The sequence below is a fragment of the Astatotilapia calliptera genome, chromosome 7, assembly GCF_964374335.1.
Source record: "Astatotilapia calliptera chromosome 7, fAstCal68.1, whole genome shotgun sequence".
Taxonomy (NCBI): Eukaryota; Metazoa; Chordata; class Actinopteri; order Cichliformes; family Cichlidae; genus Astatotilapia; species Astatotilapia calliptera.
In genome coordinates, this window is record NC_137428.1 from 43,574,057 (window position 1) to 44,067,338 (window position 493,282).

Sequence of the window (493,282 nt, forward strand, 5' to 3'; positions counted from 1 at the left end):
TAACTAATAGGTTTCCAACTCCCAGCAACAACAAAATTAAATAAATAAAAAATAGGGAACCACCCCTCACGCTCCACCTCATGATGCTTAATCGATGTAATCAACCTTAATTTGATGCAGTGTGGAAAAAAATGCACAGAAATCAATTATTTTTCAAGAAATATTAAATAGATTCAACATCTTTCTTCAACAGAATTGCAGACTGCACAGATGGTACCTTCCCAAAGGAAAAAGTACTATAGCTTACTAGGGTATATATATTAGACTTAATAGTCACTATATACAGTAATTGACTTCTATTCATTTTACATCAAATTAAAACTTTGGGTGTCAGATAATTATTTATTAAAAGCTAGACATTTTAAATGAGAATAAGAAAGAAAAGTATGTCTTTGTGCCCCCTTTTCCCTGTTAATGCCCTATCGGCCCCCCTGGCTAAACTTTGCTAGATCCGCCCCTGCACAGTTACCAGCCGTCAGCTACGTAGAAAAAGATCCTCGAGTAGAAAGTAATAATAAATAAATTCTAACAACAGCTTATCAAGCTTAAACGTGCTGCTGTTGTTCAGCCGCTGGTTTCCTCTTTCTGGTGCAAAGTGGGCCAAAAGCAAACTAGAGACACGGACTCGCGACAGAAAAGCCGATCAGCTGATCGTTAAGCAGTTTCATGATTGAAGTAGCAGCAGGAGAGGCAGTCGCTTGTTAAGCTTAACGCAGGAATGCTTTACAAACATTTAGAGATGGACTTACACACTTGCTTTACTTCTCTCGGGAAAACTTTGTCGGAGATGAAATGCCAGGTTGCTAGCGAAGCTCCAAATGCTATCCAGACCACCACAGGTCCTGCATGCCACAGCTGCTCTATCACGTGATGCATACTGCTCCGACGTGCTAACGTTCTGAGGTGAGTTACGGCGTGTTGCAAGTTTTGTGAGGTGCTTTCGTGATATTTAATGGATCGGATTACATTTTTTATTTTTCTCCGATATCCGATCCAGTAATTTAGGTCAGTATCGGACCGATACCGATACGTAATATCGGATCGGTCCATCTCTAGTGTGTAGTCTAATTTATATGACTGAAGAAGGGTATGTCACAAATGTACACCTTATGTGCACCTTAAATTACCCATATTTAACTACACAAGCAACTAACATGGCATTTTCTCCTGGGGAATTATGATGAAGAACTATAGTTTGATTAACTGTTTTCCCAGAGTTGTTTATAACAAACATTACTGTTAATAGTTACAATTATTTTTTTTTTAAATCTCAGAATTATATATATTTCCTCAAAGCTTTCTTAAACCTAAATTCCAGCAAAGATGATAGCTATTTGACTCTCACATGTTAACGTGAGAGTGTGACAGGACAATGGTGATGATGGTGATGATGATGATGATGATGATGATGATGATGATAGAGACAGGGAATTAGTTTTCGATTAGCCACAGTGTCAGGTCATGGTGTCACGTCCCACCTCTCTGTCTGTGAGACTGATCAATACCATCACACACACTATTAGCAACAATGCTTCTTCTTTCTCTGTCTCTCTCCCTCTGCCAGAAACACAATTATCAGCCCCACCATCACTCTATCTACCACTCTTTCCCATTTGTCTCAATTCTTCACTTTTCTATTGCTATTTCTCCTTATTTTAAAACATATTACTTTCACTTTAGTTTTTGCCTCCTGGCCCATTGCCTTTGTTTCTATATGTCTCCCATTACTCCCAGTAATATCACAGGTGTACAGAGGTGCTGACCATAATAAAAAAAACAAATTTTAGAATATTTAATATACTAAGAATTTACTAAAGCATTTTTCACACAAAATGTACAGTATGTTTGCAATTTAAGTGGGTGTATAATAGCATAGCCTCAGCATTTATGGCAGCATATAAAATTTCTCTGGAAGAAAACAAAAATTCAGCTGCTGTTGTCCATTTTCTTTACTAACCTAACTACTAAGAGACATTGTCCCCTAGAACTCTTCCAAACTGAAAGGCTGTTTTTCCCTGTTGTTTGAATATGACTGATAGAAATTGGTGGCAGGAACATTTTTTTACTTGATTTGGCAAATTATTCTTGTAACACTTTTTTGAAATTCTTTCTTCTTGTCATGTCACAGCATGGTGTGCAGTGCTTCCTTAAACATTCTGAGAAAACTGGACAAGTGGCATCAGTTGATCCATCTGCTGTTCACTGAAGCCTCATCACAAAGTAGTAGTGGGACAGCTGACAAAAACCCATTCTTAAGTAAGGGAAACAAGAAAAAACCCTGAGGTCTGCCAAATTACACAAGAACTGGACTGAAAATTAGTGGCAGCTCTGATGAAGTAATGAACTCAGTCTTGAAATTTGTCATTATGTATTGAAAAAGTTAAAGGTGCAACAGTTATTCTACAGCCTTCTGTAAAACACGGTGGAGGCTCTGTCATGGTTTGGGCTGTATTTATGCCAGTGGTGATGGACATCGTACTGTCAGAAGTACCGTCAAAATTTGATCCACCGTGCAGCCTGATTGGTAACAGACTCTGTTGTTGTGTTATATACCAAATGTCTACATGTTTCAACCTATGTTATATGTTTTCACATTTGCATTTAGTGGCAGTTCAAAACCACATTAGTTACATAATAAAATAAAGTACACAAAGTAAAACCCACAAATTAGCTGTATAGTAGAAACCAAAAATACCTGGGATGTGTAACAATACAAACAGAACTGCAGATCACTGGGCATCCTCTCTCATTCTCATTGATCTCACAGCTGTTACACTGTAACAGGGGAGGACGCACCTGCACATATCACAGGCTGTCTGTCATGGCTGTCTCCACGCTTAGGAAAGCTCAGAAGTGACATTATGATGTTTCAGTGCCAAGTTACTGTTGTATTTTAGAGAGGAGCAAATCAAAGCATCCTAACTATAAACCTCACAAACCACAGAGCTTTAAAGTAGTTTCTTTTCAAAGGCAGTGAGATCAGTTTATTCAATTTTTCTCTCAGGAAAAAACAAAAACTTTCAAGTTTCCATTTATTTTTTGCAGGTAAAATATCTGAACTACATCTGCATTTTGTTGTACAGTATGTGTGTATAATGTAATAAGAATGTTAGAACCGTTTACTCAGAGCACGTCTGCACTGATTCAGAGTCCCTTTCTAAAGGGGCTCAAACCGCCCCTGATTAGACTGTATTATAGGTACTGAAACAGACCAAATGAACATCAGAAACCTTTAAAATTAAGTCAGATGAATCAAAACCTGAATATCTTAAAACCAGGTGGAACACTTCAATTAAAATGATCTTTATTTCTCACATCAGTTTGATTAATAAAAATTAAAACATCAACATCTGTTTACTGATTTGAGGTGTTGTTCTGGTTGCACTTCCATTCAGAAGAAGCATCGTTCCATTTATTATGCTGTTCTTAGCATATATCAGTGTTTTAGAGCTAAAAGTCCCGTGATGTGTCTGGCCAAGAGTTAATTTATTAACAACCATGTGCTCCCATTTGTATTCCACTCAGCAGTTATCACTGCATCCACTGTTACAAAAAATAAATTAAATAAAACCTGATACACACAAATACGCTAAAATGGAGAATTTGAGACACAACTGAAAACTGACAGAGATAGACGAGGAAGTGGTCAAAGTAACTGTTGAAGCACAGGGTGTGATAGTAAATGAGGGATGAAAAAAAGCTCATTAGCTAAAAGCTCCTCTCTCACCTCCTCACACCTCCTGCTGTGACATGTGGATGTGCATGTTTGTGTTTCTGTACACGTGTGGCTCCACAGGCTTTCATTCAAAAGGACAAAGAGACTTGTCAAGTAAACATGCAGTCAGTCAAGCAAACAGCACAGGTCACAAGCACCCGCTCACATCACTATCTCACACACACACACACACACACACACACACACACACACACACACACACACACACACACACACACACACACACACACACACACACACACACACACACACACACACCAGCTGCACTATATGTTTGTACATGTGTATTGTTTGAGGGCACTGGTGCTGTTTCCAAGCCATTTAACTTTAGATGGTATTAGGCTGTCCAGTGATGATTATGTTGTGTGAAACAGAAACAGAAAGAATGACAAACAGATAGATAGATAGATAGATAGATAGATAGATAGAGATTGGTGGCATGCTATCACAGAAGCAGTCTGCATGCCTAGGTGCTTGATTTTATACACCTGTGGCCATAAAAGTGATTGGAAGACCTGAATTCAGTGATTTGGGTGGGTGAGTGAATACTTTTATAGTGTAGATAGAGTACCTATCGCATTTTGTTAGTCAGAGGTCAGAGATGTCTCATCCTACATGTTGATATAATCCTTTCAAAATCAGCATGCACAATAATGGTACATGAGATACTGACTGGAATTAGGGCAGAATACAAACAAAAAAAAAAGTTATTGGTCATACTTTAATGTTGTGCATGAATTTCAGTTGTGAAATAAAATCTGAAATACCTTACAACTTGGAAAATGTTTCATTGAAAATAAAAATATGAAAACTTTTAGTTATAAAATTGTAGATATTTTTGTTGTCAATTATGAAAATGTTCACTTTAATAAAAATTTTTAATACATACATATATCTGGAAAGAGCAGGAAATAGTAGGCTGTCACACACACACACACCTGCCATGCTGACAGTATACTCACAGCTTTGGAAGTGAAAATGAGAGCATCTGGTACCTTTCTCTCCCACACACACACACACACACACACACACACACACACACACACACACAGTCGTGTTTTCATATCTTTGTGAGAACAGCTAATTGACATAATGCTTTCTCTAGCCACTTACCCTAACTCTAACCGTCATAAAATTAATGCGTAATCCTAACCCTGACCATAATTGTAACCCTGACACTGAAACCACATTTTGAGTCTCAAAAATACCTTCAAACTCTTGGGGACGGGGATTTTGCCCCCATAGGGCTCTTGGTCCCCACAAGTATAGTAAACTTCCCATTTTTGGTCCCCACAAAGATAGAAAAACATAGTACACACACATGCAAAGCAAGCCTGCTGTTTCTTGATGGTCCAGGAGGGGATAGTATGAGTCCAATAATCTCTCTGTTTCCTTTTTCTCTGCAACTCTTATTTTTTCTTTCTTTCTTTGACGACGGTTCCTCTTGACTTTGCTCTGTCTCTTTTCTGGGAGCTGTCAGGGTGAATATTCACCTTGGTTACTGAAGCGGACAAATGACACCTTTTAAAGCTGCGACGCGCGTGTGTGTGCATGTGTGCGTCACTTGTTTCATAAAGTGCAAATTCCATTTTTGTAGCAATGGTCTGGAGAAAATATCTTTTACACTTCATTAGCTGGGTATGGAGCTGGGTGTGTGGACAGGGAGAGCGAAAGAAAGCAGAAAGAATACCTATCAACCTGTGTGTGTGTGTTGTGTGTTGTTTGTGTGTCAGAGCACTTAGGATGTCAGAAAGTTTGTGTGTATGTCTGAAAATACTGGTAGTTGTCAAGAAAATCCTGCTGCATTTGTCTTTGCTAACTTAACTGCAAAAACTAAGAAGCACATGTGAGACAAGTGTGTCGGCATGACATTGAATGCCGTCTTTACCAACTGTTTCCCTTAAGCTGTACCAACCCCCCCCCCAAAAGAAAAACCCAGCACCAATTCCTATCATTACTGTCAGACAGTGCCACAACTATGACAACTTAAAAAGTCCATAAGTCTTGTACCCAATAAAAGCTGCAAATGTGATGAAAAAAATAAAATGACAGCCTTAACAGTAAGTGAGTGATGTTACTGCTTTATTTGCACAGCCTGGTAGGTACGGTGACCTTTAGAGTGAAAAGGGGTTAAAAACATACATTTAGTTCAATGATAGAATTTAAAAAACAGTTAAAAGAAAATGTTGCTTTTCATTATATCAAATATTAGTTTTACATACTAATAAAGCATATAGAGTATACAAAACACTTCTCTCAAGTCTCATTCAAGTGAGAAATTTTTCTGTCATAATTTTATCAGACCTGTGGACCTAAGTGGAGACAGAGGCAGGGAAAAGGTTTTCTGCTTTTATTTTTAAACATACAAAGTAGAGTATTGTGGGAATTCCCGATTGAGCCAGGGAAATACTTCTGCTGAGGAGGTGAAAGATTGCAATTCCAGGAATTCAATCCAGTCGAGGGATAAACACAGGAGTGGAGAGGTGGAGAGCACTCAGGCAGGTGAGTGAGCTCAGGATAGTTAACCTCTGTGAATTAAAAACTCTGGCTGGGAACAAAGAAGAGCAGACAGCAAGCAGACGAGACACACTAGACAACTGACCTTAAACTGTTAGTGGAGAATTGGTCCTCAAATAGATGGAGATCTGATTAGTGACATGAAGCAAGTGTGCAGTGGGCAGATGAAGGACAGTACTGTAAAACCTGTCGTGCACACACACTCAGGGCACAGGCAGACTTTATATACTGCAAAGATCACAACTACAAAATAAACCGAAGCGATTTATGTTCTTTTCTTTCTGGGATGAGACAATGAAAGAATGTCCCTATATATAATTATTATGCCACTGGTAATAATCAGCGCTGTCTTTGACTTATTTAAAGTTAAACACTTGAAAGGCAAATTTAGGATTTATTGGCATTCATGCTCTACATCATACAAACTGTGACTGTCAACATCCCCAAAACTCCAAACACTCAAACAGTTTTGAAATGCAAGCTTGCAAAGATTGCAGGATATCTAGTTAAGTACTTGAAATATTGCAAAATCGAAGTTAATATTACTGAATTATTGTTTACAGATTCAGTATCCCATCCTGTGTAACTGCTTTATCAGAAAAAGCAGTCAACTTAAAATAGAACTAATGTGGACGCTGAATGATATTTGATCCATTTCACAGCACAAAGTGATCAGACGTGAATTGACGTTTTCCACAGCTCAGTTCTCGGTGTAATCATGATGTGAAGACAGGTCATTCCCTCAAACTAATAATATTGAAGTCAGATAAATAATTAGAAAGTTAGACACAAACTTTTATTTACTGCAGCTCCCATCAGAGAAAGATTAGTAATTACACAGAGGCACTTTGAAGCCACCTCAGTGAACACAGTGATGAGACAACCAAGCAGAAAATTGCCAGTTGCAGGGCATGATACAATAATCTGCTGGTTGACAAGTGCTTAATTAGTTGATTTGTAGTCCAGTGGTCATTTTAGAGGGCTGCTACATTACAAACACTTGGGCCGGGCGCAAAAAAAAAAAAAAATCATCTGTGTGTGTCTGTTTGTGTTTAGGGCAAATCTGAATTCTAACAGTTTCCCACAAAACGCTCATACAAATAAAATCCGAATATTGTAATTTGCAGGTCATGTAAAGTTTATATTATAACCTTATTTTCTGTATTGACATATCTACTGTCAGTGTGGTTAAGACTAGACAGACTTATTTTTGCATTCCAACCATTAAAAATCCTGGACTGAAAGACATAATAAAAAAACAAAACAAAATATAATTTATGGACCAAAGCCACAGTATTTGTTCCCCTCAGTTTACATGTGCTTAAAAAATGTTGTTAAAGGATGAAGTGATGCAACAAAATGCTAAGTGTGTTGCTGTCCGCACAACGCACACAAACATCAACTTTAAACTGAGCATTCGTTTTTCATTTTTGTTCATTTTAGCTGTTTCCAAATAAATATTGGGTTCAAGTTATTTGTATAACATTACGCTGTGTTTGCATCTTTTAAAGCGTTCCAACTTTTTTGGAGATCAGGTTGTGCACTTTTGCTGAGCTGCCTCCAGCATAAAATGTTAAGACTGTGCCCCCACCTCAGGGGGTCCCTGTCTTTGTGGTGTTAGGGTTCAGTTGTTAATTGGTACATGGTAAGTGTGACTCCTCATGACATAAAGTCTCGTACTTGGACCCCACTATGTAGGAAGGCCCCACTGTAATACTTCCGATGATCCATGAAAGCAAAAAATCCTGTTAATAAGCTGCTGACGATAGTTAATCTAGTTAGTCACACTTCAAACATGACTTCAAGGCCTGGATGACCCATAATTTTCTACTTCTGTATTCACACACAATTTTTTGCTTCTTGTTATATGAACGTAATTGCTACTGATGAGGATGAAGATGTGAGGTGGAGAGAAAAACTACTAAAGTGTTGATGGACCTTTAAATTATTTTATCATGTGCCAGTGACAGCTTTGGCCAGAGCCTCTCTCAGTCTTATGAAAGCTCTTAAATTTTGCTGAAACGCAACATTTACTTGGACTCAAGAATGAATACATTAGAATTTGTTGGTGAGTGATCAGAAAAATAAAGGTCATAGTGCTCTAGCAAAATATTGACCATAACTCAAAGAAGTCCTGTTTCACAATGACATCATGGCCAAAAACATATTTGGAACTTACATCCAAAACCCAGGAACAGAGCAGCAAGCTGAGTTGGTGACACGAAATCTTTGTGCACTCCTATTATATTTCTTGGAAGTTGTCAGTCTCACTTGTTTACTTGCTTCTGTTGCTTAAATCATGATGCAGTTGCCGTTTTCATCAGATGTGAAAAATGGGACTGATTTTATGATATGGAGGAAATGAGTGAAGCATTAGGACTCAGAAATCCACAATTTCATAGGTTTGCAACATGCTCAGTCGCAAAGCACAGATCTCTATAGTCTTTGTGTTCACATCACATCTGATTTGGAGTTATTTCAGAAAACACTTGTGAAGTATATGCTTCCAAAAACATCTCAAATAACAACTTAGCATATATAAATATAAGGAATACCCTTCTGCATAGTTATATTTGAGTTTGTATTGCTAATACATTTACAGGCATTCTGAAAATGTGGTTGTTGTTTTTTTGTAAATTGCTGAAATAATAATAATAATGTATTCTATGTCCCACAACAGAAGATGAAGGTCGTGGACAGAGGTAGATAATAAACATTTCTTGTGTGTAAAATATGTTTTCTAAGGATTTGCCAAAATCATCAGGGAGCTTTCTGTACAGACCATGAATGTACACTGTAAGGTTTTTATTGTGGTTTCAAGTAGATGTATAAAATTTCTTGGTTTGTTCCAAAATGCTGTCATCAAACTTTTTAATGGATCCAGACAAGAGAAAGTATTCCAAATCATAACACATGTGCAATTACGAATTCTTGGATCTAATTTTATAGTTATGGTTTGGAAATCAATGCAATTTCCATTTAAAATGTAGATATGGATCTGGGTTTTCATGTAGCAGTCACATATGAGGAGTTGAGACTTTAAGCTGTTCCTTGTCTGAGTTTGTATGAACTTCAGCTCCACTTGATTTCACACACACTTACAATTAATACAATGCATGCTTCAACACACACACTTGGAATTAACTCACTGCATGCATGAATACATACACATGCCCCACACTTACGCTTCAGCACACACGCTGGCACCTTCATGACACCCAGTCTGCTGCTAACACACTCCTCCCAGCACACACAATGAGATCAACAGACATAGAGAGACAGTATACACTTCCATGTACAGTGACTTTACAGAAATATACTTTGTGATGCTACAAGGAAAAAATAAGCAAAGCGTTATTTGCAGAGTAAGTGAGCAAGAGTTCAAATCATAATGTTTGGCTGTATTCACAGAGATTATCTTTTCAATCCAGCTAATCTCCATGTTAAACATGGAAATATATTTATCACAAATCCTCTTCTGTGAAATACCTCAATCAGAAATCTCACAGTTCAATCGTCAAAACCACAACAATCACTGTGAAAGTGTCAGTGGCCCCTTATTTGCAAATGTTGAACCAGCTGCCAGAAACCTAATCAGTACACAGCCCTAAACTATAAAGTACACATCAGGAAAGTTGTTTGGTCTTGTTTTTTCTAAATAAGATCCATCGACAAAATTAAATCAAAATAACAAGCAGCTCTGGTTCTCACACACACCCTACTCTGGCTTTTCTTCACTGGGTCCCAGCATGTTTTTTTTATTTCAATCTTTACTTTTATTCCTTCACCTTTAAAGCCCCTCGTGGTCAGGTGCTTTGTAAAAGAAATGCTGACACAAATGAACTAGCTTGCACCCTTAACTGCTCATCTGGGGAATCCCCGGCCATTCCAAAACCAAGGTTTCAATCTAAAGGTGGCCATACTTTTGTAAACTCTACAATGAGCTGAATGAGTCTTGCAAAATCTGTGAATTCCTTCAATATACTTCTAAAAATGAATTTTACTAAACTTTCTAAGACTTTGTCCCGTCCTCACTCATCCTTTTCTTGATGTTCTTTTACAATCTTTTATTTTGTTGCCACTTGTGTAAAATATTTACATTCTTGACAATTATATTGGGTTATAATTGTTGATTATTTTGGTTTTTCCTATTCACTGTTTTCCTCTGTATCAGTTTTAAAATAGAGTTTCACTTCTGGCTTTCCGGTTTAATTTAGTATTCTGCTGAGGTGCTTAAGGTTGTGAATCTAGTTAATTCTTCATTTTTGAGTTGTTAAGAAATGGTTTGTGTTCCTAGGTTCTATTTACTTTGTGTTCTTTGTGAGTGTCTCTCATCCCATATTGTTCTCCTTATGCGTCTCTAGGTTAGTTAAATATCTTAGGTTTATTCATTCCCGTCAGTGTCCCCCTCCTGTCTTTCTATAGCGTCCATATTATCTTCTATGTTAAGCCTGTCATGTCTTCATATTTGTTCCTTTCGGTCTCCCCACCCTGTCATGTATCTGTCTTTCTCTCTGTTCATCACTTCCTTTCTCTCAGCTCTGTCATCTCTGTCTATCATGCATCTGTTATCTTTGGTCTCTGGGTTTCTGCCTCTGCGTTTGCATGTTTCCTGCCTTATTTTGACAGTCAGTTTTGCTTCTCCTGTCAGGGTCCTGGGTCCCCTGACCCAGCGTTTTTAGTTCTTTGTGATGTTTGTATTATTGTACTTGTGTGAGTTATTCTATGGTTTCTAGTTTTGATCCCTTGCCCTTCATGTTTCTCTGTGTCCCCTCTGTTCTGTGTAAGTCTGTGTCTGCATGTTTGAGTTCCCCTCTGTGTCTTTCGGTTCTTAGAGTCCTCTGCCTTATGGTTTATGTCTCTGTGTTTCTTAGTTGCTGTCTCCACTGTGTCAAGTTCGCGTGTCTGTGTGATCCTTCCTGTTTTACTTTGAAGGTCCGTGTCTTATGTGAATGTGTCCTGCTTTGCTTGTCTCGTCAGTCCTGATTTCTCCCAGCTGTGCCCTCCTTCTGTGTCTCATTCCCCTCGTTACTCCCCAGTGTATTTAAACCCTGTGTTTCTCTGAGTCGGTGTCGTGTCGTCCCTCATGCTGTGTGGAGCTCCCTGTGTCTCTCTGTGAGTTTAGTTTGTGAGTTTCCAGTTTAGTTTGCTTTGCATGACTTTCTCCTGCCAGCGAATAAAGCTGAGTTCTTTGTGTTTAAACTTCGTGCCTGCATTTTGGGTCCAACTCCTGCCTGCCGCACAGCGTTTCATGACATCTCCTGTCTTGTTATGTCTCATTTGTTCCCCTCTTGTCCCTTGTTGAAATGTCTGTTTGCTTTCCCTCGTGTCTCTCAGTTTGTATGGTCTTGGTGTTTTTCCCGGTTTTGGTTTGTTAGTTGAGGTTTTAGCTCCCGTTTGCATTGCTATTGTCAGGATATCAGTCAGCCTCAATAAACTGCTCACTTTCTGTTAGCTGATTCTGGTCTACAGACATTATTCATTCAAATTTTTGTGACTGTTAAGTTATAAAGGGCGACACAAGTTGAATGTGACACATGAAACAAGGACATAACTTCTCATTCGCAGGGGGATGAATATGAATCCAAAGAACTGGGATCTCTCATAAATGGTTTCTTTAAGAAACATGAGGGTAATGATTGCTGTATGTGTGATGATGCTCATGCAAAGTTTTGTTGAGATTGGCCCACCTGTTAATTAAGAGATAGTGTTCATACAGAATTACAGTGTACAGGCTCCATCACATTGGATAAGGCGTCAGTAGATATCTCTCCAGAGATGTTCAAGTCTGGGCTCTGGCTGGCCCAAAAGCCACTTCTTTTTTATCGTGGCTGTGTCCTCTGTAGACCACAGCAATAGATTTGAAGTTAATGTAATGTAACGGAAGTGAATCTGACAAACAAGCTTTAACTCTATTGCAATAAGTACTTGTCAATGACAACAATTTTTGCAGTTCATTTACTGACAGAGGGCAACAGGTCAAAGAGATGACAACTGACGTATGTAAAGTCCTCTGTTGGGTCTGTGTTTCCACAAGCCCCGCTGGTTTAGAGACTTATTCATCATGAAGAAAACAAGTCAGTCAGCGATCGATCGATGTACTTGCAAGGGAGGCTTCGTTGGTATCTACCACAAAATGACCCCAAATTTGGCCTCCGATTGCTGCCTTTTACTGGGAAAACAGTTCACACATTACACATCACAGCAAAACAACGCCCACCATAAAACCCCCCAAATGGTTCTAAGACAAGGCACTATGTGTGTATGTGTAAAAATCTGTATGCATGTGAGAATGTGTGTGTGTGTGGCCTCCTGCTGACCAAAAGGGTCATAAAAGCAGGAAACAACATCACAAGAAACAGATCTTCCAGATAGAATGTATCTGCAATAAAACACTACATCCCCCCCAGAACCTCGAGAGGCTGGGGAGGGGATAAAAGAATTCCTTTCATCACAATCACAGAGTTAAAACAATGTAGAGATGGTAAGCATAAAAATAACAACATTTAACAATTCACTTTAACATCCTCTGTGACGTTGGTAGCCCTGCTGACACAGTGGGCATCTAGTGATTTTCTCAGCAGCCTGCATACCACACCAACATGCAGTATATAAGCAGGCTTTTGGTGGTTGCCTGGCAGAGGGCTACCAGAAATTTCCTCTCTGAGCTCTGTTTCTTGGATTTCAGGAAATCACAGTCGTTGCTGTGGCCTCTTACAGTTGGAGTTGTATTGGCCAACCTGGTGAGATTTTCATATACGATAGCCCCAGAATGATCCCATATTCATGCACGGAGGGGCCAGATTAGTGTCTGATTTCCACCTGCTGTCTAGAACTAATTATTGTTTTTGTAGTGTTTAGTGTCATGTTATATAATGAGCGCGATCCTGACAGTCTTTTTGTTTGTTTGTTTTTTGTTTTTTTTTATCTCATCCCGGTATGTAGACTCACCTTCACCTGTGACGAGCTCAGTGGTGGGTGTGTTGTCAGCAAATTTAAATATGGAGTGAGAGAAGTAGATTGGTATGCAGTCATGAGTGTAAAAGAGTAGTGGGCTGGACTCATGATTTGTATATGTCATAGTCCTGGTCTCAATGTTTCTTACTTCCTGTTTTATACTGATTGTCCCTCAACTTCTGTGTGTTGTGTCGAGTTTTGTTTCCTCTGTCCAGTTAGATTCTTTTCACCTGTGTCTTGTTTTCCCCAGCTGTTTGCCTTCTGTTTGTAAGTCCTCAGTTTCCCTCTTCTCTTTTTTGTTTCCCCCTTTTAGTTGTGTGCCCTTTAGTCATGTTTTAATGTAAATAGTTATTGTTTAAGATTTTTGCTCCTGACTAGCTTATCTTTGTATTTTTGTTTAAGTTTAGCAATAAAGCATTTTTTGATTTTTACACCTTCCAAGTCCTGCATTTGGGTCCTACTCAGCTCAACTTGACCTCTCCTCTCCCACTAAGGACTGGCAAACCCCAAAGCTGTGAGGGGAGCTCACACAAACACAAAACATCCCAAAACTCAGTATGCTGGTTCAAAGACCAAGGACCACGACATGAGGTTCTATTTTGACTTTCTGTGGACAGCTCCTGAGAAAGTCTTTAATCAGGCAAATGTAAATGGACATGGAGAGGCCTATGTCTTGTAGTCAGCCGATTAGGATGTATGGGACTGCAGTACTGAAAGCATCCTCTCAGAGCTCCCCCTGTGTTCTATGTGATTTAGTATCATGTGAATTGCTATAGCAATGGCATTTTCTGTGTATCTGTTACCTGTAAACAAACTGATGTGAGTCAAATGTGGGAGGCAAGGTAGTTTTAATGTAGTTGTAATGCAAGACCAGTTTCTCAAAGCACTTCGTGATCACCGGTGTAAGTGCAATGGCTTTACAATTGTTCAGATGCATTGGTTTTTTTTGGAGCAGTGGTTGCAGGGGTGGATGACTTAAGGTACAATGGTACAGTGACTAGTGGCAGGAAGATGTTGAAGGTTTTTGTGAAGAAGCTAGTTAGCACATGCTTGGAGTACTTTACTTGGAACTCTGTTGGGTCCAGCTGCCTTCCTAGGATTGACTAAGCTTAGCACACATGTCACATACTGGAGCAAGTGACTTCATTAGCTTCAAATCATGCAAATAAATTATTTGGTTCCTCCATGTCACTTTTTACAGCGTTGTTGGTGCTGCCTTTATTATTGGTTATTGCTGTAGCCCAATCCATCAGTCTTGTTCTTTTAGGACCCTTTTCCCTCTCTTCAAGTCAACTTTCACTCTTGTGTAGTAGTCTATGTCAGCTGACCTGAAGACAGTGTTGTTGGTTTTGTAGTGTAGTGTGTTGAATTTTAATGGGGAAAGGTCGGAATATGCTCTTTGTATCATAGTAGCACAGGTTTGCATGTAAAAAAAGCATAGTTTCTGTGTATACCTGCTCATCTAGGCCGAACAATCCCTGGTTGTGTGATCAAAGCAGCTGTGATAGAGGTGTGACAGAGCAGCTACAGGAGCAATCTGTGATGGTCTTGATAATTGGCTTTGTAGAATGAAATGTAGCAAAATTATCCTTTAATGTTTAATTAGATTTGATACTGATACAAATTTAGTTACAGCTTAACTAAACTGTGCGGTACTATTTAAAACATGTACTGTGGCCTGAAAATGTGTCAGAACCTGCTAAAAGATTGGCTGACTGGATGGCTTTTGAATTACACCAAGCTTTATTTAGGAAACATCTGCCGGGAAACTTCTGTTAACCAGCTGTGTTTCTTTGGCTTAGATTCACTATGTCTCTCTCTCTCTCTCTCTCACACACACACACACACACACACACACACACACACACACACACACACACACACACACACACAGAGGATCTTGCTGGTTCAGCAGTTTAAATCAACGAAGTGCTTCAGAGCACAGCAAGATGCAACCCATCATCAATCACACACAAGCACTGACACACACGCACACACACACACATAACTGAGTGTGCCACCAGGCCACGAGAGGGAAGCAGGTGCTGAGCAGACTGTGACCATATCTGTGTGTATGTCACACAGCTGAAGTGAGGATGAGATGTCTTTTTCCACTTCAGTGTGTTTTTATGCACTAGTAGTTTGCAGTTGATTGTATTTAGAGCGTATGTGTGGTTGAGTTTGAGGCACAGTGTATACGGTGGGCTGTGTGAGGCAGGTGTAGGTGACTCAGTTCACGTTAAATTCATTGAGGAATAGTTGTCCTTGTAAGTAGGTAGAGATCTTTAAATCTATATGCCTACATGTTGTCAACACAAACAATGGCCGAAACATAGTTTTAAATAGCTCTATAGAGCATTATTATCACTTTGACCTTCAAATCAATTTATCGACCTTGATGGAGAGGTCAGAGGTCAAATATTACATGGTACTTTCTATATATGTCACGGTGTACAAGGTGGACTCACACACTGGACTCCGGGGATCGATGCACACAAGGGAATTTATTAATGAACAATGTCCAATGAGTGTATATACAAAAGGTGCGGGGCAGTGCTATCTACAAAGGTGAGAGGGGCAGGGCTGCGGGGGAAATCCAGGTGAACACTCTCGTCTCTCTCCAAACAATCCAAACACGAATCCACTCGAACACTCGTCACTCAGGGAACACCAGGGAAAACAGTCCAGAGGGCGATTCTCACAACGATCCAGCGAAGAACAGCCGTTGCTTCCTGGCTTAAATGCCATCCACACTGATGAGGCAGAGGTGTTTCCTCCTCCGAGGGCGTGGGCCAAGGGCGTGAACCCATAATGAGTTCTGCCCTGGCGAGAGAGCGAGAGAGAGAGCGAGCGAGCGAACTAGAGAGATAGAGAGAAACAGCTGATCAGCGACCAGCTGAACCTCCAGGCCGTGACAATATATCTTAAAAATGCACAGCATGTTTGCAAGAGTTGTAGTTTCTAAGCCTTCTGTCAATTATCAGCCAATCATTAAATTGATCTTGACGACCTTCATGGATGTAACTCAAATTTGAACAGATTGTTAACATGACCCCACTCTACACCCCTACAAAGTTTTATCAGAATTAATTCAAAACTTTTCACACTATTGTGTCTAAAGATAGAAGTAATTACACACATGTGCATACACACAAATACTGCCAAGATCAAAAACCAAAAAAATGCACCCTGTTGGACCCTAACTCCTCTATTCATTCATTCATTCATTCATTCATCTATTTCCTCTGCTTCCATAAAAAACTTTAGTTGTAGAAGTGGTCGATCGACCAACTCACTAACATTTTATTTTGGATGCAGGCATTTGAATGTTAGAGACAATAACAGGCAGAAGTGGATTCTGGTAATGAGATGGCTGTTTATGTAGTTGTTATTTTTTGTGTTGATTATTATTTTAGTTAACACCTTTCTAATGAACAGCTGTTCTCTATTTGCTGGGTGTGTGTATCACTCAGTTCTTCTATATAGAGCTAGACTGGCTGCAGAAGAAGAATCTGGCATACGGGTCAGTGATTCTGACTGACATGTTGTAGCTGCTTGTATTATTCTGCTTGTTTATCATGTTTTTATTGTCTTTTATAATTAACAACAGCGTCATGATCACAAACAGGTAGACAGGTATATTTGCCTGGCTGTTCTTTTCCATCTTTAATGAGCCAGAGATGGCTGCTATAATCATCTGTGTTGTTCATTAGAAAAACTCACACTTTTCTAATGAACAGCTGCGCTATGACTGAGAGTGCTAGCCAGCACACACCCACGTGTATTTTTATTCTTATTCCTCCGTTTATACAATTCATTCCAAACAAACAGAGATATTCCATGAAACTGGGTCTTCTTCCTATCGTTCTGTAAACCATGACTCACATAAAACTTAACATATCTAGAATATCATCTATGTCACAACCCTCCAGACTTAATTTCTCTCATTGTCTTGACGTTTATTACATTTAGTTGCCTTTCTTGCTGAAATACAGTGCATTTTACAAGACAGTAGACAGTTAAATAAGAACAAGTTTGAAATAAATCCCATATAGTTATAGCTGGTAATGCTTTAATGAGAAACCTGAATAACACTGAGCTGATTTATTTTTTAGTAAAAAAAATGATTTGTGACAGCCTGGGAAACAAATAAAATATTTCTGTCTAAAACATCTACTGGAAGCTGGATATTTATGTGTGGCAAAGATTAGGATGTTTTTGAGAATCCTGCTGTCGCTGCTGTATCACTGACTAATGGAATTATTTAATTCCAACAGTACCCACATGCTGACTATGTATGTGGCAGTATGGCATTTTTAAAAAATATACAAATCAACTTTTTTTAAATGCAAAATATTGTTTCCATGTTAAAGAAATTCTTAAACTTTAAAATTTCTCCCAAATGTTGTTACACTTCGGGATCTAAAGAAGATTGCGGCAGTGAGGATGGCTGCTGTTGCTCGGCATCCACCTCAATTTTGCATGTTTTGTGTGTTTTTAACACTATTTTCTAGGTTTTTTTGTAACATGCAGTGCACTGATAATCTATGACAGACAAACTCTTTTTAGACATTTGACAGCATTCACAATCTGGGACCGCACCAACATACTTTTTAATGAATGGAGGTGCCTTACCTTACCAGAGTGGAAACTACCCTGGAGGAAAAGGGGAAATGAGCCAGAGAATGACAACACCATTCCCCAATTACCAGCATTCTTCTTGCTAACGTCCAAACTTTGGAAAACAAACTGGATGAACTGTGGGCCAGGGTGACTTTGCACTGGGATTGTTAAAGACTGTAATTTCTTTATTTTTACGGAGACGTGGCTTGATTCCTCAGTTCCTGACTCAGCTATTGTCCTTGTGGGTCTTTCCATTAACCACCAGGACTGGACAAAGGTCTCTGGTAAGTGCAGGGGAGGTGGTGTATGCATAATGACTAAGAAGTGGTGGTGTGTGGATGTACAAACAGTTTTATCAGGGTGCTCTCCTAATCTTGAACACCTCATGATCAGATGCAGACCATTTTATCTGCCTAGAGAGTTTAAAACTGTGTTCTGTTCCACTGTTTATATTCCCCTCCATGGCAAAGCCATGAAGGCACTGAATGAGCTGTATGATGTTTTCGACTGGCAGGAAGCACGACGCCCACTTACAGAACAGAGATGAGAGACTTGACATCACGGTGTCTGGATGTCAGAAAGACCAAAGAGCTCCCTGTGGACTACAGGAGACTGCAGGGCATACTCCCATTTACATGGAGGGGACAGAGGTGGAGAGAGTCAGATACTTCAGGTTGCTGGTTATTAACATAAGTGAGGATCTGAGCTGCCGACATCACAAATGTGATCACAAAAGCAACGAGACAGCGGTTCTTCCTTCTGTGGCAGCTAAGGAGGTTGGCATGGACCGCAGAATACTCGCCAACTTCTGTCGATGCACCATCAAGAGTATTCCTTCTGACTACATCATGACCTGGTAGGAAGTTGTAATGCTCTGGACCACAAAGCTCTATGGAGGGTGGTCAAATCAGCACAACGAATCACCAGGTCTGAACTGCCAGCCATCCAGACCTTTACAAACAGCGCTGTAGGAGGACGGCCCAGAGGACCCTGTCTGATCCCAGCCACCCCAGCCATACACTCTTCAGGGACAGTTTCTACCCACAAACCATCAACCAACTGAGCTGCTGAAATATCGAGGAGGATATATTTCCTTTATTTATATAGTTTATCTTATTTTTATTTAGTGTTACTTATGTGCAGTTTTACTCTTCTCTGTACAATATTGAGGGGCCTAAGAATTTCATTGCTGGTATTGTTACCTGTATATGGGAGGGATAGCACTATGTTAGAGGAGAGCAGAGTTAATTCCAAGCTTCCAGAGATCCATGAATGTTGTAGATATGAGGATTGTGTACTTGTGAGTTGAGGAGGGAAAATTTCAGGAGGAGGCAGCTAGGCAAGCTTTGTGGGTGTTTGGGCCAGAAAAACCAACCACTTCTGTTACTGAGTCCAGAGAGCAAAGGACTCCAGGAGGGCAGGCAGGTAGGTGATAGGTGAGTATCCGAGTCCAGATACAGGCCATATATGGCCTGTATCTGGACTCGGGTGACTTTGCAGATGAGTAGTGCATTATTATAGTGCATTGAAATGCACTATAATAATGCACTACTCATCTTTTTGTGTATAAAATGTGTTATATGATAGGTGGGAATATAAAAAATTGTTCTATTTTGAACAGCTTCATCTGACTAATATTATACACAGCCTGCTTATACATGTTAGAATATTTTTCATTTTTCCATAATAACAAAGTCTCATACAAAAACTTCCACTAAGAGCAGAATTTTATCAACACCTTTGACCAAAGTGTGACCAAAAGGTTCACAAAGACACGACGTATTTCAGGACAGCTGGATGACACTACAGGAGGCTGTACAGACCTTGGTATTTAATAAAGTGACGATGGCAGCCACAGTTTGACAATGAATACTTTGTCACTTCACTAATTGAGCCTTAATTCACCCAAAAGGACGACATAATTAACTGTACAACAATGTCATTCACCCAGGATCTCTCCTCTTCACCCATTCCCTCTGTGGTCTCGTTAAGAGCCACGACTGAGCGACAGACAGGAAATCAGATCATAAAGGTGTCATCATGTCACCTCATCACTTCTGTTCCCATTTCAATTAACAGATCACTTCTGGTCTGTATTTTCAGGACAGATTTCCCAGCATGTGGTCCTGCGCTGCTCTTTGCTGGATGATTGCTCAGACATTTGGCAATGGAATTCAACACTTTATATTGGTTGTTGCGATACTTTAAAGTAAAATATCTTATCTATTTGCACCACAGTTTGAAACAATCACTAACACTTGTTTCACTTCCATGATATTTTCAGAGTTCAACTATTCAACAACTTTCTCTATTTACATAGCAACCATATTGTCCTTATTTTGCCCCTAATCATGTTCTGCAATAATTACTGTTGTTCTCTGGATAAAGGGAATTAGCTGTTGTTCACACTTGTTTTCCCAAGAAAATTCTCCAAATGCTCCAAGTTAATCAGAATTTGGTTGGTATCCTCATCCTATGGTAGCTGGGATGGTTTCCAGATTATCTATCTACTTCACAATATAATATAATAAAAAAAAGTCTTTCTATACACATCAGTATCAAATCATACACTATGGTATTAGTTTTTTTACCTGAGCCTTTTCCCTTTTGTTGACATATCTGTAGACAAAGACGTGTTTGACACTCTCACACTGCCTACAGGATTGTGTTGTACAGGGGACTGACAAATTAAAGAAATAACTAAAACGTTTTTCATCTTGTAAGTTTCAGATGTCATTGAGTAAGGGGCTTTGGCACACGATGTAGGACCCATTATTCTAAGTTTATTCATTTCAAGTTGTGCTAAATCAGGAGCGAGCGTAAATTTGTTTGTTTATTTTATCTTGTGCTTTTTGTTTTTAAAATGTTCTTCGTCGTTATTGTTCTATTAATGTAAAAATAAAATAAAATGTAAATTTTATTTCCTGATAAAGTTCGTTAACCAAATACGTTGCTACGGAGAAGGATTAGAGCCACTGGGTGGGCACGTTTTTTTTTCATCTGGAAATGAAAAAAAGACGTTTTTCCCCAGTGGCCCCAATCCTCTTCCGTATGTTTATTACATCTTGTACAAAAGTAGTTTTATTTTAATGGGTGCCACTAACACTGTTGTGCACTAGTCTGAGTACAAAACGGTACTCGAAGTGTTCTGTATTTCATTTTCCTAGCGGAACTCAAGCAGGCGGACCATAAATACACGGGCTGTTTTTAAGGGGACTCATAACAGCGTAGAACGCTATGTTGTCTCGTGTGTTAGAGGTATGTTCAGTCCTTTAAATGTAGGTCTCTGGGAAATATAGAAAATGTGAAACCATAAGCGCCTTCGTCGACCACATTTCGTCTGTTAAACTTATCTAAGCGTTACTTTGTCGTGAAGCTCGCGTCTTTCTTGACCCCGGCACACCTCTGAGCCCGCAGGTTCACACTGAATAACTGCCTGTCATGTGTGTACCACACTGTGTTTGTGCAAGTTAACCGAGATTACCCACTGTAATTACTAATAATTTCAAACGAAGAGCTCTCGTTTTGTTGCAGTTCGTCCTGCGGCAGTGTGGAATAACTGTAACCCGTTCAAAGGTTGCGGTTTGATTTGACATTTTTAAGTGAGCACATTTTACTGAACTGACTGCTAAAGGTCCTAAAAACAGTTCACATATTTGCAAAAGACTCTCCTTATGATGGTGAATGCAATTGTCTGATGTCAGCATCGCACTTACGCAAGAATGAACCAAACAATAGAGAAGGATCTGTATGCTGTCCTGGGAGCAAACCCCTCAGACTCGGTTCAGCAGCTCAGACACAGGTACCAGCAGCTGGCCTTACAGGTAAATCCATTCTCTATTTTTTCCATCTGTCTATAGACCCATACTACCTATATGCATGCAAAAGCGGTCTACCCTCATGTATTTCCATTTTGTTGTCCACATTGTGTGCCTTTTCCCTCATTTCAGTCCCTGGAGCTGACCAGATTTTTTTTTTTTTTTTTTGGCTTAGGCAACTTACCTGTGTATTTTTTAAGCATAAAAAGGCTCTTAACTAAGTGATGAACCAGTGTTATGTCTATACATAAACAATTTGGGAACAAATCCACTTTAGATGTTATCTTTACACACTTTGTTACTAGCAGCCAGTTCCTTTTGTTTGAAAACAGAAAGGTCGTCCTGTTTTGAGCCACCACCTCATACCATTTGGAAAGCATCTGATCATTGCATTGTCATCATGATAAGATTGTATTAAATGTGGCGTTTGTATTCATTCTCACCACTGCATTTACACCTGATAAGTAATGCAGTGGAAGCATATGCAGTTTTTTTCTAATGACATATCTTAAGAGGAGGTGGATAAGGGATCAGCCCCAGCACATGTGGAACTCCATGACTGTCATTTGTGCATGGAAGGGTTTTGTTTGCATGAAGAGAAGCTAGCAATAAAATGCTGTCATCAGTTTTGTTAAATGGCGCACAGATATTTAGCTGGAGGATAGCTATTAGCGACAAGTGTGTAAAGCTATTAGAAAATTGTTGGCCAAGACTTTTAAGCCAACTGACCCACATTTGACTGCCTTAGGTGCCAAAAGGTGCCCAGATGAGACTGTGCTGTCTAACTAATTTCTGTGTATTTCTCTGTTACATACATTCTAATGGATGTATCTAGTATCAATAATAAGCTGTAGCTCGGGTGGTAGAGCAGACATCGACCTATCACAAGGTAGTTTGATTCGCAGCCCCTCCAGTTTGCATATCATCTTTCAACTTGCAGGAGAGATAACCCAATGCATCCATGAGAGTGTGACTGTGTGTGAATGTTAGACAAGACACTTGGGCAGGAATAAAAGTGCTTTTAGTGCTCATAGTAGAAAAGCACTGTGTAAGTGCCAATCCCTTTGTTTTTTTGGACAGCTGTCTGGGTCTTCTGAGCCCTCCAAATGTCAAATATTTGCAATAAGTTCATACATAGAAGATGAGGTGTCTGAATATACGTTTGTTTGTGTGTGCACAAATCTGCAGTACCACCCAGACCGTCTTGGAGGGGATTGTTCTTCCGAAGCAGAGTCTGGTGTGAAGAAGTTTCTAGAAGTTGACGCTGCATGGAGGGTCCTTAGTGACCAAACCACTAGGACACAATATGACTTGCAAAGAAGAGGTGGGACTTTAAATTGTGCTTCATTTACTTTATTTACTGATAAGGTTCGTGATGGTTTTCTTTGACGGGAAAAAATGTTTTGTATTACTTATGTTGATGTAGTTTTATTTTTCACTGACCAAGACTGGCACAAAAACGTGAAAATGCATATCTTCTCTTTACATCTCGTGTTGTTGTTTGATGGGAAAACACAGTTTTCCTATGTTTTTTTTGCTTTGTTTTGTTTTTTTTAAAGAAATGTAAAACTTTAATCTTGAAAATTCAGACTTTTTTCCCTGGTTTTCGCCCCAACTTTCCGAACTCAATCATCTTTTTTTAAATTTGAACCTGAATGTTCAGCATGAATGCAGTATATCAGCGAAATGCTACAGCTCACCAGACATTATTAATAACCTGGGTTTATTTACCAGCAGCAGAGTACAGTGAATGCACAGTCCACCAAAATTTGCTCTAACCTCAGTCCTGGAGCAGAAAAGGAATCTCTTTCAGCAGGCTGGATATATTTGACAAATATTATGGATGGAATAAAGTACCAGTACTTCAAAATATACAATATTTATACACAAGTACCAAATATGAATACTGTCATTTAAATATGCTGGCTCTGAAAGTAATGATGTATGAAGTAGGGCTGCCACGATTAGTCGACTAGTCACGATTACGTCGACTATCAAAATTATCGACACGTCGTTTGAAGCTTTGTAAGATCCCAAAAGATGCAGGAATAAGTAGTAGGATTTCCGAGTGTAATAACGGACTGAAACAGAAGATGGCAGCACTGCATGTACAAGGATGCCAGCTGCCGTTAAACTACGAAGAAGAAGAAGCTGTGTCCGGTATCGTAGCTGTGTCCAAATTCAGGGGCCGCATCGTCCTGTGGCCGCATTTGTAGGCCGATTACGTTACAGCGACACCATGAAGACTGTCCAAATTCAAAGACTCCGACAAATGCGCCCTTCATTTCCCCACATTTGAAGGATGGGTCGGGTGCATACTTCATGGCCCAACCTATCCCAGAATTCATAGCGCGGCCCAGCTCAGTTTCCTTTTTTAAATTTTTTTTATTTATTTTGCGCCTGTCCCGTTTGGCTCTTTTGCCATCAGAATTGTTGTCTAAAGGCAAAGAAAGATGCCCAACGGATTTACTTTACCAAATTGACCATCCCAGCCTTGCCGTAATGGTCCATTTGATTCACCTTTTATTGTTCATTTTATTTTCACTTACTGAATACGGGACAGACTTGACTGGGGGAAAGAAGGGGAGAAAGAAAGAGGGAAAGAGAAACAGCTGAGAAGAGGGACGGGGGAGAAGGGCAAAAAACAAAAACCAACAGAATGGGCAGAAAAAAAAATGCATATATCGATCACCTGGATCACCTGCTGAGAAAGAAAAAAGAAAACAAGCAGAAGAGAACAAGAGTAATAGAATAAACAACATCACAATGATATATGGGAATATGACAGTAAATACTAAATATTAAACATTATTGTGCAGCACATAAGATCAACAGAACACAGTGTGCTTTGAGGTAGGAGCCAAAAAGGGTGTAGTTTGTGGGTGTGTACACCTGTGAGCATGGACGCGCTTGTTTTTTTTTGTTTTTTTTTAAAAAGGTTCCTTCATGTAATGATCTGCTAGAGGGTGTGGGGGGGCCACAGCCCCGTCCTCCAGGGCATGAAGCAGGTATGGAGGAGATCAAAACTCCAGACATCCAGAGGCCCCCAGAACACAAGAGACCAAGGAAGACCAACAGAGGGGCAGCCGCGCCACTGTCCCAGAAAGAGCTGAGGAGAGTCCCAGATGAGGGCTCACTCAGCAGCCGCGGAGCAGAAGCCAGGGGGAGTTGCAGTGACGCGCCCGTGAGCTCCGCCGGCAGCCAGCCGTGTCTGAGTGACCGAGCCCCAGGCCGAGAGGCCGGGGGCACCCCACCTCCGAAGTGGCCCGAGCCTCCTCTGCACCCTGGTGACATACCCCTACTCCAAGGTCCTGCATGTGTGGGTGGTTGTGGTGGAGCGGGAAGAGGGAGGCAGCTGGAGATGGGGAGGGAAGGAAGGGAGGGGCAAGTGACCAGCTCAGTTTCCAACAATGGCAGCAGCTAGCTAGTTTTAATGTTACTCTTATTATTCTTTCTGGGTCACAAAATAAACGTTTAACATATTTTCAGGCAAGAATTTATCTGTGTAAACTTCAAATATCTGCTCAGTTTATCAAGACACCAAATATTTTCAAAAGTGCGCCGACGTTTTCTGAGACGTCTGTTACCCACCAGCTCGATAGCTAGCCGGGGGCAAGGCTCACTAGAGCCGTGAGAACACCGGACTCCCGGCAAATCGTTTTCAAACCCACCGCCGTCTTTCGCTACTTAGGTTAATAAACATGATATATAAGTCACTTAGAGAACTTAAAATGTTATTGTTTGGCTTTTTTCAGTATTTTATTTGTTCCTGAGTAAATCGGTTTGGCTGAGATCAAAGTTATAGTTTTTACACAGCTGAATAAACGTCAAGCAGACAGCTGATTATCATAAGTGTGAGATGCTCGAGAATATACTCCGGTGTCCTGTTATATTTTAGATAGCAAGGAGCAGACGGCTGAGTTTATTAAACTCCACCGAAACAATCTGCAGATTTCATTAAAATTTAATAAACTGTCATCTTGTCTTTATTTTTAGTTAGCACATACCTTAAACATACCAGCTGTAAGCTAATGATAGTTATATAAGAGCAGATGCTGCTGGTGCAATTTGGGGTGAGAGAAGGACGACGGGATAAAGACGCTGTGGATGAAGCTCTGGGCAGCTTTTCACCTGCCACACACAAGCTCACACCACACAGCTCCATCAAGTTCTCCACCTCTGCTTTGGGCCCCGGAAGCTACTCAAATAGGGAACCCATGATTAGACGTAATTTTCACTTAAGTGATTTTATTTTAAAATAAGTCGTATCAGTCTGGCTATAGCCTAGCCAAGGTGTTAACTTACTCACGTGGTGAGTATGGATTCACTGCCATCTGCAGTCACTGTGTGGCAAAGGTTTGTTAAAAATAAAATATCCATAGATGGTTTCAAAACTGTAAGAAATAAGATATTTGTTTACCTCTGGTGTGTTTTATGCGTATGTTCCTGAAAGCACTCGTCTCTCCTTCATTCTTTATCCTATTTTAAATTCGGACTAGTATAGCAGCAATTATTCTTCACACAGTATTACGCTAATTAAAAGCTAATCAAAGTTTAGCACTAATTATGCATGGTTCAGAGTCATTATCACTGTCAAACTGCATAACTTGATAATGACTGTTTTCTCAGTGAATTGTAAAAACAAAGAAAAAGTAAGTGTGAACATCTATCTTTTCACCCGTCTGTCCATCCTTCCATTATCAGTATGTCACTCAGTTCATTTATCCACCCTACAGTCATTTGCACTATTGTAGTGTTTACTATCGTCTATCCCAATGCACTTGACTTGTAAAAACCCGATATAAGATGTTATCTGAATGAATACAACTTTTCTGGGGGTTAAGTAGGAAAAAAGACTGTAAAGTTCAGAATGATTTACATTTTTAGTACATTTTGATTTACATTTTGAGAGCAGACTCTGACACAATAACTTTAACAGCAAATGTTAAATAATATTGCTTGTTTTTTCTATAACTGCAGCTACTAATAATGATGCATTGTCACTTCTGCAGCATGGACACTGAAACAGGATTGGCCAATAGATTCTACAGTCTATGTGGATGACATGACCTGGGATGATGGTAATGACACATTATGTACACTAAACATTCCCCCGGAAACCATATTTAGAGTGGCAGGTGCAAGTAAAGCTCTTTGAGTGCTCATGTAGCGTAGAAATGCTCTATACAAAAATCTGTCCATCTAAAGTAAATTGTGTGTTTACCTTTATGAACCACCATAGTGCAAAAATACTATCTTATGCCTGTGAAACTGTGTCATCTTTGGCCTTTTTTAACTAGATTCTACTAAAGAAACTGGAAAGAAAATAATGTTTTGTTTTCTTTTTTTACAAGCTGCTGGTAACAAAGTGCCTAAAGCTGCAATTTAAAATTAAGTTTTTGCTAAATTGTTTGTTGTCTGTATCGACACAAGGCGTTCTCATCACTTGAGTTGGGTGGGTTTTTTTTTTTTTGACTTATTCATAGATTAGTGGTAAATGACAACTGTTACACCCCACTTAAAAACAAAGTATTATCTGGGGTGGGGGTAATTATTAACTGCCACAAAGTCGACGTCGTTAAAACACTGTTTATTTCACAATTCCAAACGAACCAATTAGGCCCAAATAAAACACAGGGAAGCTCTGTGTCAGGTAGGGGTGCAACGATACACAAAATTCACAGTTTGGTTTGGTTCAATACTTTGGTGTCATGGTTTGATATTTTTTCGATACAAAAAAATGTTCATGCCTTTTTAATTTGTCATTTATTAAAATTATAAATATATATTTTAACTCAAAAGTACAGTTTTTAAATGTAATGTTGCTGAAAAAACAAAGTAATAAAAAAATATCTGATCGAGAAATCACTCATCTTTGGAAAAGAGAGAAATGTCTCTTTCCAAAATAAAAGCTATACTATCCGCTTCTTCTGGGCTATATTCTCAGCAGCATATTAAACTTATCAGGTCCCCATAAGGAGAATCATGTGCTAACGGCTGTCTAAATGACTCGGATAAAGTTTGTAGCATGCGTGCTTGTTGTTTTTGTCTTTGCACTAGGATGATGTCGGAGTAAATGTGCAGTCATATTCGTTGTGTTCCCACTAGTGCTGTCAGCGTTAATCTTGTTCAAATGACGTTAACGCCATAACGTGGTAAATCTCCGTTAACGAGTTACCGCGGATCGCCCCGTGCGTGGGGCTGGACGGTGTCAACACGTTAACGAGCTAACTGCGCTAACGCACTAGTTCCCACCAATGTAATTGAGCATTGCGTGGCACATCCAACATACTTTTTTACTTTAGTCCATGACGCGCTTACCTTCAGGGTCATACGTCACATGAAGACCAAAATAGTTCCAAACGCCAGATCTGAATGAGGGTGGGGGAGGTTCAATTTGCCATGTTGCAATGAGCTTAGCTTCTGTCTTGCTAGCTTGCGCTGCGCTCAGTGGATCTGCACTCGACAGTGCAGCCTAGGCAAAGTAGTCAAATGCAGATCCACTGAGCGCTCAACACAGACAGCATCGTCAGAAGAAAAGTTGATAAAATAAATTAAAAATTTTGTATTGTTCGATACATATGCGTACCGAACCGAAAGCACTGTATCGAACGGTTCAATATCGATACGAGTATTGTTGCACCCCTAGTGTCAGGGTCTCCAAGGCCAAAACGACAAACAGAACAGCCCAGTCTAGCTAAAAAACAAAGTAAGACCACTCTATCTATAAGAAAACAAAATACAATGACTGTGCTCCACGTCTTGCCACAAAACATGAGAAAAATGGTTGAAACAAAATGGCAGAAAACAACTACATGCTTTCACTGTGGTTCACAATTGTCTCTGTAAAGGGACACCTTTACTCACAAATATTAAAAACCAATGTTACACCAAGTTTCATAAATTGACACCGCTACAACCTGCTGCCCAAACCACTGCAGCTCACAGCCCAGAGAAAAGGGAAGGAAAGAAGGCGCGGCATTTTGAGATACAGTGGCTGACGAGCTGCAAAACATCTCAGCTGCTGATTATGAGGCAGACCTGGAGCATAGGAGGAGCAAAAGCTCTCTCACATGGGGAGAGCCCCTAGAGGTCAGAGACTGTAACAACAACAAAGTTCCCTGAAAATAATTAGCTACAATAAGTGGACTAAAAATGTCCAAATGAAAACTTTGAATGACCTACAGAAAGGACTCTTACTTAATACCACTTTAAAGAATTACAAGAACTCAGGCTCAGCACTATTTTTGTTTTCTCAATTTTTATTTACCATTTCATGCTCTGTCTGTATATTTTCACGAGTACTGTCCCAGATGTACTTGGTTACAGCTGGTAAATTTCTTCCATCTCTAATTTTGAAAGTATGTTCTTTCAGATCAGGGTCTATATACACACTCCTGTCGCTGTGGAGGAGTATTCAGTGTCACTGAGGAGGAACTGGAGGAGGAGCCACAGAGGAAACAGCAAGATGAAGGTGAAAAGGAAACTGAGGAAGGACGGCACAAAGGAGCAATTGTCTGCTGTGATACCTGTTCTCTCAGTGTGTATGTGACGTGGTCAACTAATGAAAAAGCTCAAAAATGTCAGTAATATTAATACTTTTTTCTTATAATTTCCAACTCTGACTCTGAGCCTTTCTTATAATCATTAGTATTGACATTTTCCTTTCAAGTGTGCACCAGTCAATTATATGATCAATACTGGCTTAAAGCTGAGACTCTCAGCTCTTAAATGTATTGCATTATCCACAAACCTTTATTTTGGAATCCCCTGTTTTTGGTATCTCAAATGTAATTGGAGAAATCGACACTAAACAATATTATACAATACTACAATATTATAGCAAGGACCACAACAATCCGAGCAGGCAGATCTTGAAGAAAGAACTCCCTTTTAATAGGAAGAGACCTCTGACAAGAGCAGGTTCAGGGTGAGTGATGGAAAGAGACGAGATAATAAAAATCACTGGTTCTTACCTTGTGGAGAAAATATTTTCTCTTAAAGTTTTCTCTTCAGGGTAGACTTTGATAAAACTATGCCTACTCCAACAGCAGGGGTGTCAAACATGCGGCCCGGGATCCAGAATCAACCCAGCAAAGACTTCAATCTGGAGCACTGGATAGCTTTGGAAAATGTGAAAGGGGGCATGGATTTTGAATTTTAACTGTATTTCCATACAGTTGAAAATCTATGGAAAATGTAATTCCATTGTGTTCTTGATAGCCAGCTTTTCCTGGTTATTATGACCTCTCTCACAGCCATTCATGCTACCACAAATTAGTTATGAAACAGATAAACAATTAAAGAAAAAACCCTGGTTTTTGTTTTGTTTGTTTGTTGTGGTGATGTATATATGTATTGCCTTAAACAGTATTTGGATTCCAAAAATGCAAGATGGAAAGATCATCTGAAATATTGTGCAGTATACAGTTGTATTTTACTTAATTGTGCTGTTTCACTGCAACGTTTTCACCCTTCAGCTGTAAAAACCTGATTGTCATCCATCCCTGGTGGCGAGGTGGGCGGTATGGCCAACCAAATTTGTGAATACAGTAACCCGAGAACAAGATTATGTAGGATTTTTTTTAAAAATTGGTACCATTAGGTGCATACTAAAAATCTTGGATGAGTTTGAAACTTGCGAACTCGAACTCAAGGACAGAGGTTTTCTAACGATTGTGTGAATGCTATAACTCAAGAAGGAAATCACCATAGGTCACAGATGTCAAACTCCAGGCCTCGAGGGCCGGTGTTCTGCAGGTTTTAGATGTGATCCAACACAGCTGATTGAAATGGCTAAATTACCTCCTCAACATGTCTTGAAGTTCTCCAGAGGCCTGGCAATGAACTAATCATTTGATTCAGGTGTTTTGACCTGGGGTGATATCTAAAACCTGCAGGACACCGGCCCTCGCGGCCTGGAGTTTGACACCCCTGGCATGATGGTGCTGAGCATAACCAATTCTTTTCAAGTGCATCAGACAGCACAGAAACTAACAGACCTTTTTTGTGGTCCCATCACAAGATGTTGCTATGGTGCCACTGGTAAACAACATCTTAAATAGACTATTTAAGCAGTATATTTTAGATCAGAAGAATTACGTGCTGCACACAGTCAACAGCAACATGCCTCCTGCTTGAATTTCAGTTTAGAGTTCAAAACTATATCTTTTGCCACAGTGTAACTTGGTTAAGGATTCGACTGTATTCACAAGAAAGCATACAGTTGAAAAACGTAGTGTATGGCCAATGATCTTGTCCCATGTTTGTTTACGTTTGGCTCCGCCCATTAGAGTGTTATACTTCACTGAATCCCTGCTGCTGTCAACACCCAACCACTGCAATATGCATGTGTCCGTTCTGCTGCCGTTAGTAAACTATTTTTGAATCCTATACAAAATGTATATACATATACTTACTTACACATATCTAATAATTTTGCACTCTCCCTGCATGGCGGTCTTTATCCTTTAAGCGCAGGCCTTCTACCAGAGGCCTCGGAGCTTGACGGTCCTGTGCACTATCTTTGCTGTTCCTAGGATTGTGGTCTTCTGTACAGTGATTTCACATGTTTTTCCTGAGATCTGCTCGAGTCATTCAGCAGCATCTTTTCACAGCCTGTACTGGGATTTTTCCTGGTGTGTCTCTATGGATCTTGTGCTTAAAACGTTTGCCTGTGCTGCCATGATAAGTCCCTCTGTGCTATCTTTCAGTCCAGCTCTGTCCAGCCACTGGTAGGATTTCTTGGTATCCGCCACTTCTATCCGCCAGCGGGGCATGCCATGCACGAGCCTGTTCATCCATGATGGTTCTTTTTCTTGCTTCTCTTCTTTCTGTGATTTCTGCTGCCTGAGCTGTTCACTATCAGTTGTGGCCATTTTCCCGTTTCTTGATGTACTTGGGGATCTTTGTTGTTTCATCCTGGACAGTGGTTCTTACACTCACTACTCCCCTGCCTCCTTCCTTCCTCTTAGCGTACAGTCTCAGGGTGTTGGATTTGGGGTGAAACCCTCCATGCATGGTAAGGTAAGCTTCCTTGTCTAGATGTCAGTGGTTTGTACCTCCTCCGTTGGGCAGTTGATTATCCCAGCAGGGTGTCTGACGACTGGCAGGGCGTAGGTGTTGATTGCCTGGATCTTGTTCTTCCCATTCAGCACTTGCCTCACTCTCTGCAGCTATTTGGTGGTAGCGGCTTTCCTAGCGGCCTCTTCATGGTTCCCATTTGGCTGTGGGATTCCCATGTAGCTGTCAGTTTCTGCAGTATTGCCTTCTGGAGTACAATCCCACAAGTTCTGACTACCTTCCTTCTCTTTGTTGTGATCCAACTACACTTCTTCAGTCCAAATGGCACTCCGATGTCATATATATACGTTTATGATTTAATAAATTAAGTAAATACGTACACACTCAAACAACCTTGAGTATTGTCAAAACACTGATAATATGGTTATAAAAAACTATAAAAGAAAACACAGACACATGTGCACACACACACAAGCATGCTGTGACTCAGAAAAAAATTATCCTGTGACTACATAGAGGTCCTAACCCTCCAGTTGAACCCAGTACCCTAAATGACAGAGCTATTCTCCCCTCAGCAGGGCTGCGACAGACACACAAAGGGATAACGACTGGTAATGACTCTCATATCTTTGGTCACTCAGCCTGCAAAGGTCACATCTAACAGGAGATCTGAGTGATGATCATCTTTCATCCATCCGTCCATCTTTGCATTTTTCAAAAATAGGAGTTCAAAATGAGGGGTGAGGGGCAAATAGTTGAGATTTGACAGAAAAGAAGATGAGAAGGAGTGACACATATTGTCTAAATTTTTCACTAATTATTTTCCTCTCTAGCAGTAACAGTCAAGAGTGCAGGGGAGATTATGTGGGTGGGGGAAGTGGTGTGTATATGTCTGTGTGTGTTGAGGGAGTGGGCAGGAGGAGGAGTTGACAGCTGATGTGTAATTGAGGGTTGGTAGAATATTGATGTGACAGACACAGAGACATGCTGAGATGTGCTGGGACACAAAATCCATTTCACCTGCTCACCACCTACAATTAGGCTCCTTTAGATCACTTTCTAACCATTTTCTGGACAAAAACTCATTACACCCCACCCTGTTAGGACCCCCTTTTCTCATCACACTGTAAAATCTTAAAATCCATTTAATTAAACCAAATGTAATTCAACTTATCTTTTTTAACATGTATGGAAAAAATAAATAAGGTTAGAATAAAGTTGGACTGTTTTTGGACTGTAGTTCAGAGTGAAATTATATAGACTAGATTTTGGATCTGTTTCATTATTAATTTTACTCCAATCATGTCAGTAATATTTTACAGAAAACTGACCTTAGATCAGTTTATTGATTGAGTCACAACCGATGCAGGGAAGCTAAAAGCGTCAACATGCCTCACTGAAAGTAAAATCGCTGCTACAGTGATATGAGTCTTCTGGATCATGTAAACTGAAAACACACGCAAGCCAATCAACCTGTCAAGAGAGCATGATGATTTCTAATGAAAGACCTTTTTGATGGAAGGAATGATTCACGAACAATGTGGAGCATAATAAGAATAGAACCAAGCAATAATATGATATTTTAAAAAATGTAATTTCGATTGAGTAACGTCTTTGTAAATAATTTCTGTCTTAAAATTCATTACAATCTAATTGAAAGGTTAATACATTTAAATATCAGAATGATTTAAATACAAATATTAGCAATGCTGTTCCTTTGAGAATGTGCCAATCTTGAATCCTCCTTTTGTTTATTTATTTATTTTGGGAAAAAATGGCTTAGCGGCACTGTATATGACCCTACTACTACCAAAGAAGACTATGTATACTGTATATATAGAATCCAGTGTATTTAAGTATCTTATTTTTGGAAAGTTGAAGTCATTCACATCCATGAGTTTTGGAACCATGACACGTCCACATTGCACCCATCTTTTGATGGATGTTTTCAGCAGAATAATACATGATGATGCATGATCATTAGTTCACTGTACTGAAGTGGCATCAGTCACCAGATCTGGATCCAGCTTTGGGCTGTGTTCGAACAGAAGATTTACGTCATGGATGTGCAGCCAGTTAGTGATGTTAATATGAACCAAAATCTCCGGGTTAGGAATGTTACCAGGACTTTGTTGAATCTATAGTAGAAAGAATTAAGTCTGAAGAAAAGCAAACGAAGGTCCAAATTGCTGCTTGTGCGACATACCTAATTAATTGGCTGGTATTGTATTTTGCCTACTTTAAAAAAAAACAAAAACAAAAAACAAACAAACAAAGGGAACTTACAACAATATGACTATAACCATTTAGGAAGGGCTTGTGTGACAAAGCAAGTCACACAAGCAATAGCAAAACACAACCGACCCCTCTATGTTTTGGCATTTTTGGACTGGACATAGAGGGAAGGCTGCCTACTGAGAGGTACACAGAATAGAGGGCAGTGTTTCCTGGCTGAAGTTAAGCTGCTTCATTCCTGGTTTAGCGTGAGTAAGCTCTGATGGCTCACAAGGCCCCAAAAGGCCTCAGGCCACCACTCACTTCAGTGTGCGCTTTGCTTAGTCTGCCCTCTCTGCCTGCCCCCTGTGTCTCTACACTCACCCCCCAGAATGCTGCTGTCTTTTTATTATCAGTGAGATCTGTTGATATGTAGAATTTGAGCTCATTAAATGAAAATGTAATTATCAGTTGTACTTTATTAACAGATTACTTTCTTTTTTTAGATTAATCTCTCAAATTGTATGCTGTTTATGATATAATATAATATAAAACATGTAATATAAAGTTATTAATTTAACAGAAAATAACATTCTAAAAAGCACAGCTAAATGTGGTTGCTTTTTGTTCATTTTTTTCTTAATGCTTTAATGCTTTATGTGTTTTAATTGAATTCTTTCCACAGAAAGTGAATCAGGAAAATGTACAGGAAAAAAAATCAGTCTTATTTGGCTAAAATCTCTGGTACATGATTTTGACTACATAAAATATATTATTTGACTGTTTTGGTTTCTACTTAGTTTTATCACTGATAACATGAAAATAATGGAAAAAAACAACTTTGTATTTCAATAAAAAATGATCCCAGTGTCAAATATTCTGTAATGATTGCAGCTTAAAAGCACATATAGATTTGATAAAAGATATATGATGATATATAAACAAAATCATATTGATTATCTAATTATAAGTTAATGTGCAATCTATACTCTTCCTTCAAGAATGCCCCTAATCTCTTCCTATCTACATCATGGTACAACAGTTTGAATCTACCTCTAATGCTCCTGCCCTTAATTCCCTTACATCTGATATCTACACACACACACACGCACACACACATTATTTCTACTTTCTTTCTCTCCACCACCTGTTTGGGGCTTTTCTATGTGGGACGCTACGTTCAGATGAACAGAATAAAGTTTTGGGGGTGTTTTCTGTGTGGAGTTTGCGTGTTCTCCCGTGTATAGGTGAGTTCTCTATGGGTACTTCAGCTTCCTCCTACAGTCCAAAGACATGCAGTTAGTGGTGTTAGGTTACGTCTTTGGTACAGGAACGTCGCACGACACCTTCCACAGTCAGATGGTCTGTGGGCCACTCTTGCTCTTGTTGTTGGTCTGTCAGCCGTGGAGGAGAGCGAAGTTCTAACACACAAGCTGAAAAGCATTTAATCATAACTAATGATTAAATGCAGAGTGATGTGTAAACATATGAGTGAAAAAAGATGACTGAAGAAGAAACCCATCAGCCTAGGCTTATTGTAGCATAACTACGGGGATTCAGTAAAAAAGAGGAAAGACCTATTGGATGATGTGAGAGATGCATCTGGGCCTTCAGGTGGTCCATGTGTATGCGTTTGCTGCACTGGTAGTAAAAGCATACGTGGGCAGACAAACACAATTCTAAGAGACTGAGACCTTTATTCGTCAGACTGTGCTGATGAATAAAGGTGGTCATAACAAATAATGACTTTCAAGCATGTTACAATTGTATGAACGCTGTTTTTGCCTTATATGCTATATTTAATTGTATGTTTGCACATCTTTCAATAAATCAGTGGACCCATTTCCTATTTTTGGAATATAAAAATAAAGGAGGGATGGCTCCAGTCTTTCACAGTACTCTACATGAACTTCATTCCCCTGCTAAAACCTGTACAGTGTTAAAAGAAAAGGAAGAAGACAGATAAGTGGAGAGCGGAGAGTCCATCATTACATGCTGAGCAGCTCTGTGGACAGCTGGAAGCCTCGCTTCAGCATAAGCCGAATTCTGTTCTGACATTCAAACAGTATAAAAGCGTTGACAGGAGCAGCTTTTCAAATGTGACCTGATTGCTGAGAGCAAATGTCCTGTTATTAACAGCGCTTCTGCATGTGCTGATAAATGAAGTGAAGCGCAGAGGACAGCAGACCTGTCACTTCTTGTCACTCCTTCTCTTTCTCTACAGGACAAAAAAGGATTTGAACAGAGCAGTCAAAGAAATGTCAGAGAAGAAATGTCTTTAGTTTTCTTCCATAGTGTTCAGTAGTTCAACAGTAATTAATGATAGTGATTTGGAAACAAAACAAATGAGTAAACAGTAAAATATTTCAACATAATTGCACGTTCCATTTTATACTTTACTTTAGCAAACTTATGTTTACAAAGTGTGATTTGGGAATTTGTTCATCACACTCCATATTTTCCATTTTGTACTTTTATAAATAGTTGTGAATTATTGTGCAGTGACTTTTACAGAAAGGCAAAAACAATGTGGCGACCACCACCACACACACATAACAAAACAGAACAGGACCAGACTAAAACATCAAGCATTGTACTGCCTGTCTTTTAACTGTTACCGAAAAACATTGACCATTTTTCTTTTATCTAACAATGGGAAGTGGTGGTATTATTTATTTATTTATTTATTTATGTACAAAAAAACAATTAAAAACTATGAAAACACAGAACTATCAAAATTTAAAATGAATGTCCTCACATGTGAATCTCATTTTTCTGAGAAAAAAAAAAACAGGTAAAAAAAAAATCTGGTAATTCTTTGTTTTTACATTCGTCAGGTCCCAATCAGCCCAAATAGCAAAGAGAAATTAAAAACGCATGCCATGAAAGAGGTCGGGTCTTAGAAGGTTAAGATAATCCAGTTCAGCCCAGGCACAACGCATTGCTGAGGCAGGACAGCAATGTGTTGTCGATGTGGAGTTGTCGTAGTGGAAGTACTGACCAGCACTCAGTCCCAGAAACTGGAAAAACGCTTGCTCTGGTGTAAAGCCACAGTACTCAGCCAAAAAAAATTCTTCCTCTGCTGACAGGAGGCCTTCATTTGCAGGCAATACTATGGCGGCAGTGGTAGAGAGAAGCTGGAGAGTGAGTGGCGGGTGGTAGACTGAACCTGCCCACTCTTATGTAAAGGGTTGGGTACAGGAAGAGCAGTCAAAGATGAGACTCAGTGTCTTTGAGCCCCCCTCAAGCTAGGCTCCAAAATAAAGCGACTTGCACTCAAGGGCAAACCTAAACTCCTACCACAACATTTTTTACAGGAAAGAAGGAACTGCCTCTTGCCAATCACTCAAAGCCGAGTCCACTGGGTCCATACTGGTATTAAACTTCTATCACATGTTGCTGTGCGACAGGCAGGTAGTGGACCCAAATGCAGGACTTGTGAGATAGGAAAATGAACTAAAGACGATAGCTTTAATGCTGTAAACTGGGGGGGGGGAACAAAGACACAAATAATCCAGGAATATGTCTGGGGAACTAAAAAACACACTAAGCACACAACATGAGGAAAATTGCAACAAGAATAGAAAAGTGGATATTTAAATACACACCAGGTAATTAGGGAGATTAAAACATCAGGGAACACAGCTGAACAAAGTCAGGAAAAACAAGACAGGGGAAGCAAATCCAAACACAAACCACACGAGATGAGGAACTAAAAAAATAAAAAAGGAAGTGAGTAATATAGAGACCCAAACTAAGGCATATGAAGCTGAATTAAATTGGGACCACGGAGATAAGGCACATAGAGGCCAGACAGATACAGGGCCACAGGCAGGGGTCAAAGAAATGAAATGAATGAAAAAACCTAATAATGAACAAAACAAATCATGAATTCAAACCAGAACATGTAAAGTTGCCACAACCTACAGAAAACCAAGCCCGAGCCCAGACTTGAATGGATTGAAAATATCGGTTCCCAATATATTTTTTTTCCATAACTGGGCAAAGTCTAATCGGCCTTCCTGTTTTGGGGTGTGACCAGAGATTTGCAGCTTGTTGTAAACACTCTGTATTTGGATTTGACAAATCTACAGCCTGTCTGTGAGGCCCTACCCTGTACCCTGTGGTGCAGTCAAGCAAGCCTCCACATTATTTTGCATTATGCATATATACTCTGCATTGCAGTAAGATAAAGTAAGATCTTTTTTTAACCGATCTTCAAGTTAATGTGGTTTTAGCATTAACAAACACATCAAATTTTTCACTAACACTAAACAAAACAAATAATGTAATATGCAACAATGCGGAAACTGAAATATTGAAACATGATAAACTTACTAAAACCTGTGTGAAACTAGAATTTATATTTATATAATTACAGCAATGTGCAGCATAAAAGAAAAAAGTTTTAGTTTATATCGATTCAGTTTGATTTTCAAAATAAAAGCCCTTCACAATTGGTTATTTAAATCAAGTGTGATAACCAAAACAAAACCAGTATATACTAACTGTGAGAGAGTATACTTTAGAGCTACAGTGACACTAGCTTGTGGAAATAGGACATTTCCTTTTAAAAGTAGTTTGAAAAAAAGAGTTTTCAGTTTGAATCAGTGAATACTGCAAGAGTAGAATTCAGCTGTCTTGCTTGCCTGTAATAACATGTGATCTCGGTTCCAGATCAAATGTTTCTTAAAAAAAAAAAAAAATTACACATAACATATAATGTAATTGCAATGAGGTATTTCTGTAGTCTATTGATACTAGATAGTGGAAAAGGGGTGGGATTAAATAAGCTTATGCTTCTTCCTGCTCCTTTTTGAACATGAACGTTATTTGGAGTTGTGGTTGCTCGTTTTCCTTTTGTTTTGCTTTGTTCATTTGTCTCTTTTAATTCTATTTTGTTGTACTTTTTCAACATGTTCAAAATAAAGATAAAAAAAAAAGGAAACAGTACAAAAGTGCGCAAAGGTGGTAAATATGTCCTTATTGTGAAAATATATATATTTTTTAAATATTAAATAATTACAATATTTCACATATTGTCTTTGTACTATTACAATCATAGAATTTCAATTATTGCAAATGATTGTACTGTAAATCATTCTGCCTTTGAGAGTTTTTAAACATATTTTAGCTGCATTCAAAGGAAATGAGGAAATGAAAGCAGCAGGTAAAATCTAATTTATTAAATCCCATGGTAACATTTGATTCAAGAGCTGGTCAAGCCTCCATTGACAAGATAATGGTAATGATAATGATGATTGTGTGTGTGTGTGTGCGTGTGTGTTTATGTCTGTGCATATGTGTATGTGTAGCTTTGTGACACCAATGTGGGAACTGTTATGACATGCCCGTTGCTATAGAAACCTCTGGGTGGGGCTATCTGTCAAGAATCATGTCTATTCCCTGAGGAGCACACATAAACGGTGTTGTTTTCCTCTGTGTGTGTGTGTGTGTGTGTGTGTGTGTGTGTGTGTGTGTGTGTTCGCGTGTGCACACAAGTTTATGTGTTTGAGCACATGCACACATATGTTTGGCTGGCTGAAACACAGCAGAGACTTTCAGGTTCCCTTTGTGTGTCATTTTAGTCCCCAGGGCCTAAAGCAAAACAACTGTAGTCACCAGCTAAACGATGACAAACACTGTTTGGGAGACTGATTGTGTGAGTTCTGTATCTGTATATGTGTAGAGGACAGAAATTGATATTAGCAACTGGAATCTGCAGCCCTAAAGAGACAATTTCTGGAAATTCCAGACTTGAAAGAAGAAAAAAGTATTTAAATGATATGTTTTAAGCTTAAATATAATTAATTAATTAAATGTAATTAAATTATACTTAGTGTGCTTATATTACTACTGCTTTGCATTGCTTGAATAAAATTGTACTCATCGTTCTGTAAGACCAGGAAAATGAGACTCTCGGCTTTTGTTAAAAGCTCAAAAGTTATTCCACAGATTACCATGAAATTTAATACAGATACAGAACCATAAAGATCACGTTTTCATTTACCCTGCAGAATATCACATTTACTGTAAAGTTTCAGTATTGATTCAGTATTCTAATAGACTAATAGACTATCAGTCTTAATGATGTGACCCACTGATTTTTTCTCAGCCTTGCAAGGCTGTCATTCCTTTTTCTTTCTTTCTTTCTTTCTTTCTTTCTTTCTTTCTTTCTTTCTTTCTTTCTTTCTTTCTTTCTTTCTTTTTTTCTTTCTTTCTTTCTTTCTTTCTTTCTTTTTTTTAATTAAATGACTACTAATTTAAAAAGCTCTGAACAGCTGAATTAATGACGGGTGCCTTGCAGGAAATACTATCTCTCTCTCTCTCCCTCTATCATTTTGTTTTATATATATGTGTATATATATATATATATATATATATATATATATATATATATATATATATATATATATATATATATATATATATATATATAATAAATTATCCTGATGTCATGTTTTTATCCAGTTGCTTGTATATACCCCCTTAAGGCCCAAAATATGACATTATTCCAATTTGTTAAAAATTGAGAATTTAATAAACCATCTGACAAATTTGTTGAAAAAATAATTTTTTTTTTAATTCCATACATTTTTAATTTGTTACATGTGCTACATGTAGCTTTTTTTTCTTTTCTTTTTTTTTTACAACAACAACAATTGCTTAAAAATGTGTTGTGCAATTTATTTAGAGGGGAAAACAATCACATCGATAACATAGAAGTCTCAAAAACTCACAAAACACTACATGTGTCAGAAGAACACACACACACACACACACACACACACACAGAGACCTCATTAAATGATAATTCTAGCGTCTCTCAATGACACTGTATTCAAATTGTGTAATTTATCAGTGTAAAGCTGAAGCATTGATAATGCTGATTCTGAACTACTTTTGTGTATTTGATTTAATTTAAAACACATTTTGCTCTTGATTATGCTTTGTTTTATATGTGTTCAGCAAAATTTTATTTTATTTTTGTAAATTCTCTGACATTTTTTTCACCTCCTTCTAAAAGACAAACTAATTAATGTTTTATTTTTTCCCCATGCAACCACTTATTTGTGATGTGCAAATACATTTCTGTCGTACCGATTCAGCACCAGTACTTTAGATTTCTGAGTTTTCTGAGTTGCTCAAGGGCAATTTGACATGTAAACTGGAGTGTCTGTGTCAGCTTGCTCGACCTCTTCTTCAACCCACAAAAAAGAAAAACAAAAAAAATGAACGAGAATTATTAGCATCGCCTATAAAAGCAAATGTTTTACAATTTGTTATCTATTATTCATTTATTAAATTGTATAAAACTGTCAGATTTCCAAGGCACTGAGATCTCATTAACTAACAGTCACACATGATTTGAAAGTGGTAGTGGTGCTGTGATCAGTCATTATTGAGACTCTGGATCAGCTGAAGCCCTACCACATCTTTTTGTCTGTCAGCCTTAAGTGACCGGGGTGGGCTAGATGTCTTCATCACCTCTTTGTCTATTGAACTGAGGTCTTCAGTGAAAGCCTCTTACTGGACCTCCCTCCCTTGCTTTAGCCAGTTAGGGTAAGCCCCAGTCATAGCAACATTTGTATTAGACTGCTTTATGCTCTCTAGAGTTGTTTATTGTTTGGCTTCCATACAGCTAGAGAGCAATCAAAGCCTCTTATATTGCCAAAGGAGCCAGTAAGTACTAGTACGTAATGGGTACCTGCCTTCTTTTCACATGACTCTCACACCACTGACGCCTCTTAATCAAGCTCCTGTTCAGCTTCAACTTAACTGAGTAATTGTTTGTTCATTTCTGAAAAACTGGTATCAGTGTCAGTTTATGTGAAGTGTGATTTGTTTGCAAGTCTCTCTTCTTAACCACAAAGCTTGTAAATACAGTCCATCCAGTGATCTATAATAATAACCAACAGTTATTTAAATCCATCAGGCTTCTTGACAGAAACAATAAGACCAAAATCAGTGAAGAGTCATTAAAAGCAGCTGCATAAAGCATGAATGTTTTTGTTTTTTATTTCCAAAGAGTGAGTGACTCTTATTTGAGAAGAGCTTTGAGTTCATTCCATTTGAACTGAAGTTGATTGCATATGTGGGAAAATAAGTAATTACTGGCTTATGGACTGTTTCCAGATTTAACTGAGAGAAGAGCTGCGATGTACTGTGAAATCTGGAACAGCAGAACTTCATAAATGAATACATCGAGTCCACTGGTTGTGGGTCCCATGATAATAATGGAGAGATGTTTCTCCAGCTTTCACAGTGCAAAAAACCAAACTGATAGTGGAGTTTTGAAAGACTTAGTAAGAGTGAGGTTACAGACTAGTTAACCCAGGCAGGCATGTTGCTGCCTAGATTGTGACAAAGAAAAGAAACTCCAGATTCCTTATTCATCCCATCTAGTGATTTCCAGCACACGTGCTCTTCATCAGACACTGAAACACCAAGCAGTGTCATCAGTGTCACCTGTGAATGATCACACGACCAGTTACATCAAATCAAAAATCAGATCTTATACAGGACAAATGACAGATACGTGAAAAAAAAAACCTGTCAGTGGTGCAAATATTAAAAAGTATACACACAATGCACAATATCAAAAACCTTTGAAATCTCTTACACTGCCATCAGGTAGTTCTGTAATCAAGTGTAAGAAAAACTCTTAAAGTGGTGCCTACATTATTAGATGCAGTAAATACACTATAACCCTCAAGTGAAAAGTCATGAATCCATGGGAAATATACAGAAAAGCTTAAACTTATATTTTATTGAAAGAGCTGCAGAAAAGGACAAATGTTCATATTTTTATTAAGACTTTTTGGGGCCAAAGTGTCCAGAGCAAAAAAAATCCAATGAAGTTCAAAAAAGGAAAAATGGAGTATTGATGTCCCCTCCTCTTTATGGAAGCTTTACATGTTCAACCCCAAATCAACTAAGACAAGGCACATTGTGATTCATTTTCTTAAAATGGTTGGCAACTGGACTTTTCTGATCATGATCTCTAATAGCACACCTATGTTTTCAGGGGCCTATATAACCTATATAACCTTTTTAAAAATCTTTGTTCTAAATCTGCTGTTTCCTCTTTAAAGTCACCATTAGAGCTACATATGCAGTGGATCTGAGACACAGTAAGGCTTTTTTTTAAAGATGTGTAACGAATGCCCATATAGAAATGAACCATGTGAACCATTTCCCATTTTTGCAGCTCTGCACTGGCCTCGTAGGATGAAGAGGATGTGCATGGATTCTTTTGTTTTTCACTGTCTGGACTGTAAAAAACCTCTCTGGCCAATGAGATTACTTAGATCTGGTAAGTGTCAAATTAGACCTTCAAGTCTCCAGAATAGTCTCGTTCAGTGAATATTTCATATTCACAAAACCTTTTTAAAGACAACACCAGTGTGCTTACTTTACTGATGATTAATACACACACTGACCTTGGCCCACTTTTCAGTTCATCCCTGCTGAAAACAACGTCATCCAGACATCCCCCGTGTAACACCAATGTTCATTTTGTTAAGCTTTTACAGGCTGTTTTTCTCTTCCCGCACATAGTTCCTACACCTCCAAAATTTCCAAGGATTTGCTGATTTTTGAATTTTTAATCTTTATTGCATATCCTCTTCTCCAGGATAAATCCGCTCCATTTTGTTAATAAAGTCTCCATCACAATAATGAAGCCGTAAGTGTAATTGTAAGTGTGTGCGGCTGTGTGTGTGTGTGTGTGTGTGTGTGTGTGTGTGTGTGTGTGTGTGTGTGTGTGTGTGTGTGTGTGTGTGTGTGCGCGCGCGCGCACGCACTTGCCTTGATAAAATGCAAGTTTATTTTTCTATTCAGGTGAGAAATATATTAACAAAGTTAAAAGTCACTGTTTGCTTATTATTACAAATGCATACATTTATGTGCTTTATTGACACAGTCTGGAGATCTCACTGAGCGAGCTCCTGGTTGTTGGTATGTATGTGCATGCTTTTGGAATTGTTAGTCACCTGTGTCAGCTATTTGGTTTGAACTGGTTTGGTCTGAATGCTATGAGACACAGCAGTCAGTCGTCCACACACAGACCACTACAACTTCCTTTCCATACAACTGTCAAAAATAAATGATCAAGATAATGTGGATTCATTGTCTTGGTTCATTGTCTCTTTTTGAACAGAAACGTGTTCACCACATATAGCAAGATTTTCACTTGAGAATTTACTGTTTTAATCATGAAAACATGAACACTAGCTACACTTTTAAGTTATGTTTCATTCCACCTGCTCAAATTATGTGTGTGCAGAAAAAACAGCTCAGCTTGTCAGCACAACTAATCTGATGACAATGGGGGTATAATTATTGAATTCTTCATTATTAACAGCTCCCCATCTCTTACTGTATAAAAACCAATAGCCTGGCCTATGAAGAAAAATGACTATGAAATAATAACAAAACTAAGAGCTACTTAGATATAAACATAAATACTTTACATTCTTCTTATTTTTACCATTTATGATTTCCTTGGATATCAGAGCTCCACATAAATCTAGCTGCAGGTCAGTGCTGCATAACATATCTGCCTTTTTTCCAACTGGTATTCAGTCTGTATCGCTACAGCTCCATAAAGCAAGCACACCAAATTTTACTATTATTGAACTCAAAACAAAAGAAGAGATTTATGTTCTCTGCAACAAATGTGTTTTTACCATTCATTGGCTTAAACATTTGATATTTTATAATAAGTCTTTATCTGGGCTTTTAATTTAAATCTTTCCATTAGTAAAAGAGTATGCCATCCATCCATCCATCCATCCATCCATTTTCTTCCACTTGTATTATACTAATTGCAAAATGTAAACAAGTACTTTTGCTTTAAATGAGTTTCACCTCATAGTTACAAGCTTAGTCAAAATGTTTATTCTTCTATTCAAAGCTCGTGAGAGGACAGTAAACATTGGCACACTCTATTTGGGGTAACTGCTGATCCACGGATGGTGTCAGGCATTCTTAGGATGTCCACAGCCAGCCAAAATACTTCAGTTAGCAGCACTGACAACCATTCAGTTTGTTAAGTCAGCGTTAAGCTCCCATCATTATGGGTCAAGCTGAACTCTTGACTGATCATCCCAACTGGAATTCTTTCCATTCTATCATTAATTCATCCACAGCAACAACAAACTGAGCCCAAAATGTGGGTTTCAGGTAGTGAATCTCAGCAGCTCAATGGCCTCATAGACCTGCACCGAGGGTGTATTTAGATCTTCTGCAGCCATATTGAGATGTACTGAGCCGTATTAAGACGTAGGGATGGAGTACTGAAGCTGCATTGAGGAGCACTGAGCTTGAATTGAGATGTTTTGAGCCATATTTAAATTGTACTGAAGCCATATTATAGGTGTATTGAGATGTATCAGAGCAAAGCTAATTGAAGCTGAGCAGCAGAGAATGTCGTGCTTTGTAGCTGGACAGGATTGTCCATGCTGCTGCAGCAAGGCATTGTGGTATAAAGGGATCCTCCTTGCTATTGTGGCGTAAGGAGATTGTCCATAGCAGATGGCAAGAAAAGGGAAAGCCCATGAAGAGAAGGAACACTGTTCCTGTGTAAGTCTGTTCGGCTGTGTGTTGGCTGTCTGAGCTATCTGTCCCAATAGGAGAGCCAGGCTCAGATTAAATGTGTGCAGTGTGTGGCCTAGGCCAACTGCTCTATTTGATACATGGATCAGTTTGACCTCCACATTTGATGTGCAGAAATCCCCGACCCTTCTTTTGTCCTAAAGAAAAGCTTCTAATACTGAGAGCAAAGGCCTTCAGAAGATTCCACTCAGGAGTTAGTGTGACACATGAAAACTGCTTAATATTCACACTGTGTAGTCCAACCTCTCATTAGGTGTAGAACTCTGTATAAGTATTGTGCAGTGTACAGTTAACGTTTTCCAAACGGGTGGGTTTGCTGAAATTACCAAAAGACACATCACTCAGTTTATCCAGTTTCTATCCATGCAGGTAGTTGTGTATGTCCACAGAGAGTGTAGACGAATAAAACATTTGATTTGGTGCTGAAAATTTTAAAAAGTGAGAATTTAAAAAAATAAAAAAGCAGTGACAAATATAAATATTAGTTTTAGGCAGACTAGATTTTCTTTAGGTTTTGAAAACTTACATTTCAGTTAATTAAATACGTTTTAATATTAGACAAAGATGTCTTCATCTCTTCAATCCCAACCAGTCGCAGCAGATGACTGCCCCTCCCTGAGACTGGCTCTGCCGGAGGTTTGAAGTTTAAAGATTTTCCTTCCCACTGTTGCCAAGTACTTGGTTGTAGGGTCATCTGATTATTGGTGAAGCTCAAGCACACTTAGGATGTCAAGTTTGGACTTGATATGAGATTGAGATGTTTTGATATTACCTTCAACAGGCCACTCGTGCTTCGAAACCTTTAAATGTGGCTGATTTAAAACTATTCCATAAAAAAGAGCTGAGAAAAATGTGTGACGATAATGCCAAAAAATACTTTACAATGGCTTTCTATATAACTGTGGTAAAGCTTTTTATGTATAACCTGAGAAACAGTTTTTTTGTTGGTTGAAATTTTACATTCAAATTGATTTTATTTACAGTGGGGCAAAAAAGTATTTAGTCAGCCACCGATTGTGCAAGTTCCCCCACCTAAAATGATGACAGAGGTCAGTAATTTGCACCAGAGGTACACTTCAACTGTGAGAGACAGAATGTGAAAAAAAAAAATCCATGAATCCACATGGTAGGATTTGTAAAGAATTTATTCGTAAATCAGGGTGGAAAATAAGTATTTGGTCAATAACAAAAATACAACTCAATACTTTGTAACATAACCTTTGTTGGCAATAACAGAGGTCAAACGTTTACTATAGGTCTTTACCAGGTTTGCACACACAGTAGCTGGTATTTTGGCCCATTCCTCCATGCAGATCTTCTCGAGAGCAGTGATGTTTTGGGGCTGTCGCCGAGCAACACGGACTTTCAACTCCCGCCACAGATTTTCTATGGGGTTGAGGTCTGGAGACTGGCTAGGCCACTCCAGGACTTTCAAATGCTTCTTACGGAGCCACTCCTTTGTTGCCCGGGCGGTGTGTTTTGGATCATTATCATGTTGGAAGACCCAGCCTCGTTTCATCTTCAAAGTTCTCACTGATGGAAGGAGGTTTTGGCTCAAAATCTCACGATACATGGCCCCATTCATTCTGTCCTTAACACGGATCAGTCGTCCTGTCCCCTTGGCAGAAAAACAGCCCCATAGCATGATGTTTCCACCTCCATGCTTCACAGTAGGTATGGTGTTCTTGGGATGCAACTCAGTATTCTTCTTCCTCCAAACACAACGAGTTGAGTTTATACCAAAAAGTTCTACTTTGGTTTCATCTGACCACATGACATTCTCCCAATCCTCTGCTGTATCATCCATGTGCTCTCTGGCAAACTTCAGACGGGCCTGGACATGCACTGGCTTCAGCAGCGGAACACGTCTGGCACTGCGGGATTTGATTCCCTGCCGTTGTAGTGTGTTACTGATGGTGACCTTTGTTACTTTGGTCCCAGCTCTCTGCAGGTCATTCACCAGGTCCCCCCGTGTGGTTCTGGGATCTTTGCTCACCGTTCCCATGATCATTTTGACCCCACGGGATGAGATCTTGCGTGGAGCCCCAGATCGAGGGAGATTATCAGTGGTCTTGTATGTCTTCCATTTTCTGATGATTGCTCCCACAGTTGATTTTTTTCACACCAAGCTGCTTGCCTATTGTAGATTCACTCTTCCCAGTCTGGTGCAGGTCTACAATACTTTTCCTGGTGTCCTTCGAAAGCTCTTTGGTCTTGGCCATGGCGGAGTTTGGAGTCTGACTGTTTGAGGCTGTGGACAGGTGTCTTTTATACAGATGATGAGTTCAAACAGGTGCCATTCATACAGGTAACGAGTGGGGGACAGAAAAGCTTCTTACAGAAGACGTTACAGGTCTGTGAGAGCCAGAGATTTTCCTTGTTTGAGGTGACCAAATACTTATTTTCCACCCTGATTTACGAATAAATTCTTTACAAATCCTACCATGTGGATTCATGGATTTTTTTTTCACATTCTGTCTCTCACAGTTGAAGTGTACCTCTGGTGCAAATTACTGACCTCTGTCATCATTTTAGGTGGGGGAACTTGCACAATCGGTGGCTGACTAAATACTTTTTTGCCCCACTGTATATAGCACTAAAGCACAACAACAGTTGCCTTAAGGTGCTTTATATTGTAAGGTAATGACCCTAAAAAAAACACTGTAATAACAGAAAACCTCAACTATCAGACGATAGTAGCAGGTACTTTGGCGACAGTGTGAAAGTAATACTCCCTTTTAACAGGAAGAAACCTCAGACAGAACCGGGCAAAGGGAGGTTTGGCCATCTGCTGCAGCCTGTTGGGAGTGAAGGGAGGGAGACAGGAAAAAGACATGCTGTGGAAGAGAGCCAGAAATTCATAATAACCAATAATTAAATGCAGAGAGGTGTATAAACACATAGTGAGTAAAAAAAATGTGAGTGAAGAACAAACACTCAATGCATCATAGGAATCCCCTAGCAGCCCATTGCAGCACTACTAAGGGAGGATTCAGGGTCACCTGGTCCAGCCCTAACTATATGCTTTTGCAAAAAGGAACGTTTTAAGCCTAATCTTAAAAGTAAAGATAGTGTCTCTCTCCCTAATGTAAACTGGAAGCTGGTTCCACAGAAGAGGAGCCTGAAAGCTGAAGGCTCTGCCCCCCATTCTACTTTTAAATACTTTAGGAACAACAAGTAGGCCTGCAGTCTGAGAGCAAAGTGCTCTAATGGGGTGATATGGTACTACAAGGTCATTAAGATAAGATGGGGCCTGATTACTTAAGACCTTGTATGTGAGGAGCAGGATTTTAAATTGGATTCTGGATTTATTATGGAGCCAATGTAGATGGCAGTATAGGAGAAATATGCTCTCTCTTTCCCTGTCAGTACTCTCACTGCAGCAGTTTGGATCATATGAAGCCTTTTACATTAGTAAAGTAGCACAGAACCCTGTGAAACCCCATAATTAACCTTAGTATGTAAACAGGACTCTCTATTTACTTGAACAAAGTGAAAGCTATTGGATAGATATGATTCAAAACAATGGCTGATGTAGGTACCTTTAATACCTACACAATGCTCTAATCACTGTAATAAAATATTATGGTCAACTGAGACAGGACTCTTCCAGACACTAAACCAAGGAACAATGTACATTTCAAATTCCTTTAATTTTAAATATGTTTATATTGTCTATCCTGTAAAATAGTCAGATGTCTATTCTTATTAATGTACAGAATTCACCTGCTTGCTGCTACTACTGCACATTCACCTAATGTATATACTATATATATATATATATATATATATATATATATATATATATATATATATATGTGTGTGTGTGTGTATATATATATACATATATATATATATATATATATATATATATATATATATATATATATATATATATATATATATATATATATGTATATATATATATATATATATATATATATATATATATATATATATATATGTATATATATATATATATATATATATATATATATAATGTTCTTCCTCTACACCCCCTAACACTGTGTGTTATGCTTGTATAACTATGCATGTGACAAATAAAGAACCTTGAACCTTGAACCTTGAACATTGTCAAACACTGCACTGAGGTCCAGCAGGTCAAGCACGGAGATGAATTTCTGTACTGTGATGAGCTCTGAAGCCTGACTGCAGGTCTTCAAATAAACCATTCCTCTGCAGAACATCTGTTACATGTTTTACAACTACTTTTTCAAGAATTGAGATAAAAGAACGCTTGGAGACTGGCCTACACTTAGCTAAGACAGCACGGTCAAGTGATGGCTTTTTAAGTAGTGATTTAGAATGAGACCCATAAGTGAAAAACAGCTTTTTAAAAATTCTGCACAAATCCACACTGTGGCCATTTGTGTATCATCGTGTACAACCCCTTTCTTATAATATATGTTAAAATGCAACTACTAAACTGAAGTGTTTTGAAATGAGCATAATTCCTTTACACTTGCTTTTTTGTCAGCACTACGTTGGTTATTCTGAATGTCTCTGCAAAACCATCACTCTGAGATGTCTACTCTTTTTTCTTCCATAAACATGAAATGTTTTTTCCCCACTTCATTCACTGCTTATTCACTGCAGTTGTCATATACATCTTCATTATTTATGATTATTATTATTTAAAACAGGTCAAAAACAATGTCTAAAGCTGGACTGAAACCATGTCACCTTGCAGGAGGGCCTATAAGGAAATGATGCCTAATAATGGCACGACCAAACCGTTCCCATTGAACTGACGTCTGCACGTGACTTAAAAAGAGCTGAAAAATGAGATTGTAGCTATTTAACAGGATGAATTCTACAAGTGTCTGTGAAATGATTAAGCGAAAAGATTTCATTTATTTCACTGTGTGGAGGGAGATTGAATGAATGAATAATTGATTTGATAGGATTTGTCCTTTGATGAAACAATTCTTCACTAATAGTTGACAAGCATTCATTGTGGTCACAACCTCCAGGTCTTTTATTTAGTTGTTATCAGAGGGCACAGGATTGTAGAGCTCATCACCATAGAGTTTATTTATTAAGGCCTGTTTGTACAGAGGCCTCTGGGGGAAAAGAATCTCTCCCTGGCTGGAATAAAGATGTCAAAGCGAATCAGATGGCGAGCTGATTCCCATCTGCTCTGTGCGGCTGCATTTGAGTTTGCCGTCATTTCTCTGCCTATACCCTCAGTCTGTCCATCTCTTTATTTGTCTGTGAATAGGTAGAATGCTTCCCTGTCACAATTCCATCCTGGTGTGATTACCATGTAAATGTATTTCATTAGGATGTAAATGATCAACATAATGATGATTTTTAATTAAAATGTAAATGATGATTATTTGTATGAAGATATCAGCAGCTGTGAGAGAGAACTGTGACAGCGAGCTGTTGTCTCTGACTGACTGAGTGAATGGATGGATGGTTGCTCTTTCATGTATATAACAATATTCTCTCCTTCTCTTCTCTTTCGCTTGTCTCTGTTTCTTTTTGTTGTTGTTGTTCTTGCGTCTGGACTAACAGAGCATACACACAGAGTACATCTCTTTCTTCGCTGGACACAAGCGACAGCACTTGCACTTCCAATTAAGCTTAATAGGCTAAAACTGTCCTTAAATAGGAAGTCTTCTGCCTTATGAATGCTGTGCTGGGACAATACGACACACTGGGAAATCAGACAGAAACAATGCAGAAACATTAGTATTATTCATTTCTCTGACTAATGAGAGTCTATTTCTTACTTCAGGGCTGCAGTATTGTAATTCCTTAATATCAGATTGATACAAAAATGTGATCCAAAACATTGTAATTAGAGTCCTGGCAGACTTTTTTCAAATGACTATACATGAAAAAGAGTTCCACAGCCTCTTTACCTACAATGTAGCTGTTATCTACTATTATTTTGTAGATTAGCTTAGCTTAGCTACTTTCCACTGCTCCCTTACCAAAGTGGTTTCCACAGCAGGTACTAAGGAAAGACTGTGGCTCCCCAACTTGATTTGGCTCAATTTTACAACATATGCCCTCTCTGAACAACCAGAAAGACAGTTTTCATGTTCAGATGGAATTCAACCAGCAACTTTTTACTCGCTAAGCAAATGTGTAAACCAATGCACCAAAAACTTAACTTATTAGACGAGTGCTAGCCTCAGAAATCCTGTTACGACCAAAATAACCCAACGATCTTTTCATAACTCTTGTTTCAGTGAAGGACGGCAGGAAGCAATCATTGATCACTCTTCAAATCCTCTTTGATGATTGGAGTTCCTATAATGGTGTTTGAGGCGGGCAATAATTGATAGGTGCTGACATGATGTGGATTGTGAGAGATGTAATGGAATTAAACTTTTCATCAGGAGGCTGCAGGTCATCTATCTTGCAAGCCCTCTCTCTTTTCTCTGAGACAGCTCTTCTTTCTCTCTTTCTTTTTTCCAGCCTTTTGTTAGGTAAATGAGGAGAGGTTGACCCCATTCTCATTTAGCAGCCACCCGCTGGCCGATAGAAGACAGAAAGCAATGACGAGCTGAATGAGTGAATGAAACAAAGGGAGAGATTTTTTTTTTCCTTTTCACCAGTGGCTCACTGCCGAATTTGCAGTGTATGCAATTTGTGTATACCTTGTAAATTAGTTCCTAGACTCTTGGATAGGATGGTAGAGACTAGCAGGAAAGTGGGTAGAGAGAAAGAGGGAATGAATTATTAATTATTAATTTAATAATTAAAAAGTATTGTAAACGTGTTAACAATGCTGTACTAACTGGAAGCTGATTGTGCTTTGCAAAACTGGATTTTGATGAAAAGAAATTAATATAATTAGATCTAAAGGATTTCCCTAAATCAACAATTTTCCCAACTTACTGCTTTGATTAAAATAGTTTATTCCTTTTTTTAAAGTAAAGAAAAGTTATAGTTGTTGACAAATTTCCTTCAGAATTATTTGCTACTGCAAGGCAGGCGGCATTCGGTCATGTGGTTTCCACACGGTGACAACACACTGTAACCATTTGCTTGCAATGTGTATTTTCTTTGGTTTTATAACTAGACATAAACACTACTTTAAACATTCAAGCAAACCATTTTTTCCAACCAACAGTTGATTGCACTGCACCAATTAACACTACAATTATTAAATATTTATATATAATGTCATTTTATTTGTGCATGTAGTGAATGGCATATTTGAACTTAAACCGTGATACTGAAAAATCATTTTTACTGATCAGTTGAACTATTATCTGGTTGATGTAAACGCTCAATGAGAGAACCACCACAGACTAGAAAGAGAAATCACATTGCTCCCATATTAGCTTCACTTCAGTGGCCCTTTAAGTTCAGAAGTGAATTCATGGTCAGTACCAATAATAACTTGAAAACCTTATAGTACCACATTGTCCCAGTTCAGCACTCTGATCCAATCATAGCAGATACCTTTAAAAGGGAGTTCTTCTTGTCCTTTCTTCTGGGGGATTGTCTGGTTATTGTGGTTCTCTCGGTAATGTTGTAGGGTCTTGACCGTCCAATATAAACTGCCTGAAGACGACTGCTGTTGTGAACTGGTGCTATAAAAACTGAACTGTATTAATCCTAGCCCTTTTTTGTTATTAAAGTGAAGTGCAAATGAAAAGGAAATTACAAAACGCAAAGTTCTCAAACGGGACTTGAACCACAGTCTCTTGCTTTATCATCTTATGACTTATGGCACTACCACTTCTGTGAAGAGAAGTAGAAAGCAGACAGGTTTGTTTATTATCATGAAATTTCTTCACAGCAGGCTGGAGTTGGCTAACATTGGCATTTATGTCCTGCATGGGTTTAATTGTACCCGAAGATCTGTCAGGCTTCCTGCATGCACCATAAAAATGGTGATAAAGAAATTCAAAGACACTGTCAACACGTCAGGTTAGATGAGAAAATTTTCCACAATTCAGCACAGAAGCTGAAAAGTGCGCCAGATACAGATGAACCCGTTTAAAAAATAACAGCAGTATTAACATTTGTCTAGAGTTTTCATCAGCCTTTTAATGTCATCATTTCTGGCGTTGAGTTTAAATAAATTAATTAATCAATTCATATTAGAGTTTGACATGTTGATGTACGTTCAATAATCCAGGTAATTAAATACCAGAACACTGATTCAGTTCATCTGGACACGATGTTTTCAGTTCTGTGTCCAGTTATACGCAGGACAGAGAGGATGGACAGGAGCAACAAAGAGAGAGACAGAAGATGCAAAATTAACAGCTCTCAGAGTGACAACTGCATCTTCATGGCAAGTACCATGCTGGCAGTCGGGAAAACACCAAGATCAGTGTAGTCATTCTGTGAAGAGAAAAGGACTGTGTTTTGGTTTCTTTGTGTAGCAGTCATGCTGACCTCTGCATTACAAGTTTACTGCTCATCATACCAGCAAAACATGGAGATTTACCAGCCCAAATCTGCTGCTGCATACATACATTGTACCTTTTCAGTCCTTTCCTAAACAGTGTAAATTCTTTCCATGTGTAATAACTTCAAAATAGGTTTTGTTTTCATCTTAATGTGGGGTTTTTTTTGTTACTAACAGTTAATGATTAGAGAATAAAATATCTTTTTGGACAATAATGGATTAATATACTACAAATCCTGAGTTTGAATTTAAAAAGAAAAATTATAAAAGTGCCTGTGATGGCGCTCAGAGCTCCTGAACCTGAGCACAGCAGCTGTGTGTACCAAATGACATCTGTCTCATTAATAACGTCTTGCAGACAGCTTGTACCTCCATCAGTGCAAACACAGAAACTGTATTCTGGGCTAACACTGGTGCTGAAATGCAGGAAGAGGCTGTCTTCGTGCTATGTGCACCTCTTGTTTAGCCTAGAAGCTAGAAACTACATACAAAGATACACTAGCTTTACATTATGTATGAAAATCAGATTTCTTTCCTCTTAAACTGAATGATCTTCCACAGTATTCTATGATATGCACAAGTCGTCTTCACTGGTCTGTACATATTAGTACATGACGAATCACCACCCTCATGAATCTTCTATTGATTTGTCCTTGTTAAAAGATACAATTTAAAAACACATTTAATTGAAATAACTTTATTTTGGAAAACCTCCCAAATAACTTGAGAAGACAAATACTTTACACTTTGAAATTAGAAACAGGTTTATATCCCAGACTGAATCCAATGTTCACTCTTTTATTTTATTTTTTTAAGTGTTTTTACCTTCAGGCTTTGTAAATTAATGAGTTTCTGGACATTAGACCTTTAGAACTGGAACAATCTTTCCCCAACAAAGACATAATTTTTCAGTTTAAGATCAGAGTCCATGCCTGTGTTGGGACTTCTACAATACAAAACACATATCACCAGAATTCCCATTCTGAAATTCTATACACATTCCAGGCCAAGGCTTTTGGAATCTGCTTATGAAAACAATCACAGCAGACAGCTTCAAGTTTCATTAAATTCTTCCCTTTACATTTCAGTTAACATCCTTGGGTTTGTACAAACACGCCAGTATGATAAAAATGACCAACTTAAAGTAGAGGTAATGTGTCTTCCCACAAACTCTCCCAGTGGACTCTCAGGAGTTTATTTCTGTCTGGAGGTTATAATCACCAGGGTAAGGATCCACTTTCCTGAGCTTCCTCAGTACCACTCAGGTAACAGCTTGCATTCTGGACAAAGCATCCACACCATCCAGACTCTGAACGGTAGCCGATAAACATGAGGTCCCAAAAACCTTTGATCCACTTACAGTCGAACTTGTACTGTTTTGCAGCAACATTAAAATCCTTCTAGTTCTGAAAACCATTTAAAATCCTTGCATCCTGTTTCTTCACAAGCATTAATAAGAGTAATTTATATTTCATACGTATTTGCTGAAGTCCTTTTTTTACATTCAAACTGGAGCAAGAAGGAATAGTTTCCATTTTGATGAGACCCCAACCGTCCTGTGGTTGAATTCACTGTTGATGATCACAGCAGGCATGAATAATTGCCTTTCATCACTACAGGCGTGGCCAGTACTGTGACATGTCTGTTTCATTTCCTGGAACTTGAACTGGAACTGAGACACCAGGGGAAATCAAACCTGGTAAAAGAGAGAACAAAAGCTTTCAGTGGTGAGCCATTAAAAGCGCCACATGTCGTATAACAGGTGTGTTAGAATGACTGCAAAGGGGCAGGTGCAAATATGTTTAACACAAAGTCATGACCAGGTGAAAGTCTTTCTGTTCTATACTGATGAGAATCTACACTGTGTGTCTACACAGACATTTGGTGCTGATGTTCTTGAACACGGAGGTCAAAGAAAGCCTGTCTGAGGTCCTAATGTTGTTAGTTAGTGTGAATTTATAGAAAGAAAACACTGAACCTCGTTTCAGCATTCGGAGTAAGTCAGGACAGTAAATATATGAATTTATCTTATATGCTTATGTATAAGAAAAACTCTGAGAATGTTGGGACATATAAAATGTCAATCAGATCAATCAGTTTGTTGATGCTGCATATACCAGTAATAATCTGTCACAGCAGATAGCTGTCTCCCCGAGCCCTATTCTGCCCAGCTAGCTCTCATGCCAGTGCATTGTATAATGTTGTTTTGGCATATACCATTTGCATTCAAGGTGTCCTGTGGACCAGGGATATATTGGCTATAAACAGTTAGGCATGTCACATACACTTTTACTTTCACTCACTGCTTATGTTTAAGCACCAAAACTTACTTAATTGGGTTTGCACAGTAAAATAAGTTATTTAGGTTCAGGTAAAGCTCATTGTGAAGAGTGTAAGTAAAGCCCTTCAGAAGTGTAACAGTACACATTTAAAAATGATGGTTAGATGCCGTGAGCATGAATGATTTAATTCAATTTAATTTATTGAACTGAATTAAATATGAGCACACACCAACAACAAAACACCATTACTGGACACCATGATGTTGACAACAGGGTGTTCTCTCCATGCTCTTACTGTCTCTCCACTATGTCGAAGTACTTTCTCCTAAAGAACTCTTTCTAATATTGTTAGGTCGTTACTTTGCAGCATAAACATGCGATGGGTGTTGGTGTATGTTGCTGATATGTAAATAAAATGTAACTAAATTGAATGAATTTGAATTGAATTTAGATTAACTTAATTGAAATTGAAATTGAACAAAAATCAACAAAAAGCACTTTGAGCGCTCAAGTAAAGTAGAAAAGAACCGGTTCATTTATTATTTAACTACGTTGTTATGGCCAGTCAAATAATTCAAACCCAGACTGACAGACATGACAGGCACAAAATGTTTGTATGTCTGAATGTCTGAAACCTGTAAGATCAGAAGGGATGACATAAAGTGCCATAAAGGCGCAGCTTCATAACTTCCTACCTGCTGACGACGTTGCAGACGATGTCATTGATTGGTTGATGTGTGGCTGCATGTGTGGAGGAGTATATGTCTCATAACTTCTTCCATTTACAGTGGGGCTGGTGGGCAGCATGCAGGAATAAGAGGTCTGGTTGGATGTCTGAAAACATAAATTAAAACCCCTTAAAAAGCAGAGTTTCATATTCCAATGTAATCAACTTTTTCTGGTATGTGCCAGTAACCACAGATGCAACTGAGATGACACGTGAAAATACTATTTTTCTTATTTTATATAATAACTCTTTATGATGCTTTTATTGTTACCCCAACTGCAGAAACAAAAGAATTTTCCAAATATGACATAAATATTGTATTTCTTATTCTTATTTGTTGTTATTCCTAACTCTATTGGGTTTTTTTGTTGTAATGTGAGGAATTACACCAGGACTTCAGTTCATTTCCTTGACAATGTCACTTTTATATCTTAACGCTGGTCTAGGGTAATGAGACACTGATCCTACAGGTTACTGCAGAATGGTTGCCTGGTTTGCTCTGAGCAGATGGAAATGGTGTTTACATAGTGCTTTGTTATCTTACTGACCACTCAAAGTGCTTTAGATTTGACCATTGAGCACTTTATTCTATGCGCTTGTTGCACTCTAGCTGCCTTACATGCATAGCGAGCACAAGACACATGTCTTCAGACGGAGGGACTATTCAGTTAAATCCAGAGGAAACCAAAGCAGGCACAGGAAAAACAACCACCACAGAGAAACCCTTTAGCCTACATTATAAATTATAACCCGATAACACAATTGCAACATTGTGCACTTTACTTTCCTAGCTCGGCAATCTAAATTTGTTTTCAATCAGTCATTCTACTTTATAAAGTTACTTTTGAAGGAAGAAGAAGGTGTACTTTATTGATCCCCGTAGGGAAATTCCTCTCTGCATTTAACCCATTCACTCAGTGAAGCAGTGGGCAGCCATTGGGCGCCCGGGGAGCAGTGTGTAGGGTATGGTACCTTGCTCAGGGGTACCTCAGGGTAGCTGTTCAGGGGAATTGAACCCCTGACCTTCCGATCATGGGGCCACCACTCTACCTACTGAGCTATCCCTGCCTTTTGCCAGCAAGAAATCCGGCAAAGACCACAACCTTCAAACGCTGCAAGATGTACAAAGCATCCCGCCAGAGGGTGAAGGTGCAGCATTTTCACAGCTCTATTGTGGTGGACAGAAACTGAGCCTAAATGTGAAGCTTTCCATTTACTGGTCGATCTGTGTTCCTAACATCTGTCAGTCAAGCAAGGCAAGCAGTGTGTGCCCAATAAGACAATGTAAAAGCAGACATGAAGTAAAACCTACCAAAACAAGAAGAAACTTTTAGTCACTTCTTGTGTACATTCACTATGGAAGCCTTGGTAGTAAAGCTTCAAAAATGAAGAGTGGACTATCAACTGATGTTGGGTAAGGTTTGACAAAACATGCAAAAGTGACAGGCTCCAATACATATTTGTGAATTAGCACATTGATGGGACAAACTAATCTACCATGCTAAGTGCTTTTAAATCTCCCTGAAGATATTGACAGGTAACCATGCCACATATGGTTAATTCAACTGTAATCTTTTGGTTATTATCTTAATAGGGTTTAATATCTGTTTTTGAATAAAGGTGTAGACCTGTTTTCTGAGCTCATTAAAATTATTTAAAGAAGACAGACTAAAAAGATACTTTTATAGAATAGTGTAGTGAGGGTTTTTTCCTATGATGGTTTTAGTATTTAGTATTTTAGTATTTATTTATTTATTGTCATTGTCAAGAACAATGAAATTGCGTTTGGGGCTTCCATACAACCCAAAAAAAAGAAGAAAATAATAAATACCCCTTAAAACCCAAGTGTACATATTTAACCCAGTGTGACTCCAATGCAATAAGACAATCCTTAGCAATAATGTTCGTAGAAATTCAGACAAAGACCTGAGAAACATGACAAAATACAACAATGCAACCCATTCAATATTATTGTACTGTGAGATATGATATCAGATATGATAGTTATCTATTTAAGAAAGAGGGGGGGGGGGGGGGAGCAGGAGGGGGAAGAGAATAAAGATATGATGCACCAATGCAGACCAGTTCATTGCTATTAAGAAGTTGGATATGGTTATTGTCCGTGAGAGGGGGGCAGAGAGTTCAGGAGCCTCACAGCCTGTGGATACAGGCTGTTGGCCAGTCTGGATGTTCTGGCCTGTATAGACCTGTACCTTCTCCCTGAGGGCAGCAGATGGAAAAGGTGGCGCGCAGGGTGATGTTGGTCCCGCAGGATACTGTGCACCCTCCTCAGACAGCGAGTGGGGAAGATATTACTGATCTCTGGCAGACTTGTTCCAATAATTCTGCCAGCTTCTTTGGTCTGTCTTGCTGGTGTGTATGCATGATGCATATGACTGAGATCTGCTCTATGCTATTGGGTTGGCAAAAAAGAGCCCTAGGTTTTCCAGCGCCTTTATGCAAACTGTTGACTATTTGTATATTGTTCTATCCTGTAATTTAATCTTACTTGCATAGGCAGGCTGGCAGCCATACTGAAGCTGGGCATTGCTGGGAGGCTATAGCTGTTGGACAGAACTGGATCTGACCTTCCCAGCATGGATCCTGATGAAAAGGACACTAGATAGACAAAAATGGAAATATGGATAGAGCAACAATGTGAAATTTTAACAATACTGGAGGACATCACAAGCAAACCATTTATGCAATCAACAATCACTGTCCAAAGTATCCAAGTATCCAAGCATAGTGGGGCTGGACAGCACATACCCAATATGATGGGAAAAGTAACTGCATAATAAATGTAACTGGACTGCTAGTGTCTGACATTACAGGCCCAGATGAGTTTCCTTTAAACAATATTAAAAAATACCAGTGTGAGAGAGAAAATATACATTTCATCTAAAATATGTTCACAATATAATTCATTGACAAACTACTATTGTTCTTCTCTGCTCCCTTGTTGTATGTCTTATAGTACTACCAACTGCTCATGAGTGGAATATCCTGAAATCACTGGTGGCACTGTGTATATGATCATGTGCATGTATCTACAAACAAAAGAAAAAAAAATAGAAACAAATTCATAAAAGACATCCACACATGAAAAAGGCCCAGATGGACTTTGTGTGAAGTATTTCTTGAGTATCTTTGTCAGTACCTGGTGTAGTAGGCTGTGGTAGAGGCTGGTAAACACTGGTGTTAAAGCTGCTACTGATTGGAATATGGTTTGAAGGGTTGGACACCTGACGACGTTGATTTCTCAGCTTTTCCTCTCTTCTCCATTTTGCTCGTCTGTTGGAAAACCAAACCTGCATGTAGCATGAGATATAAGAAAAATAAATCACTGATCATAAAAAAGACAAAAGATTGTAATCACAACATTTCAGTAGGGTTTAAAGGTTATCCTTTAATTTCTTTTTTGTTAGTCATTTCTTGTTTCCATAAGTATACTTTTGCAAGTGTGCTTATGGGAACATCAAAGAAAGAAAGTCTGTTTCTATTTAAACTTTTGGGAAGACTGCTTCAAATGATCTTCAAAAATTCTCCAGCATGATACAGAATCTATTTAGTATTTAGTTGTTTGAAAACCTTTCCATCTGCAGATGATTTTCCTTACTGCTGAATCCTTTATTTTAAGTGATTGAGAGATTTGCTTCTTTTAACTGAATTCCTTTGAGTCTTCTTTCAATCTTATGGGCTGACACTATACACAGACAAGATGCTCCACTTCTAATCTTGAAGCCCTGATTCAAATTATATAAGACGTGTATATATGTCAGTATAATGATTTAACCCATTTATTTAAATGTCATTTGTAAATACTCGTTTGTTTCAAGAAGGTCAAATGCTCACACGGTAAAAAAGGCAAACATTTCCATGTGACATAATTTTTCATCTTACTGTACACACGTTCTTTGTAAACCTAAAAAAAAACCCCTAAACATCAAGCATACCTGTATTCTTGCCTCTGGAAGGTCTATTTTGTTGGCGAGGCGTTCTCGGGCAAACACATCTGGATAGTGTGTCCTTTCAAATTCTAGAACAAAATAATTTACACATTATGTTGAATGATTGTACTATTCAGAGGTGTGGACTCGAGTCACATGACTTGGACTCGAGTCAGACTCGAGTCATTAATTTTATGACTTTAGACTTGACTTGAAAAAATGTTGTAAGACTTGTGACTTGACTTGGACTTTTACACCAATGACCTGGGACTTGAATTGGACTTGAACCGGTTTACTTAAAAAGACTTGATATTTTACCCCAAATATAAAATTTAACATGCATATTATATAGAGATTGAAAATGTGACGTCATTCAGGGGTAGAACCGCAAAGGATTCTGGGAACTCGTGGCAAGCGGTACTAGCGCACGCAGGCTTTCAATTGAAATCAGTTACACAGCGATAAAAAGAAACACAAAAATGTCAAGAAGCCGTTGTATTATTAACTGCAATAGCCGGTCACATGACAGCCACGGGAAGCCGACGGGTAAAGAGATCAGTTGTTATCGGATTACGACGTTTAAGAGAAATTGTTCGAGCCATGTTTCCGAAGTAACAAAGAGGCGACGGATGGCCTGGATTGCAGCCATTCAAAGACCAAATATAACGTCCCAGAACACTCCAGCTCACAGGTTAGTCTGCTCCAAGCATTTACACGAAGGTCAGTCTGCTGTTGTAGTTAATACGTCATTTTCATAACATAATTGGTGATATAGGTTACAAGCAAGTCTGGCGCTGAACAGAAATGGTCGCGCTATGCTCCTTTGTTTATTGTGCATAAATAGTGAATTGTCCTGACACAATATTGCGTTTCGCTTCTGTTATTATGGTACATTGACAAAAACATACTTTTATTCACAGGGTAAAACAGTTGTTTTGTATCACTAATTGCCCAGTACGATTACAGCATACAGTATTATTGTCACTGCTACATTTCTGTGATGCTACCAGAAATTATTTCCACTGCTAATTAATTACCGTTGAGCTCAAAGGTCCTATTAATAAACGGTTAACGAATGTGTATTTATGACGACGATTTGTGAGACTGGTAAACTTATGATATGTACGATGGTCTTTCGTTCTACACGGTGCATTTCAAGGTCCTGCACCCATCCGTCGGTAAACTGTACCTGGGCTTGTTGCAGTGACCTGAAGTTACTAAACTTCATGAGTGTATGCACTCACTCCAAGAACCGTATAATTATAAATATGCATATAAATATGCTACGATGAGATAGCTGACTTCATCTAACTAGCAAATGTTTTCCAGGCTACGTTGGTGATGCAGTTTTTTTTTAATGTGTATGATATTTTTGTCATGCGATTTTAAAGCTGGTCCTACAACCGCATCCAAGAATAACATGCAGCGTATCTCAGAACTGTCGGTGAAAATTATTCTTGGAGCTAGGTTTAATTGAGCTGCATTTTAAAGAGGTGCAATTTCACAATTTGTGTATATTTTCTAAGTTCACTATTTTGTCATGTGTTGAGAAAAACACAGGTTTAAAAATTACATGGTCTAATATTTACATTTAGCATATAACTGCAACATGCTTTTCTCTCTTTCTTTTTTTTTAAAGACTCAAAAGGACTTGAAATTCAAAGTTTCAGACTTGTGACTTTACTTGGACTTTTACACCAGTGACTTGAGACTCGACTCTGACTTGCCTGACATTACTTGAGACTTGACTTGAGACTTGAGGATAAAGACTTGAGACTTACTTGAGACTTGCAAAACAATGACTTGGTCCCACCTCTGGTACTATTACACATTAATTACACAATACAGTATCTGTTTTGGGAGGGCCCCTGCTTCAAATGGACTGAAAACATTTGAAAAAGCTATTGCACAGCCCTTTTTAAAATCTTATTGACCCCTTAAAGCACCTTTGCACTACATTTACTACTACTTTGCAAATCAGTAGATGTGAGGTGAGTGGGAGTAGTTAATAACACAGGTCCAGCTCATTTGTGATCTGACAAGCAAAACAAAAAAAAAAAAACAGTTTAAGCACAGGTTTAACACTTTACAAATGTTGCTCTTTGGAAACCTCATGGCAACACAGACCAAAGAGCAGCAGCAAGAAAAATAATATGTTCTGATACAAGGGTGAAGGCTTCAGACGGACACTGAGAACGACTGTTCTCTGAACTGTGACAGGTCAACCACAGATGTGCCTCTTTGTTGGAAACCATTCTGCCATAACAACACAACTGTAGACCTTTGTGAAAAAATACACATTTAGCCCAATTTACAGATTTGATTTAAATAAGATTATTGCAGCTGTGCTATGTTCATAAATGCACACATACCCGTCTGTTGCTCTCTCATTAAGTCTAATATTTCAGCAGAAATTACCTCCTGAAAGATATTTTCCCCAAATCTACAGGGAGTGCAGAATTATTAGGCAAGTTGTATTTTTGAGGAATAATTTTATTATTGAACAACAACCATGTTCTCAATGAACCCAAAAAAACTCATTAATATCAAAGCTGAATGTTTTTGGAAGTAGTTTTTAGTTTGTTTTTAGTTTTAGCTATTTTAGGGGGATATCTGTGTGTGCAGGTGACTATTACTGTGCATAATTATTAGGCAACTTAAAAAACAAATATATACCCATTTCAATTATTTATTTTTACCAGTGAAACCAATATAACATCTCCACATTCACAAATATACATTTCTGACATTCAAAAACAAAACAAAAACAAATCAGCGACCAATATAGCCACCTGTCTTTGCAAGGACACTCAAAAGCCTGCCATCCATGGATTCTGTCAGTGTTTTGATCTGTTCACCATCAACATTGCGTGCAGCAGCAACCACAGCCTCCCAGACACTGTTCAGAGAGGTGTACTGTTTTCCCTCCTTGTAAATCTCACATTTGATGATGGACCACAGGTTCTCAATGGGGTTCAGATCAGGTGAACAAGGAGGCCATGTCATTAGTTTTTCTTCTTTTATACCCTTTCTTGTCAGCCACGCTGTGGAGTACTTGGACGCGTGTGATGGAGCATTGTCCTGCATGAAAATCAAGTTTTTCTTGAAGGATGCAGACTTCTTCCTGTACCACTGCTTGAAGAAGGTGTCTTCCAGAAACTGGCAGTAGGACTGGGAGTTGAGCTTGACTCCATCCTCAACCCGAAAAGGCCCCACAAGCTCATCTTTGATGATACCAGCCCAAACCAGTACTCCACCTCCACCTTGCTGGCGTCTGAGTCGGACTGGAGCTCTCTGCCCTTTACCAATCCAGCCACGGGCCCATCCATCTGGCCCATCAAGACTCACTCTCATTTCATCAGTCCATAAAACCTTAGAAAAACCAGTCTTGAGATATTTCTTGGCCCAGTCTTGACGTTTCAGCTTGTGTGTCTTGTTCAGTGGTGGTCGTCTTTCAGCCTTTCTTACCTTGGCCATGTCTCTGAGTATTGCACACCTTGTGCTTTTGGGCACTCCAGTGATGTTGCAGCTCTGAAATATGGCCAAACTGGTGGCAAGTGGCATCTTGGCAGCTGCACGCTTGACTTTTCTCAGTTCATGGGCAGTTATTTTGCACCTTGGTTTTTCCACACGCTTCTTGCGACCCTGTTGACTATTTTGAATGAAACGCTTGATTGTTCGATGATCACGCTTCAGAAGCTTTGCAATTTTGAGACTGCTGCATCCCTCTGCAAGATATCTCACTATTTTTGACTTTTCTGAGCCTGTCAAGTCCTTCTTTTGACCCATTTTGCCAAAGGAAAGGACGTTGCCTAATAATTATGCACACCTGATATAGGGTGTTGATGTCATTAGACCACACCCCTTCTCATTACAGAGATGCACATCAGCTAATATGCTTAATTGGTAGTAGGCTTTCGAGCCTATACAGCTTGGAGTAAGACAACATGCATGAAGAGGATGATGTGGACAAAATACTCATTTGCCTAATAATTCTGCACTCCCTGTATACAACTATCTGAAATGCTTTTCAGCAACAGTTATATAGTATTTTCAGTATATCAGTATTTTCAATAGTATTTTTGCAGACATACATGTTATAAAAAGAAAATCACTCCTCTTCACCACAGGAAATTCCTGATTGGATAAATCCAAAACTTCCTGAGCTGTCATCAGTTCAATCCACTTCAATGTTATTTATATTTATACAGCTCCAAATCACAATAACTGTTGCTACGAAGTGCTTTTCATTGTGAGGTATAGGCCCGACAATGTTAGAGAGAAATCCCAACAATCACACAACCCCGCATTAGCAAGCACATGTCAACATGGACTGGTTCTTATAAAGAGCTTTTCTACTCTACCTGACCACTCAAAGCCTTTTATACAACATGCCTCATTTACCCATTCACATGCATACACCTTTTTTTCTGTGCTTATGTGCTTTCTAACATTCACACATGTTCATATTTTGATGGATGCATCGGAGAGCAACTTGGGGTTTATATCTTGCTCACTGATATTTGGCTTGCAGACTGGAGCAGCCAGGGAGCAAACCACAAAACTTTCGATTAGTAGGTAACCTGCTCTACCCCGTGAACTACAGCCCAGTGATAAGGATCCAGCCCTAACTATATACTTTATCAAAAAGGAAAGTTTAAAACCTAATCTTAAAAGTAGAGAATGTGCCTCTCTTCAATATCCAAACTGTGAGCAGATTCTCCAAAAGAAGGGGTCTGACAGATGAAGGCTCTGCCTCCGATTCTACTGTTAAACACTCTGGAAACCACAACTAAAGATGCAATCAGAGAGTGAAAAGCTCTATTAGGACAGTATTATGTTATGGGGGTTCAGATATGATGATGGATTTTAATCTCAATTCTGGATTTAACAACCAGCCAACAACGAGAAGCTGATATGAAAGAAAAATACTTCCTCTTTCTTGTTCCTGTTATAATTTTTGCTGCAGCATTCTGGATCAAATGAAGGCTTTCTAGGAAATTTAGGGAACAACGTGATAATAATGAATCACTGGTTTTTGAACTAAGTTTAAGCATCACTCTGAGATAGAATGGTTCTAATTTTAGAGATATTGCCCAAATACAGGTTTTATCCACACCACAGTTTTATCTGAATTTAGAAGCAGGAAGTTAGAGGTCATCATAACCCTTATGTCTTTAAGACATTCCTGCAGTTTAACGAATTAGTATCTGTCATCTGGCTTAATTGATAGATAAAGGTAGGTGTCATCTGCATAGCAGTGAAAATGTATCAGAATCAGAATGAGCATACTTTATTAATCCCTAAGGAAATTATGTATGCTATGCCTTTTAAGGATAATCCCTGAGGGAAGCATTTATAATGTAAACAAAATTGGTCTATTACAGAACCCAGTGGACCTCCATAATTAATCTTGGTATTTGAATCTAATTCAATTCACTTTTAGTTATAAAGAGCCCAATCACAACAACAGTCAAGGCATAAAGAGGTTATTGTACTCAGCCCTGAAAATCTTAGAAATATGGTGTCTAACCAGATTCTTACGCTGGACGGCATTACCTTGGCCTCCAGTAACACTGTGAGGAACCGTGGAGTCTTTTTTGACCAGAATAGGTCCTTCAACGCACATATTAAACAAATATGTAAAACTGCTTTTTTCCATTTGCACAACATCTCTAAAATTAGAAACATCCTGTCTCAGAGCGATGCTGAAAAACTAGTTCATGCATTTATTACTTCCAGGCTGGACTCCTGTAATTCATTATTATCAGGATGTCCTAAAAACTCCCTGAAAAGCCTTCAGTTGATCCAAAATGCTGCAGCAAGAGTACTGACAGGAAAGAGACAGCAGATTTCTCCTGTATTGGTTTCTCTTCATTGGCTTCCTGTTAAATCAAGAATTGAATTCAAAATCCTGCTTCTCACATACAAGGTCTTAAATAATCAGGCCCCATCTTATCTTAATGAACTTATATTAACATATCACCCCGTTAGAGCACTCCGCTCTCAGACTGCAGGCTTACTTGTTGTTCCTTTAAAAGTAGAATGGGAGGCAGAGCCTACAGATTTCAGGCCCCTCTTCTGTGGAACCAGCTTCCAGTTTGGATTCAGGAGACAGACACTATCTCTACTTTTAAGATTAGGCTTAAAACTTTCCTTTTTTCTAAAGCATATAGTTAGAGCAATAGGTGTATGCTGGTGGGGGACTCCCATAAATCATTCAGTTCTTCTTCTTTAGTCAGCTTTCTCACTCACTATGTCTTAACAGACCTCTCTGCATTGAATCATATTTGCCATTAATCTCTGCTTGTGTTCCACAGCGTGTCTTTTGTTCTGTTTTCCTCCCCTCAGCCTAACCTGTTACGGCAGATGCCCGCCCCTTCGTGTTGGTGAGCCTGTTTCTTCCTGTTAAAAGGGAGTTTTTCCTTCCTACTGTCGGGGAAGTCCCACTGCGCTTGCTCGTATGGGCTCATATGAATGTTCAGTTTTTCTCTGTATGTATTATTGTAGGGTCTACCTTACAATATAATGCGCCTTGAGGTGACTGTTGTTGTGATTTAACACTATATAAAGAATTGAATTGAACTGAAGAAGACTCTCCATTTACATGATCAAACTGGAGTCTAGTTGATAGATATGATTCAAAAGTCAGGCTTATAAAATAATTAAAAGGAAAAAAAGGGAAAATCAGGATACTTGGAGAGGGTCTTTATCTAAGCGCTTAAATGCAGACTGCAGCCTTCTTTCTTTTCTTTTGTTTGTGTTGTTTATGGTATCAGCAGAAAAGTGTTCATTATCCATTTTCATGCAAAGATGGATAAAAAAATATTAAACTAGTTTGTAATGCATGCATTACAAAAAATGTAACTAATGGAATTCATTTTAACACATTTCACAAAGGACAGAGTTTCCAGGAAGAGTTCCAGTTTTGGCAAAATCAGCAGGCACATATAGGAGGTTGTATTGTGTAGCTTTATGATGTTATGGTGAATGCCAGAAATTACCTTTTTCTAGTGCTTCTATTTGGTCCTGTGTAAAAGATGTTCTATTTCTCTGGAGCTTCCTCTTCAGCTGTAGTCTCATCTGAGTCTCTTCTGAGTCCTCACCATTGGTACAAACTGATACTGCGTTCTCCCCTCCCTCTGCCTGTGGACACTCTGCACCAAAGAAGAAAACAAGAAAACACACACCAAATGTCATGACATTACTCCAGTGTTTCATTTTTTTTATTTTTTTTTAAAAATCTTACTATGTTATGTTGTCAGACTTTGGAATTTCAGCACATAAAGGTCTTGTATCTGATTACCAGATGATATTGCATCTTGGTACTATACTGTATTCAGAAGAAATTTATGTTACTATTAACTAATTTGAACCAGATTTAAGAAGCCAGTAGAAGACATCAATACTGTGTTGCTCCAACCAAACCTTGTATGTAGGGATGTCTTTATTGTAGAAAGGTCCTTATCCATGCACTATGTCCTTACCATGAATTTTAGAGTAGAGCCCCCAAAACTGAAGTGAACTTGTGGAGTGCTGCAGGAAGTGGGAGACTCCATTTAAGTTGGTATCATGTACTGGGGTATGTCTTAGATACACACTTGTGTCAATAACATGAAATGTATTAATTTTTTCATGTAACTAGCTGATAACCTGATATTTCTGACATCTCTAAATTAAACCAATTGAGTTTAAAAGCACATCAGGTAGGAGATCTACAATTTGGTCTTTGAGCATACAGGAGCTCCAGCTCCCTGTGGAATGCATGTTATTTGTGGTGCTAGCCTAATTATTCATTATCCCCAACAGACAAGCGCTGCACAACAGAATGAAGCTATTGCTCAGTGTCATAGTCAGTCAGGCAGAAAGAGATGGAAATGAGAGCAGACTCCCCCATTCCCTCTGGCACACATACACACACAGGCACAAACATGCTGTAGATGGATAGGAAGGCAGCAGCCGTGGTAGTATAGCATGACTTTGTTTCACTGTTGTACTCCCAGGGTGCTGCAGGAGGGGCAGCAGCATATGAGCCTACTCCATACAACAAATGGGGCCCTCATCCACACAAATTGAAGGAAAAGAAAAGCAAGTTGCAGATATCGACGCTATAAAGTGTAAACATTTTTGCATGTGGACAATCTATTTAAACACACTGCCATTGAACAAAACACTGGGGGAAATAACTTTTTTGTAATTTGATAAAATGTTCAAATCTTGTCACGTTGCCACCACCACTAAATGTAATAACACAAGGAAAAGCATGACCTATAGGGCACCTAATGTGAAGTAGGGCAGACTCTTTACTTTGAAAGCAAACAGTTGCAAAATTATACAAAATTTCAAAATTACGTCTAAAACATATTTTGTAATAGTTGTTTGGCTTGTCCTGTTATGAAAACAATTATGAAAAACAAATGTAATTAGCACATCATTTCTTACAGTGGTTTGCTGCTGTTGGATGTCACTCATATTGTACTCGTACAAAACACTTTCTAGCAGCAAATGCTGGTTTATAAATCCAGTGACACAGCCCATTTAAAATGACCAACTAACCTACTAAGCATATTATCTGAACTGTTGTAAAGCAGTATAGCACAGCACTGTGGCAGCACATTGGGTCAAAGTTGATAACTTCTTTGTGTGTTTGGATAAAACATAAAATGGGGAACTGCATGAATTTACAATGAAGTAAAATGCCCAGAAAGCATTTCAGCACTTTTAGTGTAGTTTAAATAGTGACATTGAAATAACACAAAAAAGGAAACCCGTATTAGAGTAAATACACCAGTTAATAAATCGGGGCGATATGCTGTCATTGGATGAGAAATGATTTCTTCGGTGAGCGTTTTGAATGAAATTTGTTGACGTTAAGGAATCTGTGTCTAGATAGATGGATAGAATATTATGTAGAAAGTGTGCACCATTAATTCAATTCATTCATTCATTTATTCAAACCACACTCCGTACGTATGTGTGCGTGAGCTGTAGCACAGCCAATCTAATTAACCAGATTTTTTTTTAAGAAGAAAAAAAAAACGCTCAAAAATGCTGCAAGGAGTTATTTTTTTCAGGTACATAAACTATGAAGTAGTCAACAAACAAACGAAATGCAATATGCAAAACATCCAAGAAGAGAATCACAGACAGAGATGGAACAACTTCCAACTTTGTCCAACAGTTGAAGTTCCATAAAGAAAGGTAGGTGGTGCTTCTCTTTTGCTACGATGAGATAGCTGACTTCATCTAACTTTGTGATGTCAACTAACTTTAATGTGATATTTTTGTCATGCTATTTTAAAGCCGGTCCTACGAGCGCATCCAAGAATAACATGCAGCTTATCTCAGAACTGTCGTTGAAAATTATTCTTGGAGCTAGGTTTAATTGAGCTGCATTTTATAGAGGTGCAATTTCACAATTTGTGTATATTTTCTAAGTTTACTATTTCGTCATGTGTTGAGAAAAACACAGATTTTAAAACGACATGGTCTAATATTTACATTTAGCATATAACTGCAACATGCTTTCCCCCCCTTTTTTTTTAAAGACTCGAAAGGACTGGAAATTCAAAGTTTCAGACTTGTGACTTAACTCGGACTTTTACACAAGTGACTTGAGACTTGAGTTGAGGATAAAGACTTGAGACTTACTTGAGACTTGCAAAACAATGACTTGGTCCCACCTCTGGTTAGAACTATTACTATAAAAACTACTGTAATCTCAAAAAATAATAACATACATTTCATTGTGTTTGAGACTCTACATGTTGCTTATTCATATGAGCAGATGGTTTGAGATATATCTTCATTCTGTAATGCCAAAGATGTTGATCTGTTTCATGAAGCCGTCTACTCTCTTTGCAAAATGTTTTGCAGTTTCTTGGAGAACTGAGAGAGCAAACAAACAGCCCTGTAATTTGTAAAATGGTGTCTTTTACCTGCTTTATATGAAGATATTACATTGAAAATGTGTGAAGAGAAGAAGAGACAATATTGAATGCAAGATAACAGCTATAAGCTAAATGACTGACAGCATGAATGGATGGTGGAAATGTGAAGTATGAAAACAGTAAGAAAATAATTCACAGCACATGAGTTAGAACAATTCATTTCAAATTGAAGCCCTCATAACCTTTGGAGCATACTGCTAATCACAATTGAGTTTGCTCAGTTGTGATTGCATAATGTAGGTGTGGAACCTTGGTTATTGATATTTCAATATTACTCGCGCTTTTGGGAACTGTTGATTTTGTTGTCCTTCTACTATTAGTATACATTTCCAGGTCACTTTATTGCTTCATTGCTGTTCTGAGTTTTCCGAAACCTCTACTTTATTAGGATGTCCCACACAACCATCTGTAGACAGCAGACAACAGTTCATGGAGTGAAAATGCTTATTGATGCCAGAGGTCAACAGAGAATGGCCAGACAAACAGTAACTCAGATAACCAGTCCTTTTAACCAATATATGCAGTAGCGCATCTCCTAACTCACAACTTGAAACTCACAGCTTGAATCAAATGGGCTAAAGCAGCAGAAGACCGCACTGGTCACATGTCAGATATGGCTACAATTCACATGAGCCCACCAAAATTTAACACCAATTCAAAACATTTGGTTTTTGTAAAATTTGAAATCGTCTCTTCTGTGAACGAATTAGTGAAGAAGAATCGCAGTGTTACTTTGAGTTAATGTCTCACCAGTGGCAGAGAGTGCTGTCCCAGGATACCATCCTGAGCGTCCTCCCCAGCTGCTTTGTGCATTGAGCATCTTGAGTTTGTCAAACATCCCTTCAGCTCCCACTGTGCCCATTGGTTGCTTGTCACTAGCCAAATTCCTAAGCACTCGATTTATTGATGAAACCTGGTGACAAACACAACAACATAATTACATAAGACACACTTTAGTTGTATATTGTTGTCATTGGTGGGTTGAGGATGTAGCACTTGTGCAGGGCCAGAAGTAATGATTCCTCCTTGCTTGATAATAAAGAAGTGTTTGTGTAATTAAAATCTCCTCTCTCTGTGGTTATTGAGGTACGCTGCTAGACTGCAAACAGTAGGAGAAATGTTGGAATCACAGCTAGTGCAGCAAGCAGCTGATATGGCACAGATGCTGGCAGAGGAGTTGGCTGTGCACTTCCTACTTGCTTCAGGGCGGCTGTGACTCAGGAGGTAACGTGAGATCAGTCTGCTATTCAGAAGGCGGGTGGTTTGATCCAACCTGCAGTTCAAAAACATCCTTGTGAAAGATACTGAACCCTGATCTTGTCCAAGATGCATCCATCTAAGTTTGAGTGTATGATCATTAAAAGTACTTAGGATTAGAAAAAAGCACTGTATGAATGTATGTGTAAATGAGGCTTGTCATAAGAAAAGCACTTTGAGTGCTCAAATTGTATGGAAATTGGGTTCCAGTCATCTGGAAAGTGAACTGAACTGGCCCCCCAAAGATCATCACTGCCAGTTGAGAGGCACTGCAGTGGGGACTGTTCATTCCTCATTCATTTACACACAGGAGCTGAAAAACACAGCCACATGGTGGTTGTAACTGAGAGATGCAACTAGAGACCAGCAGCTGTGGGAAATGGTGGTCTTGGAGCAGTTTGTGGATGGACTGTCAATAGAAACAGCAGACTGGGTGAAGAGGATAAGTCACTAGGAAGCTTGAAGGCAGCGGTCACAGATGAATCCATGCGGGGGACCACGCAGCAGCAGGCTGTGGGCAGAAGGCTACATATCCGATTCCAGCACCATGGAGGAAATCCCTTCCGTCTCAAGCACAACACAGCACCTCTCTGCCAGGTCACATTAATCTCATACAGCATCATGGTGAGACTTCCCTGGGAATGATGGTTCAGTCACTACTCTGTAGGTTGTCAGAACAGAGATGAAAAGTAGTTCTAAAAGAATTGAAAGACATGCTGGAGATGGAGGGGAGAACCAGATTCTCGATGGACTAAGGTGATATCTAATCCCATGCCCTGGCTGAGTGAGCTCCTGGACTGGTTAGGCACTTGGAATTTAACACTACTGGCAGATTCCCTTATCTCCAGAGACCAAGCGAATAATGCCTTCTCCACTGTGCACCAATTTGTCATACTCGCTTTTGTTTGCTTGTTTGGTGCTCCAGCCATCTTCCAATGCCTTCTGGTTGGGTGCCTCCCATGTTGGATATGTTGCCTCCTACCTGGATGACATGATCATACACTGCAACACCTGGGTTGAGCATATGCAGCAGGTAGCTGCAGTGCTGGAGTCCTTGTTGCAGTTTGGAGTCACTACCAACCCAAAGAAGTGTGCAGAGAGAGGTGTAGTATCTGGATTACCACTTTTGCAGCAGGCAAGTGCACATTACAACCTGCCCACAGATGAAGATCAAAGAGAGGTACATCAGTTTTTGGGGTTAGCTGTTTACTATGGGGAGGTTTATCCCAAACTTCGCAGGCCCCTCTGACCCACCCAGAAAGGTGTCTCACATCTGGTCCAATGGGCGGACTGGTTCCAGATGGCATTTGAGAGGGTGAAACACCCCAACCTTCTTTCTCCCTGTTATCTTGCAGACCAGTGCTTCAAACTAAGGCCTAGTGGGCATTTATGTCTCATTGGGTGTGTGGGGTCGACTGCCCACTGCTCCATATTCAGTCTATTGATTTATCTGTTTACATCAGCAGGAAAATGTCAGAATGTGAACCCACTATAGCAGGGTACAAAATAAATGCTTGTGAGTCTGGTGCACTGTTGATTGTAAATGTGCTACAGTGTAGTAAATAGTGGTGGTGGTGGTGGTGGTGGTGGTGGGGGGGGGGGGTAAGTTAAGTGGGTTAAGTCAGGTGGTGGGGTATGAGGCTCGGCTGCAAGAGGGAGAGGTGGAGCAGGATGGGGAGAGTGGCACATCTGGTGTGCATTTGATAATCATTCTCTCTCTCCATACTGTAGGCATGGGGCTGGAGGATGAACAGAGTGAAGCACAGAAGCAGTAAAGCTTCAGAGCTGGGCTGTTTGGAGGAGTAAACATTGTTCCTGTGTGCTGGAGCCGTTTGTGTAGTTAAAATCTCCCCTCTCTGTGGTTACTGGGAGAATTTGCTACAGCCTCCTATAGTTTTCTGTTGGACTGTTAACAATATGACTTAACAATGAGTAAATACAGTGGCTGTCCACAGTCAGATCAGGTTTATTATTTGAGTGAAGTGTTGTTTTAAAGACACTTTTAAAGACAATAATGCTTCTATATATGTAGCAACCCCACTTGCAGCATGTCACCGCAATAGATATCGTCTCATAAAACAACTCACAAGCACCCTGCGACAATTATTTTTGTCATTTGTTTCTATACAAATAAAAGTAAACTCAAAATTTACATGAAATATCTAATTAAATATGGTGAAGGGGGTTTTAATGATTAGTCTACCTTGTCATGGAAAGATTTTTAATTACATGACTTTGCTGAAAAACAGAAGGGTCTTACACTGGGTATATTGTCGTTGGTGCAGACTCCCTCTGCAAGCAGTCGGTCTCTGATCTCCCAGGCAAAAATGGATGGACACTCTCTCTTGTACTGAGCAATTCTTCCCACCACCTCTGGAGTGGCCACTCTGGGTTTACTCCCACCTATGGCCCGTGGACGGATTGAACCTGTCTCATAATACCGGCCTAAGATCTTACTCACACAGCCATTAGACACCTGGGCAACATAATAACACACATCTTTGTTAGACAATCTTTGGAACAATTATATATTGCCAGTAAAAAAAGAAAAGAAAAGAAAAGAAAAAAATACTTCTCTATTTTTTATTTGTTCACAATGTCTAGCAAGAATTTGCATTTTTCTGTATGACATGTGATGGATATTTTTGTGGTGTTGTAACCACCTTGCAATACCTGCAGTATTCTGGATATGTCACATGGTCGAGCACCGCTGTGTGCCAGCTCCACTATCTTCTGCCTGGTAGAGTCAGGTAAAGGTCTCCCATTCACAAACACACCTCCCAGCTGGTTTACTCCACTGTGGCCTACACAGATATACCCACATACCCACCATACCCACATGCACGTGCACACACACACACACACACACACACACACACACACACACACACACACACACACACACACACACACACACACACACACACAAAGGTTTTCAGCAACTTATTTACTGTATTATTTACTCTTATTTTACTCTATAACAGCAGAGGCCCAAAGTAATAAAAAAAAGCAGCACTAATGAAACAAGTGGATGAAAAGGGCAGGAAAACCAACCCGAAACATGAGAACATAAATAGAAAGATTTCCTCCGACACTGTGTTTTTTGCGGTATCCTTATATATTTTAGTTATTGCATGTACAGCATATAGTAATGTCTAGCATTTCCAAATGTTATCTGTCTTTTTTCTGTCATCAGTTAAATAAACAACTATGTTCTGATGTTCTTCCATGCGTTAAACATGTTTCGTTTTAGCCTTCTTTGACCCAGGCCTTTTGTTGCTGCACTTCTTCTTTAAAATGATTGAAAGCTCTTTTTTCAGTCAAGTTATAATAAAATAGAATAGCCCTTTATTGTCATTGTACATGTACAATGAAATTATGTTTTTTTTTGTTTTGTTTTTGTTTTTTGTTTTTTTCATAATGTTTCCATGTATTCGAATGTTTGGGATCATTGATGTGACATTAAATTCACCACCTTTTCAAATTCCTCCAGACTGGGGGCCACATTTTCATTCAATATTGGGTTAAACAAAATTGAAATTATAGTGCATAATTTTGCATTAGATACAAGAAAGCTGTGGTGGTCACAGGTTTGTCATTACACTTTTCATCCAGTTACAGTTACCTGGAAATTGTATGCTTAATTACTTTTGTTTTAGTGAACAAAGGAGTACTTTATTTGTACACAGATAATAACTACAGCATTTGCTAAAGTACTGAAGTTTCCTTCAGGATTACCACGATGAAACAAGCATACACACATAAAGACTCACAGGTGAAAACAACACACATCTGCTGTTGCACTTTTTGAGTATTACTCTGTATCTATTTCTGATGTGCTCACATTCATTGATCTATAGCAATAGCTGTATGTGATCATCCTTATTATTCCTGAACTGCAGCAGCTTAGGTTGGAGTCCAACCTCCAGTCTCCTTTGTAAAGTAAGTTTGAATGAAGCAGAAAACACTTTTAACATGTTGCAGGTCTGAAATGTTTCAGCGGCGGGAGCTGACACATGCTGTGCCGTGACACTCTTGGGGTTAAGTAGAGATTTATGCTGATTCAATTGTCTATTGTGTATTAATGGCTGTGAGGGGGGAAGCATATTGCAGATTTTTTTTAAATCCTCATGGATTAATAAATCAGACAACCATCCAATACACAAAGACACACACACAAACAAAGATAAAGCAAGGTTGTTGTTTTTTTGCAGAAGTCATTTAGATGCACAAACATATACTCTGTTAGAGTTTTGTTTCTTTATTACTAATGTCATCCCTCTATCTATCCGTCCATCCAGCCAGCAGCATATAGCAGCGGTAGGGACATGTAGGCCTGCAGGGTGGAGATGGGTGAGGGGGATCCCACCTTCCTCACCTGCCAAATCACACCCAGTGTATAAAAGAAAGAAAAAAAATTACCTCAGCTATTCTCTATGTGAGAAGTCAGACATCCTGTTTCTATATATTTCATATATACCAATGAAAAGTAATGATGGGTGGCTGCAGTAGCTGTTGCAGTAACCTGCAACCAGCAAATGCTACTCTGGTCTCTGCATGTCTCTGCATTTGTCTTTAAATAATGATTAATAAAATAATCAGCTGTGCAATTCAAAAAGCTGTCTGTTCATTTAGTTGCATGCAGACAACAGAGAAGACCCCAGTCTTCTCCTCTATTGCAGGAGAGCTTCTCAGCTAGAAAAACAAGTGGATCAAGTGGATCACAAAAGGTTTGTGCTCCACAAAACCTCGCACTGTCAAAGCTTTGGCTTTGAACAGCTCTTCTGCTTAATTAAATTATAGAAAGAGTCACGGCCTCCACAGAGGTTACTGCTGACTTTAGGTGTGAGACTGCATTATTTCTAATTGTCCTTCATGCTGCCTCACATCATGTTCACTTTGTGTTTTGGGGTTGATAGTTTCACTGAAAAATGTTAATCACAGTCCCACTTCCCCAGGGAAACACTCAGGCCTTCCTCTCTTGACACACAATTAATAGACAGACATATGGAGTCAATTTGGACCTCTCTCTCTCTCTCTCTCACACACACACACACACACACACACACACACACAAAACAAGAGCAGGTGGGCTCTTGGGGAGAGATCAGCAGCTTTCACATTAAATCAGCTCTTTCACACTGAACCTGACTTCAATTAACTTTCACTTTAACAGTGTAGTGCTTTCATTGACAAAGATCTTCAAATAAAACAAGAATATGGTTCATTCAAACCTTCCGTTGTTCAGTGTCTACACAGCACAGCTGTTTCCCATCAAACATTCTAGTAACAGGAAAAATATTGTTTGTTGTTGCCTTTAAACATAAATGTTTGATGTTGTAACAGCAGCGCGGTTAAGATTTAGTTTCTCTTACAAAAGAAACGGCTTGATAAAGCTGTGTAATGCATCTATTTTTTCCTACTTATCCAGTTATGGCTCACAGGTGCTTATCCTAGCTGTCTTATGGCTAGAGTTCAAACACACGCTGGACTGTCACAGGGCTGACAGACACAACAAATGACACTCACAGTTTAGAATAAGCAGATAACCCATACATATTTTTATACTGCCCAGAGAAAAGCCATGCAAGTGCCAGTAAAACCTAACACAAAGGCCCCAGCCTAGGCTTGAACTAAGGAGCTTCCTAAAGTCAATGTTTGAGGCAACAGCACTAATCACCACACCACTAAACTGCTAGTTTGTATTATTGTGTACTTTGCTAAGATCACTCAAGGCTCATCTACGTAGTTACACTTTCCAGCGATGGTAACTGTGACAAAGCTAGCTAGGTTTTAGCTTCTCATGACCAGTGTTTTGGAAAATCGATTATCTAAAACCTCCAAACCACACAGCAACAGCGGTAGAGCAGGTCTGCCAATAGGAAGGTCAGTGTTACAGTTCCAGATGAGTGGCAGGGTACTGAAGTGTGTGCATGATAGATAAAAAACACTTAAAGGTATCGAATAAAGTACCGTGCAAATGGGTGGATGTGGCTTGCAGTAGAAAGCACTTTGAGTGCTCAGAGGAGAAAAGTATTGTAAGTTCCAGTCCATTTTCAGGGTTGCTGCATTATAATCTGTTCTGTTTTGGACTACTTATTTCTGGCTACTGAGAAGCAGCACACTTCTTAGACCTCCTTCTAGGCAGAGGAAGAAGAGATACTCCAGGGGAACATACTGAGCTGCTTTCAAGGTTTGGCCTCTTCTCACTTGTACTTGCTCTTAGTTTTATATTGGGCCAAACGCAAACTGTCTCCTGAAGTGTGCACATTTGCACCTTTTACCACAGAGAACAAGTGGGAGAAACAGAGATTTTTTTATAGTGCAGCAATATATCTATGGACCGCCTATACAGTTAGAGGTGATATATGAAAAGTGCCAAACAAATGCAAACTGTTAACATTTATAGACAAACCAGAAGACAACATTCATATGACATCAAGACAATGTAAGGTGTGAAGGGAGGGGATGCAGGTCAGACTACGCAAAGCTGATGCAAAGAATGAGGCTGTCTCAGCCATGTCTCAGTCCAGCATCTCGAGTGAAAGGCTGGAGGAATGACAAGCCAATGAGCCACAAAAGGGCAAATGTTACAGTAAAAATTCTATTCAGTTGACATAAGTTCAAATATTGAACATTTCATTCCTTGATGATTTGGTAACACCTGTAATTGTGGTAACAGCAACTTATTTAAACTTATTTTAAGTTGTTCTAATAACACATCCAACATAATTCTGTAGAGGAGCAAAACTGTCAGTTGTCATCTTCATAAAGAAACTGACTTATAACTGGCCTCTTCCCGTGCACATAACATGAATCTTGTAACAGCAACAGCATGATTCTGCAGCTTATTACCTGAATCCCACATCTTATGGCTGTTTTTTTTTTCATTCCTTTATTACTTATACACTATTAAACAAATATTCATTATCAGAGTTCATAAGTGCTATGGCTGTTGTTAAGTGTGCTGCACGTAAAAGTCTTTTAATGCTTTGTTTTTCTTAGTGAAACAAACGATGAAAGGTTAAGTTTCACCGAAAGGATATGTTGCCCTGTAACTGAAATTAGCATTCGAATTAATAACACAGTGAATAACGAATGTACGTAGTTAGCTTTCCTGAGCTAGAAGCTCAGATTCACACTCTTGCCCAAATATCATCATCATGTTCAATTTTAAAATCCAGAATTTGTCTGAGACTTCAGAAACACACGACTGATCCCACAATTAATAAGTGAACAATTCATTTTTATATGCAGTTTTATACAGCAATCTTTGCAATTACCACTGTATAGTGATAATCTTTGTTCTCAATTGTGATTTTTTTGTCTTTCACTTGTTTCCTATTTAGTTTCAAGTTTAAAGAATTCTGTTTAGAAGTAACTCTTAGACCTAATAAATCAAAGTCATCTTCTGTTTGAATTTTTTATTTTTAATGAGTTGTCGGGTTCAGACGTGTGTTCATAGGTCATACTGCACACTGAATTATGTTGACTACTGTATGCTAATCAGTCATCAATAAATCTTAAGGCATTAATGATCTAAGCAAATAAATATTAGTCATTTTAAGGATCTAATAATAAAAGCAACCATTCAGACATTTAGTAATAATATTCTGTTTTTAAATGTTTTTAATTTCTGTCATTTGCTTTTATCTGACTGTTTTTAATCTTACCGTCGTCCATTCATGACCTTCCAAACCTGTCATTAAATATTTCTTTTTTGATCACTTGGAAAATAAAGTTAAAGAAAAGTAAGCTTAAAAAATAAAATAGAAGAAAAAACTTAATTAGATGATGAACTAAGAGTAGCTGAAACCACATTTGCGCAGCAGGTCTGGTAGATAATCTCTTCACTACATCACGTATACAGACTTTCAAATATTAAGCTATTTTATTTTGAAAATGTTTTCCTTTATATTTGGTGTGTGTGGGAATGTGCATTTCATGAGGCAGCTTTGCTATTTACATGTCCGGCACGCGTGCCGATGACATTATGAATTATTTGGAGTCAGATTTCTGACCACTTAGTGAATGTGAGGCTAACATTCATTCAGATCTGACTCTGTTTCTGTCTGCTCTTTCACGATGGACAGATATAGTCGTTTTTAAAGTTTTCTGCCAGAAAAAGCTGATTACAAGAAAAACAATAAGCTGAAAGTCACTATAAGGACTCATAAAGCTGTTCCACATCAACGATCAACTTTTTTTCATATTGTTGCCAGGTACACTGATGCTATAGAAAAACCACAAAGCAATAAACCAGAATTGTCATTTAATGTGATCAAACTGTTTTACAACATAAGTTATTATTACAACATAAGTTATTATTACAACATAAGCATTTCCAGTGTGACAGAATTACAGTCAGTGACTTAAACATTTTAAATGATTGTAGAGGTTAGAGATTTCTACATGTATGTATAGTGCTATAACCCTTGATAACACCAGACCTGATTTTTTTTTTTTTTTTGATAAAGTAACATTAAAAATGAATAAGAACAACATATACTTTTGAGAAGAAACTTACTGTTTTGCATCATGGAGGCCACACCACTCTCCCAGCTTGTTTGACTTCTGTAATCTGCACAAACAGAGAAGATGTGAGAAACAGCGTACTACACATGCCTCTACCTGGATAGTGAATTGCAAGAAAGAATAACCTGAATCTCTAAAGGTCAGATTTGCATCATTAACTTTATGCAACAATATAGAAGATTACTGACTATGTTGTTTTTAAGATCTTTATAGGGGTGAAGATTAGATAAAACTGAAAAAAAGACCTTGTCTGGATGGTGGACTAGCTATCCTATGGTTGGTAGTAATGCACATATGAGCGCTCAAACTCAAGATTTATGGAATGACATGATTTAAAATGTAAAAAGAATCCTTCTCTATACTTCTTTTTTTAATTACCTGACTGACCATTTATTATATTTTCTTGCATACATGTTTTAAAACTAGTAAGAAAAACTATATGGCTCCAAAGAAATAGGTCTAGTCATGTAGAAAGTAGGAGTGAGAAGTAGTTGTACCACAGACAAGGATCAAGCAAAAACACCCAATAATATCTTTTTCTCAAGTTTCTTTTTTTGTTTTTAAGAAAATATCTCCAGCAATACTATAAATTTACAGGACGAAAATATTTCTTTTGGGGGAAAATGTGACTATTTAATTAAATACAGAAAATAGCCTAGCTAGCCAAATAGCCTAACCACTGAGCTGTCTAAGTGACAAACTATTTTTTCAGCTTTGTTTCATATTTTATTCTTCATTATTGGAATTACATGTGGATCATAATAAAATAATAGTCTAAATATATAAATAATAATCTAAAAATAAATTATAGAAAAATGTCAATTCAGACTTGTGTTACAACTAAATGAGATCATAGTATTCTGTCACAAGATACAAAGTTTTGCACAAAAATCCTTTATTTTGTGCCGTTTCAACATAATTTCGAGTAATTTCGTCCTGCTGAAATATATATAGATATGAATTTTTTCATCTTTAGTAGAGAGCCCCTCATCAATCATTCAATAAATAAGTCACCATTATGAAAGCATGATTAGGCAGAGCAATAGGAGCAGTTTTTTGTGATTCACGTGTAGAGAAACACATGACACCCCTGTTCTCAAAATCACAGCCCTATTAGGTTAAGTTGAGAAAAACCTAACCAAGAAAGGCTTCAAAGCAGCTTTCTCTTAAGCGCTTGTCATTAACAACCTGCATAATGAACATTAAGCAGCTCCACACAAGAACAAACGCATACACATGCCGACTGTGGCACCTTGTTCCCGCTATAACTCGGGCTTTTCTCCCAGTGAAAGAAGACAAAGAGCCGGAGGAGCGGAGCGGCGGCTCAGCTCGGTAAATACCCGCCGGGCTTTGTGTGTCCGCGGGGTTTTAGTGTCGTCGCCTCGTTAGCTGCGGCTCGTTAAAAAACTCGCGACACAAAAACGCAGCGGGGAGCCCAATTTGACCAGTACAACTGACATAAAAGAGTTCTGTTGGACGCAGTGATGACAATATAAAAGTTTCATTCAGCTGCATTCACTGCGTGGATATGAGAGACAGACGGGGAGAGGGAGACAGAGAAGCATTTCAATTTGAAAATTTGAAATCAGGAGTGTGTGTGTGTGTGTGTGTGTGTGTGTGTGTGTGTGTGTGTGTGTGTGTGTGTGTGTGTGTGTGTGTGTGTGTGTATTTTATTATATATACAGCGTTTCCATATAGCTCTTGACCGGTACGACTTAAAGCTTTAGGCCACATCAGTTACAAGAGACCACAGAAATAACTTTTTACTGGAATCTGTTCCCACTTCATTTAGCAAAGTATCAAGAGGCTGGACTTTTTGGTAGCTCATAATTAAGCAGTGTGTTCACGATCAAGGTCTTTTAGGTCACCGGGGAACACATACACTGTCATACTGTGGATCTATACTTTGTACTTTGTACATCTGAATATAATTTGGTATTTAGTGCTGGTAGTTTGGTTGTTATTTGGTTAGTTTTGTATTATTGTAGGGTCTTTGAGGCAACTGTTGTTGTGATTTGGAGCTATATAAATTGAATTGAATTGAATTGGGTAGATGAGTAGCCTGTGTGTTACACATATATATAACTAACTGACGGTATTCGGTTAGCTTCTAATTGAAAATATTAACGTGGAACATGAAATGTAAAAAGAACGCCTTCTATTCTAGTTTTTCATCATAAAGACGGAGGCATTTTCTCGCTTCCGTCAAATGAACAAAGTATCAGATGTGACTCAGGTGCACAGAGCAGACACGTGTCTTAATCCTCCTGTCCCCAGTACAACATATGGCAGCAGCCCCACTTCGCTCTCATTCTTTAGACACACACACAAAAATAATATGTTCTGAATTCGCACGCTGGATGAATTTATTCCGGCCTGATTAATCATGCGTTTAATTGGCTTCAATTTGATTAAGATGTTCATTAACGACTGACTTAATTAGATCATCAATTAAGAAAATATTTATCGTAAACTGCCTGTGGATTTCAAAATCATCTCAGTCAAAACAGCATGAGAGTACAATGACAGCAAACGGTAGACTTTGAAATAATTTCTGAGGTGACGTATTTTTAAATGTGCTCCGTTTTCCAAACAGGGATTTTGAGTCGAGGCCTAAAAAGAAAAAAAAACATTCAAATAAAAAGCAAAGGTCTTCTCCCACAGTGTGATCGTGGATAGGTTTAAATAAACTGACGAGAGTAACTTTAATGGTTAGTGTCCACATTCTGTCGTTTTAGGGTTTGGGGGATTTTATTTGTTTGTTTTTCGTTTGTTTGTTTAAAAATGCTAATGGAAGGATACCTCCTGCATATTTTAGATGCCGTCTTTACAGACAACAAGTGGCTACAAATGGTGATGAAGTTCGTGTGTTTTATTTTGACCCTTCAGTACTGTTTAAATACAATCGTTTTAGCAAGATGGCAATTATTACCATTATCACTATGATCGCGATGATGATATGATTGTTATAATATAATGAAACATCGCCAGTCTAGTGTCAAACAACGCCCAGGCTCGGTAGAAACGCGGGGAGTGCGTAAAAGTGTTAGAAAGCGGTGTTCACCACTGTTCATTTGTCCTTATAAGTCTGATATTTAATAACTGTTCAATAGAGGATGCGCAACAATCTCTGGGTGGTAGAAATTGTATGGTAAATATATTCCTATATGTAACCCATTTGTTATGGGTTTAAACAGAATATCCAGCATACCCATAATATCCGACAACTTTGTTGCTGGATTGTTTAATTCCAATCGCAATGAAGGAAAAGGCGGGATTAAGTTTATTAGTTAAATTAGAGTTTAAGGCTCCTGCTTTTTTTTAAAAACACTCTCGTTACTTTCTGCGGTAAAGTTCGGGGAAACCTTGTCCTGCGTGAAGGCAGCAGCGGCTCAGTCCACAGCGGCCGGGATCACCTGTCGCTCACCGCACCGCACAACTATGAAAAGAAGGAGGTTTTTTTGTTTGTTTTCTCTTTTCTTCCTGACCCGGCTGTTTTAGTCTGAAAGAACATAACCCTGAACAAAGCACAGCAATCCGGCCCTGTGCAGAGGCCATTGGCCCGCGATCACACACACATCAATGTCTTTGGAGTTTAAACCTAAAACCAATCAATGAATAAAAATCTTAAAAATTTAAATCAATTAAATCGCACACTTAAAACAACACTTCTCTCTGTCTATAATGACGTTTTTTACAGTAAAAGAGGGGAAGGGCTTGTTTGGAAAAGTTGGTCACCGTTACATGTTCCGTCTTTCTTCTCTTTTTCTCGTTCTTCTGTTTTTTGGTAATTTAATTATTTTTAATTAAAAGGGGGACCGAGTACAATTAGAAGATAAATGTTGCCATTTCACGCATTGTACCAGTTAGCGTAACGCTTCTGATAATTTTCTCTTTCTTCCAACAACAACAATAGCAAAGAAACAAACCTAACGAGCTAAAATGCTTTTACATCAGCACTTGGTTCTCACCCTTCAACCTTATCCGTTATAGCGCGATAACTTTTCAACTCCATCCTTGACTAAGAGAGAGAGAGAGTGAGCAAGCTTACCTTTCTGTGGCATGTTGCAGAATCAAAGTTTTGGTTTGTTTAGTTTTCCAACAACCTCTTTCTTCTATTCTTTCCTTCACTTAGTTTCTTCTTGACTGAAGAGACAAGTGCACAGAGATAGAGACACAGAGCTGGTCCTCTGAGAAGGAGGAGAGAGAGAGGAGGACAAGTGGGAGGGCTGTGCCAGTGAGAGAGAAAATGGGGACCAAGAGTGGAAAAGATGGGGAGGAGGGTTTGAACGGTATGGGCTAAGTTTGCATGTGTTACTCTGATTTATTGGGTAAAATTGGCAAACATTTAAAGAGATAGTGCTTTAAATTGTTACAACTGCATGCACATGCTTTGGACAGGCGGGTTTTGACCTGGATTGCTTCAGTGGTTCGTGCAGCGGATTTGAAAAGGTAAAAAAAGCTTGGACTGTTAAACATGATTAAACCTGTTGTCACTGCCTCCCCGAGTTTCGTGTGCCTTTTGTGTTTCTTTAGGTCTCTTCACTAAAAAGTCATGAGGGGTGACGAATTTGGCAATATGAACTACATATGTTCTGTGTTACTAATTTCTATTTCTCATCTAAGCATGTCTTAGTTTTGTACTTTACTATTTGGCCTTGAAGCACTTTTAGTCATTTAATCATGTTGAAATGAGGGGAAAGTTATATTTTTCACTTCAACTACACCCTCTGGCCATGGAGTAAAAAAGTTCGTACTGTCTTCCATTGTGTGCTCCAGTTTGAAGAAAAATGATAAAGTACTATTGAAAAAAAACGCACACCCTTTAAAGTTAAAACTGAAATATTTTATTTCTGTATATTAACTGACTACAACAAGCTTGTGTCACTGAATTGCATTTAAGTAGTATTGACTTAACAGTAAATGCAAAAGACTGTATTCACTGTTGATGTGGCTGCTCTGTTGGAAGTGTGTGAGCTGTAATGTTACACGTAAAATTCTCTGCAAACAGGGAAGGAAGTGGGAGGAATACCAGGGTCTCAGGGAAGGTGAGTAGGCAGGAAGTATCACAGGCAAAAGTAAGTCCAAATCCAGAAAGTGTTTAATTCAGCCAGAGGATTCATCAGTCACATGTACTGTAGAGGATAAGACAAGAATCCAAGCACAGCTCAAAAAAGAAGGTAGACAGTGAATAAAATACCGCTACTGGAGTGCTGTGATCTGTCAGAGGATGGTGAAGCACACAGGTCCTTAAATCCACTGGAGGTAATGAAGAAAAAGAGAAAAGGTTTAGCAGCTAACCCTCAGCAGCAGCTGATGATGCCACGCCTCCTGGTGGAGCTTCCAGGGGCTTACAGAACGAGAGAGAGCAGTTTCAGTGTGTTACACACACACACACACACACACACACACACACACACACACACACACACACACACACACACACACACACACATAAATTCTGCTTTTAAATAGCCCAGGAACCACGAGTAAGCCAGCAGTCCGTAAACAAAACAATCTGCTGGAGTCAAATGTTACTATATTGTGATGGATTTCAAATTATGTTCTTTTGCCTCTTTTTTTCCCAATTCTTGATTCAACAGAGACACTAATATGGACCAAATTATTTAAGATCTCTGAATTTAGAGGCAGGAAATTAGAGGTCATCTGTGCCTTTTTGTTTTTAAGACAGTTCCACAGTTGAACTAATCGTTGTCTCATTTATAGCTGTAGCTGCACATAGTGACATGTCTGTGGAAAGGTTTTCAGAAATTTTTCTATCATGGTTAAAATTTTATTTGTAAATAAATTCTTGAAGTCATAACTAGTTAAAGGAAGGTTTGGCTCAACAGAGCTCTCACTCTTTGTTAGACTGGCCACGGTACCGAAAATAAACCTGGGGTTGTTCTTATGTTCATCAATCACTGATAAATAATGAGAGGTCCTAGATTTACACAAGTTTTGCTAATTTCTTTGTTTTGTTTTTAATACAGCAAGAAGGTTTTTCCTGGGCTAATCGAAGGAAAGATTTTCTTTTGTTTGTTTTAAGATGCATGTTTATTATACCAGGGAGTCAAACACTTCTGATTTGACACTTTCTTTTTAGAGTATAGAAGGTGGTATGCAGTGAGGGTATAATGCTGTTAATGAGATAATCGAACTCTGTTGGAATAGAGTTTAGGTAGCTTCTCTGCATGGTGTTGGCCCATGGCATTGAACAAAACTGGAATTACTTCCTTAAACTTGGTTACAGCACTTTCAGAAAGACATCTACTGTAATGAAATTTATTCTCCACTGCTGTGTAATAACATTTCAATTTATAGTATGAATTAAGAAATTAGTGAAAAGAAGATTTTCAGGGAATCTCGTTAAGTTTTCTGTCAGGTTTACAGAAAACCAGGATCAAACGCAGGACTTCCTGATTTGAGAGAGTGAGTGAGAACAAACAATCAAAACTGTGCAAATAGTCCAAAGAACATGGTTTCCTCCATGGCAATTTCCTGACTCCCGTGCGGTGAATCACTCACGAGGTGTCATAATATGTACAAATCTTTCAACAATATTTACAAATGTGCTCAGCTCCCTCCACACTCTCCCTTCAGGTCTCCTGACCTCACCGATGATGGACAAAGACAGATTCACCTGTGCAAGCTGGTGTTTACTGACCGTGTCCCTCAACAAGCCAGCGTTGACTGAAGCTCAGCCACTCAGTTAAGTAGTGAGAGAGTGACGAGGCTCATCAGCAGCAGGTGAGTATGATTACTGGCAGGTGTAGCTGGCTTCAGCTCAGGAAAACACCGTCACACACACAAACACAAAGACAGAGAGGGAAATGAGGGACAGCAAACCCAAAACAAAACAGACGTGGCAGGTTGACCGGCGGGGACTGGTGGTCCGTGACATTTTCAGTTGTTATGTCATATATCAGAGCAAGATCCAGAGTATGATTAAATTGGTCAGTGGGCTCATTTACATTTTGAGAGAAGCCAAATGAGTATAATAATAGATTAAATACAGTGTTGAGGCTATCATTTTCAGCGTCTACATGAATGTTAAAAACACCCACTGTAATTATTTTATCTGAGCACTACATAAGATGAAATGTGAGACTTCAAATAGAATCTCGGAGTGAGGACCAGGTTAAACGACAAAATAAATTTATCAGAACAGAGATGCCAATAACCGGAGCTTTTGGCTGAGTTGGTAAAAATGATTTAAACATTTCATATTACACCTTCCATTCTGAAGTTGCCCTGCTGGGTTTCCTCTGGGCTCTGCCGCAGTCCAAAGATTTAAGTGAGGTCGTGTTAATTGGTGATTCTAAACTGGCTGTTGGTGTGAATGTGAGTGTGAATGATTGTCTGCTTGTCCGTGTTGGCCCTGAGACAGACTGGCAACCTGTCCAGAGTATACAATGACTCTTTGGCAGCTGGGATAGGCATCAGCACCACATTATCCTGAAGTGCAAAGAGGAAGAAGAAAGAAGGAAGGATGGATGATAACACAAGTGAAAATCAACTTTATTAAAACTTAAGTTCTAAATCTTATGAATTCATGCAGCTTCATACAGCAGGGTACCCCTAGTGCCGGACTGAAACCGAAGCATGTTATTTTCATACCAGCTCGGTCAGCGCCCAGGTTAACAATGACTGCCTCTAGTTTTTTTGACTTACAGGGTTCCAGTGACCAGGAGGTTTGGGGTAGGTATGGTGTTAAGGAAAGAAATGTGAAAGGACAGACGGTAGTAAAATTGAATTGAATTAAATCGTATTCTGAATTGAGTGAAGGCAGAGGCAAGAATTAAATGGTTCCATTTAATTCAGTTGCTCATTTGCTTAGACAGCAGTTGTCGTTCTTCTCTCCTGGATCACCTGGAGCTTTCTTTAGGTGCCTTCCCAGCTTTGACAAATGCCCAGCTGGGACAACCATATTTACTCAGGGCCTTTTTGATATGATGTTCTTCTGCTTCACTGCTGAGGTATCTGTGGTGATGGTGTTCGCTCTGTGTTGGAGCGTCCTAATGACAACCAGTTTGTGCTCCAGTGGATGATGAGAGTCAAACCTTAAATACTGATTCTTATGTGTTGGTTTACGGTACACATCAACTTATAAATGTCCCTCATTACTGATGGAAATCTCACAGTCTAAGAAGGCTAACCTGCCACTTTTCATATCCTTCCTGGTGAATTTGATTTGTTGGTCCACCGAGTTAATGTGATCCGTGAATTGTGATATGTCCTGAGATCTGATTTTCACCCAGGTGTCATCCACATACCTGAACCATCAACACACCTGTCATTCTCACCTGTTTGTGATCTGGGATATTCAGCCAGCAGTATTTAAGAGCAGTGCACGCAACTTTTCTTTGCCAGTTCGTCTGCTAACCCACATTAGTATTAGGCCATCTTTTGCTTCTTGTGATTAATCGTGGGTTTGTTACCTCCTTCTCCATTCTACAGCAAACTAAGCCATAAAAAACCATCTGCTACATCTGTCCCATCTCCTTACCACAGTCCCACTCCTAACCTCTCTCTCCCCCTGTTTCAGAGACCCTTGTTCAAGTTTCACGCACCATGCATATTTCCCTTGTGTACAGCATTCACTTGTGTTTATAAATGAAGTAACCCTGATTCCTGCAATCCTGTCTGAGTCTGCATTTAGGATCACATTCACGTAGCCCACCTTCACAAGTGCAATAGATTTGCAAAGGTCTGTATGGGCTAGCAACTAATTGTGAAATGAACGTAAACTCTCCTTGTTCTTCAGTAGACTAGAACACAGCACCTTCTTCCTGTCTTTACTTTTGTTGATCTCGTCCCAGACACATCTGGCCAATGAGCAGACTGAACATTCTCACGTTGTTCGTACGGATGCATTTTGGTTCGCTTGGATTTTCTCTTTGTGAAAACAAACCAAACCACAGGAAACTACAAGTTTACAAACTCATCAACTGATTTGCACATGCTTTGCCACAGTGACACCTGGGAATGGTTGGTGATATTAAAGTCCTGTTTGTGGCACATTAGTATATGTGAGGGGGCAAACTCCTCAAGATGGGTGGTGACCATGGTGGCCATTTAGAAGTCGGCCATCTTGGATACAACTTTTGTTTTTTCAATAGGAAGAGGGCCATGTGACACATCAAACTTATTGGTAATGTCACAAGAAAAACAATGGTGTTCTTGGTTTCAACGTAACTTTATTCTTTCATGAGTTATTTACAAGTTTCTGACCACTTATAAAATGTGTTCAATGTGCTGCCCATTGTGTTGGATTGTCAATGCAACCCTCTTCTCCCACTCTTCACACACTGATAGCAACACCGCAGGAGAAATGCCAACACAGGGATCCAGTATCCGTAGTTTCAGGTGCTGCACATCTCGTATCTTCACACCATAGACAATTGCCTTCAGATGACCCCAAAGATAAAAGTCTAAGGGGGTCAGTTCGGGAGACCTTGGGGGCCATTCAACTGGCCCACAACGACCAATCCACTTTCCAGGAAACTGTTCATCTAGGAATGCTCGGACCTGGCACCCATAATGTGGTGGTGCACCATCTTGCTGGAAAAACACTGAAAGGATGTTCGACTAATGCCCCTCTCCAGTGACATGCGGCGAGCGCTACACTGTGGGCTCTTGCTGAATGAAGCTAGGACAGCCACTGATGTTTCTTCATTAGTGACAGTTTGCTGTCTGAACCAGTTTCACGAAACTTAGAAAGCAGTTTGCTAACTGTAGCATGGGAGATGGGTGGTCTCGTAGGGTGTCTTGCATTGAAATCTGCTGCAATGACCCGGTTACTGCATTCACCAGATATCAACACAATTTCAATCCAATCCTCACGTGTTAACCTCTTCGACATGTCAATGGCTGTGAACAAAGAGAAACTTGTAAATAACTCGTGAAAGAATAAAGTTACGTTGAAACCAAGCACACCATTGTTTTTCTTGTGACATTACCAATAAGTTTGATGTGTCACCTGGCCCTCTTCCTATTGAAAAAACAAAAGTTGTATCCAAGATGGCCACCATGGTCACCACCCATCTTGAGGAGTTTGCCCCCTCACATATACTAATGTGCCACAAACAGGACTTTCATATCACCAACCATTCCCATGTTATTATGGTGTATCCATATAAATGGCCCGCCCTGTATGCTGTCCTTTATTCTCTGCCAGAATCAGCAATTATCAGGAGAAAGTTATTATTGGCATTCCATTTTTAAACTTGTTACTAATTTAACCAGTTGGGGTCTAAGTTGTCACTTCAGAATCAGAATCAGAATCAGAATACTTTATTGATCCCTGGGGGAAATTATTTTTTGTTACAGTGCTCCATTTTAAACCAACATTAAGACAAGACAGACAATACACTAACTAAGAATAGTACAATATATACATATATATACATACATACATACATAAGTCACTCATAAATAAATAGTTGGAAAAGAAACATGTGTAGTTGTAGCAGCAAACAGTGTGTTAAGTGGATGCGTTGTACAGGGAGATGGCCACAGGCAGGAATGATTACCTGTGTCGTTCAGTGGTGCTTTTCGGTAATCTCAGTCTCTCACTGAACGAGCTCCTGTGACTGACCAGCATGTCATGGAGTGGGTGGGAGGTGTTATCCAACATTGTCTTTATCTTGGACAGCATCCGCCTCTCCGACACCACCTTGAGGGAGTCCAGCTCCATCCCCACAACATTGCTGGCCTTACGGATTAGTTTATTAAGTCTGTTGGCATCTGCGACCCTCAGCCTGCTCCCCCAGCATGCAACAGCATAGAGGATCGCACTGGCCACCACAGACTCATAGAAAATCCTCAGCATTTTCTGGCAGATGTTGAAGGACCTCAGTCGCCTCAAAAAATAGAGACGACTCTGGCCCTTCCTGTAAAGTGCTGTGGTGTTTTTAGCCCAGTCCAGTTTATTGTCAATGTGTACTCCAAGGTATTTATAGTCCTCCACAATGTCAACACTGACCCCCTGGATTGAAACAGGGGTCAAGTGTTTCCTGGTCTTCCTGAAGTCCACGATCAGTTCCTTGGTCTTTGCCATGTTGAGCTGCAGATGATTCTGCTCACACCACGTGACAAAGGAGTCGACCACAGCCCGGTACTCTGTCTCATCATCCCTGCTGATGCATCCAACCACCGCAGAGTCATCAGAAAACTTCTGAAGATGGCAGGTCTCTGTGCAGTGGCTGAAGTCTGTGGTGTAGAGGGTGAAGAGGAAGGGGGAGAGGACAGTCCCCTGTGGTGCCCCTGTGTTGCTAATTACCTTGTCAGACACACACTGTGGGAGACGTACATATTGTGGTCTTCCTGTCAGGTAATCAACAATCCAGGACACCAGAGAAGCATCCACCTGCATCGCTGCTAACTTATCACCCAGGAGGGTCGGCCTGATGGTGTTGAAAGCACTGGAAAAGTCAAAAAACATGACCCTCACAGTGCTCGCCGGCTGGTCCAGATGGGTGTAGACACGATTGAGCAGGTAGATGATGGCGTCCTCAGTTCCGAGACGAGGCTGATAAGCGAACTGAAGGGGATCCAGGTGTGGTCTTACTATGGGTCGCAGCTGGTCCAGGATGAGCCTTTCCAGGGTCTTCATGATGTGGGAGGTCAATGCCACGGGCCTGTAATCCTGGGGGCCACTGGGACGAGGCGTCTTTGGTACAGGGACGAGGCATGATGTCTTCCACATCACCGGGACCCTCTGCAGACTCAGACTCAGCATAAACAGTTTATGAAAGACTCCACACAGCTGGGGGGCACAGGTCTTGAGGACAAGGGGACTCACTCCGTCTGGTCCAGCAGACTTGCCTGAGTGAAGTCTCCTCATTTGCATCTCAACCTGGTATTGAGTGAAGGTGATGGGTGGGGGAGGGGTGTCAGGAATCTCACAGGAGGCAACAGCGCCATGTGAAGAGAGAGGCTGGCACAGTGGTGTGGCTCTGGATTCCAGGCTGACTACAGGTGAGGTTGTGGGGGTGGGAGCAGACACTGTGGTGTCGAATCTATTGAAAAACAGATTCAACTCATTGGCTCTATTCTCACCTCCCTCAGTTCCCCTGCTGTTGGTTGGCCTGAATCCAGTGATGGTCTTCATGCCCCTCCACACCTCTCTCATGCTGTTCTGCTGGAGTTTCCACTCCACCTTCCACTTGTAATGATCACAGTCCTAGCTTTAACCCTAATAACACTAGGCAATCAGAATATCTAATTTTTGTTTTTTATTAATTTAATCTCCCTTGTCTTGGCAACCGGGGAACTGACACACATCAAAAACTATTCTATTTTTTTCTTTTTTCTTTTTTACCTTATCCCTATATTTTGGAGAAGGCCCTCTCTAAAATATAGGGATAGGCTGTGTTTAGGGTTACCAACTATGATCAATATGACTTCAGAGAATTACATGTTCACCAGGTATCATTGATCAGAACAAATCACTTATAATGGGTGATTGTAGAAACAGGAAAAGATCTAAAAGGATAGAACCAACAGTAAACCGTTTTTAAACATTCCTACCTGATTGTCACATAACTCGCAGAAAAAGCAGCATCACTGTCACCACAGAACAGATGAGTAGACCTACAATTACTGCTGCTGTCAGAGGTCTGCTTCCTATCTGCAGATGAAGGGTAGATTAATTCACTAGCACTCTCTGATGGACAGTAGCTGAAAGAAGAGACAACAACCACTTGACCCTGGCTGACAGAAACACATGTCAACACTCTGCTCTCTGTCCTCAGCTCCTCCTTCTCCACCCCAGCCACTATTTCTCCTCTATCTTTTTTATTCACCCTTACCTCCCCCTCTACCCTACCTACCCTACCTTTTTAAACACCTTTCCTGTTTGCGCTTCTATTTCGGTCACCTCTACTCCTACAACTATTTCTGCCTTTCATATAGATATTATTTTTTTTATTTCTACTTTCCTCCACCTCCATGTCCTCCCTATCCTCCTCCTCATGTATCAGAATCTGAGATTCTGTCTGATGCTGACAGGTAACAACTAATTACAGATAATCATCTAAATGGACAGTAATTAGTTGAAGGAGGGAGGGGTTGGAGTTCTTCTTTACAATATTGTGAGTTGGTGCCTAGCCTTTGACTTGCTTTGGTAAGTCCATCACCTAGAACCACCGTACATATGTACTTAAACACATGCATGCACACTGCTTTTATTATGTTACTTTCATGCTTTCAAGAACATTGTGTAATTTCATTTGGCAATTCCAACATTCACATAATGTTAAAAATGCCAAATGCCTGCTTTTACAAATACAGCTATAATGTTGCGCAAAAAATAAATAAATAGTTGTAATCAAGGAAAAATGGCAATTCTTTTGGATTGACTGATGACTTTCAGTGACCAAGCATGCTGACCTTCCCATTTCAGATAGTCATTCATTTATGTTAGCATTAGCTGTCTTGCCAGCTCAAGCTAGCTATTCAAATCTTCCCTGACATGGCAGACAGCAAACTACCACTCAGAATGTGTCCCTGTAGTTGCGATATCTCAGGATCAGACACCTATAATAGTAACGTGCCTCATCTTCAACACACCCCAGCACTATTTCCACACTGAGATCATGTGAACACTCTCTCTTTACACTGAAAAGTTTTTGCCAATGATGACTTCAGCTGAGGCGCCAATGATTGAGGCAGCCACACTGGACAACAGTTGTGGTGACAAGATAAATGCTGTCTTTCCATTGCTGGAATATGCTGAAGCAGCTGTGAAGCTGTGATTCCTCCGAGTGAGCCTCAACACACCTTGTATCAGATGAGACAATGGATTCTTTGCACCCTCTGGCAAGGTTTCTTTGGGACAAGAGACTTGTGGAGATAATGTTTTCTCCATTGGTAACCTTTGGTAATAGGCTGCGCAAAGCAAATGCGTAACTAAGCATTTGGTGCCAGTATTCTCCAAATGCACTGAAAACCCATTTTGGTCTTCAGACCCTTTTCAAGGAGCAGCCTCATTTGAACATCTTGAAATAAAGGAGCTATAGGAGGAGTGAAGTGTGGGCCCACACACCTAGGCAGTGTCAGTCAGATGATGTTTTCTGTCAATGCAGGAGTCTGCATAGTCATAGTTATCTCACTATGGAGATGTGGTTGAAAGAGAACTTGAAAGTACTAATCTTGTAACCCCTGTTCTTAGATAACTTCATTGATGTGTCTTTCTAGAATACTCTCTTCATATAAAATGGGGAGGAGGTCATTCAATACTACAAGAGGCAAACTCCTTTTATAGGGAAAGCAATAGCTTTGCCTTGATAAAATTAATTTCAGCACACACAAATATATCAACAGCAGTGATCACAAAACGGTGTATAACTGAATACAGTAGTGAGATCTTTAACCAGGTCTTCCCATTAACACCTGACCTGTCCAGAGGTTCAGTCAATGAGCTCGTCAATAGCTTCAATGTTAAAATGTTAAATGTAATGGACACTATTGCTCCCATTAAGGTGAAGGTTATCTCTGGAAGGAAAAAGTCTCCATGGAAAAACTGTAGGAAAGCTGAGCGCAGATGGAGAAAAAACAAACCTCCAGGTTCATTATGACATCTATAAAGAGAAACTTCACAATTATAATTTACAACTGAGGAGTGCAAGAAGGTCCTACTTCTTTGACATCATCACCAAAAACAGTTGACAGGCTAACAAACCCTCCTGTGTCAGTGGCAGCTGCACTTCATTCAACCATGGCCTGCAATGACTTTGCCAAATTCTTCACAGAAAAAATCCAAAAGATTAGACAAGCAATTGGTACATCAACAGCATATTCAGGATATGTACTGTGTCCACCGAAAAACTGTTTAAACGCCATCAAACAGTTTCACCCTATTAACAGCAAAGACCTGGAGGACATCTTAGGTCAACTGAACTCCTCCTCCTGCTGTTTAGATGTCCTGCCAACAAGTTTTTTCAAAGAGGTCTCAAAGACTTTGGAGTCAGACCTGTTACAGATCGTCAACTTTTCTTTAATATCAGGCGTGTTTCCAGAACCACTAAAAACTGCTGTAATTAAACCTATACTGAAAAAGGACAATCTTGACAAGACACAAATGAACAACTACAGGCCGATCTCAAATCTCCCATTTTTAAGTAAGATCATTGAAAAAGCAGTTTCTCAACAGCTCAGTTACTTCTTAAAACAGAATAATTGCTATGATGCCTTCCAGTCAGGTTTTAGACAGAACCACAGCACTGAAACCGCTCTGACCAAAGTGTTTAATGACATATGTCTGAATACAGACAGTGGAAAAATGTCAGTCCTAGTTTTACTGGATCTCAGTGCAGCATTTGATACAGTTGACCACAACATATTACTCAAACAACTGGAGAACTGGGCAGGTCTTTCAGGAACTGTACTAAACTGGTTCAAAACATATTTAGAAAACAGGAAATACTTTGTATCAATAGGTAACTTCACATCTGAGCAGACAAGTATCACATGTGGAGTTCCCCAAGGTTCCATCATGGGACCTCTTCTGTTTAACATTTACATGCTCCCACTGGTACAGATTATAAAGAACAACAAAATAAACTATCATAGCTATGCAGATGACACACAATGTCACCAGGGCCCTGTTTCAGGAAGCCGGTTTAGTGGAAAAACTGAGTAAGTATACCCTGAGTTAACGAAAACTCTGGGTTTTCGGTTTCACAAAGCGAGTTCAGCTGAAGCCTGAGTGAGTCACTATGATGACACACGCCGTGAAGCTAACCTGCCCCCTAGCAGGTTTACTACAACTAACCCTGACTGTCTCCGCCCCTTTGTCGGAAACCTGACAGTAGGAAGTGTCGGACATGGCGTGTCCCTTCCTTGAAGAGCCAGTAGATGTTGAAGCCCAAATTCTCCGCAGAGCTCTCCGCCGGGAGAGAGTGATCAGAGCGCGTTTGGACATTTTATCATTTCCTGATGATTTTCTGTGCGAACGTTACCGTTTCTCAGCACAATCTATAATTTATTTGAATAACATCCTCAGGCCATATATTACGCATGTGACACATCGCGGACATGCTCTCAGTTCATTACATATTATTTGTATTGCACTTTGTTTTTTTGCAAACAGGAGCTTTCTGTATAATATTGGTGACGCTGAGCACGTTTCCAAGGCTACCGTCTGTCGGGCAGTCAGGAATGTTACAGTTGCACTGAAACGTCTCCTGTACTCGTTTGTGGTGTTCCCCGGTCATAGACCCACAAGATTCATCAAAGAGGGATGCCACAAAATTGCAGGTATCAGGATGAACAAAACTTAATTTATGGTGTGGTGATACTTGGACTACTACTTAAATTTTACATTTATTTTCACGGTTCCCAGGCGTGATTGGCTGTATAGATGGCACTCACATTCCAGTCATTGCTCCTTTAGTAAATGAAGGAGACTATGTGAACAGGAAGTCTTTCCACAGCATTAATGTGCAGGTACATAGTTCCCTGTAGCATGTCAAACTAACAAATTATTTCATTATAGTAATGGATGCTAATTTGTGTTCTCTGCACTGTGAAGATCATATGTGATGCTGCCAACATTATCACAAATGTGGAAGCCAAGCAGCCAGGCTCTGTCCATGACACACAAATATTCCGTGAATGTACACTGAGCACAAAATTTGGACATGGTGAGTTGAGAATACTTTAAAATATATAAAGACCAATTGCTTCAGGGACATTTGAACTGAAGTGTATCCTTCTGTCTTAGGAGAGTTCACTGGCTACTTGCTTGGTGATAGTGGGTTTCCATGTTTACCCTATTTGCTTGCCCCTTACCCTGACCCTGAACCGGGCCCACAGCAGCGATATAATCTGGCTAATTGCAGGACAAGAGCCAGAATTGAAATGACTATCGGAATGCTTAAGGCCCGGTTCCAGTGCCTGCAAAGACTCAGGGTCACCCCAGAAAGGGCATGTGACATTATTGTGGCATGTGTGATTCTTCACAACATTGCCACAATTAGAGGAGAACACTGTCCTTCTGAACCAAACATCAGCAGTGATCCAAACCATGAACATCCTGACCCTCCCACGGACATACAAGATGGAAGTGCAGTCAGAGACACCATATGTCACAATCATTTCTTTTGACCCATCGCCTCAACATGTTGAAAGAAAAATAAACAGATTTTTTGTTCAACTGGCTTTATTGGTCGCCTGTGTTTCCTGTACACAAAGTATTAAAAGATGTAAACCTCATAAAGTGTCTCTGTTGCTTCCTCCTCTGTAACAGCTGTCAATGTTTCTTCATTATTTTCCTGTAGTAAAGAAATAAACAACATTGCTGTTCTACTGTAAACTCATATAATCTGTGGAGTATTACTCACAACTGCATGTTGGTCTGGCTCAACAGGAGGCTGCACCAGATGCAGTACACCACCACCATCAACTGATAGAATATGAGGTTTATACAGGTCACTTATAACTTACAAGGGACCAAATGGCAATTAACAAACATACCAATCACCTTACACTTCATTGTCATTATGCTCTCAAAGACAACCAAGACTGAGGCAAGGCAAAATCAGTAGGAAAATAACTTCACTACAAAATAATCCATTATGGTGAAGAGTTTATCAAATGAATGTGTCGCACTGCAAAGGTGACTGTGAAGAAAGGATGTATGCACATCATGTATTATTTTGAATTTACCCCCTATGTAGGCACTTGTGTCTTGCGGGGTTACTGACTCAGAGGATGTCCCCACAGAGATGCCTTCGGCCACAGGGCGCCCACTGTTTTGGCTGAGGGCCAACTGCTCAGCCTCTGTGAGTGGTGGTGGTGGAGGACCCCCACCTGTTTTTCGGGCCTCTGCTTTTTTTCTAGTGGCCATAACGGGGTCACATTTGAGCATACAGAGTAAGCAAATATGTACTTGTAATGTGCTCAGATAATTTCAATAAGTGCTTACAGAAAGGAAATTAATGTAGCCTCTAACTGCAATTGATTTACATCGGACAAACAGACCAAGCACTATGGCTCATAATACAATTACACCTTACCTGTTTGGACTATATTTTTATATTTCATTTTTACTTGCTGCCAGGAACGTTTGGGGCCTGTTGGGTTGCACCTGCGCTCACATCACATCACAAAATAAAATGTATAAAATAACAAATAAAATAACATATGATAAAATAACGTGTTAAATGGGTGGAAATCCCTGGATCAATGTTTATATTAACACTCACGCATTGACTCTGTCGGCTATGTTTTGCCATGCATGCTCCCTGTCTTTCGCAGCTGAGGCTGTGTTACTTTTTCCGCGGAATTTGCATGTTATCGGCATATGCTGCCATCAGAATTTCGGCCTCAAGCGCTGTAAAATACATTGACCACGCCTTCTTTCCCTCCGTCTCCATGGTGACTCGCTTAATCTGTGCTCCGCTTATCAGGGCTTTATGTATCCTCGTCCGCGCGCTTCACTTGGGGTTAAAGCAACTCCGCGTTGACTGAACTAATTGTTATCAGCCTTTCTGAAACCGAATATTCCGAGTTGGACAGTTCGGGGTTACTCAACCCTGCGTATCGTTTTTCACTCTGAGTTTTCTAAACTGGCTTCCTGAAACAGGGCCCAGGAGACCGAGGCCCTGTACAGGCTCTTGGTAAATGCATTGAGGAAATCAATGACTGGTTGTGCCACAATTTTCTTCAGCTAAACAAAAACAAAACTGAGGTAATAGTCTTTGGCGCCAAAGAAAAACGATTACAGGTCACCAGAGAACTTCAATCTATACACCTAAAAACCACAAACCAGGCGAGAAATTTGGGTGTAGTGATGGATGCAGACCTAAACTTAGAAAAACACATTAAGACAATAACAAAGTCAGCTTACTATCACCTCAAGAATATATCAAGGATAAAAGATCTGATGTCTCAACAGGACCTGGAAAAACTAGTCCATGCATTCATCTTTAGCAGGCTTGATTACTGTAACAGCATCTTTACAGGTCTACCTAAAAAATCAGTCAGACAACTACAGCTCATTCAGAACTCTGCTGCTCGAGTCCTCACTAAGACCAAAAAAGTGGACCACATCAGTCCAGCTCTGAGGTCCTTACACTGGCTGCCTGTCCGTCAGAGGATAGACTTTAAAGTTCTGATGCTGGCCTATAAAGCTCTGAATGGTTTAGGACCAAAATACATCAGTGACCCCCTGACCCAGTATGAACCTTCCAGATCCCTCAGGTCATCTGGATCTGGTCTTTTATCAGTTCCCAGAGTCAGAACCAGACACGGAGAAGCTGCATTCAGCTTTTATGCTCCTTATATCTGGAACAAACTCCCAGAAAGCCTCAGATCAGCTGAAACACTCAGTTTATTTAAATCTAGGTTGAAGACTCACCTGTTCTCAGCTTCATTTGAATAAAACACCAAATCCACACTTTTAAGCTTAAATTTCAAAACTTACATTTTAACTACTGATTTTATCTACTGTCATGCTTTGTGTTTGTTTTTGTTTTGAATGTCTCTGTAAAGCACTTTGAATCACCTTGTTGTTGAATTGTGCTATATATAGCCATTTGTATCTAGAATCAGTCAGCTCTCTTTTTTGGTCTTGCACCTCATTGAAAACAAGTTCTGTTTTTCTTTACACTGGCACGCCAAAAATAAAGACTTACTTTGGTTTGAAACATTTAATTCTACTTCCTAATCAGATATAGCAGGGACCCACAACTTGATCAAAGCATAAATATAAGTCAGGCATCATAACAGGACAATTCTTAAATAAACATTGTATATAACATGAGAGTTATTATTATCAATCACATTAGAGAGACTGTGTGAATACTGCTATAAAAAACTATCTAAAAGAGTGTCAATTGTGTACCTAGCTAATCAAGGTTGAAACCCTGTCTCTTAAAACATGTTCTCATACAGCTGAAGTTCATTCTCTGCAATCGCTTTCTGAAGCCCTACAGTAAATACTTCATTTACAAATTAACACAATTTTAATAAAAAATTAACATGGGGTAATTTGAATCTTAAAACAATCCAAAGGTATTTGCTGAAATAGGCTTAGAGAAATTTAAGTATATGATCATTCTGTAGTTTGTCGTATTGCTTTGTATTAGGTGATTATTGGTCAATCTCGAACCTTCCTTTTATCTCAAAAATTCTTGAAAGAGTAAAACAGCTAATTGATCATCTGCAAAGAAATGGTTAATTCAAAGAGTTTCAGTCAGGTTTCAGAATTCATCCTAGTACAGAAACAGCATTACTGAAGGTTACAAATTGTCTTCTTATGGCCTCTGAAAGTGAACTCATATCTGTGCTTGTCCTGCTAGACCTCAGCACACCATTTATTACTGCTGACCACAATATTTCATAGATTAGAGCAATATGCTGGAATTAAAGGTGCTGCAGTGTTTTCCATCAAATCTATTTAATAGACTCCAGTTTGTTCATGTAAATGGAGAATGCTCTTCAACCACTAAAGTTAACTATGGAGTTCCATGCTAGGACCAATTCTGTTTTAATTATACATCCTTCCCTTTAGAAGGCAAAACATACTTTTACTGCTATGCAGACTCAGTGCCAAGCTGAAGTAAAGACAGTGTGTTACATTAGCAAGCTATTGCTACTGAGCTTCAGTTTGGTATACTTTCAGATGCAACATGTACCATTGTGCCTGCTGCAGATTGTCCTTAGTCCTTAACAGTCCTTTTTCCTTCCTCAAAACACTTATTAATGCTTCCACAACAATTTTAGTATGTTCCTACATCCACGGTGCTTATTAAGGGTTTAACGCTGGTTTGTCTTGTACGGTCCATTTGCCATCCTTCACCAGGTACGAACAATAAATGGTCCATTTCCTGAATTGTCTCTTGTTGCTTACTCTTTAAGTAAAGTCTCCACCTTCTCTTCCAAAAGGTTGAAAATTCCACATCCTTCTAAAATGGGCCCGGGAGCCACCGCCAGTCCCCTCTGGGGGCTTCCCCAAACCTCAGCTCAATTTATGTTAAAGCCATTCACCTTTATCTACTAAAAGCACTGTCAAACTTTGAGGACGTTGGCCCACCTAGTAAAAGAAAGATTTACAAATGTATGAGGTGATTTGTGTGCAACTTTTGAGGACTCACAAGAACATACGCCAGTCCACACACAAATACGGAGCAAGTTTGCTGGCACGTTCAACTCCTTTTCAAATGCATGCATCCAAGATGGAAAAAATAGTGATTGTTTATGTAATAATTTTGATATTATCAGTTTCACTGATAGTATTATAATTATCAGGAATTGCATTTTTGTTTATTAAAATTCATAATGACATTTTCTTCCTTTGCAAGTCAGAAAAATAGAAATTTAGTTTCAATATTTAGATGGTAACTGATACTGATACTTAAGTAACACTTGTTATTTCCCTGCAATAGCTGTTGGATAAAAACACTGTTTGGAATTAATGCACAGCAAAATTGAAGGGCATACGAACAGAAACCCTTCCCTCCAACAGACAAAGAGATGGGGGAGGTCTTTGTCTGTTGGTTCCTTGTCTATTAGAGGGGACGTCTGTATAGTTGTAAGTTGAGAAGTGGAGTATTTAACTATTTTCTTCTTGATAGTCTTGCTACAAAACATTTGTTTATTTATTTTATTTTTGGCCTTTTATTGACAGAGACAGTGAAGACATGATATACGGCAACACAAAACATTTGTTGACACTTGCCTTTCTGCCTTTTATCACCTTCCTTGTTATTCTTTTTCACATAGGCTAACTGAAATTGTAGACATGTTAGTATGTATAGCAGCTTGAGCAACTTGGAGAGATATCAATCCATCCATCAGCTATATCCATCTTTTTAAGGGTTGTAGACTACGTAAGATTATGGTAAATGGCCTGTATTTATATAGCGCTTTACTAGTCCCTAAGGACCCCAAAGCGCTTTACATATCCAGTCATCCACCCATTCACACACTGGTGATGGCAAGCTACATTGTAGCCACAGCCACCCTGGGGCGCACTGACAGAGGCGAGGCTGCCGGACACTGGCGCCACCGGGCCCTCTGACCACCACCAGTAGTCAACGGGTGAAGTGTCTTGCCCAAGGACACAACGACCAAGACTGTCCAAGCCGGGACTCGAACCTGCAACCTTCTGATTACAAGGCGAACTCCCAACTCTTGAGCCACGATCATCATGTCATATACTGTGGACATGATGCCAGTCTGTCATGCTTACATCCAGGCCTGTTGCAAACCTACATGTGACAACTAACCTTTCCTGCATGTTTCTGTGCTATAGTGAGGCTGATTCATCTGGAGAGAAGTGTTCAAACTTGGGAGAGCTCTCTCCCTCTCCTTTGCCTCAAAAATGTTACAAATGCGTACAATATGATGCACAAGTAAGTATGATGCATGTAAGATATAAAAATGTGCAGTTATTTGTGCGTAGCGCTTGAGGACTCACAACCACACACTCCAATCCACACGCATACCAAGGAATCAGACCACACCTAAAACCTTTACAAAAGTTTGCATCCAAACCTAAATAAATACAGTAGTGATTATTTATGCATAAAGTGATTACCCACAATTTATGCAGTTGGTTTTTTTTTGCTCATTTGAGTCATGCCTTCACGAATTTGTTCCTGAAGCGTGCCAGCTCTAGACTTTTGTCCTCTCTTAAATTTTTATTTTGCAATTTTTTTAATGTACTTTTCATCGTTATATACTGAAATATTTTGTTTTAATTTTATGTCAGATAGAATTAAAGAAACATATTTAGTTATATTCATACAGCTCTCTGCACTGTAAGCCTAATGAAGTCAGAGATCTGATGTATTTTTTCTATAAATATATATATAGAATCACCACGTGATCCCCAGTCAGTCAGTATGATTTAATATGTAATATTAATGTCATTTACACCTCCTGGATGAAAACATGCAACAGTCACGCTAAAACCCATTTCATATTACTATCAAGACCTACTTGAGGTCAAATTGTACCATTAATGTAAATTTACTATCAGTAGTAGTAGCTGAAGTCAGTGTTGATTTGGATTTATATATCAGCATTTACAAAATGAATAACATTTATAAAATTAACTCAAATCATTTTGACAGAAAGCTTTAATGATTAATTCACCCAAGCTATAATAATCTTAATGTAATCCTGTGACATGACCTATTACATGCACAGACAAAGCCTGCAAATTACAGTGAAATATTCCTCTGTGTGTGTGTGTGTGTGTGTGTGTGTGTGCGTGTGTGTGTGCGTGTGTGTGTGTGTCCTAGGCATGCCTTCAGGCAAGCTTGTCAAGTTAAAAAAGTTTCTTTTCTGTAAACAGCCGTCCTTTTTGTCATTTTCATAGGTGTGTCATTCCCCCATTGATAAAAGCTGGAGACCAGGAAGCTGAGGGGGGAAGCACACCTGTGGGCAGTTTGTGTATTTGTGCTGTAGATATGCTTTGCTCTGATGGGAGCCCAACAGGAGACAAGCAGCAGAAAAGTTGAGTGCTTTATACATGTTATATTATGCACATTATACACGCAGGTAAATAAGCAACAACACTGTAATTCATCATCTCAACAGCTAAGCTGCCTCCTGCTAACCATTATTATTGAGATATGTGATGGGAAGCAGCCTTTAACAACTCTTGTAGGATTTTAGTGAGAAAAAAAAAGACTTTAAAGAAAAGATTCTGGGAACTCGGAGAGGACCAACCCCCATCGATGCCAGGTTTGATTAAAACAGGCAATTTCAGAACATTCAGGTCTCACCACACCGTTTCAGATCAACACATATAAGAAATCAGTTGAATTGGCCAGGTGTGCTAGGTTTAACTAGTTGTTTTGCTAAGAACACAAATACAAGTTTTAAAAACCCATGTAGGCATCTGAAATTAACCATACTGCACAGTCCTCAAGCTCTTTAATTCTCTACAGTGTTTGTAATATTACATCTATACATTTTAATATACTTAATGATGTAGGCCTTGTTAAAAGTTATATTTTTATAGCTATGTGCTCCTATCTGTACTACTTTACTAACAGTTTTTTCTTTATTATTTTTGTTTGATTGCTTTACTGCACAGGTAGAATTATGTGGCGCCATCTTCATCCATTTTTTCTTTCATTCTTTGTGCCGTGGTGCTCCTGACACTGAGAGTCATCATTCATCTTTAGAGCTGTGACATCTTCTGTCTCAGTATGATGGGTGATCTCTCTCCTCACTTCAATGACTATTATCTTTAATTTGCAGAGTCTCAATTAACAGCTTATTGCAGGTCAGTGATTAACAATTAGTTGATTTTTTTAATGCAGAATATTTACAAGGAGGCTCACAGTGGTGCCCATAGCTTTAATATGAACAAAAATTTAGAGGCACAAACTTTTTTTTCCTTGCTTAATTTTATAACATGTTAAATGTTAGACATTTTCGCAATTAAATAATAATATTATATTGCATGATTTTTTTATTTTTGTTTTTTTAGATTCTTTTTTTCCCACATTTTTATCTTTATTGGATAGTGAAGCAGTAAAGACAGACACAAAAGTGGGGAAGAGAAGGGAAGGGGAAGACATTCAGCAAAGGGCTGCAGGTCAAACCCGGGTCTGGCCTCTCCACCAACGTGGGGTGTGGACCAAGCCCCATACTGCACCACTGACTCCCAAAATGCACTCAGCAGATTAATGTATAAACTAGGTGCATTTTATCACAACTACATATTCAATTCATTTCTATTTATAAAGTGCCAGATTACAACAGCTGCCATAAGGCCCTTCATATTTTAAGGTATATACCCTTCAATAATAGTGCTTGACTGTGCAACAGAACCCCTCAAATTAACAATATTGGAATTTTTGTGTGTCTGTAATGGTTAGTTTGTCATTTGCAATTTACTTGAATCAAAATGATATAATGCTAAATCATAAGTATGTTTGTTGTCCATGAATTCTTTTAAATATTTAATTAACTTTTAATTTTTTTTGCCAAAAAAAATTGGAAACGTAAAGCACGTGTTTTTATTACAATGTTAAGTTTCAGTACTTGTATTCTTGAACACAAAAACATGTTTTATTGGTAGAACTTTGTGCTTGATTAGTTCTGAAATTCGGCGTCAATAAAAATATAAATTTTCATTTTAAATGTGTTTTTTTTTTAAGATTTCTAAAATATATTTATTTTCTTGTTTTTATGAGACCTGTTAATACATTTGTTAAGCACTGTATTGTTTAAAAATGAATTTGCTACATTTTAATGTAGTCTGTGTGTGATATTGTTGTTACCTATGATTTTAAAATAAAATAATAATGCTGCTATGCTCTAATGAGAGAGGTCTAATTCTCAAGCTTAAACCTTTTATGTTTTCTAAGGTCTTCAGCAGGAAACTTGTTTGGTAAAAACATTGTAAACTGTAGGAACAGACATACCCACGGCACATTATCAACACGTAAAGAGTTGATTATAGTGGCTTTTTTCCTTTACAGTGTTGTTATGGAGGGACAAAATGCATAGTCTGCATCAATCCTAAAGATGGAGCCATGCCGCATCAGAGCGTAGAGTAAAAGAGATCGGTGTACACGGTGCCTCCTTACTGCACTGAATTCTTCGTAGTAAGTTTGACACCCACAGATGTTTCAGTTCCTGATCCAAATATCTTTCAGGACAATCAGTACATTTGCTCTGTCTTTGTGTTGCCTGCAGTTTAGCCTCTTTTAAAGCTAATGTTTCCAACCTGAGAACATGAGACTTTGGTATTTGGTATGCTCACACAGAGCGCGAGAAGAGCTCTCAGTCCCTCACTGCGTCTGGAGGGAAGGGGGCCGATGGGGGAGGGGACGTACGTACATACATCACACGCAGAGTTAATAGCTGCTAAGAAATCACATTTGGTAAATTGCATTGTGGCACTAACCTTTTCTGTAGTAATTAAATGAGTGAAGAGAAGAGGCTTGCCTTAATGAAGTCTGCAATTTACTATCACACACACACACATACACACACACACACACGCAACAGAGTCTGTGAGAGATCATCAGTTTATGAAGCCTTGCAGAGTAGGATATTTTAATTTCTTGATAATAAAATGTAGCTGTTTAAGGGTTTTTTTTTTAGTTGTTTGCTCCTTGTATATGAAGAGCTGCATCTACACTCTCACGTGGATGTCCAGTGGGCTCTCAGGAAGTGATGGTTTCCACCAGAGTTATACCAATCCTTGATTTTGTTATCTGGATGAATTGCTAGTCAGAAAAATGCCTGAAATATGATGATGGCAGATTTAGACTGTAACAGGATTTCTGTGTTGGCACATACTCTCCACTGATTTTGTGCTGTCTCTGGGTCAGTGGGCCTCCAGCTGTCCCAGCAGCCCCTCAGCTGGTGTATGTGCTCAAGGTTTCAGTGCATGTGCAAGAGTGTAACCATATTGTGAGGGAACTGATGGCATGATTCACTTGGCATGAACCAACTCAGCAGCTTCCATTAGTTTGTTGTCAGCAGTAAAATACTGTGAAATACTGAACCACAGTTTCTCTGGATTAATTTGCTGAACCTGATTGGGTGTAAAAGTTAAGCAATGTAAACTCAGACTGTGATGGTATCAATGAAGCACACAACAGTTTTCTCACAGTCAAAATTTATTAATAATGAGTGAAGAAAAAGACCTAACCTGAACTGATGAATTGGTGCTCTAAACAATGAATAACTGGAACAAAAGAGAACACTACAGGGATCTTTATGATGGCAAGCATTTGCATCGCCCAAAACTGACTAACTGCATGCTGGTCTGTTTCTTGTGTGTGTTTATGGACTCAAATTGTCAATTTTTTTCATGTCAGTAAGGATAAATCTGTGAGAAATTTATTTCAATAGGAAATATATTCGTGTCAGAGCTAGTATTTTTTTCGAGAGAAACTGTGGAGAAATTACCATGACAACAAAGAAAGTAAAGCTTTAAAAAAAACATGGCAGCTCTTGTATTTTAACCCAAAACATGATTTTTTTTTCCCTAAACCTAATCCTGTAGTTTTAAATTCTTGATTTTAACCTAGTCTTATTTTACAAATCAGTGGACTGGAAAGTTGTGTCAAGGCACATAAAAATAATAGAAAATTTGCATCCAGGAGCACGAATCAGGGGATTGTTACTGTTTCATTAACTACAGTGAGAAAACAATGAATATATTTATGCATATATTCACTGTAAGCCTATTTGGCATTGCATATTATTAATATTAGGGAAGACAAAATGTTTCAGCCAGTGTTCCCAGGCCAAATGTTTCCAACGTTACACAATAACCACAACCAGCTACATGAAAACAAAGTGAGCAAATGTCATGGTGATGCTGTGTGGCAGGCACAGCTGGAACCCAAATGCAGTACTCAGGTGAAAAGGTTTAACTGAGAGAGGCAGCTTTTATTTGCTACTGTTACAGAATAAATATATATTCTTAGTGCTTATTTTCTGTTTATGTTGTTTTAAAGAGGCCAGTATAGTAAAACCCCACTTTGAGTTATAATGTGTGCTAAAGGTCACAGAGTACTGTGTAAGACAGGAAACTCTGCACGCTTTGTGCAGGCCTGCAGAGTACAGGAAGTGAAACTGGGTAGAGTACAGCGCAGGAGTTGTTTTGATCGAAAATATGTGTGACTATGTGTGACGTATAACAGAACTATATTATATGCATTTGGCTTGTAATGCTTTAGATTTGCTCAGGATTTAGCCTGTGCTCATACCTTTCCAGAAAGGGAACAAAAACCCAAACACTAAATACAAGAAGAAAGAACATATCCTAAAACTGAATCTGAATCCTGGAAACTAGAACTAGGAACGGACTAGGAACATAACTGAGGAGCGCTGGGAACACACAGCTACAAGGGACAACACGACAACAGGCAGAGGAAGACAGAGGATAAAATACGCAGACGATAACGAGTGGATGGGAAACAGGAGGGAAACACAGCTGAAACTAATCAGACATAATGAGACAGGGAGGAAGCAAAACTGAATACACGCAATATTGGACAAGGGACTATCAAAATAAAACAGGAAACATGAGACGCACACTAAGACGTGAACTGACTGAATACAGGGAACAGAGGGAGCAAGAGACACGACTGAGCACAGATGAACATCAGGAACATCAGAACTCCTAAGCACAAGAAAACTAAACACAAGTCACCCAGAAAGAAAATAAACTCAGATTATAACTTTGAGCAGATTCAAACTGTAGAAATACAGAAACACTGGGTCACAGACCCAGTACCATGACAGTAAATTTTCTTCTTGAAATACTTATTGCTACCGTTTGTCTGAGTTATACAACGAATTCGCAAACCAGACAGCAAAAGATGCAGCTACTCAGCTACAATCATCTCCCAAAGCCTTTGCATAATTCACACTCTGTTTGGATACACACCTTCAAAGCAACTTAACAAAAAGTTAACTGCTTATTACCTCTCACCTAATCTCATCTAACATTTAAAACTAAACAAAAAATCAGAAAGTATTAATGATGTTACTGTAACGTCCCCAGCCCTCAAAGCCGGCAGTGTGGTGGTGTTTACAGTGTGGTTTGTTACACAGAGCAGCTTTCCAGTCGCTCCCTGTTGTCCCTGTGCTCATCACCCTCCAGATCCCAGCGTTTTCCCTTACTTCCCAATGAGAGGTAGTGTGATCAGGTGACTGCTGTAAGATGTGATAGCCAACCACACCCTGAACTGTCTGCTCCACCCATCTCCTGCAACCAAGCACAAACCACACACCCCATTCGCCCATCTTAGGCCTGGAACTTGCTTGCTGACACTGGGAGAAAGTGGTTGCAAAGACGATGCTACAATAAAAGGCTTTTTACAGTTGCTTTGGTCTCTGCTTTGGCAGACTGCCACAGTAACTCGTACTTTGCATGAAAAACAATTGCTTACCTGACTACACTCACAGTTCTGACACACTGTGAAATTGAAAAAGTGCAACACAAACTGGAAACCGAAAAGTCTGCCCTCAAAGAAAAAGTTGTCTCATTGCTTCAGCCAAGACTTTTCAAAAGCTAAGTTTACTTTAAAGGCAAATAGTTTCTGCACTATTATGTAGAAACAGCAGATAGTAAAATTATTACATTAATACAATAATTCACAGATAAATACACTGTTGATTATCTGTGTCCTTTATACCCATATCACGTAAGTGTTTAAGAAACCAAAATGTGCAAATAAAACTTGAACACGACAAATCTTTTTTACAAAGCTAAAGTTGTGGCAGTCATGCCTTATCTTGGACTGTAACCAATCTTATATAACAGCTATTTAATCTGATATATTCAATAAATATTATATCTATATTATTCTTGTATTACACACCACCTCAGTGCATGTTTAATGAAAACATTTCAATAACTTGATCCATTTAATTCAAAACTGAAAATCTAATTGGGAAACTGCTGTGATAGCTGTTTATGTGTAAATCCATATTTGTAATTGTGTGCGTATATGTGTGTGCTTGTATGTCCAGTGAATAAAAAAAGCATTTAATTGCATTGTTCTTTGATCAAGGCATGTTTATAGTGGGTGAAAGTTACATTAACCTTTTCATCAGCCCTGACATTTCCTCTCCTCCAAAATGGAAAATTAAAGACCATTGGAAAGTCATTAGTGAAATTTACTGCTTCTGTTGGCTGGTCAGCCATTAGAGAGGCTGTGGGACTGTTCACAATCTTCTGCCAAGTCACTTTTTATTGTTTAAAGGAGAAGTACATGTAGACAAAAGGCTTTTAAATATTAATGCAATTAAAATTATATATATAATGTGCACAGCAAAAAATGTCATCAAAGATGAATTTCAATAATTTTTCTTGTACCAGCCTGGGTGCTGTGTGCTCTGGGCAGTGGTGCCTACACTGTTTTTGGCAAGCAGACAGCCAGCAGTATCACATAATTCAACTCCATTCAATTTAGATTAATTTATATATAGTGCAAAAATTACAAGAAAAATTGCCTCGAGGCACTTTGTACGGAGGAAGTAAGAACAGGAACAGGAAGAAGCCTGTGACAGAACCAGGCTAAGGGAAGGGCGGCCATCTCAAAGCACATGCAAAAGCGAAAACAGTTCTTATATGACACATAATAATACACATACTGAATGAGGTAGCATCAAGTATGAGCTAAAGGTGCCAGATAAAACTGAGAGATTTGAGTGCATAGCACAGTGTAGCTGGTCAGTGCTGATAACAATTCACAGATGATCTAGCAATCTCATCTGGGATTTTGTGAGATTGGTGAAAAGATGCTGAGTCCATTTTCAGCTATTCCAATATTTATTCCAATGTTTATCAAGTCCTTGCACCTATTGAGAGCTACTGAAAACAACAACCACACCTATACGAGAAAACATCAACTAGAGAGCTACAAGCTTCTAAACTGACTGTTACTATGTGCAACTTAGGAACATAATTAGCACTTATTAGCACTAACTCAGAGTAACATGTCTTTTTATATTTCTGAAATATATTTCTTATATTATTTTATAAGTCCAGCTGGCACCTTCATGGATAATATTGTGATGGAGTTCATTTTGTAGCCCTTTTTTATACTCTGAGCACTCAAAACGCTCAGCTTGCCTCATTCACCCATTCACACAAACACTTTCTTCTATGCTCTTTTGATGTAACATTCACACACATTTATACTCCAGTGGATGCATCAGAGAGCAACTTGGGGTTAGTATCTTGCCCAAAGATGTTTGCATGCAGACTGAAGCAGATGGCAATCGAACCACCAACCTTACAATGAGTAGGCTCTCTATGCTGCTCTACCACCTGAACTGCTCTACTACAGCTACAGCCACGCCCACACCATCCACACACACTGGTAATATCACTCCAGTAGAGGAAGTGCTCTAAAAAGACGTTGCCTCTCGTTTTTTAAAATGCAGCAGATTTCAGGACTGGCCCATCTCTTCATGCAATGCTGGATTGTTGTTGCTCCTCTAGAAGAAATCAGACCCTGGTTTTTCTATGCATAAGTTGCTTTTTCTTCCTGTGTTTAGCTGCATGTTTAGCCGTTGGACTGTTTGGCTCTTCAGAACTAGTAGTACTGTCACCCAGAAAGCGAAGGATGTTTATCACTTAAAACTTATTTGTTCCCCACAGCTTGCAGCTTTTCCTTAGAAAGAAAAAACATATTGCACTCTTGCAAGCGCATCTCACCTCCTTTGTACTTAAAACTTACCTAAATACTTACCTTGCAGTGAATGTGATCAGGTGTTATTACACTCTGCTTGTAGAAAACCTGTTAAACTTGCCACTGTGTCTGTTTCTGAGTCTGTGTTTTGGTATGACAGTGTATCTATAACAAGAATAAAGTTACATTTTATCTTTTGACTTATTTGCCATAAATAAGAATTATTATAGTGCCTACTAAATAATGAAAGCATTGGTGAAATGTCAGCTACTGCTCCCTTTGAGTACTTTCACTGCTGTATTTGGCATTTGAACACTTCAGGGATACATGCATTCAGTGCATGCCCACATGTTTGAGTAAAATTTCTCAAGTGCCAAAAAGAGTTTTGTATTTTCTAATCAGTTTTTCTTTTTTTTAATTTAGATTTTCTGCATTTAATTCAGTTTATTACAGTTGGTATCTAGAGCAAATTCTCTCTGCTCAGTTAAGATTTTAGTTTCAGTGTTAATTTTCAATGATAATTGTATGAGCTAACTCAGAAGATCACAGTTCAGTGCATTTATTCACACTGACTGAATAGATTTACAACAAACACAATCCAACAAAGTGGCTAGAGATCCAGAGGGCCCAGGGAGTAAGGGAATCCACACATCTTGTATTTACAGGTCAAAATCTCAGTCAGACTCTCGGGGTTAGGATCACCACACCAATGAAGGGAATGGAAGGGAAACCAGCCAAGGAAACACATGGTCAGAATCCAAAGACGTCAGAAGCAGAACAAACACACAGCACCACAAGAGTGCTGATATAAATTCCAAGGTGTAGTATCACATTCATCTTTGCACCTGTAAGGTAAGAATCTGACTATTCTGTCTTCTTCCAATCAGATATCCCAGAATGACTGTGAAGAAATACGGGCAGATTGATATTTTAAAGCTCCCACTTTAGCTGGGGTGCTATTTGGGTGGACAAAACAGATCCTATCACAATATAACTATTAAAGACATAACTAGACACATGTTCAAGTTTTGTAAGCTATCCACTGGAGTGGGTAGCTCCAGTGGATACATTTTTGTTGGCAGGGGACTTACTGGAAGGCGGAAAAAAGACGACCCCACTTTTATTTCCAGTGGCCCTAATCCTCTTCCATACTTATGTTCTGCAATTTACAGTATAAATTAACTCTGAAAATTTAGGGTTAAATATATCGTTACATTGCAAAGTCTGAATTCTACTTCATGGTACAGACCTCTTTCTGCAAGAAAGCGGGAACAAAGAGCAAAGTGCACTGTAGTATAATGTTGTGCAATGCTGCCACCTTGTGGTCCAAGTCGAATGGAAAGTTGATTCAGCTCCAGCTTTAATGAAGCTTACAAACAATCTTCTTATAGCCTCTGACAGTGGGCTCATCTCTGTGCTTGTCCTGCTAGATCTCAATACTGCTGACCATAATAATTTATTACAGCAATTACGGCATGCTGCAGTTATTAAAGGTACTGTGCTAATTCAAGAGAGGTTGGACAGATAGTGAAGCCCCCCTGGCTTTCCTCTGTCATCATATCTGAGAAGAGGTAAAAATTCTTAACATCCAGCCTCATCTGTTAAGAATGATACCGAGCACTACTGGCAGATTTTGGAGCATGTTTTTACTCATAGAATATCATCTTTATTCTTAATCAACGATATAAATCAAAGTCTAAGTCGTTTGGTATGTTAAATGAGAAATAATTGTGAGTAATGAGATCAAGTGTTCTAATGTGTGAATTTTGATTAGTGTCTGCAGTGAAAAGATAAGACATGTGTCACCAACCAGTTATTAAACATGATCCTGAATAAGAGAAATGGTATTAAGCGTATTAATGGTTGAACACAAAATTATAATACATATGTGAGTTTGCTGGTGGTTAATTATGCTTAATTGCTTAATACTGATCATTTACACCAGCGGTCCCCAACCCCCGGGCCTCGGGCTCAGGCGTGAAATGTATGGTTTTCAGGGTTTTTATCGGTTTTCAGCGTTATTTTTTTATCGTTTTTATCGTTAACTCAGTTTTCCTGGGTCTTTTCATGTGTGTTATGAATAAATCTTCTTTTTTTCGGTACCGGTACTAGTTTTATTTTGTTGTATTTATCCGCGACTTAAAGGCCGGTCCGTGAAAATATTGTCGGGCATAAACCGGTCCGTGGCGCAAAAAAGGTTGGAGACCGCTGATTTACACTACAGGTCAAAAGTTTTAGAATACCCAAATTTATGCAGGTATTTATTGCAGTTCAAGTCATTCAAGTCCAATGAATAGCTTGAAATGGTACAAAGGTAAATGGCAAACTGCCAGAGGTTTAAAAAAGGTAAGGTTACCCAAAACTGAATAATAATGTACATTTCAGATTTATACAAAAAGGCCTTTTTCAGTGAGCACAAAATGGGTTAACAATGTAAAGCTGTTCTGCACCAATGGAGGTTAATCAGGTCTTGAAAGCTGTTGCTATTAATTCCTACAGGTGTTCCAACTTTCCTTCATTACTTGCAACCCCCTCTGTCTGCATAAAAGTGGTGTTGGAACACAGGTGAGCATCAGCTGAGCAGTATTGTACTGTAGAAAGTAGTGTGTTGGTCCAAAGATGTCGAAAAAAGGCAATTAACAATAGAAGAGAGACAGACCATCATAACATTTATTAAATTCCGTTCTTTTCATCATCCTAGTGCAAAGACAAGTGGAAGCAGACAAAAACAACAAACACACACTCTACAAACTTTACCAGAGTCATTTAGACAGCCGTTAGCACATGATTGTCCTTATGGGGACCTGATATGTTTAATATGCTGCTGAGAATATAGCCCAGATGAAGCGTATAGTATAGCTTTTATTTTGGAAAGAGCCATTTCTCTGTAATAAACTCTCTTTTCCAAAGATGAGTGTTTTCCCAATCAGATAGATTTTTTTTTTTAATTATTTTGTAGTTTCAGCAACATTAAATTTAAAACTGTACTTTTGAGTTAAAATATATATTTATAATTTTAATAAATAACAAATTAAAAAGGTATCAACATTTTTTTTGTATCGAAAAAATATCGAACCGTGACACCAAAGTATGGAACCGAACCAAACCGTGAATTTTGTGTATCGTTGCACCCCTAGTATTTTGCCTGGCAAGGCTTCCAGAACTGGGGTACGTCTTCGTCTGCAGTTCTCAATTTTCCGGAAATGTAAAAATAAAGATCATTTTTTGAGCTTGACCACTCTGAGTCCAGTCTTTCTCTGTCGCCAAAAGAATTCAAAAGAACTGTGCACGTTAGCATATGCTACTTCCGGTGCGGAAACTCCTGTGGGGAGCTTTGTTTCCGGTGTCTTATTCGCGCCTGGTTTACAGTCCAAAACAAGTTAAGCAAATGAATGAATCAAGCAGCGATTTACATTTCTATAGATGTCTTGGGCATTTACCCAATATATCTGTAAATGATGTTCATCGACTTGTCGATATTTTTCCCTGCGCCTCAGAGCAAAAGAGAAAATGGATTCAAATGTTATATTTCTCAGCTGTCCCTCGTTTATCGCGGGTGTTATGTTCTAAAATAACCAGCGATGGGTGAAATCAAGTAGCCAATTTTATTTTTTGACGGTGCAAAACGTTTCGTGGACATACAGTACTGCACTTCAGAGTCACACTGCTAACGATCGATGCAGCGATTCTGTACTGTACAGGAGAGACGTCACGGAGGAGATCGTCTGCAGCGATCAGGACGCAGGACACAATGTGACGTAAAAATAAGCATGCAAACTTGCACTAAAAAATCTGCGAAACAGCAGGTGAAAGATGAACCGCGTTAAAGCGAGGGACCGCTGTAATTTTGAAGGTCACAACATACCCTTCGTAAATACTAATGTATAGAAATCCTTACCAGCAATCATTCATTTTTTGTGTGGCTTTTTTCACGGTTTGTTAACATGCTGTGTAGGTGTGTACTTGACTAGCTGATCTCGACATAACGGGGAAACATCTGGTTTGACTATTCTTCACCTGTAGTTTGAATACTGAACATTTGCCTGTTTAGATCATAAGACCAGTCACTATACAGAGATGTGCTTCTGAATGTGAAATGTGTCTTCTGCTGCAGTGATGCAGTTCTGCTTGTGTTGAGTGATGTAAACAACTGATCGATCTAAACTCTTTAAACGTCAAAATTGATCATTAGATTTTTTATGACACAACAGTGGTGAGTGTTCCCACCTTCTCCTCTTTGTAACTTAACGCGATCTTTCCGTTTTCAAGTTTTGGACATGATTTTGGGGTATATCTTTGCAGTAGCGATTGACCGCAAAGTAAAGCTACCGGAAATGTACAACCCCACATCCGGTCTCAAACCAGGAAGTTAGCATTTCCTCGTGCACAGGGTCATTTACAAAGTACAAAAAACAATATAATCACAAAATAAGCACTAAGAATATATATTTATCTTGTAACACACTTAAAAATGTAGGTGTTTCCTATAAAGAAATTGTAAAGAAAGTCAATGTGTCAGTGAGTACAGTTTCCTTCAACATCAAAAGACACCAAAGTGACCCAAAGTGCTTTATAGGCACATTTATTTACAATCAGGTCTCCTATGAAGTGGTGACAAATTAAAGGGGAAAACAGTCAACAGTTGTGGGTAGTAGTCTAACATTTCAGTTCAAATCCTTCCAATATGCTCAGCTGAAATTACATCTGTGATTCCAATAGCCATAGCACATGACCCATATTTCTACACTCCATAAACCACGTGAGGTGCATCATCACCTGGAAAGACACCACTGTTGTCTGGAGAATAATGTTTTCGCATAGGATAAAGATTATCACTACAAAATAAAAAGGTCAGTACAAAACTATAGTAATGTTAATGTGTCAAATGACAAGTGGACCCAAACCATTTCAGCAAAGTGATACCATCCTGTAAAAGAGCTACCATCTATCTATCTAATGGGCAAATACTCTTGACGCTTTATTACATACACCTTGCAGATATTGAGATCCATCAGACCAGGCAATGTTTTCCAAACTTCTATTGTCCGCTTTTTAAAATCCTGTAGCCACGGTTTCTCGTTTCTGGTTGATAGGAGTGGTAGGTGTTGTGGTCTTTTGCAGCTGTAGCCCATCTGCTTCAAGGTTGGATGTGTAGTGCATCCAGATATGCTCTTCTCCATACCTTTATTCGAAGTGTTTGATTTTCTGTTACTTTCCAATCAAATTAAAACTGGCCATTGTTCTCTGACGTCACAGGCATTTTTGCCTGGAAAAGTCCCCCCCGACTCTGATTCTCAGTTTGAACTTCAGCGGTGCCCTAGCATTTTCAACAAACAAGCATTAAAAGAATGTAAAGAAAGCCGTGGCTAACATTTATGTTAGGAAGCAGTTGAACAGCAGTACCTAGTAAAATGACTTGTGTCTATTCTATTTAAACTACTCACAAACTTTTGACACATTTAATTTAGACAGAAGATGTACAAAAAAAAAAGAAAAAAAGAACAAAACATGGAATAAGCTCATTGGTCCTCTGTGCAGACGAGCTTAAAAACAGAGTGAACTTCCTAATGAGCAATTGAATGGGCAGGTTTTGCAGCCTCAGCGATTACAAAAAAAAGTACCAGTAGCTTTGCACTTGTCTTTGAAACATTTTTTACATTTTATTGACCTTTGGGTCCATTAAAAAACAAAAATAAAAAAATATTTTATTTCTGAAAATTCTGTAGATAGTTGGTTATCATTAGCTGGAATGCCATTCACTTAACAGTAAGAAAAAGGTTAACAGTGTTCCTGGATAACAAAAGGACAAAATGAAACAAGCCATTCCTGGATACTACACTGGCTTGTTTACACCACTAATGTTAGGATTCTCTTTATGCATTTTCATATGTTGAATCAGGTGTGTTTTCCTTTGGAAACTTTTATTACAACTTGAACATGTGAAGCATTTGTCCTTGGTGTTCTGTGCCTTCGGAGATGCACTTTCTTCACGTTTCTTGGAGTCGCTTAAAAGTCGTTCTGTAGAACTGGTTCTCATACCTGAGTTTGCTTTGTGAAGAACAAGTTGTGAACCCTGGATAGAAATCTGTGCTGTTTGTGTACCTGTGTGATTATTCAGTTGCTGCCTACAGTTAGATTTCTTCTCAGTATGCATTTTTGAAGAACTTGCAACAAGAGCATGTTTAAATGTAACACTAGTTGAACCTTTCTTAGATTTATCGCTATCCATCAAATCATTATCACTGTCCTCAGTCTCAGTTTCAGATGAATCAGAAGTCTTCTCATCACTAACTGAAGTTGGATCTAATGTCTGGACAGGTTGTGAGTTAGCAACTCTATTACCTATCATTACTTTAAAATGGGACTGCTTTGTATTTATTCTTTTCCAGTCATCATCGCTGTCTTCAGTCTCACTGTCTGAAGAGTCGGAAGTCTTGTCACTAGCTGCTTCGGTCAGTGGTTCTGCTCCTCCACTGTCGTCACCATCACTCTCTACTTGCATATGTTCAGTGGACTGGCAGTCTGAAGACTCTGTGTTGTTGTGAAGCTGAGCCGACAAAGCTTGCTCTTCATCAGCCTCCCTCTTTACAGCAATGAATGGCAACTCTGTGACTGAATTCTCTCCCAGTCCTATACGTGTCTCTCTCTGGCTTCTCCTGAGTTCCTCCTGTTCAACTTCAGTTTGTGAGCATTCAGGCTCCTCTTTCAGAGCAGGTCTCCACTCGTGCTCCTGAGACGGAACCTCTTCATTACACTTCTGCTGCGGCTGATAGTCTCCACGTAACACTGGACAGAAATTAAAAGTTTTAGTTTGGTAGATAATACATCACCAATTATAATAATAATATATCACCTCTATGTGTGTGTGTGTGTGTGTGTGTGTGTGTGTGTGTGGGGGGGGGGGGGGGGGGGGGGTCACTTTTTTATACAGGGCCATGTTTGGATTTTTTGTAATAAGCACCTTCATTTAGAAACTGCATTTTGTGTTTACTTGTGTCATCATTGTCTAACATTTACATTTTTTAGATGATCTGAAACATGTAAGTGTAACAAATTTCTTTATTCGATGTATTGATCTCGTATTTTAACCAATCACTTTAGTAACAGTAGTATCACATTGTCACTAAGGTTAGCTTCCCGAGTGGGCCTTTTGCTCTATCACACCTACACACAGACATACTGGGGGCCGTTTAAGTTCATGGGAGACGTTAAACACATAGTGAGACTCCTGCTTATCAGGGATGTAAATCTATAGGTGACAGCTAAGCAGGAAAAAGGTTATAATTCTCTCTGTGAGGGGGAAGGTTTTAAGGATGGGGATGAAGGTATAGCTGCTTTGTAGTGCAGATCAGACAAATGAGCTAATTACTCTTCTCCTGCTGTTACATTTTATTAACAAATTAAACTTACATTTCACAAGGTATGGAGAGCTGACCTCCGACTCCTCTCGGCTCTCAGTCTTTAAAGGGATAAAGCCAAAAGAGAACGTCTCCACTCCTTGAAGTTGCTCTCCCTCATGGCTACTCCACATTTCTTCCTGTTCCTCTTTGATGTAGCGAGCACCTATGTGCTCATGGTTCAAGCTCACTCCCAAAGTTTGTTGTTTCGGTGCTGTGTCTATTTCCAACGCCGGCTGGGATTCTGCAAGAAACGCAGATACAAACAAATATTTGGACAGCACTTTTCTGCATGTGACCTTCCTATAAAATGCATGCTCTCGTGTTATGGTTAGATTTTGCTCCCAAGCAGTCAGACTTTCTTGTAATTTTTGTTAAAGTGCTCTTGTGAGGATGTCTTTATTCTGATACAACTTACACAATCTCAGCGACGTCTGATACTTGATTTCCTTTTACCCGTTAAGACTCAACTATAGCAACTGAATTACAATCAAGCAACGGGAGAAAACAGAGAGGAAACGCTGCACAGACCTGTGTGTGGTGAGGGAGCTCCCGGGGTGTTTACAGATTCCAGCAGCCTGTGCTGTCGCTCTGTTTCCCCCACCAAGGATTCTGCAAGAAACACAGATACAAGCAAATATTTGGACAGCACTTTTCTGCATGTGACCTTCCTATAAAATGCATGCTCTAGTGTTATGGTTAGATCTGACCCAATAACATTTAAGCATCACTTTAAACATAGCGCAAAAGTGAAAGCATGCTATTACAGTGCAAAGGCCTTGAGCCGCCCCTCATTTCTTTAGATTTCGCTCCCAAGCAGTCAGACTTTCTTGTAATTTTTGTTAAAGTGCTCTTGTGATGATGTCTTTATTCTGATACAACTTACACAATCTCAGCGACGTCTGATACTTGATTTCCTTTTACCCGTTAAGACTCAACTATAGCAACTGAATTACAATCAAGCAACGGGAGCAAACCGAGGACACGCTGCACAGACCTGTGTGTGGTGAGGGAGCTCCCGGGGTTTTTACGGATTCCAGCAGCCTGCGCTGTCGCTCTGTTTCCTCCACCAAGCGAGCCACATTGTCTCGGTACTCTGCAAAGGTTTTCTCAAACAGTCCCACTATCTCTTCAGCCACTGCAGTCAGCCGCTGATTCACCAGCAGCTTTATTACTTCCACTTCGGACATTTCCGTGCTATAGGCGACGGTGTCGTTTGAGACAAAGTTAAAATAAAAAACGAGCTAAAAGCGGTTTTTTTTTCTGGAGAGAAAGACTCACTGAGAAAGACTGAACACGCAAAGAAACACTGACGGTGACTTTTTGCTGTATGATAAATCAACTTCCGAGTAAAAAGAGCGGGGCAACAACGTTTAGTAGGTGCCGGGCGCCATATTACTCCAGCAGCTCTTTCTTCTTCTGTTGGATTTCCGGTAGTCTAACGAATCCAAAGCCTAGAGCTGCCCCCATCAGGCCATTCGTAGAATTACAAGATGATCAAATCCTGACATATGTCTGGTACTATGCAAAAAACCTAAATATTGATTTTATGATTTGATCCAAATTGAATACTGATCTAAAGGAGTAGTCTGTAATGTCCACTCTGATGATCAATGCAGATAGTTTCTGTCTTTCACATGTCCATTTTCTTTCAGGATGCTTTCTCATCAATGCCAACCGATGATTCAAAGCACTCATTGTTACATGGAGCAGATGGTGTTTCTGTATCTTGATAGTCTTTTGCAATGAAATGTAATCACACCCTTTTCATTTTCCCATTGCTTCTGCTGCAGAGCTGTTACGCTTTCTACACTCTGAAGTCCCTGTGTCTAATCTGAGGTCAATACCAATCCCTTCCATGCCAGTTCTACTGATTCTCTGGCTTTTTCAAGCCTGTACGATAGAACCAGGAGCTTCACCTTTACATCTGATCAAGCGACAGGTAGTTTTTCTTTAAGTCTCATCAAAACTGAGCTGAAATCATCACTCTTCTTAACCTGACCTCCTGCACCCACTTTAGCTAAGTACTATTAACAGAAACTACTTCAGCTGAGCTTTGTGATGTCGAGGTCTGGGATGTCAGGCAAAGTCTGATTTGCCACTTCATCATGGGCCACTTTGTATAAATCTGTAGGTGAGATACCCAGCTCCTTCTTAACTTTTCCTCCACCATGGACACAGAATTAGAATTTGCTCCTGTGTTTTCTAATGTACTGAGATCGTTTTCTGGTGTGGAAAGAATCCATGTCAAAATCACTGCCCACTGAATTTGAAGGGCTACAACCAACTTTAGCATTTTCTAATAATACTATGTTGTTGGATGTTGTGGTTGATGTCTCCTACGTTTGATTGTGTATCACATTGCTGTTTTTCCCTTATTGCTTATTCCTGGTGGTGTTTATCTAATTTCTACCAATAAAGGTGGAGGTGTATGCAGGGCCCCAAAGCATAAAACTGGGGCTTCAGCCTCAATTACATTCAGTCTTTTTAAATTAGTTTGAGCTGCTGTTCCAAAACATAAACAGCTAAGTCTTGATCCAATTTCTGATTGCTGCTATTTGCTTTTCCCAAGTGAACCTTCTATCAAAATAAACTTTGATTCACCCTCTTTCTCAAGGTTTCTATATACATATTTCTTTCTATTCAGATATAAGCCATGATATGTCTGTGAAGGTTCTCAGTCATCCAGGTCATCGTAGTCGGGCTTGGAAAGAAAAGCGTCTGGACTTCTTTAAGTTTCCTTGAAGATGTTTCACCTCTCATCCGAGAAGCTTCTTCAGTTCTAAGAGCAACTGGTGGGGAGTTCCAGATTTTAACCCTAATGGGAGTGTCCCCAAGAGTGTTATGGACTCAGGATGTGAGTGGGCGTGAAGATGTCTGGGAAGGGATCTCAAAACTGGATTATAGATCGCAGACAGTTAGTGTCATAAGCCACCGCCTCTGTGGTCATTCACAGTGGACATAGATGGCTTCTTTCACTCCTCTTTCAAACCAAAGTGTGAAGTGTGAACACTGACATCCTCAAAAGAGTGACCATTGTCCTTTAGATGCAGTTGACCAGCCGAATCTTGACTCTGCATAAACGCCATGCATTTCATAATTATTAATCTCTGTCTTTATTCCACAGCATGTCTTTGTCCTGTCTTCGTTCCCTCACCCCAACTAGTCATGGGAGATGGACACCCCTCCCTGAACCATATTCTGCTGGAGGTTTATTCCTGTTAAAAGCTTTTTTCCTTCCTGCTGTCACCAAAGCATCTGCTCATAGGGGGGTCATATGATCATTGGGGTTTTCTCTGTTTTCTTTGTTGCTGTGGGTTATTTACTGTACAATATAAAGCACCCTGAGGCAACTGCTATTTATTTTTGGTGCTATATTAATAAAATTGACTAGAATTTAACTGACAGTTGAATAGAACATCTCAATGTCCGCCTGGATGAACTGGAGCAGGTGGCTGCAGTGAGGGAAGTCTGGGCTTCTCTGCTTACCCTACCCTGTGTGACCCAAACCCACATAACTGCCAAAAAATGGGTGAATGGATGGACCTTACCTGAAATTAAAAATCATCTAGGCTCAGTTCATTAATCATGAGATGAAATATCCTCATGAACTGTCCAGTTCAAGAGGATAGTTTTCTTAGCGATTCATGAGGCAGTAAGGACTATATGTGATGTATTTGGTTCCGTACCTAATTTGCTTTCGTCACCTAAGATGCACAGCTTGAGTGATGTTGGAAAAAAAGAGATTTAAAACTAGTGGACGATGTTGCCTGTCTGAGATGTGTTTGCAGTAATGCAGTTTCCTGAAGACTCTTTATTGGATTTTGACAGATCTGCGTTCTTTGTTATATACTTGTATTCTGAGGGGATAGTTTGTTATTCATATCTCGGAAATATATATAACCACATGTTATATGTATTCTCTCCATAAATGTTATGAATATGTGCAGATCCATAAACCTGTACGGATTCTGTTTATCACGTAGATATAAACTACACATATAAAAGCTAGTAGTCAGCTTTGTACGCATTTATGACACATGCCCTACTTCAATATCAGCTGCAAGTATGATGAAGAATAAAGAGCTACTTGCGCATTCATTGATCTTTCTAAGCCATATGGAAACATGAACCACAGAGGCACTCTCACCCAGCATCCCCAGTCTCAACTACAAGCCCTCCTTTCTTATTTTTTAATCACCAAAGCATTAAGCTTCATAAAGGTCTGGTCTGTGTTTGATAAACAAGTGCAAGTGTAGTTAAATTAACACATGGAAGTAGGCAAACTCTACACACTGATCTAAAATACTTTTTCTTATAAATATACACCCACAGTTTTCCACCTTGGTCCCACAGGCCAAAGACTGTGTGGCTCGTGACCAGTGTTGGTCAAGTTACTTGAAAAAAGTAATCAGTAATTAATTACTGATTACTCCCCCCAAAAAGTAATCCCGTTACTTTACTGATTACTTATTTTCAAAAGTAATTAATTACTTAGTTACTTAGTTACTTAGTTACTTTTTAAAAACACGATTTACAACCTGAAGAGGTGATAAAGTGATAGATCTTTCAGCCCAATTCTACTTTTTCTACATAATCCATCATACAAAATGTAATCAAATGGAAAAGTCTCTTTTTTTAACTTGTTTTATCAGTTTTAATCTTTTAACTTTATGCATCAAGCAAAACATTTAATTATATGCAACATTCTCTGACTTGAATAAATTAGTTTAACATTTAAACCTATTTTCTACACATTCCAGCACATAAAATAAAATATTTTTTGTGTTTTCACTCACTCTTTCAAACAGATGCAAGTAAAACACAGCAGAAAATAAATAAAGTCAAAGACTCAGCGGTCCTTTTGCTCTATTTTCACCTGTAAAGCAGGAGCAGGGTAGGCGGAGGGTTACCCTGGTGTAGGTGTGCTGCGGTCAGTTGAAGAATCCGCGCGAGTGTCTCTGTGAGTTTCCCATCACGTCGTAGCTACTCGGTGCTTGCTCGGAAGTTTAGGGGTTTTTTTCGCTGTAAAAAGAAGTTTTCTTCCCACGCACGATGGACGCTAATGTTTTTGTCACTTTTTATGGAATCAAACTCAAAGTAAGGTCAGTACTTCCACACTTTAAACGCTGCACGCTCATACTCTCTCCCGCACTCGATATATTATCCATTGTTGATCTGCACACAGCTGCTGTCACCAACGTCGCACTTGCTTACGTCACTGTCATGAGACATTCTCGCAAAAAAAATCACGGTTTTAGTAACGCAGTAACGCAGCGTTCCTACGGGAAAGTAACGGTAATCTAATTACCGATTTTGCAATAGTAATCCCTTACTTTACTCGTTACTTGAAAAAAGTAATCAGATTACAGTAACGCGTTACAAGTAACGCGTTACTGCCCATCTCTGCTCGTGACTCGGTGGATTAGCTGATGACTAATTTAGCCGTAGGTGTCGCTCTGTGATGGGGTGCTGGGCTGTCCAGAGTGCACCCCGCTTTTCTGCTACATCCTTCATGTGCTGTCTGTTATTTCATACAATAAATATTAGATAAAATGTTGCACAGCAGAAATAACTCCATGGTAACTGTTCGGCATCTATTCTTTGAACAAACACAAACGATTGTAATTATTGGGCGTAAAAATGATGAAGCATGCAGAGGTGGCAGAGAGGGGGTGGTGGAGGCTAGGTAGAGCAGGAGAGGGAGGGTAGCTGTGGAGTATGTGACGTCTCACGCAGGCTGCCGATCGTTTGTGATGCTGTGGATTTGACGGGCTTTCATTCAAACATTCGTTGAGATCCTAATCATAATCTCTATGTGGTCTCTGCTCCGATCCGTGATGTTTTGATACCTGCTGTGGATCACAGACAGGAGCAGCTTGGTTTCCTGCCTGGCGTCTACATCGTGGTGTCAGCCCTCCGCCCTCCTGCAGCCGAGAGGCAGCTGAGCGCTCCATCAGGCCGCGGGGAAACCACTCTGTCTCCGGTACTCAGGGATGAGGCGGGCCCGTGGATGTGGTGGGTATGGCGGCATGTCGACAAGGGTTAATATTCCGCTGTGCTGTAACAAAAAAGACAGTGTTAGCCAGCCTCTTTATTAAGAGGCGCGTAATGACAGACTGGGGTAGCTCGTACAATGATGTGTAAACACATAATATCACTGATCTGTTGTTTCTAGCTTGAGATATGCAGCACTATTATCGAGCCTTCGGATATTTATGAAGCAATATATGTTGAATGTTCAGTGTGAAAGATATGTCACTGTATATCACAGGCCTTTAAAAGAAACTATGAATCTCTTCCAACAGTAATAAGTACTCCAGAACTATTAATGCTTTCTAATGAGTGCACGAAACAAAAGATGTCCAGCATGCAAATAAGGCCATACAAAATTAAAGGGGATGCACAGTGGTTTATGCTCTTAAATGGACTCACTCAAGTTTAACTGACTTTTTGTTATGATGATTGAGCACTCCATTTATTTCTTTTTACTGTAGTTCCAATATATTAAAACAACAACAACAAAACAAACAAACTTTTGGCTGGATCATACCTTTGCTTTCTATATTGCAATAATATGAACGATACTGATCATTTTTGACCGGAGAAATTTCTGTCAGAATTGCAAAGAAAGTTAGAAAGCTACTAGTAAAGGCAAGAGTCTGATCTTTGAGAAAGAAAGAAAACTTGAGCAGCCTGTCCATGAGTATTAACAGCAATGCAAGTTGGCTATATTTGATCACTTGTGTTTGTTTTTTACTCTTATTTGTTATTGTGTCTGAGAGAAAAATGATATCTGCCATCAAACAACTGCTATTTTCATTTTCTTTACATACCTAAATATATATTTTTCACGGTCTCAATGTGACGTCACTTTGTTGGAATCCAATTTGTGAAATTCAGAAACATCTGCCTTCAACTCAAAGTCAGCAATTGGCTACTTTAGCAAGCATTAAGACAACAAATTTACCAACCGTAAGTCTTAAGAGCTCTTTGTCTCTTGTCTTCTGTCTGTTGTGTTTCCTTGTGTTGCAGACAGTGCTGTGGGATCCTGATAAACCAGTCCAATCATCATGCAGTGTTCTTGGAAGTCCATGGTATTGTTAGCATTGGCCTCCATAGCCATCCAGTACACAGCCATCCGCACCTTCTCCAGCAACCCCTTAAGCTTTCTGTGCTCTGTGGGCCTGGCACCTTCAGGTTTGACTGTCAACTGCAGCCCCAAAGAGTTGATGCAGGTGGGCCAGGAGACACCCGTGGACTTGGATCATAGCTGTGATAGAAGCCCCTCCCATGCTAATTCCTCCCCTTCTCTCTCCAATCCTTCCTATAATGTCACCAAGAGAACCCACATCCTCATTCTGGCCACCACACGGAGCGGGTCCTCATTTGTGGGTCAGCTGTTTAACCAGCATCCAGAGGTTAGAAATTATATAGTTTCTGTGACCTGTCGGATTATGATGAAAAATCATGAAGTCATGCCCTTTCTGATGCTTTTGAGTCAGTGGTTTCTAAATGCACAAAGAGCCTTTAATTTAACAATCCAGACAAAATGTATTTGATTTCATTCACATAATTTTTTGTCTACATATTTAATAGATCTTACATCTACAATAACTTCAAGTTCACAAACAGAACAATTAAATAAAAATAAACTTAGAAATCTAAACACAAACTAATTTTTAACAGATTTAAAATGATTTCTAAATGAGTTTTTAAAGGTTACAGGATCAGCACTTTTCAAAATAAATTCTATGTAATTAAAACATTTACTACAGTAAAGCATTTCTTCATTACATATTGCAGATAATGTGAAAGGAGAGTCAAAATGTCAAGCATGGTCAGAATTTGAACAAGCATACCAAACTTTGTTAAAGCAGTTTTGTAAATAGACCAGCAATGAATTTATTCAAATATATAAATACAAAGCAAAATCAGCGTCAAAGGAAATACAATTTTCAAACTCAAAAGCAATTAAAAACTTTCAAGACTGAGGATGTTAGTTAAAAGTGGCGGTAACGTATGGTTAAATTAAGGAGCATCGTTAATCACGAAATGCAGAAAAAGTATGCTTGTGTTATAATGTTTGGAAAAATCAAGCATATGTTAGTAAGACACAGGTAGAAATACAGACTGACATCCTGGTACTTCATGTACCAGGATGTCTGGACATATTATTATTAATCCTTTATTTATCCAGGTAAAAAATCTCATTGAGATTAAAAATCTCATTTCCAAGAGAGACCTGGCATCATAGCAACAAAAGTCACATACCACATATTAAACCCATCAAGAGACTGATAATCTACAAAGTGCCTGATCAGTATTTATGCAGCTTTAGACTTCAGAGGATTCTCGGCAAATACACATGCTAATTAGCTTAGCAACTAGAACGTGTCTGAAATATTACAAAAACCACTGACTTTATGACGTTTCTGTATTTTGTTTTTAAAGAACCGCCAAAATCTAAAAGAAAATTCTGGTGTGTAGTGTTTTTGTGTTTGGAGTGTGCTTTAATGGCGATATGCTGTTTTTCATAACAGGTCTTCTATCTGTTTGAGCCTCTGTACCATGTCCAGTTGGCACTGCTTCCTCGGTTGGCACAGAGCCGAAACCTGGCTGAGAGGAGGGTCATGCTGGGAGCAGCTCGAGACCTGTTAAGGTCTCTGTACCATTGTAACCTCCACAGCCTGGAAAGTTACATACAACCCCGTCCTGCTAGGCACTCCACTGACAAGCTGTTTAGACGAGGAGCTAGTAAGAGACATGAGTCTGCTACTTTTGCATCTGTTTTTGCAATCCAGTTCCTGTCTGTCACAGTTTTTGTATGGTACGTGTCCTGTCTTAGGCCGTTCTCTGTGCTCCCCACCTGTATGCGAGGCTCCACTGGGCTCGAAGGAGCAGGTCCTGGTGCTAGCTGATGAGGGGGAATGTGTGAGAAAGTGTGGGCCACTAAATGTGTCGGTGGCTGCTGAAGTCTGCAGAGCAAAGCGCCACGCAGCCATCAAGACTGTTCGGATTCCCCAAGTCAGTGACCTCAGGGCGCTCATTGAGGATCCAAGACTCAACCTGAAGGTAGAGAAATCATTTAATTGAAAGCATTCTACTTAATTCATAATGAATTTTAGTAATGCAGTTTGTATTCTTTCAGATCAGAGGCTTAAAGACTTGAGTAAGATTAAATGATGATTATGACAAGCCACTTAATTTAGACTTGATGACAGAACACAGACTCGACCTCTTGACATAAAATAAATTCGTAAATTGAAAAATATCAGTGTTGTGCCTAGTTTTCCCATTATGAATAATTAAAACACAGTTTGTCTTGTCATATCCAGCATATGGCCATTTTTCAGCCTGTAGCTGAGAAAAGACATGCTAATGATTTTTTATATGCTAGTTCCTGTCGGGTCAGATTTAGTAAAGGTCTGCATCAGTGAAGAAAAATGTCTTTTGGCTTTAAAACATTATGTAAAAACAGCTACTGCTGGGATTGATGAAAGGCACTGACAGGTTTGCAACTGGAAGGCATTGACAAATATTTCTGTGGTTAGCCTTAGGGTATATACTAAAACTTGGGGAGGAGAGTATTTGTTTAAGTCACACGAACACGGTGGTTTAGCAGAGGGCAATTTACTGCAAACTGAACCATATTTAATACAGGAAGAAAGCGTGTCTTACTTTGCACCTGATGTGGCTAGTCGTGTGATACCTAACTGCATGCATTTATGTGGAACCACAGGAATAAATGTTATAAGAACACATGCATAAGTGGCAAAGGTTGATTCCTCAAAGCTGTGATCGTGGTACATATTTCTGGTCTTTATTGCAATTTTATTGTAACAGAGAACTGAGGTTGAGATGGTTTGGATATGTGCACAAAAGGCAAAATATTGTAAGTGGGAAGTTGCTGTGCAAGAAGAAGAGAGGAAGACCCTGAGACAAGATCTGTGGATGTAGTGAAGGAGGACGTGCAGAGGCTTGGTGTGATGCAGAAGATTGTTAGAGAGACGAGACAGAGGCAGATGATCTGCTATGGCAACCCCTAAAGGGAATAGCTAAAAGAAAAAGTAGACCAAAACTTAACGTGAAGTGTTGGAAAATGTAAAAATTCTTGTTCCGCTGATTCTCACTGAGACAAGAGAACAATGAATCTCTTGACCGTGTTTGTAGTGTTGGTTCTCTTTGCAGTGTTTTTTGCAGACATATGACAAATAATATGGCTTGTTGTGTGGTTAATTCAACAGTACTAACAGACTGTCCAAGACATCTGCGCTCCTGTTTCGGTGAGTGAAATAAGAGCGGGGTGGTTTGCATTTTTGTTAATGAAATCAAATCAATACTGTAGTAAAATTTCAAATAGAGTTTAGTATAGTGTTAAAATGAAAGAGATTTTATATTAACATACGAGGGCAATCCCAAAAGTAATGTCTCCTACTTTTTTAGGAAATACAAACAACCGTTCATTTTCTCTTTTACATCATTTTAAAGGTTGGAGAATTATTTAATTTTCTACATAATCGCCATTTTGGTCGATGTCTGTGAAGGTTCTCGGTCATCCGGGTCAACTAGTCTAAGGAGCTTGGAAAGAAAAGCATCTGGACTTCTTTAACTTTTCTTTTTGTAGACGCTGTGGCACTTTTAGAATGCCCATGTCATACCAGCTCGCCGCCATGTCTTTCAGGAAGCACTGAACCTCATCTTTCACCTCTTCGTCAGAGCAGAATAACCTTCCGCTGGCTGTAAACTCTTTACACCACTTGCAAATGTTTTTGACATCCATGCATGACTGTCCATACACTTCCATCAATTGGCGATGAATTTCAACCAGTTTAAAGGAGCCAGCTGAGGTGGTTCGGGCATCTGACAAGGATGCCTCCTGTGCGCCTCCTGGGTGAGGTGTTCCGGGCATGTCCCACCGGGAGGAGGCCCCGGGGCAGACCCAGGACACGCTGGAGAGATTATATCTCTCAGCTGGCCTGGGAACGCCTTGGTGTTCCCCCGGATAAGCTGGAGGAGGTGGCTGGGGAGAGGGAGGTCTGGGCCTCTCTGCTTAGGCTGCTGCCCCCGCAACCCGGCCTCGGATAAAGTGGATGAAGATGGATGGATGGATGGATGGATTAAAGCCTTTTGCATTCAGAAATTGAATAACTGCGCGAACTTCGCACTTGGCGGTAGCGTTCAACGGGAGCTCCATTTTCAAGGGCTGCCAAGCCATGATTGAGCATCCCAGCGAAGCGGCGCATGCTTGTTTGGGAGTGGAGGAAGCACCAATCACAACAGTGTGGCCCACAGCCGTACGAACAGTTTCTCTACGTCCCCACCGCTTTAGAGACCTTACTTTTGGGATTGCCCTCATATAAATCATGGAAAACACTGTAATATTGAAATAATGACAATCCAAGGTTCTCCACAACTACATTTTCACCAGTTAATGACAGACTTTACTAGTGATTGGATAAGCAGACCCATTCAACAAAGACAGATGTGATCAGAAGCTGAATATTTATTTGTAACTGGTTATTGTATTGGCAGATTGTGAGATGGCACTTAACAGGTCTTTACTAACTGAGGACACGGTAGACTGAATGATGGATGGTTAGATGAACAGTCAATGCTACTCTAAATTGGAATTGATTAAACATGTGGTGTCAACAGCTGCAGTCCCTCAGAATTACCCTAAACATGTGTAGAGACACATGGGCTTAATGTACCTCATTCAACCTCACAGGGCAGTAAAAACATTTTGCCAGTAGCCTTAGTTTGACCTTAATTTATGTATGTTATGTTAAAACACGCTTTTTATTCAAGTTACCACTGTGGATGGTGGCCTCAGTTTGTTATTTTGTCTTTTTTGTGTCCAAATAAATCATGGACGTCAGAGCTACAACAAATTTACGACTTTCCAACTGTCATGACCTCATCTGTAGAATTAATGAACACTCCTTTCAGTGGTGCTCTTACCTTTGTATATAAAGAGAAAATGTCTGGCAGTTGCACACATTATTGTCACAGATATTTCTCTGCATTTAGTCCATCCACAAACAAGATAAACTTCTGCTACTGGTGGGGATGATATCACCAATTTCTTGGGATAATGAGACATGCCCCCTGTAAGCCCACCGCTCATGAAAGGTCATCTGATTATGGGGGTTTCTCTGCATTATTATAGGGTCTTTACCCTTACAATGTTATTTTGTGTTTTATAAGTAATAAGTAAGTAATATGAAATTGAACTTTTGAATAGAGCAGATTTCATGGTTGCATTAGTTACCACAAGTCACCCAGGGCCTGGACCACCACCATGTTTAACTGTTGGTATGATGTTGTCTATAGGTGTTACTTTTATGTCACATGTAATGAGACTCAAAGCTTTCAAAACATTCAGCTTTTATCTCGTCAGTCCACAGAATATTTTCCCAGTAGTCTTGGGGATCATCAAGATGTTTTTTGGCAAACATGAGACGAGCCTTTGTGTTCTTTTTGGTCAGCAGTGGTTTTCTGCTTGGATTTCTCCCGTGGACGCCATTTTCCCTCAGTCTTCTTCTTACTGTTAAATCATGAATTCTGACCTTACCTAAGACAAGTGAGGACTGCATTTTTTTGTTATTATTCTGGGTTCTTTTGTGACATCCTGAATGAGCCGTCAAAGTGCTCTTGGAGTAATTTTTGTAGGAAGGCTGCGTCTGGGAAGGTTCACCAGTGTTACAAGTTTTCTCCATGTGTGGATAATGCTCTCTAATGGTTTTGTAAACCTTCCCAGACTTATAGATGTCAATGATTTTATTTCCCAGCTGTTTCTTTAGATCGTGGCATGATTTGTTACTTTTTGAGAGCTGTTATCCTATTTTACTTTGTTGGACAGGTTCTATTTAAGTGATTTCTTGATTTATCAGGTCTAGCAGTAATCAGGCTTGGGTGTAACTAGAGAAATTGAACTCGGGTTTTCAAATAATATGGTTATTAACAGTTAATTTGTGTATAACTTTCTTAGGGATTTAACGAAGGGGCAATTACTTTTTCCCAGAGGATCAGGAAGCCTTGGGTCGCTTTTTTTCCTAAATAAATGGAATTGTGATTTAAAACCTGAATTTTGTATTTACTCTAGTTATCTTTGTCAATTATTAAAATGTGTTTGTTTAAAAGTGTGTCAAATATGAAAAAAACAAAGCTTCTCTAATGACAATGTAGTTTGGGGGAGACTTTTTTATGACAATGGACATACTAGCAAAACCAAATTGCACTATAGGGATACTTCAGATACTTAATTATTCTTACTTACTAGAGGTCTGTAAGTAGTTGTGAAGATGGTGGGGGAAAACTTCTCGTTAACACATTTGGATCTGGATCGTCCTATAAGTTAGAACTGAAAAGGAACAAAAGAATAAAGAAATTTAGAGAATGTACAAAATGTCATGCCTAAAGGCTTTTAAAAAGAGTTTCAAAGAGAGAACATGGTCAATTAAATACAGAGGACAATCAGAAATAAATTAAAATGGGCAACAAAATTAATTGCGTATGCAGGCCTGTGAACTAAATTAAGGTTGAATCCTTGAACAGAGGCCACTGGACTTCTATAGCTTCCTTACAATATGAATTCTGATTCATATCGTAAGGTTACGAGCCTCGAATAATACAGAGAAAACCCCAACAATCAGATAACCCCTCTGAGCAAGTGTTTTGGCAACAGTGGGAAGGAAAAAATCCCCTTTGACAGGAAGAAACCTCCAGCAGAACCAGCAAGTTTTAAGCCTAATGTTAAAATTAGAGAGACTGTCCGTCTTCTGAATCTAAACTGTGAGCTTGTTCCACAGAAGAGTTGAATGGAAGCTGATGGGTCTGTGTTAGGTTTATATTGTGGATTGTCATTTATGCTTAGAAATATATACTCATATATGCGTAGAGTTTTATAATCGATTGCATATCGATAGGACGTCTGATCCTTAGCAGTCTGCAAAGACTCTGTGTGCCTCCCAGAGCACTCTGGCATACACACACACACAACTTAAGGTCATGAGAGAGGTCGTACCTTCTCTTACTGATTTATGGTATAGGACAGCGGTCCCCAACCTTTTTTGCGCCACGGACCGGTTTATGCCCGACAATATTTTCACGGACCGGCCATTAAAGTGTTGTGGATAAATACAACAAAATAAAACTAGTACCGGTACCGAAAAAAAGAAGATTTATTCATAACACACGTGAAAAGACCCAGGAAAACCGAGTTAACGATAAAAACGATAACAAAATAACACTGAAAACCGATAAAAACCCTGAAAACCATACATTTCACACCTGAGCCTCAACTCTCGAAGCCCGGTACCAAACGACTCACCCAGGGGTTGGGGACCGCTGGTATAGGAGGACACCTACTCTGTATCTGTTTAAGTATAAGAGCCCTTTGTTTAGGTGGAAAGCTGGACTCCTGGCACCAGCTTTGGGGAGTCTTCACAGGGTCACATCTTGACACCCCCCACCCCCACCCCACACACACACACACACACACACATACACATATACCTACACGACACACAGACAAGGTACTCTATGTAAGACGTCATATGTTAATGAACTTATGCATAGTCATGTAACCGCAGTAAGGAGCAATGTTACGAGGGAGCAGACGAGAGCGACTGGGGTTCAAGCGTCAGGAACAGCGCTCGTCACAGTTCTCTCCCTCGTGCATGAGATCAAACAAAGAGCTCTGCTTGGTGTCCAATGCTTTTTGCTGTTGTAGTAGAATTGTCTTGTTCCAGCGGTGGGTCTGTGCCAGGCAGACCCAACAGTCTGCCTCCCCTACTACTTTCAAATAAGCTAGGAACCACAAGTAAGCTAGGAGTCTAAGAGAACTCTATATGGGTGATATGGTACTTTGACCTTTTTAAGATAAGACTGTCCATTTACATGAACAAATTGAAGTCTATTAGATAGATCCACCACAGCGCAGTACCTGTAATACCAACAGAATGGTATTACAGGTCAACAGTACTGAACAGTGGCACAAGGTAAAGCAGGACAAGCAGAGACATGAGTCCACTGTCAGAGGCTATAAGAATATCATTTGTAACCTTCACAAAAGCTGTTTCGTGCTGTGATGAGCTCTGAAACTTGACTGAAACTCTTCAAATGAACTATTTATCTGCAGAGGATCAGATTTACAGCAACTCTTACAAGAATTTTTTTAGATAAAAGGAAGGTTGCAGATTGGCCTTATCACGGTCCCTCAGTCCTGCCTGGCAGACGTTGTCAGGGTTTGTTTTTCTCTCTCTGCTTCAGTTTCTATCTCTCCTCTCTTCTATCTGTTATCACGTGTTGTTGTCTGTCCTATGGGGAGGTACTGACTTTGGGTTCCTACACTTGGCACTATACACCTGGGATAATCAACCACTTCTGGCCTAGGATCTTGTCAGCAGCCACTGCATAAGGTTGTGGTCGGCTGTTATTCATTGCTGTATTGTTGAACTACCTTGTTAGTTAAGCCTTGGTCCTAGCTTCTATTTTATACGTGTGTTTTTGCCTCAAAGGATCTGACCTTGTCTCCTTCCTCTGCACAGACTTTCCCTGGATTTCCTTCCCTGGAGTGGTGATCCTGCCCGTTTTGAGAGTGTTGTACTGGACAGAGAATTCGATGTTTTGAATACCTGTTTCCCCTTGGACCCCTTTAGCTGCTTTCCCTTGCGCTGTTGTATATAGCGCATTTTGGTAAAACACTGTAAATAAAGGGCACTAAACTTTAATTCGTCCAAATCCAGCATTTGAATCTACTCCAGCATTCATGACAGGCCTATAATTAGCCAACACAGCTGGGTCAAGTGATGGCTTTTTAAGTACAGCATAAGTACTATCAGCGTAAGGACTTGTGGTGGGTAGCCGATTGCGAGAGATTGGTCATATTTAAGATTGAAGCTTTAATTAATGGTAAGACTTGACTAAGACGGACTTGTAGGAATGGGGTCACATTGATGGTTTTGCGAAATTACTAAAGTTAACTAAGAAAGACCAATTGTAGAAAAAAGGGCTAAATATATCTAAATGGTATTGAAAGTAGCTGTACATGTTGTTACAGCTGTGAGATTAGGAGTAATTCTTTTTCTCTAATGGTTAAAATTCTATTTGTGAAGAAATTCATGTTGTCTCTTGTTTTGGTTAAAGGAATGCTTGGCTCAAAGCAGTTCTGATTTTTTCAGCATATCTACAGTGCTGAGGAGAAACCTAGGGTTGTTGTTTTCTCTGATTCTTCTTTAACCATTGATGAATAGTAAGATGTTCTAACTTTATGGAGGGTTTTTTCTTTTTTGAGTGGAATGAAACGATTAGACATGAACCGTTGGTGGTGTACTAGGGGCTTCTGTTTAGGACTACGCTTCCATCAAACCATTACCCAGCAATCCTGTTTTCTTGGCTGCTTGGGACAATATGCTGGGTGAGTAATAATGGTGGCTATACTGCCCTTGACTGCACCAACTACAGGGGGCTGGCTAGCTACGGGATTTTTGGAGCAGGTCTCCAATTCAGTGATCCTGGCCTTCACAGTTGTTAAGAGGGTACATGTTTTACAAGAATCGTTATTACTAAAGAAGGAAAACGAGTAAATAAACCCATTACACACTGAACAGGAAGGTGCAAGAGAGGTAAATAGGCCATGCTGCAAGTCTGGTTGGAGCTAAGCTAGTGAATCACTAAAGACAGTGAATGAATCCTGTGAATATAATTAGCAGGTGATTCAGCAGAATGTGCTTTGTATGAAGCATGTGAAGATTACATTATGAAATACGACATTTTTAAGCACATTGAGGCAACTTTTGTTGTGAATTGTCCTTTGTTGTGAATTACTGACCTCTGTCATCATTTTAAGTGGGGGAACTTGCACAATCGGTGGCTGACTAAATACTTTTTTGCCCCACTGTAGCTTGCTTATGATTAGCTTAAACCAGTCTGCGGATCCTTTAAATCACACCTTTTAAGGTGTGATTTAAAAAGTGAGTGAGTTTATTTACATTCTGATAAGGAATCTGATAACGAATTAAAAGCAAGGATGCTGTTTTCAACCTCTACAAAAATGCTAAAGTCGCCCAATATAAGTATATATCTGAATTGAACACTAAATCTAAAAGTCAAAGCTGAAGTTCATTTAAACTGATGCATTCCTCTTGCTTGTTTTTTTTGACAAATAATTATGTTGATCAGTTATCAAATCAGTTAATAAGAAACTCATAATAAGGAGACCACTATTTATTAATCTACATTTAATCTATTTAATTCTTTATTACTGCAACTAAGAATAAAATGATTAAGTGCAAATAAATTTACACCTGTTTCCAGGTTCACGAGCTGCACTATCCAAAAAGGGATCAGTGCTGTCTTTCTTGTTATTATCTGTGCTTCCCACTTGATTTGCTGGGAACCACCTAGCTACCCAGTGGGTGAAGGATGACCATGGCATGATATGTATAGCTGTTATGTGGTAGTTTAGGGGAATTTAGGAAAAATCTGTAAATATCACAAGTGGTATCTCAAGCCCAAAACTTGATGAACGGTTTACTGCACTGCTTTATATGCAATGTTAGTTCCTGCCCCACCACATGGCGTTAGCACTAACATATACTGCAAATATACTGGTTTTTGCCATTTGAATGGTTTATTCCTACTGAATATGTTTATCCTTCTTAGGTTGTCCAGCTTGTTCGAGATCCACGTGGCATCCTGGCATCTCGTATTGAGACCTTTCGGGATACTTACCGGCTGTGGCGTCTGTGGAGGGCAACTGGACGTCGACCCCACAACCTGGACCTAGGACAAATCAACACAGTGTGTGAAGATTTCCTTCGCTCTGTGTCTGTAGGCCTGGCAAGACCCACCTGGCTCAAAGGGAGGTACATGTTGCTGAGGTGAGAAGAGGATAATCATTTACACCAGGGGTATCTAACTCCAGGCCTTGAGGGCTGGTGTCCTGCAAGTTTTAGATGTGTCCTTTATTCAACACAGCTGATTTAAATGGCTAAAATGCCTCCTCAACATGTCTTGAAGTTTTTCAGAAGCCTGGTAATGAACAAATCCTTTGATTCAGGTGTGTTGACCCAGGGTGATATCCTCCTTCTACCAAGAAGAGAAGAGAGGTGTTTATTTAAATTGGTTGGTTTCCTGGCACATACTAGGCTTTTAAGCATAGTTCACAAATTTTCAATAGGGTATTTGGCTTTGGGAAGCTACTCCAGAAGCTTAATGTTAGCCTGCTATATCCAGTCCAAAACCAGTCTTGAAGTGTTTGGGATCACTGTTGTGTTGAAATACCCTGTTGTTTCCAAGTTTCAGCCAAATTTCAGAATGTGTACATAGATAACAGTGACGATAACACCAAGACTTCACATGGATTTACCTTACTAGCTGATGTGCATGTGGATGAGCAGACTGCATTTGGTATTGGGTGCAATTACAAGAATTTCCTTTTTGTCTTTTTAAGTTTTACTGAAATGAGGTAAACGGTGCTAGAGAGTTCTGTAGACCTAGACCGGGGGTGTCCAACCCCAGGCCTCGAGGACCAGTGTCCTGCAGGTTTTAGATCTCACCCTGGGTCAACACACCTAAATCAAATGATTATTTCATTACAAGGCCTCTGGAGAACTTCAAGACATGTTAAAGAGGTAATTTAGCCATTTGAATCAGCTGTGTTGGATCAAGGACACATCTAAAACCTGCAAATCAACATATGTGAATTCATTTATTCATTGATGAAAGCTCTTGAATAAGGGAGCAACCAAAAGTAGCTTTTTAGTATACCACAAATGTTAACAGGTCAGGTCTTCAACTGAGGCCTCGGGGAAACTGCAATGACACTACTCATAACAGGTCAAAACTATATCTATATACTATCTTCTGTCCAGATTCAGGTCTTATTTGGTTATTGCCTTCTTTTTAGTCAGAATGTTGTTATATTTGTTTTTGACAAACAAATTCACATTGACATGCTAATGCTTAGTATTGTTATTTACTGCGAGTGATATATTTTCTTTGTTCGTTATTTAAAAAAATAAAATACTCAATGGCACTTTCTTCCTTGATCAGGTATGAAGACTTGGCCAGGTTTCCTCTTCAAAAGACAAAGGAGCTCTATAGCTTCCTTGGTTTGGTTCTAGACCACAATGTGGTAGACTGGATCATCAACAACACTCGGGGCAGCAGTGGTCTGTCATCCTGGCAGAAATTCACCACAGTTCGGGATTCTGCAGCGAATGCTGAGAACTGGAGGGTTAAGCTGTCTTTTGATATGGTGGTTTACACGCAGACTGTCTGTCAACCACTTCTGGGGCTCCTTGGATACAAGACCATCTTCCATCCCAGGGAACTGAGAAATCTTTCACACTCTTTGGTGGAGGACCGGACGTTCCTCCCTTTTTTTTAAACGAATGACAAATATAGTTTACTGAGGTTTAGAAAACCAGCAAGACTTGACAGAACTGTTGTAAGGGAGAGACTGTGTAGTCACAGCTGTGGTCACTCTTGTCTGTGATGGTGGAACAGTTATCCCTAGATCTATTCAAAACTAAAAGTTCAATAAAACAATCAGAAATGCTCTCCTTTACATTAGTGTTTTCTAGTGACCTGGAGAGTTCTGGCAATCTCTTATTGTTGACTGCCTAATTTATTGATTTATTAATCTGACTGATTTTCTTTATTATTTTTCATTTAACTGCTGAGCCATTACCTACCTCAGTTACAGCTACCGCATCAAAACCCCCAAAATACTGTTTGGAATATATTGGCTTCATTGTGGCAAAAATAATACAGCTAAATAATTTAACCGACAAATGTGTAGCCTGTTTGTACCTGGTTACTTATTGTGTTTAGCCCTTAATCACAGTCACATGGTCACGATCACTGCAGTGTGATGGTGAACAGATGGGACTTCTCTATCATGTGGCAATTTTCATTTGTTTTGTTTACCTGTTTAGAGCCTTGATTTATTTTGGCAGTGGTGGGACTTCTATTTTTGAGCCCTGGTCACATCAGCTGAAGGTTCTGGCATGCACACTAAATTCCTTTGTCAATTGCTATCTTTAGACAAAAACGTTAGAAAAGTTTGACCAATGCCAAAGAAAAAGAGCTCTAGAAACAATATGGAATTCCTGCCCAAGAGTTAGGATCTATTGGTCAAAACTGATTTTACTATTCTTTATATTTTCATCAGTGTTTACCTGTTTAGAGCTTTGCTCTGCAGCTACAAATGGCTGCTAGCTTTTAAGAAGGCCTTGGTTGCTAATGACCTGAAGTGTGCATTTGAGGGTTAAGGGGTCAGTCTCTTAAACCATTCTTCTTAATAATGTCCTCGCTGTTATAAATGTCTATTCTTAGTTTGATCGGTTTATACAGAGCAACATTTTTACCGTGCACATTTTGAAGGACAGTGCTGCAACACACATCAACTTTTTTCCCTTGTTATTAAAAATCTCAAAATATGATCGATTTTTGATCTTTAAATGTCAAAATATTCTCACTCGTTAATAATGTCGGTCTTCTCACTAGATAAGTTGTCGTACAACAGTTTGTATATACAACAATAGCTTGAATGTGCCACATGTCACATTTCCCACATTCACTACACACTAGACACAGATTCTACATTTAATTTCCAATCAATTGTTAAAATTACCTTGAATTAATGTATGAAGTCATTGTTTGTGCAGCTACAAACTATTTTAATAAGTTTTAAGTTTTAAATTAAACATATTTGGATTTTCTGGAATAAGAAGCCTCATTCTTGTTTCAATCACATGACAAGCTCTTAAAAGTAATCCATTACAAGTTCAGATGACTCTTGTAGCATATTTCTGATTTGTTTCCACAAGAATATTTTTCTGGATTTCAAATCTGCTTGTAATTTTACAGTAATAGTATATATTGCAAGAAGTGGATATGGCAGGTTAGGTACTACATTAAACCAAAGATGGCTAATGTCCTTATTTTTAGAGCGTTAACTGTCTTCACATTCTTATAGATCCTTTAAATGAAAAGTTTGCACTTCTGTACCCAAATCTGGAAATAAAACTTGAGTCAAATCAAAGCATGTAAATATGTTATCAGTTCTTCTAACCGATGGGTTCTCATTAGATATTGATTGTGCTTAAAAGAAAATGCTAAAATGTCCAACAATTAATGTAAAAATTGATGTAAAAAACCAAAAAGTTTTGTTAGCCCTGCGTCAGGCTGACGACCTGTCCAGGGTGTACCCCGCCTCTCGCCCTATGGTAGCTGGGATAGGCTCCAGCCCCTGACAACCCTGACAAGGATAAGCGGAAGAGAATGCAAGTTTGTTTTAATGTGGACATGAAACAATACGTGTATAAAGGCTAATTTACACCATGGAGCTCTTCATCTTGAAACAGTCACTGATTTAAATTTATCTATGAAGCTGGATTTTAGGAAATAAATCTTCAGGTTAGAGCCACTCTTGTGCTGGTATGAACATCACTGGGTTGGTTGGTTGGTTGCTGATAGACTGATAGACAGCCCAAGGGAGACACGTTTGTACTCCTCCTGGTTGCAACAATAAGCGATGAGAAACCAAGGATATACTGTGCACTTTCACTCTGTCTCTTTAGCAGTAAGTGGTTCTTGGTTGTTTGCTCGCTGCATAATGGCAAAACCTACACACTGAACCTTCAAACAGAATTTCACATAGGCCAACTGTCCCAGACTACATACTTGACATGCAGAATGTAGTAAATGGGAATGGAACCACTAGCTTTCCAACTGGTAGATAACCCACTCTAGCGCCTACACCACAGCTGCCCTATATTAAAACATGGATGGCAAAAAACATTTAACCGATGTTTTAATTATTGGTACTGAAGCCCAGAGAAAGAAACTGTCAGAACACCTACAATCACTGGCAATAAAAACCTCCAAACAGTCATCTTTGACAAGGATCTTAGTTTTGAGCAACACAGACGTTTAACTGAAACTAAGACAGAAATGTAACTAAGGATTTAGATCACCTTAAGGTTATTGCCAGAGTACAGTTCCCCTCTCTCTAGCTGATGCAGAGACATTACATGCTTTTATTTCCCCTAAAATTGATTACTGTCATGCTTCACTTTCTGATGGTGGATACAAGACTTGGGGACTTGAGGAATGGGCTTCCTCCAAAGGGTGGCTGACTCTCCCTTAGAGATAGGGTGAGAAGTTTGGCCATCTAGGAGGGGCTCAGAGTAGAGCTGCTGCTCCTTCACATCGAAAGGAGCCAGTTGAGGTGGTACGTGCATCTGACAAGGATGTGTCCTGGGAGCCTCCTGGGTGAGGTGTTTCGGGCTTGTCCCACCAGGCAGACCCAGGACACACTGAATAGATTATATCTCTCGGCTGGCCTGGGAACTCCTCGGTGTTCCCCCGGGCAAGCTGGAGGAGGCTGCTGCCCCCCTGACCCCGGATAAGCGGAAGAAGATGGGTGGATGGTTTGATCCTTGGCTGCGTCAGTCTGCATGCCAAATTATTCTTGGGCAAAATTGAACCAGTGCTTGGGTGGGGTGTGAATGTATATGAATGTTATATGTTAGTGTGACCGAAAGCACTTAGGTGTAGAAAAAAAAGTCCTTGTATGAATGGGTGAATGAGGCACATTGTATATGGAACTCAAGTATCTTCTTATACACGGATTGAGAACTGGGAAGAAGAAATAATTATCACTGGATTGGTGATCCAGGGGTTAACAGCCAAACACAGCTGGATTATGTATTCACTACAAGCAGCCAGAATCTGTCCAGTTTGTGATGCTAAGAGCAGTCTTCCTGCAGAGGTTTTGTTTCAAGTCTTTGGCCAGCTAGTGACATCTATGAAGCACACAGATTTAATACACGGGGTTTGTTTCGTTCCGTTTTCCCCGCCTGTCTTCTGTGCCGCATTTCAGTCCAGTAGGTGGCGCATATGTTCCTTAAGATAGTTTACCAACCGCCAGTAAACCAGAAGAAGAAGAAGACAAACCGCCGAAGAAGAAGAAACAGAAGTCATTTTGTATTTTCGTTCGTTTAACATGTTTCAGGTGTTCAGTTTATTTATGCCCGTCACAGAGTTTTAAGGGTAACGTTTGTACTTTGCATCGTTAGCGAGGAGGAACTTATTAGCAGTGACAGCATGATGAACTATTCCGACTATGACTCTGATGGATATTCGTCGAATGAAGATGCAGACTATGTCCCATCAGGTGAGGACTGTAAACACTATGGTGAGGTTTCTGCCATTCAGTGAAGAAAAAGAAGAACCTTAAGTATCATTAACTGAGCTGCAAACGACAGGCAGAAACATGGTTACTGACACTGATGGTTATTGATGGCTCTCTTTCCCTGTGTTGAAATAAAGCATGTTAAAGCTGAGAAATTCTTCGAAAGCTACGAGTGCTTTTTTTGATTCGTTTCCATTCAACTGTTTTCACATCAAATCAAATTCAGATCCAGACGCAAACACTCACAAAATAATGCACACAGCCTGAGTAGCACGTGCAATAGTGCAATACAGTAGTTACAAAAAGCGCCTTACTCACCCTCTTTAGTACTTGTGACTTGGAGCCCTAAAACATGGAGTTGACATCGCCATGGCAGCTTAAAAAAAGCCTGGATTATTGTAGACTTTCTAGTAGAAAAACTCAGACTGCAGCTGTTAATCTGGAAGCTCAGTCAGGTGTGAGATTATACAGTCCAAACAGGCAGATGCAGTCCTGATATACCAAGATGAAGCCTGAGTTCTCTTGGTGATATGGTTCAAGTCATAATTTTCACTTAAAAAATAGTGCTAATCAGTCAAATCAGCTGTGTCAAAACATGCTGAGTTAACTCTCATTGTTAGCTTTAAATGCAGTTTCACATCCACATTGATTAAAAAGCCTGATGAAATGATGCCCTCTTAGTACAGTTAAGTTGATTTGATTATTCTTGATATTGATCTTGTTATGCATCATTTACACTGCTTCCTGTACTTTTTCACCTCAGATGATAACCTCAGCGAGGATGACATAAATGAGTGTGAGAAGGAGGACCCTCTTCATGAGGATGACAGTGTTCCCCATTCTGAGCCCATCAGCAAGAAAAAAAAGAAAAAGGACATCAGTGTGAGGTAAGAGGTTTCGACAGCACCGTTCAATGAGAGGACAGTGTTTCCAAATGGAGAAAATGTAGTTAAATCTGTTTGTGTTCTCTGATGGCGGGAACACTGGACCATTTTCATTCTTTGAAAGTAAAACTTTTTATGGCTTCATAAAATAGACTACAGTTGATGTCCAAAAAAAGTAAATGTCATCAGATCCTCATGATCTTGAGTTTTAGTCGCTGGTGTCACTTAAAACATTTACAGAAAGAGAAAGAAGAGATTACTGAAAGTAGACGACAAAGATGAAGATGTTGGTGGAGCTAAAGAGGCGGATAACCCACAAGAAGAAGTGAAAACACCCACTAAGGCAAAGGCTCAGGATGATGAGGCAAAACAGAAGAAAAAGTCAGATGAACTTTGGGCCAGTTTCTTATCTGACGTTGGATCCAGACCCAAAGAGTCTGCACCACAGTCGGGTACCGCACAGAAGGTAAATATCTTTGAAACTTCGATATTTCATTTTGCCAGGTTTTTAAATGTGTTCGAATTTAAAGCTTGGACGATTGCTTTGATTTGCATAAACCACCTTTGAGACATGAACACTTTTAGTCATCTTATGTCCAAAATATCTGTGTGTGGGGGTTTTCAAATTGAAGCTGAGCTGAACAGACTTTGATTCGATACCAATTTGCACCACAAGATGGTGTAGTAACTCAAGTTGGCACTAGTCTTGCCCAACAGCAAAGGAAGATGAAATCAGGGGAGAGACACTTGTGGGCTCTGTAGTTTGGGCACTGTGAGGCTGCTGTTTTGATCTGGTCTCTAACTGGGAAAACAACTTGCAAAATATCAAGTTGATTAAACTCACATTGGAGCATTGTTGTGTTGAACAGCATTGTTCTCTGTGTGTCTGTTTTCTATATACTTACTTTCTAGTATCGTTCTTTTGTTTTTGTCTTCAGGATGATTCCACAGTTTCCAAGACTGTTTCTACGGTGACTGAAACGAAGTCGTCAGGTCCTGCTAAAGTCACCATCACCAAAGTTTTTGACTTTGCAGGCGAGGAGGTTCGGTAAGCTTCTGTTTTAAAAGCATTTGCACACTAATCAGCAGGTGGACACACACCATCTGGTCTGATGGCAGTGTAGTAGGCGGATGTCTCAGTTGGTAAGAACAGGACCATTTTGTGAATGAGCGTCGGCTAAACTCTTATCATGTCCACACAGTCCAGAGATGTGCTTAGTTTCTGACACTAGTAAAACTTGAAAATACTGTTATTTAAATGAAGAAGTGTGGTACAAAGATTTTTTGTTTTTGTTTTTTTAAGCAGTGGTTATTTGTGAACAGTAGCATTCCAGCATTATGCCTTAATCTGGTTGTCATCATATTAATGCAACATTTCAAAGTGATAGGGAGCCCTGAGACCTGCATTGTGAAGCAGTATTTGTAGTTAGTAAGGTGACTTCAGTTTTGACCCCAGAGTTTTAAAGGCTATATTGCTATGGTAACAACACAGCACCCTATATCACAATATGCTCGAGATATTAAGGAGTTCTCTTGAAAATGATATTCCTAGAATACAGTTGGCCTCAACTGCAGACAATCGAAGGATTTCAAGTTTCTTTTCTTTAATGAATATGAAGAAAGTTGGCTTAGAAAACACAGTTTTGTTGGGCTGCATCATTGTGCTGTTGGATGTCTTTTCGTGATAGAGAGAGGAAGCTGCAGCTTGACCATAAATTATATGCTGACTGAGCCATGGAATAAATAAAAGCTGCTTTGGCTGGATTTTTTGATACTTTCATCTGTACACAGGCTCCAAATGCTTATAGTTCTTACAGTCTTTTTGGGGGGGGTTGTTAAGCTGCAAATATGAAACCCTCCTGCTGTTGGCCCTGTTTGCTCTATTCAGTTTTGACACAGACATCTTGTTTATGTGTCTCCAGTTGCTTAGAGGCATTATGGTCATGAAAGCGTGCCTCGGACTCATGGAAAGGTTAGTTTTGTGTTTGTGCGCTCTGGTGAAACTCAGCTACAGTGGTGTGTGACGTGATGGCAAAGTGTACTGTAGTCCTAAGTCTTTAAACGGGCAGTGGAAGACTTGATTTTTAATGACTTTCAATCAGAATCATGGATTTGAGAACATTTTCTGTTGTTATTCCGGCTTTCAGCCAACCACTGAGAATTTTCTAGCATCTGTGCTGCGCAAGTACTCATGGAACTTCTAACGTGCATCGTTTAACTCCCTGTCCATCTAGCACAGTATGGGCTGATGGCAGTATGCTTACATGCCTAAAATTTAAGCCCAGTTTGTGCACAAAGATTGGGGGAAGATCCTATATCATAAATTACTCACAGACTATTCATGAAGATTCCTTTAGCCTGCATTTATGTGACTGCATTGTTGAGTCTATATGTAATACCTGGTTTATCCAGCAGTTATTATGTTGAAGAACACGGTGCAAGTCTTTGCTCTACATGTTTCTCTTGTATGCATGAGTCTAATCTCACTGTATCACACACTACTTGCACGTTTAAGACCTGGAACTCCCTCTGTTTTTGTTGTTTAATGATGTTTAATGGAAAGGTGTGCTCCATAGGCTTGCTGGATACTGAAGCAGTTTTTATCTGTCTGCATGTTTTTTTTAATACAGTTTAACAGAATACACATTTGTCTCCATCTTTCAGGGTGAATAAAGAGGTTTCAGCTGACTCCAGGGAAGCAAAGAGTTATCTCAAGAGCCAGAGCATCAAAGAGGACGAGAAGAGCGACAAAGAGAAGATGTCATCACCCTGCTCTCCACCACTCCCTGGTTCCAGGTACACAAATACTACTCTAGGATTATTACTGCTGCAGGATTACTCTACCATTTCCATATCATTGGATATTTAGTACCAGTGCACGAGCGTGGTTGTTGCTTAAAAAATGCTGAAAAATCAAGATTGGTTTGAAGAAATAAATGCTAAAAATTTGTACTGTAAAACTGCACAGTCGGTGTGGATGGTTGCAATGAGAATAGGTGAGTCCGAAAAAATCTAGTGTGTAAAGGCCTTAAGGAGTGGAAAAGAAATTGTCAGTCCATCACGGGGAGTCCCCCAGCAGCCTGAGCCTATAAAGGAGGATTCTGTACCACCTGAATCCAGTCTTAAGTGCTCTGCTTTATCAAAAAGGAAAGTTTTAAGTCTAATCTTACAAGTAGAGAAGGGTGTCTGTCTCCTAAATCCAAAGTGGGAGCTGGTTTCACAGGAGTGGCGCCTGATGGCTGAACACTCTGTGTGCCATTCCACTTTTAAATATCCTAGGAACCACAGGTAAGCCCACAGTCTGAGAGCGAAGTTTTCTATTAGTATAATAAAAAACTGTTGTTTTTAAGAATTGTGATATAGCTAGATATTGTTTAGGTTTGGTGACTTTCCTCATATTATATACATTCTGGTCCTGTGTCACCTTTCGGCATCACATTCCTTGTTGCTGATCAGTTTTTATCCCTCAGCCACAAAAGGCTCATGGAGTATTATTGTCACCCGGCGGGCGACGTGGACGCCCAAGTTTGTGAAGGTGATAACTCGAGAACCAGGCAACGTAGGACTCTCAAATTGACACCATGGCTGCATCTTCTAAAAATCTTGGGCGAGCTTGAATCTCAGTGACCTTGAACTCAAGGTCAGAGGTCAAGTTATCTGAGAATCTTGTGAATGCGTTAACTCAAAAAGGAAGTCACCTAGGACTTTCAAATTGATAATACACGTGTGTCTGCTAAGATCCTGAGGAGTAACACTGGTGTTCGCCAGGATTTTTGACGTAGTCTTCACACTCCCGTGAGACTGGTTTGTCCCAGCGCACCCTTTGGGTGAGACAGGAGACCTTATACGTGCTGTCATCCCACCAACACTCTTCTGCGTAATCAGTCTACAGTGGGGCAAAAAAGTATTTAGTCAGCCACCGATTGTGCAAGTTCCCCCACTTAAAATGATGACAGAGGTCAGTAATTTGCACCAGAGGTGCACTTCAACTGTGAGAGACAGAATGTGAAAAAAAAATCCATGAATTCACATGGTAGGATTTGTAAAGAATTTATTCGTAAATCAGGGTGGAAAATAAGTATTTGGTCACCTCAAACAAGGAAAATCTCTGGCTCTCACAGACCTGTAACGTCTTCTGTAAGAAGCTTTTCTGTCCCCCACTCGTTACCTGTATGAATGGCACCTGTTTGAACTCATCATCTGTATAAAAGACACCTGTCCACAGTCTCAAACAGTCAGACTCCAAACTCCGCCATGGCCAAGACCAAAGAGCTTTCGAAGGACACCAGGAAAAGTATTGTAGACCTGCACCAGACTGGGAAGAGTGAATCTACAATAGGCAAGCAGCTTGGTGTGAAAAAATCAACTGTGGGAGCAATCATCAGAAAATGGAAGACATACAAGACCACTGATGATCTCCCTCGATCTGGGGCTCCACGCAAGATCTCATCCTGTGGGGTCAAAATGATCATGGGAACGGTGAGCAAAGATCCCAGAACCACACGGGGGGACCTGGTGAATGACCTGCAGAGAGCTGGGACCAAAGTAACAAAGGTCACCATCAGTAACACACTACAACGGCAGGGAATCAAATCCCGCAGTGCCAGACGTGTTCCGCTGCTGAAGCCAGTGCATGTCCAGGCCCGTCTGAAGTTTGCCAGAGAGCACATGGATGATACAGCAGAGGATTGGGAGAATGTCATGTGGTCAGATGAAACCAAAGTAGAACTTTTTGGTATAAACTCAACTCGTCGTGTTTGGAGGAAGAAGAATACTGAGTTGCATCCCAAGAACACCATACCTACTGTGAAGCATGGGGGTGGAAACATCATGCTATGGGGCTGTTTTTCTGCCAAGGGGACAGGACGACTGATCCGTGTTAAGGACAGAATGAATGGGGCCATGTATCGTGAGATTTTGAGCCAAAACCTCCTTCCATCAGTGAGAACTTTGAAGATGAAACGAGGCTGGGTCTTCCAACATGACAATGATCCAAAACACACCGCCCGGGCAACAAAGGAGTGGCTCCGTAAGAAGCATTTGAAAGTCCTGGAGTGGCCTAGCCAGTCTCCAGACCTCAACCCCATAGAAAATCTGTGGCGGGACTTGAAAGTCCGTGTTGCTCGGCGACAGCCCCAAAACATCACTGCTCTCGAGAAGATCTGCATGGAGGAATGGGCCAAAATACCAGCTACTGTGTGTGCAAACCTGGTAAAGACCTATAGTAAACGTTTGACCTCTGTTATTGCCAACAAAGGTTATGTTACAAAGTATTGAGTTGTATTTTTGTTATTGACCAAATACTTATTTTCCACCCTGATTTACGAATAAATTCTTTACAAATCCTACCATGTGGATTCATGGATTTTTTTTTTTTCACATTCTGTCTCTCACAGTTGAAGTGTACCTCTGGTGCAAATTACTGACCTCTGTCATCATTTTAGGTGGGGGAACTTGCACAATCGGTGGCTGACTAAATACTTTTTTGCCCCACTGTAGCTCTGGTCATATTTGCGTATCTGCAGATCATCATCATTATTTAAAAATCACTGAAGCTCCCAAGACCTCAAGCCTGTGCAGACTTGATCCAGTGAGAGCACAGACGGCTCCTGTGACCTGTATGCAACAGATTTTGTTGCATGTCAAACACACATCTGGAGTAGCACTAGTGCCAGCTGTGCTTCACCTCACCCCATTCAGATAACAGTGAAATCCAGCTACACTATCCCGCTGTATGCTCTGCAATGCATTTCTGCTTTTTTCCATTTGCAACTTCCAATACAATAGTATTTCCAATACTTTTTGTTGCCACGGTAATAAGTCAGCTAAGGATGTGCACATCTTCCACCCCAGACACAGGAAATCATCTTCCAGCTTACAGGAAGTATGGTGCTTTACAAGCCATTGCCTGTTTATCTCAGCTGTGTGTGTGTGTGTGTGTGTGTGTGTGTGTGTGTGTGTGTGTGTGTGTGTGTGTGTGTGTGTGTGTGTGTGTGTGTGTGTGTGTAAAAGGGAACACAACAGGAAAGACCCATTAGCACCACCCCATCATCAGTCCTTGTTGAGGTTGTGTAGTTATCATTTATTTGTAGATTCAGATGATAGTGTTGGTATGTGCTGTTATATAAGCTGGCAGTAATAAGTGTGTGTGTGTGTGAGAGAAGTCTGACCATAGAAGCTGTTGGTCCTTCATAAATTAATTTCTGCAGTATGCTGTCTGTGTTTACTTTTTAGTCATCCAGGTCATGGTAGTGGAGCTGGGAAAGAAAGAAGTCCAGTTGCCATGTTTCCAACCTCCTTAGACTATATGAGATACTGTACTACACTCAGGGGCCACTGCATTAACTGTACCTGTAACACAAATAACTAAAATGGGGGAGAAAGATGTTGCAAGTTACAGCTGGGCAATTACTCAAAAATGAATTCATTCTGTTAATAATTGCCCCAGTCTGTGTTTATGTACTGTCCTCATAAAACTATAAGAGTCTGTGTCCACGTTCAGCCTGTGATATAGAAGCATGGCGAGAAACTTGAAAACCAAGCTGACAGTAGGGCTGTTCGATATAACGATATATCTCAGATGACGATATAAAAACGTCTATCGTTTCATTTTACGCTATCGTTTGTTTTGTGGTGTCGCAAAATAAACTGTTTACAGCAATATTTTTTCATCATTTTGATGGTCACTGTAGTGGCTATATTAATTTCTTAAAGTTCTCTCTTTCTCTTATATTTAATTTAACCACACTACAGACGGACAAGCGCCTGTTTTTATGCGTTGTCATTAGCAACAACGATGGTAACACCATCGCATGTCCGCTTGTTTATTTTCCACATAAGCCTTTCACAATAAAGCTCAAGATCCTGTTGAGACTTTTCAAAATAAACTGAATTATGTGAATGAGTATGCAGGTGAGAAACAAAAGAGCCGTCAGGTGGTAAAAAATAAACCTTAGACTCAAACGTTAGAACAGGCTTTTCCTCGCAGCACGCCGTGTAATAAATACTCACAAAGGCTGTTACAACTTATGTCTAAAAATGTATCGTTTCATGCATCGGTTAAAACACTCGACTCCAGCTACACGATGCCCAGCTGGAAACACTTCATGCAAGTCGAGCTGCCCGAGATTCACAGAATTTACAGAACGTGTTACATTTTTGTGATTTATATCGTTATCGGACGATAGATGTCTTATATTGGGATATGAGATTTTGGAAACACTAGTCAGACTGCTGTTGGTGGTGTAATGGTTTTTATAATGGTCATTTTGCACCCTTTGCCTCTTAGTATCTAGTATCAACTGTGCATTATTCATCTACAGTATTGTTGCTGACCTATCACTGTCTGTCCCTTTAGTGTACCCAACACACTCTGTAACAAAGTTTAAATCATCTTAAACTAGTTTCTTAAACATGATGTTATCATGTCAATATGGACCAAAATCTCTGAACAATGTTTCCATCAGCTTTTTGAATCAAAATAGTTTTTCTTTTCTTTTCTTATCTTTTCTTTTTCAATGTTTTTATGTGTTTTTTTTCTGCAAGTTTGTTATGCAACCTTAATGACAGTTAAACTGACCTTGAATTTCAAATCTTAAGGGTGTGAATTTGGTGGGTCACCTAAAGGCTTCTCTTTCTGATTTCAGTACTAAGCGTCCAGCAGGCATGTCAAATGTCCTAAGTCGTATTGGGGGAAAGAAGCAGAAAATGAGTACATTGGAAAAGTCAAAAATGGACTGGGATGCTTTTAAATCTGAGGAGGGCATCACCGAGGAGCTGGCTATCCACAACAGAGGCAGAGAAGGGTAAGAGAGTTTCAGCATGTGTGAAGTAATGTTCACTGTGGTCCAGAGGGATGTTCATCAAAACTGGATGTTGTCATTATTTTACGTGACAAAATAATTTAGTAAGATTTGTATATATTTATTTATCATACTTGAACTGAACAAAAAGAAAAAAGGAAGTACGCCTGTCCTACAGACATATCATTAAGTAAAACAACCTTAATAACGTATTTAATATTTAATAACAGCTCATATTTCTTTAGACTCCTACTGATGTTATCAAACTCCTTCCAATAATTATTAACTGGCTACCACATGCTTTCAAGGTGGCTGTAGTTAAACCATTTCTTTAAGAAGTCTTTCCTCGGCCTCATCTTAGCTAACTATAGAGAAATTTCCAACCTTCCTCTTATTTTCAAATTCTTGAAAGACTAGCTATCAAATAGCTAACTGAGAATTTGCAGAGGAATGGTTTATTTGTGGAGGGAGAATCTGCTGGTTGCAGCAGATGACTTCCCCTCCCTGAGCCTGGTTCTGCTGCAGGTTTCTTCCCTTTAAAAAGGAGTTTTTTCTTTCCACATTCGCCAAGTACCTGCTCACAAGAGGTCATTTTAGGGCCTTCACCTTACAATATAACATTCCTTAAGGTGATTGTTGTGATTTGGCACTATATAAATAAAATGAAATTGAATATAATTGTTCTTACTTATCATATTGGTTGTGTATTACTTCTGTGCCAGTAAAAAAAAAGTGGAGATGTCTGCTTGTGCTCTAAATGGGTCGAGATCATGTACTTAATTTTATAGCATGGTAAATAAACATAAGTTATCAATCTTTTGCATGTTAACAGCAAAAACGCTTCAACTTTTAACAGTTGCACAAAGATAGCAGGCAGGCAAGTATCACTCCATTTTTTTACATTTTATTTATTTTTTGATCGCAAGGTGTGGAAGAAAGTAGGTATGAAAAGAAGTACCTGGTACCAGGTGCCATCACCTAATGAAAAACCCTAAAAACCGTGTTGAGCCAATCTGAGTAGGTCCTAGTGGAAAAGGTTGATAAGTGTTGTGAGGATCTCATTTCTGCTGTAACATTATAGCGTTGAGTTAGTCCCTAATGAGGCTGACCATAAACATTAATCTTGCATTTCTAAACAAAGCAGTCGGTTCATTTCAGCACTGACCAGCATTATACCAAGAGCAGTGCAAACTGGCATCTCAGCAATCAGTAGATCCAGTTGTGAGTGTGTGAATAGTCTGCCAACCAAAACAGTACAGTATGTTATACTGTATTTTTTTTTTTTACAGTTATTACAGTTTGTTTTTTAAAGATGAAATACCAGAGAGAGTTAAAAACAGATGCTCTGTTTACTGACATGAGGCATTTTCATTGTGTTCCACTGTCTTTGTAGAAATGTGAGTAATCTGGCTGCCTATAAAACAAGATGCATCCTCATCTCATCAGGCTGTGAACATGCAGAGTGAGGCAGCAGTGATGAGTCACAAGATGACTTTTACAGCTGCACACTTGTGCCAGTTGCACACTGTTCTACTAAACTCTGCCCCTTTCGTTCACAATGAATGAGCTCCCCTAGTAGCATATATGCATATATGTGCAATAGAGCCACCCTAAAACACGGGGGTGACACTGTGCTTCTTTAGTAAATGACAACAGCCTGCAGTACCTGGATTGATAAAAGTAGGTCTGATGTTTCTGTTCTTTTCTGTTTGTGTGTGCTTAGGTATGTGGAGCGGAAGAATTTCTTGGAGCGTGTCGACCACCGCCAGTTTGAATTGGAAAAGGCAGTACGACTGAGCAATATGAAGCAATGACACAGACTGACAACACACACTCGCACAGAGAACAATTTTTTTTTTCTTTCCTGCAGCTCTCTTTCTTTCTCTAATGAGACAGGTGCTGTTGTCCCTTTACAGTGAGCTCAAACTACTGTTCTCGCTCGAGTCTATTTCAGGCCCGGTATATTAATAGGCTCAGTTTGTATGGAGGAGGGTTGCTGCGTGTGCTTCCATCCTTGTGTAACCAATAACGAATCTCAGACCTTAACACTGCATCCCTCCTGCTTCCTCAAGTGGCTGATTTAAGACCTCAAGGACGGATTAAAAACCACACTGGTTTATTGTAATTTTTCTTTTCTTTTTTTTTTTTTTTTTTTTTTTTTGCATAATTTCTCTCTGTTATTGAACTTTCATACCCCTCAGGATCTGGGAACATTACACCATCTATAGTGTAAAACCTGACAGGCCAAGAAGCACAAGGACTCAGACGATCTGTCTGTCTTGTTAGGGTAGAGGCTGTAATTATGTATCTTTGTTGGTGCCGACCAAAACCACAAACACAATAATTTTGTTTTCAGTGAGCTCAAACCTGAGCCATGCAGTAGTGGTAATACTCACCATATTGATGACTCCAAAATAGCTGAATCATAATATGGTACGTTACAGCTGCTGTTTATTAAAAGAAAAAATGTTACTTCATCCATAAGACCGTTAAGTACCTCAGTCTGCTGGCTGATTCACAGATCAAAGTGTACTTCGTAGAATTTTAGTATTAGTAATAGTATTTTTTGTTTGTGATAAGCAAACGTATCCGTTAGGTTCAGTGGACAAATAGCTGCAACAGAAAGTGAGACTGATTGGACGTTTCTGTGTTTCCTGGTCCTCGTGTGTGTGTGTGTGTGTGTGTGTGTGTGTGTGTGTGTGTGTGTGTGTGTGTGTGTGTGTGTGTGTGTGTGTGTGTGTGGGGTTGTACCTCTGGTGTTTTATCAATTAAGGAAAACTGTTTGAACTGTCTTATTGCTTTCATCAATAGAATCAGGATAGTTTTGTGTTTAACATTATTCAGATTATCATGGAAACAAATCTGTATTTTGCAGAGTTTGAAGCTCATTATAAAAACCACTGTGTACAGTTAGCAGTTTGTAGTGTTACTGATTTACAAAAAAAGGCCTTATTATTAACACTGCAGACATATGACATTTAAATGTTCAAGAAAAAAATAGTTTGCACATCACATGTAATGATTCTGCACATATAGATGAACAGAGTGAGTCTTTTCAGTAGAGATGCACTGATCGATTGGCTGGTTTTCAGCTGATTGGCGGTGACCGTGAATGTGCGAGTTCTGCCTTTCCAAAAGTGTAGCTACTGCATTCAACAACAACAAGTGCAGTTCTCCCACCCACAGCAGTGCACACACTCAAATCAAAATAAACAAGTCATTTGATTTCATGCCAGTATTTTTTAATGATCCAAAATGTAGTAATGATTAAATAACATGTGGTTGTCAGTGTAGCATCTGAAGTTTTCTTATTTTCACAGCTCTGCCAATCTGTGTATTAACATTTTCAAAGTCTTCTCTCACTATTTAAATAGATTCAGCTGAACTGCAGGTTGTGGCAGCTGAAAGTAAAACTATTGCTCTGCTGAAGCTTCTGATGATGACCTCTGAAAGATGCTAACAGTGTAGCTAACAGCAGTAACCAGAAAGTGCAGGTCTTAAAGAAACTGCAAGTGGGATTACTGCAGCATAGTTACAGCTGTGGTAACCGGGCCACTGCGTCATGGAAGAAGATGAGACTGAACCAACATTGCTGCAGTCATCTTGAAATACCACTAGCAAGCACTGCTAGATTTAAAGAAAAAACTATGTTTATGTTTCTTCAGAAACACTTAAATCCATGTAAATTTAGAGAACAAGAACTCTTATTAAGGATTGGTGCTGATATTAGCAGTGTGTAAGGACAAACACAAACAGCTGGGTGAAACACATTCATGTTAAAGCTTGGTCCAAAACATTTGTAGCTGACCTTTGAACTTCTGGCATTCTCCACAGCAGCTTCCCACATCACTTACTTAAAATACACGTTGACCTCGGGGTCAGTGACTGTGAACCCCACATCAAGCGCTGCACATTGCTTTGTGAACTTGCTCCCTGAGACACTGATAGACAAGTGTTGAGCATTGCAAATTTTGTGGAAGGTGGTTGGTTTGCCTCAAGATGAAAGCGTCTGAGCTGTGATTTTGGTTATTTGTAGTTGCTGTGAGTCACTGGAAATTAGCATACGGCGCAGCATGTTTACACACTCCAGACAAGAAGTAAGATGTTTCAAGTTTAAGCCCTTGGGGACTGAGGCAACCGCTTGCAGTTTCTGTTGAAGAGTGGGAGGTGACTGTCCATCCATTCATCCTTCCTTCTTTCGCTTATCCGGGGTCGGGTTGCAGGGGGAGTAGCCCAAACGGAGAAGCCCAGACCTCCCTCACCCCGGCCACCTCCTCCAGCTTGTCCGGGGGAACACCAAGGCGGTCCCAGGCCAGCCAACAGATATCTCTCCAGCGTGTCCATGGGTCTGCCCTGGGGCCTCCTCCCAGTGGGACATGCCCACAACACCTGGCATCCTTGTCAGATGCCCGAACCACCTCAACTGGCTGGTCAGTCACCTCCTTTCACTGCTCCTTCACATCGAAAGGAGGTTCACTGACCTATTAACTAAAATCAAAAAATCCAAACTATGGAAACTTATTGAACTTGATGTTGGTACTTAACGAAAGCAGAGGTGGGTGGCAACATGTAGGTATACCAATAATACAAGCTTTATAGAAGTGCACAGGATTTTGAGGAGTTTGGATTTTTTTTCGGGTATAAGAACAAAAACAGCTATAGCTGGTCACATGACATTCTGAAGTCAAAAGTTAAAGATTGCTTGAATTTGAAAGTTAAAAAAAAACTAAACATCCATAGAAATCAACTGAAACAACACAGCAGACAAAGCATTTTATTTCATTCATAGGCATGCTCCCAATTTGGCTTTGATTCTGAATTTTATCTGTAAGCCCAAAGACTAGTGGCATTTCTCCCATAGCCACCGTTCATTAGAAGAAAATCATAAAATAGTCTAAGTCAGCAACTTTTGGCACAAGCATTATGTGCAATAAAAATATATTTTATCTTTTCTCTTCTGCATATCCAGTTAAGTGGCTTATCCCAGCTGCCATAGGGCAGGTGGGGGACACACCGTGGCCAGGTTGCCAGCCTGTCACAGGGCTAGCACAGAGAGGCAGACGGCTATTCACACTCAGTTTTAGAATCACCAGTTAACTTAAGCGCATGTGTTTGGACTGTGGGGGGAAGCTGGAGTACCTGGAGAGCACACATGGGGAGAAGATACAAACTCAGCACAGCAAGGCCCCGGCCAGATGAATTCGAACCCAAGACGTTCTTGCTGTGAGACAACAGTCCTAACCATCGTGTAATTCCTGAACATGAATTCAGTTCCTGCATTAACACCATATTTGTAACATGAAGCATGCAGAGGTATAGTTTCCAAATCTAGACTGTAGCCCAGGAGTGGATGAGTGCATGATGGGGGTTTTATTGTTGTTGTTTTTTTAGAAAAAAGATTTAAACTTCTATGATCCACACATTTATTTCTTATTTTCTACATTCTAAAGGCAATGTGTAAATTTGATCAGGTGAAGATCATCAAAGTGTGTTTTATTTGATCCATCTTTAAATAAATACAATAAACTCAAAGGTCTATTGATTGTCCTATGCCAGTTTTTGTACACTAATGTATTCTCTTATTCTAGCAAAGCAGGTACTATAGCTGTGGTTTGGTTTGGTGATCATCTTGGGGTTTCAGTAAGCAGAGATCAGCACAGCTGTTTTTGAGTCTGGTGTTTCATGAGAGATTTAAATGCATGGACCTATAATGGTGATCTTGTTAAATGAATGTTTTCATTAATTAATACTCCATCTGTTTTCTTATAATTGAATTTGATACAAAGTACCCATCTCCTGAGAAAGCTACCCAATAACGGATGATTTTTCCAACTTCATTTCTTCTTCTTAGCCAGCGGGTTCTCCGCTGTCTGCATGTTTCGGGCTCTGTACCAGCAGTGCGGTGCTGTTGGTGCTGTATGTCATTCATACTGCCAAAGGCCAGCAGCACGGCTGGTACAGCAGTTGTCTATATCGGTTATCGGTGGTAAATGGTCACGAAGACGCGGAACCGCTGTAGTCTTTTCGTGTATTTCTGGAAACACACCCCAGCATACCCCAGAGGGTAGCACGCATGTATCGTAAATGTAGGCCGGTCCCTTTAAGGCAGCGCTGGATGATCCGTGCTGGAGGACGGCGGTAGACCGGGACAGGCACGGCTCTCCTCCCGGTGGATAACGGCACGGACCCGACAGCACGCTGTTCTGACGAATGTGCGCGGTCCCGGTCCCTGTGGCCGAGCGGAAGCTTTTCTAAAGATATCCTTGAAGGAATCTGGGACAGAGAAGGGAGCGGCAGGAGACGAGGCGGAAGCCGGCTCTGCTGACACTCAGGCGGCAGCACAGGCTTTCATGCTGCCGCTACATCCCGCACTAAAACACTCCGGTCTGAAGAAGCCCACAGCCGCCGTGTCCGGCCGGACCTTTGCCTTTTCTTTGGAGCTAACTATGGACGGGATAACGGAGGACTGACACTTGGAGAGCTAGCAAGAACAATTGGTAGTGCTAAATAAATCAGCAGCAAGCGACGAAGCACCGAGCGGTCTAAAGCAGGAGCACCAGCAAAATGTCTGTTCCTGTGAGTATGTCAGCAAACACGTCGCTGCTCGTCTCCCATGTTTCATATTTGCCGTTTTCTGTGGAGCAGGACGGAGCACGCATAACACTGACAGCTGTCTCACTACAGCACACACCCAGTCACATAGCTGCTGTTAGCCTGGCACCGATTGAAACAGCTACACACTATAATTAGCAAATATGTAATAAGCATTTCTAATTCATAAATGGACTGAGAGCCTATGGCTGATGAGGCTAACGTTGAGTGTACCTTTAACTAGTTTCTGCCTGCTAGTAAAGGACAGTGACGAGCCAGTGTGCCGGAGCTCTGTGAGGCCTGAGCCTGGCTCTGTGGTGGGCGACAGTTTGTGTGTGTTTCTGGGCTGGACACACACACACACACACACACACACACACACACACACACACACACACACACACACACTGGTTGTAATGCATGTATATGTGTGTGTGTTTTGGGGGTGGATACACACACACACACACACACACACACACACACACACTGGTTGTAATGCATGTATATGTGTGTGTGTTTTGGGGGTGGATACACACACACACACACACACACACACACACACACACACACACACACACACACACACACTGGTTGTAATGCATATATATGTGTGTGTTGTTGGGTGGCAGCTGCATTATTTGGATGTTGTAGCGGCGGATGTCAGATGGCCCTGATGGAGCTGTGCTGCTGGTCTTTATCGCATTCCTTAAGCTCTCATTTAAAAACAATTCCTGGAGGCTTTACCGTGGGCGCGTGAGTACGCGCGCGCACGCGCCAGTGCTGTACGGTGGCTGTTTGCCAGAGAGTACTCAGCAATGCACATGCTCTTACTTTAGTTTGAATTGTGCTGCTTCCATTGTTAATGACGCAGGTTATTAACACCGGTGCTCAGTGGTCCTTTTAAAGAAGTAATGCGATACTTGTTTTCCGCTTGTATAAAGGAAATCTTTGTTACACTGCTGTTGTGTTAATCTGGAGTGTTGCCTGACATCCACGGTGACATTTTCCTGGCCTATTTGCAGCGGGACTGCACACCTAAAGGTGGTACAGATGATACATTCAAAACAAAAATTTGGTGTATATTAAAAATCTGAATTGACAAAACAACAATGGAAAATTAATACAATTAACAAATTTACTTCATTCACCTAATTTCTGCCCACTGGTTTAATTTCAGCTCATTGTAAGAGTCATGACTTTTTCTTCTGGTGAATGCAGGCATACAGAAGACCAATAATATCAATGGAGCTGTGGACATGTTATATTACTGAAAGTTTCCTAACAAGTGTTGCTCAGAACATAATGAGACAGAGAAAAGCTGACCGGGCCTGCAGGTCGTGTCAACTAAGCTGTCTAAAGTTTTTGGTTGCCTCCTTGTTGCCTCCACGCAGTGTAGCTCTGATGCTAGCTAATGGCTGGTGTGGTAAACACGGACTAACACAGAGGTGAGATGAACAGATCAGCACTCTTGTTGTGAAAGTCTGAGCCGACATTTTGAGTCAGGGTTGGACCAAAGTCTCTGTGTTAAATGGATTGGCTTTTATAGAGTCCTTGTTTTTTAGCTTCAGTTCTTTAAAAGCACTTTACACTACAAACCAGAGCAGGGAATGGGGTCATTTAGTATCTTTCCCAGGAACACTTTGGAAAAACAACCTTTCTATTAGATTACACAACCAACTTCCTGATCCACTGCTCACTCCACACTGTGCACTCCAACAATACAATGGTGTCATTTGAGGTCAATAAAGCTTTAGGTAGTTATGATACCACAGTACGATATAGTTAAATCTATATACATATGTACATATTCATAAGTAAAGTATCCAAGGATTACCTCCCTTTGTGACAGGTTTTCAGCGCGTGCCTGTAGTGAATCACATCCTTCTGTTGTTAATGTCTTAATTTCTTTTAAACATGCAATGATGATCAACATTAGTCACGTCCTGTTATTTATTGTTATATTTTGATAGAATAGAATAAATATTTAGGGATTGCATAATCTTTTTTCTTTATTTATCTTTACAGTAGATTGTCAGTATGAGACAATATAAGATTTAAACATTTCCAATTTTTTAGCAAAACATCCAGATCTCATAAAACCTAACAGCAAACAAAAATCACTCATCAGAACCAAACAAATACTAACAACACAATGTTTATTGTGTTTACTGAAGACTTAAAGATAGGATGAGAGTGACAGGTGAGCAGCAGTGATGTGAACTGACAGCATAATGATGATAAGTGTGTTTCCTTAAGAAATGCATTGCTCAATAATCAATATCACACATTTCTCTGAGTAATACAGAAGTCTCGCTGTCTTAGATGTGGAGAAATCCTGTTATTTAGAACACATTAGCGCATCACATCTGCACAGTGCAGGTTTCTTTGGAACACTTATGATTGCGTATGTCATTAGGCATGTTTTTAATGTTATTATTTTAAGTCTCCTAAGTAGTTTTAATCAGTTATTACAATTATTATAATGATTTATATGTTTTTAATTCATTTCTTCTCATTCAATTTATTATGTAAGTTATTAATAAACTTGAGAAAATGAATAGCCCCGCCCCATCAGCACTTAGATTAGATTATACATGTGCAGTTATTGCACAGAAGCAAGGAGAAGAAAAGATTCCAACTACAAATATGTAAAATAATCATATTCAAGCACTATAATTTATTTATTTATTTAAAACCCAGACCACTGGAAACATTGAAAATCCGATCTATCGTAGATAATACCTGTAGCATTAATGCAACATAGAGCAGGTTCATCTTAAATGCAATGCAATAAGTCTGTTAATCTAGATCTATATGTCTATGTGTCAGTCTTAATTAATAACTTTGTTGTCACTATGTTGTTTTTTGACAAATGAAAGTCAAAATGTTGATGTATGGAGGTGGCAAGAGTTTAAAAAATGCAATATAGTAATATAGAAATAGTGTATTATATAGTATCGTTTGTATAGATATTAATATTTTGTTTATGTGCAGTTGCATTTTTAAGTAAGTGAATGCATCCTCATTTACACCTTCAAAGATTCAGGACATTGTGTTAATTAGCAGTTCACATTGTCACATTTAGTGTGCCTGTTCAAATAAATGCTTAATGAAAAGCACTTTAAACAGCCTAATTATTGCTTTCAGTGCTCATTGAGACTAGAAGGGCAGACTGGAGGAGAGTCATGTCAAATGCCAGTCAAATGTTGTGATTTAATAGCGCACTGTTTTAGCTGTTCAGCTGCAATAGCTATTTTTTTGTTGTTGTTGTGTTTTTTTTTTTTTTTTTTTACTAATTCTAGTAAACCAAATGATCTGTCTTACGTGAACAAGGCTCACCTGCTGGTATAGTCTAAATTCTGTCTCTTTATATCTGAAAGTGGGAAATAAACTCTCCAGTGTGTGTTTATCTCTCTCCAGAGACATTAGTAAGATTACTCAACATAGCTAGGCTTTCTTTGAGTTAGCTGCCTTCATAAAACCTGAAACGAATTTAATGAATCATTCTGCTTCAAAAGAACAAATTCAGCAATGTGTGACATAAAACCTGAGCAGCACCAAGCACGGGTAGACTTTCTGTTGATGAGTAAATCTCAGAATGCTACTTGCCACACTCTTGGGTAAATGTTGTTCCCAAAATAGTAAAGATGAAAACAACGTTGAGTCCATTACCCTGTTCTGTCCTCTAGCTGTGCCAGACAAATGCACACACAAAGCATTTTTTGCCGGCAGTATTCTGTGAAGACCCAGCCTATAACTCTGATGCTCTGTCTAGCCCCCTAGCATGTGGTCTCTGTGTAGTAGCTTTTACCAGTCTCATGTGAGCTACCATTAGGCTAATGTAAAAAAGCAACTATGTGATAGTATTTACAATGAGTAATCCAAAGAAAACCCTCTGACAAAAAGTCTGTCCATCCAGCCGTCTGTCTTGTTCTGCTTATCCGGGTCTAGTTCCCAGGGGCAGCACTCTAAGCAGGACTCTCTCCGTCGGCCACCTCCACCTGCTCTTTTAGGAGGACAGTGAGGCATTCCAAAGCAATCCAGGAGACAAAATATCTCTATTGTGTCCCAAGTCTGCCTATGGATATTCTCAAAACACCTGAACCGGGAGGCATCCAGAGTGTCCTGGCCAAACGAGTAAAACACCCGTTTGGCCTCTTTTTTTAATGTGGAAGAGCAGGGATCCTACTCTTAGCCCCTTCCAATTGACTGAGCTCCTCATCCTCTTTAAGGGTAAGCTCAGAAAACCTTTGACGCAGATTCATTTCTTACACTTGTATTATAGGTGAGGGTGGAAAAGTAGGTATCACTCAGCTCTGTCTTTAATACAGTGGACCAGTGCAGTGTCCAGATCACTGTGGATGTTGGACATGAAGTCACGACTCTGCTTGTGACCAAGACCCCAAGATATAGATTGGTTATCATAAATAAAACGATGAAGTTGCAGAACGTTTGTAACCATGAATGCAGAAAGTGTCTTTGTGCTGTGTGAAACTGGAGCCTTTCCTTTTCACATGAAAATGACTTTACTGTTCAGGTATGTAGAAGTCGAGCACACTTTGAGAGGACTTCTAAACTCAATGGTACTGTCACCATGTGTAATCTGTTGCTAAGCATGTGTTTCACTATTGTGGGAAATGCAATACCCCAACAGTGCCATCATTTTCCACTCATAATTTGGTTCAAAAGTTAAAATTCAACATCCAGTATTAATGTGTGCATTTCTTTTATTGAGAACATTTTCTAACTTGTCTGTTAAAATTCAGACTATGTTGGATAACATGAATAATTTATTAGATAATTAGATTTTTGCAGTTTGAATGAAGTTGATTGAAGTTGAATGAAGTTGACTTCCTGTTGGCCTGATATAAATGAAAAACGGGCCAAAGAGTCTATGCACACATTGTAGAAGTGGAGAAGATATGAAAACCACCAATTTTCTCTTCATCATATCAAATAACTCCACCTACAGGTCATTAAAAGAGGGACATTGGTTTATGTTAGATTGTGTCAGAAAGACAAGGGTTGAGTCAGTTTTTGTCGTCAATGGCGAAGGCAGAAGTGACACACAATGTCTGCGCCATCAGTGTCTTTACAGTCTGAGTTGTGATGGGTTTTCAGAACAGATGGTGCTACTGTGATGACAAGAGTCAAGGGACAGCGCCTACATCATCAGAATACACTGTGTGATACAGCATTTTAACCAGTCTTCTCTGATTTCTGCCATTTTTTTTATGTGAGGTTCCAGACAGTAGCAGACCTCCTCAGTTTTGCTCTGCACTTACTGAGTCCACTCTGTAGGGCAAAGCTGGCAAACAGGTCAGGCTTCTTAGGTATACACCCCAAGTATCCACAAGACCTGAACTTGATGGGTAACACACCGATTGCATGTCCTGGATTCTTGAATCCCTCTAAGGTTGCTGTTGAGCCTTAGGAGCAGGTAGTCACTCAGTATTGCTGTTCTCCAAATGTGAGAGTTCTGTTTACAGACCAAATGCAGTATGTCCCAATTCAGAACAGTTGTGAAGTAATCAGCTGGTCTTTCCTCTGGTTAGAAATCCATCCATGCATCTGTTAGACAGTGCTAACCACTGCACCACGATTCCTTGAATTCTTGAATTTCTATCATTGAGGAGGACTTTCTCTGCTTATGTAGTGCGCAAACTGTAGGTGTGGAGAGTGACTGATTGGCTACTTAGAGAGAGAAAAGGTCCTTTTCCCTATCTAACTACAAACACACACGCACACACACCATCTTAAATCCCACCTTTCGCCAGATCTTAACATCCTCTGTTGAGATGTTTGCTATGAAAAGTGCAAGTGTCATGATGAAATGTGATGTGTGACAGTTGGGGACAGGGCTTTACGTGACGGGAGATACTGCAGTTTTATTTCTGATTTATTCTATGTGGAAAGCCTTTTCATAAGATGGTAATTTAGATGTTCATCTATCTTTGAAATCTTAAGTTGTCTTAAAAAAATAACTGTGATCTGTGAAAAGCAAGAATAGGAGTGTGCAAGTTTATTTTGTCTAGCACAAACTCTTCAGGCTGTCTGTCCATTCGTCCCATTCTTATAAACACGGGATCTCTTGAGCACTTTCAGTGAATTCTGCAAATTTAAACCTTCGCTTGGACTGAAGAAAGAACTTGTTATATTTGGTCAATGTGACCAATTGTTCTGCTTTATGAAGCTGGATTTGGAATTATCCAGATAGTTTAAGGCTTATACCCGAGTTTTTAGTATTATAAAGGGACCGTCACTTCTTACTGTGGCGCACCACTGCTCCAGAATAGCTTATCTTCCAAATTAGAGACAACCATGTGGGAAATCACATCTTTTTTTCTCAATATTTTTTGCCACTGTTTTGTTCTACAAGCCTGAAAACATAAGATCCTAAAACAGAACACCTCTATTTGTTCTTATGGACCTTATATCAGATTTGCATGTACTCTCGGTGTTATGTTTGATGCTGTTTTTGAAACACCACCGTGGCTGCACTTGAAAGAATGAAAAATGTTGTGTTGAAATAAAAAATCTTAAACACAGTTAATGCTGGAAAAGACACTTGGAATAGGTGCAAGTCCACCGAACCAGAATTAAGTGTGAAACTGCAGCTCTGCAGGGCAGCTGTAGTCAGGTCAGCAGTGATAATTTTAAGGTTACTAAGCAGGAATTCTCCTATGTTTTACCTTTGCTATAATAAGGATCATTCAAATTTTTAGACTGGTTTTGTAGACCTCTGCTGGAATAACAATTATAATCCATCACATTTTCCCGTGTCTTAACGATAGAGTAATGATACTCTGTTAACTTGCACAGACAGAAGCGTTGCCAACTTTCCTTTCTGGCTTCAAATAGGTTAAACTTTATTAATATAGTAGGTGTTGTACAACTAAACGCTAATGAAAGTGAAAATGTAAAATGACTGGTATTTATGTGCTGCTCACTGATGCTTTATTTTATGCACTTGGGAAACTGTCTGTCTTACATCCACACTCAGAGTTAGTGTGGACGATGTCTTCATTTCATTGATGTTGTCAGTCACAGAGCTGTGAAGGGGACAGGCAGGGTACACCCCGGAAATGCCGCCAGTCTACCACAAGAGAGACAACCGTTTATGCTCAGATTCACACCTTTGGACAATTTAGAATTACCAGTTAACCCATGTCTTTGCACTGTGGGAGGAAGCTAGAGTTCCTTGGGAGAACCCACACAGAATGACCTAAGCTGGCCCGTGGGTTCAAAATCTGAACCTTCTGGCTGTGAGACCACAGTGCAAACCACTTTAGCACCATGCCACCCCACCTTTCTGCCAAAGGATCTTAATCTGTTCTTCCCTTCTACCTCTACGCACTGGTCCATGGTGTGGGATGGCATTTGTGAAGACTAAATTGCTTGGCTTGTGGTTCACAACCAATTCACAGAATAGGAGCTAGACTGATTGAACTCATAAATCTGGTTGTGTGTGTGTGTGTGTGTGTGTGTGTGTGTGTGTGTGTGTGTGTGTGTGTGTGTGTGTGTGTGTGTGTGTGTGTGTGTGTGTGTGTGTGTGTGTGTGTGTGTGTGTGTGTGTGTGTGTGTGTGTGTGTGTGTGTGTGTGAGAGTCCAGCCAAGTTTCACTCACCCTAACTGCAACTTGGTTATTTGCAGTTAGGGTTATTTTCCCCATTTTTACCCACCAGTTAAAATTGATGGCTAAAAAAATATATATATATATTTTTTTTTTTACCTTTTTTTTTAAACTGGGTCATTTTTCTGTACTGATCATGTCTGTACTTCATGTCTGATTTGCCCCCAACAAAAATAGGAGCTGACGTAGAAAGGGCAGATACACTTTTGGTATCAGTGATGTTAGTCAGATTCACAGCAATGTCCAGTTTTTTTAACCACCTATCCAATTCAGTGTCACTGTCATAGCGCACCGAGAGTACAGAAAGCTGGTATGCTATGTAGCAGCTGGAATGGTAAATGGTAAAAATCCATCCATAATCCAGGTAACTCTTATTTTCTGAACGATACAGAATAAAGAGCAGCCAGGCTACGCTGCTAATTAGGCTGCTGTAAGGGCAAGAGGTCAGCGAGGCAGCCTGATGCTTTAAAAGTCATCAGTCAAATGTTAGCATCAGCTCTAAAGCCAAGAGGCACACAGAGTCAGGTGAGATGGTCGTTTTCATGTGGTGTTTGCTTCTGTGACGTCTTACAGATTTATGCCATCCTAGCAGTATGCAGTAGAAAGTGCAGAAAACAGACGAGTACTCTGCTACTACATACTGGGGCAGAATGCTAATTAGCCTACTTTACTTCTGATGGCCTATAAAAAGACTGCACAGCCCTGGGAGAGCTTTTTGGGACTTGTCTGTCGTCTTTCTTTTCCTCTGTAATGTAACTATGTAAATGGATCTGTTTATTTGCTAGAGTTATACTTCCAGTCCTGGGTTAGGGTTAGGTAAGGCCTGGGAGATTCGTTTTAGTAAGAATTCCTGGTCCCAGCGGGTTATTAAAACAAGGTATCTGAGATAAACAGATTACTCTTTACATTCATGTTCAGTATTAAGCTCCTTTTAATTTCTTGCAGTGTAAACCTGGCAGGTTTTCCTCTTCTGAACAAATTCATACACGCACACCTTTTAGCACAACTCGAGCCAAGATGACTAAAAGAGATGTTTCAAAAGACCTCAAAAACCTTTCCAGAGGAAACAAACGTTTAGGAAAAGAAGAAAAAATTAGTATGTAGAACTTGTGGAAGGAGGGTGCCTGGAGTTGTCTCTTCCTGCCTTGGCTGATGCAAGTTTTATGTTACAGTACAAGAATGAATCATCGTTGTGTTTGTCAGCAGAAACAGGTTAGACGTGGAAGAACTCGGAAAAAAGTTTTGTTTATTGTATGAATGACAAAGAAGGCTTCCGCTGACTGAGTGATTCGATAAACTGTGGTTTAGGTATTTAAATGCCGTTTTGAGACATCTATTATTCACCACCAAAATATTAAACAGCATGGGATAATTTCAGTGCTTTGAAATGTTTTCAGAAGCATTTTTGACATGCAAATATTCAATCTTCAATATTAATGCACAGGCTTCTATGATAATGACTAGCAAGTAGTCAGTAACAACAGGGTAGCAGATACATTCACACTGTAAGTCCCACTAGCACCCCCTCCAGTCAGCTGTCGTTGCACACAGTGATTATAAGGACTGTGCAATGCTGGAAATCAAAGTGATATCTTTTCTTATTATCTTCAAGCATGTCCAGCAGGGAGACGGAGGCATGCCACAGAACCATCACATTATTTAGAATTTCTTTCCCATTCATTTTTAGTAATTGCTGAAGGTAAGATCAGGAGGAACCACAGTCAGTACAGCTGGCTACTTTAAAGACGTGATATCCTTGAAAAATATAACTGGTAAAACTAAACGGGTGTCATCAAGTCTGTTTGGGTGCACTTTTTACAAAGCAGACAGTGTCGTTTTTTAAATGATGTTACAATGAAGAGGACATTTTTTTTTCTTCCACCTCTACAGTTCAGGAACACGGTGGGTCTGAGGCCCATCGCAGCTGTCACATGAGAGGAGGTGGAAAACACCCTGCACAGGTCACCAGTCTGTCATAGGGGTGACACAGACTGACAACCATTCAGCAAATATACAGGAAGGAACACGCACCCTGCACAGACAGGCTGTAGCTGGCTGGTGGACTGGAATCCAGGACCTTCTTATTATGAGACAACTACTGTGATTGGAGACATGTTAAAAGTTGCTGAAAGTAAAGTATTGCTGGGCAGGTAAAAAAACATACTTTGCATGTAATCAGTGATACTGGAGACAGTCAGTGGACTGTTAGTAGTAGAAACGAAGCAAATTTTTTCATACTCATTATGTCAGAGGACAATATTTGAGCCAGACCTGCATGGAGTTTCCCATAAATATGGACCGTGTGTGTACGTGCTGGAGTTCTTGGCTTGTTTGTAGCTCAATGTACTGTCCTAACTGTGTGTAGGGTTTTGTGTGTGCATTTAAATTTTTGTTCTTTTGGGGGTTTTTTTTGCACATGCAAGTGCAAGTTTTTTGTCCAACAGGTGATTGGTGAGAAGATGCATATATAATCATTAAAAAGACTGACTTCTGTGTATAAGTATACAAACTGAACTGTAATGGCCGATGTATTGCTATCTGCCTCTCATCCTATAGGCAGTGTGTAACGCTGCCTACAATGGTTGTTATTGTGCCTCGCTGTCAAAGACCTGATTGTCAGACAGTAGAACAACGAGTTCCCTCTATCAGGAAAAAGTCTGTGCTATGAGGCTTATAGAATAGGAAATATATTTTTGAAGGTTTTAGACAGCAGTTCATTGAACTCACTACTAGACATGAATGTACTGAAACGGTTTTGTTCTTTTTTTCAGTTAAGAGTTTTGGTATGCCTACTTCTCGTGCTACAGCCACTCTATAAGCCAGTATCACGAAGTATGTGATGCTCAGCTCTGATTACTACCTTTAAATGTGAAGGACCAGGTCCTTAAATCACAAATATCTAGTGATGTATCTGCCGTATTAGACCAATAACTGCTTGAAACATTGGGTAAACAGAGCATACTACTACATAGTACTACTCTCTGCTCTATGTAGTACATTTCCAGTGTTTGGAGGGTTTTTTTACTGTTGCACAGACAGTTTGCGATCTAGGACACAGTTTTATGATAATGGCCCAGATGGCTGTAGATGGCTGTAACCGAGTAGTGAATAGAGTGTATTGACACCACACAGTCTGATACTGAAAGAGACTACAGTTGACAAAAAAGACTGTTGACCTCCAGGATAAAAGCATGAAAGACGTAACGACAAAAGTCTTTTAGACAAAGAGCTTTTTTTAAAAAACTATTTCACTTAAACTTCTGCTGTGAGTGCGCTGACGCTGATTACATTACTCTGTTTGTGTGGGCAGAGCAAAGTGGAGGGGTCAGTGGGGATTTTTGAAATGAATGCTTGTGATATGGACATAATTTTGTTTATACATCACATAGATGGAAACAAAGCCGTGTGTGTGTGTGTGTGTGTGTGTGTGTGTGTGTGTTCACATTGTCTTGAGCAGGACAAAGTTGACACTTCTGCTGGCTCATAGATGATGTTAGCTGCTCCAGGGGCAGTATACCTGCTATGTTTCATATGCAACTACAACTTTCCCACCTACACATTATCCCACTCTCTGCTGCTCGCCCAGCAGCCGAGGGTAGATTTTGTGTGTGATTTTGAATCAGAACAGTGATCTGCAGTGTGGCTATGCAGTCAAAGAAAGAATGTTCCTGTTTCAAACCTGCTGGCTAACGCGGGCCTCTCTGTGTGGAGTTTGCATGTTGTGATGTTGAACGTAGGTGTCAGTGTGAGCATAAATGGTTGTCCATCTCTTTGTATTTTCCATGTTATAGACTGCAGACCCATCCAGGGTGTTTCCTGTTTCTTGTCCCATGGCAGCTGGGATATGCTACCCTCAAATGTATAAGCAGTGAAGAAAATGGTTGAATAATGAGTTCTTTCTCTTAATTTAATTTACGCTTGCGGTAAATTAGAAAGAACTCCCGATCTGTTTGGCTGAATGTAGGTTTTGGGTTTAACCTCCTAAGACCTGAACTCTATCATGGCATGTGTTTTTTTAATTCTCTTTGCTTTTTGGGCTGATTGGCACCTGATGAATGTAAAAACAAAGAATTACCAGATGTTTTTTAATGTGAACATGTGAACATGGTTGAAAATTGGTGTGATCTTGTGACCTTTGCCCTAAGCCTTGACGAATCTTTTCATTGACGTATTTGAAAATCTCTGAAAGAGTGCTTTCATTATAGAGATAGTTGTACTTGTGCTGACTTCTTACCTTGCATCTTAGAAGAGGATCGATTTTTTTCCGGTGTAGGAATTGCTCAAGGATACATGGAGAATGTATGCCTTCACAGAAAGCTTCTCTATGGGTGTGTCCCCAGATGATTTATTGTCCATGGAAACCGACAGTCTTACAAACTTTATTATTTTATTATTACAGGTTTATTACTTTCAGTCCAGGGTGTCCAATAGGCCGTTCAAGGAAGGAATGGTAGACTGACTCCTGGTCCAGATCTCTTGGAAGCCACTCCAACTAAAAATATTAAATCCACAGCCATGTGGAACTCCTGATCTAGTTTTGAATTGACATTTTGTAGTGCTAAACAAACATTATTAGTAAAAGTTATGATAGTTTCCATATGCCTGTCCTGTACTTTTTCACCTGTTTTTTCAAAAACAGTTCTTGATCGATGGTAAAAATAAATAAATTAAAATATTCCCATTATTTTGCTCTTTTTTTCTTTCCCCATCTCCATCTCACTCTATCCTTAACCTCATCTTCTGTCTCATTTTCATTACATCCACTAACCTTCTCTTTTCCTCCTGCCTGGCAGCTTCATCATCCACTGTCTGGTATAGCCACCCTCCCCCTTCTGCACATCTCCATACCACCTCAGCCTTGTTTCTAACTTTGTCTACAAAAAGCTGAACCTGAGCTGTCCCTCTGTTTTACTATTTTCTATCCTGTCCCCAAATCTGTATACTCCTAGTGCCTTTCCCAAGCCTGAATAAATGGGGAGGGTTGTGACAGAAGGGGATGTGGCATCAGATCTTTGCCAGGTCAGACGTGGATCCAGTGGCGTGTCTAGAAAATTTTTGTTGGGGGGGCCAGGTAGGGGCACAGATTTGGAGAAGGGTGGCAGATTTAATTGGCAGATAATGTTTAAAAAAAAAATTCTACCAACCCTTAACCATAATTCAATAATCCTATAAACCTAATAACCAAATGCACTTTTAACTCTTATTAGAATGAGATTTTAACCACTACGGTGCAAAGTTTTTAGATACTGCGTTGATAAAGTACAAGAGATACAATCAGTGCTTTGTCAGTGCTTACTCAGCATTCAAGGACAGCAATATTTGCATAGTATTTTTACTGACATATAGTGCACATACGTATGTTTTGGGCAAAAACATTTTTGAAAATTAAAATACGAACATTTGTAACAAACAATTGACAAATTAGCCAATGCCAATGCAAAACTTTATCTGCCTGTTAAAAAAAGAAGATAATCTTCTCACAAACTGGTGTTTGATTTTGAAACAGGAAAAAAGTGGAGAAACAACTGAAAAGACTAATATTTGAATGAAACCTGAAAGCAAGTAAATACTTTCTATGCTGCCTAATGTAAACTTTGGTAATATTGATAAAGAACAACACTGGCTGATGATGAAATACAGTCAGCTGGCATGGTGACACTGCCAGTATTAACCTGCAGGGCTGGACTGGGACAAAAAAATTGGGCATTTTTACTACAGACCGACCCACCAGGTAGTAAAGCCATAAAGACTTTGAATGAAAACAAATGCTGTTGTGACAGTGATGTACAGTCTTGTTGGTATATGTATGATTTCTATACATTTTACGTCAGATAAAAACTTTGGTTGTAAGATTTAGATAATTATTTAATAAAAACTAGGTATTTTAAATGAGAATAAGAAAGAAAAGTATTTCTTTGTGCCCACCTTTCCCTGTTAATGCCCTACCTGGCCCCCTGGCAAAACTTTGCTAGACCCGCCCCTGCACAGTTACCAGCTGTCAGCTACATAAAAAAGGATCCTGGTGTTATTTGTCTCTCAGAAACAGTTGATAACTTCAACTCATTCATGTGACCTAAAAGGTAAACCTGTTTCTCCATCACCTGTTCAGCTCTGATGGTTCAGTAAGGACATCTCCTGGTTTCATCTTCATGTTTCCCTCTCACCACATATCTAAACAGACATCATGACCAGCAGCTTTACAGCTGTGGCTCCAGCAAACATCAGCTGATACTAGAAATTAATATTAAATAAATTCTAACAACAGCTGATCAAGCTTAAACGTGCTGCTGTTGTTTAGCGCAATATCCGCTGGTTTCCTCTTTCTGGCGCAAAGTGGGCGATAAACAAACAAGAGAGAAAAGCCGATCAGCTGATCATTGATCAGTTTCATGATTGAAGTAGCAACAGGAGAGGGAGGGGGAGAGAATGAGAGAAGAAGACGCAGCTGTGCAGCATAACGACAGAATAAATCCAGCTTTGTGTCTTTTTTCCATTCTAGCTAAAGTTCGGGACAAACTGCGTCTCTTCTCAGCTCAATACGAAACGTGTAATATTTTCTCTGAATGAGGGACCATTCCATTTTTTTTAAGGAGCCGTTGGCAACTCTACTAACTAACCTTATGAATAAAATAAAGTTCACTATCAGTAACATCATAGCACCCACCCAGCTGTATAAAAACTCCAAGCTGGCTAGAACGCAGTATGAGTTATTGCAACTGACAGTAAAAAGTCAGCAACATGAAAATAAACTCCACCTAAACTTGGTTTATATCTGACCCAGATAGACTGCAGGTCATAACTTCTTACCTGAAGTTCAGTTCACCTGACACTCGGACTGGCGGCTGCTTCGGGTCTCTCCTCCTGCCTCCCCTTCCCTCATCCACCTGTTGCCTCTGTGGAAGCCCCGTCATAGCCACCACCAAACAACTGAGTTATTTTTACACATCGACCTGCATCTGGCCAATCCACCACCTCTCATTGTTCATGCCATTACAAAAAAAATAAAAAATAAGTCACCGGGCATATGCCCGGTATGCCCGATGGCCAGTCCAGCTATGTTAACCTGCAACCAAATCTGCAGCTCCATACAGCAATGTTACGACTTAGATTATATCTTATAACTCGTAACTCTTATGTTAGCTGCCCTCAGTAGCCTACTGTCTGAAATATTCCACAGCTGCAATAATTCTTTAAGTGTTATTTTTTCCTTGGTATTCTAATTTCACCGAAGTTTACTAAACTCAACAAACTTGATATTACTTACCGGGACATTTATTCTGTCCTCATTTTCTTTCACTGAAAAATTGTTTCCTGCAGTGCCGTCTTTCGCGCTTGGCTCTCCTACCTTTGCTAACGTGATGCGCATAGCGCAGAAGCGATGCTGCATTCACTTACACTCGGATATCTGAGCGTCACCGTGAAAACATAATCGGACATTTGATATTTGATTGAATTTTATTGTTTTGCCTTTGGGGTGGCACCTGGGGTGGCCAGTCTGGTTTGGGGGTTGGCCTGTGCCCCCCCAGGCCACCCCGCTGGACACGCCATTGCGTGGATCAAAAAGGAAAGTAGTTTGTCTCTGTGTCCTTTATTCCGAATTTATATTTTTTCCAATAATGGAAAAACATTCTTTAGAGGCAGGGAAGTGCCTGCAGACAATTGGAACATCCTTTCAGATTTTTGGATTATAAAGGGTTAATTGATTGTCACATCCACTGAAATACATTCATGTTAGTCATTAGCTCTTTAAGGCTGGGTGCCAAAGAAATGCCAATCTGACAGTAAAGACAGTAAAGCTATGGCATGTTCCCTAGCGCCTGTGCATGAGCATACCAGAGCACTGACACGCTTTCTCAGCCTGGGAGTAAGGACACTGGGAGGGCTTATTTGCATGATAAGAGCTCCTCAGGCCAATAGACTGAGTGGACAGAGGAAATATCATGATTCAGCAGGAAGTGACGTGTCGGGTTACACACTCCGCCCTCTTTTCCACAGCAAAGACAGAGAGATCAAGGCAGAAAGAGGGGACGAGGAGGGTACAAGTAAATGAGGCAGGCAGCGGTCTCATTCTTGCTGTGTGAGATCACACAGGGGCATTATGTGGAGATCTGCTTGACTGTTGAAAACAAGACTGGACAAGACAAAAGAAGAGATACGGAGAAGGAAAATAACAGGGAGGGTTGGGAGAAGGACATAGGAAGGAAGGAGGGTGAAGGAGGGGACTTGGAGGAGTTTGGAGATCTTTTGGATCTTGTTGCACAGTCTCACAGGGCTGAGCTAAAGCCCTGCCTCGGAGTTAGCACAGCTGCCTTGCTTGGGACAAAATGAACTATCTGGTGAGTGTGTATGAGAGTTTGTTTTCATTCAGAATCACAGCCCATACAGCATGCTGCCTCTTTAAGGTGATCCTTTTTTTCTAGCGTTTGTCTTACTCCTTTAGTTTCAGTGGTTTAGTGTGTTTTAGCAGAGCATGCTATACCCCAGCTGTGAAAGCACTGTGAAGGAGAGAGAGCGAGACTGGATTTAACATTTCTTCAGTGGACCTACCTTTTGTTGGCTCTCAGCAGTGTGTGTGTGTGTGTGTGTGTGTGTGTGTGTGTGTGTGTGTGTGTGTGTGTGTGTGTGTGTGTGTGTGTGTGTGTGTGTGCACAGCAACATTTCAGGCATGCCATTGCATAAATAAACCTTGTAAGTTATGTGCTTTAAGAAAAAAAATATCCAAAGTAAGTGAAATTTCACACTTCTAAGTTGGATTGCTGAATATGTATTTCAAAGTATAGCAAAACATAAGTCACTAATGCTTATAGTTGTTAAAGATACAAAGCTACTGGTTCTTTTAATCTTTTTTCTTTGAGTGCGTTTTTGGACAGAATCAGAGCACACAGAGCCGCCATATTCACCACATTTAGCTGTTTGGTTTTTCCACTATCCTTTCCACTTACAGCCAGAAGCACAGGCTTATGTTGAAACAGAAGCCCCAGTGGACCTAGAAGGAGATTTTGGGGGGCTTTGTGACTGAAAAGAAAGAGAAAAAAGAAGAAAAAAAGGTCAGAGAGATGTGGTCTGTTGTTTTTCTTACTCAGAGGAAAGTAGGGAGAAATGTAGGTCTTATGGCCAACTGACAGTCAAAGGCGATCCCTTGGTTGAGTTAAGTGAGCAGAAATCAAGGCAGAACAGGATGCCATGTGCTGATACAGAACATGACAAAGATTTAGCTCAAACAATGGGGACTTGATGACTGGAGAGACAGAATTATGGTTTGATAGGGAGGGGGGAATTTGTTTGATAGAAAGAAAAAGACTGCTCCTTCCTTGCTATTGTTTCTGAATGTTGGCTCAACACTTAGTGAGTGTGTGTGTGTGTGTGTGTGGCAAGTACACAGTAAGGAATGTTGCACATAGTTAAATACTGTAGAGCAGATTGCTGTGTTTGTAACGAGTAATTACCTGCCAGTAATTAGTGTGTAATCAATATGAAATAAGATTCCAGTGTCGTGTGATTTAGATGTAAGTCTCTCAGACCTTTTCCACTGACTCCACGAGCCTGCCCTGTCCTGTTAGTGTGTGCGTGTGTGCTTTAACATATTCACTTTTAGTGAAAAATAAGGGCTGGAGACAAACTGCATTAGCATGAGCTAACCAGCAACCACAACAAGATGAAGATGTGTTTAAGCATATAGCCCTCTTGGACTGTATACTGGAAAGCAGCCTTTCTGTGCTTTCAGATATATCACACAGTTAAGTATATAAGGAGCCACAAAATCACAAGTGGTATATTTAGTGCAACCAATCAGTGATTAAATGGATAAGGAATAATGAAATGTTTGGAGTCGCTCTGAGACCACAGCATTTATTAAAGTCCAAGAATACAGTCTCTTCCTAATGAAATAAAACATCATCGTTTTTGAATCAGTTACGCAGATTATTTAGGTTTTGATACTATTTTGATACTAAATGAAAAATGCATAAATGGCTGGTTAAGTATTAAACAATTGATGGATTACGCCTTTTATTACTTCATAAATATCATTAGTAAGACTGTTTATTTTTATAACAGTTATATTTCAGTTTAAACATAATCTACCATGTAAAAAAGTGTGAAATAGGATTTAAAAACATATTAATGCGTCATCGTTTACCAGAATTTGGTGCATATGGTGGATTGTCAGAAAGGTTAGCGAACACTTAAAGCTCATAAATGTCTTTAGAGATTATAAAGTTTGTTTTATTTTGATGCTAAGATTTTCACTGGGAGTGGGCAGAAAGGAGAGGATTAGAAACGAGTGCGTCAGACGGACGGCTCCGTTGGAGTAATTTGAAGACAAGGCTGAGGTGGTTTGGACATGTGCAGAGGAGGGAGAGTGGGCACACTGGTCAAATGATGATGAAGAGGGTGCTGCCAGGGAGGAGGAAAAGAGGAGGGCCTCAGAGGAGGTTCATGGATGTAGTGAAGGAGGACATGCAGACGGATGGTGTGACAGCGAGGGATGAGTTGGAGGCAGAGGGACTGCTGGAAATACTTAATGTGGTTGAGGTGCGATAACCTCCTGTATAAAACATGCAGCAGGAAACAAATGTTTCACCCACTGTCCAGTGATTAATATTAGCAGTGATTTCTGAACATCCTCAGCAATCCCTCACCTGATGGACTTAGAGAACAGTGGAAAGTGGCTGAGTGAACACAGGAGATGGATATTGCTGTTCCACCCCCACTCCCAACTGCAAGTATAAAGATAGTATTATAGTGCAGGATGATACGGAGATGCTCTATTATCATCATGATTAATATTACAAGTGTAAGGCACTATATTTGTCACTGATGCCTCACAGCAAGAAAGTTTAAGTTCAAACCTCCAACCCGGTGGTCTGGCTTCCACCCACAGTCCAAACACCTGTATGTCAGCTTAACTGGTCATTTCAAGCTGGCCTTAAGTGTGGAAGTGAGAGCTGTCTGCATGCCTTAGTCCTTCCTCACCCAGTGCAACAATGCGGCGTAGTAATGTGTGGATGGTGCTGTATGTCACATGTTATTCATTACAACTGTATTAAAACTCAATTTACCCTTATGGATTGAAATATACATATAAACATATAATGATCACTATTAAGATTTGCCAGAGATCTTTACTGAGTCAGCCCACACCTCTGTCAGTGTATTCTGCCCTTACTGATTGAGTCATCCAGGCCTGACTTACAGCAAGAATTTCCCTCTGTCTCCTACATGACGCTTGACACATACAGCAACACCATCTCTGTCTTAAACATACCCAGCATCTTTTGACTTTTGGTGATTAGGTGTCCGCCCTCATTTACCAAATCTCACATAGACTGGGCCAACAAACACAGCAGTCTTTAGTGCTGTGCTGGATAGATGCTATCTTGTATTTGTAATAAGTCGAGGGTTGAATCCATGTCACTGAGATGCTGCCCATATACCAGCCAAATGGATCCCTTCTTCTCATGGAACCTATTATGCCTGAAGTCACGGTCCTGTATCAGGGAAATACGTCAAATAATCACAGTCAGAAGTCACACTGTGTTAGCTATGTACCCAGTTGTGGCTGGTCTGTATATGTATTGGTAGGAGTTTCTCTTTCAGATTGCAAAAATTGGGCCGATTGCACTAAATTGAACTGGAAAAAAGCAATTCTTCATTTGGGTCCAGCATCACTGTGATAGTTGCGGCTAGGATTGTCAGTCTGTTTGGAGTTCTGTGCGAGATGATATCAGAATTAGCACATATTGGCATGGGTGGGCTGCTCTAAACTTTGAGTGCAGTACCAAAGCTTTGGCCACGTCCTGCAACTCTTGACTTAGACCTCACTCCAAATGTTTAACATAGTTCTAGTCTTAAGTAATACTAGTATTTTGATGAAAACTAACCTGAGGTGATTTATACTTTGTATTAAAGCATATCCTCTGGATGCATTTTGTGACAGTAACTAAACATCAGATGAGTCCTCCAGGTTGATGAGGTCTGAGGTGCTGATATTCAGCCCCTGGTTTAGTCTTTCTGTATCACAGTCAAGTGAAGTAACAAAAATAACTGTTGCTGACAAAAATAATTCCACACCAGGAAACAAAATAACATTTTTACTAGTTAATATTTTGCTGACTGTCTGTCTGTTTAATTTGATCTGTGTGGTTCAGAGCAGCAGAAATCACTTTATATACTACATACATCACTGGAAATGAATCAAGAAACTGACTCAGTTCTGGAAACTGGTGACATGATATTACCAACAGTGTGTATGCCCAGAATAATCTGAGTAAGTCCTCTCGGCATGCTTGGTTAATCCTGTATTAGCTCTGTAGATTACTGAGGAATGTTGATGTGCACATTTTATTTTTGAAAACAGAACAATGTGAATTCTGTCGGATGGTGTGAAAACACTTATTACAAGAATATTTTGGCATAATATTAGCAGGCAACAATGCTAACCAGAGCACCACAGCCATGCCAGGACTGGGCTTAAGATCGAGTCATTGTGGTCTGTCTGAGTACACCTTCTTTAAATACTTGTCGTGTTGGTTGGAGCTGTGTTTGGATCATTGTTCTGTTGAAGAAAAACTTGACTTTAGTCAAGTGACTTGAACATTACACTGGAAGAACTCATTTCTGAACCTTTCTTCCTGTCTCCCAATACCAAAGCACTTTCAAAAGCAAATGGATGGATGGATCATGAAACAGCCATAAACATATTAGTCTTTTCTCTGAAGTTGGGTATTTTAACAATTGATGGAGATGGTTGCCTCGATTGGCCATTTGACCACAGTTTTTTGCACTTACTGATTAACTTTATTTTCTCGGTTGGAGAAGAAAGTGCTTTTTTTATGTTGAGTTAATATATACCTGCATGTCTACCCTTGGTTTCACTTTACAGTAGAGAGCAGTTAGAGGACAGTCAACAAGCTATGAATTACTGAATGTTTTGAATCTGCTGCTGGGTGCAGAGTCTTCCATAACATATGTGAGTGATTAAACTGTGACGTCAGCACGGCGCTGTAACCATTTGTACTTGCACTCCTTTACTATATCTGTCGCTTCTCAGAAAAGTTCACCGCCTTCAAACAGTCAAAATAGAAGTCGAGATATAATTTTTGGTAAATCCTGCTGTGCACATGGATGAAAGGGATTGCATAAATTTCCAGTTAGATCCTGTGGTTGTGAAATTAGTATTTTAAACCAAATACTTTTGGTTGATGTTTCTGTGGCATTTCTGGGGAGAGTTTTTCTTTTTTCTTAAATTTCAGTTTTTTAAGATGATATTCCAATTTACTCCATCACTGCGATGTCTTGAGTGATGAAATGCAGTGTGTACACACACACATTCCTCTATTGTATATTCTTAACAAATCATAGACTAAGTCACACTTACAACTTACTCTCTTCTATAGACAGAATTAAGAATTTACCTGATTTTTTTAAAAACACAAACATCAAAAACGCTACTGGTATGAACTTTAGTTCAGTTAAATCTCTTCAGTAGTAACACACTCCACGTGACTTCTGACTTTCAGATTCTTGCAACCTCTGTTTCTCACTGTTGTGTACAAAGAGGAGCTGTTTTCAGCCAACCAGCTATCTGTTATGAATAGTCTGCCAGCTATTTAAAAGTTCCTACCAAGATCATCTGTCATCAGGTTAAGCAATATCTGGCCACACCTGTGTGAGCCTGTCCTGTTCTCCAGGCTACGAAATCACTGCTGTTGTTTCTGTTGTTAGTCATAGCCTGAAGGCAGACATTCTTCACTTGCTAAAGCAGAAGCCTGCTCTAGAAAGCAGCCGGGGCTGCTTGGAAATCCACCTTTGGTTGTACTCAGACTGAATAGATTATTAAATTGGCATATTTAACCCTTGTATGGTGTTCGGGTCTGTGAGACCCGTGTTCAGTTTTTTTCAAAAGAAAAATTAAACAATTAATTATTTTTTCACGTGTAAATGTGTTGTGTCTTTCCACTCACTCCACTTGATTATAACTGATTTATTTATAACATTTTATATAAAAGAAAAACGAGAAGCACATTAATTCATAAATGTGATCTAACAAAGGTAAAGGGAAAAAATTAACCATGTTTGCTGTTCATATGTCTTGTAATTGGGATGAAGTAAACATCTGTTGAGTAATTTAACATAAAATTGTTTGATAGTGTTAATTTGGAAAGCCAAAACTCTAGCGGGTCCACCAGACCCATGAACACTGGCTGAGTAACAAAAATACGAACACCACACAAGGGTTAAGGGCACACCCCAGAAATCAAAAGTTTTACTGAGGACTTCCCAAAAATGTCATTTACATGACACGGATGACTGTGAGGCTTAACAGAAGTCTCCCAGAAACACTAAAAACATCATGCTCCTGTTTTCACAGGGTTAATTGATCTCAGTGCATAAAATCAGTGGAGAGTTCCTTTTTACGCAGTATCCTTTTTTTTAAGCATCCTTCTTTTCAGATTCTTTAATCTTTAGTGTTTAGTGATAAGCACAGCCGGTTCCATGTCAAATATAAGAGAACTCGGCGTTTACTCCAAAAAACATATTTGGCGCATCGAACACTACGGCTCCTCACTAAAATGAAATAATATACAGTTTAACACATTACTGCAAGAGGAGTAATTCACAGCTTTATGGCAGATGACTCAAATATAGAGCCTTTTCCTTTTGTTTTGGGGCTGTGCACACGTTGTAAACATCACTGCCCTGCAAGACACACTTTCCAGCTTCATCTAGATGTTCAGCTGGCTGGTGGGGTATTTTTTTCTGCTGGTACAAATCAGCCGTGTACGCACAACTATTTCTCAATAATAGTTTGACATGCCAAGACAGGAAAGAAGGAATGGGGGAGGGAAGGCCAGACTGACGGTGGAAGAGAGGAAGGAAAGAAGCAGATGTTTGGAGCGAGAGATAGACGGGCAGAAAGAGGGACAGCAAGAGGAAGCCGTGTGGGAGAAGAGAGAAACGGTCAAAGAAAGGAAAATAGGATTGCTCTGCTGTTTTTTGTTGCTTTGTCAACTTCAGGATGAAATGCAGTGTGGCTGCTGTGCCGCGGGAATGTGAGGTAACAGAGGAGTTGTGTGTTTGTATGTGGAGGCTGTGGAATGCTGTCTTAAGTGGGACTCTGTGTGCGTGAGTTTGTGTCGGGGGCGGGGACAGGGGGGTGTAAGGACAGTTTGTTGGCAGGTTCTTGCTTGCTTCACCGATAACAGGCATATACACAAAAAACAAACAAACAAACAAAAAAATCCCAAATGTGCTTTGGCTATAGAACCACACACAAAACTCACCAAAGTCAAAACACAGTTAGTGGAATTTGCATAGTTCCACTAACTGTGTATCGTTAGATACAGTAGATCGTCCTTCCATGACCCTCATGCATTGCAGGACCACACTGTCATTTCCTTACCACATACATGCCTGTGTCATTTCTTTGAGATTTAAAAAAGTTCAGGGGAGGAGGGGAGGAGGGGCAGCCGCCTGTGAGCACCTGGGCTGTGAGGGCAAACAGAAAGACAGAAAGGGAGTAGAAAGATAGAAAATGACAACCACGACTAAACAAGGTACAGTTCAATTCAGTTTCCTTTTTATAGCGCCAAATCACAACAGCAGTTGCCTCAGTACTTATTATTACAATAATACAGAGGAGCACTTTGGTGACAGTGGGAAGGAAAAAAATCCCCTTCAACCGGAAGAAACCTCCAGCCGAGTCAGGCTCAGGGAGGGGGTGAGGTGAGGGAGACAAAATACGTGCTGTCGAAGAGAGCCAGTGAGTAATAACTAACAGTTAAATGTTTAAACACACGGTGAGTGAAAAGGGGTGAGAAAATGAGAAACACTCAGTGCAACATTGGAAGCTCCCAGCAGCCTAAGTCTATTGCAGCTTAACTATGGGAGGATTCAGGATCACCTAATCCAGCTCTAACTATATGCTTTATCAAAAAGGAGAGTCTTGTCCCTTAACTTTAAGTAAGGGAGTCAATGAAGAGAAGACAATATAGGAGAAATCTGCTCTCTCTTTCTAGTCCCTGTCAGGACTCTTGCTGCAGGATTTTAGATCAACTGAAGGCTTTTCAGGGAGTTTTTAGGATGATGAATTACAGGAGTCCAGTCTAGAAGTAATAAATGCATGAACTGGTTTTTCAGTATCACTCTGAGACAGGATGTTTTTAATTTTAGAGATGTTACACAAATGGAAAAAAGCAGTTCTACATATTTGTTTAATATGCATATTTAAGGACATATCCTTGTCAAGGACGACTCCCAGTTTTCCTCACAGTGTTACTGGAGGCGAAGGTTATGCCATCCAGAGTAAGAATCTGGTTAGATACCATGTTTCTAAGATTTTCAGGGCCGAGTACAATAACCTCAGTTATACTTGAATTTAGAAGCAGAAAGTTAGAGGCCATCCAGGTCTTTGTGTCTTTAAAACATCCCTGCAGTTCAACTAATTGCTGAGTGTTATCTGGCTTCATGGACATATGCAGTGGGTCATCTTTACAACAGTGAAAATGTATGCTATGCCTAAACAGAATCAGTCCTAGCACTGAACCCTGTAGAACTCCATAATTAAACTTCATGTGTGAAGAGGACTCTCCATTTGCACAAACAAATTGGAGTCTGTTAGATAGGATTCAATCCATTGCAGTGCAGTAGCTTTAATACTTACAGCACGCTGTGATAAAATATGTGGTCGACAGTATCGAACGCTGCACTGAGGTCTAGCAGGACAAGCACAGAGATGAGTCCACTGTCAGAGGCCATAAGAAGATCATTTGTAACCTTCACTAAAGCTGTTTCTGTGCTGTGATGAGCTCTGAAACCTGACTGAAACTCTTCAAATAAACCATTCCTCTGCAGATGATCAGTTAGCTGTTTGACAACTATTCTTTCAAGGATTGTTGAGATGACAGAAAGGTTGGAGATTGGCCTATAATTAGCTAAGACAGCTGGGTCAAGTGATGGCTTTTTAAGTAACTGTTGAACTACTGCCAGCTTGAAGGCCCGTGTTGTGGAAAAATTGAAGGTAGTTGTACATAATGGTATGTCTGTGAGATGGTTATGAGTAATTTTTTCTCTGATGGTTAAATTTTAATTGGTAATAAATAAATGAAATATTTACTAGTTAAGGTCAAATGGAATGTTTCACTCAACTGAGCTCAGACTTTTTGTCAGCCTGTGCTGAAGAGAAACTGAGGGTTTCTGGGGAGAAAACAGGAAGGTTAACTCGCCTTGCTGAGCCTCAGGTTTCGAATCCACAATCTGCCTGAACCTTTCTGTGTGGAGTTTGCATGTTCTCCCTGTGTCCATGTCCCCACTCTCACCTTATGGCCGATTGGACTGACTCCAGCCTTCCTGCGACCATGAATAACCATGAATTCGATAAATGGGTGAAAATAGACGGATGAATAGTACTGTAGGTAATTTATTTGCCAAGGCTGCAGTTCTTCTGGAACCGCATGCCCACAAATGTTCCAGTTCATCCTTAAGCATAACAAGCACCCAAAAAGCTAATGTAGCTGTCATGGAAGCTCTGCTCTGACCTGTTGATAAGAAAAGAGTCAAAGTAAGAGTCGGCTATAGAAGTACTTAGCATTCAAGGTGAAAGATCAAGGGCTGATAGAGTTGGGTCTGCGATTTGTTTGACACAGACAGTTTTTGTAGTTTTGCCCCTGTACACCCACACGGTGGATTTGCAGTTAGTCAATATGTGACTGAAGTGCAGACTTTCAACTGTTATCCGAATGGTTTGACAAAATGTTTTCATTCACTACTCAGGAACTGAAGCTAGTTACATACACAGTGGCTCTAAATTAACTGGACTTGCCTGACAAGCAGTTTTATGGCTGTGTGAGGCCAGTTTTCTTCTTATTTCATGTCAAATGAAGCAGTGATAACTGAAGCTGATTTGCTATAAGAGTGAGAAAAGCAATCTTATTCTTTTTAAGAATCTACATAAACACCTGGCTCTGTTAACCCTTGTACATGTGGAAAGCACAAGATGATCAACAAAGCTAAGAAACAATTCCTGAAAAGCATCTAATCATTATTGTCAGACTAATCCAAAATGAATCCCTTTAACCAGCTGACCTGCCAATGGGACAAAATGTTATTCAGCAATTTATTGAAGAACTTAATTCTAAAAATACCCAAATTTGTATTTCCATTAAGTGCTATCCTTGTGCATGTTCACATTTAAATCACTACAAACAAACAAACACTACAATCAAATTTGAAATGAAACCAAAACACACTGAAGGGTAAAATCCAAATAACATTCCCGCTCCTATTCTCTTCTGTCAGGTGGAGTCATGTACAGAGACAAACTTGCAAATGTTTTATCACCATCTTTACACACGCACATACAAACACAAAACAAAGGCACACAAAAACACAAAAGAAACAAAAGAAAGACTCATGCTAATAAATGGTCTCTAGAAACTAACTAAATGTTAGTTACATTTTTGGGAAGTCCTCTGTAAATCCTTCGATTTCTGGGGTGTGCCCTTAAATATGCCAATTTAATACATTCAGTCTGACCGAATACAAAGAAAAGTGGATTTTCAGCCGTCTGCTTTCTGTCTCTGTGGGGACACATAGGTTTCCTAGCCTCTGAGCCTAATCTTAAACATCATAACTAACATACTATATTTCTAATCTCATCTCTCAGATTACCACGTAGAGTTCGTGGCTTTCTGGAACTGCTCTTTTGTGTGTGTCGAGGACAGGTCAGGTCTTGTGTTTTTTGTTTTGTACATAGTGTGTGTGTGTGTGTGTGTGTGTGTGTGTGTGTGTGTGTGTGTGTGTGTGTGTGTGTGTGTGTGTGTGTGTGTGTGTGTGTGTGTCAGAGGAGCCATTACTTAAAAAGACACATGAAAACGTAGCAATGAAAAGGCATGAGTGTTTGTTTTTGTGGCTGTTCTCAGTACAAATGTATCTGTAGCCATTTTTCTTTGGGGAGATGAAGATTCAAATCAAACATACTATTTACTAAGATTTGAAGCTAACGATTTATAGCTGTTTGTGTGTTAACACAGAAAAAGAAGCAAGTCTTAACTTGGATGCAATGGTTAGAACTACCACGTAATGACTGAGGGGGAGGGCGCATAGCTCTGAGCGCAGTACTGTGAGGGAGTAAGGGCACACTGTGTAGTGCAATTAAATCAAGCTCTTGGTGTGGTTGGTTTGTGCAGATGTGAATATGGCATGTGTAGTGATCCAGAGTACACAAACAAGAACAACTGATCTGCTTTATAGAACTTGAGCTGCCCAGACAAATACAGATGTTAGGGCTAAATTCTCTGTGTCACTAAATGGTAAATGGTATGTATCACTAGTGCAGAACAAAGCACGCTCTCCTATATTTACTTGATGTTGTTGTTGATTTTGCTAAACACACATCTGGCCAATAGACTGAAAGTTCTCATGTAGATTGTACTCATGCATTTCAATATATATTCCTCTAGACTGATATATATCTCTTCTGTTTGCTATTTATTCCTGGCAAATAGCAAACATATAGCAAACATGTAGCAAACATATATCTCTATACTGTTTACATTTTATGCTCATACTATATATATGTATATGTTTTTCTTTTACTCCTGCACAGTTGGCGTGGAGCACCCATTATTTACATGTACAAGGACAATAAAGGGCTATTTTATTCTATATTCTATTCTATTAATAGAGAGCCAATGTTGTAACTTTAACTTTCACATACGTAAGCAAAAACAAAACAAAAATAATGACATTACTTCACCTAGCTCTCACCTATCCTGAGTCAGAAAAGGGTTTGAGAGTTTTTTCTCAGTTAGCTGGACATTGTTGACATTTTGCTGCTGGGCTTTATCCCCTGCTGTCTGGATAATGTGATTAGTTCCCACTGTGTTCTTATTTCTCCACACTCACAGACTGCCCTGCAGAGTGCATGTACAACTGTCTACTTGATAGCTTTCTCACAGTTATTAGCAGACAAGGGTGTTCGAGGCTTTACAAAATGTAATTAAGCACTAAAGTGTAACTGTCAGAAGGTAGTTCTCTTCACTCTGACCATGCTTCACTCCGGCCAGTGTTTGAGTGCTTCACCCTTTTTCTTGTTTTTGCAAAGACCTGGTGGTTACCCCTCCTGATCAAGCTAAGCCGGCAGCATTCAGAATACTTGAGGCGTGTCATTGCTGCTGGGCGACGCACTGTTGCGTTACTGTTGTGCATACAGGTTTATCTCCCAGTCGTCTGTGCAAAATGCAAAATGGAAACCATGATGGTATAATGGTTTCCATTTTGGGGCGTAGAAGACAACGGACTCGTATATTCCATTTCCCCTCTCTGTGTACAAAACAGTTAGGTTGACAAGTATTGGGGACAATGACACAATTTTTGTAATTTTATCTCTATGTGAATTTCCCATCTCTGAGACTAATAGAGGCTATCTTATCTGAGCTTAGCTTATCTGAGCTTAGCTTAGCTTAGTTTATAAACAAAACACACTGGATTTGAAATCAAGCAATCATGATGTCATTAACATGCAGAGTTTTGTCTTTAATTCAAGTGGTTTAACAAAGTTTTTCATTCAATTTTGGGAGTTAGAAACATTTTTATACGTAGTGCCTACTTTCATTGACCTGCAGTTTCATGACCAGGTGAGGCCTGTTTGTAACATGACAGATTAAGCAGATGAATGATCTGGAGTTGATTCGAAGTTTTGATCTCGATGCAAGCGGCGACTGAAAAACTAGTAGCTAGTGGCCAAGTTATCAATCCTTGTACATTCTTAAAAAGTAGGAATGTACTGCTGGTGGTCTGGATGATCCATACCTAAAGCATCACACAGAAGAGAAATCACTTAAGACTGGATCTCAATGAATGAAATATTCAAATCTTAGTAATTGTTGAGAATAAAATGATTTAAGAACAAAGGACTGATCAGGTGGTACTGTGGGGCAGAGCTGTGGCCAAGCTGAGTTACAAGTTTAATGGTGACACAGTGAATTCAGTGAATGAATCTTAGCATCATCAGCTTAAATGCAAAGTCACGCACACCCCCAGTCTTATAAATACAAACACTGTACAGTGAATCAAAGATGAGAATGCCTTAAAACATACAGGACATCACTTCTCCAATGAATAAAATAACTGTGGTCAACAAGCTCTCTTGAAGTATTGAACTGTTAAATTCGGCAAATTGAACATAATATCACAAGAGTCCTGCTCTATCAGAGTTGTGACAATTGAACCTGAGACTATCCAGTGTCACACAGTTAAGCTGTTCAGTTAATCAGAGTGCATCATTCTTTAAAGTGAACCTCCAACAGCCACGTCAAGGAGCAACAATGAGGGGGCAGTTTGAAATAAGAACACAAATAATGTCATAATATCTTTGAGGAAAGAGCGGGTTAATAAAACAGTTAATCGTCTTTGTATCACAGCAGTCATGTAGGTTAGTGCAGTTTAAAGTCCTTCACGGGTGATCGGCAAGCCGATGATAAACCGGCACAAAATGTAATAAAATATTAAGCACGACAGCAGAGCAGGAGGTAGAGGATCGATGCCTGCAGTGCAGGAGCTGCAACAGACTGGTGACCAGTGCATGATGTAGCCTGCCTCCCATTATATGACAACTGGGATAGGCTCCCACATATCCCAGAACTGGATAAGTACTAATAATTAAATCCACCAGTAAAATATATTGAAAAGAGAAAAAAAAATCATTAGATTTCAAGTGTGTCAAGTGTGTTTCTCTGTTGTTAAGAGCCTCATCTAAGGCACTGAGTACACGTCCAATGCAGGAGAAGGAAAGTCCAACCATAAATCCGACTGCCAGCGACATGGCCTCATTTAAACACACACTGTTATGTGGTCAGGGTGGACTGTGTGTGTGTGTGTGTGTGTGTGGTTGGCCTTCAGCCAGCACAGGTTGTTTCAGTGTATGATAGCTGGGGTGGGACTCAGACAGAGGGAGGAGGAGCGGGTCGACGTCAGACTGAACGACAAACATTGGTTTCGAAGGGGGAGGTGTTTCTGTTTGCACACTGACTGTTCTCACAGTTGTGTGTGTGTGTCTGTTGTGTGTGTGTGTCTGTATTGCCGTGTTAGTAGCATTCAGTCAAAATGGATTTTGAAATGTATAATTGGAAGCTTAAAAAAATGTAAACTACTCAGATATAATCATTTATTAAAGTCAAGGTCCACTCTCGGATGATTACTTTATTCTTATTTTTATTATTATTGTTGCTGGGCTGTTGTTTATGCTTTACCACTTGCTTTGCTGTGAGTTCATAGTTGAAGACACGCAGTGACATCCGTATGTCTGCGTCTCTGATCAAGTGTGTGCAGTGGGAGACTTTACAGGCAGGCTGCTCACACACTTAGAAGTTAGGAGTGGTACTTGTGTTTCTTTGCCTTTTTTTCCATTATTTTTCTTTAATTTAATTGGGTAAGCACAACTTCTCATACCTAGACCCAGCATATATGTGAAGTTGATTTGGTTCACTAAATATTGCGAGATCTGCCTTTAAAATCCCAACTGCAGGTTGGGTCCACAGAAGCTATTAAGGTGGTTTATGGCTTTCCGTGGGTTTGTCCTGATTAAACAACGGATTTTATTTCTGATCTAAGAGTAACAATACTTCCACTTCCTTTGGCCTCACTGGCTTCATGGTAAACCACATGCAAAACAAATTACAGTATGGCTAAGTGCTGTATGGTGAACTAGCCATAGCACATCAGTTGTAGAACTGTCTGATCTATATACCAAAACAAAACATTGTTAAATAGAATAAACCTTTTTTGCATCAATAGTTAAAAATCCCTTAAAATTTATGGCTCTGCTCCACTTGTTACTGCTAAACCAACTCTTAGAACTGTTTTTAGGTGTTATTAGGTTTACATGTATTTGCTGAATTGAAATTATGACTGTGCTGTTTATGTGAACTACCTGAACAGGTGCTAAATAACATGAATGAAACTGATGAGGAGACGGTGCACACATCCCTGAAACACTGTAACTGTGAAGAACATAGACTTTCAATAGACACTTCTGTGTTTTATATCCCTGATGTTACCAACATCAGGGATATAAATATCTTACAGTCCTGCTTTCAGAACAATAGATTTTCCCATGGCTGTATCTAAAGTAGACTTTATTTTATGTTTCCCTTTTCTCCAGAACATTTTGGCCAAGGCGTTGTATGACAATGTGGCAGAGTCTCCGGATGAGCTCTCTTTCCGCAAGGGCGACATTATGACAGTCTTGGAGCGTGACACACAGGGATTGGATGGCTGGTGGCTCTGCTCACTCCACGGCCGCCAAGGCATTGTCCCTGGCAACCGTCTCAAGATCCTGGTTGGCATGTACGACAGTAAACAGCAGCAGGCCATCCCTTCCACACCAGATCCAGCTGTTTCCTGTCCCACCTCGCAAGTCCAGAGACCCCTCCACCCTCCGAGTGCATATCCCAAACCAACACCTCCCCTGTCATCCATTGCCTCAATGTCTTCCTCCGGGTTTGCAAACAAGACCCTCCCTTCTACTCAGTACACATCCATGCACTCAGCCTACTCCACCCCTAGCCCTGCACAACCCAACCCTGACTCTGTCTACATGATGCCCCCCTCACACAGTCCCAAACCAAGCCTCCAAAGTGTGTACCAAGTTCCCTCCGGTCCAAGTGGAACTTCTACACAAGCCCAGCCAGGACCACCCAGCAAGGCCTCAGCTCAAGGTCAGAGACAGCCTGGTAAAGAGATCTATCAGGTGCCACCTTCTGTAGGTCCAGCACCAGGTCAGGCAACAGCTCCAGCCGGCCAGGATGTGTATCAGGTGCCTCCCTCCCTGGATAGGAGGAACTGGGATAGCAGCAACAAGCCACTTGGCAAGGTAAGGATGGACAAATAAGTTAATATACAAAGAAAGGAAGCTCATCATTAGACAAGGACATTAAATATCACTGACTTGAGTTCTGCATGTTTTATATGAACCACAAACAGTTAAAGATTCTGCTGTCGACACTGCCTGTACAGGTGTGCCTACATTTGTGCCAAACCAAGAAGATTCTTCTTCTTCTTCTGTGCTCTGCAATAAGGTTTGCTAACTGTGTGGTCCATCTGACTGTTTAGTGGAGGTCGTTTAGTATGCTTGGGCTGATCAGACCAATTTAGTAAACTGAATGAGAATATAATTTACACCTATGATGTGTAACGGTGATGCAGTGACACTACTGACTGGCAAAATCGTCTGCGTCTCCTCAAGTTTGTCAAAACAGCAACTCATCAACTTGAATTGCAGTTAGGTGGTTAGGAAGTTGCACAGAGTCAAATCTGGTGACTGAGGCTGTGGCCTGAAAACCTGAATACACTATGAGTGAGCAGAGCAGCTGACGCTTTTTGAATGTTTTTGCTATAGTTATCAGGTCATTGCACTGCAACTCATAATTATTTTTGTATTTTTTTCAGTCCAAGTTGGAGGCCTATAGTGAAACTGCAGATGGACTCAAGTAGTCAAATGAAACTTCAAATGAGAAATCTAGGTTTATATTCTAAACTAGCATGAATGTTGTCTTTATTCTGATGTGATAGGAGGAAAACCTGTGTGTGTAGTGTTTTGTACCTGATGCACAGGAACACGTGTTGTCACAGAATTGAGATCTTAAGGTCTTTCAAAGTTTTTCTTTGGACATTTGCTGCTTTTTTCACTCATTTTAATTGTGGCTTATTGTTAACAGTGACCTATGAATCACCTAAGCAAAAAAAGGCAACTCATCTCACCTCAAGGGATGAACCAGTGTTGCTGCTACAGACAACCAACAGCCAATTTAAATTCTAGCTTTAGGCTCTTTGTTGTTAGCAGTAAAAAGTTGTAATTTGGTTCCATTTCTTTAGTTGAATCTACAAAAAAACACCAAAGGTATGGTTTGTAGTGTTTGCTTTAACATTTTGACAAAACTAGAAGAGTGAAGAACAAATTAAGAAGTTTCAGACCTAAAAAACTTTTTACAGCAGACAAACAGTATCTGAAAGTCGTGTTCTTAAGAAGCAGGAAAAATCCAGACACAAGAAAAGGCAAAAGTATTCCAAATTACTCAAGAACTAGTCTTCAATCACTGGGAACAGGAAATGAAGTGATGAATCCAGATTAGAAATTAGATTCGATTAGAAATGAATGTTTCAAATCATAGTCACAATCATAGGAGGTCGTCAGCAGTCCAACCATGAGTGAAACGTGGTGGAGGATCTGTCCCGGTTTTGTGCTGCCCTTTTAGCGAGTGGTGTGGGACATCTTGTCAAATTTGATGGAATTATGAAAACAGAAAAGTGCATTTTTATGCAACACGAAGAACCATCTGAAAAGAATCTGATGGGCAGCAGCTTTAATTTTCAGCATGACAATGATCCCAACCACACTGACAATGCAGTAAAATCATTTGGGGGAAAAAAACAAAAAAACACACGCAATGAAATTCTATCAGTCATGGATTGGCCTCCCCAGAGTCCGCAGCTCAACATTTTTGAAGCCGTGTGGAATCATCATATCATTGTTACACTTTTATCTAGTACCTCAAAAAATTAAGACTCACTCAGTGTGTGGAGAAGCAATGAAATAAAATGATTATTAATAATGCAGCTCAGATATTGTGGTTGGATGACTGTGCATTTTACCGCACCAGCAAATGACAGGCTACTGTTTGTCTACTCTGGGGAGCACCCAGGACAGTGTGCATGCATGCATGCATGCGTGCAAAGGTCCAGCTGCTCCCCTGCTTTTTAACACATGGATTCATCTGTGGTCCTGTGCCTGTCTGTAACTGCTTTATAATTAATGAATATGCAGGACTAAACTGCATTTTAAAAAAAGCTCTTTGTTCAGTTCAGGGAAATGTTGTACTGTGTTCTTAGTGTCCTACTAAGAGTTCAGTACTTTTCTTCATGAATACACAGTCATAGAAAATCCTCACAAACAGCAGTCTAGGACCCAACAACTTGATATGATCTTTCAGAACAAGGTCAGACAATCCATGATCCACCCAGCAAGTTAATATCAAGTTAATATAAATGACCTTAAATATCAGTGAAGTCAAGTGTTTCAAATAGGTGTACCTAATTAAAGTTTGTGTAGGCTTTAATAACAGAAGCAAGGCATAATAATATATTAATATTATCTACCACACAATTAACCAGATTCATTTGTGAAAGATACATATGCCATTATATAAATAATGTCATATTTATATGGGAAATAAAATTGTCTTACACTTTGGTGATCATTTCCAATTTTTCAACTAGCTCTTAAACTTTGGTCTTACTTACATTTCAGTGTGCTGTAAGCTTCAAGTGGGATATGTTTGGATCAATAAATCTTTGTCACTTCGTGCTTTGTTTCCCTTTTATGTTGTGAAGGCAGCTGAGACTTTAGAAGTCTTATTTTCTAGTGTGTGTGAAAGCAGACTGAGCTCCTATAACAACTCGATGCTGTAGATTTATGTACAAAATGTACAAAACCAGCTCTCAAAATTAGGATTTTGTGAGAGTAAAGCTTAGAATGTGAGCAAACCCCAGAGCCATGTTATGAGCGGTGCATTACTATCCAAAGTTTTGGAATGACACATTCACTTATAGCTGAAATTTTAATATAATGCACACATTTGGCTTTGTAATATAAATAAAATTACAGCAGAAATAGAGACTGACTATAAAGTACAAAAACATTCAAACTTTATAAATTGTTAATAGGTATATGGGCAAAGACAGAAGAGTATGGACACAGCGATCCCCTTCTTTATGGACATGAAAAGTATGGCTATACTATGATTAATATGTGTGGAGGCAGGAAGTGGAAATCTAAGTATATCCTGGATCAAGGCTATCAGTTCTTTCCTGTTCTCTCCCTCTGAATCTCTTTGTACACACAGACCCAGGATATGACTTAAGAGTGTTAGACACTTCAGACGTAATAGACTGAAACTATTAGAATTAGACCAATACTGAGCTGGTATAAGCAAGGGCTATGAGTCCTGTGTTGTACTCCAGTCTTGAAGGAGTTTCCAGAGACGCTGAGCACTTGTTGGTCCCTTTGCCTTCACTCTGCAGTCCATCTCATCCCAAACATCTCAACTGGGTTTAGCTCATGGCATGTTGCTGCAGGATGCTGTGGTGGCCATGTTGGTTCAGTGTGCCTTCAGTTTTGAATAAATCCCCAATAGTGTCACCAGCAAAGGTGACAATATAACCTTATTTAAAACAAAAAGAAAAAGAAAATTCCTTATACTTGGAACTGCTGGAGACTGTTGTGTATTTCTAAAGGTGCTCAAAATGTGTCGGTAACAGCCCATCCAATCCACAAATCCACACATGCAGAGAGATCAAACTACAGATGTCTTTAAACTGAGTTATGTGTTATAATGAGCAATGACACAGGGAAAATGTATTGAGGAAACAAAGGTGCAACAAAGCAGAGAAAGTCATGTCACCCACTGAAATCCATCAGTAATTAGGAAACAAACCTGCCATTTAGTGCAAATTAATATCAGCTGGTTCAGTCCCAACTGAAGGCCTATAAAAGGGTGTCTCTTTATTACCAAGGTGTTCAACAAGACAAATGTGCAGAGACATTCTTGATAAAAAAAAAAAAATCTGCTCTTCAGGCCTTAGTGGCTGACATGTGGCGCATTAATGTGGCATCAAATAATATTTTAAAAAATGTACCAGAAATGATGTCATAACTACTCCATCCAACAATTTAAGACAATGTAACACAAATATCTGAGACAAGTGTCAGATATATATACTATTTAATGAGCAGAGTTCTGGGATATTTTTTTGCATATTTTATTGTGAATCTCTTTTCTGAGACACACAGTAACACAATGGAGAACATGGTGAGAGGCCAGGACAGATTACAGTGTGGAGCAGCTGAACATGTCCACTAGCTCAAACAGACCACACAGACTTCCATCTGGACCTTGCCCTGTTTTATCCACTGCATCTTTTTAGATTCTGCAAAATAAGTGGTCATATAGATTTGAACATTTTTGATTTGAACAGTTAAAATTGCCCTGTATTTGATGCAGATCCCAAGATTTCAGTCTGCTTTTCCTTCTAGCAACACACTGGTTTCTTTTTATGCAGTCTTTGCTCTTCAGCATAAAGCAAAGAGCAGGAAAGAGAGAAAAGGGAAAGAAGGAGAAGAGGAGGGAGGGGCATTGCTCGAGCAAAGGTCATCAGTTGAACAATGATTTCTGGGATGAATCATCTACATGGCACAAAAGCCTAGCTTGTATCACACATTGCCCCCTATGAGTTTATGTCCATTTAGGCATGCAAAAGAATTCCCCTTCAGTGAGTCATCATAGCTGAATTTGTGCAAAGGCATTTTATTGTTGGTCAGTGTGATCTGTGATGATGGGGACAGTGATTTAGGTGTCCATGAGGGTTTTAGGACAGTACATCTGAAAGTAGCCACTGAACAATATGAAGGAAACCTGGCAACATGCAGTATATAACTATTGTTCAGGAGTATGTTTAGGGGAAGCTGCCGACCTCTGTTGGTGCAGGGTAGATCTGCTGTTAGGTTTACTCCTGTTAACTACATAAGGAAACATCCTTTACAAGTGTAAAGCATCAGTTTTACTGTCAAGGTTCCACAGGGAGTGGACTCAAACAAAGGACCCAGTAACCTTTATTTAGATTTCCTGCTCTGGTCTAAGATATGAATGTCAAGGATAGAAAACAAAGTAAATAATCCAACTCTCCAGAAAGCTCACAGGGATGAAACACAAAGAAGAAACTCCAAACAACTAAACAAAATGTCAACAGAAGTTGGCATAGAATCTGAATATAACCAATACAGAACTATAAATATCTGTGAGACTTTTGGGAGAGGAATGTTGTCCCATTGTTAACAAGCACCTTAAGTCGACTTAAGGAAACAGCAGGGTGTCTGATTCGTGTTCAAAAATGGCTTCTTCGTCTGCTTTTGTGGATGGCACAGTGAACTGTGTTCACAGGCTATGATTTCTGGAAGTGTTCCTGAGCCCATGCACTGATTTCAGTAACAGAATCATGCTTGTTTTTAATGCACTGCTGTCTGAGGGCACAAAATCATAGCATCCGGTATTGATTTTTGACCTTTTTTCCCTTGCACACAGAGATTTGTCCAGATTCCTGGAATCTTTTGATGATGTTATGTATTGTAGACGATGAGATAGTCACTGTGAGGAACATTATTCTGAAACTGTTTTACAATTTATAGATGCAGTTTTTTGCAGATTGGTGAACATCTGCCCAAATTTATTTCTGAGGAACTTTGCATGTCTAAGATATTCTTTCATGTTACTGACGTCTTGCTAGTTAGCCTAATTAGTTGCAAAATTTCCCTCCAGCTGCTTCTTTTTAGTGCCAACTACCTTTGCAGCCTTTTGTTGCCTCCATCCCAACTTTTTTTGACATTCTGCTGCCATCAATTCAATTCAGCTAATATTTTTCATGAAATATAAAATGTTGTAGTTTAAATATTTGGTATGTTTTCTATACTCTGTTGTGAATAAAATATTGGATTTTGGGATTAGCTGATGCTGCTTTTATAGATTTCACACAGGGTCTCAACAGGTTTCAAATTAGGTTTGTAGCAGTGTCTGTTACTCAAAGTCAGTGTTCTCTAACCTTGAGTCTGCTACTGCTGTTCTTGAGTGTTTATAGTGGAGCAAATGACATTTTTTGGTTCAATGCTGATGTTTTAATTGTGCCACTTTATTCAGGCGGTATGTGTGGGGCTCGGTTTGTTCTGATATATCCAGCACATGGAAATGTTGTGGAAATAAAGAGGAACGAATGGAGGAGGGAAGGATGAAAGGACAGCAGAACGGTGCTTTTGCTGTGCTATATTGAACAGCTGTTGTGGTTTCCCAGCCTGGCTGGTTGACTCTGTAGTCAAACCACATAATACACAGTTTAAACAGGCAAACAATGGGGCACTCCGGTTCCCACGACAACTATGACTGAGCCATTGCACTGTTTTTATTGCCCCATGTGCATCTGTGTGTCGGCAGCATGTTTTGATGAGACGGAGCACCCTTTAGTGTCTGTTCATTCAGTGTAAAGAAGCAGCAAACAGATAAGGGGTTGATCTTTGTTTGTGCTGAAATATTTTTGTTATATGCATTTAAAGATTTTCATGGTCTGAACTGAATATAAATTATCTCTGGCTGTGTTATCAGATTAATGTTTGTCATACAACTACAGCTCTCGGCCATTTTTGACTGACACACCTGCCTCTGTGCTTTTGCATTCAGGTGGTAGTTCCTACCCGTGTTGGACAGGTGTATGTGTACGACGCAGTGAAACCAGACCAGGATGAATATGACGTTCCGCCCAGACTTCAACCTCCAGCTCAGCCAGACATATATGATGTGCCGCCCACCCGGCAGCAATACAGCACACAGGTGAGGCTGCCCATTGTATGTGTGTGTTGTTGTTATCACACAGAAGCTATCACACGTTTCCAGGCAATCATCACGGTCCTTCAATTTTGCTTTAATAGGTTATTAAATAGGTTATTAAAATGGAATTAAACACACACACACACACACACACACACACACACACACACACACACACACACACTATAAGTCAGTATATAGAAATTCCAATGCACAGATTTTACTCCTTTATTCCTAGCAGGTCATTATTTTGTTAGCAGTACTACTACAACAGTAATACTGTTGTATTACTCACTGGTTTGGCTGGACATTCATTTGGTTTCCACAGACTCAGTAGTAACTGGCCAAACTCCTGATGGAACTGATGGACATGAGCAAATTCCCGCCCTTAAATGCTCTGCTAGGTCTTTAGCTGCAGCTGTCTTTAGTTGCTGTTGTGTGTGGGTCTCTTCATTTTTGTCTTCAGTAACAGAAAAGTTTCTTTGTTTGGCTGAAATGAGGTGACTGACTTTGCATTAATGGATTTCTTTGCCTCAACAAACTCATGAGTAACTTTTTCAGTGGCTTCCTTCACCCCACAGCTTCAAACTGCAAACAGTTACATTCTCTTGCTTTGAAATGAGCTCAGCTCAGTCTGCAGCAACTATAAGTAATTATTATGCTATTTATTTATATAATAATTATGTCTGTCGCTTCTAAATGTTTAGGTGTATGACACTCCTCCCATGGTGATGAAGGGTCCCTCTGGTGGTCAAGATATATATGACACCCCTGCAAGCAGTGAGAAGAACCCACAGCAGATGGTAAGGATTTCGATTTGGGAGTTATCATGTAATATAACCATCTTACTGTCTTTCTGTAATTGTTTGATGCTGTGTTTGTGTGTACATGTCATAAGATATGACATAATCATTGGAAATGTACCCCCATTGCATTGACAGGGAAATAATTTTGGTAGTTTGATAACCTGTAGTAGACGTGCCGTACATTTCTGCAGTATTCAACTAAACAAAGTAGCTTGCACTTCACTCAGACTGGCTGTCAGTGCTGCAGAACTTTCTGCTGAGCTCAGTCCTGTCTGCGTGTTCAGACAGGTCGTCCTCCAGACTCTGCTCTTTACAACAGTGGTCCCTTTAAAACATGATATGGTAAATAACAGATAAAACCTGTAATATTTAAAACATAACCTTTTCAACTCATCTTTGATGGATGTCAAACTGAGTGGCACAGATTTCCCACTAGCAACAAGACTAACTGATTTTGAGTTACGATTTGTTTAGGAAATGACGTCAGTGTGTCACTGAGTAGGCAAATCAGCAAATGAAGTCTAACTTAGTGAAAATAGTTCAGTTTTGCTAAAACAGTGATTGATTCTATAAATGTTTTTACGGCACTGCACTGGTTTCAGAGAATTCTTTTCTTTTTTTAAAAAAATTCTCAAATTGTCACCAGTGTAACTCGTTGTCTTCTGTGTTCTGTTGGCTCTTTGACTCACATTCTGCAAACTGTATTTTAACTGTGCTGACCTTTATTCCATATTGCACCACAGGTAACAATGGAACTAGTTGGAACTAGATTAGTTTGAGGAGTGCGGCTGACATGAGCGCACTTGTACCAGAAACCTTCTTCTGTTCATTTGAAAGTATGCAGAATGCTGTGATTAACAGCATTCTGCATACTTTCCAGCTTGACTGCTCACAGTTTGAAGAGTGTTGCTGTCTGCCCGGGTGCAGCTGTTAGCAGGTGGCTGTGTAAACCTTACAACGAAGAAGCAAAAACAGAGCACCCAAAAACACAGTAATAAAAAAAGTATGCAAACAAGCATGAGTAGCAATCAAAGGCATCCTGTTAAAACATCTTTAATTTGTTTCTAATATGGATGCTAACAAAATGTAAATTACCGCCTCCTGACTGAAGAGCTGCATCTCTAAAAGTAAGATGTCAGGGTCATGATGATCGTGCGATATTCTCACCACTTATTATTATCTTACAAGAATGCTGCAGCCATGCAGTTCAGGTCTGCCACTTAACCATGTTTATAGTGGATAAAATTAGTCCTGAGGATGCCAGGATCAGGCCAAATTGTCAGCCATCTGATCTGATCTGATCTAAGACATGAATCCATACGTGAAGAAGCAGGCCCTGATGTCTGTTTCTGGGATTACAGGAACATGCAGAAAGCATGGAGGCAGCCTAAACCTGCAGAAGAGCCACAAGAAGCTCTGTGCACGTTCAAAAGACAACTTGTGGATTTTGAAGACTTTAAAGACTCGCTTCAATTATTGATCATATCGACAGATTTTTTTTTAAACTGCAATTTGTTGAAAGCAATTTGTTAAACATTATTCACTTCGTTATTTTTTAAAGTACTTTCCTCAAAGTGCCTAAAATGTGTTCATATTACTATATGAAATCATGCACCACGTAGCACATACCATTACAGTTGATTAATTAAATCTGTTTAAAAGTGTGATTAACACTAATCAGTGCAAGGAAGAGATGAAAGCAGTTTTATTCACACATTATAATAATAAATATGACACTTGTCTTAATGAGATCTTTATAAGATAAAGTGTTTTTACAAGACTTCTCTGTCTCTTCAGGTTTATGACTTCCCCCCATCAGTGAGTAAGGATGTCAGTGATGTTCAACCAATCAGAGAGGAGACGTATGATGTGCCACCTCACTTTGCCAAACAACTAAAGCCCCAAGTCCCCATCACTCCGGGCCCGTACTTACACAACAACCTCAGCAGCAATGATGACGAACCGCCAATTCCAGAGGATGTGTATGATGTCCCGCCCCCAATCCTGACTGATAAGCATTATCATAGGGACAGGAGTGGGGCCAGTCAGGACCCTCAGCAGATCTATGACATCCCAGCTGTACTGCGTGTTGGCAAGGATGTCTATGACTTCCCCCGGGAACGAGAGGAGACGGGGGAGAGGGCTGAGCAGAATGTCTATGACGTGCCCCCACAGGTATGACAGCTACAGGGCCGGCTTGTTTAATCGCATGAAATCAAGTTTGTGTAAGATGTTCCATCATCATCATCATCGTCATCGCTATGCAGAGAGCACTGCTGGCTTTGTGACTCTGGCAGTGTGATGCTGTTGTGCTATTCAGACACACAGGAGCTCGCTCTTCAGTTAATGGTCTCGACAGCTTTATTCATGCAGACCCACAACAGTGACAGACAGAGCCGCGGTGCTTGTGTGATATTAATCACATGCTTCGTTGAACAGTATGTTAAGTGGTGTATAATATATGAGGTTGAACTTGTGGTTATTTTAATAACTACTTTAATAATTCAAAAGGCTGCATCCTATAAGTAGCTGTGTGAATGCAGCGATACACACACACACACACGCACACACACACACACGCACACAAACTGTCTTACTTTTAAAATGAAAATGAACGGCTCCAGCTGCTGTATGATGCTGCAGTTATGATAAACTCAGGTTTATCTCACCAAGAAGCTCAACATTGTGTACAAACCCAGGAGTTTAAACATTAGTAGTGTGTTAACCTGACCTGAAAACATAGTCTTCATTGAAGGCTTAACACAAAATAGTGTTTCAGTTATCGTTTATTCATTTTAGGCTAGAATTAATGTGAAGTGGTAGAGCCAAGTTGATAACAATTTCAGCGAGCTAAGTAACCCAAAGATGTATAAAAGACATGTAGTCATATGTTGCATGCCTATAATGTGATGTGACTAGGTCGGACTTATTAAGGCTGCCATTATAAGTCGTGCCACGGCTGCACATTCATGCATGAAGCCTACACTTAAGATGCCATCAGATTAAATGAATAATACACCCCACTCTTGGCAGTAAATCCAGCCGTTATTAAAAGCTGCTGTTTAATCCAAGCTGTGACTGCTGTTCAGCTAGCGTCTCTGCTGTCTGGCATTGCTCGTGGTTTCTAATGAAGGGCTGCTTTGCAGGCCTGCTGGTTTTCACAATTTTGTAATTGTCAGTTTAACTGTGGATCGGTTGATTTTTTTTCTACTCCTCAGTCATTTGCAAATAATTTTCTGTTTATTATTCCTTTTATTCTCTCTGTAATAACGTGTATGTATTATTTTATTTATCTATTTATTTAGTCTTGTTTCCTTGTAAAAAAATAATAAGACCATCAATGCATGATTGTTTTACTGATGAAACTAACGCAGTTAGCTTAGCACACAATCAGGAAATGGGTGACTTGATTCTAATGCTACGCTAATGTGTTTTGCAGGTTGTACGTGATGCCCAGTCAGCCAGTGAAGAGCTGTCCATGTCTTTCAAGCGGCTGTCTGCCTCAAGCACAGGAAGCACAAGGAGCAATCACTCTGCTTCTTCATTAGATATGGTTCCTGTCCGCGACACCACCTCGCTTCCTGCTCCTGGCTCCATTCCAGGGAAACCCCTGGTCTTGGAAATGGATCAGGCCATGGAACGTCTGTCTCGTCTTCAGCAAGCTGTTGAGTCCAGTGTTTCCTTCATGATGTCATTCATCACAGGCAACTGGAGAAGCCCGGCTCATCTTGAAGGAAACCTCCCAGCCATTCATCAGGCTGCCGACAGGGTGCGTACCACTGTCCGAGATTTCTTAGAATTTGCCCGAGGCGCCGTGGCGAATGCTGCCCAGGCCACAGACCGCTCACTGCAGGCCAAACTGGGCCGCCAGGTCGGGAAGATGGAGGAGATCTTCCAGAATTTGATTCGACATAGTCAGAGCTTAGACGCTATTTCTTGGTCACACGCAGCACTCACAGCACCACCGCCGGGAGGGGATGACTTAGATCGACTGATCATGACGGCGCGAGGTATCCCTGACGATGCCAAGCAGCTTGCTTCTTTTCTCCATGGCAACGCTTCACTGCTCTTTAAAAAGACCACTCGCCAGCAGCAAATGCCTCTTCCTCCTATCCCAGGGGAGCTTAGTGGTCACACAACAGGATCTGGAAGTGGAAGCTATCAAGGAGGGGAGAAAGTGAACATTCAGTCACGGCCCCTTCCCTCCCCACCAAAGTTTACTGCTGCAGAAGAAGAGGAAGGTGTGGAGAGACCATATGAGACCACAGAGGAAGGATGGATGGAGGACTATGACTACGTACATCTGCAGGTACACACAGACACAGATTTGAGCCCTTTACAATAACAGGAATCACATATTAGCTTGGCAGTGTGACTGTATGTTTACATTAGCACATTTAGAAAATCCGCTCAGATTTGGCACTGATTGTACCAGAGCTCCCAAAGCTCCACACATCTGAAGCATCTGCTAATGATTCAGTTATAGGAGGCTGGTGGTAGAGAGAGACAGCCTACGTATATAAATAACATAAGCAGAATCATATCAGTTCACCATTTTTCCTGCTTCTACAGCAGCTACTCACTACTGCTGGCTTGAGTGTCCCAAGAGACTTACTGTTTCAGTAGTCGTCAGGTCCAGTCACTCGGCCATAATGGTTTCAATCATTGTTTGGTCTTTAAACTTGTCTGTTTGACTACAGGGACTTAATGTTTGCTGCACTTAATTCCTAAAACCCCCTGCATGTCCAAGACCATCACATGAAGCCTTGCTATGCGTCATGAGTGTTTCCCTGCAGAAACGAAGTGTCAAATCACGGCTCTGCGTAAAAAAAGTCTCCTCTGTAATTGCAGCTTTAACTGGTACAAGCGTGTGAATGAATCTGAGTTTTCTGTGAGCAGCTGCTCTCCATTTCCTAAAACGCTCTGTGGTTTATGGGTGTCACAGTGGTGCAGTCGTTAGCACTGTCTCTCCACCAGAGAGAGAACTGGGCTCATGGCAGATTCCTACCTCTCCCTGAGCCCAGTTCTGCTGGAGGTTTCTTCCTGTTAGTAGGGAGTTTTTCCTTCCCACTTTCACCAAGTGTTTGCTCACAGGGGGTTGACTGATTGTTGGGATTCTCTATGTATTACTGTACGGTCTTTACCTTACAATATAAAGTGGGTAGAGGCAACAGATGTGATTTGGTGCTGTATAAATAAAACTGTATTGAATTGATCACACTTTGGTTCTGACCACTTACACAGCCATGACTTAAGAATTATTCTTTACTGTGTTTACTATGTCACATTGTTTGACACAACACTTCCGGAAAAAATACCAAATGCTCATTAAACAGTGAAAACATTACAAGTGAGGCTGTAAGACTGTACTACACGTTTTCTAATCAAAGAAGTCTCTGACAAGTATTTTAGCAAGACTAAGAAAAATATAAGAGGGAAAATGGTGCTCCAGCACTGATCGATCACTTCCTGTTTGTCACCAACAAAGACGTGTTTTAGATTGAGTGGTGTGTGTGTCTCTATGGGTGGGTGTACATGTAGTGTACTAACTGTGTGTCTATATGCTGATCTGTCAGGGAAAGGAAGAGTTTGAGAAGAACCAACGACAGCTGCTGGAGAAAGGCAACATTATCCGAAACAATAAGACACAGCTGGAGCAGCAGCAGGTACGTGTCTGTAGGACACCTCAGTGTGAGGACACCGGAGGAGCTGAGGATCAAAACACCGAGCTTCGGTGGACCATCTGCTTCTCCTCGCGAGCTGCCTCCTGTCTCCTACGCTACACCTCTACCTTCACTGTGCCTTACTGGTTCTTACATTTCTTTGACAAAGTCAGACCAAATAACAGTAAACAAATAAACTGCTTCAGTGGTTCTTAATAACTGAGGGACAAATGACCTCCAACACCAGCTCTCACACACACACACACACACACACACACACACACACTGTACATTTGTTACAAAGCTTTGAACTGTGTATGAAATTCTTTTGATTTGGATTTGGATTCATCACTACAAGCGACCCACTGGAGGTGGGAGTGCGAACTTTCACATGGCAACAATGAACAAAGGAAACCGACAATTCAATTCAATTTTATTTATATAGCGCCAAATCACAACAAAAGTCGCCTCAAGGCGCTTCATACACAAGCTTCGAACACAACCCAGATTTCAGAGCAAACGCCATTGCTCCAAATTGTTTACACTACAGCCTGCATTCATTTAATTATTCATTATTTATTATACTCTGTGCACTCTCTGCCTGCAATTTAGACTCATCAGTTAATCTAACCTCCCTGATTTGTAAGCCAGAGTTATGGAGGGCCGTGAAAATGCAGAGCAAATGTCACACAGAAAGGCCCTAACTGAGCAGGACTGCTTGCTGCTCCAGCAGCCAGCAGCGTTGGCCAACATGTGATTTTTCACTTTTAGCTGTTGCTTGCTGAAATAGAAAACAGTACGAGTTTTTAGTGGCAGCTTTTCTAGAAAGTAAAATCTGTCAGAGTTTGGTGGCTTAGTGTTTTGTTCAACCCAGAGCTTTAGTATTTAGTAGGTCAGTATGAACAGAACAGGCACAAATCTCAGAGAGGACTTTTGTTGGACAATTTAAAACAACGGAAAGAAATTCTAACTTGTTGTCATTGCAGATTCTAGTTATTAACTGTGTCTTCATTCTTTATCATCTTCCAGATTAAACAGTTTGAGCGTTTGGAGCAGGAGGTCAGCCGGCCAATCAACAACGACATGACCGGTTGGGTTCCATCCGTACACAACTCTCTGGCAAACTACCTGGCCCAGAACGGCTCTGGAGGCCCCGCCTCCTCCAAGTTGTGCCACGGTGACCGTCAGCTTATTCTCTTCTATCAAGAGCAATGCGAGCAGAACGTCACCACGGTGACAAATGCCATCGATGCCTTTTTTACTGCTGTCAACTCCAACCAGCCACCAAAGATATTTGTGGCACACAGCAAGTTTGTCATTCTCAGCGCACACAAGCTGGTCTTCATTGGTGACACGCTGTCACGCCAGGCCAAATCTCCAGAAGTGAGGGCACGGGTAGCCCAAAGCAGCAACAGCCTCTGTGAAAAACTCAAAGACATTGTGATCAGTACGAAGACAGCAGCACTTCAGTATCCTTCCCCTGGAGCCTCCAGAGAGATGACAGAGAAGGTGAGGGAGCTTGCAGGGTGTACTCAGCATTTAAGGATGGTTCTGGGACAGCTCTTAGTGATGTAGAGGCAGAGGGGGAGGAGGAAAACAAACCAAACAGTGACTGAAATATTCCAGAACCTCGGAGCAGTGAATCTTCGCAGTAACACTGGGCAGACAACCCTCTGTACCCCATACAGCACTAACTAGGAGAACCTGGAGTTTGCTGGATCACAAAGTGCTGCACAAAACCCTGAACACCCTTCAGGTGTGTGAGGAGTCCCGTGTGCCTCTACAGGATGAGGCTTGCTATCTCTTACAGTCCTGGCATGCATGGAAATCCTGAGTGATCCTGTCCTTGGGGTCTGGGACCCTGTTTCGGACCGGGAGCACCAATTTTACTCCCATCCTTCGCTTCCTCCCTGTGCTGCCTTTCACTGGGACCATTTCATCCCATTTCCACTCTGCACTTTTTATTCTAGACAAAAAAAAACAAAAACATTTTCTCGTCAGTGGGCTGGGCCATAGGCTGTAAAATAATCAGTGTAAATATTTAAGTTACCTATGTATTCAGAAAATCAGAAAAAAGAAGACTATAGCACTTGCAGTGCATACACGTAAGAAAAGATGGGAACATAACTGTAGTTTTTAGACAGAACATCAGTAACTGTCATATTGCTATACCGTATAATTAAAATGTAATATGGCTCTGATTCTCGATCCTAATATAATTATTGTTATGGATGTGTAAATTGCAGATGATATGTATGACTCTGTGTTGTCGAATGTCGGAATGCTTTTCCATCCCCAATACAGGCAAACTTTCCAAACCCCACACAGGAGCACGCCGTGTGTGTCTGAGCCGTCTGAGGCTTGCTGAGTTGTCCACTCTGCATCCGGTTCCCCCCGAGCACACAACGCTGCTGCCAAAACATGCCGACATAGCCGTGCAGGTGCGGGACTGCAGATGCGATTATTTCCACGCCATCTAAGATGTTTATTTTAATTTTATTTTATTTTTGAAAACTGTATGTATTTTTTAATAGGCATGTAAAAGTCAAAAGGAATGAGAGTTTAAAGACAGCAAATGCAATTAAACCTGCATTTCCTTTTCTCTGGTCTCGTCATATTGTGTATTTTTTATTATTAAATAGTTGAAAATGATACGTAGTGTCAGACTCACTACTGGAATTACCTGAGAAAATGCAGGCAGTTTGCACAGGTATCTGTTTTGCCATAATTTCCTAATAACCAAAGATGATCTCAGTTCTATGTATAAACGTCAAAGGTCTCAGTCTGCTACACGTGGTCAGCTATCAGATTTCTCTCTCGGCAAGAGAAAATTAGTAGATCTTCTTTCTTTTTTTTTTAAGGTTAAAGGAAAACTGTCTCGTTATATTTTTATGACATTGAAGAAAGACTAATGGGAATGTGACAGGTTGGGAACAAAACTGGTTTATCACTTTATTACAGAAGCAAACATGTAGAGTAAAATTATTTCCCCAGCTGTTAGCACTCATGTTTATAATAATATCTGTTACTACAGAGCATTTGGAAGCCACAGCCTTTGTGAAAGACAACACAGACGCCTTAACAACCATCTGAAGTTCAAATGTTGTTCATTCCAGTGCTAATTTTCTCTGTATACCATCATTTCTATGCCACCTCCAAACTATAAACTCTGCTTACTGGCTGAAATGCTTATAGAGATGTTAATATGATTAATGAATCTTTACATATAATACTGTCTGAAATTTCAGATTAAATTTTATTCCACTGTAGGAAATTATTGTCTCCCCGCAATGAAAACAGACAAATTTCTAAGCATGGCCAGATTATAGATCGTGAAGTCATTTCATTTCCTCTCTGGTGAACCGTGGCCAGCAGTTCAGTTTGCAGAAAGCTTCTAGTACATGTTAAAAAAAAAGAAAAGAATAAAATTAATTAAAAAAATCTCCTCCTCAATGCTTTATTATGTTTATATTCGTGTATGTTTTTTCTCATTTGAATTTTAACCTGAAAACATTGTCTATTAGCCTGGTTTTGACATGACGGCTACCAGGGGATGGTGTTGCCCTGCCAGTCCAGAAGCATCCCGCTGTCTTTGTTGCTAAGTGACGATATCACACTAAGCATGCCAAGTACGCTGTCCACGGTGGTCAAAGGAGCCTGTGGGAGACAACAGACACACAAAAGAAGAAAGTCACTGGAAAGGAAGCGGCTGGATCAGAACAAGCTTTATGATTTCTAATATGGGGAAGGCTAACAAGCTAAACGCTAAAAATGAAGTTTATTTTTGTTTGCAGTTTCAAGATTAGAGATTTAAAATGATCATTATTGGAGAAAAGGATGGTCGTGGTGTGGTTGTTAGCACTTTCATCTCATATCAACATTGATATTATGTAAAATGTAATTGGATTATCAAAAATAAATCAGAAAACAGAATCGGTGAGTGTTTCATGCTGTGTTTGTCTTTTTATTACTAAGCTGCTCTTACTTACCCTGAACTTACAATAATGCATCCAAATGTATAAATCTCAGAGCTAGTACAAGCAGTGATGTAATGCTAGGACTTACATTACGCTTGTCTAGTGAAACGTACAACGATATAAGGTTTTACATAAGCACAGTACTTGTTTGACCTAAAAGAACTTTCTGGAATCTGTAACAGAGATTTGGTGGGTTTCAGCAAATGTGATTGTTTCATATGAAAGCTGTTTAAAGGAAAACCATAATGTTTAAATGTATTCACTGAATAAAGTATTTTAAAGTTTTCATCACGTCACCTTTTCTCCTCCCATCTCAGTTTGGACCCAGCCTGGGTGTATGGCTGTCACCACTATATTGTGAGTCTTGAAGTCTTCGGCTTGACAGCGAGTCAGCATGTTCAGTGCTGCCTGATGACAGGAGAAACAGCACATTTCTTTATTGTTAAGCGTAATACAAACATATAAGTATTACACTTATTGAAATTATTATTAATTATTAATCAATACAGGTGTCTAAAGCCAAACAACTGAACCACATGATGCTTTAATTACTGCGTGTCAAGCTCCTTTCACTGAATCTGGTCTATGTCATTGAATCACAGTTACTTATTAAAATGTTAGTAAAGAAAAACTCTAAAAGATAAGCACAGACAGAATAAACAAGTTTAGGAAGAAAGTCAGGATATTTGATTCTTTTTAACAGTACCTTGCTTATTCTATAAGGATACATCTGTGCTGCTGAGAAGGTCTCTGGACATTTCTCTATGGATGAAATAGCTGTGGAGATGTTGATGATGGCTGAGCTGCAGGCAGTTTTATTATCTAAGACAAAGTGGGACAAACAGATTAGCATCATGACTGGGAAACGAAAAGAACTGTGTGTGTGAGGATAGTTTGCATCTCTGAACCTGCACCAACCAACACGTTCTGTGATGCAATCCACCTGCGAAAGAATTCAAATCTATTTACTTTTGTAAATGTATTAATGCAGAGAAAACGCTCCACTCTTCTTTAAGTATAACTGTCTAGAATTCTGCATATTCTGTCGTATTTTCTAGTCCTATTCAGGAAAGGATCTGGCGAGATTACACCTCTCTGCTGACAAACTGTGTGTGCCCCCAGAAGATCCGGAGTGGCTTGATGGATGGATATAACGGTTGTATTAATGTCTTTCATTCATTGACAATTGAAGAATATTTAATTTCTTTGCTTTGAGCAAATCTTGGGTTTTTGGATCGCACTATGAAGCTCCGTCTGCTCAGTGTTGCAGCATTAGTCTGAATGTGAGCAGAGTGCAGCCCTGTACTCTCAGTTCATCCTGCTGCTTCTATCAGCAGTCAGATAATTAATAAACACCAGTGACCCACTTCCATTGGCAGCCATACGTGTCCATGCCGATCATGAGCTGTTTCTCTCCTCCACACTTTACTTTTCCATTTCGGTACAAAATAATCGCCATTTAAACGTTACTCTGTCTCTCTTCTACAAGGTGTCTTTGTCGTGTCCTCCTTCACTCATCTCCAACCAGTTGCAGCAATTGGTTGGCCGCTGCTCCCTGACCCTGGCTCTGTTGGAGGTTTCTTCCTGTGAAAAGGGAGTTTTTCCTTCCCACTGTCGGCAAGCGCTTGCTCATAGAGGTTGTCTGATTGTTGGGATTCTCTATGTATTACTGTAGGGTCCTTACTTTACAATATAAAGTGTCTTGAGGCAACCATTGTTGTGATTTGGCAATTGAATTGAATTGAACTGGCTTTAGGAGGTGGATAACTTGCAGCTAGGCAAATCTTCAACTCAGCTTTTTGTAAATTGGATATAATCTCATATTAACTCTTATCAGGCAAGCTAATCCCATTACTTTAATATGAAAGCTCAAATGGACCCCTGTACTGCCAAGCCGGGGTACCACTCACACATTTACAACACATTATTTCGTGCCTTTGAATTTTGCTTGTCATGCACACAGGACATTTGGGCTTAATTATTTTGCCTGCTTATAATTCAAAGTTATGGGGATCAAATCACTGACCTTCTGACCAAATAACCTAGTCACAGTTGCAGTGAGATGGAGCATGAAACCATAAGTATGTACTCACTCCACTGAGTGTTTTCCCAATGATGGTATCCTACATTCAACATAACATGAAAGAACAGATACATACCATTGCCCTTTGCAGAAGAATCCCTCTGTGCTGCTTTTTTCAGGAGTGGAAGAAACATCTGAAAGTACAAAACTTACAGTTTACATGTGTGAAATTATAGCACATTTAAAAAATAAAATAAAATGAAAGATGTGAAATAAAAATGTGAAACTCCCATCAAATATGTTAAACCTAAGAAATGAGTCTGTTTCAAAAATGTAATGTAAGGAGTAAAAAGTAGAGGTGTTTGGGTAAAAATCTGGGAAGTGAAAGTACAATGTTCTCAGAACATGAAATACTCAAAGCACAAATACCTGAAAATTCTACTTGCGTAACAAAGTATTTGTACTTCCCACGTCTGCAGAGAACAAACCAACCTTTGCAATGGTAAATGGTCCAACCACATTGGTTTCATACACCTCCATCATGTCGTTTTTCTTGGTAGCAGATAATGCTCCTGACAAGGCCGGTTTCCTAATACCAGCATTGTTGATAAGGATATTCAACCCAGCATCCCCGATCTGATCTTGCACAGCCTGCACAGCAGCTGAGATACTTTCCTCATCTGCAACATCTACAGGTAGATGTATAGAAATACAAATCATAATGACCAAGGTCTTTTGAATGTCAAAAAAAAACTGTGGAAGATTATGAGTTTAAAAAAAAGGTTTCATTTCTATGTATGTATTTGCCTTTGAATCTCAGATTCTCAAGTGAATATTTCAACACTTCCATTATTATGTGAGAGGCCTGATGAGATTAAAGTAAGGCACTATCAAAAACCTGAGTGCACCCGTAGTGGGAAGGTTCTCAGATTTTAATAACTAAGTTGTAAGTAAGAAATCAGTGCATAGACTCAGCAACACTTCCAGAATTCACTGTCTGTGAGCCTCCAGTGTTTTAGTGTCATAATTGGAAATGTTTCAGCACACATTTGGAAATGGTGTTGGAAGTGTATGCAGAGTTAAATGAAGGCGGATTGTTTTTACCTAGCTTGATTATAGTGATCTTTCCAGGATGTCGGGTGGTTAACTGTCTCAGTGCCTGAAGGGAACAGAAAGAATATATATAAATATTTATGTTGTTATTCCATGAAATCACGTCTATAGCCAGTGACTCACAACAGAAATGATTGATGTGCATACAAATCTAAGGCTTGTCCTCAGGAATTCCAGATTCCAAAGCAACAGTGTAAGGAGAACGTGTATGTACAGTTAAGATGTTAACTGTCAATAGCAAATGTATTGTCCAACAATCTGTGACTGAAGGGAAATAAATGAACAACCCGGAGAATGCAGCAACACTTAAATTGAGAACACAACTAATGCACACCGATTTGTTGCAGACCTTATATACACTTTTCACTGTTTCGTAGTGATCAAAACTGACATATCAAGTTGCCTTCAACAGCTTTGCTACATCTTTTGCTTCTGTGCTGAAAATGGAGCCTGCGAGAGAAGTTTTGCGGCCAGACCCCCGTAGAGTTAGCCGTGCTACACCGTCACACTTTGAAACCAAATGAAAGATGTTTATACCAAATTTGTTGACTAGTTTTAGACTATTAGGTTAGCTTAGGCCATGTAAAATGAAAATGGACCCCTCTTCATACTTTCATGACTTTTTTTATGTTGTATTCTCATAATTACAAGATGATGTTATGATAAAGTTATCTGCAGATGCTGACAATAACAACATAACAATTTATTTACAATACAAAGTTGTGTTGTTGTGATTTGGCACTATATAAGTAAAATAAGTGAAATGAACAGATGATACACAGTCAACCTTCACATGTGTGCATGTGAGGGTTGCTCTAGCAGTTGATGTGAGAACCACAAGAAGCATTTATGTGTAACAGTCTCACCTCAGTTCTGCTTCCTTCAGGCTCTCTGGAGCAGGCATAGATGTGAGCCTCTTGTCCTGTCGTCTCTGCCAGCTGTTTCACCAGCTCCAAACCAAGGCCTCTGTTGGCCCCTGTCACTAAAATGTTCCCTTTCAGTTCCACTGGCATGTTGGCTGATCCGCTGGTCAAACAGTAGCTCCTGCCTGACTATTCTTTTGAGAGTAACTGAGCATGTGTTAGAGTGTGCTGCCGCTGTTGCACCATTTGAAAAAAAAAACACCTTGTTCTTCCTTTTATATGTCGAAAACTCTGTGACAACATAAGGTGGCTTGCAAAAGTATTCGGCCCCCTTGAACTTTCCCACATTTTGTCACATTACAGCTACAAACATGAATCAATTTTATTGAAAGACCAACACAAAGTGGTGTACACGTGAGAAGTGGAACGAAAATCTTACATGATTCCAAACATTTTTTACAAATAAATAACTGAAAAGTGGGTGACTGGGTGTTTTGTCACCTATTCCATTACTACTGCCAGCCAACACCAGAAAAACCACAGTACGTCAGGCTGAAGGACATCACGTCTGACACTGTGGTCAGCAGCACAGGAGCACCACAGGGAACTGTGCTGTCCCCTCTTCTCTTCACCCTGTACACCTCTGACTTCTGCTACAACTCTGAATTATGCCATATTCAGAAGTTTGCAGATGACACGGCCATCATGGGGTGTATCTGGGATGATCAGGAAGAGGAGTACAGAAGTCTGGTGAGGAACTTTGTCGCATGGAGTCACACAAACCACCTGCAACTCAACACCTCAAAGACTAAGGAACTGGTTGTGGACTTCGGGAGGTCCAGAGAAGGTCCACTGCCAGTTCAGATAGAGGGGGAGGAGGTGGAGGTGGTCAACAAGTACAAGTACCTCGGGCTGTGGGTGGACAATAAACTGGACTGGTCATGCAACACAGAGCACCTGTATAAAAAAGCCCAAAGCCGACTGTACTTCCTCAGGAGGCTGAGGTCTTTTAACATCTGCAGGAAGCTCCTGAGGATGTTTTACCAGTCGGTGGTTGCTGGAGTACTTTTCTATGCTGTGGTGTGCTGGGGGAGCAGCACAGCAAAGAAGGACTCATCCAGGCTGGAGAAACTGATCAGGAGGGCTAGCTCTGTGGTCGGCATGAAGCTGGACACTCTGGTGACAGTGGCAGAGAAAAGGACATTAAAGAAACTGCTGGACATTATGAACAATGCCAGGCATCCTCTGCACACGGCCATAAACAATCAGAAGAGTCTGTTCAGTGACAGGTTGCTTCTCCCAAAGACAAGAACTAACAGACTTAAAAACTCCTTTGTCCCACACGCCATCAGACTGTTTAACTCCTCTCTGGAGGGGAGAGGGAGGGGAAACAGGAGGACAAAGGAGGGGGGAACAACTAAGCTGTAGTGCCTCTTCACCTCACTGTACAATACCTTGTGCAATACTTTTGTAAATAGTCAACAGTGCAATAGACTCAATACTTGAAATGTGCAATTCACTTGTATTTTTATTTTTTATTCCTATTTATTCTATTTATCCCCTTTGTATATTTTATTTATATTTGTCTCTGTATTTATATGTGTGTGTGTGTGTGTGTATATATATATATATATATAACATTCTGTAACTGTAACTTCGGTCGTTGCTGTGCTTTTTGGAAGTCGAATTTCCCAGAGGAACCCACCCGAGGGATTAATAAAGTTCTATCTTATCTTATCTTATCTTAAAACCTATAGATTTTTATAAGCCAGTTTACAGCTTTTTCTTTTCAGAGTGCATAGTTAGCGATAGGATTTAAAGTATCCAAATGATGTACATTAAAAATTATTAAAAAGACTGTAATAGTGTCAAGACTATAAATATGTGGAAAGTGTGAGGTTGACCACTGCTGGAGAAAGATGAAGTTACCCAATGGCCAAACACAAAAAAAGAAGAAATGGCCTCATCCAGTCTTAGAAAACACAGTTTTGACAGAATCTAAAGTGAAAGATGTACACTAATGAAAAAGGGATCATCTCAGTCCAAAGACTTAAGAAGACTAATGTTTAATTTGTAATATTTATTACAAGATTACAAGGTAACATTATTATTATGTTCTTGTCAGTGCATATGCCCAAAGGTTGGATGTCCGAAGAGAAAGAGGAATTCTGGAGTAAGCTGGGAGAAAAAAGTTGTGGCTTTCTTACCTAATGCTCTCTAGTGTTTCGCCAGCAGAGCCAGATATTTTCTTCAGACTGTTCAAAAATAGCATTTATGATGAAATTGCTGAAGGCACAAGCTTTAAAGACAGGACAAGCAGTTTTGAAGTCAAATCTGAATCTGTCGTCAGAAGTTTATTAATAAATTTCAAAGTGTTTTCAGCAAGGGCACACAGTACACCCGGCCTGGCGAGGCAAAGCTGGAGTGTCGGACTGCAGCTTGTCGGTCTGGTGACTCAAACGGGCTCTCCTCCACACTGTCCTCATTTATAAAGTGCTTTACAAAGCTGGACATTACAGCTAACAACTGGAGTTTCAGTGCTGCTAGCCAAATAGGACGAGTCAATTACTGCCAAAGAGACAGACAGTGAAGGTGGAAGTATATCCTCAGTGTCTTAACATAAAACTCATTGTTGCAGCAAGTGGGGCAGCACAAATGTAATCCCCTTAAAGTGATGTTAACTAATGTAAGTGAAGGAAACGGCTTCCAGGGCCTAATCCGTGGATCGGCTTCCTCCGAGGCGTGGGCGTCTATCAGCAGAGAATGTCCCTTAGTCTGTAACACAGTCAAATATATTCTCAAGCAACATTCAAGCATGCCATTCAGCGTGTTAGTACGAGCTCGGGAGCAGCTTGGGAGAACAAGAAAACAGACTGCTTCAGGTTGTCTTCCCAAATCGACTCAACTTTATTCTCAAGTACAACAGTTTATATAGAGGGTAAAATTCATGAGTCAGCAGATTCTCAGTTTAAACCAGTACAGACCAAGATAAGGGAGCGTCTTCCTGCCCTTGGGTGAAGAAGCACCCTTTGTATAGTTTATCAGTTCAGCTACAATTATGATTATCTCAGCGACATATTTTCAAGGCACGAAATAAAGAGTTCTTTCATTAGTGAAATCTGAAACAAACCATTTGGCCTTCAACAGGCGTCTAAAAGATTAAGAAACTAATGTAGCTGAGGGAGTGATCTCTGTGGTATTTCAACCTTGTACCAGCCTGTGATTCTCACACATCAATTCTTGGGTCAAAGAGAAAAATAACTAAAACAAAGGGGCCTTATTGAATGACAGAGTTTTCCTGTATAATGTCACTATAAAACAATATCCAGTAAATGCTCCCATGGTACTAAAATACCTAACAGTAAGTTTATTAGCCGCAACCAACCAACCCGGTGTCATAATGTCCTGAAACGACTCCCATCAGTTCATCTGCACGTAGCTGGATTTGAGCAGACAGTATGTCTGAACACCTCAGACTTCATTCGGCTGCTTCTGTCCTGTGTCACATCATCAATAAACACTAGTGTCCCAGTGCCACTGGCAGCCATACACCCCAAACCATCACACTGTTTTACAGATGATGTGATTTGGATCGTGAGCTGTTCCACACCTTCTCCATACTTTTTTCTTGCCATCATTCTGGTCGAGGTTGATCTTGGTTTCATCTGTACAAAGAATGTTTTTCCAGTACTGTGCTGGCTTTATTAGATGTTTCTAGCAAAGTCCAATCTAGCCTTTCTATTCTTGAGGCATATGAGTGGCTTCCCCTTTGCAGTGAATCCTCTGTATTTACTTTAATGCAATCTTCTCTTTATGGTAGATATGGATGTTGATATGCTTACCTCCCAGAAAGTGTTGTTCATTTTTATGGCTTTTAGGGTTTAGGGATTTTATGGCTTGATCCACCACAACTGTGTTCCGTGGACGTCCAAGTCTTTTTGCATTACTGAATTCACCAGTGCTTTCTTTCTTTCTCAGCATGTACCAAAATTCAGATTTTCCCACTCCTACTGTTGTAACAATTTCTTTAATTGTATAAACAATGCATTTTACTATTGCAATGTAATGTTTATAAGGTTGGGGGAACCTGCAGTCAGCTGAGACTGAGGAAGTCACTTGGGTGAGTGATGAAACATTTCATCCACTGAAAATGTTACATCCAGATTAACAGAATCAACCTTTTGGGATTTGGATGAAAAAACTGTTTTTAAATGCTCCCAACTGTGGGTCACCACATGTACATGCCCAAGTTGTGACTGGGTTGCCCCGAGCAAATAACGTATTGCCAGACCCCGTAAATTTTACCTTGGTAGTCATCAGCGACAGCTTGGAGACTGGGGCCTCAGGACTCCAACAACTGGAACAACTGGACTCCAGCCAGACTCATCAGTGAGCATCAGTAATCTTTTATGGTGTTCTCTGCTGGGGCAGCAGTATCTCCACTGGGTAAGGGAGAAACTGAACAGGCTGATCAAGAAGGCCAGCTCTGTTCTGGCATGTCCTCTTGACCCAGTGGAAGGATTCAGTGACAAGACGATGCCACTGAGCTGTCATCCCCATCACTCCCAACCCTGACAGCACGGGGTGGGAGTGACGGTGCACCCACAGTGTGCAAATTGTACCAAACTGCAAAATACTTAGCTATGCCTCTAATGAAACCTCTGCTTGCTCTGTTTCACTTCTGCAACATCAGTCTTTCCACAGGTAATACCCATATGTTGATTCATGGTTTTCATCAGTTTTCAGACTACTGCAGCATATTTTAAAAGGGGTTATGTGCTGTAAAAGACAAAAAAAAAGAAGTTATTCTTCTCCGTATTCAATCCTCAGGTACTGCTGTGATGCTTACACCTATGACTAAGTCCCACTTTGCTAGGTGCACTTGTTCAACTTTTCATTAAATCAAATATCTGATCAGTCAATCACATGGTAGCAACTTAGTGGATTTAGACATGTAGACATGGTCAAGACGATCTGCTGAAGTTCAAACCAAGCATCAGAATGTAGAAGAAAGGGGATTTAAGTGACTTTGGCCAAGACATGGATGGTTCTGCCAGACAGGGTAGTCTGAGTATTTCAGAAACTATTAGTCTGCTGGGATTTTCCCAAACTAATTTATAGTACAAAAAAGTACCATAAAATATTCAGTGAGCAGCAGTTCTTTGGTTAAAGAAGAGGTCAGAGGAGAATAGCCAAACTGCTTTGAGCTGATAGAAAAGCAACAGTTATTCAAATAACTACTCAACCAAATTGCAACCAAGGTATGCAGAAGAGCATGTCAAACCTTGATGTTGATGAGCTACAGCAGCAAAACAACTGCTGCTTCTATCAGCAAAAGACAGAAAAAAAAAAATCAGGCTTTTAGTTGCAAGCTGAACAACAGAAAAACAGAAAAACGTTGCCTGGGTTGAGTCTGAATTTCTGCTGCAACATTCAGATGGTAGTGTCAGAATTTAATGTAAACAGCACGACAAACTGATCTCACCTGATATCTCAAATCAACAGTTCAGGCTGCTGGTGTAATGATGTGGGGGTATTTCTGTGCTACACTTTGAGCGCCTTAAATGATCTTTAACACCACAGCCCACTTGAGTATTATGGCGGACCATGTCCATCCCTTCATGACCCCAGTGTACCTATCTTCTGATGGCTCCTTCTAGATTAATAATGCAAAGAAACTGAATGTTTTCAAAATACACTTCTCAACCCATCTGCCTTCTCTCTAGGTCCTGAGCACTAAAGACACAAGTATTGCTAGAGACTTTGGTAGAAATGTGGATTCTGGGAAAGTTCCCAACACCTGTTGACTGTAGAAAGTGATTGCCTCAGGTGGCAGAGTAGGTTGCCCACTAATTGGAACTTCAATGGCTCATTTCCAAATCCTCCTGTGCTTATAGATGAATGAGACGTACAAAGCGCTAAAACTGAGTACAAAGGTGTTATGTAAGTACCAGTTCATTTTACCAAAGACTTGATTTTAAAAGGAAGAAAAAAAATCAGGTTAATAGTTTTACTTAAGTAAAAGTTGCTATATAGAGGAGTTGTCCATTAAAATGCAACAAAGACCAGTGTAGGTGAAGGGAATGTATAGCGTTACCTCTTTTAAACAGTTTTGAAGCAACCTGTTTGCTCTGAGTTTCAAATATCAAAGAGTAGGTTTACTGAGCCATAATCAGCTGTTAGCTGAAATAGAATTTCAGATATTGCATGCTGATTAAATGCAGAGTGGTGTATACATTCAACTTTCAACCCTTTAAAGGCAAATTTATCATATATGATGCATACGATTTGAGACTTCTACATAATCAGTGTAGGACCTCCAAAACTGGAGGTAACAAAGAAGTTAAAAATGAAAACGAATATATGCAAATTCAAATTTCATTTCTTAAGAAATTGTCACAAGGATCCTCAAAAACTCAATTTTCCAAAAAATAAAAATAAAAAATCATGATTTGGGCTTTAAAGGTTTACATATCCTAAACAAGGCAGTCTGAGAGTGAACTGTATTGGAGTGAGGTCTTCTTTAAGATGAGGCCTGATTACACAGGTCTGCAAAAGAAAATAAAAATGATATTTTAGGGTGCTGAATCTAAAAATGATCTCAATTTCCCTCCATCACATACAGTGTTTTTGTCACGGTCCTGGGTCTCCTGACCCAGCGTTTTTAGTTCTTTGTGATTTTCGTATTATTGTACTTGTGTGATTTATTCTATGGCTTCTAGTTTTGATCCCTTGCCCTTCATGTCTCCCTGTGTGCCCCTCTATGTATTTATGAGCCCTCGTCTCTCCTTATGTTTTATTCCATGCTTCCCCTGCCCATCATGTCTAAGTTCTCCCCGTGCTCTCTCTTCCCCCTGTGTGCCCTCTATGTATTTATGAGCCCTCGTCCCCTTTCGTGTTTATTCCGTGTCTCCCCTGCCTGTTATGTTGGTGTTCTACTCGTGCTCTCTCTCCTCCTGTCTGAACCTCTGTGCTCCCTGTTTCACCTCTCCCGTCAGTGTTCAGTTCACCCCGCCCTGTCTCGTTATGGTTATCAGTGTCACCTGTGTTCCCCGTGTGTTCCCACTCCCCTCGTTAACCCTCTGTGTATTTCTGTCTGCGTCTCCCTCTGTTCAGCGTGACGTCGTCCCTCATGCCGTGTGTGGATCTCCCTGTGTGTTCTTAGTTTGGTTTCCCAGTTTAGTTTAAGTTTGTATATTTGGTTCTGCTGGAAAATAAAGCTGAGTTTTGAGTTCATCCCCTCGTGCCTGTGAGTCCTGCATTTTGGGTCCTACTCCTGCCTGCCGCACGGCGATTCATGACAGTTTTTGCAAATCATGAGGAGTTTACATTAAAAAGAAATCACAACAGCAATGAAAAAAAATCAATATTTTATTACAATTAACTAATTTTGCATAATTTTTCTGAGATTCCTTACCACTGGACAAAATAGATCTGTTGGGATGTCTTGAAGAATGGGACATGGACCATCTGAGCTCCTCACAGCGCAAACTCCCAGTATCCGCCCCCTTCTCGCATTTTCTATTCTCTTGCTTTTAGAAAACGTTACTGGATATGGTTTTTTGACTCAAGTATAGGATACCAGGTTTTTGGAATTTTAAAAATATTTTTCCCAGTTTCAGTCAAACAAATCCTATTCAGTTTTTTGGTTGCAGACCTGTGTTATTCAAGGAGAATTTAATAAAAAAAAATTCTGATTTAAATTTTGTTCCATACAGCGAATTAAAAATGTTTATTTTCTAACAGCAGGTTGTAAATTTTGATTAGTCACAGTTTAATGAAGTTTCTATATTGATTTCTTTGAATTCACATTTTCTGATTCTAATGTGTATGCTGGTAAAAAAAAATTATGCACACAATTTGTCATCATTTTTGTGCGTATTCTAACATTTGTGAGTATTTAAAGGATTATATAAAAAATTTCAGCTGTAATGCATGTAAGAATGAATACACTTTTACATTTTGATTTACAAAGTCATTAATTTGAGTACACAATCAGACATTCTTAAGCACATAAATACATTTGAGGGTGCACACATGGAGTGACAGAGTTTCACAGCTCAACAAAAACATGCAACATATTTGGCCACAGATTTAATTTTCTCACATCTCTTTGGCCAACTGCTGTCCCAGTCATTGGAATGTTAAGAATATTAAGAAAACATACAATTTACATACAATTTAGTCTGTCCTGAGAGAGAACTAATAGCAAGCTTCGACATGCTAACAACAATTAAACTAATAGCTACTAGCCATAGCTGCTAGCATGGCTGTTAGAAGCTTTTGGTGCTGTTGGTATGCCGTCGGGAGCGTGGGGGCGCCACTTTGCTGTTGTTGTTGTGTTTGCTGCAGTTTTCCTTTCCATCTGTTGAAGTGCTGCTGTCAATGATATAGCTCTTGCCCTGCTCTTCTTTCATGAACAGCTCTACCAATAAAATCTTCTCCTTGTGGATCTGCAGGCTGATATCTTTTGGGATGTCTGGGATTAGCCAGTCAACAATGTCATTCATGAGCATCACAACGTTCTGTCAGAAATAAATGAAAGAAATGGGACAACTCAGCAATTTTTCTTCTGGTAAAAACAAAAAAATAATCTCAGAACTTCCACAGTCTGAATCCCCAACATCCCGTAGGTCACATGCTTTTATGTTTTTCTAAAAATTTCAACCGTTTGGCATATATAGTTCATTTTAAATCAATTCAGTTCAATTTTATTTATATTGTGCCAAATTACAACAGCACCAAGGCACTTTATAGTGTAAGATAAGAATCCTACTATAATAAAGAGAAAACCCCAGCAATCAGACAACTCCCAGGAAGGAAAAACTATCTTTTAACAGGAAGAAATCTCTGGCAGAACCAGGCTCAGGGAGCAGCAGCCATCTTTCAAAACCCGTGAGGGTGAGGGAAAGAAAAGAGAGCAGAGTGAGATAGGACAAAAGGTTTATATGGTTTTGGCCTTGACTAACCATACTAAAATTCCTTATACACTATATGGACAAACATATTAACTGGAGCGTTCCAAAGCTCCTCTGGCACTAACACAAAGACAAAACTGTGCACCAGGAGATTCAGTAAGTTTCCATGGCTGAGCAACTCCTGTGGGTGTAATGTGTTGGTGTCTTAGTACTTTTGTCTATCTAGTGTTTGATATTCAACTGTGCAACAAGTAGAGAGCGGCTGCAGACCTCCACTGTTGTAACATGTCCATGTATCTGCATACCAAGTGATTAAATAAGAACATTTGTGCCAGACGCTGCAGGAGAGCAGTTACAGACTCCACCAGAAAGTGGGCTTTTATTTCAACTCAAGGACAAAAAAAAGTATCAATTTTTGGAAAATGGAAAACTGCAGAAGACCTTCAGTAGAGGTTTATCATTAGGGATTTATAGGAGGGCAGCACAGTGGTACAGGAGGTATCAGTCACCTCACAACAATCAGGTTCCTGTATGTTCTCCCTGTCTCCTTGAACTGCCAGTTTGAGTAGACATGACCTTACTTTTCAGCTACAAGTAAGTTCCTGTCCATGGACTATGTGATCAGTTTCTGAATTTCTGGTTGTTCTACTCAACTGTGGTGATTTATGTTGGCTGCTATAATGAAATGTAGGTTGTTCTGACCAGACCCCACGTCAGAATCATAGTTCAGCACCTCTCTTTAAAAGGTATGTGATAATTCAATAAAATAAATTCATAAGAACATTACTAGTAATTGCTTTATGTATTACCTACCTGGAAAACAATAACAAAAGCCAGACGGACAGCCAGCACTGCCCAGAATTCCTTGGATAGCTCATATGGTGTGTTTGACCAAGGTGGTTCTCTGTAGTCTTTATACCTTAGTGACAAAAAACAGGTATCACATTTGGTCACAATTTAACACTCAATTTTGAGAAGAAATTTCTGGCAAAACCAGGCCAGTACATATAATCTAAATGATTAGATAGGGATAATTTAGAAGTAGTGCAATCTCCCAGATGTTCCCCTCAACATGTGTTTAACAAACCAGAAACTCCCTGACAGTGTTACGTTCCAGCAAGGCCTGCTGTGATTTTGACCCTCTATCGGTGTGTCTCCTGCCATAGGTGCCATCCTTTTTGTATGGCTGTCTGTACACAGCAATTAAGCTAGCCAGAGAAAGAAAGAATAATCCAACATTTTTTTTCCAAGTCCATTAGCGTTAGCATTGTCAGCACAGTTCTATACCACCTATATTATTTCTTATATACTTATTGCTTTTCTGTGTCATGAAAGGGTCTTTTTTTAACTTGCTAAATCACCATGGTAACTTCTGCTGGACACACAAACTTATCTCAAACTTAACATTTTGGTATTTGAATTCCGCTTGCTGTCTTTGTATATAGTTTTGGTTGCATGTTTCTATGGTTTACACTTCCAGTGCCAGCTTTGTATCCTTGGTCTCTGTTAAGCGTCAGTCCTTAGTGTTTCCTTGCTTTTCTTTCCTCTTTCTGTGCCGACAGCTTTGTCACCAGATTCTTTTTCGTTTTAGTAATATGGTAAATGGACTTGTTATATAGCACTTTTCCAGTCTAGTTTAGCAATTAAAGTGCATTTTACTAAAAGCCTCATACACACACATTTATTTGATGATGATTTTCTCTAAGGCTAAGTGCCTTATCTAACATTCACATACACTCACATTGGATGCATTGAGGCTCAGTACCTTGTCTGGGGATGCTTCAGCATGCAGACAAGAGGAGTAATTGCAATGGATTGAAAAGCTTGTGCAAGGATTACAGAATGGCACATCTCTGGGCTTAAGAGTTTATTTATTGAAATAAATAAAGACTAAAATAGCTTCCTTCATTGTAAAGCACTGTACTCATTTGCATTTAATTTAGAAGTCATTGCCAACAATGACTCGATTAATAACCTGACTGCTGGAGGCACTGATTCACAAATGATTTAAAAATCATCTAAAATCACTGATTTGCTTTTTACTCACAAATAGGTTTTTAAAGAAGCATAACAATAACTAAACTTTTTGAAATACCTATTTCAAAAAGTTTTTACATTTATTGAAATGTTATGACAGTTGTAACCTGAGAATAATTTCCTACCTGCATATTACAACAGGGTAGCCAAAGTGTGATGGATCCATGGGTTCTTTGCCATCCTGGAAGTGGCTGACATTAAAAGAAGACAGTGTATGGTTGACAAATCCATGCATGGAGCCATCAGGACTGTACATGTACTGGTAAACCATCCGAGGGATGAAGTCTGACGTGAAGGAGATAACGAATGCCTGGAGCAGGGACAGAGGTTCGGACATTAGAGAGAGAGAAAAGAAGTGTGGCAAATGGAAACAAATATGAACTATGTGAACTGTAACTACACACAGGTTTAAGTATACAACCAACTGGAATGTTGTAGCTGAAATACCAGCCATACTGCTTTATTTCTTTATTTAAAGAGATAAAAGTAATGTTTCCTTTTGAGTATGCACTTGGCATCGAGCAAAACATAGCGTTATCTTTTGATAGGGCGAAAACTCCATTAAGCTGGAAATGCAGAAAGACGGGCCAAAAAGAATAAAAAACACAATCTACAAAAGAGATAAGATGATATAAGCACCATATATCCAGCACGTGAGTGAATATTAGTTTGATTTTATGAACTATACACATTAATCAAATCTGAGAACATTTCTTATCTGATCCTCCCAGAACTAAGTGATTGTTTTAAAATAATACCTAACACTTATCTATTGAAACCAAATTTTTACATTCATACGATGAAAACTGAGTTACAAGCCCTCATACGGTAAAATGGTTGACTTTTAAGTCAATTTTTTAAAATAGTTTTTAAGCCCTCATACTGTAACTTCATAACTAGGCAGATAAAATCATTTTTCATGAATGAAAAACACGTGCAAAATTCCAGGTGTCACAATTTCTAAAACTCTAAAGCAAAAATTTTCATTTAATTTTTCATTTCTTTTCTAAACAATTTTTTACTATGACCAAATTTGAGCATCAATATCAACATCTCTATATCCCATCATCATATTTCTTTGTTCTGTTGGAGCTGAGTGCTGCAGAGTGTGAGGAACCTGACATCCCTATGCCTTATGAAAAGGCAAAATATTTTGAAAAAAATGGGCATAGAGGTAAAATATGGGATCTTGGTGCCAAAGATGAGCACAGAAACATTTTGAATCTGCAACTATTAACTCATTAAAACATAAGGAGCTCGTGGTCCACCTACATATTACACCTACAGGAGATGACCACTGAAACCAATGCCATTAAGGTCCCAGCACATAGTTTGTGTGCAGATGTTAATGTCAGAGGAGGTTTGGATCTCTGCAGCTACTAAATCAGATGAGTGTTTGCAACTGTTATTCACTGTGCACCTCAGCAATCAGCAAACAACTCTGCAGCACTGGTACTTAGATATCACTTTTCTACTCACCTGAGCACTAAAAGTAGTCAATCAATCAATCCCACATTCACCAGCTCTCTCTCTCTCTCTCTCTCTCTCACACTCACACACACGCGCACGCTGAAGTAGGCAACCAGGGGTTCAACACCCCTGGTTGCAAGACAGCTGAAGGCAAAAGAGAGTCTAACCCAGGGGTGGGCAACTCCAGGTCTCAAGGGCTGGTGTCTTGCAGGTTTTAGATGTCCTTGATCCAACACAGCTGATTCAAATGGCTAAATTAGCTCCTCAACATGTCCTGAAGTTCTCCAGAGGCCTGGTAACAAACTAATCATGTGATTCAGGTGTGTTGACCCAGGGTGTTATTTAAAACCTGCAGGACACCGGCCCTCGAGGCCTGGAGTTGCCCACCCCTGGTCCAACCTCTTACTAGTAAACTAATCAAGTGTCCTATGTGTGAATGTTTGCATAATCCGTCCATGGAAGGAAACGTGTTTCATGGTGCGTTTGCTGGCAGCATAGTAAGAGTTGTGGTTCTAATAATAAATACGTTCTTTGTTGTGCAGTTTGTTTTTTGCAGGCTGGAGGATAATGGTCACTTTTGTTATCTTTGCAGAGTTAGCATCTGGGCTACCTTGCTTTGCAGCTCCTTGTTACTTTTTATTTGAATTGCTTATGTGGTATTATGTGATATTTAGCTAATGTAAAGTTGAGTTCTCTTTGCATGTAGTATTATTATTATTATTATTATTATTATTATTATTATTATTATTATTATTATTATTAAAGGAAGTATGTTCAGGCCCTGGGTAAACTACATAAGTATGGGTACAGTTAAGGTGATGTCAGGTTACAGGAAGTGACTGAAGGAGCTTTTTTATGTAATTGTTTCACAATATATATCAAGTTTCTTACTCACCATATTTGAGGAATATGTGTGGGCCCTTTTTCCTCTTTCTAAATTTTTGTTATGTATACAATTTGTTTATGGACATGAACTTAGACAAAGTTTTTTACATTAGTTTTAACACCAACACGATCGTGCATGTAGCATGTCAAAAGAATTAAACCAGCAGACATTACTTACGTTAATGATGACAGCAACCTTTGCTACCCCTCTCAGTATGTTGTACCATATTCCTGTACAATGAGAATATGTGTCAGCTAATGTTTTCAGGTATAAGATTTCTCTTCTTATAATTAAACAAATATTATTTTCTCTTGTTATTGTGATCCTTCCTGAATAACATGCATTTTTAAACATGCCACAGTGTTTTAAATATAACCCACCGATGTCTTTAGCTCTTGCTGCCACTGGTCTTCGCAGCTCCGTCACAAATTTCTTGGCATCAAGTCGTATTTCAATGATGTTGTTGAGCAGAGCAAAGAGTGGAGCCAGCGGGAAGGATGCCACAAACAATGTAACAAAACCAAACTGGATGACTGGACAAAGGAGCAAAGCAAAAAATCAGTACCAACATATCCCTTTACCTGTGCAAATATAAATGTACTGAAAACATATTATAGACACACAATTAAATTTTTTTGTCTACTATCTCTACATAAACAAAACTGCATTGAATTAGAATATAGATTAACATGGAAATCCTCAAAACCTTGAAACCACAATAAGAATCAGTATAATCTCACAACTGATCCTTTAGTCGTGATTTAGACTTTTGAATGACACGCGGCCATCAGTGTTTATAGAAAATTATCTTTGCACACAAGAAAACAGACTTGTGTTTTGCTTTGTTCATATCTAGTATTTAAGAACCAAAGTGGTGAAGGATATTTAGTGTGTAGTACTGACTCATTTCCATATATTCAGGAGTTAATCCACCAAATGGCTCCAGAAAATGGTCGGTTTCATATCTCGTCAACTTCTTCTGTCTCTCTTCTTCCTGAAAAGCTCCTTGCTTTGACCGAATGTATCGAATCAGTTTCTTCAGTTTGCTGAAAGACATGTGCACATATGAATACACAAATGCATATAGACGCACGCATATATGAACAATAATGGCCACAGATCACTCTAATGGCATGTCGGTGCTGTACTTTTGGAAGTAATAAGTTGTGTTCAATCATTTAATGTATAAGTAATAACTTGGACTACAGATGAGTTGTTTGATGGTTTGATGATCCTTCTCTACAGCTACAGTCAAACGGAGTGTGTTTTTTGTGTTGCCACAGGCTGTCAATGCTAACCTCAGCCTTGGGTGTTATACGGTTTACTCAAATTGGCATTGTGGCTTCTGCTTTTTCTAGCTGAATTATGATGCCAGTGATTACATTTGAACAGAAAAAAGTTACATTATCTCCTCACTACATAACAGTGTTTGATATGCATATCAAAAGTTGTTATTACTAAATGTCAATATGTAGGAGTGTGCACAGAATTCAAGAGAGTGGAATTCAGATAAGTCTTTTTTTAAGTACTTCCTGAATATCGAGGAGTGATTATAGAAAGAAGATCTCGTGCAATTACACTACAACAATGTGATGTGCAAGAGCAACAAACCAATATGAAGTGATCCTACTTACGGTATTCCAATCTCAAAAAGGTTGTTCTGGATAAGTTGCTTTCCCAACATGGTGATACTCAGCTGGATACACAGCTCCATCAGACAGCCTCCATGAGCACACTGTAAAACAATCCCACACTAAAGTCAACCACAGAAAAGAAGGAATTTTTAAAAGTACACCTAAAACAAAATGACAGTATTCCCCGTTCTTGTTGCAAAGACAGCAACAACTGCACTTTTTTTACTGACTGTGTGGATATCTGGGCAAAAAGATGACCTGACACAGTATGCAAACACGACCTCTCTTGTCAAGACGACACAACAGCACTTGCACTCTTGCCATCACCACTTTCTACAAAGGCACTTTAGAGAGTGTCCTGACCAGCAACATCTCACTCTGGTATGGCAGCAACATTTCTTTAGACCTTAAACACCTTCAGAGAATGGCACACTAGGAGAAATGTAAATATTTTTATTATAACACAACAGTGTGCAGAGCAGAATGACTTGCTCTACCTTGGGTCATGTAATCACAGGAAGGTTGGTTTGATCCCTGCCTCCTGTAGTCCACCCGAGTCCATAAGTTGAAATATCTTTGGGGAAGTTGCCCCAGTGTATCTATTAGAGTGTGTGATAAATACTGGAATGCCAATTTATTAATAATGTTGCACCAACTTCATTTTCTAAGTGACTTGGTCAAAACTAAGCAGATCTGATGAGGAAATGAGTAGTGTGTAAGTGCAGATTTTACACTTGCATTTTTCTCTGGAAATAGCATTGTGATTCAGAAAAGGTGAGAGGAAGATGACTGATGATAACTAACATGTTTGTGATATAAAGGTGAATCTCCAGTTAGAAAGTAAAGCAGGCTGAATGTGGTCTTTAAGATTGTGTTAGTGCTTCTCTGGATAGTTCACATGATGTGCAGGAGTACATTATTATTATTACACACACACACACACACACACACACACACACACACACACACACACACACACACACACACAATCGTGCATACTCATTCAATCGTATAACCAATTCAGAGTCAACAATTGTGATTTTCTCTGAGGCAAGACTGAAATACTGATCTAATATTATGCATTATATGTAATATTATATTGTCCCCTGGTGTTAATAAAGTATTCTGATTCTGACTCTGGTGAAGTCGTTTAGCTTAGGGCAACAATCTCTTTACCAGAAAATAGAAAGAACAAGCTGTTCAATAAAAATGTCATTATACTTCTAGGATGTGACTTAAAAATGTGTTTAGTATGAAAACTGGGAGAAAGTGCAGTAAAATAAAATGTATTTATTTTGTTTAAATTATCTTCAGAACAATTATACTCCAAGTCCAGTCTGAAATTATTATGACAGCTTTTGTTTGAGGTTAATTTGTAAAAACACAAGGCTTACCTCTTCCATTCTGTAAGAGTCAAACACATATAGGTAGCTGCCTGGCCTGCCTACAAGTCTAAAATGAAAATGAATGGAAAACTGTTTAAAGTGTGAAGTATCAAATATTGAACTTTGTGCATAAACAGTAACTGATAAAATGAAAAAAAAAGAAAAAAAGAAAAACCAAAAACAATAAATTATGAGATTACTAACCTTCCCCTGAAGAAAGCAATGTAGATGATTGGGGCAAATGCATTAACAAACTTGAGAATGAAGGTCTTGAAGATGAGTCTCTCCTCAAAACTCTTGTCAGTTTTAGGAGCCTCTATAAGGGAGCAGAAAAATTATTATTATTATTTTCTTTTTCTTTTTGACAGTTACTGGAAACACTGGAACAAAATAAAACAACAACATGTCTCAAAACAGTTGAGATGGGGCCATGTTCACCACTGTGTGGCATCCCCTCTTCTTTTAAAACATCTTTCATTTCTAAACATGTGGGAGGAGATCAGTTGCTGCTCCTTTGGGAGAGGAATGTTGTTTCATTCTTGTCTGATCAACAAGATCAGGCTTTAAACAGTCCTGAAATGTTTTTATTTGTTGAAAGGTCAAGGCAGCCCAGTTCCCAGACTCTTCTATTACAAAGCCATGCTTTTGAATGGAGTGCTGATTAAAAAAAAGTCACATGCTTTCTATCCTCTTAAGTCAGGAGGCTGCAGCATTTTTCAAGAATAATTTCAAATTTAGATTCATATGACCACAAAGTAGTTTCCCACGTTGTCTCAGTCCATTTATTTTAACACCTGCCTGACAGTTGCATGGGCCAAACCATGGAGATGAGTGACAAAGGGGGTGTAGACAACTCCTGTGTAAGTAAGCACCCAATCATGTGCGGTCCCAGGCCTATACCGAGTCCGTGCAGAGGAGGCCAGCCACCCCACCTGGGGCCAGCACCTGTCACCACAAGCCCCCTAAGCCCCACATCTCAAAACGGTAAGGCAGCACCCGCCCCAACCACCCACTACCACAAAACAGGAGCTGAAAATCAGTCTAGATTCTAGCTACCCTTTAAACCCAGATGTTCCTTTAACTAAACTTTTAGAGTGGTCATTATCAGTACTTATTGTTTCATGTTTTGCAAAAACATGATGCTAGCTATGTCCCAATTCATAGGCACATCATTCGGATGACCCGGCCTTCACGGTCTACGTGGGCTGGGTCCTCCGAAGGATGGGACATACCTGGTGATTCACAGTTTAGCCATAACATTAGCATTTAGATGAGGGTTTCTACCATTTCATTTTAGCTCTGTGCTTGCATGTGTTTGGGATTCTACATAACTGATTACTGGATATGGTAAATTACCAGTTCGCAGCTGCTTTTTAAGGTTGCACACAAGTGATTTGTTGCCTTAGCAGTGACGTGGAAAACCTTTCAGATGAGGAGGGCATTGATAGCTGAGATTTGACTCATACTTTCTCTCCTTCCCTCTGAGGTGACAAAGGCATAGAGGCTTCTGCTTTTCAAATGCCTTATTTTTCATATTTGGCCATTCATGACATTATTAATGAGAATACTGTGTTTTGGTAGAGCAGGTCATCTACAAATCGGTAGGTTGGTGGTTTGATCTCTAGCTTCTCCAGTCCGCATATCCTTGGGCAAGATACTAACTCCAAGTTGCTCTCTGATGCATCCATCAGAGATGAATGTGTGTGATCATTAGAAAAAAGTTCTTGTATGGGTGTAATGGGTGAGTGAGGCATGCTCCAGGAGAGCAGAAAAGTGCTATATAACAATCAGTCCATTTACCATGCATAAGAGATAACTAATAGGGAAGCCCATTGGAGGGCTACACACATAATCACAGAACTGGAGATACATCAACTAACTACTATTCTTTTGCCATTCTAGCTGGATAGCTTGTGTTTTTGTTTTACTCTCAATAGACCAGACCCAACTGATATTCATACACTGGTATGAACATAGTAATAAACATTTATGTTTACGTTTCATATAAAAAGGCTTTCCAATGGTATAAGAATTATTGTGAAGACAAAGAAATAATTGACCAGACACAAATGTCCTTACTGTATTTGTGCTTTAGTTAACAGCCTGTTTTATAATAATAATAATAATAATAATAATAATAATAATAATAAATTTTATTTATGAGCGCCTTTCAAGTCACCCAAGGACACTTTACAATAGGATAAAACACTTAGTAAAACAATAGCAGAATAAGAACAATAAAATAAAAGCACAAGATAAAATGAACAAACAGTGGATTCAAAGTGAATATGCAGATTTGAACAGATGAGTTTTGAGTTGGGATTTAAACTGGGGGAGAGAACCAATATTTCTTATTTCAGGGGGCAGAGAGTTCCACAGCCTGGGAGCAGAGCAGCTGAAAGCTCTGCTTCCTATGGTGGTGAGGCGGAAGGAAGGTACAGTAAGCTGGATAGAAGAAGAAGAACGAAGTGAACGGGCAGAACAAGTGGTGGTTAACAGGTCAGAAAGGTAAGGAGGAGCGAGGTTATGAATGGCCTTGAGGGTGAGCAGAAGAAGTTTGAAAATTATCCGGAATTTCACAGGGAGCCAGTGAAGTAGGGCAGGGATAGCTCAATAGGTAGAGTGGTGGCCCCATGATCGGAAGGTCGGGGGTTCGATTCCCCTGAACAGCTACCCTGAGGTACCCCTGAGCAAGGTACCGTCCCTACACACTGCTCCCCGGGCGCCCAGTGGCTGCCCACTGCTTCACTGAGTGAATGGGTTAAATGCAGAGAGGGATTTTCCCCACGGGGACCAATAAAGTACACTTTCTTTCTTTCTTCTAAGTTCCTGAAGAACAGGGGTGATGTGCTGGTAGGAGGGGGTTCTGGTGATAATGCGAGCAGCAGAGTTCTGAACCAGTTGAAGCTTATGGAGGGATTTTTGGGGGAGACCATGCAGAAGAGAATTGCAGTAGTCAATACGGGAGGTAACAAGACTATGTACAAGAATGGACGTAGACTGGGTGGAAAGAGAAGGAAGCAATCTGTTAATGTTACGTAGATGGAAGTAGGCAGAATGGGTGAGATTATTGATGTGAGATTTATAGGAAAGTGAACTGTCTAGGATGACACCAAGGCTCTTAACCTGAGGAGAAGGGAAAACTGTGGAGTTATCGATGGTGAGTGAGAAATGGTTTGCCTTCAAAAGGTTGGATTTGGTGCCAATAAGGAGGATCTCAGTTTTATCCTCATTGAGCTTTAGAAAATTAGAGGTAAACCAGGATTTTAACTCGGATAGACATTCTGTAAGGGAAGAAGGTGGGAGGGAGGAATCAGGTTTGCAAGAGAGATATAACTGGGTGTCATCAGCAAAACAGTGAAACTGAAGATCAAATTTGCGGAAGATGGTACCTAGAGGGAGGATGTATATTATAAAGAGAAGAGGGCCTAAAACTGAGCCTTGGGGTACACCAGAGGTGACGGGGAATAGACGAGATCTTAGTTGAATAAACTGGGAGCGGTCGAGGAGATATGATTGAAACCAGACGAGGGGTGTGTCAGAGATGCCGAGAGAGGAAAGTCTGCTTAGAAGGACAGAGTGAGAAACCACTTTTTCGAGTATCTTAGAAATGAAGGGTAGATTGGAAATCGGACGGAGGTTGTTAAAGTTGTTAGGATCTAAAGAAGGTTTTTTCAGTATAGGAGTGACTAGAGCAGTCTTCAATAAGGAGGGAACGATACCGGTGGTGAGAGAAGAGTGAATGATGGCAGAAATGAGTGGGAGTAAAGAAGAGAGGCAGGATTTCACAAGCCCCGTGGGCATGGGGTCAAGATGACATGTGGCAGGCTTTGATTTACATATTAACTCGGAAATATCAGATAAATCAGGAAGATGAAAAGTGGAAAACGGCTCAAAAAGGAGAAGAGGTTCTGGAGAGGGCGTAGACACAACATTTGATCTGAGTTGCTGGTGGATGTTATTGATTTTCGTAGTCCAGAACAGCATCAAGGAGTTGCAGGTTTCAGAGGAATAGAAGTGCGGTGGTAAAGCGTTGGGGGGTTGAATTAGTTTGTTGAAAACTGAAAACAGAGTCCTAGCATTACCCTCATAAGAACTGATAATACCAGAGTAGAAGCTTTGTTTGGCCTTGTTAATGGAGTCTTTATACTGAAGTACGTGGTATTTATAGATTTCTGAATCAACAGTTAAACCAGATTTCTTATATTTACGCTCTAGCTGCCGAGCTTTGGCCTTCAGAGCTCGGAGGTCAGAGGTAAACCAGGGAGCAGAGCGAGCGAAGGAAACAGAGTGGGTTTTTACAGGAGCCAGAGAATCAAGGACAGACAATGTTATAATATAACAACAAATCATCAGGAGTAGAATAGAAGTCCGGAATCTGAACATTGTCCAAACTGGTAGTGAGAATGTCCATATCAATGTTCTTGATGTTGCGGAACGAGATGAGACGGGTTGGCTTGGTAGAAGAGCAGCAGAGAGTGAGGTTAAATGAAAGGAGGAAGTGGTCAGTTATGGGGATTTCAGTAGCAGAAAGATTCGAGGGAGTAAGACCAGAACAGCAGACCAAGTCCATGGTGTGTCCTTTAGAGTGAGTGGGAAAGTCGATAAATTGTTTAAATTCAGAGCCTTCGAGACAGGAGGAAAAGTCTCTGGTGAGCAGAAGGTCATTATTGTCCATGTGAATGTTGAAATCTCCCACCAAGATCACATTTGGGGAGAGAGATGAAAGATGGGTTAGTAGATTAGCAAAGTCACTGAGGAAGACAGGGTTAGGTTTGGGGGGGCGGTATACAGTAGCTATGATAGGTTTTATACAAAACTTACCTAATACAGTAAGCCATCGTGCCACAGCTCCATATACCTCATCCAGTATAAGGATGACCACAAGGTTGATGATGGCTGCAGTGGTTTTAACTGTCAGCTGCACATGGTTCCTTGTGATCAGACTGGAACTCATATGAAGAGCAGCTTTGGTGGAGATGCGGTAGAGGATCACACCAAACACAATGGCAAATGTAACACCAATCTGAAGGAGTAAAAGGGTTTTTCACCTTTAAACATAACATCAGTGATGTACAGTATATGCAGAGAATAAGATTTTTCCTACCATTAACAACATCATGACGATGTTAGTCATGTAGGCAGGCAGACGGTCCTGAAATGTAAGCTTTTCTATCTGAAACAAGTAAATAATAAAACAGTAAAAAAAATTAACTCAGGTCAAACATGACATGTAATGTCACCACAGTCATACTTTTAAATGTATTAAAATCAACACAACATATTAAGAAAGCATAAAAGACAAAGAGAAAGTTCCAAAAAAAGAAATCAACAGCCTGGTACAAGGAATGCACTATCCAGCTCAACAATACCAACGGGCCTGAAATAAGGATGCTGACTTTAATCACTGACAGGCCAGGCCAGCAGGAGGCCTCCGTTAAAGGGACGCCACTTGATGCCAAGATCAATTGATTCCCAGAAATCTGTTACCTCCAAGCCACAAGCTCCTTACAGGTGACGATAGCTCAGTCACCTGTCGAGAGTTCCTTAAGCTCATTGACAGAACTCTGGGCAGTACGCATCCTGTTGTGTTTCAATAAACATTCTAAAGTTGCCAGTGTCTGTGGTAGCCTGCTTCTTGAGTCTGATATGAACCAAAACATGTCAAACAAAATATAATCAGAAACCAACTTTCACTTTTAGAGGTGTTGATTCTCTGAGAGCAAAACTAAAAAACTAAATGAAAGATCAAGGAAACTGATTCAGAGCGATTTCACATGAATGGCAAACAAATGCTTGGACTATTAGGGAGCTGTTAGCTCAAGGCTCTTATTATACTTTAGGAATACAAGTAAGGCCACAGTCTAAGAGTAAAGTGTTCTGTTATATAGTAAGATACTATTACATTAGCTAGAGGCAGCTGTGACTCAGATAGCAGAGGGGCAAATCCTTGGCTTACTCCAGTCTGCATGTTGAACTCGCCTTAGGCAAGATATTGAACCCTGAGTTGCCCCCAGTGCACCCATCTTAGTGTGTGTGATTGTTAGGCAAGGCAAACAGAATAGAAGGTATGCACACTCATAAATATTGGTGCTAAATATGTTGTAAATGTGCAGTCTTAGTTCTGTGCACAAAGCAAATATAACTGCTTTTCATAATGTTTTGAAAAGATTGTTGGTGATAAAATGTTTTCCTGTGGGCTGTGCAATAAACAGTGGCACAAAAAAGCATTAGATTACACAATGCAAACATACAAATACATGGCAAAGTGTCAGCTCTTGCAAGATGTTTAAAAGCATTTGCAAAAGCAAATGTAGGTATATTGACATAAGACACCCTTTTTATGCACAAACTAAAGCACTCGGCAAAACAGTTTTAAAGTAAAATACAACTAGAATACTCAATAACCTTATGATACACACAGCTTTGATAATAAAAGATTTTCATGGACAGCATAGAGTGTGTTTACCTTGTCCTGGGACTTTTGACGTTTCCTTAGAGACTTTTGCATTACTTTGAATTCGTACTCAGCCCTGGGGTGATCCTATGATGACACACACAAAAAATGATAAACAGTGGCAGTGATTCATACTAACCAAACTAAAATAGATGTTGAAGAGACAAGTCTAACCAAAAACAGTATCAAAAAAGTATAACATCAATATAATTTCAAAAAAGTGTCTTTTCCCTTAATCTTTGAATTCAGGTGTTTTGGTTCCTATTGCCACAGGTGCATAAAAATCAATCTGATTGTCCTCCCAACCTCTGGTGGTTGTTTTCTCTGAAGATGTTGGAGAAAACAGCCACCTATAAGAAAGATGATGCTAATGTAGGGACAGTTATTCTTTAAGATACTAAGTCACTCTATGGGCTTGGAATACAAGAAGTCTTTTCTGAAAAATAATGTTTTTGGCTGTTTTCTCCAACAGCTTCAGAGAAAACAACCACCAGAGGTTGGGAGAAAACAACTGTGGAGTCCAGCCACAATCATCATTTAATTAAAACATTTTTAATACTAAAAATATGTTTTCTTACTTTTCAGTAAGTCAAATAACTGACATCCGTAAGACAGTGAAGTGAAAAATCACAGTTAGAGTAAAAGTGAATAGAAGAGCAAAGATGTGAGCTGAAAGGAAATGACCACAGTGCAGTTTAAAGGGGAAACATTATCACAATGTACAGACTCAGCATTTATAAACTGTGTCTAATGGAACCTGGGAGTGGAGGGTCTCACAATTACTAATAATTGTGGTTAAACATGTTATAACTATCAAACTAACCTAAATACGAGACACATTTAAAAGCTGGCTACATACTTTTTTGCCTGTTTCCAAGTGTGATGATCTTACTCATTGTTTGGTAGTTTGTTTGCTGTTAAACTGGACAGAACTATCTTTTTAGGGTGTCTGTATAAGGTGATAAAATTAACATTTTATTTTGCCCAAGCTCTTTTCTGATATGATTTTCTTTCATCTATCCCAGGATCCATTCAGCTCAACAGTTAGAGGAAAAAAAGCAATGAAGTTGCCAAAGGGACACTGATATAAAACAAGCATTCTGGGATCCATCTCTCTTCATTTATTGTTTAAAGATTTGTGTCAGAAAGCACTCAAACAAGCACAATCGTGAAATCAGGATTTCACAGTTATGAACCAATCAGTCAAATCATGTGTGCATTTTGTCCTGTAAACAAAATGTTAGTTAATGGTCATAATTTTATAAATGTCTTTTTTTTTTTCAATAAATCATCTTTGGACTGTACATGGTATTAAGAATATATATAAACTGTGCAGATCGCAGCAGCAGCAGAAAGGTTATGAAAAGTAAAGAGACAAGATAATAGTAATAAAATAATATGAATTTTCACCAAACCTTGAGAGCTTCCTGTGAAAAACAAATTCAGAGAAACAACATTTAAGTAAAGTGAAAAATGGGTCAATATGTTTTCAGTCTGTATGACAGTAAACTGAGAGAGGGTACTGTTTTTTTCATAATCACACTGAATAGTGAAGTCTATTCATGCTCAATGTGACTGAACATGAATGGACAACAAAAATAAAAATAAACACAAAAACGTTCTTAAATGGAAAAGTCTGATTTCCTTAAATATTATTATGAATATGAAAATATGAATAGAATATGAATATTTGTCACAAAAGACAACATTTCTAGTTTGGCGACCTGGGTTCTCTTCATAGTATTGTGTATATATAGCAGATCTTTTATTTATTATGTGGGCCTTGGGTCTCTGCCTTTTATCCTTTCACACAGAAAAGCAGTTGTGTTATTACTCACTTCCTCATCCTCGAACCCTGTAAGGTCCCATTCATAGTTGAGTCTCATCTGCCTCCTTTTCCAATGCTCCATGAACATGGCAGCTTTAAAAGAGAGGTAAGAAAATATGCAGAAGCAACCAGACATCAAAATGTGCATGTTTCAAATATAAAATCTGGAAATTACACAGAACAAGAACGATTGGTGGTAAGCACAGCAGACGCAGGTAAAGCAACAAGTGGGCTGGGTAAATAAGGCCTCACATAGAGAGATCAACAACCACTCGTGCTTTACAGCCAATCCTGGAATGACTAATTCCCTTCACATGCGTGTCTTTGGACTGTGGGAGGGAACCAGAGTCCCTGAAAATCTGGAAAACCTTTTGCTGTGAGGTGACAGTGCTAGCCAATAAAAACTGTTCCACCTGCATGAGACAATTCAATTTCTTTTATAAAACATCTCCCAGAAAAGTGATCAACAAACAGAAGAAGGGCTATCAATAATCAAATCTGAGTGCAACAAGCTAATGGACTCCAGACTAACTCGGGGAAGGCTGATGTCGTTACTTTCTCACATATGCACAGGTAGATTTGGGTAACCTTTTCCCTTTAATAAATGAAATCATCATTTAATTAGTGCATTTTATATTTACTCTGGTTGCCTTTTTTTGCCATTTGTTTGATGCTTTAAAAAACAAGTGTGACAAAACAGCAAAAGAAAAAGCAATCAGGGAGAGGCGTATACTTTTTAACAGCACGTTATAAAGCGGACACACATACTCTACTTTTGTTTTTTTGAATGACCTTCTCTATCTTCACTCACCCCAGAGAGCCATGAATATAGAGAAGAAAACTGTGGCAGGATTGTCAAACAGATGACTTGCCCGGGCAGTCCCACAGGCGGTGCTAAGTTTCCAGTAGCTGCATACTCTGTCACACAGTGGACACATGGTGATGTTGTTCCTTGGATGACAAATCTCCATGCTAGAATTAACAGAAAGGCACATGCAGAGTTGTATTTTTATTTTTATCACTGTTTAGATTATGTAAAATACATGATTATAACCCACCACTACTTTGCTAATGCAACCCTCACACTATCTTTAGGCTAATCTCAAATCACACAAAAATTTAATTTGTTATGGCAACTGAATAACAAGAGTACAGCAGGAATACTGACAGGCAGTACAAAGAGACAACATATTTCTCCCATGCAGGCTTCTCTTCATTTTAAGTTAAATCCAGAATCAAACTAAATCTTTCTCGTCACATATGAGATATTAAATAATCAGGCCCCATCTTATCCTAACAACCTCTGATTACCACTCCAACACAGCACTTCACTCTGTTTTTTTACTTTTCGTTTTGATGGGGGGGCTCAGAAAAGTATTAACACGTGTCTTGCATCTGCAGGTGATTTTGTTTCTGTGTATATGTGTGCATACTGTATGCAGATTTGTGAAGTTACACCTGTGAGCTGTATAATATCCAAAAGGCCAACAAAATGCACCACGATGAAACCCAGAAACCAAACATTTAACAAAAGGGTGAATACACAAGCATAGACAAGGACAGGAGGATGGTAAATGATGCTGTGAGGACACCTCCACCCCCAGAATCACCCAAATCACCATAGGTCAAACAGCAGAGCCCTTCACTCTCAGACTCCTGACTTACTTGTGGTTCCTACAGTTTCTAGAAGTAGAATAGGAGGCAGAGCCTTCAGCTTTCAGGCTCCTGTCCTGTGGAACCAGCTCCCAGATCAGCCCCACTTATCCCCTTTATACTCCCTGTGCATTGTTATTCGACTAGATCATTTTATTAAATTTCGTCTTCTCTCTCTATAGTTTATACTTTTTTTCTTTTCTCATCCTCCACACTCCCAAAAAAGTAGCGGAAGATCGCTGCTGTTTCTTGAGTCTGACTCCTCTCTTGTTGAAAGTGAGTTTTTCCTTTCCACTATTACCGAGAGCTGCTCATAGGGGACTCATCAGGTTACTGGGGGTTTCTCTCTCATATAAAATGTAAAGTACTGTGAGGCAGCTGTCGTTATGATTTGGTGCTATATAAAAAAATTAAACTGAAATACACTTTTTTCACATGGTCTTCCTGGATTAAATCTCTTTCTTGAGTATTTTCACTTTTTATAAACAGTGTATCCGATACATTCATATTACATAGTGGATTTCTCCAATTTTGTTTTGCTCTTAGTGATGTGACTGTAATAGTATGACAATATATACACTGGGATATGATGTTTGGCATGTTTACACACAAAAAACAGGACATACCTGATAAAATGGGATGCTCATGTCCATTTAAATCAGCGATTACCTCACAGCCATCAGTCACAGTGCTGACTTTGGTAGCAAATGTCGAAGTATGTGAAGTATTTTTGTTATCATAATGATTGTAACTATTCTGGTTTTTTCTTTTTTGAGATTTGCAGCTGTTATTAGCTCAATTTTCCTAAAACAGATTCCCATTAGGCACTGATGAATAGATGGGTCATCTGGTTTGTGTTACAGTCTGTTTGCTTTCTGTTAGGATTCTGACACTTACAGTGAGTGGCATTTGTCTCCACTGGATAGAAATTTGCACTGCCAGCATGTCATAATATCCTGTGGATGATAAAAAGCAGGTGGAGAAAGGAAAGGAGGCCCTCATTTCTGTAGTAATTCATCAAACTTTTACAGTTCTCTCCTGCTTGTTGTACTTTCACTTCCTCTTTCCATTTTTTGATTTCCATCCGCTTTAAGTCCTACACTGTTAAATAGTTTTTTACTGCTAACTTTCTTTACTTAGCCTCTGTGTTAAATTTACAATAGTGTATTCTTAGTGTTTTGCTGTGGAAAACAATCACAAACCGTTTAGAAGAGGGGTTGGGTGGGAATGAAAGAGTAACGTTTTCAGACTTTTTGGCATCATCACTCTATTACGTACCTACAATATCAATAGTGTGCAGTTACATATTGTAAAATGATCCGAGCAAGGCAAAAATATGGTAAGTGGCACTAGATATCAACACAACACAAAAGGTGTGCATTAAACTCTATTAATAATAAGTTGAAACTGAACTGATGACCTGTATCTCCAGTATTTGGTGCAAATAGCACACGGAAACCACACCACACCACAATAGACCGAGTGAAACAACAAAAACCAAACAATGTGCATATGTAAAACTTTGAGTTTGTTATTTATAGTTTTAAATATGGATGAGTTATATTTCAATTCACTTCAGTTTGATTTTATTTATAGTTTGCCACATCACAGCAGCAGTTGCCTCAAGGTGCTTTATACTTAAAGGTGAAGACCCAACAAATATACACTGAAAAAAACCCAACAAACACATGAGCTCTGTGACCAGCAGGTGACAGCGTGAAGGAAAAACTTCCTTTTAACAGAAAGAAACCTCCGACGGAGCCAGGCTCAGGCAGGAGCCGCCATCTGCAGCAACCCGATTCTCTGTAGTCTTCAATACAAAACGATTGTCTTTTATGAACTTTTTTTTTACTTGAAGTAATCACACAATCTGATTGCATGATCAAAGATAACAACCTACCTTATGTCCTTAACATTTTTCACTGGCAACAAATAAAGCTTTGTTTTCAAAGTACACCCCAGCTATAACACAGATTGTTACACTGAGTCTAAAAACCAAAAATATTCCATTTTTATAACACTATTGTTCAGGTGGATGTTTATGATGTGTATGTTTTGAAGAGGGAGGCGAATAATCATGTTGAGATTATGATCACAACTATGTGATAATAACACATATGTTAAATAAATTAAATAAATAATGTTAAATCTTTTTCCTGCAGTGCTACCCTGTAGCTTTCCAGCTGTAACTTTTGTCACCTGTCAAACAACTGAAATTGTGTTCATTTGTCTTTAAATGTGTACATCTCTGAGGTGATTATAGTTAGAACCACATAGAACTGGAATTTTTGCACATGCATTTTTGTTTACCTTGGAATGTTGTCATCAACTGTGGCACATCCATACAAAAAGACAATGACCCCCACTAGTGAGGCAGGAATCAGCATCTGGGTATACAGGCCTAGCCAAGCAAAGTACAGCCCAATCTTCTCACCAAAATACTTCCTAAACACCCGGGGAAACAGATAAAAAATCATTTTTATTACACAAATCGAAACTGTAGTATATATTGTTTTTCCCTTATTTACCACTATCTGCACAGACACAAAGGAACTTGTGAATTGTTTCCTGCATACTCTAACAATATATCTATAATAAGTATACATCTATATTCTAGCTCATTAATATGGTTGATCCAGAAGTATAGGTTGTGGTAAGCAGGAGGCGGCTTATTGTGGAGGTGGATGATGGCCATGTAATGTTGTCAGATGCAATATGTGGATATTTGAGCAGTTATAGTAATTAATATAGTGCTTTATCCTACACGTTTTATCAAACTCACATTCAGCCAGTTTAGAATCACCAATTAATCTTATATGTATGAGGGAGGAAGCAGGAGTAGAAGGAGAAAGTCTCGAGTTAGAAAGCCCAGGGTGTATATGTGACTAGTGTTTATTGATGATCTGACTGCTAGAAGCAACAGGATGAACAATGAAATGCACAGGGTCCTACTCTGATCTGAACCCAACATGAGTTTTAGTTGCAAGAGACAAATCCAAAGACAGAGAGATCCACAATTAAGCAGCAACTGAAGATGGCTGCAGTAAAGGCCTGCAAAGCATCTCAAAGGGAAGAAACACAGTATCTGAAACAGGGAAGGGGTTTAGAGTATATAAAAATGGCTGTAATTCCTAAATAGTTTACTTGAAAATGTATTATAAACCCCCTAAATTGAAGCCTGTCTGCACTTTAATCACATTGCAATTGTTCTAGCTGCATCATTGCAAAAGCGATGTCATTTTTCAAATTAAGGAATGTCCTTACCGCACAAGTCCGATTGGCTGGTACTTGTAGAATACGCTGTAGTTTGCCCACTCCTCATATAAAAGCTGGAGAAGATATTCACATATGTTAGGTGTGTGTGTGTGTGTGTGTGTGTGTGTGTGTGTGTGTGTGTGTGTGTGTGTGTGTGTGTGTGTGTGTGTGTGTGTGTGTGTGTGTGTGTGTGTGTGTGTGTGTGTGTAAAAATAAAGTAAAGCAAAATAAGTAAGTTGACAATAAAAGGTATCAAACACGTCACTAATCATGAAATTCTCACCAGATGTCGGTAACAACCCATCCAATTCACACATACAAAGGAATAAAGCCATAGATGCCCAGAAATGAAACATGTAATAATGAGAATAATAATGTAATAATAATGAGATGCAGGGAAAAAGTACTAAACACATAAAGAAAAAGAGGTGCAAAAAGGCATCAAGAGTCATGACACCAGCTGAAATCTATCAGTAATTAGAAAGCAATCCTGCCACTTAATGTAAATTAATACCAGCTGGTTCAGTCCAACTGAAGGCCTATAAAAATGTGTCTCATTACCAAGGTGCCACACAACAAACATTTTATGATGGATAAACCAGTGAGCTCTCTCAAGACTTATTCTGGCATTTTCATATTCTTACCTTTCTGTCATTGGGGTCTGCACTCTCCTCATCAATGTCTCCCTGAAATAGAATATAGGAAATTGAAGTCTGTAAACTTGGTGTTTGCTCTTACTGTAGTACTTCATCAGTGCACAATTTCTCTTGAATCACCCGCAAATCATATTTTTGATATTGACTTATAGTGTCACTAGCAGCATGGCTTGAGGTCTAACTGTAACTGGCTCAGTGAATTGGACACCCAGCTCTGCACCACTGAAAAAAAAATACTATAACTAGCCCAACCCCAGCAGTTAGTTCAGGCCAAATAAACTTAGCCATGACTGTCCTCCAACAGGTCCTCCCAAGCAGCTGGAAAATCAGCAGCTCGGTGACTATAAGGTTCCTCCTCACAATTTGGCCCTAAACAGAAGCACCCTGGTGCACCACAAACCCACATTTCAAATCCATTTTCCCCAGTCAGCTACACACCCGTAACTCTGGCAATTGGCCACTCCATTCTTAGACACATGACCCCGGAGACTCCAGCGACCCTAGCGGATTGTCTTCCAAGTGCCAGAGCAAATCCCCCAGCTTACCTCTATTCAAGAGTGGAATAAGGAACTTAACATCCAGCAGTTTTATGGTTACAGTAATTCAGCGTGCTATAAACAAAGTATATCTATATGTGGTTTTGCTATTGGTAATTATGCATAAATCTAATCAATATAATGAATGAGATGCATTGAGATGAAAAGAGGATGCAGCATGGAAAGCGTGAGTGTGTCTGTGTATGTGCATGTGCACGTGTGTGTGTGTGTGTGTGTGTGTGTGTGTGTGTGTGTGTGTGTGTGTGTGTGTGTGTGTGTGTGTAATAGGTGTAATAGGTGTGAGTGATGGGTAAGGGGAGAGAGGTGTGTGATACATATGACCACATGAGTATAAAAGAGGACTCTTAGGAAGGTGTGGTGTGTGTCCTCTATTGTCCTGAGGCTGAGTAGAGAGCAACAACAGAAGAAAGGACTTTGGAGTTCACACGTTTCACCTGGAAGACCAGAGGATTAACCACTGCCCAACCAATGTGAATTTATGAATTGGATTTGGCTTTTACTCTGCTTGGCTGTGTTGGATTAAGGTCTCAAAGAAGTTGGAGGACTTTGTTCTGACTCACTGCTTCCCCATTTGGCTTTATCAGGCTTGAGACAGAGATGAGTGCATTCATCTCATGACCAGTATAAGAAATCAGCATTAGCATAGAGTAGATCAGTTAGATGAGGATGTGATTATTACTAATTGAGTCAGTCTTTGTTTTGCCCCTTCTAAATTGCTCCAAATATACTTTTATCCAGTAAAGGTAAAAGCATTCATATAAATATTTGATCTTACAGGCTGCTCTTAGCCTATTTTCTCCTGGCCACTAAAGTATAACATAACCAATTTTACCCAGTGAACTGATCATAAAGAAGTGGTGCTGTTAACGGATGTGGCTGAGAAATCACACTTGACCTGCAATGCTACTTAAGCAGTGACCTTCTGAGAAGGTTGGATAGACATCCAGTGAGAGCTAGGTGAGTCTCCTCAGCACTGCCTCAAGAAACAGGTTCTGCATTGCCTGCCAGCGGAGCGCCTCTTGGAATCAAAAACTTGGATCTTTTGAATAAAGAGCAAGTCCAGACCTCCTGTATGGGAGTAACTGGCCAATTCAAAATGCTCAAGAACAGGCCAAATTGTGGAAAAAAAAAACTCTCAAATGTTTGAAATGTTTGAAGCCCATATTAATTTCTACTAGAATGATAGAAAGAGAAAAGTATGAAGAAGGAAAGCAAGAGCTCATTATCCAAGACTTACCACATCATCTATCCAACATGATGCAGGTTTAATCATGTAATGGAACTGGGTAAGTAGTGTTTGATGTGACTGCTGATAGAAGCAGCAGAATGAACTGAAGTGTACAACATATACTATCTGCTCATCAGACAGAGCTACACAGTGCAACTGGACAATGATCCAAAACAAAGTGTGAAAGAAACCCAAGAGTTTCTCAAGACAAGCAAATACGATGTTATCCAATGGCCAAGCCAATCCCCTGATCTCAGTCTTTTCAGTTACTGAAGATAAAACTGAAGACAGGCAGGCCTTTAGACTACAGAAGAAACCAAATTAGTGCAATTCATTAATGTGGTTAATGCAATGCTTTGGTTAAACCCCCTGAAGAAAAGATGAAAGTCTAAACTTCACTGACTTTAAAACCAACTGTGGTTCTGTACAGGGGCAAAATTACCAAAAGGAACCACAAAACAAAACAAAACAAAGTTGTATACACACCACTGATGTGTCACCAGCAAAGGAACCTTTACTGTAAGGCACTGCACCACCATTTTACACTCGGTAAACTAAAACCACAAATATTTCTAATCCAATAATTATTTGCTCTAACAAAGATACTACTTACATCATGAAGAGGATAAGCTGCAGTATACACCCCACTACCAAGGAGACTGGTGATACCTGCCAAGAAAGCATAAATGCAGATGTTCATACAGATTCTAAATTATAATACTCAAGAATATGACCGCATTGGGTCATTCTATCTCTAACCATTCAATTTTTAGAATATTTTCTGTTCGGCCATCTCTGATTTGCATAAAAAATTTTGAAATCAAAAGGTGTCTCATTACCAAGGTGTCACACAAGAAACATCTCAGGATGGGTAAAACCAGCGAGCTCTCTCAACACTTTTGCAACCTTATTGTTGCGAAGCAAACTGATGCCATTGGTTACAGAAGAATTTCAGGGCTTGCTTTGCAACCGAAGGATTTAGTTACCAACCAAAGGACTTGGGCATCTTGCAAGTTGTACAGAAAACAATTACTTAAATTACTGCTGCTAAAGGTGGTTCTACAAGCTACTGAATCATGCGATGTACTAAGTTTTCCTTGACTCCACAGAGACTCAAAAGTAACTGGACACTTGACTAATAAGTAGGTCAGGAATAGGAAAAGCCCTGAACACAACAGAAGACAACATAAGTGGATGAGTGCGGAATTCTTTCCTTGATTCTGTAAAACAGCTTCACAACATATAACCATGTCAAGGATGCTCTCGAGGACGTACGCATATCATTTCACAAAGTCCAAAATTAAGAAACGCCTTCCTGAATGTTCATACAGAAGGTTTGCCACTGGTTACTATCAAGACCAGGAAGGCCAACATAGATTTTACCAGGAAAAAAAGTCAAAAAGAGCTTGCCCAAATGAAACCCAGATTAACTTGAACCAAAATGATGGGATGAGAACAGTATGGAAAAGGAAAGAAACAGCTCATGATCTGAAGCATATCACATCAACTGTTGGCCATGGCTATGTATGGCTGTTAATGGAATTGGATAAGAAGTGTTTATTGATGATTCATCTGCTTACATTTAGATAATGACCCAAAGCAAACTGCAAACATGATTCAAGAATTTCTTAAGGCAAAGAAATGGGATGTTGTTCTTTTGTCAAGTCATATACCTGAATCCTAGACTTAGGGTTAGGGACTATAGTTAGAATAATGGTAATGGTTAAGGGTTAGGGTTTAGTGTGTGGTGTGATGGTGTTTCCAAGTCGGAAAACTATGACATCACAACAATAAGATTGGTTGCAGTACTTGCAATGCTGAACTTGGACCAACAACTGTAATAGTGTTCCAGGAAACACAACAACACTGGAAATGAGATCATATACTGTGAGATAGGCCTCAAGACAGATATTTCATTGAGTCTCTCTCTCTCTCTCTCTCTCTCTCTCTCTCTCACACACACACACACACACACACACACACACACACACACACACACACACACACACACACACACACACACACACACACACACACGGCAAAAATAGTAGCCTATAGCATCACTGTGCCAAACATGCACAATCATTCAGTGATCACGTCCCACTGACCAGCTTCTAATGTGTCACACACACGTATTACAGAATGAGTGGACATTTCCATCATAGAAGTGGTAACAAATTATTTAGCCATCAGAAGTTTAACCTTCAGGCATTGCATTCAGTAGACACTAACGACAATGTTCTAGCTATTGCTATTAGTTATTTATTTATTTTTTGCTTTGATTTTAACAGAATTTAAAACACTGCTGTGCTCACTAACTATTCTGTAAGTCGCTCCCTAAAAGACAAATCTTTGCATCGTTGAAACCATAGGTTTGCAGGCATTTTACACAAATGACAGAGAGCAAGGTTAGGAAGTCATATTTCCAGCATTTATCCCCACCATCAAAAACTCCGAAAAAGATATTTTAACCAGTGGAGACTAAAACAACTTAGTCAGATACCAGAAAACTAAATTATGATATGTAAGCACGTAATTGTCTGACTTTTAATATTTGTGGCAAAAACAAAACAAAAAACACATTCAGACTTACCCATGCTGTACTTGGCCTTGCATTTTGTTCTTTTTAGTATTTCAAAAACCTGTAAAGGAATTAAAAACATGCGTCTAAAAGTAATGCACAAGGAGAATATCAGCCTATACATTTTTATTTCCCACACAATAATAAAATTATACAGCACAGATCAAGCCTGCAACTACAACAAAATTAAGTTATTTACAGTTTACAGTTCTTCCCAAGAGATACTACTACTACTACAACTACTACTAATAATAATAATAATATTAATAATAATAATCATTATTATTGTTTTCTATTTTGGGCACGTATCTCAGGATAACCTGTAACTGCAGGGTGTCAATGGTGTTGATGGCCTATTAGCCTAGAATTTCATATACTTCAAACCTAAAATATCAATGTTTGAAATGTGCATTTATTATGGAAAATACCATTAAAATAACTTCAGCAAACATTGGTTAGTTTCTTATACACAGTATGAGTGCTAGAGGAGTTGCGAAGGCTAAAACATGCTGTCATATTTTGGTGTTGTTGATGCACAAACTTGGACTTACTATTGAACTCCTGGTTTTGCTGTCGAAGAAGTAATCTTTGTCTGATAGGTCAAATCTGTCAACATACACATAAAATAAAAATTAAAAAAAAATCAGGCAAGAATCGATCAAGGCACAAACATAATACCAGGGGTGTCGAACATGAGACCTGGGGGCCAGAATCAGACAGGGAAAGAGTCCCATCCATCTCATCTGACAGCTTTGAAAAATGTGCAGAAGGGTGTCAATTCCCCCCAGTTGCCATTCATACTACACACATAGTAATTAATGTAAACAAAAACAATATAAGCAAAAACAATTAAAAATCAGAAAAGTTCCTGACTTTTTCATTTATCTCGTTGGGAGGGGAGATTTTCTGTGAATGAATGAAAATTACACGTGGGGAGTGATGTTAGTGAAAAGGTCACCATCTCCCCTTTTTTCAGTGTAAAGCCTGCATCATTTATTTCACTCTGTTAGGTTCTGGTCTCAGATTAAAATGTCTCATGTTTTACTAGCAAGAGTAGCAATTTTCAGTGCGGCTGCCCCTCTGTTGGTCTTCCTTGGTCTCCTTTGCTCTTGGGGCCTCTGGATGTCTGGAGCCTTGATCTCCTCCATACCTGCTTCATGCCCTGGTGGGCGGGGCTGTGGCTCCCCACAGCCTCTAGCAGATCATTACATGAAGGAACCTTTTAAATACAAGCACGCTCTCACTCACAGGTGCTTTTTGGCTGCCACCTCGAAGCACACTGTGCGCTGTCGATCTTACGTGCTGCACAATAATACTTAATATTTAGTATTTACTGTTATAGTCCCATAGATCATCGTGATGTTGTTTATTCTATTGCTCTCTTTTTCTTTGCTTGTTTTCTCTTTTTTCTTTCTCAACAGGTGATCCAGGTGATTGATATATGTATTTTTTGTCTGTTTGTTTTGTTGGTTTTTGGTTTTTACCCTTTATCACCGTTCCTCTTCCCCGCTGTTTTTCTTTCCCTCTTTCTTTCTCCCTTTTCTTTTCCCCAGTCAAGTCTGTCCCGTGTTCAGCAAATGAAAATAGAATAAACAATAAAAGCAAAGGTGAATCAAATAGACCAAGACGGCAAGGCTGGGATGGTCCATTTGGTAAAGTAAATCCGTTGGGCATCTTTCTTCGCCTTTAGACAATAATTCTGATGGCAAAAGAGCCAAACGGGACAGGCAAAAAAAAAAAAAAAAAGCAATTTTCAGTGCATATTCTCTGAAAAACCTAAAGATTATAGGATTACACTAACCCTGAATTATCTCATGCAACAGAAGGAAACTGCTGAAAAACAAAAAGAAAAAAACCCCAAAAAACTTTGGATGATATTGAAGTTGCTTTGAAAAGAAAAGGAGAAAAAGGATCTGTCAGCATATTCTTGAGCATTTAAAAAAAAATCACATTGTTGACAAGTACGCTAGATCATATGGGATCAGTTCTTTTCCATTTAGTAAAAACATGTACTTACAGGTGTTGCTTTTCCCTAGAGAACGTGTGTGACAGGTGTTTGACGTTTTTGGGTTGATGTTCCTCAACATGTGGGTGGAGGGGCTCCAGAATTTTACTAATCAGAGTACTGATCTTCTCCACAATACTGTTTGACTGCTTGACCTCATAGACCTTTCAACACACACACAGCATTTTGGATCAAATGAAGGCGTTTATTTTATTAATAAGTTTTAGAACAGCCTAGAGTGCATGAACTACTTTTTCAGCATCACTCTGAGACAGGATGTTTCTCGTTTTAGAGATGTTCCACAAATGTTAGAAAGCAGTCCTACACATTTGTTTAGTACAGTACAGATCCTGGTCAAAACCAACTCTGAGATTCCTCACAGTGTTACTAGAGGCCAGAGTAAGCCTCTAAGAATTTTAGGACTGAATACAGTAACCTCATTATTGTCTGAATTTAGAGCTAAACCTAAATAGTTTGTATATTTGATACTGACTCTAAACTGCCCATTTGAAATATATAACATAGCATAACCTGGCATTTTTTAACTAACATTTTAAAGACTTACTTTTTTGGTGGGCATCTTTAACTTCATGAATTCGGCTTCTCGACACAGAACGTTCCAGGGAGCATGTATTTTCACAAAGTACACTCCTGGAATCTTGCCCTAAGAGGGAAACAGCATGCAAAAGCAACTGTATAAAACTCCCATATAGTTCATTTTCAAAACACAGATAGAGAAATCAAATAATACTGCACATGTATGGCTTCAGATCTCTCTCGCTCGCTAATATGATATCATTATATACTACCAGTCAAAAGTTTGGACACACCTTCTTATTTAATGGTTTTTCTTTATGTTCATGACTATGACTATTCAAAACTATGACTGAACACATATGGAATTATGTAGGAATTATGTAGTAAACAGAAAAGTGTGAAACTCAAAACGTGTTTTATATTTGAGATTCTTCAAAATAGCCACCATAATATGAATCCTAACAGTTGTCAAATAGGACTGTCAGCTGTGCACCATCCTGACTTTTACACAACACCACTGATGGTCCCAACCCCATTAAGAAGGCAAGAAATTCCACAAATGAACGCTGACAAGGCACACCTGTGAAGTGAAGAACTAGTCCAGTTACCAAAGCAAAGGGAATTCCTTTGGGGAATTTAAAATATAACACATATTTAGAGTTATTTATCATTTTTTTCTTTGCTTCATAATTCCATATATGTTGCTTCCAGCATTCCGGCTCAAATAGTTGGCAAACTTCCCTTTGTGCTGCCTTGATCTTGGCCTCTGGTCTCCTTCTCCATGGCGGGTCCTGCTCCTTGTGGCTGATTATCTTATAGCCTAGCATCTCTGGGATGACTGCTGCCGTGGTGTAGATCAGCTGGTTGATTTCGATGATGGTCACAGTAGAGTTGCATTCCAAAATGCTGCATTCACATCTTCCAGTCTAGTAGACCATCAGAGGATATTCCACATAGTCTTGGTGATCAGCCACAGAGGGTCCAGGTTTACAGCTTAGCCACGATCCTATCTCTCAGGTATCTCTCAGGTCAGTTGCTCTTGCTACAACACGACTTCAGTTGTGCTTGGGGCTTGGTACCCAATCTCATGTGGGGATGATGATATTTCCCCCCGACCTGATGTCCTGGCTCTCCCTTGGTGTAGCATTTGTGTTGTACCTCATTGATCTCCAGTTATGAGAGCAGTTTCTTCTTCCGAATATTGGAACACTGAGCTACTGCATATTGTTAAGTAATTAAAATTTACTTATATAACACAAGACGGGAATATATTATAAAGTGCTTTACAAAGATATTACAAATACAGTTTAGTCACACAAAAACAACATAACACACAAAAACATTATCCAATATTTTGTTATGCTTGTCTGAATTGACACGTTAGATTAAATCTTACATAGTTTTGTGCTAAGGTTCGGAAGCTTCCCCTTTAGTTTTCAGACAGGTACATGGTAGCAGTTTCAGCAATCGTAAGGAATAAAGGATCTGGTTTGGAGAATAAGGGTGAAGTAGCTGATGATATAAGTGGGGGCCTCTCCTTGTAAGGCCATGAACATAAGAGTTTACGTTTCATGCCTTACAAGGATTTTAAATTGATATCTAAAACTAAGTGGATGCCAGTGCAGACTCTTTAACAATGGGGTGATATGAGAGAATTTGTGAGTGTGAGTTAAAAGTCTTGCCGCAGCATCTTGGATGGTTTAAAGGCGATTTATCAAAGCTTTTGACAGACAAGAAAAAAGGGGCATTACAATAGTCTAACCGAGAAGAGATGAAAGTATGAACAAGCATCTCCATTTCAGGTTTAGTGATATTACTTAAGTGAAGAAAGCAAGAGCAGGTCACAGATTACATGTAGGCATCAAAAGCCAAAGACTGATCAGAAATTTACTGAGCAGTAGCTTTTACAGCGGATGAGAAAGCTCCCAGATGTTGTCTAATTTGGGGATTAATGCTCTCTGGAGTCATAATTAAACAGCCTGTCTTGTTTGTATTAAGCTACAGAAAAATGTTTGCTGTTCAACCATTTATTTCCTTAAGACGGTCCATTAGAATGGATAGTTTGTCCAGTTCATAAGGTTTGAAAAAAGGTACAGTTGAATATTGTCTACATAAAGATGATGAGAAATGTATTTAAAACTAAAACTAATTCAGAACTAATAATCTAGCGTAGTGGTAGAATATACCATGAGATATACACATACACCCACCAGTCTGTCAAGCTAATCAAGTTTGCAGATGACACCACCGTTATTGGACTCATCTCGGACAGGGATGAGTCTGCCTACAGGAGGGAGGTTGAATGTCTGGTGTCTTGGTGCAGCCACAACAACCTGGTGCTGAATGCCCAGAAGACAGTGGAGATTATTGTGGACTTCAGGAAGCACACAGCTCCACTCCCCCCATCATCCTGACTGACACCCCCATCACCTCTGTGGACTCATTCCGCTTCCTGGGTACCACCATCACCCAGGACCTGAAGTGGGAGCCCACCATCACCTCCGTCATTAAGAAAGCCCAGCAGAGGATGTACTTCCTGAAGCAGCTGAAGAAATTCAACCTGCCAACACGGACGATGATGCAGTTCTACACTGCAATCATCAAGTCCATCCTCACCTCCTCCATCACCGTGTGGTACGCTGGAGCCACTATCAGGGACAAACAGAGACTGCAGCGTGTTGTGCGCTCTGCTGAGAAGGTGATTGGCTGCAGACTCCCATCTCTGCAGGACCTGTACACCTCCAGGACACTGGGGCGTGCAGCTCGGATCTCAGCTGACCCTTCTCACCCTGGACACAGTCTGTTTGACCTGCTCCCCTCAGGCAGGAGGCTCCGGTCCATTCGCACCAGAACCTCTCGCCATAAGAACAGTTTCTTCCCCTCTGCTGTTGGACACATGAACAATAACCGTATGACTGTTTCCACCACTAACACATGACCCTACGCTGTGTTCACTGCATCATTCCATGTTTGGCACTGATCACCACCTGCACTCATGTATATATCATGTATATATCTATCTATCTACTTAGCACTTTTAATTCTTATTCTTATTCTCATTTTTATTTTCATGTCTATTTAAGCTTAATTTGTAACAGTATGTTTGCACTGAAGCACCGCAGCAATTTCCTAATGTTGTAAACCTGCTCAACATTTGGCAATAAAACCCTTTCTGATTTCTGATTTCTGAGAACAGCAAGGAACTTAAAACAGATCCTTGTGGAACACTGCATGTGACTCTAGCTACATCTGAGCAAAACGTTTCACATTGAGACCAAAAGTCTTCTAACCACAAGAAATGAAGTGAACCACTCCAAGAGCTCCCTGGCCTCTGGTAGAGGACCAAAGCCCAAAGGGGTGAAAGGGGAGTTGGGTTTCCTCCTTTTTAATGCTCTGCTCTGCTTCTGTCCGAATTTTTAGCTTTAGCAAGTGAAATGCATGCTCAAGCTCAGGTGACTGACTTGGCCATTCAAGGATATTCCACTTCTTTGCGTTAATAAATTCCTAGGTTGCTTTGGCTGCATGTTTTGGGTCATTGTCCATCTGTATTATGAAACGCCGCCCAATCAATTTGACTCCATTTAGTTAGATTTGAGCAGACAGTATGTCTTTGAACACCTCATTCAGACTCAATTCATTCAGCTGTTTCTGTCCTGTGTCACATCATTAATAAACACTAGTGTCCTAGTGGGACTGGCAGCCATACACCCCAAACCATCACACTGCCTGCGCCATGTTTTAAAGATGATGTAGTTTGCTTTGGATCATGAGCTGTTCCACACCTTCAAGTACCTAGCTTTTGTATTTACTTTCATGCAGTCTTCTATTTATGGTAGATTTGCATATTGATATGCCTACCCCCTGGAGAGTGTTGTTCACTTGTTTGTCTGTTGTGAAGGGGTTTCTCTTCACCGTGGAAATAATTCTGTGATCATCCACCACTGTTGTCCTCTGTGGACGTCCAGGTCTTTTGTGTTGCCGCATTCACCAGAGCTTTCTTGTACCAAACTATAGTTTGCCACTCCTAATATTGTAGGAATTTCTCGGATGGGGTTTTTCTGTTTTCACAGCCTAAGCATGGCTTATTTCACCTGCACGGAGAGCTCCTGTGACCGCGTATTGTTGGTTCACAGCAAAATCTTTCACTTCCAAGCACCACACCTCTGATCAACTCCAGGCATCTTCTTAATTGATAATGAAATAAAGAAGGAATTGCCCACAACTGCCCATGAAATAACCTTTGAGTCAATTGACCAGCAAGCATTAAAGCATGAAACCTTTCATCCAATTTGAATGTAGATACCCTCAAATTAAAGCTGAGACTCTACACATTATGTCCATTTTATAACTGTAACTGGAATATGTGTCAGTAAAAAAAAAAAACAGTAAAAAACATCAAAACCTGCGTCAGTGTCCAAATATATATGGGCCTAACTGTGTGCAAAATACGGTACTAGAATTACTGATTAGGAAATACTGATGTCACCTGAACACCCCTGTGTCCCGAGACTAGACTGGTGTTTTACTGTGTATTCTGTTTCAGGAAAATTGATCCTGTAGTCTCTCTCTTCCCTGTCTGTTAGTTCAAAGGTCCAACTTACTGGAAATTTACAAAGACTGGGGATTTTTTTCATTAAACCAGAATTAACCTAGTATCAGCTAATACTGGTAGTTACCAAAATGTCAGAAATTAGATAGTGCCATGTGTAGAAAACCAGGAATTCAGACTCTCTGTGGTGCTCACAACCTCAGGTCAGCTGTGGAGACAACTATTTTCTATTTTTATTCTGGCATTAGGACATCTTATACATAGACAGAATATCAGTTTCCACTTTTAAGTGACTGATATATAGATACAGCTAAACTGCAACCCTGCAAATAGTTTTACAGAAACTGGCTGCCTCTTAAAATATTGCAGACATTGAGAAACGGTTATCTTCTAACGTTTGCAGTTAAATATAAGGTTTATATAAGTTACAAGGTAAATAAAAACCACTGTGCAAAAATATAGTAGTAATAATAATAATAGTAATTACTATTATTAGACACTGTCATCACTAGACAGAAATTTCAAGATCAAGTCAAATTGTAAATCTGCCAAAACTGTGAAACAGTGTAGCAGTGCATTCACATAGTTCGCAATTAGAACATCAAACTGCAATGGAAATTACTTTTTTCATGCTCAGATCAGGCTTTTCTGGCATGGTGCTTCAAGAACCACAGTTTGTGATCCAGTAGGTGCTTAGTGTAAAATGGCAAATTTCGATCCTCGTGAAAGTTCATTGTTGACTTCATTGTTAAGACTTATGGTCCAGAGATCTCTCTAACAGGTCTATGAAGATTCAGTTCAGGTGTTTTTGTTTTGACCCCTGTGTCATCCGTGTACCTGGGAGCAGTATCTGGAAAGAGGTCAGGATTTGTGTTTATACAGTAGTTGATCACTGCTGGAGTCACCAGTGAACTCATGGCATAGCTGCAAGCACATGTGTTCTGTGAGGTGAGGTTGCTTTTGCTGTTGTTCTGTCCTTTAACAAGGACACCAACATAAAAACACACCTTCAAATATATGATGACATCTGTATGGACATTTCTTACAACATGAATAAGTTCATAAATTCTTTCTATTGACATTCTATTGAGTTTAAAGTTTGTGTGTTCAAGTGTGTTTCAGTGGATTAGTGAAGATGTGTAAGAGAGAAAGGGTGAGATGCATGAAAGTGGAGATTGTGACCTGCAGAGCAGTATCATTTCTGTCTCTCTAGTGCATGTGCAGATCTGCTGTTCTTTATGGTGAACAATAAGCTGAGTGGAAAAATGCTGTTGGCCAACAAGCCTTTTTGAAAGCCTACAGACATATCTCTCATGGTAGGCATGTCACACTTAGCGCCCCTGAGGGTCATTCTCGCAAATGATAATACGTGAAGGGCCATACACAGATACACCTGTTTGACTGCTTGTAAACACACATATTAACACACTCAATTAAATAGCAGCAACTTAAGTCAAGACAACCCTTTAGAAATTCAAAATGAGCATCAAAATAACCCCCCTGTCAGGAGCCTTGAAAGTGCTTATGAGTGTAACGCATATAGGTTTATGAGTGGTTTCATTGTGGAAGCATTCCCATCACTAAATGAGTCATGAGTCAGTCATCATTTTCTGCAAGGGTGATAATAAGTTTAAGGAGCTCCTCTTTATAGTCTGAGGAAGTATCTGCCAGTACAGCTTCACAGCACTGGTGATGAGCCAGTATGTTAGAGCTCTAAAACTGCAATGGCTCTAAAACCAAAGCAGCAAACTTAGAGCTAAAAGTATCAAAACAAAGAAGTAGTCAATTTAAAGTTATGCCTCCCTCTAGGGGAGCAGGTGATGGTTTCCTATTGAGGCAAAGAAAAATGATTTGGCTTGTACTAAGAATATTCACTTCCTTCTCTCATAGGCATTAAATTTGTGCTTCTTTGTTACTGAAACTATGAGATATGTCATGATATCGATATTTTAAGTTTGGTTATAGAAAACATTATATAAAATATAAAAAATATTTTATTTCAGATTGTGACACTGGGAGTGGGTGTAAAACTCATTTGGATGAAGTTTTTTTTTTCTTTTTTCTTTAAAAAAAAAAAGCTAAAAAAAGCTTAAATGTGTTTTTCGGCCTTGAAGATATTGTGTGGCTAGCTCCTGTACCCAATTTAAAGGTTACAAGGGCTCAAAAATGCTTGGAATAATAAGATGAATTAAAAGCATCAAAATTCAACATATTCAAATGTAGTTTAAGGGCTTGTATACTGAAAGAAACTGTCATTGTATTAGGTTAAAATTTGACATGACTTCATTTAAGATAAGACGTACAAAAAAAGAAAGAAAGACAGAAAGAAATGAGCTTGGTTGGAAGCACACACTGAAAAGAAGTGACCAAATGAGGCCAGTTAGTTTTTGTAATAAATAATTATTAGAACTTACATCTTCATCTTTTTCCAGCTCTAGCCCCATGTCTCTCAGTTTTCCTTCAAACTCCTCTCGTCTGAATGCCTTCTGATCCTCCTGGCTATTGAAGATTTCTCCTGAACAGCCCAACTCCATGTCGATAACCGTCGATGAATGTACGGAGGATGAGTCTTTCGTCCTTTGTGTTTGCTTGGCTCGGAGCTTTTCGCCACCACTCTGAGGACCATGGCGGAAGCTGCGGGTAACAACATTCTCAGTGAGGAGATGCACTGACTGGCGAGTGGAGTGGCTTCCACTCGACTTCTTCACGGAATAGGTGAGCACGTAGTCAACACGCCGTTGACCATCCTGGAAGAAGAGCCCATGCTGGGAGCGGGTATTTTCCTCTGGAGTTAGAGCCTTCAGCCGCTGAAAATACGCAGATTTAAACCACACATGTAAGAGCGAGAGCCTAGGGAACATGATTTATGCATTTATAAGTTGACAAGAGGGACTGCAAGAAATGCACACAGAAAGAGATGGGGAGGATATCCAACAAGAAGAACTGCACTCAAATCAGGAGTGTTGCCATTCAGTGTCTGACACCATTGGATCACCAGCAGGGTTCGATGATGTAAACATTTAACAGTTTTGTTCACATATGTTGTTTGTTTGCTTTTTAATACACACAAAACCATATATCATGGAAAGAATGTAAAAATAGCGAGATTTCCTTTCTGGACTTGCACTTATCAAGCTATTCTTTTACTGAGCTTTTGTATGCCAGTACCAGCACAGAAAACACAGTATACACCAGCTACAGTTCAGTGCAGTGTACGACCTGCAGAAGGAACTTCATTTTAATCCTTCTCATTACTTAAAGCAGCAGTATCTGCCTTAAGTAATGAGCAGTGCCGCAGAGTGGCAATAGCACTCTTAAAGACCGTATCAGTGTAAAAGTTTTGGTTGTGTTCAACAAGGACTGCTGACTATTTTTATTTTTTAACCAGTATGTTGAGTTTTAAATATATTAAAATAGCTGTAATTGCTGCACAAGATCATCAAAAACTATGGCCAATCATCAGTTGTTCAGTTAGGTCAGTGAGGATGAAGTATTACATCAAATCCAAGTCCAAACTATTATTAAATAGATGTTATTCCGTGTCTTTATTTATCTTGCCTTATCTGTCCTCCTACTCTCTCTCTTTCAGTCTCTGTGTCTCTTGCAGAAATGCTTACCTTAAACTTGCCGTGGAAGATGACATCTCGTAGAAAATGCGGTGTCTGTTGCTCAGACCCAGAGGTTTGAGAGAAGTTGACTTGATCTTCTACATTCTCTGTCATTGTCCAGGTAGAAAAAACGGTAAACTTATGTGGTGAAGAGTTGTTTTCTTACAGAGAATAGTCCTGGTTCTGCCTTAGGTCTCTCTGTGTTTGCCTCCTGTTTGAGATTTTTCACTATATGACTCTGCTGGGCTTTGATAGCCCCGCCTCTACTCTTATTTTTCAGTGACTTGCCACTTTTCTGTGTTTGTCTTCCTTTAAAGCTCTGTGTAAAGCCCTGTTTTTGTCTGGATTGTGGTGCTACTAAAGCGAGTGAGCAGCCTTGTTACTTGAGATGCATTCTGCAAGCCAAGATCTAAACTTAGACAACGATAAAACTCTGATGAACACAAGGTGCCCTGCCTCACTTTCTCTGTATTTGCTAAACTGTACCAACCTCAATACACAGTGTGCCTCCTTCTCTCGCAGTCTCCTGCATAGCTCCTTAGTATTGCGGTGTTAATAAGTAGTTTTGAAGATTATTAGCACGTGTTATTTATTGATTTATTTTATTGTTTGCAACTGTTTTCTCTCTAATACTGTAATGAAAGAACAACCAGCAGCCGTTGTTGAATAGTTTAAAGGATATCTATCAAGTTTTGTCTGCTCAATTAACTCAGGGTCATAAGGAGCTGAAGCTTATCCCAGCTTTCATGGGGCAAGAGGCAAAACATACCCTGGACAGGTCACCAGTCTCCCTAACCTAATTCATGTCTTTGGACTGTAGGAGGAAACTAGAATACACAGAAAGAGTCCACATAGACACAGGGAAACATGCAATCTCCACACAGAATGAACGCAGCCTGAATCTGAACCCAGACCACCTTACATGAAAACACTGTGCAACAAAGTGTTTCATTGGTTCTGTGCAGGTTTTCAGTCATCCAGGTAGACCGGGGAGCCTGAAAAGAAAACGAATGGACTTCCTTAAGTTTCTTGAAAACATCTTACCTTTCATCTGAGAAGCTTCTAAAAAATAAAAAACCAAAAGAAGTCCAGTCACCTTCCTTCTAAGCTTTATTTTGTTCAAAATGTACAGTCAAGTCTGCTTGCAATTTCAGTGGTATTTGTTCAATATATACAGAGGTCAAGTACAGTTTTATAATAATATTAAAAACAGTTCTGATATGATCCACATTACATGAAGGCAGACATTCTCCTTTACTGTGTAGCCGACCACGGTCTGGAATACACAGTAAGTTACTCCTATTAGTAATAATAATTGACTTGATTACTGTCAGTGCGAGATTTTAAAGTGGAGCTCTACAGTCTTGGGACACTTTTCCTCAAGTATATAAAAAAGTTATCAAAACATGACACTTCAGTGTAATTCTGTGTAGATTTTCCTGTGTGAAGCTGTTCCAGGAAACTGTCCTCTCTTCCATAATTGTTTACTTTGTGAGAACTAGGATCCAAAAACTTTCTGTCCAACCTCTCATTCCTGACACTTCAATCCCACAAGTTTATGTAACACAGCAGCAACATCCGCACTCAAGTGTATTTTTAGACTTTAAGAGTAAAAAAATATACACAGAATCAAGCAAAGGAAAGCAGAGACCTTGTAGAGCACAGGCTGTCGAGCTCTCAAGGGATGCCATGTGTCCGACTCAATACTGGGAGCAAGATATAGGGGTTAAAGGTCAATTCTCACAGGGAACAGCAGGAAGTGGTGTTTGTGTTCACATACTGTAACTCAGCTTTTCTAATAATTGCTTAAAACTTTGTGTACATCAGTCAAATTATGTTTCGACCAGCTGGGGTTTTGCAGGTCACACCTTTCTAAGCGTCTGAGACAAACAGCAATCAACAGCTTGTCTTACTAGAGAATTGGGTAACCTTTATATTACAATACAAAAGTTATAAACACTTACCCAGAAACCAAAATGTAGTTAAGACATACTTCATGCATTACAACAGTAAGTATCACTCAAAGAACAGTGCAGATTCCTATGAACAGACCGTATTCATATATTTTATGAAATTATGAACCTTACAGAGGATAAAATTAAATCATCAAATATTCAAACCAGAGGACTGTAGAATTCACAAGGTCTTGCTGGTTAATCAGTATTTTCTGAATACCTTTAAATCAAAACCATACTATCCGGTTGTTCAGTGATGACGCGACGAATCCTACTTCCGGGTCTAAAGTAGCCTGCGTTTAATATGGCTTTTGTGTTGTTAACATGTTTAATGTTTTGTATTTTCTTCTATTTAATCTCAAAAAGCTCCTAAAACAGTCAGTGATCACTGTTGACCTCCCTCAGCTTTTATTACCGCTAATCATTTATTTAAGCTCAGTTTTTAAAACCTTAGGATGTAACTACAGCACAGCCCATGCAGCAGTATATGAATGACTAACCTCGTATTGTGGATGGATTATCTCAGTTGTTCTCCTGGCTGAAGTTTGGTCCTTTTACAGCATCCTGCCATGCGATTACATTTGTTCCTGACCACCGAGAACACTCACGTTAACTTTTATCGAGTGGAAAAAAAGTTAGCTTGTTTATATTATGCTAACATAGCTGTGCTAGCCCAACTTCAGTAACCCTACAAACGTCACTGCTTTTTAGTTTTCTGTCTTCATTTATGCTGGAAGTGATAACAGAGCTGTACGTTTTAATTTGTTTCCAAAACCCCGCAGTCAGGACATGCTATATTATATTTAGATAGAAGCTAGCGAGCTAACTCCCTGCTAACTTCTAACTCCGTTAAATGTCATAAATTCCGTTTTCATGGATGCCTGGATGTTAAACTCAATTGTTACACCTGGTAGAGCAGAACGCTGATCATTTTATTAAAGATGAAAGACTTTAGACAGTTTTTCAACTCTCAGTAATGCCATAGTGATCGTTTGATATATGGACCTGCAGCAGAGTTTAGACCCAGACATGGCTAGTGACGTCAGACTGAACAACTGGATACTACAGTGGTCTCCAACCTTTTTTGCACCACGGACCGGTTTATGCCCGACATTATTTTCATGGACCGGCCTTTAATGTGTTGCGGATAAATACAACAAAATAAAACTAGTACCGGTACCGAAAAAAAGAAGATTTATACATAACACACGTGAAAAGACCCAGGAAAACCGAGTTAACGATCAAAACGATAACAAAATAACGCTGAAAACCGATAAAAACCCTGAAAACCATACATTTCACACTTGAGCCTCAACTCTCGCGGCCCGGTACCAAACGACTCACGGACTGGTACCGGTCCGAGGCCCGGGGGTTGGGGACCGCTGCTATACTACATCTGTAATGTTAACTACCTCTAACTATTAGTGGTTTCCAGATTCATCAGTGCCTGAGCAGCAAAAAGCTCCAAGCTAACAACAACAAGGTGTCTGTGATTCAGGTTGTAACAGCAGTTGTAAAGCACTTTCCTAATCTTCCTGCACAGTCAAAGAGCTTTGGAGCACATTTAACCCTACAGTGCTTTATTATACACCAAATAAGCACTTTATCTACCTCACAAAGAATAGTCCACTGTTTGTAAACCTTCATGACCTACTTTGTGGGTGGAGTCCAAGTGGTGGCATAAAGTGACTGCTGTTGGTAGAACGGTCATTCATTGGAGCTAACATTCCACATTGGGGTATGAATCGTCTCTTTTGTATACCCTGTGGAAAAACTCAGCGTCTATATGAAGGGAAAAACTTAGACCATATAAATCTTTCGACCTTAACAAGTTTGTACCATGCAGTCATGTCAAGGTCACTTCATGTGGAGATTTGTCAGATCATTTTTCTGTACTCTGGACAGACGTGTTGCCAAGTCAAGTCAACGACATAAAACACAGCTATACAGATGTGGATTGTAAACAAGTGAAATACTACATACTGATGGGGAACTGCACTTGCATGGCTGGATTAGTGCTCATAAATCTGCTGCTTCTACTTCCTTCTACCTGAATGTGTGTTAAAACATGTAGAATGTTAAAATGTAATGTAAAACCTTCTACATAATCTAAGTACTGATTACATCACTTACAGGTTACATCAGAGGCCTGAATAATTCATCCTGGAACTGCAGTGTTAGTACAGTATGTCCTCTATGAATTGCATATATGAATATTACCTGGATCAATATACCAAAATGTTGATTCTGTTCATCTGGAAAGTTTTAGTGGAAACCCACAAATCTTCTTACCTGGATGTCAGTGCTTGCATCAAGACCTAGATCAGAAGTTTATATTGTTAAATACAGTCTTTTATGTAGGCTAATCATTGCAGGGTATGTTCATGCTGCAGCCATGCAGCCACAATGCCTCATAGAGGACGGGAAGAACAGACACAGGAAGCACATCGATGACCTTCATGAGATAAGACATGTCCAGCAGCACTGAGTCAGATCAATTTCAGGAAGCCAAAGATGACAGCCAGCCAGCTCAGACATTCTTAAGAGAACTAGCAGGCCTAATGTGAAAGGCATGGACATCTACCAAGTTCAGTTCAGTCATATTTAAAATGAATTAAAATGTGTAGCCAAAACTCTATAAAACCTTTTTTCTTGACACGGAGCGAATAAGTACGTAAACATATGTTGCTTTAATACATAGGAAGCTAAGAAGCCTTGAACCTAATGCAGCTGTTCTTACTAGAAGGCACCTCACTGACACAGATTCTGAATCAGACACTGAAAAAGATCTATGAGATCCACTTTCATCTTTTTATGACATGCAGTTATGGCGCCTCCCACCACCCATTATAGAGAAGTCATGAGATGCAGGAAGAAACTTAAAAATAAGCTTACTTCAGACTAAGTTTACTGCAGTGTGAAACCCTGGAGCTTATTAGCAGGGAGCCATCAAAACGCAGAAAAAGTTACAGTTACAAACACTGTCCTCACCATTTTTTCAATAACCGGAAAAAATTACAGATTTGTTTTGTGAGAGGGCAGAACAGGAGCAGCTAGAAAACGTCATTGAAATAAGTGTCTGACTTTGTCATCAGTCCGATGTCGGAGATGAATACTTGCTGCTGAGAGCTGGGCCCAACGCTGAACATTTCCTCAATCATCCCCAGCTTCCTAGATGAATACGCTTTGTACTGTTCACACATTGTTTCCACAGGAAGTGTTCAGATGGAGAGGAAACCATCTAAATGACTTTAAACACAGTGCAAAATCTAAGAGGCAATATAGCTCCAGGTGGAAGTTAAAAATACTTGCAGCTGCCAGTACCACCCCTCAGCCTCCTAGTAGACACATCTAAGCTATCAATTTCAAAATTCCACGTCATCTTGTTTTCAAGTTATCACATTCACAAGATTTCCAGAAAACTTGCTCTGACCTTGAGGTCGAGGTTACTGAGATCGGAAGTTGTCCAAGTTTATTTGTAGATACAACTATGGTATCGATTTGAAGTTCCTACGTTACTTCATTCTTGAGTTACTGTTTACATGTTTACAATGGGACTTCTGCTCCTGAACCTCTGCGCACAGCGTCTGCAAATCGGGGCTTTCATCTTTACGCAGGACTGTAAGCTGTCGTCTGTGAGGCGTGAGCGGTGTTTGTTTTTAACATAGTTCACGGTGGAGAGTAGTTGCTGACATAATGTGGATTCAACCATTACTATCCATAATAGTAATGGTTGAAAGTCTCGATAAATGCATGGCGATTCGGCGGGTACCCTGGCTTCCGCGAGTGTGACGCTTATTTTGAGCGATGAAAAAATAATAGAATATAATTTTATTTTTTATTTCAATATCACAATAATCTTCCAATTTAGAACTACAAGTTAAAAAATAACTAACATAAATAAAATACACTTCAGCTAAATACTTCTAATTTATTTTCCCAAACCACGCGGAGCCGCAGTATAAGGACTAAAGAGCTGCATGCGGCTCTGGAGCCGCAAGTTGCCAACCCCTGGTATAAACCAACACGGACACACAGAGGAACATGCTAACTCCACCCCGGCAAGGTAGATGGTGTTCTTCTGGTTCCATTCCTGCCCAAGACATGTGTATGTTCCACCACTAATATAGAAAAATGCTGCGTAAGTGGAAAGCATTATAGTAGGTCTCTTACACTAAATTTAAAAACTACAACAGGGAAGTAATGAAGCAATGACTGTGGTGACTGTGAGCGTGAATGTCTCAGTCATGTGTGCAGAACATTTTTATGCTACATATTAGTCGCCATCATTAAAAATGTTGCTACAGCATTATAGGCAAACAGTACTCATGACTTCAGGAAAGAATCACAAGAATGTGAACTAAATTCTGAGTTTGATGAGGCGCCTGTGTAAAATGTCTTGGAGTTGAGTTACATGAGCCCTCTTTGACCGCTCCCTTTTTAAAAATAGTTTTAATTCTGTACCCGAAGACAACCTTGCCCTACTAAATCATTCCCTACGAGCTCGGTGTCTTCACAATTTCCTTTTTAAACTTGCTAACTTCTTAAAAATGTCTTCAGGATAAAATGAGCCTGGATATTTTACCACAGCTCCCATTTTTAAGCAAAGTGTAATATTTTTTTTTATCTGTTTGAGTTAAAGTATCCTTCCTGTGGCAGTGCCATGTGCTAAAATAGACAGGGTTAGCTTAGCGTGTTTTGATGGCAGAAACCAGACCTCCCGGAGAAATGCTGTTCACGCTCAACAAATCCACATACGAGGTGTGATCAAAAAGTTCTGGGAAAGGGCCCCTAAAAATGAAAATCATGCACCACTGGACTTTTTTTTTAGGTTGTTGCTGCTATTTTTAAATCTTTCAGTGGAAATCTCATTCTGTCGCTTTGAATTTGTCAATCCTTCATCTTGTTTTTTATTTTGATTCCGATTAGCAAATGAGTGGCAGCTGTGCCAACAAGTCCCACCTGGCACTGCTCCCTGAACTACCCAGCTCCACCTCTCCCCCCTGCAGCTAACCTATAATCACACCCCACCACCACAGTTTGTCACATCGTGCACAACTTCGAGCGTTCATTTCTTTCATGTAACCGATGATCCAAGTGTTTTTGCTCACACAGCAAGATCTAGCTGTTAGATGTAGTTGGCTTGTAAGATGGTGTATTGGAAACATGATAATAATAATAATAATAATAATAATACATTTTATTTAAGAAAGCGCCTTGTAGGAGCCTACTTGCAGTTTAATTTGAAATGTATGCTTTAATTTTGATAGTGCAGGAAAAAAACAGGAAGTTGGGCGAGAGGACAGTGGAGCCACATGGTTTTTTGACCTTGCAATCTCTCTTCATCCATTTTGAATTGAGCTTTATACGTTTTCATAATTTGGAATTCTGTTGCTGTGTACGTGTTTGGACTTTTGAAGTAAATATTGAGAAACTATCAAGGACTGTTGGGGGTTTTTTGGATATAGAAAGAGGGACTAAGCTAAGGCTCCATTCGCAGGAAACCTACAATATTGTTACACTGATTTTTTAAAAGCATGTAGATAAGCGACATCATCATAAATGTGGAACTTTGTTTGTGAGGGGCAACATGTTTCTATGCAAAATATACATTTTGCTACCAAAACATTACCAAAATAATATTATTGACATTATTATGAATATTATTTAAACACAATGAGGTTTTTCGTGGATTTTTTTGCGTGCAATTTTGCATCCTTTTTTTTTTTTCTTACAACGCATTGTGTTTTGCGTCCTGATTGGCTGTAGACCATTGTGAATCAATCTCGTGTCGTGTCTCCTGTACAGTACAGAATGTGTCCAGCTTGTCAAATTTATATAAGTTTTTGATTGCTAGCAGTGTGACTCTGAAGTGCTGTACTGTATGTTTGTAAGTTTGCTCTCCAACAAACACAACAATGTCGAAGCACTGTTTTTCTGTAATACTGGATTTATTTTTCTACCAAGGTTTGAACTTTGAAGGTGTTTAAACAAGAGAGGGAAGTGTGGAAACGTGTATAAAGTGTGTAGTGTGGGGTTTGAAACTTTAATAATTGTAAAACAGTTGGCTGCTTTGCGGATTTCACCTATCACAGGGGTTTTTTTGGAACGTAACTCCGAATTAACGATAAATGAGGGACCACTGTACAGAACCCTGAGACATAGATCCACATAATAAAGTGAACAGTTATACATGACAAAATAAGAAAAGCATGTGCAAGAGTAGTTTACATGTTCTGTATTGGATTCCAGAATTGAATTTAAAATCCTTCTACTCACATAAATATTCTTAAATAATCAGGCCCCAGCTAATCTTGAAGAACTTATAGTACTGTATCACCCCATTAGAGCAGTTCGCTCTCAGACTGTACCTACTTTGGGTTCCTAGAGTATTTAAAAGTAGAATGGGAGGCAGAGCCTTCAGCTTTCAGGCTCCTCTTCTGTAGAACCAGCTTCCAGTTTGGATTTGGGAGACAGACGCTATCTCTACTTCTAAGTTTAGGTTTAAAACTTTACTTTTTGATAAAGCATATAATCAGGGCTGGATCTGGTGAACCTGAATCCTCCCTTAGTTATGCTGCAATAGTGCTAGGCTGCTGGGGATTCCCATGATGCACTGAGTGTTTCTTCTTTACTCTCTGTGTTTATACACCACTCTGCATTTAATCATTAGTTATTATTTATCTCTGGCTCTCTTCCACCGCGTGTCTGGGTCAGTCATTTCCCCCTCACCCCCAACCATTCTCAGCAAATGGCAACCCCTCCTCGAGCCTGGTTCTGGTTTCTTCCTGTTAAAAAGGAGTTTTTCCTAGTGGTGCCGGTTTAGCTCAGTGGGTGAGCAGGTGACCATATGCTGCATGGAGTTTTTCCTTCCTGCTGTTGCCAAAGTGCTTGCTCATAAGGGGCCATTTGATATTTGGTGTATTTTTCTCCGTGTTATTAAAGGCTCTGTAACTTACAATATAAAGACCATTGAGGCAAATGTTGGCACAATATAAATAAAATTGAACTGAATAGAATTAAATTCAACTGTTACTTTTGTTATGTCTTCTGAACTAAATGTTGAACTCTCATTGTTGTGAGGAAGTGCAACTTAAGACCGGTGAGCATGAAGACTGGGAGAGTGGAAACTGGCCATCCATTGGTTCACAGTGGGAGTGGTTTATCTGATGAGATTGGAGCCACCTAGGTATGCCTATAATCTTTTGCATGCATGTACACGTCTCTGCACATGGTATGTGCAGCACCACATTCTGCTGGCCCCTAGGTTGAAGTCAGAGCGGTTCAGTGACATAAGAAGAGGCAGCAGTAGCTGAGACACCTCAAGAGAATTTGCTGCAGAAACTATTTTTCACTAAAAAAAAAAAAAATGCCAATTAAATATTTACTGGGCTGGTATTTCTCATCTCTGTGAACTAGACAAAGATTCAGGAATGTAAATTAATTGATGTTAAGGTAAATCCACTTCCAGTGTTCTAATGTGTAATAAGTAGGGATGGCACCGGTTCTGACATAAACGGAAAAGCAAGACCGAAAAGCAGCGCACATTTCAGTGCTTTATTTTTTCCTGAGATGTGATACACTTTAGATTCTAGCCAATCATTTTACCTTTGAAAGCATAGTAGGCAGGTCCAGGTACGTACGTTCTTTTAGAGCAGAGCTACAGATTAAAAATGTCCAAGGCGAAGCGGTCACAAGTCTGGCTGTACTTCACAGCAAAAGATGCAAACAGCAGCCTGCAACAAGTGCTTTAAGCTGATACTATGATACTGTGCAAAGGAGGTAACTCCTCAAATCTGATGAAACACCTGGCGACGCATAACGTTTTTTTAAAAGCCGAGAAATGCGCCGTATTTGATAGCTTGCTGCGAGACCTCACACCGAGCACATCTACTGCGGGTGTGGTGCCTGTTATCGGACCGGAGTTAGCAACATCCCCCAAAAACACGAAGAATAGAGTCCTGGCCCCTAGCCCTGCCAGTGTAGCTGAAATGATGATGGATGTTGATCGCAGCAGCAGCCGTTCTTCTCTGCGTGAGTAGCTTAATGTTGTTCGTGTGTAATTTACGTTGAGTAGGCTAACCACGTTATTACATTAATGCATGTAAGGTGAACTAGCAAACATCATCATAGCTACATGCGGCTGTCCTCTTGTTTGATGGCAGATACTCCCTTCACCCTGGCCAAAAAGGCTAAAATGACCAAAGAAAAAGTGGAAAACAGTTAAACATGAGAGGTTTTTGGACAAAGTTTGTGTTTTTTCCATCGATTAAGCACTGCTTCCAGCCAAGAGTGATGCCATAAATCCCCTATAGCTGCAGAAAAGGCTAACATTGTTATCTTTTTACAAAAAAACAGCTGAACATGAGAGGTTTTTGGACCAATTTTGTGTTCTCCATTCTTTAAGCACCAGTTTGAGCACCGTTTAAGCACCGGCACTGTTTCAAAAGTACCGGTTTGGTACTGGTATCGGATAAAACCTAGACGATACCCATCCCTAGTAATAAGTGCCAAAAAGACAGTCATCAGACTTTCCCCTCATTATTAAAGAAGGTGCTGCAAGTGCTATTACAAGGGTAAATGACCAAGACGCAGATTTATCTGAGCACTCAAATGTCAAAGCTTTATTTTCTAGTAATATTTATTAAGTAAAGAATATGAATACATAGATTAATATGTTGTCCATCAGAAATACTCTCTCTACTCAGATCTCAGTAAGTGACACTGCTTTAATCTCTAATTCATTTTGGATATCTTCTGGTCTCACCGTGGGGGCATCAACAGGGCTCCAGATATCGATCACAAGCTGTTGGGGAAAATAAAAATGACAACCAGACAAAGAGAAAGATGGTCAAAGAGATGTAAAATATAGAAAACGATGTTGATTTCTGGCAGGACAAGCATGAAAACAATGAAGCAGGTGAAGCTCACTGATGAAAACTGTCAGTGATGGCATGAACATGGAAGCAGACTGTGACCCTGGAGGGGAGGGAGATACAGAAATGGGAACCATCCATTATTAACTGGGTGCAATTATGGAAATGTCAAAGCAAATGCTTTCATACTCTTACTGGGGACTCAAGCCAATCTTTAGATTTTAAGTCACACTGTCTTATTGACAAGGACCGAAGCACTGATCTTTCAATTCAATTTTTCAATTCAATGTTATTTATATGCGCAACAACAACAGTTGCCTGAACAACACGTTCTCCCGCCTAGGGAGTGAGAATGGTCTGGCCTGAAACAACATGCTCTATCTTCTGAGCCAAAGCCACCTGAGAAGGCACTGCTCAGTGAAAGTGTGCAAAATGGCTACAGCATGAAAGCCCAGGCAGTATTTGTCTCAAGCTGGTACTTTGTTGTGCACAAATCCTGTGTTAGATGTCAGATTTTGCATCCAGTTTTGTATTTGTAAAGTTCCATAAATAAGAAAAGGCTGTAAATGGCAATTGGTTCTTAAACTTTTCTACTCTACCTGAGCACAACAGGGCCAACAAGCACTTGTCTCATTCACCAATTCACACAAGCACTTTTTTCTATGCTTTTTCTACACATGGGCTTTCTATCTAACATTCACACACATTCACACTCTAATGGATGCATTGGGGAGCAACTTGGACTTAGTATCTTGCCCAAGAATATTTAGCATGCAGACCAGAGGAGCCAGGGATTGAACCAGCAACCTTACATGTAGTAGATGATCTACAACCCGACCCTAACCCCAGCTATAAGCTTTAAATTAGCAGTTTGCATCACAGGGGCTGTGATGGACAGGTTCAGTTTTCAGTGTTAAACTGAGGCACACCATGGTGGCAACATAAGTATTGTTTTAAAGCATATTTGTGCACTAAATCATACTTGTTATTAACCTCTGGCTCTCTTCCACAGCATGTCTTTATCCTGTTTTCCTTCTCTCACCCAAACCAGTCGCAGCAGATGGCCCCGCCCCTCCCTGAGCCTGGTTCTGCCGGAGGTTTCTTCCTGTTAAAGGGGGAGTTTTTCCTTCCCACTGTCGCCAAAGTGAATGCTCATTGGGGCTCGCATGATTGTTGGGTTTTTCTCTGTGTGTGTTACTGTTGGATCTACCTTACAATATAAAGCGCCTTGAGGCGACTGTTGTTGTGGTTTGGCGCTATATAAATAAAATTTAATTTAATTGTTTATTTTTTAATCATAAAACGTATTTGACATTATACAACAGATTAATAAGTACAGAGGGATCAGAACTAGAACTTGCTTTAGAAAACACCAATTTTTATGACTTCTTGAACATTAAAGTAATCCACTGTCAGTTGTTAATTGTCGTAGGCTGTGGCATCACTTCAAAGTGATAAATCACACTGGGCCCCTTCTTCCTTTGGGCAAGTCACAATGAATACCTGCACCCATGAAATGAAATGATTTGCTAGTGATTATGCCTTTTTCCTCAAATGTGACTTTGGACAGAGATGTTATCAGAAGGTTTTTCTTTTATTAGTTTATGTTGAAAGTTTCATAAATATATCGCCGGAAAGAAAAGTCAGAATTGTATCAGTGCTGTTACCTTTCTGAGGGGGTCCTTGCTGAGGCAGATCTTGCTAACAGCCCAGATGGGTGCTACAACCACAGAGGAGAGGGCCATGACCCAGCCCAGATGGTAGGCCCAGTTTGGGTACATGTAGCCTTCGTTGGATGTCAGGGGCTGGTAGTCCAGAAAGAAGCCGACGAAGCAAACCTTTAAGGAAGTAATAGAAGAATAAACAGGCAGCACTAATATCATCAAGCATATGAACAGATAGTATAGAAGAATTGTTTCCTTAGCAACCAACATGTGCAACTTTTCATTCAGAAATGACACTGTTTTTAATCATGATTTTTCCTTTACTTCTTTATCTTTTAATTAAATGTTCTTTCGTTTTTAACATGCTACTATACTAGTTGTATGCATGCAGTCATATGGTTCTCCATCTTAAATGTTAAGCCTGAGGACAAGATGACTTTGGGCCTCTGAGCAACAGTCAGTCACCATCTTCTGACATCATCTCTGCCTCACGAGTAGCTTGATATTAAGAATGTGACAATTGTAGTTCCTCTCCTGAAAATCTCTGTGTGGTGGCTCTTGATGCTCTGTCACCAGCCCTCTCGGCTGCGATCCTTCCTGTGTTTTGTACACCTTTTCCTAATATACTTTCCCTTTCCAGTCAAATTTCCATGAATACTGCAAACTGTGAACAGCCAGCATTTTTAGCACTGATCTTCTGGGGTTTACCCTGCTCTGTGTGCTGGACAGAGAGAAACATGCTATACATGCTGTTTGAACACCAATTTACTCAAAGTCAAAATGTAATGTTCTAATATAATGAAATAGTGAGTTCCTGATTTTTATTAGCTATGAGCCCAAATCATCAAAATGAAACATTCAAGACACAAATGGTCCTTTTTTTGAATGTTACAAGCTGGCTTATCAGTTCCATCATTCTTTGTCTTATCTCCAGGTTTACAGCTGCTGGTGAACAGCAGCTCTTGTGTTGCTCGTGCAGCAAATCCACAAAAAGTCTCACGTGTTCTTTATACAAATTCTACTTAAATTACAAATATAATATTATATTTTGTCTATTACCCTGCAATGTGTTATACACTGAACTGATCCAAAGGCAATCTGTTAGGATGCCTGGGTCGTTGACCCAGTGTTTTGAGTTTATTATATTATTTATCATTTCTGGTCTTTGTTAGAGTTCTGTCTTATGGTTTATGTCTCTGTGTAATCCTCAGTTGCTATATCCCCGTGTCCAGTCAGTGTCTGTGTCTGCCCTGGTCCCACGTCTCTGTTCCCTCTGTTGTAGTGCCTGCCTGTGAGTCTGTGTCTGTAAGCTCAGTCTGTGTTATGTTTCCTGTTTTACTTTGAAAGTCCGTGTCTTATGTAAATGCGTCTGGTTTTGCTTTCTTTGTCTCATTAGGCCTGATTTGCCCCAGCTGTGTTTCCATCCTGTTACCTATTCCCTGATTGCTCCCTCTGTGTATTTAACCCTTTAGAGCTGGTCGGAGCGGGCACCCTCTGTTTTACTTAACTATTTTTAAATCCCTGTAGCACTGCAACCACGTAAGGTAGCGCAATAATTTTTTTTGCATATGAAACCGGAGGAGTTGTACTTACATCTTATGCCATCAGCTTGTCCTAGGTCACCGTTTCCTTCCACATATAGCTTTGCAAAAACTGCATAAAAAGCACTTGCAGCAGCAAAAACATAATATTCCAGAAACAGGCTTTGCCGATCCATCAGCTGTTCATAACACTTCCTACGTCCATCAGCGTGAACTATCGCATGTCCGCCATGACCTGCCCGAAACCGGAAGTGACGTCATTTTGCGTAAATGTAGTTTTTTACCATCAGGGCCTCATGAGCCTATACTTGTTTTTAAAAGTTATGTTTGACTTTATGACTTTCTGTGTCGTTTCTGGGATGCTTAGGACTCAAATTGCACTGCTGGAAATAATTTATTTTGATGCACATGCTGCTTTTTTGCAAATTTGCACTATAATATTTATTTTCGTTTTTCCTGTAGTATATGAAAATTGGTGTATTTCAAAAATAAAACTATGAAGACACTTAAAATAAATTTCCTGTGGTAGGAAACTAGTTTGTGCAACTTTTTTGTATTTACAGTTTTGAGGGATAAGCCTCTTAAGTTTCTTTAACTAGAAATATATGTTAAAAAAAACCAAAACGATTTTAATTTTTTTTGTAGTTTATTGCGTTTTTTTTGCAATTTATGTAATTACTATGCACTTAATGCATACATATTATTAAAATTTGGGCTATAATGGTTGTACTGATGTTTCGAGTTCACGTTCCGTCTCCGAGTGTCTGCACATTGGGTCCTCCTACTACCACTCCTGCCTGCACACAGCCTACACTTAACACAATCTATGTTACCGGGATTAAAATTTTCACAATCTAGGTTCCAGCACTAAAAGAAAATCATTACTGGACAATATGTGCCAGTTAGAAACACCACATTTGGACAAACCTCAGACATGATTGTTTTGATAACAATAAAATCTGTAGAAACACCAACCAAACCAAAATTATTTGATTTGCTTTACTCATTTTCACATCACATGCCGACAGTTATTGCATAAAACTGCACAGCTGAGGTCCACTGTGGGAGTGCAAATTTTGGCTTCCAGCTATTTATAGCATTGTTGAGACAACAGAGGGTAGTACATGAGATTTGTAATCAGTCCTAACTTCTCTGAAACACAAACTAGACATGTTTCCTAAGTTCATCAATGGCACAAAATCAAATTCTTCCTGACTGGCAGCGTTGGGGCCATCTTCATCTTCACAGCTGTTGCCACTAAAACCTTTAAATGAACTACAACTCAAAGCAGCTGAACCTCTGTCTAATGATGTAGCACTGCTCAGTGAACAATGCAAACAGACACACTCCTGGACCATGTTGTCTAGTATACAGGCACTGTGCAATAAACCATGGCTAGATCACCCTTAAAACGACAGGCTTTGCCTTCTGTAACATCTATCCTGAATCAGCTGCAAATAAATGTTTTAATAAGTAGCTTAAAAAATGTCACTCCTGCAGATCTTAACAATGTGTAACTCACCACAGAGATCAGGGGGGTGAAGTAACGCCAGCACAGCTTGAAGAATACCGATGGCCTGTGTCCTGTCATATCTTCAACTACATCGCACATCCGTTCAGCCCCTGAAAGACGTACAAAACAATTCTTAAACTAAACTTTAATTCTTTAAAACTTTTACAAGTAAGAGCATGTATTGGAATTATGACAGTGAAACTAAAAGTAAATTTATCAAAAATGATCCTTTTGCAGTTTCCCTTATGCAGTTTTGCTGTATGTTAAAGCAATTGTAGAGAAATGTATTGGTATAACATATTACATTATATAATATTATATTATATTACCTACCAAAGGACTTTATGTACAGTTAGGTCCAAAGGTTTTGGACAGTAACACGTTGTTTTATTTTGTGTTTTCCTCTGTATGCAAACACTGTGGACTGTAAGTCAAACAAGATGTGATTGAAGAAGTGCAAACTTAATTTAACTAATTTGAATTGACTCTTTAGGATTTGCTGCCATTTGTATACAAAGCCCAGTTACGTTCAAAGGTTCCAAAATACAACCCCCAAGTCCAAAAAAGTTGGAAGTCTGTATAAAATGAAAAAAAAAGAATGCAATGATTCCTTATCATTCATTCATTCCTTGAGATTTTTACATGTGTTGAGGAAGTAACCTTGACTTTTCTCGTTTCCTTCAGTTCCTTGTCAACTTCTCACCTGGTTTTATTACAACCCCGGAAGATTATGTTTGCACAGCTCCCTTAAATAAGGCAGCCTCTATTAAACCTATTTCACTCTGCCCTGCTGACATTGTGTGTTCTCTCTGACTCCCTGAGTATAAATCTGTGGAGCTGAGGATCTCCTCCTGTGCCCTTTCATTAACTCCCATTATTTACTGTTTAACCAATAGACCTTTAAAAACTGTCTGCTGCTCTTTGCTTCTGCTCACTGGGAATGTTATTTGTCTCATTATCACAAGTACAATAGTAAAAGCTTGATAGCATAAGAGTCTGGGTGCTGAATTGGCCTGCATGCAGTTCAGACCTCTGACTTAATAAAAACATTTGGAGCATCATGAAATGAAAACTAACAAAGAAGGGCCACGACTGTAGAGACGCTACAATCCTCTATCAGCAGCAGTCCTCTAATAAAAGTGCAGCAGCTGCTCTCCTCAGTTTAAACATGTTTTCAGTATTCTGTTGTGAGTTAAATGTGGGCTTATGAGATTTTTAGGTGCAAACTTTCTGGAACACTGTGTAAATAGAAAGAGACCAAATTGTGTTTCCTCACTTGAAATACTCCATTAGATCTTTATTGTGGACAACATCAGTTGCTGTTTTTGGGTTTAGATGAGGTGACAAAAGGCAAAAATGAACAAAAAGAAAAATTGTTTTTTAATTTCTTACTATGTGCTATTATTTTAATTGCATGTTTTTTCTTTTTCTTGAGGAATATCCCACTTATTTACCTTGAGAAACTTTTGGGTTGCTCTCTTTGCTCAGTGTTGCAGCATTAGTCTAAATGTGAGCAGAGTACAGGCCTGCAACAGTTCATCCTGCTGCTTCTATCAGGAGCCACATCACCAACAAACACCAGTGACCCACTTCCACTGGCAGCCATACACCCCCTTCCATAACAATGCCTCATGAGTGTTGTTGCCTTGGTTAAATGTTGTGAAAACATTTTTCTTGTCTGTCAGTTACGCACGTTCTTTTGATCCAGTGAAAAAGGAAGACTGTTTATAATACTGGCTATACTTCTTAAACAGTTAATACAGTGCTTTTGTTAACCCCCTTGAGTTAAAGATGAAAATCTGCACTTCAATCACATCTTGATTGCTTGATTTAAAATCCACCACAGTGGAGTACAAAGACGCAATATCACAAAAACTGCATCACTGTTCAAAAATATGTGGTCTTGACTATAACAGGCTCCTTGATGCAGTTCATGAGCCTTTAAAGGTTTGAAATAAGAATTATTAATAAATGTTTTCAGTACCAAAGCCTTCTTTAGGTTCTGTAAACGAACTATAGCTTTAGATTGACCACACTGACATGACAGTGGTATTTAATTTTTACTCTCACTCTCAAAATCAGAATATGTTTGTCCCCAAAAGAAAGATTCTCCTAAACTATAATTTAAAGCCAAAAACCTCAGTGAAGACTGAGGTGTTTAATTTAATGCTAACTCTGGTTACCTATTTACAATTTAAATCCAGCCCTTTGTGTATTTTCTGCCTCCTGATAACAAAGGCTAATAGCGAGGAATTCAGGACTTACCGAAGCCCCAGCCAACAGCCCCACATTGGAGCAGACCCACGAATAATATACACGCTCCATTAGCAGCATAGTGGTCGGTTAGCTGGAACAGATAGACTCCTCCCTGGACAACAGACCACAGTGACATAGTGTACATATACACTGAAAGGTGTATTTCGACTCCTATGTAAATCTGTTGCATGTTAGCTGTCCTGTGCCGTACCTGAGTGGTGAGGGAGATCTGTATGATGAAGCAGACTAAGCAGAAGACTATGAGGAAGACTTCTCTGCGCCAAGGTCTGCGCATCTGTCCTGGGAACATGTCAATCACTGATGATGTTATAGTCTCCAAGCCTGTAAACTAGCACACACACACAGGGTTGAAAAAAAAAACATTATAAATGACAATGAAGGAGAATAAAGTCAAGGATGGTTTTTCTTCTTTATGGGTCAAGACAACAATGAAAGAGAATACAGTTTAGATCCACGGGCATGAGAGCCATGGTAATTTGGGGCTTTTAATCATTTCTTGAGCTTTTGTTTTTCCAGGATCGAATGATTGTACAGCATACATCTTTAATGACTTCAAAGATTCATTTTGGATTTTCTTTAATGCACACTGAGTCAAAAGTATACATATACATACATCCCTACTAATATTTAATGAAATGTCCCTTAGCATGTTGCACCATGTTCAGGTCCTTTTGCTCGCCATCAGCAAGCTTCTGTCATAATGCTGGCTGGATATTCAATCACTCTTCTTTTCTTCACACTTGTAAACACGAGGTCTTACTTTAGTAGTGGAAGAGAAATGACGAATGATACCAGAAGGTTTCAGGTGAAGGAGCCCTACATGCTTAAAAATGCCCACAAAAATGATGGTGTTTAACAAACACTCAGCTAATTACAGCACTGGGAAGCTGCTGAGCTCAGATGCATGGTAACAACATCTCAACAGAACACTACTGGTGTCTGAACTACAGAAGTCATATTGTGTCTGTATGGCACCTCCTAAACTCAGCTGTCATTCCTCTCAACCCTGTTACTACAGAAGGATTTCGGATTTGTATGGATACTGTCTGAACTGCATTGGAACAAGAAAAATTAAATACATGTGCATCCACTGTCACAAGCTCTGACAGTAAACCACAGTTCAGTTTGTATATTGTTGCATTATCAGTTCTGGACAAAATAATAAGAGAGAGACCAAAGTGTTTCATTTCTAAGGTTTTAGGTATCAGAACATAGGAAAAGTTATCCGGTGCTTGACGGGAATCGAAATAACATAAATACAACCTCAGAAGAACGACACAGCATGAAACACAGTGTAATAATTTATTTAACAAAAACTAAGTGGACCCCATAACAAGTTAGCTTTTGGAACATCTTTGGCAATTGAAGTAATTTTTTTTTTACGTATGACTTTATTAGTCTCAGATCGTTGTGGACGAATTCTGGCCCAGTCTTTTTACAGCAGTGAGGTCAGCTCATTGAGGTTTACATTCATTTATGCAAAAGTGTCTTAAAGTCCAACCACTGGTTAGGGGCAAGGTGCTCCGTTTTGTTTTTGTTGAACTGATAATTACATGGTATAATCTCTAAAAATCTTGCTCATGATAATTTTAGATCCTGGTAAGGACCAGATAATATTGCCTGGTTCTGCCGGAGGTTTCTTCCTGTTAAAAGGGAGTTTTTCCTTCCCACTGTCGCCAAAGTGCTTGCTCATAGGGGATCATTCGATTGTTGGGTTTTTCTCTGTATGTATTATTGTAGGGTCTACCTTACAATATAAAGCGCCTTGAGGCGACTGTTGTTGTGATTTGGCGCTTTATAAATAAAATTGAATTGAATTGACTTGAACAATTTTTTTGTGTCCTGATACATAAAACCTTTTTTAGACCCTTTGCCACATGTCTTCCTCTTTCTGCCTCCTTTCCTGTCAAGTCTTCACTGTACTTATCTAATCAAGCCAGAAAAGGGCCCTTTTTTAAAGTATCCATTTAGTTTACTATGACAACTAAATATGTAGGTAGAATAAGAGGGTGAGGAAAAAAAATCAAACAGGATTTTTAGGAGTTTCATAAGTCAGTGTGATGTTATGAAGTGCTCTTTAAGTGGTGTCATTATTCAAACAAGAAAATCCTGAGTAGCAAAGTATGAGCAGCGGTGACAAGTCTTGGTAAGTTAAACAAAAAGATTTTGGGGGAATAGCATGTGAGAGTTTTACCTTACCACTGTATCAATCCCCAACAAAATGAGCATTAAGAAGAAGCATGCTGCCCACAGCTGAGGAACTGGCATCATGGCTGCAGCCTGAGGAAATGCAATGAATGCCAGCCCAGGGCCTGGGAGCACATGAGAGTCATTCACATATCTGTCGCCTCTGTTTGACTTGTATCATATCGTTTGCAACAAATTTGTGACAGTTAAGATAAAATACAAAATTTCTAAATACAAAAGCTTCTCCTACCTGATTCCACCACCATGTTAATAGGAATTCCCTGTTTATAGGCCATGAAGCCCAGAGCTGAGAAAACCGTGAACCCGGCAACAAAGCTGGTGGTACTATTCAGCGCACACAACCACAGACTGTCCCTGAGCACGCACGCACACACACACACACACACACACACACACACACACACACACACACACACACACACACACACACACACACACACACACAGTGTAAGAGTATTTGATGACAGTGGTCACTTCACTGTCCCTCAAAAAAAGGGACAGGTTGACGCTTCCTACAGTGTAGCAATCCATAAGCGTCTGTGAGTTGAGAAGCAGCTGCTGGAGAGGAATGTTGTCCCATTCTTGTCTGATACAGCATCCTTTCTGTTCAACAATCCTGGCTCTGCTTTGTCCTGTTTTTATTTAGAGATGCTCTAAATGTTTTCAGCTGGTCAAAAGTGTGGACTGCAGGCAGGCCAGTTCTACTATCAAGCCATTGTGTTGGAATAGCAGCATTATGCAGTTTGTGCATATTTCAGCAATGCAATAATAGTCTTCTCTGAAGAAGACTTGACCTGGACGGTAACATGATATACACCTACATCTCATTTGTCTTTCTATGAACAACATGAACTGTATTGAAACCCAGATTCTGTGCAGCAAAGCATTTGCCGAAGGTAACATTAAGTGCGGTGCTCATGTAGTGAACCACTGGCTCCGTTTATGGTCACTGGACTCTGGAGCAGTGCTACCATGTTCCAACAAACATCACTGCTGGGCTCGTCTTTTCTTCTTTCCAAAACCATGAGAATTTTGTCTCTAGCTTAAACATTAACTGAGTTACAGTCATTCGAAGAACGCTTGTGGAATGGGCCCGTCGGCAGCTTGTGGTACACATTATTTACTTGTAACTAGGGATGGGTACCGGTGTCCGGTGCCATGATGGCACCGGTTCTGACATAAACGGTAGTAACCAGACCGAAAAGCAGCGCACATTTCGGTGCTTTATTTCGGTGCTTTTTTTTCCTGAGCTGTGATACACTTTAGATTCTAGCCAATCATTTTACGTTTCCGAGGATAGTAGGCGGGGCCAGGTACGTACGTTCTGTTAGAGCAGAGCTACAGATTAAAAATGCCCAAGGCGAAGCGGTCAAAAGTCTGGCTGTACTTCATAGCAAAATATGCAAACTCAGCAGCAACAAGTGCTTTAAGCTGATACTGTGATACTGTCAAAGGAGGTAACACCTCAAATCCGATGAAACACCTGGAGACGCATAGCGTTTTTTTTAAAAGCCGAGAAATGCGCCGTATTTGATAGCTTGCTGCGAGACCTCACACCGTGCACGTCGGGTGGGTTGCCTGTTATGCAACATCCCCCAAAAACACGAAGAGGAGAGTCCTGGCCCCTAGCCCTGCCAGTGTAGCAGAAATGATGACGGATGATGGTGGCAGCAGCAGCCGTTCTTCTCTGCGTGAGTAGCTAATTTACGTTGAGTAGGCTAACCACGTTATTACATTAATGCATGTAAGGTGAACTAGCAAACATCATCATAGCTACATGCGGCTGTCTTCTTGTTTGATGGCAGATACTCCCTTCACCCTGGCTAAAAAGGCTAAAATGACCAAAGAAAAAGTGGAAAACAGTTAAACATGAGAGGTTTTTGGACAAAGTTTGTGTTTTTTTCCATTGTTTAAGCACTGCTTCCAGCCAAGAGTGATACCATATATGCCCCATAGCTGCAGAAAAGGCTAACATTGTTATCTTTTTACAAAAAACAGCTGAACATGAGAGGTTTTTGGACCAATTTTGTGTTCTCCATTCTTTAAGCACCGGTTTGAGCACCGTTTGAGCACCGGCACCGTTTCAAAAGTACCGATTTGGCACCGGTATCGGATAAAACCTAAACGATACCCATCCCTACTTGTAACAGTTGTTGTGTTTTCTGTTGTAGCTGCCCAATGTGATCAAGCTCCCTGATGAAACACCATACGAGAAGAGGACCTGAGCACAAGCATCCATCCAGACCTGATTAAAGATTAGAAAACACGTAAAGTCATCAGTACTATATCATGCAGTCACAGAGATGTTATTACTTTGCAGCACAACCGATCGCAAGTAAAAGGTTTAACTTTCCAGGATTAAAGCATTATACAATAAAACAATAAAAGTCCTTTCACAAATGCCGTATCTCGAACAAGTTCAAAGGTTTCCCCACCTGAAGCTCTGCCAGACGAGAAGGATCTGGATACAGGTAGTAGACCACGCCCTCCCAGGCACCTGGCAGTGTCAATCCCCTGACCAGCAGGATGGCCAACATCACATAAGGGAAAACAGCTGTGAAATACACCACCTGAAAGCAAACAGAAATCATTTTGTTTGGCAGAATGAGGAAATATCCTGTAGTATTTCATTTTCCCGCTTGTATCAACATTATTTTTATTCATTTGTTGAGTCATTTGTTTTTTGTTTTTTCTGTTTCCATATATTAACTGTAGAGACCTGGAGTCTGCACACAGTTTCCAGTCTCCTAACTCCCTGTTTGTTTCCTTTTTTTGTATGATACTCTCAACAATAGCAATACACTATCTCAGTCTGCTTCAAAGTTCAAGAGCAATGACCACAATCTCCCAATATGTATAAACAGGAGCAAAGAGTGTGAATGTTAGACAGAAATCACTTAGGATGTTTATCGATTACAGCAAGTCATCCAGGTCCTGAAGCAGCAAGCAGCCCCAGACCATCACACTACCACCGCCATGTTTAACTGTTGGTACAATGTTCTTTTAATGAAATGCTGTGTTAGTTTTATGTCACATGTAACAGAGTCAAACCTTTCCAAAAAGTTCAGCTTCTGTCTCATGAGTCCACAGAATATTTTCCCAAAAGTCAGTCACCAAGTTATTTTTTGGCAAATGAGCCTTTGTGTTCTTTTTGGTCAGCGGTGGTTTCTTCTTGGATTTCTCCCATGGATCCATTTCCCCCAGTCTCTTTCTTACTGTTGAATCATGAACTCTGACCTTAACTGAGACAAGTGAAGCCTGCAGTTTTTCAGATGTTTTTGTGGGTTCTTTTTTGACCTCCCAAATGAGCCTTCATTGTGCTCTTGAGGTAATTTTGGATGGAAGGCAGCTCCTGGGAAGATTCACCACTGTTCCAAGTTTTCTCAGTATTCGGTTAATTGGTTTCACCATGGTAACTAAGGCCTTAGCAATGGCTTTGTAAACTTTTTCCAGACTTATAGATGTCAGTGTCTGTGAGCTCAGGTGTTTCTTAGATTGTGGCATGATGCGTTGGTTTTGGAGATTTTTTATAGTCTATGTCATTTTATCAAACAGGTGATTCATCGGGCGTGGGAATAATCAGAACGAGCGGGGCACAATAACTTTTCCACACAGGGCCAGGTAGGTTTGAGAGCTTTTTCCCCTTTAATAAATGAAATAATCATTTATACACTGCATTTTCTATTTACTCTGGTTATCTTTGTCTAATAATAAGACTTGTTTGATGATCTGAAAGATTGATTTATTTATTGTTACATCCATAGTCATGTCAATAATACCACCATTGACAAGACACTACACTACGGGTGAACAAAAAGATGAAGCACCTGCTGAGGGACTAGATTCTGGATTTTGGGAGAGGAATGTCGTCCCGTTCTTGTCTTATACAGGAGTCTAGCTGCTCAGCATTCTTGAGTCCACTTTGTAATGTTTGTTTTTCTTTTGTGAGGAAATGTTTTTAGTTGGTGAAAGGTCTGGACTGCCGGCAGGCGAGTTCAACACCCAGGCTCTTCTGCTACAAAGTCATGCTGGTGTAGTAGATGCCACACACAGTTTAGTATTGTCTTGCTGCTCAGAACAATGCAGCGTCCATGTTTTCCAAAAAGAATTTCCGTTTAGAATTCGTCTGACCACAGAACAGTTTTCCACTTCTCTTCAGTCCATTTTAAATCAACTTTAACAGAGAGAAGATAACAGGGTGTCTGGATCATGTTCACAGTGCATTGTTTGACACGAAACACAACGGGCGTGTCAGGAGGTGGAGCAGGTCATCTACTAATTGGAAAATGGATGATCTGATTCCCAGATACTCTGGTCTATATACAAGTATCCTTGCTACAGATATACCAATATCCTAGATACTGAACCCCAAGTTGCTCTCCGATAAGTTTATCAGTGTGAATATTAAATAGAAAGCACTTCTTTAAAAATGCTTGTATGTGAAAAAGGGATGTTGTATAAAGCACTCTGAGTGCTCAAATAGAGTAGAAAACGCTATATAGAAAACATTTACCACAATCCTAGAGAGTGAGAGGCCATGAAAGTGAAAATCTTCCACTCCTTGGGAGCGGAGGAGTGCCAATGGCCAATTTATAAGAACAAGATGGTTTGAAACCTGTTACGATGTTGGTTTGGATACAGTGGCATTGACAAAAAGACAGGAGGACATCTGGACAACTCCCAGTGAAAATCGTATGTATGTATCTCAAATGGCTCTTCTCTGTTTTCTTCCTCTGACAAACTTTGCCCATTCTGCAGAAAATTTTCATAGTATAGGTTTTTCATCTTTACAGACCTTTCCTGCTGAGCGGACGCCTTTCCAGATGCTGAAGTAGCAGGCCACCCAGCAGGCCAGGAGGCAAAGCAGCACCTCCCATTTTACTGCACCAGGCTCCTCTATTCCTGCGGATATGGACAACACTTGTCTCCTGTGGAGAGTAAACAGAGATGGTTAGCTATGCATAAATATTTAACAAGAACATAGTGTAGTTCTGGTTAAATGAGCTGCAATGTAATGTGAAAAAAGTAAAAATAGCTGACTCACTCCCAGAACTCTGAGACTGAAGATTTTGTGAGATTTCCCAGTTTCCAGTCTATTGTCGCGTTGCCACTGTGTACTGCAGTCTGGTTTGCAGAGGTGATGTCCACACATCTATCTGTGGACATCAGTTCAGAGATGTAATGGTTAGTTCCTCTGTTTGAATGTAACATTGGTGAATAAAAGAGTGATGGGTGTTTTTGAATCTGGACAAAACAACAAAAACCATATATTTGTTTGTTTCAAGACACTGGCTGCAACACAGCGCAAATATGTATTTATATTCACATCAAACTTAAGGAATCAGTTACAAGTGATTGAAATGTAATGTGAAGTATCCACTTCAATCCATAAGTTTTTGGACAGCGACAAAGTCTTTTGCCTTTGTACATGGCTGCTGTTAAATCAAACAAGATTGGAGGGCAGATTTTAAACTCTTCCCAAGAGATACTTTGACAAAAGCTCTGTAAGAGCTAGGCATCGAACCATCGGCCTTCTGACAACCTGCTCTTTCTCCACAGCTGCAGCCACCCAAAAAACCCCTATAATCAGTGAATTAGTGCAACATTTAGTTGAATCTGAACAGAGGATATCTGGTGATGTCTATTTTGACCCTGCTGTCCTTGACAGTAATCAAAGTGTTTACAAGGTGTAAAGGTTTACGCCTTGTTGTAAACCCTCCAGGTTTACAGCATGGTGTGCCGGTGCATTCCTACTTTTTAAGAATGTATACGAGTGGGTCACTACTGAAGGTTAGGTTTGTTTTGGTTGCTCAGCCTAATGCTGACCTCATTGACTTGTGTCAGCATCCCTTTTCTCGTTTTGAGAGTGCCAGTGAACAGCTACCAAACGCCAGTTCAACTCCTGGAATCAGTGCCAGAAACAATTAATGTGACTCTTCCGTTAAAACCTGTGAATTAAAGCTGAAAGTCTGCACTTTAATCGTGTCTTGACACTTTGATTTAAAATCCACAGTGGTGGTGTACAGAGGCTAAATTGTAGAAATACCAACCATTTAACAATGCACTGCTTAAGCAGCTATACATACATCACTCAGTCATAACATTATGGCCACCTGCCTGATACTGTTTTGGTTGCTCTTTTATTGTCAAGCAGCTCTGACCTGGAGTCCCCCTGATGGTGTGTTGTGGTATGTGCACCAAGATGTTAGCAACAGATCCTTTAAGTCCTCTAAGTAGCAAGATGATTTGGGTATTTTGGAGGGATTTTAGCAATTTAACACTTCAAACTCTTTGTTGTGCTCCTCAGACTGTTCCTGAGCCATTTTTTGCTTTGTGACAGGGCGCCTTATCCCGCTGAATGAGACCACAGCCATCAGGGAGTACTGTTTCCATCAAAGGCTGTATGGGGTCTGCAACACTGCTTGGGTAGGTGGTTCGTATCAAGGTCAAATGTTGTCAAAGATTCCCGAGGTAAGCGAGGCAGATGCACCTGGCCATCCACTTGATGTAAAAGAAATTGTAATTCATCAGACCATGCAACCTTCTACCATTGCTCTGTGGTCCAGTTCTAATGCAGACTTGTGCCCATTGTTGGTGCTTTAAGTGGTGGACAGGGGTCAGTATGGGCGCCCAGACTGGTCTGCAGCTATGCAGCCTCATACACAAACTGTGATGCTCTGTGTTTTCTGACACCTTTCTGTGAGAACTAGAATTAACTTTTTGGGTGCAGTTTGACCTGCCAGCTTTCACTCCTCTCATGCATCAGTGAGCCTTGGCCACCCGTGATCCTGTCACTGATTCACTACTGTTCCTTTCCAGGCAGATTTTTTTTTCTGCTTCTAACGTGTTTACTTTGAGTAAAAAATTCTGCTCTTTAACATATCCCACCATATGCCACGATGAAGAGATAATCAGTGTTATTCACTTTACCTGTCAGAGTATTATGCCTGATCAATGTTTAGCCTTAAATCAGCCCTCTAAAGCTGCCTGCACCATTCTGAGAGGATGCATTATGCTGACCCGATTAAAGTCCAATCTAACAGCTCAGTTTGCTAACACATTCAAACAGCATTGAAGCATTGAGACTTGTTCTGTGGTGAAAGGTATAGCTTGAGCATATAAATAGGCTAGCTGTTTTCCTAGCTGTAGAGTTTGGGAGGGCATGTCAGAAAAAAAGGTGCCTGGAAAAATCATCTGACCTGTGTTCCAGGAATTGTTGCAGGTAGCCCAGGGCAGAGGGTCTCGGAAACAGTAAACAAGATAGAGAAGGGCCCAGGCCAAAACAATGCTGTAGACCCTGGAATATAGCTGGATCATGATGATAGAATAACCAGCTCCTGAAGAGAGAACGCATCCAAAAAACTAAATAAATAAATCAGTTTAAGCAGTAATATGACGGAGCACTGATATAGCTAAAAACAACAACAACATGTCAATGTTAAGCAAAATAAGAAGTAAATATGGCAGCTACATCTGCAAGTCGTAAGCCAGTGAAAGCAGGTTAAAAAATCTAGATGAAGCATATAGTATATAAATTATTGTTCAAAACCACTGTCACAAATATTTTTTGCTTATTACCACAGCCTGCAGAGAAAACTGGGACTAAGCCTCATTCTTTAATAAGTAAATGTGTTACAGCATTCATCAGTTTTATTAACACATGGCTGGTCTGGCTCAAAAAAACAAAACAAACAAACAAACTCTATTTTGCCTAAATTAACCCTAAGCTTTTTTTTGCTTTTAATATTTTTAATCTGAATTCCCATCACATACAGAACATTTTAAGATCCTCTGGATTTGTAAGTAAATATTTAAACAGAAATGATCTCATTACCCTGTGCCAGCGGGCAGAGCTTGGTCCAGCAGGTGATAGTGCCCTCCTGTGTGTACTGACCAATCACAGTTTCCAGGAGGAAGAGTGGCATGCCACACAGTACAGCAAAGAAAAGGTAAGGCAACAAGAAGGCACCTACACACACACGAACACATCAGAGACGATGAAAAAAGACAGATAACAAAAATCAAGGCAGTGCTGAAGGCAGTTAGCAAACTACTGGAGCTGCAAAACGGTGCAATGAAGAACAGAGTGCCCACGAAATTCAACAAGCTGTCCATTTCTGAGGCCTTAGAAACTGCCATACAGCCGAGAGACAGAAGGAGAATAAACTGTAGGCTGTACTCCACTGAACCATCCAAGGTGTACTCTCAGTGGTGAGGGAACAATATGAGAACAGCCCCACCGTGGCTGGAAATGGAGCAATGCTGTATGAGCATCTGGGAGAAGGACACAACCCATGACAACAATGCTCAGTGGCTAGTAGATCTAAGAGAAGACCACAGCAACCTCTCTGAACAGGGTCCAGTAAGCATCACAGTGGCAGACATCCAAGAACAGGTCTCCAGTATGAAGAGTTGGACAGCATCAGGCCCCGACATGATTCATATCTACTGGCTAAAACTGACTGCACTCCATGAGTGTATGGCAGCACAAATGAACCAGCTGCTAACCCATGAGCAGACCCAGAATGGATAACTGAAGGCCGAACAGTCCGGGTCCCCAAGGACCTCCAGAAAGGACCTGTCCCAGCTAACTACCAGCCAATAACCTGCCTCAGTACCACATGGAAGCTCCTGCCAGGCATCATAGCGGCTAAGATGAACAGGCGCATGGCTCAAGTTAATACTGAATGTGGAAAACTGCTTTTCATTTCTATTCTCAGACCACAGTGCTATCAAAAATGACTTCTATAGTCATTGTCGTTCAGTTCAAATCCTTTTGTGTTTTCTCTGCCTGTTTAAATCGGTTTGCCCTTCATATCTAGATTTTGTATCCTTAATCGATACAATTCTATATTTTTCAGTTTTATTGTGTTTGTGTTACCATATCTATTTTGTTGTTTACAGTGTTTCTTTTAATTGCCCATACCTTTTTCATGTCATTTTAAATACTATGGCTTTCTGCCATAAGGTCTTGTAAGTTTATATATTATATTGAAGTTTGTTCCCCAGTGGCAGGTAGCTCACACATCGGCCCTGACACTTTCCACATGACTGGGTAGCATTAGCAAATTATAACCAACAGCCTGTGTTGTTCATGTTTTTTGACCAAAAAAATAAATCATTTTCTCTTGTTTGTTGTAATTGGAGTGAAGATCTAAGATTGGTGTGATTGTTTTTTTAAGTGGGCTGGAGCACTGTTGACTTTGGGAATGGCTGATATAACACATTGATCTGGAGTTAATTTCAAATAATACACATTTTATTTGTTACCACAATATGAAGATTTTCTCTTCTTTCCTGCTCATTTATTCATTGTAGATATAAGAAAAGCACACGCAGGCAAACAGAGGGTTATGCTCATCTGTACATACTCACCTCCACCATTCTTGTAGCAAAGGTAAGGGAATCTCCACACATTGCCCAGGCCCACCACATTGCCAGCAGATGCCAGGATATATTCTCTTTTCTTACTCCAGTGTTCCCTCTTTTCCACATTGCTCTGCATGTCCATGTTTGCTTCTCAGTTCTCTGACAAGTACTGTCTGCACACACCCTTATTTATCTGTAGAGGCAGTACTGTCTGTTTAACCAATGAAGTTTGCAGCAGCCAATCAAATATGTGATAGTTTATAGTTTTCCTGTCTTTTAATCCACAGCTTAAAAAGCGACAGTGAAAGTTACTGATTAAAAATGTGTGTTAGTTACACAGTAACACAACATGGGACTATGGGGCTTTTTGATTTTGCCGGAGGTTTTAAAAACATTAAAACAACTCAGATACACCACTGCCAGTGCAAGGAGAGGATTTTAAGTCAGCAGGCCAATCACAACTTGAGCCTTAAAAACATTTTGGTATTTTTGAGATTTCTCCAAAGGGTGGATGGCCTCTCAGAGATAGGGTGAGAAGTTCAGTCGTTTGCGAGGGACTCAGAGTAGAGCAGCTACTTCTCCACATTGAAAAGAGTCAGCTGGGTTACAAGAACCCACAGTGCAACTGCTGATGCCACTGTGGAGGTCCAAAAAATACCTCAGTCATAGATTTGGTCCAAGGACACATGCTTCATCAAGTAACACAAACTTTACTTTGAGAGTCTAACTGGTCTTTTTCGTTTTTTTGTTTTTAGTGCTGACATAACATGTTGACAGATGATGTGGCATGCTTCAGATCATTACCGGTTTCTCTTCCATCATTCTGATACAAGTTCATTCTGGTTTCATCTGTCCCCAAAAAATGTTTTCCAAAACTGTGCAGGCCCCTTTTAGATGTTTCTGGCAAAGTAATCTGGCCTTCCTGTTCTTGAGCGTAACCGGTGTTTGTACCCTGCTGTAAACTGTACTTTCACTCATGAAACCATCTCTTAATTGTAAATTTTAACAAAACATTTGCCTTGTATAGAGTGTTCTTGATTGTTAATTGACAATAAAACGCACATGTGAAATATTTATCTGTAATAGCACAATATGCAATGAAATAGTTCCCATTTACAGAAAGAAAACTTTAAACAAGTTTTTAAAAACAGTGAAATAAAATTGTGAAAAAAAGGCAGTCTGCATTTTTGAATTACAGTTATATCAGGTACTTCTCCATAGTAGTATTATAGAAAGCAGATTAGGGGCTGCACAGACCCAGTCTTGAGAAGACGACAGACCCAGTCTTGAGAAGACGACAATAGTGGCACGTTGTGCTGCTTGCTGGGGAACAACACACCACCAAATCAGACGGAGCACTGCCCAATCTCACATAATCCAGTGTGTCTGTCAGGTAGTCACTGACATTTCCTGTAAATGACCTGTATGCTGTACACTATCCAGCAGTGACTGGACTGTGTTAAATGCACTGAAGAAATCAAAAAGGTTATTCTCAGTGATGTGATGGAAAGGATTCTGCCCCTCTCTGTGTCAAGCTGACTTGGCTGAATAGGATCCTACAAAAATATCACGTATTGTCTTTAAATAATTTGAACACACGAGATAGTCGACTGCAGAAGCGATCTTTTGGACAGAACGTTCTCATTGTGCTCTGTGACCACAGTGGGCAGATAACATTTCTATAAATGATTCTGTGCTTCTTATTCTTCCTTATCAAAAGCCGTGCACACTGCAGTTAGGCTCTGTATTGTTGCTTGACCCTGTCACAAAGGCAAGTTAAAACTTCACAAACACAACTTGTCTGTGTTGATCGATCGATTTCAGATTCACATAATCAGCTGTTACTATGCAGACAGGAGTAAGCTCTCTTCAACAGGTAAATAACTGCTTCATCCACTCCTAAATTTAGGGGATATATGAACTGCAGAGGGCTGAGAGAGGTTTCTATTAAACCTTCAGCTAGTTTCTCCAGCAACTTCATCACACGTGAGGCAAAAGTTGAAGGGCTCATCTGTACAAGAGCCAGACAAGACGTTTCCCACAACGTTGATGGTTCAGTGGTAATAATACCCAAAGAGTTCTGGATGCATCCTGACAATCAACATCCGGGCTCAGGATTGAGCCGCTTTTCAATCACAAAGAGTGAAATTCCACCTTTCTCTGGAGCACTCAGACCCAGACGTCTCTATCTGCCAAAAAGTTATAAGCCAAGTACTATCAGTATGAGTGCAGCCATATTTCAGTGATGCATGTAGTACTCCTCTCACAGTATCTGACAGTGAATAGGCAGTTTACCTCCTTATAGTTTAGCTGTAGTTCTGCTGTCTGCTCTGAAGCTCAGTCCATGGAAAAATGTTGTCTGGTGTGACGAGTCTGCTGCTACATTTGAAATTAGTTCCTAATTAAAATTAACTAATTTAATGAGAGAGATACAGATCCAGACACTTTCCAGTGGCTAACAGGCGTTAGCAGCTGGTTTGATTAAACCAACACTTTGTGTTTTTCTTTAAGCAGCAATACCAGTCCTGGCAAAAATGATGGAATCACATTTGGAGGAGGTCATTCAGCATTTTCACTTTGCTGCAAAGACACAAACCTTTTTAAACACCTCAGCTGAACTGAGCGTACCGAAAGCAAATATCCTTGTAATAATTATTGGTGCACTTCTTCTAGATCACATAGAAGATGACTGAGTGATGAAAACAGGCAATTAGATGACCATGGAAGGCACTTTTCTCACTCCATCGATAGGAAGTACATTTGGGAGGAGGGCAGAAAAATGACTGTGCTGACCCAAATTAACTTTTTCATTTTTGTTGAGGACACTGGAAGAGTGACTCTTTGACTTCAAGGATAAATCTAGTATTGGCACGAGTGTGCACGTCACACGCACTCAGAAGTCATTTGATCCTTGGCTCGTGTGCCTTTAACTGTAAAACTAACTAAATGTGAATTTGAAAACATTGTTGTGGTTTATTTAGTCATTTAGTCGGAGTGCAAGCACGGGCTGTCCTGTGACTTCATGGCCGTCTTTGCGGTACTCTGTGCAGGTGAGAGGTTTTTAATCAACCAGAATCAGGGTCCCTGCTCTGTACCTGCAGAAAACACAATCAGTCTACCTGTAACTGAGTTCACTAGTAAGTGTTTTACTGTGCACATTAGTCAAGGATGCAGTGTATACTGGGATGGAAAGATTCACCTTTTCTGACACCCGACGTGTTAAAAGCGACAGAGACAAACCAGTCATCCTCGTCTGCACGTTCAAAAGCTCAGTGCAGTTTAAAAAGTAAGTCAGTGTTTATTATCACCAGTAAAAACATGACAGCACCACACTTAAAAAACTTTTTCAAAATCATCTGGAAAACCTCACTTTAAGAAACATGTTCATCCTCAGATTTCCCAGATTCACTGGTGCATGCTTCAGTCTTTCTTCTGAGATACAGTTTAATTCCAACTTGGGAAAACAAGCAAATGCAGCTCAGAAGGGTCCATCCAAGGTCTTCATGAACAGTTGTAGAGAGGACGAGTGCAAAGACGCTCCCGACATTAGTAAACACTGTACACTGACAGAGCCAGTACAACATAGCAACGGCGGTGCAACTGTGTGCGCCACAAACCGTGTTCATTCATTTGTTGTGTTAGTTTGAGCACGGGGAAACACTGTACACTGATCACTCATTCACACACTCACGCACACGAACTCACTGTTGAAGATTAAAAGTCTTTAGGTGCTACAGAGAAAATACAGAGCAGTGTTTGAATGGCACTGAGCGTGTCTGCAGGACATACTCAACAAGGCCGCTGTGCTTCTCAGATTTCAAACCACGGAAAACTTGCTCAGCTGCACACATTCATTCATAATGTAATCATGTCACGGGAAATACAGAGGACTGCAAATGCACTCTGAAATGTTAATCAACCAGGTGTCCATCAGAGCTGAATCCAAGCCCAAAAAGTAGATCTTTGATGCTTATTTTCTTGGTGCTGAGTAAATCGCTTTGACGTCACAGCTCTGTACAGTCTGCCACACAGGCTGCTTGCTGTGCAGTCATGTCCACATCCTCTGGTGACGAGCTGCACTGCTGCAGAGGTGAATAAATAGATCGTGTGTGGAGAGCTGCTAATGCTGTGACATCAACGAGGACTTTTAGAAAGTAGCATGAGTAATTCAACTTCATTTTAGCAAATGATTCTTTACCACCGGATAATTCAGGCTAAACTCGGCCTGCGCTGCACCTGTTTCTGTATGAACTGGAAAATCTCTTACGAAGAAAAAAAAAATTTTAAAAAATGAACAAATAAAACCTAGCACTGCAAAAGCCAGAAACCTCCATCACATCATTGACTATTCAATACTGCAGTGAACATATTCTTTGCTTTCATTTCATTTTGCTGGACTTCTGAGGAAAATGACTTAAGTAAACATGGCAGCTCTTAGTTTGATTTCTTACTGGAATGGTTTGACTCATAAGACACTAAAGAAACACACGCACACACACAGTCTCTGTGTTTGTATGTCATCAGGAAGCACTGTAATTGTCTGTTCAGACCTGAGTGGTGCACTGTGGGGGTTTTTAACCACACCACTCACAATGTTTCAGAGTGTGTGACACGCTGCTTCGTCTTCAGAAAGCTTGGTCTGTGTGGCGCTTCGGCCACTCTCAGAGTTTCTCCTCCTGGAAGAAAAGAACAGAAATAAAACATGAAGGCAACAAAACTATTAACTTCATATTCAAGAAAACGTTAAAAAGTTGCCCATCAGTTTATGATTAGAGAAAAATATTCATCTGTGTGATGATATTTGCCACTACTGTGTTCTGCTGCTTTTAATGTGGTTCCATATATACACAGACATTGCTGATGCTATTATTATTATTATTATTATTATTATTATTATTATTATGGGAACTTCACCATCATTAACACCACCACCATAATGTTGTGTGGAGCCTGCTGGCTGGTGTCATTGTCATTCACAGCTGTTCAACGATTACACAGCATCATCTTAGATATATAACTGCTGTCATCACTCTTATTATGACCAGCAATGCAAACAATAATTTATTTAATAACAATCTAAATAAACTGCGCTTAGATTAACTCTCTACAACCCTGAGTGAAACAGTGCGACTGTAAACTGATGTGAGGGGCAGCGTCGACACCTGCAGGCAGAGAAGACAACAGCAGTGAGGCTGGAGCAGGACTGTGACCAAACTGCAGTGTGAACTGAAACATCACTCAGAGGCCTATACAGCCAACTGTATAAGTGATGGGTGGGAGATGGAGGGCAGATCAGTAGTGCTTTAATGGTCTGGGAAAAATCATGTGCCTCTAAACCTGAATAAGGCCAGGGAGATGGTGATCGAGGACAGCTATCCACTCCCCGTGTACGTCCCGAGAGGCTCAAGTGGAAAACTAACACAGAGGCTGGATACAAGAAAGGGATGAGCCGCCTCCGTTTCCTAACATCCTTCTACACGTGCAGCATAGTGTTGGCGATTTCCTGTCAGTGGGTTGTGGTGAGCACAGTGTCCTCTGCTGTGGTGTGCAGGGGCAGCAGCATCAGAGCTGGTGAAACCAACAAGTGATCAGGATAATAAATGATGAGGAAGGCTGGCTCTGTGTTGGCTGTTATGGACCACAAACAGGACACACATCACCTCTAACACGCTGAATCAGTGCGGCTGCTATAAGGACAGATACAGGAAATCATTTCTCCCACATAACTCTATTAAAAAAAATGGACACGATTTTAATCTGCAAATGTTTGTAATGTTTTGGTAACATTACATTTCCTGTTTACTTAGTTGATTTTTTAGCAATATTAGTACTGCCACCATTATACTCTGGCCTGTGGCGCTTCTTCGCTTTGCTCATGTATGAAAATTCACACATACGTGTTCATTTATCATAAATCTTTTTATCTTCATTACATAACTGTATTTAGTGAGAAAGCAAAACAGCTGCTCATAAACAGCAAAGAGATGAATAACAAAACACGTATTCATTGTATGACAAAATAGTCAGTTACTGTCACTTTGATCAGCACTTATTCACACATGACATCATCACATTCCTGTGATCCCCAATAACTGAAAAATGTATTTACAAAAACGTACACATAATGTACACACAACACTGCAGTTTTTCTTTGTTTTTGTTCTTTTTAAATATATGTAACCTGTAAGTATTTGCGCGTCATAAAGTTTCTTCCAGACTGATTCAAGGTTGGGGGAACATACATTGATGCACTACAGTCGTTATCATTGTTTTCTATCTAACGCTCACACACTGAGCTCTTGCCCAAGGATTTGGGCCCACTAGTGGCCAGTGCCAGTGAGGGAATAAATGAGGCTGGTATGGGCTTCCCAGGCTTGGTTGACCTCAAGGGTCTCCTGAGGTAGCAGATGGGTGTTGGAGGACTGGCCTGTGGCTTTGGCAGCTGCAGAAGCAAAACCTGGGAAGAGGGACTTTCAGCTAGCCTGAAGGCAATTCAGGCAAGCTGTGGGAGGACTAAGTAACATCTAGCGGTGAATAGTATGTTTATGACTGAAAAGCCCGAGTTGTGATAAAAACCACACACAGTGAAGAAGTTATGAAGTGTAACTTTGACGTTAACAAATGTGGATTGCTGTAACAATCAGTGACTTGTGTGGCATACTGAGACATTCCTCAACATACCTGGGATGAGTGTCTCCTGGTACCTCACAGTTAGGCAGGCAGGTGTTTCCATGTGCTGACAAAGGCAGTGGGGATCAGTGAATAAGGTACAGTGGTGATGGAGTTCCAACTATCTGACGTGGGATCGTAACAGTCCAGAGTTTTACACCGCTGCGTCCCAAAATAACCTCCAACCACATAAAGCTTATTTCCCGAGGCCACGGCATGGCAGCTCATCCGTTTGGACGTCATGTCGCCCACTCGAGTCCACTGACTGGCTTCACAGTCAAAGCGATAAGCAGAGGCAGCTGTGAATTCTGTGTCGCCGCCCATGATAAAGATCTGGCTTCCCAAGACAGCAGCTGCCGTGTAGCGCCAGGGCTGAGGGCACTCGGCCGCGATGTTCCAGCGGTTTCCTACGGGGTCGTAACACTGGACCTACAAAATAGCAAGCAGGGAATTATACAGCTACAGTGCTATCGCCGACAGCACAACACTCACACTAAATGTAGTATTGTTCTTTTACATCTTTATTACACAATTACTGAAACAAAGAACAATAACTGGTCTTTCAAAGAAAAGTATAATCAATAAAATTCATACAGTATTGGTAGAGATGCTTCAGAGAGGCAGGTAAGTAACAAAGAGCACCAACCTTGGAGGCTTTGTCTCTGTGTATGGTGGTCCCCCCAAAAACAAAGAGTTTGAGTTTGGCAGAGACCACAGCAGCGTTACTGACACCATCTCTTAGTGGAGCCATCATGGTCCATTTGTTATTGAGAGGGTCATACCGCTCCACCTGGTGAAGACGTTTGATACACTTAACACTTTAGTTTCATGTCCCTGTAAAGTTTGATCATAAAACAGTAAAATGCAAACTGAGCTGCTGGTCAAGCATCAGCGAAATCTCTGCACATGGTAAAGCTGTTCTTCACTCTTCTTGACAGACAGTCTTTAAACTTGGCAGGAGTGTTACGGACGACCTGCTATACACCTAACCCTGCGCTCCACCCTGCCCAATAAAACATGTTTACATTGCCTATAAAGCTTTATTTTAAACACCTGTCGAGGTGCAATTTTCTCTCTGTCATTTATTATTATAATTTAACTATTCTGTAAGACTTTAACAGAGAATGCACTTTTGTGCAAAGTACCACTTTCTGTAACTTCCTGCCAGTTCAAAGTCAATGCATATACGCTTTTGTGGCTGGCTATGAAATTTACAGAACAAATAAACTGTACATAAATATACGTAAATTGTCAAAAAAAAATTCTGCACTTGTCAGTTACAAATAAATAATTGTTTATTTCAGCTTTAGGTAGAAGTCATTGCTTTTCAGACCTGTTTCAGAGAGACAGATGGTGAAGCAGGGAAGACACCAGCTATGGCTGTATGCCCTCCAACAACATACAGACTGTTCTCCAGCTCAGCTGAACCATGGCCAAACCTGTGGAAGGGAAGCAGCATGTTGTGTGAACTTCTGTCAGTGATGGGTTTGCGATGGTGCACTTTGTAATGCAATCCACTATATGGCTAAAGTAAGTTTAAACACTTTTCTATACACAACGTCTATCCACACAAACTATACTTCTACCAGTGGCACTTGAACTAATCTCAGTTGCATCCAAAACTCATTTTGTCCTGGAGCTCCTTAGAAAGCCTTGGCATTTGCCACAGTTCATGACATATCTGCCATGTTTACAGTCATGCTAACACTTCTTAATCCTTTCAAACATAATAGGGTGAAGTGAATGAAACGTAGTCTGAAGCACAGATTCACAAAGATAAACGTTGCAGCAGGAAAAATTGCCTTCTAAGCGATTTCTGGTTCAGTGGCAAGAGCAACGTCTGTTTTGTGATAATTTCTTATTGTTAAACAATTGCCAAGTACAATATATAGAACTCTAGAATCTCACTTTGCTTTGGGCAACACATTTAGACCAATAAATGTCCATTTACACTGCAAATTTAACTGCAAAACTACCCTAGAAATTGGACAGTACTACTACATTGCCGTTTGCGCTGATCCAGCATTTCCTATAAAGCAACAAACAGCATACCTGGCTATTAGCATGGGTGCTCCTTTAGACCACTCTTCATGGACAGTGTCATAGATCCAGACGTCTTTAGACACTCCATTCTCTGATCCTCGACCTCCTGTCACATAAACCTTACAACCAATGGCGCAGGCACTGAACTCCTTTCTAGGGCTGGGAAGGTCTGCCTTTGGTATGATCTCCTTGGCTTTATGATCAACCTATAGATTTGACATAAATATGTGAACATCAGAAGTGGCCCAGTTGTTGCAGTCAACATAAAACGAGACAGAGGATGAGAAATACATAAAGATGAACTGGTGAATTAAATAAAGCGGAGTTAAAATTCACTCTGAATTTGTTTCCATGTTCACAAAGGACACGAAGACGGGGTTATGTCGATGTATTATGAGGTTAATCCTCATAACTCACCAATCAATGGAATTTTTATGTCATTTCCCCACTGATATATTAAATTAGTATTAGTCATTGTGCTGAGATTAAACTCAATCCAGCAAGGAGAGTTTTGGTTGTGAAAACCCGACTGTGTCGGGGTTGAGATGGAGAAGATCACAGCAGAGACAGGAGAGATGTTTTACACAGGAGAACAATTAAATACTGGAGGAATTAGTAGATCTATAGGTGTAAGCTTAAAATGAAAGAGCCGTTAAATGTCATGTTAATAACATAGCAGTTCAACTCACATCAGCCTGAGAGAAGTGACACTGACAGTGCATTACATGAAATCACACCACACAAGCAGAAAGGTCCTTTTACCTGATATATCTTGTCACACATGAAGGTTTGGCCTCCGAGTATAAGTAGCGTATGTCCTGCCTTGCGTGGTCGGGCACAAGGACTCGTCACTACTCCATCATTCTGAAGGATTTTCTTCTTACACTGCATTGCCTCTTCTACTATGGACCTGCAGGACAGTCAGCACATCAGCTGATCCTTACTGAAAGCGTGGAGAGTCTGTCAAAACCACAGCTGCTAGCGGATTTCTGTTTAAATTCACACTCCTATAATTTCTCAAGAATATGTTAATAATATTTGAAAAATATAAATAGTAACAATAACAAAAAAAGATAACACAAAAGGAAACTGAACTGATACACAGATACATGGGAATCTATATCCAAGCAAGTCTTGTCATGGAGTCCGACATGATCTGCTCTGTGGTTTCGTGTAAGTGATACTGAAATGTTTTGTTTTTGCTTGATCGATGTAGAAGCCTGTATGCAGACAGGTTGTGATACCTGGAATCACCCTGCAGGACATCCGTTTCATGCTCTGCATCAGAACTATATTAAACTGTATCGCCCCATCAAATACAGTTTGAATGAATAGCTAAATAAAAGCAGGAATCGGTGACATTCTTGGTTCATTCTAAGGTAGAGTATTTGCTGTCACTTTTGAGAAACACCATTTTTGATTGAAGCTGGGTTCAGCTGGTCCATGGCACCAGCTCACAGGGTGTCACAGATCTGTGATGATCGAGTCACAGTGAGGCTGCTCGGGCTCAGCTGTGTAATACCTTTCAAAAAAGATTTTGGCTTGGACTTGAAGACATTTCAGAAAATTTGTATTCAAGTGATGGAAAAGTAATATCATTTTAAAACTGTGCACCAACCCGGTTTTAAGATTGGGCTTCAAACTCTGTTTCTGATAGAGCCAACGATTAGGGCAGGATCAACGGACCCTGGGAAGATGCTTTAGCTACACTGCTGAGGGACTCCCCATGATGTACTCTACCTCCTTTCACTCCTTTCCTCTACTCACTTGTGTGTATATGCCACTATTGCATTAATTGTTATTAACCATCGTCTTCTCTCTTCCATTCATTTTTTGTGGTCGGCTCCTCTTTTACATCTTTATTACCTTTTAAGCCTAAGAAACTTCTTGGCCTGTAACACTTTTCACTCAATCAGACCCACCGAATATGAAAAGCTAGTATTGAATGCGAAAGCTTAAATGTGAGATGAAACAAAGAGAAGACACAAAGTTTACATGGTCTTGGTCTTATGAGCCTACCTGCTCCTCTTGTCAGCCATAATCAGCTCCTCACAGGCTACAGCCTCCAGCAGACACTCCGAGGGCAGCAGAGCCAACCTTATGCCTGTCAGCAGCTCTGGCAAATGAAGACGCCGACCCTCCAAGTCGTATCGAACCCACCGCATCACAGAGTTAAACACAACCTGCCATGAGTCGAATTACCAGCCAACATCAATTTATGGCTTCCAACACTGTACCAGGAGCATTCTGTGGTTTGGTTGGTATTTGGTTGAAAAATCACTTCCAAACACAAATCAGTACGCTCTGAAAAAACACGCCACAGACACAGGAGAGTCCCCGCGAGTGACGACACTCACCTGTTCATCTTCTATCTCCAGCTCGTCACTCAGAATCAGCTCCAGCAGCTGGTCTTTGGACAGACTGTAGAAATCCTCAGACTCTCTCACCTGAAAGCACAAATACTTATGTTATATGCAACATACACACTCTCTCACACAAACACACACTTTATTCAAAAAAGGAAACTTTCCTTTTTTGAATAAAGTAAAACCTTTTAAGCCTTCGTTTCCATTTTGATCATTCTGGTTTATAGTGCATGAAAACCACAAATCCTCCATCTCTGTCGTGGTCTCCGTGCCTGCCCGGCCGGCCCCACGAGGCTTCATGTGTTGTTTGGTTTTCTCTCTCCCTCTCTGCCTGGGCGGAGCTCACTGTGGGCTCCGCCCTTGGCCCACACACCTGACAACAATCAGCTGTCATCACCTAGGAGCAATATTTGAGGCTGGAACACAGATCCTCTCGTCGCTGGATGATTGTACGTTAGTGATTCTCCCAGCTCCTGTGAACCTGTGCTTTGTGAGTGACTTCCCTTTCTTCTGCTACAGAGACTTTCCTCCCTGCCGTGTGAATGTGTGAGTTTGGGCAAGAAGACGTGAGCGAGTGTGAGAGAGCTTCCCCGTGATTCCCTGGAGTTTGGATTTCCCTTCACTGTATACATCATGCACTAGTGCTGTAAATAAACTGCTTTTGGAGACGTTTAACCGCTCTGCGCTTGAGTTCCTACTACCTGATTGTGTCAATCTCAGATTATTAAAATATTCCACAGGATCAATCCCCCCACAAATCTGAAACATATGTTCATTTGTTCACTCAGTATTTTTTAATAAACTTAGAGAAAACAAGAATAGTCATCTTTACCGTCTCATAGTGCACCAGACACATCCTCCACGACAGCTCGTACAGTCTTTTACACTGATGAGCATCTGATAACAGCATCATTCCCAAGCAGTTGGACGCGTGCAGGTTTTTTTCTAAGAACTCTGCTGCTGCATCCCGAATATCGTGGAACTGCAGCATGTCGCCAGCCTCCAACAACGACTCTGCGTTCTCCTCATTTATGATCACTCGGGAAGAGTAGGCAAAGTCCAACAGAAGCTCCAGGACCTAGCCAAGTAGGCCATTGGAAAATTAGCCATGCACATTACAGGACATATAACAGCGTGATACACTGCCTAAGACCAAAACACACTAAACGTGGGCACGTGTACTGGTGAATTTTAAGAGATCAAAGAATGGAAGAAAAGAGGAAGCAGGCAGTTTGTATTGTGGCTGTTTGCATATGTGTGCTATACATGCAGCATTTAATGCGAGCCTGCAACCTCAGCCAGGTCTCCATTGGAAAAGACACTTTGATCCTAGTTAGAAATCTTCCTAAACTAAATCCTAATAAATTGGAGTAACAATAATTTTTCAGTGTCACCTGAGCCAAATCAAATTACAAGGACAATCTGAAGCCATTACCTAAACAGTATGACAGCAGATACCTGACAGCTGAAGGACATGCCTCCCATTCCACTTTTAGAAACTAAAAACAAGTAAACCTGCAGTCTGAGAGCAAAGCTCTGCTGGGATATCAGGATACTATAAGGTCTGTGACACATGATGAACCCCGATCACTTCCTCTTGCAAAATTTGTTTGCAAGAGAAAGAAATTTAATGTGAATTCTGGACTTGAGGAGCCAGTGAAGACCAGCTAATATGGGAGACAGGCGATCCCTCCTTCTCATCCCCGCGCCACTAAAAGCTTTCAGAGCAGCCCAGTAGTAAGGAATGAGCCAGTCCACAGTGAGGTGGCAGAGGAGGTTATGAGATCCCTCATGATTCTGACCATATTGTGCAGATGAAAGCCTGCTGTCCTTCTGATTTCTTTAATGTGAGAGAAAAAGGACCTGCTATGAAGTGGTTCAACCCTCTCTGTCCTCAACTCTTTACATGTATATTTCTTTACACTTATATTTCCTGTCCTCTGAAGATTAAACTTTAAGGCATACAAAATTAAATAGCATCAGACTTGAGGTTCATTTTATTGGATGCAGCTCAGGAGGTAGGGCAAGTTATCTACTAAGTGGGAAGTTGGTGGCTCGATCCCTGGCTCCTCCAGTCTGTGTGCTAAATATCCTTGGGCATGGTACTAACCCCAAGTTGCTCTCAGATGCATCCATCACAGTATGAATGTGGGTGAATGTTAGATAGAAAGCACTTGTGCAGGAAAAGCAGAGGAAAAATAGTGTTTGTGTGAATGAGGCAAGTGCTTTGAGTGCTGAGGTAGAGCTATATAAGATTATATATATATAGATATGTTTGTTTTTTTAATGAAAAGAACTGAAAACAAGGAGCCACCAGAACATGCTAACCTGACTGTTCAAAGAGAAATTCAGAGTAGTACCTCGGGGTGTATACTGTCTCTGAAATTGACGTCAGTGTCCAGGCTTTCTCGCAGCCCTCCGCTAAACATGGCTTCAAAGTAACGACTACATGCTGCCAGGACAGCCCTGCAGAACACGAAAGCAGATGAGCCAGAGTGAAAGTCACAAGTTAGAAAACAAACAAACAAAAGGGGTCATCGAAAAAGACACTGCCAGCGTGAGTTTACCTGTGGCATGGGAAAGAGCGATCGCCGGCCCACAGAGTGACATCAGTAAACATGCATTGTTTTCTCATGGTGTTCAAATGAGTCAGGACACTGTCGGGATGTGAAGGCTTGTGGAACAATGAGATGTTCATGGAACCTGTGCTAGTGCGGGATTTCCGATTCTCGTGAACAGTCACCGACATGGCAGCTTTGCTTGGTACCTACAGCACTCTCTCCTATACTGCAATAAAAACAGGGGGAGACAAAGGAAAATACTGTCACACTGTAGACACAAGACACAGCTGGGATTAGCAGTATAGATGCATGTATGCAAGTGGTCACAGTTCTGTGCACAATACACAAGAACTAAAGATCTAACCATAACATCACATTTCTTACAACACTGTTCACATAATGGTACACTGTACTGCCAAAGTATTCACTCACCCATCCAACTTTCAATCGCTTTCAGGGCCACAGACTATTTCTACAAACATTTGTGAAAGAATGGCTCACGCTCAGGGAATTCCAGCGTGGTACCGTGATAGGATGCCACCTGTGCAACAAGTCCAGTCATGAAATTTCCTTGCTACTAAATACTCCACAGTCAGCTGTTACATGAACTATTAAAACATGTTTAATAAAATGCACTTATACACAAGTGACAGCTGCAGATGAGCAGCACTCTGAGATATCTGGAAAGTAACAAAACATGTTGAGGTGTGTTCTTTGACAGACAAACAGAGTGCTCCTAGACTGGCTTGATTTTTTTTCATTTTTATTTATTTCTTATATGGGCCATGTACAAAATGCATTAATAGAATAAAGAACACACACACACACACACACACACACACACACACACACACACACACACACACACACACACACACACACACACCCCAACTGGTTTAGGCCCCACAATATTTTCAGGGACGGGCCTTTAAGGTGTTGCAGATAAATACAACAAAATAAAACCAGTAGAAGAAGAAGATTTATTCATAACACACGGGAAAAGACCCAGGGAAAGAAAGGTAACAATAAAAACCGATAGAAACCATAAATTTCCCACCCGAGCCTCAACTCTTGCGGCCCGGTACCAAACGCCTCACGGACCGGTACCAGTCCATTGCCCGGGGGTTGGGGACCGCTGTCCTAGAGTGAGGCACGAATGTGACGTGACAATGGTCAAAGTGAACAGTGAAAGCACAAACTGCATTGTCTTTTTCGCCTTTGGGCAACACATTTTAGATTGTGGAGGTCACTCCTCCTTAGGGATGGTGTTAGCCATCCCCGTCAGCCAATCCAGAGGCACTGCACCACATCACATCAGTATTTCAACATCCAGGGCCTTAATTAATCTCAGGACAAACCTCCTCCACCCTGGAGACCCGGCTAACAAGGAGCTGTTAAACTACTACCAACTAATACATAACGGGCGAGTTATCCACTTCATCAGTCACCTGATGATTTGCCAGAGCTGCTTTTGAGGGATTCTGTTCTGTTGGAGGTGGGGATAGAAGATCCTCTGTCAGATATTTCCAGCACTTCCTCATTATACATTATGCCTGTCCAGTATCCTCCTCAACCACCTGCTCCAACTCACTGACAGCTCAGCTCCTCTCTTCACCCGATTACAAAACTGGACCTGCAACCTATAGTGTCCTGGTGCCATGTACACTTATATTCTCTCCCTCCTTCAGGTCACACTGTTGTAGCCCACATTAGTGTCTCACAGTAGAGCAATGGACATGACACCCTGGGTTACTCTAAACACCTAATGAAGTAAGACTCAATAAATAGAACACAATATTTCCTCTCAATTTCACTGCAGACTGATAAACAACCAAGCGCTAAAGATGGTCTTATTACAGTGGTGCTGTGTTAGCCAGTCACAGGAAAATAGGTAGACAGCCCAGACTGGAAGGAATGCTGGGTCAGCATCCCCATTGCTGCTTGTGTGTGTGCGTGTGTGTCTACATTTGCTGACACAGAGTTTTAGAGTAAAGTCATACCCCTTCAGTGACAGGGTGTGTGCATGCAGACTTGACCAGTGTGTGCTGTGAATGAACAAAGGATGGAAATGCTAGCACATTCAAACAAAGCATGTTGTGGACAACACAGCAGCGCAGCACAGCTCTCTCACACACACGTGAGCTTCTGTGTTGTCATCTCTCCCTTTGGGAGGGCCGCAGTAATTAGGGCCGTTTCTGACACACCTTCCAAGGGGATGATGGCAAATTCTGACTTGGTTTTAGGATTTGAGGTTACAAGATTTTTTTCTGACTCAGAGCGGGGCTTTGAGAGATGATTATACATTTAGCTGTCATCAGTCAACATACAGTAAAGGCAATTCATCTTTGTTACCCTATATGGCACACTTAGCTGTATTTTTTTGTGGTTTCTGATTATTCCACTGATAAAGTTTTTAAAGAATCCCTGTTATACGAAGGAATATTAGGGCCATAATAAGAAAAAATATATATTATTGTTACTTTCAAGATTAAACCTAAAGTAATATTTGAGAACAAAGTTGAAATATGGAGATTACAGTCGTTTCAAACGTGCTCGAGGCTGTAAGCATCTGTATCGTTGCATCTGTCCAATGCAGCCATTTCATTTTGGACAAATCCGACCAACTCCTCCACGTTTGTGTGGTTTTTTTTTTCCACCTTCTGACCAGATGCAGCTTTCTGCACCTTCTCGTCCTTATACGCATCACCACGCTGTGTTTATGTGCTAAAACAGAAATAAGTTCAGATCAAGTTCAAGTTGCTCATGCTTATAGCTTCATGCAGTAGGGAAGGTGTATGTTGTAGACTAAGACACAAGAAGATATCTATTCAAGCTGTCTCACTAACTTATCTACACAGGGTGTTTTCTGTGGCAGATGTTTGACTCAAAACAACTTTAATCTCAACATTTTGTCTTTATTCTAAGAATAAACACTATTTTTTTTTCTTAATACGGCCCTAATACTGCATTGTACTATCAACAACAGGATTAACAGGTAGATATTTTCTTTGGCGTTGTTTAATTCAAAGCAGTAAAATACCGTAGTTAGAGCTGAGGCTTCAGCGGTGGTGATAATAATGATTATGTTGATCAGTACTGAGATTAGTTATTGGATCAGGATTGTTTTTGATCTTAGTGAGGTAAAAGGACACTGCTGCCTTCCTGTTAACTTACAAATCCTTGCATAAAAATTAACTGGTCCTCTTTATTCACCCAAATTCAGTGCATCTCTTAGAAGGCTTCTTTCACTCCATGCCATCTGCACCTGCATGATGGATGTAAATCTTTATCCGAGCTCATGTTTGGTGAGTCACCTTAGCAACCACTGCATTGTTTGGCTTTCATCATACTGCATTTTGTGACGCTCTGCTGTGCAGAGCTCGTGGTCTTCTGCTGTGGCAGACATGAGACTTTTGTTTGACAGTCTGTGATATAGAGCACCTCACTGCAGTCAGGTGCACTCAGGTAACCTCAGGCTCCGCAGTGCAGGAAAGCGCTGTGACTGACACATAAAGCTGTGTTCTGCTGGCAGAGCGTGCATAGCCAACACCCCTCGATCACATTCATTAATTATTTGAACATAAAAATCATGATTGAAATTAAAATTTTATCAACTTTGCAGCCTGAGATAATGGTTAGAAGGAAGAATGTATTAAAACAAAAATGAATGTGCACTCACCAACTGCCTAGGGATCTGCCAGAGTAATGCAAGCTTGGCGGCCTGCTCAGCCCGAGTCAACCACCTGTCGAGGAAGGGAGGGAGGGGTTAACTGATTGTTTGTCGACGCCACTCTTACCTTAATCACCAGTTTCAAACATATACACAATGAGCCACAGTACTTGTGCAACATTATCAACTATAAATCCTTTTTGATAGTACATTTGGTGATACATATATATTGCAATCGGAGGGAAGGAGTTTTCTTAACAAAGCAGCTATATGTTAATATTACATTAACACTTAGAGGACTCAGTTATGGAAACTCAGAGTTTATTAAACAGAACAAGCAATTCTTGGACCATAATCTTCTGTAAATGACTGAACCATGGGGGGCTGCTGTGGTTGTTCTTTTCTGTTCAACTTTTCACCCCATCTTTACTTGACCTTCACCAGAGGAGGCAGGGCGCTCGCTCTATGTCCATCTTTGGGAGATGAGGGAGAGCAAAATATACGTACAGTGTGATTGGTTCTCATCTTCTTAAGTGGTGTACCAGAAAAAGAACGATGCACTAGCTGTAGAGCAGCTGCAGCCAACTGTTAATGCATTTCAGACAATAGGTGGAGGTCCCGCTACTGCACGCTCATTAAAAACAGATGCATGCTGGTATTTACGTGTTACTGCTGGTACATGAAGCAGTGGTGAGAGTATGTTTGGGCAGATGGATCCTTACAGTGTGAAGTGCAGTTTTTATAAGTGCAGAAGGTTTTTGCAGGGGCTCCAGCGTGGATGGGTGAAAGGGTTTTTGTGCACAGGCGCAGTGTGCTGAATGTGGGTCGGTGTGTCCAGATTAGCTGAGTTTCTTGGACACATAAAGGCAGTATTGAATCCAGGCAACAGCATGTGTGCCCAACAGAAGGCTCATACCAACTCCACATTCAAACAGCTCACCACACACACACACACACACACACACACACACACACACACACACACACACACACACACACAGTGTTACAGCACGCACACATGTATCGTTCACCAGTGGAATATCAACACAGAGGCTGAATAGATGGAGTGCTTTAAAGAGAGCAGCAGTCAGTAGGCCTGAGCTTGTTTACCCATAACTAACATAGCTGAATCTGTTGCCCTGAGCCACTCTGTGTGTCTGTCTGATTGAGCAAGTGATTCACTAACAAGTAGCCCTCTCCTGGGGGCCGGGTCCATGTTATTTCTAGGTTATTAAAATTCCCATTTACCCACCTGGACAGCTAAGTAAAAAGCACACATCCATGCCTGCTATGAGTTAAGACAATCAAAGGTTTCCTTCTGTACTGCAGCCAAGCTTGGCTTTGTTAGTAACTCTGTGTGTTAAATGGCTTTGACATAAGCACAACCTATTAAACAACTTACCAAAAACTTCGATGTGCTTAGTGAGTAAATACTGACTGACATCCACATCAGCATGGCCCACCCAGAATTTTTATGTGCAAGAAACTGAAGAAGAAATTAGAAGCCAAAGGTTTCCAAAAGTTTTTCTTAGAACAAAAAGGAAGTAATTACGTCTCAGATGATTTAGAGACAAAGGATAAAAGGGAGAGAGCTGGTCAGCTGTAAGACACAAGCTACAAACTCTGAGAAAAAGAAACTCTTTAGGTCAAATTTATTGAACTTTACGTTTTTTAAATATCCAAATAATTTTCTAGAAAATCAATTGTGAGGTGAGGAACCATTCCTTCTCTCCTTTCAGCTCCTCCATCTTTCCCCTCCCTACCTACTATCCTCTGTCACAACAACCCTCTGCACATCCTCCTCCACTAAATCCACGAACCACCTCTGAGGTCTTCCTCTTGCCTGGCAGCTCCATCTTCATCATCCTCTGTCTAATAGATCTACTCTCCCTCGCCTCTGTCTCAAACTGTCTCTAAGGTCAGAGAGACAAATACAACGTTTCAGAGTTCAAAGTGTTGTCTGATACAGCCGCTTAACTCTCACAGGCTAATCAATAAAAACAGATCACATATCACAAATTATACCGATCAAATACATGAAACATAAACCAAGTCTTCACATGCGCACTCACATCTTTCATGCTGACTGTTTGCTGACCCTGGTGCCTGACATGGACCTGCTAACATTAAAGATGTGTGCAGCTCAGCCTGCTTCAATCATTTATCACAAGTTAAATAATTGAGCAACAGTGTTGCATAATCGGAGAATAGTTACAAAAGACAAACGTGGTCCTGAGAGAGTGTGGCAGAGCTGCTGTAGCTTCCGAGAAACAAAGAGCTCCCTGACAGAAGACGAAAACTTTCACTTTAGTCCAGCAGGATCTGAGGCCACGGAGTTAGTTAGCCGTCAGTGAACATGCCCCCAGTGGGCCACCAGCTCCAGGCTGTGGATGTGCTTAGGCCGGTTCCTGCCTGTGGGGCAGCCGAACATGCACTTCCATAGACCTGTCCGGAATTTCAAATGTGAAAAATCGCGTTCCGCTGGAATGGCACTGGACCAAATGGCTTCCATTTAGCTTTGCTATGCACCAACTTGGGTGCTGTTGAGAACCTTTGCGAGCAGCCTACACTTGTCTTAAAGCTTGTCGTTCACATGACACAGACACTTCGAGTCCGTACGAATTCGCAAGCTGACCGTACACAGCTCTGCCGCTGAAGCACTGACGCTAATGTGAGAACAATAACTGACAAAGCTCCACTCACTCCACGGTCTGGCTCCCACAGCAGTGCCAGAGGGAAGCTCTGCTACTCACGTTCACGTCAGCTGCAGGTTAAATCCACGCAGTGTAAAGTTTCATGTCTCCGCTCACGAACAAACATCACACTCCCTTCACAGCAGCTCAACTACCTCTCCCTGTTCTCCTTCTTCTTCGGTAGCTTGGCCCGATGCCTGTCTCACTGGCTGTGGAAGAAAGCCTTCACACTGCAGCGGAACCAACAACCAATGACTTTGGACTGACTCGTTGCTGGCGTTACTAACACCAATCCCCAGCCTCGAGATAAACTCTCAGCCAATAACATTGCACACGGCGAGATTTTAGAAGCGGCGTCTATCGTGACTGGCAGCTACTTAGGCCAATCATCGTCGACGTCGTTGTACGAACCACACAGCTAGCCCCAATGAAATCCCCCGAGGAGCAATCATACACAAAGAGAGGCGGCTTTAAACACGGTAGCACAACAACTGCTTGTCGACACTACTCTGATTTTAAAACAATCCCCTGGCTTTAAATCACAGCCACACAGTAGAAACAGACATGACTAATCTGGTGATTTAGCGCAGAGAGTAAATATTGTCATTCCAGTTAACAGTTTCATCACTGCGTGCACTGCCAGGGCTTCCCATTGGAGCCGGGAAACTTTAAACTGGATTCATTTTAACATTAGAGCCTCATGTCTCACAGCCCATTAGAGGAGACGCAGTGTGCCAGTGGTGTCAGTAACAAGTTGCACACAGAAAACATAGTCCCTCGGCTGAGAATCCATCAGACTGAATACAAGCATCAGCGAAAACATGGTGCTCTGAGCCCACTTTAAACGGAAACATCACCTGCTGCTCACGGTGTGATGTGTGTTACTCTCTCAGCTGCAGAGTCGCTGCTGTTTATGGTTTGAGAGTAAAGATTAAATATAAAAGCGGAATTTTAACTTTGTATAAATTAGATGTCAGGTCAGAAAATTTGTGTAGGTGTCATGTTTTAGGGTCACAAACAATTTTGCGCTCAAAAATCGAATTATTTATTATAGATGGTCATCAGGGAAATCCAGAGACATTAGACGATTAAAAAAACAACAACTTTAGATCCCCCGTAGAGTTCACACACAGAGGTCGGAGGGATCTTCCAGGGATCATGATGCTACTTTCTGGAGACCTGATTGGTCAGTAGATTTCATACCTGTTTATCTCTAATCTGGATCTTAACCTGCTCCGGAGCAAGTTACCTTCACAGCAGCAACGTTACCATGGCGATGTATCCCCGGAAGAAGTGAATCACCTTCATAGTATAGAAGCCCAGGGTAACCCTGAAGCTGTCTGGATAAGGCCTCAGGTCAGCTGTGTTTTGGTTTTTTTAAACCTCATGTTTCCTTCTTCTCTCCCTGGTTCAACGCTTGGTCTTTGAAAAGCAAATGTTTCTGTTGATTATGCAACGCTCAGTTTCACTTTGACATAGACAGTTTAAAGATTTGCAACCAAACATTGTGAAAGACATGGCCTTACACTGACTACCCCATGCTCCAATTTAGAAAACAGATGGGCATTGTGGCTCTGGAAAGTGAAGATGACACATTAACGGCTGCAGCAGCTGACTCTCTGCTTGCAAAAAGATCACAAACAATAAAGAGTTTGTGGGTTTAACCACTAGTTTCACATCTTACAGAATGCAACATACAGCGGTTTTTCATCAAATATCTCAAGTAATATACATGTGGTTTTCATGTATCTTCATTCAAGAACAAATACATGCATGGAATAATGTTGTGTAGCCCCTGGTCTCCATTACAAAACACCATTTTACAACAGCACCAAATCTCCATATCATAGATCTTTAAGTTGTAGGTAAAACCCTACCAGATCAGCATGAGTGCTGGCACCACTGCTGCTTGATCATTCAAATGCGTTCCTTAAGGTCCAGCTCGTTAACTCACTCACATTACCTCACAGGTACTTACAGCAGTCCAAGCGATCTTTCATCCAGCCTTGCTGTCACAACATGCGCTCTCTTGAAAATGCCACTACCTCTCCACTCTCCATCACTCAACACCACCTCAGCCCGTGACTGCCTCAGAAACAGACCTCGTGCAGCTCCGAGGTTGTTAAAAACAACAATGCACTCAAACTTTTGAGTCTGTTGCATTTTTCTTGAATTGTTGATGTTACCTTTCTGTTCCATCTTTTCACCTCCATCACTGTGACCGGTGGACCTGCACGTGAACTCCCATTTGTGGCTGCTAAAGAGTGTCTGAATTAATACAAATATGCAGATGTGCTGTAGTTAACTGCCTGTATAAAGACAGATATTGTGCACTGTGCTTTCAAGATTAGAGCCCTTAAATACGGAGTTATTTCTAAGGAGGTTGCCTAAGGGTTTGATAGACAAAGAGGGATCATGGGACAAATTCTAGAAAACAAATGCAGGATTTTCAGCCCGTCTGTACCTTGTATAGCACAGAATAGGAAGGGCACCTAAATCAGACCGAATACTTTCAATGAATAAACATCTACGGCAGCCCTGCACTGGTGACCCATCTGGGCCCCTGGACACACAGAGGCTAACACGATTTAACATCATCACAAGTAAAATGTTTCGCTGTGAAACTTGGTCAGGGGGCAATGACTGAATACTTCACTTTGCACATGGTGGTAAAACTGCTCCTGTTCTAATGTTAACTAACAAAATAAAAATCCATTTTCACTCAAAGTGATCTTCTGGTGACTTTCAGTGAAATGGTGCACAGATGATTCCAGTTCATTTACAGTCACACAGCTCGGTGGAAACACAGGTCCACATGCTCCTGTGAGAGGAGGGACTTTGACCAATGCAGCATACCAGGAGCTTCTCAACATCGCTCTCACTCCTCTGTCTCCTCTCAGCTAACATACTATCCGTGTACATAAAACCACACAGTGACAATAGCATAGTAATTTATTAGGATTGAACATTATATTTCCAGATCAGGAAGAAAGTAGACAAATAAAGCTTTTCTCTCACTTGAAATTTGTACATATTTACAAAATGTGTTGCTCTGCCTCCATCTTTTTTCTTTGGAAATAAAACAGAAACTTTGTACCTCGTGTTTTTATTCCAAAAACCTTTCAAGACGATCCCACACACAGCGAGAAAGATGGTGAAACTTTAATTTTTAATGGCTTTAGAAATATTTTTAGTGCACGGGAACAACACAGAGGCAGTGTCAGTGACTGAGCTTGTTTGTTGAGGGATCAGTGTACACTGATAACACTGTACTGCTGTGTGGTGGGTGGGTGGGTGGTGCTGGAGTGTCTGCTCCACTAAAATCCATCAGTGATCATCTGTTTGGTTGTGAGTGTGAAACGTGTCTTTAACCCTATAATGCCAACTGTTTCATATTTGATAGATGAGTCTTTGAGACTTTCTCCCCGCCGAAAAACAAATAACTTGCTCAACAAATCAACAATAAATAGTAAAAAAAAACCTAAATAAAAACAACCACATATATGCAAAATAATATTTAAGTTCTTTAAGAAAAATTGTCAGTAGTTTTAATGAACTACATTTGTTTTATAAATGTAATTTTCTAGTAATGATTGGTTCAGGCTTTACAGGGTTAACATGATTTGTGCCACTCAACACAAAAACATGACTAATGTATTAATGGGCTTGTTATGTATCATCCTTAATGGTTTCTTCTCAGTCATTTACCTGCTGCTCATATACTACACCCACACATACTTCCATCCAAGTGCAAAACTATTTTTTAAACCTCTATTTCTGCAGTTTTTGAATTACTGCACTAAAAAGAAATGGATATTAGCAGAAATGCTTCTTTAGCCTCTCATCAAAATCTCGTCAGCCTCTATTCAAAGAGACCGTGTAAACAAAGGTCAGACTGCTGCTGGTGTAAAAATACTACACAATTTAGCATGTACTGTTTATATACCTGATCTTACTGCTGACTAGTTCCTCACGTCTCTGTTAAACCACTGTGCTGTCACTGTCGAGCATCCCGTGCTGCCATCTCTGTCCTCTGTTATCTGTGAGCAGACACTACAGCAGCGTCACGGAGCGCCACGAGCTTGAAAGTGTAATGCAGGAGTGTCAGTCTTTCAGTGTTGGTTTTATTTGTTAACTTTTGTTCTCACCTCTGCTGTTTGGTTAGAGTACTACCTGGTTAGAGCAGAGCTAAAGCACTTTTGCTGCATTAACCCCGCCCTCGGAAATATGACACTGAAGGCTACATATAATCATGTACACGCCCTGAGCGAGCCTCCCTGTGTGATGCACTGGGAGAATCCAGTTATCTGGAAACATAACGCTGCAGAAAAACAGAAGCACAAGTGATGAATATTTAATGGACTCTTCTCTTTGGCATGTTTGACTGGCTTCCTCGTAATGGCTCTGTTATCTGTTGTTCAAAGAGGAGCAGTTCAGCAAGGACACGCCATTTTTGTCATGACGAGAAGCAGCTGTCAACACAGGGGAATGCACACAAGCAGATTCAAACCAGTGGTGTGTATCACAGAAGTCTTCTTCTCACGTGTTTGTTCCACTTTTCAGCATTGGGCTGTTTAGTAAGAGTCAGGTGCTTCTATTAAAAAGAATAGGAATATTAAGCTTCATGTAGAGTAAACATAACAAGTGAGTGCAGCAGTAAGTAAAGCAATGTCTCGACCTCGACTGTCATTCCCCACACAGGTGGATGGAGCACACGAGCCTGTGGGTGTCCAGTGTATGATGGGTGTGTTATGCACACCGGCAGGGCTTTGTGAGGGTGAATAAAGGCAATAGAAATGGGGGTTAGAGTGGACCCTTGTCCACATGCAGAGGTATGTAGTGTTCTAATATAACAGTTGTCCTTCTTTGATTTCACTCTTGGCTGGGTTTGTGAACCATCTGTCTAATAAAATGTCCAGTTTCGTTATTAAAATCTTAAGTTGAATTTAAATCAGCGTATAAGAGTTTGGTGACTGTGATGGGAGAGCCCGGGTCAGTGCATGCTTTAGATATGTTGCTGCCGGGTCTGAAATGATAGCTTGGGCAGAAATGAAGGACCAATGAAATGAGCAGGAAGCTTGCTACACTGACATGTAAACAGTGCAGGGTCAGCTCTGTATAATGTACATTTCATCAGTACTTTGTTACAAATCAGATTAACTGCTGCTACACGTATACCTGCTGCCAGTGATGTACCAGACACATGGAAGGCACTTCAGCTCAAGATCAAATAAACACAGATTTTTTAATTTAAGGGGTCTGTTTCATTCACAATGAATGATGGTTTAACCTGCTGTGTGTGTGTGTGTGTGTGTGTTCTACAAGTAAGGAGTGCACAACAAGCAACAAAAGTTAGCTTCAGCAACACTTAAAAGAAATCTTGCTTGTGATTGGTCAAGTTAAGCTTTTCCAGGCTCAGGTGCTGTCGATGTTCGGACCTGCTGCTGGACAAACTCTTCTGAATCCATCCAGTTTGGCATTATTGGAGCGTGGGCAGGATAGTCTCCAGAGCAGTCTGTTACCTTGGGAAAGACTTCAGCTAAGTCAGTGTGTTACCCTGCCCGACCTTTGACCTTTGATGGTACAGTCTGTGTGACGGGAAGGCTGGGGCAATGTCTGGGGCCAAGCAGACAGAGACAGACACACACTGTCAGCTGTGCGACTGGGTGTTAGGAGTTCACTCTTCAGATGAAGAAGTCACTGTCGTTTGGAGAATCCAACATCACTGCACCTTTGTTTTCTAAAGACAAACACAAGAGTTATGTAGGAGGATACCAGTACACAGAACACCGCTCCACCCATGACCGTCTTCACTTTGAGTCGGTCTGACTGTACCTGTCTGCGCGTCCTTCCCTCCTTTTCCTTTCTTCTTTTTCTCCTTCTTCTCTTTGGATTTGGTCAGTTGAAGTAGTCTGGAGGGGAGCTGGGACTCCTTCTCTGCTCCCTGAGCCTTAGAGGAGAAGGGGTTGAAGTTTTTGCTCATCCTCTTGGATCCAATGCGGAGGAAAGGTTCTTTGGTTGGGGCGGAGGATGAGAGCTCCACCTGATGTTCACCCACAATATTAGTCATTCAAGGGCTCATGCAGCAGCTTCCTAAACTCTAACACAAACGCGGTTTTAAAGCAGGACCTTGTTCTTACCTCTTTGGCTTGTTCTGCTATTTCTTTTAAATCCAGATCCAGGGACCCGGTGCTGTGGAACCTTAAGGAGTCGTCTGAGTTTGTGGAGGGAGTGCGCTGGTACCTCTGAAGCTCCTCCAACTGCAAAAATGATTAGATCATGCATGAAGATGCGAGTGAGACGGTGAAGGATATCTATCGGTTCATTTCCACCAACTGGTTTTCTTTTTGAAGCTTCTGTCATGGCTCTGAGAGTCATTATGCCAAATTTCCACTCTCCACCTCCAAAACTTGGCATGGCAAGAGGAAGCAGACATGGAAAAACAGAATTCACTACATCCAGTGCATAAAATACTACAGCGTGCATGACATGTAGTTTACTGATTAATTTGTGATGATTAGGTGAACGTGCACAGAGACTACAGCTACACAGCAGCCTGCCTGTGACGGCACTCGAGCACTCGAGTGTCGTCACAGGCAGGCTGCTCGAGTGCATCAGACTAGCAGCGCCTTCATCATACATGACCTCTGACCTGCTCTCTATTTGCGTCCACCTTCTGATTGTCTCTCCTCAGAGCCTCCTCGTCTCTCTCCAGCCTCCTCTGCGCCTCCCTCAGCCACTCCACGTCTCTCTGGTACTCTTCTTTGCTCCTCTGTAACATCTGCATCTCTTCTGTCAGCTCCCGACATTTCCGCCTCGTCTGCTCCTCTTCCTCCCCCAGCCTCTCCTCCCGATCTGCCAGAGCTCTCTCTTTCAGCTCCCACTCTCTCTCTCGTTTCCTCTTTTCTTCCTGATGTGCAGCCTGCTGTTTCTAAAACAAACCACAAGTGTGATGTCACAAGAAGCTGGATGAAAACATGAATCCTGCCAAACAATGGAACGATGAGCTCACTGCAGCCATGACTCAACATGTGAAAGCAGCAGCAGTGAGAGCTAACCTGCAGGCTGGCCACCTCCTGCCGCTGCCTCTCCAAACTCCTGTGCTTCTCTTGCTCAATGAGGGAGGAGGGGCGCGAGCTAGTTGAGGATGAGAGCGAGGAGCAGGAGGAGGAGGAAGAGATGGACTGTCTGGAGGAGGTGGTGCTGAGTTGGCTGCTCAGGGCTTGCCTCTGGTCCTCAATAAATGAGTCCTGCTGGATGACCACAGCCTGCAGGCAGGGACAGACGGTCAATGTAAAGTGAAAACTTAGCCTGAACGTGACCTCTGCTGTAAACGTGTATGTGTACCTGCAGGGAAATGAGCAGCTCATGGAGACGTGTCACACTGCGCTGGAGCTGCTGGAGAAACACACCATCACACCAGAGTCAGTAAAAACAGCTCAAACTGCTGTTTATACAAATAAGACCTCCAGTACATCACATGACTGGGTTCATCTTTATTTTCCTCCTGACATGTAGAAAGAGCTAGGGATGGTCACAGTTGTCAAGAAAAAAATAACAGCTTATGCAACAACTTCTGTCCTTCTGCTGGTGTCTAAGAAGATAAAATGTGTAAACACCACCAGCAGGTGGCAGCACTGGACCTACAATTGCTTGCAGCACACCATTAAACAACAGGAAGAGAAGAAGTGGCTTTGCAGACAGCTGCAGCAGTCAGTGAAGACAAGCTTAGACTGGAAAATTCTCAGTGACGGCAGCTCATCACAGAAAGGAAGCAGAAACTGTATTCTTATGAAACAGCCACGTCCATATTTTCAGCATCACCTTCAAAGCAGTTTTGAAGCTTTTCTTGTAAAATATATTCTTTGTCCTGTCCTTATCAAAAGTCCTGTGTGATGTAGCTAAAGTGATGGAGTAGTACTAGTGTGTCTGTTTGTGTTTGAATGAGGAGCCCACTTACTTCATTGTTTCTCTTTAGCAGGGTCTGCAGGCTGGCAGTGGCTCCCTGAGGCACACACACACAGTTCATGTTAGCACATTGCAAAGTGCTGGTCAGGTAACATCAGGATTTGGACTGCAGCGAGCAGAAGTCAGAGGATGGTAAAGTTCTGAACCTCTGGTGGCTCACAGGGGAAAAGTAAAGTGCTGTGCAAAAACATTTATCGCACATATTTCCATTTTTAAAAAATGACTGTGACGTCAGAGAAGCAGCCTTCGATGTCTGCTCTGACTGACACTATCAACTACACTATCGACTCAACTTCATAACACTAATACCTGCGCTGATCTTGTTCTTTATTACATATGGATTTCCCACTCTGTTTATAGCAGCCATGCCTCTTCCCATTTGATCAGTTAGGCACATTTCGTTTTCATCACAGTAAAACCTGCAGGAACGTATTAAAGAAATGAGTCGTCTTAAATGAGATGAATAACCCTATGTGAAACACACACATCCCTACCTTCTTCAGCACGCTGTCGGACTCAGTCCTGCGGAGGTCCACTGACTCCTCGCCCTCTTCCTTTTCTCCATCTGACAGTAAGAGGAGGTGAAGGCTTTTAAAGGCTGGTCATGATAAAGACAGCTGCTGTGATGACGGCAGAGTCGGTCTCACAGGAGCGTGAACACCTGCCCTGACATCTTTGATGACCTGCTCGTGTCTTACTCTTGCTGCTGTTCATCTGATGACTGTCGAAGCCTCCAAACGTCTCCGCTCGTCTGGGCAGGCAGACTGGTCCCACGGCGCCCCCTGTCAGGCCGCCTGGACCGCAGGCCGCTGCACCAAAACCTCCGCTGACCAAAGCATGCAGGGCCTCCACTGACAGAGAGGAACAGGTTTGAACACGTCATCTCTGAGATGCACATGACGAGAAGTAACCTCAGAGGCCTGCTCACCTTCTCTCACAGCATCATTTATGACCGGCTCTCCTTTGGTGACGTTATCAGGTGTGGCTCTGAACAACATCCGCTCCATGACCGATGTGTTAGCATCCTCTGGAGACAGACTGCAGTTACCCAGCTCTCTAAAGATGTGTATCTTCTCCTCCAATAGACTGATAATCTGCTCATCCTTCCTCTGCAGAAGCTCTGGAATCAGGGACAAATGCAAACACACTCAACATGACACGGGACTCCCCGCCCACTACAGCACGTTAACTGGAACATCGGCTGCTCACCGCGGATCTCCTTTGCTCTGTTCTCCTGGTGTCTCCGGTCTTCTTCCGTCTCACTTGGGAGTCCCTCATCCTTATCTTTCTCCCTGTCAGAACACAAATGAAGGCCTGGCGTGATGTTCGAATACTCTCCAGCTTCTGCTTTCAGCTCAGATAAATGTACCACATTGCTCACAACGCTCAAACGTGCACTGCTGGAAACAGAGCAGCTCGAACTCATTTGCTAGATAAAAAAATGAAAAGCTTATTTTAAAGGCCCTACAAGCTCTGCACAGAGGTCTGCCATACTGAAGATTTTATTTCTACTTCTTTGTTAGGTTTTAATTTGTGGTTTCAGTTATTATTGTCAGTCATTTCATCTTAAACTGCTTTTAATTTGGCGATCGCACTTTAATTTAATCATTATTCTAATTAATCTTTTTTTGTTCCTGCTTCACAAACAGTTTTAACGTGTATTTGATTTCTTTACTGGTCAAATGTTGTTCTTTTTTCCTAAATGATCTTTTTCGCATTACTTAGCTGTGCTTGTGCTTAGCTTTGTCTAATGCACCATGCTACATCATGTACAGAGTTTGATGGCAGTGTTATCCACGGGACCTCACACTGTGCAGCACTACTTCTTCCAGCAGGGAAGAAATAAAGTTTTGCTTTTTTGAATAGATAATCCACAAATTGAGCTCCACACTTTGGAAATGGAGCATCTGTAAACGGACTGCCATACTTGCAGTCTTACTCACTCCTACAAGCCACATCAAAGCATACAGCCATACAGCACTTTACTTTGTGTTTATCCACCTCACACCCACGGCCTCTAAAAATCACCAGTGCAGCTGAGGCGCATGCTCGGACTGTGGGAGGAAGTCACGTAGGCACAGGGGGAACATGCAGACTAAAAGGCTTCAGCCAGGATTCAAATGAAAACTTTACTGCTGCGAGGAGACCGTGCTAACCGCTGCTGTGTGCTGAGCACCCACTACACTTGTGTAAAACATATTATTTCCTTTGACCCTTCATGTTAGGAACAAACTTCTGCAGAAAGGACTTGAAGTGCATCTGCCAGTGATCTTTGTGTGTGTGTGTGTGTGTGTGTGTGTGTGTGTGTATTCTCACATGCACTGCATAGCGTCCTGTATAATGGCCATCCATGTGTTGCGCTCCTCCTTGCTGCTGGCCAACACCTCCACCATTTCTGGCTTTTCTGTGCCAGCTGTGATCAGAAACAGACCTGCAGGAGACACGAGGCAATCCTTGATGAAACCATTGTGGTTCGTGCTGACTAAAAGCCAGACTGAATCACACAGTGACTGAAATCCGCAAAAGATGTGAGAGAAGGAAGGAGACTGACCTCGCTCCTCATTTGCCACTTCTCTTACAATGAGTTTGTGTAAGGAGATGACCGTGGAGCGCTGGTCCTGGGAACAAAGGCTCCAAATCAAACCGAATCCTTGGGTACAATCTTATGTATGTGCCGAGTGCCAAACTTACCAATGAGGCAAATACATATTTCTGGTCTTTTTCCTGAAGAAAGACCAGCACATCTGTCAGGAGCATGGCGTGGACTTCTGCAACACACAGAAACAAATATTACAGCGAGCTCCAGTCGGAATAAATTCACGTCAGGTTTGGTCCAAAGATGCAAATGTGATGAACCTTTGAGTCTTCCTGCAGAGTTTTTCAGCTGCAGCGCTCCATCGTGCAGCAGCTTCCTCCCTCTGATCAGGTCCTCTTTAGCGAACATCTGACCACTCTTCATCCTCATGATGGACTTACTGTCAGTGCGACTGCAGTGAGACATTAAAGGTTTACACTCAGGCACATTTAAGAGCACTGCTGTTTCTGCAAGCTAAGCTTACAGAAAAAATCTAAAACTACATGCAGAGAGTAAAACACAGGCTGAACATCAGCACTGCTCTGAGCAGTCAGCACGACTAGAAAAGTGGTATATATGTGGAAGGTACAGCCCAGGTATCAGCCAGCCTTTAAGCTTATTCATCATTCAGCGTTCATCAGTTGACATTGTGTAACGTATACTTCAGGCGTTGGTTTGGGAGCGTTTGTGGAGCGCTCTGAGCTAAGAGTGGGCAGGGAGGCGACTGTCTGGAGGAATGAACTGCTCTGATGACCCACGTGATCAGCTGATCCAGGAGTAGGCAAACTCCATCACTGACACTACTGAGTACCTGTACACCTCCTTCAGGCGCTGTTTCTTCTCCTGCTGGTTGACTTTATTATCCACAGCCGTAATCAGCTCCTTCACAAGGCGCAGCGCGTCAGAAACCAAGCCGTGCTCCTTATCTGACTCTGTTCAGAGATTCATAAAGAGTTTAGGATGAATTATGTTCTGAGGAAAGATGTTGGACACAGTGTCACCGCACAGTTTTTAGGTGACGTTTGAAGAACAATGAAAGATGCGCTTGACTCGGTGGATGCTGCCACGGGTCTTCATTCTTACCTTTGGTGTGCTGAAGGATCCTCTGGATCAGAACAGGATATTTGGTGATCCTCTGAGTCACCAACAAAATACACTCTGGGATGCTGAGCCGCCGCACAACACTGCTGCTCATTGTTCTCTGCACACAAAGATACTGAGGTCATGCATAGATCCCAGACAGTGCAGGTGAGGTCCTCTGATGTGCTGCGTGTACAGAGAGCAGCTCTGACCTTGACGAAAGCCTGGAAGCGTTTATCTTTGGCGTGCAGTTCTTTGTACAGACTGACGGCTTCGTTGTGGCGACTGCAAAACTTGCCATAAACTTTTGTCATGCGGACAGAGCTGCAGCCTGAAAACTGAATTTAAGAAGTCACAAAAAAGAAAGTAAACACATTTAAGGTGGAAGCAAATTCAGCGCTTTCCATAACATGCTGTGAATATTGTAGTTCTTCCATTAACTCAAAAGAACTGCAACTTAATGGAAAGACTGCCATGATCTTTACTGCAACCACTGACACTACCAAACGACACCCCTGATTTCCAAACAGATATCTTAGAGTTGAACTTAACTAAAAGACAACAGCACACACTCCACACACGAGGAGTGTAAGGGCCACCAGAAATGGATTTATTTCAACTTTATTTACCACTGACACGCACGCATACACCCTCCTCGTGTCCTCGTCTCACCTGTTTAACTAAGATGTCTCCAATGCTGCAGATGAGGAAGTTGTTGCTTTTCTGTCTCTCGGTTGATGCATTTCTTTTTCTCTCCAGGAGCAATGAGAGGAATTCTGTGTGGAACTCCAAGAGATCGTCCAAAACAGGGAAAATCTAGGGAAATGTTGGACAGACAGGTCGTTATACTGTGTGTACCCAAGCGTGTCGACGGGTGAAATTGCTCTTTGATCACCTTGTTCAGAGTTTGAAGATCAAGCTGCAGCTCCTTCTGAAGGCCTTTGTGATACACTTCCGACATAATCTTCAGAGTCCTCACATGGTGAACCTCCGTCTGGTACAGCTCTGTGCAGAGAAAACACTCTTATCTCCATGTTTGGCCCCGACAGCAGTCTGTCACTCCCCACTGAGTCACAGCACAGTTTACCATAAATGACATCTTGTCTCTTCACTTCATCTTTCTTCAGGGACTTCAAGAACTTCTTATCCACCATGCCGCTCCAAGAATCAGCTGCCAGATCTTTAATGTCATTTTCAAACTCCATCAGCTGGGTCTCAGTGATCTCAGTACCTACACACACACACACACACACACACACACACACACACACACACACACACACACACACACACACACACACACACAGCAGCTCAAACCATCATTCTTTGAATCTAAACTGTGTGTGTGTGTGTGTCTGTGTGTGTGTTGTGTTCTACCTTCATCAGTGAGAGACTCAGTTGAAGCGTTGACTTTGCTCCCCTGATGGAGAGAGTCGGTGGACTGGGACAGCACTTTGAGGCGCTTGAGTGCAGCATCGTCTAACCTGAAGGAACAAAACTATGAAGATGAGCAGGATTTTAATGGCTTTGCTTTCTACATACATCACATAGTCGCAAGAACAATATGACGCCTTTGGAGCTGCCACTAGTTCTAGTGACAAGAACAGAAAAACCCGTCTTCACGTCTGTGAAGAGCACATCGAGCGACGGCATGTGTGCTCAGTGCTGAGACAGTCACTTGTGCTGGTGTGTACACGTGACGTTTAGAGCTAACTGGGAATTTTCAGAAACAAAGTTAATTAGTCGTAACGTCTTACGATGGTATGTTGCTAATGGAGATGCTCTTAGCCAGGTTGCTGTGAGGGCTGAAGGTTCTGCGGTTTCTTCTCGGAGACAGCATAGGAAGGTGGTCGTTGGGCATTGTTACTGTTGACCAACGTGACGATGAGGACCTTGACGACAGCGATGATGTAGAAGATGTAGCTAGATAAAAATATATCAAAACAGAAAATGAATTTGATTATTTGCTCATTAAAAAGCAGCAATCTAGTTCTTTTGTAGTTCTCTTCTTCATACTATGAGCCAGAAGGTGTCTATCAGTGGAACTGCTGGGACATCAGAAGCTCTGTCTACCAATCAAAAGCAGCTCCCTCTCTCTGCGTGTGCTCCGTCTGCTCAGGTCTGAGTTGCAAGCATGCTTTAGAGCTTTAGTTCGATGAGAACTAAAGCTCCTTCAGAAATGCTGCATTGCTACCTCCCAGTGTCCTTATTTGACTTGCTCTTTTACAAACTGAGTAAAAAGTCAAACATGCTGCACTCAATCATAAGCTTGTTCTGTGTTTGTGCCATCACTGTACGCTGGCTTTGGAGTGACAGCTGGACCTTTTTTCTATCCTGACAGAGGAACAGCACTGAGTGAAGACAGGAATTTGTCTTCAAGTACATGTGTACATTAACGTTGTGTTGCACTTTGCAGTGCGGACAGTGTGCGTTTGTGCGGCACCGACAGAACGTGGAAACCTCTCTTCTTTTGCTAATGGGCTTCTGCTGATCATGGGAGTGGTGGAATAGATTCAAACTCAGCAGCTTTCTTAGTAACACAGCTGTGCAGTTATTTTAAAGCACCTGTATCTAAATGAATGACTTGAGACCCACAGCTTTATTTTAATGGTCACTAGGACATATACAGAAAAAATCACCAGTCAAATCTGAGGGAAACTGGGAATTTTTAGACGGATTGATATAAAGGATTCTTTGAAAGTGTCTTTAGCTTTAGTTGATTCGCTCCCCTGTGTCTCCTCTGTAAAGTTCTCCATGTGTTCTTACTTTTACTCCTCGTGTTAACAGACGACCCAGGAACGCCTTCTGGCACCGCCGCTTGCTGATAGAGACAAACATGACAGATTAAACTTAAAGAAGACTTGTAAAATACATTTATGATGGATTTATACCTCACCTCTAAATTAGAACATGTGGTTTAGCTGTTCATCTACAGTTATTCCTGATGGTAACACATTCATCATGAGTCTGTGTACCATACCTACCTTTATTCTGTTCTTTGCACAGACAGACGGGCTCTCCGTGGATCTGTCACTGACGAGGACCCCACAGTCTGCAGGCAGCACAGAAACAGCTATGTTAGTGTATTCACCCCCAACCACACACACACACAGGGTGCCACATTCATCTCACATACTTTAATGTCTTACTGACCTCACAGCACTTTAGAGGGCAGGTCACATACATTTATGCAATGCTTTATTCTTACAGCTGCCATAATGTCAGGAGCTACAGTGGCTCATCTCTGCAGCAGCGTTTCTGACACACATGCTATATTTCACTTCATAGCTGGATGTACTGTGGTGGGTTCACTAAGGAGGAGCCTCATCATCAGCATCACTCTCTTAGGAAGTCTGAGTGCAGCTGGAGCCTCTAAGCACCGTGCTTCTCTTCATTGGTCCTCGGAAATTCTCCTTAACACTCTTCCTTGACCTCATGACCTTCTCCATCAAGGTCACCGTGAAGTGGAACAGGAAGTTTTGGACTATTCAGCTATAGCCTTGATATTTCCGTCTCTTTAACACTACAACATCCTTTGACACTCTTCTCTTCTGCGTGCAAAGGCAAAGAAACCAGAAGGCAGTGACTGCTGCCATGGCTTCAGTCCAGCTCACAGGAAGAAGAAATACCAGCGCTGGTCAGTGCTACCCCTCAGCCTCCAGGCAGATACACCTATGCTATCAATGTCAAACTCATACCTCGCCTCGTTTTGAAGTCATCACATTCACACACTTGTGCATCCATGCCGTCCACACACTTACAACAGTACTCCATCAGCCTTTTATGGCTGATGATTGAAAAACTAAACCCATAAAGAAACAAGCATAAAATCATCCGCCAGAAAAACTGGCAGGTTCTGTCCCCAGGTTTGGCTGCCTCCTCCGGACTGTCCCACTCAGCTTTAACCTTTTCTTTTGCTCAGTTTTACAGCTTCTTTGTACCTGCAACACCTTCCATCATCTTACCCTGAGTATTTTCCTTCAGTTTGAGGCTTCAAGTCTGCAACTCCACAAATACTGTCCAGTCAGCTCTGTCTGTAAAGGCTGGGGTACAAAAGAGGTCTGCTGGTTCTGTTCCTGTTATTAAAGGCCAAACAAGTACAGAGTGGATCCTACCACAGCAAGCCCAGCAGCTGTGTGGACTGTGGGTGAAAAACCATACAGGCAGAGGAGGACCAAGCACAAGCCACACAGAACCCTGTTGCTGTCTGATGACTGCCCAGACTATTAACCACTACTAATCACGACTAACCACTTCTATGTAAACAACTACAGCATTATTACACAGAGCAGTATGATGGTGTTATCAAAGGTGTGAAAACGCATGGAGATAACGAAGTACGGAGAAGAGGAAGTGGTGATCCCAGACTGGAGGTGAAATAAAAAGCAGGAAGGAAAGAGCAGAAATGCAGCAGGAGAGTAAGAGAGCTGGCACGTGTCAGAAAGACAGCGCTACGAGGGCCTTACTGTTGCAGGAGAACGTTTCCTTATTGCACAGGAGTCTGCCGCTGTGCTGACACAGCGTGGAGCCGGGGGGGCACAGGGGGGCCTTTTCTCGTGCTTTGCTCTCTTGCTTACCCTCCCCCCTCCTCTCCTTGTCCTGAAAACAGCAAAGACACCAACACACTTCAAAACCTGACATTTCTCATTCCTTTGAATTGAGATAGTGCACTGTTCATTTCTGCATGCCATCACACACACACACACACACACACACACACACACACACACACACACACACACACACACACACACACACACACACACACACACACACACACACACACACACACAGTTCCTCTTTTGCTGTCTGTCTGGTTGTTTTGCAGAGTTCTGTCCGTCTTGATGAAGCCACTATTTTACCATAACGTATGTGATGGCATTAGATAAAAATAAATCTTTTTCTGAGATGTATGATGTCACACTTCATTCCTGTTTTTGGCTTCAGATTTCCTTTAACAGTTTCAGCAGGGTTTTGTATTGTTACGTCTCAGTTTTAGTGCAGTTATTCATTTATTTGAATATTTGGTTTCACTTCAACTTTATTTAAATTCAGTTCCCTCTTTGGTTTTTTGGGTAGGGGGTCTGCTGCGTACGAGAAATGCACAATGAGTCACATTAAACTCGTCTGAACTCAGACTAATTACCTCTAACAAATGCCAACAAATGCCACTGTGTCCACACTGATATTTGGCATATAACCTGTATCATCCTGTGATAAAAGGCAAACACAGCACATCAAAAACATTTTACTATTCGATTTTTTCATGGAATAATAAAAATATCTCAGTTTAAACACTTGATATGGTTTCTGTCTTCTATTGTGAATAAAACATGACTTTAAGAGATTTGTAAGATTTGTAAGTCATTGCACTGCATTTTTATTTCCATTTTACACAACATCCCACGCACGGCTTTGATGTGCAGACCTGTAACTGCACAGCTCTGCAGTGAACCACAAACTATCGTCACACTGACTTCACCACAGTAGCCCACAAGTAGCTGCAGTGGGGTCAGCCTGACTGTGCTTGTATGACCCAGCCAGGCTTACAAGCCACAGATCATCTGATTATCAGATCATATAGTCATCATATAGTCCGGGTGTCCAAAGCACTATATTAGTATCTGGTGTATTTTTGCTAACCATGAGAAAAATTCCAGTCCACTCACAAACAAAACTTTAAATATTGCAGGTATATTTGGGTCAGTTTGTATGCATCCCTAGTCACAGAGTACACAACTTACACACACATGGCTGTGTGCAGTCCAGCATGCAGAGTGACAGTGAAGACTCTGTACAGGTGGAATCATGGCGGAAAAGTTCACTTAAAGAAGAAAGAGAGCCACAATGGAGCTCTTTGTGACTTAAAAAAAAGAAACTATCAAAAAGCCTGCATGAAGAACAGACAGTTGGTTTCACTTCATTACAAACTAGTTGTCTTTCATGACATCTGTGTTCTCTGCAGCAACCCACAGAATTTTGACACTTCCCCCTTTGACAGATACAACATGCAGACAGTCTGCAGTGCTATGCTGAACTGCCCGCAAACAAACAGTCTGACAGCTCCAACTGCGAGCAGTTACAATGGACTGCTGCTTTTATAACTACTTTATATATCACCCATTCACAATTCCAACGATTAATCACATTTGGACCAGAGAACAACATGGGGTCAGTATCCTGCCCAAGGACACTTCATCCTGCAGACTGGAGGAGCCAGGGCTCGAACCACCAACCGCGCGATTAGCAGAAAACCTGCTTAACATCCTGAGCTACAGCCACCAAAGTTTGGCATGCTGTGTTTTAAATGCTTCATTACCCAAAAACACAGTGAACACAGTCAAATGTTCACCTGTGCTGAATACTTCATGCACCTGACAAAGTATGGAAAAATTCAGCATTTCACTACATTTGCAAAAATAAAGAATATAACTGAAATACCCTGGTTTTTATCAGCCAGGGCACACACATGGACACATCAGCGTTACGCTCTACAGTCATCTCCAAACATACGTCAGAGTGTTAGAAAAGAAGAAGTGGCTGCATCACATCCTGTGTGTAAACATTTCTCACCTTGACTTTCTTGCTCATCTTGTTGCGGAGGTAGCTGAATCTCCGACCAATTTTAGGCCCTCCTTTTCCCTCAGTTTCGCTCTGCAGGGGACCTGGCTCATCCTCTGAAATACTGAACAACACAAAGGGAACTTTCAAAGGCACAACGCTCATTTCTATTTATATCAGCAAACGTTTTCCTGTTCTCTCAAATAACTGAAACCCATTAACATTACAATCATGGGCCTGAAGAAACAGAATAACAAACTCAAATGAAAAACCCAACAGGATCAGCGTGCCATGCACTCAGTTACATGCAGCCTGTGCTGCATCTCTTCAGTATGATGTGCTTTAAAAGTGAAGCAGAGAAAAAAAGATTTATTAGCTTCTCTTCCTACCTGGATGCCAGTGACCCAGAGTGACTGCAGAATGAGTTCACACCTGCATGAGGCAAAGACGACAATCATCATTTGATCAGGACAACACAGCTGTAGTCTGAACTGCACAGCAATGTCTTCAACGCCACAGTTACCAAGCAAAGCCTGCTTTTAGTAATTGGTTGACACGACAACAAAAGTGATGACTGATGAACTCCATTGCACTTCTAACCCTAATAAAATGACTAAACACAAAGTTAACCAAAGACATTGGCAGATGTGCTGAGTCAGTACTAGTGCCGTGCTCTGTATCACTGGCAGGAGTACCGTAAGAAAAATAAACGTGCACAGCTACATACTGTTTTTCAGATGTTAGCAGTTCCTTGATAGCCTGCCTTACCTTTTCTGTGGGCGGCTTCGTGTTTACAGACTGCATCCTATGTGCTCTGTGTAAGTGTCTCACCTGCAGCAGCCTTCAGCACGGCTGCTCAAACAATCAATCATTCCCTTCATACTTTGTCATGGGTAATATTACGACAATAACACTGTTTTAGTAAAAGAACCACCTGAAAGTAATGTTAATGCACTAGCTGGTCAGAGGTTTAGGTCACATTGAACACGGCACACTGAAAGGGAGACACTCGTCACACTTACACAGACTAGTTTATTAGTTTAGGCTTCTGAAGACAAACACGTGGGGTCCAGCAATGGGTCGACACATTTGAACTGCTTTGATGGTCAGTGTTACAGGACACCAGACTGACAGAGGGAACACTACAGGGACAATCTTCATACTTACTCCCTCCCTCCTCCTCCTCATCACTGGAGGAAGAGCCAATGGAAAAGAAGCGTCTAGTTTTTGGGAGGAGCGGAGAGATACTGACAGAGAAGCTGATTCGTCGCTTTGATGGAGGAAACCCACTCGCTAAAAGGTATTCATGGGTGCAGCAGGATGAAAGAATCTTAGCGGAGAACGTCGAGAATCTTTACTTCTCAGAACAAACGAGAGGCAGAGACAGAGGACTGAGAGACTCACCCTGTACGTCCCGCTGAGTGACGGTGACCATGGAGATGGATTTGGTGAGAGTTGGATGATGAAAGATGGCAGGACAGCTGACAATCAATGATGTCTAACAACACACAAGAAATGAAAATGACAAGTATATAAATCCGTCCTCTCATCGAATAACAAAGCAAAAAAAAAAAAAGTAAGAGGACACACCTGGCTATCAATGCTGCTGCTGTCTCCTTCCTGCTCCTCCTCGGTTAGGGAGGCCAGAGACCCCCTGTCCAGGCTCTCCACCTGTGAACTCCTGCCTGCAGCCACCACCTCCTGATCACTGATGCTGGCACACTGTGTCTGGTCCTGCACCACTTCTGTGCCCACTTCTAGACTTTCTAGACTGTGGCTGGATGAAAGGAGAAATGAAGTAGGACCATGTTTCCTGACTCAGGTGGCACACTGTTTTCTGCTGGTGATGTGCACGGCTCCTCCACTTATCACTCAATACTGTAGTATAAAACCAGTGCTCTGCTCTGTGTCTGTCTCCTCATAGTAAGTGTGCTATGCTGAGTAGTTATTATTTTACAACTTTTATACTTTTATAGCCTTTCAGGACTTTCTGCCAACTTTCTTTTAATTTAGTTCCGGTTCGTATTCATGTCCAGGTTCTATCCATCCATCCATGCATGCACAATCCTGATTTATACACCAGTGTCGTTGGTGACCAGCTGTCATAGGGCGAGAGGTGGGGTAAACCATGGATGGGTTTGACTGTTTTTACATCCTGGACGAACCCCCAAATTGTTATATTTCACCAAAAGACTTGGGCAGAGAGTGGAATAAGAATAAAGTGTCTGGGTGGAAAAGCTGTGCACCGGCTCCACAAGAGAAAGGAGGCTGGCACCTGGAGCAGAGAGAGAGAGAAGCAGGGTGCAGCCACAAAGCACACAGCAGCCTGCTAGGCTGAACCACACGTCTAACCAGACCTCATTTCATAATGCGCATTGGTATGTTGTTGTGTCATCTTTCTCTGTGCTCGTCTTACATCATAGTCAGAGGTTTTAAGTCGCTCTTCTATCGAAGAGCTGTTGAAACGAAACAATATCTGTGTATTACTGTTGACTTCTGCCATTTACCTTCTGCTGTCTATTTGCTCCTGATCAGGAAAAACCAGGTTGGATGGACACCAGCTCATACTGGAGAAATGGACAGATGGGGGACGAATTGTGAGAAACATGCAAAGAAAAACAAAGAAAAGAAAGAGAAGATGTTTGATGGCAGGGGTGTATTAAAACAAGAATTAATGATAATGGTGTTGTGGTGAGAAAGAAGTGTCTAAGCTGTTAATTTAAGTTTGTCTGAAAACTGGCACATTGCTTTAATTCATAACACTTGGACTCACATCACAGCAACACAGCCTGAACTGCACAACTCAATGCAGAAAATACTGTACAGAGGTAATAATCATACATCTCAGCACTACAGCCAGAGTTTAAGGGAATCTTTCCATCTCCACCTCAGTCTCAGCACACTTTGCTGACCTGCTGCTCTCACTGCGCTGATGACTTTTCCACTGGATGCCATGCTTGGGCCAGGGAGTGTCTGTGTATGCCGTGTGAGCAGGCTGAGGCTGCACTCTAGTAAGAAGGCAGGAATGCAAGCCTGATTCGGCTGCTGTGAGGAATAGCGGTGTTGCACTCACACTCTAACAACTCAGTTTAAGGTTCTTGACATTGCCTCACATTTGAATACGTGCTGTCCTTTTCATCAGTAAATCAGTCATTTCTCAGCTGTTTCTGAATGTGTGAAACACGACTCACAGAAATATCAGCCTAGACGCACAAAAAGAAAAACTATGTGGCCCTGCAAGGAAACAGAGGCAGGCGTGAATAAAGCAGGTCATGGAAGACGGGGTTACCTTCTTCTGTGGAGAGGGGTCTTGGCTTGTTTCACCTCTCCTGAAACGGTCTTCAGTGAGCTGAAGGAAGGGGCAGGCGGACTGTTGATGACAACAGGAGGAAGATACACTCGTGAACAAAGATGTGGAAGCTGGCTTTAATTTCTCCTGCTGCTCGACATGGAGCAGATGCTCGGCTGCTGTGTTTGCACTTACTGTTTGCAAACGCAGTTCATGTAACTAACTCTGAATGCAATTGTGTTTTGAAAAATATCAGCCAATCTGGCATTTGACGTCAGCAGGATTTTTCAATAAAGTTGGGAGCGGAGCATCTGTTCTCGTGTTGACACCAAGTGTGTGAACAAGGAGACCCATCAATAAAGTTTTAAAAGCCAAATGAGACAGATTCTGACCCGATACAAGGCTTAAGCTGCACAACAAAGCACAATTTCAAGGCTACCCGAGCATTAGACAGCACAACTGACTGATGCCAAAGCCACAGATGTTGTTCTAGTCCAACCAAGAAGGCCTCCACAATGCTAACATGCAGCTTTGATACAAAGCTGCATCTTAGCATTCACATCTATGGAAAGACCTCCTTAGACAGCACAACTATACAGAGGGTCATATTTTTTACTTAGAAGATGGTCCTTTAGTGGCTCGGTGTCAGAACAGCCCGAGGTTCCAGTACCTGCTCTGTGAGAGCTCCATGTGTGTGGCTGTGTTGGTCCTGCCCGGCTCCCAGCTATGGCGACGCAACGGAGACAAGGAGCGACTGGATGTGCGCAAGACGGCTGATGACACTGGAGTTTCTGGAAGCTGGTCTTTTTTCTCTTCTTCATCGCCTCCTCCCTCTACCTCTCCTCCTCTTTCTCCTCCTCCTCCTCAGATGTATGTCAGAAAAAAATATTACAACCACTCACCGGTTAAGAATGAACACGTAACAGGACACATGCAACACACCCAGCACATCGTTCAAACAGTTACTACAAATACTAATGACTAATGTTCTAACTCTGAAGTAAATGTTCGCTGGATTTCACCAGAAGCTCATTGTGTCTGTGACCTCAGTGAAATCTGTCCTGATCTACTGTGCATAGCAACAGACAGATTTACTATCAGCTCACAGGCAGACAGACAGGAAGTAGAACATGCCAAAGAGCTTGTAATTATTAACTTCTTCAAGGAAATAACAGTTTCAGGTATCACTGTGTGCTTTACCTCTGTCCTCCGTTTCTGACATCCAGGACAGTGTGGAGCTCTGAGGGGACACAGCGCCAGATGTGTCCACTGACAAAGCTGCTTTGCTGGGACTGACAGCTTCTTGCATCAGTGCATTACTAGTGGAGGAGTGGGCGCCACAGGCCTGGCTGTCCATGTGCCCAACACCAGTCTGAGGAGCCTCAGGCTGGAGAGAAGGGGAGAAATGTGAGGTGGATTTTACAAAGATGTAAACAAACACAAAGCTAGGGCACTGAGACACACACACACTGTAGTAGATTTTTAATATAGGATAATAGGATATTTTAGAAGCTGGGCATTGGAGTGATTTGAAAGGGCCCTGTAAGAAAACGTTCTCAGGGAAAGAGCTGAATGTGGTCTGTGGAGGATTATGAGAAAAGCTGGTGGAAAAGGCCTCTTCCAGAAAAAATGAGTCACTGCTCACACTCTCACCAGCTCCAAATATTTCTCTGTGACAGCAGAGAAGTTCTGCTGCACCAAAACTGCTGATATTTTGTATGTGTGCGTGCGTGTGTGGTTATGGGAGTAAGGAGAGCATTGATTATGAACACGCGGCAACATTATTTCATACAAATGTCAAACACGTTGTGTGGTCTGATAAGTTTGGATTTCCTTCAGGTGGCGGGGTCAGACTTTGATGTAAACTCCTGCCCAGTGTCAGTGGCTCAGGCTGAGGCTGGTGGTGTATGGGTGTGGGATCTATAAGTCGAGCTATCGCAGCTGATCGTGTCCATCCCAGTATGACCTCAGTGTACCGTCTTCTGATGGCTGCTTCCAGCAGGATAAACACTGCACTTCAAAGCTCAATTGTCTGCACTCAAAAGCTCCCAAAAAACCCAAGAGCCTCTCAAAGCAAAGAAGCGACGTATTCGTCAATGGCCAAGTCAGTACCCTGATTTCAACTTAACATGCTTTTAAGTTACAGAAGATAGAAGTGAAAGATAAAGACCCACAAACAGCAGCTGCTCTACAGTCCTGGCAGAGGATGTTAAAGGAGGAAACACAGCATTTGGTGATGTTCTTGGGTGCTAAACTTCAAGCAGTCACTACAAATTCATTCATTCTTTTAATTAAAATCATGTTTGATTAATTAGGTTTGAGCCTCTGAAACTTTGGACTATGCATAGAAATGTCTGTAATTCCTCAACAGTTAATGTGGTATTTCACAAAGTCTATGTGTGTGTGTGTGTGTGTGTGTGTGTGTGTGTGTGTGTGTGTGTGTGTGTGTGTGTGTGTGTGTGTGTGTGTGTGTGTGTGTGTGTACCTTGTGAATTAGACCATCATCCAGCTCAGGAGTGACGTTCAGGCCATCTTCCACCGCGGACTCTCCCTGCACCAAACACAGTGACACACACGTTCCTCGGTCTGTGTGAATATCTGTGAAGAAGAAGGAGGAGGACGGTCAATCACTTCCTGCTGAGTGAGCGAAAGACAACATGAGTTGTCACATTAGAGACTGTGGCATGCTATAGCGCTGGTAGAAAGGAAGTTTATCTCATATCACACCAACCACAGAGAAACAGCCTGCCTGTTTCTCTGTGGTTGGTGTGTGAAAGCACACTTTATCTGATAAAGTTTAAAGGTTAAATAAATAAGCGAACATTAAGTGCTCAAGCTTTAAATTTACTGCAATAATAAATGAAAGTTTATGTTCTGAATTGTACCATGTGGCTCAGTGAGTGTTTACATTCATACAAATATTCTATTTAAATAATCTAATTAATGTATTAATAACAATCTTTGGTTTTTGCTACTGATAACTCTACTCAAATTATCATTAAATAATAAAATAATCCATTTTAATGCAAAGTTTTCGTTACAGAACCTCATCAGAGATGCAGTGAAATCAGTGTTTCGACTCAAAACGCATTTAAAACCACCTTCAAGCCTACAAAATGCTAATCACGTGTTATTACATGGTTTTGCATTTTGCAGCCCTGATTCAAGTGTTTGCAGGCGATCATCACTCTTCCTTATGTTTGATTGATTCAAATGTTACTATGGAATTAAACAGAAATAGCTTGAGCCGTGCTTATTACAGTGGAACTATTATAAGTGTTTCCACACATCTCCATCACATTTTACAGCACATTAAATATGAGTTCTTGAGGGTTCTGCTCAGCTGTACTGGTAGCAGGTAAACTGGTGTTAAGATCTGGTTACTTCCTTTCAAAATAAGTGGATTGACAGTCTGTAAGCCTTACCTGTACATGGTGTTATTGCATTGTGTTCAAGACTGGGCTGTACAGGACAGAGCACATGGCTTTCTCTCTGGATCTAACAAAGAAACACAGAGGGAGAGAAAGCAGAATGAGGCTGCTGTTTGCAGTACATGAGTTTTCCTGTAAAGTTCTCTGTGCTGAGCACACAGCATTGTGCTCCGAAACAAGGATGAAGAACTAAGCGTCATCCTCAGTTCTTTGCAGAATTTTTCTCTGAGCGTTCTCAGGTGACACAATATGACACTGTCACACACAAACACGGGATCCACGCGTGACTGATGACAACAGCCGTTCACCCACGTACTGTGTGTGCTGCATCTGTGTGTTACATGTTGATCCAACACATAGAGAATGATTGTTCCACACACACAGCAGTCCAGTGTAACATAAGACCGATGTAGGAAGGCTCCTTTACCAGGGTGCAATTCTGCAATTGTTCAAACATCAGCTGCTCTGAACTGCTCAACATCCCTCCGGGACAACACTTTTCCAGCCTGCATATGTCTTTAGATTTTTAATGTTTTGGGCCATCCAGCTGACCAGTTTAGTAGCAATTTCCTTGCTACTAAATATTCCACATTCCACACTGTCAGTGAACTTATGACAAAGTGGGACTGACTGGAACATCAACTCAGTCGTGAAGTGGTCGGCCACGCAAGACTACAGATCAGGGTCAGCGGATGCTGAGGTACACAGTGCACAGTCCGCAGCTCTCTGCAGAGTCAATCACTACAGACCTGCAAACTTCATGTGTCCTTCAGATTAGCTCATAAACAGTAAGAGCTTCATGGAATGGGTTTCCACGGCCAATCAGCTGCATCCAAGCCTTACATCAAATAGCACAATGCAAAGAAGTGTTCTTTGGAGTGATGAATCACACGTCTCCATCTGGCAGTCTGATGGAGGAGTGTGGGTTTGGCGGTTGTCAGGACAACGGTACTTGTCTGTCTGTGCCAACTGTGAAGTTTGGTGGAGAGCGATTATGTTGTGGGGCTGTTAGTTCTTAGTTCGAGTGAAAGGAACACTTAATGCTTCAGCATACAAAGACATTTTGGAAATTTCATGCTCCCAACTTTGTGGGAACAGTTTGGGGATGGTCCCTTCCTGTTCCAAAATGAGTGCATAACAGTGCACAAAGCAAAGCCCGTAAAGACATGAGAGAGTTTGGTGTGGAAGAACTTGACAGACTTTCTTTATACTCGTGGCTTCTGATGGAATGTACAAGTCACAATTGTATGTTTTGTGTTTAGGGTACAGAAATAATCACTGTAAAACTGCACGATGGCGGACTGAACAAAAGACCACAAAGACCTCTCTTCTCTGATATCATCTTTAAGATAAATGTGCGTGTTTAGACAAAGGCTGACTGAAGTCTAAGGGCTGGATATTAATGTGAGTGAAGCAATGAATTGTGTAACTCCTACTACTTTTGTCACTGCTGTAGGCTGGGCCATCGCAGTGATCTCATATTTAGTTGTGTGATGGTTAATCAGTAAAGCCAATGACTCCTTTGTCTCGCTGACGACTGTCTCAATGGATCTGTTGTCTTAGCTCCATGTTTCCTGCACTGTCTATTGTCAACATGCTGCAGAAAAAGATCCACACAAAAGAGCAGCTCTCCAACATGTAGGAGACAACAGGCAGCATTTGTCACTCTGCACCCATGCAGCATATGCTGGACAGTTGTTTGGAGGGTGCACACTTGATTTAAAGTGAACACTCACTTTAAATCACCAGAGATAAGTACATTTAATGAAATGTATGAAGCATGTGAACTGTTCTATCCCAGTTTAATGAGCTTGAATAATTTACCTGTGCCAAATAAAACATATGTTTGTGTATGTCGATTGGCGATCTGTCCAGCTGATTTGAATCATCTAATGCTTTCAGTGAGTCTGAGAAAGAACATTCCTTTTTCTTGTCTTTCTTGTCTTTTCTCCCCTCGCTCCCAACCAGTTGCAGCAGATGCTGTTAGTTAAAAGTTAATAAAGGACAATCGCAGCATTGATACACTACTGACATTGATAGACTATTAGCTGTTACAGTCTGTTACATTCTGTCAGTAATAGACTGTTTCTTAATCAGCATGATCAGCATCACAGTTTTTGACACTTTACCACAACACAGATCTGTATCAGGAGCACGGAGCGCTTTCTCTCATAGTTGCACAGATCATCTCTCAGGACAGCTGACACAGCTGAGATGCTGTGTGTTAACAGCAGTGCTGTCATCTAATGCTGGGGGCTGTCACAAAGCCTGCTCTGCTCTCTCATCTCTGCTGGGAAGAGCTGATACGTAAGAAGCAAGCCAAACCAGCCCCCGGCAGCAGGATTTCATTTCTGCATCACCAAAGTAGAAGTTGGAGTTCTATTACTCTGAAAATTGTGTGCATAGGAGTAAAAACAGAGAAACTGTAATGCAAACCATGCTTTGTGTTACTCTCTGTGACAGCATAAAGGCTGTGGGTGTGGCAATTTCACACTATCACCAAAACACTGATCATAGTGATATGTACACAAATTTTCGTATATGTGTGTGTTTGCAAAGAAGATGCCAGTGAACATGATGCACACACTCTGCCTTCTTCTCTGGACCACAGCTCATTTAAAATGGACTGAAGCAAAGTAGGAAACTGTTCTGAGGTCAGACCCTTCCAGATTGTTTTTGGAAAACATGGGCACCACATCCTCCTGACTGAAGACCAAAGGAATTAGGCACATCTGGAAAGGCTCCATCAATGCTGAAAGGTATAGACATGTTCTAAACCAACAGATAGTCCATCCAAATGACACCTTTTTTAGACGACTCTCCATATTTTGCATAACAATGCTAACCCATGTATGGCATCTGTTAAAGCATGGCCGACCTGGCCTGCTATGGCGTTATTTTTGTGACCCTCACCAACTGAGAACATCTGGAGCATCATGATAAGAAAGAAGAGACAAAGAAGAAGAAGCCAGGACAGCTGAGCAGCTAGAATCCTGCATCAACAACATCCCTCTCCCTCAAAATAACTGGCAGGTCTAAGACTTTCAACAGCAGACGAACAGTATCTGAAAGTCATGTCTTTAAGAAACAGGAAAAATCCCGTTTCTTAAAGACATGACTTTAAGTCATTTGCACAGAACATTTCTGATGATCAGAAATGTTCTCAGTGGAGGGATGGCTAGAGCAGGGTGATATGACCAAAAATATTTATCACGATATACATTTGAAAATTTGCGATAACGATATAACTGACGATATAATCGACACTAGACAAAATACTTTACAACTCCACAACTTTATTCGTGCAAAAAAAAAATAAAATCAATGTGTTTTCACTTAAACAAGCAGCCGTTTTTTGCATTAAAGTTATATAAAAATTTAACAGTGCAAATGCAAATTCCTTGCTGACAGTTTAACCAAAAGGCATTTCCAGCGGAAACTGGCTGACATATCCTCAGCATAACCATGTATAATATCCACAAAACTTAAAAAGAGGTTATACACACACAATACGGTAATATTATGTTGAAGCACAGTACGTATCACTCCGCCAGGCTCCTGCCAACGATAGCCGTAATGCTCCGACAATCCATCAAGCGGTGCGGCTTCGTAGCTTAGCAAAGTCGTACTGAAACATTTGACAGATTTTCGAGCGTCGTGTACGACATGAAATCGTTTCGAGGTCAGTAAACACAACCAGAATTCATACATAAGGCGCACGGGATTATAAGGGGCACTGTCGATTTTCAGAAAAATCAAAGGATTGATTTTAAGTGTGTCGTATTTTCCAAAAAACACGGTAATAACGATGGCCAGCTAGCATGCTCTACCAAAAATAGTGCTTTGTTGTGTATCTGACGGACGAAAGCTAAACCAGTTCCACACCACTGAAGTTGCAGCATTTTTACAAACCAATTCTGGTTCATTTAACGATCCCCTTTCGCCCTTCTCATTCTCCGTCGCCGCCGTGCTTTTTCCGGCATGTGCGTATAAAAAACAAAAGCACTGCGCATGCGGGTTTTACCCATATTCTATCGCGATATTTCATTTTCTTATCGTTGCCCGACATTATACCAGTATTACCGTGAACGGTATGATATGCCCCAGCCCTTGGGGCGGCTATCAAGAAGCCATTTTTAATGAAGGGAAACAGGAGGAAAAGGCTGAGGTACCCTACATGACACAAGAACTGAACTGAAAATCTGTGGCAAGAGGTCTGATCAACCCAAATTAGATTTTTTTTAGTGTGAGTTAGGATGAGAGAAAGTGATTCTGTGGACAGGTGTCCTTCATACTAGAGCAGGGCGATATGGCCAAAAATATTTATCACGATATATATTTGAAAATTTGCGATAACGATATAACTGACGATATAATTGATGCGAGACAAAATACAACTCCACAACATTACTAGCGCAAAAAGACAACCTATCATTTATTTTCACTTAAACAAGAAGCTGGTTTTTATGTACATTAAAGCTTTATAAAAATGTAACAGTGCAAATGCAAATTCCTTGCTGAAAGTTTAACCAAAAGGCATTTCCAGTAGAAATGGGCTGACATATCCTGAGCATAACCATGTATAATATCCACTGAAGTTAAAAAGAGGTGCTTTGCAACATTAAACTGCAGTGTGCAGTACTTATTTTTTGGACCATAAGGTGCACGGGATTATAAGGCACATTAATCGAAACAAAGCAGTCAGATAAATCAAACTTTATTAAACTCATTCTTCTTGCTTCCTCCACTTCTGTACCATTGATTCATTAATGTTGAATTCTCTGGCAGCTGCTCTATTCCCATGTTGTTGCAGTATATTAATGACTAATCTCGTATTGTGGATGGATTATCTCAGTTGCTCTCCTGACTGAAGTTTGGTCCGTTTACAGCATCCTGCCATGCGATTGCATTTGTCTCTAACTATCAGGAACCTTAACGTTAACTTTTATAAGTGGAAAAGTGTTAGTGTTTGTCCTCCAGCTTCACTGTTTATGTTATGCTAACGTAGCTGTGTCGCTAGCGATCACGTAGCACATCATTATATACCAGCTAGCCCAACTTCAGTAACCCTACAAACGTCACTGCTGTTTAGTTTCCTGTCTTCATTTATGTTGGAAGTGAAAGCAGAGCTGTACGTTTGAATTTTTTCAGAAATCTCTCAGTCAGAACATGCAATATCATGCTTAGGTAACTAGCGAAACTAGCGAGCTAACTTCCGCTAGCTTCCTGCTAACTTCTAACTCCGTTAAATGTAATAAATTTTGTTTTCATGGATGCCTGGAAGTTAAACTTCATAGTTACACCTGGTAAAGCAGCAATGCTGATCGTTTTATTAAAGATGAAAGAATTTAGGGAGTTTTAAACTCTCAGTGATGCTGCAGTGTTGTTTCACCTGAAACATACGGAGTTTAGGAACCAGATTACTCCCAGATTTAAGAGCATCTTAGTCTGACAAATACGACAATAACGACGGCCGCTTGCATGTTCTGCAAAAAAAATGTGCTTTGTCGTGTATCTGACGGACAAACACTAAACCAGTTCCACATCACTGAAGTTGCACCATTTTTACAAACCAATTCTGGTTCATCTGTTTCACTCAACAATCGGCCATGTGCGTATGAAAACAAAGGCACTGCGCATACGCGGATTACTCATATTCTATCGCGATATTTCATTTTCCTATCGTTGCCTAACATTATCCCGGTATTACCGTGAACGGTATAATATGGCCCAGCCCTACTTCATACACACTGAGAGTTTAGATCAGCAGTATCTGCAACTCACTGATTGTCATGTGTGTGCCACATCTGTGGGAGCCACAATTCTTGCTTGCTGTAGGGGATCAAATACTTCAATATTTCATTCAGTGACATGCAAATCAGATTATAACTTTTATGTAATGTTTTTTCTGGATTGTTTGTTCATATTCTGTTCTCTCCATTAAAATGAATCTGCCATAAAAGGGAAGTAAAAAAAAAAAGGGGAGTGAGCAAACTTACAAATTCAGCAGGAGATTACAGAATTATTTCCCTGAGTGTATCTACAGAGGAGGGCAGGACAGAGGGTCCAACACTGAGTGTCTGCAGTAAAACATGGTGGAGGCTCTGTCATGGTTTGGGCTGCTTTTCAGCCAGTGGTGTTCGACATCTTGTCAAAATCGATGGAATTATGAATGCAGAAAAGTACCAACAGATTTTGATCCACCGTGTAAAAACATTTGTAAAGAATCTGACTGGCAGCAGCTTCATTTTATGTAAATACAACAATGAACCCAAACACACTGCAAATATAGTAAAAGCATTCCTGGAAAGAAAAACACAAAGTGGAACACCATCAGTTATGGACTGGCCTCCCCCGGACCCCGGAACATGCATATATTTACATGGACGTTTGTTCATGTTTATAAATCACCGCACAGATTTCCTAACAAAATATAAAGAAATGAGGCGTGGCTCAAGACTTCTGCACAGCACTGTATCTAAAGTACATATATGAAGGCCATGAGTGACTGCAGGACTCTCAGCCATCAAATCACCAGCTTTTTTCCCTACCTTAATCAACAGCACATCCACAGTGGGCTCTCCTTTGGCACAGAAGCTGTACCTTCGCCTGTGCCTCTCATACATGCTGCCAGTTTCACCCTCAGCTTCTAACAATCCAGGTCTCACACACATGCTGACAGCGAAACATACTGCAGGCAAAAGCTCAGCTATCGCCCCGCTCTCCACTGTCTGTCCCGACTGCAAATCTGTCACAGCAGCAATGATGGAAACAGCCGAGGGAGGAGTACGAAGGAAAAAGGTCCAACTGGAACTTTGTGCAGTTACAGGCAGCTGATTTACTTGAGGTGAAACGAGAAAACTTCACAAAAGAAGAAAACAGTTAGTATATCCAATTAGCGACATGAGAAGAGGGAATCCAAACCAAATCCACTTAAACAAACAGTGAAAGAACAGCTAACGCAGATCAGTGTGCTCCTACTCAGAGTAATCCTCTACAGCCTGCGAGCTCTGACGAGGAGACTTCCTGCACACATCTGTTTATAACACCAGCCCCCTCTCCATCCCTCCTATCCACCCGCTTCCTTTTTCCCTCACTGCCTTCTTCCCTCTCTCTCTGTCCACTCCCTCCATCAAAGGAGCCAAATAAGAGCAGCAGAAGTGGATAAATAGTGACTATGCCCTGTGCTGACTGACTGTGCTGAGTGATAATGTCATATGTGCTGCTGCACCCACATGCACAATCACTGCCACATCAGGGTGACGTAAACATGGAAAACAGACACCTGCAGTCAATGCCACTGTAAACGGATGAGAGGAGGAGTACACCAGGGACAGGCCCCCAATATGTTGCAAGGCTAACACAAAGAGACACACAACCGTTCACACGTACTGGACATTTTCAATCACAGTTAACCCACATGCAGACCCGTGACACACACCCACATATGTACACACAGAGCACACAAACAGGCTTGACATTAGAGTGCTCGGTCAACACTGCACCAGCACACAGTTCCCGTGCTGAAGTTACAAAAATAAAGAAATCAAATTTATTTCTGGCATGCCTCATATTTTCAGTATTTGCTTTTTCACACTACAGTTCCCACAATGCTTTGGGTACACCTTGGGAAAAAAAATGTGCAGTATAATGAATAAGTTGGTTGAAAAACAACACGTGTGTGTGCATGTGTGTGCATATGCATGTGTGTGTGCATGTGTTGCTGATAACATGATGAAAGTCATTTTTAATAAATTAAAGAACTCTCTCAACAACACAGAGCTAACTTGTAGTCAGTAAGTGCAAGAAATCAGCACCACCTGTGACCAATCAGCAGCACACAAACACAGCGGTAACCACGGTAACAGCCGAACACCACCCAGCTCTGACAGAGTGAGAGACGGTCACATCTGGAACTTTTTATACCTACTGAAACCACACGGGGGCAACAAAGAATACCCGAAAATGAGTGAGTTCCTACAGACTGCATCAGAGAGCACACAAAGAGAACACAGGGTTCAATTTTCAATTGAATTCAGTTTTATTTATATAACGCCAAATCACAACAGCAGCCACCTCCAGGTGCTTTATACTGTTAGGTATAGACCCTACAATAATACAGAGAAACCCCAACAATCAGACAACCCACTATGAGCAAGTGCTTTGGTGATAGTGGGAAGGAAAAACTCCCTTTTATCAGAAGAAACCTCCAGGAAAACCAGACTCAGGGAGGGGGCGGCCATAAGCTGCGACAGCTGGGGACGATACGAGGAAGACAGAAAGACTTGTTGCAGGAATTGCTTCAAGATCAACCCGAGACAGTGATGAAGTTCATGTCCTCTGGATGCAGAGAGCACTCCCATCAGCACAGAAAAGCTTCCTCGTGGAATAAAGGTGATAAAGATGGTCACTTCACTACAGGGTTGAGAGGGTCAGGATTTTCCTTTAATTTGTCACCGAGCCGTACGTGTAAGATGTGAGACTGTATCAGCTCTGGCCTAACTGCATTAACAGATCTGTTAACAGAGGTTAGCAAACCTGCTACCTGATCCCAAACAAAAACTAACTCAAATGTGGACACAGTGGAACCCAGGATCCTTTAGAAAGTTGCACAAACATGATTCAATAAGTCATTTCAAAGTCCTATGATCACTTTTATGGAAAATAAATAAAAGTGCCAAACATCTGAATCAAACACATGGAAATCCAGCAGTTTCTCTAAGACTCCAAACTCGACCTGCTCATCTTCTCAACAAGGTAGCAAAGTTTTACATGAAAGCGAATAAAGCAGGGTCTCCTATACCGCTCTGTGTACTGTACCTCCCTCTTCCGTCCCTCCCTGACTCTGACATTACACCCCAGGGCAAGGTCTCAAGGTTCCCATGCCTCCCACTGTAACCTGCAGCTCTATGATACCAAACAGTGCGTCATCAGGAGTCATTAGAGAAGGATTTATATGGTGTCAAAGGAGACCGCGGCCTGGCCCGCTCTGATCTAACCCCAAAACCACAGAGAGCAAAACTAATGTTCATATGCACTGCAGGAAGGAGAGAGGAGGTGGGCTTGTGGGACCTGAGTGTGGCACTGAGCTGGTGTATTTGTCTTAGCTGCTCGGTCTCCGTGCTCCCTTGTCCGCTCTGTCAAATAACAGGGTTTTAAGGGGGTGGAGCCTTAGCTTACTCTCCAGAAAGTCTCAGTACTTCACTCCTGCAAGAGCCTGCAATGATCACACCACATCTAGCCAGCTGCTTCGCAAAACGTTGACAGGTTCAGTGTATGCAGGTGAGACAATAGGACAGACTTGCCTGTGACACTATGAAACAGTCACTCCACTGAACAGCAGCTCACCTGCAGAGTGTGTGCGCTGTCCCAGCCTCTCTGCTCCTGCTCTGCTGCTCCTGCACACGACAGAAAACACCATCAGGTTAGCGTGGACACTCACTGGCTTTGAAAAACGCATCAGCCAGCTACAATATCATCCACAATACACAGAGCACAGCTATATTTAGAGGGTGGTGAATCAGTGATGAGAACAACAACATGAGGTGGTAGGATCAAACAGGCCAGTCATTGCACACACATTAACTCCAAAGCCTCTGAAAACAAGTAAGTGATGTCATTGTTCCAGGAAGTGCAAACACTTCACTGAAAAGTGATCAAGGTGTGTGTTTTGTATGTAAGGAACAAAACTGCAGTGGTAGGCACACGTAAAGGCTAGGTTTTTTTCTGTCCTAGCAGGGCAGAATTATGAGCCTGGGCCTCTTTCAGCTAGCTCTGGTGCTAATGCTAGCTGGGCCTCAGCACGGGTATGTTTTTAAAGTGTGAGTGCTTGTATTAACTTAGCGTCGAATAGTATAATACTCGTTTAATGTCCCGCTGTCCTTCGAGGCCTTTGCTCAGTGGATCAGAATCTGGATTGGACACACACACACACACACACACACACACACACACACACACACACACACACACACACACACACACACACACACACACACACAGGAACAGAACTCATACCACAACCATATTTCCACCTACCTCTAGTTTTACATTTAACTGTTATGATGTTATGATGTTGATTACATCATCACGTTTCCTGGATACAATGCAAAATATAAACAGTGCCTCCGAAACCAAGAAAAGATAATGCTTACCAACACCGCCACCATCACAACACACACACACACCTTTTTTGGCCTGCTTCCACTCAGTCTCATTAAGAATGGAGGAATGTCGTAACTGATGCGTTCCAGTCACTCCTTCATCAGACCAGGAGAGAACTATGGAAGACTTTCACCGTCTCAATCAAGTATTCAACACTATGACTGCTCATGTGACAGCTCTTTCCAACACTAACTTATCTTTTCAAAGAGTAACTAGACCATAGACACACTCTTCAAAGGTTAAAAAGAATTTTAAAGAACATTTATGTCAGTCTAATGAATGTGGAATGAGATATTTTTGCTATGATGATTCTGTTGAAGGAAAGGAAGAGGTTTGTGGGGGAGAGGAGGATGAATGATGGTGACAGGAAGGTGACGAGGACAGGAAATAAAAGAGATCAAAGTGACAATAAGAGACATGAACAAAGATGTGTGGGTGTGTGTGTGTGTGTGTGTGTGTGTGTGGGGGGGGGGGGGGGGGTGTAGATGGAGTTACCTGTGTGGGATGCATCCTCCACTGTGAGCTTCTCCACTTCTCCTTTCTCCACCGTATCCAGACCTTCAAATACACCATCCTCAAGGTTCACACAGACACAGTCGTGAGCTTCTCTTTGGTTTGTGCCACCGTCAGCTTCAGGATGGCTTGCAGTAAGACTATTGCCATTTGCTGATGACAGAAGTTCAGCTGATTCCACAGGAGCAGTAGTTTCCTGTGGAGTGGGACTAGCTAGGGAAGCTGGGTTACTGGGGATAACAGGAAGTGCTGAACCACTCTGATGTGGCATTATAACCAGCTGTGGCTGGCTCTCCTTTCCTGGAGTGTGAGAGTGTGAGGCTGACAGGTCTGCACAGCACTCACTATCTTCTGATCTATCCTGCCACTCAGCATCTCTGCACTCCACAGAGTGACCGCCGTCTTGATCGGGGATCTCTCTTGTTTGAAAGTGCTGCTGTCCATCTCCCTCTTCAGGACAGGTCAGTGGATTCTGACAGTGGGACTGGCTCTCTCCGTCTGCCTTAGCTGTCATCACCTCTGGCAAAGGTTTGTTATCTTCTTCTTTAGGTGGTGAGTATGTAAAGACTTTGCTGTGCAGACTTTCTTTTTGAATTTCCTCTTTGGGCTGTTTTGGTAACTGAAGAGCTTCAGCACATGAAGGTAGGTCACTGTTAGCCTGATCGTCTCTGTTAGTTATACAAGATATCTCTGCAGAAGGTGCTTCCTCTGCTGTGTGAGCACACACTTGTCCTATAGATGTGATGTGGTTAGTGAGGTGAGAGTGAGAGTGTGCTGCAGGCTGGTTTTCTGTGTCAGCTCTGGCGATCAGCTGTGGAGCCAGCTGTGAGCACTGAGTCGTGCTGAGGCCGACTGCACCGCTCCCCTTAGCTAATGATGGACTGGTTCCTGCTTCTTTGCCAGCACACACTTGACTCTCTGACATATTGTCTAATAAATGTTGGCTAACTTCTATGCTAACCACTGCTGATGCTATTGATACTGCTACAACAGCTACTGCAGCAGCAACCACATCTTCATCATAGTTCTGCTTCACCGCTCGCCCTCGCTCCATGGAGCACGCCTCTGTGGCACTGTCCTCGTCGCCACTCTGGCTTCTTTCCTCAACTCCTCCCTCTACGCCCACCCACATGTCATGTCTCATTTTCTCCGTGTGCTGCTGACCTCTCAGCATCTCAGGGGCCAAACAATGCTTTAAATATTCCCTTGCAGTGATCTCAGTGCTTCCTTCCTGAATGTGAAGGGGAGCAACATCCGCTCTATCGTCAGCTGGTACAAAAGCAGCTTCTGTGGGACGCACAGATTCAACAAGTCCTGCTGGTGTTCCTGTGGGATCCACACAGTGTCCTGGCTTTTCCTCCCTGAGCTCTGTATCCTCCGACTGTTTAACAAATTCCTTTGGATACTTGGAGTTTGCTAACTCGATCTGGATCCCAGACTCTGTGGCTGTACAAGTAACGGTCAGATCATCGTTTGGTGGCAGAGCCTCAAGATCAGCATTATCCGGTGCTGGCTGGACAGGAATGGCAGGCATCTGTGATTCCAGCTCTCCAGGGTCACGTCCTTGTGTTGCCTCCAGCTGCACACTTGTATTTATCTTTATGTCCACCGTACTGACGTCTGCTTCACCGAATTCTGAGCTCACGGTCTCATCCTCCGATGAGTCCTTTCTTCTTTCTGTGTGTGAAGCTGTAACTGGAGTGGAGTGTGCTGTCAGATGCTCAGTGTGACTGAGCTCTTCAGCCATGAAACCAGAGTCTGAGCTTGTAACATCACCGCCAGCTCCATGAGCGCTGCGGGCCTGGATCTCCGTGTGGCCGGGTAGGTGCATGGCATCGTCATCGGCTTCCTGCTTCCGGGCCGGCTCAGAATCAGGGAGGCAGCAATCGTCTGTCCTCCCAGTCTGCGTCTGTGGCTGGATGCCGGGGTCTGTTGCTTCTTGGCTTTCTGACTGAATCTCTGTGTGACCCTGAGATTCTGTACTAGAGCAGGAGCTAAGTTTGGCTTCTCCACCTCCTCTCTTCCCCCTCTTCTTTCTCCTGCGTTTTTTGCTCGTTGCTAGTTTTTCTCCTCCCTCTTCAGCGCCTGCTGTTTCACAAATCCTTCTGCTGAAACTTGTCTCTCTGTTACTGGCCTCTTCTCTGTCTCCTTCCACTCCTGCCTTCTCCCAGTCTGACCTAACTTCCTCCTCTCGCTGCACTTCCCCTCTTTGTGCGTGTGGCCCATGTGACAGCGCTGGCAGGTTTCCAGCAGCATGTGACTGACTAGGAGCTGCAGACAGAGCCTGCTCTAACAGCTGTGGAGAACTAAGACCTAAAGCTTGAGGTGAGCTCGCATCGCAGTTTCTCTTCTGTGTCACTCCTTGCTCCAGTTGTCCGGGGATTCTCTCACCCGTGGTGCCACTGTCGTACCAGACTGACTGCGAGTTCACTTCTGTTCTCCCGGAATCTTCACTGGAAACTTGTCCGAAGTTTTCTTCCTCATACCAGATGGTTTTTCCGGCTGCTTCTGGTCCCATTATGCTTCCGGTCCAGCCTCCATCCCGCCATAGCACTCTCCTGCCTTTCCTTTCAGCATGTGTGGACTCGGGGCTGGCTCCCGGGTCAGATGAAGGACTTTTCTCCATAGTGCCGACTGGGCTTGGCTCCTCTTGCTCTGTCTGACTGTCCTGGGACTGCTCCTGACCCATGGCCACTGAAAGGAGACGAGCAGATTAGGGACTGCAGAACAAACAGGTCTATCACAGCTTAACTCTTAACTCTTACTCATCAAATGGATTACTCTGATCTGGATCACACACCCAGGCCAGACATTACACACCACAGCTGCATGCCGAACACATGAAACAGTCCCTGACCTGCCAGCTCAGGTCTGTGATGTCAGATGGAGCGGTTAATAGTTTGTTGAACCCCGCCTAAAACAGACACACTGCATCTACAGCAGTGAGAACAGGCCTGACACAGACTACCTGCAACGCTGTGATAAACCGCAACTTCAGACAGAGGCGAGCAGACTGATGATGAGCTGGGATGGATTTCTGACTGACCTGCTGAGCCTCATTTTCCTTCCTTCATGTATCTGAGACTGCAGCAGGTTTTGTCTTTAGTGATGATGACACAATCCCTACACAACAACGCCGCCTTAAAGAACTCATCTTTAATGTGAGCTAACAAACAACCACCGGGCTCCTTCAGCTCTGTGGAGTTCGGATCTTACTGCTCATCGTGTCTCTATCTGAGCAAGCTGTTTGCAGAGGAAACAGGACCAAACACACACACCTCAGAAAAAACCTCATAAACATGAAAAAGCTCAGATAATGTGTTTGTATGCACGTTTTCATCAAACAGCAGTTTGCACAGATGCACAGATGTCTCGTTTGTTACTCTTTGAGTCTTTAAGTAACTGAACAGCCAGAAACTCACAAGCTCATTGTTCCTTTTCTTCTCGTCTCTACACAGCCTGCACTTGTTGTTAAAGAGCGTTTCGTTTTTGCACACACCTCAGACGACGCACAGCACAATAAAGTTGTGTATTCAGTTACAGGACGTACCTGTCCCATCTGCAGCTGATTCCACTGTGATTTCTGCGCTGACACTTTGTGTGTCTCTTCCTGTCTTTGACACCAGCTTACGCATCAGCAGCTCCACTTCCTGTTTCTGGTCTTCCTGTTTATCTACGACACTGGCCGTAGGCAAGGCAACCACCTTCCTGCCAGCACACTTCCTTTCAACACCTGGTCCCAATACTGGCCTTATGGGTGATGGAGTTTCTTGTGTTCCTCCGACATTAGTCACGGTCGCCACTGCTCGTTGTCTTGGTGAGAGAGTTCCACTTCCTGTTGCTGTGCGAGGCCTCCGTGCACTTTCTCGGCTCTGGTTTCCTGAAGACTCTGCTGCAGGTCTTGTGACTTTGGCGGTTCTCTTTTTGTTTTTCTTGTTCCTCCCAGTGCGGGCAGCTGCTGTGCCCTGGTGTTCCCACCCTTTTTCCTCTCTTTGACAAAGACCTCCACTGGTACAGGATGTTTGACTGACAGCAGCCGAGTCGTCCCCTTGTGTTCTCTCCTCCAGCGAGTGGAAGCCTGAACTCTGAAAAAAGGAAAAGAAATACAAATGAATCGTATATGGAAACATTCAGAAATGACCCACGAAGCAGTTTAGCACATCGTTTGTTCAGTATGCGTGAAAGACAACATTAGCAGATGGATGGCTGTTACCCGAACGGGTGATCGAAGCTAATCTCAAAACTAACAAAAGAGTGACGTACAAAAGAGATGATCTGTCACAGCCATCAGTGCCTACAACTGCTGATAGTCATACAGCTCACTCACTCATTAAGGAAACGAAGGCTTCGCATGCCTACCACAGCAACCCACTGTATGTGGAACTGATCCCTACACTGCAAACAAGCTATCTTGGCTATCCACTCACATGTTCAGGCCAGCCATGAACTGTCAGGTGAGCTGCATAAAGTAGGTTTAAAACCTGAAGAAGAAAGGAGACACTTATGGGAATTTTAATTTCATTTGGCCTTCACTCCTCTGGCTCACAGACCTGCAGGAAACAGCAGGTCACAGTCCAGCGTCTCACTCTTCTGGTCTGACTGTGACACCTGCTGGCTGGGACAAAGTGCTCTGTTACTTCAAGCTTTCCTGTAACGTTTTCCACTGGGTGGATGTTATCACTTCATGGAAATCATGACGCATGCCACATATGCCACACCTGTGCAGTATAAACAGTTTAACGCTCCTCTGCTGGTCACCTGTCTAGGACAGCTGGCTCTGTATTAGCAGCAAAGCCCATATTTATGCAAGCTCACGTTGTATCCTGGAAATGATGCATGTGTGAGCACGTTGAGCCCTGGGAGTTTCCCTTTGACCTCATTATCCCATTGTCATATTACAGACACTGCTTAATAGCATCGCTACTCACCAAGTTACCCTATAAAAAGTTCTCTCACACACACACACACACACACACACACACACACACACACACACACACACACACACACACACACACACACACACACACACACACACACACACAGCTATGACAATTAGAATCTAAATACAATAATGAATGAAAGCCTCATGCAGCTACAAAGTAGCAAAGAAACAAGCCAAATTCCATCAGCAGCCAGGAACAGGAAAGAGCTGCAAAAGTCTTTCTGCACACTGTGACTGTTGATGTTATCTACTCACCACGGTGGATTTGTGACCCTCCATCAGCCTCCTCAGCTCCATCACTTCCTCTGGTAAACAGCAGCGCCCCCTGCTGTCTGTCCCTGTGTCCCCCTCCCTCTGGAGGAGGAAGGTTAGGGTGTAGGTACCTACACTGGCATGGTACTGAAACACTTGACCTTTGGGGTAAACCTGCAGTGTCTCCTCAGCTTCCGCTTGAACATCTGGGAGCGTTGCATAGCTGCAATGACAACAACAACAAAAAATGAGTTTTCTTGGTTTCCTCTGTAGCGCACGTGCACAGATCCAGATACCAGGATAACAGGAAACACAGAGAAATACAACCCCAGGGCTCCTACCTGTTCACAGGAATGATTAGAACAGAAAGTAAAGTCACAACGAGGGAGGAGCTGAATCAGGAAACTGTGCAAGAGCTCAAATAAAGACACACTTCACCTCCTGTCTCTGAGACACACAACTCATCCATGCCCTCCCTAAAGAGGAGGAGCCCTAACCATGCAGCCAGATCACATCACAGAGCTCAAAGCTACTGATACACACACACACAGACACACACACTTCGATGTGTTGTGCTCTTCTCAGGGACAAAATGAATGCCTCATGTTTCTGTGAACTCTGCCAGCTCCCTCCCTCTGATTCAAACACACAAACATTTTCCAGGAACTTGGAACGTTGCTGCTGGGACAGGATCTGATCTCTAACTCTCTAACAGGGGCCCAAACATGTTGATGTCATGTATGTGTGTATGTATGTTTTGTGTTTGGGAGAGCGGGGTCTTGCATCTACTGCTCGTCTCTTTCCTAGCACTGACTTTCTGACCCCATCAACAGGAAATCACAATCACCTGCTCTCTGATGCCTGCTGCAGGTGTCTGTCTGTTTTATATGCTGCTATTGTTGTTGTACAGTCATCTGCAATACTGCCACCTACTGGGCTAGTATATGTGTATTTAGTTCTGCTGTTCTGTGCAAAAATGACGCCCTGCTCTCTGATGAATGTGCTGGGGGATAAAAGTTCTGGGTACTGTGTGTGTTTGAACACAGCTATGAACACATTGTCACCACGGCTTACTGCCTCACAGCCACAATGGCACTCGTGCATACACTGTGGTAACTGTGGCCTGGAAAACAGATGTTTCGAAAATGAAAAACAGTAAGGTGGGGCAACGGCACAGTTTTAGGTGGGGTTTGTTTCCTCCGAACAGTCATTTAATGCAACGCTTCAGTTCACCTGCAGACATCCAGCTGCACCGTCTCGTCCTCATCGGTGACAGAGCTGTGAGAGGCCTGGGCACACAGCAGCAAACACACAGCACCCAACTGTGTCCTCAGCTGCTACAGTCTTTGCACCACCCATTCAGTAAAGCTGCTGAGGCTTTGAAAAGGGACCCAACACTTCATCCAAAGCATGAGCTAAAAACACTAACATCATCTCTAGCTAGCATCTGTGGTGCTGCACATATTCACTGGATCCCTTTTAAATATATTAGGAGCTTGTTAGTGGAGCTCAACAGGACAATAGGATTAGTGGCCACACTGAAGACTGAGGGCAGCAGCGATGAACACACTGACCGATCACAACACAGGACAAAACACACACACTGGTGCCTTTCAGCTCCCAATGGTGGCCACCAAAGTTTTCATGCCTTTAAAAATACTAATAAAAATAAGAATAATCTCCATATTTCTCTGGCACTGAATGCAAACCAGATTTACTGAAGACAGTTCTATTTCTATTCAGTTTTATTCACAGCAGCAGTTACCTCAACACACTCTGTATTGTAAAGACCCACAGAGAAACCCCAACAATCAAAAACCACATTTGAGCAAGCATTCGGCAGCAGTGGGAAGGAAAAACTCACTTTTAACAGGAAGAACCCTCAGGGAGGGGCAGCCAACTGGACCCCTGTTGTGTGCCGGAGTGTGTACAGAAGAGTGCAGAATGTTGTCACTGTGTTTCAGTTCAAAAGCTTCTTGATAAACTCGGAGCTTTAACCTCAGTTAGTACCCGTTAATGAGCAGTACTCACTGTGTGAAGAGCTCCAGAAGTGGCTGCTTCCCTCTGCTCTTTGCAAGACATGCTGGAGCTGAACCCTGAGTGTTCGTCCTTCGCAATGCCTCCTTCCCTGCGGGCTGCTGCAGGAGGAATGTTGGTGCCGTCTTCAGACCATGACTGGCTGCGAGCTGCAGCAGGCTGGAGGGCTGCTGGTGCTCACACACAGCTGGAGAAGAAGAAACGAGAGAAAATGTGATGGTTGGATTCAACTGAAAACAGAACAGCTCCTGGTGGACAGAGAAGAATAGAGTAAGGGTGGCTGTAGCTCAGAAGTTAGAGCATGTCATCTGCTAATTGGAAGGTTGGTGGTTTGATTCCTGGCTGCTCCAATCTGCATCCCAAATATCAGCCTGCGTGCCAAAGTTGGGCAACATACTAACAACCTAAAGTTGTTCCATGAACATCTGTGAATGTTAGAAAGCACTCTTATAGAAACATGTGCTTGGGTGAATGAGGCATTTTGTATAAAACGCTTTGAGTGCTCTGATAGAAATGCACCATATAAGAGCCGGCCCATTTACCACTAACTCTGTATCTTTAAGAGACGTGTGTGTGATGAAATGTCTGAAAACAACAAGCAGAAATAGTGAAAAGGAAATGTATGTGGGTCATGTAGCAGTGCTTAGAGCATCAGGGGGGCTGCCAAACAGCAGCAGAAACAGACTTGCCTCATATTTAGTGGACCTAAAAGGCTTCATGAAATGTTTAAAGCTTCAGTGGGCAGAAAAGTACAAACACTAAACCAATGCTGACTTAGACCGTAGTGAAGATTATAACAGCAATTTGGTGCTGACTGGAAGTCACGCAGCAGGACACGGCGCTCCGCTCAACAGTGACGTTCAGTGTAAACAAGGAGAACAACGGTGCTTTTGTCTCCATTCATTCAAACTTTCATTATTAAAGCTACAAAATCATCCAACGAACCATCTGACGTTAGAGAAATCTCACTGTTAATGGCAAAGTTGAAGTATTTCGGTAGGAAAACCTGATTCATGCATCCAAGATAATTCACGCACATTCATCATGTGTAACAAGCTTGGAGCACGCAGGTGGAATTCATTGTGCACGCTCTGCACGACTGTCATGAAGTGAGTTGGGTGATTCTGAAGAGTCCTTAGTGAGCTGTGTGTGACGTTTGAGGACCACTGCTGGTGCTGTAACACAGAAAAACCTGCTAGCTCTGCTTGTGTTTACTGTTATAAACAGAGACTTTTCCTTCTGGCAGAGTGACACGCAGACTGACTGAACACGACTCAAACCTCTGTTTGCATTCTCCTCAGCCTGCTCTTGTGACCTTTTATAGAAACAAGTCTAAAAGTTTAGCTTTATTATCCAAGTGGCCTCCAACTAGGCCTTCACTGCAGTCCCTGAGTCCCTCTGGACAGTGTGTGTGCTGCTGGTATTTGGATTATTTTAATGTAATTATCTATTAAATAATATAGTTTCAAGTGCAGTTCAAGTGCTAACAGACCATATGAAAAGGCTGTGCTTCAGTTTTGGTGGATGTTAGCAGTTATCTGTGATGCATTCATACAGCCCATGAATGCAGCTCATTAAAATCTCCATCCTCTTATCGCAGTATGGAGACTTCTGGCCACAAAATTAAGATGATACCAGCTCAAGTTTTTAAAAAGCTAACTTCACAAACCCATGGCTGCGGCTACTCTATGTCCATATCTTCTTCATAGGTTACCAATGAGCTGTGGGTGCAGATTACAGCCACAGGACTTCTGTGAAGTTGCACAGCACTGGGTGTGAGCCACCAACCACAATGGCACCTGCACACCACCACAGGGAGACATTCTGTCCAGCTGGGAGGAGAGCACAGGCAGACAAAGATTATGCTGCAGGGATTACATACCCCTTATAATCTGGAAGCACATGGGCTCCCCATGGAGAGGAAGTAGCTTGTGGGTGGGACACCTGGTCTTCTTTGGTTAAGTGCTATGTTGGTGCATACTGAGATAAAACCCCTGTGCTAAAAGATGTATGAGGATCACAAGGTTCAGCTTCCTCAGACCGCCGTGGCTGCTAATCAAACGTGTGTAGTGCATGTCTGCAGGTGGAACCAGATAAACCTTCATAATATTCTGCTAAACATTCTGAAGCTGGGACGCTGTGTTGTGGGTTCTGGCTCGGCACCTTGGTGAATACAAAAAAATTAAATAGCAAACCTTTAAAATTACACAATATGCAAATGCCATCTGAGCTGGAAAAATCCGTCACCATCTGAGAACTGGAAGAAGACTGACCCTGCAGGGGCAGCCTGTACCTGTCTGTTCTCAACCTCTTCCAGGTGAGGCTGACTCTCACTGCAGTAGTTTGCACAGAAATCATGCTCACTCACCAGGGCAGCTGCTCCAAAATGAAGCGACATCCATCCGTGTGTCGGGTCTGTTCGTGTCCGTCACTGTGACCGTTCCCTTCTGCACATCTGTGTGTGTGCTGCAGGGTGCTTGTGGTGCAGTCCTGCGGTGAGGCTGGCTGACATGCTTCAGGGCCAGGCTCTCAGCTTCCTCTGGACTCTACCACACAAACAGAGGCACACTGCTGAGCACTTCTTCAAAACTCTCAATTTCTGAGTTTCCTTCTAAATACCAGCAGCTTCAGGACCCCTCTGTCTCTTCTCACTCACCTGCTCCCGGTTCAGTAGGAATGCTTCTGTGTGCTGCACACCACACACTGCAGTCATCATTCAGATACACTCCTACAGGCTCTTTGTCAAACCTGTCAATTGTCAACTCAAGTACATCTGCTCACATCTGCCTGTTTCCTCACAGGGATGTGTGTCACACAGCTTTCTGCTGCCTAATCATCATTCTTAAACAGGATGAACAAAAAAACATCACCCTCCATTGTGGAAACTGCAAACATGACCTGCAGCACACACTCATCACACACATGTCACAAAGGTGCCCCATGCTCCCAAACTGTGGTACCTATATTATTTTATAATATATATATTTTAAGAAATCCTTAACCATAAGATCCCTGAAACTGAATTTGTACTAGGTTTTATCTTGCTTGAGAAACAAAGTATGTTTGTTTTTACACCAGCCAATAGGGTACAGGTTTACTAGCATAGCCTCCTGACATCTGACCCACATTAAACTCATGGACTGAACACACACCCACAACCACCTACGCACACACAATGGACAAAAACAAACAAATGGCCAACTGTACCCTCATACACACAATAATAACATGGACTGAACCACCACTCACAACCACTTGCACTTTATATAGCCTCTGTACATTCTGTACAATACGATAATTATAATTCTACAACTGTTTACAACTGTTTATAACTTGCATAGTTCATATTTCTGTATAGTTTTCATATTTATATCCTGTTCATAGCCTGTACAAAGCTTGTACACCCACTACAGCCTGTACATACTTATAGTTATAGCATATTCATAACATACGGTACCTTCATATCGTGTACATTGTAACATACCCATAATAGACCCATATTTTGTACCCTCATACCTATAACAGACCCATTTCTGTAATATATCTATATTACTGCTAATATATATTTTGTAATATATCTATATTACTGCTAATATATATTTTGTAATATATCTATATTATGGCTAAAGTTAACTTTCTGGATGGATGCAAACTCTGCTCTGTCTCAGTCTCAGTGCACACAGTCTGAGAACTGAGTTGTTAATAATGTCCCTTGATGGAGGTTTCAGTCAGGTATACTTGTAGTTGTGGGTGGCAGTCATTAATAAGTAATAATCATATTAGAAATAAAACTGGCTCATGTGTACGTCAGGATTGTAAACAGGCCTGCCGCCTCACAGTGCTGACTGCTTTCTTCAACATATGAAGACGTCTGCCGCTCTCTGTTGTCAGGCACGTACAATCCAAACTTTAACACTCTTGTGCTCATATTGGAAGTGATCAGTTGCTGCAATAGTCTCACATCATTTCCATCCATCCCACCAGTCACATGACATCATGACAGGGCTGAACCAAAGGAGCTCTTTAATGCTGTTACCTGTATAAAGGAGAAGGTCAGCTGCGAGTGTGTGTCCACTGATCCATCAGGGCGAGCCAAACACAGTGTCACCAAGACCTGTTCACACACATTATGGCCTACACACACACACACACACACACACACACACACACACACACACACACACACACACACACACACACACACACACACACACACAGTCAGTTTCTGGCAGGTGATCTACATGCAGAGAACCTGATACATGATGTGTGCTAATGTGTGATCTATGGGTGGAGTTGTCAGCAGCACATCAACAAAACCATCAAAATTATCACTCACTCACCAACAAGTTATCTACCTCAGTTCATCCATAAGACAATTAAAGAGTAAACAAATTCACTAAAGCATGAAGTATGAAGAACTGAGTACAGGAGTCTGCACTGTGAGTCTGTACAGATGGTCCCAGGCTCCAGATCCCAACCTAACGGAGCTCAAGTCTGGATTAGTGGAACCAACACAGGACTGCTTCAGTGGACGGTGAAAGCAGGAGGGCTCTGTAGCAGCTCCACTCATGTGAACACACATACTTTCATCCACCTGCAAAACTTCTGCACTCTCTGTTCTGGTATTTCAAAAATCCACTCAACCAGCCGCGCGAGTGTGAGTGTGTGCATGTGCATGCATGTGTACATGTGTGTGTGTTATACCTGGACACATGGCCTGCAGTGTGACATGACTCACTCGCAGTGTACTGCTCACGTGCCTTTGTGTAGACCCAGAGAAAATCAGGTAAAAGTCTGCTTCCTTCTCTTCGTCCTCATCAAGCTGCACTGTCAGCACACAGTCTCCCTGACAGAAAACAGTGTCACAAACATGGCATCGGCGATTGACTGCAGCAATGCTCACAGATTGCTGAGAGTCAGCAAACACTACCTCACATCAGCTACTCTATCACAGATGATAGATGGAAAAACAGACCTATAAGTTTGGAAAACGCCTGTATGGCTGAAGCTAGATGATGTTTTCAAATGGTATGGCCCCTGTGCTTCACAAAAGGAACCTCACTCGAAACAAAAATGATGGCATGTGACAGATCTGGGTCTGTGCCATCTGCTGACTGTTTGGTAGTGAAGTGTGTTAGCATATTTGCTAATCGGCTGGCTAGCTGGTGTTTAAAGTGCATTTGCCACACCAGGCAAGTTTAATAAGACATTCTAGCTCCTTTACAGCTCATTATGATGCCTTATAAAAACAACAGATACTTACATAAAGCAGAGCTTCCCGTGGATTCAGTTTCATGGTGTCAGACACTAGAAGAAGAGGCAAAGCAGAGATGTAACATTCACAGTGCCAGAGGAAATACACCAGGAAGTATACCAGATCTGCAACATGAAAGGTCTGAAACAGCTGAAGTGAAAAACAGTTATCTTCTCATGAAAATGACATGCTAGGATGTGTTCGCTGACAAACTGTATTTTCATCATCGTCCACACATTACATACATGCTTGATGAAGCTGTGTGCAAAGACTGTAACATCTTGCCACCCTCTTACACACTGCTGCAGTTTTTTCAGGGATGTGCCAACTGAAACTCTGAACCAACACAGCACATAAAGGTACTTGCATTTAGTTTTTTTATATTCAGAGGCCAAGATCAAGGCAACACAGAGGAAAGTTGCTATATGCTGCATGCCAGTGAACAAGACATCTACTCACTGATCCACACCATGAGGAGAAATGTATCTGTAGCAAAGGGAGGGAAGGTAATCAGACTGTACTACCAGAAGGCAAAACCGCAGACATTGAGACAATCCAGCACGTAACAGCAGGGTGCAAGATGCCAGGAGGGCAGGGCATACATGGAATGCCATAACCAAGGCCGGTAGTGTATACAGAAACATCCGTGCCGAGTAAGGCCTGGAAGTCAAAATGGGTGGTTGGGAATGACCGAACTAAGATTCTGTGAGACTTCCAGTTACAAACAGACAAACTGGTGATGGTTTACATTTTAGTCTAATCTAAACAAAGTTTAACACACACTGACACACTTCCACGTCCTTTCCTTCAAGTAACCATGCTGTATGTTCTGTAATAGTGAGATGTTTGCTCAGCCTAACCTGATAAGAGGGTTATGTTCGTTTTTCCAGACGCAAACATTAAATAAGCAGTGGATTCCTAGGAAGTGGAGCTTGTGCGATATGTTCTTTCTGTGTGTGCGGAAAAAATATTTTTCTACTTCAGCGTATTATCTTATCTGTTTGAAAAGAAAAACACTTCTTAGCTGTGAATGTTTTGTCTTTGGTTTTTAATATGAGATTTTAGAGTGCTTCATACGCTTCACTATTAGCAGTAGCTGAATTGCTAGAATGAGCAGCAGTTTGAATGTCAGACTACAGGAGTGGCACTGTGACGGCAGCACCATAGTCTGGCACAGTCTGTCACTGTGCAGCAGCTGTGGAGACGTGCAGGTGGACAGAGTGTCGCTCAGCACATGGCAAGAACTTGTTGCAGCTTTAACTTGACAATGTAGCAGTCTGCATGACTCACTTACTGTTCAAACCACACTTATTACTGACAAGTGACAGAGACACAAAGCTGCATTCAGCTCTCGTACATGCACTGATTTGGTCAGCCCTTTCACAGACAGGAAGCAGGAAGTCAGAACGAAACAGGGGAATCCTTACACACCCAAAGGACAAGACTATTTCTCTCAGACACACAAACTCACAGACACACAGTCTTTGTATAACAGAGCTTTTTAGAGCCTCTCATTCATGAACTGGTGGGAGGTTTTATCATTACGTCAGGTACTTAACCAAGCTGTAAAGAATCCTGCTGACTGCTCTGTAGCCAAGACAGAAATCTGACATTTTGTCTGTTTAGCAAGGAGTCTTTTTCTCATTGGCTGGCCACAAACGCCAAGCTCTGTTTAACTCTGTCTTTGTCCAACGTCTGAGAGTTGCAGTGAAGCTGTAACATAAAGGAGGACATCAGCAACGCGCACTCGCAGCTCTGCTGCATTTTTACATTCGATATTCAGTCTTGCTTGCAGCGATTAATGAGCTCTCACATTCCTGAGCTGAAGAGTTCTGCCCTGAGGCTGATTCATGCTTTCCACTCATGCCACTAGACTCTGGTACCTTAGTGGCAGAGTTCTCCTTTGCTGAACATGAACATCTTTAAAGTCACTTTTAAACTGTTACTCAAGAAATAAATGACAGCTGTCTGTGCTTTCTATATAAAAACAGCGAGTATTTCTTTAGCATGACAATTTGTGTGTCAATTAGAGACTTCATCCAGGTTAGTGGGTAAAGAGGCTCGCTCAGTAGAGACTTCTAAGTGGCTAAACCGGATCTTCTTGTCTTTCTGCCTGCAAAGATAATCCTCACCCTCCCATGGATGGATGTATGCATCGTGTGAATGTGTGTATAAATCTGTGTGTGCCTGCTCACACCCCCCATCCCACAGCAGGGGCTCATTAGACATCAATCTGTTCACTGATTCTGCTCTGCAGCTGTCCAAGTACAGACTATCAGCTTTAATTCAAAGGGTTTAACAAAGAACCGAATCAACTCTTTAGGAATTATGGCCATTTTTACAGTCTCCCACTTCCAGAGGCTCAAAAGTAACTGAGCAGTTGATGACAAACTGATTCATGACCCATAAAAGATCTGGAGTCAGTTCTAAGTGTTGAACTTGCATTTGCCATCTGTTCACTGAAACTCGCAGAATGATGGAGAGGAAATGTATGAAGAAAGAAGATTATGATCTGAAGCATCCACATGATCTGTCAGCATGGTGGAGGGAGCATTATGGTATGGGCATGTACGGCTGCCAGTGGAAGCGGGTCACTGGTGTTTGTTGATGATGCGACTCCTGATAGAAGCAGCAGGATGAATTGTGAAGTGTACAGGGCAGCACTCTGCTCACATTTAGACTAATGCTGCAACACTGAGCAGAAAGAGGTTCACGGTTATCACCACAGATGATAACGATCCAAAACAAACTGCAAAAGCAACCCAAGAGAGACTATAATATATCATTTAAAGAAAAAAAGGGTAGACAAATCAGGTAATCTGTGTGTTCTCTGGTTTCTAGTAAAGCTGACCACATTTAAAAATCTGCACATTTCTGGATTTCATAAAGTCTCTTTGGTCGGGTAGAATGACACAGAGAACTTTTTCCCTTTTGGTGGCTCGGGCTTTAGTAACTATTATTTTGTCTGTGTCTATTAATAAGTGTGGACATTAACTTTAATAGAAAAGTCATAATGTCTGCGTTCATATCTCTTGGTAAATATGGAGGTCTAACACTTTTTCGGTTTGAGATTGTGTTGGGTGAGGGTCAGAGGGCAACAGTGGGCTGTAGAAGGTTAAATACACTGTGCAGGTTTAGAATTAAGAGTTAAGTGTTGTTCATTCGATTTCCTTTTTACACCTATTAGTATATTGGATCCAACTATGGACAGGTCACAGCAAAATCAGTCAAACAACAGATGAAGAAATTTACAGGCTTGTTAGATATGTGCAAGAAAAAAATGAATAAAAGGAAAAAGCATGTTAAAATGGAATACTGAAAATAGGGGAAAAGCTGCTCCTTTGCCAAATAATAGCTTACCAGTGGACTAAACCTCATGGGGAGAAGTTTTAAATCCAATATGTTCCTCCTTTGACTTCTTTGAGTTAGCACAAGACTCCCCAGATTGAAGAAGCTCTCCACAGGCACACTCGAGGGTATTGCTGTGTTTCATGGAAAGAGTCTATCCTGAAAAAGTTCGGGATCCTCAAATATTCAATAACTTCAGTGTCTGAGTGAAAGGAAGCAGTATCCTGCTCTTCAAATACAAAGAAGTCATTTTCAGTGACGCTGCAGGCCGAAGTCTGTCACTAAAGCGCTGCATCTTACTGCTCACTGTGGGACAAATGATGACAGTCAGCACTTTAGTGCTTCTCTTCTTTTACAATGTGGTTTTCGTCTTGATCGCGGACAACATAGGTTACAGTGGAGTAGACATTACACTGACAAGTATCCCATATCAGTGACATTCACATCCAAAAACTGACTGCTGTCTACTCCACTGTAGACAGCAGTCAGTTTTTGGATGTGAATGTCACTGATATGGGATACTTGTCAGTGTACTTGATTACTAAAATAACTCACAGCTGCAGTTTTATATAAATGGTTGTAATTTGTCATGGATTTTTTTAGGATTCTTCTGCTTCAGTGTTAAAAGCCTTAATAAGTCCCAACCTTAACAAATGGCAGGCTCCATACGGTCAAATTGTGTCCCCATCTAATCGTTCAGTTATAGCACATGCTGATGAGCGAGTTATCTGTTGTTACAGTGTTCTGTGACCATGGCAGACAGATTAACTATACTCTATAAATATTCTAGGCTTACAGACTGCATACAGACTGCTGCCCTGTGCTGCTGTTCGACGCCTTTGCAAGAGAAAATAAAATAAAAAACAGTTTCTGTGCTGTGTGCACCTCAATTCCTTTCATATTTCCACGACAACCTTGGTGTCACCTACGGGATCCTATGACTGATTGGCATCTGGGGTCTGAGATGGACATAAACTGATTATCCCTGAAAAGTGCTAAGACCAACAACACTGGGATTTTCATCAGAAGACCACATTGTCTTCAAGGGTGAGAGATCCGAAGAAATTGTTATAATTTTGAAAAAAGAAAATTAGGAAATTGATTGTTTCTCTGTGTTCACACCTGGTGTAGAGTTCATTACAGGGCCGAGTAAACCCAGGGAGCTCAGCAGAACAACTTTAAATGACTTTCAAAAGGAGAAAGTAACCGAGGACCTGGTCGTCCTCGCTGTATTGACTGCTCCATCATATAATAGTGGAAAACAGTTTAGATTTATAGCCTATAGACAAAATGAAGGAAGATTCAGCATGAGGAAGCTAAATCAGCTGGAAGAGAAAGCAGATCTTAGAATACAAGAGGTAAAATGGTAAATGAACTGGTTCTTAAATAGTGGTTTTCTACTCTAGCTGAGCATTCAAAGCTCTTTATACAACAAGCCTCTTAAACACACTTAAAGCCATTCAAACAAGCACTTTTCCCCCTATGCTTAAGTACTTTCATTCTAATACTCAAACTCCAATGGAGCACAAGTTGAGGTTAGTATCTTGCCCAAGGTTATTTGGCATGCACACTGGAGCAGGCAGGGATTGAACCACCAACCTTCTAATTAGTAGATGAGCAGTGCCCTACAGTACGAAGCTCGTTCAACATATCCAGGGTATCTGTCATGGTCCCCGTGCCTGCTCGGCTGGCCCTGTGTGGCTACATGTTATGTTTTGTCTTTTCTCTCTCTCCTCTCTCTCTGCTCGCTGCCTGGGCGGAGCTCATTGTGAGCTCCCGGCCTCCACCACCTGTAGGCAATCACCTGTGGCTCCTCACCTTGTTTGCTCCCGCTACTTAAGGCAGTGACTGAGAGCACCTCGCCGCTGAACTATTGAGTAACGCTCGTCAGTGCTACTTTAGCCTCAGCCAGTTTTGAGCGCTGTCCGTGAAAGTTCCGTGCTAACTCTTGTTCTCTGTATGCAGATTTCTCGTGTTTGGTTTGGAGACTCTGGACGCTTTTCCCGACCCCGCTCTGCACCCCTGGGAACCCTGGCCCCCTTCTCCTTCACCTGTATATAGTGCACCTGGAGTGTGTAAATAAACCTGTTTTTCTGAGATTTCAGTCTGCGCCGAGTCCTCCCTGCTCCTCCGTGACAGTATCTTTCACTTATCTTAACACTGGCGATCAGGCTAAACGGTCATACAAAGCTGGTTATCAAATCGCTAAGCTAACCCAGGGTTAACTACTACCTACTACAGCAATGTTATCAAATGGCGACAAAAAATATCAAAAGGTTATAAAAATATACCAGTAAAATGCACAACTTCGGAGAAGTGAATGAAGCTTCGGAGCAGCTTAAGTCACCATTGTGATTTACTCCAGTAAGAAGTCAACCACCTTTGTAGTACAAAAAACCCAGGGTTAACCCTAAAACTCCAGCAAAGAAATAAAATTATTTTACTGAAAATCCCAAACCCCCTGGAAGCATTAAATGTGTGAAAGTATGAGTGAGAATGCAGGGACAGAAAGGAAGCTAAAAAAGGATAAGGGTAAAACAGATAACTCGTCTCTAGAGTTATCTTGATTGCATCCTTTCTTAGAAGTGTCATGGACTGCTATGTTCAAGGCAGAAATAGGACTCCAATGCAAACTGAGGGTTTAAATACACAAGAGGACATTAGGAAGGAGTGGAGACACCAGAGGAACAACACAGAGCTAAACTAAATCTAACTAATGAGATAAGGAGATGGAAATCTCAACACAACACACTTGACACAAGCAACTATCTGTGGTGAAGTGTGGTTTGTGGTTCAGCTGCAGGGGAGAGATGAAGCAGTGGGTTCAGGGTGTGGTGTCAGGGAGGCTGACCAGAACAGCTGATTTCCATTATCTTATCATGCCTCCCCTATATAGGTTGGATACCGAGAGCTGATGGGAGAGGTGTGTATGGTGTTGGATTGAACGGAAGTATGGCAGCTGGAAAGCTGTACGAGAAGACTGAGCAAAAATCCAATGTAAATAAACATACACGTACCTTGTAAAGTTGTGTGCGTCGGGTCCTTTGTCACACTTTTAAAATAAAACAGGAAGTAACTAACACTAAGACCAGGACTAAGACATACAAACTTGACGGAGCAAAACCTGACGTAACGATCCTCTTTTCTACCAAGACTAGCGACTGGAACATGGCATGTCACCTCTCTGGGTAGGAATGAGCCTCAGCTAGTGCATTAGGTTTAGAGGTACCGGGTAGATATAGTCAGGCTCACCTCAGTGCACAGTTTGGGCTCTGAAACCAGTCTCCCGGAGAAGAGCTGGACTCTGGTTCAGTTTGGAGTTGCCCTTGGTGAGAGGCAGCAGGCTGGGGCTCCGTTAGTCAAACTCGGATACAGAAGGAACAATGCGGTTTTCCGCCCGGTCGCAGAACACTTGAACAGCTCTTTACTCTCTCAAGGATACTTGAGGGTGCATGGGAGTTTGCCCAACCAGTATACATGTGTTTTGTGGACTTGGAGAACTCGATCCTTAAACAACCACTGCAAGAGCTTGCTCTGCATAACTGGCAATAAGTCGGACTCATTCCCTGTTTGTGTTGGACTCCACCAGGGCAGCCCTTTGTCACCAATTCTGTTCGCAATTTGACCATCGTGCTAAAGCAAGAGCTGAGCGTAAAAGCAAAACTGTCGATTTACCGGCTGATCTATGTCCCTACCCTCACCTATGGTCACGAGCTTTGGGTAGTGGTCAAAAGAACAAGATCGCAGATACAAGCGGCGGAAATTAGCTTTCTCCAAAGGGTAGCTGGCTTCTCCCTTAGAGATTGGGTGGGCCCTCCAGGAGGGGCTCAGAGTAGAGCTGCTACTCCTCCACATCAAAAGGAGCCAGTTGAGGTGGTTTGGGCATCTGATAAGGATGCCTCCTGGGCACCTCCTGAGTGAGGTGTTCCGGGCATGTCCCACCGGGAGGAGGCCCCGGTGCAAACCGGGGACACACTGGAGAAATTATATCTCTCGCCTGGCCTGGGAATGCCTCGGTGTTCCCCTTGGACAAGCTGTACGAGGTGGCAGGGGAGGTCTGTGCTTCTCTGCTTAGCCTGCTGCCTCTGCGACCCAGCCCAGGCTAAGGGGCAGAAAATGGATGGATGGATGGATGGATGGCATGACCTTAAAAAGGCGGTTCATGGTCGAAAACCCTCCAAGGTGGCTGAATAACAACAATTCTGCAAAGATGGGTGGGCCAAAATTCCTCTTAATTACTGGAATTATTACTGCTAGTTTCACTGCTAGTTTTAAGCATTCCAACGTACATTATGTAAACTGCAGAAAACATACACACACTGCCATTGTATGTCAAACACATATAAAGACTGAAAAAGCATGCACGCGCACACGCACACACACACACACACACTTGGCTCTTGCGACAGAAACAGAGAGAAGGACATGTTTCCACAACTTGTTGTAATTATGTGTTTTAAGACTGACTCCGGCTGTTCTTTCCAAAAATTTATGGTGAGAGCCTACCTCAGCTGGTGGTAAGCTATGTCTGGTATGGCAGGAATGACAGAGTAGCAGAGAGAGAGTGGAAGGAAGAAGTGAGGGGTGCTGTGCTTCACTCCGTCACAGACTTCCTCTGACTGCACAGTGGAGCTGCAAAAGGCTGGGCTCTTATCACAACACACCAGCTCAGCCACAGCCAATCAGCTGCTGCTTCTGGCAAAGCTCAGCCAGCTTTTAACCCACATTTTACAGGCTTTCACCTTGAATAAAATACCAAGGCCCAGATTCTAAGGACCAGAGGTAACAGCAGAGAATGAAAACGAACAGAACACTTTGAGAATTTGGTGTAGAAGATTAATGAAAATCTATTAATTCATTATTAAACTGTATTTGCTGATATCACAACTGCGAGACACACTGCACTTTTGTGCTGTTTTGATTTATCACACATCTCTCAGTAACCTGGTGTGTTTGGAGCAATCAGTGAGGCCAGACTGAAGACATGAGTCGCTAGGTCTATTCATTTCAGGCAGCTGCTGCAGGTAGTGTGGGGTGGTTGTGGTTGTGGTTGTGTTGTGGTGTGGTTGTGTTGTGTTGTGGTGGTGGCAGACTTTGGCCCTTTAGTACCAACTGAGATGTGTTTCAATCCCACAGCCTACCTGAGTATTGCTGCTGATCACGTGCATCCCAATGTATAGTTCCAGCAGAATAATGTGCTACATCTCAAAGCTCAGATCACCTCAAAGAGATATTTGCTGCGCTCAAACAGCCTCCACATTTACCAGATCTCAATCCAACAGAGCACCTTTGGGATGTGGTGAAACTGTTACAAATCTGGAGCAACTGTGTGATGGAATCATTTCAACATTGACCAAAACTCCATCGGAATGTTTCCAGTACACTGTTAGATGAGCCGGTCTAGCTACTGAGCTGCAATGGTGGTGAATCCTCTTACTCACACGCCCAGTGACTCACTGGTGCACATTTTAGTAAACAGTTTAGTAAACTAAGCCTTGGCCCACATGAAGAGGTGGGCCTAGCATATTTCAGTTGTACACTTGTAGTGTGACCGCTGTCACAACCCAGCACAGATGTCACTTCCTCAGTTACAGCTAACTCTGGAAAAGTAATTTTGTTTAAGTAATGAAATATCTGAGAGAAGAGTGTCACCACTTTTCTAACCACAAAAATGCATAAAGTTATTAAAAATGAATCATTCAATGACAAATTAAGCAGCTAATAGATCTGTTCACTGGAACTCACAACACGAGGTCCATAAAGGGTTGATGTCAGTGCAGAAAGACCAAAAACAACTTACGAGTGACCAACAATCTGTTACATTCTTAAAAAGAAGCAACGCTCCGGGTGGCTCAGGAAAACCAACAGGCCTGGAAGTCAACAAAAACAACTAAAGTTCACGACTGCAGAATTATTTCCTGGGGAAGAAAAGCCCTTACAACATCTAACAAGAGAACTCCTGAGTGAATAAGTGTACAAGAGACGGTTTACAACAAGGTACAAGCCACTGGTTAGACTCACGAACAGGAAGGCCACCTCAGTGCTAGGAAAAAAAAATCAGTGGACAGATGACAGCCAGATTAACTTGTACCAGAATGATGTAAGAGAAAAGCATTGACCAGCTCATTATCTGTCATCATCTGTCAAACGTGGTGCAGGAAACCTTATGTTTCCCTGTTGTCATCATGTATGCCTGCCAGTGGAAGCGGGTCACTGGAGTTTACTGATGATGTGACTGCTGACAGAAGGATTAATTATGAAGTGAACTGTCACCAGAACAACTTACAAAGCTTTTGGTACCAAAACTTTGAAAATGCAACAGTACTTGTTTATTACAGGTTAAAGTTGATGTCAGCAACACATGTCTACAAGTGTTCCAGTCCATCGTTACACTCATTTAGTGGCCAGCCTGCCAGGACATGTCAAGATATTGTTTCTGAGTGTGATGTTACAACAAGGAGAAATATCAGTTTCATCACTTGTCAAAGTGTCTGTCTGTGGATCTCTCAACAACCAACCTTATTTAATCATTTTACCACGTACGGCAACAATATAGGAAATGTCAAGGCTATACTCACTGCAATTGTGCATGTCCTACGAGTCACTGTGCTTTCAACAGCATACTATATATGAAGCTTACCATGCCTGCTTCAAAGCAGCCGCGTGGACATGTTCTGTGCCTGCTGGGGTTTCCTCCGGGTGCCTCGTCACACATTCCAAAGACAAACTGGTGATTCTTTACTGGCCACAGGCCAATATGTGAGTATGTCCACAGCTCATCTCAGGGCTGTTGACCTGTCTAAGGTATAGTCCACCCCGTCTCTCAACCTCAGGGTGGGTTGCTGCATAGGAAATTTGATAGATGGTGAAGAGGGGAATATTATGCAATCTTTATATTTTGTTCATCATTCATTCATACTTGTGAACACAAGTCCAGACAGACACAGGAGAACTGGTTAATATATGAACTGACATAGTGCTTTTCTACTCTGAGCACTTTACTAGAAGCCTCATCCCCTCAGTCACACACATCCATACAAAAACTTTTGTTTAACATTCACACACGCACTCACACTGTAGTGGATGCATTAGGGGCAAATCAGGGTTCAGTATCTTGGCATGGATGGATGCTCCTTTTAAATACTAATAATATATACTCAGTTAAAAGACACTGGAGAGGTCTAAGCTTAACTACTCTTGTTCTTTGCTAATTATAAATTGGAACTACTCAGCAGCTATTTTTAACCGTGTGTATATGCCAGAATATTTTAGAATGACGTACAACATCACATTAGGCAGAGAACTGGACAAATAATTCAGTTTAAAGAGAAGGACGTTACAGCGTGTTTAGCAGATGAGGACATAAAATAAAAAGCACAGACTTTATGACTGTCTGTCAGCAAAGAGCACAAACATGGATGAGAGGTCCGGCTCTGGGACTCCAACTCTTTGACACCATCCACCTGTCAAAGAGGCCACGCCCACTTAATCATGCAGATTTTAAGCCCCTATAACTCCAGGAATTACTAATGTCAGTGTCACAGGTGCCGAGAATATATAGAAAGAATCGCACACAGACCGTGCTGTGAACATGTGTGCAGACTGTGGTTTTGGGCTCTAACTGACTGTTTCAGTGTCTGGAGCTTTAAATCAACCTGGGACTGCTGCTGCTTCCGCCCTCAGGAACAATGACAGAACGACAGAGAGACGCAGCCAATGGCAGCAGAGTTTTACTACTGCAGACAGCGCTGTGAAAAACTATCGGCCCCTTCCCGATTTCTTAGTTATTTGCATATTTGTCACACTTCCATGTTTCAAATCATCAAACCAATTTCCATATTAGTCAACTATAACCTGAGTAAACACCAAATGCATTTATTAAATGATTATTCATCAATTTAAAAGCTATCCTGGCCATGTGTGAAAAAGTAATTCCCTAACCCTGATCACTGACAGAGGACTGTGCTCGAGTGTTTGTGGTAACTGGCAGTGACTAACAAAGTGACTGCTGGGTGCATCTCTGGGACTATTGTGACCTACTTTTGTGGAAGTGGACTTCTGGGAGGCGCTCTTGCTGCTGGGGAAGAATGGCAGCAGTAAGATGTTCACAGCTCAAACTTTACACGCTGAGGTTTATGCAAATCTCACAATATGTGAAAATACAAGTGATTTAAAAAATCATCCTTGTACAGTTGTTATGAATCTTTATAAGTCATGGGTTTGGATTTTGTGAAGGCTTACACACCATCCATTACGTCTCTGCTTCACTTTTTATTTTCATGTTAGCACAAACTGGCAAGTATACGTGTCTGGGCAATTCAAGTCAAACTATCCTGACCTCAGATGCAATCACACAGCTGAGCTCTGGCTGCTGTCACTTGCAGGCAATTACTGTTGCAAAGATATTTATACATGTGCCAAATTCCACAGGGGTGACACAGTGGCTTCATTAGGAGCACAGATCAGCCCGCAGAATCATCACTGAAACAACAAGGCTGCACATGGACCGACTTTTCTCCTGAAACTTTGTTAGCTTTGGTAGTGTTGCTTTGGCAGTGTTGTGAACAGCACTAGTATGGTGACATGGCGGGCAGGAGAGCGTGCTTTCAGTGACATCGGCACTCTGATAAGACCACAGAGCAGACGCTTCTGATACCTTTGCCTTTTTCAGCAAAATGAAGCATGAGACAAAAAAGCCAAAAAGAGGATTTTAATGAGAGCTGTTCATGTATGTGCCTACAGCTCAAAGCACCAACCTCTGTCTGTCCTGCTTCGCTATGGGAACAGTTACGATGTAGAGTGAGGGAGCTTCTTTTCAGACTGTTTGTCTCTATTACTGCTGCAGTCACAGCACAACATACAAGCGCTACGCAGGACCTCCTGAAAAAACATCAGCCGTGCTCCGACAGTGTCGAGTTCACTTTAAAGACGCCTGAGAGGAAACTGTCTGCTCGCTGTGACGTCACAGCATTTTAATAACTTTTGTGTCTGTGCATTTCCTGTGGTCACTGGCACGAATTCATTCCCAATCCTGAACTTGTTTTCTGTCACCACCAGCCTGTGCTGCATTCAGGGGGCATCTGTAGACTGTGTACAGAGAAATGAAACCTGGGTTACACTCTCTTTGGAAACAAACTGAATCAGTCAGTGGGATCAGAAAAGCACAGCAATGGGCGACGCTGTGTTAGACTGCAGTAACAGCTGGGCCTGTGTGGACTGTCTGCACACAGTCATGTACGCCGGCACCTTCTGACATCTCATACAAGCATTTTAATTTCTACTTTTTAATCCATCTGAGAGAACACCGTCACTGGCCATCAACTTGGCTTTTAAGAAATTTTAGCTGCTGCTAACCAGCTAAGGAGCCCGAGAGAAACAAGATAAAAAGTTAGAAATGAAGAACAGCCAACATATCAGGGAGTCAGCTGTTTCCATCTCGTGTTTTCTTACCGGCTGACCTCAGTATCACCTAGCTGCCTCTCCGCATGGTCTGTCCTCCTGTGGTTGGATGGACTCAAACTCCACTGTCTTGGACTGCAGCTGGAACATTAGTCTGTACTCTGTTCTCTAGTTCCTGTCAGCTTCAAGGTCACACTAACGAGAAAGTAAAGCAAGCAGCATTCATCTGCATTATGTCTCACACAATCATTTATTTAAGAAAGCACACACTGCACTGCTGTGCATCACAACACCCAGAACAAGTACGACTCAGAACAACAAACACAGCGTTCAGAAGACATGCTAGCAGAGTGAGAGAGCATGACTCAACAGTAAAGCATGCAGCACTGGTTAACCCCACATAGCACGGCTGACTGCTGTGTGACAGAGCCACAGACAGACCGGAGAAACGCAACAGTGTGTGCTTCTGCCTTTTAAAGAGCCTGTAAGATAAAGCTCGAAATAGGAGTGCTTGACAGCCACATGTTCTCAAAGATTTCTGAAACATCCACACAGCACTCCGCCTGTCTGTCAGCATGAAGGAGGCCTGCTCATTTTGCAGATTCCCCGGTTTCCACACTTGATCTGAAACAGACAGACGATCCAGCTGCTCACTAACTGTGTGTGGAAGAGCAGCTAAGACCATGATCAATACGGTCCCTCCGTTAGGCTCTAAAGCAAGAACAGAGAATGTCCAACAGGAGATGTCACTGCTTGGTTCTTCTTCTGTGGTAAACCTCTTAACCCTTATTGGCTCATCAACAGATTCCCTCATCTGCCTTTTCCTAATCATGTTTAATTTGTCTTGATGGAAAAGGTGATGAGTTGAAGGAAAAGTCAAAAGGCAGCGTGAGCCGAATGTGAATTACATAAACACAAGCTCAAACGGTATAAAAGATGGACAGCTTCTTGATCTGAGAAGTGAAGCCAACATGAAAGTGCCTTAAAGCTGGTCAGCAGGGAACAACCTGTAACTAAAGCATGACTTTTGAGCCTACACAACTCTATGTGAAAGCAGCTCTCTAATGAAATCACAGGCTCAATCACACATTTTGGGTCCAAACAAATAACATATTAAATTCACTTTGTAAACTTTTGGTCATCTCAGAAGTCAGAAGTGACACATAAGGTGACAGACGAGCTCACGCAGGAGGCTCTGTGGATCTGTGATGTTTGCAGACGACATAGCTATTTGTAGTGAGAACAGAGAGCAGGTGGAGGAGAGCCCGGAGAGGTGGAGGTATGCTTTATATTGTAAGACAGACCCTACAATCATTGAGATCCACCTTCTAAAGCAAAGTGTACAAGAGAGGTGAAGAAGAGAGTCAAGGCAGGGTGGAGTGAGTGGTAATGAGTGTCATGATTTGTGAGAGACACACTGCAACAAGAAAAGCGACGCTGAGCTGGTTTGAACAAAGGATGCTCAATCTAGAGCTGCCAGGCAGGAGGAAACGAGCAAGAGCTCAGAGTGGATTGATGGATGCAGTGAAGGAGAACTTGCAGAGGTTGCGCTAACAAATGGAGGATGTTACATGGAGCAGGGTGAGATGCAGGCAGATGATGCGCTGTGGCGACCCTCTACCTGGAGCACTGACGCAGTGCCCCACCTTCAGTACATCAGCATGCTTCTCGGGTTAGTCCTCAAAGGAAGAGGGTGTTTTCTACCACTGTTAGAAGTGGTAATTAAATTTTTTTAATTTTCTGCCAAATGAATACACAGAAATGCACTGTCTGCAGTGCAGGAACAACTGCTTAATAAAGTGAGTATGAGCGATGGTGGTGATGATCTTTCAACCTCCGGGGTTGGAGCAGGAAAGGCTGGCATGAATGGAAGCATGCCTGTGCTGAGCAAGCAGCTCAACTGTACTGAGAGAGAAAAGCTAACAGCTGGAAAGAGAATGGCCAGATTGCAAAGCTCCCTCCCATCAGGCCTCATACACCCAGAGCATAGCTGTGTGTGTCAGTAATCAGCTCTTCAAAACCTGCATGAACTCTTTCATACCCCGTGTGACATCTGCCCAGCAGACTCCTGTTCCCTCCTCACTCCTCATATATTTTTACTGCACCTTATTTTTAAGCCTTTTACATTTTCCTAATTATTCTCTAATGGGTTTACTGAGCTCTACCGTACTGTTTTACTTTGTCGTATTATTTGTGTTTTTATAGTAAGTATTCTGTATTTTCAGAGGGCTTTTTCATACCTTACTAAGACGCTTTATGATATTTGCTTTCAGCTTCTCCAGTTTTGGAGAAGCTGAAAGCTGAACTGAAGGCTGACGGAGAACCAAACAGCGGGCACACACACACACACACACACCAGGACAAGCGCTTTGTTTGCGGACAGCTGCTCGGCTGTGCGGCTCTGCTTACCTCACTGCGGTGGTTTGAGGCAGAAATCAGCCTGTTGCTCCCTCACAGAGGCAGACACGGCTCACTGTGCTGAGCGGTTTCCAGGTCCATGAGGACGGAGTCTGTGCTGTAGCGTTTTCCTGAACTTCAGCTTCGAGTGAAATCACCGCGGAGACAAACAGCGCTGTGACGCACGGAACTGCTTTACTTTGAAGGGGAGCCTCTTCCTGCTGTACTCCGGGACCCTGAGCAGATTCGTGGATCAGCAATGAGCTGTGACAAGTTGTTCCAGCTCAGTTCAGTGGGCTTGTACACTGAGAATAAGCAGACTGCCCACAGGGGCACACATGCAGGGACTTGTGGCGATGAGCTCCTCAGACTGACCCCTCGTGGTACACGAACAAGAGTACACCAGAGCACACTGACCGCACAGTGTGCCTTTACCCAGCACAGTAACGTGAACACACACACAACACACGCTGTACTTAAGGATGGAAAATAAGCAGCAGAGCAAATAATATCGCATTGACTATGGCCGTCAATGTGATATTATTTGCTCTATGGCCGTCAGCTCTTTCTGGGACAGTGGCGCGGCTGCCCCTCTGTTGGTCTTCCTTGGTCTCTTGTGTTCTGGGGGCCTCTGGATGTCTGGAGTTTTGATCTCCTCCATACCTGCTTCATGCCCTGGAGGACGGGGCTGTGGCCCCCCCACACCCTCTAGCAGATCATTACATGAAGGAACCTTTTAAATACAAGCGCGCTCACGCTCACAGGTGTACACACGAGTGCTCACACACACAAACTACACCCTTTTTGGCTCCTACCTCAAAGCACACTGTGCGCTGTCGATCTTACGTGCTGCTCAATAATGTTTAATATTTAGTATTTACTGTTATATTCCCATAGATCATCGTGATGTTGTTTATTATACTGCTCTCTTTTTCTTCTGCTTGTTTTCTCTTTTTTCTCTCTCAACAGGTGATTCAGGTGATTGATATATGTATTTTTTGTCTGCTTATTTTGTTGGTTTTTGTTTTTTGCCCTTCTCCCCCGTCCCTCTTTTCCGCTGTTATTCTTTCCCTCTTTCTTTCTCCCCTTTCTTTTCCCCAGTCAAGTCTGTCCCGTGTGTAGCAAGTGAAAATAAAATAAAATAAACAATAAAAGCAAAGGTGAATCAAATAGACCATTACGGCAAGGCTGGGATGGTCCATTTGGTAAAGTAAATCCGTTGGGCATCTTTCTTTGCCTTTAGACAACAATTCTGATGGCAAAAAAGCCAAACGGGACAGGCAAAAAAACCCAAAAAAACAAAAAAACATTGACTATGGCCGGGACTTCCAGGCCATACTCACACAAATGTTTCTGTACACTATGCCGGCCACTTGGTTACGGCATTCCATGTATGACCTGCCTGCTAGTATCTTGTACCCTGCTGTTTTGTGTGGATTATCTCAAGGCCAGCTTTGCACAGCCTGCACCTGGGGTATTGTCTGGTGTGGTAGAACCCACCCTCTATGGATCTTGTACTGTATCTTGCGTTTGTACATACTGTGCAGGGGCCTGTCCTTCTATGATGGCTCCCCCTCTTGCTCCTCTTCTTTCTCGGGGTTCTACCACCTGTGGTATTCACTAAGCACACAGTCAGTTGTGGCCATTTTCCTGATGTATTTGTGGATGTTCATTGCCTCATCCTGGACTCACCAGTCCCAGGCCCCCTTCCTTCCGCTTAGCATACAGTCTCAGGATGCTGAACTTGGGGTGAAATCCTTCATGCATGGTGATGAGCTTCCTCGTCTTGATGTCAGTGGCTTCTGTCTTCTCCTTTGGCCAGCTTATTATCCAGGCAGGGCACCTGATCATGGGCAGGGCGTAGGTGTTGATAGCCCTGATCTTGTTTTTCCCATTCAGCTGATTCCACAGCACTTGCCTCACTCTCTGCAGCTTTTCTAGCGGCCTCTTTAAGGTTCCCATTTGCCTAGGATTTCCAGGTACTTGCAGCTGTCCGGTATTACAATCCCCTCAGTTCTGACTACCTTCCCTCTCTTTGTTACCGTCCAACTACACTTCTCCAGTCCGAATGACATTCAGATGTCGTTCCTGTAGATCCTCGTGGTGTGGATTGGACTGAGGGGGGTTCAGGCTTATGCAGAAAAGCAGTGGGGACAGCGCATCTCCTTTGTAGACCCCACACTCGATAGTGACTTGTGCTACAGGCTTGAAATTGGCCTCTAGTGTTGTTTGCCACATCCCCATTGAGTTCCTGATGAAGGCTCTCAGCATCCTGCTGATCTTGTATAGTTCTAGGTATTCCAGGATTCATGTGTGGGGCATTGAGTCATATACATATATAAAATTACTTATTACTTTCAGCCTGTGTGTTAGCGTCCCATTGATGACGTGAATGCCTGAGAAGCTGTTGCACAAACTGAGCCTGACCATAACTTCTGTTCTAAGTATCAAGAGATTGATCACCTTTACTTTAATCAACCCGGAGTGTGTTCTTCCAGAGTTAAGCATGCGAGTTATTCTACCAGTCACGCATTAAAGTAAGATAATGAATGACCATTGGAGCTCTGATACCAGGATTCACCATGGCACCAACAAAGAGAGCCTCCATTTTAATCCAGCGGCCTCTGGAATATAAAGTTTTCAGTGTGGAACAGAATTTTTATTTCATAAACCACTACCAGGTAACCCTGGGGTAGTCCCAGAGCAGACAGTATTACCCTTTGTCTAACCTTGTGGCAGGTTTGTGGTCTTTGGCTCTGATAGCGTCTTGAGAGCGACTATTGCTACAACATCTTCCATTCTTGTGATGTTTGTGTTGCTTACAAATGATATTGCAGGAGTTTCAGGAATGTTGCTGTAATGACCTCACGCACAATAGGTTGTACTTAATTGTAATGGAAAACGACTGAAACGGAGCTGAGCAGAGGTGCTAGTGTAAAAGGGCTATAAATCTCTGAATGAAGTCTCAAAAAAACCACAAAAAGCAATTTAATCATAACCAAGCTTTCAGACATGTAAAGATATTATTACATTATTACAACATAATGATACAGAAGAGAAAATGTGCCATTTATTATTACTAGTATCTATTATTACACTATATGACAATACAACATACATATAGAAGTTTAAGTACGCAAACATATATATATACCAGAAGCGTGTTAAATGTTTGGTATGTCTACCTATCACAACAAATGACATTTACCTATGTAAGCCATTTACAAATATGGCAGTGTACTAGAGAAAAGGAAAAACTAACTGAAAGAGTCTTTTTCATAGCAGCATGTAGCGGGTGAGCCCTCCCCCTCGGAGCTCCCGCAGGCGCTGGCAGTGTCGCAGCATGTTCAGAATCCCCTGAAAGCGTTTGTCCACCTTCATCTGGGTAAATTCACGAATGTCATCCTCCACCACAAAATACTGACCTGCAAAACATTTAAGCACAACTGTGAAACTTTGTGTTTTACAAACAATCCTTTCTCAGAAACTGACCAATATGGATGTGATAATGTACTTATAAAGAGCCAGTTGAAAAAAGTGATCTCAAATATCTGAGATGTGGGTTTGCATTTAATGATTCGCCCACAAAGCTGAAAGCAAAAGAAAAACAAGCAAGTATAACACCGGTATCCTTCGTTTTTTAATTTTCAGGACAGTTTTGTTTGCTCTGTTTAGTCCAAAATGATTTTTATATCGCTTTATATGACTCATGAATACTTAAAAACAAACAAACAAATAAAATAAATGGCAGAAGAAAGGTCTGTGGATCATTAAAAGCCTATGCTTAGCTGAAAACACTAAAAAGACAACATATCAAATATTGAAGTCTAACATTTTCACTGTCTCGAGGGGAAAAACCCAGAGATGCTTTCAAAGTGATCAGAAAAACCTTCACAATGATTCTAAAATGTGATCTTAAAGCAAGAAAGACTTCTGTTGCAAACTAAGGAGCTTGGTAAGAAAGAAAGCTCTTTGGACTAACATGACCTCTATGACTGAAAACCTACACGCCCATTCTGTCTTCCTGAGACGTACACAAGTAGCACACAATTTTGGCTTGCAGGATACCTTTTGTATCTTTGGTCTCTTGGTCCTTAAAGCGCTGGTGCAGCTTTCGTGAGTGATTGTTGAGTGTTTTCAAGGACTGATGGACAATCTTGTACTTGGCTGCTACAGCAGTATTGATGCTCTCCACTGCTGCATTGAGCTGCTCATATGTCACACGTCCTTTCATGTACCTGTATGAACACACATCAGAAAAACACCGTTTCATGTTATGTCTTCAGCTATTATGGGAGCAATAGTGAGCGGTATGGGCATAATGAGCCAACCATGGTAGAATAGAGCAGTGTAACTGAACTAGATGAGGCCCAGCCACCAATGACATCTGCTGAGCTGACTGTAGCCAGACTGCCCTATGATGACGGCTGGAAGTCATAAAATCAGAGAACTCAGGAAGGATGTCAGTCACTAACAGAAATGCAGAAGGGTGTCATGACACACAGGTCCTGCATGAATAAGAGGTACAAGAAGTCTCTAAATGAGCTCTGGCGGGTAGCACAAGCACAAAAGCACAAGAGCAGATCCAGCCAGAGCTTAGACGCTTAGTCCTGCAGGCCAGGAATAAGCGAGATATCGACTCACTGCTCCACCACACGAAGATCTAAAGCAAGGATATCGGGATGTCCTTTGGACTGGATAAGTATACCTGAATGACTGCAACGAAACGGAAGGTGATCCAAAGCAAAGGGGCGGAGCTACAGAAAGCAAAATAGTCAAATACTTCCAGAAAGTAAAACAGGTGCTGAGAAGCCAGCTGAACAGTAGGAAAAGATCCAAGCCATCAAATATTCTTTAGCAGATATCAGACACCCAGCTGTAATAAAGAGGAAATGGATGCCACTGATATGAAGACATGAAAACTCCTCATAATGAACAGACAGGTGTCCAGCATATTATATGATATTAACAAGCTAGCACGCACACACACGCACACACACACACACACACACACACACACACACACACACACACACACACACACACACACACGTTGCCAGATCCTAGCAGGCAAGGCATACATGGTACCCCATAATCAAGTAGCTGGCATTGTATACAGAAACATCTGTGCCAAGAATGGCCTGGAAGGCTCAAGGTCAAAATGAGATAGCCTCCCTAGATTGTTTAAGTGGGTTTCACAAAGGTTTCATACATAAGGTCATTTTGAATTACAGTGATTGATTATACTTACTGAGGGATGCTCTCAAACTCTGGCATAGTGACAAACTCCATCTTTCTGACAAAACTCTTGCTGCTCTTTTTTTCTGCTGGCTGAACCTCTACAGCTTCTTTCTGATTTATTGCAGGTTCGCTTCCTCTGGAAAATAACAGATCATAAGCATTTACTGCATATTTTGTAAGGTGGTGGGCTCTACAAGCAAGGTACAGCAACAGTTGAAAGCAAACATAATGCGTTTGTTTTTATGCTGAGAAGAGCGGGGGGAAAACAAAAAAAACAACCAAGCACTTTTTGATTAACAGCAGAGTAATGAAGTCAGCTGTCTTAATCCATCTGCAGTTCTGGTAAGCTCCACTTAGCAGCACATGAACTCTCCACCTGCTCACTGACTCTCCACCTCACGATGGATCTCCAGAGAGCAACAAGAACAACTGCTTCTTGCTGCCCCCCATGAGCTGGATGGTAACACCGGGAGTTGTGGTTCAGCATCTGAGTGTTATCAAAGACTGCTACAACAGCAGTCTGAGCAGAGAAGCAGGCAGTATGGAAATCCACGACAGGAAGGACCGGGCTGGATAGTTAGTGCCAATTTTTCAAACAAAGAGAAGTAAAAAATTGAGCACAAACAACATTCTGTTGAAAGGGTAACATAACAAAAAAGGTAAAAATGCTGAAGCGGGTTGCCAAATATATTTGATTCATAGATCATTAGAGAAATACTGCTTTATTCAAAATAAAATCCCCCATTTTCCATTAAAAAAAAAAGCATAAGTAAGCAATCCCGGTATTCTCACTTGAGCAGGCCCTTCTTCCGGGGCATGTGTGGAGGGATGTTGTTCTTAATGTGCTGAACATCCTGTAGATGCTTCTGGAAAACCTCATCAAGTTCCTGAGTGAGAAAAAGAGACTGTCAAACCCTAAAACCCTCCGCTCACTTAATGTTTTACTCTGGATGATTTCATTATTTGTTTTCATCTCTGCCATTTTTCCTGCATTCACAAAATTCTGGCATCCTCAAAGGGTGCTTTTTAAGGAAACTAAATGTTGTTTATCTAGGTTTTCATTTAGAAAGCATTAAAAAGCCATTTTGCTGATCAAACTGTCAGGAGAAAATGAATTTCTATTTTGTGCATGTAGTCACCCCTGAAGGTCCACTCTGAGCAAAGGAAAAGCAAGACATTCATGCTAAAAATTAATATCACTTCAGGGGCTTGACTGGATGGCATGTATCAGTGACTAACTGGTTTATGCAGTAGTTAAAATTAGTTATGGCGGTCACAGCTTATTCTTCTTTATTGGTGTGAATGTTAGACTTGTTTGTTCCAACAGATAAACAAACGCCTCTACTTTACCTTGAGATGCTTCAGGTGCTCCTTCTGCTGGTCAACGCCTTTTTCAAACTCCTCCAGAAGTCTCTCCAGGGCAAACAGTTCTTGTCCAAGTTTCTTCGTCTTGTTTTGAGGCAATTCTGTATGCAGAGGAACATTTTATGTCACAAAACTTAGCAGTGGTTCCCATGGATGCAAACACTATCATCACTCTCATACAAGTGGACATGTCATACCAATAACTGACAGATCCAGCATGTGTTTTATAGAAGTTATTCTGTCATGAATGTGGTGGCTGATATCCTCAAGGTCGCCCATTTTTCTGAAACAGGGTCAAATTAAAACCATTAACATTGGAATTTAAAATTCTAACCTGTCAAGCATGCAGGTGAAGGTCATGCACAAAACTAAAGTAGAACTTTGATGATATCAAACTGCTTAAGGAGAAGAAAAAGCAACAGGCACGACAATGAAAATTGGATCGAAAAACATTGCCTCTCTAAAACCTTAAACATTTAAGTTGTAGACATGGGACATGTGAGACTGCTGCTCCAGCCATCTCCTAAAGCGAGCGCATTATGTCAGACACACATCACTTTTACACTGATGACCCTTCACGGCTCCATTCAAACACTTCGACAATTTTGATGGACCAAGGTAGCATGAATATGACAATGCACTATGAGAGATCTGAAGAGTAAACCAGTGGAATAATACACAAATGGTCAGAGTTTTCTTAACGTACGTTATATTTTGACGGGTTTCATAATTATGAACTCCATGTGCTGTTCGTAGTTACCGGAATACGTCCACACACGGATTAACAAACAGGTCAGACACTTATTAAAAGATCAGCTTATAAACTTTAATAGGCGTCAATGAAAGGACAGCTAAAACCAAAGGTCTGGCTCCTGCTTATATGCTGTCAAAACCCATATTACAGTCTTGTTTGTTTATACAAACTCGGCACTTCCGGTAGCTGTTTCAAATTAAAGGGGGGTTACCGTGTCAATGCACAGTCATTTCTTAACCAGGCTCTTATTCTGAAACATTTACAGGAAGTCTGTGGAACATACATAAAATTACGTGTTAAGACAAAGCGCTACACAAGGACAACTTATTAATTCATCATTACTCTGAGTGAACGAGAGCGAGAGCAACGACAGGGAAGAAGAAGACCGCTGAAATGTAAGGGTCAAGAGCTATAAAAGCCAGCCACAAGCAGTGCAGTTACAGCTAACTGATGTACGGAAACCTGTTTGCTTCTACTGCCAGCAACCTAACCGTGCGCGCGATCGGTACGCTCGGGTTGTCAAACAAGTCTTTCTATATGAGAGCATATACAGCATGTACACTGTTTAAGGTACGAGCGTATGACAGGGATCTTATGAACCCATGACGTAAGTAACAAGTAGGAACAGACTGAAGGTGGAAGCGTAACCTTTGCCATAAGCGCCATCCCGTCCCCACACCTGTACACACAGTGTATTATTAAGCTCACTCACACATTTAGCTGCTCTCACTTCATCGTAGTCTTCCTCAGTTGCTACTTTCCCGGCTCATTTCAAATGTCACGTCACGAGACGTCACGGCCAGCGCATGCGCTGTTCTAAAACAGCGGAGTCTGGAAGATGGCAGCAGAGTGGTACAATTCTGTTTTGTCACTGTGACAACTGGTCCTGACCAATCTTTTGGCCCTTTTCTACAGTATAAGAAAGATGGACTATGTCATAATGTTATTTTATGTATAGCAAATTTTTTCATACACAAATGTAGATTTACCAAAACATCCCCAGGTTTGTTACTTTCTTATACAAATTGAAACTATATATAAAATCCTTAAGTTACTTAAAGGAAATAAACCACAAAAACTATATGATATTCTTAAGCATCTTCCCACTGAATCCAATAACTGAATATATGCTTCCCCTTTGTTTTTGTTTGTCTGTTTTGTTTTGTTTTCTCTAATAGGCAGCATTTCACTCAATTTTGCATCTTGGTCATTTGTACACATCTATATCGATGTAAAAATTCATTATTTCTGTTTTATCTGGTTACATTGTTACTGTAATCGCTGTTCTTTCTGGCAATTCATTGTAATCCTTTGAATTTGTGCAGCACTGATTGCCGTATTTGTATATGTACTTGAAATAATAATAATTTTTTTTTTTTTTAAACTGTCCTGACCAGTGACTGTGAGAGACAGTTTAAACCCTCACTGGTTCCTGCCACGCTAAAATCAGTGCACTTCCTGTCACTGCTACATTTAAAGGAACCTTTTTCTTGCCAATATTAGATTAAAATTATTGTTGCCTGACGTCAGTGTTACAAACATGCATATGTTTTAGCTGGTATTACAGAGAGAGATGACCTTTCATCTGAATGTTAAATTCAAGTTATTAAGACTTGTCTCCTTGTGTGTGCATGTTTTTAACGCAGAAATCTGTTAGGGGAAAGTAACTTAAGCAATTTTTTGTAATGTTTTGTTTTGTGTTTTTTGTGTGTGTTTTTTTTTTTTTAAGGATTTTTGTTCTTTGTTCATGGATGATAAACAGCCATGAACAAAAACCATTTGTTCATCCAGTCTAATTTAGTGGCACTTGTCCAAAGATGTTGGATGACAGATGACTTCTTTTAGTAAATGCTCTGATTCTTTCGTCTTTGGCTGGGAGATAAGGCGACCCTTGTTCTCCGCCTGTTTTCAGTTTCTTATTATGTGGTTTCTTCCTTGAACACTATCATTCTCTCTGCTTTGTTTTCGTAGCAGTAGAGGCTTCTCTCTTGCAATGTTGTCAGTACTTGTTCCGCTGCACCTCAAATCTGTTTCCCTATAAAAAGAAATTATTCACTAACACATGCACAGTTGAAGAACAAGAGTGCTCAGTTCATGTTTCATAAACCCAACATTAAGTTTACATTAAATAAAATCTTGGGCACAGTAAAGAAAATTTCTACACACAGTAATGGTTAATGCTCATTACTCCATTACCCCAGACAGTTGAATGCTGGAAACCCATCTTCAAAAAACTAAATCTAGCATAGTACATCTTATATTCACTCTAAAACACAAAAGGTGTCTTTTAATATTTGGCCGAAGGCACATCGATGTGTTCAATAACCAACACAGATGACTGACATAGACCTTTCAATTATGTTCACACGTGGTAATAAAAAGTGTTTTATTATTAATACTTGTTATTATTTTCTCCTTCTTTTAATATTTTATTTTTAATCTAATTTATTGATATTTTCTGATATAGTATATTTAATTTAGTGAGATAAGATGGGGGTAGGGTTAGGGGGCAAAGCAAAAGCCCTCCGACAACATAGCCCCTGGGATCACTGGGGCACACAAACCCCTTACCACGATAAGGTGGTGATTCACTTTGACCTCCTTATCAACATCCAGCACTGTGTACAGACCTAGCATTTCAGAAAGTGTACAAGAAAAAATATAAGGTTAGACATGGTTAAAACTGAGGAGAAATCGACAAAGCATACACTACACATACATGTGTGAGGCCATTCTCAAGGTCACTCCGACATATAAAATGTAATGTAAATGTAATGATATGGTGAAAATCATTTTGTCTTGGTAACTGTACAGGCTATGTACCAGAAGGTGGCACAAGCACCCAGACCTTGAAATAGCATAAGGCGGAGCACAGTGTAAATGATACATGAAGTGAAGAGAGGTCACTATGCCTACTTACATATCTTACATAAAGCAAAAGACCATCCTAATAAAACAATGTTAATTTTCAAAAGCTGAATTTTTTTAATGGATTCTTATAACATGTACAAATCACATTTAGGTTTCTGCACACAGTCATGTATAAATAGAAATCAAACCTTTCCACACACATTTGAATTAATTTATAATGTTTTATATTCAACATTACCATATATAATATTACTTATCCAAATACTGCTCTGTACTGCTCCTATTAACTTTAGCTAAGAAAGCGCTGTTAAACAACAAAGGAACAATTAGACCAAAGACTTGACTGGTTATAAACTACTGAGCAGTATGAGCAAAGCAGCACTTGTGCACCACTTTTCTGACACATTGTGTAGAATGTGCTGCCACAGGTAGCTGTGCTGTTTACCTGTGGCTCAAAGTTTGCTTGTGTATTTTAGAAGTGCACTGTATCCCCGGAGAGAGGCTTGGGTTTCATGCCTTTTGGAAAGTGCTAATTCAGCCATGTTTGACTGAGCTAGCCTGCGTAGGGCGTGTCAATGCAAGCTCATATCACACGCTCTGTACTGACGGAAAGCTGTATATGCCAGAAGAGCAGCTTCCCAGACAGCAGCTTAATACTCACTTTCAACCTGGGAGTTAAACTTTTTGAAGAAGTGACAAAAGCCTACTTTTTCAGAGGCGCTACAGTGTCCAGAGTTGTACGCAGTGCAAATGTAAAATTATTAATAAAGTAATCAACCTCTACTCGAGTAGAGAAAGACGAAACCTATTCCTGCATATTCTCCTTCTTTTATGTGCTCCTCCTGTTCCTGTTGCACACATAATTGTTTTCAGTGAGGTTAAAGTTGCTGTCCCTTTGGATAACTGTCCTCTGTGCACCAAGGGAAATCTATTCTATTCTAAAATGAGTGAGAACTTGTCTCCAAATTATAATGAGATGGTAAAATAGTTAAAAGGGACACTCAACAATGTAACGTGGACTTTCTATACTGCTGGAAAGCTTTCTCTCGTTTTTACTAGCTATCTTGCTCTTTGTGTTGATGTTTGTGGTTATCAGCACAGTAATACTTAAATAAGAGGTAATCAACAGGAAGTACTGAGCCGCACACTATCCCAGTCAGACAGATGCCATCATGCACCCAAAAGCTATTCAAAAGTTGTTTAAGTTACTTAAGAGGTTCAGCTGTGTGATCACATTTTCTGCCCTTTAATGCTTAAAGGTATGATAGCTTATCATATTGAACTTCGGAGTCATTTCAATCAAAAATAGCTCTAATAAAAAATGTAAATTCTATGTCTAAAATAATAAAATTCAGCTGTAGTTGGGCTTTAATGGAAAACCGATAATGTAGTTATGCCACATGTCATATTTAATTGACATCAATTGGCAGGCTCAGTGTGTTTAAGGCCTGCAGCTACTGCTGCTCTATTTCGTCTTGTGTCTCTTTCTGGCCTTCTCTGCTGGGGGGGATCTTTTGCAAAAAAATTTTTTTTTAAGAATTCTTTTTTACATACAATTACAATTTCATGTCAATAGCACCTTTAGACATATATTAGAAAACTGGCAACATGTTCAACCCCTGTCAGCTATATCAATCCAGACCAGTTTAAAATGCACATTGTACTGGACATCTGAGGTGAACGTTATTAGTCATTTTTTTAAATGGCTGGATACAGATACACACCTTTGGTTCAGTCTGTGTTCTCAACTGTCAGAGCTGGCACACACACCGTTTTATCTGAGCAACTTGAAAAGGGATCCAGTTCAAGTGATGAAGTGGGGTATTTTCACCCAGGACTGAGTTACACCAAAGGCTATTTTAGGCAGTGTCACCTCTGTCCTTCCTCCTGGACTGTTGGACAATAAAACAGGACCTGAAAAATGCTTACACTAGTACAGAAGCATTTTAATTCTCAGATAAGTAAACATGTCTGTTAATATACCATGACGCTTTACTCTGAACAAAAATAAATAATAAGTTCATCTAAATAAATGTGTCCATCTGTACCTTTTATATTCTTGTTAACTGAGATATTTTACTTTTACTGAGAATGCTAGATACTGAAAGTCAGTGGTAGCACTTAGTCTCCGTCTTACGGCTCCATACAGTATAGGAACTATTTGGTGAGAAACATTGTCACTAAGCAACCCTGTTAACCTGAACTGAGTTCACTGGAAGGAATTATTTTTACTGCTGGGTAACTTTAGCACAGTGAGAAGTATTGGAAACCAGTAGGACACTATGTTTTTCCATTATAAATATTTTAAACACATGGAAAGAACTTGTGGTATTACATCCTACTGTAAACATGGGGATATTTGTTCATGACACAATTCTTTTGGATGTCTACGCACTGCTTTAACTTTAGGTGTAATCTATCATGTCATGCAGCTCCTGAAATTCATGCATTGTGTTTACAGCTTTTAAATCCTACTCTAATAATCACTGCACTTATCCCCATATTTACCTATCATTAATCTAACTTTTCTGACTGAAACTTGAGACGTGTACCTGTTGAGTCATGAGGCAACATGAGACAAGACCAGAGCGTGGTTCACATGCCAAGATGATGTTCTGTTAAGTCTCGGAGATGACAAGCATTCAACTGTATGATTCTCTATTTCAGTAACCTAGACCACTGAAAACTCAAACATAACATGATAAAGTTAAGACAAAAAGCACCAAAATTGTTTGTGCTTTTAGTGGAACACACAAAACGAAACACAAGGTTTTCTCCACTGCAGTGTGATGACAGATGGGAATGTACAAGCCCATAACATGTAGTCTTTTACAAGAAGTTGGTCCAATATAAATCAAAGTTTATCAACCACTGAATTGAGCCAGACTGTCAGACTGACTAAAGGTGTTTTTTTTAAAAATGGTCCTTGAATCTCATATGTTCATGTGGCACATTTCATCTGCAAAAAGTGCTGGATATGTTCCTAGGAAATGTTCTTCATCAATCTGTCCATCCTTTAATTCTTAAAATGTACTAGTTAGATTTCCATGAAGTCATATTCAGTTTCGGTGACCTTACATTGTTTCCTGTAATGCCATAAGACCATAAAACTTGACTATACTATTACATTAGAGTAGGAAATAAATCTTAAAGCAGTTAAATGGTAAAAAATGGTCTGTATTTATATAGCGCTTTACTAGTCCCTAAGGACCCCAAAGCGCTTTACACATCCAGTCATCCACCCATTCAAACACACATTCACACACTGGTGATGGCAAGCTACATTGTAGCCACAGCTGTCCTGGGGCGCACTGAGTTAAGAAGATGGATGATTAGCAAATATTGGTGGTGTATTACAAAGTGCGGTTAATGGGTCAGAGAAATATGTTCAGCTTAAAGTCAGTTTTCAGAGTTACAAAGGTTGCTTTCTTTTTATCTTGCTAGATCACTATAGCAACTTATGCTGAACACAGAACCCGGAACAGGTTATATTCAGGTTGGAAGTCCCAGGGTTACACTGATGTTGACTTACAGTATAATTTAAATGCTATACAGAGTCTCTGCTGAACTAATATGTTTTATAAAAGCAGCCTGTTGAGCTGTATCTAACTAACACTACAGGAGTAAGCCATGCAGCAGGGCCACAGCAGCAGAAACTGCATCACAGGGATTTACACATATTCAGTTGATGAAAATGCATAAATGTTTTCAAGTTTTGCGCTAATCTGCTGCCAAGTCTGTTTGGAATTACAGCTGATAGAGCACAAATAAGAAAGCCCAGTTTGTTGGACATTTTTGACCAAAATATTTTATCAGTAAACTAGCTGGGACCACATCCTCATTTTAGGTTTGACAGCATTTCTAGTAGATAAGGGTAGATGGCTTAAGCGTGAATTGAGGCTGCAGTTTGGGGAAGGCCAGTAAGGGTACTGGTGGCGGCTCCTGGGACTGGGCAGATCCCCATATGAAAACAAGAATGAACAGCTTGTAGTGTTGGAGGGGTCATATATAGACCCACCTCCATGCACCCCCCTTCCGGTTGTCCCGCTCCTGAAATTCAGATAATTTATCTCCAATGAACAATTTTCCGCCAGCATTACTCTTTGATCTCTGTTACTCGTTCTTCTGTTATGTTTCTGATTGGAGTTGACTGGTTCTGTTTTCTGTGACTGGGGTCAAAAAGAAAGCCACAAAGAATTATTTACACCTGTAAAGTCAGAATGTCTCTTCCTGCTTAAGTAGATTATCCAATTTAACTGTCCATCAAACTGATTACAATCAGAACTGATAATAAAATAGCAGTGTTTATAGAGAGAGCACTTCCTAAAGCCACATTACAAAGTGCTTCACATAATGTAGCAACTTAATAACAAGCAAGTCTTATTACAGTACACAACATTCATAGTTCACTCAGGGATTTATAAACAACAGTCTATTGTTTTAACACATTGTTGAAAGTTTAAAATGTATAAACACTTAAAGTTATAGATACAGAAATTTCATTAATTTCGACTAGCAAACATCACCCACAGGCAGTTTTCTGGGCAGTCTTCATAGTGTATTTAATGGTGACAAAATTCTCATACAAATTTTGGTGGCTGTGAAGTTACATATGAGTGATGTGTGAAACAACACAACTGGAGAACCTTTGCAGGAATAATGAATACAAAAATTAAAAGAACTGGGTTTTAATGACTGTTTAAAACAAAACAAAACATATAGATGTGAATAATCGCTGTATGTGTGACAATATCAGTCGAAGGTTTCATTCAGAATGGCCTTTACTTAAATAGGAGATAGGGTATATGCATATATCAGTATAGTAAGATGATATGTGACAGTAAAGTCGAACACTATTTTTAGTGAGGCAGAGTGTAGATGTGCTTCTGAAGCATATTGTATCATGTCTGTTGGAATCACAATGTCTCCAATGGGTGCGATCTACTCCGTCAGTCATGTCATAGTCCTGATGTAGCACAGTTGTGCCCCCATTGTATTCCCAGGGTGAGCAAACCTCGCAACTAAAAACGGATTATTTGACCACACACACGTACACACACACAGTCACTCAGTCACTCTGGTGAGTGTGTGTGTAGCTCTTTGGTTGAAGTACTGGAGACAGGTGCCACGAACTGGAGCAGAGCCTCACCAACTGCAGTAATCAAGAGTCTACAAATATCCAGCTCTGCCACCACCTCACTGCCAGATCGTAGTCTCCAACGCAAATGTGCTTTAGCCATCCTTTGATCTAGTTAGTTATTCAAGGCGGACTTGCTGATATTCCCCTCCTGAAATAACTCTCTCCTCCCTCTTGCAGTGCCTCCAGGCCCTGCTCTCCTTTCCTTCTGGCCCACCCCTTCCACTGGAACCCAGTAATATTCTCAGACCAGTAACCGCAGCTTCTCAGTCTGGACAGTCACTCAGCTTCTTATCACCCTTTGCAATGCAAACCCAGTTATTTGCTACCAGCCTCCCTTCATTTGTGTCTCTTTTTAGGTTTATCAGTACAGCATATGAAGAGGGACGTTTTTAGTTGTTTTAGCCATTTTAACTCTTTTTAACTCCTGTAAAAAAATGAAATCAACCACATTTACCCTTTTATGTATTTCTCAAAGAAGTCAATGGCATTGTTGAACCAAGTATTTCAGTTATTAGGAGCTCCTAACCAAACACATTTTACCGCCCACTTTCTAAACCCTAGTCTGCTCTGTTGTTCATTTTTACATTCAGCTATCATCTGATGCACTGGTAATGTGTGACGTGAGACGTGCCAGCTCACCAAGCGTTTTAGTGCTTTTATGGGTGATTTTAACCATTTGCTGATTGATAGAACACAACTTTTGTCGTCAACATCGAGGACAGGCTGAATTAGAAGACCATCACAGAGGTTGTGTACAAGAAAGGGAGCTCTTTCAATATGTACAGCAAAATCCTGGAGGCTTTTTATCAGGCAGTTGGTGAGCACAGTGTTTGCTGATTAACTGCTGGAGTTTGCTGATTAACTAGCCACAGGAAGGCTGGCTCTGTGATTGGCTGTCAAATGGTGGCGAGGCCATCACTGAACAAACTGTTAGGCATCATAGATATTCTTGGCCATCCTCTGGACCACTTATTGAGCACACACTGATTCAGCTCACAGCCACGTGTAAATACTCTTTATAATAAAATATGTCTCTCTGGTGAAGAGCTATCTGCTCTTTCATTAATATTTTATTTCCTTTTAAAAATTCAGTTGTGGTTGCTTTGACTTTAAAGCAACCACAACTGAATTTTGCCAGCACCTGCTGGCAATCAGCTGTGATGACTGACCTGCTCCTCATCAGTGTTTTTTTTGTTGCTATGAAGTCTGACTCCCGTGAACCCTGTTGTGTGTGTGTGTGTGTGTGTGTGTGTGTGTGTGTGTGTGTGTGTGTGTGTGTGTGTGTGTGTGTGTGTGTACTAAACAGCCTGCAATATCAGACCGCTGTTGCTAGAACTCTTAACACCTGACCCTCCACTTTGTTATTGCCTTTGACCTTGCAAAATCCTGTAAATAAACCTGTTGAACCTTTACAGTGCTCGGTGATCATTCCATTAGTTTATGACATTAATACTGCTATTATTGTTACATTCATGTTGCTTTTTTATTATTATATGTATTATTTCAGCTGCAGTGACAGTGAGGTTCATGTGGTATTTCATTATAACATTATTTCTACATCATTTCAACTGCTGTGACAAAAGAATATCCCAATTATTGTAAACATGTATCATTTCATATATATACAACTTTCTTTTTGTTTCCTGCCCTCGCCAGGATAAATATCAACTTCTGTATAGCACATCGCTGGGGACAGCACAACTTTCACTGCTCTCTCTGTGTACGCCACAGTCCATAGAGGCTAAAAACTATACATCACCATTGTAAACATATAGGAGCGCCTTCAAATCTAAGACACAAATCGTTTCAATTTTTTTAGTTTTATTTATATAGAGAGAAATCACAACAACAGTCATCTCGAGGAACTTGACATTGGAAGGTAAAGACCCTACAATAATACAAAGAAACTCTGGCAATTGGAAGACTCCCTATGAGCAAGTACTTGTGTGAAGGAAGAACTCTCTCCAGCAGACCCATGCTCAGTGAGGGCTGGTTGTCTGCCGCAGCGTTTGGGGGTGAGGGGAGCAAGACAAGACAAAATACTTACTGTGGAAGCGAGCCAGAGATTAATAATAACTCATAATTAAATTGAGAGGGGTGTATAAAGACACGGTTAGTGAAAATGGGTGAGAGAAGGAGAAACATTCATTGGATCATGGGAACCCCCCAGCAGCATAAAGTCTATTGCAGCATAACCAAGGGAGGATTCAGGGTCACCTGATCCACCTCTAACTATTAGCTTTGTCAAAAAGTAAAGTTTTAAGCTGTCACAGGGGCCCGGAGGTTGGTGCAATGATTTGGACCCAAGACCAGATTCAAACACGGAAGGCAATAGTACGATATAAGGGACTGGAGTGCACTGGTCCGAGCTGGGAGACATGAAATGTCGGTTGGATGCACATGGTAGCAGGAAGTTTAAGCTTGACAGCCGAATGACTGATTATGGACTTAACCTTGTAAGGACCGATGTAGTGGGGAGCAAGCTTGCGAGAGAGTGCCTTCAGAGGAATATCCTTAGCTGCCTTGGAGTATACCTGTTAGCCAATTGGCATAGTGGTATTGATGATTAGTGGCTTTGAGTAACGCCTTCCGAGTCTAAGCCCAGGCGCGGTGGCAATGCTGGAGATGGTGCTGGACTGAGGGAATGGCGAGGTCAGCCTCTTCCTCAGGAAATAGGGGTGGCTGATACCCTAGGGAGACAAGCCAGTTGCAGAAGATATGAGGGTGTTGTGTGCATACTCTATCCAAGGTAGATGAGAGGACCATGTCGCTGGGATGTAAGTGGTTAGGCAGTGGAGGTTAGACTCCAGCTCCTGGTTGAGCCTCTCTGTCTGGCCATTGGACTACGGATGGTATCCAGAACTGAGACTGACCTTGGCTCCCAGAGTAGTGCAGAAGGCCTTCCAGACATGCGAGGTGAACTGTGATCCCTGTTCCGAAACAATCTCCAAAGGGATGCCATGAAGCCTGAAGACATGGTTAACCAGGAGCTTAGTAGTCTGAAGGGCTGAAGGGAGTTTGTCATGGGTGACGAAATGAGCAGCCTTTGAAAACCTGTCGAATATGGACAAAATGACAGTTCCCAGAAGAGACAGGTAAACCAGTGACAAAATCTATGGCTATGTGAGACCAGGGGCAATGGGGAATAGTTAAAAGTTGAAGGAATCCTGCCGGTTGTTGAGTTCTGTTCTTACTCCTAGCACAGATGGTACAAGCCGCCACATGCTATATTTTTTCCAGTTTTCTCCCCCATTTCTTTTTCAGCTTAGACATCGTCATACTACATATATAATGTAGTAACTGAAATAACACTAAAAGAAATAACAAAGGGCATCCCTTTCCAGGGCCTCCCACCAGAAGTACCATTTTAATAATGAAATGGTCCTACCTACGCCGGGGTGACAGGCGAACTTAGCAGTGTTGATCCAGTTGATTACTGTGGAATGGGCTGAGGAGGGGACAAAACAGCAGTCAGGTGAACCAGTGCCAGGATCAGGTTCATCCTGGAGGGCCTGGCGAATTGTCTTCTCCACATCCCAGGAAATTAAACCCTCCCTGCAGGTGGCGGGTAAGATGGTCTCCCCTTGTGAGTGATCGGTGTTTGTGGCGAATTGGCGGGAGAGAGCATCCGACTTGATATTCAGAGAACCTGGACAGTATGAGATGGAAAAAGTTAAAACCTACAAAAACACAGTGACCATCAAACCTGGCGGGCATTTAGTTGTTTTGTGGTCCACAGGTAAGTGATATTCCTCTGGTCTGTCCATCTAAGAAAAGGCTGCTCGGCTCAATCTAGTGGGTGACGCCATTCCTCAAATACCAGCTTAATTGCAAATTATTTACGGTCGCCTACATCATAATTTTGTTCTGCCAGAATGAAACAATGTGAGAAGAAGGCACAGGGTTGCAGCTTTGAATGTGGCCTGGACCGCTGGGAGAGTACCACTCCTACACCAGTGTCTACCTCTACTGCACCTGTTCACATTCATCCCGACCCCAAGATGTGTCATTTGTAGACCAATGTGCTAGAAACATTTTCAACGTTTTCTCGGACTTGCAAATATTTTACTGTTGCTTCACTTGGAACTACACTGCGTTCCACATTATTATGCAAATGATATTTTTCTCTGATTTTCCTAAATAGTCCATTCAAATGACAGTCAGCATATTTTTCGAGTCATCAACCGTTAGAGTATAAGTCAAATGTTACTGAACAAACCTCCCAATGAAAACAGTATGTTTTTCAAAAATAAAAAACTTAAAATGCACTGTTCCAAATTATTACGAACACAGAGTGTCAAAACATTTTATAGGTTATAGAGAATTGAAAATGGCTATTTGTCAAATTTGCAGCATTAGTAGATCAATTTTAGTGAAATCAAAAGCCATTTCAATCAAAAGCATCTTAACAGGTCAAGTTACATATTAACATAGGAACCCTTTATTGATAGCAGTTTCACAATTCTTGCATCCATGGAACTTGTGAGTTTTTGGAAAGTGTCTGCTTGAATGTCTTTGCAGGATGTCAGAATATCCTCCCAGAGCTGCTGTTTGGATGTGAACTGCCTCCCACCCTCATAGACCTTTTGCTTGAGGATGCTCCAAAGGTTCTCAATAGGACTGGGGTCAGGGGAGGATGAGGGCCACACCATGAGTTCTTCTCCTTTTATGCTGATAGCAGCCAATGATACAGAGGCATTCCTTGTAGCATGAGATGGTGCATTGTCTTGCATGAAGGTGATTTTGCTGCAGAAAGCACAGTTCTTCTTTTTCTATCGTGTAAGAAAGTGGTCAGTCAGAAACTCCACATACTTTGCAGAGGTCCTTTTCACACCTTCAGAATCAGAATCAGAATCAGAAACTTTATTGTCATTGTCATGAGAACAACGAAATTAAGAATGGTCCCCGATCATTGCATCATCCCTAGCAATATCAAAATATAAATAAAACAATAAAATTCAATAAATAAAATAGATAGAATACTTAAAATACTAATAAGATATAACAGTAAAACATTCACATACATTCCCACACACATGCTTCAGACCGTGCATAGATTAACACAAGAGTGGCGTGATGGACATTTTTTTGTAGTATTCAGATGTGTTATTGCAGTTGGATAACAGCTGTGTTTGAGTCTATTCAGGGACCCTAAAGGGGCCGACCAGCTCTCTCCCTGTGATTCCGGCCCAAAACAAGACTCCACCACCTCCTTGCTGACGTCGCAGCCTTGTTGGGACATGGTGGCTGTCCACCAACCATCCACCACTGCATCCATCTTGACCATCCAGGGTTGCACTGCACTCATTGATGTTTTTAACGAACACCTTTTATTGCTTGTGATGCACAGACACACCAACAGAGGGCAGTAATATCTCTTCAACATACATTGTAAAATTACTATTACAACACTCCCACTTAATTTTACCATGGAGTTCACTTACTTGACTGCCATTGCTTATTTCTTTCAAAAAACAACATTATGCACCTATATCACGGTGTTACTAGAAAATAAACATTTTCTCTTTTGTTTTGAACTCACACAAAAAATGTACCGTGTCCATCTTAGACAAAACTATTATTCTTCATTACAGTTAAATGCTCACTATCTTAACATAAGCATAGTATAGGCATGTTAAGCATATGATAACCCTTTTAAACTGAACACAGTCCAATCTTCCCTCTGAGATACTCAAATTTTTGTCTAGGCAGCGGTTTGGTTAACATATCAGCCTTCATGTTTTCTGTACAGCAGTACTTCAGCTGGATTTGTCCATTTTGCACACATTCACGAATGTAGTGGTAACGAATGTCTATGTGCTTTGTTCTTGCATGATCGACTGGATTTTTTGCGATTGCAATTGCTCCTTGATTGTCCTCCAGGATCACTGTTGCTGTGGTTTCCATTCCAAGCTCAGTTAGTAGTCGTCTTAACCAAACTCCTTCTTGTGCAGCTTGGCTCAAAGCAATATACTCAGCCTCTGCAGTTGAAAGTGCAACTGTTGCTTGTTTCTTGCTAAGCCAACTGACTGCACCTCCTGCAAGTAGAAAGATGTTTCCAGTTGTAGAACGTCGATCGTCCTGATCACCTGCCCAATCAGCATCTGAATACCCAACCAAGGTTCCTGTTTCTGTTCTTTGATATTTGAGCCCCATGTTTAGAGTTCCTTTCAAATATCTCAGGATTCTTTTCACAGCTGTCAGGTGTGTAGTGTTTGGATTTGCATTGAACCTTGACACCACACTCACTGCTTGTGCAATATCTGGTCGTGTGGCCATGGCAGCATACAATAAACTTCCAACCATTGACTGATACATGCTTGGGTTTACAGGTTGACTGACATCATCACTCTTTCTTAATTTGACATTTGTGTCAGCTGGAGTTGCTACTGGATTGGCACTGTCCATTCCATACTTTTGTAGTATGTTTTCAATATACTGCCTCTGATGAAGCATAACATGGTTTTTGTCCTTGTCTTGGACCACTGAGATGCCCAGAATGTAGGATAGCTCACCCATGTCCTTCATTTTGTAGTGTTTCTTCAGAGTGTCCTTTAAGGTCTTCATGCTCTCTGCTGATTCTGTAATCAAAATCAGATCATCAACATACACAGCCAATATTTCCAACTCCTGACCTGTTCTAACAAACACACACTGATCTGAAGTACTCTGTGTAAAACCAATACTTTTCATGAACTCTGTAAAAGCTTTGCTCCAGCAACGTGGAGACTGCTTCTGTCAAGGTCTGCGGAGGCAGACCGTGCGGAAAGGTGTGTGGTGGACCCAGGTGCGAACACAAACGAGGATGCAGGAGTGGATTCCAACCAAAACGAGCCTTTTATTATGGCTGAAAACTCATGGAAAAGAACAACAAAGTAACTGAGGGAAAACCTGAACATAGACTGGGAAACTATGACTCTAATGAGATTTAGACTGCAAAATACAAACTATGGCTGGGATACTATGACAAGGGGTAGGGGAGATAACACAGACGACGCGAGACAGACTGTATGAAACACAGAGACTAAATACACATGAGGGATGATCAGGGGAAGTGGCCACACATGGGAACACAGCTGACACACATGAACTTAACGACAGGACAGAAGGAGTGAAACTGAATACACTGACCGTGAATACAGACTTTCAAAGTAAAACAGGAAACATGGAGATTAGACAAGACACATGAACCGGGGAGACGTAGTACAGGGGAGATGACATAACCACACGAAGGGCAAGGGAGACTTAATACACGGGTAGTATGTACAAATGGCTGGACTGCCTTAGTGACCCTAAACAAAGAATAAACATCAAAATAGGCTAAAACACAAAACACTGGGTCGCACGACCCAGGACCATGACAATACCCCCCCTCAAGGGCTGGCTCCCGACAGCCCAAAACCGAGAAACCAAACAAAAACAGAAAAACCCCACCCAGGGCGGGAGGCGGGGGACCAGGACGGAGGGACCAGAACAGGAAACAAAACAAACAACAGAACACACAGGAGCACAAGACCAAAGTCAAAACAAAGTTCAGGGGGCCGACCCAGAGCCCACAGGCACAAGAGTACACGGGTCACATGGTCGGGGGGCCGACCAGGCGGGCGGCACAGGTGACAGAGCCGGTCCGGAGGCCGGCCGCGCAGAAGGCAGCGGCGGCGATGAAGGCGACGGAGCAGTTCAGGAGGCCGGCCGCGCGGAAGGCAGCGGCGGCGACGAAGGCGACGACGGAGCAGTTCAGGGGGCCGGCCGCGCGGAAGGCAGCGGCGACGGAGCAGTGTCAGGCGCACTGGCCGAGGCCCGGTGGACACAGGACCAGACGAGGCTGAAGACTCCGATGAGGCTGGACCAGACGAGGCAGACGACTCCGATGAGGCCGGACCAGACGAGGCAGACGACTCCGATGAGGCCGGACCAGACGAAGACGCCGGCTCCGAGGCTGCAGCCGACGACGACTCCGAGGCTGCAGCCGACGACGACTCCGAGGCTGCAGCCGACGACGACTCCGAGGCCGCAGCCGACGACGACTCCGAGGCCGCAGCAGACGACGACTCCGAGGCCGCAGCAGACGACGACTCCGAGGCCGCAGCAGACGACGCAGAAGGTGGCTGGATGGGCGGCTCGGGCCCCCCAGCCGACGTGGCATGGTGCTGGACGGGCTCCTCGGGCCCCCCAGCAGACGTGGCATGGTGCTGGACGGGCCCCTCGGGCCCTCCAGCTGAGACATGAGGCTGAACGGGCCCCTCGGACCCTCCAGCGGAGACATGAGGCTGAACGGGCCCCTCGGACCCTCCAGCTGACGAGACATGAGGCCAGAGGGGCTCCTCGGGCCCTCCAGCTGGCATGACGTGAAGTGGTGTGGATGCTGCAGGATGCCGGATAGGCACACCCGGGCATCCAGCAGCAGGCGCAGGGTGAACAGTTAAGGAGGCCCCCGGCTGGACCGGGAGCAGGGCTGCCACCTGGACAGGGAGCAGAGCAGGAGGCTGTCGTGGTGGCGATGACTCTCTTGAGCCTCCAATGGAAACAGGAGCCGGTGCAGGCGCCTGCAGAGCGACAACCGCTCCCACCTGAGCGCCGAGGCTGGGTGCGGAGCTCAGCTGTGTACTGACTGGCATAACTTTGGGAACCCACCTGGGTGTAGGAACAAACCGGACGGCAGCCATTCCCGCCTGGGGTGTAAACGCAGGATATGGCTGACCTCCGGCTGCCCTGACCCTGGTGGTGGGAGCTAGCTCAGGTGCTGGCTGGGTGTCCACTGCCTCTACCTGGAGATCAGACGCAGGTGAGAGGTCAGGTAACGCCACAGCCACCCTGGGAGTGAGCACGAAGCTCCGGACACTGTCCTTGGCAGATGTACGCAGAGGAGCAACGACAGACAAGGACCTTGATGTCTCTAAGTCCTTAACACAGCCCGAATTGTCCTTAGTTGCCCTTCTTGGGGAGCTAAACACTCCTTCTGTCTTGGAGCACAATTCAAACAATATTTCAGACCAGAAGCAAGGTGGCTCAGTGACACAAGTGACAGTTATGTTGTCCCAGGAAGCATGACTCTTAAGGCCAAGACTCGATGTATGAACCCACATAACACAACCAGGACTAGGTGCAGATGATTTGAACACAATAATTTGGCAGTCACATGGGAGACAACTACACTTACTGGAGTCTAAGAGCCCTGTTGGCGAGACTGAGTTAAGGAGGGGTTCAGCCCCACACACTAGGCGGCTGTAGAAAGCTAGTGAGTGGGATGCACATGGACTTGGCGTGGCATAGAAGACATAGTGGACTGGCGCTGAGCAATCCGGCTGAATTGTCCTTAGATCGGCCAGTTCATTAACTGCAGTCAAAAGGCCCTGGCCCAGGGGTGCGGTTAAAGGGCTAGCTGGTTTGTGATGATTAGCGTGGCGCCCCCCCCCGACAGTCTTCGAAACACAAAATACAGCCTTGTCATTAGATAAGGAGAAAGCACAACATAAACAGACCTTCACTTTAGTATTAACAGAAATCACAATGCCATTCACAGACATAGGAAAACCCGGCAGGCCCTTAATACTCGTCCAGCCCCGGCGGACTGGTGCAGAAGAGCGGTTGCTGATGTCGGACCCCAAAGCACTCACTCTGGTCAAATCATCAGCAGAGTGAGGAACCTGGGGCCCGATTAGCGCCGGAACATAACATACAATTTCCCGATCAACACCAGACGTTCCTTCTTGCGCTGGTCTAGTTACATAAGCAGAACATTCATTATTCGGCTTGGGAACAGGAAAAAAAGACCCCAAAAGGTGGGTGCTAGTCAAAGGGAATACAGTCTTATTACTAGTCAGATCAGACATTTTCTCACGTGATTTATAGTCAATGGATAGCAGGGGCTGAGACACAGTCTTCGAAAAGGCTCCAGATGCCGTAACGGTCTTAAAAGAAGCCTCCTTAGCGAAAGACGCATGTCCTGGGTGTGCAGCGTCTTCTCTATCCTCTATCTCCCTAACCTCCCCCTCAGCCTGCACACTCATAATAACAGGGTTTAACAGAACATCGCACGGGTTGATCCCCAAAACCGAAGTGCCTATGGCCGGTTTGGCAGTGTCAGGTTCACAGTACTGTGAGGGCAGTGTGGCGTCCCCAAAAACAGCATGCCCAACACCAGAAAACTTAGCTTTATTGTCAATACAAAACGTAGGCACGAGAGTAATACCTTCAATATCAGTAGCCAGAGGCACGGGAAAGACAGCTTCTTCACTGGCCTCCGAGAAAACAGACTGTGACACGGTGCCTGGGGGGGTGACAGAGTTAACAGTACCGGTACACGGGGTCTTCATCTCTGAGACATTTATTGTCCCTCCGAGCCCCTCGCTCTCAGTACATCCAGAGCGATTAGGTGGACACAAAACATCGTCACTAACCTCCGAGCGTCGGGCGATGCGGCGGCGACGCGAACGCGTTTCTTCTTGGCCGTGGGTCCCGTTGACGTGGAAAGTGGAGCCTCTTGCGGCGTCGCAGAGGCTGAGGCGGCGAGTGTTGGCGGGGCGGCAGGCGGGAGCTCCAGGCAACTCCGGGGGCCCCCAAGGGCTAGGCGTGTCCCGCGGAAGATCTCGCCGTAGTGAGGAGCGAGCCATGGCTCCTCCCGTAGCTCCTCCTGCAGTTGCGCGCATGCGGCGCGCTGCCGCCCCTCGAGGTCGGAATCCATGCCCCCCACAGCTTCCTCGTGTAGCTCAGTGGAGGGCGACACATGCCGTAGCGATGAGCGACGGCGACGTGAACGTCGCTTCCGTCTTGAAGTGGACGCGGACGGAACTTGGATTTCTGTGGCGAGCGGCTCCTCGTCTTCTGACCACATCCGCGCCAGATAAGAAGCGGGAGAAGTGTAGTCCGATCGAGGCGGCGAGGACGGGCGGCCGGTCCGAGGCGGGGCGGCTGGCAGAAGCTCCTCCTCGGAGATAAGCCAGGGCTTCCAGCGTAGCTCGTCCTCCCGATACGCCCGCAACACCTGCTGCCGCTCCTCCTCACCGAAGTTAATAGCCTCGGGCATCTCCGTGCAGACAGGCGGTGGCGAAGATGCGGAAGCCGATGAAGTGTGTGTGTGACTCTGACCGCCACTGGTTCATGAGGTAGCGGGGAAACACCGCAACAGCATGGCTCTGGTGACGACTCACGCTCGCCGGGCCGCTGCTGCTGCGGGCGGAGTCGGAGAGTGGAGACGAGAAAGTCGCTAACGAGGGGGTGCAGCGCCTCCCATAACCAGGGGAACACGGACACGCACACCCCTACTTGGCGGGCTAACTCTTCCCGTTCCCCCTCTCTGGGGCAGTGCAGCCATCGGTCGCATAGCGACTCCACTGTCCGGACGATCTCCAAGTCATGTGTCGCTGGGTCCGGCATGCTCGCGTCGTACTGTCAAGGTCTGCGGAGGCAGACCGTGCGGAAAGGTGTGTGGTGGACCCAGGTGCGAACACAAACGAGGATGCAGGAGTGGATTCCAACCAAAACGAGCCTTTTATTATGGCTGAAAACTCATGGAAAAGAACAACAAAGTAACTGAGGGAAAACCTGAACATAGACTGGGAAACTATGACTCTAATGAGATTTAGACTGCAAAATACAAACTATGGCTGGGATACTATGACAAGGGGTAGGGGAGATAACACAGACGACGCGAGACAGACTGTATGAAACACAGAGACTAAATACACATGAGGGATGATCAGGGGAAGTGGCCACACATGGGAACACAGCTGACACACATGAACTTAACGACAGGACAGAAGGAGTGAAACTGAATACACTGACCGTGAATACAGACTTTCAAAGTAAAACAGGAAACATGGAGATTAGACAAGACACATGAACCGGGGAGACGTAGTACAGGGGAGATGACATAACCACACGAAGGGCAAGGGAGACTTAATACACGGGTAGTATGTACAAATGGCTGGACTGCCTTAGTGACCCTAAACAAAGAATAAACATCAAAATAGGCTAAAACACAAAACACTGGGTCGCACGACCCAGGACCATGACAGCTTCAGTCCATATATTGACTTGTTTAGTTTGCACACTAGATGTTCCTGCCCAGGTTTGATGTAACCCTCTGGCTGCTCCATGTAGATTTCCTCTTCCAGGTGTCCATTCAAGAATGCAGTCACAACATCCATTTGATGCACATTTAGATTGTTTTGCACAGCAAATGACAACAATGTACGAATTGAACCAAATCGTACAACTGGAGAGAATGTTTCATCATAGTCTGCACCATAAATCTGTGAATAGCCTTTGGCAACAAGTCTGCACTTGTATCTTTCCACTTGTCCATCACTGTGATGCTTAACTTTAAAGACCCATTTTGATCCAACTGCTTTGCGATCCTTTGGTAGATCCACTAAATCCCATGTGCCATTTTCTAGCAGTGACTCATATTCCAAATCAGCTGCTTCTTTCCACTCCTTTGCATTTGGACTTGACATAGCCTCTTCTAGTGTATTTGGTTCTGTGACACAACAGATGTTTGCATAATGATCAACTGTAGCTGCATCAGCAAACTCCTCAAATCCATATCTCTTTGGAGGTCTTCTGATCCGCTGATCTCCTTTTGCAGCCTCACTGGTGACAGTCTCCTCAGTACTTGTTTGTCTTTCACCCGTGTGTAGTGTCACCTCATTCCCCAAACCGAGATCTTTTTCACTTTGTTTGCATTTAAACTCTGTTTCATTGAAGACCACATCTTGTCGAATCAGTATTTTTCCTTTTTCCTCATCCCACAGTCGGTAGCCTTTTGCATTGGTTGCATTTCCCAGGAAACGAACTTTCACTGCCTTTTTGTCCAGCTTCTTTCTCTCTGTGTCTGGAACATGAGCATAAGCAACGCAACCAAATACTTTTATATGGCTAATGTCTGGTTTTTTTTCATACCATCTCTGATAGGGTGTTTCGTTCTTTAAAGCAGATGTTGGGAGCATATTCTGTGTGTAAGCTGCAGTAGCAACAGCTTCTGCCCAGAATGTGTTTGGCAACTTTGCATGTGATAGCATGCTTCTAGCTGATTCCACTAGAGTTCTGTTTTTTCTTTCTGCAACACCATTTTGCTGTGGTGTGTGTGGTACAGTCATTTCATGGTGGATGCCTTGAGCTTTCAAATATTCTTGAAACTCTTTAGATGTGTATTCCCCACCATTGTCAGTTCTGAGTCTTATTACTCCCTGTCCACATTCATTTGAGAAGATTCTTTCAAACTCTTTGAACTTGCTCAGGACTTCTGTTTTTTCTCTTATGAAATACACTTTACAACATCTGGAGTAGTCATCAATGAAAGTCACAAAGTACTTTTTTCCTCCAAGTGACTCAGTTTGAAAAGGACCACAAACGTCACTATGCACTAATTGCAACTTGCGTTTTGTTCGTATTTCTCCCACTGATTTGTAAGGTTTTCTTGATAATTTGCCCTCAACACAAGCTTCACAAAAAATGTCCTCCTCTTCATTTGTAAAGCTAACTCCTTTTACCAAGTTTTTGACCTTTTTCAGATTTGTAGTGTGACCTAGACGCTGATGCCACATACTTGCTGGAACTGAAGCAGTTGACGCTCCATGACAGGTTGTGCAGTTTCCCTCAATATCCAGCTGATACAATCTGTCAGATCTTTGTGTTCCCATTCCATGGAGAGCTCCATTCTTTCCTCTTATGTAGCAATGAGTCCTTTTGAACTTCACTGTGTTTCCCTTCTTGGCAGCAGCTCCCACTGAGAAAAGGTTCATTGATAATTTGGGAACATACAGCACATCATACATTGTGACATCTTTTCCATTACTAACTCTGAATGACATTTTCATTGTTATGTTGCCCAGACCTAAAGCCTCAACTACTCTGCCATCACCGAGTTTCACTGTTTGTGGTTCTGAAAACTCTTGGTAGTTCTGTAGAGCTTCTTTATTCCATGTCATGTGTTTTGACGCTCCTGAATCAATTAACCATTCTTCTTGTTGTGCATCACTTTTACATGACTCATTTACAACAAAAGCTCCCTCATATGAGTCCTCTTTGTCCTTATACACCACGCTTTTAGCCTTGTGGGCCTTGTATTTCTTTTTAATGCTTGGACAATCACACTTGATATGTCCTTCCTTCCCACATTTGTAACATCTCCATGAGTCGGAGCTGTTTGCTCCCACTGTTTTTGATCCACTCTGTTCATTTCTATGCATCTGAGATGACATCGCTGATACACTACTGGACACAGTAGTGTTGTCAGTAAGCACTCGCTTTTGTTCCTCATTTATCAAGGCTTGTTGAACAAACTGTAGTGTCAGACTGTCCATCTTTGTCTCCAAAGCAGTAACAACAGTCGCATAGCTGGGTGGCAAACTACCTAGAAGGGTGACAATTTGATCTTCCTCTTCAATTACAGAACCTATTGCCCCTAGCTGATCAGTAAGTTCCTTCATCCTCTTTAAATGATCATTGAGATGTTCTCCTTCCTTCATTTCACACCGGAAGTACTTCTTCTTCAGAAATAGCTTGTTAGCAACAGTATCTCTTTCAAACTGTGCTTTTAGCATCTCCCATGCTTCTTTGGGGGTCTTACAGTTTGTTACCAAGTACAATTGGGGTGTACTTACATTCAGTACCAGCACTGAAAATGCCTTTTCTTTCTTCCGTTCAAATTCAGCTCGCGCTTGGGCATTAGCATCCGCAGCTAACTGCTCCGTCTCCTGTACCATACCCCACAGTCATTTTGCCTTCAACAGGTGCTCCAGTTGAAATTTCCACGTTGCCCAATTCTCCGGTCCGCTCAGCTTGTCAATAAACAGTCTATCTTCCATTGTGAATCCCACAATTCTGTTTATGACTCCCAAAAGAAAACGTGTTAGCAGCTTCCCTTGGCGACCTCTGGGCCCATAACTCTGGGCCCATAACCTGATGTTTTTAACGAACACCTTTCATTGCTTGTAATGCACAGACACACCAACAGAGGGCAGTAATATCTCTTCAACATACATTGTAAAATTACTATTACAACACTCATCACTGAACAAGACTGTTTAAAATTAGTCTTCATGTAGTTCTCGGTCCACTGCAGCCATTGTGAGCATTAGTTAGGGGTGGTTTATGCACAACTGCTAGTCTCTGGAGGATCCTACACCTTGATGTTCGCAGGGCTCCAGAGGCACCAGTAGCTTCAAATATGTGTTTGCTGCTTTGTAATTGCCTTTTAGCAGCTGCTCTCTTAATCTGAAGTATTTGTCTGGCAGAAACCTTCCTCATTGTGCCTTTATCTGCATGAACCCGTGTGTGCTCTGACTCAGCCACAAATCTCTTAACATTATGGTGATCACGCTTAAGTTTTCGTGAAATATCTCTGGTCTTGGTTATGTGTCCAAGGCATTCAACTATTTCATGCAACAGCAGAGAGATCCTTTTTCTTACTCATATTGCTTGAAAATGGTGGTCTGCTTAATAATGTGGAACATCCTTCTTTAGTAGTTTTTCCTTTAATTGAGCTCACCTGTCAAACTCATGATCACAGGTCTCCGAGATTAATTCAGTGATCCACAAATCCCTGAGACACAATTCCATCCATGAGTTTAATTGAAAAACAACTTATTTAATCTTTATGACACTTAAACACAATGTGCATAATAACTTGGAACGCGATGTACAGCCAGGTAGCTGCACCTCTCACTCACCTCAAGTCCACCGAGATCCCCCTTCTACAGATCCCCTTCCGTTAAGTTAAAATATCTATTCACCGAATCCCAGAAAACATTGAAGATGTTTCCCAGATGTTGGTGTGGGCCATTACCTCACGACTAGAACGTTAGCTAGGTCTGTCTTCACCTGGCCTCCTGCTAGCATGTAGCCAAGAAGTGACTGAGGGTGAATGAAACTCACATATCTCTATTTTGACACATAACCGGCATTGACGCATGCTCTGTCTTTCTAGTCCCTGTCAGTACTCTCAAGCAGTGTTGGTCAAGTTACTTGAAAAAAGTAATCAGTAACTAATTACTGATTACTTCCCCCCAAAAGTAATTAGTTACTTAGTTACTTATTAAAAAAACTATTTACAACCTGAATAGGTAAAAAAGCAATAGATCTTTCAGCCCAATTCTATTTTTTCTGTATAATCCATCATATAAAATGTAATCAAATGAAAAAGTTTCTTTTTGAAACTAGTTTTATTAGTTTTAATCTTTTAACTTTATGCGTGAAGCAAACATTAAATGATATGCAACATTCGCTGACTGGAAGAAATTTGTTTAACATTTAAACCTTTTTTCTGCATATTCCAGCATATAAAATAAAATGGTTTTTTCAATTCAATTCAATTCAATTTTATTTATATAGCGCCAAATCACAACAAAAGTTGCCTCAAGGCGCTTCATAGATACAGAGAAAACCCAACAATCATATGACCCCCTATGAGCAAGCACTTTGGTGACATTGGGAAGGAAAAACTCCCTTTTAACAGGAAGAAACCTCCGGCAGAACCAGGCTCAGGGAGGAGCGGCCATCTGCTGCGACCGGTTGGGGTGATAGAAGGAAGACAGGATAAAGACATGCTGTGGAAGAGAGACAGAAGTTAATAACAGATATGATTCAATGCAGAGAGGTCTATTAACACATAGTGAGTGAGAAAGGTGACTGGAAAGGAAAAACTCAATGCATCATGGGAATCCCCCGGCAGCCTACGTCTATTGCAGCATAACTAAGGGAGGATTCAGGGTCACCTGGTCCAGCCCTAACTATATGCTTTAGCAAAAAGGAAAGTTTTAAGCCTAATCTTAAAAGTAGAGATAGTGTCTGTCTCCCGAATCCAAACTGGAAGCTGGTTCCACAGAAGAGGGGCCTGAAAACTGAAGGCTCTGCCTCCCATTCTACTTTTAAATACTCTAGGAACAACAAGTAGGCCTGCAGAGCAAGAGCGAAGTGCTCTAATAGGGTGATATGGTACTACAAGGTCATTAAGATAAGATGGGGCCTGATTATTTAAGACCTTGTATGTGAGAAGCAGGATTTTGAATTCAATTCTGGACTTAACAGGAAGCCAATGAAGGGAAGCCAAAACAGGAGAAATATGCTCCCTCTTTCTAGTCCCTGTCAGTACTCTTGCTGCAGCATTTTGGATTAACTGAAGGCTTTTCAGTGAGTTTTTTGGACATCCTGATAATAATGAATTACAGTAGTCCAGCCTGGAAGTAATAAATGCATGAACTAGTTTTTCAGCGTCACTCTGAGACAGGATATTTCTAATTTTAGAGATGTTGCGCAAATGGAAGAAAGCAGTCTTACATATTTGTTTAATATGTGCGTTGAAGGACATATCCTGGTCAAAAATGACTCCAAGGTTCCTCACAGCGTTACTGGAGGCCAAGGTAATGTCATCCAGAGTAAGTATCTGGTTAGACACCATATTTCTAAGACTTTCAGGGCCGAGTACAATAACCTCAGTTTTATCTGAATTAAGAAGCAGAAAGTTAGCGGCCATCCAGGTCTTTATGTCTTTAAGACCTTCCTGCAGTTTAACTAATTGGTGTGTGTTATCTGGCTTCATGGACAGATAGAGCTGGGTGTCATCAGCATAGCAGTGAAAATGTATGCTATGTCTTCTAATGATGCTGCCTAAGGGAAGCATGTATAATGTAAACAGAATTGGTCCTAGCACTGAACCCTGTGGAACTCCATAATTAACCTCAGTGTGTGAAGAGGACTCTCCATTTACATGCACAAATTGGAGTCTATTAGATAGATATGATACAAACCACTGCAGTGCAATACCTGTAATACCTACAGCATGTTCTAATCGCTCTAATAGGATATTATGGTCAACAGTATCGAATGCTGCACTAAGGTCTAGCAGGACAAGCACAGAGATGAGTACACTGTCAGAGGCCATAAGAAGATCATTTGTAACTAGAGCTGGGCGATATATCGAGTTTTTAAAAAATATCGATATATTTTTATACGAGATATAAGATGTGACAATATCCTTTATATCGATATAGTCTATGTTACGTTATAATTATACTTGTGGAGCCACAAGTTTCCCTCTCTTTTGTCCACTTTCGTCTTTTCGCAACGTTACTCGGACTCGCCTCTCCTTCACTGAACACAACTCCCCCTCCTCCCCCATCGCTTCACCTGCAGGAAGCGACAAGATGGACACGGCAAATCTCCGTTAATGAGTTACTGGACGGCGTCAACGTGTTAGCTAGCTAACCACGCTAACGAGCTAACCACGCTAATGCCATGCAGCCCAGAGGTGCTGCACGGACTAAAATCCTTTCATTTTCTCAAATGTTGACAGCGCGCCTTATGTATGAATTTGGGTTGTGCTTGATGGCCGCGAACCGATTTTATGTAGAACACGGCGCTCAGCAATCTGTCAAAAAATGTTTTAGTACGACTTTGGTAAGCTACGGAGCTGCACCGCTTGATGGTTTGTCGGAGCATTACGGCTGAGCCTTGCGGAGTGATACGTACTGTGCTTCAACGTAATATTACCTTACTGTGTATAAGGACCATAAATGGCACTTGTTAAGAGACATGGTTGCGAAGCAGATTTCAAACTCCAGGCTGTCAGTCACGCAGTACAAGTTGGGAACAGAGCAGCTGTGAAATCTGTCTTTGTTATTGTGCTCAGCGTCTTTTAGTTTACATTTTGACTGCACAATTGTGAGCTTTTTGTTATGCAGAAAAACAACATTGTTTTCTTTTATTTATGGAGCGTTATTATTTAATAAATGCTCATAATTTATTTTTGAGTAAATTTTATGTAGGGGAGACCGGGGATAGTTGTAACGTGGGTCAGTTGTAACACTTCCAATTTCTCCAATCAGGGCTAAGTTTCAAATGATGTGACTCATCCTGTGCATGCCCAATTCAGTTCTGCTATCACATGTGAAAAATCAGCACATTTTGTCAAACACAGACAATTTAACACGAAAAAAAGTAATTTGTATGCCAAAAAGTAAGTTTTTCTACTTTATTTCAATTTGTAATAGCATTATCTGCTTTGCAGTTAAACTCATCAAACTTAAATTATGTTATTTGTATGTCTATGGGGATATATTCTGTGTAGGTCTTTAGTGCTAATGTTTTAGCCGTTGGCTATAATGTTAGCTAGTTCATGGCTATAGGAGTCTGGGTCAGTTGTAACAGCAACAGTCTGGGTTAGTTGTAACAATAATGCAGATGTTACAACTTACCGCACTATTACTTTAACTTATATTAAACAAGTTGGGGCAACGACATCAGCAGAGAGAGGTCCACTGGTCACTTTTGTATATGCGGTTAATGCCATTGGCAACACAATTCCTCCACTGTTTGTGTTCCCACACATACATTATGCAGACCTCTGTGTCAGAGATGGACCAGTAGGAAGTACTGGTAGTGGAAATAAATCAGGATGGGTGCAAGAAACAGATTCCCTCATCTTTCTGAAGCACTTTGCAAACCACACCAAGGTAAGCCATGATAAAAAGTAATGGAATTGCGATGCTGGTGAACAACTACATTTTTTCAGCTTCATTGTTATGTTCAAAATTGGTGCAAGAGTTGTAGGTTATAATGCCCACTGAGCCAATGAGGCCAAACTCAAGGAAGACCAACCAAAATTAATGAAATATTCAGTTGCAGAAAATTCCATAATTTGTCTTTTTTGGGGGGTTGGAATATGTTCAAAAGCTAGATTTCTGCATTCTGTCACACACACACAGAGCTACATAAATGGCTCTAAGTGCATTCATGTGTTGAATAAACAAAGATTACATGTTAATGTTTTGTTAGTACCCTTATTTCATTGCATTACATTTTACCCCAGGATATGTTACAACTAACCCAGACTATGGGGTTAATTGTAACATTTCACTCTTCGTGTTTGAGACCATACCATGCAATGGGTAATTGTGCTGCAGAGAAAATAGCTGCACTATTTAATAGCAGAGACATGAAAATACTTTGCATTACATTTTGAATCCACTACCTTAAAAGAGCTTCAATTTACAGACAGAAATGTCAAAAATGTTACAACTATCCCCGGTCTCCCCTACATCTATGCTCTATGTTAATAAAAGTGCCTGTGTGACATCTGGGACACAGCTTTGACTAAGAACTCTCTTTTTGTTCTTACTTTATGGCTTTAAAAAATATATCGAGATATATATCTTATATCGCCATCCAGCTAAAAAATATCGAGATATAAATTTTGGGTCATATCGCCCAGCCCTATTTGTAACCTTCACTAAAGCTGTTTCTGTGCTGTGATGAGCTCTGAAACCTGACTGAAACTCTTCAAATAAACCATTCCTCTGCACAATGTGTTGGTCCTTTTGTGTTTACACACACTTTTTCAAATAGATGCACGTAAAACACAGCAAAAAATAAATAAAATCAAAGACTCAGTGGCCCTGTTGCTCTATTTTCACCTGTATAGCAAGAGTGGGGCAGGCGGAAATTTGCCCTGGTGCAGGTGTGTCGTAGCGGTCAGTGGAAGGATCAGGCAGTTTCTCTGTGAATTTCACATTCCCGTGGCAGCTGTCGGTGCTTGCTTGGAAGTTTAGGGGGTTTTTTGCTGTAAAAAGAAGTTTTCTTCCCATGCAGTGAACAGCGGACGCTAATGTTTTTGTCACCTTTTACTGAATCAAACTCAAAGTAAGGTCAGTACTTCCACTCTTTAAAAGCTGCACGGTCATACTCTCTCCCGCACTCGATATATTATCCATTGTTGATCTGCACACAGCTGTTGCCACGAAAGTCACACTCGCTTACGTCACTGTCATGGAACACTCTCGCAAAAAAATCACGGTTTTAGTAACGCAGTAATGCTTACGGGAAAGTAACAGTAATCAAATTACCTTTTTTGCAATAGTAATCCCTTACTTTACACGTTACTTGAAAAAGTAATCAGATTACAGTAACACATTACTTGTAATGCTCTCAAGGCTTTTTAGGGAGTTTTTAGGGCATCCTGATAATAACGAATTACAGTACAGTGGTCTCTCGTTTATCGCGGCAGTTACGTTCTAAAAAATAACTTGCAATAGGTGAAGTCCGCGAAGTATCCAACTTTATTTTTTACAATTATTATATATGTTTTAAGGCTGTAAAACCCCTCACTGCACACTTTATACAGTTTTCTCAGACAGGCAAGAACATTTTCACACTTTTCTCTCTTGTTTAAACACTCTCAAAGTTCAAAACTTCGTAGAAAAATAAGTCCAGTATTATAGAATGAAACCAAAGGCGCCTGCGGTTGCCTTTGACGATGCAAAATGTTTCGTTGACATTGTTGTTGTTTGTTGGGGAGAAAAATTACAAACATACAGTACAGCACTTCAGAGTCGCACTGCTAACGATCGAAGATTTATGTAAATTTGAAAAGCTGAATGCATTCTGTACTGTACAGGAGACACGCCACGAGATTGATTCACAATGGTCTACAGCCAATCAGGACGCAGAACACAATGCGATGTACAAAAAAAAAAAAAGCATGCAAAATTGCACAAAAAAATCCGTGAAACAGCGAGAAGGGAGACCGCGTTTTAGCGAGGGACCACTGTAGTCCAGCCTAGAAATAATAAACATACGAACTAGTTTTTCAGCATCACTGAAGGATGTTTCTAATGTTAGAGATAGTGCATAGAAGAAATGCACAAGGGAAGAAAGTCCTACAAATGTATTTAATGTGCGCACTGAAGTACATATCCTGATCACAAATGACTCCAAGAAATCTCACAGTGTTACTGTAGGCCAAGGTAATGCCATCCTGGGTAAGACTGCTCACTCAAAGCTGCAGAGAAACACAACAGAAAGAAAGAAGTCAGAGAAGGAACTTGAGTGAAAGACCGGAAATGATGGGCTTATATAAGGGAACAAACAAGGGAACGAGTAAGAAAATATCATGCTGAAAAGAAACAACAAATTCAGCTTGAACAACCTTTAACCCTAAAGCCTGGTGTAAAAAATATAACCACAGAAAAATGAGGAACAGACCAAGTAAGACATGCAATCCTAAAAGCCCAGAAGGTAAAGGCTACAATCCTGAAATCTAATGTTGAGAGTGTGAGATCAATTAAAACGCCTTTGGAAGAAAAACCTTGAAAGCTCTAGCAACAAATTTATCCAAGGGTCTTGAATGGTTTGAATGAAAAGCGTGCAGCATGTATAGGAAATCTTATTCAAATGTCTAGAAATAATGATAAAAAAAAGTAAAGCAAAAATGTATACACACACACACACACACACACACACACACACACACACACACACACACACACATATATATATATATATATATGTAATGATCATCTCCCCACCTCTCTCCAGAGACAGAGGTGTCAGTCACGCACTCAGTGTGAGTGTGGAAAATCAGCATGTATAAGTAATGCAGGTACAAACACATGTGCACACACACACACACACACTATATAAATTCACCCCACCTGTCCTCTTGCACATACTGGTGTGTTGTTTCACATTTAGGCTACTAACCAACAGCAGTCAAAAGACAGAAGGGCACAAGGGCACCCAATCAGGCGCTTATGAGTGCTACTAACTCCACACCCTCTACCTCCAGTAGTGCACACCACACTAAGTTTCCTTCACACTAACACCAAGTCAGAGGAGAAAACAAGAAAGGAAGGGAAAGAATCTCTTTTTATTTCCCATCTTTTCATTTAGATCCCAGCGTATGTGGATTAGACTGACAAATAAATAACCAGACAAACAGGGCAGCTGTTAACAGAAATCAGTGGAAGCAGTTACAATGTCTGTTTATGGCCAGAATCACTTTACTTGGAATGGTACTCTGAGAGATCTGCATGTCAGCTATACAGGCTTCTGCACAGGTAGGTAAGACTAAGTGTGTTTGTGTACATGTGTATCAGTCACATGTATTTTCATTTGAAATTAAGAATACCTTTAAAAAAAAAAGCCATAGACAGTAAAGTTATGAGGAATAGCTTTTATTTATCAATGGACTTCATGCAAACTGCAGTAAAGAGAAAGTCTTCTGTTACTCCTCTGAGGTTGAAATCAAAACTTGTGGGGTCCATACCATTTATTGGATGTTCTTGTGTCCTTCTGGTGATTCTCTGGGGCTCTTTAAAATGCAGTAAAATGAATCTAGGATTAAATGAAACTTTCTCATGCATATGCAAACATACAGATTGCATGTCTATGCTTACTCTCCTGATGAGAACACGGACAGGGGGTGGGGGCGGGGGTGGAGTTGACTTGGCAGCCTGTGTAAGGTTGGCATGAGTGCCTGTATGCTTGTACACATCAAGACCAAGCAGAATTCTGACTTGGCATTACTTGCAAGAGCATTCAGTTGCAGTTGACACATTTAATTGTGGTGTACTGTAAGGCTTGGAATTCATTACACATCCATTTATGCATAAAATACTTTTTTTCCACAGACAAATCTCAGTTTCCTCAGTTTCCTTACTTATAAACATTTGAACCAGACCACCAGTGCATTGATATGACTTCTGCTGTGATTGGGTACTCAATAAATAAATAATTTAAATCTAATCTCTTGTTTGTTACTATCACTTATTCTGAAAGAAGTAGTCATACTAACAAACTGCAGCTGTGAGTGTCAAAATGCAAAGAATGCCAGTTATGAAAAGCAACTTTTGCTTCTGTAGTCATGGAAAGGTTGCTTGAAAATATCTAGTGCCTCCAGTGCTAGTCAGACTGGAGTGCTATCTCTGCTATGTGGCTGTTATGTGCTCAATGTTACTGTGCATGCTGTGTCAACTCTCCACAGTAATAAGATGTCAGATCAGAGGCATAACAGAGAGGAGCAAAGTAGCATCCAGTGGGCTAATGACACATAAGTGATTTGAGTATGCTATAGGGTAGTCAAGGAAACTGTCACTCTTATTTATGGTTTAATGTCTTGGTAACGATAACATACTGTTTACTTGATAACAGTCTGAATTTACTGTTTGATATTTCTTTTTATGATCTCAGATCCCTGTGTACATTATAAGTTATCTAAAATCATATGAATTATGTCAGTGACTCATACACTTCTTTCTAGTTAGCAGTTAGTGAATGCAGTTCACCAGATTTTAGAAACCAACAGTGTCAATGAGAGTCTTGTAAAACTACAACTGAAGATGAATCCACTCAGCACACATCCTTAATTCTTATAGATGCAGAACATGAGTCAATAAACATGAGTAAATGTTAACTTGCAAAATAAGGGGCTTTGAGACAATTGTTGTTGTGTTTTAGTGCTGTAGAAATAAAGTTGAATTTAACTGAATGAGTCCATTCAACTGAGGGGAGGCCTTGCAATAGTTTTTGTTCGTTTTCTGTCATGGATCACTAGTAGACTTAACAGAAGATGAAAGAAAAGTCTGGAAAGGTTTAGGGCTGAACAACTACTAACTTGTTCGGCAATTTGAACTACAATAGCTCATTTGTTGAACTGGACCACATGGACTAGCCTTCGCTCGCTAAACGTGTTGGTGAGCCTTGGCCACCAATGATCTTATCACTGGTTTGCCACTTTTCCTTCCTTGGACTACTTTTGATGGATATTATACCACAACTGTAGTTCTGGAGATGCTCTGATACAATCATTTAGTCCAGCGGTCCCCAACCTTTTTTGCACCACGGACTGGTTTATGCCCGACAATATTTTCACGGACTGGCCTTTAAGGTGTCGTGGATACATACAACAAAATAAAACTAGTACCGGTACCGAAAAAAAGAAGATTTATTCATAACACACGTGAAAAGACCCAGGAAAACCGAGTAAACGATAAAAACGATAACAAAATAACGCTGAAAACCGATAAAAACCCTGAAAACCATACATTTCACACCTGAGCCTCAACTCTCGCGGCCCGGTACCAAACGACTCACGGACCGGTACCGGTCCGAGGCCCGGGGGTTGGGGACCGCTGATCTAGTCATCACAAGTTAGCCTTCTCAAAATCACTCAAATCCTTAAGCTTGTCTATTTTTCCTGCTTCTAATACGTCAACTTTGAGGACAAATTGTTTACTTGCTCCCTAATGTATCCCATCCACTCAAAGGTGCTGAAATTTTATGCCTGTATATGTATATATATGTTTCCCACTCATCCTGCAAACGGTCTTTGTTGGTCCTTTAAAGACTTGAGGTCCTCTACCAGATGCCTGGGAGCTGAGAGCATAGTATCTTTGTTGTTCATAGGACAGAGATCGATCGATAGATGTAGTTCCTGAGATCTGCTGGAGCCACTTGCCCAGTTTGGGGGTCACTGCTCTGAGTGCCACAGAAACATTGTTGTCTTCACCCTCTACATCTTCTCGAGCTCCTCTCTCAGCCCTCCTCTTTAAAAAAATTCTTTCACTGTACAACTACACCTACCACTATGGCTGTCTTCATTTTACCATGAAATTTTGAGATACTGTCCAGTAATGGACAGTGTGAATAGAAAAGTGCTATGGTAATGCAGATACACTGAAGGAGAATATTGTTTTTAAATAACATTTCATTTACTATTATGTGAAATAAGGCTGTGTAAATGCATATCTGTCCTTTTGCTTCTCCCTTGCTCTGTCTGTCAGTCTGGATCATCTAGCCCGTGTGGATAAGGGTGGTGATTTATAGGTACATTCAATCGGAAAGGGCCTCCTTTGCTTCAAGTTTCCATTGCAGTGTGATTTACATCTGGGGGGAGGGGGCAGGGGCTTTAAAACTGGCATGCTTCAGATGCCGTGGGACTGTGGAACTGTTGAATCATGAGTAAATAAATAAGTCTGACAGTCCACTATCAGCCCCTAGAGGCTGAAGGGCTCAATGCCATGTGCCAATAATGTGCCAATACAGTGCAAAGCAGCTACCTGAACTGTACTCCCAGAGAGGCTGATTATCTTGTTGATAGTTTTACATCTTTTCTGCATACGACTCTGATACTGCAGCTCCTCTGAAAAGAAAGACACACATCTGAAGTATTTCAGTCCCTGGTGTAACTCTAAAATGCACATCTTACAAAATTGTTGCTATAGTTGTTACACCATAAAAAAGCCCTCTGTAAAGCTAGAACATCTTACGATTCATCACTAATTGAAGAAAAGAACAACCGCCCTAGGTTTTTCTTCAGAGAAAAATTCAGCACTCTGTCAAGAGTCTGTGAAGGTTCTCAGTGTTCCAGGTTATCACAAGCACATCCCTTGTGAAGGTTTGTTTGATGTTTGGTAAGCTTCCTGCCCTTTTTATGGCTTCACTGTGTTGTGTATGGTGAACCAATACAGGAATTGAGCCATATATTGAGTGTGGGGGAGATTACCTTTTTATGACCAAGGATGTTGTTAGAAACAAATGTGATCAGGAAGTCACGCACACACACACACACACACACACACACACACACACACACACACACACACACACACACACACACACACACACACACACACACACAGTGCCTTGTCCTTGTAACCAAGGGGAGTTTTACGAGGGGAGGTGCTTGTGTAAACTATTGTTTATTGTAACAGTTTTTTCAATAAAAGGCAGCAAGCGGAGGCTGCAGTCGGGGTCATTTGTGATATTATTCGAAGTGCGTTCCTGAGATAGCGACCGATGCCTCCCTTGCGCAAGTAAATCGATTGATTGCTGTTACCTTGTTTTTTCCTTCACGGGAATAAGTCTCTGAGTCAGCGGGGTCTGAGTTTAGACTCCACATTGTGTTTAGGAATCTAAGGAGCTTGGAAAGAAAAGCATCTGGACTTCTTTAAGTTGCTTGAAGACATTTCACCTCTCATCCGAGAAGCTTCTTCAGTTCTAAGGTCAAATGGTGTTAAGTCCCCTCTTAGGGGCTGGGGATGCTTTCCCTAGCCTGGGATGCTAATTGGGGATGGGGCTTGTGGGGTGCGTCAGGTGACCTAGGTGCTGTGCGACTCACACCTGTGTGTCATGGTGGGATCTGGCCCTTTTGGGGCTTGGGGAGGGGATGGATTGGGCTGATCATGATTGCTTCTGCCAGACATGAGGTGACCTTGATGCAATTTGCATTTATATGTCTGGCAGGCATTGTTCCATCCCCTCCAATGTCCCACCTCCCTCCAGTTGCTTGCTTTCGCCTCACCAATTTGACTGGACCAGTTGGCAGACATATCGGTGGGACTGGTTGTCCTGTGCCTCACCAATGTGGTTGTGCTGGCTGGTGTCTTTATTATCCTTTGGGTCTGTTCGCTGTCCCTCTGTCCTGTAGGCCTCAGTGGGGGCCTGGAAACTGGTGGAGACTTTCCTGCTTGTGTCTGGCAGAGCACACAGGTATTCAGGGCTTCTTGGTCTTGGTCTTTTGATTGGAGTAATGATATCTTTACAGTATAACTCACCACAATGCTTGTTTTTGTCTTTGTGTCATTGTGGTACATTTAGCTACTGAAGTGATGGTGATAATGTGGAAGATCATAGGCATAACTTAACAAATGGAGGGAACAAAATGATACATCACAAGTATATCAGTTCACTGATGTCTCAACCTGGCATGTTTGGACCCAAAATGCAGAACTGAAGCCAAACTTAATGAACAAACTAACCTTTATTCATGTGAAGTTGGGAACCAAATGTCCAATGAGCAGAAACCAAACATCCATGAATCCAAAAAAGAGAAAACACATGGCGGAGCGGAGACCTCTGGCAGAGACGAAGTAAAACCAGCAGGCGAGGAAACTAGGGGTGCAACGATACACAAAATTCACGGTTCGGTTCGATACTTTGGTGTCACGGTTCGATATTTTTTAATTTGTCATTTATTAAAATTATAAATATATATTTTAACTCAAAAGTACAGTTTTTAAATTTAATGTTGCTGAAACAACAAAGTAATAAAAAAATAAATCTATCTGATTGAGAAATCACTCATCTTTGGAAAAGAGAGTTTATTACAGAGAAATGGCTCTTTCCAAAATAAAAACTATACTATACGCTTCTTCTGGGCTATATTCTCAGCAGCATATTAAACATATCAGGTCCCCATAAGGAGAATCATGTGCTAACGGCTGTCTAAATGACTCGGGTAAAGTTTGTACCATGCGTGCTTGTTGTTTTTGTCTGCTTCCACTTGTCTTTGCACTAGGATGATGTCGGAGTAAATGTGCAGTCATATTCATTTTGTTCCCACTAGTGCTGTCAGCGTTAATCTCGTTGGAATGACGTTAACGCCATAACGGCAAATCTCTGTTAACGACCTACCGCGGATCACCCCGTGCGTGGGGCTGGACGGCCAACACGTTAACGAGCTAACTGCGCTAACACACTAGTTCCCACCAATGTAAATGAGCATTGCGTGGCACATCCGACATACTGTTTTACTGTAGTCCATGACGCGCTTACCTTCAGGGTCATACGTCACATGAAAACAAAAATAGTTCCAAACGCCACATCTGAACTGGGGGGGGGGGGGGGGGGGGGGGGGGGGGTCAATTTGCCATGTTGCAATAACCGTATGACTGTTCCCACCACTAACACATGACCCTACGCTGTGTTCACTGCATCATTCCATGTTTTGGCACTGATCACCACCTGCACTCATGTATATATCTATCTATCTACTTAGCACTTTTAATTCTTATTCCCATTTTTATTTTCATGTCTATTTAAGCTTAATTTATAACAGTATGTTTGCACTGAGCCAAGACGTGCATATCAGTGTACCAGCCTGCTGTCTGAAGGCATCAGTGAAACTAGACAGCTGGAGCAACACTCAGGGTTCTCCCCTCATTATTGTGGAAATGGAAATGTGCGTGGGTGTGCAACATATAGCTGTGTCAAGCCCGGGGAATCCTCTCTGGGAGAGCAGTATGTCTTTGATTTCACCTGTGGATTAGGAGTTCCTGATGGGAATGTTATGGCATTTTTCAGTTGTTGATGTGATTTTCTTTTATTACCTATGTGTGTGCGCTTGTGCGTGTGTTTGTGAAATAGAGAGAGAGAGAGAGAGAGAGAGAGAGAGAGAGAGAGAGAGAGAGAGAGAGAGAGAGAGCAAACGAGTGAGAGACAGTAACAGAGAGACAGAATGACACAAGCTGAAGGGCACAGTGGTTGAGAATGTTCATCCTTAATCCCAACTTTCAACCAGCCAGCTCAAAGCCAGCTCTCCAGCCCATATGAACTTTAAAGCATGTTGACTCTTCTCATGAAGTCATAATGCACATATGTTTGCACACACACAGACACACACTAACAAGATAAGAAAGTAGTGACTGAAACAGAGTAATACATAATATATAGATTCCTTCAGGGTAGACGAGGACAACAGAATGAAACCAATGAAAGCACAGGTGTGGATTTTTTGGGTGGGACACAACAACTCTGACCTGTGAAGCAGTTATGGGCTGTGCTACCTAATTAGTCAGTCAGACGTTTATTCTGGTCAGCGGCTCTTTCTCCACAGTTCTTGGTATCTTCAAATGTAGTGCTGCACCAATGGTACTGCAGCCTGCTCCTCCTGGAAACTGATGTGGTTGCCTAGAAACAATGGTTACAACCCGCCATCCTTTAAAAGCAGTAAATTACTTTCCACATTGTCTTAGAATTTTATTTTTCAGAAGAGCTGTCAAAAACCAAATTGTGAACCCAAAAACCGAAAAGTGCTCTGTGTCTGTCAGTCTCCCTTACTGGCTGCCTTTCTGATTTAATTGTGTGTTTAGCATCACTTTTTTGTAAGTAGAATAAATTTAAAGGTGAATAAATTATTATATGGATCAACAGATGAGTACTTTCATCCTGGGAGTTAGTAAGACTGAGTCAGATAAGCAGCATTGAATACACTGTAGTGTTTTTTCTGGGTTAGAGTACGGTGGTACTGAATATAGTCTGTGCCCTGCAGCTGCCCTGCTGGTCTTGTCAAAGCCTTTTTATAGTGGCAGTCTTCTCAGCACCACAGCACAAATGTTTTCTGGAGCTCTTTATCCTAGAGGGGTAGGATTACACATGCAAAGTCACGTGTGCGCACTTAAACACAATAACACACACATATAATCACTTTTCTATAAAAATACTTTTCTTGTATTTTATGGTAGGAGGAATGTGTTTATTGTTATGTTTTTTGCATGTGTTTTATGATCGTGTAAAACAGACTGAGCAGAAATGACACACACTCTCAGGATGACATTAACTTTACTAATACACATGTCCAGCAATGACACACACACCAGCACGCGTGCCCCCTCCCTGGCCCTGTGAGTGTCACTCCGCTGTGTTTAGACACAGTATCGTTACAGCCTGTGCAGAGAGAAAAGCACACTGATGCTATAAGTGTGTCTGTGTGTGTTTGTTTGAAGTACTGCTTGCATGTTGCTGAGGAGACACTTCGGCTCTCAGACTGTCCAAGTCCTCATTGATGATCCCGTTTCATTTTGTCGTTTGTCTGTTTAAAAGTTTGTTCACCTTTCCTTCACTCTTTTGATTCGTCCATCTGTTGACTGGAACAGGACGAGGTCGACCAAGTATGACGGCCACCTTAAGCTCCTCCAGCGGCTTAGAGGTCCTCCTTTCCACTCTGCAGGTATGTGCTCCTGTATGTGACGTGTTGGTATAAAACACTGAAATAACAAATCAAAACAATTACTTAACTTCCATATTAGCTTTAATGTATGCTGAGCCCCTAATAGTCTGTTAGGGATATAAAAAAAAGGAGAAAAATAAAAGAAAAACTAAAATATGTTTTGCTTTGCCTCAGCTGATTTACTGAGAGGAATATCTGAGGTTTGCGAATATGTTTGGAATATTAACAAGATATGATTTTTGTACTTTGCGTGTGGTATATTTTGCAGGCTCGCATTGGGTAATTGCTGCATCAAACATGTATCAAATATACATCAAGCTCGATCCACATTCATATGCTGTATCATGTTCACATTATTTGGTTTGTGGTTGACACTGGATCCTTAAAAAGTTGAAGTTGGACATAAACTTGGGTCCTGCATCAGCATTAAACTAGGATCTTTAAATAAAAGACGTAACTGCAACACACTCATATGGAGCAGTGATGAAAACCTATCTATCTATCTATCTATCTATCTATCTATCTATCTATCTATCTATCTATCTATCTATCTATCTATCTATCTATCTATCTATCTATCTATCTATCTATCTATCTATCTATCTATCTATCTATCTATCTATCTATCTATCTATCTATCTATCTGCTTGTTAAGGTATTGGTGAAAGGGACCGTGATGGTATGATACAAAACATCCCTGGGGTGCTACAGTTGGATACTGGGGGGTATAGGGGTGGAGAGATTGAAACAGCAGGTGGCATTACTGGCTGAACATCATTCTTTAAAAAGTGGCGGACTAACCTCACATTTTTAATGACAACACATTCTGACTACTGAGTCTGGGCAGTTCTTTCAAATAGTGTTTCATACCCACAGTCCTGAATTTACAGTTCAGTCAGTCTAAACCTAATCCCAGCATCTGAGAATGAACAGATTTCCTGAGTGTGGATGGACTGGCAGAAACCATTCTAACTGCAGATGAACCCTGAGTTGCTGAATCGGACTTAATAATACAATTCAAAGTACAGTTTTTAGTGACTGATCTTTATTAAGTGTTCCTCTGAAGGAACCTCAAAAGCCACGAAAGGTGGTCATATAGGATATCTCCTCTACAGAGAAAGTTTCTTTCAGCACTCCCCTATTAGCACAAAACAAACGAGGAAAGGAATATATTGGCTTTACATTGAACATATTCATGCAGCTCTTATCGATTTTTTGTTACTGCTAAAGGACACAAAGACAGACAATGTGAAAAATGAAGCGCACTACATGATTCAAAAGCTTGTAGAACAACCTTCAGCAGCATTATCCAGAAGCTATCATTTTCTGTAGGACTTTATCAGTCTCTGTGATCACTGAGGAGGAATTTTGTTCCATTCTTCTTTACAGTGTTGCTTCGCTCATTCAGGCTTGCAAGCAGTCATTTATACGCAGCTCTCTGAAGGTCTCAACACAGCATTTCAGCCAGTTTCAGACAAAGTTTAGCTGTCTGACCGATGGCCTCTCCTTTGACTCTAGAATATTTTGGTACACAGAGGAGTTCATGTTAGACTCGGTGACTGCGCCGTTCTTGGGTCCTGTGGCTGTAAATCCAGCTTAAATCATCCCCCCTCCACCACCGTGCTGACAGCTGGTATGAGGTGTTTGTGCTGATATATCGTATTTGGTTTTCTCCAAACGTGGTGTTGTCCATGAACACCAAGCATCTCCAGTTTGGTTTGTCCAAAGGCATTGGCCTTCATACCTCAATTTGATTTTACTTTACAAATAGATTTAGAAGTCCATTTCACACTTACAACCAAATGAAGACCTAACTGTGCTGGGAAAGTAAAGACAAATCTTTAAAATGAATACTACTATTACTACCACTACTACTACTAATAATATTAACAGTACCATAGCACTTAATTTACAAAGCACTTTTAAAAACAACAACCGGGCTGACCGAAGTGAGCAGTTTTCTAAAACATCATAGGCCACAAAATGTACAGAATTACACAAAAAAATACAAGGCATGTAAGGAAAACAAAGTGATAAAAGTAAAGACGTAGGCTTTATCCTTTTAATTTAAATATATTTAATTAATCTCACTCGTCTTAACTTAAATGGTCTTATCTTTCTTTCTTTCTTTCTTTCTTTCTTTTAAAAAATTGCAGTAAGTTTCTCATCTCAGGCTAACAGGACACTTACTTGTTCTCTTTCTTTTAGGGGAAATGACATCGAGCTTTCCTTTTTTTTTTTATCAGGTGAAGCCTTTCTTTGTTATTTACTTAATTTTAAACGGTCATCACTCTCATAGAAACACTAAGAATGTTGTCCATTTTCTGGCTGAGTAGCTTTTCTACTCAGACTTTCTCCTTCTGTTTTGCCTTAGAGACGCACACTTCTCTCTTACATCGTCACCTCCAGATGAACCTGTTTCTTTGTATAGACAAATGGGGAGGGGTGGCTTTATGCAGATTATAGGCAGTATGTAGGATTTAAAATGACTGTGATTTATTAATATACGCACAGCAGTAAGAAAAAAACTGTGGCATAAATCTAACATGACTTTAATTGCAAACTCTTTTTTTGTAAGAAATTTCTCGTGCATTTATCAGCAAATGAGGCCCATTGTTTCAGAAGTCTTGTGGTTTGTTCAGGTTTCAGCTTTGCAAACCTATGTTACCTTCTGCAACCCTTCCTAACCTCCTTGCTCAGGGTTAACATTTATCATTGCTAATTGAGGCCTGTAAAGTTTTTTGCAGGTTCTCTTAGTATTGCATGCGCTGACCTTTGGGTGAAAATTTGCTGGGATGTCCACCTTTGGGAAAATTGTCAGCTGTCTTAAATGTTTTCCAGTTGTGAATAATAATAATAGCACTGTGGACTTCAAGTTGTTTGCAAATGAGCTCATAAAGGTTCCCAGATTATTGGGAATATTTATATTTTTTGTTACTGCCTGTTAAAGCAGCTCTTGCGGAATCAAACCTGTAGACATGATTATTCAATTTTGTGTTAGGGCAGTTTCTAAAAACTGTCAGATGAGAATCACAGTCTGAGGAACAGACATATTTAATTACTGTCACAGAATTTCCTCCCTTCTAAACATGTGAAACTTCAGAAGGGTAGAAATATTTCATGGGTAGACAGTCTGAGATACTGGCTCATTCAGTTCTCTACATCAGTGTAATGGGTCAACTTTGCTGTGAGTGCTCTTTTTTCACTGAGAGGGTGAAAAAAAATAATTAAAGCTCATTTAAAATTATGTATCTCAGTGTTAACTGAAAAGTCACACGTTTTCATATATGTCTGGACTATAAGACCTGAGCCAAGAAGCCACTGTCAGAAGCCTCATCATGGTTAGAATAGAACAGAATAATCCTTTAATTGTCCCAGAAGGGGAAATTTGGTTGTAACAGCAGCCAGAAAGAAAGGTTGAGTGCAGCACAAGCACCATTTTTATATGCAGGGTTTAAGTTACAAAAAAGTAAAGACAGTGCAAAAACAAAGCTCCCTCATCAAACATAGGGCCTTTTTTAAAAAATAGCTTTCAGGCTGTCACCCACTTCAGACTGGAACATGTGGTTGCAGTGAAAAGTGGCAAGTTGCTTCAACTGGTTAAGTTGACATAACCTGTCTATCCTATTTAAGATGTTATTACCTTTGTGTAGCAATCTTTGCTCAACACAAGCCTGTACTATTTTATTACTTTTCACACTGAATAGCTAGAACTAAAGACCAATGCAATTTGAGAAAATTCCAGTCGAGTGGCGTGTAAAGAAACACAAATTTACGTATTTACCGACTACTACACAAGAAAAATCTCGAGTCTTTCTTGTATAGCCCAGTCTGTTCCACTGGAATACCAGATGAGATCAGTGAGTTTGCAGGAAAATAGATGAGCAGAAGCAGCAAGGCAAGATCAGACTCAAGATTATGAATTTTACAGGGTAATGTGGAGGATTAAACATGAGATGGCCTCCCACAAGACCTCAAAATATTTTTACCTTAAATTTGACCATGAGCTAAGGTTGTTCCAATGGTTCCTAGTCCCTAGGGAAAGATCCTGTTGCGGAAACAAGACTATAGTTTCTATTTGAACAGGCAGATTGCTGGCCATCTAAACAGCCTGTCTGGATGCAACACATTAAGTTATTTATATCTGGCATCAGATATTCATCAGCGGCCTCATTTGGACATTGGAGAAGGTTTCTTCATACAACGCACATTTTAACGAGGGAGATGTTTGGCCACCTTAAAAGATTTCTGTTGAAACGGCAGAATTTAATCAGCCAGATTGGGTAGTTGATAAGACCAGCAGACCTCTGCTCAGTCGGATCGTTTTGAAAATGTGGGATTAGAATCTCTGAGAAAATCCATCTGCATGTACATGTGGAGTAAATGTGACATAAGAAACATGTAAATAAACTAATATCCTAGTGTCCATTAGTTTGGAAATATTGGACACATTTTATGTATATAAGGCCACGAGTCCGTCATGATTGGCTCCAGCTCCCCTGCAACGCTGATAAGGATAAAGGGAAGAGAGGTGTGTGTATAAAAGGTTTTTTTTTAAATATGGTGTCATCCACTGGAACTGTTTGTGCTCCATTACATGAAAGGAGCTGAATTTAACAGGAAGTAGGAAAAACTGGAAAAGCCTAAAAATATTGCCAGTGTAATTAATATGAAGACATTTCACAGCCAGGATTTCAACAGGCTATAGAAACATTTCTTCACAGTAACATGTCAAGGTCAGTGCCACTTTCTGCCCTGTCTGCATATAAAGTCCTGAAGCAAGCTATGCTCACACTGTGTTCCAGGACGTGTCAATGCAGGATGCAGAATTTCCATGAAACACATCTACTTGTTCAAATTCAAATTCAAATTTTATTTGTCACACACACAACCATACACAGTATGACATGGGGGTGAAATGCTTGTAGCTGTACAATGCCCGACCATTATATGACAGAAGAAAAGTTTTACAATATTTACAATTTACTACAAAAATTTACAAATTAACTTAGGAATTTACAGTAAAGAATGTGCAAATAGCAGAAGAGATTATAAAGATAAGGATTATAAATTATAGGAATTATAGGATTATAGGAAATGTGTGGTGGTGCGTGTGGTGACGTGTGTGAGAGTCCAGTCTTATAGTGACGTGTTTGGGAGAGTCCAGTCCTACACCTGGTTCAGGCCCCGAATAGCCTGGGGGAAGAAGCTCCTCTTCATTCTCTCTGTTTTGGCCTTAAGGGAGCGGAAGCGCTTCCCAGACCTCAACAGTGAGAAGAGTCCATTGTTGGGATGGGAGAGGTCCATCATAATCTTCCTAGCTTTGGACTTGCACCGCTTGGTGTAGATGGACAGCAGGTCAGGGAGCTCTGATTGAATGATGCGTTCTGCCGAGCGCACCACCCTTTGCAGATCTCGTCTATCCTGCTTGGTGCTGTTCCCAAACCAGGTGCAGATGTTTGACGTCAGGACGCTCTCGATGGTGCAGGAGTAGAAGTTCTTGAGCGCCTTCAGTGGCAGATGGAAGTCTAAGTCTTCTGAGGAAGAAGAGACGCTGACGGGCTTTCTTAACCAGGGTGTTGATGTGACAGGACCATGACAGGTCCTGAGTGATGTGGACACCCAGGTATCGGAAACTGTCCACTCTCTCCACTGGCGTGCCACTGATGATGAGGGGTTTGTAATTCCTCGCCTGCTTTGTAGTGAAGTCCACGATCAGCTCCTTAGTCTTGCTGATGTTTAGGAGGAGGTTATTCTCCTGGCACCAGGTCTCCAGGTTCCTAATCTCCTCCAGGTAGGCCGTCTCGATGTTGTCGGAGATTGTTAGGTGTGGCTGTGTGCAGGCAGGAATAGGACCCAAGGTGCAGACTCCGGAGACAGACGTGAACTCAAAAAGGCTTTAATTTGGTACTCAAAAATATAACATAACTGAAAAAACTCAAAACAAACTTAAACCAGAGGAATGACAGAACACACAGCTAAGAAAACGGTAGATCGCGACACAGACACTAAGAAACACAGGGCTTAAATACACAGAGGGAGCAATCAGGGAATGAGTAACAGGAGGGAAACACAGCTGGGGCAAATCAGAACTGACGAGACCAAAGAAGCGTAAACTGAACACACTGAGAAAAGACGGAGACCTTCAAAGTAAAACAGGAAACACATAACACAGACTGAACAAAGACACAGACTCACATGCAGGCACTACAAAGGGAACAGAGACGTGGGAACAGGGCAGACACAAACACTGACTGAACACGGGGATATAGGAACTTAAGATACACATAGACGCGAACTAGACAAGGGGATACAGGTGATAGGGGAGACAGAGCAACTAAAGAAGACAGAGACCTAAGCCATAAGACAGAACTCAAAGAAACCAAAAACTAGACAGTATAAATAATATCATAAACTCAAAAACCCTGGGTCGATGACCCAGGCATCCTAACAGTACCCCCCCCTTAAGGGCTGGCTTCCAGACAGCCCAAACCAAAACATCAAAATCAAAAAAACAAAAACAACCCAACCAGGGTGGGCGGCGGGGGGAAACAGGATGGAGGGCTCGAAACAAAACAAGGAGCCAAAACAAAAAAAGAAAGAACAAACAACGGAGCCTGGAAAGCAACAGAAGAAAACACAGGAACAAAGTCCAAAACAACAGCACCAAGGCCCAGGCATAGTCCAAAAGCAAACAAACAAAAGAGCTCACAAAAAGCGCAGAGGCCCAGGCAATAGTCTCAAAAAAGTTCAGGGGGCCGGCCCGGAGGCTGACAGCACGATAGTCCAAACCCGGGCAGTTCAGGGGGGCGGCCCGGAGGCTGATGGTCCAAGAGCCTAGAAAACAGTTCAGGAGGCCGGCCAGGCGGGAGGCACCGACGGCGACCGAGCAGATCAGGAGGCCGGCCGGGCGGGAGGCACCGACGGCGACGTAGTTCAGGGGGCCGTCCATGACGGCAATGACGTCCAGTCATCGGCCGGACAGGACGTGCAGGACGAGCAGGCCGGACAGGACGAGCAGGACGAGCTACAGAGGCTGAGGTCGGATCAGGGAGAGCTGCAGACTCGGGGGCCGGACCAGGCGGAGCTGCAGACTCGGGGGCCGGACCAGGCGGAGCTGCAGACTCGGGGGCCGGACCAGGCGGAGCTGCAGACTCGGGGGCCGGACCAGGCGGTGGAGCCGGTGGTGGCTGAACGGCCTCGCCAGAACCATCAGCAGACACTAGGACGTGCTGGCTGGGTCCTCCCGGACCCCCAGCTGACGAGGCACGAGGCTGAACGGGCCCCTCGGACCCTCCAGCGGAGACAGGTGGCTGAAGCGGTTCCTCGGACCCTCCAGCGGAGACAGGTGGCTGAACGGGCCCCTCGGACCCTCCAGCGGAGACAGGTGGCTGAACGGGCCCCTCGGACCCTCCAGCAGAGACAGGAGGCTGAACTGGCCCCTCGGATCCTCCAGCAGGAAGAGACGGCTGAAGCGATTCCTCGGACCCTCCAGCGGAGACGGGTGGCTGAAGCGGTTCCTCGGACCCTCCAGCGGAGACAGGAGGCTGAACGGGCCCCTCGGACCCTCCAGCGGAGACAGGAGGCTGAACGGGCCCCTCGGACCCTCCAGCGGAGACAGGTGGCTGAGCAGGTGACTGAGCCGATAGGTGATCTAATGTCTGAGCTATGGAGAGAAGTTTAAGTTGTATTGACTGTTGTAACGATGGCAGTAATGGCGGGTGATGTGGTGGATTAGCAGATGGTTGGACTAGGTTGTCTGAGCCTACGGATCCTACAGAAAACTGCTGGACGGGCTCACCTGAGCCTCCAGCGAGGTCAGAAACAGGTGCAAGTACCTGCCGGACACCAGCCACTCCCACCGGAGGAGAAGGTACGGGTGCAGGAGCTAACTGGTTCCCGGTCATCCTCACCCTGGGAGCCGGGACAGGCACAGTCAACGGCTGGGCAGCTGCAGTCCCCACCCGAGGAGCTGGTACGGGTGCAGCGACAGGCAGAGGCTCAGCCAGCCTAGACACCCGAGCAGGGACCAGCTGGACCTCAGCCTCCCTCACCTGAAGCACTGAAACAGGTGCAGGGGAATGCTGGGCCTGAGCTGCCCTGGGAGCAGGAACACAATGGTGCGAAGGAGCAGGCTCAGCAAACACAGACTCTTCTAAAACGTTTTTTAACTTCCTACCACCACCACGTCTAACAGTCTTAATAGTCTCAGTTTTAGCAGTGTTCATATGATTGTTAGTCTCCAGCTCCGAGGAACGACAGCAATCACAACTCACCACCGGGAGTTGCTCCGCAGAAAAAGAGTGGTGACGGTGTGAGCGTCGCCTCCTCCGGGAAGTGGGAGGTGGCGAACTGGGCTGCGAACCCTCCAAAGGACCGGGCTGCGATGAGGAAGCAGAGAGTTTGTGAAGCTCAGAACGCGGCAGACCCAAAAACAGAGCGAAGGACTGCAGCGGAGTGAGTCTAACGTCCGGTGTCACATAATCTCTCTTCCTCCGCCGCTTAACTCTCTTGTCGGACTGGTAATCCAGGGGTGAAGGCGGAGGTGTAGCGACTGGAGAGAAGGAGCACGTGCTCAACCTGATCGCCCGAGGCATAGACACTGGCTCGGCCGTAGCCATTTGGAGGCTGCGGGGCCCTCCCAAAGCCAAACGTGACCCATAGAAGGGTGACTGGAGCTCCTGGGCATGCTCAGCTTCCTCCCTCACGATCTCCTTGAGGAAGGCAGAAACTGCGGGTCGCTGATACCACACGGAGTCTGCTGGGTCCATGTTCTGGTCGCGATCTTCTGTTAGGTGTGGCTGTGTGCAGGCAGGAATAGGACCCAAGGTGCAGACTCCGGAGACAGACGTGAACTCAAAAAGGCTTTAATTTGGTACTCAAAAATATAACATAACTGAAAAAACTCAAAACAAACTTAAACCAGAGGAATGACAGAACACACAGCTAAGAAAACGGTAGATCGCGACACAGACACTAAGAAACACAGGGCTTAAATACACAGAGGGAGCAATCAGGGAATGAGTAACAGGAGGGAAACACAGCTGGGGCAAATCAGAACTGACGAGACCAAAGAAGCGTAAACTGAACACACTGAGAAAAGACGGAGACCTTCAAAGTAAAACAGGAAACACATAACACAGACTGAACAAAGACACAGACTCACATGCAGGCACTACAGAGGGAACAGAGACGTGGGAACAGGGCAGACACAAACACTGACTGAACACGGGGATATAGGAACTTAAGATACACATAGACGCGAACTAGACAAGGGGATGCAGGTGATAGGGGAGACAGGGCAACTAAAGAAGACAGAGACCTAAGCCATAAGACAGAACTCAAAGAAACCAAAAACTAGACAGTATAAATAATAATAATAATAATAATAAACTTTATTTATAAAGCACACTTAAAAACCAAGGGTATGCCAAGGTGCTTAACAAGTAAAATAGAGTATAGGAGGAGGATAATAGAAATAATAGAAATAGGACCAAAGCAAGTACTAAATATGCAAGCAGATAACTGTCACTAATACATAGGAAAGCAACAGGTACAGAGCAAACAAGAATTTAAATGAGCATAAAAGTGCATGATATAAAATCATAAAAGAAATATTAACTAGAGGGAAAGGCAAGATTGAATAAGTGGGTTTTTAATCGTGATTTGAACAGTGCAATGGAATCAGATGCGCGGAGGTCGAGAGGAAGGGTATTCCACAGTACCGGGGCAGCCAGAGCAAACGCACGGTCACCCCGAGACTTCAGTCGAGATCTGGGTTGGGTCAGAAGTAGTTGAGTGGCAGATCTGAGTGTTCTAGCAGGAGTATGTGGTTTGAGAAGTTCACTAAGATAACTTGGCGCTAATTTATTAATAGTTTTGAAAGTAAGAAGTAATATTTTAAATTGAATACGGTACTTTATGGGCAGCCAATGCAGGCTAGCTAGGACAGGGGTAATATGGCAAAATTTCCTGGTACCAGTCAAAAGGCGGGCTGCTGCATTTTGGACTGTTTGCAGTTTAAGAAGAAGAGAAGAGGGAAGACCATAGTACAAGGAGTTACAATAATCCAACCTGGAGGTCACAAAAGCGTGAATAAGCTTCTCCAGGTCCTCATGCGGAACATAATGCCTAGCCTTAGAGATAAGGCGCAGTTGGTGGAAGCTAGATCTCACTACAGCAGACACTTGCTTATCGAGTTTGAGCGAGCTATCCAGCAGTACACCCAAGTTACTGACATAGTCACAAGAAAAACTAGCAAAGGAACCCAGGGCAGCACAGAGTTGGGCACGAGGGATTTTACTGTTGAACACCACAATCTCAGTCTTCTTATCATTTAAAACGAGGGAATTACTCAGGAACCATTCTTTGACCTCCCGCATGCATTCTTGAAAGTAGTGCAGGGACACAGCAAGGTCGTCAGTAAGTTCAAAATAGATCTGTATGTCATCGGCATAACAGTGGAAGGCGATATTGTATTTTTCAAAGATTGCACCTAGAGGGAGCAAATACAATGAGAAGAGAATAGGGCCTAAAACTGATCCTTGAGGCACACCACAACAGACCGGAGCGGAGGAAGAGGAGAAGGTGCCTAAGTTAACTGATAAGGATCTATCAGCGAGGTATGATTTAAACCAGTCGAGGGCAGTGCCTCTAATACCCACAGTGTGCTCAAGTCTTAGTAATAAAATGTTATGGTCTACCATATCAAAGGCCGAAGAGAGGTCCAGTAAAACTAGGACCATAGAGCGTCCAGTATCAGTGGTTACAAGAATATCATTAAGAACTCTAACCAACGCTGTTTCAGTGCTATGCAATGGCTTAAAGGCAGATTGAAATTTCTCAGCAATATTGTTTGTGTCCAAGTACGCCTGGAGCTGGGAGAGAACTAGTCTCTCCAGGATCTTGGACAAGAACGAAAGCTTAGAGATCGGTCTATAGTTTGAAGGTCATAATAGTCAGAATTTCTTTTTTTAAGAATCGGGTGGACTACAGCATGCTTAAAGGACAAAGGAACACAGCCTGAGAGCAAGGAAAAGTTCATAAGAAATAGGATACTAGGTCCGATTACATCAAAACAGTCCTTAGCTAAACGAGATGGAAGAATGTCAAGCACAGTATTGGTGTTATTCATTTGAGCAACTAGCCGCTTAAGAGTCAAAAGTGACACAGGCTCAAACTGGTGGAAAGTTGAAATGCACTCAGGAATGGGGAGAGGATATAAAGCAGGGGGAAGGGAGGACTTAAGAGATGAGACCTTTTTTAAAAAGTGAGTTTGAAATCGCTCACAAAGACCCTGAGAATGAATTAAAGGCATGTCCGGGGAAGGGTTAACCACAGAGTTAAAAATTTTAAATAAGGTACGGGGGTTATGGTCATTGGCCAGGATGATCATAAACTCAAAAACCCTGGGTCGATGACCCAGGCATCCTAACACTACTACACTCACCATGTTCCATCTGGTCATAATCAGCTGACTGTGCTCAACTTTGGGATTGCAGGCCTCAGTCCTGACAGCTGATGACATGAAGACAATTATAAGAGATTCACAAAACATGAGAATTTGCAAAACAAATTGCAATCATTCCACTTTCATATAAACACAAGCAAGAAAAATCAGCTTTGTTGAGTGATAAAATCATTCAACAAAAACAAGAATAACAATATGTAGTGACAGTCACTAAAAAAGTGCAAAAACCACAACCATTAGTAGCAGCTGGGTTGTTTGGATTGTATATGGAGTCCACATTCTGATTTAGATACTGTGTGTCATGCTTCTCTGAGGTTCATCACTAACTGTAAATTTCAGACACACCACAGTTATACTCTCAGGTGGGAGGGGCTGCTTTGGCCAGTCGGAGGAACTCTCATTTATACAGTTTTATATATAAGGCAATACTCAGATTGCTGCCTTTCTATATGTGTTCCCTGCTTGCAATGAAACATGCTGATCGTTATTCTCTTCGTCCGCAAGGTTACTTGTTGCTTTCTGTTCCATTTGCCCGAACTGAACTTGGCAAAAGAGCTTTTGTCCATTTAGCACCCTTTGCTTATAACGAGCTGCAGAACGACTGGAAAATGACTGAATTCATTTCATTAAGTGCTTTTGAATCTAAACTAAGAATCCTTGTGACCAATTCCATAACATGCAACTGTTTCAATAAGATTGTTTGTCATTTTAACTGAATTTTAGAATTTTTATTAAATTTTATCTTTATTTATTTATTTATTTATTTAATTAATTAATTTTTCATTTATTTTAGAATGTCTGTTGTTGCTGCCTGTGTTTAATTGAGTAATTTTTGTAACTGTGAGACATTTGCTGCTGCCTATCTTAGGCAGGTCTCCGTTCAAAAATAGGTTTTTAATCTCAATGGGATCTTCCTGGTTAAATAAAAAAAAAAGTAGGTTAGATGCATTCTAACTTTTTTATTCTTTTATTTTGTGGGTTTAAATGTCTTATATTCTCTCTCTCTCCCTCTCTCTCTGTGTGTGTGTGTGTGTGTGCGTGCGTGCGTGCGTGCGTGCGTGTGTGTGTGTGTGTGTGTGTTGTCTCTGCAGAATGTAGGGGATGTGGAGAGCACCTTAAATATCCTCAGTGTCTTGGATGAACTTCTGTCAGCTGGTAAGATCATCTTCTCACCATTTGGTTTCCATCCTTACGTAAAAAGTTGTTGTGCTATGGAAAATGCCAATAAACACACAAAGCCTTTAAAGGCACAGTCTGTTTTTTTAATTAAATATACTAAAAACTAAGTTACTAAGAACTCATAACTGTACTTAAATTCATGTGTAATTACATCTTCCAACAAGCAGATGCAATCTTTTGAACTTAGAATTCATCCGTTCACTTTTTTCCTCCATAAAGATGACATTTTACGACCTCCCCTGTACCTTTAAGATGAGTTTTGACTCCTCATTATATATATATCAATAAAAACATGACTTGATGATCATTAATAAAGTTTCCAGGTTTTTCCAAGGGTAGCTGCATAGTCAGAAACCTAGAAGCAGGTCTGAAATATGACAGAAACCCCTCAATTCAGAAAAGTTCTTCAAGCATTATTCCTACTAGCCTTTCAGGGAGTAAAGAGTTGAAAATACACAGGAGCGGGCAATGGTTTGAAGTCATCGTGCTGCCTCATCATCCTGAATAAAATAGCCGGGATGAACGTCACTGTTCCAACTAATTGCAATTTATGTACGAGGCTAGAGACCAGCTACAAATATAGTATACCAAGGGGGAAAGGAGAGGAGAACTCGTAGGCATTTGTGCTGGAGAGGCAAATTTTAATATGTGTCTGCACCTTTATGTCACAGTGTGGCAGAAGCAGACTGTGTGGATTGACAAAACGGACCCAAAACACAGATTCACAAAGTTTTAGATGAGTAAAAAAACACAAACAACCAACATATTGACAGCTGAGGTAAATAGTGGAGCCGCAACCCACACTCAGAGTGACAGTCTATGCAGATAAATATCAGCCACAGTTGTTTGTCATACAGCGGCCACTGTAGCTAGGATCACACACTTTAATTGGGAGGTAGAAGAAAACAGAGCTCATTTGACTTCAGCTGGCATCTAGGGCTGGGTGTAGCATGTGCCAAATGAATGGATGACAGTAATCCTATTTTTAGTAATGCAGTTATGTAATGCGTTACTGTACTAAATTCTGTAAATACATTAAAATTAATATTATTTTGTTACTTGCGTTACTTGTTTTTTCAGATATATGCACCAGGAAGGATAGGAAGAAAACAGCATACACATGTATGCTGGGAAGACAAAAAATATAGAGTGGTTTATAGCTTTTGAGAAGTGGCAATATGGACATTAATTTTATTTGTATTGCATGAAAGGACATAAGTGCAATGGTGAAATCCAAACAACATCCAAGACAGAAACAACTGCAGTATACTGCTAACAGAACTGTGGCTCTTAGACAGATTGCTAAGAAGCTAATCAACAACAAGTGATGTCAAAGCTGAGTGTATTCAGACCCCAGCCCAGCAGCCAGAGGCTGAACTTCTGCAGGTAACAAAGGCAATGATGTGTCTATATATAGACATATAATAGGATCAAATGTGGAAACTGGTTACAGCTGAGTACATAGATAGAAAAACAAATAAAATAGGGGAATTGCAAAAAAGGTAAATAAATAAAAGAAGGGAAAGAAAAGAGATTTTATTATCAGATAAGTAATATTTTTCAGAATTAGAAGGTGAGGGCACTTGGAAGATATCTGTGGCTGTCACACCCCTCGTATTCTGAGGATGACTAAGGTTTAAGTCTTCATTTGGAGCAGTAATGTCCTTTGCAATAAATAGAAGTACTTGATGAATGCCCATTTGAATGCGGCTTGTAGCATCCTTTATATTTTTTCAAAATAGTAAAAAAAGGCACTATTTATATTTCAGTCCCTTTCAGCCAAGCACTAACCTCTGCTCTCTGTTCAGGTACAGATCGGCGCATCCACTATATGATCAAGAAAGGTGGTAGTGAGGCTCTGCTGACTGCACTGGTTAAATATGGCCACACTTTCAGTCCCAACTACACTATACTCATACCACTCCTGCACCTGCTAGCTAAAGTTGGACACAAAGGTGGGAATGAACAAAACAACATGTATTGTGATAACTCTTTCTAACTCTTAAAGTTTGTTTAGGAAAGGTGAGATGATCTACAAAAATAGCACAGTGGTTCCTGATTCACTGACAGCTATGTTTGTGTGTGAATAATGAAAGCTTCTCACAGAGATATATCTGTGCTTATTTGTCTGACCAACAATTTAAATCATACTGAGGGTCATTGTATGTTACAATGTACATGGTATGAAGGCATATTCATAACATACCTTCATACCGTGTACATTGTAATATACCCATAATAGACCCATTTTTGTACCTTCATACCTATAACAGACCCATTTCTGTAATATATCTATATACCTATATTATTGCTAATATGTATTTTGTAATATATTTATATCATGGCTAAAGCACTTCTGGATGGATGCAAACTGCATTTCGTTGCCTTGTACTGTGACATGTGCAATGACAATAAAGTTGAATTCTATTCTATTCTAATTCTATGTTGCAATATTAAAAAAAAGCAAAAGGTCTATAATGGAAATACAAAGCAAACTGCTAATACATTTAGGTAGCACTTAGTTATTATTAGCAAGTGCTTAATTCATCATTTACATGTCATTACTAGTCCTTAATATGTCATTTAGAAATGCAGATATGTTTAGCCATCTGCTAATGTTACACCATGTCAAGCGATCACTGCTTGGTGTAACTATGTAGAGCTATTAATGCTACTACATCACTGCTAGTAATAATCACAATTACACTCATGGTAATTTTCCAAAGATGGAAAAAAATCATATAACTTTAATATTTGAATGCTACTATTTTAAGTACTTTTTCATTGGGGTTGCTGTTATTTTTGAATGTTTTTGACTTCTTGCATTCTTAAAATTTTCATCACTTACTTTCACAATACTTACTGTCACCATGCGTATTCATTGCAATGTATATATATATATGTAGACCGTCGTATTGGTATGAAAGCAGAAGAGGCAGGTGCAGTGCTGCTGACTCTGAATCTGCTGAAACACAATGGCCAGCATGCCAGGAGAACTGCTGCCTGCCTCTGGGTGATCCAAGTCTTCTGTTCATCAGGTAAACAATATAGTTGTTTTTGTCACCAGCTTGGAGTTAAATTCATATCCTGGAGGCTTACCCTAAAAATAATCATAGCTGCTATTTCTCTAAATTCTAATCCAAACTTTACCCTTATCCTAAACCCTACCTTATACATTGTCATCCAGAGTACTTTATTATTGAATTCTTCATTAACAAGTAAAGCCTCCACCTTAATTTTAAGGGGAGAGTATTTCAGAAGCTTTACCTGTTGCTGTGTTTAAACTTATATGTTGATAATCTTAGTAACAGAGTTAAAGTCAGTTGTGTTGTCTTGACAGTTTCTACAGCAAACCTCATAGGAGAAAACCATGGACTGGATGTCATCTACCGCCTCATTCCTCAATACACAACCAAGCATCTGCATGCTATTAAGTAAGTATCCTAAGGGCTTTCTGCATTTTCCACTGATCAGTTTTACCATATAGATACAGTCAGGGCCATAGGCTTTTGAACAATTTTTCATCCAGAATCCAATAATGTTTTTGACACAATTTTTTTGTAATTTTGCTTTCTGCAGTACCGCAGTGGACTCTAAATTAAACAATCAAGGTGTGATTTAAGTGCAGACTTTCAGCATTAATTCAAGTGGTTTATAGAAATAGTTGATGAATTATAGCTAGCTGTTTATAATACCAGTTTTGGAAGCTAGGGATCGGAGTGCCAGGACCTCTCGATCCACTAACACTGAAGCCCTATGTCGACTCCTGCGGGTGGTGGGCCCACAGGCGGACGGACCCATGTTGCTTTTCTGGCCCGGCCACCAGATGCTCACCAGACATTCACTCGAGACACTACCCTGGGCCTGGTGCGCTGGACCCTTGAATTGTTCTGGATGAACATTTTTGCAGCACATGATTGGCTGAAGTTCAGAATTCATGGACTCCCTTGGGACGCTCAGCTAGACTTTAACTGTAGATGCTTTCAGTTGCAGCTTGTTTGGGGATCTCTCTGACTACAGTACTGTCTTCAATACTGAAAAGCATGACTGAGATGAGGTTGCTGACATGGAAGAATATCCTATTTTTTTGCCTTGAGAAACCTTTGGGTGAGAACTGCGATAATAAATAAAGCCAATGACAACTATGATAGGCTATATTTGGATAAATAGTTCAAGTAATGGTTTTATTAAATCCTTCGAATTAAAGTCTGAACTTCAATACAATGTGACGGCATCAAGAACCAAACTTATAAAATTGTGTCACTGTCTACTGACCACTCATAGTTCTTTAAACTACAAGCCACATTTAACCATATATGAGAATATTTAACTGCCCCCCATTGATCCATCCATTTTCTTAATCGCCTGTCCAGTTAAGGGTTGCAGTGGGACCAGTAGCCTGTCCCAGCTCTCACTGGGTGACAGGCAGGGTGGTGGTCACCCATACGGAAAAGAAATAGTAAAAACTTATATGTGATTTACTCATGAAAGTGGCCACTTTCGCATTACTTTCATACATTGTTTTAGTAAGTATCCAAAACATACACGTTTCATTATATAATTTTTCAAGGGATCTTATATCTGTTTTCACACTTATATGCTTTTCATACAAGTTTCACACAAGACAGATACAAACTTTATAAGATTTATATATATCTTTTCCATATGGGCAGAGAAACTGAGATTTTGTTATAGTCCAGGTATAGTACACTGTCACGGAGAAGTGTATTTAGGCTTTAAAGATATTATCTCCCCCCTGCTTGTAATGCAACATCTGCATGCAGTAATACAACTTCTGCATGTGTGTCTATTTCCAGTTTTAAAGCAGCAAAGCATGAAATGGACATGGTGTCTATTACATGTTTTCCTGTTTCCTGTAATACTGGGTTGGAGATTCCTGCTGGACCCACGTACTCGGTTTAAAAATTCATGGGGATATGACTTTTTGGGCAAGGTTGTGGATTTTTCTTCCACTGCCTTTACTCTGTAAACTCCACTGATTCATTTAAAAAACAGCTGAAGGCATACTGACAACCTTTAGGTAAATTGTTGTTTTATGTTTTTTTTTTTTTGTTCATTCTTATGATATATTTTATTTCTGGTTTTATTGTAAAGTATATTGTGATTTTTACCTGTAAAAAGTGTTTATAAATGCATTTTACTTACTTACTTGACCTCAGTGTAGCATTTGACACCACAGACCACAAAATGTTAACACAGTGATTACAAAATGTGTTAGCCATTAAAGTTACTGCCCTGCAGTGGTTTGAATCATAGCTCGCTAATATCATTAACTCTAATTTGTTCGTGTAAATGGAGAGTCAAACACTAAGCACTGTTATAGAGTACCACAGGGTTCTGTTTTTGGACCAATTCTGTTTAAATTATACAGGCATAATACATTAGGCAGTATTGGTAGAAGCCATAACATACAGTGCATTCTCATTGCTATGCAGATGATACCTAGCTTTATCGATCCATGAAGCCAGATGACATACACAGATTAGTTAAACTGCATGAATGTCTTAAAGACATACAGACCTGGATGAACTCTAATGCCTTGTTTCTAAATTCAGATTAAATTGACTTTCTTGTACCATTTTACAAACACGATTCTTACTCTAGATGGCATTACCTTGACCTCCAGTAACACTTGGAGCCATTTTTGACTAAATGTCCTTCAATGCATATATTAAAACAACCACATCTGTGTTATTAGCACAGTTATATTTAATATCTTAGTTACCGGTATATCTAAGGCAGTATTCAGGGTCAACTAATCCAGCCCTAACTATATGCTTTATCAAAAAGAAAAGTTTTCGGGTTAATCTTAAAGAATAGAAAGTGTCTTTTTCCCAGATCCAAACTCTACTTGGTTCCACAGGCTCAGTAAGCCAGCAGTTTGAGAGCAAAGTGCTCAATTGGGACAATATGGTACTCTGAAGCCTTTAAGAAAAGACAATTCAAGACCTTGTATGTAAGAAGAAAGATATTAAATTCAGTTCTGGAATTAACAGGTAGCTAAGACAAGGCAATACAGGAGAAAAATACTCACTTTCCAGTCCTTGTCAGTACTCTCACTGCAGCATTTTCGATCAACTGAAGGCTTTTCAGGGAGCTTTAGGACATCCTGACAAAAATGAACTACAGTAGTCCAGACTGGAAGTAATAATGAAGATGAATCAATTTTTCAGCGTCACCCTGAGTCAAGATGTTTCTAATTTTAGAAGTCAAATAATTTCATGTTCACTCATACATAAAGATTTACTTTGACAATTACAAATGCAATTCGTTTTTTATTTTAATTTGGTGTTGATTCAAATGAGTCAGACGTCACTTTTCTGTTTTTTTCCTAGGGCAGCCATTAATGCCTTTTCTGCTCTGCTGTGCACAAGTAAGTTTTTTTTATTACCTTGAGCATTCCTCAGCTGATGTTTCCATTTTCATCATCACCATCTTCATTACCATCATGTCACAACTGTTTCTCCGGGGACACATTGGCAATGCTTGATTTGTGAGGTCATTTTGTTTTCTTATGATTTTTGTGTCTAATTTCAAGGACCATAAAGATACCTTACACGGCATTTAGTGCAATGAAAATAGATTTAAATAGATATTGCATTTTTTTATGTGCTATAGAACTTAACAGGTGGGGATCAGGCTAATATAAACTACTGCTTTCACAAAATAAAAAATAGGGCACTAACAAGAGCTGCATGCTTACTTGAGTTTAAGCTGGTTGACAAAAATGTAAGGCTTATACATTGGGGCAGCTCTCATATCTGTGGCTTCAAGGTGGAAGAGCCTAAGAGGAAGAGCTTTCCACATGATTCCAAGATAGTGTTTAAGTTATAACTACAGAAGGAATAAGCTAATGCATGATACTGTGCACAAGAACAGAGTCTGCAGAGAGGGATCAAGACAGGCCCATGAATGAGGGTTTAAAATGTTTGGTTAATTGTCACAAATTGACAGAACTTCCAGGAACCATTAAGCAGTTCATTTAAATGCATAAATACAGATGAACAGAACTGCAATTCAACGTTATTACATTTCAGAAGTTATTGTCATTAAAATCTTCTAATCGACAGTTTTGACATATGATCTGTTACTGACATGATCTGAATTTGTTGTTGTTGGCTTTTGGAGGTGTAATAAAAGTATATGTGCATTGCGCAGTGTCATTTTAAAAACTGGAGGTGAAGACTGAATTTACTCTCTCAGCTGTCAAGCTTTTGCTACTATAGTCAAAATTACATTACAAAAAACATTGGAAGTGCAGCTTAAAATTGAAGAAACAGTTTAATGTTTTATTTAAATTGTTTTCAATAAAATGTAGACAAAATAGATTAAAATTTGACAAGGGGTGGACCTCATCGACCCCTTTCATAAAGATGGGAACCACCACCCTGGTCGGCCAATCCAGGGGTACTGCCCCTGATCTCTATGCAACATTGTAGAAGCGTGTCAACCAAGACAGCCCTACTAGGACTCCTTCTTCAGTTTGGTGGCTCCCCTCACCTCTCCAAACATTTTTTTTACAAATAAATAACTGAAAAGTGGGGTGTGCGTAATTATTCAGCCCCCTGAGTCAATACTTTGTAGAACCACCTTTTGCTGCAATTACAGCTGCCAGTCTTTTAGGGTATGTCTCTACCTTTCCATTGTTGCCCTGGCTTTATGTTTAGGGTCGTTGTCCTGCTGGAAGGTGAACCTCCGCCCCAGTCTCAAGTCTTTTGCAGACTCCAAGAGGTTTTCTTCCAAGATTGCCCTGTATTTGGTTCCATCCATCCGTTTGCTGTGTCCCCCACATGGCTTGTGGCAAACTGCAAACGGGACTTCTTATGGTTTTCTGTTAACAATGGCTTTCTTCTTGCCGCTCTTCCATAAAGGCCAACTTTGTGCAGTGCACGACTAGTAGTTGTCCTATGGACAGATTCCCCCACCTGAGCTGTAGATCTCTGCAGCTCGTTCAGAGTCACCATGGGCCTCTTGGCTGCATTTCTGATCAGCGCTCTCCTTGTTCGGCCTGTGAGTTTAGGTGGACGGCCTTGTCTTGGTAGGTTTACAGTTGTGCCATACTCCTTCCATTTCTGAATGATCGCTTGAACAGTGCTCCGTGGGATGTTCAAGGCTTGGGAAATCTTTTTGTAGCCTAAACCTGCTTTAAATTTCTCAATAACTTTATCCCTGACCTGTCTGGTGTGTTCTTTGGACTTCATGGTGTTGTTGCTCCCAATATTCTCTTAGACAACGGTCGTGTCCAAATTCATGGGCTGCATCCTCCTGAGGACCCAGCCTTCGCGGTCTACGTGGGCCGGGTCCTCAGAAGGTCGGGTAGGCCGGAAGTAAACGGCTGTGGAATTGGACGGTCTAGCCTTCTGATTAGCGTCACCGCTATCTCGGTGGAGTTTAATAAACTCAGCCGTCTGCTTCTTGCTATCTAAAATATAACAGGACACTGGAGTAAATTCTCGACCATCTCACACTTCTGTTTAATCAGTTTTCTGTTTGACGTTTATTCAGCTGTGTGAAAACCAAGGAGGAGGGGGATTAATAAAGTTTTATTTTATCTAATCTAATCTAATAACTTTAATCTCAGCCAAACCGATTTACTCACAAAAACAAAAAAACAAAAACAAAAAAACACTGAAAAAAGCCCAACAATAACATTTTTAGGTTGTCTAAGTGAATTATATATCACGTTTAACCTGAGTAGCGAAAGTCTGCGGTGATCTGAAAATGATGTGCTGGGAGTTGTGCCGTTCTCAGCGGCTTCAGTAACCCTCGAGCTCTCGGCTAGCTATCGAGCTGGTGGGTAACAGACGTCTCCGAAAACGTCGAACCACTTTTGCAAATATGCAATGTCTTGATAAACCGAGCAGATATTTGAAGTTTACACACCCACATTCTCGCCTGAAAATATGTTAAAAGTTTATTTTGTGACCCAGAACGATTAATAAGAGTAATTTTAAAACTTAGTAGCGGCCGCCATTGCTGGAAACTGGAGTTTGGCTGGGCCGCGCTACGAATTCTGGGATATGATAGGCCACGAAGGACACACCCGACCCATCCTTCAAATTCGGAGAAAAGGAGGACCCATTTGTCGGCTGCATTCGGAGGAGTCTACGAATTTGGACAGCCTTCGGTGCGTCGCTGTGACGTAATCGGTCTACAAATCCGTCCTCAGGAGGATGCAGCCCATGAATTTGGACACGACCAACCTCTGAGGCCATCACAGAGCAGCTGTATTTGTACTGACATTAGATTACACACAGGTGCACTCTATTTAGTCATTAGCACTCATCAGGCAATGTCTATGGGCAACTGACTGCACTCAGACCAAAAGGAGCTGAATAATTACGCACACCCCACTTTTCAGTTATTTATATGTGAAACATGTTTGGAATCATGTAGGATTTTCGTTCCACTTCTCACGTGTGCACCACTTTGTGTTGGTCTTTCACGTGGAATTCCAATAAAATTGATTCATGTTTCATTCATTAATGTTTCTTTTGGCTGCGTTTCAACTAGCCCCAGATTTATTAATAATATTTATGTGACAATGCAGTTCAAACTATACTACGGAATGACATGAAAGTAATGTGACAAGTAGTTACTTTCTCCAATGAGTAATTAAGTACTCTTTTTAAGTAATGCATTGCAAAATGTAATGCATGTTCTTCAGCAAATGAAAAACCAGACAAAAATATTCAAAATAATCAGCTCAGAATTCATCACTAATTTCCTTGCACAAAAAGGAGGTTTCATGGAAATTTTTGAAGCCTGTACAACCAGCTCCAATGGACCATCACCCATGAAACTCTAATTATGAAAGCCTTTTTAAAGCCTTGGAAAAAGAGAGCAGCAGACATATAGACACATTTTATGCTTGAGCTCAAAGAATACAAGATGCCCTACCATGTGTCGCAGGGGCGACATTTGCAGACAATTCACCTTAAAAGGTAAGTGTGTTGAAGCTAACATAATGTTATGAGCTACTGATGCACTTTTGCCAAGCTATGAAGGAAAAAGCGCTAGTGGTCATCTAAAGTAAACATAACCGATCTGAGAAGTAGCATTAACTTTACATGAGATATGAAAAACTGTAACGCAGTTTTTACAAAAAAAAACAGAACTTTATTTTTATATCTCTTATTCACGTCACAGTTAAGAAAACCTCAAATGACAGCAGCTCTTCTAAGTGATTCTAAGTAGTAACAGGAAAAAGAGGAAGCTACTGTAAAAATTGATAGGATTATGCACAGGATTATCAGTCTGTACTATTAAAGACCAGGATCATGTTCATATGATGGAAACAGAAGTTAGTAAGATGACTGTTCCATAGAAAAGCAAAGAAACCTGATAGACAAACATTACGAAGATGAAATACAAAACTTCAGAAAGAAATAACAAAAAGGTATACAAGTATGTAAACAAGAGAATATACACATGAAGACAAAATAATCCCCAAATGGAATTGACAGATTTTGACAAAATTTTCCAAAATTGTGTCAAAAACAAAATAAATCAATTTAGATTAGGGAAAAGGACAAGTATGTATGTGCTTCACTAACTGCACATTTTGTCATATTACAGTCCTATTCCAAAATGGATTAAATTCCTTTTTCACCTCAAAATTCTACACACAATACCCCTAAATTGGAAAGAGAAAAATGTTTGCTTGACATTTCTGCACACACACACACACACACACACACACACACACACACACACACACACACACACACACACACACACACACACACACACACACATATATGTGTGTGGTTTGTGTTTTGTAAAACCTCTCCTCCTCCATCAGGTTGGAAGGGAAACACTAGTGCACAGCCATTTTCAGATCTCTCCAGAGATTTTCAATTGGGCTCAAGTCTGGGATCTGGCTGGGTCACTCAAAGACATTCACAGAATGGTCCCAAAGCCACTCCTTTGTTATGGTTGTGTGTTTAGGGTCATTTTCCTGTTGGAAGATGAACCTATGCCCCAGTCTGAGCTCTCAGGAGCAGGTTATCATCAAGGATGTCTCTGTACATTCCTGCATAAATTTCCCTTGACCCTGACAAGTCTCCCAGTTCTGGTTGGTGAAAAAAGACATACGCACAGCATGATGCTTCACTGTAGGGATGGTATTGGCCAGGTGACAATTGATGTCTGGTGCAGACATAATGCATGCCATTCAGGCCAAAGATTTCAATTCTTGTTTCATCAGACCAGATAATTTTGTTTCTCATGAACTGAGAACCCTTCAGCTGCCTTTTGGCTAGGCTGTTATGTGTCTTCTGGCCACACCATCATGGCCTGATTGGCAGAGTGCTGCAGGACAACCATTTTTATAGAGCAATGCTGGATCACTGTCAAAGTGACGATTCGGTTTTTGGTCACCTCCCTGACTAAGGCTCTTCTACTCTGATGGCTCAGATTGTTTGGATAGCCAGATCTAGGAAAAATCCTAGTGGCTCCCAACTTCTTGCATTTATGGTTGATGGAGGCCACTGGGCTCATGGAACTGTCAAAGCTGCAGACATTTTTCTGCATCCTTCCCCAGATCTGTGCTTTGCTAAAATTATTTTTAGAGCTCTACAGACATTTCCTTAAAAGTTATGGCTTACTTTGCTGTAGCTTCAGTACCTGAACAGCGATATATGCAATTTTCTCTGTAAGTGCAGCTGCCAATCAAAAATGATGTTGCGCATCAATTTAACAAATTAAAATCAAACTTATGATAAAGGAGACCCCTCAACATGATGAGAACAACTAATAATAATTGCTGAAACCATCTTTTGGAAAAATTTATCTCAGGAGAACTTTTACTTTGTCCCCGTTCCATCTTCTAATGTCGAGGGTGTGGGGTTTTTGAACAATACTGCAGCCAGACACCAGGGGGCGATAGAGACACTTTTGTGGAGTTGTTGGGTTTTCCATATTTTCTACACCAGTGGTTCTCAAACTAATGATGTGCGATACCACTGATTTCTTTTCCAATCCGATACCAAGTAAAATTCATGGTGGTATCGACAATACTGATCCGATACCGATACTTTGGAGTCACACAAACCACCTGCAACTCAACACCTCAAAGACTAAGGAACTGGTTGTGGACTTCGGGAGGTCCAGAGAAGGTCCACTGCCGGTTCAGATAGAGGGGGAGGAGGTGGAGGTGGTCAACAAGTACAAGTACCTCGGGCTGTGGGTGGACAATAAACTGGACTGGTCATGCAACACAGAGCACCTGTATAAAAAAGCCCAAAGCCGACTGTACTTCCTCAGGAGGCTGAGGTCTTTTAACATCTGCAGGAAGCTCCTGAGGATGTTTTACCAGTCGGTGGTTGCTGGAGTACTTTTCTATGCTGTGGTGTGCTGGGGGAGCAGCACAGCAAAGAAGGACTCATCCAGGCTGGAGAAACTGATCAGGAGGGCTAGCTCTGTGGTCGGCATGAAGCTGGACACTCTGGTGACAGTGGCAGAGAAAAGGACATTAAAGAAACTGCTGGACATTATGGACAATGCCAGGCATCCTCTGCACACGGCCATAAACAATCAGAAGAGTCTGTTCAGTGACAGGTTGCTTCTCCCAAAGACAAGAACTAACAGACTTAAAAACTCCTTTGTCCCACACGCCATCAGACTGTTTAACTCCTCTCTGGAGGGGAGAGGGAGGGGAAACAGGAGGACAAAGGAGGGGGCAACAACTAAGCTGTAGTGCCTCTTCACCTCACTGTACAATACCTTGTGCAATACTTTTTGTAAATAGTCAACAGTGCAATAGACTCAATACTTGAAATGTGCAATTCACTTGTATTTTTATTTTTTATTTCTATTTATTCTATTTATCCCCTTTGTATATTTTATTTATATTTGTCTCTGTATTTATATATGTGTGTGTGTGTGTGTGTGTGTGTGTATATATATATATATATATATATATATATAACAATTCTGTAACTGTAACTTCGGTCGTTGCTGTGCTTTTTTTTTGGAAGTCGAATTTCCCAGAGGAACCCACCCGAGGGATTAATAAAGTTCTATCTTATCTTATCTTATCTTATCTTTGTACAAAAATGTATTTTATTTATTGTATCTTTTATTGTATCTCAAATGATAGCGTCATCATGATTACAGGACATCAGATTACTTATTCTTATCACTTAATAATGCAGAATTCATCATATAGAAATAAAAAAAACTGAAGTCGTGCGCTATTTGGACTCCGCGAGAGATGTCTGTCTCCCCCTAGCAGCACCTGTCCCTGTCCACTCCTCCTCTTCAGTTCGCCTCAACATACGCTCGTCATAATCTGTGATATGATTTACTCTGAGGTGTTTGAGAAGGTTAGTGGTGTTGCCACAACACCTCACTGTCTTGCCACATGTATCGCAAACTACGTCTCAGCTGTTTGTGGAGGTAAAACACGTCCACACATGACTCCATTTACGCTCAGCCATTGTTGTGAATGCGCACGCCAAGGGGCTGCGACACATTTATACAGCCGTATTTTGCACATGACTATGGAAGGCAGAAGAGAAAGTAGTTCCTTCCAACGTAGACAATCCGAATGATATAGTTTCTTTCCACTCTGTTCCTGTTAATGATAAACTACAAATTTACCCTAAATTACTAAAATATCGATATTTTAATGTGAGAATCGATTCTAGAACATAAATGACTGGTATCGAAGGAATCGATATTTCAGTATTGATCCGCACATCACTATCTCAAACCTTTCACAATGAGTACCACCTCATAAAATATGTGGATCTTGAAGTACCACCCTTATGACCAACATTAAAGTACAGTAGTAGAGGCCTATTTAACACCACATACAGTTTACATGTGGTGTCACTTATATGAATGTTATTTATTTTAACTGTCATAAACAGGATGTGACAAGTGATAATAATAACAGCTGTACTGCATTAAAACATTCACAGCAGGTAGATTATCCAGTCTCCAAGTGATGATGTATGAATCCTGCTTCCGGGTCCAAACTACTCTGCATTTATCAAGGCTGTTGTGTTTTTAACATGTTTTAATGCTTTATATTTTGTTCTATTTAATCTGAACAAGACCCTAAAAAAGGCAGTGATTAGATTAGATTAGATTAGATAGAACTTTATTAATCCCTCGGGTGGGTTCCTCTGGGAAATTCGATTTCCAAAAAAGCACATATATATATATATATATACACACACACACACACACACACACACACACACACACACACACACACACACACACACACACATATATATAAATACAGAGACAATATAAATAAAATATACAAAGGGGATAAATAGAATAAATAGGAATAAAAAATAAAAATACAAGTGAATTGCACATTTCAAGTATTGAGGTCTATTGCACTGTTGACTATTTACAAAAGTATTGCACAAGGTATTGCACAGTGAGGTGAAGAGGCACTACAGCTTAGTTGTTGCCCCCTCCTTTGTCCTCCTGTTTCCCCTCCCTCTCCCCTCCAGAGAGGAGTTAAACAGTCTGATGGCGTGTGGGACAAAGGAGTTTTTAAGTCTGTTAGTTCTTGTCTTGGGGAGAAGCAACCTGTCACTGAACAGACTCTTCTGATTGTTTATGGCCGTGTGCAGAGGATGCCTGGCATTGTCCATAATGTCCATCAGTTTCTTTAATGTCCTTTTCTCTGCCACTGTCACCAGAGTGTCCAGCTTCATGCCGACCACAGAGCTAGCCTTCCTGATCAGTTTCTCCAGCCTGGATGAGTCCCTCTTTGCTGTGCTGCTCCCCCAGCACACCACAGCATAGAAAAGTACTCCAGCAACCACCGACTGGTAAAACATCCTCAGGAGCTTCCTGCAGATGTTAAAAGACCTCAGCCTCCTGAGGAAGTACAGTCGGCTTTGGGCTTTTTTATACAGGTGCTCTGTGTTGCATGACCAGTCCAGTTTATTGTCCACCCACAGCCCGAGGTACTTGTACTTGTTGACCACCTCCACCTCCTCCCCCTCTATCTGAACTGGCAGTGGACCTGCTCTAGACCTCCCGAAGTCCACAACCAGTTCCTTAGTCTTTGAGGTGTTGAGTTGCAGGTGGTTTGTGTGACTCCATGCGACAAAGTTCCTCACCAGACTTCTGTACTCCTCTTCCTGATCATCCCAGATACACCCCACGATGGCTGTGTCGTCTGCAAACTTCTGAATATGACATAATTCAGAGTTGTAGCAGAAGTCAGAGGTGTACAGGGTGAAGAGAAGAGGGGACAGCACAGTTCCCTGTGGTGCTCCTGTGCTGCTGACCACAGTGTCAGACGTGATGTCCTTCAGCCTGACGTACTGTGGCCTGTCGGTGAGGTAGTCGGAGATCCAAGCCACCAGGCAGGGGTCCACCTCCATCCTGTTCAGTTTTTCCTGAAGCATACAGGGCCGGATGGTATTAAAGGCACTGGAAAAGTCAAGAAACAGGATCCTGACCGTGCCTTTTCCCCCATCCAGGTGTGAGTGGGCTCTGTGTAGGAGGTACAGGATGGCATCCTCCACTCCGACACCCGCCTTGTATGCAAACTGTAGTGGGTCCTGGGCATGTTGTACCTGTGGTCGGAGGAAGTTGAGGAAGAGCCGCTCTAGAGTCTTCATAAGATGTGACGTCAGTGCCACCGGTCGGAAGTCATTCAGCTCATTGGGCCGGTTCTTTTTGGGGACCGGGACGATGCAGGATGTCTTCCAGAGGGCGGGCACTCTCCCCAGTCGCAGACTGAGGTTGAAGACTCGTTGTAGCGGCTCCCCAAGTTCAGCAGCACACGCCTTTAGCATCCTAGGACACACCTTGTCTGGGCCTGCTGCCTTTCTGGGGCGAAGCTTCCTCAGTTGTCTCCTGACCTGATCCACTGTGACACTGGGAGATGTTTGGGAGGAGGGGAGGGGGGGAGATGTCTTGCTGCTGAGAGAGGGATTGGAGGAGGGGGGTGTCATGGTGTCAGGAAGGGGGGGAAGCGAGGGAGGCAGGAGAGTGGGGAGAGGACTCTGTAGTGAAGGTGAGGGTGAGGGTGGGGGGGTTGTGGGCTGGTCAAACCTGTTGAAGAAGTTGTTGAGTTCGTTTGCCTTCTCCACTGTGCTTTTCTTGGTGTTGTGGCCTGTGATGGTTTTCACACCATTCCAGACCTCCCTCATATTGTTCCTCTCCAACTTCTGCTCCACCTTCCTCCTGTAGGTGTCCTTTGCTTCCCTCAGGCAGCGTTTCACCTCCCGCTGTGCTGCTTTCATCTCCTCCTTCACTTTGCTCCTGAAAGCCTTCTTCTTCATGTTGAGGACAGCTTTGACTTCCTGTGTTACCCACGGTTTGTTATTAGGATAACACCGTACCGTCTTAGCAGGGGCGACTGTGTCCACACAAAAGTTGAGATAGTCTGTAAGACAGTGTGTCGCCCCCTCTATGTCCTCACCATGTGGGCTCAGGAGCACATCCCAGTCTGTGGTGTCATAACAGTCCCTCAGAGCATCCTCCTATTAATTTTTTCTGGGGTCCATCTCCGGATGGAGCGCGTTGTGACCGGCTGCCTTTGGACGAGGGGTGTGTATTGTGGCTGTAGGTAAACCAGGTTGTGGTCTGACTTCCCTAGTGGGGGGAGGGGGGTGGCTCTGTATGCATCTCTCACATTAGCATACAGTAGGTCAATTGTCCTGTTGCTCCTTGTGGGACAATTCACAAACTGGTGAAAAGCAGCCAGAGTAGAGTCCAGTGTGGCATGGTTAAAGTCTCCAGATATAATAATGAAAGCCTCGGGGTTTTGTGTCTGAAGTCTTGCTGTGACTGTGTGTATTTCCTCACAGGCAGCTGTTGCGTCGGCCCTCGGAGGGATGTAAACACACACACAGATCACATTACTGAACTCCCGAGGTAGATAATATGGCCGCAAGCTAACAGCTAGCAGCTCCAGGTCCGGACGGCATACCGAAACTTTAACGGAGACGTGTCCAGGGTTCACTGTCGGCCTCTGACGGTTTTTATTAACACTGTTTATTTTAAAGCCCAGTTTTTAAAACCTTACAATGTAACTACAGCCCAGCCCATGCAGCAGTATATTAATGACTAACCTCGTATTGTGATGAATTATCTCAGTTGTTCTCCTGACTGAAGTTTGGTCCGTTTACATCATCCCGACATGCGATTGCATTTGTCCCTAACCATCGGGAACTGTTATCGAGTGGAAAATAGTTAGTGTTCATGCTCCAGCTTCACTGTGCTAATGTGCTTATATTAAGCTAACCATAGCTGTGTAGCTAGCCACCACGCAGGACATCGTTTTATACCAGCTAGCCCAACTTCAGTAACCCTACAAACGTCACTGCTGTTTAGTTTCCATTTATGAAGTGATAACAGAGCTGTACGTTTTAATTTGTCAGAAATCCCTCAAGCAGAAAATGGTATATTATTTAATCATAAAAATTTTATTGGAGACTTCCCACGTACCACTAGAGGGAGCCCGTGTACCACAGTTTGAGAACCACTGTTCTACACGATCACATTGACATGGATATAGAATAGATCACAAATAACATGGCATGAGACAACTTGCTCACTAGTGAACAGCAAGAGCTTCTGCTGCCTTTTGCAATGGATACAGAAACTCTTCAGAATGACATTATATCTCTGGCGGTTCATTATCCTCTTTGGTCTGCTCAGCCACTTTGCCAACTTTTAAGGTCTTTATGGCAAGCACACTAGCCATCACAATTTTTCCACTCTTGTGCATAAAATGAAGGCTCCCTCTTTTTTGAACTTGAATTTGTGCTAAACACTTGTTGACATGACTGATGACACTATACAGGAACTGCTGAAACAGGAGTAAGAGTATGTGGTTCAATCCATTCAGTCACATTCACAAAGTGAGGATCAGTCTGAAGATAATGGACAAAGAATAGGAAGGAACCCTGACCCTAACCCAGTTATTAACAATTCAGATTACTACTGTAAGAAAATCCAAAACTGGTTATCTGTTACTGATGTTAAATAAATCTAATGATGTAATCTTTTGATGCCCAGTTTAATTTATGATGATGTACAATTGAGTTTTGTTAAATGTCTTACATTTCAAAGTAAGTTATGGCAAAACTATTAGCAAACTTTCATGAACCATTGAGAAGCTCCATAATCTGCTGTTTGTGGGAGGAGGCGGGGGTGTCAGTTCAATCCATTACAGTCAAATGGTTGTTGATATGAAGAAAATTAAAATAACAAAAAGCATAAAAGTGGATATTTCGCTGATTGATTTACAATTTGTAAGTAAAAATGGCTTTTTCACATTTTTATTTAAAAGATACACACTGAAATGTTTTACAGTGAGACCAGACCCATGGCTTGGGTGACATCCATAAAAAATTCAACCTGCAGTTGACAGAGAGGGAAGACGGTAAGATTTTTAGATTAGATTCAATACAATTTACTCAACTTCTTGTTCACTGATGAGATAAAAGCTGAACTTTTTGAAAGATTTGACTGTGTTACATTGACATTAAATTATCACAGTATTTCATGAAAAGAATATCGTACCAACAGTGAAACATGGTTGTGGTAGTGTGAGGGTCTGGAGCTGCTTTGCTGCTTCAGGACCTGGATGACTTTCTGTAATTGATAAACTATGAACTCTAATCCATCAGTCCATCAGTTCATGTCCTGAAGCAAGACGTTAATCTAAAACACACCAACTAGCCCACCTCTAAATGACTCAATAATAATAATAATAATAATAATAATAATAATAATAATAATAATAATAATAATAATAATAATAATAATTTTGGACAACAACAAGTCTTCCAATTCATGCTTGAAACCCCTCCACTGTGGCTGAATTAAGAAGAGTGGGCCCAAATTCCTTCTCAGTGATGTGAAAAATTAATTGGCAGTTATGACACTTGATGGCACCTCCTGCTTTAGATCCAGTTATCAACAGTATTATTCCCTTAATTTTTAAATCCGAATGAAAATTTAGAACAGTGTTCTGGCAAAACATCTTATTAAACTTATTAATTTATTTAACTTCAGCCAGGATAAGTCACTAGAAGCTAAAGACTGCCACTTCTACGACTAAAGTCATTTGACTACTGTTGCTGACAGAACAATCTGGTGGAGAGTTTGATGTGGATGTAGCTTTAAGTACTCCACGTACTGATAAAGTAACAGTCAGGTGCCAGCCAGCGTTCAGTGGGAAAGCAGAGTAGAGCCATATTTGTTCTTGATGGTAATGTTATGTGGCCCTCTTAAAGCTTTGCAGAAGGTAAGGTTTTATTATCTGTGAATAAAAACAGAAACCAAGACAGACAATACCTGTAACCAGGTCATTGATTTATTTCTCTATCTAATGAGTCAAGATGAAAACTAGACAGAAGAATAGTAACAGATTGCAGGTCTATGGCATTGTCATAACAGCACTGAAGGGTGATCTTTGCTAAATACCTCCCTGAGACAATGCATCAGGGGCTGATAAAAGGGTAGGAGGCTTTTCAGCTGGTGAGTCCCACTGATTGCTGAAATTCAGACTGGAAACAAGTATTATTCTCCTAAAACTAGAGTTAACTAGAGTTAATAAAGTAAGTGTGCACTTGCTTTTCTAAAGACGATAATGGCTCTACACAATCAAAGACCCTTCGCCTAATCAGAGAAATGAACCAGTGGAGTGATATATACAGTGCCCTTGATAATGTTTGGGACAGAAAAACATGTTTTGAAGTTTTGTCTTTGTAAACCACCACAGTAGATGTAAATCAACATGATTGAAGTGCAGACTTTCAGCTTTAATTGAAAGGGTTTTACAAAATCTTTGCGTGAACTAACATCCACTCACATCCTGGGCCATTTGACCTCAGTAAATTACATGATAGGATTGGGCAAGGTTTCACAATGGGTCCACCTAAAACCTTGGCTGACTGTGACCCACACCTGTTTTCACACATTGGCTTGTGCGATTAGGTAGAGGGTGAATAGGGAGTCCATGACCCTCTTGTGGACACTTCCATAGGGCTTAAAATCTGGGACTTTCCACCAATTGCACTTAGAACTGAAGAAGCTTCTTGGATGAGAGGTGAAATGTCTTCAAGAAAACTTAAAGAAATCCAGACGCTTTTCTTTCCAAGCTCCTTAGACTACAATGACCTGGATGACTGAGAACCTTTACACACAACCCAGTGAGTTTTTTATGGGCAAATGCCCTGTATATGGGGTCAATGTCAGCTGAACCAGCTCAACCTAATGAAAAGTACATTTCAATAATGATTTCTATAATACTAGTTAACAGTAGTATTATGGACAGACATTACCATATCAAGTCCGTGTTCCTGTGTTCTGTTACTTTGTGTTTTATTTTGATAGTCTGTCGTCTCATGTGCATTATGCTCAGATTGGCTTCCCTTGTCTCATTCTTTAGATTCAGTTTAGCTGAGTGTATTTTCCCCGCGTGTTTCCACTTCCCAAATTACCCTCCTATGCATATCATATATTATGTCAGTGTTTCTTTGTCAAGGCATCTGTTTTCCTTCCCCAGTGTTTCTCAGCCCTAGTGAGGTTTTTAGTTTCTGCAGCTTTCAGTTCCTAGTCTAGCCTTTATCGATCTGCGGGATCGATAAAGGGACAAAAAAAGGAAACAAAAAAAGTAAATGGCCACAATTTAGACTTTAATTACGTTATATTTTATAAGTGGTTTAGCAGCAACAGTAATGTGACGCAAAAGCAATTTGACAAACTTAAATGTTATTAAATATATGTATTGTTTTACAGTCAATGGCCACCTAATGTCTAGAACCCATGGAAACCAAATCTCTCTTGAGATGCTTTGCTCGTGGGCCTCTGTCTTCAGTTTTATATTCAGTAACTGAAACGTATGCTCTGTTCGGTTCAAGTGACTAAATTGGCAATTGGAGAATATTCTCTTTTCTTTCCTTGTCGTAAATGCCCTTCATTTGTATTCATGATGGCATTTTTGATTGAAGACTTTTTCAGTGATATACTGTACCTGTCTCCTGAAAACTGTTCTTGGTTTTCCAACATGATGTGAAAGGTGTTCTCTTAATCAATGAAAGATTTGTAATGATCTACTTTATTTTTCAGGCCATTTTAGGCCAAAAACTCACATTTGCCTAAGAAGCAAAGGAGCAGCTGAAGGTTGCTTTCACCTTGGTTGTCTTTCAGGGATTATGTTGGTGAGCTGTTTAGTCTGTTGGCAATTCACTCTATTTCAATTTCTTGTCTTGTCTTGTTAGACTCACATTGAAAATTCCAGCCTGCTAATTCCAAGTTCAACAGTAAACGATTCCAGATATTTAATCAAAATGTTTGCAGTTAATGGACTATCTGTTAAAAATCACAGAATTAAACCTGGAAGTGTGCAGTTCAATCGCATGTTGATCTTTTTTTCAAATCCACTGTAGTGTAAACACAATGAAGCACACAAAAGAAATGACACAGAAAAAGTATTTAAAATCTATTTAATATTTCGTGCAAAAATTCCAAGACATCTCTTGTGTAGATAAACTCGTAACAAGCATTTCTCATGTGTGATTTTGGCACATTTTTCCACACAAAACAACGAGTCTTCCAATCCTGAAAGTTCTGTGGGCTCCTTCTATGAACTCCAATTCTTAGCTTTAATCCTTTGCATAGATTTTCAACTGGATTCAGGTCAGATGATTGGCTGGGCCATTCTAGCAGCTTTCTTTCCCCTTTCCCTGAGACCAATGGAGAGTTTCCTTGTGTGTTTGGGATCATTATCTTGCTGGAACGTCCACACTCGTTTCATTTTAATCATCCTGGAAGATGGCAGCAGATTTCTAATCAAGAATGTCTCCCTACATTTTTCCTTTCATCCTTCATTCAATTGTACGAAGTAAACCAGTGCTGTATGTTGAAAAATGACCCCATGATTTTCCCACCTCCAAACGTCACTGTTGGTATGGTGTTTTTGGGGTGATGTGCAGTGCCTTTTGACCTTTGAGCTACAAACATGGCGCATTTTATGGCATCCAAACAGTTCAATTTTGGTCTCATCTGACCAGACTATATTCTTCCAGTATTTCACAGGCTTGTCTAAATGTTGTTCGGTTGTTCGCAGCATCCTTTTTCTTCAGCTGTGGAGTCTTGCATGGTGAGTGTATATACAGGTCATGGTGGTTGAGTGCATTACTTATTTTTTTTCCTCTGAAACAATTGTACCTGCTGCATCCAGGTCTTGCTGTAGCTCTTGGACAAGTTTTCTGAAAAGTCTTTTCACTCCTCTGTCTGACATCCTGTGGTGAACACCTGGCTGTGGCCGGTTTATGTTGAAATGATCTTTCCACTTCTGGATTTTGGCCCCAACAGTTTCTCACTGGAACCTTCAGTAGTTCAGAAATGGTTCTGTAACCAATGCAATCAATAAGGTTTTAAAGACCTTAAGAGTATTCCTCTACTTGTATTCCTTTGTAATATTTCTTTTATCCTTAATTGAACTCTATTTTTCTGTAATTCAGATTTATGTATTTCCCTTTCCTGTCTATATTTCCCACATTCTAACATGTTCAAACCTTTCCTCTTGTCCACAAAATTCACAATTCCCTGTTGTGTGACACCTTGGTAATAGGTGGCAGGATTGCTTTTTAATTACTGATAGATTTCAGCTGGTGTCATGGCTTTTCATGCCTTTTTGCACCTTTGTTTCATCATGTGTTCAATACCTTTTCCCTGTGTCATTTCTCATTATTACACATTTGAATTTACGAAATTTATGGATTAATTTTATATCATTTGGAGCAATGCTTATTTATCTGCTGTGTGTGTGGATTTGGTTTGTCAAGATGTGATATGTGCACTTCAGAAAGATGCAGAGAAGGACCGAGTGACATTCTGAATGGCATCTTAAATATTCTGGATTTTCTTGTAACCTGGAGAATGATGCACTTACTAGATGACTGACCCAAAAATATGCAAGTGTGCGGTTTGTGATGACACTGACAGATAAATATTTTTTAAAAGGCTTAAAGTTTGTGTAAGTTTATTTTCCTGATTTTCAAGCAGGTTCAGTAGTCAGATTTGGGGTTCAGATTGGGACCCACAGTGTGGAGACTGAAATCAGCCAATACCTCAGTTCAGCAAGTGTCATTGTTTGCATCTGTGTAAGTCGCTGTAACTAACTGAACTTGAGCAGTGACCTTTTAGACAGTCACTGCCCTGCCAGAGACCCTGATGGCTTGCAGTTTTTTTGTGTGATTTATTTTACATAAAGAAAAATGTCCATGTTTCCACCCAATTTTATCCGCTTATCCACTTCAGGGGTGCTGTAGCTTATTCCAGCTGTCACAGGGTGAAAGGAAGGTTTCGTCAGTCGGAATCCAAACAGTTTTCCTCCAAGTCTAAATTGTTCAGACAAAATATTTAGGCTAATGTTTACAGTATTTCAGTGCTTCAGCATTTAACAGAGTATAGAAGCATTCACACCAGCAGCATTTAATATATATATATTTGAAATAGTTAAAATTGTAAGATGAAATATTTTACTTAATATTGAATCATTTGGGTCTACATGTCTACTTCTGAGGAATGCAGTCGTCTTGTTAAACAATGTAAGAACTGCAAAAAACACAGCACTATGTGAAAAGTGGATTTTCTTGTTTGTTGGTTTGTTTTGATTGCTAAAAGTGAACAAAGTTACACACTAATGAGATTAGAAATAGTTCAGACTATTCAAAGGGCATTCTCACTTTTCTAGTTTATCTGGAATACATAGATGCATTTCTGCACTGCTTCCAGTCAGTTATTACTGAAGTAATATAGTATATATTAAGAAAAAATGATCCAAAATGTTAATGTACTTATGTCCTTTCCTGCTTTTTTTTTGTCTGTTTCTCCTTCACAGAGGCAAATGTTTGTTCTGCGGTATCTAAAGGATACATCTCTGGCTTCTTGTGGCTTTATGAGGACTGGCATAGCAAAGATAACCAAGATGTTGCCATAGCAATCCGTCATGCGCTCCTGTGCTGCCTCCTTAAGGCCACTGACAGCACTGCAGGCAGGCAGGCTTTTCTATCCCAGGGAGGTATCAGACTCCTATATCAAACTGCACAGGTGAGTTCAAATTGTTTCTAGGTGAAGTTAATCTGACTTCATGAGGTAGAAACCAAATGCCTGTGTGCCAGTATAGTCCTTTTTCCATTAGTACCTACTTAAATCGACTCGACTCGGCTGTATTTGATCAACCTAATCTAAATGCATTTATCATGCTAAATTGCAAAGATTTTTAAGTTTTTGTTGAAGGGTGTGTCCATGGTGCCAAAGTGAATATCGATGATGTTTAGCATCAGGAGATACAACTTTATTGGCAATAAACACAACACTTTGATTGGATCAATATGTGATCCTCATATTTAATTTGTATGTTGACTAAGTTTTTTAACCCTTGGCTGTAAAAGGGTATTGTTGACACCCTGCTAGGTAGGCAGGCAGGTAGATAATGTGGACACCCAAGTTTGTGAATGCAAGAGCAAATTAATGGATTTCTTGATACCATAGGTGTAGCTACTAAAAATCACGGACTAGTTTGAATCTCTGTGTCCTAGACATCAAGGTCAGGGGTCAGAGGTCACCTTTCCGAAAAAAGATTTTCTGAAAATCTTGCATCTGAGGGGTACCCCTGGCCACTGCCAGTAATTTTATATTTATTTTATATATCAGAACAGCAGGGCTGAACGTGCATTCAGCCAAGTCAATGACTACAATTAAAATGTTTTTTTTTTACCACTCAGTGTGCTAAATCAACAGATTAACAATTTCCTGCTGCATTAATACTGTCCTTTTAAAAACCAGGTTGCATTTTACTGCTACTTGTCTTATGTTCTCTACAGTTATTATTTGATTTGCCACTTTGTATTTATTTTTTTTTGTACTATCTACCATGACATTTATTTAAGCTCTTTTGCTATACAATGGCAGCAATGATTCACTAATGCCCTGAGGAATTTGCAAGCTTGCTCATTTACTAGGAAATGAATATGCTTAAATTTTATAGTACTTTCATTTTAATAAGATAAGATAAGATAAGATAAGATAAGATAAGATAAGATAAGATAAGATAAGATAAGATAAGATAGAACTTTATTAATCCCTCGGGTGGGTTCCTCTGGGAAATTCGACTTCCAAAAAAAGCACAGCAACGACCGAAGTTACAGTTACAGAATTGTTATATATATATATATATATATATATATATATATATACACACACACACACACACACACACACACACACACACACACACACACACACATAAATACAGAGACAAATATAAATAAAATATACGAAGGGGATAAATAGAATAAATAGGAATAAAAAATAAATAAAAATACAAGTGAATTGCACATTTCAAGTATTGAGTCTATTGCACTGTTGACTATTTACAAAAGTATTGCACAAGGTATTGCACAGTGAGGTGAAGAGGCACTACAGCTTAGTTGTTGCCCCCTCCTTTGTCCTCCTGTTTCCCCTCCCTCTCCCCTCCAGAGAGGAGTTAAACAGTCTGATGGCGTGTGGGACAAAGGAGTTTTTAAGTCTGTTAGTTCTTGTCTTGGGGAGAAGCAACCTGTCACTGAACAGACTCTTCTGGTTGTTAATGGCCATGTGCAGAGGATGCCTGGCATTGTTCATAATGTCCATCAGTTTCTTTAATGTCCTTTTCTCTGCCACTGTCACCAGAGTGTCCAGCTTCATGCCGACCACAGAGCCAGCCTTCCTGATCAGTTTCTCCAGCCTGGATGAGTCCCTCTTTGCTGTGCTGCTCCCCCAGCACACCACAGCATAGAAAAGTACTCCAGCAACCACCGACTGGTAAAACATCCTCAGGAGCTTCCTGCAGATGTTAAAAGACCTCAGCCTCCTGAGGAAGTACAGTCGGCTTTGGGCTTTTTTATACAGGTGCTCTGTGTTGCATGACCAGTCCAGTTTATTGTCCACCCACAGCCCGAGGTACTTGTACTTGTTGACCACCTCCACCTCCTCCCCCTCTATCTGAACCGGCAGTGGACCTTCTCTGGACCTCCCGAAGTCCACAACCAGTTCCTTAGTCTTTGAGGTGTTGAGTTGCAGGTGGTTTGTGTGACTCCATGCGACAAAGTTCCTCACCAGACTTCTGTACTCCTCTTCCTGATCATCCCAGATACACCCCATGATGGCTGTGTCATCTGCAAACTTCTGAATATGGCATAATTCAGAGTTGTAGCAGAAGTCAGAGGTGTACAGGGTGAAGAGAAGAGGGGACAGCACAGTTCCCTGTGGTGCTCCTGTGCTGCTGACCACAGTGTCAGACGTGATGTCCTTCAGCCTGACGTACTGTGGTCTGTCGGTGAGGTAGTCGGAGATCCAAGCCACCAGGCAGGGGTCCACCTCCATCCTGTTTAGTTTTTCCTGAAGCATACAGGGCCGGATGGTATTAAAGGCACTGGAAAAGTCAAGAAACAGTATCCTGACCGTGCCTTTTCCCCCATCCAGGTGTGAGTGGGCTCTGTGTAGGAGGTACAGGATGGCATCCTCCACTCCGACACCCTCCTTGTATGCAAACTGTAGTGGGTCCTGGGCATGTTGTACCTGTGGTCGGAGGAGGTTGAGGAAGAGCCGCTCTAGAGTCTTCATAAGATGTGACGTCAGTGCCACCGGTCGGAAGTCATTCAGCTAATTGGGCCGGTTCTTTTTGGGGACCGGGATGATGCAGGATGTCTTCCATAGGGCGGGCACTCTCCCCAGTCGCAGACTGAGGTTGAAGACTCGTTGTAGCGGCTCCCCAAGTTCAGCAGCACACGCCTTTAGCATCCTAGGACACACCTTGTCTGGGCCTGCTGCCTTTCTGGGGCGAAGCTTCCTCAGTTGTCTCCTGACCTGATCCACTGTGACACTGGGAGATGTTTGGGAGGAGGGGAGGGGGGGAGATGTCTTGCTGCTGAGAGAGGGATTGGAGGAGGGGGGTGTCATGGTGTCAGGAAGGGGGGGAAGCGAGGGAGGCAGGAGAGTGGGGAGAGGACTCTGTAGTGAAGGTGAGGGTGAGGGTGGGGGGGTTGTGGGCTGGTCAAACCTGTTGAAGAAGTTGTTGAGTTCGTTTGCCTTCTCCACAGTCCCCCCCGCTGTGCTTTTCTTGGTGTTGTGGCCTGTGATGGTTTTCACACCATTCCAGACCTCCCTCATATTGTTCCTCTCCAACTTCTGCTTCACCTTCCTCCTGTAGGTGTCCTTTGCTTCCCTCAGGCAGCGTTTCACCTCCCGCTGTGCTGCTTTCATCTCCTCCTTCACTTTGCTCCTGAAAGCCTTCTTCTTCATGTTGAGGACAGCTTTGACTTCCTGTGTTACCCACGGTTTGTTATTAGGATAACACCGTACCGTCTTAGCAGGGGCGACTGTGTCCACACAAAAGTTGAGGTAGTCTGTAAGACAGTGTGTCGCCCCCTCTATGTCCTCACCATGTGGGCTCAGGAGCACATCCCAGTCTGTGGTGTCATAACAGTCCCTCAGAGCATCCTCCTTTTCTGGGGTCCATCTCCGGATGGAGCGCGTTGTGACAGGCTGCCTTTGGACGAGGGGTGTGTATTGTGGCTGTAGAGATAAAATAAATAGAGATAAAGGAGAATATCAACCAGAAAATCCAAAGAAAATGGAGAAAAGAAAATCACATAAAAATGATAAACTGTAATATACAAAAGACAAAATGAATGAAAGACAAATGTGAGTTTGGGAGGGTAGGTTTCGGCATTCTGTTGGTACAATATAGCTCATTCATTAACATTAAACTAATCTGTTAGCTCACATTTTTCTGGAGTTTTCATGTTGTTTCAATTTTCTTGTTTGTTTCTGTGCAGACATGTTTATTAAGCAAAAATCTGGAGTGTTTGGTGGAGCCATCCGTGCAGCTGATGAGGAAGTGTCTTCCTAGAATTCCTCTACCAGTCACATCAGATCAGTCTGCATATAGCTTTCTCCTGCCTGGTACACCTGCTTTCACGGATGTTAGTGAGACACCAGGTAAAGTCCCAGGATTCATAGACCTCCAAAAACTGTTTAGACCTCAGGAGCCCCAAACAGACTAATTAAATCTTTAGTTAATCTTATGTAGTCTGAGACTGGCCATTTTTATTCCATTAAGGGTTAATGGGGTATTTTCGTCACCCCACTGCGTGAGCAGGCAGCGTGGACACCCACGTTTGTAGATTTAATAACTTGAGAATGAGGCAACGTAGCACTTTGATATTTATACCATAGGTGTATCTACTGAAAATGAACAAGACTGAATCCCGGTGACCTTGACCTCAAGGCCAACGTTTAATAAAATTAAATGTAATTAGGAAATGATGAGACATAAGAGGGTTTTCGGAATTCTGTTCCATAATCAGTTTCAGATCAAATTGTGCACATCCAACCTCGCTGCACATGGAGATTACTTCTGATTGGATCAATTAGAAGCTCACTCCACCTCTTTACACAACTTGATGTGTTCTGATTGGATCTTGTCTCTTCAGAACATTTTAATCTAATTTTTATTCATCAAAGTGTCAATACATTTCAACATCGTTTTTGTCCTTTGCATTTGTTTAAGTTTAAACCTAATTGAAGTTTAAGTATAATGAAATGTGCTAAATAAATTAAATGTCCATTATGATTGTAATTTTACTTTGGAGTCAACAGTCACTCTAACTTATCGGTTTTCTGTTGTGTATATATGTGTTGTAGATGAGAGCAGTGATGAGAGCGATGCTGAAGAAGCTGAAGATAACCATGAGGCCAACAACAGAGACTATGTGAGTCTATGCAGATGGAGTGCTTAGGATTGTCACCTCACTGCAAGAAAGTTTATGGTTTGAAATCTGGTTTTTGGCCTGTGCATACCTTCTGGGTACTGCAGCTACCTTCCACAGGTAGGTAGCTGCAGTACGGTGGATTTGATATATGCTGCTGTGAGTATATATTGAAGACTCATGAGTCATTATGCATTTGTGTGCATCTTTGTCCAGGATGATGACTTGGAGACTGACCTAAACAAACTTCGTCTTCCTCCTGACCCTGACAGACCTAAAGAGCTGCTTACACAGTACAGCTGCTTTTGTCCTGAGCTGTCACATGATTTCCAGGTATGCACCTCTCTCTCGCTCTCTGTCTTGTGTTTGTGTGTGTGCATTTGTTTGTTAGATGAATAAATTGTTAAATTCCGCAAATGTGTTGTTTCTTTGGACTTCAATCATCCGATTCAATAAAGAACACTAAACAAAGTAGTAGAATAAACTGTTTGGCATTGGCAACAACGATTCAGCAAGTTTCTCAAGCACCATTTAAGGGGAAATAAACAGACTTTCCACCAGTATAATATTCATTGCCAAGAAACATTGTTACAAAGAAATAACTGACCAAAGACAAACTTCCTTTTGTGCTAAGTTTATTTTTTTAAAGGCAAAAGATGTTGGCTTCATGTTTAATTCAATAAAAGTAATACGTGTGTTGTATTTTTTTTTGTCTCAAGACACTGCCGACATTTTTCTGTATGAAGCCAAACCCTTTGTCTAGATTAACTTTAAACACAACCATAAAACTGAAATGTTACTAAGTAATTAAGTAGAAAGTAAGAAAATGGTACAGATCGATGAAAAAGATTTGATATTTTCTTAACCACTTGTCCAATTCAGGAATGCAGGGATCCTGTGCCAGCTGTCTACAGATCACCAGTCCATTACAGGGCTGTGTTATGACCTGGTTCATAAACCACAACATAAAATGGAGACTGAAACCACAACTTTATTTAAGCTGAAAAATGACAGCAAAAAGGAATCAGTTAGGAGAGCATAACAAGGTCCACCCTTTGTCAAGTACAGACAATTAGCAATTAAACCCAGTCAATTGGCAGTGCCACTTTAAAGGCAGGTAGTGCTTGCAGAGGGGTGAAACACCTCCCCCAGGAACTCAAAATGAATTTAGAGAAATCCCCCTGGAGTCTTTTCTAGTTGTTGACCTAAAAGACAAAATGGGGAAAGATGGAAAACAAGTGTGGCTCACAGCAGCCACAAACGAAGTTACTCCAATCAGTGGACACCTACAGCCAAGACACAGAGGCAGAATATCATTCCTGCCTAAGACCAATTTAAAGTCACCAATGAACCTTCTATGCATGCCTTTTGGATTGTGGTTTGAACCTGGCATACTGGAGAGATCACACAGTAAGAATATGCCAAGTCCACACAGCAATGCTTCAGGTAGCTGGCAGATTGAGACCTAGAATCTTCTTGCTGTGAGGCAACAGGGCTGACCTCTACACGACAGCTTCAAGTTGTATTTAAATTTGTAGTTCATTTCAGACATTTCTATGATATAGTGAAGAACAAACAAAACACGTGTTCGTATTGGTCATGACTGTACTGTACCGCATGAAATGGAATATGTTGTCACCTAATTAAGATTTTTCCATCTTGTAATGATACACTAAAGAGCCAACAGTAAAATCACTTATGAACTGATAACCTTTATCATCTTGTTACAATGCAGGGATGCACCTGCATTGAAAAACAAAATCAGACAAAATATTAAAGTGACGCTGAGGTTAGCACTGTCACTTCACAGCAGGAAGAGTTCTGATTCAAGTCTTTGAGATATCACGGCCTTTCTATATGGCATTTCCTGCACTTGTGCCTGTGTGAATTTCCTCACTTCGTGTTCCTCCCACTGTCCAAAAACTGCTCATGGATGTGAGGTAGATAGTGTGCTTAAATTATATAAAATAAAGCACTGTGTGGTTATGTGTGGCTTGTAGTCTGAAAGACTTTGAGTGGCCAGTTAGACTAGAAAAACACAATATAAATGCTGTTACTGGCAGCTGATGTCACCGTGACGTCACCACGCAATGATTTTGTAGAGTGACAACAATATTGTCTGTAATATTTAACCACTACATGTATTTTCAGGTTTTAGAGTCAGTTTACCTGTATATATGTATAGTATGATCTATGTGGACCGGAAGCAAACAATGTGATGTCTAGAAATGTCATCTCATCACCCTCGGTGTGGAAGAAGGAGGCTAATAGGTAGACTCTTGTTTAACATGGCATACTTATTACGCTGGCAATCACGATTTCAACATAATTTTTTTCACTTTTGCACACATCATCCACATAATTTTCTATATAATCAAAACTTTGTAATGCCACATAGCCAGGTAACAGTTTTTTCAAAAGGCTCTCTATTATGTATTTGCTAGTTCCACACTCACCTCACCTTGGAAATAAATGATGCAGCATTGACTCTATAACTGAACATAGCTCATGTTTCAAAAGACCAAGGTATGTTTGTACATAGGCTACTGACTGGGTTAGCTCTCAACTGCCCACATGTTTACACAAAGCCTCTTCAGAAAAAATCAAGCATCTTTTGTGAGGTCTTGCAATGTACAGTTGGTGTTTTGCCAGAGTAAGACGTGACTATATCTGTGTTTTTCAGGAGCTGGATCTGAGTTCAGAGACAGGGGATAGTTCAACAGCATCATCATCATCAGATGATGAGGTAGTGCTGCTTAACAAGGACAGGACAAAGACTACTGCAAGTCGAGATTCCTCTACCTCTGATGGTTCTTACTCAGAGATGGAAATATCCAGTAGAGACATGCCAGGTCAGAGCCAGCTTAAACACACAGCAACACTGGTCCAAAAGTAGGGTCTCTACTTTACGAAAAGTTGCATTGAGATTTCTGTTGTGTTTTTGTGCTACGTAAAAAAATTGAATTGAACTGAAAAATTATGATCAATTACAAAAAGATAGCTCTGGATAATGACATCAGCCTATCAGCTTATGCTTATCCCTCTCACAAACAGAAGCAGAATGAGTAGCACTCTTTACCATCTACTTTTAAGAGCAAAATCATTAATATATTTGAATGTTTATAACAATGTTTTTAAACACAGCTTTATAACGGCTAAAAATGTTAACCTTTATTTAACCAGGAAAAAACTCTTGAGATTAAAAATCTCTTTTACACGAGTGTCCTGGCCAAGGACAGCATACGATAAGTTATATAAATTTATAGCACCTAAACATGCAAAGTTACCAGTTAAGTACAGTCAAAGAGTAAAAAACACAGCAAAGAAACCTTCTAATGAGGTTTTAACAACCTCATCAGAAATATTAAAGCAGCTTATTTACATTCATTCTTTATTATTGTTAGTTGTTGACAGATTTTTAAAATCAGTTTTTAATGATTAAATTATTCACTTTAATTAAAAGTTTAAAGTTGACATTTATGAAATACTGAGCCAATTCTAAAACTAAAACAGACTAAAAATGTCTGCTTGAGTACCTCACAGCTAGTGAATTGAGTTAGTAACCTGATTACCGTTGATTACTGACCATGCCTTAAACTAATAAATTATAAGTTTACAATTCTGCCAGCAACTAATTGCTGGTCAAATATCTGCAAAATAACACATTATTGTCTTTTTCACTCAATCGTGAATCTATTTTGTTTCTTTTGCAAGAAATATTGCACATTTCTTTTCATTCTCATTAATTCCACTGATTTTTATTTGCTCTGCTAAGTAAACAATACTCGGGACCTCTTCTAAGAATTACAAGTTAATTTCACAAAAATTCTTTCACATCACTGCATTAGCTCCTTCATTTTTTTTGTGGGAATTTAAAAACTCAATGGATTATTTTCCCTTTCTCACTCTTCAGCTGCTGCCCATTTAGAAGCGTGTGATTTCCACAGTCACAGCAGCATCCTGGGCACAAGCCCTGGGTTCAGGACCATGGTTAGAGGGGCAATGTAAGCTCAAAGTCTTCATGCTAACTGCATGTACTGCATGGACTAAGGTTCTGTCGAGCTGTTTTAACTGAAATGTAAATTATCCTGACAATGCAAAACAAACTGTCAAAAACTTAAATCTACTGCTTGTTAAACTGACAAGCGGCATGAGGCAGATTCAAGGCCAGAACTGTGGCATTTATTTACATGATGCAGAAATCCAACTTGCCTGATTCATCCATTCACACCTTCATTTTGTCTACAGAAGTGCTTTCTATTTAACATTCACATACTCGAATGGAATTGCAACTTGAGCAGCTTGGGGTTAGTATCTTGCGCGAGGATATTTGGGGTGTAGACTGGAGCAGACAGGGACCAACCTTTCAATTAGTAGAGGACATGGTCTACATTGTTATTCTTCTTCCAGCAGTACTATCACCCTAGTCCCGTCAGCCTAACTTTTATTTGGTTTTGTTTTGTTTGGTTTCTGGTGTTCGGCGACTAACTCCGTGTGCATCACTGAAAGAATTTAAATCTTTCTGACTTTGCTGTTGCTTTTGAATTCTCATCTTAGGAGTCTGACCTCATTCCTTTTTAATTCTAGGGGAGAAGCCTCCCCATGTCAGAGAGAAGATGAGCAAGATAATGAAGAAGATGGAACAGAAGAATTTTATCATCATACAATAATAGACAGGTTACTGGAGCGGCACGGAGCCGGTATTCCCCACCACGATCCCAAGCTATATTGTGCTGTAGCTTCCAAAACCAAATCCATTCCAGATTTTAGCATCCTGGCCTTTCCTGATTTCTGGGGTCATCTTCCACCACCAGGACATCAACCCATGGCCGCACGCAAACCCAACATACAGAGGTATTAGATACATGCAATAATAATGTAGTTCATGTAACAGGTACGTAGAAAGTTAGACCTCTAAGCATTTTTATAGTGAAAAGAATGGAGAGCGTTCACTCCAGAGGGCCACATGTTTACCACCAACCGTATTCCTAATATGGTAAGAAAAGCAACAGAGGCGATGACAGGGTTTTAGTACTGGACAATAGCAAACTATTAGCATGTAATATAATGAAACCTGGTGTAATGATGTGAAACACCTATGTCCAATCACAGCAAGAGGTGGCAGCAGGGGAAATGTTTAAACCTCCTGGATTGCTTTTGTATTTGATCAGCTTTATCCATTATACCATCACAGCTGGTGACACTAACAGACTGAATAAATTGACCAAAAACTTTTGTGAGCAGAAAAGAACAGATGACTGACTGATGTTACAGCCTAAAGAGGAAGTATAGCGATCACAGCAGGAGGTATATAAGTATTTGAGCAATAAGTATTTAATAATGACTCAGATATTTACTGCTGCTGTAAATATAAAGGATAGGTTTTTTAAACATATTTCAAGGACTGTGATTCGAGTATTCGACGCTTGACTATGCTTGTGTGTTTATCAGACAGAAAGTGTTTGAAGATATTCAGCGTTTTCTGAAAACTGATGACATCATTAACCATGTTGTCTTTGACCTCGAAGATAGCAAGTAAGTTACCCTCCCCTCACCCCCTGCTCCCCATCTCCATTCTTTCTTTAATTGGTTATTTTCCCGGGACGGACTTGGACTTGACGATTTGAGCTTGAAAGATTAAAACCTTAAACCTGAAACCAACATGTAGACTTGTGTTTCTGAGCTGATTAAAAGCTGTTGTGGTCCTCACAGCACAGCCTCTGCAAAACCTATGATTTTATTGAATATGAAGGTTTTTTCGAACCATAAACATCCTCAGCAGTAATACTGATCAATGTAATGCTGATGGGGAGCATTTTTCAGGAAAATAAATACTTCTATTTTTGATACTTGTAAATGTTAAATTTGACAGTAATACAGTTTTATGTGTTGTTTTATAGTATTTGTTGCTTTTGTTCCAAAATAATTCCTTCACCACTCATAAGAGAGTGTGAGTGATGTTTGAATCTAGTACAATTTGTCTTGGGAAAGACTAAAAGAAACTTTATTTTTATCTATGCATCAAGCCATTTTCTTCTGCTTATTCAATTCAGGGTCAGGGGAAGGAGGAAGGCGGGGTACAAGCTTGGACAGCTTACCAGTCTGTGGCGGGTCTAGAAAAGGCAACCATTCATTTTAACTTAATTACATTTTTTTGGAGGGGTTGCACCCAATGTTCCCACTAAGCTGCGCGTGCGCGCAGTTGCACACTGCTGGCACGGTCTCTGTGCACAGAAAATCTGCGTTGCGCACAAAAAAAATCTAACCTGAATTGAAATTAAAATTAATACTTTAACAATTCTGTTTGGCAGTGTTAGTCAGTAAGTGTCTGGCTGCTCCCGTATAGGATTAGAACGATGCCCAGTGTTGGGAAGGTTATTTTTAAAATGTATTCCACTACAGATTACAGAATACATTTTATTCTGTTACGTTACTCAATGAGAGTAACGTATTCTGAATACTTTGGATTGCTTAATATATTATCATGCTTTTTACAACTACATGAATGTCCTATTGCTGTGTGATTTATTACTATTACGGCTCCAAACCGTAGTAAAGGGACCTCTGGCTAATACGGTGGGTTCCGTGTCGGGCTCGTAGCCGAAAAATAGCTTTACTTTGTTGCCTGGGTCAACTTTGCTAGCGAGAGAGAGACAGAGAGAGGCATTGAAAGGCTGCTCCAACGGAACTTACTGTTTTGGAGGAAAACACGAACACGGTGTACAGTCGAGTCTTAATAACTTACTTACAACTGGGCTCGGCAGGCACTCTTTTTGTCTGCAGTGATTATTATATTTACATGCTTCCAGCTCTCGTTTCTGCTCGATGTCAACTCGTACTTTTCTACCATCCTTTTTCTCCCTCCTCGCGCTCACAAACACATAACGGGTAAGGCAGTCCATTCTCCCTGCAGCACGGACTACACTGCCCATGAGGCTACATTCTTTAGTGCTATGCATTCTGCCTGTTAGCTTAGCACAACAACAACAAAAAGGTGCTTTCTCACCCAGGAAACACAGTCGCAGAGAGAGCGTCACCCTGTAACCATGGCAACCATAACGCTGCTGCCTGGAACAACAGAACAAACAAAACCCAAACAGTCCTGACCCGCGACAATATGAAACAGGGAAGTACCGCCGTGTAATCCATTTATTTCAACAAAGTAACTGTATTCTGAATACCACCTTTTTAAACGGTAACTGTAACGGAATACAGTTACTCATATTTTGTTTTTTAAATACGTAACGGCGGTACATGTATTCCGTTACTCCCCAACACTGACGATGCCACCTTATCCCACAGTCCAGCCAATGATGCGATTCACATTCGCATCATTGGCTAATCAACGCAGCTAATCAACGTCGTTGACAGGCTATGACAGCGTCCTTATGTGCCGACACCGGTGTTTTAGCTAGCAAAGCGACGTGGCTGATGTGGAGTGAAGCAACGTTAATGACAACGTACACAACCATTGGAGATGTGAGCAGGACAGACTGAACAATTGACGGAAAAAGTGTGGACTTTATACCAGTTTTTAAATTGTGTTGATAGGCCACGTAAAACCAGAGTTACGATAAAAATATATGCAATGTTTGGTTTTCTTCCTGAATACTATGGCGTTATTTTTGTGCCACTATTCTGAGCGCACGTAAAAAAAGTTTGCAGGTGCAAGTGTTGCATTTTGAGGAGAAATTTATTTTGAGCGAAGACAAGCTGAATTTGAGTGAAGAAAATTCATTGCTGCGTGAAAAAAATTTATTTCAGTGTTTGCTATTATCCACACACACACACAATAGCAGCCCCTCTCACTCAGTTTTTGCATTTGCGCTCGCTCGCAATGTGTTGCTCGCGCTCTCAACATTTCTTTCTCTACACTGTTGTATCTGTTGCAACGGATGCAAAAATATCTGATTGGCTGTTCTGGTCTCCAATCAGCTCGAAATGACGAAATGCAATATCCCAGAATCCATTTTGTCCAAAGCTCAAACGAGGCAGTGGCGGAGGAACACAGAGTGTTTGAATACTACTCTTTCTGGATCACAAAATAAACTTTTAAGATATTTTCATGCGAGAATGGTGCTGTGTAAACTTAAAACATTTGCTCGATTTATCAAGACATCACATATTTGCATAAGTGCTCTAACGTTTTCGGAGATGCCTGTTACCCACCAGCTGACCGGGTGGTCACTCGGGTTAAACATAATATATAAGGCTGAACTGACAAAAACCAGGTAGGCTATTATAGGAAAAACCATAAAGCCTTTGAACTAAAACAAACGCTCTTGTGACACTGATGTACACTGTCGTGTTGGTATATATGCATGATTTGTATCACCTTCAAGTTTCCAAACCGATATCATGAGCAGCAGCTTTTACAGCTGTGGCTCCAGCAAACAGCTGATACTAGAAATTAATTTTAAATAACCTAACCCTAACCCTCTTGCTTACTTTTTTGCAAAAATCACAGCAAGAGACAGACAGATAGGTGTGTGTTCATGTAGGAATAGGGTGGTGTGTGTCCTAAAGACCGTCTGTGTCTCTCTTTGTTTCTCCGTCTTTCAGTCTTCAGTGTCACTCTGATTCTTTGAGGTTTTTTTCCAAGTTTGAATCTGGGAATCTGAGAAAGGCTGTTCAGGTCCGCAGGTATGTTGTGTTGAGACACACACACACACACACACACACACACACACACACACACACACACACACACACACACACACACACACACACACACAGAGTTTAGGAGATCTAAGCTTACATTTCATTATTACTAATTACTGAGAAAATAAATCATATTTCATTTTAAATGCAGTACAAAGCAACAATGTCCTCTCTTCTCTTCTCTTCTAGATATGAATATGACCTCATATTGAATCCAGATGTTAACTCTTCTCAGCATACCCAGTGGTTTTACTTTGAAGTTAGTAACATGGCAGCCGATGTCCCATACCGTTTTAATGTCATCAACTGTGAGAAGAGCAACAGCCAGTTCAACTATGGTGAGGTGGTTTGTGTGTGTGTTCCCTCATTTATAAACTTAATTTGTCACTATTGTCATTATTGCTTTATACATAAATCAGTGATGTCACATGGTACTTATTTACTCTCCAAATAGGCGCGCAAGTGTTTGTGAAGAAAATAAGCACTCTGTGGCATCATTTCATTTCATGTGTGACGAGAAAAAAAACTTTGCATTTAAGCATGACTGCAACTTTCCACACTGCATGATTATACAACCATGAAGCTGAAACAATAACATGCTGGAGAGAGAGCCATTCACAATCACAACTGATTTAGTATCACCATTTTACCCAGTATGTACAGTGGGGCAAAAAAGTATTTAGTCAGCCACCGATTGTGCAAGTTCCCCCACTTAAAATGATGACAGAGGTCAGTAATTTGCACCAGAGGTACACTTCAACTATGAGAGACAGAATGTGAAAAAAAAATCCATGAATCCACATGGTAGGATTTGTAAAGAATTTATTCGTAAATTAGGGTGGAAAATAAGTATTTGGTCACCTCAAACAAGGAAAATCTCTGGCTCTCACAGACCTGTAACGTCTTCTGTAAGAAGCTTTTCTGTCCCCCACTCGTTACCTGTATGAATGGCACCTGTTTGAACTCATCATCTGTATAAAAGACACCTGTCCACAGCCTCAAACAGTCAGACTCCAAACTCCGCCATGGCCAAGACCAAAGAGCTTTCGAAGGACACCAGGAAAAGTATTGTAGACCTGCACCAGACTGGGAAGAGTGAATCTACAATAGGCAAGCAGCTTGGTGTGAAAAAATCAACTGTGGGAGCAATCATCAGAAAATGGAAGACATACAAGACCACTGATAATCTCCCTCGATCTGGGGCTCCACGCAAGATCTCATCCCGTGGGGTCAAAATGATCATGAGAACGGTGAGCAAAGATCCCAGAACCACACGAGGGGACCTGGTGAATGACCTGCAGAGAGCTGGGACCAAAGTAACAAAGGTCACCATCAGTAACACACTACAACGGCAGGGAATCAAATCCCGCAGTGCCAGACGTGTTCCGCTGCTGAAGCCAGTGCATGTCCAGGCCTGTCTGAAGTTTGCCAGAGAGCACATGGATGATACAGCAGAGGATTGGGAGAATGTCATGTGGTCAGATGAAACCAAAGTAGAACTTTTTGGTATAAACTCAACTCGTCGTGTTTGGAGGAAGGAGAATACTGAGTTGCATCCCAAGAACACCATACCTACTGTGAAGCATGGGGGTGGAAACATCATGCTATGGGGCTGTTTTTCTGCCAAGGGGACAGGACGACTGATCCGTGTTAAGGACAGAATGAATGGGGCCATGTATCGTGAGATTTTGAGCCAAAACCTCCTTCCATCAGTGAGAACTTTGAAGATGAAACGAGGCTGGGTCTTCCAACATGACAATGATCCAAAACACACCGCCCGGGCAACAAAGGAGTGGCTCCGTAAGAAGCATTTGAAAGTCCTGGAGTGGCCTAGCCAGTCTCCAGACCTCAACCCCATAGAAAATCTGTGGCGGGAGTTGTAAGTCCGTGTTGCTCGGCGACAGCCCCAAAACATCACTGCTCTCGAGAAGATCTGCATGGAGGAATGGGCCAAAATACCAGCTACTGTGTGTGCAAACCTGGTAAAGACCTATAGTAAACGTTTGACCTCTGTTATTGCCAACAAAGGTTATGTTACAAAGTATTGAGTTGTATTTTTGTTATTGACCAAATACTTATTTTCCACCCTGATTTACGAATAAATTCTTTACAAATCCTACCATGTGGATTCATGGATTTTTTTTTCACATTCTGTCTCTCACAGTTGAAGTGTACCTCTGGTGCAAATTACTGACCTCTGTCATCATTTTAAGTGGGGGAACTTGCACAATCGGTGGCTGACTAAATACTTTTTTGCCCCACTGTATGTTCTTAAACAGGAAGCTGGAGCACTGAGGGAGAACCCATGGGGACATCATAAAACTATACACTAAAAGTCACCCACTGACCAGTGTATTTGAACCCAGGAACTTCTTGATGTGAGCAGGCAGTGCTAACCGCTGGACCACTGTGTCACACTAGAAAGAGCCCATTAGATAAAAAACACTAATCAGAATATTCCATACGCAGCAATAACAGAATGAAACAACAGGTTTTGTTTACTAGTCTGTCTCCACAGAGACTTTCAACCTAGCTGTGTTTTTGTTTTTGTTGTTGTTTTTTTGTTTTGTTTTTTGCAATAGCTGGCTTGATAAAACCTAAAACCCCATTCAGAGAGAGTTTTTTACAGCAGTTATCAGCTTTGTCTGTTACACTGGTCTTTGTGCATCAGGTTCAGTGTGTGCTCACCTACAGACATGGACTAATTTATCAGTACCCTTACACAATATGAAAAAATGTGTGTGTGTGTGTGTGTGTGTGTGTGTGTGTGTGTGTGTGTGTGTGTGTGTGTGTGTGTGTGTGTGTACTGCAGGAATGCAGCCGGTCCTGTACTCAGTAAAAGAAGCCCTGGAAGGTAGACCACACTGGATCAGTACTGGAACGGAAATTTGTTATTTCAGGTATGAAAACATTTTACATATTTTTCATTAATTAGAGACATGTTGGAAATCCAAGTGTTGGAGAGTAGCTTTAGCAGGCTGCTGAAGGCAGGTCAGACCTCGAAAAACATTTAATTAGGGGCAAAAAAAACACACGGGTTTGAAACTTGTGTAAATTAGTCATAGGTCAAGCACAGAACTATGTGTGATTCTCCAATAGATACTTCAAATGAAGAAGTTCATTCATTAAAACCCCCCACTGAGACTAACTGTAACTGACAGCTGATTTCAGCTGTTCAAAACAGATGTTAGCAGTAGCAATTACCAGAGGCCTATCCATCCAAAGAGACAACCATTCACTCTCAATCTAGAAGCAGCAATTAACCTACCATGCATGTCTTTGGGAGCAAGCCAGAGTGCCCAGAGCAAAGATGCAATCTCTGCACAGAAAGGCCCAAGACTGGATTCAAACCCAGGATATTTTTGCTTTGACACAGCAGTCCCAATCGCTGCACCATTGTACAGTTTAACTTGGAAGCAGCAGTATGTGCAAAATACATTCCTCACATTTATCTTGTCATGTTAAAAATCCAAAATAAGGCCACATGTTTTATTTAAACACAGAAGAATTTCTCTCATACCTCCATCTCTGTTTTACCAGCTTCAGGCACACTGACCTCACTAGAAAAACAGTCAATAGCACCATCTGATGGACTGGGAAAAAAACCTCCCAAAACATTGTATTTTTGTACGTGTGCTATAATATTACCTACTGTTCGACTATGTTGTATCAGTTCCCCTGATTTAGATAGTCTACATATAACAAAACATTTTTTTTTCTCAATTTTCTCCAACAGAAACAACTTTTGTCCAGCACAGGGCAGAAGGAGAACTACCTTTTACACCCTGACCTTTACCATCACCTTCAAACACAGTGAGGATGTCTGCTACCTGGCCTACCATTATCCCTACACATATTCTGCTCTGATGGTATTTTTTTTTCATATAATAATCCCGTTTATTTACTTTGGTCAGAGTTTAAACTTAATGTTTTTGTAGAATGTTTATAACCCTATCACAAATAAAGCTGTGAAGCTGTGTAAAAGTGTAAACAAACTATACAGTATAATTCACACTTCTATATACTAGCATATGTAAAAGTGTGACATATATAGTGTAAAAAATCAAGAATCTAATTAAGTTCATGAACATTAAATCATAAAAGTGACATATTATAGTCATTACACAAAGAAATACCTTAACACCTTTTTTGTTTGTTTGATTTTGATGATTATAGCATATTACCCACATCACTCAAAGCCTGAATATCTATAAAGTCTGTCAGCTGATGGACTCTTGTAGTGCCTTAAGATCTCCTATAATGACTTAATAAAACAGAGGACCAAAACCAGTCGATGACATGGCACCTTATATCACCTTAAACTGCAGAAACTTCACACTGGACTTCAAACGTTTTGGATCCTGTGTCTGTCCGTGCTCCCTCCAGACTCTAGGACCTTGATTTTCTAAATGAAATGCAAGTTTTACTTTCATCTGAAAAGACAACAGTTGAGTTCTTTCTCTGGCTCAAGAGTTTCTTGATATTGTGACATCTGCTGTCCCTGTCCAGAACATTTCTGTTCATGGTGGCTCTTGATACTCTGACACCAGCTTCAGTCCACTTCTCGGGAAGCTTGTTAATAGACAGTTCAAGGCTGCAGTCATCCCTGTTGCTTGTGCATCCTTTCGCAGCACACTTTCCCCCTCCAGTCAACCTTTGGCCGATAAGCTGCCAGTCTTCTCGATAGTAGCTCACCTTTCTTGTGGAATTTGTTGATAATTGTTATCTGGACTGTATGTATCTCTTTTTTTTTTTTTTTTTTTCTTTCTTCTTGAGTGAGATACATACAGGACTGTATGTATCTCACTCTAATCTTTGTGTACAGATATCGATACACATGTTGGGAAAAGCTGCATCAAGCCACGCAGATGACACAGTTAAATAATTTCAAATGTGAATCCATCTCTGTTATTTTAACAGCGACCATAAGCCCCATAACTATAACCTGAACATATTTTATAATATTTTATATTACAAAGACAGATAAGATGGTTACTAAGAACTCTTTTATTACCAGAAAAATTGTTATTTTTTGTTTTCTTTATATTTTAGATCATGCGCTGCCATCTGAGATGTCACAAGCAGGCTAAGTCAATATAAAATCTCTTCTTTCAGCTGCTCCCTTTAGGGGTTACCACAGCAGATCATCTGCCCCCATCTCATCCTATCATAGTATCCTCCTCTGCCAGACCAACCCCCTTGCATATTCTTCACTACATCCATGAATCTTTCAGTCTGGCAGCTCCATTTTCAGCATCTTTTATCCAGTATATATATTTACTAGTTCTCCTCTGCACATGTCCTGATCATCTCAGCCTTTACTCTCTAACTTTGTCTCCACCTGAGCTGTCCCTCTGATGTAATCATTTCAAATGCTATATCTTCTTGTCATTCCCAATGAAAGTCTTAACATCTTCAGCTCTGCCTCTCTGTACATCATAGCAGGTCTCACTACCTTCTTGTAAATCTTGCCTTTCTCTCTTGCTGCTGCTTCTTTCACAAATTACCTCCGATACTCATTTCCACTTACTCCACCCTGCCTTGACTCCCTTCTTCACCTCTCATGTACTGTCCGGTACTTTGGATGATTGACCTCATTTAAATTATTTGGCGTTCACTACCTCAGCTCAGCTCCCTCTTATTCACACACATGTATTCGGTCTTCTGGCTTCTAATGTCTTTCATTCGTTCTCTCTCCAGTACATACCTCCACCTCTCCAGGTTCTCCATATGCTCCTTATAGATCCCATGTCATCTGCAAACATCAGAGTCCACTCCTGCCTGATTTCACAAGTCAACCTGTCCATCATGACTGAAAACGAGAAGGGGCTCAGACCAGATCCCTGACCAAATCCCACCCCCAACAGCTTTATCCCCTGTAGTTACTACAGTTCTGCACCACACTCTTGTTCTGGAAAAACTGATCAATATGAAGCAGAAAATGTAATTTTATAGGTTCTATGTGAAGTTGGTTTATAAAGACTATTTTGTCTCAGACGACAAACATGAATTTTGAGTTTTTTAAGCTATGAGCAGTTCAGACGTGCAATCACTGTTTTTATGTGCACCCTTGTTCACCCTCATTTGCATCCCCTCCTATGTCATCTTGTTATTCAGGCTATGGTAAATCAGCTTTTTTATATTTAAACCTTTTTTAAAAAACTTTGTCTGCATTTGGGTCTTCCCTACCACAACTGAATTACTATTTTAGCTCTATTCTCTAAACCTCTGGGGGAAAATGTAACTCAATAAATAAGTACAATGTCTAAGTCTAATGTAAAAACAATGCAGTATAGATTTTGTACATCTTTTTATACATCATTTTCTTAAATGGCTGGCTGTGGAGTGCTTACTCTTTCTGTTGCTTTTCAACATACTGCACAACTTGCTCTGTGTTTTTCCCTCCACAGCTGCTATATAGTGAGGAAGGTTAATCACCAGATGCATGTCAGGTGTGTCATCCTCCCTAGCTGGCACCACACCTTTCCCTCCTGCAGTCACACCCCACTGGCACATAACTCCCACAGCCTGACTTTGGCTGGGAACCATCAAACCACCATCACCAGCAAATCTTCACATACCCTACCGGAAGTGTGAAGTTTTTCTCTCAAGTCCATAAGATGCTGAATTGGATATTTACTAGGACTTGGCACTTTCTCCTAGTTTTCTTTAAGTAGGTCAAAAATCCTGAACTGTAGTTCAAAGGGAGAAAATCCTGTCAAGGACCGGGGCACCCAATACAGGATCAAACCACTGGTCGCAACTGGTTTTAATGTCACTAATGAAATTTGCAATACTGTATTTTTATCCTATTCAAACCCTCAACCTGATCATCAATCTGTGGAGGAAACAAACGTGAAACATTAAATACAGTTCTTTCACCAGGCATGATATGAATGACATGCCCTGAGCCATCAAAACTGATGCAGGATATGACCAACTTGAGCTGCTGTGTTTGGAGGGAACAAAATGCAGACCCAAAGAACACAATCCCCACAGTCAATCATGGTGGAAATATTATGCTTTGGAATAGTTTTTCTGCTAAGGGTCCAAGGTCATGTATCATAAAAGTGTAGACGAGAACCTCCTTTCCTTCAGCCAGAACACTGAAGAGGAGTTGTGGATGGGTCTTTCAGCATGACATGAACCAAAACATATCACCAATCAAATATCCAATAATTATTTTCCCCCACTGTACAAAATTAGCTGTAATTCTTAAGTAGTTAAGGTAATACTCTTGTTAAACCCCTTGAATTAAATTTGAAAGTCTGAATTTCAAAAACATCTTGATTGTTTGACTTCAGCTCCGCTCTGGTGGTGTACAGAGGCAGAATTACAAGAGAAATATATCTGTTTTATAAATAATTAGAGACCTAAGTATATATTTGTTATTTTTGTCAGGCTCACTTGAAAATACTGCAGAAATCAGTGGATCCGGCCAAGGTGTTTTTCAAGCAGCAGACTCTTTGTAGCACTTTGGCTGGAAACTCCTGTCCAATAGTTACCATCACTGCCTGTCCAGTCAGCAGAAGGTGGAAAGACCTGCACCAGATGCGTAAGTAGTGCTTTGTAGTCCAGGAACTACTCATGTCAGGGGTACTTACGTGTTTACACAGCCACATTGGAATGGTAGAGAGACTGGTACTTATGAAGGACCTTTCTATTCAATTTGAGCACTCAAATAACTTTCTATTACAAGTGTCATTCACCCAGTCACACATTCATAACAGATTCTTCAATTTCATGGTGAACACATGAAATTGTCAACCTCACTCACTAACCCTATATGCGTGGAGAAATGTTTACATTTTTTCACATATAATTATCACTGGAAAATATTGTTATTTTCAGTTGTTAGACTCAGACTCTAAGATGCATATGTATACTGTCATGTTTCTCTACATGAGAACATATTGGAGCAGCTTTGGGCCCTCTGTGCAGAGTTTGAACATTCTCCCTGTATCTGTCTGGGTTCTCTCCACGTACTCCGCCTTCCTCCCAAAAACATGCAGTTAGTGGATTAATTGGTGACTCTAAATTGCCCATAGATGTGCAGAGTAGGCATTCTAACTTTTTACAGCAGAGAGTCATTGCCTCAGACTTATAAGTGATAATTCTCATTACTACTGCTTCATACTTTGCTGCAAACTGCTCCAGTGGAGGTCACCTACCGATGAAGCCAGAAGAATCACCAAATGTCTTCTTCAAATAAATTTTATTTTATTAGCGCCAAACCACAACAGTCACTTCAAGGCACTTTATCTAGTAAAGATCCTAGAATAGTACAGAGAAAGCACAAACAGTCAGACTAACTCCTATGAAAAAGCACTATGGCAACAGTGTGAAAGGAAAAATCTGTTTAAACAGTGAGAAACCTCCAGCAGAACCAGGCTCAGGAAGGGGCAGTCATCTGTCACGACCAGTTGAGAGTGAAGGGAGATGGACAGGACAAATAAAAGAAAGAAAAAGCACTGTAAAAGAGAGCCAGAGATTAATTAATCATTAAATGCAGAGTTATGTATGAAGACATGGGGAGTAAAAAGAGGTGAGTAAAGAAGAAACACTCTTACTGCAGTGTAACTAAGGGAGAATTCACACTCACCTGATCTAGACTGAACTGTAACCAAAGGAAAGTTTTAAGCCTAGTCTTGAAAGTAGAGAGGGTGTCTGAATCTAAACTGGGAGCTGATTACATAAAAAGGGGGCCCGAAACCTCAAGGCTCTGCCTCCCATTCTGCTTTGAAAGACCTTAGAAATCACATATTCCTAGGGTATTGTATCATCCAGGTCTTTATGTCTTTAAGACATTTCTGCAGTTTAATTGATGTGTCTCATCTGGCTTCATGAATAGACAAAGCTACACTACTAGCCAAAAGTTTGGACACACATTCTCAATTAATGTTTTTTCTTTATTTTACTACTTTCTACATTGTAGATACAAACTGAAGGCATCAAATATATGAAGCAAGATATATGGAATTATGTAGCAAACAAAAAAGGATAAATAGCTCTAAATATGATATGTTAGATTCCTCAAAGTATCCACCCTTTGCCTTGTTGACAGAGCTGCACACCCTTCTCTTCTCTCAATGAGCTCCATGATGTAGTCACCTGAAATGGTTTTTAATTCACCAGGTGTGTCTTGTCAGGGTTCATTTGTGGAATTTTCTTGACTTCTTAATGGGGTTGGCTCCATCAGTTGTGCTGTGCAGAAGTCAGGTTGGTACACAGCTGACAGCCCTATTTGACAACTGCTAGAATTCATATTATGGCATGAACCAGTCAGCTAAGTAAAGAGAAACAACAGTCCATCATTACTTTAAGAACTGACGGTCAGTCAGTCTGGAAAACTGCTAAGAAACTGCTACTATGGAAAAGAAACAAGCAGAAGAGATTTGTTTGGGCCAAGAAACACAAGAAATGGGCATCAGACCAGTGGGAATCTGTGCTTTGGTCTGATGAGTCCACATTTGAGATCTTTTGGTTCCATTGGCAGTGTGATGCAAAAAAAGTGAACAGATGGTCTCTACATTCATGGTTCCCCACTGTGAATCATGGAAGAGGAGGATGTGTGATGGTGTGGCAGAACCACAGCATCCTGCAGCGACTCAGGACAGTGACCCCAACACGCACCTCCAGGCTGTGTAAGATCCTTTTGAAGAAGAAGGAGAGTGATGGAGTGCTGCACCAGATCGCCTGGCTTCCACAGACCTAAACACAATTGTGATGGTTCAGCACAGTACTTCTAATTCCCCTGGCTTCTGACCTTCTTTTCACTCTAAAAGCAAACATTGCATCTGTAGTGCCATAATGCTCCTCACTAATTGTCACCTCTTTTTAGCTTAGCTTCAACAAGTCTTTGCCATATCTTTATGGCATAGCTCATTTTTTGTAGTCAATGCAGCTCACATCATCGTTGTTCTAGCATTCTTGGTGGTGCACAGGTTGGTCAGTCTGGTGTTGCAGTCTCAGACGACTGCTCTATCTGCTGGTAGCTGGTGTTTTGCCCCTATGGTATTCCTGCCGATTCCTTGGCACATACGACCCATATCCACAATGAGTGACAGGTTAACTTAAGAAAGCACCAGCAATAAGAAAAATGCTGCAAAAGCACACAAAACACAACGGAAATAGGAAAATTGAAAACGGAAATAGGAAAGAAAAGATGTGAGGTAAGAAAAGATGAGAGGTAAGTGTGTTAGCCTAACTATTAGCCTAAAAAATCCGTCATCAGTATTATATGAATCATGAGATTAAAACACACTTACCGAGCATGTTTTGGTTCCTGCAACTGGTCCGTAGGGTTATTGTCTCCCCAGTCACTTCCCTTGTGCTTTTGGAAATCTGTTTTTTCCTATTTCCATTTTCGTTTTTCCTATTTCTGTTGTGTTTTGTGTGCTTTTGCAGCATTTTTCTTATTGCTGGTGTTTTCTTAAGTTGCAGTCAGTTTGGCCTCTCAGGGCCACCGTATAAATTGGATGAAAACACTATACAGCTCTCCAAATGTGTCTGTCAGGACAAATGATCTTAAGATGATCTAAGATAAGCCTATATGCTGATGATACATTACTTTCCTTGGGAACACAAACCTCTCTTCTGAAGACAATCAGACTCACTGCTAAAATCCCATTCATATCAGACTACTCTGCTAACTGGAGTAAATTGACATTTCTGCCCCTAAATTGTAAATTTCAGAACACCTCCACCACTACACTACAGTTGGGTAACATTAATTATCTTCATGAATAAAAAAAACTGTTTGTATTACTCAATGTAGAAATGTACTTCTAGATCACATTAGTTTGTAGAAAATGCATGCCTCTTTAAAAATTTAATTGGATGAATTTATTTCTCTCTGATCTCTCTGATTAATTCCAGTGCTTAGTTGGCGTTGGTCGACTGTAGTCACATCTCCCTGTGTGTCTTGCACGTGGCTGGTGGTGGACACGGGGTCAGTGGAAGTCTAACAGTCTCCTGCGGGGGTCGGTTGGTGTTTTGGGGCATTGGTGTGTCTGCCTTGATTGCTGGTGAAGGTGGGTGGCTGGGGTGGGTGCAGGTGCTGTCTTGCAGTCTTGAGATGTGGAGCAGGTCCAGGTCTGGGGACTGGGGCCCTAGTTCCCAGGAATGCCCATTCTGGTTGGTTCCTGGTTGTTCCACCACATGGGGTGGGTTGGCCCACGTCTAGATGTCCAGTCCAGGTGGACTAGCCTTTGTGGTGGTGATGATGGGTGCTGGCTTATGGTGCGGCATTGCCCTGGGTTGCAGTTGACACAGGTCTGCTCTTCATCACCCTGTAGCATGATGTAGCATAGGCCACAGTTGGTAGGGCCATTGATGTGGCTTTGCTGGGTGTGCTGTGCTGCCATCCGCTGTCTCATGTCACATATCCTCCCTCAATTTTAATAACATCTGTGAGCTGTCAGCTTTCAGCCCTGATGGTGTGTCCGTGCCGTCGGGTGAGAAAGCTGACACCTCACTGATCCTGATGCGGCGGGTCAGCGCTTTGTGTTTATGTCTTTGTGCAGAATCCGTGTACCTGCTCTCATTTACTGTTTTAGCTGTTTGGTGGTTGTCGAAATTTAGTGAGGTTTAACCTGAGATTCTGGTATTTCGGGCAAAACACATTTATATTTAAAAAGCGATTCAGGATTTTAATGAATCGATATCGCGTAATTCAAGCTAGAATAGATTTTAATCGGAAAATCAATAATCAAAACCCACCCCTACCACTACTCCATTTCTCTTCCTGTCTTCCAACCAACAGTTGGACTCCACCTTCACTCCATCATATCAGCCACCTTTCTCACTTTACCAGTTATAGCCCGTACTCTCACCTCCAGACTCCAGCACCAGTTGTACTGTTTAGTTCACAGATCTGTTTGCTTGCTCTTTGTAGATCTTTCACATTAAAGTCACAGACACTCAGCTTGTTAACTGTATGTTAATTACGACTGTTCCACAGCCGTTGTAATCGGCTTCTGGGTCTCACCATCTTTGACTAAAGCTAAAGATTTTGTTAAACTAAAAATCTGATCTGGATAACTATGTTATCCTGATAGACATTATTAGTTGGTTTTAGATGTGAGCCATTAACATGCCTTGTTACATAGCATTTTTCTAATCTGCTTTAATACGTTGTACTTTATAAAAATGCTTGAAACGAGACCCAGTAAGTGGTTACAGAAAGAGGGTGATAGATTGCCAGAAGCAGAAAGAACAAGACAATGCTAGTGGCCAGACCTCATACAGGCTACACCCAGGGGAAGATGCTTGATGTCTAGAAACTAACTTCCTTGTTCAATATGTTATATCATTAGGCAAACTGATGATTGTGTAATAATAATTTTCCTAGGTAATCGCCCCTATATTGTACTGACCAGCCGTGTGCATCCTGGTGAGTCCAATGCCAGCTGGGTGATGAAGGGCACTTTGGAGTTTCTGTGCAGCAATGACCTGGTGGCCCAGAGTCTCAGGGAGGCCTTCGTCTTTAAGATCATCCCCATGCTCAACCCAGATGGAGTCATCAATGGCACGTGAGTGAGGAGCAGGAACATTGTTGGAATGGTTAAAAAAATGATATAATATACACTTTTACTTTACTTGAAACATGTAAGGAAACAATGCCCTTGGCTGCACTTACACTAGGCTTCTTAATAATGAAATGCTGCAGGTAGCATATGCTAATGTAACTACAATACAATATTACAATAACATTCACTGTTGATATAATTTTTGTCATTTTTGTGCTTTATGAGTTACTGACAGTTTGAACATTCTCATAATTTTACCTCTGAAATCCACTGTGGTGGTGTACAAACAGTTCTGATGCAATTGGAAAGCACACACTTTCAGCTTTAATTGAAAGGATTTAAGAAAAATATGGCATTAACTGTTCAAGAAATATATCAAGTTCTATACAAAAACTTTAATTTTCAGAGACGCAAAACACATTTCAAAATGAGGACCAAAGAAATGAAGCAAGGAGTGAAGGAGGTAAAAAAAAAAATCTATCAGAAATAATAACGTCTTTACTTAACCTTTACTTAACCAAATCACAGTCAGGCTACGAAGTCTGCAATCAAGGGATGCATTTATGAAAGTAAATACGAAAAAAACAAAACAAAACAGAACCCCAGATGAACTTGTGCCAGAAAGTAAGGAGGAGGAGAGAAACAGTTAATAATCTAAAACATCACATCATCTGTCAAACATGGTGGAAGCAATGTTATGGGATGGGTATGTATGGCCGCCAGTCAGCCTCGGCACTGGTGTTCATTGACTGCTGATAGAAGCAGCAGGATGAAGAGTCTATGGGACTGCACTCTGCTCACATTCAGACGAATGCTGCAACACTGATGGGACAAAGCTTCACAGTGCAGATGAATAATGATCCAAAGCAAACTGCAAAGTAACCCAACAGTTTCCTGAGTTTCCCAAGAAGCCTGGCAGAGCGTCTTGATCATACAGATATATGGTTTTGCTGAACCAGAAAGACTGTCATTAGAACATTTTGTCACGGTTCAGTGAAAAAAATACTTGAAACGAGACCCAGCAAGTGGTTACAGGAAGAGGGTGATAGATTGTCTGAAGCAGTCAGAACAAGAAAATACTACTGACGGAACCTCATACCACAGGCTATACCCAAGGGAAGATACGTCAAGTCTGTATGGCTTACTAAAGATACATAAACAGGGTGTACCTTTAAGACTAATTGTCTTAAAGGTACACCCTTTAAGTTTCAGACTTATTTCTGAATTCCAAAAAGACTTTTCCAGATATTGCAAACGCTTGATTGCAGTTGTTGCTTCCAAGGGCGGCCCAACCAGCTATTACGTTTAGGGGCAATCACTTTTTACATGGGGCCATGAAGATATCTCCCCCCCTATCATAAACATCTTCATTTAGAAACTTCATTTTGTGTTTACTTGTGTTATCTTTGTCTAATATTTAAATGAGTTAAAAATAGGAAATCAGGAAAGGGGCAAACACTTTTTCAAACAACTCTAGATAAACTCAATTATAGCACTTCATAACATCCATGTCTCTCTGTCCCACCTCTCAACAACAAACAGTACTTTGCTACTGAAGGACACTATTATTCAGCCAAACAACAAGTAACGTTACAGTATTTGGTATATATCACAGATTTACCCCTCACAAATGAATTACAGTGCAAGTATTTGTTTTTGTTGTTGTCTGTCTCCTCAGAAATCGCTGTGACCTGAACAGCAAAGATCTGAATCGTCAGTGGAGTAAACCAGACCCTCTTCTGAGTCCAACCATCTACCACACCAAAGGCTTTCTCTACTACCTCAACATTATAGGACGGACTCCAGTGGTGAGATACACATGCTGTTATGTAATGTTTTCTTTTTGAAATGTTAAGCTCTTTGGTTTTGCTAAATATCTGTCCTGCATGTTTGACACACTTTCACACATTAGTTAATCTACATACATTAGATCCAAAAATTATTCACAGCTTTATTAAAAATTCTAATCAAAAATGCGTTGTAAAATGTACCATACAAAAAAAAGATGTGCGTAAGTATTCGCAGCCTTTCAGTTCTTGTCTTGGAAATTCTGAATTTGTCGTTTAAGTATTAGGCTGTAATATCTAAACAGTGAACACTTCAGTTGAACCTGTTAAATTAAAATGACAAGTCTGTACTTTAATCACACATTAATTGTTTGATTTAAAATGCACTGTTTGGTTTCATAGGCAAAATCACAAATCAAAATATTTTATTGTCCAAATGCACAAGCTCTTTCTTTCTTCATATTTACTAGGTTTTCTGTGACTACCATGGCCACTCTCGAAAAAAGAATGTGTTCCTGTATGGCTGCAGCATTAAGGAGACTCTCTGGCAGTCTGGCTCTGCAGTTGACACTGTAGGATTGAAAGAGGATCCTGGATATAGGGTAAGAAAAGCACACACACAAAGCCAAGCAGGCCATAGGGGTTTCTGTTTTTGTTCTACTCGTTCACCAGCAGCAGTATTTCAAATTCTGAAACCAGATAAAATGTTTTGTTCCTCTCCATCTCTCTCTCTCGCTGTCTTTATCATTCTCATCGCCTTTCTAGACCATTCCAAAGACCTTGGATCGTATCGCACCGACCTTTTCTTTCAACAGCTGCAACTTTTTGGTAAAAGTTACAATACTAATAATAATTCTCATTTTGAAAATCACTGCATATAATAAATCCACAGCGTAGTTGTCAGTACAACTAAATACAACTACTAATTAATTCATATTGTTATCCTTCTCAGTATTGTAAGCAAAGTTGTACTTGTTGTCACTGTTAACTTCTTTATTATTAACACTGTCAGTTGTATAAAATAAATATCTCTGCCTGGAACAGCAGGTTAAATAAAGCATTATCTCAGCCATCTTCATGTATCATACCTCATCAACACCACTATCACTGTTATTGTCAGTAGTGTTTATATTTGTTAATGTGTGAATAGTTACATTCATTATTTTTCTTATTATATGGGCCATATTCTCTTACCTACCCTTAATTCTGATTTTAACCTGTCAGGTAGAGAAGTCTCGCTCTGCTACAGCCAGAGTGGTTGTCTGGAGGGAAATGGGAGTTCTGAGAAGTTATACTTTGGAGAATACTTACAATGGCTGCAACCAGGGAATATACAAGGTGTGTGTATGAGAGAGAAATTGGGTGAATTAGGGTACTCTAATAGAATTACTTAATGCTACTGTGCACTTTGTAACTTTTTACCATTCATTTTGTGCCATGTGTACAGGGAGTAACTATGTGACCAGTTTAAAGCAGTTTTATACCTGTAGCTCTGTAGAGCTCCAGAGTGGCAGGGTTGGTGTTGATAAGGAGATCCTGACCATGCTGTGCCAATAATACCTCAGTGGGTAAAGTGTTTCGCTGTCAGCCTGCACAGAATACTTTGTGTCTCTGCTCAACTTGCCTGATTTATTAGACCAGACATGGTCAGAACTGCCAGCCCCTCTTTTTTTATTGTCACACCACCAAACACCATCTTCTCTACATGACACATGTTGAACAAGGGTGGTTAGCAGAAGGAAAATCTGTTGCAATGCTGAATCACTGAATCTCATCTACTTGCTAATGCTATGTGTATTTCTCTATAAAGCCCAGGTCGTAACAGATCTCAGAGCAGCCAAAGATAACCCGTGGCACTTTCCTTCGCACGCTGCTTTCCTCTCAGTTTACCAACACAAACCAGGGGTTTATTCACAATGCGTCTGTGCAAACCACTAGAAACAAGCTGCTGATCTCTCAGCTTGCCCAGCTCCAGTAATTGTTAAGGGGTAATGGACACACCCTCAGAGAGAGAGAGAGAACTAGACTTTGTTATGAGATTGAAATATGTTTTCAGGGACAATAGCTGACTGCGGCCGCAAGATAGCAAAAATGTAAAGGCTGGATGCACATATTAATTGACAGGTCTTTATGGGAGCACTGTCATTGGTTCACACTTGTATGCAACTTTGTTTTGTTCTTGATGTTTTTGTTTTTTGGAGCACAAGTTCCTTTTGAGCTGGACCACTTAGCCTATGCACTTATAAATCTAAATCAAAACAGAATGTAATGATATTCAAATTTCATAAATATGGTCATTTCCCAAAGATTGAGATGTTTAGCACCGGGTAGCATGATGTCTTCTTTTAACAACAGGCCATAAAAGTCTATAAACTGAGGTGAGCAGCTGCTGGACTTTTGGATGCCTCATTCTTGTCTGAGAGATGATTTTTTTTTTTATTATACAGGGAGTGCAGAATTATTAGGCAAATGAGTATTTTGTCTACATCATCCTCTTCATGCATGTTGTCTTACTCCAAGCTGTATAGGCTCGAAAGCCTACTACCAATTAAGCATATTAGCTGATGTGCATCTCTGTAATGAGAAGGGGTGTGGTCTAATGACATCAACACCCTATATCAGGTGTGCATAATTATTAGGCAACGTCCTTTCCTTTGGCAAAATGGGTCAAAAGAAGGACTTGACAGGCTCAGAAAAGTCAAAAATAGTGAGATATCTTGCAGAGGGATGCAGCAGTCTCAAAATTGCAAAGCTTCTGAAGCGTGATCATCGAACAATCAAGCGTTTCATTCAAAATAGTCAACAGGGTCGCAAGAAGCGTGTGGAAAAACCAAGGCGCAAAATAACTGCCCATGAAGTGAGAAAAGTCAAGCGTGCAGCTGCCAAGATGCCACTTGCCACCAGTTTGGCCATATTTCAGAGCTGCAACATCACTGGAGTGCCCAAAAGCACAAGCTGTGCAATACTCAGAGACATGGCCAAGGTAAGAAAGGCTGAAAGACGACCACCACTGGACAAGACACACAAGCTGAATCGTCAAGACTGGGCCAAGAAATATCTCGAGACTGGTTTTTCTAAGGTTTTATGGACTGATGAAATGAGAGTGAGTCTTGATGGGCCAGATGGATGGGCCCGTGGCTGGATTGGTAAAGGGCAGGGAGCTCCAGTCCGACTCAGATGCCAGCAAGGTGGAGGTGGAGTACTGGTTTGGGCTGGTATCATCAAAGATGAGCTTGTGGGGCCTTTTCGGGTTGAGGATGGAGTCAAGCTCAACTCCCAGTCCTACTGCCAGTTTCTGGAAGACACCTTCTTCAAGCAGTGGTACAGGAAGAAGTCTGCATCCTTCAAGAAAAACATGATTTTCATGCAGGACAATGCTCCATCACACGCGTCCAAGTACTCCACAGCGTGGCTGGCAAGAAAGGGTATAAAAGAAGAAAAACTAATGACATGGCCACCTTGTTCACCTGATCTGAACCCCATTGAGAACCTGTGGTCCATCATCAAATGTGAGATTTACAAGGAGGGAAAACAGTACACCTCTCTGAACAGTGTCTGGGAGGCTGTGGTTGCTGCTGCACGCAATGTTGATGGTGAACAGATCAAAACACTGACAGAATCCATGGATGGCAGGCTTTTGAGTGTCCTTGCAAAGAAAGGTGGCTATATTGGTCGCTGATTTGTTTTTGTTTTTGAATGTCAGAAATTTATATTTGTGAATGTGGAGATGTTATATTGGTGTCACTGGTAAAAATAAATAATTGAAATGGGTATATATTTGTTTTTTGTTAAGTTGCCTAATAATTATGCACAGTAATAGTCACCTGCACACACAGATATCCCCCTAAAATAGCTAAAACTAAAAACAAACTAAAAAACTACTTCCAAAAACATTCAGCTTTGATATTAATGAGTTTTTTGGGTTCATTGAGAACATGGTTGTTGTTGTTCAATAATAAAATTATTCCTCAAAAATACAACTTGCCTAATAATTCTGCACTCCCTGTATGATGCTTCAAATGTTTTCAAATGGATAAAGCCAGTCTGGACTGCAGGCAGGCTAGTCCAGGTCATCTGCTGTTAGTGAGCAATGCTGTTGTCACAGTATGAGGTTTAGCATTGTCTTGCTGAGTCATGCAAGGACTTCCCCGAAAAAGCATCTGTTGCTAATCTTCTGGAGCCTTTCCAGATATGCAAGTTGTACAATTCTCTTAAACTATTTGGTGATTAGACTCAAATGACCCATCATAGCAGAACAGAATCCCACCAGTGATGGGACAGCACCCACCCCACACATCCACAGAAGAGCACTGAGATATAAAAATGTGCATAGACGAAGCTGATTTTCTTGGAAAAGGTGGGCAAAACATGACTGGGCTAGAGCAGTGATGTAAGAATTGAGTTTGGCAGCATGATAAAACGAATGTAAAGTAAAGAATAGCTAGTAGCTGCAAACCCAGGATAGCAGGGAGATGAGTGATTACAGATCTTCCTTATTGAACTTTTGCATAAGCTTTGCTTCAGAGAATCTTTTCCTGACTAAGATGCTCTTTTCATGCCCTATTATGTTACTGACATCTTGTCAGTTGTTCCAATTTGATGTAAACTGTTCCTTCTGCTGTGCCTCAGAAGGGCACTTTTGAGTCATGTTGGTCCATCAAATTAAAAAAAAAAGATTAGTATTTTTAATTAAATAGTAAAATGTCTCAGTTTAAGCATTTACGATATTCTCTATGCTCTATTGTGAATAAAATATGCTTTTATGAGATTTGCAGATCTCTTTTTGTTTTCATTTGACACAGCATCGTAGCTTTTATTTGGATTGGGTTTGTAAAAAATCCAGTAGCGTGTTCCTAACAAATGTCTCTCATTGGGCAGTGTGCACAAATTTTCAGGATGTATAATATACTTAACTTGGCTCAGGAGGGGAGCGTGTCTGTGTGTGTGCCTGTGTGTTGTTACAGGGGCTGCAGACAGGAACCCAGGAGCACCAGGAAATGGGGATGAAGTTCTGCCACAGTCTGTTGTCTGTAACCAAAGACACAAGGATTCTATACAGCAGGAAACTCATCAACCATATTGACCTGGACCACAACATGCTGGACCACAAGTCTCACAAGTAAGCTACCGTTCTAGGGCGGCTTATCATATGTGGGTTTTCCATGTGGCAGCAGGGAGGACAGTGCTTAAACCAGGGCAGTTCGAGTGGAATTCAGGTATTTATGGGAAGAGGTGATGAACTCTTTCCCAGTTAAATTTACCCTTCATTCTAATTTGTGTTGTACAGTTATTTCATTTTTAACTTTAATTTTTATATTTTATTTTATTCCTTCCTAGTTAAATTTACCCTTTTTAATTTTCATATTTATTTCCTATCTTATTCATAGCCTTTTCTTTTTTTCTTTAGGTCACGAGCAGTTGTCTAAGCATTTCACTGCATATCGTACTGTGTATGACTGTGTACGTGACAAATAAAAATTTGAATTTTGAATTTGAATTTGAACAGCTGCTGATGCAAAACACACCTGATGCCACTGCTGCAAGCAAGCAAGCTGTGTGTTTACACAGTGTGTTTTACATAAAACTTAGTTTGTTGTTTTTGGTGAACAAGACTTAACATGGCAATTCTTTCTTCTTTCATGCAGCTGTTTTGAAGACGATGAGCCTCCGTGTGCTGAGGAGATCGAGTACTCTGGTGGCTGTCCCACACTTAAAGGCAGTGATTTGGATTCAGACATTGACAGCAACATGGCCCATGTTGATGATGATGACAAAGAGCACAGTACTCAAAAACATCAGCAAGACAGCATCAGTCAGTCTCAGCAGTCAAGCATAAAGAACCACCTGTTTCCTCCACAAACCCGGCAGCCATCCGTTGATACACCTAGTGAGAGAAGAGACTTGCGTAATGGTTTGAGGATTTCAAAATGATAACTCACAAGTTTAAAGGTTTTTTTTTAATAATTTACTTTCTTAACGATAGTAAGAGAGCATCAGCTAATATGAGCTGTAGTCCTTTAAACACAGCAGACTGTTCTGGATGAAAATAATAATACTTGGGTTTGTAATTCAAAACCAGCTTAACTAGAATGTATTACTAAAGACTGAAAATACCAGGCATGTGATCAATACTTCATAACAGACTTTAACATAAACATGTATAGCCAAGTACAGCCATGACTTAAAGACTGGCTGTTTTACTTAGACCTAAATTTTCAGGAAAGGAATCTCATAACTCCACCAGTTATGAGATGAAATGACAATAGTTTCAATGAATGATGGATTAAAACCAGTTCTTATTGAATATTTATGTATGTAAAAGGTCATCAGCATAGTCTTAATGATACTGATAACATCACCAGTGAACAAAAATGCATGCTATAACGAATGAAAAATGCAACTATAACAGTGATCTGCATTTTGTCTGTCTTTGTCATTGGGTGAAAATAATTTCGTGTTAGCCTTTTTAGTTAATATCTACAACATCAGTTTAGTGTTCCAGCATCTTATTGTGACTGGCTTTTTTCTGTCTGTACTACTGCAGGCACTACTTTGATTATTAGTAGGTAATTAGCAAACTGAAACAAACTTGATTGTTGCTGTGTAAAACTTTTAAATCAACTTAGTTGTATTAATTACATGAAATACTGGGGACTGGTACTTATCTTTCCTCTTCTGTATCTTTGCAGAAAGAACAAAAACAAAAACAGGTGAATAGGTTTAACCTGCTTGGAGGAAAGAATTCGGCATGTTTCCCAAAATGTTCTCACCAAAATGTCAAGTTCAAATGTTATGCTGTATGTTATAGACTTAAAATGTGTAAACTGTAAGGCAAGGGGTGGTATTTGGCTTCTGAGTAAATATCAGCGATTTACTTTACAATTAATATCCTGCCAAGAACACATCCTGTACACAACTCCATGTTTTATCTTTTCAAGTTTCATTACAAACAAATCTCATAAAAGGTCAAAGAAACTCTGATGACTGATGGTGCATTTATTCAGAAGAACATTAATATTGACTGTAATATTATCACAGAACTGCAACTACGCTGCCTTTACAGCAGTTGTAGTTTGTTTTGTAATCCACAAAGGCACAATGCTGCTCTCAAGCGTCATGTATGAAATTATAAATGTTAACATTTTCCAGAAAGAATTTTTTTCCCAACATTTTTTGCTTAAACAAGCCTATGCTGATGGAATCTAAAATTTCTGAAAGTACATGAGTTTTTTTTTACCCAGTAGGTTAGCCTTTTAGCCTAAATTTGTGCAAGTGTACGATAAATGATATAGTTTATACATTTATACAGTTTGGGGATTCCATGGATGGAGGATCCGAACACAGAGCACACAGGGAACACAATAAAGCCCCAAATCCAAATCTTAAATCCAAAAGTAGACATCCAAGTAAAAGCAAACAAGCAAATAAATTCAGCAAAGCTAGGGAAAGGCAAAATCTAAAAATACTCCAAAGATTATAGATGAGAAGCTTGGAAGTCAGAACAAGGTAAAATAGAAAGAACATACAAGGTCTCTTTGTTTACATTGTACTGTATATACTGCACATGTTGTACTGCTGTGAGTACTCCTGCTATTTTTAACTCTTTTAACTCCATTTTGACTGCCTCCAGTCATTTTGCACCTTTAAATCACACTGGATCTTTTCCACTTTGAAGAAACAATTTGAACTTTAGAATTTTATTGTGAAAAGAGGATCACCCGCAGGAAGTCAAATCAGTTGATATCCATCCATTTGAGCTCAAGTTTGAAATTGCTGATGCAAAATACAAGTGGTCAAAACTGCGCTTGCAGGAGATGAATAAGCAGCAATGCCAGAAGTGGTCAAAAAGTTTACAGGGAGATTTTTAATTTAATTATTGGTTATGGGCAAAGTTAGGTGGGAGAAGTAGAAGAAGCTTTTATCACACCTAAATCCCATTCCTCCTCCCAGCTGTGAATTCTTTTTCTGCCATGAGACAGGGCATCTCATTGCCCACTGTCCCTATCTCCAGTGCAAAGAGCAAAAGTTGCCAACTTTTTTTTCAAAAGGTTCTGTATTTTTGATGGGCAAAGAGGAGGCTTGTGTTCTGATTATGGTTTTGCATGATATTGGAGCCATCAGCCCGACTCTTCTGGATAGGGGAGAAGATGTTGAGCTAATAGTAATGTGGGCGGATGTCTCTCCACTCTGCAGTGGTTGGTTGCATCAGTGGAGGTGATGAGCCAGAGTAGTGGGCTGTGGTAGACTCCTTTGTCATGTGGTGCTGAAGACGTTTTTTTGTTTTTGAAGCCCTTCAGTCTCAGATGCCGTCTGACGGTTATGGGACTGCAGTCAGCACCAGTAACGGCCTTAATTTGGGTTGAGGATCGTCCAGTGTCTTGACAGACGGCCAATTGGATCCTCCGGCTCAGTGCTGATGAATTTTTCTGGGGTCTTCCACTTGACGTTTTTGTTCCATAACCCTCAGGAACATTTAAGAAATTCCAAATGACTGTCACACTGCGTCCCACCTCAGCAGCGATGGCGTGCTGCAAGCTTATGCAGTTCAACAACCCGACCACGTTCAAAAAGGGAACGTTTTTGTGCCTTTGCCATCAAAACGTCATGACAGTGTGACAGAAATTGACAATGTGGTTTGCAAAATACCATCAGAAATAAAGGGATTTTAATGCCCCCAAACTGGCTGGGACACTTGATTTTGTTGAACTAACAAACATTTTAGGAAGGTTTATGACTTTTGCATTGGAGATTTAAGAGAGTCCAAGAATTTTATTTGATTGTCTCTAATATAGTTAGGTATTCTGAGTTTTACCATAAATTGGTGACTCAACCATTTGGTAGAGACCTCTATCTAAAAAAAAAAGACGGGGTTGTTTGAACAAAAGAATAAAGATTATATTTACTGTGGCCCCAAATGAGGAAAAAATACAGTGAAAAAATGTTTTCATGTTTTTTTTCTTGCCGCTGCCTTTAAAGGCTCAAGGTCACTGAAATTTGATCTCGTTCAAGATTTTTAGTAGATACACATATGGTATGAATTTGAAAATCCTGTCACTTTGTTCTCGAACTATCACGTTCACGAGATTGTCAGAAAACTTGACCTCTGACCTTAAGGCTGAGCTGAAGGTTTTTATAAGCTTAAAATTCATATGAGTTCAATTCAATTTTATCTACCGGTATTTAGCGCCAAATCACAGTGGATTAATTTGCTGATTAATTTCCCAGGTAACAGACTGATTGAAAATAATGAGAAATTCTAATGTCTAAATCTAAAAGAGCAGAAGTGTGAGAGTACAACAACAGCATGAACAAAAAGGTCTGAGGAACCACTGGAGCATAAATAAAAAGCAAGTGAACTTGGTTATCTTTCACCTCACAATGTGAACATAGAAATTTATCTTGGTCCACTTTTAGATCCATTTTGAAGAGGACTGTATGTAAAAACAAGATTTCAGGCTGCAAACAAGGTTTACAGTGTGCAACTTAAATGACAAACCCATGGACCCTATTTCAGAAAGCAGATTTTGTGAAAATTTGTGTTATTATTGCCAACAATGTTCTAACAGTGATCAATCACCGTGACAAAAAAAGACACACAAACACTGAAAATACATTTACAGGCACAATGGAGGCATACAGATGAACATACACATGAGACTGTGGTTCAGGGAATCATCTTGCACCCACAGACATCAATAATGGTGGACAGACATTTTAATTATTAATGCTCTGAATTAAGTATCTTTCTATTGCTCTACACTATGTCTGTGTGTGTGTGCGCGCGCGCGCACAGGCAAGGACATGGAACTCTACAATGCAGCATGCATAGTATAATACACGTTTCTATCTATCTATACACACACACACACACACACACACACACACACACACACACACACACACACACACACACACACACTTCTACGCTTTTTGACAGAGAGAGAGATAAAGCACTAAGGTGAGCCTAACTGTAAAATAAGGGGCTATTTTTCGTACAAGGCAACAACTGTCTAACTGTGCATATTAAGTACATAACAGTAACAGATGGATAAACGTCGTAAATTACAAACTAAGGAGAGGTAATGCCATATAAATGATGTCTTAAGCACTTGCTAATACCTTGTTAAAGCTTAATAGCGTGACATTATTATGTGCTACTGTGTGGCTTGACTGTGTGGCTACAATTACAAGAGGAGATGTGTTATCACAGAGCGTGATACGACTGTCTCTGAAACACAATAAACAATACACAGGGCTATAATAGCTCTCTTGATACAATAACAGTTAATTAGGCTGGTGAAGTGGGAGCTGTATTGATTGGCTCAGTTAATTGGTCATTTAACTCTGCAATCCCACAGGCCCATTCAACACAGCTAGTGTTACAGGTAGTGTGTGAGAGAGTGTTTGGGAGTGTGTCTGTGTTTGTAAGAGTAAGCCTATACAACAAATAGTCTCATGCCTTTAAGCTACTAATGTTCTGCCTCACTGCTCTTATTTTTGCACAGAGTTGTTGTTGATGTCTAAGTTATAATTATGAATACATGGACTGGACTGGCGAATACGATTTACTCTAACTTTGCATTAAGCACTTTTTACTGCAAGCTTTATTCATCCAAGCAACCTAAATCCAGCCTAAACTAAACCTGTTTTAACCCATTTAAAGCCTTATGGACAATGGTAATGATTTAAAGCTGTATACATAATTTATGCACTGAATATTTAGATCTCAAATCACAGCATGCATTACTTCCACCGTCCTTCCAAGTTTTCAGTAAGAGACAAGATTTTTGTTTGCCATAAAAAAATGTTTGTATCAAGAAAAAGAACTTCAACTTTAAAGCCTAAAGATCCTTTCAGTTCACAAACCAGCTTCTGACAAAGGTACAGTGCTCTGAAAAAGTATTTGGGCCTCTTTATTTTTTACATAACCTGAGTAAATACTGAATGCTTTTTAAAATAATTTTTCACAGTGCTGTAAACACGGAGCAGATAAACTGTTAACAAAGGCCATGTTTTAGTTACTTTGGGTTAATACTTCTTGGATTTTTGGATTTTGCCATTGATCAGTAAGATGGTAGAAGACAGGTCTCACTCTTGGAAAAATAAATGGATTTCTGTTAACTTGCTGAAATTTTTTTAATTATTTACACATAAATAACAAATAACTGGTATGTTCGCTGGCATTGGAAACTGTTTTTTTTTTTAGGCTAAATTTTATTTTATTTCATTTCAGTCCTCTGAAGTCATCGTTTCTTAAATAATGGATTAATAATGGATTAATAAAGCTAAATTTAAACATTATCACAATAAATTAGCTGATCATTTGTCTTTTAAATCAGTTATTATATAATGTGTAAAATCAGAGGACTGTCCCACAACAGCTTCACTCACTGACACGTAAACATTATACGCTGTACTGCTATTCATATATTATTATTCAGTTAGAAAATACATCTAAAATGTGTGACTGCAGGGAAAACGTGTGAGGTGGAAAAAGCGAGTCAGAAGAACAAAAGAGAGTAAGGAAAGAGATATAGGAGGCTGCTCCTCAGAGGACCATCATCTACTATATCAGGTTTTTAACATATCAAAATATGAAACTGGAGCATGGGGAGTGAAATCTGTTCTATGATTTCTGAGTAGTAAATTATTTATCAGTCTGAAAGCCCCTCTAACTACGGTAAGACCTATTGCCAAGGGGGGTTGTGAGTCATGTATATGTAATACTGCCTAATACCAGTGACAGAGACACTGACTGAGAATTACTCTACAGGTTTATATCTGCACTATGTTCCTCTGAAACTCATGGTGATGAGAAGACTCCAGGATGTTATTGCATACAGGCAAGAAACAGGAGGACATGTCACAGCTACCTTGGGTGATTTCCATTTCCTACACTGACAGTATACTTCCTATACACTTTATACTAGACCAATACAGTTAGTATAAAGGTGGAATTCGGTGAAATAATTAAGCGTCATCAGCTTAAAATGCAAATTATTCTGTAACACTTGATGTAACCAAACACTGACCATGAGCCTCACAGCCAGTGTTCAAATGTCCAACACAACTATAAATTCACTACAGTACGATAATCTAACATGTTTATCATGCACAAGACTACAAAGTATTTTCATGCAAGATTTGAATAACACAAACTTGATATGCTTTCTTTCACGTTTCATGATATGAAAAAACATAATTTGGCAAAACTCATTATATACAGATGCAATGTGTGTGTGCAATACTTCATACCATCCCTCAAAGCTTCTTAAATTTTATTTTTGCATTTAAATTAAACATAACATGCTTATACAAAATCAACCAAGAACAATTACTGTTTTTAACATTTGTGAACTTATAAGCATGAAAGGAAAAAAAAAGAAAGGAAAAAAGAAGAAAAAGAAGAGGAAGAAAAAAACAAAAAAACAAAAAAAAACAAATAAAATAATTCACGCGGAGTGTGAGGCATGAATTATGATCAGTTATTTTTTTAAGAATTCTAGAAATGGTTGCCAAATCATACAAAAACTCGCCAGTTTCCCCTCTCTATCAAATCTTATCTGCTCCACCCTGGCCACAGACACCATCTCATTAAGCCACCTGTTAAAACACGGGGCCGAAGAAGACCGCCACTGTAAAAGAATAAGTTTCTTTGCAGCCAGCATACCCATTGTAATTATCTGTTTTTGTGAAAAGGAAAAAGATTCAACTGATGCAAATGATCCAAGTATAGCCAACGTACCATCACGTGGTACTTTTTTCCTAAATTGGTTTGAAAACCACATAAAAATCCGGCTCCAAAAAGCATTCAAAACCGGGCAATGCCAAAATAAATGTGCAAGGGAACCTTCACCGACTTTACATCTGTCACATAAGGGGGATACAGAATTATAGATCCGGTAGTTTAGAAAAGTGTAGTCTATGAATGACTTTAAACTGGATTAGTTTATATCTGGCATTTATTGAGCCTTTCTGAATATTGGACAAACAATTTGACCATTGGTCTTCAGACAGAGGGACCCCGAGGTCTTCAGCCCATGTTTTCTTAATTCGGTCGGAATCAACTGGGATTGTAAAGCACTTAACAAACTGAGATATCAAATGTTTAAAATCTGCTTTCCGAATTATATCAAAGTAAGTATAACTTCGTGGCTTCAGTGGAAAGTCTGAAAAGTTTTGTTGAACAAAATTCCTTATTTGAAGATAACGAAAAAAATGTGATTGAGGTAATTGAAGTTGAAGGAAGGACATAAATTTGTCATCTGTATATAAGTCCTCAATGTATTTCAATCCCTTTTCCCCCCATTCTAAAAACACCCTATCCATTTTACCTGGTTTAAACAAGTAGTTATGTATTATTGGCATTCCTACTGAAAAATCAGGTAGCTTGAGAGATTTCCTAATTTGACTTAATATCTTTAAGGAGTGTTTAACAACAAAATTACGACTGAGCGAATTGTTAAAAGAACCCGTGTTAGAAAACAATAAGACCGGTAATGAGGCTTCAGATACTGTTGCTGCCTCTACCTGGAGCCAGATCGGAAGCTTGTCATGACAATAATCAATAGGCGAACCCCACTGCCAGTGCAATAGAGCTCTTGAATTTGCTGCCCAATAATAATGTCTAAACACAGGGAGACCTAACCCCCCGCAGGAAGTGTTTTTTTTGAAGATGAGCCATGGATATCCGAGGGGGTTTTCCTGCCCAAATGAATGAGTGAATCAATGAATCAAGCTGCTTAAAAAAGTTTAAGTGGCAAGTGAATAGGAAGGTTTTGAAAAAGATATAAAAATCGTGGCAAAGACACCATTCTAACCATCCCTCAAAGCTAACTGGTAAATGTGCTGGTACTTATATAATGCTTTTCTACTTAATTTGAGCATTCACAGGGCTGTCTTACTGGAAGCCTCATTCACCCATTTCCAACGCATTTTCTTTCTATGGCTAAGTGCTTTCAACCTAACATGCACACACTCACACTTTGATAGATGCATCTGGTGCAACTTTGAGAACAGTATCATGCCCCAGGATACTTCAGCATGCTGTTTGAATGGTTAGAATTCAATTTATTTCAATTTTATTTATATAGTGCAAAAACACAACAACAGACGCCCCAAGGGACGTAATCTTGTTAGGCAAAGACCTTCCAATATTAGACAGAAACCCCAACAATCAGATGACCCCCTATGAGCAAGCAGAGTTTTATTTATTTCTGGTTAAATAAACATTAAATAAAAAAATAAAAAAATAAAAAAATAACGTGGCAGCTGTCGCACAAACCATATACTTCTGGGCATCCTCGTCTCTCTCTCTTATTTTCTTCTTTCATGAGCTTCTCAGAGTAGTCCTATCTTCTTAGCACATTTCTATTTCTACCCTTAATCACCCTAACCTGCTGCACATCCTTTCAAAATCACTCAACCTCACTATAACCCTTTGCCACATCTCTCTTTGTTGTACATCTTAACTTCAATTACTAGTGTATATTTCCTGGGTATCCCACTTTTTCTTTTCTAACCTCTTCCTTTGAATACTTTCCTGTACTTCCTCATTCCATCACCACGTCTCCTTATCGTCTTTCCTCTGTCCAGAGGATACACCAAATACCTTCTTGGCACTTTCTCTCATCACTTCAGCAGTCCTTTCCCAGTCATCTGGTAACTCTTCCCCACCCTAGAGCCAATCTTAATCCCTTCCTCTTTCCTAAATGACACAAAGTTTTCAGAAACATTATTTGGCTATTGCAAGGTTCTAACCTGTTGCAATATTATATTATCATTTCAGTGATAAAGTTTTATTTTCATTCTTAAATGCACTTGTTCATTATATTCCACTGGTTGTAAACTACTTTTGGTTGCTCCCTTATTCACACAAGGGTTTACTACAACAGTAGCTCTGCATAGATTTAAGAGATTTTTACACTGGACACTATTCCTTATGCAAAGCCTCCTACTGAACTTATTATAGACTCAAACAGCACTGCCCTCATCAT

General features: G+C 40.8%; 13 protein-coding genes and 2 long non-coding RNA genes across 36 annotated transcripts; 6 read left to right on the forward strand and 9 right to left on the reverse strand.

Annotated features, from left to right (window-relative positions):
• Positions 1-15,697: 15,697 nt before the first annotated feature.
• On the reverse strand, positions 15,698-18,123 carry LOC145429871 (uncharacterized). Its single transcript, XR_013910205.1, has 2 exons — positions 17,846-18,123; positions 15,698-16,069 (listed from the first exon to the last, which is right to left on the reverse strand). It is a non-coding gene; the product is annotated as an uncharacterized LOC145429871 (long non-coding RNA).
• A 2,830-nt stretch (positions 18,124-20,953) lies between these two features.
• On the forward strand, positions 20,954-34,763 carry dnajc24 (DnaJ (Hsp40) homolog, subfamily C, member 24). 4 transcript variants are annotated; one of them, XR_013910535.1, is made up of 7 exons: positions 20,955-21,657; positions 22,840-22,975; positions 24,590-24,959; positions 26,664-26,732; positions 29,027-29,233; positions 29,495-29,581; positions 29,703-34,763. XR_013910535.1 is itself a non-coding variant. In XM_080304527.1 (6 exons), the coding sequence occupies exons 2-6, from the start codon at positions 22,958-22,960 to the stop codon at positions 29,813-29,815; spliced, it is 777 nt and encodes a 258-aa protein (XP_080160653.1). In that variant the 5' UTR covers positions 20,954-21,657; positions 22,840-22,957; the 3' UTR covers positions 29,816-34,763. The 4 variants fall into 4 exon arrangements, 3 of the variants coding, with proteins under 3 accessions (XP_080160653.1, XP_080160654.1, XP_026030597.2); XM_080304527.1 differs by lacking the exon at positions 29,495-29,581 and having other exon boundaries at positions 20,954-21,657; XM_080304528.1 differs by having other exon boundaries at positions 20,956-21,657; positions 29,495-34,763.
• Positions 34,764-54,592: 19,829 nt separating this feature from the next.
• LOC113026255 (paired box protein Pax-6-like) lies at positions 54,593-84,824 on the reverse strand. Of its 2 annotated transcripts, XR_013910536.1 has the most exons (12): positions 84,664-84,824; positions 80,605-80,658; positions 74,751-74,881; positions 74,338-74,553; positions 71,571-71,733; positions 67,875-68,027; positions 60,877-60,959; positions 60,081-60,231; positions 59,430-59,539; positions 59,134-59,333; positions 56,889-57,027; positions 55,468-55,607 (listed from the first exon to the last, which is right to left on the reverse strand). XR_013910536.1 is itself a non-coding variant. In XM_026174811.2 (11 exons), the coding sequence occupies exons 1-11, from the start codon at positions 84,674-84,676 to the stop codon at positions 55,525-55,527; spliced, it is 1,296 nt and encodes a 431-aa protein (XP_026030596.1). In that variant the 5' UTR covers positions 84,677-84,824; the 3' UTR covers positions 54,593-55,524. The 2 variants fall into 2 exon arrangements, 1 of the variants encoding a protein (XP_026030596.1); XM_026174811.2 differs by lacking the exon at positions 59,134-59,333 and having other exon boundaries at positions 54,593-55,607.
• An 11,176-nt stretch (positions 84,825-96,000) lies between these two features.
• Positions 96,001-98,112, forward strand: LOC145430124 (uncharacterized). Its single transcript, XR_013910534.1, has 2 exons — positions 96,001-97,261; positions 97,342-98,112. It is a non-coding gene; the product is annotated as an uncharacterized LOC145430124 (long non-coding RNA).
• An 18,205-nt stretch (positions 98,113-116,317) lies between these two features.
• Positions 116,318-120,600, reverse strand: LOC113026252 (uncharacterized). Its single transcript, XM_026174806.2, has 4 exons — positions 120,146-120,600; positions 119,680-119,760; positions 119,162-119,392; positions 116,318-118,537 (listed from the first exon to the last, which is right to left on the reverse strand). The coding sequence occupies exons 1-4, from the start codon at positions 120,336-120,338 to the stop codon at positions 117,585-117,587; spliced, it is 1,458 nt and encodes a 485-aa protein (XP_026030591.2). The 5' UTR covers positions 120,339-120,600; the 3' UTR covers positions 116,318-117,584.
• Positions 120,601-124,799: 4,199 nt separating this feature from the next.
• On the forward strand, positions 124,800-140,206 carry LOC113026253 (carbohydrate sulfotransferase 1-like). 2 transcript variants are annotated; one of them, XM_026174809.2, is made up of 7 exons: positions 124,802-125,166; positions 126,184-126,386; positions 126,492-126,569; positions 127,692-127,905; positions 127,997-128,223; positions 136,819-137,036; positions 138,211-140,206. In XM_026174809.2, the coding sequence occupies exons 2-7, from the start codon at positions 126,222-126,224 to the stop codon at positions 138,545-138,547; spliced, it is 1,239 nt and encodes a 412-aa protein (XP_026030594.1). In that variant the 5' UTR covers positions 124,802-125,166; positions 126,184-126,221; the 3' UTR covers positions 138,548-140,206. The 2 variants fall into 2 exon arrangements, with proteins under 2 accessions (XP_026030593.1, XP_026030594.1); XM_026174808.2 differs by having other exon boundaries at positions 124,800-125,166; positions 126,184-126,569.
• A 1,895-nt stretch (positions 140,207-142,101) lies between these two features.
• Positions 142,102-154,339, forward strand: cfdp1 (craniofacial development protein 1). Its single transcript, XM_026174810.2, has 7 exons — positions 142,102-142,342; positions 143,124-143,247; positions 143,485-143,710; positions 144,183-144,292; positions 145,909-146,040; positions 150,891-151,049; positions 152,770-154,339. The coding sequence occupies exons 1-7, from the start codon at positions 142,273-142,275 to the stop codon at positions 152,858-152,860; spliced, it is 912 nt and encodes a 303-aa protein (XP_026030595.1). The 5' UTR covers positions 142,102-142,272; the 3' UTR covers positions 152,861-154,339.
• Positions 154,340-156,951: 2,612 nt separating this feature from the next.
• bcar1 (BCAR1 scaffold protein, Cas family member) lies at positions 156,952-204,766 on the forward strand. 3 transcript variants are annotated; one of them, XM_026174801.2, is made up of 8 exons: positions 156,952-157,622; positions 188,432-189,142; positions 195,549-195,698; positions 196,403-196,498; positions 198,299-198,676; positions 199,941-200,810; positions 202,078-202,167; positions 203,194-204,766. In XM_026174801.2, the coding sequence occupies exons 1-8, from the start codon at positions 157,611-157,613 to the stop codon at positions 203,737-203,739; spliced, it is 2,853 nt and encodes a 950-aa protein (XP_026030586.2). In that variant the 5' UTR covers positions 156,952-157,610; the 3' UTR covers positions 203,740-204,766. The 3 variants fall into 3 exon arrangements, with proteins under 3 accessions (XP_026030586.2, XP_026030587.2, XP_026030585.2); XM_026174802.2 differs by lacking the exon at positions 156,952-157,622 and adding an exon at positions 173,273-173,606; XM_026174800.2 differs by lacking the exon at positions 156,952-157,622 and adding an exon at positions 180,162-180,328.
• Positions 204,767-205,091: 325 nt separating this feature from the next.
• LOC113026250 (C-signal-like) lies at positions 205,092-210,393 on the reverse strand. Its single transcript, XM_026174803.2, has 7 exons — positions 210,144-210,393; positions 209,269-209,323; positions 208,657-208,853; positions 208,301-208,358; positions 206,848-206,963; positions 206,439-206,549; positions 205,092-205,821 (listed from the first exon to the last, which is right to left on the reverse strand). The coding sequence occupies exons 1-7, from the start codon at positions 210,288-210,290 to the stop codon at positions 205,708-205,710; spliced, it is 798 nt and encodes a 265-aa protein (XP_026030588.1). The 5' UTR covers positions 210,291-210,393; the 3' UTR covers positions 205,092-205,707.
• Positions 210,394-217,843: 7,450 nt separating this feature from the next.
• Positions 217,844-255,912, reverse strand: ano1b (anoctamin 1, calcium activated chloride channel b). The gene is made up of 24 exons (XM_026174799.2): positions 255,394-255,912; positions 254,191-254,583; positions 247,256-247,354; positions 246,703-246,854; positions 245,237-245,291; positions 244,698-244,746; positions 242,718-242,773; positions 240,308-240,349; positions 239,673-239,737; positions 238,719-238,853; positions 235,567-235,727; positions 234,766-234,848; positions 232,940-233,014; positions 231,578-231,646; positions 231,295-231,496; positions 226,675-226,786; positions 226,480-226,537; positions 225,086-225,186; positions 224,355-224,497; positions 223,832-223,984; positions 223,629-223,681; positions 221,221-221,405; positions 219,872-219,977; positions 217,844-218,665 (listed from the first exon to the last, which is right to left on the reverse strand). Exons 1-24 carry the CDS (start codon positions 255,496-255,498, stop codon positions 218,414-218,416), a joined length of 2,904 nt encoding a protein of 967 aa, XP_026030584.1. The 5' UTR covers positions 255,499-255,912; the 3' UTR covers positions 217,844-218,413.
• Positions 255,913-265,935: 10,023 nt separating this feature from the next.
• On the reverse strand, positions 265,936-287,922 carry LOC113026247 (sodium- and chloride-dependent GABA transporter 3-like). 3 transcript variants are annotated; one of them, XM_080304534.1, is made up of 15 exons: positions 284,794-287,922; positions 283,253-283,387; positions 282,618-282,755; positions 280,463-280,574; positions 280,214-280,346; positions 277,854-277,988; positions 277,560-277,663; positions 275,648-275,772; positions 275,410-275,522; positions 273,401-273,538; positions 273,199-273,301; positions 270,943-271,043; positions 267,883-268,053; positions 266,271-266,318; positions 265,936-266,145 (listed from the first exon to the last, which is right to left on the reverse strand). In XM_080304534.1, the coding sequence occupies exons 1-14, from the start codon at positions 284,927-284,929 to the stop codon at positions 266,283-266,285; spliced, it is 1,680 nt and encodes a 559-aa protein (XP_080160660.1). In that variant the 5' UTR covers positions 284,930-287,922; the 3' UTR covers positions 265,936-266,145; positions 266,271-266,282. The 3 variants fall into 3 exon arrangements, with proteins under 3 accessions (XP_080160660.1, XP_026030580.1, XP_026030582.1); XM_026174795.2 differs by lacking the exon at positions 266,271-266,318; XM_026174797.2 differs by lacking the exons at positions 266,271-266,318; positions 275,410-275,522; positions 275,648-275,772; positions 277,560-277,663.
• Positions 287,923-288,060: 138 nt separating this feature from the next.
• On the reverse strand, positions 288,061-305,069 carry enc2 (ectodermal-neural cortex 2). Of its 8 annotated transcripts, none has more exons than XM_080304531.1 (14): positions 304,850-305,069; positions 303,499-303,582; positions 302,106-302,169; positions 298,433-298,647; positions 298,226-298,331; positions 296,698-296,943; positions 295,857-295,946; positions 295,519-295,682; positions 294,262-294,409; positions 293,509-293,705; positions 292,790-292,895; positions 292,103-292,246; positions 291,469-291,885; positions 288,061-289,463 (listed from the first exon to the last, which is right to left on the reverse strand). In XM_080304531.1, the coding sequence occupies exons 4-13, from the start codon at positions 298,612-298,614 to the stop codon at positions 291,499-291,501; spliced, it is 1,770 nt and encodes a 589-aa protein (XP_080160657.1). In that variant the 5' UTR covers positions 298,615-298,647; positions 302,106-302,169; positions 303,499-303,582; positions 304,850-305,069; the 3' UTR covers positions 288,061-289,463; positions 291,469-291,498. The 8 variants fall into 8 exon arrangements, with proteins under 8 accessions (XP_080160657.1, XP_026030577.1, XP_080160655.1 ...); XM_026174792.2 differs by having other exon boundaries at positions 298,433-298,652; XM_080304529.1 differs by lacking the exon at positions 303,499-303,582.
• Positions 305,070-310,009: 4,940 nt separating this feature from the next.
• On the reverse strand, positions 310,010-368,306 carry akap13b (A-kinase anchoring protein 13b). Of its 4 annotated transcripts, none has more exons than XM_026174787.2 (46): positions 368,015-368,306; positions 352,868-352,911; positions 352,309-352,450; positions 351,641-351,738; positions 349,973-350,150; positions 347,599-347,791; positions 345,571-345,790; positions 343,921-344,455; positions 340,353-343,064; positions 339,042-339,091; positions 329,688-329,760; positions 328,748-328,860; positions 327,463-327,649; positions 326,933-327,122; positions 326,263-326,343; positions 325,481-325,540; positions 324,564-324,750; positions 324,378-324,471; positions 323,363-323,405; positions 322,986-323,097; positions 320,879-321,011; positions 319,397-319,464; positions 319,179-319,233; positions 318,170-318,335; positions 317,790-317,896; positions 317,500-317,643; positions 317,308-317,417; positions 317,085-317,228; positions 316,625-316,750; positions 316,416-316,533; positions 316,144-316,264; positions 315,614-315,744; positions 315,449-315,525; positions 315,309-315,375; positions 315,074-315,188; positions 313,967-314,049; positions 313,686-313,877; positions 313,456-313,608; positions 313,252-313,322; positions 312,750-312,794; positions 312,137-312,187; positions 311,848-312,057; positions 311,442-311,720; positions 310,930-311,049; positions 310,625-310,832; positions 310,010-310,529 (listed from the first exon to the last, which is right to left on the reverse strand). In XM_026174787.2, exons 2-46 carry the CDS (start codon positions 352,898-352,900, stop codon positions 310,474-310,476), a joined length of 8,451 nt encoding a protein of 2,816 aa, XP_026030572.2. In that variant the 5' UTR covers positions 352,901-352,911; positions 368,015-368,306; the 3' UTR covers positions 310,010-310,473. The 4 variants fall into 4 exon arrangements, with proteins under 4 accessions (XP_026030572.2, XP_026030573.2, XP_026030568.2 ...); XM_026174788.2 differs by having other exon boundaries at positions 312,137-312,184; positions 326,933-327,125; XM_026174783.2 differs by having other exon boundaries at positions 326,933-327,125.
• Positions 368,307-370,974: 2,668 nt separating this feature from the next.
• On the reverse strand, positions 370,975-376,214 carry ska1 (spindle and kinetochore associated complex subunit 1). Of its 3 annotated transcripts, none has more exons than XM_026177021.2 (7): positions 376,075-376,214; positions 374,806-374,891; positions 374,594-374,709; positions 374,036-374,130; positions 373,254-373,379; positions 372,071-372,240; positions 370,975-371,427 (listed from the first exon to the last, which is right to left on the reverse strand). In XM_026177021.2, exons 2-7 carry the CDS (start codon positions 374,885-374,887, stop codon positions 371,279-371,281), a joined length of 738 nt encoding a protein of 245 aa, XP_026032806.1. In that variant the 5' UTR covers positions 374,888-374,891; positions 376,075-376,214; the 3' UTR covers positions 370,975-371,278. The 3 variants fall into 3 exon arrangements, with proteins under 3 accessions (XP_026032806.1, XP_026032808.1, XP_026032807.1); XM_026177023.2 differs by lacking the exon at positions 376,075-376,214 and adding an exon at positions 376,011-376,048; XM_026177022.2 differs by lacking the exon at positions 376,075-376,214 and adding an exon at positions 375,315-375,481.
• Positions 376,215-413,602: 37,388 nt separating this feature from the next.
• On the forward strand, positions 413,603-485,261 carry agbl1 (AGBL carboxypeptidase 1). Its single transcript, XM_026174779.2, has 26 exons — positions 413,603-413,878; positions 426,440-426,503; positions 428,336-428,482; positions 429,434-429,565; positions 429,868-429,961; positions 432,884-432,921; positions 450,397-450,605; positions 454,376-454,538; positions 455,244-455,311; positions 455,525-455,641; positions 457,992-458,160; positions 459,222-459,312; positions 459,896-460,162; positions 460,760-460,843; positions 463,871-463,951; positions 464,159-464,307; positions 466,782-466,869; positions 467,706-467,838; positions 471,371-471,524; positions 476,322-476,502; positions 478,178-478,307; positions 478,757-478,888; positions 479,052-479,114; positions 479,511-479,624; positions 483,251-483,405; positions 483,932-485,261. The coding sequence occupies exons 1-26, from the start codon at positions 413,822-413,824 to the stop codon at positions 484,215-484,217; spliced, it is 3,366 nt and encodes a 1,121-aa protein (XP_026030564.2). The 5' UTR covers positions 413,603-413,821; the 3' UTR covers positions 484,218-485,261.
• Positions 485,262-493,282: the final 8,021 nt, after the last annotated feature.

What these genes read in the sequence shown, in the direction of transcription:
- dnajc24 (XM_080304527.1), top strand. An exon ending in TGACATACCCCTACTCCAAG is followed by an intron (nt 24,960 to 26,663) that starts GTCCTGCATGTG and finishes TCACTTCTGCAG; the next exon opens with CATGGACACTGAAACAGGAT. An exon ending in TAATGAAAAAGCTCAAAAAT is followed by an intron (nt 29,234 to 29,702) that starts GTCAGTAATATT and finishes CTACTCCAACAG; the next exon opens with CAGGGGTGTCAAACATGCGG.
- LOC113026255 (XM_026174811.2), bottom strand. An exon ending in ACATATCCAGAATACTGCAG is followed by an intron (nt 74,554 to 74,750) that starts GTATTGCAAGGT and finishes TATGTTGCCCAG; the next exon opens with GTGTCTAATGGCTGTGTGAG. An exon ending in GACAGCACTCTCTGCCACTG is followed by an intron (nt 68,028 to 71,570) that starts GTGAGACATTAA and finishes TCTTTGGTGCAG; the next exon opens with AGTGTCCACAGGCAGAGGGA.
- LOC113026252 (XM_026174806.2), bottom strand. Translation starts at nt 120,338, where the DNA reads ATGTCCGAAGTGGAAGTAATAAAGCTGCTGGTGAATCAGCGGCTGACT. An exon ending in AGCTCCCTCACCACACACAG is followed by an intron (nt 119,761 to 120,145) that starts GTCTGTGCAGCG and finishes TGTTTCTTGCAG; the next exon opens with AATCCTTGGTGGGGGAAACA. An exon ending in CTCTCCATACCTTGTGAAAT is followed by an intron (nt 118,538 to 119,161) that starts GTAAGTTTAATT and finishes ATTTCTGTCCAG; the next exon opens with TGTTACGTGGAGACTATCAG.
- LOC113026253 (XM_026174808.2), top strand. Translation starts at nt 126,222, where the DNA reads ATGCAGTGTTCTTGGAAGTCCATGGTATTGTTAGCATTGGCCTCCATA. An exon ending in TGTTTAACCAGCATCCAGAG is followed by an intron (nt 126,570 to 127,691) that starts GTTAGAAATTAT and finishes TTTTCATAACAG; the next exon opens with GTCTTCTATCTGTTTGAGCC. An exon ending in GGGAGGTACATGTTGCTGAG is followed by an intron (nt 137,037 to 138,210) that starts GTGAGAAGAGGA and finishes TTCCTTGATCAG; the next exon opens with GTATGAAGACTTGGCCAGGT.
- cfdp1 (XM_026174810.2), top strand. Translation starts at nt 142,273, where the DNA reads ATGATGAACTATTCCGACTATGACTCTGATGGATATTCGTCGAATGAA. An exon ending in AAAAAGGACATCAGTGTGAG is followed by an intron (nt 143,248 to 143,484) that starts GTAAGAGGTTTC and finishes AAACATTTACAG; the next exon opens with AAAGAGAAAGAAGAGATTAC. An exon ending in TTTGCAGGCGAGGAGGTTCG is followed by an intron (nt 144,293 to 145,908) that starts GTAAGCTTCTGT and finishes TCCATCTTTCAG; the next exon opens with GGTGAATAAAGAGGTTTCAG.
- bcar1 (XM_026174800.2), top strand. Translation starts at nt 180,290, where the DNA reads ATGAAATGCAGTGTGGCTGCTGTGCCGCGGGAATGTGAG. An exon ending in AGAAGAACCCACAGCAGATG is followed by an intron (nt 196,499 to 198,298) that starts GTAAGGATTTCG and finishes CTGTCTCTTCAG; the next exon opens with GTTTATGACTTCCCCCCATC. An exon ending in TCTATGACGTGCCCCCACAG is followed by an intron (nt 198,677 to 199,940) that starts GTATGACAGCTA and finishes TGTGTTTTGCAG; the next exon opens with GTTGTACGTGATGCCCAGTC.
- LOC113026250 (XM_026174803.2), bottom strand. Translation starts at nt 210,290, where the DNA reads ATGCCAGTGGAACTGAAAGGGAACATTTTAGTGACAGGGGCCAACAGA. An exon ending in GATCACTATAATCAAGCTAG is followed by an intron (nt 208,854 to 209,268) that starts GTAAAAACAATC and finishes ATCTACCTGTAG; the next exon opens with ATGTTGCAGATGAGGAAAGT. An exon ending in ATCCTTATAGAATAAGCAAG is followed by an intron (nt 206,550 to 206,847) that starts GTACTGTTAAAA and finishes TCCTGTCATCAG; the next exon opens with GCAGCACTGAACATGCTGAC.
- ano1b (XM_026174799.2), bottom strand. Translation starts at nt 255,498, where the DNA reads ATGACAGAGAATGTAGAAGATCAAGTCAACTTCTCTCAAACCTCTGGG. An exon ending in TATATTCATGGCTCTCTGGG is followed by an intron (nt 234,849 to 235,566) that starts GTGAGTGAAGAT and finishes TCTCTTTTAAAG; the next exon opens with CTGCCATGTTCATGGAGCAT. An exon ending in TCGTCATGATGTTGTTAATG is followed by an intron (nt 231,497 to 231,577) that starts GTAGGAAAAATC and finishes TTACTCCTTCAG; the next exon opens with ATTGGTGTTACATTTGCCAT.
- LOC113026247 (XM_026174795.2), bottom strand. Translation starts at nt 284,929, where the DNA reads ATGGACATGCAGAGCAATGTGGAAAAGAGGGAACACTGGAGTAAGAAA. An exon ending in GCGTCCGCTCAGCAGGAAAG is followed by an intron (nt 277,989 to 280,213) that starts GTCTGTAAAGAT and finishes GTTTGCTTTCAG; the next exon opens with GTGGTGTATTTCACAGCTGT. An exon ending in GGCTGTTGGCTGGGGCTTCG is followed by an intron (nt 271,044 to 273,198) that starts GTAAGTCCTGAA and finishes TACGTCTTTCAG; the next exon opens with GGGCTGAACGGATGTGCGAT.
- enc2 (XM_080304529.1), bottom strand. Translation starts at nt 298,614, where the DNA reads ATGTCGGTGACTGTTCACGAGAATCGGAAATCCCGCACTAGCACAGGT. An exon ending in GCACCCATGCTAATAGCCAG is followed by an intron (nt 292,896 to 293,508) that starts GTATGCTGTTTG and finishes TCCCTTCCACAG; the next exon opens with GTTTGGCCATGGTTCAGCTG. An exon ending in CATCTGTCTCTCTGAAACAG is followed by an intron (nt 292,247 to 292,789) that starts GTCTGAAAAGCA and finishes CGTCTTCACCAG; the next exon opens with GTGGAGCGGTATGACCCTCT.
- akap13b (XM_026174783.2), bottom strand. Translation starts at nt 352,900, where the DNA reads ATGAAACTGAATCCACGGGAAGCTCTGCTTTAT. An exon ending in ATCAGCTGCAGATGGGACAG is followed by an intron (nt 343,065 to 343,920) that starts GTACGTCCTGTA and finishes GTCTCCTTTCAG; the next exon opens with TGGCCATGGGTCAGGAGCAG. An exon ending in GAGACAAGATGTCATTTATG is followed by an intron (nt 317,418 to 317,499) that starts GTAAACTGTGCT and finishes TTCTCTGCACAG; the next exon opens with AGCTGTACCAGACGGAGGTT.
- ska1 (XM_026177021.2), bottom strand. Translation starts at nt 374,887, where the DNA reads ATGGGCGACCTTGAGGATATCAGCCACCACATTCATGACAGAATAACT. An exon ending in AGCACCTGAAGCATCTCAAG is followed by an intron (nt 374,131 to 374,593) that starts GTAAAGTAGAGG and finishes TTTCTCACTCAG; the next exon opens with GAACTTGATGAGGTTTTCCA. An exon ending in CGGAAGAAGGGCCTGCTCAA is followed by an intron (nt 373,380 to 374,035) that starts GTGAGAATACCG and finishes GTTATTTTCCAG; the next exon opens with AGGAAGCGAACCTGCAATAA.
- agbl1 (XM_026174779.2), top strand. Translation starts at nt 413,822, where the DNA reads ATGACGGCCACCTTAAGCTCCTCCAGCGGCTTAGAGGTCCTCCTTTCC. An exon ending in GGATGTTAGTGAGACACCAG is followed by an intron (nt 454,539 to 455,243) that starts GTAAAGTCCCAG and finishes TATGTGTTGTAG; the next exon opens with ATGAGAGCAGTGATGAGAGC. An exon ending in GCAACCAGGGAATATACAAG is followed by an intron (nt 479,625 to 483,250) that starts GTGTGTGTATGA and finishes GTGTTGTTACAG; the next exon opens with GGGCTGCAGACAGGAACCCA.